Below are 567254 nucleotides of genomic sequence, written 5' to 3'. Positions count from 1 at the left end.
GCCCCCATATCAGTGCTCAAAGGCCTTTTTTTGTTTCCCCAGCAAGGTCTTTCCCACCACTCGGATTAAAATTGCAGCCTCTGCCCCCAGCCCGTGCACACACCAGCATTCCCCATGGCCCTTCCTTGCTATGTTATTTTCTAATTTGTTTTGTTTATTGTCTGTCCCCCAGATTAGAAATGTAAGCTCCTGGGGCCAGGAGGCTTGCACCTTCACTAGAATAGTGCCTGGCATACAGTGGGCAGCAGGAAATGTTTGCCCGATCCTGAGTGCCCCATGGTCCCTCAGAGGAGTGGGCAGCCTGAAGATGAGGAGGTCCTCGGTGTGTTACATTCAGAACCAGCTGTGGGGCAGTTTGCTCAGAACCATGAATCAGGGAGGTGCCCAGGGATGGAAGAGAGGGTCAGGGGTAGAGGCAGACCCCGAACACCCCAGGGGCAGGCAGGACCACCCAGAGCCTCGTCCTCAGGGCAAGGGAGGGTTGACTGTGGACGTGCCTCCGTCACCACCAGTGTTTGGAGGACTGTGGTCCAGGCAAAGAGAAGGAGACTCCAGAAGACAAGAAGGCAGAGGGGCAGGAATTAGCTGAGCCTTTGAGCGAAGGTCCCCTAAAGCTGTGCCTGGGTGATCCTGGGGGAGAAGGGGGCACTGAGATGGAGGCAAGCCCTCAGGACACCGCCACTGGACAGCATCAGACATGTGATCCAGGGGTTTCCGCAACACGGCCCCTTGAGAAACGTGAAATTTCTCCCAAGCTACAGTGAGCGTGAAATGACTTAATGCACAGCCCCTCGGTCAGGACCACCCCAAAGTGGGACCCCAACAGGTCAGGTAAACCCAAAGCTTGGGCTGGACCCTGCCCATCCTGTTCTGGTCTTGCAGGTCACAGTCTCCCTGTAAGACCTGCCCTGGAGAAAGGGGTGCGGAAGGGTCCCTAAGGCCTCAGAAAGAAGAGCTGGGAGTTAGGGTTGCCAGATTTAGCAAGTAAGAACAAGACATCCAGTTCAATTTGAATTTCAGATACATAGCAAATAATTTGTTAGTATAAGTATTTCCCAAATTCAGTATGAGTATATCCCATGCACTAAAATGTCTGTTGTTTACCTGAAACTCGGCTTTAACTGGGCATCCTGGATTTTCTCTAACAACCCTGGAGGGGCTGGTACACGAGCCTCCTGGGGCAAGAGATTGAGGTCCTGGAATTCTAAGATTTTCAGGGTCAGAAGCAGATGGGAGAAACAACCGAGACTCATTTTACATATGGAGAAACTGAGTCCTGCCTCCCTGCTCTCTGCACACACCCACTGCCTGGACGGAGTGTGGGCCAAGGTCTAGTGTGAACGGGACCAGAGGTGGGGACCGAGGCAGCCCCCAGGGACCCAGCTGCCTCACCTCGCACACCAGCTGGGTGAGAGCTCCCTGGGAGAGGGACTGCTGGCCGGGACCCGCTGGCCGGCCACCCACCTGCCGGGCCCTGTCTGTCTGCTCGGCCTTGGCTCCTGGCCCCTGAGCCAGCCTTCAGGGTCCTTGGCCCCTCACTCCCTCTGCCCCTTCCTTGTCAAAGCCCCAGCTTCTGGGGATCCCAGAGGCCCTGTGTTTGCACATGAATAGGTGGAGATTTCCTGAGACCATCTTGCTCCCAGAAATGCACATTTCTCACCAAAAGGCTCCAAGTCGGGCACTGCAGCAAGCGCCGGCTGATCCTGTCCCCAGGGGTCTCTGCCTGGCTCAACCTGGGAATCTGCAGGAGCCAGGACTGGAGGTCCCCAAATGTCCCCAGGGCCCTGCCTGGGAGCAGATCTTCAGGGCTAGAGGTGAACCATAGACTAGAAAGTGATGCGTCTCTGCGCTCATTCCTTCACTCAACAAACAATGGTCCCGTCCCTGCCGAGTGCTGGGTGCTCTTCCAGATGCTGGGGATTCAGGGACCTGATCTCATGGGCTCGGAGTCAGGGGCGGGGGTTGGGGGGGGCGGACACACGACACATGTTGGTTTGGGTCGCTGGGGGACTGTCGGGGAACGTCCAGGAGGCTGCTCTAGCTGGGGTCAGGCAGGTAGCTTTCAGATGTAGAGGAGCTCACCTGGGAAGATCTGGGGCAAGGAAACTCCAGGCTGTGGGAGCAAGTGCAAAGGCCCTGGGGCTGTGTGGTTTGGAGTGCTGCAGGAAGATGAGGGGCATAGGGTGGAAGGAAGGTGAGGCTGGGGAGGGGGCAGGGACCTTGAGGGCTGGGTGACACTGGCTGGCTGGATCTGCTCTCCTCTGCATTATGTCTCTGCCCTAAGGGCACACACTGCCCACGCCTGGACTTGCTCCTCTGTCTGCTGTGTCTGGGCCATGGCACTGGATGGGGTCAGCCAGGCCAGCCCTCTCTGTCTTCCTACAGAGCCCAAGGGGCTGGCTCCTGGTCCAGCCAGGCTGGCCGAGGTGGGGATGGACTTTTGCCTCCCCATCTGTATTGGATTGAATGGTGCCTCCCAAAGAGATATGTCTAAGTCCTAACCCCCAGTACCCGTGAGTGTGAATTTACCTGGAAATAGGGTCTTTGCAGATGTAGTTAAGGCAAGGATATCAAGATGAGATCATCTTGGATTCAGAGTGGACCCTAAATCCAGTGACAAGTGTCTTTACAAGAGGAAAGAAGGGGGAAACCAGAAACAGAGACCAAGGGATGAAGGCCAGGTGACAACGGAGGCAGTTACTAGAGGGATACAGCCACGGCCCAGGAACACCGCGAGCCCCCAGAAGCCTGAAGAGGCAGAAAGGATCCTGATTTTGGACTCTGGCCTCCAGAACGGGGAGAGAATAAACTGGTATCATCTTAAGCCACCTGGTGTGTCATCATTTGTTACAGCAGCTGGGGACGCTCATACGTCAGCCTTTGTCCTCTCTTTGACCTGATCACTGGAGATGAGGCTCAAACACCTGTGACCCTCCTCATCTCTCCAGCCTGGACAATCTCTTGAGCCCTTCACTGGGGAGAAGGGGTTAAGGGGAGTCTAGGGTTAAAGAGATTTGGGGGTCAAATGGGGCCCCTCCCACCAGCCAGGCGGGTAAATTTAGGCTGACTGTCCTCACCCGTGAAGTGAGGTGACCATAGCACCCACTTCACGGGGTCTGCAGGGCCTGCCTCTCTGGAAGACCCCAAAGCAAGGATTTCAACAAAGCTTCAGAGCTCTGGGGGTGGCGGGGCTGGGCTCCGGTCATCCTGGGCAGCCCCCCAGGAAGGTGATTGGGGGCTGTTTGGGTCCATTAACATATTCTGGCGACAAACGCGACCTTAATCACATTAGCTCTGAAGTACAAATCAGGTCCGGCCCTCGAGCTGGTTTCAAAGAGTCAGGGGCTTGGCAGGTTCTGGGTTTTTCTCCAGGCACTGTTTGCTCCTCTCTTGAAATCCGCAGGCTCCTGGGCTGGTGTCAAGGACCTGGGAAGAGGCCAGGGGCCTCCCCAGGAAGTGTGAGTGTGCGTAGGGGGCACGGACCAGACCGACAGGGAGAGAGACCATCTACGCATCTGGGGCGTGTCTGGGAGCCCACGGCTTGGCCCTGGAGCCTGTGGTCCCACACCTGGATCTGGGCTTCTGCCCTCGGTGTAGCTTTGTGTGTCCTTCATCTCAACCTGGAACTTGCAGGCGTATTCATGATGGAAGATGGCCTCACCTGTGTGCCTGGCAGTTGGCAAGCTGTTGGAGGGGAGTAGGCATAACTGGGCTGTGTGCCTCTTCTTCCGGCAGGCTTGTCTGGGCCTCTTCCTTGTGAGAGCACAGGGTTCCCACGGGCAATAAGAAAAAGCATGCTCTGATGCCCAAGCAACTTTCAAGCCTCTACTTACGTCGTGTTGGCTATCCCGTTGACCAACGCAAGTCACATGGCCAAGCCCAGATTCAAGGAGAGATAGATTCCACCCTTTAATGGGAAAACTGCAAAGTCATATTCCAAAGGCAGATGCTACAGGATTGGGAAGAATCTGTGGCTATTGTAGCCATCTACCAGAGTTGCTTTGTTGTTTTTCTTTTTTTTAATTTCCAAGGCATAGAAATTCTAAGATTCATCTTAGATTTGTTTATTTATTGTCTTATAACATTATACTTCTCTTGGGGTAAGGGGGTTCATTAAGCTTTCTTTGTGGCTGGATATGCAGTCCATCAATGTAGTCTATGGAATACATTCCATACGTGTTACCTCTTTCTTTAGAGCAGAGGGGTTTCTCTTGTTGATAAATTACTCAAATTCATATCCATTATGTCTTTGCTGATTTTTGGGGTGCTCCTTGAGTGTTTCCCAAAGCGTGGGCCACGTATGCCTGCTGGTTTGGAAATGGCACTGAGTCATGTTAAATTACCTGGTGGTGCAGGGATTGCCTTTTCATCCTCCTTCATCCTTCCAATGGGAAGTCTCAATGCCAATATGCCTCTCAGATCTTTCTAGGACTTGCCAATCCTCACTTTTTAACATAGAGAGAGACGAGACACAGGCTGATGTTCTAGGGAGGACCAGTTCCATCTGGAATTTAATCAGGATTTTACATAGTCTGATCTATGTGTATGGTACTCCTTGTTAATATCAAGGGATAGCAGTTTTCCAGTTACAGGATGGATACAGAGTTTCCTTTAAATGCGAACTGAGTGGATTTAAAGAAAAAAATGAAGTAAATAATTGAACAGATTATGCAGAAATGGCAACCATCAATCAGTCCAGGTGATTATTTACATTAGTAAATAGTCAGATTTCTTCTGTTTCAAAGATCTGTTCTTAACCATATGTAACCACCTCCAGTCCAATTATCTTCAGATGTTCAGGTTCCAAGTATTCATTCAGTTATTCATTCAACAAGTACACAGTGAGGGTCCCCTGTGTTCACAGCCCTCCTTCTAGGGTACAGCCCTGACCCTGGAAGGCAAGGCCTGACCCAGGAGCTCACCACTGAGAGGAGGCAGAAACAAACAAATATGTGCAAAACCAAACAACTACGGTCATTTCAAACACTTACACACAAGGGGAGAGTGGCTGGGAGGCCAGCTTATCTGCTGTGATCTGAGAGCGCCCCTGAGTTGGTGCTGAGAGCTGGATGCTGAAAAGAGGTGTCAGTCACTCAAGGCCCAGGAGGGGCAGCGTGCAGAGGCCCAGGTGCAGGACAGGACGGAGGCAGGGAGGCTGGGGCGAGGCTGGGAGTGGGGAGTCAGAACAGAGCAGGGAGAGGGCTGTGAGCTCTTTCTTCTGGATGAGCCTTCGGATCTCTGACTCAGCCATCACCCCTTTCCCCCGCCAAATCCATCTATTGAACATTTTAGAAAGTAATTGTTCCATGTGCTTTAGATGCATCTCTTCAAGAGATGTCCTTCTTTTTTTTTGGTCAGTCTCCACTCATGTCTCCCTCACGCACTGGCCAGGTCTTCCTCCCCAGGCAGCTGAGGACCCTGGGACATGTGGTCATTTTTCTTTGCCTATTCATGACTTTGTCTTCCCTCAGCCCTTAACTGCTCAGGCTGAACAGCAAAGGACGACAGGGACCGTGGAGGGCCCAGCAGCACCTTCGCGAGGGCAGGAGATGCAGGAAGGCAGAAGGGAGGGCATCCAACCATCCTCTCTCTGCTGACTCCATGCAGAGAGAGTCAGTTCCTGGGCCTCTGGTGCAAGTGGCAGCCCTCTGCCAGTTCCCGGGGCCAGAAACAATTCATCCTGTTAAGTGGCCCCCTCCTGGTGCCCAGGGCTCAGAAGGGACTGTTTGCCATCCAGGAGACCCATCCAGGAACACTGGCCTTTGATGCTGGAGGTCCCCCAGGGCACAGGGAAATCCTAGATTCTTCCAGAAGCCTCCCAGACAAGCAAGCAGTGTTCTCCACCCCGGTCCCTACTTCCCTCCCCACACCCCAGAAGCAAAATGCCCAGCTGTTGAGCCTGCCCTGGATGTCCTGTGGTTCCAGGGAATGAGTAGGTTGCAAAGAGAGCTGGGTGTACGCTTCAATCCATCTTCCCTGCCTCTCTGCCAGGGCCTACTCCTGTTATCTTGTGCTGTATAATCAACTCCCCCAAAACTTAGTGGTATAAGACAACAACCGTTTTATTGGGCTAGCCAATTCTCGTGAGGAACTTGGACAGGACACACAGGATGGTTTGTCTCCATGGCATGACATCTGGAGCCTCAGCTTTGAGGACAAACGGCTGGGAGCTGGCATCATCTGGAGGCTTCTTTACATGTCTGGTGCCTGGGCTGGGATGATTTGAACTCCAGACATGGCCAGGGCTGTGGCCAGATGGCAAGGACACATGGCCTCTTCATGCAGCTTGGGCTTCCTCTCAATATGGCGGCCTTGGGTGGCTGGGCTTCAAGGTGGTGGCTCAGGGCTGTAAGCGCGAGAGGTCCAGGGCACAGATGCTGAGTCACCTTTCATGACCCAGCCCCGGAAGGCACAGTGGCACTTGCACTGGTAGGAGCGGTCAGAAGCCCACTCAGTCACAGGAGAGGAGTCATAGACCCCACCTCTCAGTGGGAGGAGAATCAAAGAAGTCACGCCCATTTTTAAAACCTTCATAGAACCTACTCTATCGTTTTATCCAAGAGTCTGGACTTCTGCACAGAGAGGCACATGCCGGCAGATCCTCGTGGAGAGGGTGCTCTGGGGTTTGGCTCCAGGTCTGCCTAGACTCTCTGCTGGTTTTGCCTTTTTTTTGCCTATTAACAGGTTGTTGTCCAAGCACAGAGTGTCATGCTTGCCTCCATCAGGAGAGGGGATTTTAGGTGGGACAGGGGTGGCATTAAATCACAAGGAATCCCACGGGGAGAAAGTTATTCCCTTTCAGTCATTTTCATTAAGAGGAGAAAGTTTCTGTTTGGTGATAGTAAGCCCTTCACACATCTCTAACACTTGCAAACCTCCCTTAAAAAAAAAAAGAGGGAGCGCCCCAGGCTCAGAGCTTTCGACAGAACACCGCATCTTGCAAGAATTTCTCAGCATCATTTTGTGTTTGTTTGCTTGGGTTACCTTCTGTGTACGGCAAGCAATGATGTTTTTCCATTTCAGCTGGAGTTGTAAAGTTGGTTTTTAAAAATTAATTAATTAATTAATTAATTAATTAATTAATTTGGTTGCACCGGGTCTTAGTTGCAGCAAGCGGGCTCCTTAGTTGCAGCAAGCGGGCTCCTTAGTTGCAGCAGGCGGGCTCCTTAGTTGCGGCTCACCAGCTCCTCAGTTGTGGCATGAAGTCCCCCCAGTTCACTTTTAAATGTAAGAGATCTGGGGAAAGAAAGACTTGGAAATAAGTGAGCTATCTGCTATTTAAAAAAAATAAGGTTGCGGGACTTCCCTGGTGGCGCAGTGGTTAAGAATCCTCCTGCCAATGGAGGGGACATGGGTTCGAGCCCTGGTCCGGGAAGATCCCACATGCCGCGGAGCAACTAAGCCCGTGCGCCACAACTACTGAGCCTGCACTCTTGAGCCCGCGAGCCACAACTACTGAGCCTGCGCTCTAGAGCCCGCATGCCACAACTACTGAGCCTGCACGCCACAACTACTGAAGCCCGCATGCCTAGAGCCCGTGCTCCACAAGAGAAGCCACTGCAATGAGAAGCCCGCGCACCGAAACGAAGAGCAGCCCCTGCTCGCCGCAACTAGAGAAAGCCCGCGTGTAAGAACAAAGACGCAAAGCAGCCAAAAATAAATTTAAAAAATAAATAAGGTCCCCTTATCTAACACCATACACAAAAACAAACTCAAAATGGATCAAAGACTTAAATGTAAGACCTAAAACTATAAAGCTCTTGAAGAAAACATAGGGCAAAATCTTCATAGGGCAATGACTTCTTGGATATGACACAAAGACACAGACAACAAAAGAAAAAGTAGAAAAAAAAGGATAATTGTGGGATTATACGAAATCATGGAAGGGAAACTTTTGAAAATTGTAAAACACTATATAGAATTTAAAGAATCTTTCATTCAATAAAAAATAGACAAATTGGACTCCATGAAAATTTAAAAATTTTATTCATCAAAAGACACTGTCAACAGAGTAAAAAGGTGATCCACAGAATAAGAGAAGATATTTGCAAATCCTCTACCTAAAAAAGGATTAATAGCCAGAATATATAGAGAACTCATAAACTCAATGGGAAATTACATGATGAAAAAAATGGGCAAGGGACTTGATACACATTTCCCCAAAAAAAGACACACAAATGCTCAACGAGGACATGAAAAGATGCTCAACACCATTAATCATTAGGGGAATGCAAATCAGAACTACAGTGAGATATCATTTCGCCATTAGCTACCCATTAGGTAGCTACCATCAAAAAAAAAAAAATGTTGAAAAGGATGTGGAGAAAGTGGAATCCTTGTGCCCTGTTGGTGGGAATGTAAAATGTTACAGCCACTATGGAAAACAGTATGAAGTTTCTTCAAAAAATTAAAATAAAACTACCATAGGATCTAGCAATTCTACTTCTGGGCATATACCCAAAGGAAGTGAAAGCAGGGTCTTGAAGAGATATCATAGCAGCGTTATTCACAACAGCCAAAAAAGTGGAAGCCACCCAAGTGGCCGCTGATGTTTGAATGGACAGGCAAAATGGGACTATTACTCAGCCTTAAAAAGGAAGAAAATTCTGACACAGGCAACAACACGGATGAACCTTGAGGACATGACGCTCTGTGAAGTAAGCCAGACACAAAAAGACAAATACTGTGTGATACCACTTGTAGGAGGTCCCTAGAGGAGTTAAATCCATAGAGACAGATGAGAGAGTGGTGGGCGCCAGGGGCTGGGGGAGGGGGAGGGGGAGTTAGCATTTAACGGGGACAGAGCTTCAGTTGGGGGGGACGAGAGAGTTACCGGGATGGATGGTAGGAATGGTTGCACATTATGAAGGCATTTAATGTCACCAAGCTGGCACGCTTAAAAATGCTTAAGATAATAGGTTTACGTTTTATTTTCCACAGTTAAAAAGAAAGGGGAGGGACTTCCCTGGCGACCCAGTGGTTAGGACTCTGCGCTCTCACTGCCGAGGGCCCGGGTTCGATTCCTGGTCGGGGAACTAAGATCCCGCAAGCCAAGCTTGCTCAATGAGCTGATGTAGACACCAGGCAGCCCTTCTGTTAGCCCCCAGGGGCTCCTTCACCAGCTGAAACTGGCTCCTGGTCTCCTGTCCAGAGGGCGGAGTGTGGACTTGACTCGGGGGAGGACACGCGCACTGAACTTGCACGTATGACCCCAGGAAAGGCTCCCCCCTGACCCGCCGCCTGCGAGGAGCACCTCGTAGGTACCCAGGGCCGTCCTGGGTCCTGGGGATGTTTAGATGGTGAGCAAATCCAGGCTCAGCCCTGCCCTCAAAGATTCCAGTCTTGGGGAGAGAGAGAAATCAGGCCCAAGCAAATAATTACATAATTCTTTAATCAGTTCATAACTGTAGAAAGGTTACAGAGAAGTGCCGGTGTGGTAGATGTCGGTGGTCCCCACGCAGACCCCTTCCCCGGGATGGTGTCGTTATCCCAAAGCTGCGGATGCCTCATAACCCCCTGCCCCTTACCTTTCCTGGAAAGGCGCCACCTCACCTGTCTGTGCCCGGGAGGGTCCACTGTCCCCTGGGGCAGGCTGCAGGCAGTGACAGACTGATAAGAGGAACAAAGCAGGGATCCCATGCTTTCAGGTGGGACATTCACGTCCAGAGCGCCCTGTGGGGTCAGGCGGGCCGGACTCCCCACAATCACATCTGTCTCTTTCCTGGCCCAGTTCTGCTTCCCTCATTTTCTTCCAGGTTTTTCCGAGAGTTCCTCCCTTAATGAACCCCTTGCTCAAGAATCTCTGTCCACAGGTGTGGAGAACAAACTTACGGACATCAAGGGGGGAAAGTGGCAGGGGTGGTGGTGGTGGTGTGATGAATTGGGAGATTGGGATTGACATATATACACTAATATGTATACAATAGGTAACTAATAAGAACCTGCTGTATAAAAAAATAAATAAAACAAAATTAAAAAAAAAAAAAAATCTCTGTTCAGGTTTGGCTTCTGGGGAAACTGACCTAAGACACAAAGGAGCAAGTCGCTGGAAACGCGGCTCCATTTGGGGTGGGAATCGGCCAGGGAAGGTTCTGGGCAATGACGATACCAGCAAACCTGTGTAAGTGCCTCCTGTATGCCAGGCCTTTTCCTTCCCAACACAGGACAGGTGTTCATCTCTTTAGTCCGTATAGCAAATGGCCTTTGAGTTGTGATTTTAATAATAAATCAGAGTTAACGGATGTGCTGGGTTGATTAGTGTCCTCCAAATTCATGGCCACCCAGAACTTTCTTGGAAACAGGGTTTTGGCAAATGTAATTATTCAAGTTCAGAGGAGGTCATCCTGGCTTAGAGTGGGCCTGAAATCCAGCGACTGATGGTCCTGTAATGAGAGGGACAGAGACACACAGGAGGCCATATGAAGTCAAAGGCACAGACTGGAGCGATGTGGCCACAAGCCCAGGGACAACTGGAGCCCCCAGAAGCTGAAAGAGGCAGGAAGGACCCTCCCCTGGAGCCTCCGGAGGGAGAGCAGCCCTGCCCACACCTTGATTTCAGACCTCTGGCCTCCACACTGTGAGACAATAAATTTCTGTTGTTTTAGGCCACCTGTTTTGTGGTCATTTGTTAGGGCCGCCCCAAGACTCGGACACACCTGGGTAAAGAGCTTGGGGGCCAGGAGGGCAGCACGTGCAAAAGCCCGGTGGCTGAACAGATGGAGTCGTTGGGCTCTGACAGCAGCAGTGTGATGGGAGCAGGGCCAAGCACCGGGGTAGGGGTATGGGGAGACAGCGGGGTGGCCGTGGGTGACAGCAAACTGGGCCTTTGCAATAGATTGAAGAGGCTACAAGTTCTGTGCTTTTCTCTCCCCCAGAATCTGAGCTGGTCGGGTGGTTTGCGTGACCAGTGGCAGAAGTGATGTTCTAGAACTTTCCAGGCCAGGCCATAAGAAGCCTTGGGCCTCTCTGAGCACTCTCCCTTGAAGCCTGAGTTGCCAGGGAAGAATTATGACCCTCCCTCCCCCAGCTGAGTCCATCCAAAGGCTGAGTCCTTGAAAAGCCCACGTAAAGCCGAAGAGTCATCCCACAGGGTCCTGTCCAAATTCCTGGGCCACAAAACTGGGACGTTAAATAAAACGGTTGTCTAAAGTCTCGAGTTTTGGGGTAGGTTGTAATGCAGCAGTAAGTGATGAGAAAAGCCTCTGGGACCATGCCGTCGAGGGCTGTGATCTTGACCCTCGCTGCAAAAGGAGGCTGTGGACAGACTTCCAGCAAGGGTGAGGGTAGGGATCTTATGTGTGCGCTGAGAAGGCCCCAGGGAACGGGCCGTTGGGGGTAGATGGAGGTTGGAGGCCAGCTGAGAAGCTGCTGCAGCCACCTGGGCCCACACAGAGGTGACAGGCACAAGGGTCGTTGCCTGGCAGGTGGGGAGATGGTTAGATTTCAGAGCCAGGATGGCGAAACCAACTCTGCTGAGTGGGGGACCGCAGGCCGGTGGGAAGGGTGGGGAGGGCATCCCTGGGTTTGGCCTGTGCACCTGGGTAGCAGGAGGGGGAGGCTCGGGGAGGGGTGGTACTGGGGGTGGAGGCTGGGCAGGGCTGCTCTTCAATGGTCCAGCCAGGTGCCCGAGCTCCTGGGTCTCCTCTGGCAGCTCGGCTCCCTGTGTGCCCAGCATGTCCCCAGCGAGGACATGGCCCAGCGTGGGCACCCCTCCTTCTCCCCACCTTTTCTTGGCCACGATTTTTTTTTTTTATGGATGTATAGTTGATTTACAATGTTGTGTTAATTTCTGCTGTACAGCAAAGTGACTCAGTTATACACATATGGACATCCTTTTTCATATTCTTTTCCATTATGGCTTACCACAGGATATTGTATATAGTTCCCTGTGCTATACAGTAGGACCTTGCTGTTTATCCCACTTTTTTGGGAGGGGCCGCACCGCGCGGCTTGCAGGATCTCAGTTCCCTGACCAGGGATTGAACCCGGGCCCATGGCAGTGAAAGCGCAGAGTCCTAACCACTGGACCGCCAGGGAAGTCCCCCACTTTTTTTTTTTTTTAAAGAAACACTTAGGATTCAGATTCTAAATCAAGAACAATTACAATTTATTCACACTGAAGAAAGACTGAGCGCAGAACCCCTTGCCCCGTCACATTCTAGAACAGACAGGAGTGGACCAGTGCGGGCTCCTGGGTGGGAGGTGGGTTCCCGGAGCTCCCTTCAGAAACAGGGCGAGGCAGCCCTCCCTCCGAGAAGACCCCACCACACCCAGATGAGGGTCTTTGTTCTTTATGACAGCAACTCCTAACACCGGGCCAGAAAATCATCCCATCAGCACCCCGAAGATAAAAAGGATTGGGACGTTAAGACTATAATTAAGTCTCTTAGGAGAATAACAATGACGATAGGGAAGGGTGACTGTTTGTTGTACCCGAGCACTTCACACGCATCCTGTCCTCAATCCACACACCAGGCCCCTGAGGCACAGAGAAGTCACCTGGCTCGTCCAAGGTCACACAGCCAGCTGGGAGGCAGTGACGTTGGCCCACAAGCCAGGCCTCTTTGGTCACCAAGGACGGACAGAACTGAGGAGGAGGTGCCCTAGAAGGCAGGAGGATTTTGAGAAACCCCAGCAGGGCCCCCTGCTCTCCTCTGGACCGTCTATTCTCAGCCTGGCCACCAGTGTCCCTTTTCCGCTGTCCCCGGGGCATTGAGACGGACCCCATGGCCCAGCCTCTCTGTCTCCTCCCGGCTCGTCATGTATCGTCCTCTCCCTCGGGATGAGGGCCCCACCCCGGCAGGGATCTCTGTTTTCCTCACTGGGGTATCCCAAGCTCTTAGAGCTGCGCCTGGCACGCAGTAGGCATGCAACAAACAAGTGTTAAGTGAATGAATGACTTTTCAGTCCCCCTCTTTGGACCCAACATCAGTCTAGAGGCAGGAAGGCCAAGCGGTTCAGCTGCCAGATTCCGCCAACCATGGGCAGGTTCTCGCCTCAGAAGCTGGATGAAGCCTTCCATGTTTGGCCAGGGCAGATATGGACCTGGGGACCACAGGGGACAGCAGGAGAAAAGGCCAAGGCTGGGCCTTTTCACTCCTTTTCCACCCCCCACCCCAAGGAGTATGAAGAACTACCGCGCTAAGTTCCCCTAGGGCTGCAGCAACAAAGGACCACAAATTCGGTGGCTTCCAATAACGAGAATGTATTGTCTCCCAGGCCTGGAGGCCAGAAGTCCGAGATCAAGGTGTGGGCAGGTTGGCTCCTTCTGAGGCTGAGGGAGAGCCTGGGCCAGGCCTCTGCACACCTGCTGGGGGTTCACGTTGTTCCTTGGCATCTCCTTGCTTACAGACGCATCACCCCAGCCCTCCTCCATCCAAGGCCTCCTCCCTGTGGCCTTCTCTTTCCACGACCTTCCTTTTATAAGCACGCCAGTCACAGAGGACTAGAGTTCACCCTAATGACCTCATTTTAACTCAATTCCCTTGTAAAGACCCTATTTCCAAAGAAAGTCACATTCTATGTATGGGGTGGGGTGGGGTAGGTAGGACTCCAATGTATCCTTTCGGGGGGCCCACAATTTAACCCATAACACGGCCTGTGGATGTCTTGGTCCTCCTTAGATCATGGGCATCCAAAAGAAAGTGATGTCTCAGAGGGCAAAATAAGTACCATTAAGGACCCCACAGCCCTGCTGGCTTTTTCTGGGTCTTTTTGCCAAGTGACTGGATCTATTCTGGAGGGGGGAGGGGAACCCAGATTCTAGGCCCGTTAGGTCAGTGCTCAATTTTTTTTTTTTTAATTGCCATCGACACTACTAAGACCTCCTATATCACATCCTGTTAGAGACCAGTTGGATATATATATATAGTAGACACAGTGTTCACAAGACAATTTGTTCCCTTACTGTGATTGACACACTCTGGAAGGCTCTATTCTATATGATTTTATTCCATTTCCTTTTTTTGTAAAAGGCTAGTTGGGGTTCATTGAATTGATTCAAGACTCATTGGTGGGAGATTGAAAAATATGCTTGAGTCAGTCTTCCGATGATCAGCTCTGGGGGCTGCATTCTCCACCCACAGGAAAGTACAAATTGCTTTAGCCTGGACCAGGCCAAGGTGAGGGGCACTGGTTAGTCCCTGGGTGGGAATAGTGTGAATTAGCCCCATCAGGAGAATAAACTGCAAGATTCAGTGTCATCACAAAACTTTGCGACACTCACACCCCCCAGGCCCCGCCCCCGAGGCTCCTGTCTTCAAGGCCACATTTGTGTGGACACAGCTGGCTAAAATCTGTCTCCACACCGCCCGCCCCCCCCCCCCCCCCCCCCCCCCCCCCGCCAGCCCCGGCCAGGCGAGGCTCAGGGCCTCAAATAGACACTGGGAGACAGGGGGAGGGAGCCATATCTTGGCATTTCAAGGCAGGTTTTAATCGTTTGCGATACCTTCCCCGATTATGTCCATCAAGTCCAATGGGGTTCTTTTTACACGTGATAAATGTTTTCCATTTATTCTGTATTTCGATGTGCACAGCACATACATCACAATACGGGTCAGCACCTGTATAAAACTACAGACAGATTCTGAAAACAGCAGTAAGTACGGAAACCTCAAATCCCCATCACAGCAATAGAAACACTTTACAAGATTTCAAAGGTTCAATGACATCTCTACACGCTTCACATCCGATCCGCTGAATATATATACATGGTCAAGGATGGCCAAGTTCTGCCCTTAAGACATCCGAGTTCCTGACAATCTGACTGGGCTCTGAGACAAGACATCGTCCCATATTTAAGGCATCTGAAACAATCTGGTTTGTTACTATGTGAATACAGTAAATACAGAACGGCCACAAATCCCAGCTCCTTACTCCCGCCCCCCGCCCCACTCCCACCCCTATGCAATCAGCACCGAGATCTCTGAGCAACGCTCAGTACTCCTGGAGTCTAGGGCGCGGTTTAAAATTTTTTAAAAAACACTTTTACTGCCTGGCCTGAACAGCAGTTTGAGATGTAGGGTCCTGTCTTAAGTGGCTTCTTTCTTCTAGGCCTCAGTTTAAGAATAGTATTTTAAGTAGATGATTTGCATTCGAACAAAGAGTTTTAAAAAGGAATGTGAAAGACAAAAACTCCAATCAGATTTTTCCAGTCTTGCTGTCTGTAGACTCCCATAAAGTTAATTCGGGAGACAGTTCAGAAACATCTTAGGAGAGTATTAAAAGTCTTGAGGAAACATTCGGAGCATTTCTGGTAGCAAGCTAAGGTCATTTTGTATAAACTCGAAAAAGTCATTCATTAAAATTAAATGTTTGCCATCACCTCGGAACTTTATTTAAACCTCACCGACCCTGCCTCTTCCATCTTTGCTTCCACGACAGGGGTTACATTTGTAAAATATATAAAGAAAAATATAAGGTTACTTGGTGACCATATAGTGTACTCTAACAGCTGTCTGCAAATATTTTCACCATGATTATCCTTACTAAAAGTAAATCACGGGGTAAAGATAGCTCAAACGTGACAAGGTTCGAATGGGGCACACCAACACTATCTGCAATCCTTTTTGGCTACATATGGAAAAAAAAGCCACTTGGGATGGCAAACTCCTACACCCGGTCTGAGCTTTCTGCAGATTTTGCCAGATGAGTGGTTTAAGGGCTTTCGAGGTAGATGTTAAATCCACTTAATCAGGAATGCAACGGAGAGAAGCAGTGGCTTCCCCCACGCAAACTGCCTTAAGTGTTTTTGTACAGTGACAAGGACATTTCACCTAAAATGAACAGCTAGTTCTAGCCCGAAGCTTCCCAAACACAGGGAAGTGTGTGTGTTTTTTGGTTTTTGTTTTTTTGTAAATATATATATGTATACGCTATTACTTATCAGAAGTCTCCACTATCACAAACTGTCTTTCACCCTCGGGTTTTGGCAGTGGTTGTAAATCCACCCAATCTTGTCCATTTCCAGCCTTCCAGCGCAATATCAATTCCTCTCCGACGGATCTTACAAAATTTCTTCGTTTTTGCCTTTTCCCCAGTGGCCACAGAGAAACACAGGCTGTGGTTGATCCAGAAAAAGGAAAACAGGAGTTTATAAAGTTGCCCACGGGTCTCCCCCATCTGGTAGGTCGAGGAAGATTGACTGCAGCAAAGTTCAAAGGTCATTCCTGGCAGATCTAAAAACAGAGTGACAGTGGTGGCCTCGACAGTGCGCTTTCTGTACCCGAAGTAAACCGATATGTCCTGAGGAATATCTTCTGGGCACAAAGGGAGTGGGGCGCTGCAGGATGCTAGGAATGAAGCCAAGACCGGGAGCTTCCTTTAACTGGCTTCCAAAGCCCCAGGAAACCTTTCCAGACACAGAGATGCTCACCACCAAACCACAGGGGACAGTGCAAAGCAGGGTTGATGTCACAGACTGATGTCACCGGTTTTTAATATACGAAATAGCAGCAGTCACTTGTGACAACTTTTTGACAAGTTAAATAAACCCAGTGGAAGGGTCTCTACTGTTTTACCAGAAAAGTCAGGGTTTGGTGGTTTTTTTTGTTTGTTTGTTTTTTTCAGAAAAATACAAAACACATCCACAGAGCCATAAATAATCTGGTGGCAATATATACACATTTAAATAATTAATTTAAATATCTTACACCTACTCTTGAGTTAAACTGTCCATCCGAAGAAAGTGCACCAAGGTGGCCCTTGGCACTCCCCTCCTGGGGGCTCTGAGGGTCACAGCCTGGGGAGGAAATGGGTGACCTTCATGGTGGGTGACACCCGGTTCCCCTTCTTGGTCTTCCCGTTCTTACTCAGGGCGATGAACATGCCGGGGTACCTGTAGCACTCATAGGCGTTGTAGTTGTTGGGGAGGAGGATCTCTTTGAACTTGCACTCATCGGTGAAGAAAGGCTGGCGGGGAAGGAGAAGCGGTGTCAGGTGGAGCCATCTCTGGGCCAAGGGACCCCTGTGGGCGGGGGTCAGGGACTCCTTTCTCTCCCAGTCCCACCCTGGCTGCGAGGCCTCTGCTGGGAAGTCAGGGTGCCAAGACCTTCACAGGGTGATTAGAGGTACCCGGCCAGCTCGCAGCAGCCGCTGCTCCAGACACCTGCCCGGCACCTGGCAGCCAGGAAATTTCATCACCGCTGTGTCCACCCTGAAGACTGCAGTCCTGCCCACCGGGACCGCCCCCCCCCTCCAGGGGCTACAGTGAGGGGCTCCCAATGACACCCTTTGACCGACTGGCAAGTGCCCACTCAAGGATGGCAGGAACGCTGTCCCCGTCTTGGGGCCGTGCCTCTTGTTTGGGCTGGCCCGGGGTCAGCCGCACTGCCTCAGGGCCTTGGAGGGGGTTGCTTCCAATCCTGTGACCCCACCGCAGTTCCACATCCCGGCGTCGGGTGGCCTGGAGGCGTCACGATCCCGCCCGGCTGCTCGGCCGGGCCCCGAGGTACTCACCGAGCCGTAGAGTTTGCCCCTGCTGCTCATGGCCACGAAGAACCGGCTGGCCACGCCGAAGACGCTCACCACTCCCCGCTCCACGGGCGAGAGCTCCAGCAGGCCTGGGGGCGGGGCGCGGGTCATTCCCGGGCACGGGACCCTCGGCCCTCACCGCCCGACCTGGCCCCCTCCTCTGCCTGCGCGCCTCCGGGACGCCCACTTCTGGGGTGGAGGTGAGTGTAGAGGACCCGGGTCCCCGGCGCAGGTCGCCCCCGAAGGGCCCCCGGAGCCCAGCGGGCTCGCCCCCAGGGCCGGCCCAGCGGCGGCCGCGCCCAGTCCGGGACGGCAGGAGAGGGGTGGCCCCGGCGGCCCCCGAGTCCGGCCCCAACGCCGGCGCGCGTCCCGGGCCCCCGCAGGTGCCGGTGGCTGCGCCGCGCTCCCAGTGCCCACGGGCGAAGGCGCTGGAATTCGTCACCCGGAGCCCGGACTTCTGAAGGCGGGGGAGGCGGGGCTCGGCCGCCCGGTTGCGCAAAGCCGGTCGCTGCTGCGACTCCAGGAGCCGAGCGCGTTTGCGTCCCCGGCGTGCCCACGCCAGAGGGACCGGAACCCGAGTCCGCCCCGGTTCCCAGAGCCCGCGGGCAGGTGTCAGCCGAGACCTTCGGGTTGCGAGTTGGAAGGGGCGGCCGCTGCCCCGGGCCCCGACCCTTCCCGCCCGCCCCGCCCCACTCACTGTCACTCGTGTCCGCGTGCACGCCGCCGATGCGGCCGTCCGGGAGCACCTGGAGGTGGAAGCCGATGCCCACGTTGCAGTAGAGCCTCCGCAGCCTTTTGATGCCCAGCAGGTAGTCCCCGGCGCCGCTCTGGACGGCAGCCTCCTTGGGCTGCGCGGCCACCGGCAGGCGCGCCAGCGAGCGCGCCACCAGGCTCTCCCAGCGACGCTCCAGCTCGGCCTCCAGCGTGCCGTTGGGTGCGGTGGGCGCGGCGGCGCCCCCTCGGCCGGCCCAGGGCGCCAGCACGGCCAGCAGCACCGCCGGGAGCAGCGCAGCCGCGGCCGCCCCGGGCCCCGCCATCCCCGCCCTCGGGCCGTGCGTCCGTGGGTAGGTCGGTGCGCCCGGGAAGCCGGGGGCCGAGCTGCGCCTGTGGGGGCTTGCGGGAGTGCACGACCTGGGCCGGGGGCAGGGAGCGCACGGCCGGGGAAGAAGCCGGAGGCGAGCGACGGAGCCCCCAGGCGCCGGGAGCTACCCGGGCTGCATGGAGAGGCGGGCAGTGGCGGAAGGACGCGCGGCCGCGGCTGGGACCCTGCGGAGCGGTGCGCGCCTCCCTGCGCGCTGGGCCGGCCCGGGCCGAGCCACTATATATAGCAGATCGCCCCCCCCCCCCACTCCCGCAGGGGGCCGTTTGCGTTCTCCTGGGCGCCCGGGGCGCTGTGGCGCTCGCGGCTGGTCGCAGGCCGCCTGCCAATCAGGGCTGGGGGAGGGGAGGAGGCCGGGGACCAGCGCCGCGAGTGCCACCTGGAGGGTCCCCGGCCCCCACCCCTGGCTTCGCTGGGCCCATGGACCTGTTGGTCCCGACCCTCGCGTCTCCTCCACTCTCGTCTTGCAGCCAAAGTTTTGCTTCTTCCACTTTGTCCCTGCCTGTCCCGTCTCCGTGGGGCGCCTTCTCCGCCTCTGTTCCAGCGGCCTGGGTGCCGCCCTCATCTAGTACCCTCAGCTCAGAGAAGTCACTCCTTGCGCTTTGCCTTTCAGGGACTCCCCGGAACTTGTTCCTTCGCTGGGACCCTGTGGACCCACCTGGGAATGAGGGGCGGGTAAGGGCAGTAATCGCCAGGAGCGCCTGAGCCTGGAAGGAAGAATCCAGCGCTACAGGGTGGAGGGAGGCAAGGGCCTGGGTTTGGCCACCTGCGCTCTGGGTGATTCAGGGATGGAGCTGTGTATACCAGGTGGAGGCATCACCTGAGCAGGGGACCTGAGTGGGCGGTGCTAAGAGAAGACGGGGTGAGCTGGTGCACCCCGGGAGGCCCCGGCACTGCACCCCCTACACACACACCCATGCAAGGACAGGGGCCAGGGCCATAGGGGACACCCTTTGTCCCCCTCCCCTTTAATTCTGCAGCAGGAATACTCAAGTGCCATAGTCAGAAGCCAACCTAGCTGGGACCCAGGCCAGGCTTTTGGAAGGCTCCCTTCCCCCACCTGCTGTCCCCACCCCCCTCTGTGCCCATTATGGCCTGATGGGGGCGGGTCCAGCTAGATGCTGGCTCACCTAGGTGTGAAAATCCCTGTTCTCAGTTGTACCTGAGGAGCCTTGCTGTCACCTCCCAGCAGGTCCCGCCCAGCCACCGCTGCAGGGGGCCCGGAGCCCACCCTACCCCCCGCGGCCACCAGCACCTGTGACCAGAGACATCATCCCCGGGCCTTTTCAGCCTCCCCACCTCCCACCCCATTCCTGCCTGAGGAGCCCTTGGACCGACCTCTGAACCCTGCTGGGACTCATTCAGACCACAGAGGGGACCTAGGAGGTTGGAGGTCTCTGGCTTGAGGCCAGAAAGGGGGCACCCAAGGCTCAGTGAGTGGCCTTGGCCGGACCAGCACCCGGTCTCCAGACTTCTCGGTGAGAGCCTTTGCTCCCTCTGGGCCTGCAGCCTGACCAAGCAGTGGCCATCCAGGCCGAGCCTTGCTGGGAGGCCGGGTACTGGCTCAGGGCTGCCAGTCACGGCTATAAGATCAGCTCTGCAGCTGCTTGGACCCTGGGCCCCCTCACCCCCATGGGGCACAGGAGACCAGAACCTGCCCCAGCCCTGTGCCTCGCTCTCTGTGTGGCCTGGGCAAGTCCTGCCACCTCTGGGCCCCTAAACCCCCATTTGCAAAACTGCTTGGAAGGCGGGCTCCCCTCCTTCAGTCCGGGTCCACGTGGGCACCTCCTCTGGGGCGGTGGGACCCAGGCCCTCTGAGGTCTCCCCCCAGCTCCTGGCAGGGTGTGGCCCCTCTCTTCCCAGCAACCCCACAGGGAGCTCCCTTTCCACCTCTCCTGTTTGCTGGCAAGTTCAGTGAAGGACCCTGTGCTGGTTCATCTCCCAGAACTGCCGTCCCACCCTCACGGCAGGTGTTCTCAGTGACTGTCCTTTGAAGGGCTGGCAGCCAGCAGGGGTGTTAGGAGCTGAGCCCTGGTTCCCCCTTCACCCTGACTCACGGTGGGTCCCTGAGCCCGTCAGGCCTTGGCTTCCTCAACTGTCCAAAGCAGCCAGCAGAAGCCATGAGGGTTAATCCGCCAGGATTGCAGGTGGAGGATGTAACAGGATGGTCATTTTCACCTGACTCCTGCCTTGGCCCCCTCCTCGCCTCCTCCGCATCTCCCAGATGCTCCCCATCAGCCACTGTCCTCAGGGTCTTGTTTCCGTCTCTCCAACCTCCGCACTGGAAGATGATGACTTCTCCCCACTCAGGGTCCCCCTCAAATATCAGCCACTTGGGAGGCCCGCCGTGACCCCCACCCCCAAGGCAGTCTCCTCTGCCCAGTGCATCTGGTTGTTGCTTCTTCTCAGCCCTTAAGGAATCTTCCTTTACTTGCTGACCCTCCCTTCCACTAGAAATAGGCCCTGATGCACCTGAAGAGCCTAGTTTACCAAGAACGTGGGGTGCAGGGGAGCCTGTGTAGCGGAGGCTCTGGGCCCTGTGGTCCCTGCTTCAGCGTCACATTGGGGGTCCATCTCTGTTGGTCATATGATTTTAGCCTTTAGCTTCTGATCATGCTCAGTTTCTCCATCTGTAAAATGGGCATGACAGTTACCCCTTTCAGGGGTCGCCAACCTCGACAACAGGGTGTGGGCCGTAGGAAAAGGCTGAATGTAGTCAGCCCTTCAGACCGCAGTCTCCTTGCACCCAGCTGACAGTTCATACCCAGAGTGTGAGAAATAACCAACCCACATTTTTATCCGACGGGAGGCCCCACATCACAACAGCAGCCGTGACTGGAGGGGTGAAGTGTCAGACGGGAGCAAAGGCTCAGAACTGAAACCGGCCAGTTCCCGCCTACAATCTTCTTGCGACCTTTTTTAACCTACAGAAAAATCGCAATGTCATTATCTTCTTGGTTTCTTCTCCTTTGAAAGAGTGACAGAGCTTCTCAAAACAACCAGCCCAGCTGTTAAGAACTTACTTGGCTTCATAGTGATAATAATAATAAAAAGTGCAGCATAAAAATTCAATTCTAGTTCTTAGGGTGGAGTGACAGGGCTCAGCCTGGGGCAGGGCTCGCAGGCTGCAAACTTTGCAAATGGCTCAACTGTTTTCTTGTTGAACTTCCTTTTCTTGGCCTTAGTGAGAAGACCCTCACAATGGCCTCAAGGAGAAGGGTAAGGCCGGTGGTAGAGACACGTCTACACGGGCTGCAGCAACCCAAGAAACACAATTTCTTTTAGAAGCTCCAAAAGAAGGGGGAGATTAAGACAATTTTTTAAAGCTTTTAAAAATTGTGGTTAGGACTTCCCTGGTGGCACAGTGGTTAAGAATCCACCTGCCTATGCAGGGAACACGGGTTTGAGCCCTAGTCCGGGAAGATCCCACATGCCACGGAGCAACTAAGCCCGTGCACCACAACTACTGAGCCTGCGCTCTAGAGCCCATGCCACAACTACTGAGCCCGCGCACCACAACTACTGAAGCCTGCGCTCTAGAGCCCGTGAGCCACAACTACTGAGCCCATGTGCCACAACTACTGAAGCCCGCACGCTTAGAGCCCGTGCTCCGCAACAAGAGAAGCCACTGCAATGAGAAGCCCGCGCACCGCAACGAAGAGTATCCCCCGCTCGCCGCCACTAGAGAAAAGCCCGCGCGCAGCAACGAAGACCCAACGCAGTCAAAAATAAATAAATTAATTAAAAAAAAAAAGACTCACACCATTGTAAGGCAATTATACTTCAATAAAGATGTTTAAAAAAAAAAAAAAAAAAAAGACTAACCACATGTGTGTGACCAACACCATCATCCACCTCCAGAACTTTTTCTTCTTCCCAAACTGAAACTCTGCTCATCAAACAGTAATTCACCATTCTCCTGTCTCCATGAATTTGATTCCTCTAGGGCCCTCCCCTAAGTAGAATCACACAGTGTTTGTCCTTTTGTGTCTGGCTTATTTCACTGAGCATAATGTCCTCAAGGTTCATCCACGTTGTCGCCTGTGTCAGGATTTCCTTCCTTTTGAAAGCTGAACAGTATTCCATTGTATGAATGTAGCACATTTAGTTTCTCCATTCTTCTGTTGATGGACATGTGGGTTGTTTCAACCTTCTGGCTACTGTCAATCATGCAACTCAGAACACAGGTATGCAAATACCTGCTCAAGACCTTGCTTTCACTTCTTTTGGGTGTAGACCCAGAAATGGAATTGCTGGATCACATGGTGATTCTAAGTCTAATTGTTTGAAGATCCTCCATACTGTTTTCCACAGCTTTTTGTTTTGTTTTGTTTGTTTGTTTGTTTTTGGCCATGCTGCACAGCTTGTGGGGATCTTAGTTCCCCGACCAGGGATCAAACCTGGGCAATGGCAGTGACAGCACCGACTCCTAACCACTGGACCGCCAGGGAATTCCCTGTTGGTTTTTTTTTTTTTTTTTTTTTGATAGAACTTTTTAAAATTTTATTTTATTGAAGCCTAGTTGACTTACAGTGTTGTGTTAATTTCTGCTGTATAGCAAAGTGATTCAGTTATACATATATACATTCTCATAGCCTTTTTTTTTTTTTTGGTCACCTTGATCACAGGGCATCAAGGGGATGGGATTCGGAAGTGGCTCCGTGTCCACTTGATCCCCCCTCTTTGTTTTTCTTCTGTCTCCTCTTCAACCCTGGGTTAGCCCAGCTAGGTCTGAGTGACAGGCACAGGGCCAGTTTTTACGGCTGGAACTCAACAGAGCAATTCACCAGGCAGACACATGCGTGTGCAGGTCTCTGCACATATTAGATACTCGAGCCTGGGGAAGTGGGCTTCTGAGAGAATTAAATGAGGTGATAGGTGTTGAGCACTTAGAACGAGCTGACGCACGCCAACCGAGCGTCACACAAAGTCTTAGTGGGTTGATAGGAGCGCGGGGCGGGGTGCCGGGTGCCTGGAGCACAGCCCAGCCCTGCCCTCACCCGGGTCCCCTGGGCAGTTTGCTTAGCTCCACAACATCCAGCGTCCACCTTCACATGGTCGTGGAGAGAATCGGAGGAATCAGACTTGTGAAGTGCTGGACGTGCTGTCCCCACCGTGAGCCACTGCGGACTGGCAACATCTCTCCAGGTACTGTCATGATTGGGATGTGTCCCCGGCACCGTGCGCTCCGGGAATCCGGCATGGCTCTGGCGGGCTTTGCACACCTGATGGCCTTTGCTATTCACCCAGACCTGGAAGGTGGGGCTGGGCTTAACGGTCACCATTTCACAGAAGAATCATCCGAAGCTCAGAGCCTTTGAGCAAAGCACTTAAGGTCACCAAGGTGGCAAATAGCAGAGGCAGAACGCACACTTGGGCGCTGGACACCAAACCAGGCTCAGTTTCCTCATCTGTAAAACAGAGCTCGTGTCCCCAACCTTGTCAGCCTCATGGGGTGTTAGAGGTCCAAACCATGCAGGTGAAGATCTTTTGTCAAGTCCAGGGTGGAGATCCAGCTCCGCATGCTGGTACCATGACCCCAATAGATTTGTTCACTTAGAAGATCATAGAGGGAATTCCCAAGCAGTCCAGTGGTTAGGACTTGGCGCTTTCACTGCCGGGGGCCCAGGTTCAGTTCCCGGTCGGGGAACTAAGATACTGCGAGCTGCGCAGTGCCGCCCAAAAAAGAAAAAGAAAATCATAGAACACACAGTCAAGTGCCCAGCTCCCCACCTGTTCCTTTTAATATTTCAGATCAAAAACAGAGCTAGAGAGACCCACCCAGGGGCATTGAATCCGGCCCTCTGGTTTCACGGCAGTCAGCAGATGGCCAAAGAAGGGAAGGGCCACCCAGGGTTATCCCGACGCCCAACCCCCTGGCTCAGGTCCATCTACTTGGCATTCTAGGTCCCAGGGCCGCCTCCCTGCCTGAGTTACACAGCTGCTGATCTCCCAGAATTTACATCTGGGAGAAGGAGAGACCCCAAACCAGCAAGAGGCTGCAGCGTGGAGACCATGGGACACGCTCCGAAGACACAAACAGAGGGTCATTGGAGAGTCCCGGGGTCCTGGGGACGGTACAGCTGAGACCTACAGGATGAGAAGGAGCCTCCATGGAAAGGTGGGGTGCCCCCAGCAGAGGGGTCAAGGGGGCAGGATCCACAGGTGAAGACATCTGGGTGTTCAAGAAGAAAGAGGGAGCCAGTGCTGGGAGAGGCGGGCAGGCCTGTGGACCTGGGGGGGCTTTGGATCCCCTTCCAGGCGTGCTCAGGCCAAGCCTCAGTTCACCCTGCAGGGCGTGGCCGGTGGGCCTGGCGGGCTGAGCACCAGAAAGCCTGGGATGCGGGCATCAGAGGCGTGGTGAGGGCGTGGCTCTGCCGCCCCCGGGCTCAGGGTCCCCCAGCAGCCCTGACAGTGGGGTGCACCCTCTTCCCCGCAGCCCCCGGGGTCAGCTGCAGAGTACGCACGAGACTGAGCCAGTCTCAGTGTGAGAAGGTGGGCGAGGCTCCTCATCGTCCCCGCCCCCCAGCCCACGAGGGGCCCTCAGCGGCCCTCAGAGGAATCACCATGGGGGCGCTGGGGGCGGAAGGAAGGTCCTTTGAAAGGTCAGCTCAGGCCACTCCACTCCTCCCTCCCGCTCTCCCGCCTCCTCTTCCTCTCACCCCAGTGCCCTGGACGGACTCTGGGCCCAGGGAAGGTTCTGGACCTCGTGCTCAGGCTGTGTGTGGCATCTATGCCCCAAACGGGTCTCTTCTTTCCCTCTCTGCCCCTCCAGGACGGCAAAGCCAGGAAAAACCTCAAAATATCACCTGCCCCTACTCGCCTATCCTGCAGGGCAATAATCAATCACAGGCCCCAACTTAAGGGGCAGTGACTTCCCAAAGGCTGCTCAGGTGATGGGACGTGTGGGCCAAAGCTGGTTCCAGCAGCCGGCCCCTCCTCTGAGGGGCTGTGTGGCCTCTGGCAAGTCACTCACCCTCTCTGAGCCTCTGTTGATTTTTCTGTCAAGTTGAGCCTATAATGGTGCTCACCTGGGAGGGTTTCTGGGAGGACTGAATGAAATGAACGGAGGTGGTCTGGGGGGATAGGGGAGTGAAACGGGGGGTTGCGTTCTCCGAGAAGGTGGGTTTCCGCAGCCAGACCTCAGCTTCTTGGGGCCAAAATGGAACAAGCCGTGACCTGGTGTTTTAAGAACCCCTGGTGTCACTTTCCACGGCCCACCTGGTCTTCGGAGGCCGTGGGCCATGAGGCTGATGGTGGGGCTGGCGGTCCTCTCCCTTCTGCTTCCATCCTACTCCCTGGGAGAGGGGCATTCAGGGACCAGATTGGGGGGGAAATCTAGGAAAGCTGTCTGCAGTGATACCTGGTCAGAGCATCTTACTTAGTCTGGATACTTTCGCCCTAGGAGTGGGGGGACAAGCTCATGTGATCTTAGGGCAGAAACGAGACTTCAGCTTTGGGGCCAATACCTCCCTGGATCCCCCCCTCAGGTCTCGCCTGCCCCCGGGCACTTCTGAACTTGGTGTGTCACCTGCCTAAGATGCTTCCAGCTGTTTAAGGTCCACGGAGTGTACCCTGAAGGCCTGGATAAGTCTGCCCTCCCCAAAAATGGATTTAGATTGACCTCAGTCTGGAAATTATTATTTTTTTCTTGGGAGACATGTGTGTTTCTTTGTCCCCAGGGATAGGCAATCAGGGGTGAGGGCCTCAGTGGGGAAGAGGGCCAGCGTGTCTGGGCCTCACCCCTCAAGCCGGGCAGACTGCCCAGAGCAGCTTCGCCCAGCCCAGGTTTCTTTCCTTCAGGGAGGCAGGTGTTCACTGGGGACCCCAGCTCCTTTTCTTTTCTGGCCCACTGTCCTCAGTGTCAGTCTCACCCTCATGTGCGGGAATGAGCTGTCTCCCTTGTACTTTTCCAAGTTGAAATCCAAAATCTGTCATAATTAGTTGCAAAGAATGGAATCTCTAGTGTGTTTTAAATATTGACGTTTTAAAATAAAATTCTTCTGTTACTCTTTTTAGTGTGTCCAACGGAGTCTAAAAAACCATAACGAATTATCTTCCATCATTTTTTCCATCTTTTATTTTAAAAAAATATTAATGAGCTTTACACTAGCAGCCAAAAATCATAAATCCTGGCCTTTCTTCTTTGCATTTATATTTCCCCCACCAGTTTTATCCAAATTTAAGGTAATTTTAACCTTGAAAATCTTTTTTGATCGTCCTATCATGATTCTCTGGAACCAAAATATTTATGTGAATTGAAATATTTTAAAAATGAGTTTCTTGTGACTTTTATTCTTTATTTTTTATTTCTTTCTTTCTTTCTTTATTTATTTATGGCTGCGTTGGGTCTTCGTTGCTGCCTGCGGGCTTTCGCTAGTTTTGGTGAGCAGGGGCTACCCTTTGTTGCAGTGCGTGGGCTTCTCATTGCGGAGGCTTCTCTTGTTTCCGAGCGCGGGCTCTAGGCGTGCGGGCTTCAGTAGTTGTGGCGCACGGGCTTAGTTGCTCTGTGTCATGTGGGGTCTTCCCAGACCAGGGCTCGAACCTGTGTCCCCTGCATTGGCAGGCGGATTCTTAACCACTGCGCCACCAGGGAAGTCCCTCTTGTGACTTTTAGCATTAAACATTCTTGTTTAGGATTTTGTTTTCATCACAATTATTATCATACATGGTCGATCAAAATACCGTGTGTATGATATCAAATAATGGACAAGTAAAAAGCACAAATAAAATTTGTTGGAAATGAATCTTTTAATTTGATAGAAGACAGACTTTGGGGTTTTTTTTTTCAATTATTTCATATGATCATTATTACTTATTGCTGGATTAACATGGAATTTGGCCTCAGTTTCATTCTCATTTTCCATTTCTGTTGATGTAAAAGCCAAGAAGCCTTATTTACAGAAATGTCTAGATGGAATGGAAGATTTGTTACGGTGATGTCACCCGGGGATTTGAACACCTGCCAAACAAAGTATATGTGCAAAATCACATGCTATTTTATCATCAAAAACGTTTTTTCTTGCTCTGTCTGCTGACACGTCCAGTAGATCCTAGTCAAATTTGTTGACAGCAAAGACTCAGAAGCTGCCTGAATCAGCAAAGGGTGTATCATCAGTCATTGGAGTCACACTTCTTCAGCTTCTGGGAAGTGTATCCAGAGGTCTTTTCACCAAGACCTGTGAAAGGACGATTAATTATGCCAGTTATTCTTTTACTCAGAAGTACACTGTTAAACCCATTATCACGGAAGGAAAGAAAAAAAGAGTGGAAGTGGGACCATTGCTAAATTCAATATGGCTTGGCCAACACTGGTGATAAAAAGCTTCCAACATATCATATGTTTACATATATTTCTTTCCACACCCAGAAGCTACGGGCTTCATTCATCCAACATATAGGAAATTTCCACCATATAACAACATAATCAGTAAGGTCAGTCCCTTACTGACCTTACTGATGATCAGGTGAGAGATCAGATTATCATCAGAAGACATCTAACTGCATTTTTTCAATTCAAACAAGTGAGTTCATATGCATCTCTATAGCAAACCTCCTACTTCGGACTTTAACTCTGAGAAAGGCCATAGGTGGACACATCTGTAAATAGAGAGAAAGGGCCAGATCTCTGCCTTGAGCTGGGAGCCTGCTGGTCTCAGGAACCTCTCTGTCAGAAGAAGTGCATCTTTGTCAACTGTGGGATTAGGGAGACAGCGTCATCGAATGGAATCGTCCTGCCTCTGGCCCTCCGCTACCCTGGGCAGGCTAAACTGCCTTTCTCCAGCCATCCTTGACCCTAGCAGGAGGCTGCTTCCAGGTCAGGGAGAGCAGGAAGGAGTATCAGCTGGTACTTCACCTTGTGCCTTTGTTTGCTGCCCTGAGGCTTCTGCACCAGAAGAGAGCTCCTGGAGCTAGCTACCGGGAGAGGTTTGGCACAGAAAGCTGAGCCTTTCTTTTGCAAAGTGGGAGGAAGGTCCAGTGAACAGAGATGGGAGGGGTCCCTCCTAGGAGAGCACATGCTTCGCAATGGGTCTTCTGCTGCTTCTATTCACCAGGCCAGAGGTGATGGGGGCTTGGGCTGCAGGGGTGGCCCGGGATGGAGCGGAGGAGAAGTTCTGGAAAGGCATTCCTTCCCTTTCTGGCCTGGTTATCCCCTACTCACCTTTCAGACCTCAGCTTGACCTTGACCTTTCAGGGAAGCCTTGCCTGACCTCTCAAGTCCAACCCCCATCACAGGGTGGCCATAGGAAAGTCCATTCTGGGGCTTTTAGAAAAACGAGCTGGTCTTGACTCTGGCACTGGGACGAAAGGGGCACACCTGGGCCGTTCTGGGCAGACGGAGACTCACACGGACACCTTGCCTGTGTCAGCTCCCATCTTCCACCCACTGAGTCCCCGAGGACGGCCCGTGTCACTGGCTTGTGCTCACGCTGCCTCCAGGCGGGGACCCTGGTGCTCCTGGGGAGGGCGCAGTGCGCTCGGCCCCCCTGGTGGCTGGCTCCGCCTTGGCCGGTTGGGATGCTGGCTACGATCCTGTGGTCCATTCTTGGGGGCTGTAAGGACCGTCTGACTCTATCCATTACTCTGGCGGTGAGACCTTGGGAACATTCTTACCCTCAGCCTTCCCATCTGCAAAATGGGTAACAATGGGGAGGAAGATTTAAGTTAATGCCTAAAGGAACAGGCACTCCATTCGCCTGTGCTCTCCTGAGCCAGTCCTGCCACTGAGTCACCCCATGGGGCCTTCCCGCAGCTCCAGGCCTGGGATGCTTACGCTCCAGGGCGGCCCAAAGGCCTTCCCGGGCCCCTGGTCTCGATGACAAGAGGCCTTTTTCTGCCTCTGCCGCCTGCTCCTTGACATCCCACGCGCCTGCCTCTAAGCCTGAGATGCGCTTCTAAGCCGGGGCAGACCCAGCCTGCTATTCTGGGGTCTTCTTTCAACTATTTTGGCAAAGACCAAATGGCAGCCTCCTTTAAAATAGATGCTCCCAGCCCGTAGGTCATTCCCTGAGAACCGGGTCAGACCAGGCCCGGACTTCTTCCCAGCAGCTCATTCAAGTTAAACCCAGACCCTGGCATGTGGTAGCTAGGACGAGGGCCCGACTGAAATACCGGCGGCAAACGTGAAGCAGAAGCCAAAATAAAATCTGGCAGACCCCCCAAGATGCCTCGGGCTTCTCAGTTTCACAGACGCTCTGCTTTTCTTTGTGAAATCGCAGGGGCCAGCCAAGGAGGCGGCCAGGAGGCTGGAGCGAATTTGAATCCAGCAGCCATGGCAGCCCAGCCCGCCCCAGTTCGGGGTCACCCCATGAATACGCATCTGGGGAGAAAAGTCTCCTGCGCCTTGAGTCCCAGGAAACCCACACGGCAGCTGAGTTTCTGAACACAGCGGAGCTCTGATCAGTGAGCCCCACTTCCCCTCCATGTCCTTTGCCAGAGGAACGAGTTTGCTCACCTAAATATTTTTGGTCCCTTAAGATCATACACATGTAATAGCGGAGGAGACGTAAAAAAATACGGAAAGGAATTCCAACTTTAAAGTGATGCTACGTCTAATTTTACTAAAGATCTCATGCTGCCGCATCCCAAAGACATCAAATTGCAAAACAGCTCAGGTGCGCGTCCTGTCACCTGGTACCTGAAATGCTGGCCATTGCCTAAATAGGTTCCACCCCTTCGGCTCGAGTGGTTTTCCTAAGTATTTCACCAGTCTTGGCCGTGCCCTCCTTCCCATCCTGACCTTGGTAAGATGGTCTTGTGATGGCGTCAGGCCAGCAGGGCAGGGAGTATTTTGCCCAAGGTTGAAGCTCACTAAGTCATTCAACAAACGTTGGCTGTGCTCCTGCAGGTGAAGGCTCTGTTCCAGGCACGGGGACGTGGCAGACATGCCGTCACCACCCCTGCCTCTCGGAGCTGCCTTTCCACGGGGAGGAGACACTGAGCACGGAGTCCCCCACGGGGTGGGAATTTAGAAACAGGATCCAAGTTCCTCCAGGTGGGTAAGATGGGGGTGAGGGGCCCTGACCTGCTCTGGGGGTCAGTGAGGCATCCCTAAAGAAGTGGCAGCTGGTTGTCCTGAAGCTCTGCTCGGGGTGGGGCAGGTGATCTAGGCCAAGTGCAAGGCTTGGAGGTGAGACACGGGGGCCTCTGGCATGAAGGGCAGAGAGCCCAGAGGGACAGCCGAGGGGGGCCGATGTCAAGGGGCTGTAGGGGCTAGCAGGGCTTTGAAAAGGCCCCAGGGCAGAGCCCTCTGGCCTCTGTGAGCTCTCGGGGGGTGGGTGGGGGGGACTTTTGGGGGAGACTCAAAGGAGTCCGGCTTAGGGGCAGCAGAAAAGGCTTTACCTTTCATCCACGTTAAACCAAATCCCCAGCAGTTTCTGACACTCTGAGGGCTGTCGGCCCATCTCCTCCCTGCAGTGTCTGGGCGGCCCCAAGGGTCCAAGCTGGGCCTTGGAATCTGTGTTTGATCTGCTCACCCATGGCCAGCCTGGGCTGCCCTTCACCCCGTGGCTGAAGGAGCACATGTAGGAAACAGGGGTTCAGGGCACACAGTGGGATGGAGACATGGGAGGTGGGTCACGGGGGTCTCCTGAGCCCCGGAGAGGCATCTTTATCTTGACCACAAAGTGAAGCGGTTGGGGCACTGAAGCTGGAGTATGACTCCATCCCGTCTGCCTTTCTGAGAGCTTGCTGCCACGGTGCAGGGCAGGACAGGCACACAGTTTCAGAAGGAGCCAGGTAGGAAGTATCAGCAGCCTTATGGACCACATGGCCTCTGTCCTCGCTGCTCAGCTCTGCCACGTGTAAGTTAGCCACCGGAGCTTAGGGCAAACCCAGACATCTGATGCCGCGATTTTCCATCATCCTTTCCCAGGGCCCCGCCCACGCCTGATCTGACCGCATTACGTTGTAGTAAGTCGTCTTTACTGAGTCTTTCCAAAGCCAAGTCTTCGTGGGCCATCAGCTCTCTTTTTGCCTTTGTGTTCCATCCATGTGTTTTACACTCCTTTAATTTCCCAGTTGCCCTGACAAGGACAGTGGGCCCAGGCGACTCGGGAACAAACCCAGCAACTGTTACTGGAGGGGATGGGAACCTATTGATGGGAGATCTGTATGGGGTTCCACTCTGCTGACCACTTGCTGTGTGACCCTGGGCAAGTCGCTCACCATCTCTGAGCCTCAGTCCCCTCCTACCCTCCTGGTAGGGATTCAGCAAGAATGAGGAAGGTAAGAGCCCTGATCTTTCTTCATGGGCGCCTTTCAGAGCAGCGAGGGTCTTTGTGGGCAGAAGAATTCTGCACTGCAATGCAGCGGAGGGGCCTAGAGCTTCCTCTTTAACACAGATGCTCCGGGCCAGGGTGAAACGGGCTTCTTGCCGACCTCGGTCACAGCCCAGGCCCCCGTGTGACTCTGCTTCCCAGGACCCAAGCTTCGGTGAGAATGGGCATCAAGTCAGCCCGGGATGTTTGGTTTCTCATGAGCCATTGTGGTCCCGGGGGGCAGGGGATGTGGACATGCCAGAAGCAGTGACCGTGCACTCAGAAGGGGCCCGGCCTCCGTCCATCCTGATCACCCAGGCTGGGAATGCAGCAGCAGAAAGGCCCTATGAGATGGAGGCTCTGATAGGTTCTGAGGGGAAGGGCAGTTTCCTCTGACCGAGGACGCAGGTCACGGTGGATGGGCTGCCACAATGCGAGAGGGGCGGCCAGGGGCCAGAGCCCGGGTGGTGGCTCCGGAAGCAATTTGATCTGGTCACTGCCTCTTTTATTTTTTTTAATTTAAAAAAAATTTTTTTGAACTATAGTTGATTTACAATGTTTCAGGTGTACAACAAATGGATTCAGTTATATATATAGTCTTTTTCAGATTCTTTCCCATGATATGTTATTACAAGATATTGAATATAGTTCCCTGTGCTATACAGTAGGTCCTTGTTGTTTATTTATTTTATATATAGTAGTGTGTGTCTGTTAATCCCAAGTTCCAAATTTATCCCTCCCCTCCTTTCCCCTTTGGTAACCATTAAGTTTGCTTTCTGTGTCTGTGAATCTGTTTCTGTTTTGTAAATAATTTCATTTGTATCATTTTTTAAGATTCCACATATACGTGATATCGTATGGTAGTTGTCTTTGTCTGACTTACTTCACTTAGTATGATCATCTCTAAGTCCATCCACGTTGCTGCAAATGGCATTATTTCATTCTTCTTTATAGCTGAGTAGTATTCCATTGTGTATATGCACCACATCTTCTTTATCATCTGTCTGTCGATGGAGTGGTCACTGCACCTTTACCCTCCGTGTCTCCCCTTGCCAGACGGAAAAGATCCGACGGCCTTGGCTGTGCCTTTAGGTCTTGTCTTCCTGCACGGCCCCCACCCGAAGGGACTCCATCCGCTCCACATTCCCCCTGGAAAACCCATCCCCACCTTCTCAGGAGGCAATTGACTCAACATCGGAAAGTCCCTCCCCCGCCCCAGGGTCCAGCATGGTCACGTCCATTGACACCCTTACCCCAGGGGCTGATAACCGCTGGATCCCTGGTCCGCTCCTCCTAAGCGTAGGGACAGCCTGGCACAGCCAAGGCCTCAATAAATATTTATTTGCTGAATAAACAGACGAATGTGTGAACCATCCTGCAAATACAATTTTTGTTTTCACTTAACAGATATACCCCGTCATTGTCCCACATCATTGCGTGGTCTTTGTAAACTTCCTGACTTCTGTAGAGAGGATGGATGTACCATGGTTTACTCAACCACTCTGCTCTGTTAGGTAGTTTCTGAGGTGTTTTTTTTTTTTTTTTTTTGCTTTTTGCTTTTCTATAATCAACAATGCTGTGATGACCATCTTTGTGGATAAACATTTTTTTTCTGCATTTGGGGTGCGATCTTCAGAAGCGGAATCTCTGGATCCAGGCCAAGAATTTTGGGCTTGAAGTTTACGGTCCTCGAAAGCACCCATGTACGCTGACGGCACCATGTTGGAGGCTGTCCCACATCTCAGCAGCTCTGGGTTAAGTCGGTTTTGTTTTTGTTTTTGTTTTTTTCCTGCTAGTCTTTACTAATTTGACAGGCAAGCAATGATACTGGATTTTTAATTTTATTTGTTAATAACTTTCCATTTTATAGTAGTTTTAGATTTATAGGAAAGTTACAGAGATAGTACAGAGAGTTCCTTTATATCCCGCGCCCAGGCTCCCCATTACAGTATTAACATCTTGCATGAGTGTGTTACACTTGTTACAATTAATGAACCAATACTGACACATCGTTATTAACTAATGTCCAAGCTTTAAGCAGATTTCAGTAGTTTCCCCCAATGTCCTTTTCTGCCCCAGGAGCCCACATCACATCTGGTTGACCCCTCTCCTTAGGCTCCTCTTGGCTGTGACAATTTTTCAGACCTGCCTTGTTTTGATGACCTTGACGGTTTTGAGATTTTTTTTTTTTTTAAAGGAATTCCTTTATTTTTATTATTTATTTATTTTATTTATTTATTTTTGGCTGTGTTGGGTCCTCGCTTCTGTGCAAGGGCTTTCTCTAGTTGTGGCGAGCGGGGGCCACTCTTCATCGCGGTGCGCGGGCCTCTCACCATCGCGGCCTCTCCCATTGCGGAGCACAGGCTCCAGACACGCAGGCTCAGTAGTTGTGGCTCACGGGCCTAGTTGCTCCGCGGCATGTGGGATCCTCCCAGACCAGGGCTCGAACCCGTGTCCCCTGCATTGGCAGGCAGACTCCCAACCACTGCGCCACCAGGGAAGCCCTTGAGATGGTTTTTGATTTTCATTACTGTCTTTGACAGTGGCCAGGGCTGACGCTGATTCCATGAGTTGCTTTGCTGTGGATGTCCCCTCCTCGAGGCCCCTTTATCTCTTGTGGTCTCAATGCTTCCCCCAGAAATCTGAGTGACCCTGAGATGGTGAACATGAACCCTCGCCGAGCCCCCCACTCTATAGGCGCCTGTTTTCCTCTTTTTTTAAAAAAATTAATCAATTAATTTATTTTTGGCTGTGTTTGGGTTTTCGTTGTTGCACGTGGGCTTTCTCTAGTTGCGGCGAGCGGGGGCTACTCTTCGTTGTGGTGCACGGGCTTCTCATTGCAGTGGCTTCTCTTGTTGTGGAGCATGGGCTCTAGGAGCGTGGGCTTCAGTAGTTGTGGCGTGTGGGCTCAGTAGTTGTGGCTCACAGGCTCTAGAGCGCAGGCTCAGTAGTTGTGGCGCACGGGCTTAGTTGTTCCGGGCACGTGGGATCTTCCTGGCCCAGGGCTCGAACCCATGTCCCCTGCATTGGCAGGCGGATTCTTAACCACTGCATCACCAGGGAAGTCCCAACATCTGTTTTCTTCTTCAAGTGGGTCTGTTACTTGGCAGAACTTGGGGATGGGCTTTCAGGTAGATGGTGCTAGGGTAGTCAAGGAGCAGAGCCAATATTGACATTGATTTCCTCAGCTCTGGAGGAGATCAAGGGAAGACCTGATCAGGGGGCTGGTGGGAGGTTAGCAGCTACAGGAGTGGCACCAGTCGCCTTTAGGGAGCAATGGGGGTCTCTTTCCCAGGGCAGGACAAGGCAAGGTCCCCCAACCTCTGCCTCTGCCCTCAGAGCCACAGCCCCAGACCCGGTTCCTGACCACACACAGGACAAAATGCAGAGTCCCCAGCATGGCCCTGTACAGGCTGTCCTCCCTGTCTTCCCCCACCTCGTGCCCCTCTGCCCATGCTCCGGGTGGCCCCTTAGCTGGCCTGGCTGCCTGGGGCCTGGGCCAGGACTCTCCTGACCACAGGGCCTTTGCACTTGCTGCCCCACCCCGCCCCCATCATCACTCAGGTCTCAGCTTGGATGTCTCTTCCCCAGACAGATCTTCTTGGTCAAAGTGTTACTTGTTCCCCTATCACATCACTCTCCGAGCTATACTTTATGACATGGCAGATCTGAAATTAGCTATTTGTCCCTCGTATATCTTATGGGGGCCTCCATAGCATCAGCTGCACAGGTTGGGGAGCTGGCCTGGCCCGCCCTCCTCTCTCTGCTAGGAAGGCGCCAGGCTGGTATGAACAGGAGGTTAGTGAGTATCTGTGAAGGGAGCGAGAGTGGGCGGTGGGCGGGGAGTGTAGATGGCACCAAGCAGGCCTTCCCCACTGTCAGGGATACAGCACCACCTGCTGCTGGGGGAGGCCTCAGCGATGGCCACCGCAGAGCGCCAGCCCTGGGGACAGAACTCCATCCTTGTGATGGGGACACTGGGGTGGGTTCGGGGGTGGGCACAGTAAGGATGGCCCAGCACTGGACAGGGGTGAGTTTTTCCCAGTGACAAGGGGTTGCCTCCTCTTTGACCAGGACTGCAGTTCCAGCCTCATCCCCCTCAACAGCATCTCCTACAGGACCCCCGATTCTCAGGGTGGGCCAGCTCTCCAGAAACCCACCTGGGCCCTTGTGGACATCACATAGGGACTGGGACCAGTGACCTCTGGGTCTGCCTGCCTTGGGGAGCCAAGGACCTTCTCACCCGAGTATCTCACACTGCCTGGCTTACAAGTTTCTCTAAGAGGGGGTGGGGCATTTTATAGGGAGAAACAGGCTCAGGGGCAAAGCAACTGTCCCATCCACACAGCAGTGAGTAAGAGGTGGAAAGATCGGAATTCACGCCCGTGCTCTGACCATTAAGAGCCAGTGCTGTGTGACCTTGGGCAGATGGCTTTACCTCTCTGAACTGTACCTCACTGGAAAAACAGGGATGATAATAACAGCACATACTTCTTAGGATAATCCTGAGGCCCAAGCGAGAGACCATGTGCCCAAGGCTCAGCGAGGCCAGCATCTCATGTGGCTGGTAGCCAAGCTGGCAGGACAAGAACCCCCGGTCCTGGGCCAGTGCCCTCCTCCCCCCAGCCCTCCGCCCTCCAGCCCTCCTGAATCATGGTGCATTCTGTTCACGGGGAATGGAGCTGCCTGGTTCTCTCTGCCAGGGAGACGCTACTGAGCTGGAGCCAAAGTCCAGCTGTGTGCCCACTGCAGGCCCCAGCTGAGCCCCCATGACCACTGCCCCACGGAGGGCTGTCCAGGGATCACACACCGCCATTACTCTGCGCCCGCCTTGCCCGCAACACTCCTGGGGGTGCTGAGAGCCAGGCCCAGGAGGAGCCAGACCGGGGGCTGAGACCTAACACCTGTCCCCCGCAGGAGGTGGCCGGAGGTAAGAACTTCCAGCACCCACGGGTGGGGGTGGTCAGCTCCTGGGCCCTGCACGTGGCCTCCCTCAAGGGCTGGCAGCCCTTCCCTGCCCTTCCCCTGCTCTGCCCCCCGCCACTTCCTTGGGTTGTGATTCTGAGGAAGGTGCTGGTCTGGCTGGCGGCCCTCTAAATGGCCCCACCCGGGGGGGAGGGTGGGAGTGACAGGTGAGGGCACCAGCCCCTGCCCCTGTCCAGGGAGGGGCTTCTGACGACAGCCGCTCAGTGTCCTGTTGGAAAAGCCTCTATGCATCCCTTGGGCCCTGGGTAGGGAAGCTCCCATGGCCAGGCTCGGGGTGGGACCGGCAGGGGCTCTGACCTCCAGCAGGTGGCCTCGGGCTGGACTGGCAATAAATCTTAACTCCACTCTTGCAGCAGGGAGGACACCCAATGGGCCACGCATTCTTCTCCCATGCTCCTGACATTTGAAGAAGCCGCCAGGGAGGAAGGACTTGACGGCTCCAGGAGGCAAACAGGTGGAGGAGGTATCATGGTGTCCACCCTAAGGAAGCAGAGACCCCCAATATCCTTTCTCTCTTTTCTCCTTGGTAATAGAAACTCAGAGTTTTGCCTGCTGTAATACTATCTGGAGTAAAGACTATATTTCCCAGCCTCCCCTGCAGCTTGGAGCAGCCATGTGACTAAAGCCTGGCCAATGGGAGGTAAACAACACTAGTGGGTGTGGCTTCTGGGAGATGTCCTCTGAGGTTGGGGACATGTCTGTCTTCTTTGTTGCTGTTGCAGGGAATGTGGATGGGATGGCTGGAGCCTGAGCAGCCATTTTGTACCATGAGGTCAAACCCAGATGATTACTATTAAGGAAAAAGATGGGAGGAAGCTGAGTCCCTGATGAATGTGACATAGCCTTGTCACCCTGGACCTCCTTTACATGAGAGATAAATGGTTTTATCTCCTTTAAAGTACATTCATCTTGAATTTTCTGGCCTTTGTAGCTGAGCTAAATTCTAACTCCAGAGGGAAAACAGATACTCTGGGAAGTTTAACTGGGGCCAAGATGAGCTATGAATCCGAATCCATTTGGTTCCAAAAGCGGCCTCAAGGTGGGGACACAAAGTGAGCATTGGAAGGACCCAATCTGATGCTGCTGGGGCTGGGGATGCCCCAGACTAGGTGTTGGTGAGCTACAGGGGAACTGTTGTCCCCGCTCCCACTCCAGCCTGTCTCCTTCCAGCAGAAGGCCCGAGGTAGCCCCAGACAATGAGACCCATATTTCAGTGGCAATGACTTTCTCAAGACCCACATACCTGGGTGAAGGTAGCACTTTTTGCCCAGCTCTCCACCTGCCCTCTAGCCCACAGAGAGAGAGTATGCATACTGGGGGGGGGAAGCCACGTCCCCCAGGGCCATCGTTTGTCCACAGGGCAGCAGGCACAGCAACCTCTCAGACCCAGCTTTGTTTAAGCTCATGCCTCACCACTAGGGACTTGGGGCTTTACCCCTGAGCCTCAGTCTCTCCACCTGTAAAATGGGGATCATAACCGCCAGCCTTGGCGCATCACCTGGAGGGCTGGTTAACACAGACTGCTGGGTGCCTCCCCTGGGAATGCATTTCTAGCCAAATCCCAGATCAGGAGACCACATTTTGAGAACCACTGGTTTGCTCAAGGACCCTAAGACAAAAATCTGAAATCGAGGCCCTTTTTAAGACCACCTGAGCCCAAGCGAGGCTCTGGAACCAGGTGGCTGGGTTTGAATGCAGGTGCCAAGCCTTGGAAGCTGTGAAGCTGTGTGACCTTAGGCAAGTAGCCTCCCTTCTCTGAGTCTTGGCTCCTCACCTATCACATGGAGAGAATTAGAACCCAACTCAGAGCCAAAATTCAGATCAAAGTGATGTGGGAGGTGCCCCATATGTGCTTCTCTTCTTCCTCTTCCTCCTCCCACTCCTCACTGATATCAGCACCAACACCATCATCATTTTGTACAGATAAACACCTTCTCGGCAGGGGGAGCAGCTCTCTGTCTCCCGGCCAGCCAGCAATAGTAGACGCCTACTGCATACCTTACCCAGGACCCACGCCCACTGCCTGCTCCTCGCTTTGTGGCCGGGGAAGGGGCCCTTTGCCCTCCAAGCATCATCCTAGGCGGGCAGGTTGGGATGGCCTGGTGTAGTCCAGTCCTCCCAGGTCTAGTCAGTCCTGAACTGATGACCGGCTCCTTCCCGACTGCCTGACCCAGGGTGTGACCCAGCAGGTGCTGCGGGCACGTCACCAGCAGAGGCACCACCTTCGCCCACCAGGCTTGGGCAGACCCTGTGGTCCTCAGTCAGCTGGGCCCACCTGGGGCTTGTCTCTGAGGTCACTGCCACCTGCTGGTGGGCAGTGGTACTACAGTCAGGGGTGCCCTCCAAGACCACTTGGGACAATCCAGTCCCCACCTCCTGTCCCCTACTTGCCGCCAAAGCATAGGAGGGCCCGATCAGTCCCACTGTCATAGAAAGACTTGCAGCCCTGGCTGTGACGATCAAACTTATTGATTTATTGATTCACCCATTTAAGGTGTCAATGGGCTTGTATTGCGTTGTGCGGCCATCACCACATCAGTGTTAAAACATTCTCATTACTCCCAAAAAGAAACCGCCATACCCATCATCAGTCTCCCTCCAGCCCCTGGCAACCATCAGTCTACTTTCTGTCTCCATGGATTTGCCAGTTCTGGACTTTTCATATAAATGGAATCATAAGTATGTGGCCTTTTGTGTCTCGCTTCCTTTGCTTAGCATAATGTCTTCAGGCTTCATTCATGCTGTAGTATTTACCAGAACATCATTCCTTTTTATGGCCAAATACGATTTCATTGTATGACTACAGTATTTTGTTTCTCCACTCATCAGCTGATAGACATTTGGGTTATTTCCATTCTTTGACTACTGTGTGTGCAGGCTTTCAAGCGGGCATATGTTTTCAGTTCCTTTGGGTACATACCTAGGAGTGGAATTGCTGGGTCATAGGTAACTCTGTGTTAACATTGTAAAGAAAGGCCATACTCTTTTCCATAGCGGTTGCACCACTGTGCCCACTCCTTGACGTCCTGCCTGTCCTTGGGGACCATGCAGGGTAGTAGTACAAGCACTGGGGCCCAAGAGACCTTGGAACCAGCCCAGACCTGCTCTTCACTGGCTGTGTGACCTCAAGGAAATTGCTTACTCTCTCTGAGCCTCAGTTTTCCCATCTGCAGAAGGGATGACAGGATGTAGCAGATGCTGTTAGTGTTCTGTCCATATCCACTTGGCCCTCGCTGTCCCATGCACTTGGACCCCAGGGCTTCCTATTACAAGCCCTTGGGTTTCTTCGTCTGAGGAGAGTGGGCCAGAAGTTCAGGGAGTGACTGTCTCTGTGTTGGCGGATAAATAGGCCAAGTGCCTCACCCCTCAGGTGGGTGATAGGTGGGAGACCAGCAGTGAGTATACAATTACTTACAGATTGTGTCTGGTTCTATGAATGAAAATAACAAGTCTCTGTGAGAAAAAATAAGAGGGGACCCCGATTTTGGGTAGAATAGTCACAGAAGGTCTCTCTGAGAAGGAGAGACCCTGAGAAGTGAAAATCAAGGAGCCAGTGAGGTGAAGAGTGGAGAGAAGAATATTCCCAGATGGCAGCATGTGCAAAGGTCCTGTGGCAGGGAAGAGCCTGGTACAGACACAGCAGTGAGTCTGGAGTTAGGACAGGGAGAAAGAACAGAGGAAGTGGGAGGCAGGCAGGGGCTAGAAGAGCATCCTGGTGAAGAGATGACCTGTTTGAAAAAACCATTAATGCCTGCTGCATGCTTGGAGGTTCAGTCTGCTCTCCTGAGACAAGAAGTTGAGCTTGCATGGGAAGATTCATGGAGACAGGAGGTCAAGGAGGAATGTCTTGTAAAGAAAAAGGAACCCAGTCCTAAGAATCAAACAGGTGGGGCAGGTTTCCCCTGACAGCCTCCTTCCCTTCACGTATTCAGCCAGCATCCCCCAGGGGCTCCAGGGATGGCCCCATCCTCCTTGGAGAACTAGGAGGTGTGCCTGGCAAGTAGTTCTCTGCAGGGGAAGGGGCAGGCTCTGGAGCCCTCTGTCTGGGCAGGAACCCCAAATCCTGTCTGGCCAGCCTTGCCATCTTGCCCTTGTTCTGCATCCACTCTGAGTGTCAGTTTCCTCACCGACTGGTGGAGACACAACCCTTGTCTCCCAGGGTTGTTTGCAGACAACCTGAGTCATTAGATGGAGGGAGTTTGGAGAACACATGAATTGCTTGGACTGGTCTGGCCTTGAGTCAGTGCTCAGTGAGGGGGAGATTTTAATCATACTCACCACGACGGTCTCCGACCCACACTGCAGCCAGTTGGTGACATCACAGCTGACATAAGAGCCCTGCCACCTGTGTACCAGGCACCAGCCTCCACTCCTAAGCTGTACTGAATCTTCAAGACAGCCCTGTGACGTTGGTGTCATTATTGTCCCCATTTCACAGAGGAGGAGACTGAGGCTTGGACAGGTTAGAGTACCTTACCCGGCTCCACAGCCTATGAATGGGGTTTCAAGACTGGGTGGGCCTCGATGGAGATCCAGGTTGGCCCAACTCCAAGGCCTGAGGTCCTAAACAGCCCTCGCGCCATGAAGCCAGTTCTTCTTCTGCCCCATCTCCCACCTCCATGCCCCCAGCCCTTCAGTCTTGACCTTTCCATGTGCCAGGGTGGCTCGCAAGGGGTATGGGGATGTTGTCAGGTTATCAGCTAGCTGGTGGCTGGTTGGTCACAAGGCATCGGCTCTCGAGAAAGGGGTCCTGACTGATGGTGTCCCATTGTCCTGACTGGAGCTGCTCTAGTTTTCCTGAATTTCTCCAGGTCACTGCTCCCAACCCACTACTTTAGAGAGGTGCCTCTGTCCCCCACAAGGCTGCAAGCTCCTGATGGACAAGGTTAGGCTGTTTTACCTGTGTAGCTGCTCTGCTCAGCAAAGGGTCTGGCATTTGGTTGGTGTATGCTCAATGGATGGATGGTGGATGGGTGGATGGATGGATGGATGGAGAGACGATTGGGTAGAAGGATGGATGAATGGGTAGATAAATGGATGGATGGGTGGGCGAATGGATGTATGTATGTATGTATGGATAGATGTTTGGAGAGATGGAGAGATGGATGGATGGATGAATGGATGAATAGCCTGCCCAACGCATAGAGTTTCCCAAGAATTCCCGCATTGCCATCAATACTCACTGTGTGTTGCCCCACGAAACTTTCCCTTCACTCCTCACCTTTGAGCCCGTCAGAGGAGAGCACCACATAGCAGGCACCTTGGGGAGGCTCACTCCGTTCTTTGTGGGTCTCCCAGATCTTGCTGGAAAGCTCAATGCCTGGCCTTCTCCTCCACCCGCTCGTGGCTGTGCAGCTATTTTTAGAGACCAATCATCATTTGTGTCTCCTCAGTGGATCTGGACGATCACTGTGGGAGCCCATTTGACAGATGAGGAGATCGAGGCTGGAATGGGGAGACAGAGCTGATCCTGGGCTCCCACAGCCAATCATGAGACAACAGAAGTGGCCGAGGCCGTGTTCGAATTGGTGCGTCTGAACCCAATACCCGTGCTGCCTCCCTTCCCACTCAGTAGCCCGTCTCCCAAATCCCATTCCAAGGGATGGACGTGCCGCCCGACCCGGGCGTTCAGGCACAAGTGTGGCCGCCCGGGCATTCCAGCTATTGCAGCTGAGAGGGGCTGGGGGGTCAGCTCCAGGGCTATATCTGGCTCTCCCTGGAATGTGGCCCAGGCAGGGTCGCCCTCCAATGGGTGGGCGCTAATTATAGACCCGCTTCTTCACCTTTCAGAGTCCTTCAACCCCCTTTGAACCCGCCGTGGGGTTCAAAGGCCTGCTCCCAGCAGCTGAAGCTTGGTTACCCAGGGCCCATCCTGCCTTGCCCATTAGAGGCAGAGAGGGACAACAGGACCGTCCAGGGCCAGGGCTCAGGGGCCAGCAGTGGGTCCTTGGTCTGTTGGCTTCACGCAGGCAGAGGGTGGACCAGGCCTGGGCAAGCAGAGCGGCTCACAGCCCCCAAGGCCAGTGGCTGCCTCTCCCATCAGCTCTGTGCAGGCAGGGGTGACCGACCAGCCACAACCTAAAGATTCTTTTTTTTCCCAATTTATTCAGCACTGTTTATTGAATGCCTCTGATGCTCTTCCTGACTTTTGGTGAGAGGACCATAAGACCAATACCACGGGTCCTGCAATCAAGGTGCTGCAGCTACTATTGATGTTCTTCTACCATTTTATCCACTTTTCTTTTTCTTCAGCTAAGACAGCAAAAGAGATGATTTATTGTACACATTTTACATTCAGCCACAACTGAGAACAGAACTAGTCCAGAATGTCACAGGTCCAGGGCAAAGGACCCAAAGGGAGCGTTTTGATATAAGCAAGGTGGGTCTCTCAAAGGTGGTTGAGGTGATCAGAATGGCCATAGATGTTCTAGATCCACTGAGACAAGTTCTAGACAGTGGGCATGCAGTCCAACAATTTGTACGAGTGTTCTTGGCCTCTGGCGTCCCTTGTTTCTGCTCCTGTGGCTTCCATGGGTGAACAAGTTTACTTGGACCTCTGCCTCATCTTTTTATTTTGTACTTCAGCCTGTGCATTCACTTCTTCCCCCACTTCACTCTTATGGCCCGGAACTTTCTCAGGAGGTGGCGCTAAGGCCAAGAGCCATTTTAACCACTTTTAAGCATACAGTTTTGTGGCGCACATTCACGAGCTTGTGTCACCGTCATCACTATCTGTTGTCAGTACTTTTTCATCATCCCAGATTGAGACTCTGTCCCCATGAACCGCTAACTCGCCCTCCCCCTCCCCCAGCCCCTGGCCCCCACCATCCTACTTCCTGTGTCTATGCATTTAACTACACTAGGGACTTCAGTAATTGGCATCATGCAGGATTTGTCCCTTTGTGTCTGGCTTCTTCCGCTGAGCATAATGTCCTCCAGGTTCATCCACACTGTAGCCTGTGTCAAGTTCCATCTTCTTCAAGGCTGAGTAATATTCCATTGTACAGCCGGATGACATTTTGCTCATTCATTCATCCTTCGACAGACACCTTTTGATAATTGTGATTCACCCTGCCATGCACTAGGATGAGCAAATGCCCGTCGGACTCCTGCTTTCGCTCCATTTGGGGCTGTACCCAGAGGTGGGGCTGCTGGACCACACGTTTGTTCTGTGCTTCACGTTTCAAGGACCTGCTGTCCTGTCTTCTACAGCATCTGCCCCATTTTAGGTTCCCACTCGTGCAGGTTCTGACCCAAAGGCTCAGATGACCCCAGACCTGCCCCATGCCCTCCCGTCTCTCCCCCTGCCCCCGCCCTTTCCCCCTTGGCTGGGCAGGTGTGGGGGAGGGAGTGAGGCTGTTGTTCCCGGAGCCTCTGGGACGCCCTGTCCTGGCTCAGGTGGCGTCACGTCTTGGAGCTCAGGGACCCGGTCTCCAGCCTCTGCCGCTCCAGGCATAAGCAAGAGGATCCAGGGTGCTGGGTTCACCGGGCTCCACCCTCGTCCTGACTTCCTTTTCCGGGGATCTTGCCTGCTCCCGTCCCCTCCTGCATGCAGCCCCCAGCCCCTCCCCTATGCGGGCTCTTCGGGGACTTGATGTTTCATGAAGGAGAGAAGGCAGCGATTAACACAGCAGCAGAAGGGGGGCTTGGAGGGTCCGGGGCCTCCTCAGTGGAAGGAGATGGGAGGAGGAATAAACTGCTGGGTATGGGCAAAGACGTCCCTTGGGGGGTGCCCAGCCAGAGTGTCGCCCAGGGCAGACCCCCACCAGCTTCGGTGTCCTGCAAACATGCCAACCGGACAGAGGGAAGCCAGGGCGGCCGGTGGCTCTGGGGTGGGTGGGCCTCGCTCCCTGGGTTGGGGGGGAAGCAGTGTCTCCCCTGGCAGGGCCCCTGGGGCCTCCTGGGGGCCAGGTGAGGCAGGTGGGGAGGTAGAGTGGAGCAGGGCAGAGGCAAAGCCACCTTTCCCATGAACCCGACTTGGGCCCAGGAGCCCTGGCAGCTGGTAGACACCCACTCCGTGGGGACCACACCTGGCCAGCCCTCAGCCTCCCTCCCAGCATCGGGCAAGTCACACTTCAGTGTCCCCTTCCGTGAGACGGGCGTAGCTGTGGCATTGCCACACGGGTGAGCCCCCTCTGCCAACCTGCCAAAGTGCTCTCAGGTACAAGGCCGTCTGCCCAAAGTCCCAGGGATGCAGCAGCTCTTAGTGACTTGGGGGCCGGGGGCTGGGTTCCACTACATTTACTTAAGTGCTTGTAAACCGACACGAAATGCTTTTTCCCTTTGGGGTTCATTTGCATCGCTTAAAAAACAAAAAGCTGGTTTCAGGGGTGTCTGGCGTTCAAAAGCAGAAAGGGATGGGACCACTTGTGAAGGCCGCTGTTTGGAAATCCTCCGTGGCCCCATCCTGAGCACCCCAAGAGCCCCCAAAGCCCGTGTTAGATGGGCCTGGCGTTGGCAGCTTGGCGGACACCGCAGGTTAAGGTTGGGGGCCTACCCTGCTTTCTCCTCATTCAATAAAAGCAGGGTCCCTCTCCCTTTGGGGGGGTCACCTGAGCGGATAGGCAGCTGGGCCCCTTGTCCCCTGTATGAGTTTGCTCAGGCGGCTGTAACAACGTACCCCAGAGCTGGCAGCTTAAACAACAGAAATGTATTGTCTCCCAGTTCTGGGGGCTGGAAGTCCAAGATCAGGGTGTGGGCAGGGTGCGCTCTTCCTGAGTGTTGCGTGGTGGCGAATCTGGTCCAAGCCTCTTCCCTAACTTCTGGTGATCTGCAGCGATCTTTGCCGTTTCTTGGCGGTGGAAGCATCACCCCGATCTCTGCCCTCATCTTCACACGGCATTGACCTTGTGCTCAAGTCTGCCCTCATATTTCCCTTCTTACAGGGACACTGTCATATCGGAGCAGGGCACACCCAGCTCCAGCACGGCCTCCTCCTAACTTGGCTACATCTGCAACAACCCTATTTCCAAATAAGACCCCGTTCTGAGGTACCGGTTAGGTACTAGGCAGGACTTCAACATATGAATTTTGGGGGGGTGTGATTCAACCCGTTAACTCTCTCCTGACCCACACCCAAAATGAAGCTGCTTGGCCTGCAGAGGGCTCCGGACTGACCGAAGCACAGCCTGTCAACTACGGAAAACACACATTCTCTCGTCTAACTCGTTTTCAATATTAACCAAGACCCCAAATGTCTCCCTCTGCCTTGTCTAAGGCCTGTCGGTTAATGGTGTAGCAATGAGTGCCGGGTGGATGCCGCTGCATGCTCCTAAGGACACGCGGGGACCAGTTCACCTGCTGAGCCTCAGTTTCCTCATCTGCAAAATGGGAGCAAAGGTAGCACCTTCTGCATCTCATTCCAGATAAATGACAAAACTCAAGGGGGACAGCCCAGCGTAGACTCCTGCTCGTGATGGTAGCTGTGAATGTTCATTCCTGCAGGTGAGGTGGGGGGACCATTCCTCGGAATCTGACTTGCCGAGGGGGCAGTGGCGGGGAGCGTAAAGATGCCCAGCAGCTCTTTGCCAGGATTTTCACATGTTGCACAGGCGTCGGTGCTGAGCCGGCCTTCCTGTGTGTTTGGCTCGTGTGGGTGACCCCGGCAGGGGAGCGGTGCCGAGGTCCTCTGCGGGCACAGGCTCAGGCCATACCCCTCACCTGGGCCCCGGCCGTCAGGGAGGGCTGCCCCCTGCAGGGTCCAGGAAGAGTGAATGCACTGTCCTCGCCATTTGGCTCTCACCTGGGCCTGCCCCAGGCGACCCCACCCACCAGCACTTTTGGGGAAGCAGGCGTTGGGGGGCGGGTAGGGACGGCAGCTAGTCGGGCCACCTACTGGCTGCGGACTCCAGCAAATCGCATCACCTCTCTGAGCCTCGACTTCTTAGGCAAAGGCAGGAACGCTCAAGGCCCTGGTGGTAGGTTGCGAGGATGAAGGAGATGGGGGATGGCCATACCTGGCCTGCAGCCCAAGTGCTCAAAATAGTCCACGGAGAAGCACACAGCTTCAGGAGAGAGGGAGTTTTGGGGATTTCTAAACAAAGTCGATCTCTCTCTTTCTCTTTCTCCACACATGTGCACATCTATGCACAACCAGGAACACACAAACACACAAACACACATACATGCATACACTCATGCACACACACACACAGGCACAGGAACGTATGCACACACACGCAAGCACTCGGGGGAATTCACACACACACACATGCGTTAGCTTCTTTCCATCCACACAAACCATCTATCAGTTTCAAAAAAATACTGACTTTCAAACCCAGGGGATTAAAATGCATCTTTCGGCCAGTTTCTCAGAATACAATCTTACATCTGAAAACATCGATTTGGCACGGACTCTGCCATCGTCATAAGCAAATATGTGCAAGTAAAAACTGCAAGTGTTTCCTCAAGCTGCATCATTATCTGTTAAATAACAAAGTAGAATAAAATACTTTAATGTTTTGATCACACACATCCCCCGCCCCCATTGTCCCACAGCTGCCCTGCAGGGAGATGCCTCAGTCGTCCGGACGTGGGTAGTGGGAGTCCTCCTGGCCGACGTAAACCCACAGGTGTCCCGGTTTAAAGCGGCCCCCTCCGAGCCATGACGCGGGCCCCCTAGCTCCAGCGTGACCCTTGTTTGAGAGAAGCAGGAAGAGTTGGGAACGTGTTCTGTTGGCCCTGGAAACAGCAGCCGGCTCTGATGCAGCCAGGGGCAGGGCACAGGAGAGTCTGAGACGGATCCCTGCACACACTGGGTCAGCTTTGACCGTGGACACTAGGCGTCCGTCGGCTGGTCCGCACCCTCCAACCAGGCGGCCTGAGCTCGGAGCCCCGCCGGGGGGCAGGGATGCTCAAAGCCTCAGCTCCCCAGGCCGGGGCTAAGCTCGGCCTCCCCGGGCCCGCAGCCTCCTCCGTCGCCGCCGCCGTCAGGGCTGGGGGGCCCCGCCTGGAGGCCTGAACTGGCTGCCGCAGAGTCCGGCCGCGCCCTGGAGCAGCCTCACCATCTCGTGGTCCTTGTGGTCCAGCACCCGAGGCAGGAACAGCGAGGACTTCTGCGTGCGGCGTGTCTTGAAGCCCCTGCGGGGCCGGCCCTTGCCGTTCACAGACACGTACCACAGTCTCTCGGCGCTGGGCTGGCGCCGGGTCCCACGCCCGCCGGGCACCGTGCGGTACAGCCGGGAGGCGTACGTGTTGTAGCCCAGCTCGTGGATGCGCTCCACGAACTCACACTCGGCGTTGTAGCTCTCCTGTGGGGCGGGCAGGGGCCAGGGTCAGCGGCACAGAGGCCAAGAGGATGTGGGCAGGGAGGGATGCCCTTAGCAGGGGTCTGTGCCAGCCCAGGGCAGGGTGGGGAAGGTGGGTCCCTGCCCTCTTGGAGGCGGGTGTCTGGAGGGACAAAGGTGCAAACTCAGAATGTAAGGAGCTTTCACCAGTGTCCCTGCGGGCGGCTGTGGGGTCTCTCCAGTCAGGGGCTAGAGGAGGGGTGGGTATATCTTATGCCAGCTCAGCTGTGGGTGGACGGGCATGCCAAGGGCCATCCCCCAAACTGCTTCCCTCCCCGTACTGTGCCAAGAGGCAGGGCTGGGGGCGCAGGGAAATCTGCGCAGAAAGACTGGCCTTCCCCCCTGGCACTGACCGCGGGGCAGGAGCAGGAGACCCTCGGGGTCTGTCTCCATCTGCAGAGGAGTAAGGGGAGCAGCTACTGAGTGCAGGTGGCCCAGCGGACTGCAGCCCCATTCTCAGGGGTCACAGGCTGTTCAGGGCCAGATCCACGCATTGGGCAGCTTGGGACCCCAAAAGACCTCAGGAAGCAAGATGTCAAGCACCGAACACCTCTTCCCAGTGACACGGGAGCCCAGAGATAAGGCTGGAGAGCTTTGGTTGAATCGGGGTGGTGGTGCCTCCCCCTTAACCCCACCCCCTCCTCTCTGCTCTCCAGACCCTCGGTGGATGCCCAGAGCTCCTTGGGTCTGAGCATGGACTCCTTTGCCCGAGACCAACTTCCAGACTTTACAGATGGGGAAACTGAGGCCCAGGGGTGGTGCCAGACCCCAGATCACAGAGGGATCTGATGCCCTTCTGGCCTGCGCCCGCCCCCTGCCCTCTGGGGTGGGGGGGCTCAGGGCAGACCTGCCCCACCCCCATGCCGGGCATGCTGCATTAACATCTTATCCTTCACCCCTTCACCCCCCGCATTGAGTTTCCGTGAAAAACTCAGCGGCTGAACCAACTCTCCTCCCAGGCCCCTCTGTCCTGGAGAAGGTACGTCCTCCAGGGCTGAGGCCCATCACCCAGGAGGTCTGGCGGGCTTGTTCTTTGCTGGGACACTTGGGGGGCCACCAGAGGGGTACAGTCCTGTGAGCCTCAAAGGGCAAGGGGCTCAGGTCCTGCGGAAGGGGTTCTCGGGGGCAGCGCGTTTGTTTGCCTCTTGTAGGGGCTCCTGGGTTGGAGGGGTCTAAGATCACCTGGAAAAAGGCATCACAGACTCACCGTGACAACAGTTCCCAACGCCAGTCCCGTCCCCGCGGTCCCACCTCAGACCCTGCTCCACACGTGCCGCCCCCAGAGTCCCCCCAGCCCTGGGCTCCTCCAGCTACAATTCTATCTGTTGCTGTCAGACGTCGCCCCCCGGGGATGCTGCTCTTCCAGCTTGGCCTCGCCAGCACCTGGAGCTGCTCCAGGAGAGCCGGCCGGGGCAGGGTGGAGGCGGGGACCAGGCGGGCGTGCACAGCGTGGCCAGATACCTTCCCCGTGGGGTGACCCCTGGAGGGGAGGGCATTTGGGAGCCGAAGCACTGCAGGCAGTGAGAGCTCAGGCAAAGGCAGGGGCAGCGGGTGGCGAGCAGCGGGGCTTGCTCTGGAGGACCACGGGCTCCAGAGCCTGGAGCGGGGACACGAGCTATGCAGTGATGGTGGGAGGCGGGAGCAGGAGGTGCTCCGGGTGGCTCCTCCGTGAGCTGAGCTGAGGAATCTGGGTGATAATTTGTGGGTAATGGGGAGTTCCCAGAGGCCATCACATGAGTGGATTTTCATTGTAGGAAGATCCCTGAGCAGGTACCTAGCATAGAGTATGACGTATGGTAAGTGCCTAGGACAGTGAGGAATGCAGGAATGAATACCAGATGGATGGATGGATGGATGGATGGAAGGATAAATGGATGGATGGATGGATGGAAGGAAGGAAGGAAGGATAGGTGGATGGATGGATGGATGTTGATAGATGGGTGAATGGATGAATGGATGGATGGATGGAAGGATAAATGGATGGATGGATGGGTGGATGGATGCTGATGGATGGATGGAAGGAAGGAAGGAAGGATAGGTGGATGGATGCGTGGATGGATGGAAGGATAAGTGGATGGATGGTTGGGTGGATGGATGCTGATGGATGGATGGAAGGATAAATGGATGGATGGTTGGGTGGATGGATGCTGATGGAAGGAACGATAGGTGGATGGATGGATGTTGATAGATGGGTGGAGGGATGGATGGATGTTGATGGATGGATGGATGGATGTTGATAGATGGGTGGAGGGATGGATGGATGGATGGATGGATGGATGGATGTTGATAGATGGGTGGAGGGATGGATGGATGGATGGATGGATGGATGGATGGATGTTGATAGATGGATGGATGGATGGGTGGAAGGAGACGGAAGGGAGGGAGGATGGACTCGAGGAGGGAGACCCTGGAAGCCAGTAGCTGGGTCCCAAGGCTGTTGTGATGGTCCAGCTGGGAGATGATGAGGGTCTGAGTTATAACAGCACTGGCCACAGGAATAAGGCAGAGGGAGGCAGAAATTGAAGAGAGATTCAGGAAGTATATTCGAGGACTTGGAGATGGACTGAATGTGGGGCTGAGAGAGAAGGAGGTGTCCACCAGGACTCCCAGCTGACCTTGGGCTTGAGTGAGTGGCCGGTGGAGTAACAATTACGGCAGAGGAGTAAGGGGAGTTGCTGGGTTCTGTTGGGGTGTGCTACCCTCTGCCAGGGCGGTCTCTGTCTTCTGCTGTCATGACATTTCGGGGGCATCTATAACTCAGAAGGGAGATCAGTGCTGGAATTGGGGGCTGTGAGGGTGCAAGGCCCACTGACTCACAGAGTGCGTGAGCTAGCCTGGAGGGTGGGAAGCAGGGTGATGGCAAAGACCAGGGAACTCAGACAGCCAAGAGGCACGGCAGTGGGAGCAGCCCTTGCAGGCAAATTGGTGGTGGCAGGATGGGGACGGGGGGGCAGGTGGCAGGGGTGGCACCCAGGCTGCCTCACCTCCCAGGTTACCTGCAAAGCGGTGAGGCCTTCCCTGCCAGGTGCTCTGGAAAGTTCCACCCCATCCAGCTAGACCTCCTGGCTATCCCGGGTGGGCCCGAGAACCTCTTCTCCGTCTCCAAAGCCACCGCTGTCAGCTCTCAGGGACAGAAGCCACAGGCAGATTCTGCCCCACTGGGATCCCCCAGGGCATGCTTTGTTCTGTCCCCCAAAGCCCTGGGCCTGGGTCTTCCACGGAAGAGATGGCAGAGACCTGGGGTTTCCCTCCTGATTCAGCCCTACCTGCCCCACTCTGTGAACTTTCCCAGCGTGAACAAAGGCCCTCTCTGGTCCATAAGACCTGCACGAGCACTGCAGGCCAGCAAGGTGTGCCCTCTCCATAAGGGATGGGAGCAACTGTGGGTGGTCTGAGACCATTTCAGGGAAGAGAAAGTCAGCTCTGCTCACTTGACACCAGGGCCGCAGGGCCGGAGGGGTCTGGAGAGCCACCGTCCACCTCAAGAAAAGTCAGACCAGACCCCGGGCTAAGGGCGTGTCCTTATAAACCACCACTGGTGCTTGCAGACTCTAGAAGTACATACAGAAAAGGCTGGGCATCCAAGGGTCCCTCCTCTCAGACACAGTTTCTGTCAAGGGGCCTCTGGGTCAGAGAAAACAAATGGGTACATTCCAACTTCTGCAGTTCCTTTAGCAAAGCCGTGAAAAATCTGTGATGAAATAATCTGCTTAAAGGAGGATTCCCCTGCAATTCTTGATCGCGCTTTGCCTGACTTCAGAGGGGCGGGGAAATGTTGGTGTGTTTCCCCTGCAAACATGACTGAATGGAGAAAGGTAACTGGTCCTCGGCTGCGTCGTCTAGGTGATGTGTGGATGGAAAACCTCTCATTGCTCAGGGAGTATCAGCCAAATTGCATGTAATGACTAGTTGGAGGTAGCAAATTTCCCAGTACATGTATTTTACTCCGTGTATTCCCCGTCCTTGGGGGAGGGACACTGCCAATGCCCACAGAGTTACAGGACACTATTTGTGGCAGAGACCCAGGCGGTGCCTAGACTGGGCTCCAAACCTGTGTGTCTGGGACCTGGGTCCTGTCTCCCTTCCTCTTGGTTCCCTTTTATGAACTCACAGTTCTTGCCTTTCCACCCTTGGGAAGACCTGGCTGTGCCGTGCCCTGCTTCCTCCTCTCCTCACTCCCAGGAGAGCTCTGGGAGAGCCCACAGAAGAGCTTTTGCCCAACGCACATCCTCGCTTCATCCCAAGCCCCGCTAGAGTCCATTTATCTTGGTAGAAATTTGGGGGACAATCTCTCCCCTGCTCTCAGCTACCTTGAAGGCGACCACAGAATGGCTGGAGGAACATTTTCTAACCGGACAGCACTGGAGAACATAGGACGTGTCTGCCCCCCAGCCAAGAGCTGCCTCTAAACAGAAGCAGCCATAAGAACATTGGTCGAGGAGCCACGGGACCTGGGGTTCTGGTCCCAGCGCGGTCCTGCACGTCCCCGGACAAAGCATCCTACTGCGCATGTCCCCTTATGCCCTCTGACGTGATGTTCAAGGGAGATGGCTGCTCCATCTGTGCCCACCCTCCCCACGTGAACAATTGGACTCACCGAGGCATAGAGCCGTCCCTTCTTGTTCATGGCCAAGTACCGCCCGGAGAAGAGCCCCCTCATGGCCACAACGCCCACCTCCACCGCTGTTATCTCCAGGATACCTGGGAAGAGTCAGGAGGGCCCGTCACTCCCTCCACCTCCCACAGAGCCCAGAGGTGAGGGCTGAGCCCCTGATGGCCCTGCCCAAAGCCAAGCCCAGCTCCGGGAGGGGGAGGTGAGGGCAGCACACGCCCAAAGGGGGTGACTTTGGAAGTTCAGGGGAGGGAGAAACGCCTGGGTGGGAGGTGCAGGAGAAGAATTCAAACCTGGGAGGGAAATAATAAAACTAGTATTTCTCCATGCTGACTCTGCAGGACATGGAACCCCCTGGAGCTGCTCCGCTACTCGGTGAGCTAGTTTCATGATGGGCCAGACAAGGAAGCTGAGACTGAGGGGCTGTGTGACTTGCCCAAGACCACGCACAGGTGTTTGAACTGGGATTCAAACCCCTGCTGCCGATAGCGGTGTCTGGACTCCCTTGCTCACTGGCGGCACCGGAGTGCTAGCAGAGGCCCGGGAGACGGAGCTGGGCCCTTGGTGAGGTGAGTTGATAATGGAATCCACTGGGGTGCATTTTGGGTGCCACCCAAACCCGCTGGCAAGGTACGTGGGCGTGAGATCATTGTCTCGGGCCTGTATGCAGGTTACAGGATGTTGGCAGGAAGCTGGGTTAGACCCGGGAGCTCACAAAGGGAAGCCACCTGCGCTCACCGCTCTCCAGTGAATGTAAGAAAGGTTATTATCTCCCCCAACGCCTCCCTTTTGGACCCGAAAGCACTTTTTTCCGGGAGCCTGCAATGAAGCCCCAGGTGGGGCCATTGTCCCCCGAGAATGGCTCCGAGGAAGGGCGGCTGGGGCAACAGCCGGTGCCCTCTCCAGGGGGCGCATCTCTGGCAGTGCGTCTGGCCCCGAACACGTCAGCCATCATAGGGCCCAGACGCGGGCCGCCGGAGGCTTGTGCGGAGCGTACGGGGGTGCAGGATGCGGGCCTCTCGCGTCCCCCGGACGCAGGCTGGGCGGATTCCGCGGCGCCGGCCCGAAAACCAGAGAAGCGCGCATCTGGACGCGGGACAGGGGCGGCTGCAGGCGCGCGCCCTCCTCCCTCAGCCTATGGGCTGCCCGCCTTGGATGCCCCAAGAATTTGGATGCTCTGCGACTCCAAGGGGGAGACTGGATTTGGAGAGAAACGAGGTATCGCTACTAGGCGAGTGCAGGCGCTCCCGTAACCCCGTCCTGAGCGCAGGGACGTCCTGGCAACATTTGGCTCCCACCGCGCGGCTCCGGAGGCGTCTGCCGAAGACGCCCTCGCGGGACTGCGGCTTTCCTGGAGGAAGTAGAGTTTTCCGGCCGCCGCCCTGAATCCACCGCACCACTTCCTGGGCCCGGGGAGGGAGCAGAGCGCGGGTCGCAGCGGAGGACCCCCGAGACCCTGGCCCCACTCCCACGCTCCCCACTGAGTTCCTGCCTCGGGCCTCCTGCTCCCCACCGAGCGGATCTGCTTCGAGGCCCCCTGGCCTTGCACTCCTCCAAGGAGGGCTCAGCATGAGCCCGGGTCCCCCCTGGCCGAAGGAACCAAACCTTGGCGCCTCGCGGGACTCCGGCTCCAGCGCAGTCCGGGCGCGGGTCCTGGCTGCTTGGCGCGGTGAAAGTGTATCTGCGCCCCCAGACCCAGGCAGACGCCCCTGCGTGCTCCTAAGCCGCAGCCCGCGGCCCCCCACCCGGCGGCCGGGGCGCTCACCCGGCCTGTCTCTCTGCGGCCAAAGGTAGAGGCGGGAAGGCTGGGGATTCCGGTCTGGGGACACGATTCTCTATCCGTGCGGCCGCCTCCCCAGAGCCCCGCTCTGTCCGGGCGAGTGTCCTCCGCGCGGAGGCGGCGCGGGGCGGCCGCGAGCCGCGAGGGCGGAGGGGATGTCGGGGCGCCCCGGGGTCGGCAGGAGGAGGAGAAATCGTCGAAATAATAAAGAGGATGATAAATGCCTTGTCCAGGGCCTTTTCTCCGAAAAACTCAAAGGCCTCAAACTTGGCAGGACCTCCGAACCCAGCCGAGCAGGGAGCCCCCGGCGGCCTACCTCGCACCCCCTCGGACGAACGGGCGGGCGGGGTTGGGGGCAGGCTCGGCCAGGCCAGCCGGCCCGACAGCGGGCAGCCACTGCCCCGAGCCCTCTTCGGACGTGTCCCGCCCCCCACCCCACCCCAGCTCCACTCTCGCTCTTCTCCCGGACGCTGAGGGAGGCCAGGGGACCCCGGCGGTCCCCCTCGGGCAGCAGGGGTGGTCTGCGTTCCTGGGCACCCTTCGCGCACCAGCCCCTCCTGGGCACCGCTCCCCCCCCCCCCCCGGGGATGCGCCTCGCGGCGCCGCGGGGCCGCACACTCACTGTAGGCGCTGTTCTCTAGGCTGCCGTTGACGCGGCCGCTCGGGTGAAGCTGGAGGTGGTACTTGGTGGCGCAGTAGAGCTTGCGGCGCCGGGGCGCCCCGCCGAGGTGCTCGTAGACTCCGCCGCGGCCGCCCGCATCGCGCCGCGGCCGCCCCCCGGGGCCCGCGGCCGGCCAGCCGGGCTCCAGCAGGCCGAGCAGCAGGAACCAGATCAGGCCCATCGTGGCATCGCGCCCGCCCAGCGGCGGCGGCGGCTGCAGCAGAGCGCGGCGCCCATGGAAGGGACGGCAGCGGAGCCGGGGCGAGGCGCGCGGAGCCGGCTCCGCGGAGTGGGGGGAGGGGAGCGAAGCGGAGGGGCGGGGGCGGGGGGGAGAGAGAAAGAGCGATCCTTTAATTTTCACCCAGGATCGGGTGAAATTTCCGTTGCTGCGCAAAGAGCTGAAAGAAAAGACGGTTGGGCAACAAAAGGCCGACGTGGTCCCCAGGCGGAGGCGCGGGAGGGGCGGGAGGCCGGGCGGGTGGGGAGCCCGGCGGGGCGCGGGGTTCGGGCCGGGCGCCGCCAGCGCACACTCGACCCCCGCGGCCAGCCGTCGAGCCGCGGCTCCGCTCCGCCGCGCCCCCCGCGCCGCCGTGCGCCCTCCCGGCTCTGAAAGGTCCCTTCCCCGCCCCTCCCCCGCCCCCTCCCTCAGACCAATTATGCCTCCGAAAATTATAGACCGAGGCCTCGAGGCGGCCGCCCCAGGCCCTGTCACCCCCTCCCGCCCCCCATCAATCCCAGGGCACAATGGGAACGCCGCCGGTGACTGATGTCCGCGAAAACAACTTGCGGGGAAGTCGCGCTGACAAACGCCCATTAAAGGCGGCGCATAATGAAGGGGGCTGAAGAGCACGGCGGAGGGGAGGGCCCTGGGCGCGGGCGCGCGTGGGGGACCCCAAGGTTCTGACTGCGCCCAGGGCTCCCCGTTGGAGCCAGGACGCTGTTCTCGGCGGCCTGAGGCTTGGCGGGACCGGTCGGGAGGTGCTGTATCCCGTCGCGCATCCCAACCGGGCAGATCGGGAAGGGTGAGGTTTGCGCTTGGAGGGTCCTGTCCCAACAGCAGGCCAGAGAGCGGGCTGGGGACGTAGGAGGGGGACAGGAGAGCCCGAGAAAGGGGCACAGAGACAGAGAGCCCTAAAGCAAGAGAGACAGACCCAGAAAGACAGGGAGAAAGATCTCAGAGAACGGGAGAGAATATGACAGAAAGGAAAGAGAGACTGAGAAACAAGAGATGGAGACCAAGAGAGCAGGGGAGTGATGCCCAGAGAAAAACATGGGACGCCTGGTGGCCACAGAGAAGGGAGGTGGGAGGAAAGTGGCAAAGGTGGGTGGATATCCCCGCCTGGTGGGTTCCAAGTAACAGTGTAGATGCCCCTGGAGACTGCATGGGGGCCCCTCCCCTAGGGACCCCAGTGCAAGGGGGCTGAGGATGGAGTGTTGGGAAAAGCCACATCCCCACTCTCTCTCTTGTTCCCGCAGCCTCTGTGCCCCAGCAGCCCCCTGGCCAGCAGCCAGCCTGATGTTGACACCCATGCTCAAGCAAGGGCACTTGTGAGGTCCGGGGTGGGGTGGTGTGGGGCTGTAGGGTCCAGTAGTCTAGGCTACAGCCTTGGCTCGCAGCCCAGGAGCTCAGGGATGAGCCAGGTGGGCTGGCGTCTCCCATCCCTTCTACGTACAGCAGGATTTGGAAGCTTGGCCCTTCCCAGGGGAGGGGCATGTGTGGAGGGCACCAGGGACTTCTTGAGCTGCAGGAGCTAGCACACCCCATTGGGATATGTGTCACCAGCCTGGCCTAACACAGATAGGGCAGCATGTCCTCAGTGAGTCCTCCCCAGCACACTCAGTGCCTGAGTGGCCGTGGGGCATCACTCGGTACCCCAGTCCCAGAGAAGGTGGCTTCTGGCTAGGGTCTGTCTTTAGACTTAAAGACCAGGCCACTGATTGCTAGAGCCCCTTAATGGTGGAGCCTGTGTCACAAGGGACAGAGGACAGCCCCCAGGCAGCCCCCGAGGTTGGAGCCAAGGGGAGCCCATTGGAGCTCTACCCACAGGGCTGGCCTGGGGCTGCTGGTCACTTGAACTTCCAATGAGAACACAGGAGAGACACAGTGAAGGCTGTAGGTGCCCTAAACGCCATTTGCTCTGCTTCTGGGGGTCGGGTACCTCGGGAAGATGGGAGGAGCCAGAAAACTCCAATTGGGGAAGCTCTGGGTTTGCAGCCTCCTTCCTGCCCCGTGCCTGGGGCCCCAGCAGTGCCCTGGGACCAGTTTCAATCCTTCCCATGGTGGGTCACCCTGCACCCACCCCAGTCTGCCTGCACCCTAGAACTGGTGGGGGGAGGGGGCTCCACAGAGCAGGGGTCCAAGGGTGGTGAGAGGTCAGGAGGGCAGGAGGTTCTGCTGGGTTTGTTCATTGCTGTACCCTCAGCTCCTAGACTGTGCCTGGCACACAGAAGCCTCTCAGAACCTACTCCTTGAATGAATGAATAAATGAGTGAATGGCTTGGCTGCTTTCTAGCCCTGTTGCCTTGGCCATTTGGCATCACCCCTCTGAGATGCTGCCTTCTCGTATATAAAATGCCTCAGATAGGGATTTCCCTGGCGGTGCAGTGGTTAAGACTCCACGCTTCCATTGCCGGGGGCACGGGTTCGATCCCTGGTCGGGGAACTAAGATACCACATACCACGTAGCGAGGCCAATAAATAAAATGCCTCAAATATAGTGAGAGAAACTCAATAGAAGTACCCCTGCAAGGGTCCTGCCACCATATCAGCGCAGATCTGGCCCCATCAATAGGGAGCCACAGTTTATTATGCAAACAAAGATGCCTCCAAAAGTGAAACTGGGCACTGTGAACAGACATGCTTGGACAGCCGGCCCCCCCTTCCCCAGGTCCCTTCCAGTGGGCCCGGCTCACCACGGCTTAGGGGGATTTCTCCAAGGCAGCTAAGCTCCCTGGGCCCTGGCCGTAGCCTCCAGGCTGAGGTCAGAGGTAGTGTCTAAAACCCAAAGCTGCCACCTGCGCCGCACCCCGCCTTGCCCTGCACCAGGCCCTGCGGCAGCCCCATCCTCCGCTAGTGTTGGGGGGCACTCGCCCACCTGCCTGCACCCCCAGCCCACTACCTGCAGCCTCTCCCTCCTCAGACACTGGGGCCCAGCTGAGGGAAGGGTGCCTGATTTCATGGAATCTTCCGGGCAGGGCAGAGACGTCATTCACAGAGTCGTGCTGGGCTGGGTGGTGCACTCACTCAGCCCCGCCACGGCGACCTCCCCTTCAATACGGAACCAGTTGGGGGGGTAATGCAGTAATAGCCATCCTGTTAATTGCTTCCAAATGGTCTCTGCATCCATTTGACTAATTGGTCTCTTCCAGACCCCAGCCTGGACACTCTCAGGCTTGGCCCCTGCTAGCCTCACCACTGCTCTGGGACTTCTGCTCCGGGTGTCCTTGCCCCCAGATCCCCTCCCAACCCTATCTCGTACCTGGGTGACCCCCTGTGACCCCACTTAGGTCCAGGCCGACACCTCCAGCCCTTCCCCTGGAGAGGGAGCAGGGGAGGGGAGGGAACAAAGAACAGTGTTCTGTGATGTGGTCCCAGCCTGCCCACCGGGGTGACTATCAGATGTGGTGCTGGCTTCAGGCCCCAAACTCACTCTAATTACCCCCCCTCCCCAAGAGCAGGGGAGAGAGGCCTGGCCTGCACCGGACCTGCTCAGAGCCAGCGGGCCCTGAAACCGGACCGACAGCCCTGTTCAGCCCCACCTTAGAGGTGAGAAACGGAGGCTCAGAGACATGAAGAGACTTGCCTGAGGACACACAGCTGGGAGGGGAAGTGAGGTGACAGGAGCCTCCACCTGCCTCCGTGTGGGCACTTGGCCATTTGACCCCCCCAGGTGGCTGCAGGGTCCAGGGATGAGCAGGGGAATCTTTACTCTCAGGCCCCGTCTTTGCTTCCAGCAAAGTCAGAAGCCAGGGAACAACGGGGATGGTCCTTGAGGGCAGACTCTCCAAGCCCAACCGGGGCCAGTTTTTGCCAATAGACACTGCCTCTGGGTAGACCATTTGGCTGCCCTCCCCAGCCAAGGCCGCCCCACTCCTTAGGGCAGAGCCTGGTCCCAGCACCAGGCAGGAGCCCCCAACCGGGGGGCACAGCTCCCTCTTGAGGGTCCTCCTGGATGCACCTGGCTGGGGGCCCCCTTCTCGCCAAACGTCCCAGGACCACTGGGCTGCAGGGGTGGTGAGACTGCTGGCACCCAAGGGGCCTTGAACACTGCTTGTGCCCAGGGAGAGTGAGGGCTGCTGGGCACAGAGAGGAGGGGACCTGCCACTCTCCTACATGCCGGCAGGACCTTGGGGTGGGTCAGCTCCAGTACCGGGTCATGGGTCGGAAACACCTCAAGTGCACAGCGGTTCACCAGCGGGGGGAAAGGAGACCCCAGGAGGGTAACGTGAAGTCGGGGGGCCTAGGGGCTACGACCACCCAAGCTGAGTCTTTAAAAAAATTTATTTTTATTTTTTTAATTTTAAAGAGCTTTACTGAGATATAAATCCACATATCCTACAATTCACCCCTTTAAAGTGTACAATTCAATGACTTTTAATACATTGTTGCTGTGCAGTCATCATCAGGTCGACTTTAGAATCTTTTCATCACCCCAAAAGAAACCCTGAACTTTTAGCTGTCATTTACCTATTCCTCCCTCCCTGCTCAGCCTTAAGCAACACGAATCTACTCTCTGTCTCTATGGATTTCCCTATTCTGGACATTTTATAGAAATGGACTCGTACATTATCTGTCTCTTTGTGTCTGCTTTCTTTCACTTGGCATAATGTTTCGAGGTTCATCCATGTGGTAGCGGGTGTCAGTGCCTCAATCCTTTTTATGGCTGAGTGATAGTCGCTTGTATGGATGGACCACACTTTGTTCATCCATTCTTCTGTCAATGGACCTTTGGCTTGTTTCCTGGCTCTTATGAAGCTCCAAGCTGAGTCTGAAAGGAGGAGGAAGAGGAATTCTTTCAGGATAGAGGGGTGGAGGGGAGACACACTGTGAGCTGCCCCCCCTCCTCCCCGCACCAGACCGAGGGCAGCCTCCGGCCCCTGCGCCCCCTCAGTGCCTGGCATGGGGACACACAGGGAGCAGCCAGGAGCATGGGCTCTGGAGACGTGGCCTGTGGCCGTGCCCTCCGGTGCCTGGCCAGACCTCTGCCTGCCCCAGTCTCCCCCTCTGTAGCAGGAGTGACCGTCCCTCCCCCTGCACGTACTGGGTGTGAGCGTTCAATGAGGGAGCGCTCAGATCAGTGCCCACTGCAAGCCATCAACTCACTCATGGTGACCAGCAGGAACCAGTGCCTCTGAAGCTCACCTTGAAAGGTGACTCGGGGTAAAGGGCAGGATGATGACCACGCAGTGAGGGCTACATTAGTCAGCTCCGCCCATCGTAACAAAGTCCCGCAGCCCCGGGGGCTCACACACAGACAGGCCCTGTCTCCAGTCCTGGGGCTGGAATCTGAGATCCAGGTGTGGGCAGGGATCGTCCCTCCTGAGGCCTCCCTCCTCAGCATGTAGATGGCCCTCTTCTCCCTGTGTCCTCACAGGGTCGCCCCTCTGTGTGTGTCCGTGTCCTGACCTCCTCTTCTTATAAGGACACCACTCCTATGGGATTAGGGCCCCACCCTGGTGACCTCGTTTTACCTTAATTACCTCTTTAAAGATTGTATCTCCAAATACAGCCACATTTTGAAGCAGTAGGGTTTAATGACTGGAACATATGAATTTGAGGGTACACAATAGCCCATGATAAGTGCCAACGATGAGGTGTGCCCCCAGGCCTGTGGATGGGGTGAGGTGGAGACAGGGGCTTGGCCTGTGATTTCTACCTGCCACCCACCACCCCCATCACGGCCTGGTAGAGCTTTGTAAGAGCTATGGAAGCAAACCCACACCCACAAGATCACCCCTGCCCCACCCTCACTAGGGTCTTTACACACGCTGGTCCCTCCACCACCCGGGACACCCATTAGCCTTTTCCTTCTAGAAACTCCTGCAAGACCCAGTGCACGGCACTTGGAAGCTCCCAGCTCCCCAGGCACAGGGAGTCTCCCTCACATCCCACGTGCCATCCTGACTCCGAGACCCCTGCCTCCCAGCTGGGTGGGCAGGCAGGCCCTGTCTGTCTCTGTCCTAGTGTCATCCTGTGTCCCATGGCCAGGATGGATGAGATGGCCACCAGGAGCTGTGGGGCGCTGGCCAGTGGAGGGCGTGGCGTGAAAGGTGCTCTCAGGGCGCTGGCAGGGAGGAGTGCCCTGGCCCCGCCCCCAGGGATTGGCACGCTACTTGTCTGCGCCTTCACTTCCCACAGGACCTCCGGACACTGATGCCTGACCCCAAGTCTGCAGAGAGAAGGGGCTGTGCTCTGGGCCTTCACTGGCTGGCCACCCCCCACCAGCAGACTGCCCGCCAGGGGACAGGCTGCCAGCTGGCATCAGTGGACCGGTGGCTTCTGATTCATAGTCTCTCATCACTGTGGGCCCAAAGCCTGGATCAGGCAAAGGCGCGAGGGAGTGAGGTCAGGAAGGGGCTGGTTGGGCGCACGCTTACTTTTGTTGTTAGGAAATGTTTCTCATTTCCCAGCTTCAAGAGGCCGCCTGCAAGCCCGCTGTGCCGCCTGCAAGCCCGCTGTGCCTGCCACGTATAGCCGGTGCTTTAACTCCTCACCTTCAGGCTTAGGACCCTGACCTCAGGCATGGTCCAGCCCCTGCCCATTGGCCTTGACTAGTCACTGCTCCCAGCACCCCTCTGGGAGCACGGGCTCTGCCGGACCTTGGGGTCTCTGCGCTGGCTGTTCCCACCACCTACCGCACCCAATCCCCTCTCTGTTCCCACTGTTGGCTTGCCTAGATTCTTCCTGTTCTTGGCGATCCAGCTCAGAGAGTCCCTCCTCGGACGGGGTGTCCCTGCATCCCCCTTCCCGCACTCCCTGGCTGGATGAGGAATCCCGCCTCCCCGCTCCCTGAGTCCATCTCACCCACGGGGCCGTGAGGTTCTAAGGAGGCCAGGACTGGTCTGCTGTTCTCTGCTTCCTCAATGTCTCCACCTGGGGCTTGGCCTGAATCAATCCCCCTGGAGATGATGAATGAATAAATGAAGGAATGAATGAAATCCCCATAACATCCTTTAATCCGATAACGTTGGTCATTTGAGTGAAAAAGTGCAGAAAAGAAGTTGGAAATATGGGTCCTGACAATACCGGCATTTCAGGCGGGCAGGAGGGAGCAAAACAGTCATCTCGTCTCAACACCTGGCAGGGTGGGCAGCCCATGTGGAGTCACTGTTTCCAATAGAGATAGACGGGGTTTTCTGGAACATCGGGTCTGGCAAAACTCCAGAACATTTGTAGACTAGAAAATGACCCGTCATAAGAACTACTCATCAGAGGCGTGGAGCTGATTCTGAGGCAGTTTTCAAACGGGAGGGAGTCTCTCCAGCAGACAGAACTGTCCGGGTAGCTGCAAAGAAAAGAGCTGCACTCAGGCGTGTCCTGCAGAGCTGGAAGGGGTGCAAGCCAGGGCCACCTCCAGGAGGGACATCGGGCAGGATCTGTGACAATGCTCACTGGAATGCCCCTTGCTCTAGGAGTCCCACGGGTGGCACGTCATCTCACAAAGTCCATAAAGAAATATGCCGAGGAACGTCCACTGCAGCCTCATTCACCGGGATATCAACCCAGATACAATGCAAACCGCCCCCACGTGGAGACTGTGGCGTGCAGCCGTCGCCACGACAGAGAGCTCCCTGGACGGAAGGCTCTTGGGGTGGCCTGTACGGGAACCACATGGCAGCATCACAGCGTGGGGACTGCAATCCCATTTGTGACTTACTGGGTTCAAATCCAAATTCTGCCACTTACCACCTGTGTGAGTTTGGGCAAGTGAACCTCTCCAAACCTCAGTTTCCTCATCTGCAAAATGGGATGATTACCGTGAGGCTGAGATGAGTTAGCACAGGCAAAGCGCTCGGGGCGGTGTCTGGCATGTTTAGGTACCGGACCTGTGCTTACTGCTGTTATTAGTACTTGCGCACACTCGTGGTTACGCAGAATGTTTCTGAAAGATACAGGAAACTCTAGGAGCGGTTAGTTACCTCTGGGAAGGAGGAGGCGAGGAAGGGATGAGTGGGAAGTGGACGGTTCACTATCACCCTTTGGTGTTGATTTCACTGTTTTGATTTTTTACTGCGAGCAGGTATTGCTTTGGTGATTCATAAGGGAGTTGGTACTCGAGACATGCTTAGCCGAGGCCATTTGGCCGGGGCACAGGGGACACTGAGGGATCAGGATTAACGCCTGCAGAGACGAGAAGGAAGGAAGTGGATGGGGGGCAGCGGGGTCCTGCCCTGTGCCCTGTACCCACGCATTTTCCTCTGACAGCAGCTCCGCCCAGGAAGGATGCTGCAACTGGTGGGAGCCCAGGCGGCAGGAGCTCGGTGCGCGTGCACGGCAGGGCTGGATTCGGACTCCACAGCCTTGCTCTCTTCCACTCATCAACCGGACCCGCGAGCGGAAGATCAGACCCACCAAGGGCCCCCTTGCAGATTATTTTGGGTGAATGTCTCAGCACAAGCAGGAACCTTCCCGCCGCCCACCTCCGCACACTAAGTAATGAACTACAGTGTAGACCTGGGCAGGGCTCCCTGGAGACCCCCGGCCCTAGACCCACTCTCCCGATTCACACACAAAACCCTGACACAGGGAGATGACAGTAGGTCCAACTCGGGGACTGACGGACGGCGGCATTTAAGCAGAGACCCCACTTGACTTAAGAGGGGACTTGGGGCCCAATAGACGCGGCCACGGCCGGCTTGAGGCCCACACAATGTAGCTAATTGGCCTCCGCATTTCTCTCTCTTGAATTTTAAATCCTTTTAGCCACAGATTATGGGACAATGGGCTGAATTCTCGGGGCTGTCATTAGGCTGGGGGACAGCGTACAGGCTCGCCGTCCCTGGGCCAGCCTCGTTTCCGGGTGGTTGAGAGGTGTGGGTGTCTCTCCTGGGACGTGCACACAAACGTAAAGAACGTCTCGGAGCCACAATGCCAGTTTCATCCCGGGCGGCGCGCCGGCCCTGACAAAGGAGCCTCTCCCCGCGGCCCTGGGCCCACGATCCGGAAGGCCCTCAGCCAGCTCCTTGGTGCTCGTGATCTGAGTGAAAAGCGGGCACCAGAACCCAAGTCAAACCCCGAGCTCTGCCCTGTACGGGCACTTGTTCCTGGCGCGGGGGATCCTTTGGAGTGTGGGCCCGAGGCCGGGCTGGGCTGCCCCGCTCCCCAGAGCGCCCTGCCTTTGCTGGACAATCACCTCGGCCCCTTTTGTTCCTGCGGCTTTTGATCTCACCTGCCTGCAAACTGGCAGCCATTGCCCTGCCCCATGCCCTGCACCCTCTTACCTGACCCTCCCTGACCCGCGGGGTCCCACCAATGCCATCTCCAGGGCGCCGGGCCATGGCATGGGGTGGAGGCTTTGACCCAGTCACACCTGGACTAGTAAAGATGCCAGAGCCCTAGACCCCTTCCCACTGCCTGCCCCCAGCCCGGCTACGAATGTGGGATCACGGGAGTTTGGGGAGCATAGGCCCCTAAAGCAGAGCTCCTGGTAAAGGCAGAAGACAAGCGCTTTGTCCCGTGGCGGGCACCCCTCCCAGGCTCTGTGTTCCCCACATGGCTGCTGCAGCCTCCCTTATAAATCACCAGAGATGAGCTTTTTTTTTTTTTTAATTACATTTTATTTTTGGCTGAGTTGGGTCTTTGTTGCTGCACGCAGACTTTCTCTAGTTGTGGCGAGCTGGGGCTACTCTTCATTGTGGTGCGTGAGCTTCTCATTGCAGTGGCTTCTCTTGCTGCGGAGCACGGGCTCTAGGCGTGCGGGCTTCAGTAGTTGTGGCATGTGGGTTCAGTAGTTGTGGCGCACGGGCTTAGTTGCTCCACGGCATGTGGGATCTTCCCAGACCAGGACTCGAAACCATGTGCCCTGCATTGGCAGGCAGATTCTTAACCACTGCGCCACCAGGGAAGTCCTGATGAGCTTTTAAACAGTCTTTCTTGTACCTAGATGAGGCCACATTTTGACAACTTGACTCCGCAGCAAAGAGAGATCCAGGGTCCTGGGTGCCTTGTCTGGCACCCAGGGACAACCTGGCCGGGGTACCCACTGCACCAGCCCTGCTGAGGCTGCCATGAGACTTTGCCGCAGGCTGGTACCTGGGCTCTTTCTGCAGTGCCAACTCACAAACCTACTTGTTTTTATAGAGATTTATTGAGATATAACTCACATGCCACACAATTCACCCACTTAAGGTGTTTTAGTGGGTTCAGCGGGTTTTAGAGTATTCAGACGCTCAGCCATCACCACTATCAACTTTAGAACATGTTGCTCACCCCTCAGAAACCCTTTACCCGTAAGAATTGCTCGCTTTTCTCCCAACCCCCCGCCGCTGGCCAGTACTCACCTAATTTCTGTTTGTATAAACAAGCCCATTCTGGAAATGTCACATAAATGGACTATAAAATAGGTGGTCTTTTGCGACGGGCCACACCTATGTTTTTCTTTTTTTTTTTTTTAATTGAAGTATAGTTTATTTACAATGTTGTGTTAGTTTCAGGTGTACAGCATAGTGATTCAGTTATTCTTTTTCAGATTCTTTTCCCTTATAGGTTATTATAAAATATTGAGTAGAGTTCCCTGTGCTATACAGTAGGTCCTTGTTGGTTTTCTCTTTTATATACAGTAATGTGTGTATGTTAATCCCAAACTCCTAATTTATCCCTCCCCCCTTTCCCTTTTGGTAACCGTAAGTTTGTTTTCTATGCCTATGGGTCTATTTGTTTTGCAAATAAGTTCATTTCTATCTTTTTTTTTTTTGAGATTTCACATATAAGCAATATCATATGATATTTGTCTTTCTCTGTCTGGCTTACTTCACTTAGTATGACAATCTCTAGGTCCATCCATGTTGCTGAAAATGGCATTATTTCATTCTTTTTTATGGCTGAGTAATATTCCATTGTATATATGTACCACATCTGCTTTATCCGTTCATCTGTCGATGGACATTTAGGTTGTTTCCATGTCCTGGCTCTTGTGAATAGTGCTGCAATGAACATTGGGGTGCATGTATCTGTTCAAGTTAGAGTTTTCTCTAGATATATGCCCAAGTGGGATTGCGGGATCATATGGCAACCCTATTTTTAGTTTTTTAAGGAACTTCCATACTGTGCCCCATAATGGCTGCACCAATTTACATTCCCACCAGCAGTGTAGGAGGGTTCCCTTTTCTCCGCACCTTCTCCAGCATTTATTATTTGTAGACTTTTTGATGATGGTCATTCTGAGCAGAGTGAGGTAATGCCTCACTGTACTTTTGATTTGCATTTCTCTGATAATTAGCAATGTTGAGCATCTTTTCATGTGCCCGTTGGTCATCTGGATGACTTCTTTGGAGAAATGTCTTTTTTTTTTTTTGAATATATTTATTTATGTATTATTTTTGGCTGTGTTGGGTCTTCGTTTCTGTACAAGGGCTTTCTCTAGTTGCGGCAAGTGGGGGCCGCTCTTCATCGCGGTGCGCGGGCCTCTCACTATCGCGGCCTCTCTTGTTGCGGAGCACAGGCTCCAGACGCGCAGGCTCAGTAGCTGTGGCTCACGGGCCTAGTTGCTCCGCGGCATGTGGGATCTTCCCACACCAGGGCTCGAACCCGTGTCCCCTGCATTGGCAGGCAGATTCTCAACCACTGCGCCACCAGGGAAGCCCAGAAATGTCTTTTTGAAGCAAAGCAAAGGCACCCTCCTCTCTCGAGTGCCCCCCTCTAGCACCCGCTAGCCACCCACACATAGTAGGTTGTGAGAGGTAGGGCCCCAGCTCCCACCTGGTGTGGAGACAGCAGGCTTTTCAGCCACTTCTTTCAAGCTGGACTCTGAAAATCGGTGGGCGAGACCCATAGGGAGGCTCGTGGGAGCTGCCCAGTTCAGATCAGGCTGGCTGAGTTCCAAAGGAAATAGCAGTGATAGTCCTAACAGTGAGTGTAACTACAGCCCCTGTGTGCAGTGCCAGGAGCGCAATTGGACGTAAATATTTTTTGCAGTCTTCACCAGCTTAGACCCTGCAGTCACACTGCTAGATGTGGCAGGGCCAGCATTTGGTCCAGAACCTTGTTCCCAGCTCTCTGTCCTGCGATGTAACCCCATCACTGGCCCTGGGATGGGGAAAGGACAGGAAAGCCCCAGAAACCAGAGGCAGTACCAGCTCTGGGGACCTGCCCCCGGGAGCCCTGATGGTGCAAGGTCATTTTGGAAGATAACCCATGAAGGAACCTGCTTTCGCATCACAAACCTCTTGTAAAAGTATTCTCAAAACATCGGGCCTTAATTCCTTCCCAAAAGAAGTTCATCGCGAGCCCGTCCGTCAGCATCTGTGTCTCTGTGCATCTTCCGCTGGAATGACTCTGCACGGTGCCACCCATCAAGGTGGCCTTGGGAGTATTCGTTCAAACCACTGGTGGCTCATCTGTGACTGATTGAAATCAGACGGATCAGACCTCGAGGCCACTGACATCCATCTGGAGACCACTGACATCCACCTGGAGGACGACACTGACATCCACCTGGAGGACACATGCCTACCTGGAGACCCCTGACAGCCACTCGGCATGTGTCATGAGCACTAACGAGACATGGCCATCTTCACCATAAGCCCCGCCCAGGCTTCAGTTGCTTCCAAATGTCCGACAAGGCAAATCTGACATCCACCAGCTATGGAAATTGCTGTCTTAGACCATCTGTGAGATCAAATACAGTCTGAGAACCCCTCTACAAACATTTTGTCATTCTCTCATTCATTCATTCATTCATTCAACCATTCAACAGCATTTTGAATTCCTGCTTCGTGCCAGGCCATGAGCTGAGGATGCAGTTTGAAGAGGACACATTCCTTTCCTGGTGGAGGCGGGGGTGGGTGGGGAGGGCCAGGAGACACCTACCACCGGGGAGAAGGTGGGTGACAAAAGCGAGTGACAGCAACACATTCAGGCCCTTTGGGCACGAGCTGGGGGGCCTCTACTGAGCCTGGGTAGGTCAGGAAGCAGCCTCTCCCCGCCTCATGCTGGCTGGCTTTGGACCCTAACTAACCACTCAGTAAGCATCATGGGTCCCTCCCACACTCCAAATCTCTCTCATTTTATTTTCCCCAAAGAGTTCCACCTTTGGGCATGTCTTCCCTTTCACCCCACACCCCTCTTTGCCTGGCACCCGAGTTCTGTGCAACAGGCAGGGTAGAGACAACTGGCTCCATTTCACAGGTGAGGAAACTGAGGCACAGAACGTAACCAGTTTGCTCAAGAGCCCACGGGGGGGGAGTGGATGAGCTGAGTTTTGAATCCAGGACCCAAACCCACACACTGCTCCCCCTTTAGTAACCATCAACGAGAAAGAGAAAGCCAAGCAGGCAATGCTATTCTTCTGGATGTAACTTGTAGCCCACAGGGGGTGGTCACACCCAGAGTTTGACAAAAACCGAAAATCTATTTGCCAGACACTGATATAGTACTTGCTATAGGCAATGTGCTCTTTGAAGCATTTTATAAATATTAACTCCTTTAAGCCTCATAACGACCCTAGTGGATTTTCTCAGAGATGAGAAAACAGAGGCACAGAGAGGTCCAGCAACTTGCCTGTAGGTGCTCAGCGGCTTAGGGGCAGAGCCAGGATTCATAGGCAGGGACCCGGGCTTTGGAGTTTGTCTGAACCACCAGGTGCTGCTGTCTAACTCAGGACACCTTGAAGGATAATTACGGCGATTATGTGCTGGGTGGGGAAAAGCTCGTGATAAAATATTAAGTGAAAAAGCAGCACTCAATATTGTATGTGTATTTTGTTTGCAAATAGGAGAAGAATTATAGGCATCCTTTTATATGGAAAACGTGATAGCCATGTATTACCTGGGGCCTGGTCCTGGCAGGGGGCAGACAAAACACAGGACACAAGAGTGATTAGCGTGGAGGAATGGGGGTGAGGAGGGACCTTTTTTCCTCCCATGTTGATCCACCCCATTGTCTTTACAACAAAAATAGCTCGTTTCCCCATGAGTGGGTTTCTTTAAAGTGTCACTTTAAAGAAAATTCCTTTCGGATTCTCCAGGCTCATTCAGGTGCCTGGAGTGAGAGGAAGGGGGCCCATTATCCCGGGCTCGGGACACAGGGACAGGAGTCCCATCTCTGCTGGGCTTTGATCTCAGAATGCATCACCTGAAAGAAAAATGGCCTTTCTCTGGGATGCTAGGACATCCGGATGTAACCAGACCCCACGTGCAGAAGTGCGTGTGAGGCCGGAAGCTCAGGACTCCCACGGACCCCAGCTCCCCAGCAGTGCTTCCACGCAGGCATCTCCCCCAAGTCAGTCGTAGGGACCCCCGGAGGGTCCTGGACCAGCGAGGCAGTCGACCTCGCCCGAGATGCCCCAGCTGCAAACCCACCAGCAAAAGTGCGCTACACACGACCACATCCCGAGTTGTCAGGGGTGGAGGGTGGGGGAGGGTTGGGGGCTGCGGCCACCAGTGCTGTTCACACAGGATGGAAGAGTTTGGGGACACTTCTGCCGTAGCCACCGGTGCATGGCAGGGGTCGCACACTGAAGCTGCCTCGCTACCACGATGAGCGCCACAGGCCATGTGGTCCTGGATGCGGCGGCACACGTAGTGGCTCAGAAGTCAGACTCTGGCCTCAGACCCAGCAGCTCTGTGTCTCCGTTTCCTCATCTGTAAAATGGAGACATAACAGCACCTACTTCATAGGGTCTTTGTGACGATGACCCCCCACGTGCAGTGAGCATTGGAGCAACATCTGCCACCTTCGCTCTCCAGCCCTTGCTGCAGTCCTGTGAGCTGCCTTCTGTCACCCACGCTTTGCAGGGAGGAATCGACATACAGAGAGCGTAAGTGACCGGCCCGCGGTCCCTGGGGGTGGCTTCCTTTCTGGGCCTTTCCTGGGGTCACGCCATCTCCCGGGTCATCACTGGACCCCCAGGTCCTGGGACGCGGCAGGGTCTCCCCCATAGAACTCCAGCAGCTGAGAAATATCCACCAGCTATCTCTCGGACAAAAAGATCTGACAAGAACAAATGGATTCGTTTTTATTTTTATTTACATTTATTTCAAAGGAAAATCCACACCTTTGTCAAGAATAGAGACCAACATCCTTTGCCCTGATTACAATGTAACTATAAAATATTATTATGTAACTATTAAAATAACTGCAAAAAACGGTATTATTGAGTTCTCACCAAGTCGCAGGCTCAGACGCAGGCACTTGCTCTTCCTTTGTAAAAGGGGAGTTGGGGGGTGTGGCATAAAGGCCAACTGCGATTAAGAAAACTTGAACGAGAAGGAAGAGAGCTTTCTCACCATTTTATGCGATTTCAGCTACACCAGCCCCCCTCGGTCCACTGGAATCCCTGTCCCACAGCCAGCGTCTTCCTCATGCCAGCGATGTCCCAAGCCCTGGACCTATGGGCCGGGCTGGGACGATGGGAAAGTGATACAAGCATCCAAGTTTCTGCCCCGAGGTCCCCCCAGTGGGCCTGGGTCTCGTGCCCTGGCAGGCTGCCTTCTACAAGGCCAGGTGGGCCTCCTACTGCCCCTCTTGCCTCCCCCCTCAGAGGTTTTCTCCTTTACCACCTCCACCCACTTCCTTATTTACAGTTGGAGCCAGAGGCCCAGAGAGGGCAAGAGGCTTCTGAAGGTCACACAGCAGGCTAGGGGCCCCAAGGGGCTGGATTCTTCATTTATTGATGATGGCTGCGGCGACCTTAGCTACACAGTGATCTTATCTAATCCTCCCTCACCCTGTGCAGAGGTGGAGACCAGCTCAGAGGGTTGAGTGATGGGTGCAGGATTTGAATCCAGGCCTGGCGCCCTGGCCCCCATCCTCCCTCGGCCCCGCCCTCTCTGAGCCGCACTGCTGGCTGCTCATCGCCCAGCCACAGCCTTTTCCTGGCTTCCTGTCAGGATCAGTGGAGCCCAGCACACTCCCTCTTCAGGGCATGCTGGACTCCAACCGTCTCCGCCCCCCAATTTGTCTGAATTCTGTGGTCTTTAAAAATCCTTCATCTTCAAAGCCGGGAAGAGAAAAGGCTCCAGAGGGGCCAAGGGGACATTGTGAGTGGCCGGGAGAACTTGGCTTAAGTCCCTGAAATGATGACTAATTGGAACCCGGGGGGTGGGATGGGGGTGTGTGTGGTGCTCTCACTGTGAGCGCTGCACCTGGGGGAGCCTTCGGGTGGGCAGGCGGGGCGCGTCCCCTTCCCAAGCTGGTCCAGCCACGAGTCGAGGGCACCACAGCCCAGCTAAGTGGTGTCCACAGCCCCAAGTCAGACATTCCAGCTTTGGTTTGGGAAACCACAGGCGCCCTAAGTGAGCCCCACTGGACTTGGGTTCCTGGGTGGGAGACACTGTAGTCGCGGGTACCAGCTGGGATGGGGGGTTGTAATAACAGCTTTTTGTCCTGGTTTTCCAGGACTGTTGTAACAAAGCACCACAAACTGGGCAGCTTTAAATAAAAGACATTTATTCTCTCACGGTTCTAGAGGGCAGAAGTCTGAAATCAAGGTGTTGGCAGGAACGAGCTCCTTCCAAAGGCTCTGGGGGAGGAGACTTCCTTGTCTCTCCTGGCATCTGGGGGCTCCAGGTGTCCCTTGGCTTGTGGCCGCATCCTTCCATTCTCTGCCTCCGTCTTTATATGGCCTGCTCGATGTGTCTGTGTCTCTATTTTTTCTTCTTACAAGGACATCAGTCATTGGATCAGGGTCCACCCTACGCCAGCATGATCTCCTCTTAACTTGGTCACCTCTGCAAAGACCCTACTTCTAAATAAGGTCCCCTTCACAGGTTCCAGGAGTCGGGACTTGGAGATATCTTTTGTGGGGACACAGTTCTACCTCTACGCTCTCATGGTGGCAAATCCCTTTGCGGGCATCACCGTAGAGAATCCTTCCCACGTAGCAGCCCGAGAGGGAGGTGTGCTGTCATTTTCGTCATTGTTGCTATTTTACAGATGGAGAAATCAAGGCACAGAGCCATGCTCTGACCCGCCAGCCTAGGCACCTTGACTGTGTGGGAAGGGACCGTGATCCTCCCTCCTGGGGGGAGGAGACACCAAGGACATCAGTCCCCTGCCCTCTGGTAGCCCACGGCTCTCCGGTTCCATGCCCCAGGAGTTGCCCACCACACCACACTGCACTCCCTGTCAGCCAAGCTCTTGGCCTTGACGGAGAGAGTTGTGAATTCGTGAAGCTGAGCATCACGGCCAAGGAGCCAAAATGCAATCTGGTCCCAGCTCAGGCAGAGCCTGTTACTTGGCCTTGGACACCTCTCTGGGCCTCAGTTTACCCACTGGGAAAGGAGAAAGAATCTAGGTCTGCACTGTGTCATAACGAAAGCCGTGTGAGATGACTGGGCACTTCGCGTGTGGCCAGCGGGATCGAGGAACACAAGCTCCATTACACTTAATTTTAATTAAAATTTTGATTCAAAAACCGATGATTGATTTGGTTGCTACAAAACTTCTATGTGCATTTGGAACAGCTTGGGTGTGTGAATCTGCTTTTTCAACCTTAGATTTTATGAAAACTAAACACAGATCAAGTATACCCAAAAGAAAATTTTCCACGTGGATTGAGATGTTCCATTAGTGTAAAATGCACACACTTGATTTTGGAGACTTAATAGAAAGAAAAGAATTGGAAATGGCTCATTGGTATTTTCTACATTAATAACATATTGAAATGACACTATTTTGGATGTCTCCGGTTACATAACATATATTATTGAAGTTAGTGCCACCTGTTTCACTTTACTTGTTTGAAGGTGGCTGCTAAAAAAATGGGAAAATTGCAGTATATTCTTTTTTAAATTTTTTTAAATTAGAATATAGTTGATTTACAATATCATGTAAATTTCAGGTGTACAGCGCAGTGATTCAGTTATATATATATATGTATATATATATATTCTTTTTCAGGTTCTTTTCCCTCATAGGTTATTATATAATACTGAGTATAGTTCCCTGTGCTATTCAGTAGGTCTTTGTTGGTTACCTATTTTGTACATAATAGTGTGTATATGTGAATCCCAGCCTCCTAATTTATCCCTCCCCCCACCCCCCTTTCCCCTTTGGTAACCACAAGTTTGTTTTCTGTGTCTGGAGTCTCTTTCTATTTTGGAAATAAGTGATTGGACAGGGCAGGTTCAGATCAGGGGGTCTGCATCAATGATTTACCTTCTCTTGCAGGCGGGCTATTGCAGGAGACCCTCCACGTCGACCAGCAGTCGTAGGGAGGGGCCTCCGAGGGGAGCTGGAGGCTGGGGGTGTCTGGGCTGTGCCAAGGCTCCCACGCTGCCCCAGCATTACCTACCATTAGTGGGGTGGCCGAAGGATTAACACCCAAACCAGGACAGTGGGAGGGGGTGCTGGGACACTACCAGGCTGTCCTGGGCAGACCGGACGTAAGGGCCCTGTGACGGAGACTTCACAGCACAGCTGCACTCTCCCCTCCCCAGGGAAGCCTTCCGAGACCCCACTCCCACCCCGTGTCCCCTGGAAATCATCCAGCAACATGGATCATGGATGGACTTGGAGGGCATTATGCTAAGTGAAATATGTCAGACAGATACAAATACGAAAGACAAATACTGTTATGATATCACTTATATGTGGAATCTAAGACATACACCAAACTAGTGAACATAACAGAAAAGAAGCAGACTCACAGATATAGAGAACAAACTAGTGGTTACCAGTGGGGAGAGGGAAAGGAGGAAGGGAAAGATAGGGGTAGGGGATTAGGAGGTACGAACTACTAGGTAAAAAATAATCTACAAGGATATGTTGTACAACATGGGGGATATAGCCAATATGTTATAATAACTATAAATGGAGTATAACCTTTAAAAAGTGTGAATCACTATATTATACACCTGTAATTTATATAATATTATACCTCAACTATACTTCAATTCAAAGAATTAGTTTACTGTGCTGAGTCTGTAATGCCTAGAAAAGATAGCTTAAGCCGACTTGGTGTTTGGTTAGTGAAGAGTGTTGCTTTAAGCGTGGTTAAATGCGACGTGTAGAGTATTCACACAGCACCCAGGCAAACGAGATTCTAGGCTGATCTTTCATTGGGAAAAAGCATTTAATCTCTTTGGGCTTAAGCCTCTTCATCTTGGACCATAAATACTTATTAGAACAAATATTTCCTAAAATTCTCCTAGTATACAATGTTACAAAATAAAAGTAGTTTATTAATGACAGAAAAAAAAAGCCATAGGCCTGAGCAGATTCAGGGGGCGGGGAAATAGCCTCTACCTCCTGTGGGAGGAGCTTCAAAGCCACATGGCAAAGGGTTGTGGCTACAGGGACGGGCCAATCAGGTGTGGAGGTGCTGCTTCTTTGTATACCGTGTACGCCAAGCGCCATCCTGAGAATCTGAAGGATGTTGTGGACCTGCCCTCATCCCAACACCCCCGTGTGTGTACACACAGCATTTCGTGTACAATTTTAGGGTGTTCATGCACCCTTGTTTCTGGCCCATCCGTGGAACTCCCCTGTGTGAATCAGCCCTGGGCATCAGGGCTGCAGCCATCGGGGGTCCACTGGGAGGCCCAGCTGAGGGCTGGTGGCGAACCCCCTTCTCCCCAGTGGTGGACAGTCCCGGTTCCCGTTGCCGTATTACAGACAACCCAACACTCAGGGGCACACACCCAGCGTCCCACGATGCTCTCAGGTCCTGCGGGTCAGACCCCGGTGCGACACAGTGTAGGCAGCTTGTCTCCCCAGGCCTCAGCTGGGGAGACCGGGTGGCTGGGCCCTGGGATCATCCGGAGGCCCCTGGGGGAAGCTGGGCTCTGCTGGGCCTGCCGTGGGGCTTAAATTTCTCCCGATGTGGCCGTTGGGTTCCGGAGGGCGTGTCCCCAGAGCAGCGCTGCAGGAGGGTGAGGCAGGAGCGGCCCCTTTGCCTTTCCTCTTTTTAACTTTATGGAGGAGTAATCGACAAATATAATTGGGTATGCTTGAAGTGCGCAACGTGATGACGTGATATACACACACAGGGTGGGATGATTTCCAAGATGGAGATAATCAGCACATCCATCTCACACACTGAACTCTTCTTCTGTGTGGAGTGAGAACGCTTAAGATCTACTCTGAGCCACGTTCAGTCTACGACACCGAGTTACTAGCTGTGGTCTCCATGCCGTGCGTTAGAGCCTCAGCAATTACTCTTCTTGTGACTGAAATACGTGCCCTCCGATGCAGCTCCTTTCCCCCCAGCCAGCCCTAGCCATCACCCACCATCACGCCCACCACTCTCTTCTGGTGAGCGTGAGCCCACCCGGACTCAAGGGGAGGGGACACAGAGCCCTCCTCTCATTGAAAGGCTTCTCAATCACCTTGAAGCAATTTCTAAAGCCTGGCAATGACTCTCCGAGGGCAAGCTGCAGGGAGAGGCACCCACTCGGCACCTCCCACTGGGGGTGATGGGAGCTGACGGAGAGCGCTTCCCAGACCCCCAGAGATATGGGCCACCACCACGGGCCTGGCTCCCAGGCCACCCTGAGCCTCCCTGCCCCCCGCCCTTCCAGGGGATGGGGTCTCTGTTTTCCCAGTCCTGGGGTGCTCCCTTGCTCAACCTAGCAAATGGTGAGCCCTCCCTTCCTGTTTTAAGTAGGCAGCCAGGACAGACTGCCTGGTGCCACGGTCCTTCCCAGCTAAGCAGAGACTCGGGGTCCCTCTGCTGGGTTCTAAGCCCAGCCCTGCCATTCACGGCTCTCCCCCAAGTCACTCAATCCAGAGCCTCAGGGGTCTCGGGGTAAAATGGAGATAATGACAGTTCTTCCCTCTGGGGATGATTAAGTGTGAACTGCTTAGCACATGGCCTGGGACACGGCAAGTGCCAGACGTCAGATGTTATTATCATCAGAAAGATCAAAGTTTTGAAGTTTCCCTGGACCCTTTCCCACGATCCCCCATCTGTCCTAAATCCATAACCTTCTTTGCAGCAAGGTATCTGCCTCGAAGAGGCTCCTAACAGAAGGACCTTTGCTTCGGGAGCAGTTCACCCAGGACTCCTTGAATCCCACACCCCCTGGTCTTGAGACCCTTGGGGCACCTGGTTCCTGTCATATTGAGGAGCTGGCGGCGTCAGTGCCCCCATTTTACAGGGGAAGAAACCGAGCTCAGAGTGTGAAGTGAGTTGCCCAAGGTCGCTTTGCCACGGAAAGGAGGCCCCAGGATCAGAAACCGACTGTGTGATCCCAGAGTCAGCACGCGTAGCCACTGGCTGCCCTGTCTCCGGCCAATCACAGGTCAACCGCATCCAACAACTGTCACAGAAGCAGTGTGTGGGTCGAGTGCCCTCGACGGGCCAGGATGGCACCAAGCCCTCTTTGCAGACCATCTCATTTCATCCTTCAACAACCCCATGGGGTCTATTTGATCATGACGCCCTCTTAGCAGAGAAGGAGCCCAAAGCAGAGACAGGCTAAATAGCCCCAGGTCCTGCCACAGTTTGAACCTGGATGGTCTGAGCTCACGCGTTATTCATCTCGGGACCATCCTGCACCAACATCCAGCAAGCAAATGAAGGGGAGGATTTAAAAACAGAAAGTAACCATTCTAAAACTAGTTCACATGCGTCGTGGACGCATCCTGTGCTTTGCTAAGTGCTGATGGGCATCAGACGTGACCCTCACAGCGCCCTGCGAAAATGAGTAGACCCAGGATCTCATTCTACAGATGAGGAAACTGAGGCTCAGAGGATCTAGATAGTTGATTTCAGGGCCTGTCTATGTTAATTTCCACGCGGCCCCGCACTGCTGACTGGCAAGCAAAGGGGAAGAGCCATCATCTCGCGTCTTGTTTGCACGTGGAGTCTCTGTGTCCAGACTGGCCGGCCCCCTGCAGGTTTCTGCCTCCTGGTCAGGCTCCTTCAGCTGCTGGGGGCCCAGAGCTCCGGCCCCTCCAGGCTAGCTCACCTGGGCCCTGGCTGGAGGCCCCGCCAGGCACCTCCCTGCCTGGAAACACCTGGCTGCCGTCTCCCCGTGGGAAGCTGCAGACACTAAGGGCAGGTGAGAAGCCAGGGGCTGACTGTCCCCACCCCGAACCCCGAGACGGCTGCCCTGCTCAGTGTCGTCCTTAAGAGGCTGGGGCCACAGGCCAGTCCTCCCGGCGAAACGCAATCGTCCTCCTGGGAGAGGGGTCTCCTCTTGGCGGGCGAGGCCGCGGAGGCCGTCCCACGAAGGGCCCTCTCAGGAGCCCGGCCTCCCCTTTGTTGAGATTCCCACTTAGAATATCAAAGCTGCGGGGCCACAATGCCCCACTGAAAGCTGAGTCACCCAGGTTCTGTGACACCACCAAGCCCTCCTGCCGTCTCGCTCTGAGCGGGGCTCCTAGTGCCAAATGAAAAGGAAATCCCCGGCCAAGGGTGGGCCTGGGCGGTGGCGGGGCCTGGTGAGGCCGACGCTGCATAAAGGGGCCTTGTTCTCAAATCAAAAGGGCCTGAACACAAAGGGGAGAGAAGAAAGGGCCGGGTGGAGGGGCCAGCTGCAGTCTGGCGCACCTTGAAGGGCGCGGAGTGCCAGGCCCGCAGTGCCCGCTGGCAGGGGCGGCCCCTCCTCCACCGCTCCCCTGGCAACACTGGGCTTTTCCAGAAGCCCTGCAGTGGGAGGCAGACAAGCACGGGGTGGGGTCTCACATGGAGCCAAACAGCAGCACCCTCGAGACCCTGGCACCAGGTGTGAGCGGGGTGCCCACGGGGGCAGCTGGCACCAGCTTCCTGCCCGCACCAGCGATGCCAGCACCATCAACGGCACCCTCGCCACCAGCAATACCAACAAAGGAAACGCCAGCAGCACCAACAACGCCAAGAGCGTCCCCAGCTCCAGTCCTGCATCTGTAAAATAATGCCGATGCCGTGGTACCCACCTTGCAGAGCTGTTGTCAGGATTAAACGAGTGCATCCAGAGAGGTCCTTAGAATCGTGTGGGCAGAGGGCAACCTACATTTAGGAGGCATTTGCCCTGGGCCAGACTCCACTCTAAATGCCTGACGTGAGGCATTTCCTCCAGAGGGTGACACTCTTGTCATAATTCCCACTTTACAGATGAGGACACTGAGGCCCGGAGAGGTTCGGGAGATTGCCCTCAGCTGGGATGTCGGGCTCCCAGAATCTGAACACAGGCAATCTGATCCCAGAGCCTGTGCCCAAAGCAGGCTGCCAGGCTGCCTCTCAAGTGGATGAGCCGGGAGGGCCCAGGGTGTGAAGGAGGCCGAGGCCACCAGCAGAGCTGACCCCGAGCCCCTGCCCGGGGCACGCCCAGCGCTGCACCTCCAGGGCCCACAGGAAATACCTGCCCAGGGGCTGGACTCAGAGCAGTGCCCCAACGTGGTCTCAAGGCAGCAACAATCCACAGCCGCCAGCTGCCGGCCTGCCCTCTGAATTTCCGACTTGCTGGCACCACAGTCCCAGGAGCCAATTCCTGGATAGATCAAGGAGACGTATTATGTATCCTGACATGATTCGGTCTGGCTCCTGGGTCAGTGGCACGATCATTTTTCTCCGTGATCAACACACAGCCACCAAACTGATAGGTTCCCAGAGTCTAGGCTGTAGCTCCCGGGTGACTAATGCATGCTTTTGCCACTTTGTGGCATTTCTCAGCAAGAAGCAGCCCCCATAAGACCCCAGGAACCCGAGGTCCATGTGTCCTCAACCAGGTGCTAAGTCTCTGATGCTCAGGACAGCACGCCCTTTGCCCTTTCAGGATGAGAGAGAATGATTCCGCAGATGCCTTCATGTTCTTGAATCTAACTTTCCACCCAGAGTCAAGTTCGCCATGACGTCCCGAGGGGCCAGCCCCGCCTTAGGCTGACTCCACAACCCGGAGAGCACGTGTTTGCAGTCAGACAGACCTGAGTTCCAGTCGTGGTGCTGCCACTTACCCGCTGAGCGGCCTTGGATAAGTAAGTCACCCTCTCTGGGCCTCAGTCCCTCGTGTACAAAATGACGATGATGATAATGACACCCGTCTCTCGGAGCTGTTATCAATGAGTTAATCCATATAAAGTCCTTAGAATAGTGTCGGCAGAGAGCAAGCCCTATCTTAGCGAATAACAACAACAGTAATCATGACAGGATGATGATGGTGATGGTGATGGCGATGATAAGCTCGGTGTTTAGCTTAAGTTCTCGGAAAATTATAGCTGTTGGGCATGGCAAGTCGCATTGGGCTACAAGGCAAACTCGCCCTTCAGGGTGGAGGACTTAGCAGCAGCCGGGTCCTCACTCGGGGGGCCAGGTGGGCTCCACCAGCCCAGCCGTGAGTTCAGAGGAGATGGGGAATTGAGTGGCCGCGTTGTAGCACCCCCGGTGGCAACCACAGAGAGCCTCAGGGCCTCGTCCTGGGACTCCAGGGCCACCTGCACCCTGAGGGCACTTGCAGACACCCTTCTGGGTGCCTGAGTAGGTACAGGCTTTGCTCCTTCCTCAGTTCATCGGCTCCCCCAGACCTAGAGCTTCCCGTCTCATCTGGGTACCCGAGCCCTGTGTGGGCAGAAGCTGTCTCCAGCCCAGGTCCTGGCCTTCGAGGGAGCTGGTTATGCTGGGGAGGTGGAGACGGCTCTGTACCCTCTTACTTGTAGCAGCAAAGCCAACTTCTTAGACAAGGCTTTGAAGCAGGCTTCCCCAACCTGGCCCCCACTGCTCCCCACAGCCCAGGGATCTTTTTGGTTTTGTAAACCGCCTTGGCCAGCTTTGACGTGGCCCTCCGATGATCTAGGTCATCAGCAGGCAGGCCCTGCACAGAGAAGCTGGCCTGGACCCCTCTCATCCCAACGGCAAGAAAGGCACAGGCTCCCCTCTCAAGCCTTGGGGGGCAGAGGAGTGGTGGTGGAGGGGCTGGCTGGCTATGAAGCAATCCAACAGAGGCCCTGCCAGCACCTGGGTGAGGTTAGGGCCTTGAGGTCCCATGGGTCACACGGTAGGTGGCAGCTGAGGAGGGAACCTCCCAGAGGGAACCCAGCACGGGGCCTTTGGAGGCAGGAAATCTGGTTTGCACTTCAGCTCTGGCACTTTCCAGCCTGTGGCAGGTCACTTATCCTTCGTGAGCCCCAGTTTCCTCATTTTAAAAATGAAGGTGGTGATAGAAAAATCAAGCCTCCTGACACCATGGCAGTGAGGACTAAATGAGATGATGCATACAGTGCCTGGTATACAGTAGGTGCTCAGGAGGAGCTGTGACGATGATAGTGGTGATGAAGATACGATGTCAGTGACGATGAGGATGACAGAGATGAAGCTGGTGGTGTGAGGAAGACGATGATGGTGAAGGATGATACGACTATATCGATGATGAAGAGGAAGAAAATGGTATCAGTGAAGACGGTGAGATGATGATAATGATGAAGATGGTGAAGGAGTTGATAATGATGGTGGTGAAGAAGATGGTGATGAAGATGGTGAAGGAGATGAAGATGAAGATCGTGAAGAAATTGATGATGATGGTGAAGATGAAGATTGTGATGGTTGAGAAGATGATGATGGTGATGAAGACGGTAAAGAAGTTGATGATGATGGTGAAGATGATAATGGTGATGAAGATGGAGAAGATGATTATGATGATCTTGAAGAGGATTGTAATGAAGAGGGTGAAGATTAGGATGTTAATACTGCTGAAGATCTATTCCAATTCTCTCTTTACGGGCACAGAAAAGGGAGGAACTAACCCAAAGTCAAAGCAATTAGTGGTAGAGCCCAACCTGGCATCTTAAGCTCCTAACTCCCATTCCGGTTCTCTTTCCCCTGACCGCACATCCCTTGATATCACCTTGAACTGAAGCAACTGATCTAATCCTTAAGCGTGTCCCTGAGATTCATGGATACCCAGAATTAGATGCCTTGGGCTTAGATCCCTGGATGTGTGGAGTCTGCCTGTTGCTTCCTCCATTTCCCTCCTCCCTTTCTTTAGAACAGAAGCCCTGTAGGTTGATATGGCCAATGGAATGCAGGCAGAAGTAATCGGATGGGGTTCTTAAGGAACTCTTTTTGCCCTTCCCTCCACCTTCCGTCCTCTGCCTGGGATGCCAACAGGGTGGCTGGATCTGGAGCAGCAATTTTGTATCATGAGGTCATGAGAAAGGAAGTCACATGCTGAAGAGTGAGGAGAAGAAAGGGAAAGGACCAGGGTCCTTGATGACCACAGAACCTCACGCCAGTGCCAGAATGCTCACCTGTGCTGCAGAAGTGAATCACCTGCCCTGTGGAGCATTCATGCTGGTTGAGGGAGACAGGAAATAAAACAATAAACGTGTGAATGTGTTCAAGTCAGGTGGTGATAAAGCCAAAGAAAGGGATGGAGAGTAGCCATGTTGTGCTGCTTTAGAAGGAGTGAAAGTCCTCTAAGTCCTGCATAAAGTCCGTCAGAGGGGAGGAGGGTTTTGGAAATATGCCTCGTGTGGTCAAGGAACAAACAGGGGTCAGGGAGCTGGGGTTGTGTGAACACTGGGGTGTAAATGGAGTTGGATGGGGACCTCCAAAAGACATGTCCATGTCCCAGTCCTGGAACCTGTATTACCTCATATGGCAAAAGGTATAATTAAGCTAAGGCTCTTGAGATGAGGAGTTTATCCTGGACTCTCTGAGTGGGCCCTACGTGCAATCAGATTTGTCCCTATAAGAGAGACACACAGAGGAGAAGACAGAGGGGGAGCAGGGGGCCATGTGACCACAGAGGCAGAGACTGGAGTGAGGCGGCCACAAGCCAAGGGTTGCAGACAGTCACCTGAAGCTGGAAGAGACAGGAGGGATCCTCCCCTAGAGCCTTTGCGGGGAACACAGCCCTGCCGACACCTTGAATTTGAACTTCGGGCATTTGACTGTGAGAGGATGAATCCTTACTGCTTTAAGTCACCACGTTTGAGGTCCTTTGTTACAGCATCCCCAGGAAACTAATATAGGGGTGAGTGGTGGGTGCTGAGATCAGAGACAGAGGTGGGGGCCTATTGCCCAGGGCCTCGTAAGCACCTTGAGGACTCCGGTGAGAGCAGCGGCCATTGCAGGATCAGGAGCAGGGTGTGGGGGGATCTGATGTGCGTTTTTAAAGGACACTCTGGTTGCCAGGTGGGAGGAAATGGGCTGGGAGACATCTGCAGTCATCCAGATACTAGAAGGTGCCCCTGGCCTCAAGGGCCCTGCCCAGGGCTGCCCCACACGCCATCGGGCAGTTGCTTTTGGTGTTCCAAGTGCTCTGGGGGCAGAGAATAGGGCATGGCTGGGCCCCTCTGATCAGCCAAACAGAACAGATGTGTTTTTAATGGGAAACAAGAGGCCATGTGCCCTCTGGGCAGAGACATGGTTGTGTGTAAATATTTAGAAAACTGGGTGTGATGTGTTCATATAAAAAGAATTCCCTTCCTTTTCTTTGAATGATTCTTTGAATGACACAGTGGAAACACCCAATTGTTTTCACGCCAACATACAGGCTGGTCGGTGACCTTCAGTGGGCTGAGGCAAAGGGGACAGAAGGGGAGAAGGTGGTCCAGTAGACTTCAACCAGAAGCCCTCCATCAGGTAACAGAAGAACCTGGGTTCAGCTGGCCCTTGGGCACCCCCAAGGTACTGTCACCAACGGGAGCTGCATGGAGACAAAGACCAACGGCTGAGACCGAATCCTCAGGTAAATGGTTTTATCAGTCAAGTGGAATCAGAGACCTTTGCAGCTGGGTGAAGAGGCAAAGCTACTGCACCTAAAATTAGTTTGCAGAAGAGATCGTTTTTCTCAAAGTGCCTGCACATTCTCCCAATCCACCTTTGCTCACACTACATCACCTCTTCTCTGCTCTTCACCTGTGCAGTTCCTGGCTCTAGGTGAGCAGATGCCCAAGGTGGGGGCAGTATTCAAGAGACCCTGGGCTGTGAGTGCAAGAGGACTTTCCTTGGGCCACCCAAGAGGAGGAGAAAATCAACCCATCAAGACAGGAAAAGCACCTGGGGCATCTAGCTAAGCGGCTGGGCGGAGTTGGAGGGCACAGTGCTGAGCCTGGGGGCCACCCTGTGGTTCAGGGACATGACTGCTGCACTGCCTACAGCGGGGGAGCTTTTAAGGGCACCGAGGAGCTCCAGCATCGCCCGGACTGCTCTAAGCCATGCCCCAAGCTCGCATATCCAAGGCCATCACCTCCATGGTACGCCAGCCCTGACTGCCCCACGACTTCCCTCTTCTTGAGCTCCTTTAGCATTCATAACACAGAAGGAGAGAGCTCATGAACACCTGCTGTGTGCCAGTCTCTGTGCCAGGGCTTTACATGTTTCGTATCACTCTCATCACATCTTGAAAAACAGGAGCTATTGATATCCTCCTTTTGCAGATGAGAAAACAGACTCCGAGAAGTGGAGACTAGTCCAGACTCACACAAGCCTGTTTGTATATCACACTGTCTTTCCCGGCTCAGAATTCATCTCATTCTCCAAGTATGTATTGAATGCTCTTTGACACCTAGCTCTGTTCCAAGCACAGTGGGTATCGTAATGAGCATAACAGATGCAAACCCCTGCTTTCTGAAGGAGGCTTCTGGTGCTGGAAATGTTCTGATCCTCAAACACAAGTGTGTTCAGTTTGAAAGTCATCAAAGTGTACCTCCACCATCTGTGCATTTACTGTACTTAAAGGAGAAAAACTTTTAGATCCCTGCCTTCACTGAGGTTACATCCTGGTGTGTGAGATATGGTAGGCTGAATTAAGGCCCCCAAAGATATGCAGGTCCTAGTAACTTGAACCTGTATGTCACTTTGTGTGGCAAAAGGAACTTTGCAGATATGATTAAGTTAAAAATATTGAGATGGGGAGAGTATCCTGCATTATCCAAGTGGGCCCTGAATATAACCAAAAATGTCCTTATAAGAGCAAGGCTGAGGGAGATTTGATTACAGCAGAGGAAGTAGGAGATGTAATGATGGAGGCAGAGGTTGGAGTGATGCAATGAAGAAGTTATGAGCCAAGGAATGCAGGCAGCCTCTAGAACCTGGAAAGGACAAGGAGTGGATTCTCCCTGAAGCCTCCAGAAGGAACCAGCCCTGATGACACCTTTACTTTAGTCTAGTGAAACTAACTTCAGACTTCTGGCCTCCAGAACTTGAAGAGGATACATTTCTGCTGTTTTAAGCCATCAAGCTTGTGGTGATTTGTTACAGCAGCAACAAGAAGCTAATACACAGAGAACTTTTATTTTCTTGAACCACTTGAGATAGTTGCCAGTGTGATACCTCACCACCCCCTGACTGCTCTAGTGCATATTTCTTACAAACAGTGACATTCTTCTGCATTATCACAACAAACTATCAGAATCAAGAAACTGATGCTGATATATCACTACGCACTTCTGGCTTCACCACAATAGTGTCTTTCTAACAAAGCATCCAGTTCAGAATCTTAGTCTCCTTCAGTCTGGAACATTCTTCAGTTTTCCCTTGACCTTCATGGTCCTGATATTTTTGGATACAGGCCAGTTACTTTGAAGAATGACTCCCAATTTGGGTTTGTCTGATGTGCCCTCAGGATGAGGTTCAGGCAGGTTCTGCATTTTTTTGCAAGAAGTGGTGCTGCATCCTTCTCACTGCCTCCTGTCAGGTGGTGTGCAATTTCAATCAGCCCACAGCTGGTGCCGTCCACCCTGATCAGTGGAGTCTGCTGGCTTTCTGTGCTGCGATGTTCCTCCACCTTCGTAATTAATATGTATTTCAATTTATTTGTTTACTTATTTATGTCATCATGGAGTCATGGTTTCTTATTTTAGGCAATGAATTATAGTACACTTCTGTCATTATTTATTTTGACCCTCAATTTGTTCTGCGTTTGACCAGTGAAAGCCACTTTTGATGTGTCTCATAATTTTTTGAGCACTTCCCGATTCACTGGAATAAGATGCTCCAGACTCACCTGGTACCTTCCCTGCCCCTGGAATCAGCCACTTCTCCAAAGAGTCCTGTCTCTCCAATGGCATCTGTGTTTCTCAGTAAAGCAGGAGGCAAGACCACCAGCTGAGAGTGAGGACAGGGAAGGTGGTGTTGGAGGTTCAAGCAGAGAGGAGGCCCCAGTTTTCTCTAAAAAGAGTGGAGGGGGGAACAGAAGAGAGGGGTTGAGAATAAAGCCAGTTAGTGGGTGACTGTAGCCTGTTCTGTTTTACAAGCATTCTTCATCTTTTCTCCCCATTTTGCAAAGTCCTGAGGGCCTATGTCTTAGTCAGCTTAGGCTCTATAACAGAACAGCACAGTCTGGGCAACTTAAACAACAAACATTTGTTTCTCCCAGTTCTGGAGACTGGAAGTCCAAGATCATGTGCCGGCAGATTCAGTGTCCGGTGAGGACCTGCTTCCTGGTTTGTAGATGGACACCTTCTCACTGTGTCCTCACATGGCAAAAAAAAAAAAAAAAAAGTATATGTTGGGGAAAGCAAGCTCTCTCATGTGTCTTCTTATAAGGGCACTAATCCCATCACTGGGGCCCCACCCTCATGATAAAATCACTTCCCAAAGGCCCCAGCTCCTATCATTACACTGGAGATGTGTTCCAGTTTATGAATTTGGGGGGGCACATAACGTGGTCCATAGCAGGCTATAGCCCCCAAATCCTTACTGGGAGCTCACAAGAATAGAAATTCAAAGAAAATCAATCTTCAGGGCACACAGAGGTCTTTAGATCAACTTGCCGAGTCCTCACCACACAGTTGGAGCTCCTTACCTTGGCAGCTTGATTGAACCATCACACATCCTTTGAACTGGACTTACAGGGGTTTCCCACCTGGCTGCTTGCAGATTCCTCACCAGCCTGTACCCTTGCCCCACCCAAAGACATCAGACCAGGAATTTTTTAGCCTCTGTGTGGATCTGAGCAGGCAATAACTCCCTTGGTCAGAAAAGAGAAAGTTCGAATGATAGTGGATGGTTCTGGAAACTAGAAATGCCCTCCCCAACAAGTTCCTTAAGGGGAAGCGATCTAAAGCATCTTCAAACTGCTTCCTGCCTCTCAGCTCCCTCTCACTCCCTACAGACACCCTTCTCAGCAAGCCAGGAATCATGTTTAGAGCAAGGACACCCCCTGGGAGACAGGGACCCAAAGCCTGTGCTTAAAAGGGGAACTCATATATATGTCATATATATGCAATTATATACGTAAAAAGTACACACCCCTTCTGAAGTCACAATTCACCATTCTATTTTCTCTTCAAGCAAAAGAAGGGAGGAGATGGATGCCATTCTCTACCTCCAATCTTTGGGTCCCTCTCCTTGGAATGCCAGCCTTTTTCTGGGAAGACTCATTCATCCTTCCAGGCCCGGCTCCCTCGCCTCCTCTTCTGTGAAGTCTCAGGGGTCCCCAAGACCAACCTCCAGTTCATTGATTCACTGGAAGGGCTCACAGAACTCAGCACAGCTGTTATACTCATGGTTCCATGTTACAGCAAAAGGATGCACATTAAAATCAACAAAAGTGAGAGGCTGGCGGGGCAGAATCCAGGAGACGCCAGGCTCCAGCTTCCGGTTGTCTCCTCCCCGGGGTCACATCCTCCCAGGAACCTGTGTGACCACACGCCTGGAGTCTTGCCAACCAGGGAAGCCCACCCAAGCCTGGGTGTCCAGGGCTCTTTTGGGGGGGTCAGTCACATTGACGTGGAACTCCTTGGTCTCCAGTCCCTCCAGAGACCACACTGATAGATCGAGGCCAAAGGCCCAGGTGCACACACTCTTCCAGGGAAGATGCTCCAGTGCACTGAGGTTATCTCCCAGGAGCCAGAACAGAGTGCGGGGTTGGATCACCCAAGTCCACCAACAACCCTTGACCACACAGAAGCCTCCTTTGCTTCCACCCCTTCCAGCTCCCACCTCTGGTCACCCATCCTGCTGTTCCACCAGCTGCCCTCTATCGGCACTGATCACACAGACAGTCATCTGTGCATCTCCCCCCACACCAGGATGGATGGAGACATTCCCATGTCTCTTGACCCCATCCCAGAAGGTTCTGCAAATCTCTAAGCTTCCTTTCTTCAGGATTACCCTAAGGCAAGGCCTTCCCCTTGTGTACCTGCCACTGAAGCTGAGTCAGCCTGGGATGTGGGGGCCGTTCATTCATTAGATGGTAGCTGTGCACTTCCCAGGTAACAGTCCTTGTTGAATAAGACATACCCCTCCCCTCACAGATCTTCCAGAACAAGAGTGTCGTTATGCTCAAGCCTCACCACTTCCAGGAAGCCCACCCTGATTGCAACCCCTCCCAGGTCTTCAGTGACTGGTCTGTCCTTCAAGCTGCCGCAGACTGGCTGACTGGACCCAGCCCCCAAGGCCACTCATGACTGTCCCAGCTGGGTCAAATAGTCCTTTTCCTGGGAATTTGGAATAGGGAGACAAGAATTATAGCCAAGCTCTGAGGGGCGCTTGTCTTAGGACATGACCTAGAGCCACCTTGGGCATCATTTTTGGCAGTCAGCAAGGGGAATGTGAGTGAAGGGTGGTGCACGGGGCAACAGTGGCAAGAGTCCCTGTGACCTCGGAGAGAGCATGGCCGGATTCCTGGTGACTTCCCAGCTCAGGGCAGTGGGCCCCCGGGCACTGGGAAGATACCCCTTTTCCATCCAGGTAGCTTCATCTGTCTTATTCCTGGTGATGTAAACCTAGATCACTTAGTGAAGGCAGTGCCTTCCAGTTTCTTTACTGAAGTTACTACTTTTCCTGTTGTACTTAATAATTATTTGGGGGGAGATACTTTGAGACTATGAAAATACTTTGTTTCTCCTTGAAATTTTACCCATTTATTTGAGCCTCTATCTGTGGATCTGTAACAATTATTACTGTATTGTTCTAATGGTGACTTTCTATTTTCTCAATTCTTTCTACATTTATTAAATGGAATTCTTTTCTAAGGAAGAGCTGTCCCCTCTTCCCATCACTTATTTACTCCACCCAGATTTAGCGTACAGGTGCATTTCCTCCCCTGCTGCAGGGCAAACTTTCACGTTAAGCAAACCTTGAGATTCCTGTCTTGTCCACAAACTGACTCCATGTGTCAGCCAGTGACAAGCCTTCGTACATCCTACAAAATTTCTCTGATGCTCTCACAAATAAAAGCTTAGACTGTGCTCACAAATAAACTTTTTTTTTTTAATCTGGAAGAATGTTTTCTTGTTTAAAAAACGTACAGAGAAGGGTATGGGGAAAGTAATTGCAGGAAGAGGGAATAGCATACACGGTGGCTTAGAGGATAATTGTGAAATCCAGTCCTTAGCTGGAATCTGAGTTGCTTTCTGAAGATGATACCATTTACACAGCATCTCTCCTACTTCTGGGCTGGTACCCTCTTCAAGGCCCTTTTGTTGATCCTTGTGGTTGAGTGACCGCAGAAATGTTTCCAATTGTTTTGTCCCTGAATCCATACCTCTGGACGCAGAAATCCCCATCAGGGGGCAAAGTGTTATTTCCTCACCCCCTGAATGCCACCTTGAATCTAGGCTTATCTTGTGACTTGCTTTATCCAGTAAAGCACTGGCAGAATGACCAGTTGGCAGTTCTGAGCCTAGGCCCCAAGAGGACCCTACCATGTGGACCAGCCCAGGCTAGCCTGCTGGAGGAAGAAAGACATGTGGCGCCATTGCCCCCGTCACCCCAGCTCAGAGCCAGCCCACCATCAGACATGGGAGTGAGGCCATCAAAGACCAGCCAGTCCCCAGACAACCCACCAGCTGACTGCAGACCTACAAATGACTCCAGTCAAGATCACTGAAGCCTGATCCAGATCAGCAGAACTGCCCAGCTGAGCCATGGGTCGGTTTTTTAAAAACAGAAACAAATGTTTATTATATGAAGCCACTGAATTTGGGGATGATTTGTTACACAGCAACAGCTAATTGCTACAGTTCTTAACTACTCCCACATTCAAAACTAAATTCTATAACACTCGAAGAGATGCCGTGTATGAAGCTGTCTTCTGATCCAGCCTGTCATAGGGTGCGTGACACCAAGAGGGATCAAGTGACCTGCCAGAAAGGAGACAGCAAGTTACAGGCAAATACAGGGACAGAACACAGAACCCCAGCCTCCAGTCCAGTGTTCTGTCTATGACACCTTCTGCTTTCCCTTAACCACTCTGCTTCACCAAATCTTAGTTTTCACATCCTCAGATTGAGACTCTCTGACTCTACAAAGTGTCCCTTGGGGTTCACCTGCACTGACCCAGGGCTGAACTTGGCAATCCAGGACTGCTGCCCACCTGGGGCAGGTTCCTGCTTAACCTAAAGACCGGTCACCCTCGCCATCTCTCCCTCCCCTTTCTCCTGGAGGAAACAGCTGTGCTCTGCCAGTTGCTGCTTTGGGAGGGGCCTCAGACACTGTGGGCAGAGATAGTCCTGAGCTCACATTGCAACATAAGTATCTGTAAATTAATGATCAATAAACGATATTAATCATGGGAAAGGCTTCTCTCTGGGATGATCCACGTCTAAATAACAGTAACAATGGCAGCAACAATAACAGTAAGTACCACTTATTGAGGTCCTGGGCGTGTCTTGTGCTGTACCTCACTCCATGCTCCTAGCAACTTACGATAGAGCAGGCTTGGTCCCCAGTTCACAGGTGAAGATGTTCAGACGTGCAGAACTTGCCCAGTGTCACACTCGATCTCCCCTCAGAGAAGCTTTCCCAACTGCCCTAGTGAGAACAGAGAGCCCCCATTAGTGCCTGCCCCTCACACTGGTCATGTGACATGTTCCCCATGTTCCCCGCCCCCCCCCCCAGGATGGGCACCCATGATCTCAGTCTGTCCCACTCACAGCTGCACCCAGAGTCTGTGTAACCGAGCAGGACCATATGGGGCCTTCCCCCATAGGAAGGGACCCCCCCCAACCATGTCCTCTGCCTGCCTCTTGTCTGTAGAAAAGCTTTATCCTCCTAGGTCTTCCCCAAGTTCCAAAGAATAAACTTAATCAGAGAAGTGAGAAAACGCAGAGAGAAAGGGAAACAGTCAAACAAGACAAAATAATTAATAATAGTTTAGCCATTAAACAAAGTCAAGGGCCTTTAGTTCCTCCTCCAGGGTTATTGATAATGTTCTGAGCCATGTCCTTGAGCTGTTTTGCAGATACTGAGACCTCCACCAGGTGGAAGAAGTTAACTACATGCTGCCCACGAACACATAGACCCCAGACTGGTGGGAACCAGAAGGTTGATGATGTTGACTCCCAATTACCTCACCACCAACCAATCAGAAGAATGTCCACCAGCTGATCACACACCCCACAAGCCCCCTCCCTCACCCTGTCTTTAAAAACCTTTCCCTGAAACCCATCGGGGGAGGTCAGGCCTTTTGAGCACTAGCTGCCTGGACCCCTTGCTTGGCGCCTGTTATAAACGCTACACTTTCCTTCACCACGACCCGGTGTCAGTAGATTGGCTTTACTGCACACAGGCAAGCGGACCCACGTTTGGTTCAGTAACACCCGGAGCGTGGCAGGGGCTGAATGGAGGCTGGGAGTGGGTGGTCTGCTGGGAAGTGCTGGACCTGGAGCCCCCTGGAGCCCCCCACCATGCAGCAGGTCACGGCTGCCCCAGAAGGGCCTGCGCCTGGAACGAGGAGGGGCTCAGCCTGGGGAAATCAAGTCTGCAAAAGCCAGCAGAGCTGCCAGCAGTCAGGCCCGGGCTGTGCCGTGCTCCAGTCGGTTTTAGGATCCTCTTCCTGGGCCACGACAGTGGGTGGCCGCTCACCCCCGCTGCGGTGGAGGGGGAGACCCTTCAGCGCCTGGGTCCCTCAGACGCCCTGGCTCCTTTTCCACTCAGAGCCTTGAACTTGCCAACTGTGGGCTTGGCACTGGGATCTGCTATCAAACAGTCCTGCATGGGAGTCTGAGATGGTCTGAGTTGGTATCTGTAGTCACCCTTGTTTTTCTATTTTATTTTTGCCGTTTAGGGATTCCTCTTATAATTCAATCTGTTGTTTTTTTTTTAATTACATGAAATATTGACTTGGTTCCAGAATCAGATCTGCCAAACAAGGCTGTATGAGTTTGCTATGGCTGTTGGTGTCTTAAAAAACACAAATGGACTCTCTCGCAGTTCTGGAGGCCAGAAGTCCCCAAACCAAGGTATCCACAGGACTGCTTCCTCCTGGAAGCTCCAGGGGAGAATCTGCTTGCTCAGCTTTTTCTCCTTCTATGGACCACCTGCATCCTTGGCTCATGGACCACCCACCCTCCCACCCCTCGTCACTCCAACCTCTGCTTCTGTGGTCACAGCCCCTCTCACTCTGACCCTCCCGTCTCCTCTTATAAGGATGCTGTGATGATGGGATCCAGAACCATCTTCCCATCTCGAGATCCTTAACTCAATCTCACCTGCAAAGACCCTTTTGCCCTGTAAAGTCACATATTCACAGGTCCGGGCATCAGGACATGGGCATCTTTGTGGGGACTATTATCTTGTCTCCCACAGGAAATACAGTCGAGGAAGTCTGGCTTACATCCCTGTGCCCTGCCCCCCGAGAGAGGTAACTATTCTTTCACTTTACACACAGTAAAATCTACTCCTTGTGGTGCCCAGTTCTGTGGGTTTTGACACATGTGTAGACTTGTGCGCCAACCCCATAACAGAGGTCAGAATGTAGTCCCTTGGGGCCGGGAGGGACCCTTGGGGGGCCTGGTCCAGTTCTCCCAGCAAAGCAAACCCAAGGCAGGTGTCTCCTAGGTTTGCTTACCCCCAGGGCTGGAATCAAATGCCCAGTACGAATGGCCCTCCTGGAGGTTACAGTTTAGTGGGAATAAGACTAAATCGATCTATGATACAATTCATCACTCGATGACTGTGCGTGGGTACCGAGTGCCGCGGGGATCTAGTGCTGCCTTGGATTATGGCTGAGATGGCAGGAACCCCTTCCTCTCTCCTGGAATTCAGCAAATGCAGCTCTAACTCTGGCCCTGGGTGAGGCAAGGTTTCCCCTGACCCCGGTTACAACGGGGCTTTTTGAAATCTCATCAAAATGAAGCGTGGCCTCGTGCAAGCCGGCCGGGGGCTGGTGGCCCACGGGGATGGCATTCCCAGAGACAGCAAGGAGCCGGGGGCCCTTTTCTCAGCTGCCGAATGAAAGCTGCCGACCTCAGCGCCACAAAAAGGCAAGAGGGTGAATCGCTTCTGCAGGGACTGCAGTTCCTTTGAGGGGCCTGTCACTGGCACCGGGTGGTAAGAAAACATTTTGTCATGCACGTCAGCAGCCTTTCTCTGGCCTCGGGTGGCCCAGGAGCCACTCAGCGCTCATCCATCAAGCTCATGATGAAGTTGCAAATTGCCGTCTTAGAGCGATGCTCGAAAGCCAACTACTTTAGCCCGTGTCCAGGAAGCTGTCAAAGGCCTGTCCCCGGGGGAACCTTTCTGTGGGGGCAGAATGCGGAAGGCTTGACTGGTCGCTAAAGGAGTTGCAGTGACCACCAGCAGCTCTGTGCTTCCCTTGGGGTCAGGCTGCCTGCCCCATGGCCCCACTGCAGCTAGAGGTGCCTAGCCCCACCCCCATGATACTTAAGGTCCCAAATCCTTGTTAATTTCAGAGCTGGCCTCGAGAGATCCACCGGCCGGGCTGCGCCTCTGGGCACCCACCTGGCTGCCTGCACTGGCCCGGAACCTTCCTTTCCTCCACACCCAGGCTGCGGTGAACTCAGAAGCCCAGCAGAGCCACTGCCAAGCCCTTCCCTGGCTTTTGATCTGACAGTGATACTGATTCTGGTGGTGGAGGAGGGAGTAGCTTTGCTCCTTCTGGCCCGAGCCCCTGCACACCCTGTTTCACTGAACCCTCGAAACACTCAGGACGGAAGCAGTCCTGTCTCCCATCCCACAGGTTAGACATGGAGAGGTCAGCGAGCTGCCCCATCACAGAGCAAGTGGCAGAGCCAGACCCAGACCCGCTCCGAAGCCCAGGCACCGCATCACCCCTTGAACCGTTGCATGATTAGCTGTGAAGTGGCACCTATGTAACCACCACCACCCGGCAGAGAAGAGATCAGCGTCTCGTGTGACCCTCCCCCGCAGGGTGACCACTGACCCCTGTGGTCTCACCCCAGTTGGCTACGTGAATGGGGTGGGGGCCCTTCCTCCATCTTTCCTCTGAGTCCTTTCTGCCAGGGTCGCCCTCCAAGGCCGGGTCCCCAAGCCACCCTCTGAGGGCAGGCCGGGCAGAGCTGGTGCCTGGGCCTGGCCATCTGGTGCTGTGGTCGTTAGGAAGGGAGGCCCTCCTTGGCAAGTCATCAGTCTGTTGGGGTTTGTGTCCCTGGGGCCAGGAGCGTGGTGGCAGCGCCAGCCCCGGACTCAGGCCTCACCCGTGGGCCCTGGACAGGATCACGTAGACAAAGAGAGACAGAGCCTCTGAAGACGCTCCTGACCCTGCAGGTTGACCAATTCCAAAAGTACAAACACCGCCACATGGGAGGTCTGTCTTTGTTTATGGACCTTAAGAAAAATTCAAAACCACACTTATACACCAAAGATGAGAAGGCATTGCCCGAGCCGAGAAGGAGCTGGAACTCGTGAGTCTGCGGTTCATGCAGGTGGCCTGAGCACCTTTCTCTATCTTCCACACGAGTGGGAAAAGCTGCACATTTCTGCTTTTCTTAGCGCAGGGACCGGAAGTCAAACCCCACTGAAAACGTCCCCAGCACTGCCCCCCTTGGAGCACGACGTGTCACTAGCCATTGTGCTCATGCCTGTGTGTTCTGAAGGCTGGGCGTGCCTGTGTCCCACCCCCAACGTGCAGCCCAGGGGGGGCGGGAGGGAGCCGATGGGCCCAGAGGGGGGAAAAGCAGAGACTGGGGAGCTGGGGGAGGGGCGGATGGAGCAGCCAGGGTGGCGCTGGTCCGGGAAGGCTGCTCAGGGCAGCGACTTCCAGTCAAGACCTACATGTTGAGAAGAAGCCAGCTGTGCGCGGGAGGTGGGTGGGTGCAGGAAGAGGCGGGCAGAGGCGCCAGCTGGGGTAGAAGCCAGGCCGGGCCGGGCACGTGCCCGAGGTGGAGCCTGAGCCCCCGCGCCTGGCAACGGGGCTGGGGAGGTGGCTGCCACACGGGGTGGGCAGGGGTGGGAGGTGAAGGTGCTGGGCTTTGGGGTCAGAGCCCCGGCTCAGCACCCCACCTCTTCATTTACTGACAAGGAGGGTGGTAACAGTATGGTCTCTGGGCATTAGGAAGAGAGACGTTGTCAGCCCAGAGAAGGGCAGCTTTTAACCCAGGGTCACACAGCAAGTGAGCATAGAGCTGGGTCCTCACCACTGCCTCTCCCCCTTCCCAGACCATGAAACAAGTGCTCAGCACCCGGCAGGTGCTCCGTGGAGGAAGAACCCGAGCCCCCCTGCTGATACTCAACCCAGCCAACATGGCTGAGGACACTGAAGGAAAGAAACCAGGACCAGAGCTACTGAGGCTCCTGCCTGAGGGCAGCCCAGAGGGAGAGGGAACCCGGGGCTCCAGGAAGGAGGACCAAGCTCTGGAGGGGCTTCTATCCAGATGCTGCAGCCAAGCCGCCCACGGGCCTCCGTAACCTCCTACAGGAAGTCTGCCCGGACTTCCCCCAGCTGGTGCTCCCATAAGCTCCTGCTGTTTACCTGTCCAACTCTCCTGCCAGGTCATGACCCCCAGGTGTTTCATCTCCAGTCCCTCCAGCTCCACCCAGCAGATGTGACACTGAATAGTGGACAAGTGAATTGTGGTGGCATCGCAAAAGGGCTCACCCTGGACTCCGACCCGTCAACCCCAAATCCCCTTTTCTGTTTGGAATGGGAACTGACCACCGAAAACTCGATTTCCCAGACCTTCGCTGGGCCTGCTGCCGAGTGTGCAACAGTGGGAGGATGTGATGGTGGGAGAGGCAAGGACCATGGTGGCCTCTGCCCCCTCTGAGGACAGGAGACTCGGGGAGAGGGGAGGGTCCTTTGCTCCGCGCTAACCCATCCCTCCCTCACCTCCACCTGGAGATTCAGCTCCCCAGGTGACCCCAAGCTTGGCCTCCTCTTCTCTGTGTCTCAATTTCCCTGATTCTTTCCAGCTTTGGAATTCTAGGGGGAAAATTCCAGAAGGACAGCAGCTGGAGGCCTCTTAGGGCTCAGATCTGTTCTTGTACTTCCTTAGCTTAAAACCCTCAACTGTTTCCTTCCTGTTAAAATTTGAACTCTTTGGCTCACTCAAAGGGACCTTCCAGGTGTGTCACGGTTTAACTGTCAGCTTTTCCCACCCTTAGAGGGATATAAAATAATGGTGCATCTTACAATCAGTGGTGTCTTATATTACATGAAATACGGCAACGCCAATCAATCTGACCAGTCCCATTAGCTCATTTAATCCCAGCAACAACCCTAGGTGGTACTTGCTATTATTATCCCGTTTTACAGAGAGGCTCAGAGAAGCTAACGCCTCACCTAAGGCCACACAGCTGGGCTGCCCATGCAGTCCACCCCAGGGAACCTAGGGTCAGGCGCCCTCTTGGGGGACGTGATGTTTTCACCAGGCCTTGATGAATCCTACAGTTCCTTGCTGGAGGAGCGGTAGCAGAGGCGGCATTTGGGATGGAGACATCTCCTGATCAAAGGACAGAGGCAGGATCGTGGGAGACATTTAGGGAACGGGGAGGCTGTAGGCGGGCTGGCGTGTGAGGGGATGGCTGGAGTCCTAATCACAAGAGGCGTTAGGTCCACATTATGCTGGGCCTTGAATGCCAGTGTGAGAAAGAGATTGTTGGGGGAAGCCATGGGGAGCCACTGAAGGCTGTAGAGCAGGGGCATGGCAAGGCTGGAGCATCATCTTAGTGGCTCCTATGTTTTCGGGGTAAAAGCAAGCTCCTTTTGCTGGCAGGCAAGGCCCTTCCAAATGGGGTCCCGCTGTCCTTGCCAGGTCCCTGGCAAGCTTCCCCCATACTGGTGCTTCCTTGGTCCCTGAGCCCACAGACTTCCTCCTCCCGCAGGTCAGCCCGGTCCCTCTCATCGTCCCCTGCGCCAGCATCACCTCCCAGGGGATCCCTCCCTCACTGCCCAGTCAACACGGACCCCGTCCTCCCCCGCCCCTTCCCCTCCCACCGTCCCCAGTCTTACCGCTGACCATCCTGGAAGGGTCCTGTCTGTCTTTACTGTCTGCCAGACCCCACCGAGTGGAAGTTCTAGCAGCCTGGGCCCCTCTCTGTCCTTCTGTCACCGCGGCAGGGTCTAGAAGGAATGACTCAGCCAATGATGAAGGCTTGAATTTACTCCACCGGCAAGGGCCCGTCTGTGTCTATTGTGTGAGCACTCAGGTGGCACCTGGCTTGGGTACAGATGGGCGTGGAGGTCCCACCAGCCCTTTTCTCCCCATGCCCCACCCCACCTGGTTCCTGCTGCGACAGCCCATGAGGAGCCTGGGGTTAGATGTCAGCTGGTCGGGTGGGGCCCCAGCCAGGCACTGACCCGGCGGGCTGGATGGGCTGGGCCCCAGCAGGTGTGCCGGGTGTTTTGCATCTGTGGTCCCTCTGGTCCCCCAGCTCACAGGTGAGGGAACAGAGGCCCAGAGGGGAATTGGCTGAGCTTTTACTAAGGTCCCAGCACGGGCTGAGGCTTTTCTCTGCCTGGCCCTCGCAACCTTGTGCTACAGCAATGGTTAGGTTTGAGGAAAAGGCCCAGGTTCCTGATGAGGACGATCAACGAGGTCTCGGCTAGCCCTCAGCCGCAGAGTCGGGACGGCAGGCAGGATGGGCGCCCGGTGCAGCCAGGTCCCACGGGTTTCTGTTCCCTGGGCCCAGGTGCAACCCCGGGCGAGTCCCCACACCTTCACCAGCGCAGTCTGTAAACCAGCGGGTGCCGGCGTGAGGCTGGCTCGGGGCTGAGGCTAGCCTGCCACACTCAGCAGAGGGCTGGGCTGAGGCTGACGTCATCATGATCCTCACTGTCACCTCATCATCGGACCCACAGAGGAACTGACTCCAAATAGGGGGGCTCCTTCTGAGGGTGTCCGAGTCTGGAGCTGCCACCCCTTACATGGAAGGGGCAGGGACACAGGCCCTCGTGGGCATCCCGGGTACCCCCGGCCCGCCCCACTTGGTGCGGGGGGCACGTGCCCTTTGAATCAATGGGAAATGACTTGCCCCTTCTCCCACCCACCTCAAGAGCCAGGTACCCACATGAAAAGGGCTCGAGTGGGTGAGCGCCTGTCTTTGTCATCCGCTGCCATTAGGGCCGGAACTTCTCATGGGAAAAGTAACGCTTTGGCTGCATGAAAGGCAGGGGGGCGCTGCGCGGCCTGGCGGTTCCAGGGGCGACCGACCTGGAGCCGTTTGAAGTCCACCCGTTATCTGCCGCTGGGGCTGTTTGGCTTCTGCCGGGGCATAAACAGGGTGATTGAAGTGGGCGGCTGTGTCTTTCCGGACGACAAAAGTCCCCTCGTTAATTGCCACATCAAATGATCGGGAACCCCCCAGTGGAAGCCCTCAAATTACCGTGAACACACACTGCAGCCCGAAGGCCGCAGCGGTGCCCCAACCCCGGCCGCGGCCCTGCTCCCCCCAGATTAGGTTACTTGCGCAGGCGGAGGTACAGGAAGGTCCCTGTGGATTTGTTCTGCTTCACTGCCAGCCCGCTATGCCAGCCCCCGGCCCAGCCGCAGCCCCCATTGTCTCCAGCCGCCCAGCCAGCACGCGGCCCGCCCTGCACAAAGCCCCAGGCCGCGGAGGGGAGGTCCCCTCCCGCGGTCACGCCCTGGTGACGGGGTGCCAGCTCCCAGACCAGCCCCACTCCGGCCGCAAAGGGGCCGTCAGTCTCGGCACCTTCAAAGGGGCCATCACGGAGCTGAAGGGACACCAAAGCCGCAGCAGCGTCAGCCCGCCACCCCTCTGGGCTCTTTGCTGTGCCTGACTGGTGGGGGCAGGGAGCCTGGGCGGCCAGTGGTCAGCCCCCTTCGCCGTCCTATTCCACGCTGGAAACAGGCACCCAGTGGGTCTGGGCCCTTATCTATCCTGGGGACACTCCAGGCACCAGACTTCAGAACCCATAATGCCAACACCTCGCCCAGCCCTTTCAGGAGAGACAGGATCATCACCTCCATTTTACAGATGGGAAGACTGAGGCTCAGGAAGCTCAAGTGCTTTCATCCAGGACATGCTCCTCATCTGTGCTCTGTGGTTGCTCACAGGCTGGTAAGGGAGAGACCCTAGTCACCCAGTGGTGATAACTAACTCTGACTTACCAATGTCCACACAACAGGGTGTGTGGCAACCACTTATGAGGGGCACATATGGCTCCTGAGGGGCCTGGCTGGCGACGGTCCCTGTCCCAGGCTGCCCACCTCTTCAGGCCTAGTACTGATTTCCATTTGCTTAGCGCTGACGTCCCCTTGGGCAGCTTGGGTAGCTTCCTCCACTCCTGGGATCCCAACACCTGCCTCAGCCGTCACGCATCAGCTCAGTCTGGGGTGGAGGCGGGGAGACGAGCTAACTACAGAAATGGGAGAGATAAGAGCCCGGAGGAGAGGACACAAAATCGAAAGCAGTCTGTCCTGATGGAAGGAAAGGGCATTCGCCAGGTGAGGGTGGATGGGCAGGACCGCTCTAAACCACGGAGCACACATGTGCCAAGGTCCTGCGGCAGCAGAGTGTGGCCCGTAGCTGGGCCCGGGGATGGGGGAAGGCTGTGAGCTGAGTACCGAAGGCGGCGGGGCAGGATGCCGAGGGCCTGTGGGTCCACTGTGCTAAGGATGCCCCTCTCAGAGTGATGGGGTGTTATGTGGGCTTGGTGGCTGCAGGAGTGATAGATCAGGACCAACTTTCAAAGTGACCCTCTGCTCTGCTGTGCTGTGAGCCCAGATCTCGGCTTCTCTCAGGAAGCCCCAGTGTGTGTGTGCTGAGTGCCCACTGTGTGTGCTGAGTACCCACTGTGTGTGAGGAGAGGTGGCCCACAGGTCCAGGAAGGAGGGGAATTCACAGGACGGTCCCTGCATTCCTGCAGGAGTTGGCGTGGATAAGCGCTACAAAGACGGTTCTCTTGTCTGGGACAGACACCAGATCTCCCGCATCAGACAGAGCTGAACGCAGCTGGTTCTGGGGGGTGGGACGTGAACCCTAAGGCTTTCCCATGGCAGGAGACCAGGCAGAGGTTCTAGTGCATCCTGCCATCAGCTGGGGTTGCGCCACGGGGCATCAGGGCAGCCAGGACAAGACAGCCAGCGCGGACTCTGACACACAGTGGTTCTCACCGAGCAGGAGCCCTCGGAGCCTTGGACGAGCTGCTTCCCTTCCCTGAGTCTTCCTCTTGTAAGGCCGTGGTTGCACGTCACTATTTAAAAGCGTTCTTTGGCAGGACCTCCTGTTTCCCAAATGAAATGGAGCATTTGCAGACAAAGCAGAGCAAACCAGAGGTGCGCTGGGGACAGCAGCAGGGACCGGATGGTCCCTGGCTCTCTTGTCCCCTCCTTCTCCGTGCTCCCCAGCCGGGTATGCAAGAGGTACAGACAGTCTTTGGGGCTCTGACGGCCCAGGACTCTCCCGGGAAGCAGGTCAGCACTGGACAGAGCACAGCCCCAACGTCCGCAGCCTGGGTTCCCGCCTCACTCGCTCTGCGATGTGAGCCAGGAAATAACACCCAGGTTTCCCGGGCAGTCGTGCCCCAAGGCGCTGACCACTGCCCAGCACCGCTTGCCCAGACGTTTCTCCATGAAAAAAACCAACAGCAACTTTCTCTTGCCCAGACTTCTCCAAACGACATCTGCCTGATCTTGCCACTGTGTTTGCATTGGAAAGAAGAATGAGCATCTTTTCAAGTGCTTATTGGTCATGCAGATGTCTTCTTGGGAGAAATGTCTATTCAAGTCCTCTTGCGTGTTGTTCTTTTTGTTGTCGAATGGTAAGAGTTCTTTATATATTCTGGATATTTAATAACTTTAACAAGGGGCTTGCATTGTCACTTTGCCAACAGCCCCGGAGTCAGGCCAGGTGGTGGGGCTGTGTAGTGGTTTTGCAGGTGGCTTGGCTGGGCCCTGGCTGGCGTGGGCTGGGTGGGAAAACACTGGTGGGTGACCCTGGTCCTGTCCAGCAGCAGCGGGGGTGTGGCAGGGACACTCTCTGGGTGTTTCAGTTTTCTCATCTGCAACAACAGACATAATAACAGAATCCACCTCGCAGCGCTGTTTCATAGAATAAATGACTTCGTGGACATAAAGCAGGCAGTGGAGAGCCTAGCACATAGTGTGTGCTCAATTAACGTTCAGTATTATTACTATATAAACTGTACAGCACTCAGTGCTCTATCATCAAAGGAATGTCCACTAAAGTATAATTTTTGCCTCCCAAATGTCCTAAACTTTAAAAAAAAATCACACTACCCAGGATTAGCAAGGCACCAGGGAAACAGTTCCTTTCATGAAGCAAAATAAAGTTTTCTTTTTTAAAATCTCCTTAAAATATTTAAGTGGCTGCTTAAAGCAAAGATAATTATAGATTATTCTGGGCGGGGGGGTCACAACATATGTAAAAGTAAATGTATGAAAACCAGAACACAAGAGATGGGGGAGGGATATTGTAGTTAGTTTCTTACTCTGCATAAAACTGTGTATGATGCGATGGTAAATGGGGATACACAGACTTCAAAGCGAGCGCTAAACAAGCAAACAAAAAGAAAACAAAGAGGTAAAGCTAGTAAGCAGATGGAGAAGGAAGAAGAAAGGGGAGACAGAGAACAGAGACAGAAAAAACCAGCAAGGCATCCATCAGCCCAACCATCTCAGGGACCACACTGAATATAAATGGTCTAAACGCTCCGAAATAAAAGGCAGAAATGGTCCAATTGGGTACACGAGTGAGACCCGACCATTCGCTGTGCACAGGTCATCCAGTTTAAAGGTGAAGACAGAGGCACGAAAACAAGGATGGAAAGTTAGCTGCTGGGTTCCATCTATCTGGACCCCTCATGCCACCTCGACCCAGGTCCTTGCCTATAAGGATCGCTTCGAACACACGTTGACACACACCACGGGGCTCCCCTGTCTGCGTGATACTACACTTTGACAAACCCACAGGAAATACAACACGAGGAGTGAACCCTAGTAAACCATGGGCTTTAGCCAATACTACTGTATCAGTCTGGGTTCATCAATTGTAACAAACGGTGTCCCACTAATGCAAGATGTTAATAACAGGGGGGCCTGGGGGGTATAGAACGCTACATACTATCAGCTCTATTGTCCTGTAAATCTCAAACTGCACTAAAAATAATAGTCTATTAATTATTGAAAAGCAAACAAATCAACTGAAAAAGATGGTGCACAGCATGGAAGAAGAGGAAAGGGGCCGGAGCTTGACCTGGGAAGCGGGGAGCCCTGGGGCTGCAGCTGCTGGCTTTCTGATTCCCAGCCAAGTGCACCTGGGCTACTCGCACACTTAACATCACTTCATGGCATTGATTATCACAGCTCCTCCCCATTTACAAGTAGCTTATCAATAAGCATCTTGTGGGCGCTTTGCTGCAGTGCCTGAAGCTGCTGCAGTGGCTGGAGGAGCTTCCAGAACATTCCAGCCCGGACTGTGGCTCAGGAAGGCACACCTCAGCATGGCCGTGCCCACGTGGGCTCGGAGGCCCAGCTGGATAGGCCGTAAGAGTGGTCTCCGCTAGCCAACGTGGGGGATGCAGGCCCCGCCCCAGTCTGGATGGTCAGCCACTCCGGGTCCCGTCTCACTCTGCCCTGCTCTCCAGCCCCTGGCAGCCAGGAGGCAAGAGGTTGGAAACAAGTCTTTGATGCTGTGTGAGGCTGGGCCAGTGACTCAGCCTCTCTGTGCTCAGGTCTGATTTCAAAGGTGGCCCCTAGATCATAGGGTTAAGGAGGAAGGGTGTGATCAACACATCTCCAGAAGTGAATAATAAGAGGTGTCTTTTTTCTTGGCAGCTCATGTGCCCTGGTTGTGGGGTCGGGGGAGGGGCAGGGAGGACCACCCCTCACCCCACCACCAGGCAGAAACATCAGGAGATGAGAACAAAGTGTTCCTAGCTGTATAGTTTGCCGGGGCTGCCATAACAAAGCACTGCAGAGTGGGAGGCTTAAACGGCAGGCATTCACTGTCTCCAGTCCTGGAGGCTGGAATCCCAGATCCAGGTGTGGGCAGGGCTGGTTCCTCCCGAGGCCTCTCTCCTCAGCGTGTAGACGGCCGTCTTCTCCCTGTGTCCTCACGGGATCGTCCCTCTGTGTGTGTCTGTGTCCTGACCTCCTCTTCTTATAAGGACACCAGTCCTATGGGATTAGGGCCTCACCCTAGTGACCTCATTTTACCTTATTTGCTCCTTTAAAGACCCATCTCCAAATACAGCCACATTCTGAGGTGCTGGGGGTCAGGACTTCAACACAGGAATTTGGGGTGGGGGAAGACACAGTTCAGCCCATGACGCCAGCAAATTCCTAAAATACACCCATGAACCTGGCCCCAAAAGGGAGGATGGCAGCCAGCCACTGAGATGTGAGCCCAGCTTGGGTAAGGGATGGGGGGCTCCTGTAAGGCTGCATCCTGGGTTGTGGGTGAGAACACTGCAGAGATGAAAGAGGAATGCATTCCGAGTCCGGGGTCTGGCTCTGGCCCTGCCAGGTCACCACGTGTGCTTTTCTGCCCCTGTGTCCATCTGCCCCTGCTCTCTGCCTCTCTGTCCACATCTGTAGAATGGGCAAACGTTTATTCAGGCCTCACTGCGTTTTTGTAAAGGTGCAGTGGGCTCAGGACAGCCAATCAGACCCCGAACACCAAGAGAAGGTGAGATGCTTAATATTAATTAGATCTGGGAAAGGCAGATGGGCCAGGTGGTCATCACGGACAAGCGTGTCCCCTCCCCGACCTCCGTCTCTCCGTGACAATTCTGAGACAGAGCCATCTGGGGTGTCTAGAGAGCAGACAGTGGGGCTGGACCCGGCTCAGGCCTCCACGTACCTAATGCCACCCTGAGAGCTTCGCACTCTACCTTGCTTTGCACTACCTTGTGGGGGAGGCCCCATTTCACAGAGTGGACAGCCGAGGCTCAGGGGTCACCGGGCTGCTGGCAGGTGGTGAGGGGGTTTCCTGAGTACAGGCACCCACTTCCAGTGTGATTTGCCAGGGAGATTCTGGAGGGGAGGGAGGTCTGCTCCCAAGGGATCCCATGGTGTCAGGGGTCCCCTGGCACCCGGGGAGCAGTTCAAGGTTGACAGGCTGGCAGGTACAAGTGTGCACGTGTCTTCACGATGCCCGAGGAGAAGCAGGGCTCAGAGCCCTGGAGGGGGGTGTTTTATCTGCGAAGGGCTCCCGAAGCTGCAATCGGTCATTTTGCTCCAACTCCAGGGAACTCTGCGGTCCCTGCAGCTGTGTTTCAGCAGCCAGGAGGGGCTTTCATCCCGCAGAGGACTCCGGCTGCTTCGCCACCAGGCAATGGAAAGAACTTATTTTAGGAAAACGGGAATCCACCTACCACTTAGTGAGGAGTCCGGGCTAATCGTGAAGCTGTTCGCAGTTTCTTTCTTTAGCTATTTATTAAACTGGCTCACACTGGAATTAATGGCTGGGCCAGCCTTGCTCGGCTCCTCATGTGTGTGTTTCCTGGGGGCCTCCACAGCCATTTCGGCCTGATTAAAGGCTCCGCCAACCCACTGCCTCACTCGGACCCACAGTTCGAAGCACCAGGCCTGGGAATGCCTGGCCCGTGGCTTGCAGGCCTGACTGCGGCTGGAGAGGCTGATTTTGCCTCAAAATCCATGCCCTGGGCCCCCACCCACACTACACACGCTGCTCAGCTGCCCCGTGAGCACCTGCCTTGGCCATGCGGTGCAAGCACCCTGAGCCAGCTGGTCCCAGCACCCACCCGGGGGTCCTCCCGGCCCCGGACGCCCTCTGCATATCACCCCACTGTTGGCTTTGAGGCACTTTCCATGGTTTGAGGTGGTCCCATGTATCCATTTGCCTGCCCTTCCGGAATGTAGGGCCGGTCCAGGAAGCCAGGGCCTCTTCTCCCCACTTGCCCTGAGTCTCTAGATGCTAGAACATGGCTGGGTATACAGCTGGCGCTCAGTCAGTAGGCATTGAGTTTCTCAGTCCTAGTTGGAAAGGGAAGGCGTCAGAGGCCAGCCCAGGGAGACTTCAGTCCTCAAGAGCAGCAATCAGGGAAGATCAGAGATGCTGTTCAGGGCTGTCAGCCCAGCAGCCAGGTAGGTCCCCACCTGCCTGGGGATGCAGCGGGGAGGACCCTAGATCCTCTGCCACGCTGTCCCTCACAAGGGACTCGGGCAGGGCTCAGGCAAGAGTGAGGGTGTCACCTCCTCACACCCGCCATGACGGCTGGAATCAAGAAGTCAGATAATAACAGGTGTCGGTGAGGATGACTTGGGAAAAGCCTGAAAGCTCCCTATGGCCCTGCAATTCCATTCCTAGAAATGAAAACATAAGTCCACACGAAAACTTGCACTTGAACGCTCATAGCAGCATCGTTCAACACTGCCCCAAAGTAGAAACAACCCAGATGGCAATCAACCAATAGTAGGAGAAACGAAACGGAACACTATTCAGCCATAAAAGGGAAGGAAGCCCTGACACACGCTAAAACATGGATGATCCTTGAAAACATTCTGCTAAACAAAAAAAGCCAGTCACAAAAGACCACGTAGTATAGGACTCCATTCATGTGAAAAGTCCAGACCAGGCAAGTGTGTAGACAGAAGGTGGATTAGTGGTTGCCCGGGTCTGGGAGGAGTGAGATTTAAGAGGGGTGATAGCTAAAGTGTATGGGGTTTCTTCTTCAGGTGATGAAAATGTTCTAAAATGAACTGTGCTGATAGTTGCACATAACTGTGAATGTACTAAAAACCACTGCGTTACACACTTTAAATGGGCAAATGGCATGGTATGTGAATTATATCTGAACAAGACTGAAAATACAAAAAGAAGGCGAGCCCTGCTCAGCCTGTGTGCTCCTGTGTATACGCAATCGAAATGCATGCACACGTACCCCAAAAGGCGCGCACTAGAATGTTCTCTGCAGCTTTGGTTAGAAAAGCCCATGGAGAGGTGAGAGCATAGGTAACCCTGGTGTCTCCGTGCAGTGGCGTACCGTGGAGCTTTGAGAACAACACGTGGCCTGCAACCCACCCAAGGACGGTCAGACAAATGTCAAGATAATGAAGCCAGACCCCAGAGCACAGACACCGGATGATTCCTTCATACAAAGCGAAAGCAGGCAAAACTCAGATCTGCTGATAGGAGTCAGGAGCGGTTACCCTTGGGGCAAGGTGCTAGGTGCTGGCTGTGTCTTGATCAGGCTACTGGCTATGAAGGGCAAGTCACTGAGCTGTGGACTTTTCTGTGTGTGTATCACATGCCAATAAAACTTTCTCAAAGTTAAGGTGAAAACCAAGCATGTGGGACCAGGGTGGTAGGAAGATTTGGGGGTCCGGCCTCCCACCCACCAGCTGAACTCAAGCCCCAGCTTTTCTGGCTGAATTTGGTTGGTTATGGTTTTTCTCACCTGTACAGCATGGCTGATGACAGCATCTACCTGAGAGGGCTGTTCTGAGGACCAAGGGAGATGCTACAGTTAATAGTTGAGTCTGGTCCAACACAGGGCCAGGATCCCCTGGGGCCAGGTGAGCTGCTGCCCTTCTGACTCGGTCAGCTGGGCTCCCTTTCGGTTCCTGGAGAGGATACCAAGGGTCTCTCCCTTCCCGTAAATGTCCACGTCCCGATCCCGGGAACCTGGGAACTCGTTACCTTATGTTGCAGAGGTGAATTGCAGATGTGACGAAGTTAAGGATGAAGTTAAACTAAGGGGAGATTACCCTGGATTATCTGCATGGGCTCAGTGTCATCACAGGAGATCAGAGTCAGAGAAAGGGACATGACTGCAGAAGCAGAGGTCGGAATGATGAGGCCACCAGCCAAGGAATGCAGGCGGCCTCCAGGGGCTGGAAAAGGCAAGAGAAGAGACTCTGCCCTGAAGCACACGGCCCTGCTGATGCCTTGAATTTAGTCATCAAGCCCACTGGGGACCTCGACCTCCAGAGCTCTAAGAGAATCAGTTCGTGTTGTTAGAAGACACCCAGTTTGTCACCATTGTCAGAATGGTCACAGGCAACCTGTGCGCTGGGCCTCTCCCATCTCACCTGTGTCTGACTGGGACATGCCCAGAGCCGGGCCCAGCACCCAGTCTCCTCATGGTGGGCCCTCGGGGGGCTGTGTAAACCGTAAAGCCCCACACTCGCCACACTGGCTGGGCCGGTGCCCTGGCTCCCCGCCCTGGTGGTGGAGGAGGGACCGGGGGAGACCCTCGGGCTGCCCCAGCCCAGAGCGTGTGCCCCTCCCGGCGACAGAGGAGGAAAAGCTGGGTCCCCGGTGGTCGGGTCCTACTGGAGCCCCCTTGGCCTGACAGGGAACAACAGGCCCCCAGGGCTCAGCCAGGACACCTGCAAACACCCACCACCGCGGTGACTCCACTCAACACACATTTGCGGGGCACCTGCTCTGCCCCAGGCTTGCTCGGAGGGTGGGGACGCAGAGGGGAGCAAACCCCAGTGGGGTCTCTCCCCCAGCGAGCCCAGAGTCCAGCTGGGAGGACAGATGCTGATCGCATCATGAAATCTGGGCTGTCAGGGATTTAGGAAGGGATGGCTGGGCAGGAAAATCTGGGAAGACCTACCTGGGGAGGTGATAATTGAACTGGGGAGGGCGTTCCTGGGATGACAGAGCGGGAGCCTTGTGAGCCGTGGGAGGGGGGATGGGGACGAGGCTAAGAGAGCACGGGCAGCCGGGATTCTGAGCCTGACAGAAGGCTCTGGAAGGCTATAAGCTGGGGGGGGGGGGTGGGGTGGGGCGGGCAGTGGGTGGGTGTTGTGACCAGTCTGCTTTGGGGAAGACCACTCTGGCTGCCCCATGGAGACCAGCTGAGGGCAGAGTGGCTCTGGCCAGGCCAGGCAGGGAGCCTTGGTGCTAACCCAGGGGTTGCCTTTCCCTGGAGGAGGCGGGGCCCACCAACCCCACCTGGAGGCCTTCCCTGCGTCTGGGAGCCCAGCTGCATCCTGGGAGTTGGTTCCAGAGAGACCTGCCTCCCGCTGGCCCCGTGGGCTGGGGGCGGGGCCTGCAGGGAGAGGCAGATACCAGCAGTGGGGCTCCAAAAGGTGCCAACTCTGCAGCCCCCAGGGGCCCGGCCCCCGGGGTCCACCCGGCCCCGTCGTAAACCCATTGCAGCCCCTCCTCCGCCTGTTCGCTGACCTGCAGCCAGGTGCAAATTGGGCCCTGCCGGGGACAAAATGGCTTTGATGAACCAAATGGCGTTTTTTTGTTGAGGGGGGCATTGGAATGGCCCCAGGCACCCGGGCATGGTGTCCTTCGGGGACCCAGGCCCAAGAAGGGCAGGAAGGGTTTCTTTTATGAGCCCTCCCCTCCCCCGGCCCCAGCCCCCAGAGCAGCTGCCCCCATGACTGGCCAGGCCTCTTCCAACAGCAGGCGCCTCGGCTCGAAGGCCTGGCCCTTGCAGGGCCCAGAGATTAGGGTCTGCTGTCCCTGAGGATGGGGCTTCGAAAGAGGAGGAACAAGGATTCTCACAGCGACTAAAGTGCTCTTAAACAAACAAACAAACAAACAAACAAAAACTCAAGCCAACAATGATGGATCTCAAGACCTTTTCCAGGGTCTCAAGAGAAGCAAGGGAGGGACTTCCCTGGTGGTCCAGCAGTTAGGACTCTGCGCTTGCACTGCAAGGGGCCTGGGTTCGATCCCTGGTTGGGGAACTAAGATCCTGCACGCTGCGCAGCCAAAAAAAGAAAGAAAAAAAAAAAGAGGAGCAGGGAGGCAGAGGGTCCCAGGCCCTCCCAGCGTTGCCTGGCCCTGCAGCCCACCTCCCTGCTCTCCCTCAGAGTCCCAGCCCCATCAGAGACGCCTCATTTGTTCAGGAGGAGCCGAGCTGACCAAGTCCTTTCCCGGGCATCTTGGATGCCAAGACATGGGCGGGCAGGATCGGTCCTTACCCGTTTCACAGATGGAGAAGCTGAGGCCAAGAAGATAGGACAACCGGGTCCTTCCCCATCCTCTTCCCACTAGACATTGATCCCTCCCCGTCTCAGGGGGTTCCCGTCCATCCCGTGGTCGCTGCAGAAAGGGAGGTGGGCTACTTTGGGTCATTTTGAACTGAAACTCCGCCCCCCCAATCCAGGCACATCCTTGCTAACCTTAGCCTCCTACTGAAAGCCCCCTTGCCTCTCCCACAGTCCATTCCCCAACGGCAGCTGGTGATCTTTCCAAACACAGTACACCATGGCCCTCCCACCACCCTCACCCTCGGCCTTCGGGGCCCACCCGACGGAGCTACTGCCCTTCCAGCTCCCAGGCAGTAAGCTCCTCCGGCTCACCCCGGCCGGCCAGCCTTGCCACCAGGAACTCACAGGCCAGGGCCACCCTGCTCTTGGATTGTGTGGTCATTGGCACGGGGTTCTGGAGGGAGGACCTCTGGCCTTGCTCTGCAGCTAGACCCAGGAGTGCGAGCTGGGACAAAGCTGCTAACCTCTCAGCCTCCGCGGGGTCAGGCATGAGGGCTGACCTCCCAGGCTCATCTCTACCGCTCATCTCGCACATTCCTTCGAAGACATACTGCCCCTGCCCAAGCATGAATGTGGGCAAGAGAGCCCATCCCTGCCCCTCCCCACTGAACCAAGGCAGACTGGACCAAAACGCTGGCCTCCTGAGAAGGGAGAGAAATCGCTCATCACCAATCCATTCAGAGCTGACTTACTGAGCACCAACTATGCGTCAGGCACAGTTCAAAGTCTTGAGAATGCAGCTGTGAATTGGACAAAGCCCCTATGCTCCTGGATCAGGCAGTTCCTGAACTCCACTCAGGTCTGTTTAGCTCAACCACTAACACCTTTAGTGATAACACTACAGGCCCGCTAGCAGGCCCATTCATTTTGCCCATTTTCACAGTTCAACAAAGGCATCAAGAGCATGGGCTTTGACGGCTGACTGACCTGGCTTCAAATACGGGCTCTCCACCGACAAGCCAAGTGACTGGGCAAATTATAAAAATCATCACCATAACAGCTGAAACAAGTAACGCACTGGGTAGATGCCAGGAGCCGCTCCAAGTGCTCTACACAACAGGACCATTTCGTCATCTCAAGCCTTATAGAGCAGGCACCGTTGTCATCACATTGTAAGGAGAAGGAAAGGGGGGCGCAGGGAGGAGTCTGCTGCTCATGGCAGTGGGCCCCCCACTCTGAGCCTCGGGTCCAACCCCAAAAGCCTGCAGTGGGCACGTGTTAGTGTCCTGGGGCTGCCATACAAAACACCCCAGACTAGAGGACTTAAAACAGCGGAGATTTCTTCTTATGGTCTGGAAGCCAGAAGTCCAAAATCAAGGTGTCGACAGGGCTGAACTCCCTCCAGAGGCTCCGGGGGAGAATCCTTCCTGCCTCTTCCAGCTTCTGGAGCTCCAGGGGTTCCTGGGCTGCGCCCCTCCAGCCTCTGTCTCTGTGCTCACGTGGCCTTCCTTCCCTCTGTGTCTGTGGGTACCTGTCCTCCCTCTGTCTCTTATAAAGACACCCATCGTTAGATTTAGGGCCCACCCGGGTGATTCATGATGACCTCAGCTCTAGAGTCTTATCTCAACTCCATCAGCAAAGACCTCTGTATCAAATAAGACCACATTCGGGGGTTCCAGGCGGACATGTCTTTTGCGGGCCACCAATCTACCCTCTCCAGGGGCCTTCTAAGGTGTAGGGCCTGGGGCCCCTCTTGTCCAGATCTCAGGACGGTGCTCCTGTGGGCTTTGAAGTTCACAGAGGAGTTCGGACCTTTGTGCTGAAGGCAGACATTTTTCGGGTGAGAAGCAAGTTCAGATCAGCATCCTGGAAATTATCACCGAGGACTTCGTAAATTGAGTGGGTCTGATTGAGATGAGCTGGGAGCCGCAGACTCTGGCTGTGAAACCATAAAAGACCACCAGGGAGGCCCCTCCGAGTATATCTAGCCAGAGCCCAAATCTGGAGAAGCCCGAGCCGACCAGGAGACATCCCTGGTCTTCTCACCTTAGACCAGCCTTCCCTGCTTCTGCCCCAAACCCACCTGGCTCAAGGGTCCACCTGAATGACTGAGTCAGACCAGAAACCACTAGGTGAGGGTCTCTCCCGCCGATATTCTAGATACCTCTGCCCCTAGCCTTGGCCAGGTGCAGGAGCACAGCGGTGAGAGGCCACTGCCGCAGGCTGCTCCAGACTCTGGCATTTCCATTCAAGGCGGCAGGGGCGGGTGGGGCAGTGGAGACCAACAGCCCCCTCCCCAGGAGGCATTCCCCTCCCGGGTGTCCAGTCTTCAACCAAATGTTTTTGATTTTACAGGAAGTAGAACAAGAGGCTAATCTGAGTTTAATTTCTGAAGCCAGGCCTTTGATTTAATACTTATTCATTTAAGTAATTAATGCCTCTGAGTCTGGGGTCAGAATGCATCTCAGTTTAGCCCGTCTCCTTCTTTACATCCAAAAGACAGACCTCACAGCGCTTGGTACCTCCAAACCATTCATTTATACCAATTGGGACATTCCAAGGGCCCGGACGCAGTTACCAAATAGGACTTTGCAGAGTTCCCCACCATCGACGATTAAATCCCATTATCCTGTGCACCGTCCCCGGGGACTTCGCCGCCAGCCCCTCCCACTCTGGCACAAAATCTGCTCACAAGCCCAGTCCTCTTTCCCAGGTGGTGTCTGGAGAGGGTCTGGATATGGAATGTTCTGGGTTGTGAGACATTTTTTTCAAACCCAGACTTCATTCCATCAACAAATATGTATTAAGTGCCAACTGCCTGCCAAATACTAGGTAGATTCTGTAGGGGGCAACCCCGGTCCCGAAGGAGAAACACGTGGACCTACAAATCCATAGGCATGAGCAGAGTCTGAGCCCTGGGGCGGGAGAGGATCTCAGGGCAGGGCCGGCTCAGGTGAAGCTGACCCACAGGCGGGGACATGGCGAGCTCAGGAGAGGAGGGGGTGACACCCACGTGAGGGCAGAGGTGAGAAGGCCAGTGCAAGGAGGGGAGGCAAGGCTGCAGTGCCCAGGACCGAGTTTCAGAGAGAGATTCTGGAGGGCTTTTCATACGCAAGTTCCTAGGGGAAAAAAAGATGATTTTTTCTTTCTCTCTCTCTCTTTTTTTTTAAAGCACAGGATGGAACTACCTCCTTGATTCGACCTTGAGTCTGCTGGCAAGTCTGCCTTGTCCTCGTCTTACTATGAATTTCACTTCTCATCATCTCGTGTACAGTCAGCTCACAGGGCCGGGGATCCGGTATCTGAGCGCCCAGGGGTTCACAGAGTGGGGTTTACACCATCACGGCTTCTGTTTTATAGATGGAGGAAGAGCGTTGGATTCAGGGCAGACCCTGGATGGTACGGGCCGCTCTGGGATGGTGTGGCAGGCTGATGTCACAGTGGGACCAAACTGCATTCAATGCTGATCAGAAAAGAGGGGTGAGGGGACAGAACCCGCAGCCCCGCCTTCAAGCACGGGGCCGGGTGGGCCAGCCCGATGGGCTCCCAGAAGGGAGGGCCCTGCCTGGGGACCCGACGTGGAGTTCGGCCACGGATAGTTTTTCCAGTAAGAAGACTACTTGGTCCAATGAATTCCTTACGCCCACAAGGAGCCCATGGATAAACCCAGCAAGGGGGAGAGCAGGGAAGCCGACGCCGGGCAAAGCTGGGGTGTGACCGTCCTTTCTGATCACTCCAGATGCCCGAGGGCTCAGCATGAACCGAGACAGACGGGGGGGGGGGTGTCTGCTCCCTCCCAGGGAGAGGGGGACTTCCGGGGACCAAGCAACCCACTGCCGGGACCCAGGCGAACACCAGGGCAAAGATTGCCACCACATTTGTTCCCTGATGCACAAACCTGGCTTGCGATGGGCATGCAGAAAGGTTCGTGGATTGAAGGAATGAAAGGTCTCCTCCTCTCTTGGAAACAGACAGTCGACCACCACTACCAGCCATGTTCGGTATCGGGCAGGTATGGACACGATGCCGTCTGGCCCTTAGGTGGGGCTCTACCCTGAGCTACGGCACTGAGCTTCATAGCCAGTGAAGCCCTAGAGCTGGGGGGGATTTTTTGGGTGCCTGTGTTACCCCAGCACCTAGAGATTCCAATAGGTTTCTTCAGAGCCTCAAAGGGGTGGATCACTCCCCAAGCCCCTGGCTTCCCACTCACAGGCTTGTAAACCAGCCCTGCTCCCTGGGACCACCAGGTACAAGCCCACAGGCTGCAGGAGCGGAGGGAGAGCCAGGGTCCACTCTGACGGGGTCAGGGAGGCTTCCCAGAGGAGGCGGCTTTAGAGAAGGCCCACCCCTGCAGCAACAGAGAGGCAGATGAAGCATCTCCTGATCGAAAATAGAATCCAACCAAAGGAATCGTTTGTTCATTTCACCCCATAAACTGGCTCAGATCCTGGGTTGGGTGCCAGCCCTTCACTTCTTAGTGGAAGGTTCAGGGTAAGTCACTTAACCTCTCTGAGACTCAGTTTGCCCGTCATAAGACAGGTTATCATAGAACCTGCCCAGAAGACTGTCCAAAGAATTAAATGACCCTCAGAGATTGCTAGGACAGGACCTGGCAGATAGGGAGAACCACTCAGAATTCAGCGTCTATTGGTCACCAGGTCAAAATGCCTAGTAGAGTCTAGATCCCGGGCCCAAATCCGGGACCCTGTTGAATACCACCAGGACCTGACCCGAGGGAGCTCAGAGTGTCGTCAGGGAGACGTCAACATGGGATGCCTGCACCACGGGAGCCCATAGGATGCCCCACCCAGCCCTCGCCTCAGGGCGGCTCTCTCCTGGGGACTTGTCTCTGAGCAAAGTCCTGAAGAATAAAGGCACCAGTTGGAGGAGGAGAGGAGGGGAAGGACAGCTATGGAAAGGAGACAGGACTCCCTGCTTCCAACACACACATGCAGACACACACGCGTAGACACGAGTGCACACCACACACACAAGCATGCACACGTGTGCACAGGTATACACAAATGAGCACGCACCACGCATATAAATATGCACACATAAGCACAAGGCAGAAATGCACACATGTATGCACGGGACCAGAACATGCACCATGCACACAAACACACGTTTGTATGCACGTGCACACACATCTACACTCACACAAGGCACCATACACACACGCGCACAGGTACGCAGATGAGCATACACCAAGCGTGCAAATATGCGCACATACACAGGCACGGGCCGGACCACACATATGTATGTTTGCACACACACTCACATATCCACACACAGGTGAGCAAACATGCACAAACACACAAGAGCACACGCCATCACGCAGAGACCCCCACACACGCAGGTATGCGCAGGTATGCACGTGCCCACATACGCATACAAGCGCACACACCCAACAGGAAGGCGTCTCTTGCCCTCTGCACCAGGACCACAGAATTACCTTCAGCCCCTTAAGCTTAAGAACATCTTCAAACGTGGAGAAGATCCCTGGGTCTTCTTAGGTTGAAGATAAACAGAGCCAAACCTCCCAAACCCCACAAAACAGAGCCATCTTGTGGTGGCAGCAGGACCAGGCAGTGACCGGTGGCGGCCTTTCCTTGGGGCAGAGTTTTTCCTAGAGCCACTTTCAAGGTGGGCTGGCCCCAGCTGAAACCCTGGGTGGAGCCGGAACCCTAGGGCAGGCGCTTAGCCGCCCTTTTATTTGGAAGAGGACGGGTGCTCTAGTCTGCTCTAAAGCCCCCCTCCCCGGCTCCTGCCGGGCCTGGGGTCACCTGGGCACTGAGTCAGTCCCTGCAGGGGATTTGGGGAAGCCTCCTTTTCTCCCTGGGGTTCACATGCCTCATTCGGAAAATGGGGCCATCACACTGATGCTCGCCTCTGTCTAGGGCTGCTCCTCCTGCCCTGGGACATCCCCGGAATGGATGGGGCCACCCCGACACAAGGCCGGAAGCAGAGGCTACCCAGGGTCTCCAATTGGCCATTTAGAGATTAGCTGGGAATCAGCCCCAGGGGGTCCCTTGCTCCTCTGCAGACCACCGACTTCAGCATCACCTGAGAGGCTGTACGAAACGCGGGATCTCGGGCCCCACCGAGAACTTCCAAGCCCAGGAGACTTGGGCAGCGCCCTCGGAATACCCTTCAGTAGCCCTCACCCCTTTTGGGTGCCCATCTGGGTAACCACGTCTGTGCCTCTGTGCCCTCATCTGTAAAATGGAACCAAGATCAGAGCCTGTCCAGTAGAGTCGCCGGAAGGATTAAAGGAAATCTACTCCAGGCAAAGTGCTCAGCCCCGGCGCCTGATCTACAGAAGAGCTCAATAAATGTCAGTGAGTAGGGACGGGGGTGGCTTTGCCCCATCGTTTGACACCCCCTCCCCAGTTCTAAGTACATTTAACTTTGAGCTTCACCTCCGGAGCTTGGGGAGAGGCCTCTGGAAGACAGAAGGAGGAGGCTGGGACTCCTGCAGCCCCACCGTGGACCTGGCACGTGATGGACAGTGCAGCATCCAGGAACCCTGGTTTCAAAGGCATCGGAGGTGGGAACGGCTTCTCGCATTTCCATAATTCGCTGCACACCAATTAATCTTTCACTGTCGATATAAGCGTGAGTCCTGCGGCGGCTCAATTCCCTCCCCGGGAGGACGGGCCCTGCTCAGGCTCCGAGGGGTTTTCTTTCATTTGGCATGATGTTAATTTCCCCCGAGTCCCCTGGAAAGAGGTTTTAGAACAAGACGTGAAGCTTGGCAGGAATCTGACATCTGAAACAGCCGTGGCGACAAGAGGAGGGGTTGTGACATTTGCTAATTGCCAATCGAGCTCTAATGTGAGCGCTGAGAGGCTTGGAAAAAAGTTTCCATCCCCCAAGCCTGAGCTGGTTGCCTGGCTGGAGATATACCCATGGGCGCACCATGCTTTGCCATTGGTAAGTATCCTTCTAGGATCTAAGAGAAATAACAGGGAAATTTCCTTTTGGAAAACCGGAGAACCCTGGGAGGCTTGGTTCCAGAGTATCTCTGCTGAAATCCAGCTGGGTGAGCGAGGGCAGGACCCTTCTCTTCCCCGAGCATCTGTGAGGTGAGGGCCATGGCATTCCCGGACCACCACTCCCAGACCCCGGACCCCAGACCCCAAACCCTGGCTTTCAGCTGAAGTCTCTCCCTTGTCAGAGGATATGCAAAGCCAATTTTATGGGCCTCAGAGACCTACATCCGAACCTGATCCCCAAAGGGGGCCTGCCTGCCATTAGCCCTGCCCCATGGTCTGCCTACCGTGGGTCTGGTGGACCCAGAGCCAGGACAGAGATTTCAAACCAAAGCTCTGAGGTCATGTGCAAACTTGGCTTTTAAAAACGCTGGAGGGGCTTCCCTGGTGGCGCAGTGGTTGAGAATCTGCCTGCCAATGAAGGGGACACGAGTTCGAGCCCTGGTCTGGGAAGATCCCACATGCCGCGGAGCAACTGGGCCCGTGCACCACAACTACTGAGCCTGCGCATCTGAAGCCTGTGCTCCGCAGCAAGAGAGGCCGCGACAGTGAGAGGCCCGCGCACCGCGATGAAGAGTGGCCCCCGCTCGCCACAACTAGAGAAAGCCCTCGCACAGAAACGAAGACCCAACACAGCTAAAAATAAATAAATAAATTTTTTAAAAAAATAAAAAAAAATAAAAGCGCTGGATGTGTTAAGTGTTCGGGGTAGAAAAGCTGGAGCAGCCCCAGCCTCTGCATCCTTCCAGCGGTAGCTGTTTGGGAGGCCAGGGCTCGCCAAGTGCAGCCCACGCCTGCCGACCCTACACTCCGTTTAGCTTCAGACGCTCCCAGCAACTTCCAGTAAGAACCGCGGTGATGATGTCACCAAGCTATTAAGTGCAGACCAGATAGAACAGCGCACCCCGGGGCTCACACTTCTGTTGCAGGTGTGTGTGCACACACTCAGGATGGGCCGGCAGCCGGGCAGGGCTCTCTGGTGACCACGATGGTGGCCTTAGCCCCGCCAGTCCTCACCAGCAGCCCCGAACACAAGCTGAGTAAACCCTTTGCCTGACCCAGTGCCCTTCCACCCAGACTGCTGCCCCTAAGCCGTCCCCCCAAATAGAAAGTCCCCTGATGTGAGCTAGACGCACGACAGCACCTGTCACCTGCAGATCTGGGGGTGCGCCGAGATGGGGCTTACTCTGGGACCCCCCTCTGTCCATGCAACCTTGCCGTCACCCCCGACTTCACAGGCCAGTGTCCTGCTCCAAGGGGAGTCTGGGGCCCTTCCCGAGAGCGCCGGGCCCCTCCTGGCACCTGCATCATCCCCCCTCTGCCCTGGCAGCCCCTGAGCTCTGGCTCCAGAGAGCCGGGGTCCCCGGGGAGGCAGCGTGCCTAATTGCACTTCCAGCTCATTATACAGACTAATGAGAGGGAAAGCCGGAGAAACAAAGAGAGAACGGACGTGTCTTAGCTTCCACCGGGGACCCCGCCGGGCAGGGATCTTTGTGTTCCGTCCTGATTTCCTCTCCCGTAACCTCAAGACTATAGAGATCAGCAAAACGACAGCCATGCCAATTACAGACCCATGTCGATTGTAAACACCTACTGTGTGCCAGGTTCTGTGCTAGGCACATCATCCTCCAGAATCTTCTGGAATCTTCTCAATAGCCCAGACTCAGACTCTGTTATTACCCCTGTTGTATACCAACTGAGGCTCTGAAAGGGTCGACAGCCTTCTCAAGGTTATGTAAGACCCACCAGCCGAAATAATAACCGGTGAGTTTACTTGGGGTTAAAATCCTGATACCTAAGACTGAGACGCCTGCCCCGCCCTCTGTCCTCCAGCCCCGCCTTCGCAGCCCTGAGCCCCACTCCCAGGAGTTCAAGCTGATAACCTAACAGCGGCTCCGGAGCTGTTCTGTCTGGTACGGAATATAAACCACCCAGTGGGATGTGTCGCCATCTTGGCTCGGTGCCCAACTCCCGGGTCACGGCCCCGATGCCCTTTCCAGGAAAGCACGCAGGAGGCATTGGGCCCCAGGGAAGGTAAAGGCGGCCGAGGTTAATGACTTGCCGTGGGTCCTGGCGCCCTTGCACAACAGAACACTGCCCGCCTTTATCTTGGCCACAGCGTTCTTTGAGCAACAAACCCAAATCTGAGGCTATAAACAGTTGGCCTTTGTGCACGAGGAATTGCTTTCTCAAGGGCTGCTGATTCCTGCACCGGTTTGTTTGTTTATCGGGAGTATTTTTAGCTTGCACTCGGTTACTCACCGACTTTCCTTTTCAATCCTCTGTTTGAGTAGAAAGGAAACAGAGAGTCACTCACGTCACTTGAAGGCCGAGGTAACTTTCGGGCAATGCTCACTAGGCCACCGAGGTCAAGCTTCCGCCAACAACAACCCCGTCACAGCTGGAAGATGGGGCTCAGCCCTTGAAGGCACAGGTGTGTGAGCTGAGCGGGGCCCCGCCAGAGGCAAGGGTCAAGGCATCCGACCAGGGACCCACCACGGGTCCAGATCCAGGAGGGGGAAGCGGTCAGCACTATCATCTCTCCAAGCGGTGCTGGACCTGGAGCCTTGGACCCCAACGGGACCCTGTGTGAGTTCCAGGGATGACATTTCAGGCAAGGTGGGGTATGATCCCATGCCCCCACTTCAGAGAAGGCTCCCAGCTTCCTCCTGGTCCTTGAGTCCTTGACTTGAATAATGACCCTGCTACTCTGCTCTGCACCCCAGTGCCTCGGTTTCCACACCTGTAAACTGGGGGTTAACAAGAGTACCTACTCCATAAATTGTTCAAAGGATTAAATAAAGTGCCCAGGCACATGGTAAGCACCTTGCAAGGGATGACGTTTATTATTACCGTTGATGTTGCCTTTGTTATTGTTAGTTACAGCTGTACGTACCCAGGTGGAAGCAGGAACCCTCTCCCACTGAGGGGGGATGGAAGGTAAAGGATGGTGAAACACCTGGCTAGTGCCCTGGGGCCAGGAGGGAGCAGTTACAGAACCCAGAGAAAGAGGGGGCTGTGGAAGGGGATGCCAGACAGGAGCTGTGGCGTTGGGTCGAGGTGGGGCCCTGCCACCCCCAGGGACCCAGCCGGAAGGAAGCCAGCCCCTCTCTCCTTCCTCACCCTGATCTGTCACTGGCATCTCCCACTTGCTGAGCCCAGCTGGAACCCAGAGGCCAGGAAGCCAGTGAGCATCAGCCCCCTGGGGCAGAGAAACAAGGTGGGGAACGAGGGTAGCTGGACCTGGCGGGGCAGGTAGACAATGGTCAACTTAGCTGCAGGGATCCTCGTGTGCCTGGGGGCCACCCATCTGGCAACCCCTGGTTCTGCAGCCCAGGAGGACTCTGGGCCTGGGTCTGGGGAAGCTGGAGCCCTGTGGGCCGAAGGGACCGGGCCTGACCTCTCCTTCCCCAGGCAGGGCCGCTCCCTGCCCAGGGCACGTGTGAGCAGGCTGGGTCATCAGCCTTGGGAGGGACTCCAGTGGAAGTTGACCTTTTGAAGCAAGGCTTTGCGCTCTGAGTCACTACCTCCCGAGCAAGAATGTGACAGTCAGCAAGTAGCAGGAACTGCAGTCTGGCCGAGACAGCCAGACAGTCTGTGGGACAGTCCCCAAGGAAGATGGCTCAGGCAGGAGGGTGCACCCCATCTCCCAGGGCCACCACGGTGACCACCTCTCAGCCCGACGTTCCCCTTTGGTGCCGAATGGCAGTTAGAAATCCGATTCCGAACTGGTCCCGCCGTCACCCTCCTGTTGGAAGTGTCGCTCACCGAACCACTTTTGCAGGATGGAGATTTTTGTTCCGGCCTTTCATGCTAATGATCAGGGGCCATCAAAGCTGGGTGCGAGTTGAATTTTTGAAAATTGCATAATAATCTTCCCGAGATGGTCACAGTCATTGCAGAGATGCACGGATCCATCTTACAGCTGGAGATTGTGACAACCGTCCCAACCAGGGATAGGAAATTGCTTTTGACCTGGTTCAGGTAACCACCCCCCCCCACCCGCCCAGGGACTGTGGTCCTTACCCTTTTAGGGTCATGGATCCCTTTGAGAATCTGATTAAAGCTAAAACACCTCTACTCAAAATAGAGCAATAGTCTTGTCCATAATTTTTTGTTTGTTTGGTTTTTGTTTTTGGCCGCACTGCAAGGCATGTGGGATCTTCCCCAACCAGGAATGGAACCCGTGCCCCCTGTACTGGAAGCGTGGAGTCTAAACCACTGGACCACCAGGGAAGTCCAATAGGCTTGTTCATAGACACAGTATTTTTGTACATAATTTCCAGGGTCCCAGACTCTAGTTTCCAAGTCTGTGCCCTGGGTGGGGGTCTAGGGGGCTGACAACAGGGTCTCACAGGCTCTGTCTGTGGAAGTGAGACCCCCAGGATGCCTTCCTCAGCCTTCACCCCCACCACCCAACAAGGCTCACTCACTGTGTTGGTTCATTTCACGTGTCACCCTGGCTGGGCCGTGATGGCTGTGGTTTGGTCAGACGCCAGTCTAGGTGTGGCTGTGAAGGGCTTTTGTAGACGGGGTTCATGTCTTCCATCAGTTGACTTTAAGTAAAGGAGATTATCCTTGACTTTGTGGGTGAGCCTCATGCAGTCAGTTGGAGGTCTTTGGAGAAAAAACTGGGGTTTCCCAGAGGAGAAGGAATTCTGCCTCAAGGCTATAACATAGAGGCCCTGCCTGGGGTTCCAGCAGCTGGCCTGCCCCACCGGTCTCACAGTTGGCCACAACTGCACAGGCCACTTCCTTAAAGTCAACCTCTCTCTCTCTCTGGGGTGGTGTCCCATGGAACCCACCCGTGGGTTGGTCTAGTAGACTTCCCGCCATCAGTACCCCCCCACCCACCCAGCCCAGGTCTGGGGGCCACCCACTTCTCCCCACACTTCCTCTCAGGCCCCAATCTTAACTGCACCCTCCTCAGGACTTAGTTCATCAGCTGATGCATTAGCATAAGGTACCCTGACGTTTAAGGAATACACACTATGAATAGCCATTTGTTTCTCTGGTTATCTGAAGCACCTGCCTGGTGGTGACTTCATGCCTTGAGGCAGAGGATGGAGGGTCCAGAGGCCCTGAGGGAGTTGAGGGACTTGAATGGTCCAGCTCCCCTGCCTCCCTGATACTGATATTTTGAAGGGAGGGGGGTGGGGGTCAGGCAGGCATGTGGATATCTCTGAGTCGGGCACATGCCTCTGTTCTCTGCCTGTGTCTCGCTTGCTTGATTTATTTCACTTTATCCCTGCATCCCACTCCTTTTCCCATTGAACTGCCTTTGCTCCATGGTTTAAAACAAGTTGTCAATATGCTTAGGTCTTGTTACAGACTTTCTATTCTGCCCCACTGATGTATTTGTCTGTCTTTATGCCCATATGGCACTTTTATTTGGGGTTTAACTTGCTTTCCTTTTTCTAGTTTCTTAGCATCTTGGATCATTGATTTGAGACCATTCTTCTTTTTAAATATAGACATTAGTGCTATAGATTTCCCTCTACACACTGCTTAAGTGGCATTCCATAAAATTTGGTATGTGGTGTTTTCATTCTCATTCAGTTCAAAATACCTTCTATTTTATGATTTCTTTGTTGACCCATGCATTACTTAAAACTGTGTTATCTAATTTACAAACACGTGGGGATTTTCCAGATATCTTTCTGTTCCTGATTTCTAATTTAATTTAATGTAGTCAGAAGACATACTTTGTGTGACTTGAATCCTTTTAAAATGTATTGAGGTATGTTTCATGAGTCAGGATATGGTCTACTTAGCAAATGTTCTATGTGCACTAGAAAATGACTTATATTCCATTTTTGGGGGGTGGAGCATTGTGTAAATATAAATTATGTCAAGTTGGTTGATAGTGTTTACAAATCTTCTATATGTGTCTGTTCTGATATTAATATAGCCACTTCAGCTTTCTTATGATTAGTGTAAGCATGAAATACCTTTTCCCACCCTTTTACTTTTAATCTATTTATGTCTTTATATTTAAAGTGAGTTTCTTATATACCCCATAGTTGGGTTTGGGGCTTTTATTAGACTGATAATTTCTTCCATTTAATTGGAGTATTTTAGGTCATTTACATTTAATGTGATCAATGGGTTTATGCCTATTATCCTGCTATTGTTTTCTGTTTGTCCCATCTGCTCTTTGTTCCTTTTTCCCCCTTTTTAGTGCTTTCTTTTTGATTAATTGAGTACTTTTTATGATTTGGTTTTATCTCATTTGTTGCCTTATTAGCAATAACTCTTTGTTTTGTTATTTTCGTGGTTGTTTTACAGTTTATTGTATATATCTTAAACTTATCACAATCTACTTTCAATTGGTATCGTATTACTTCATGTCTAGTATAAAAATCTGACAATGGTATATTTCTATTCTACTTCTCCCCTTTATGCTCCTGATACATTTTATTTCTACATATACTATAAACACCACACTGCATTGTTATTACTTTTGCAATATAATTAGTTATCTTTTAAAGGTATTTAAACAGTAAGAAACAAGTCATACGTTTTCTCACGTAGTTATCTTTTCTGGTGCTTATCATTCCTTTATCTAGATCCTGAATTCTATCAGGTGTCACTTTCTTCCTGCCTCAAGAACTTCCTTTAATATTAATTGGAAGGTGGATCTGCAGCTGATGAGTTCTTTCAGCATTTCTGTATCTGAAAAAGCCTATATTTCACCTTTGTTTCTGAAAAATATTTCACTAGGTAAAGACTTCTAGGTTGACAGATTTTTCTTTCAGTGCTTTCAAGATGTTGCTGCACTGCCTTCTTGCTCAAATTTTTTCTGAAAAGAAATCCGCTTCGCCCTTATCTTCGCTCCTCTGTGTACATCTTCTTTTCTCTGTCTGCTTTAAGATGTTCTCTGTCTCACTAGTTTTGACCTATTTGATTCTAATGTGCTTTGGTATCATTTCCTCCATGTTTCTCATGCTTGGGGTTCATTGAGCTTCTTGGATCTGTGGGTTTATACTTTTTACCAATTTTGGAAAATTTTCGCTCATCATTTCTTCAAATATTTCTCCTTTACTCCCCCTCTTTCCTCACTTCTGGAGACTCCAATTACATGTATATCATACATGTGTAGCGTACATACACACACTGGTTTCACACCTAACAAATCAGATGTGCATTTGCCTTCTAGCCAAGGAGAGAGCTGGGGGAGGAGACCTAGATCTCTCCTTCTGCTATAAACATGTTCCACCGCTCTTTTCTGAAAGGTGTTAATGACCCCCTCAGGTCAGGACGGCTCTACCTGTGCAGTCCACCATGGCGGCCACTCATCCACCTGTGGCTATGGAGTTATCGAACTGTGGCAAGTCCACCTGAGATGTGCCATAATGTAAGATACACACCAGATCCCGAAGGCTTACCGTGAAAATAAGAATGTAAAATATCTTGCTGATAATGTTGTAGTGTAGCTTACATGTCGAGTGGTAACATGTTGGATATATTGGATTAAATAGAATATATTATTAAAATTAATTCCACCCGTTTTGTTTTACTTTTTTTTTTAAATGTAGCTAGTAGAGAATTTAATATTGCCTATGTGACTCCCACTTTATTTCTATTGGACAGCAAACCAACTATTCAGACAAGTCCTAGGAAAGTGGAGGATGGAAAAATAGAAACGCCCTCCCACCCCGGTCTGGATACCAGCCAACCTCAGCCATCCTGCTTGGTTCCAGGCCACTACCACACCCCCTGCCACCCCCCTGGCCAGACGGCAATAACCATGAGAATGTCAGGGTGGCTGTGGGGAGCGGGATCCAACTCAGAACTGGCTCCGGGGTGGCTGGAAGAGTAGCGTGAGCTCTCGGTCGGTAGCCAGCCAAGGTCAGTAACCAGCTGGGCATGTTCCCTGGCCATGACCGAGGTGCCTAGAACCTGCTGCTGAGTCATAGGAGTGAGACAGTCACAGGCCAGACTACAAGGAAACTCCTTCTCTGCAGCTCCCTCTTTTGACAGTCTGAGTAATAAGTCACCTGCTGGTCCCATCCCTGGGGAACCCAGACTTGGGGGCTGCCACACGTGCCCAGGTTACCTCCAGTGCCAGAGAAGGTGCGGAGGGAGTTTTTACATTATATTTTAAAATCTGACTTCTTCAGAAAGAAACCAAGTAAAATGTAGCAATCGTTTGTATTTACCACCCAGAATTAACCACTTTTAACCTCTGAAGCTTATTTACGTCTAGTCTTTTAAAAAATGTATTTACTTTCCATAAATCATAAAATGAATATACACATTTCTTTTTCAAAAGAAAGAAAGAACAAAAGACCATATTACAAATCAAACTAAAGCACCTTCCCTTCCTCCTTGACCCCCATCCTAATTTCCTCTCTTCCCAGGGAGATCTCCATTACGTATTCTGGGAATCTCTGCATTCCTTGAAAAATATCTATTGCCACCTACAACATTGTTTGGGGTGGGTTTTTCTCCTCATTTTCCCAAAGGCATCACACGGTGTGTGCGGTCCCTCCTGCAGCAACAGGCCCTGGTGCACCTCCCTGCTTGGATTGGGGAGAAGCCAGCCTCTTCCCAGCCCAATGAGGCAGTGTAGTTGAGTCTACCCAGCTGGGCATGGACACACCCTTCCCGTGGGCCTAGGAATTCATCTTCCTTCCAAGCCGAGGTTCCAGGCTGCTGCCACTGCAATGGTTGACAGAAAACGATATTTTGGTAAATTATGACAAGTCATGGGATAGAATACTATGCAACCATCAAAAAGAATGAGCAAACTCTATCTGAGCAGATGCAGAGAGCTCTCAGTGAGTCAGGTGAGCCCAAGCAGCATCAGGGCACCGGGTGCTGAACACTTCTGATGGATCGTAAGAAGTGAACAGACCTTAACTCTGGAAGACAGGTCTCGGGTCTGGGGGTGAGGGGAAGAGAGAATTTTCACTTTACGTTTTCTGATCGTTTGATTATTTTTTTTCTAACTACACAGGCATGACCTACTTGTATTTAAGGACAACGAAACACACGTCTGAAAACAGCAGCTAGGCTTCACCCAGAGGCTCCGTGGGCACCCCCTTCACCGCCACGGGGCTTGGCCCCCGCAATGCTGCTGTGGGAATGGGGGTCCCCTGTGGAGAGCCTGGCCTCCAGAGATGCTGTTCCCTCAACCTCTTCTAGGGGGAGCCCCTGAGCACTGTGCCCAGCTGTGTCGCCCAGGGACTGTGAACCAGGTAAGGGGGGCCAGGGGGCAGCCCCGTGAAGGGCTTTCTTGGTGGAGCCGATGGACGGGGTGGGCAGACGGTCGGGATTTGCACAGTCAATGCCAAGCAGGTTCCCAAACGCCGTGGGCCTGGGGAGCAATCCCAGGTGTGCCCTGTACCAGTGGGGAGCCTTGCGCAAGTCCTGTTTTCTCCGTGGCCTCAGTTTCCTCCTCTGAAAAACAGAGGCAGTGAGTCTCCCTCGCAGGATGTTGGAAGGAGGACAGAGGACTCGCCGTCTCTCGTGCGTGACGCAGGGGCCGGGCGGTGGCTGCCGGAGCCACCCCCCGCCCCCCTCGCCCCATCATGTTGCTGAGGTCCTGTGTCTGTGTCCCACAGGCGGGGGCAGGGGGGGCTACCTCACTGACGACCTCACTCTCTCTTGTCTTCTCCACCTCCCCTTTGGAAAAAAAGTACCAAGAGAAAGAAATGCCCGGAGCAGAAACCCTCACACGTAGTTCAAAGGCATCCCCTGGGTGCTGACAGCTCAGAGACCTCACCTCACCCCACTTAATGCGAACCTCTAGGGATGGAACCCAGAACTCTGCGGCTTAAGGAGAGGCTGGGGGTTCCGAGGCACATCACTTTGAGAACCATCCCAGGCTGTCAGACGGGACATGACGCGGGTGATGAATCCAGGTCACACAAGGCCACCACCCTAACCCGGAGCTGCCTGACAAGCAGTGACGCACAAGCATCCCAAACACGGGGCCGGGGCTCTGGGGGAGCAGTGGTGCCAGGACCCCTCCCCCCAGCTACCCCCGCAGCCTCTGACTTCCGTGGGGCGTCTTTGTCTCAGTAGCTTCCGCTTGAGGTCGGCGTGCTCAGCATCCGGGGGGACGCCCCCTCCCCGTGCCCAGAATGTTCTTCAGGGGACCACCCACCCCGCTCCAGGTCCCTGGGGACGCCTAGGCTGGCCCTACCTGTCTTGTTCCAGGCCCATTAAGCATACGCGCCGCCGGGCCCTGGGGCGTGCCGTGGGATCAGGTGCATTCTTGACCTTGAGGCCAGAGGGGTACCCTTTCTCCTAGGGCTTCTGCGGAGACCTGGTGGGGACCTGCTCTCCTTCCGGGGACTCAGGTGGGAGACGCCAGCCTGGAGCTGCAGGGGCATCATAGGGGGCGGGAGTGGAGGGTGCCTGTCGCCATCCAGAGTGACACAGAGACCAGACATGGAGAATGACAGGGACCAGAGTCGCCTGTTGGAGCTGCAGGGACCAGACGTCCTTAGTGCCCCTTTGAGGGGGTTTCTTCACTTGCCATCAAGGGAAAAAATAAAAAATAAAAACAAAACACAAAGCCCCCTGTCCAGAGCCCCTCCAACTGGAGAAGTCACCGCAAATGTCACCAGGTTTCAAGTGGCCCCCTCCCCAGCCCAGCCCCCGACCAGAGGCCTGCTGCGGGCGCCCACCACACCGTCCCCCTCCATCCCTGGGGAGGGGCCAGCTCAGGGAGCTGACCACTGTGTCCTCTTATCTTTTGCAAGCCCAGCTGGGTATCCGCTCCACCGGGCCTGGTGCTGGACCAAATTGAAGGAGCCGGACACTATTGTCAGCTTATCTGGTTGTAAAGGTCTGTCTTATCTCCAGCCGCCTCTCACTGCCAGTCACTGGTTTATGCTTTTACAAGGGCAGTTTGTTTCTCCTGGGGAAGGAGGTGCAATCTCCAGAGGTGCCTGGGAGTGGGAGCAGTGGCCGGGGTTCCTTCCCTGTAAAGCGATGGCCCTGTGCCAGCCCTGGCTCAGCAGCTGTGTGGGCCCTGTGGGAACCCTGGGGGGGAGGGGCTGGGATGACCCAGGTCACCAGGCCCGCTGCAGGCCCCCACGTCTCTTCTTGTTCCCCCTTTCGGTCCCCTGCCCCTCTCGGCACACCTGCATCCCACCAGCTCACCCTCCACTACCCTGACTGTGGAGGTGGGCAAAGCCCTGGGCCTGGAGGTCAAGGTTAGACCCTTCCTTGGTGCCTCCACCGTCCCCTGTAAAGTGAGCATAAGATGCTGAGCCCCCAACTTCCAGGATGGCTGTGGGGAGCCGCAGAAGGTAGCGGCATCCAGGGTTCTGTAAACCAGCCGGTGTGTCTCTGACCCACGTGGCATCCTTCATAGAAAGTTCTAGGAGGCTGATCCGTGGTCCCTCCCTGCAGGATGTTTGCACTCTGAGGCAGCTGGCAGGGGCCAGGCTGAGCCCCAGGGGTGCGTGTTCTGCCAGGTGAGAGGTTTCTAACTCCAGGACCCTGGATTCATTCATTTAACAAATATGCATTGAGCATCTATTATGGGGCACACGTAGATGCTGGGGACCCAGCAGAGACCAAAACAGACACAACCTCTACACTCCAGTAGGACTGAACAGACGCTAAACATGACAAATACATAGACTGTATGGTCCGTTGTGTGGTGATAAGAGCTAAACAGGAAACTTCCGGAAGACGGGCACATCTCGGGGCATGAAGCATCAGTTTTTTTTATCGGGTAGCCAGGGAAGGCCTCACCAAGCCGGTAACATCTGAGTCAAGACCGAAGGAGATGAGGAAGTGAGACGTGGAGATCCTGGGAAGAGTGGTCCAGACAATAGTCATGGCATGTGCAAAGGCCCTGGGGCAGGGGCCCGGTGTGTTCAGAGAATGGCCAGAGGGCTGGAGGTAAGGGGGTCAGTGAGAAGTTCAGAAGAGGAGATCAGAGAGGTAAAGGGCCAGCATATGGACTTGGCTTTGACCCTGAGTGAGATGGGGCCTGGTGGAGTTTAAGCCCAGAAGAGATAATGGTCTACTTGCTTTCTGAAAGACTCACTGGCTGCTGAGCGAGCAGTAGACAGAAGAGGCAGGACAGAAGAGGCAGGACAGAAGCAGGGAGACCAAGTAGGAGGCTCTTGCATCATCTGGGTAAGAGTGGGTGGCCCTGGGACCAGTGCTAGTGAAATGGAGCAGGACCATAGAGGTTGGAGGGAGAGGGTGCAGGCTGGGTCTTCGTGGAAGGTGGAGTGGGGTTTGCAGGTGGATGTGCCTGGCAGGGTGAGATGGGGAGAGACGCACAGCCCCGAGCCCACACTGGGGACCAGCACCGTCCCAAGCACATCACGTGCCCTTGACTCCCGGGATCCTTTTTCCCAGGGAAATGCAATCATCCCCACTTTCAGGATGGAGAAACTGAGGCACCGAGAGGCCACAGAGCTGCAGTACATTCCAGAGCCTGGACCCTAAACCGCAAGGCCACCGGCTGTGTGCAATGTTAGCGTAGCTCTTCCCGGGCTCGGCAAACGTTCCCTAGTGACGGTATGTCTGTCCACGTCTTGTATTAAGATTCTGGGGATCCTGCCTCAGTCCAGACGGAACTCCCCATTTACCCACGTGGAAGGCCAGGTCCTGCCCCGGCGCTCGCTAGGGCAAGCGTGTAGGTCAGGGCCCAGCAGACCTTCTGTAAAGGCCCAGAGAGGGAAGATTTTCGGCCACACAATCCTCTCACATCTCTCAATCCCCCACCTTGTAGCTGGAAGGCAGCCTTGACAAGAGTCAATGAATGGGCAGCCGGGCACCAAGAACGCTCACCGACGGACACTGACTTGGAAGGCTGTGTCGTTTTCATGGGCCGTGAAATTGTTTTCCTCTTTTGATTTTTTTTTTCACCCCTTAAAAAATGTAAAGTCATTCTTAGCTCATGGGCTCTATGAAAAAGGTGGAGGAGGATTTCACCTGCTGCAGGAGTTTGCAGCCCCTCTTGGAGGCTGTCACCCAAACTGCGACACTGCGGGAGAGGAAGGAGGCTGGTGTTAACTAGCAATGTCGGTGGGACAGCACAGCTGCAGGCGGCGCGGGTCAGGCATGCGGGGAGCGGGGTCAGGGGTGCGGAGGTTGGTGGGCAGGGGCCAGCCTCCAGCCGGATGTACCAAAGGACCTGAGGTCAGGTCCAGTCCCTGCCCCCTCTGCCCTCCTTCTCCCAGACGCCCTTGGCCCCTCATTGCTCCCAAACCTGACAATGACCTCCTGGGGTCGTCAGTTTCTTGTAAAACATCATTGATCCCTTACCACGCACGCACCGGGTACCACGTGGCGGGTACCGTGTGCTGTGTCCCGACGGCCCTTCCTCATTTCGTCCTCACCCCCCCTCTGTGGCCGGCCCACGTGCAGCACGCGTGTTCAACAGGCTGTGTCCACAAGGGAGGGGACCAAGTGAGAAAGAAAAATGAGAAGAGAAGGTTTTGAAAAAGTGTTTTTAAAAAACACAACACACGCGCAAGCACAAACGTTCCTGGAACAGATTTCATCGTGTAACTTTAGCTTTATCTTGGACTTCATATCAGGGGGTGTCGTGGGTTGATTTATATCCTCGACACCGCTCCTACCCTCACCACCAAGATATGCCCGTGCCTTAATCCCCAGAATGAATGTGACTTTATTTGGCAAAAGGGTCTTCGCAGATGTAACGAAGGGAAGGATCTCCAGGTGAGATCTTGCTGGCTTAGGGAGGGCCTGAAATCCAGCAACAAGTGTCCTTATGGGAGACAGGAAAGGAGAAAATACACGCAGACACAGATGAGGAGGCCCCGTGAAGATGGAAGCAGAGGCTGGGGTGATGCGGCCCCAAGTCCAGGAACGCCTGGAACCCCCAGAATTCAGAAGAGTCAGGAGCTTCTCCGAGAGCCTTCAGAGGGAGCGGGGCCCTGCCCACACCTCCGTGTCAGACTTCTGGCCTCCAGAACCGGGAGACGATACATTTCTGAGGCTTTTAATCTCCTGGCATGTGGTCACTTGTTACGGCAGCCCCAGGACACTCACGCAAGGGTCGTGCACCATAATCTTCACTTTGGGTGCGGGGCCAGGTGCGTGCAGGTGAGGGGGACAGAGGCCTGCAGAATCGACCTTGCAGGGTAACCGGAAGTGCCACTGGGCTCCATCGCTCAGCAGGCCGGATGGGCAGCAGGTGGCCTGGACTTCAGCATCCCAGCTTGGGCGGCTCCCAGGTCTGCCCCCAACGTGCTGTGCGACCCACACAGTCCCTTAAGCTCTCTGAGCTGCCACCTCTTCTTCATGAAAAAAATACAACTAGCTCCGGAGTTTCGGGGAGGGAGTCAGATGCCCAGCTTTGCTCCCCCTCCAGCCCAGACGGGCCTGGCCTGCCTGCCGTGGCCGGGATGGAGCAAACCCTTGGAGGAGCATCCGGGGCCGGCTGTGACCCGGGGTCGGGGTCCCACATCTGGGCTTCTCCTGGGTCACGCCAGGGCCACCTGCGAGCCTGGGTGGACCCAGGCAGCGTTTAGGGAGAGTCAGTACCCTGACCGGCTGGCCCCGGGCCGCTGCTGGGGCGACCCTCTGTCCCTCCCTGTCCGAGCGGTCCAGCCTCCCGCCCGTGAGCACAGAAGGTCATGCAGCCCAGCATGTCCGCGTCCCACCCCCGGCTGGAGGGCAGACCAAAGAGAGTGCTTCTCCTGGGTCCCAGGGGCCACCGGCCTGGGGGTGCAGCGCCCACTGCAGACAGCCCCCTCTGCTGGGGTCCCTGCACTCCTCTTTCTCTCCCTTCCCCCCACCCCACCCCATGGCACTCCCTCCTGCCGCCCTGTGCCAGGAGGACGCCTTAGAGCCCACGAGGGGGTGGGAAGGCCACTGTGAAAACAGGGAGATGCTGGTGCCTGGCCTGGGGTTGGCGGTGAGCACCGTGAGAGGAGGTGGAGCGCCGGGGACATGGGATCCGTGAACATGGGTGAGGTGGGTGGCGTAGGGGGCACAGCTTCCTGGCTGGAGAGAAGAGGTGGGTGGGGCGTCTTCTGCTGGGAGGGGACTCGGAAGAAGCAGGTTTGGAGGTAGGATGCTGGGATCCAGTTTGATCATGCCCAGCTGGCTTTGGGGCAGACACCCCTGTGGAGCTGCCAGTGGGAAGTTAGGTAAGTGGGCCCAGAGCCAGGGGAGGCCTGTGTGTCTGCCCTCCCTTCTGCTAGGTCTCCACCTCTGACTGCTCTTCCCAGGCGCTTTGACCCCGTCCTCCCAGCCCCGTGCCAGCAGCCCCGCTGGGACCTCGTGTGGGGCTGATCACAGAGCCTGCACCTTGGCTGCTCTCAGGGATGCTGGGCATACAGTTGGCACTCAATACACGTCTAATGAAGGAGAGTCTCGCCACAGAGATCCAGTGGACGCAGCAAGCTCCCGGGTCAGCCTTCTGGCCAGTACGGACTGGCCTGGTGTCCTTTCCCTCACTCCTCTGGCCTAACCCAGAACCCAAAACAACTGCTATTCCTTTTTCCAGGGTCACCGCCCCCAAGACCCTAAAATCCAGGCTGGCTCCCTTCAAGGAGCACCTCCTATTTGCCAGGTGCTGTGAGGCTGGGGCAGGGGAAAGGGGTGGCGTCACCGTCTCCGTGCTGGACCCAGGACGGAGGTACGGGCTCGTCCGGGGCAGGAGGAGAGCCGGGTGTCACATCTACATGCGGTGTGTTATGAGGGACTCACGGTGGGGCTCCGAGGGGCATGGGAGCCTGTGTGGACTCTGGGGCACGGTAGTACCGCCCTGGAGAGGGAAGACTTGCTGGAGGGCAGCTCAAGCATCCCAGGACGGGCGGCAGCGGCATTACAGACATCTGAGGTGAGAAACCCCCATGCCTCTCCCCGAGCCCTGGCAGGGCTGGGTGAGGAGTGAGTGAGACGGGGGTGAGGAACGTCCGTGAGCAGGGGCCAGCTGCCCTCTCGGACGGGGAGCTCACTCCCACACGCAGCACACATCTGCAGCAGCTCCTGGGTTGACCAGCTCTTTGAATTTGGCCCCAGGGAGGAGGTGACCGCCGCCCTTAGGAGAATCTGGCCTCTGTTAGTGATGACAACTGCCAGGGAGCTGAGAAGGGTTCCTGCTAGGTGGCACCTCCCACTGGTGGGCCCGAGGAGCTGTCGGGAGCTGGTGGACCCAGCACAACGTCGACCATCTTGCTCCCGGCTGGGCCCTGCTTCTGCCATCACTCAGGCCCCAAGTTGCAACTCTCCAAACAACCCTTTGGAGTGAGAACCAGGTCCAGCTAGGAAGGGACACCTCTAACTGACCCAGGGTGCCCCCAGCGCCTCTGGGACCCCGCCCCACTTCTTGTGTCCTGCCAGGGGGCACACGGAGCAGGCTGTTCTGGCCCCATCGTATACACGAGGAGCCTGAGGGTCAGAGGGGTTCCAGACCTGGGCGGAACCCGGAGGAGGCTGGGCTCGAATCCAGGTCTCTGAGCCTCATTCCAGGGCCCTTCCCAGTGCCCCCCATCATGCCAACCCTGCCCCCCAGGGCAAGGCTGCCAGCAGGTCCCCAGAGGCCATTTCTGCCGTCCACCTGCCTTGATCTCTGCTCTAGAGCGGCTCCTGGCATTCCGAGGTCCACCTGTGGCCCAGCCTAGTATGGGGCAGGCCTCCCGCTCTTCTCCTGAACCCGGAGGGGTCAGGGGCTGGGTGGCAGTCCAGGGCTGTGGGAGGCTTAGCAGGAAGGAAGCCCCTCGCCCTCAGAGATGCCCCCAATCCTGGGAGCCGGGAGAGGGGCACCACCCTCTGAGCCCCAGATCCCTTTGGCTCTGCGCTGGGGGATGAGGGGGAGGGGACAATCCCCCCTGCCGTGCTGGCGGCTGAGGCCAGCTTCCTGGGGGTCAGCCGCACATGAGATTCCAGCAGCATCTATGAGTGAGGGGGCCGGGGGAGCGCCGCCCTCTCGGGACTCCAGTCCCCAGGCAGGTGCTGCCCCCTGGTGGGCAGTCCCTGCAACCGCGTTGTGGGCCTCTCCAGTTTGGCTCAGGCCAGGAGTCCCTCATTCCGACAGAACATCCCCCGGGGGCTCCTGTCCAAGCAGGGCCCCTGCTGGTATCTCTGTCTCCTGGGGGTGAAGGGTGTCAACTCCTGCCCAAGAGACTCCCAGGTGGGCACCTGCCAGGGGGCCTCGAAGGATTCCAGGAACCGCCTCTCTGGGGCAGGGTCACGGGGGCACCGACAGCATCCTGCATTCACAGGCAAACAGGGTCTGCTCACCTGCCCCAGGTACCCAGCGCTGGGCCCGGCTGGGGGTGGGCAGGAGCAGCCCCCTTCCTGAAGCCCCTCTCCCTACAGCCCTGAATTCGACTCTGCGGGGTCTGCTCCCGGGGCCCCGCTCAGATGTGGGAATGTGGGCTAGACTCCGTGTGAACAGGTGGCGCAGGTGTGGTTCAGACCCAGGCCGAGGTCTCCCAGTCTGCCCTTCTCCCACCTGGGCCTGGGCACTGGGAGAGTCCAGTCGATGGAGAAAGCCCTTCTGAGCACCTGTTGTGAGGACAGAAGGGACGAGGAGCCACCCACCCTCCGAGAGGGAGGCAGCCGACAGCAGCCTGAGCCCACAGCACTGTGGCCACCAGCCCCAGCCTCCAGCTCGGTGCCAGAAGTGCATCCGGGGGTGGGGCCTGAGGCGCAGCCGGGCCCGACGGGTCCCCTCATGGGGAGCAGAGTGGTCTCACGCTGAGAGTGGCCGGCGCATCAGCGGAGCCCAGGAGTCACCCTGAGTCAGCACATCCCCTCCCGTGGCTGCCCGAGTCCATTACAAGGTTCTGTCGTCCGAGCCTCGCACCCACCTGGGGCGGGGGGGCTCTTGTTGTGGCTCCATTTTTCAGATGCGGAAACTGAGGCGCAGGGTGACCAGGCAGCTGTTTAAGGCGGGGGCTGGGGTGGGGGCGTGATGGGGGGGCACGTGCAGGCGGCCAGCGGGCCTCCGAGGCCGCCTCTCCTGCGCGTGGGGTGGGGTCAGGTTTGGAATTTCCTGTTGCTCCTCACCTTTGAGTGGTGTCGGCAGCCAGGCGGTGCCAGGCTGGGAAGTCTCTCTGGAGGCTCCACACCCAGCACACCTGGTATTTTTATTCCCGTGTAAGTCTGATGCCAGGAGAACGTGGTTAAGGCCCTGCTGTTTCCTTCCATGCCCAGGGTCAAGGGATCCCTTATCTGGCGAGATCTTATCTGCATGTCCTCGCTGGATTCTGGAGCTGGCTCCTGGAGGTACAGGAGGCCCAGGCGGGCAATCCAGGGTACCAAGGATTGGCCCAGAGGGGTGGGGCCTCCCGCCTCTGGGCCCCGCCTCTGTCCCCTCCCCCCAGCACCGCTTCCCTACGAGGTCTTTCCCTCTTGCTCACCTGCCCACTCTCCACAGCACTGGAGGTGTCAGGCAATAAAAGGGAGATAGAAAGGAAGTCAGAACAAGCAGGAGTTGAGCAGAGAGGAGAAGAGAGGGGAGGGAAGAGGAGGGGTAGGCTTTCCAGGGCCCCAGGGAGCTATTTCAGCCCTGGGTTATACAAACTGGCTCTGAGCTTCCTAGCAGCCAGGGTAAAAGGGAAAGAAGTTGAAGGAAGGTGGAGTCAGAATAGGAGACTGGTCTCATGCACAGAGCCTAGACCATTCCCTAGACATTGTTTCACTAATCCTTTCTGCCCTCAGCCTTCCCTGACGTGAACCTTCTTTGAAAAGGACGAGACAGTGCAAACGTCACGTTCCATGACAGGGCATGCGTGCACACTCCTGCGTGTCCGTTCACATGTCCTTTCCGGCAGCAAACACTCACTGGGCACCTACTATGTCCAGGCCTGTGCTAGGTGCCGGGGAGATGGTGGTCAGCAAGACAGGCGTGGTCTCTACCCTTGGGGAGGGGGTCCCTACCCTTGGGGAGGGGGCGCCTACCCTCAGGACCTCATCAGCTCAGAGGAAGATGACAGTAAACAAATAACGCAAAGGAAAACAATTCCATGTCATCAAGCATTTGATGCCTCCTCCTTGGACCTGGAGGAGCCGAGGTCCCGGCACATCTGAACAAGAGGACACAGTGAAGAAGGACTAAGCCGTTGGGCCTGCAACAGAGCTGGGAGTGTAAGCACCTGGAGACCAGGGCTGCAGGGAGGGAGGGAGAGGGCGAGGGGCTGGGGCCCCGGGGAGGTGTGGCCAGGGCAGCAGCGCGCTGTGCCCGCATCCAAGAGGCAGAGGGGATGGCACGCACTGCTCTCCCTGCAGACTGCGGGCACCGCCGGCTGCAGGGCCCCTGCCCAGCCTTCAATCGCTCTATGCCTCAGTTTCCTCATCTGTAAGAAGAGCTGGTGTGGGGATTCTGTAGTTAATACCGACAAGGTGCTGAGTTTGGGGTCTGGGACGTGCCGCGTGCACAAAAGCAGGAGCTGAGGCTGTTTCTGGGGACTCTGACACTGAAGGTGAAGCTTCTCCTGCTCTGTTCTCCCTGAAACTTCCGGCCCAACGCAGGCTCACAGCCCTGGGTCAGGATGGTTTGGGGGATGAAAAGGGAGCTGTGTGGGGCGGGGCTGTCTTGTGAGTAACAGGGCTTTGCTCCACGCCCGGGGTGGGGGGGGGGGGCGCCTAGGAGACATCCTTCAGGTGGAGGGGCGCCGGCCACGCTCCATGGCTGGGGCGGGGGAGGGGCGACATCAGGAACTGGCAAGAATTACCAGCACCAGTTCTGTGAGAGCAAAACTGCATTTTCACGGAGTCCCGTGTTATCCAATGATGCATCATGCGAAAACATGGTTTCAGTGGGGAAAAGGAGGCAAGCAACGGGAGAAGGTCAGATTTGAAAAGCAAATTGCATCCTTCTGTGGGAATTTCAATATTGCAGGTGGGTTTTGCAGCAGTAAACCTACTTTCGCAAGGCCAGAGGAAAGGACTGCGTTCACCAGAGCTGCCTTACCCAAATCTAAATAGCCTGGGACTCCATCGACCTTCCAGACTGCAAGGACATACCCTTTAAAACCACCCCCCCACTACTTGCTCCCAACTCCTCACTATGGCCTCCAAGCCCCCCGACTAGTCCCTGCCCACCTCTCCATTACCTCATACCCCCTTGATGTGCCCCCCACCCTGTACCAGCCACTCTGGCTTTCTTGCTGTTCCTCAAGCATGGCAGGCTAGTTCTGGCCTCAGGACCTTTGCACTTGCTGTTCTGTCTGCCCGGAATGCCTTTCCCCCAGAAAGTCACCCTCCTGCCTCTCAACCTCCATAACGCTGCCTCTGGAGTGCCTTTCCTCAATGGCAGGCAAGACCATTCTCTGCTCTGTGTCCAGACCCCAGCACATAATAGGACTCAATACCTACTTGAGTATTGCATTGAACAAAGACACAAAACACTCGTTGTTTTACTTTTAAGGCCGCAAATGGAAATCAATTGCAACCCAGTTCCTAGACTCCTGGACTTTCTCCTGCTCCAGCCCCGCTTCCCTGACCTGGGGGGTGCCAGCTCCCAGCTGGCCCACATTGTGCTCCGAGCAACACAAACCATATTCCCTGATTGATCCGTGTCTCCAGGTCTGGATCTGACCCTGGGGGCTGTGGCTAGTTTAGCACTCTCCGAAAAACTAGACCCACCGCTGGGGGGCAGCATGGTGTCGTGGGAAAAAGCGGGAAGCTTCAGGGGACCTGAGTCTGGGTGCAGTCCCTGCCCCTTCATGAGCCTGGTGACACTGGCCCAGTCACTTCTGCTCCCAAGCTTCAGAGATTCCCTCCACAAAGCGGGGCTAGGACTCTTCCGTGCCAGGCAGATGCGCTTGCTGGCCGTGGAGACAGGGCGTGAAAGGCCAGGGCCCTGTGCCACCCGAGATAATTTCAGACAGACTGGGGACCATGGCTCCCAGGCCATTTTCAACATTCGAAAAGTTACAGGGGAAAAAAGCAACAGTTTAAAAATAGGAGGACACATGTCCAAAGGAACGTTGTATTATTTCCCACTGGGTCTCTCTTGGCAGGCTCTGGCTGGGAGGAGCGGGGACAGGCCATGGCAAGGCCATCTTGCTATCAAGAGCTCTTTGGGGGCTCTGAATCCTAAGCCCCTGGCCCCCAGCCTTTGCCCCCTCCTTGGACAGCCAGGAAAAACTGAGGCTGCTTCAGTGTCCCCACAAGGCTGCCTCGGGCTGGCTTTGGGGTCTGGGCAGAGGTGGGCTCGTGACCCCCTTCATTTAGAGGGCAGTAACCCACTTCCTAGAACGGGACCTGCATTCGTGTCCTACGCTGCTGTCACAAATGACCCCAGATTTACCGACTTGAAACGACACAGATTTATTCTCTTGCGCTTCTCGAGATCAGATGTCTCACTGGGCTAAAATCAAGGCATCAGCAAGGCTGGTTCCCTCGGGAAGCTCCACGGAGAACCCATTCCTTGCCTTTTCCGGTTTCTGGAGTCTCCCACGTTCCTTGGTGTGTGGCCCCCTCCTCCCTCTTCAAAGGCAGCAGTGCAGCGTCTTCAAATCTCTCTCCCTCTCTCCAGCCTCTGCTTCAGCATCTCATCTTTTCTCTGACTCTGACCCTCCCGCCTCCCTCTTGTAAGGTCCCTTGTGGGCCCCACCTGGAGGATCCAAGAAAAGCTCCCCTCTCCGCTCAAGTTCATCACATCCAAAAAGTCCCTTTTGCCACATAAGGTCACATATGTGACCTGGGTTCTGGGCATTAGGATGTGGATATCTTTGGGGGGTCCTTTTTTCAGCCTACCACAGACCCTGTACACTGTTGGTGCCCAAGGGACTTATTATAATAATAGGCACCAATTGCATGCCGGGGGTATTGCCCTCCTGAGGATTTCTATTCTGACACCAGTTTTTTGAGGCAGGTAGTATTATTCCAGATCCCAGGGCACCGGCCACCAGAACACAAACACTCAGCTAGCCAGGACTTTCTCCAGGCTTTCCTGGGGGCCTGCTGCAGCATGCCCCTCACCCCACAAGACGTTCCCCACGAGGCATCTGCTCAGGGCCCTGGACCGTTGGGGTGAAATCTTCAAGTAAGGGTGACCCTCCGATGCAGGTGTCTGGGACGGTCACTCCACCCCATGAGCCTCAGTTTCCCCGCTTGTAAATGGGAAGGGTGGGGCTGGGGGGTCACATGGGAGATTGGGGTCAAGTCTGGATTCTGTTAGCTGCAGGCAGAGTGCCCAGGCCAGGCGTCTGTAAACAAGCCAGCAGCCCTGCCTTAGAGGGCGTTGGAGAATGACCTGTAATAATGTCCCCCAACCCCCGAACACAAGGCCATTGGATCATGCAGCCTCACTCGGGAGGTCTCGTGTGAACACACTTTCTTTCTCAGCCTCCGAGGGCCTTGAGGCAAAGTTGTGCAATGGAAAAGTTAGTATTACAGGCCGATTGACAGAGGTTCTCTCCACCACCAGGGGGCAGCATTGGCCCTCACTGCTGAGCCTTCCTCGTGGGGGCCCAGCGGCACCCACCCCTCCTGCCAAGGGCAGAGGCCTCTGGGTTCGCGGGGTGTGGACCCTGAAAGCCTGCCTGGCCCTTCCCAGACACTACGTCCCTGTTCCCACCTAAGGAGTGGCTCCCAAGGTTGACTAGAACCTTGAAAGGCCCTGGTGGGCCATCCTCCCGGCCTGGGTCCCTGCTGTGAAATCTCACGGATGCTCCTCGGCTTTTATGCTCCCCGACCCCCTTCCTGAGCCCCCCTTCCTTGACCCCATCCTGGTCTCCCCCCTCCCCCAGGCTGCTGTCCCCCTGGTTCACACCAGGCCTCGCCCAGAGAGGACTGGGGGGCCCTGGCGCCCCCAAGGGTGATGGTCCTCCTGAGCTGTGTTCCGCTCACAGCCCTTTCACTCCAGCTGGCCCGGCTCCCTGGTGCTCCCACACACGTGCACACACACACACGTGTGCACACACGTGCACATACCGGCACTCACACGTGCACACATACCCAGGCACACGGCACACTAACACATGTGCACACACCCACTCACACACACACACACGGCACCCCAGCGTTCTAGGGTCCTCTCTGTGTTGTCACCCCCGGGGTTCTTCCTCCCCAGCGACCCCCGGAGGCTCCCTGTGTCCTGAGCTCCTCTTGGGGTGAGTCCTCCCTCGGGGTCCCCCTCCCCCCTCCAGCCTTGGAGCCTCTCCAGAGCTCCCAGCAAGCCGGCGTGTGCCGGGCCCCCCAGGAGGACCAGCTCGGGCCCTTTTCTTTCTTTTCGTCTGTTTCCTCAGCTGCCCCGCAGCAGGGGTGCAGCAGGGGTACAACAGGGGCGCGGGGAGGGGTGGTGCCCTCCCCACCTCCCGGAAACTTGATGCACGCATCCTGCCCCACAAAGTGTGTCTGCAAAGAGCTTGCAGCCCGTGAGCCTCCCAAGCCCTGTGCCATCAGTGGGAGGTGGTGGGGAGCGTCCCCACGCTCTCTGGGATGGACCGTCTCTACGTTGCACCTGCAGCACATGGCTGGGGAGAGGTAAGGAAAGGCTCGGTCCAGGCCCCGTGCTGGGTCCCGGGCCAAGGGTAGATCCTGCAGCCCCAGGCATATCTGAGCTCCATCCTCCTCCCCAGGAGACGGGGCAGAGCTGCCTCCCCAGGGGCCCGAGGAGTCCGGGGCAGCCTCTGAGGTTCTAGCTCACAGCTCACCTCCCGTCATGAGATGCTTGTCCTGTGGGATCCGCTACTGAGACGTTGACCCCCTCCCCACTTCTGACAGGTGGGGAAGGGGCACTGGGTTCCTGGGTCACTCACAGCTTCCTGGCTTCTCAGGACCCCAGGCTCACCACCACCCTTTGTCAGAAGATAAATGCATTTCCCTTCAAGAAATAAAGCCGGTGACCCCGAAAGGAAGGGGAAGGAGGCCAGGCTCAGACTGGGAGGGGGAGCGGCCAGGTGGGCAGTGGGCACCCTGAGAGGGGGCTGCAGGCTGGGGACTCTCGGCCTTGCTGCCCACCCACGGCAGGCCTCCAAGACCACAGGAGCGCTGGGCCCTTGACCAGCTCTCTGGGCTGTGTGGCCCCAGCCAGGGACCCTGGGGGAGGCGGGGCTGGGAGAGCCAGGCCCCTGGCCCGCAGTGGCTCCACAGTCCGGCTGAGAGATGTGACTGAACGAGGGGGTGGGCGTGTCTTCCTGGCGGGTGGAGGGGTGGGTTCAGCTGCCGGAAGGGGTGGCACGGCACACGCCCGGGGAGTGCAGGCCCAGAGGCTGGAAAGTCCCCGGTGTGCCCAGGGATTAAGGAACAGGGGACAGGACCAGAAGCAGGTATCTGCATCGCTGTGCCCGCCTGAGAGCCAGACGAGGGGTTGAGCAATCCTTTCCAGATAATGGGTGTGTGGAAAGCCGGCTCCTTATTTCCGCAGGCTCGGTTTGGGCACGGTGCCCACCTGGGAGACTGACGGTAATACTCCAGCAGCATCTCTAACTGTCCCCTGCCCCGGTGTCTCCTCCGCGTGGCCTCATCAGCTGTCACCATCCCCCATCCTGCTTCTCTAAGAGGCCGAGGTGGTCTCAAGCCAGCTGCTGGCTCTGGGCACAGCTCCTGGCCTCTCAGGGCGCCCAGAGCCTCACGGCCTCCAGGTAGAAGTAGGTGGAGGCCTGGGACCTGAGAACAGACAGAACGTGTCCCAAAAAACCCGCTCTAGGAGCAACATTCTCGGGTTGGTTCTGGGAACTTGCCACTCCAGAAGGCCCAGGGGACCCGAGGCTGCTGGGAATGGCCTGGGGGAGGTGGAAGGTGGAGCTGGGTGCCCTGGTCATGTCCTGGCACCTTCCCTGCAAGAGGCCTCTGGACTTAGGAGGGCACCTGGACTGAGGTCCCACAGGGATCTGAACGCCCTGACCCTGACCCTGACCCTGACCCTGAGCCTGACCCTGACCCTGAGCGGGGTTGTGTGGATCCTGGTGGCCGGAACCTGCTCCTCTAGGGGCCCATGTGAGGGGGCGTCGGAGGGCAACAGAGGGTCGGGGTTCTCAGCGGCCCCTTTCCACGCTAAGAGGGATTTTAGCCTCTGCAGGTGTTATGGTTGAATTGTGTTCCCCACAACCCAGATTCATATGTTGAAGTCCTAACCCCCATTACCTCAAAATATGACCTTATTTGGAAATAGGGTCGTTGCAGATGTAATTAGCTAAGATGAGGTTGTACTGGGGCATGGTGGCCCCTAAGCCAATATGAGTGGTGTCCTTATAACGAGGGGAAACGGAGACAGACACTCACACAGGGAGAATCCAGGTGAAGACTGGCGTGACACAGCCACAAGGAAAGGAACCAGCAGGATGCAGGAGAGAGGCCTGGATGGACCATCCCGAGCAGCTTAGGGGAAAGCGCCAGCCCTGCCCACACCTTGACCTCGGACTGCCAGCCTCCAGAACCATGAAAGAAGAAATTTCTGTTGTTTAAGCCACTCCATTTGTGATACTTTGTTTCGAGAGTCCCAGGACACTAATGCAGCAGATATGGAGAACCTGCCATTAACTCCGGTTACCCCGGACCTGTGAGATAGCAGGTGGTGGGTGGGGGCAGAAAGGGATTTGTTATTTGAACCCCACCCTCTTCTAAGAGCTGCAGTAGCATGGGGCATCTCTTTCCTCCTGGAAGCTGCCCCCCAACTCCCCAAGACCCCCCATCACCCCCAAGACCAAAGTCCTCTCTACCCACAGCCAAGGGGTTCCCTGAGCCATTGTTCTCTTGGGGCTGCAAGGTGTCCAGTCCATAGGGACATGTGAGATGACAGTGCCTCAGTGGATGGATGGATAGGTAGCTGGATGTTTGGTAGATAGGTGGGTGGATGGATGAATGGATAGATGTTTGGTAGATGGATGGATGGATATTTAATGAATGGGTGTTTGGTGGATGGATGGATGGATGGATGGATGGATGGTTGGATGGATGTTGGATGGATGGATGGATGTTTGCTAGATGGATGGATGGATGTTTAATGGATGGGTGTTTGGTGGATGGATGGATGGTTGGATGGATATTTGATGGATGGATGGATGGATGTTTGCTAGATGGATGGATGGATGTTTGATGGATGGGTAGATGGATGAATGGATGGATGGATGGATGTTTGGTGGATGGATGTTAGATGGATGGATGGATGGATGTTTGCTAAACGGATGGATGGATGGATGGATGTTTGATGGATGGATGTTTGGATGGGAAGCTGCTAGTCTTATGGCCTCACTCCTGTGTCACTTTGCCTGGGGTATGAACACCACGGGAGGCACTCTTAGTGCAACAGTCTTGTTGGCCATGAGTATGCAGACTGGCACAGGCTGTTGGGTTTGTGCGACGGCCCTCCAGCAATGTCCATGCCAGTTGCCAGGTGAGATTTTTCACTAGTTCCCTGGCTTCGAAATGTGGAAAAACAAACCACATCATCCCCAAGCCTGCAAGCCTCTCCGACCACAGCAGGCATCGCAGCCGGCATCCCACGCTCCCCCAGGTGTCCCGCGTCGGCCGCACTGGACGCCGGCCTGAGGAGAGAGCCCTGCCTCGCCGGCGCATGTTGCTGGGCCAGATTTCTAAACTCGGCTCTGACAAGCATTAAATTTATGACGGAGTTTATTTAAAGGAGGAAGCGGCAATAAAGTGCAACACCCAGGAAGTGATGAGCTGAGAGCTCCAAGGCAGACACAAAACAGGTACCGACAAACACAGGACGCGTTATTTAAAATTCCCCCCGCTGACAGATCGGACGGCCGAGTGGGCCAGACACCGCTCAGAGGAGATGAAAAGAGCTTATTTCCTTCCTCTGGATAAACACACCAGCAGCCAGATCCTTCCCTGATGATAAATGGTTTCCTCCTGTCATCAGTGCGGGGGGTCACGCCTCCCGACTGGCCAGAACCTGTGGTCCATCAGGGGCCCCGGAAAGGGCAGCGACCCGAAGGTACTCCTGCATAAGAATTCCCACAAGCCCGGCCTGTCTTCAGGCACCGAGGTGCTGCTTATCTCACTCCAGACACATCACAATTCTCAAAACACAGGAAGATGCAGAGGGGTTGGGTGCGGCGGGGAGGGTGCAGCTCTGACATCCTGCCCGGGGCCAGGACTGTAGGATTGAAGGTCCTCCCTGGATGAGATTCTAGGAGGAAAGGAGCAGGGGCAGGGAGGCAACTTCCCTGCTCCACGGGGCAGGACGATGCCGTGGGCCCTCGTTGGGGAAGTGAGGATTCAGCTCTGTCTCCCCAGGACCAGGGACCGGCTTTGGTTGGAGTCCGAGTGCCAGGCCTGGTGGGAAGGCAGTCACCCTAAGGCAGGCACGCATCGCTGCCCGGGCTGAGACTGCTTCAGGAGGAAATTGGTTTGAAGGATAAGCAGAGCTTGGAGCAACCCGCCGCCGCCCCCCCCCCACACCCCCAAATGGTGCTTTCAAACAAAATCCAATGAGGTTATTTATAAAAGGCCAAATTGCTGGCAGATGCACCACCTCCCGGAGCTGGAGGAAAGGAAGGAGTCAGAGCCCAGCTCGAGGCTTGCAGTGATCCGTTTGCTGCCCCATCCTCCTCTACATCAGAGATGCATCTGTGCTTTCCTGTTCCCTGGGCTCACCTGGGGGTGGGCAGAAGCCAGGATGGAGGCCTGGGTCTAAAGAAAACTCCCTCCCCGCCCCCCAGGGGGCAGCATCCCACCTGCCGAGCCGGCTTCCCCAGGGCAGCTCCTTGCTCTCCAGGGGTAGGAAGAAAGAGTGCGCATGGGAAGGAATGAAACATTGACACCGTTACGGCAGGGATGACCCTGGAAACCATTCTGCTCAGTGAGAGTAGCCGGACTCAAAAGGCCACACATCGCACGATCCCATGTATATGAAACGTCCAGAATCGGCAAATCCATAGAGACAGAATGCAGATTGAGGGGTGCTGCCAGAGCTTGGGGTTAGAGAAAACGGGGAGTGATTACTTAATAGGTGTGGGGTTTCCTTTGGGGGTAATGAAAATGTTTTGAACTTGATAGAGGTGGTGGTCATACCACGCTGGGAATGCACAAAATGCCACTGCATTGTTGACCTGAAAATGATTAATTTTATGTTATGTGAATTTGACCTCAAAATTTTTTTAAAATGCAGGAGGGGATCAGTGTGGCCTCTGGAGGGACCTGCGTGGTGCCACCTGGCTCCTTGGCTCAGACAGGTAACCACGTGTGCAGTCCCCGGAGGAGAGAGGCACACAGGTCACCACCTTCAATGGCAGTTGCTCACGCATCGGACAGTCTGAGCTCTAGGCCCAAGAGATGGCGGTATTTGGGGACACCCCGCTCCACTGCTTATGGGTGACTGGACCAGATGACTGGCCTTCAAGAATCCTGTCTTCACATCTATAAAATGGAATCCACAAAGACATAACACCAGAAAGCACAGGGCCCCGGATCCAGCTTGAAGCCGGGCTCTGCTCACGGGCCATTGCCCTTAGCCTGGCTCCCACATGGTGCTTCTGACTGGGGTGTGGACGAAGAATGTCGCCCACCATGTCGGGAAACAAAGGATGTTGCAGCCGTCAAGCCAGCAGCCATTGCAACCGCGACTCCCCACCGTGCACCCTGAAAGGATTCAGGATGGAGAAAAGCAGGATGCTGGCCCTAGATAGTTGTGGTGCTTGTCGAAGGGATGATTTCAATTTTCCCAGACATAAAAAAGTGCTAAATTCATTAACTTGAGATGTCTGGTTTTTCTTTAATTAACAGTAATCTCTTGATGTACCAACTACCTCGTTTTTGTTTCAAAACCCCCTGTACATCCTGGTTTCTCCCCTGCCTCTCCGGGGCAGTTCCTCAGGGCTGTCTGAGAGGCTGCCTCTGGGGCTTGAGTTCTCAGCAAGTCCGCTGAATAAAACATAAACAACTTTTAGGTTGTGCTTTTTTTTTTTTTTTTCAGTCGATAGGGGTCCCGTCTTACCTTTCCTGCCAGACAGTCATGGTCCCAGAAGCAGGGCTGTGTCTGACTCATCTTGCTGTCCTCCACAGCCTGGCTTCCCAGATTCCAGGCCACGGACAGATCGCGTTGGCACCTCCCGGGCACCTGCTAAAAATTCAGATCCCTCTCCTGCTTGACTATCTGCATCAGGGCAACTGGGGTGGGGCCTGGAGATCTGCATTTTAGCAAGTGCCTCTGCACAGCCAGGAACCTTCTACAGTAGGTGGGAAAGGGAATTGGAGGGGGCAAGGCGTTTCCTGGGTCTTCAGTTGTGCAGACAGCCTGCGCTCTGTCACCCGGGCTGGCAGCAAGTGGGCCAGAAGAGGCCGCCAGGAGACCCTGTTTGAGAAATGCTTTCACTCCCTTGACACCCGGCAGGACCCCATCCTTGGCCCCAGCAGGAAATGATCCTCCTGGAGACCAAGGGTAAAAAAAAGAATGTTATTTAAGAAACTTGTCAGGCTTTATTATTATTATTATTTTAATATGAAGAGAATGTTCAAGCCTTCCCACCAAGGAATAATAAGATTAAGGAATATGAAAGAGGTGGCTGGTGACATATATTGTACATACGCTTCATGGGAGGAGTCCCCAGGGAGCCCTGTGAGGGCTGAGCTTCCCTTTGTAGCCTCACTCGGGGATGGCAAAGCCGATTCGGATGTAACCAGAAGGATATCAACACGCTCGCCTGCCAGGCCCTCGCAGGCCCTTGCAGCCGCTCACCTTGCTTGGCGATGCAGCTGCTGCAGGATGTAAGAGCAATAATGGCTAAGACAGACTGGCCTCTTTCCTCCTGGACACAGAGCCGGCCCACGTGTCCCAGCCTCCCTGCCCTTAGCGTGGCCTCAGCCTGTGGGTGGAGATTCCGGCCCAGAGGAACCTCCCTGGAATCCCCCATCTGCAGAGGACCCAAGAGGAAGACTCTGAAGCCCTAAGAGGGCCACAAGCTGGAAGGAGCCTGGATCCCCAAATGACTTTGTGGAGCAGACCCTCTCTCCTTCACCCTCCTGCGCTGGATTGTGATATGAGAGAGGAATAACCTGCATTGTGTTAAGCGCTCCACATTTGGGTTGTTAAGGGCAGTGGCTGGCTCGTGCACTGAGACCCATAGCTACAAGTAGTCAAGCTCTTGCCACCAAACAGGGTTCTAAGCACTTTTGGTGTATATATATATATATACAAGAACCACAAGTCTGTTCTCCATGTCTGAGTCTGCTTCTCTTTCATAGATAAGTTCATTTGTGTCATATTTTAGATTCCACATATAAGCTATATCATATGGTATTTACCTTTCTCTTTCTGACTTACTTCACTTAGTATGATAATCTCTAGGTCCATCCATGTTGCTGCAAATGGTATTCTTTCTTTCCTTTTTATGGCTGAGTAGTATTCTATTGTATATATGTACCACATCTTCTCCATCCATTCATCTATCAGTGGACATTTAGGTTGCTTCCATGTCTTGGCTATTGTAATAGTGCAGCTGTGAACACAGGGGTCAGTGCTATTGGGATATTGACACATTTAATACTCACTCAAGAAAATAAAGCCCTGGGGGATGGGGGAGAGATGGGGGGGTGTAAATGGCCCAAGGTCACACAGCCAGGACCTGGGGGGGGCTAGCCTGTGAGCCCCACCTCTGACCCCTCAGCTCCCCCGTTAGAGGAGAAAAGCGAGATTCAGCAGGATAGAAGGCACTCACCCCGGGCTGCCAGCTGGTCATTCTCGGGGAGCAGGGATTTAAACCGCCATCACTGGCTCCAGAGCCCACGGCCCTGACGGCTTGCTGCTCTGCTGAGGGAGGTGGGAGCTGTGTCCTGAGGCGGCCGTGAGCCCCATCCCCACTGCTGTGCAACCTGGGGAGGAGTCTCAGAGTCGGGGAGCCAGCCTCCACCCTGCCATGGCCAGCCAAGGGTCTCTCTGGGGATGATCCCACTTCCAGTGGGGGCCCGGGTCCCAGAGAGCCAGGCCCCTTCCCACGGCAGCCCCGGCTCCACCGGCAGCCTGGGTTCTGGGTCCCGCCCTCCAGGCCTGGGGTCCTGCGCCCTCCCTCTCCCCACAGAGCCACACGCTAAGGGCTCAGCCAGCTCCCTCCCGAGCCCACGGCACGGCCAGGTGAAGTGGGATTCACGCCGGTCTATCTGGGCTGCAAACTCCTGGCGGGCACCGCCGCCCCTGCCCCCCACTGCCCCAGTTGGGCTCATCATCTCAGACAGCAGCTGGGGCCACCTTAAGTGAAAGGGACATTTGTTGGGTGGAAGCCCAGCATCCTTGGGACCCCCTCTCAGGGGCCCAGGCCCAGGCCCCCAGGCGGGTCTCACTGCTTTTCCTGTGTGCAGCCCCACCTTACCTCCCTCCAAGTGGACACCCCACCCAACCTCACAGCACCCCTGCCTGGAATGTTCTTCCCAGCGCCCCAGATGCCGCAGAGCCCTGCTCTGTCACCTCTGAGGGGCCTCCCGCCCCCCCCCCACGCCCAGGGATACACCCAGGTCTGCCCCCCACCATGCTCTCCCTCTCCCAGCGGATTATCTATTCGTTTGTCTACTGTCCCCCATCTCCCCTTAGGTGAGCCCTTCAATGCCAGAACTTCATGCACCTGTCGCTTTGATGTGACCACAAGACCCGGTCAAGACCCTGGCACAAAGGAGCAGAAGCCCAGCATCCACCGTCTAAAAGAAAAAACCATTAAAATCGCCACGATATTTGATACCCTGTTACTGTGTCGCTCTGTGGTGCCAGGCCTGGGGAGCAAGGCTCTGGACACACCCCGTACACGGAGGGCTCCGGGCCACGCCTGGTAGGATGGCCCAACGGTTAGGGGCCACAGGAAAAGGGAACACTCTGGCCAGGCTCCAGGCTCCCTGGGTGTGGCCTGCGGTCCAGCAGAGGCCCGCACGAGGCAGTGTCTTGAGCCACACAGAGCAGGCGGCCACGCCTCCAATAATGATTTCTGATGCCCTAAAGTCTTCATCAAACGCCCCATAAAGCTACCTGGCTTCATACTTTGCTTTATGCAACTCTCATCAGGTTTCCAGGCGGATGAAGGGGGGCCCAGCCTGACGCTCACAGAACTCCTGCAACGCTGGTCCCCCCATCCAGCAGGAACAAGGCCCGGGGGTGAAACACAGGCGAGGTGGCGTATCCAGGGTCACAAGGAGGCTGCCAGACCACCCCAGCACAGGACCTCGTCCCCGGAAACGCCCCTCCGCACCTCCCAGCTCCTGGTGAACGGTTGCTTCCTCTGCAGGACAGTCCGAACTGGCCAGGCCACAGTTTTCCCCTCCCTCCTCTCCACCTGCCACCCTCCAGACACACTGGGCCCTCAGCCCTCACACCCCAGGCCTGCATCAGCGGGGGCCCCTTTGCCTACGGTCTCCCTGCCTCTTCTTCACGGGGTGGTCCCTTCTCAGCCGTCCAGTCTGGGCTTAAATGTCACCCTTGCAGGTGCCTTCCCGACACCCTCTCCACCCAGCACCTCCCTGCCCTCCTCCATCTCTGCCTTTCACTTCACATCCCGCCTTGTCCCACACTTGGTTCCTCGTTCACTTGCAGAAAGGACGCTGAAAGCGACAGTAAGGGGCTGAACAGTGGCCCCCAACAAGATCCATTCACAGCCTAACCCCCAGAACCCGTGAAGGTGACTTTATTTGGAAAAAGGGTCTTTGCAGATATCATTAAGTTAAGGATCTTGAGATCATGGTGGATTTAGGGTGGCCCCAAATCCAAGGACTGGGGTCCTTATAAGAGAAAGGAGAGGGAGGTTTGAGACACAGACACACAAGGGGAGAAGGGCAGGTGTCAATAAGGCAGAGATTGGAGGGATCCAGCCACAAGCCAGGGATCACCTGGGGCCCTCAGAAGCTGGAAGAGGCAGGAAGGACCCTCCCGTAGAGCCTCCTGTGGGGATGCAGCCCTGCCGACGCCTTGATCACAGACTTCTGGCTCCAGAACCGGGAATCGCTTCTGCTTTTATAAGCGCTCCCAGACTGTGGTTGTTTGTTGCAGCAGCCCTGGGACACTCACAGAGAGCTTCACCTGCTCTTTCAACATTTTGGCCGCAGCCCTTCCTCCCTGCAGGGGCCTGAGCCAGGGCGGGCCTGAGTCTGGGGAGAGAAGACTTGACCTGGTTGAGAGACTGGACTTTTTCTGTGGACCAGACGGGACATTTTCGTCTCTGAAAGGCAGTCGTCATGGGTGAAGTAAGACTATTCCTATGGCCAAAAGGCACCAGAAAGCTACAGCATCAAGGATTTTATGGGACCCGAAGCTTATACAGTTGGTGGAGGAACACTTGAAGAAAAAGAATATATCACTATAAGGAATTTGTTGGGACTTCCCTGGTGGTCCAGTGGTTAAGACTCCACGCTCCCAATGCAGGGGCCTGGGTTCGACCCCTGGTCAGGGAACTAGATTCCACATGCTGCAACGAAGATCCCGGGTGCCACAACTAAGACCCATCACAGCCAAATAAATAAATAAATAATTTTTTTAAAAAAAGAATATTTAAGGAATTTGTTGTCTATTGCTACCTAACATATTGCCACAAGTTTAGCAGCTTAGAAAAAACCCCATGTGTAATCTCACAATTTCCCTGGGTCAGGAATCCAGGAGCAGCTTAGCCAGGTCCCCTGCCTGGGTCTTAGGCTGGAATCAAGGTGTTGGCCAGGCTGCGTTCTCATCTGGAGGCTGGCTCAGGGGAGAGCAGCTCCCAAGCCCACTCAGGTTTTCAGCAGCTTCATTTCCTCGCTGCTCTAGGATTCAGGGCAGCTGGTTTTCTCAAAGCCAGCAAGAGACAGCCTCTGACTTCACCAGAGGCCTGGGCCCTCTCAAAGGCTTGCCTGACTAGGTCATGCCCACCCAAGCCCATCTTTTGAAGAACTCCAAGTTAAGTGGTCTGGAATTTTAATTACTTTTGCAAAATCCCTTCACCTTGCCCCTATAACTTACCGTACTCACGGACACGGTAGTCCATCAACTTTGCCGTACTCTATCCGGCAGAAATAAGTCACAGGATCTGCCCATGCTTGAAGGAAGGGAATTATGCAAGGGTGTGACACATTGGGACCACCCCCGTCACCCTAGAGTGTGTCCACCACATAGAAATCACTTATTTTTGCAAACTTTACAAAAACACATGACCTTGTAAACACAACGCCGAAGTCCCTCCTGGGCCCTTGGAAGCCCCTGGCAAGTAAGATGACCTGAGATTGAAGTTGCATTAGCTTCACGAAAAATCCACGCCTGACCGCGGATCAGGGAGGGGACTTCTGACAGGATGTTTGAAGAGTTGGGTAAAGCAAAATCCTTTCCTAGGACCTCAGGAGGCCAGTCTGTTTGATAAGCTGGTTCCTGTGACTGTCTCCCTCGTGGTCCCCAGGACCCAGCCTGTGGAAAGAGCCCAGGAGGTGTCTACTGTGTGTGTGAGTGCACCCCCAGAGCGCCCTGGCATTTGGGGGGACGCACTGCTCTGATGTGTACTCAGTTTTTGGGTCTGGCTGGCCCTATTCTGTGAGCACGTTCACCCAGACACCCAGCAGCCAGCTCAGGCCTGACTGTGCTACCTATAGAGTGAATGCAGGATAATGAAAAAAGGGAGGGGCGGGAGGGAGAGGAGGGGCTGGTCAGAAACCGCAAGGGATGGGCCCTCAGGTCAGGTGTCCTGTAAGGCCTCTGGTCCTCTGGGTTAGGACCCACCTACCTGCTCCTTCCTCAGCCCTGAGAGGGGCTCAGAGTCACGCACACGGCATTTGCCTGCAATGAGCTCAACTTCTGTGGCCCAGCTTCAGCTGGTGAACCTTAATGCCGGGAGCAGGGCACACCTGGTGAACCTTAACACCTTGGACAGGTGTACACCTGCTTGACATGTTGCATCTGCTTTCAGTGCATATGCACCCCGCGCAGGAACCACTCTTGAGCCCGCACATCTGAGCCCGCATACCTGAGCCTGCACACCTGAGCCTGCTCACCTTGGCTGCGGGAAGGTGAAGCGGGGAGGCGGGACACCAGGGTTCCCAGCTCAGCCTTGCACTTGCTTCCAGATCTCAGATAGCCCCTCGGTTTCCTTATCTGCATGCCACAGGGTGTGAAAACAGTGTGTAGACCCGGAGCTCTTGGTTCAAGCACGATTTGGGGAGAGGGTCTAATGGAGAACATAGATTAACCTGGAGTTGCCAGACAGAGGGTCCTGGGCAGCAGGGACACTCTCCACGGGGCCTCCCCCTTTCCCTTCTCTGCTAAGATGATCTCTGAGGTTCCCTCTCACCAGAACATTTTACTTCCTAAAAGAGAAAATGTACAGGGTGGCCAAAAACAAAAAACAAACAAAAAAAACAACCCAAGACAAACAGCACAAAACCCACCTGAAAAGTGTCAGGTTTTGCTTGATTTTTCCTTCTTTTAGCATCTTGGGGGGAAGGTGAGCTGCTGGCCACCCAGCTGGCATCCTGGGTCGGGCGTTTTGTCCAGACCTCAACAGAGCTAGTCAGACCCTCCCGCAGAGAAGGGAACGAAGGGAAAGTCGAGAGATTGTGAATAAGCATTCCAACTCTGCCTTCAGATGCGTAGTTTTGCCAAGTTCCTATGGTCCTGAGAAGGAATGTCGAAAGCAATAAATGGTAAAATGTAAGCTATGCAGTTATATGCCCAAGTCCTGTTGATCCTAAACAGCTCTGAGACCCACCCCTTACTATACACCCCCTCCTGCTCCCCACTTTCTAGGATCAGGCCAGGGTCCCTCTGCTCCCAGACCACTGCAACAGCCAAGCAGACGGCCTGACCTCCCTTCCCACCCTTTCTAGTCCATTCTCCACACAGCAGCCAGGAAACGATAGGGGCTTGTTTGGGTCTGCCAAGAGCCAGACGCAAAGCTAAGACTTGACCTAGAAGAGGTTTACTGAGGTAGGCAGCGGGCGAAGGAGCAAAGAGGCTTCAGACCACTATGCAGGGCTGACACCTCCAGAAGGAGAGAGGGAGGACCAGAGGACCATGCAGGGTGGGTCTCCAACTGCAGCATCATCCCAAGAGAGTTCCTGCCAAGCTGACTCTTTGGAGGGAAAAAGGTATTTAAACCAGCGAAATTAATCAAGAAAAAGGGAGAACATATACACGTACAGAATAAGACAATACAAATAGAGAAACACTGACAGAGAAACTGGAAAGCACTACAAAAGAATGCTTTGATCAGCTCTATGCAAATAAATTTGTAGACTTGGATGAAACAGATCCTTTCTAAGAAAATATAAATTATAAGGCTTAACCCCAGATGAGACAGAAAAGAGACGATGACCCAACTACCATAAAAAAATGACATTCTTAAATAGATAGCTCTAGCTCGTGCCAAGACAGCACCAGGCTGTGTTATTTCAGATGGGAATTCTAACACAATTTTAGGGAACAGATCATTCCAATACCGTTTAAATTGTTCCAAGGCATGGAAAAAGCAGAAAAGTTTCAAAAATGTTTAGAAAAAGCTAGTGTAACACTGATACTAAATTCAATAAAGATAGGACAAAATTTTGAAAATCATAGACCATGCAAGAATCTGAAATAGAATATTACTGAACACTACAAATCCTAATGAATATAGATGCAAAAACCCTCAATGAAACACTGGCAAATCAAATCCAGAAACATATAAAGCAATTATACAGTATGACCGCTTGACATTTATCCCAGGAATTCCGGGTTGGTTTGACATATGAAAATCAATCAAAGTAATACACCACATTGTTAGAATAAAAGATAAAACCACAAGTTCATCTTCATAGATGTGGGAAAAGCATTTAACAAAACACTCTTTCATGATGAAAACACTCAACAAACTATGAATAGAATGGAATTTCCTCAACACAATAAGGGCATCTGTGAAAAACTCACATCTGACATCAACTTAATCATGAAAGACTGGATGCTCTTCTCTTAAGATCAGGAAAAAAACGAAGACTTTGATTCAACATTGTATTAGAGGTTCTAGCCAGAGCAATTAGGCAAGAAAAAGAAATAAAAGCCATCCAGATTATAAAAGAAGTGAAACTCTCTCTACTCACAGTGGATATGATCTTGTGTATAGAAATTAGGAAGGAATCCACTAAAAAAACTATTTGAACTAATAATAAAGTTCATCAATGTGGCAGGAGACAAGGTCAATATACAAAAAGTCAATTATATTTTTACATACTAGAAATGAACAATATGAAAATAAAATTAGGAAAACAACCCTATTTGTAATAGCAGCAAGAAGATTAAAATACTTAGGAAGAAATTTAACAAAAGAAGTGCAAGACTTGTACACTGAAAGCTAAAAAAAGTGTTGAAATGTAAAAAGTTGAAGTTCTAAATAAATGGAAAGACATTTCATGTTCATACATCAGAAGATTTAGCATTAAGATGGCAATATTCCCCCAATTAATCTACAAACTCAATGCAATCCCTCTCAAAATCAAACCTGGGTTTTGTTTTTGTATTTTTTCAGAAATTGACAAGCTGTTCCTAATATTCATATGGACCCAGGATAACCAAAGCAATCTTGAGAAAGAAGAACAAAGTTGGAAGACTCACACTTCCTGATTTCAAACTTGCTACAAAGCTACAGTAATAACATAGTGCGGCACTAGCATGAGGATAGGCTGGTGGGACAGAATAGAGAGTCCAGAAGGAACCCTCACATTTATAGCCACTTGATTTTTGACAAGGGTACCAAGACCATCTGATGGGGAAAGAATAATATTTTCAACAAATGGCACTGGAACAACTGGATATCCATGTGCAAAAGAATTCAGTTGAACCCCTTCCTCACACCATACACAAAAATTAACTAAACATGGATCATAGACCTAAATGTAAAAGCTAAGATTATAAAACTCCTAGAAGAAAATATAGGACTAGATCTTCATGACCTTGGGTTAGGCAAAGTCTCCTTGGATACAACACCAGAAACACAAGCCACAAAAGAAAAAATAGATAAATTGGACTTCATCAAAATCAAAAACTTTTGTGTTGCAAGCAATATCATCAAGAAAATGGAAACACAACATACAGAACAGGAGAAAAAGATTTGTAAATCATATATCTGATACGGAACTTGTTTCTAGAATACATAAAAAACTCATATAACTCAACAAAAACAAGACAATCCAATTTAGAAAGACAGGTATTTGAATAAACATTTCTCCGAAGAAGACATATAAATGGTCGATAAGCACAGGAAAAGATGCTTAATATCATGAGTCATTAGAGAAATGCTGATCAAAATCACAATGATAAACAACTTCTCACTCACAAGGATGGCTCAAATTTAAAAAAAAAAAAGATAAAGATAATTATATATATATATATATATATATATAATGGAATACTACTCAACCATAAAAAAGAATGAAATCTTACCATTTGCAACAACATGGATGGACTTGGAGGGTGTTATGCTAAGTGAAATAAGTCAGACAGAGAAAAACAAATACTGTATGATATTACTTATATATGGAATCTAAAGCATACCACAAACAAGTGAATATAAGAAAAAAAGAAACAGACTCATAGATATAGAGGACAAACTAGTGGTTACCAGTGGGGAGAGGGAAAGGGGGAGGGGAAAGAGACAGGTAGGGGATTAAGAGATACAAACTACTTTGTATAAAATAAATAAGCTACAAGGATATATTGTACAGCACAGGGAATATAGCCAATATTTTTTAATAACTATAAATTGAATATAAACTTTAAAAACTATGAATCATTGCCAAAGCAATCTTGAAGGAAAAAAAACGGAGCTGGAGGAATCAGACTCCCGGACTTCAGACTATACTACAAAGATACAGTTATCAAGACAATATGGTACTGGCACAAAAACAGAAATATAAATCAATGGAACAGGATAGAAAGCCCAGAGATAAACCCACACACCTATGGTCAACTAATCTATGACAAAGGAGGCAAGGATATACAATGGAGAAAAGACAGTCTCTTCAATGGGTGGTGCTGGGAAAACTGGACAACTACATGTAAAAGAATGAAATTAGAACACTTCCTAACACCATACACAAAAATAAACTCAAAATGGATTAAAGACCTAAATGTAAGACCAGACACTATAAAACTCTTAGAGGAAAACATAGGAAGAACACTCTTGGACATAAGTCATGGCAAGATCTTTTTTGACCCACCTCCTAGAGTAATGGAAATAAAAACAAAAATAAACAAATGGGACCTAATGAAACTTAAAACATTTTGCACAGCAAAGGAAACCATAAACAAGACGAAAAGACAACCCTCAGAAGGGGAGAAAATATTTGCAAATGAATCAACAGACAAAGGATTAATCTCTAACATATATAAACAGCTCATTCAGCTTAATATTAAAAACACAAACAACCCAATCAAAAAATGGGCAGAAGACCTAAATAGACATTTCTCCAAAGAAGACATACAGATGGCCAAGAGGCATATGAAAAGCTGCTCAACATCACTAATTATTAGAGAAATGCAAATCAAAACTACAATGAGGTATCACCTCACACCAGTTAGAATGGGCATCATCAGAAAATCTACAAACAACAAATGCTGGAGACGGTGTGGAGAAAAGGGAACCCTCTTGCACTGTTGGTGGGAATGTAAATTGATACAGCCACTATGGAGAAAAGAATGGAGGTTCCTTAAAAAACTAAAAATAGAATTATCATATGACACAGCAATCCCACTAATGGGCATATACCCAGAGAAAACCATAATTCAAAAAGACACGTGCACCCAATGTTCATTATAGCACTATTTACAATAGCCAGGTCATGGAAGCAACCTAAATGCCCATTGACAGACAAATGGATAAAAAAGATGTGGTACATATATACAATGGAATATTACTCAGTCATAAAAAGGAACGAAATTGGGTCATTTGTAGAGACATGGATGTACCTAGAGACTGTCATACAGAGTGAAGTAAGTCAGAAAAAGAAAAACAAATATCCTATATTAATGCATATATGTGGAACCTAGAAAATGGTACAGATGAACCTGTTTGCAAGGCAGAAATAGAGACACAGATGTAGAGAACAAACATATGGACACCAAGGGGGGAACGCAGGGGCAGGGTGGTGGTGGGATGACTTGGGAGATTGGGATTGACATATATACACTAATATGTATAAAATAGATAACTAACAAGAACCTGCTGTATAAAAAATAAATAAATAAAATAAAATTTAAAAAAATAAAAAAATAAAAATTATGAATCATTATGTTGTACATCTGAAACATATATAACACTGTACATTAACTATACCTCGATTTTAAAAAACAGACAATAACACAAAGTTTTCAGAACTTTTGGCTTCTTTGTCTGATCCAACCCCAGGCATCCCCCCCTCCCCACCACACACACACACACACACTCACACGCACACATACACATTTCCCAGCGAGGCCCCAGAAGCCACGAGCCCAGCACCTACAGCTCGGGGAGGCAGGACCGGTGAGGTACGTGTCCACGGCCTCTCTCAGGAGACGCAGCTCTACAGAGAAGACACAGACCGCCCCCTCCCAGCAGCCTCCAAACTCCCAGGGGTGAGTGGAAAGTTTAGAGATTCAGGTTCCTGAAAAGTCAGCCCATCTGTTTTCAGGCCCCGCCGCCCCAGGATTGACTTTTGGAAGTTCTGAACAACCATCCTCCCAGCCTGAAAGCGCCAAGTTCCCTCAAATGCCATAAAACTCAATGTAAACAACTTTGCAACTCTAACCACGGGTGTCCCGGTCACCCTGAGAGGTTGCTAGGATATTATCTTGGCCGGGAAGTCTATCCGCCAAGTTTGAAGACCAACGGCGTGGTTTCACAGCAGAGAAAGTGGACGGATCTGCACAGAACAAAAGCCCCATCCTCCCAGCCAGCCCTCCCGCGGTCTCCAGCCCTCCTGGGTATCCACAGGAGGACACGGCAGGGCACAGCTTTCCTGAACACCAGGGTGGGCTTGGATGTGGATTCCCGGGCAAACGCCCCCAAGCTGTCCCCTTGCGCTGCCCTCTCCGTCCTGTGCCGTGCAGTGAGAATGGGTCACTCAGTCCTGGGAGAGACCGCGAGTATGGCCGAGGCCAGGGCACTGGGCAGATTCCAAGACTCGTGAGCACGGCCATCCCAGGCTGTGTTTCCAGCCACAGTGTGAGAATGGGGGTTGTCCTCTCCCGTGTTTTGGGGTAGCGGTCCCAGGATTTGCCATTTCGCAAAGTCTGGGTTGATGGCCTGGCTGCCATCAGCATCTGTCCCCCAGAGACAATGGAGTGAAAAGGCAGCTGTGTGCTGAGGAGTCAGGGTGCCCAGGGAGGGTGCCCAGGGTGCCCAGGGAGGCCTGACCCTGAGCCTCCGTGGGGAGTTTTCCCTCTTCCATCTTCTCAACTCAGACAGATGGGCGTTAATCCATCCAGCGGTGACTCCTCAGGGCCTTTGCACATGCTACGCCCTTTGGCCTGGTTGTCCTGGCCCGAAGTCAAAGCCGTGTCCCCAGGGCAGATCCAGGTCAGGAGGCTGCCCTGTGTTACCCCCGTGACAGCAGGGACCACATTAGGCTGTAACTGCCCTGTGCTTGGCTCTGCCCCCAGTGACATGGGCCGTTCCTGCCTGTGTTCCTTTTTTTTTTTTCTTTTCTTTTCTTTTTCTTTTTTGGCCGTGGCATGAGGGATCTTAGTTCCCCAGCCAGGGCTCGAACCCACACCCCCTGCAGCGAAAGCGCAGAGTCTCCACCACTGGACCGCCAGGGAAGTCCCCTGACTGTGTTTCAATTCTTACTCTCCCTTCTTTCCAAAACCGCAGCTCGGTGCCCACAGCAAATTTTTATTAAAGATGTAAAAATAGTGGGCTAGTGCTCTCAGCCCCAGAGGGGCCAAAGTCAGTGCTGGGACCACCGGAGCTTCAGATCCACGAACCAGTGAGGCTGGGCTTCCCCCAGGGCAGGGTCCTCACCATCAGCACTGTCGACATCTGGGGCTGGAACATTCTTTGTTGTGGGGCCTGTCCTGTGCCCGGAAGGAAGATAAGCAGCATTCATGGCCTTGACCCACTAGACACCAGTCTCACCCCGACTCCAGGTTCTGACAGCCAAAACTGCCTCCAGACATCCCCACGTGTACCCGGGGGGGACAAAATCGCCGGGCTCCCCACCCCAGCCGCAGCCCCATTGAGAACCACCGCCCCAGGGAGGCCCACAGGAAAGAGGAAGGCAGAGAATGAGGGTCCATCCTGATGTCAAGTTCGGTTTCCTCTCCACTCCTCTCAACAAGGAAGGGAACTCCCAGAGGTGGGTGGGGCAGGGCGGGGCCAGGTATGCTGTGCTGGGAGCAGGTGTGAATCCCGGCCCTTGACCCCACCCACCAGTGACCTCGGGCCTCCCTCCGTGGGCCTGTGAAGGGATAACTCAGACAACATCGTTCAGGAAATAGAGGAGCTTTACTGCAAAGAGGCTCACGAAACCCAGATGCAGGAGGACTGGCTCACCAAATAAAGCCACAGCAGGTGCCAGTCTGCCCGGACCCACCAAGGGGGCAGCGCCAGTGGGCTTGCGGCAGAAAAACAGCGATTTTCTCCCAGGCCCAAATCAACACAGGCAGGGACCCTGGAGAAACCAGCAGAGCAAAGGTCAGGGCAATTAGGATTGGAAAGCTAGGGGCCAGGCCCAGGCTGCTCTTATGCTGGAGACCAGGACTCGACGGTGACCTGCTATGACCTGGTTTATCTTAGAAGGGCAGTGTTCTCCAAACATCGCAGATGCGTCCTTTCCTCCCCTCTGCACCCACACCGCCCCGGGGACCACCACTTCTTGTTTGGACAGCTGCCCTGGCTTCCTACCCACCTCTGCTGGGACCCCCTCCAATCTGCTCCACCCAGAGAGCAAACCAGCCACGACCTGGGGCTGAAGCCTTTGGTGGCTTGCTTCCCAACTTGTGTGATCACCTCTGGGAGGAGTTCCTTGGCCTCCCTGGCAAGGACCGGTGCCCTTGTGGCATACCCTCCTGGCTCCAGGGGCCTCGCCGTCACCACAAGTCCCAGATGACAATTTTCACTGGTCTGTGTGCCTTTTCGGATCAAGGTCCATCTCCCCCATCAGACCTGAATCCCCAGGAGGCCAGGAATGTGGTGCTTTGGTCCCCGCGCACATTTGTAGCGCCTACTGGAGAGATGAATGAATGAAATTGACACGGACGAGGGCTGTCTCTCTTCTAGGGGCAGAGGGCCAGATTCCAGACCGCGGTGACTATCGAGGCACTGCCCAGCCCAGACATTGACCCCCCCAAGCAGCTTCTATTCTAGATGGTAAAGACAGATTTGCCAGTGACACATGGTGACCTCCAAAGGCTGGTGCTGGCGGACGGGGACCGATAGGCAGGCCGGCAGGATCTAGAGGCCTTAGGGAGGTGCTGAGGACACACAGGACCCACCCCAGAGGAGGGCCGGCCACTGCTGGCCACCAGGACACTGCATGAGTCCAGGCACTGCTCAGACTGGAAGGTGGAAGGCGGCTGACGCTGGTCTTGTAGGCTGGGCGCAGGTCCTTAAAGGGATCCCGAAAGAGGAGAACTTTGCGTGTGGAATTCCTACTGAACGCGGGGTCCAGAGGAGGCTGAGTGGCCCAGGGACATGGCCACAGGCAGTGGACGGTCCCGCTGGGCAAGTGATGGATATGGAGGACAGAACGCTTTCTCTGCGTCGGCGCCCCTCCCACCTCCCCCGGGGACCATACTGCAGGGAGGTGGGGGTCTGTATCAGAGCCTCGGCCGTTTCCCACGCTGCCTCGTGCAGTAGAGAGACTGGGTCCCAGGGGGAGGCTATTCCAGGGACTGACCCAGGCCAAACCCGGAAGCCAGTGCTGGGAGTCTCTCCAGGACCGGCCCTGAGAGAGGAACAGCAGAAGCCCCCCGCTGAGAGGCTTGAGCCAGCCCACCGAGGCTGCCGTGCACCCCAGATTGGCAGGGAGTGGGGTGGGGGAGACCCCGCCCTGGGTGGGCCCACGCGGATCATGGACCCTGGACAGCCCTTCCTGATTTCATACCTTTGGGCTTGTCACTAAAAGACTTCAGGGGTTCTTTCCCCACCACCCCGGGCTTCATTGTTTGAAGGTAGGATCCAGGTGCGAGGCCTTCTGGATTCTTCCAGCATCAGCAAAGGCGTCAGTGACTATGTAGAAATGTGCTGTTCTTCTCGCATGGGCGGCGGGGGAGGGGGGGGGGAGGGCAGATTAAAATCCATCCTGGTAGAAAGGAATCTAATCTTGCCCTGTTAGGCAGATTCTTGGTAAAGATCACTTGGAATGCTTCCACCCCCTGACAAGCAAGCCTTTTCCTGGGAAACGCTGACTCCTTGTTGACAAAGCCGTCAAACCTTCTGAGGAAACAACAGTGCCTCTTTTTAATTTGCCTCAGGGGCCAGGTGGACGGGGCGGTGCCTGAGATGCAAAGCACTGGCAAGAGGACCCCAGGTCCCTGCTCAGCTGGTCAGCGTTCAAGGAAAGGCCCCCAGCCCAGGTGGGAGGAGGGGCTGGAACGCAGGAGGAAACTGAGGCAGAATGGGCCACCCAGGGGGAGTTCGGGAAAGGCTGCCGTTCTCCGGGGCTGGAGCGGCCGAGGTTCTCATTGTGCTAATTCGAGGCAGCACGGAATACACCACCACCCTCTGCGGCCAGGGCTCTAGGTCTGGCGTCCTCTGGTCAGAGGGTCCTGGGGCTGGGAGAGGATCGTGGCCCCCAGACCGTGGACGAATCCGGTCTCAGGACCCCTGCCTGCTCTCTCTGGGGCTCTCCTGCTCCTGAGCCACAAGGCATAATGTAGGGGTCTTCCTTGGTGCCCACTGGCACCTTCTCCTGGGCCACCTCCTCCCACCTGCTTCAGGCGTCACCTCCTGCCCGGGATCAGGCTGGCTCCACTCACCTGCTTACAGGTCTCACTTGGTGGAAGCCAAGAAGCAAATCAAACCTCAACTAACCACCGCTTCGACAGCTAAGGGTCCCAGTGATGCGGGGCTCTTGCCCCCCAGAACCTGACAGTGTGAGGCAAATCAGCAAAAGAAAGTCACAGGAAAGCAATTCCAAATCAGAATCCATGGGAGTCATAGGATTGGGGCATGCCCCTGTTGTTTGCCATTTCTCTGAGGCTGGTCCCTGGGATGTGGGCCTTTAGCCTCAAGGGACCTCAATCAGGAAGCACTCATTTCCTAGAGGAACCTAATCAGGGATAGTAGAGATGGCATGTGCTCAGTGACTATTTACTGGATGAGAGGAAAGAAGGAGAGAAGGGAGGAAAGAGAGGAGGACGGAAGGAAGGGGGTAGGAGGGGAGGGAAGTTGGATTGTAGATGGATAGCCAGATGGATGGAGGGAGGGAGGGAAGAGGGAGGGATGGATGGATGGATGGATGAATATGTGGCTGGATGAGTTGATGAATGGATAGATGGATGGATGGATGGATGGATGGATGGATGAATGGATGGATGGATGGATATGTGGGTGGATGGATAAGTGAGTGGGTGGGTAGGTGAGTAATCAGGTTCCATGCTTCAGAGAGGCTCCAGAGAGGAAAACCCCAATACTGTAGAAAGACGTTTCACAATAATGCTGGACACAAGACCAGTAAAATTTGCCTCCAGGTGGCAAGATCGCGTGTGGTTTTGACTTTCCTCTTTGTGTTCTTCTGTGTGTAACAAGATGGGACGCCGGGAGCATGACAGAGTATCAGCACAGCCTCTCACCGCCCTGCCAGGCAGGAGGACTTTCGTCTTTACGGAGGGGGAGAGAAGAGGGCCCGGGCAGACAAAGAGGAGCTCGGCTGATGGCCCCAAAGTGGGCCGCTGGACAAGAGGGTCTGACAGAGGAAGAAGTGTCTAAAGGGAGGTTGGGGGCTGTTTGCCGTGGGTGAGTAAGGCCCCTCCCTCACGACCTCCTCTAATGCTGATCACATCCCAGAGGCCCCAGCACCACCCCACGGGGCGTTAGGCTCCAAACTGTGAATCTGGGAGGACACAACAGCGTCTCTCCTCTGTTCCCTTGTGAAATTGCCCAAACAGCCTAGAAATAAAACCGCCAAGTTTAGAGATCTCCTGGACTCCCCCGAAAACCACACGCCCGTGTCGTACGCGCTCTGCGTGCTGCACGAGGGCCCGGCTCAGGGCATCACTCACGGCTCAGACCTTGTAGGTCTGCATCTTGCTCAGCTCTGTCGGGTGGAAGGGGCACCTTAACCTGATTTGCATAACGTTGCCATGTGGCCTGGAGGCCCCCCACGAGAGCGCCCTGCACTGGTCAAGGGGACACCCACAAATCCAGGCTCCAGCATTTCCACATTCTACGATTACAAAAAGAGATGAAAACCCAACGTGGTTCGTGGTCCCCGCCAGGCACGTCGAACATTCTGGAACATTCCAGAATGTTCCAGAAACCCCAGTTCCTGCTGCTCCCAGCATTACAGTACATGGAAATATCCCCAGGCTTCAGCTTGTGCTTCTGAGTAACGATGATCCCAGCTGACCCAGGTGTTCTTGGCACAGAGAGGCAGCCCTGCCTCACCCCATCCAACCATCCTCCCTGAGCTGACCCTGGGCACCTGTACTTTTAAAATCTCTCCAGATGATTCCGATTCACAGCCAGGCTGGCTCCCCAGGTGGGGCTGTGGTTTCTCCTGGCTGCCAGGCCAGCCTCTTCTCCCACATGGTGGGCTGTGTGTCACGGCTGAGCAGGGAATTCCGAGTCAACAAACACAGCCTCAGCAAGCCACCCTCCCCACCGCCCTTTGGAGAGTCGGGGTGGAAGGCTTCCGGACTTGCTCCCATCCCCGCCTGCAAACAAATGAAGGGGAGGGCCCGTCCACAGCCCTGCCCGGGCCTGGCCTGGCCCCAGCCCTGGGCTCTCCCTGCAGATCTGAGCCCCGCAGTCAGAGCATCGGAGAGTGGACACAAGTTCACGCCTGGGCCTGCTCGTCAAGGGGACCCTGAGTCACTGGGTGTGCTCGGAGAACAAAGACCGGGACAGGGAGGGGCCGGAACCTCCAGGAGTCTTAGGCCGGAGGGAAGGAGACACAGGGAGCTGCACAGCTATCTCCGGACATCTTCAGGGCTGACTCACAGCAGAGAGCAGGGGGAGGCTGGTCTTTCCCCAGGATAATGAGTGGCCGTGATAAGGGACAGATTTTAAACAGTTAGAGAAAGGGCCGTTTCATACCTGAGCTGCCCAGCCACCTCTCCAAGTACTGAGACCCCTCCTAGAAGTGTCCCTATGGCGAGAGAGGACACAGCCCACGCAGAAGGGGGGACCTGAGCACATTTATTGAAGGGAACTATTGTTACAGGTGTGAACAGAGAAAAGAGAAACCAGAGATGGGGGGGGCCTGCCCAGGGCCCCCAAGGCTGGCAGCAGTGGGTGGGGAGCCCTGCGTCCCCAGACCAAAGTGGCCGGGGAGGGGTTGCCAGAACAGGATAGAGCTGCAGCTGTAGGACAGCCCATTTGGGTAGAGGAACTCGACCGCCGCCAGGAAGGAGCGGGGACTAATTCCTCAGCCTCTCCTTCACCTGTTTCTGCCAGGCTCTCCCAGCGGCCAACCCGACCGGAAGTCAGAGGGCAAGGACAGCTGTCCACACGCCGCCCGTGCAGGCCAGTCCCTCGGACACAGGGCTGAGAAGGGTGCAAGGAGGCATGAGGGACCCCGGGGGGTCTGACCCGCCCTGACCCGGGATACAGGACCAAGATCCCTGCCCCTCAGGAGGGTGTTGGTCTTGGTGACCTGCCGTATCCGCTGGTGGAGGAACTGGGGACAAGCTGAGTCCCGCTCCTGGGGGTGAATACACATTGGTGCCATCGGCGAATTTGCTTGCGGGTCGGGTCAGACTTGTCACGTGAGAGTCACCCCTACGGCCGAACATCAGGCACCCCACCAGCGACTCAGACAGACCAACCCTCTCCTGGATTGGGACAGCAGGTGTGTGGGGGACAAACCAGGGTAGGAGCAACCAGAAACTGGGGGCTGGCATTTTTGAGAATGGATGGATTTTCCCCTCCAAGTGCGAGGCGAGTCAAGTCCTTGCCTCCACCATCAATGGACTCCAATCTGGCTGCTGCAGAGCGGGGGGTCGGGGGGCACCCACTGTGGTCCCCAGGAGGGCTGGGGGAGGCATGGCATCAGCTCAGTGAGGCAGGTGAGAGACTGAGGGGCCTCGTAGGATACTTTGGAAGGTCATGAGCCCTGGAGGGGGCTGGCTGAGCTCCACTGGGAGAGGGCTGTTTGCTTCCAGCAGGAAATCCCATCCCTGTTTCTGTGCTAAACTGTTAGCAAACTGCCAGGCTGGCCCCATACACGTGTCCCCCGTGACGATATGACCAGCACCCACCTAGATACAGAAACTCACTTCCTTTGTAGTTTCCCATTCTTTGTTCCATCATCCCCCATCTTAGCCAGAAGTCTAGAATCTTCCTTTTGAATCCTCCTCCACCAATGTGAACGGTCCAAGAACCTCGGGAGCCCAAAGGATTGAATCGGCCTCCAGGGCCCACGTTGGACCCACGTTGTTTCTGCTGTTGCCACACGGTGTCGCTGTTAAACACTGGTCCAGAGCATCCTTGCTGCTGGCCTGGGGGTCCCCCTGCTCAGGTCCTTGTGGCATCCCATGCTCAGGCTACAAAGAGCCTATGGGGTCAAGGGCTTGTCACTTCTCCCCAGCTGGAGCCCCACTTTGGCAGGACCAGACCCCTCAAACTTTGGCTCAGCTGGGGGCCTGCGGGTGTGGGATCCCTTTGACACCTGTGGGTCCTTGGTCCCTCTCTTGTCTGTGACCTCAGCTAGAACCATTCCCATCCATCTGAGAGCATCGCCAAGGGGCCAGGGCTTCCATTCCGTCCCCCAAGAGACTCCTGCGCCCTGGACATGTCTGCCCACCTCTTCCTCAGCACCATTCCTCAGGGGCGCTGGAGGGAAAAGGCCAAATCACTCCATCCCCTCCAGACCCCACTCACAGAACCCTTGTCTACACCGGTGCCCTCTTTATCCACATGGTCGGAAGAACAAGTGGCATTTAACAGCAATAAAAAGTGGCATTTCACCCCATCTGACACCCTGAACTCTGGTGCGGACCGTAATTGCTTGAATCCCGGGTCTTGCGGCGGTGGGGGGGGGGTAGGGGAGGAGTGGGGTAAGTGGGGCAGGGGAAGGGGGGAGACGAACAGGGGGAAAGGGAAGAGGAAGAGGAGGAAGGCAAGTTCTTCCTCAGCTGTCTTCAACTCAGGACTGGCCCATCAGGAACATTTGAAACGGGAGAAATGGGACTTTGTCCTCCTCCCGCCTTCCTTGGGTGCCTCGTGTGTCCCAGTGCCCTCTTGTTCCACCCTCCCCCGGGCAGCCCCTCTCCAGGCAGCACGCCTCCTGAGGTGCTCTGGGTGGGATCCCCAAGAGGTCCTATCCTCTCGGTGCTGCTCATCTGCTTTTGGGTGTTAGAAGGAAAGCCTACTAAACAAACTAATTTATACTATAGTGACAATGACCGATAGATAGCGGACCATCTAAGAGCTATTAGTGTTTTCTGAAAAGGTAGTTCCTGAGCCTAATTACTCCCTAACTAGTGGGCTTCACACTTGTGCCAAATCAAAGGCAATGCGGGGGTGTGTTGGGGATCCCTGAGGATAGGGGCTGAGAACAGGGCCCCCCTAGAGCCACATACTCAATGCTGCTTCTCCTCCACCTCCTCTGGCTCTCTGGACCAAATGTTTCTGTCCTGGCCCTGACGGGGATGGGGAACCCAGGTGGGAGCAGCAGGGAAGATGGCCCGTGGGACTTAGCTCTGGGTAAGTCGAGGGGGACGCCAGCCCCATAGCAGAGACCCTAACAGGACTGCCCTCTGTGGACCCTGAACTCTCCCCCAGTGCCATCCTGAGGCCCTCGCCACCCCCAGAGGATCTTCTGGCTTCACTGAAGTGACCTTGGCCCGAGTCGAGCTGCCAAGGACCAGCATCTGTCGATCTATTTACGTTCATGGACAGAGCTTGCCTTTTCCCACGGAGGAAAGCCCCCGGGGCTCCACCTCACAGAGGCCAGGAAGCCAGAATGTCCCTTCCTGCCCTCCCTGGGGCGCACACAGACCTCGGAGCCTGGGGGGCACTCAAATGGCACGGGATCAGCCCCGTTTGTGAACGCCCCACGACTCCTCTGCGGCAGCCCCTGTGAAGGGCTCCCTGACAGGCAGGGGCACCTCCTGGCAGAAACACACCTCCTGGCATCAGGGAGGATGTGGTCACCAGCCCCTACCCATCGTCCCCAGTCAGCTGGGATGAAGGGCGGGTTCTCTGACGCCAGCTCAGCCCCGAGTCCCAGGCTCCCCTAACTTGGGGTCAGTCCAGGTGTGCAGGCTGGACAACATTACAAAACAGCTATTGTGTGCGGGTCCCCGCGTCCGGCCCTCCATGGTCGGGCACAGGGTGGGGGCCGGAAACAAGGTACTTCAGGGCTCTGAGCCTCGATTTCTGCACCTGAAGACTCGGGTGGCAAGGGTGTCTCCCTGCAGGGCAGAGTCCGAGAGAAATGAGCCAATGGGAGCCAGTCAGAGGGGATGCTCATTAGACACCGTGATCGTCCGAGACCGTGAGCTTGGTCCTGGCTTCATCCCTGTTCTCACAGTGAAGCAGCTGCTCACAGACAGTTGTGACAACACGAGGAGAGGTGAGAGGAGAGAGATAGAGACAGAGGCAGAGAGATGGCAAGAGAGAGACAGAGAGAGATGGTGGGCTGTGGAAGCACAGAGCATCTTCCTAGATGGGGGTCGGGGAGGGAAGGTGCCATCCTCCCTGAGAATTCCGGGCTGCAATGGAACCAGGCCTGTGCAGGAAGCAGGAAGGTCTTCTGGGCCAAGGGAACAGCATGCACAAAGCCCAGAGAGTGTGTTCCAATGGCAAGGGGCTCCTGGAAGGAGAGAGAAGTGGTTAGCGCCGAGGAAGGGAAGACACAGATGAGGCTGGAGCTGGGGGGTTGAGGGGCCGAGGGGCCTGGAGCCTGTCCAGGAGGGCAGGTTCAGTCCTGTGGACAGTGGGAAGCCCCTGAAGCTGTGAGCCAGGGGAGACTTTTGGATGGACCAGGCCACAGCTGGGAGCAGTGGTCCTGCAGCCAAACAGGTCCTACAGACCACAGTGACCGCTGGGGCCAGAGATGCGGCAGGAATCGGCTGCAGTGGGAGGAGGAGGGCCGAGTCCTGGAGGGAAAAACCAGGAGCCCACCGTTCTCCAGGGGGCGGGAGAGGCGGGGGAGGCAGAGGTCTCGGAGTTCCTGCCTGCACAAGGGGCACCCAGCAGCAAAGTGGTCTCAGCAACGTGGCGGGAGTGATTTCACGCGCTCACTGCAGAGCTACTGGAGAAACGGAAATGAAACCAGCAGGGCGGCTGTGTGGTCTGTGGGGTCCTGGTCCAAAAAGCAGGGGAATAATGCCCACGGAGGTGCCAAACCACAAAGCCTTTGTCTTTCCTCTGCAATGTCTTTCTCGGCTTGTCATGTTTTTTATTTGCTGTTTAATATTGTTGTAAAGTAGAAAAGAGTTAGAATTTTAAATTATGAGCGTGAATTTTATTGTTCATCTTGATCTTGTGCGGTGCCAGCTTTGAATTCAAATATAAGAGCGTGTTAAACAAGGTCCTCCTGTAGAGCACAGGGAACTCTACTCGATATTCTGTAACAACCTAAATGGGAAAAGAATTTTAAAAAGAATAGATGTATGTATATGCATAACTGAATCACTTTGCTGTACACCTGAAACTAACACAACATTGTAAATCAACTATACTCCAAAATAAACTAAAAAATTTTTAAATATGTATATATTGGAACAACCGAGAACTACTGACTGTATAGCACAGGGAACTATAGTCAATATCTTGTAATAACTTATAATGGAAAAGAATCTTAAAAAGAGATACATATATATATATATATATATATATATATAAAACTGAATCACTTTGCTGTACCCCTAAAATATTGTAAATCAACTGTCCTTCAATAAAAATATATACTGGGAGGGAAAAAGAGCATGTTAACGTGTGCGTGGAATCACGGAAATTACTCAGCTTGCATTTTGTAACTCATACACACGTGTGCATTTTTGTTCTCACCAGAGCAGTGGAGACACTGCACACACTGTCTCCACTGTTTCATTCCCCGTCTCTCCCCTTCCTCCTGCATCGTGAGTATTGGAGCAAGAGCTTTGATACAGAGAGGTGACAGGGGTGAGAAGGGGGTGATGGGCGTCTTGGCTGTGTGTGGTTCTTGGACCACCAGCACCGCCTTCCCGTGATTGAATGGAAGTTGCCCTCCCGGGGCTGTGAGGGTCCCACCTTCTCGGAACGTGGTGACCCTGGGCTCCCTGGGATTTCACTGGACTCTCCGTCGTGATGCCTCACAGCTTGCAGGAGAGGGTGAGCCTGCATCTGGCGCCTGGCACCTGTGCCAGAGCACACTGCATCAGACTCCACCTAAAAACCCAAATTCAGTAAAAGAATACGAATTTGAAGATAGAGACAGCAAAGCATTAAACCAAGCTGGGGCCCTCTGAGCTCGGGGCTCTGGGTGACGGTGGGGTCCCACGCCCCGAAGCTGGCTCTGCCATCAGGCCCTCTTCCCACTGTCTCTTGGAACCCTTGGCCTGTGCTCAGTGCTCGAAATAGGAGGTCTCTGGATTCTATCTAGGTCAAAAATCCTATAAATGATACATTCCTTGGTTAATGAGTACAGTTCCTTCCCAATGGGGTAAAATTAGGGGCACAGATTTAATTTAACATCTTCTGTTGTTTTTTTTTTTTTTTTTCCTTTTTAACATCAAGATTTCTCGACTTAGCCAGGTCTTATTTTAATTCAAATCTGCCTTGATCCAAATCCCCAAAGACCACCAGAAGGAGAGTTTTCAGCTTCCTTGAGTTTTCTGTGCTCCCTCCATAAGCCAAAGATGAGGGGCTGTATCTGCAGGGAGCTTTGGTGTAACTGAGGGTGGGAGGAGAGGGGAGGGAGAGGCGGAGAGTCAGGAGAGGGGCTAGGAAGGGGGTCGAGGGGGAGGCACAGGGCAGAGCGACAATCTGATTGAGGGTCTGCAGGAGCCCCACACTCACCCAGGCTGGGTCAGGCCAGGTCGGGCCAGTGCCCGCTCCCAGCAGGACAGATGAGGGAGCTGCAAGACCCCCTGCTGGGCCTCCTTCACACCCCATTTTTAAGGAGAAGCATGTGCTGGGGGCCCCTTGTGTTTGTAGACGTCTGTATCGTCGGGGAGCGAGGCTTGCGGCATTTGTTTATCTTTTCAGCCGTAATGCATGAGCTCCCGGAGAAGAGACTGAGGGTCCGGGCATTCCTGCATGCTGGCGTCTCCGCTAAGGACCAGGCAAGGGCTTCAGGCACGGCTGTCACTGGGTGACAAATGGGTCTATTCTAGAGGGAGGCCAGCCTCAGCCACCTCTGACTCCTGGAATGGCTTGGGAGGGGGGGTGCAGAAGGGGACCCCATTGGAAGACACCTCTGTGTCCTTGCCAGACTTTGTCCTCACCACAGCCCTGCCAGGGACCAGTGACAGCTGATGTTCGCCTGGCCACCGTTTTGAGCACTTACACTCACAAACTCATCTGCTGCACAGTCGCCCTAGGGAGGAGGTACCCTTATTACCCCAGTTTATAGACGGGGAAACTGAGGCAGGTGGGGCTTAAGCGGCCAGTAAGTGATGGAGCCAGAATCTGAGCCAGGCTGCCCAGGACCCAGGTGGCACTCAGGACCACGTGCCTGGTGTTGCACATCATGGCCCCTGACTTGCAGGTGAGGCCACTGAGGCCTCAAGGAGGCCCAAGGTCACACAGCTGCAGCCACACCCACGTCTGGCTGAGCCCAGGCAGGACTCTTTCCTTTCAACTGGACGGCGCGGAAGGTTGGCCCTCCGAGGAGGCGTGGACCCCATGGCCACAGTGAGGAGAAGAGCGACCCCGTGCTCCCCTCTCAGGGCCCCCTACTTGCTCTGCTTTCTCTTAGCGGGCAGGCCCCGAGCCCCCTTCCTTCCTGTGTCTGGCGGTCTCCTGGCCAGTCAGCTGCTGCTAACTCAAGCAGCTCTCACCCCAGCCCTTGAGGAAGCTAGAATGTCCACAGCTCCTGCGGTCCTCTGTGCTTCCCGCTGCAAGTGACAGAAACCTAACGAAATCTTAGAGACGAGAACGAGCAGGTCACGTTGCTGGGGAGGTCAAGGTGTCCACTAAGCCCCATACACAGCTGCCTCCTTCAGCTCGGCCATCCCCTGCACTGTCCCCAAGGGGTGGCAAAGATACACCTGCATCTCCAGGCTGTGTCTCACCCAGGCTCCCAGCCACTGGGCCAGCTCGGGCCACGGGGCCATCCCCGGACCTGTCACTGTAGCCCAAGACTGCCGGGGCTCAAGGTCCCCCTGGGGCGCCAGTCACCCCAAAGCTGGAGAGGGGAGGAAGCTCCACCTGGGCCTCATGACTGGAGTGGGGAGGGTGGCCCCCGGGGGCCCAGGAAGCAGAAGCCACACATCCCAGAAACCCCGGACGCGGTCTCCGCCCGCTGTGGGCATGGGAGGATGTGGAGGGACCATGAATGACCTGTGCCCGTGGAGGCACGCAGCCATTCCCTGCAGGCTGTTAACTGATGCTCTCACTAGACGCAGATCCAGAATGCATGAGGCCCCCGAGCAGCTCCTGGAGACTTCACCTGCTTTCCCTCCGTGCCAGCCTTGACCTCGAGACCCCGGCGTCTTACCCCTCACCACGAAGACCACTCACATCAGAGAATCTGCGAAGAAAACCTTTTGCTGTAGATTTCTTGGGTGATACAGAGCGGGTGTTCACATCTCACAGCCAGGAGTGTTTCCTGCCAAACCCCGAGAAGGTGCGTGTCTGTATCCCAGTCTCCCTGTCCGCAGCCCACCACGGGGCCCTCCTCGCCAACCTTCCCCACTGCCCCGCAAAACCGCTGCTAGTGTGGGACCGAGCCTCAGCTTCCTCAGACCTAAAAGAGATTTTCCAAATTGTGGTAAAATCCACGTAACATAAAATGCAGCATTTCAATTTGCATAGTTCAGTGGCATTTAATGAATTCACGACGTTGTTCAACTATCGTCACCATCTCGCTCCAGAATGTCTTCATCACCCCAAAAGGAAACCCTGTACCCATGGCAGTCACCCCCATCCCCCTCCTCCCAGGCCCTGGCAGTCACCCATCTGCCTTCTGTCTCTATAGCTCTGACTATACTGGAAGGTCGTAGAAATGAAATGATACAATGTGCAGCGTTTGGTGATCAGCTTCTTTTCACTGTGTGTCATGTCCTCAACGTTCATCCGTGGTGTAGCACATGTCAGAATGCCATTCCTTTTTATGGATGAATAATCTTCCACGGCAGGGAGGGACCACAGTTTGTTCATCCATTCCTCTGTTGGTGGACATTTGCGTTATTTCCACCTTTTGGCTATTGTAAGGAAGGCCACTGTGAACGTTAATGTAAGATCTTTTGTTTGAACACGTTTCCACTTCTTTATACTCTAAAAGTGGAATTGCTGGGTCATGTGGTAATTCTGTGTTTAACTTACTGAGGAAGCAAACTGTTTTCTGTAGTGGCTGCATCATTTTATAGTCCGGAAAGGGGTTTTTGAAAAGCTGGCCTGCCAAATTGCAAGTCCCTGGCACTTGTAAGCATCCGCTGGACAGTGGAGGGTGAAAGGGAGGTGGTCGGAAGTACAACCTATGCAGACAATGATCTAGATTCAAATTCTGGTGTGACCACTTGCTGGCTGTGTGCCCTTGAGGGAGTTACTAGATGTCTCTGAGCTTCACTTTCCTCATCCATCCAATGGGGCTGCTGTGAGGGCTAAACGGATATTGCAGCGTCTGGGTCTGCTCTGGGCACACAGCGAGTGCTCGACAAACCTCTGCTGTCTGTTCTCAGCACACACGTCTCACCTCAGCAGGAGGGGAGACGGCCCAGAGAGGTCAAGGAGCTCGCCCAGCCACACAGCAGCCCCCGACGGTGGCCTGGTCTGCCAGCTTCTCCCCATCACACGCAGCCCCCCACGTGGTGCCAGCCTCCCACCATCACCCACCACAGAAACTGAAGCTCAGACACAGTGCTGAGAGCAAGTGTCTAATGCCCATAAAATCCAAGGAACTCAATAATCCCAAATAAGGTCTCCTGTGCATTTCTCCAGGAACCCAGCCCAGAAGGCAGAACTTGAAACATATCTTAGAAGGGAAAAAAACGCCACTCTTCCCCTTTTCTTGGGTCTCTCTTTATAAGACAGCTGAGATCGTATCTCGAGGCCCAAACAAAAGCGCTTAGTGGGATGCCCGCCAAACCCCTGCAGCTCCGGGCCCTGTTGCCGACAATTCAAATTAACTGCATAACGTGTTGGAAAATGATAAGCGGGGTTCAAGTTTAATGGGCAGAAGGAAACCCACTATTCTTAGTTATTGGAAGGGTTTTTGGAGAAGGAACTGCTCTCAGATCTGATGTTTGCATCGTGCCTGCCTCTCCACTTAATCTTTTAATAACAGGGATTTTTTAAAGTTTCCAAAGAGATGTTTCTGGAGACCCAACATCCTTACCTCCCCCTGGAAGGAGCCCAGCAGGGCCGGGATGGGTGGCCTCGGCCTTCCCAGCTCTGACTCCCCACTACATCTCAGCGCTGGGACAGGCCCGGATGACCTGGCTTTAGGTCTCAGCCCCACCTCTTACCTTGTAGGGTGACTTCTGCCAAATCACTTAATCTCTTCAGGTGTCAGCTTCCTCACCAGCCAAACTGGTGCAAGTGGGCTTCAACACTGAATGAGAAAACAAGGTTCCTAAAAGCGCCGGGTACGTTGGAAAGCTCACGGAAAACTGTCGTCCACATCTTTGCCATCCCCCAGGCCACCTTGCTGCTTTTACACATGTAGAGGCCAAGGGAGTAGATGTTCCATGTTAAGCTCACACAGCCAGCCTGGACCCCTCGGACGGCTGTCTCCAGGCCTCTCTGCCCTCTTCCACTCTTCACCTGGCCCCGGGCCTGCACCCAGCCGTGTCCTGTGGCTTTTCACTCATTTTGTCATGACCGAGTCCCTAGGAGTAAGGACCATTACATCACTTCATTTGACAGACGAGGAAACTAGTGCCCAGGGAGATAAACCTTGCCCGAGGGACAGCCCCCTTGGGCTATGCGGGGCCCCAGCAGCAGGCCTGCTCTCTGATGAATCTCCAGAGCACAGGCCCCACCTGTCCGAGACAGCAGAAGCCTGGGCAAGAAGCAGGTGGTCCAGGCAGTTTTGCCTGCTTACCTGGACTCGTCCATTGTGGCCCAGCGATCGGGAGCCTGGGAAAGTCGTCAAGGCTTGGGCACTGAAGCAGCCGTCGCAGCGCATGGAGGGCTATTCAAGGCTTATCATTCGCTGAGACTTCCCTTCCCACCTGCAAAAAAAAATGCCAGGCTCCTCCTCATGGCCTGCACGGCCCTGCCTGAGTGCCTCTGTGCTGCTTCCTCTCCCTCCCACTCCAGCCATACTGGGCTTCTTTCAGACACATTTCCTTAATGTGTCAGCTCCTCCCGGCCACAGGGCCTTTACACATGCTATTTCTGCTGGCTGGAATTCCTGTTGTCATTACCTCTTCACCTAGTGAAGGCCTGTTTGACCTTCCAGTACAAGAGTCAACTTCATTCCTTGCTGTAAGGGGTTGAATGGTGTCCCCCACAAGATATGTCCAAGTCCTAACCTCAGTACCTGCGAATGTGACCTTATTTGGCAATTGGGTTTTTGCAGTTGGAATCAGGTTAAGGGTCAGAAGATGAGCTCATTCTGGATTCAGGATGGATTAGGTCCTAAATCCAATGACAAGTGTCTTTTTAAGAGACAGAAAGGGAGAAGACACAGAGAGGAAGGCAACGCAAAGATGGAGGAGAGATCGGATGGATGCAGCCACAAGCCCAGGAGCACCAAGGATTGCCGGCAGCCCCCAGAAACTGGGAGAGAGGCCAGGAAGAGCTTCTCACTCAGAGCCTCCAGAAAGAGCCAATCCTGCTGACACCTTGACTTCAGATTTCTGGCCTCCAGACTGTTAAAGAATCCATTTCTGTTGTTGTTGTTGTTGTTTTTATATTTTATTTATTTATTTGGTTGTGCCAGGTCTTAGTTGCAGCATGCGAATTCTTAGTTGCGGCATGTGGGATCTAGTTCCCTGACCAGGGATCAAACCCGTGCACCCTGCATTGGGAGTGCGGAGTCCCAGCCACTGGATCACCAGGGAAGTCCCCAATTTCTGTTGCTTTAATGCACCCAGTTTGTTGTAATTTGTTACAGCAGCCCTAGGAAATTAATACACTTGGAAAGCCTGCCCAGTTTGCCCAGAGTGGAGGGGTTCCCTGAGATGTGAGACTTGCAGCGCCAAACCCAGGACAGTCCCAGGCGAAGTCAGATCCCAGGTAGGTAGGGAAGTCCCACCAGGGCATACAGTTGGTGCTCAGCTCTGGGAAATGCTTCTTGGCATGAAGAGGTGGCCGGCAATGATCAGGCTGCCTGGGAGGTGGTGAGCACCCCGTCCCTGGAAGCATGTAAGCAGAGAGGCTGGGGGGACGCTGCGAGGCCAGCCTGTACTGGGTGAGAGCTGCAATCAACACCGTCTAACATCCCCTGAGTCCCAGGATTCTGTAAGAGGCCCATTCTGCACGCAGAAGACGATCAGCCTGGGTGGAAAGGGCACAGTGCAGGGCAGGGGATGGGGAGGGCTGGGCACCCAGAAGTATAGAGTGAGGACATTGAATGATGACAGTCAACTCAAAGGAGTTATGGCAGGGTAAGGGCAAAACGAAGGCCAATAATCAAAATGATAATAAAAATTGGACCCATTTTAAAGGTGAAAAACAAAGGCAGCAGAAAGTTAACTAACTTGTCCTTCACCCTGGATATTGGAGATAGGGTCGTTACCTTACTGTTGCAGGGATCTTCACAGTTCACAAATACTTTCATGCACTGTCTTAAGGAAAATGGAAATTTGTTGTTTATTCTCCATGTAAAAATCCCGGGGTATGTGGTTAAGGAAACATGCTCCCTGGTTTCAGAGATCCAGGCTTCTTACCTTTTGCTGCTCTGCTTTGTGAAGCCTCCACTCCCCAAGCCACTTCATAGTCTAAAATGGCTGCTCTTACTCCAGCCATCATAGGTCTATCCCAGCCAGTAAGAGAGGGAGAGGAAAGGGGAAGGGCATCCTCTCTTTAGGATACTTCCCGGAAGTTGCATTCTTGTGTGCCATCATAATAACTGGTAGGTGAAATAATAACATTTTGGAAAACTTGAGTGACATTTTCTCATTCAATTATTTATTTAATCCCACCAACATCATTTCAGCACCTACCATGTACCACTGGCATCTCTACATATATCCATCTATGTATTTCTCGCAACAGCCCTCTAAGGCAGGTCCCAGTAAGCCTGTTTCACAGATGGGGAAACTGAGGCTCAGAGAGAACTGACTTGCCTGCAGCCCCACCCGAAGGACACAGCAAGTCTGGAGCCAGAGCCCAGGGTCCTCTGATGCCAGGCCCGGCTCCACCACCCCATCACTTCAGGCACCAGAGCTTCCTTCGCACTCTGGGCCACCCAGTGGGTCACGGCCCCTTTGTGTTTCCTCTTCGTTTCCTTGTGACTCACACTGTCCGATCCACCCCAAATCACCCCTTGGAGGGAACACCTGGGTGTAGAGAGCGGTGACTGGGCAGATGACCTCTGGGGACAGCCGCGTTTTCCATGGAGGCTAGGCTTTCACGGAGGGAGCATGAGGGCCTCTCCTGTCCCTGGACCAGGGGCTGAGGCAGCTGGCTCTGCAAGGGGACTTCCTCCAGGCTGCTCCTGGGGGCAGGAGTATCCGCTGCATGGCTCTTGCTGGGCTCCTGGTTCAAGGCCTGGGACCCCAGCTAGCTGCCCCTCCAACAGAGCAGCCGGTGGTCCAGCCCCTTCTCTGTGAGCAAAAGGGCCACCTCAGCTTCAGTGTCCAGGACGCGTGGCAGTGCTGAGCCCGAGCCTGGCACCCCAGTGACACCAGCCACAGCCGATATCTTGCTCTTAGTTTCCCTGCCCGGGTTTGGTGTGCTCCCTGGACACCCCAGAAATCCAGGGACACCCGGCCTTCTTGAATCCTGCTCTGCGACAATGAATTTTGTTGTTTCAAATCTGTGTATCCATACGAACTTCAAAGAAATGGGAGGTTCTTCTGACACCTGGTCTCCTGCACCTAGACACCTAGCCTACTGCAAGCCCGCAGGGCCCAGATTTGGATTTGGGGGGCACGCTCCCCTGTCTCGGGCAGCACCCTGGGCAGCGCCTGTAAAAGCTGCACCAGAAGCCCATCAGCGCCAGACCCTGGGGGGTCCCATCCAAAGGGGGTCCTGAAGCCCCAGCAGGTCGACGGAGGTGGCACCCACATCCGCAGCCCAGGCGAGGCTGGGATGTGGAGCTAATTGTTTCTCACACAGTCAAAGGCAAAGAGGCCTCTGCAAGTGATCACTTGGCTCTGTGACCAAATAAGGCAATATTACATTTCACTGTTTACAGCGGCATGAAGCGGGTGGCTCAAAGGGCACAGGGAGAAATGCCGTCCATGCTCTCTCCATCCCCAGCATCCAATAACTCTGTCCAAAGCCAGTTATAAGTTCCTTATAGAAACAACCATTTGTCACTTTTTAAACACACTAACAAACCCCAGAGGTGACCCAGTCTCGCCTCCAGGCAGCCGGGTGGTGGAACCCGGCTTTGAACTTCCATAAGCATGATTTAAAGGTCCTCTAAAAATTGTATTCCAGGGCCTGAGCAAAAACAGAGACTCTTCTTAAAGAGCCAACTTCAGAGATTCATTCGTGAGGTGCCTTTTTCTGCCCTGAGAATTTATTTCAAACTTTCTTTTGCAAATAAGACCATTGCCGCAGCAAAGAGCTGTGGGTGACCTTCTCGTCCCGACGGTATTTATAAAACGAGACGCATGATTGGCAGGGCCGAGCCTTAGTAATTGGTATTAATAATAAGACAAGCGTAAATGTTTTAAACCCATTAGGAGGCTTTAAGTGCTAAACAAAGCTTCAACTTGCTGGCATTTGCGCCCTGTGTGTGGACCAGTCTAACCTACAGCTGAGATAATGGAACCCCAGGGGGATTGTGCAGCGTCGACGCAACGCGGTACTGTCTGCGTGGAGCACGTTTAGAGCCCAGGATGGACACACGGCTCCTGCAAAACGAGGACAACAGGAGAGCATCAACCTCACTTTCAAAATGGAAATTTTGAACCTGACTTTCTCCCCACGAGACCCCGTGCACTGCTTGCTGTCAGGAATGCAGGCTACTTTCATCTCTGCTCTACCCCAAAGCAGCCTTTCTGGACAAAGCAGGTGCTCAGGAAATGTTTTCTGGAGGGGAGAATGAATGAGTGAATGAATGAGTGAGTGAGTGAATGATGAATGAATGAATGAATGAATGAAGTTTATTATTGTATCTCTCGCCAATGGCAGCCTCTGATGTAGCACCCTTGAATCTCGTGCAGGAGGGGTTTGCAGTGGCCAAGCAAGCTTTGGGATAAAATTCTCGAGCCCAGAGTTGATTTCTGGGGAGACCAACAGCGATCAGTCCTCGGTTTCATGCCCTAACGCCCCCAAGAGTCCCCCTATGGTCCCAGTCTCTCCCTCCCTCAGGGAGAAGTCTCCCCACATCGCCTCCCCGCCTCCACCACCTGCCCGCCACCTCTCCACCCCCTCACGCCCTTCCTCCAGTCAGGAGAGTGACTGTCACCAGGCTTGGGCTCTGCGCGGGGTCTGCACCGACGGTGAGCTGGAACACGGGGCAGCTGGCCTGGGGCCCGTGAGGGGGAGCTCCGCGGCCACACCCAGGTACCGCTGCTTGCAAACCCGCCCGCCTAAAGGAAGTGTAATTCACTTTCCCAAGTAATATCTCAGGGACCGAATGCAGCCTTTTTAAAGAGCGCAGCACTGAAAGTCAGACCCTCCTGGACTGAAACCTGTGGCTTGCCCTGTGGCTTTGGCCAAGTCACCTGACATAAGTTTTCCTTCAACACCTGCCGCGTGCTGACAACACCAGTGAGCAAACTGGGCAAGGATCCTTGGCTCTGAGACACGGCCCGGTGACATGAGAGGCAGCCAATATTTATTGAGTGCTTACTGTGTGCTCAGGGACGGTGCTCAGAATTTTTCCTGCTTTGCCCCACTTAACCCTCACCACGCCCTGCCCTGCCCTGCAGGGACGGCGTGAGGAAACAGAGGCCCCAAGGGAAGAAATGATTTACTCTTTTTCTCCCTTGCTCTCAACCAGACCTGTCGCTGGACAGCCACTTGTCTGGACCTCACCCCCTCACCCACGAAACAGAGACACACAACCCTTCATTTGCAGGGCTGGTGAGAATATTCAAAGAAGGAGTGTACGTTGAGTGCCTGGCACAGCATGGGGAACGGAGCAGACTCAGGGAAGCGCAGCAGGGTGATCTGAAGGGGCCGTTACTGGCCAGGGGGTTAGTGTGAGCTGTGAGATGGGACCACTCTCCTTCAACAACTCTGACTTTTCAGAGCTGAAAATGTAGGGATAAAGGGAGACAGGGTCCCTGGGCCCTGAAGCTCCCCTTCAGCACATAATCAGACTAAGCTGGCCTTGATGGGGTGGGTCACCCAGGGCCACGGTCAAGGCTGGCAGATGCCATGCAGGCCAGGGTCCTTTGGGATCCCGGGGAAGTGTCTGAGCTGTGCGTTAATGATTAACCCACGTGCTCTGAGCCCTCTCGCCAGCTGACTCATTTTGCAAACTCTGCTGGCCCACCAGAGCGGCCTCTACCCCCTTGCCTGAGATACCGGTGCAGAGGTGTCCTGACCAGCCGCTGGGAGCCAGCGCCCACCTGAGGCCAGTGTGCAGGGCACACTCAGATGGAGGAGATGGCGCTGAACCCTCTGCTGGCGAGTAAGGAGCGGGCATCCATGGGGTGGCGGCCTGGGGCACGCTGCTCACTGCCAGCCCAGCCCAGCCCCGGCTGGACATCCCACCTGCCCTCTGGGACCCTGGACGGGTCCAGGGAGGACCCAGGGAGCACAATTTTCCGTGGTGTCCAGCCCAGCCTGGCCGGGGAGGCGCCTCCGGGGTGGGCAGTCCAACAGTGGGTATGTCCATGCAAGACCCTTCCTAGGAGGGAAGCCCCTTCCTGAGAACAGTAATCACAGCCCAGGGCTTCTCAGCCTGGGCACCGTTGACATTTGGGGCTGAGTCACTCTTGTGCGGGCCACCCTGGGCCCTGTAGGGTGTTTAGCAGCACCCCTGGCCTCCACCCACTAGAGGCCAGCAGTGCCCTCCTCTGTAGTGACAACCCACAAGTGCCCCCAGATGTCGCCCAGCATCCCCTCTGAGAGCTCCCGCGCCGCCTGTACGGAGCACTAGCTGAGCCCTCGGGCCGCGATGCAGCTGAGCTTCACGGGGCCTCACGAGGATGGCCCCGATGCAAGTTGCCTGACCCTCCATGCCTTTGTTTTCTCATCAGTTAACTGGGGCTAAGAATAGCGTCCACCCTGCAGCACCCTGGGGCGGGAAACACTTGAGTTGAAACATGTCAAGGGCGCTAAGCACAGGGCCTGGTCCTCACCACGTGCTGTTTTGATCCCATTTTACATGAGGGGGTAAAGCTGGGGCCCAGAGAGGTGAAGTCACTTGCCCGTGGGTCACACAGCTCGTGGCCTCAGGGCCGTGAGTGACCCCCTCCAGGGCCTCCTCTTGTAGCCACCAGGCTGCCCCGTGTGCAGGAAGAGGGGACAGATATGGGGGCCTGGTCCCAGCCCTGCCCTCCTCCACACAGTGGCCAGGCAGCTCCCTTTGTCTTGGGACAAGGCCTCTTGTGCTCTGAGGGGTTCCGTCTGCCTAGCAAGGCCCCGCCAGGTGGGCAAGGACCGAGGACGGCTCACCCCACTCTCCCAGGCCGTTGGCGTCCTGCCTGTGGTCCTTAGGGACGGGTCCTGCTTGCTGGGGGCAGCAGCTCTGAGGGCCTTCCCGGCCTCAGGGACCAGGCGGATCGCTTTGGGGCGAGCGGAAGTTATTTCTGAAGATAGAGTCTTCCTCTTGCCTCATAAGGATTCGGTCACCAAGTCCAATACTTGGATCCGTCTGACCAGCCCTACCCTCCGTCCTTGGATTCGTGAATGAATGAATGAATGACATCACTCCGCCTATGAGTGAATGAATGGAGGAATGAATGAGGCGGCGGACTTACCACCCCTGGCCCCCAGAGGGAATTCCAGGAGCCGAGCCGGGGCGTCCTCTCCTGTAGGACAGAGGGGGTGGGAGGTGGTTCTCGGTGGCCCCCATTCTGTGCTTCCCCCCAGGGGTCAGAGGTCAAGTCTACAGGGCAGCTGCCCTCCCAGAGACGTCCTTGGCCAAAGCCAGAACACCGCCCAGGAATGACCCTCTGGCCTCCTTTGGGAGACAAGTCCCAAGGGCAGAGGGGACAGAGTGAGGATTTGCAAAATATGAGCGAATCAGCTGGAAAAGGATTCATTTTTATTTTTGGTTTGTTCTCAAAGTGTCTGAGAGTCAAGCCAGAGGAAGGAGAATGTGAGTTGAGCAATCGAATGTTCAGAGGGGCCTTCAAATACCTGCCAAGTGTCGCCAGAGCTTGGACATCCCTGCACTGAGGTTGTCCTGGGACCCGTCTCCTCCTCGGTGACCCCCAGGCAGTGGCATCGCTCTGCCCTCCTGAGGAGGGAGGGTGGGAGGGGCCAGCCTGATGCACACAGAGGAGGACGGGGCTTCCACTCCGGGAATTGTGGGAAATGCTGAATCTCAGAGCAAATACAGGAAGAGAGGGGGCAACTGAAGTCAGGAACGAGGGGCTGCCACTGGGGTCCTTTCAGGGAAGGGCTGGGATCTACATCTGTGCCATCTACATCTAGAGGGGATGAGCATATAGCTCTCCAGGTTCCCTGGGGGTGCCTCCACCTCTCCCAGGAGTACTTCTTGGGCAGGATTTCTCTCCAGGAGTGAGTGATACTCCTATGCTAACTGCACAGCCCACGGACTTGTGACCTGGCCTTAAGTACCTTCCTGCTGGCAGCACAGGGTTGTAACTTGAAGGGGTCCCCTGGGAAGACCCCTTGTCGTGCTGCTGGCAGCTGTATCCTTCCGTCTCCATTCCTTTGTCACTAAGCCCTAGGTGCTCAGAGCCCTCAATTATAAAGCCAGCATCTCCAAAGAGGAGCAGTTAGACACATACCAGTCAGTCGCACCCTAGTATAAACAAGGTTAGTACCAGCCTTTCTTACTGACTGCTGACTGAATGGAAATGGGCGCCACTGCAGGACCTTAGACAGCTGAGGGACAGCAAGGGGTGTAGGGGACATAGGGAGGGTCCCTGGCAAGGGATGGGGGTGCATGGCTAGCAGTAAGAAATTCTCCTTCTCCAGCTGTCACCAAAGATCCAAGATTTACCTTTCAAGGCCATGTGTGGTGACTTCCTCCCAGGGTGGAGGCTGGGAAGGGCAGTAGGGAGACCACGGGATCTGGTCTGAGGCAGGGCTGGATCCCGGTGCCGGGACTGCCTAGCTGGTGTGACCTGGGGCAAATCAAACTCTCAGCTCTCAGCTTGCTCTTCTGTAAATTGGGCATGTCCCACCACAGAGGACTCCTAAGGAGGATAGGATGGCTATGGCAGCGTTTTCCCTGCCGACGCCTGTTGTCTGATATTGGAGCCGGGAAGGGACCACTCTCTGGCTATTGCCTCTATTTCCTCTTCAGAGTGAGGCCCTAAGTATCTGACTCTACTGAGAAATTGTGTCTCTCTTTTCACTCAGTGGAGAAGTCGTGAAATGCCGCCGTGGGCTCGTAGGGTAAGGAGAAAGAGGCGGCTGGGGAGCTCTGTGAGACCCCAGTGGCAGGAACGTGGCTGGGATGAATTATGTCACTCCTCATCAATCAGAGGAGGGGTTCCCTGTGAGGAGGGAGGAGTCGCCGAAGGTCAGAGGCAATTACGGGGGGGGTGGGGTGCACTGCAGTACCCTTAGGGTCTCAAAGAAAATCTTTGCCAACAGGAAATGCAGACAAATGGGAAGGGAGGGAGGGAGGGAGGGAGGGAAGGAGATCTTGAAGGACCTTCTTGCTCCTGGGTGGAACCCGGGAGGGGTGATGCTTCACATCAGAAGCCTGATGGGGGCCTGGTGGATCAATGCCCCCAACTGTCCCAGAGGCTGGGCCTCCAGGGAAGTGTTTTCTCAGAGCCACAGGGGTCACCCACCAGGCCCTGCAGCGTGTCCCTGAGGAGGGTGGGGCAGAGCTGGGCTGACAGCAGCCGCAGTGGCAAAGGCCTTCAAAATGTCACCAGCCTCATCGATTAGTGGTCATGTGAACATCCTGTTGGGAAATGCTCTCTAGGCCACAGTCTTGCCCAGCACTCTGGAGGCAGGCCCTATTTGTTTTAGCAATTATTCTGTGCAGGTCTGAAGTGGATGTTTATATAAGAGAAGCTCTGTGACCTCGGGCAGTTCATGCCCCCTCTCTGGGGTTGTTCTTTATCTCTATCATGATGAGAGAGCTGCAGAAACAGCCACATGGCAGGGAGAAGAGACCCAGGGAAGGTCTCTGTTGGTTCAACAGCAAGGGACAAAAAAGCTATCTTTAAAAAGTAATTCTCTCTCATATAAGAGAAGTCCAGAAGTGGGCATTTCGTGATTCTAGGGCTGGTAGGGGGCTTCATGAACTCATCAGAGACCCAGGGTTCATCTCTCAGGCTGCTCTGCCATGTTCAGCAAAGATGTCCTCCTCATGGCCCAAGATGGCTGCTTGAGCTCAAGCCATCAAATCTGCATTCCAGTGCAGGAAAGAGAAATGGCAAAGAAGGGTACTCTCCCTCCCTGGAGGTTGCTCACACACTTTGACTCATTCCCACTGGCCATACCAAGCTGCATGGGAAGCCTAGCCATGTCATCGCTTTTCTGGGTAGTCACATGCCAGCTGAAAAACTAGGAGTTCTTTTACTAAGAAAAAGGCAAAGAATAAATATTGGGAGGCACCTGGGAGTCTGTGGCACAAGTTCAGGATGAATCCCTAGTCCTGGTGCTGGCAGGCCATCAGCTGGCAAGGGACCTGGGTGTCCTCTCCTCACTCTGAGCCTTGGCCACTCATCTGCAAAACGGGTCAGTGGGTCTCCCAGGGTCTCTTCTTCAGATAAACGACTCCATTTAACAGAAAAGTGAAGGTGAATTCAGAGAAATGCTGGAGTATTTGCCTAATAGGCTGTGTTTCGAAATGCTAGCTTATCTCAGTCTCCAAAGTAGAGTGAGCGTGGGTGCCTAGACTTTTTTTTTTTTTTTTTTAAGTGAGTACATAGACATTTGGATACATATTTTCCAGTCCTGGCAAAATATGAGTGTTATTCCAAATGCACAAGCAGCGGGCACTGAATCAATTATGAGACAAGCCTCACAGACAATTGAAGAACCTCATTTCCTGGGTAGGTTTTACACACACATTGTGTTTCTCCCCACTTTGGAAACTGTAAAATGCTGTCATTAACATCATATGTGTCATCTTCCTGGAGCTGTAAAACAATCTGAGACCCTTTGGATTTTCCTCTCAAGTTCACACTGTATTGTGGTAAGATATTTCCGTGTACATACGCTGTATCAACATTTACCTGTGATTATGCCTGAAGACGTGGTTCATAAATCCAGGAAGATTCCATGTCCTTACTCTTTGCCAGCATTCCTGAGAGAGTCGGGCCAGTTGTGAGACTAAAGCCAGCTGCCCACAGGGCCTTTGCACGGCTGTTCCCTGGGCCCAGAATGTTCTTCCCCAAATGCCTGCACAACTCCCCACCTCCCTTCACTCAGGCCTTGTGCAAACACCCCTTCCCTGTCCCCTGTCTCTGGCATCTTTTCATTCTCTCTCCCCTCCCTTTGCTTAACTTTTCTTCAAAGCCCCCTCATTCTCCAGCACAACATCATTTGCTTATTCTCTTTCTCCTGCATAAGGATGTGGGTCCATAGCAGCAAAGACTTTTCAAAGCCCTCTACCCCCAGCATCTAGACTGGTGCCAGAGCAATATAGGTGCTCAATGAATATTTATCATCTGAAGTCATCCACTTTTCTAAATATTTTCTATTGGTGCTTAGAGACTCTATTAAAAATAAAAATACTTTTTTTTATGTATCTATTTTTTTTAATTTATCTGATGGAAGTAGAGTTGATTTACAATGTTGTGTTAATTTCTGCTGTACAACAAAGTGATTCAGTTATACCTATATAGACATTCTTTTTCAGATTCTTTTCCATGATGGTGTATCACAGGATAGTGGATATAGTTCCCTGTGCTCTACAGTAGGACCTTGTTGTTTATCTATCCTGTATATAATGGTTTGCCTCTGCTAACCCCAAACTCCCAATCCATCCCTCTCCCCCTCTCCTGCTTGGCAACCACAAGTCTGTTCTCTATGTCTGTGAGTCTGTTTCTGTTTCATAGATATGTTCATTTGTCTTGTATTTTAGATTCCACATATAAGTGATATCATATGATATTTGTCTTTCTCTGTCTGACTTACTTCACTTAGTATGATCATCTCTAGGTCCATCCATGTTGCTGCAAATGGCATTTCATTCTTTTTCATGGCTGAATAGTATTCCATTGTATATATGTACCACATCTTCTTTATCCATTCATCTGTTGACGGACACTTAGGTTGCTTCCATGACTTGGCTATTGTAAATAGGGCTGCTGTGAACATTGGGGTGCAGGTATCTTTTCGAATTACAGTTTTTTCCAGATATATCCCCAGAAGTGGGATTGCTGGATCATATGGCAACTCTATTTTTAGTTTTTTAAGGACCCTCCATACCATTTTCCACAGTGGTTGCACCAATTTACATTCCCACCAACAGTGTAGGAGGGTTCCCTTTTCTCCACACCCTCTCCAGGATTCGTTATTTGTAGACTTTTAATTATGGCCATTCTGACCAGTGTGAGGTGGTACCTCATTGTAGTTTTGATTTGCATTTCTCTAATAATTAGTGATGATGAGCATCTTTAAGATGGAAATACTTTTAATTCCCCGGTCTGGCGATGGTGGGGGTGATCCTTCTCAGGTGGTATAAGATGTCAGAGCACGTGTTCTACTTGAGCAGAAGCTTTTTAGATCCCAGCTAAAGGACTTTAAGGTGGCTTACCAAGATCTTTAAAATTCCTCAGGAAATAAAATAATTTAGAAGTTTGCAAGGAAAGTGAGGCACAGGGAAAATAAGGTTCTGGAAATGAGATGATTAAAAATAATATTCAGCACTTACTGAATGGCGGCTGTGAGCAAGATATGGGGTGTTTTCCTGGCTCTGGCTCACTTGTTCTCCACAACGAGGCTGGGGGCAGGCACTGTGATGGATCCCATTTCACAGATAAGGAAAGTGAGGCCCAGAAGGAAGAAGGCCCTTGCCCGAGATCACCAAGCTGGCAAAAGGCAGGTGGGGTGAGTCAGCAGTCTCTTAGCAAATGGGACCCCCCCCCCCCAGTGCTATTGGCCCTGACGCCTGTATCGAGGAATGTGGGACCATCTGCGGGTGGCACAGGGTCCTAAACGCCTGCTCAGGGCACCTCCCCTGAGCCTCCCAGCAACCAACCCTGAGAGCGAAACAAGAGCCATTACACAAGTCAGTGTCCACGAAATAAGACCAGTTGCTCAGAAGGAAGATGCCCAAGACCAGCTGCTTCTGGGCACGAGTGCAAGTTTCACTTTCCGTGGGCCAGGATTCCCGGCGGCAAGCAACAGAAGCTGAGTCTGGTTCTCCATCTGGAAAAGAACATGATGGAAGGCCCTGTAAGAGGCAGGAGTAAAGACAGCCTGGGAGGCCACGAGTGGGCTGGGCAAGTGTCCTGCCCCCAACGCTGCCGCAGGACACCCTGCCACTGCACACGGCTGCCATAGCAACGGGACAGTGCCACGCTATTCCAGGAGAATCCTAACCCTGCCCTTTCTGGTCCAGAAGCCGAGCCTCTCATGGGCACATCTGATCAGCCAAGCCTGGGTGACACGTCCATGGCCTAGTTGCTAAGGAGACAGACCTGGAGGACTTCCCACCCTCTTCCACAGGCGTGGGCTCTTATCCATCAACATCACACATGGAAGATCTGCCAATAGGAAGGGGGCTTAGGTGCTGGGCAACCCCCTCCCCCAAATGACCAAAACCCACCACATCCTCTCTGAGGAGTCCCCCAGGACAGCCTCCCATGGGGTCCACTGAGAACCACAAGCTCTAACTGCCTGAAAAGCAGGGAGTGAGGGGCTGGTGCCTTTCTGTGTAAGTGAGGCCCCTGAATGAAGCGGGGTGGTGTGGGGAGCTGAGCAGACCCCAAGGGTAGGCCCATGATCCCCCTTCAGGGGCCATGTGGGCCCCTTTGACACAGAGACTCACGGGTGCTTGGGGATCCTTTGGTCCTCGGCAACTTGCAAAAGCATCCTTATCGTGAACGTGGCAGCTCTGGGGCACCGGCTCTGGGCACCCCCGCTCTCCAGGACCAGCTGCCCCAAACAGCGTCTCTGGTCCCAGACCCAATGTCAGCCCCATAAGCCAGTGAGAAGCTGGGGCCGTCTACCAGGTGGGGTGACTTGCATTTTAGACAGTGTGTTCCAAACTTACTGGCTGGCAGGGACAGAACAGCTGACCGGTTTGTTTGTTTTTGTTTTTTCTGCTTTGTTTGGTTTATTAAGCTGTCCACGTGGTTGGGGTCAAAGCACTCACACGCTGTGCTTTGCAGAGCCTCTGTGTGCCCCGCCCTCTCGCTGCCCTGCTCTGCTCTGTGCCCCGAGAAGAGGACAGGGGCCAGCCGTTATGGACTGTGTCCATTTGTCCCTGCCACCCTCTGGATTCTGGACACGGTTGGCCATCGGGACCAGAGGACAGGAGAGAGACACTGGACATCTATTCTTCTGGCCACTCCTGCCAGGCTGGGCCCCTCTGCTGCAGGGGCTGCCACACCCGCACCAGGCAGCCCTTTCCTCCAGCCCAGCCCCCTCCCTTGTCTCTGGGTATCAGCTGCCCACTGTTGCCAGCATCTGGGTGCCCTTCACCCCTTATTGATTTCCTCTCACCTGACCGCGACTCTGTAAACTATTCTTTCATTAAACTTGTCATGGGCTGAATTATGTTCCCCCCTGCAAATTCATATACCGATGCCCTAACCCCCGGCACCTCAGAATGTGACTACGTTTAGACCCGGGGCCTTTAAAGAGATGGATAAGGTAAAATGCGGTCACTACGGTGGGTCCTAATCCCATAGGACTGGTGTCCTTATAGGAAGAGGAGGTCAGGACACAGACACACACAGAGGGATGACCCCGTGAGGACACAGGGAGCAGACGGCCGTCTACACACCGAGGAGGGAGGCCTCAGGAGGAACCAGCCCTGCCCACACCTGGATCTGGGATTCTAGCCTCCAGGACTGGAGACAGGGGACCCTGTAGTTTAAGCCGCCCATCTGTCATATTTGTTATGGGGGCCTGAACCGATTCATGCAAAACCCCTCTGGAGGGAGCCGTCTGTTTGCTGCCAGGCCCTGACTGGTACGTATCACAGCAATTTCGTATCGAGGGCTGGAAGGTGCTCCCTGCATGGGTTCACTTCATACTCTTCCCCACCCTTGAAGATGGGCGCTCTGGTGCCCCTGTTACCCCAGACCATGAAGCAGAAACTGAGGCTGAGCTTGAGAAGGCGTCCAAGGGTGCACAGCCAGGGCCTGTCCCCGGGCGGCCTCATCCACACCCAACTCCCCCCAGCTTCTCTGACCGCGAGAGGACTCGTCGTCCAGAGTGAAAACGCAACCACCCTCTCCCCCCAAAATGGTCCTAAATTCTTTAGACTGAAATTAAAAGAAGGGGCCGGAACACAGGTCTGGGTGCTTCCTGACCTGTTACACCAGCCCTAGCCCAGGTGATGACACGGGGGTCCTGCCCGTGTGCATGGAAACGGCCGGAGGAGGTCCTTCAATCCCAAAACAACTCCGGCCGCCGTGATCAAAGACCACGGAAACGGCCAACGTGCTGCAAACAGTCGGATATTGGTCCAGACGCTGCGACGTGGCCCTGGAAGCGCAAGTCCTGCGCCCAGGACCCCCTCACTGAGCAGGGCGCTGAGGGCCAGGCCTGCCGCTCGCCAGCAAGGCCGCCTGTGCTTTGGGCAGGAGCACGCTGACAGCTGCAGTGGCAGTGGCCTGGGCAACAGGGTTGCCCTTCCAAAAGGGGGCACAGCACAGCCCGGCAGCCTGCAGAGCGGGCCCGACCAGCAAGCTGGCCCAGCATCTGATGCCCGCCCGCCCGCCCGCCAGAGTGGCCCCGAGTCTTGAGGGCTGATGTTGGTTGATTCTCTGAGCGTGAGGTTTTTTAAATCAAACGTTTTGTAAGGGAGAGCATAAGGGTGGCCTGGGGACATGACTTACCCTCTGCTTTTCAAGGACAAAGGAAGCCGACTCCCGGTCCGTCGGGCTGTCCCCCAGATGACTGGCCCTGTGCACCCGTCGTCGCCAGTGCATCGTGGGCGGACCGTGTCACGGCTCTGAGTCCTCTGGAGATAGCTGAGGTCAGAGTTTCACTTTTCCTTCTCAGATTCCCTTCAAATGTCTGGGAAAGCGTTATCCTGAGGGTCTGTGAACAGTTCTGTCTCTGAGTGGCTGAAAGAGACAGAACTCTTTCATATGTGGCTGAAAAGGGGAAGGAAACCCCCCAGGGGGCCTCAAGGAGCCCTGCTCGGGGCCTTCAGGCAAGAGGCAGCCGGTATCCCCACGGGCACTGCTGCTGACGTTTTCTTTGGGAATCAACATCCCCCAACCAACCCTGAAGAAGGGGTTGGCATTGGAGGCACAACTGCCCCCTTGTGCAAAAGACCCCGCGTGACACTGAGGCGTGCCCTGCGGATCTAGTTGGGGCTGGCCCTCCAGCCATTGGATGGGCCATCTTGCCTGGCAAGTACCTGCGATCAGATGGTGCTGTCTAAGCTTTTGTAGGCCAAGCACCTGAGAAAGGCTGAGCCTTAAGAAACAGATTCCCTGGGTGATGACAGACGCCTTCTTGATTGTTTTATTTTTAAACTAAACTCCATGGGAAGCGATCCTTCTCTAGAGACCGTTTTACCATCAACTCCTGAGTAAAAGCTTGCTATCTCTACTGAGGACCCATTGAATATTCTCTGGGCCTTTGGGGATGAAAAAGCACCAGGTGTGTTGAATTACAGATGCATCTACCATCCTCAGATAACTTAGAGACCATCTGGAGACTGTCATCTCCCCTCTGGTTTATAGCCAAGAACCTTGGCATTGATGTTATTTACTCGGAAAAAAACAGGCTGTTTTCTTTGACAGGGCATTGAGGGTAAATATTTGCACCATTAATTAGAGTCTGTTTAGTTCCCCAAACTCAAACAATATGGGCAGCCTTTAAGTGTAAACAGACCACAAGATGTTAGTCATACCTGGAAGACTGTGAGTTGAGTGTCTTCCCTTGGGCCCTTCGCCCACTTCATCCTGCAAACAAACAAGCGGAGGAAGGTTGAGGAGAGGTCAAGGGGCCCCGAGCCTGGATTTTGGACGTAGAAAATAAAAGGGACTAATTATGGGTTTTTTTCTATTGTTTCCATAGCCTTCTTGTTCTGTAGTAATGTGTTGCAATGAGTGTGTTGGGTCTATCCATGAGAATTCCAAATTCTAGAGAAACAAATGGAAGTTTTGTACAGTGCATTGGAAAGAATTCTGGAGTTAACTAGCAATTTCTAGAATCAATTGGACCTGGATTTGACTCCCAGTTCTGCCACTTACTAGCTGTGTGGACTTGGGCAAGCCATGGTCCCCTCTGGGCATCTGTTTCCTCAGCTGTAAGTGGGAAGCATAACTCAGACCTCACTTGGTTGAGGTCACCCAGGTAAAGACAACAAAGCAAATATTGAATTCCGGCGACCTTGTGTTGCCTGAGATCTCTGAGGCTGAGGCTGCCCTCCTGCATCTAAGGGGGAAGATGGCCAGTGGTGGGAGGGTCACAGTGTCGGATCACAAAACGTGTGCAATGCACCGAAGCGATCATTATTATTTTTGGTATGTCCCCTAATGCAGCCTCCGGGGCCACAAGTGCTCTGCAGACCTGCTCGGGTGCAAAGGGAACCAATCTAGGGCGATGGGGGGGTCACAGGCGTAGTGAGAACGCAGTGCGGTTTTCACCTCCCTTGCAGATATTTGCAGCATGTCACGGAGAAAGTCTCAGCCTGCTGCCAGGAGGTCCATGCACTCCTTACCAGGTTGTCTCCCGGGCGATGGCACCATCTCAGGTTCAGGGTCCCCGGGGCGGAGCATCCAGGTAGACCTGAACATTGTTGTATTTTTATTGTCCTTTATTAAACTATCACCTTCTGTTTATGGCCAGCGATTCTGATTTTCCATTTCCAATAGTGATATTGGGTACTTTTAAAATAAAGGTTGATAAGCCTTATAAAGGAAGGACATTCTGATACACATTACAACATGGATGAACCTTGAGGACATCATACTAAGTGAAATAAGCCAGACACAAAGGGACAGATACTATATGATCCCACTCATATGAGGTCCCCAGAGGAGTCAGATCCATAGAGACAGAAAGTAGGACGGTGGGCGCCAGGGACTGCAGGAGGGGGATGGGGAGTGAGTGTTTAATGGGGACAGAATTTAGTTGGGGAAGATGAAAAGGATTCTGTGGATGGATGACGGCTGCACAACATTATGAATGTACTGAATGCCAAAGAACTGTACACCTAAAAATGGCTAAAATGGTAAATTTTATGTTATGTATGTTTTACCACAATTAAACAATAAAAACAGTCCCCAAAAGTTTGAAAAAGTGAGCTGGATTAAAGGAAAATATGAAGCAAATCATAGCCCAGGGGATCACTGCTCAGGCTCAAACCAGAATGTGGGACTCTGGATGACTGATGTTTGGGAAACACTGGATTTCTACCTTAGAGCACATCAGTTCCGGTACAGACTCTGGAGTCAGACTGCCTGGGCTCGAGTCCCAGCTCTATACTTACTGCTGTGTGACCTCGGACAAGTGACTGCACCTCTCTGAGTCTCGGTTTCCTCATCTGTAAAGTAGGAATGATAATAGAATGGATGGCATAGAGCTGATATTTATGAAGTGCTTGGAACAGGGCCTGGCACACAGTAAGTGCTATATGTAAGTGCTTGTTAAATAAACAGACTCCCGCGGGGAAGCACCCAGCGGCTGCCTCTTCAGCAGGCCCCTCTGCAGGTTAAGCTCTCAGAGATAGACCCGCTTCAGCTGTAGGTCCCCTGCATCAGTGCCGGGGCCCAGGCTCACTCTAGCAACTGCGTGCCCCTGTCAGGAGCCCCTGGTATCAGCAGCAAGCAGCTGCCTCCAGTCTCCAGCTGCAGAGAAGGCTTGACTGGTCTCTCCCCAGCTCACCGTCTGCTCTCTAGTCCCCCTGTCCCCTCCCCCTCCCCCTCCTCTTCCCTCCCCCCTCCCCTCCCCTCCCCTTCCCCCCTCCCCTCCTCCCCCTCCCCCCTCCCCTCCTCCCCCCCCTCCTCCCTCTCCACCCCCCTCTTCTCATAGCCACTGGGCTCTCTGCCCAGCCTTGCCCGGGGCCCTGGGCCACAGTGGGACCCTCCCCAGCCCCGGCAGGCACCTTAGTGAGACCCCTCAGGTCCTTTCCAAAGACACCTTGGAAACAGCCCAAAGGTCCACCAGTGGATGAATGGATAAAGAAACGTGGCACAGCCAGACCACGGAATATCATTCAATCACAAAAAGAAATGAAGCTCTGAAACGTGCTATACTGTGGATGAGCCTCAAACACGTTATGAATTATGAAAAAAGAAAATTATGAAAAAAGAAAACCACTGTGAAAGGAACGGGACACAAAAGACCACATTTTGTATGATTCCATTTGTATGAACTATAAGAGATAAATCCACAAGAGACAGAAAGCAGATTGGTGGTTACCAGGGACTGGCGGTGGGGGACGGAGAGTGACAGCTACAGGGTCCTAGGTTTTACCCAGAGTGATGGAAACGTTCTCGAAGTACGCAGTGACGATGGTTGTACAACACCAGGAATGTACCAAATGCCACTGAATTGTTACTTTAAAATGGTTAATTTTATATTATGTGAAATTCACCCTGATACTATTTTTTTTTTTGCAAAAAACACCTGCTTGGTCCTGCTCAGTGCAGCTGCCTGGGACCCCACTGTCTGCCCAGCCCTGCCTTCAGATTCATCCCTCACCCGACCCATCACCTGCCAAGCTGGCCTGTTCCAACTGCCCCGCCCGCCCCCCCCCACCATGGTCCCCAGGTCAGGGGCCACTGCCGGCTCTGAGCTGCCCATTCGGGAGCGTCCTCCCTGCTTTTCAGGGTCCGCCACATGTCCCCGCCTGCCTCACCTGAGGATAATACAAATAACAAGACCCTCTAATCCAGGGCTTACAACGCGCCAGGTTCTGGGCTGGAAGTTGGATTCTCTTTCCAGCTTCCCCAAACCTCCAGAGGTAGCTACTGCTGAGGCCCTTTTTACAGATGCACAAACCGAGGTGCCGAGAAGCAACTTGTCCACGACTGGGTGCCAGCCCCTTTCCATTTCCCCCGAGAGGCCCCGGGCTTAACTCCTCCGCCACCTTGCTTATCTCCTCCGGCTGTACAACGGCTCTGGGGGGGGCGGGGGGTTCACCCCCTGCCAAGCCTGAGAAGGGGCCCTACCCACCGTGAGGGATGCTCAGAGAACCAGATCGAAATCAAAACACACTTCCCGAGACTACCAGAAGTGAGTATTCAAGTGACCCGTGACCCCGGACGTGTTCTGAGAATGAGTGACAGTGGGGGCAGGGTGTATGTGACAATTTGGGCATCTCCTGGTCTCTCTGAGGGGCCTGAGTGACTGCAGGTGATACACAGAGGGGTCTGCAGAGGCGGGTGGCCTTAGGCCCTGTGACACTGCTTGTCAAGTCAGCTCTGGCCTCTGACCCACTCCTGAGCGGCATTTGGGGGCAGTGGAGACCCAAGTGCTGTTACTTGGTGGCCTTGAGTCCTGTCTGATAAGGCCTGGCGAGGGCCGAGCCTGGCCCAGCAGGGCCCTGGCCTCACCCTGCAAAGCCTATTTTAAACCAACCCTAGGGCCTGAGTGCTGGCCCCAGCTTTGCTGCGAACTGCCTTTCCTCCCTCCCTCCCTTCCCGCTTTGCCGAAAAGGGAAACCATTTTCCATAATTATAAGCATTGTGCGGCATGATTCCTGTATCCGGTAATGATGGCTCCGGCGGCAGGCGTGCCCCTCCCCAGGACAGTCCACTTGCCCCACTTTACTTTTGACAGAAACATCTTCCTGACTGCACAGGGGGCTCCTTGGGAAACGAGCTGGGGCCCCAGGCAGCCGTTCTTCTAGGGCACTCGCTCCCCGTTCACGCCACACAGGAGCCCGGTCTCACCCCGGCCTGGCAGCATTTACCAAAATAGCAGCCGAAACCAATCTTTGTAAAAATGCGCCAGTTCGGGTATTTACTAAAATATCTTTTAAAACTTGATAGGATGAAATACCTTTTTAGAAGGGTCTGGATCTCTGACCGGCTCTTTTGCATATGTTGGACGCAGCTGAAGGGTTTCATCAGCATGCAGCTTAATTGGAGCCAAGAAATGAAAAGAAGAAAAATGGCTTCAATCGGAATGAATCAACATCCATTAATGGCGGTTTAAAATATTTCTGCTAATAATAATACATTAAATAATCTGCCTTTTGAAGCTGGTGAACTAGACAATAGCCCATCTCTGCCCCCAAAAGGTAAACAATGATGGTTAAAAATAGCCCTGAGACCTATTTACATTTTTTTCCTCCTGGGCATTTTTGGTTTATTGTTCATCATTCCAGGGGTTAGAATTCTAGAATTTTCTCTGTGTATTTACACAACTGAGCTATTGCTATGTATCACGTTGGCCATCAGACTCTTCCAAGAAAAATGAGTTTGTATCTGGACTCCCGCACACCAATGGTTTGGGTCAGATCACTAGGCTCTGTGAAATGCACATGGCCCCAGCAAGGGCCCCTACGGTGCTTTTTCTCCATCCAGACCCCTCGGCCATCCTAGGTATACATGTGGGGTACGCAGCACACAACTTGGGGCTTCTTGGCAGCCTCTTCACAGGATGAGACTTCATCCATCCACAGCACCCCACCAGGTGCCTCGTCTTCCAATTTTTTAGTCCAGACTGAAACGAGATAAATACAAAGGACAATCGCAGGTCACCTCTCTCCCTGACCCTTTGGGAAGAAGGAGGCTTGAATCTCCTCTCTGTACACAGCACTTTGCGTGGGGGGCAGGGAAGAACTTCCCAGCTGGAGACATTTCTTTGTGGTTTTGCTGCTACTACAAGCGTTTCCGCCCAGAACAGTACGCGTGGGTACCAATGCCAGCAGGCTTGGCAGGGGTCAGGGAGGACTGGTCATCCATCCTCAAGGAGGCATAGATTCCTTTCACGTGGATGTGGTCTGTCTCCCCAGGGTGGCTGGATCTGTCTCCACCCGGAGCCAGGCAAAGCCGGGGGCTTGTGGGGTGTTTACTTGGCAGGTGATCCAGGGGTCCCCGGCCCGGGTGGGCTCCCGGCACCAGCCTGGCTCCTCCTCAGGGTGTGGAAAGTGGGAGATGGCCTTTCAAAAGGTCAGGCAGGCTGCCCCGTCCTGCCACTGCCCGTGCAGTGATCAGGGAGCAGCTTAAATTAACGTTTTGTTTAAGGTAGTTGTGCCTCAGAATTTATAGTTATTTATCTGGAGGTGTCATGGGTGTGAAGTTTGGAGAGACAGGAGGCCCCTTGCCTAAGGCTCTCCGCACTCTCCTGATGCCCACATCTCTGCTGCCCAGGAGGATGCTGAATTGTCCAGACCTTGCCTTCTAAACAGGAACAGGGCTGCAGAGTGGTACCTCCCGGCTCCCAGCCCTGAGCCAGGCTGCAGGATGTGGGTGGGAAGTCCCTGCCGGCAGCCCTGGCTGAGTTCTCTTAGCCTCGCTTAATTAGAATCCTCAAATAACACAGTTTTCTCCGATTTGGGGGCAGTTCTCACTTTATCCAGATTCCCAAGTTCTGCATAGGTTGGTGTTCAAGTTCAGGCCAGGCACTTGCCCTGTAACCTCCAGATCTCCTTCCCATCCCTGGGCTTCACTTCCTCCTTCTTCTGACAAATTCAGAGAGATGAATTGGGGTCCCGCCTGGGGGAGAGGGCCAGTGCACTCTCCACTGATGCCCTATGCTGTGCCAGCCTCTCGGGGCTGGATCGCTGCCCCCTCCCCCCAGTCAGCACCCCTTCCCTGGGGCCCTGGCTGGGGACCCGCCAAGCACAGCCGCTCAGGGCCCCACTGTTCACCCCGACCGATAAGACGGTCCGGCAGCTGGTAGAGACTCGCCCCGCAGAGCGCAGAGCGGGAGGCCGGGGGCGGGCGGGACCCGCGGGCAGATCGCTGCGGCTGGTCTCCAGCGTCCCGCGCCATCGCTCGGTGTCCGGGTGGCCGCGGGGGAGTCGCGCTGCGCACGGGGCGGGGCGAGGGCGGCGTCCGCAGGTAGCTCCGGGGGGGGGGCGGTGGCGGGGAGCCGGCCAGGACCCCCAGCCCAAAAAGCCGAGGGGGAGGAGCGGCGCGGCGGTGCGCGTGGGCGGCCAAGTTTGGCTCCTGCACTTGCGGCTTCGCGTGCTGCGTCTGGGGAGGCGGAGGGGGACCGTCCCCTCCCGAGTTGGGCTCGGACCCCGGCCCTCAGAGTCGCTGCAGACCTCTGGGGGTGACTTCGTCACCCCCTTTCCTGGACCCCGTGCGTCCGGGGCGCACCGGAGCCGGGCAGCGAGCCACGCCATGCTGGAGGGCGACATCGGCCTCGAGGGGCTGCCCCCCAAGGAAGCCCCCGCAGCTGGTGAGTATCCAGGGGCGGCGCAGGGGGGCGAGGGCCCCGGGCGGGGCGGCAGCGGCGTCGGGGACGTTCGGGGACAGCGGCTTCCCCGGGACCAAGGGGCGCGCAAGGAGCGGGCGACAAGGACCCGCGTCTCCGGTGGCGGGGACCGTCGCCCGCGAGCTTTTGGGGGGGCGGACTTTGTCGGCCGCAGGTCACTGGGGGCACTCACAGACAAACTGACGGCGGACAGATGGACCGCGGGCTGGGCGGGGCTGGGGGAGGCAGTAGCCCCCTGGCGGGCAAACGCCAGGCCTGCCGTGCGGGTTTCAATTCATGGGAGAGCATCTCCCAGCCGTGCCGCGTCCGAGGCCCTCGGCGGAGGGAAGGTTTTCGGATGTTTTTCCAGGCGCTATTAATACACATAATATTTCCGTGCTATTCTGGAGATTTATTTGCGATGTAAAGTAACTACTATGACTTGAAGTCATAATGGAAACTGCGGTGGAATTTGGGGGGGGGGAGACAAATGAGGCTTGGACAGGAGTTGGGAGGGGGAGTCCCTGACTTCCTCGGCCCCTCCCTGCACATAAATCACGACCCTGGCTATTTTTATACCAATAATTTTAAAATAAATGACCCAAGCAATGTTTCCTGAATGATTTTTCCCCTCCCAGTTCAGAGGTTATTAAATAAACCTCAGAGCGGGACAGTGAAGGAGCTAGAGCGGGCGCTCGGCCTTATTTAATTATACAGCTGAGTTCCAGCCGGGAGCGCCCTGGTTAGGATGCTGTGCCCTGTGATCAGAGCCACCTGGAACCAGGAGCCGCTAACTATAGCAGAAGCACTCCGCCTTGTTCCTTGTTCCTCCCTCCTCCCCCCCATCCCCCGCCCCCGATCTCTTTTGGTGGGGGTGGGCTGGATTCCCATGGAGCAACTTATCCTGATGTCTGCTTCTTAAACAGCCCCAATTTGGCTTCTTTCTAGAAATGACACTGTATACTCATCAAATTCTTCCCAGGAGGAAGAGAGAGGGGGCACTGCCAGCCAGAGGGGGGGAGGCCAGACCTAGGAACAGGAAGGAAGGGGCAGGCTTGAGAAGTCAGCCAGGACAGTTCTGGGCACACTGGCCTGCTTGCATGAGTGGCTTCTTCCAGCTCCTGTGTGGACATGAGGAGTTCTGGAACCAGCTGGGCACAGGAGCCCCAAACTCAGCATCTGTGAGCATCTAACCAAGCTCTTGCCTCCCGCTGGGCACAGAATTAAGCACTTCACTCGTTTCATCCTCAGTCCAACCCTGTAAGCTGGGAGCGGAATCTTCCCATTGTACAGACAAAGAAACTGAGACCACACAGTTAGTACATGGGGCTACCAAGAGTGGAGCCCATGACGTCTGGGTCCAGCTCCCATGAGGCTTCTGGCTCTTTCTGACCCCACCCCAAGCAGAATCACCCAGTGATGCCGCTGAAACTGATTCCTAGCACACAAGAGTGTGCTAGCTGGGGGCTTGCTCTTTGGTTTTGAGAGCCTTTAAGTGGGGGAGTGGGGGCGGGCCATATCTCCGATGTGCGGATCGGGAGGCTTTCCCTAACGGAGGGTCTGATCCATCAGATCAGAGCCGTAATGATGGACAGACCCCGCTCCTAGAGCAGACCTCCTGCTCCCTTCACCTGCGTCTCCACTCTGTGTGGTGGGCAGGGGTCTCGCCCCCCTTCTCCTGCTCTGGGCTTTAGCAGCGACAGGTCTAAGACCCTAGGACCAGTGCCCCTGCCTCCATTCCTGGGTTTGCCACTGGGTATACTGTTCCACCACAGCTGGCATGCAAGAAATGTGGGCAAACTCTGACAGCATCACACTACTCTCTAGCTCAGTCGGTGTAATTAAGACCCAGAGGCTGCATTGGCGCTCGCAGGTAAATAGGAAGTAATAAAGTCGGGGAGGTGGAGGATAGAAAGGGGCCTTAGTCCTCTGCTTTGTCTCCGTGCCAGGCACTGAGGCCCTGAGAGGGGACGTCCTCTCAGGGGGGGTGCAGCTGTGGAGAACCCAATTCTAAATCCCAGCTTTGCTGCCTGCAGCTCTGTGACCTTGCCCAACGTACTCAGCCACTCTGTGCCTTAGCTGTCAACCCAGAGGGTTTGTGAAGATGACTCGAGTGTATAGCCTTTCTGCTGGAGTGGCTCCGCTCTGTGCACCAGTACCGCCCCCATTGTTGTCATCCCCTCTTAATCCCCCCTCCTCCCCCTGCTCCTGCATCTTCATCACTACAAGCTTCAGTTCACAGACCCAGATGTGAAGTCCTACCGGACGTTCTGAGACTTATCCCAGGGCCGGCTCATTCTTGCTTCCCTGGAGCAATCGATTGTTACAGATGCCACCTCCCTCTCTGCCTTCTTTAGAAGCTCCCTCGTTATTTATTAATAAGCTATTTATTCATAAGCCCATGGTCGGCACCTCCCGCAAGGGCAGGTGGAGTTAGGATGAGGTGGGGGTGGGCACCCCTCCCCCAGGACATGTCTGCCCAGCTCACTCCTGCTCATCCCTCAAAACCCTAACGGGAAGTCCCCTCCTCTTGGAAAGTAGCCCAGGTGCCTCTCTACACTGATGGCACCCTGGGCGTGGAGAGAGGGAGGGAGGGCTGGTGGGCAAAGATGGCTGTTGGTTGAGCAGTTCACTGTGTGCTGGGCGTCGTCACATGTGAGCCTCACCTACTTTATGAGATGGACACTGCTATCTCCCCATTTATGGATGAGAAAACTAAGGCATGGAGAGATTATTCAAGGTCAAACAGCTGATAAATGACAGATGCGGGATCTGAATCCCAGGCAGTCTGGCTGTGCGTTGTCACCACGCTATGGCACCCACTCAGAGAGGATGGGAGAGCTGTCCCTCCCGAAACTTTCACTAGCCTCTTCAACAAACAGCTACAGGTTGCCTGCCACTGTGTCCTCAGGGCTTGGGACACAGCAGGGAACAAAGCAGATGCAGGCCCGGCCCTCATGAAACTTTTTTGACCACGTAGGAGAATTCAATATGTCATATGTTGGCTGGTGATGTGTCCCATGAAGAAAAGCTGAACAGAATAGGGGGCGATTTTAAATAGGGTGTGCCAGAGAAGCCTTCATTGATGGGCAGCGTGGGAACGCACACCTGAAGGAAGTGGAGGGAGGAAGAGCACTCGGGACAGAGGGAACGGCCAGTGCAAAGCCTCACACCTGAAGTGCCCGAAACATGCCAGTGGGCTCACAGAGTCTGGAGAGAGTGGGAGGGGCAGTCCAGATTGTGGTGTGCCCCTGGCCACTGGGCTGGGTGAGATGGGAGCTGCTGGAAGGGTCTGGAGCTGACCAAGGTTTGGGCAGGATCCCTCTGGCCGCTATGGAGAACAGGCTGAGTGGGGAAGGACAGAAGCCGGTCCGGAGACTCTTGCAATAATCCAGGCTTGCGATGCTGGTGACCTTGTGCCAGGACACATGGAGGTCAGCCTCTGGGTATATGTTGAAAGTAGAGCTGACAGGAATTGCCCACACATCGGATGGAGGGTCTGAGAGTAAAAGAAAAATCAAGGACTGCTCCAAGATTTTTGGATTGAGCAGGAGAAACAGGTATGGGTCGGGGTAGGTGAGGAGTTCACCTTTTTGTTTTTTGTTTTTTTAGTTGAGGTTAAATAGACATAACGTTTTAATCATTTTTAAGCATACAAATCTGTGGCATTAAAGTCCATCCCGAATGTTGTGCAACCATCACCACTATTTCTTTTTTTTTAATTGTATTTATTTATTTATTTATTTATTTTTATTTTTGGCTGCGTTGGGTCTTCGTTGCTGCGCGCGGGCTTCCTCTAGCTGCAGCAAGCGGGGGCTACTCTTCATTGTGGTGCATGGACTTCTCATTGCGGGGGCTTCTCTTGCTGTGGAGCACAGGCTCTGGACGTGTAGGCTTCAGTAGTTGTGGCACACGGGATCAGTAGTTGTGGCTCACGGATCTCTAGAGCGCAGGCTCAGTAGTTGTGGTGCACGGGCTTAGTTGTTCCGCAGCATGTGGGATCTTGCCGGACCAGGGCTCGAACCCGTGTCCTCCGCATTGGCAGGCGGGTTCTTAACCACTGCGCCACCAGGAAGCCCCCACTATCTACTTCTAAAACTCTTTTTTATCATCCGCAAACAGAAACTGTGTACTGATTAGGCAATAACTCTCCATTTCCCTCCCCCAGTGCGAGCCCGGGGTAACCTCTGTTCTACTTTCTGTTTCTACGAATCTGACTATTCTAGATACTTCACAGGAGCGAAGTCACATGATATTTGTCCTTTTGAGTCTGGCATATTTCACTTTACATGTTTTCAAGGTTCAAGGTATCAGAACTTCATTCCTTTTTATGGCTGAATAACATTCCATTGAATGTGAGACCACATTTTCCTTATCCATTCATTCAATGGACACTTGAGTTATTTCCCCTTTTTGGCTGTTGTGATTAAAGCTGCAATGAAAATTTGCATGCAACTGTCTGTCCTGTTTTCAATTATTTTGGGTATATACCTAGAAGCGGAATAGCTGGAGCATATCTTCAACTTTTTGAAGAATCACCAAACTGTTTTCCACAGCCCTGGCACCATTTTACATTCCCTCCAGCAGTGTAAGAGGGTTCCTGTTTCTTCAATCCTCACTAACACTCGTTATTTTTGCTTTTTTTTTTTATCGTGACAGCCATCATAGTAGGTGTGAAACGGCATCTCATTGTGGTTTTGATTTGCATTTCCTAATGACTAATGATGTTGAGTATCTTTTCATGTGTTTATTGGCTATTTGTATATAGTCTTTGTAATATACTCAATTTCTTTGCCCATTTTTAATGGGTTGTTTGTCTTTTTGTTATTGAATTGTAGGAGCTCTTTATATATTCTGGATATTAAACCCTTACCAATTATAAGATATGCAAATATTTCCACTCATCCTGTAGGTTGTCTTTTCACTCTCTTGATCATGTCCTCTGATGCCCTTGTACATACAGTGAGCTGCTCTTCTGTGCTGTCATGTGGCTGATTGAGAAACCTGTCTTGTACCCCTGCAGTTTGATGCATAATTCAATTCAACTTAGAGGTAGATGAGTCTCTGTCTTTGGGCCAGTTACAGGGTCAGGAGCTGGAGATACAGGGTGGCCACTGTCCTTGCTCTCATGGAGTTTACAGCCTATCTTGATTTACGCTGTGGTGTACATTGTGGAAAGGTTCTGATTCTGGCTAAGTAAGCTCTGTGCGCCGAGGGCACATCCATCCTACAGCCCTGCCTGCTTCACCTCAGCTGTCACTTCCTTCAGACACGCAACAGGTCAGGTCTCAGGTAACTGCATCCATAATGTCTGCCTCCCTGGATGGATTCACTCCCTAGCCCCAGCACAGGGCCTGGCATGGTGGGGCTTGGTGGAGGGATGGAGGGATGGATGATAGCTGACTGTTTTTGTCAACTCATTCTGTTTTAGACACTGTTGTGAGCCCTTTCCATACGTCACCTCCTTTAATATTCACTTGTTAAGTTGGTAATATTGTTAGCAATATTATGAGCCCCTTTTGACAGATGAGGAAACCAAGGCACAGAGACACCAAGCAACATGTCCATGCTTACACAGCCAAGGGTACCCTGTGAATCAGTCAGGGTAGATGGGGGGACCCTAGATTCAGACCAGAGTTGGGGCAGCTGGACAAGGACCGGAACTGGGTCCCCAGCTCCAGACTTGGGGTCCTCCCCAACGCATCTGCCACCTCTCCAGCTCTCCAAAGACAAGGCAGTCCTCTGGGGGGGGCGAGGGGGGGGTGTTCTGCTGCTGCTGAAGCCCAGTAGGGAGCCGGGTGTGGCAGATAAGATCTTCCTCCCCAGAGTCTGCCCTTGCCTGGCGTGGGCACCCCCAGCAGCAGTCACGGCCCCCCGCTTCCAGCACCAGGCACCTGTGGCGGTGTTTTCATACTGTGTAATGAAGTATTAAAAGCCTGCCGACCCTCAGAAATCCATTTGACGATGGTCACGTGGCCTTTGGGTAGACAAACGCCTGGTTTCTTGCATTCAGCCCTCAGAGGGCCTGCGTGCACGTAGATGTCTTGCCTGGTAATCCAGCCTGCTTTCTTGTTGCAGCCCGGGGGTCACCTTGCTCGCCTCTGGACCTTGCACTGCGACGCAGTCCAGCTGGGCTCTGGGTTCCCACACACACAGCCGAACCCACCAGGCCCCACCCCCTCCAGTCAGCCAAAAGCTCCTCCCTCCAGCTGCACCCCCATTTGCCTCTGGGGGTGGTGTGCAAACATTCCCGGTGACACCCAAGATTTCCTCCTTTCCCTTCACACCCAACTGGAATGAGTTCTGCCCACGTACGGCCTCGGGTGTAGAGTGATTTTTTAATGCATTTACACGGCACCTTCACTGCAGAAGTCTGAACACGCCGTTGGGGGTGGAAATGGAGCTATTGATGTGAGCTGTTAGAAGGAAGGCATAATTGGGCATAATTTTTATTGCATTGTGTTTCCTGGACGGAGAACGGCCGGGGTTTGGGGGTACAGGAGTAAGGCGGGTGCGGGGCAGCTCCAGACTGCACTCGTGTTCTGATTGCAGACTCTGCTCTTGAGGACCCTGGGCTCCGGGCTGGAGCGGGAGCCCATGGGGCGTTCCTTTCTACTCCCAGCCCTGTCCTCAGTCCAAGGGGGCTCAGATCCCTCCCACCTCCAGGGCTTAAGCGAGTCACACAGCTGCACGTGGTGCTGGCAGCCCTCCACTCAGGCCCACATTCCGCCCTCTACCTGGTCTACCTGATGCCAGTTCCTATGCCTCTCTCAAAGCTGCCTACGGCTCCCCGTGTCTGTGCTGCCCCCTCTTCAGTTCCGCTGTTGCCTCCGCACTGGCCTGTGTCCGCCTTGCCCCCCTCCTCCCCCCTGTAGTGGACCCCCGCCAGCCCTCACCCAGCCCTGGCCCACAGGTGGGGCTCACCTGCCTCTCCAATTCCTTCTCACCCCCAGCGCTTGCCCTCAGCCTCACTGACCTTCCTATGGTTCTTCATCCTCTCTTTCCTGCTCCCTGGGCTCTTGGCCGTTTCTTCTTCCAAGCTCCATCACCTCCTTCAGGAGGCCCTACCTGACCCCAGTGGCATCTCGGCACCAGTCTCGTCTCCCCTGAGCACTTACACAGCTGCCCCTATATCTGCTGCTAGCAGTATTCTATCAGTGTCGCTCTCACTGCACTCCACAAAGTTCCAGGACAGGACTTAGTGTGTTTTTGCCAACTTGATCTTACACCACCCGTTTGTCCTTAAACCCCCAAGATCAGAGCTGGAGAAGACCTGGGGGCTGCCTGGGCCAGATCAGCGTCGCCCACTGTGGCTCAGGACACCCATGCGCAGTGTTCGTGGTCCCAGGCGAACTCCTGGGAGTTAAGCATGCCATTGTATTTCATTTGTGTGCTATATGAAAAAGGAGTGATTTTAAGTGAGAAATACTTCACTTTGGATATTGGTATAGCATGGAAAGTTTTCCCCTTGATTGATAGATAGATGATAGATGATAGATAGATAGATAGATAGATAGATAGATAGATAGATAGATAGATGCATATAGGCAGGTAGATGATACAGAGATAGCTCTACATAATGTGTTTTGTATAATATATATAATCCCTATATATAGAGGTAGATAAATATATATATATGAAATTTTTTTTGGCTGCATCGGGTCTTCTTTGCAGCCTGTGGGCTCTTTGTTGTGGCACACAGGCTTCTCAGGTTGTGGCACTCGGGCTCCAGAGTGCATGGGCTCTCTAGCTGAGGTGCGTGAGGGCTCTGGAGTGCACGGGCTCAGTAGTTGCAGCTCACAGGCTTACTTGCCCTGCGACATATGGGATCTTAGTTCCCTGACCAAGGATCGAACCCACATCCCCTGCACTGGAAGGCGGATTCTTAACCATCAGACCACCAGGGAAGTCCCATATATATATGAATTTTAAATTGTCATCAGGAATTCCCTGGTGGCGCAGTGGTTAAGAATCCGCCTGCCAATGCAGGGGACACGGGTTCAAGCCCTGGCCCGGGAAGATCCCACATGCTGCGGAGCAACTAAGCCCCTGCGCCACAACTACTGAGCCCACATGCCACAACTATGGAAGCCTGTGTGCCCAGAGCCCATGCTCTGCAACAAGAGAAGCCACTGCAATGAGAAGCCTGTACACCAACTGCAACAAAGAGTAGCTCCCACTCACTGCAACTAGAGAAAGCCTCCCTGCAGCAACGAAGACCCAACACAGCCAAAAATAAATAAATAAAATAAATAAATTTATAAAAATAAAATAAATAAAATTGTCATCAGTATGACTGGTCTGGGGTTATCTTGTCTGAACTATCATCATTATCTTGCGTGATGCATTTTAAAAATCAGCCAGTTGACACAGGGAGGGGGAAGGGTAAGCTGGGACGAAGTGAGAGAGTGGCATGGACATATATACACTACCAAATGTAGAATAGATAGCTAGTGGGAAGCAACCACATAGCACAGGGAGATCAACTCGGTGCTTTGAGTCCACGTAGGGGGGTGGGATAGGGAGGGTGGGAGGGAGATGCAAGAGGGAGGACATATGGGGATATATGTTTATGTATAGCTGATCCACTTTGTTATACAGCAGAAACTAACACACCATTGTAAAGCAATTATACTCCAATAAAGATGTTAAAATCAGCCAGTTGATTTTGTACGTTCGTGACTTGTTTCTGCATGACGACTCAGGGTTGGGTTCACACTCTTCACCACATCTTCCCCAGCAGAAACACATGGCAGACGTGAGCAAGGCTCCCACCCAGCCAGTTACAGTTGGGTAATTGTCACCACTGTTACTCCGTCTCTGTTTAAATAAATTTTTCTTTTACAGCAGTTTTAGATGCACAGAATTATTTCAGAGATAGTACAGAGTTCCCATATAACCCACAACTCTTTCCCCCGTTGTTAACATCTTGCATTATTACGGTACATCCTCACAACGCACCAACCAATATTGATATGTTATTATGAACTGAAGTCCACACTTTATGCAGACTCCTTGGTCCTTTGACCTGATGTCCTTTTCTGTCCCAGGATCCCATCCATTTAGTTGTCATTTCTCCCTAGGCTCCTCTTGGCTGTGACTCTTTGTTTTTGATGACCTCGGCAGTTTGGGGGACGACTAATGCAGTTGTTTTGTGGATGTGCCTCAGCCGGAACTTTTTGTCATGATGAGACCAGGATTGTGGGTCTGGGGGGAGGACCACAGAGGGGAAATGCCTTCTCATCCCATCGCATGAGGGCATACGCCATCAACACGGCTGGTTCCTGGGGTGCTGCCTGCTCACCTGGCTGAGGTGAGGTGTCAGGCTTCTCCTGTGTGAAGTTACTCGGTTCTTTTTTTTCACGTTGGTGGTTGAAGTTCTGGAGATTTCTTAATGAGCTATTGATTTCAGATTATAGCCATCAACTTATGAAACCATCTTAAGCTGAATTTACTAAATTTTTATCGTATGTGCGCTCTTTCTTAATTAGTATTTTAACATCAGCGGTCCTTCCACCACCGACGGTTGGAGTTATATATTAAACAATATGTGACTAAGAATACAAACAATTTAAAACTCTCGCTTGGCCAAAGCTCCAAGAGTTGCTAGAAGTGTCCAGCTGAGCCATAAATCGAGTCTTGACCTCAGCTGACCACCGCACTTACACACAGAGGCTTCCAACTTCCATCTCAAGGGGGAAATCTTTGAATAATTATATCACTGATTTTAATAAATAGTCGTTAGAACAGGTGTTTTTCTGCCCTTAAAGAGGCTAATGAATGTCCTGGATCCCTTCCAGAGACCCCAGAATGAGAAATCCAGGTCCAACCCTCTCATTTTCCTGGTGACAGAAGGAAACTGGGGCTCAGAGAGGTTGAGTGATATTCCTAAAGTCACACAGCAGTTTGGTGACAGAGATGGGACCAGAGCTCTTGTTTGCTTACTCCAAGTCCTGTGCTCTCTCCGCTCTTCCCAAATCTAAGGAGGAGGTTAGAGTCAAAGGATGATTAACTTTGAAAGTCCCTTGAGGAGGCCACATGGGAGGCCAATCTTTAAGACAGGTCCAGCGCCAACTGTGTTTCCTGCTGCCTTAGAAGAGACACCTGTGTCTTTGGCTGGTGCCAGATGAAGTTCAACCTGTAAAGGACAGTGAGTCTAGAGAATGCATGCAGCTCCTCGAGGGCTGGGGTCCTGGGGGGGTGGATGACGCCCACATGCTGAAAGGCACGAGGGCATGAGACCTGAATAAGGCACAGGAGGTTCACCTCCCTCGACTCAGGCTCCCTGGGAGGCGGGTGGTGGGTGGAACCGCCTGCAAAGTTTAAATGTCTGCTCTTATCACTGTTCTTTTGGACAGGGAGGAGGGGAATAGCTATTGTATTTGAATCTTTGTGAGCTTGCCATGCCCACGAGGAGAACGTGGATGGCCCCCAAAGCCTTACCTGGGCTGGTTCACATTCCACCCTTAATTCTCCTTTGTCCTCCCATCCCTCAAATAAAAGATTATAGCCAGTTTATACCTGTGGATAAAATATAAGCAAATAGCATAAATTAACATCAAGATGAAAGAAAAAAAATGAAGGAAGCCAAAGGTGGAGCCAGAGAAGAGTGAGGACCGAGACCAGGTAGAGTTCACCTGAGGCTCTGGACCCGCTAGTCTTACCAGCCACAGAGCCACAGAATGAAAGTCTACCGGTGGCTCAGGAAAGGCTGTCCCCCAGCCACCCCAGACGGCAGCCCCGGGCCTTTGCACAAGCAGCCTCCTCCCCTGGAGCCCTCTTTCTCTGTCCCCTTCTCATCTCTGGCCTTCGATGTCATCTGACGGAGACCTTTTTAGCCTTCTCCATCCCACTGGGGGTACTCGTTACCCCCACTCCTAACACCAGCCCCTCTCCTTTATAGCTCTGAGCACATGTCTTAATTAGATGTTTTAAAATGAGGTGTAATCCACATAGAGTAAAACGCCCAGATCTCAAGTGCACGGTGCCATCAGTTTTAACACAACTTCCTATGCCTGTATAACCTATATCCCGTTAAGATATGAAAGAGTCCTATCGCCCCCAGAAAGTGGCCTCACACCTGTCCCCCATCAGCCCCCCACCCCCACCACCAAGGACTAATTCTGCCTGTTCTAAACTTCCTATAAAAGAAAGCGTAGGGTGAGGACTCCCCCATGTGCAGCTTCTGGTGCTCAGTCATGCGGAGCAGTAGTGGCTTTGATGCTGGGTACATCCCATCGCGTGGAGGGACCACGGCCTGCGTATCCATCCTCCTGGAAGGATTGGTTGTTTCCAGTTTGAAGCCTTTATGAATGGAGCTGCAAGGAGCAATGCTTTTTATGAACATGTTTTCATTTCTCCAATAAATGCCTCCAGCTGGAATACGGGGGTCATATGAGGAAAAGTGTGTTTAGCTATTTAAGAAACTGCCAAACCGTTGGCCAAAGTGCACCCCATTTTCCATCCCCCCAAGTAGGGTCTGAGAATCATAATTGGGTTTGATTTATTGGACTTATTTACTATCTGCCCCTCCTTCTCCACTGATGTAAAGACCAGGTGGCCCAGGATAGCATCTCTCATGTGTCCTGAATCCTCAGCATGCCCACAGTGCCAGGCACATAGTAGGTGCTCAATAAACATTTGCCAAATGAATGAATTCCCCGTTCTACAGCTCTTTCCTGATGCTAATTGTCCAGGGACCTGTGTGTCTTGCTGAGGACCAAGTGGGCCCGAGCCCCCACCCTTTTGTGAAAGTGGAGATAGTGAGAGTCTGAACGAGGGCTCTCCCACGTCCACTTGGAGACACCTGGGGGGTGTCTGATAACAGTGCGAAGGGTTTCCTCAAGGACAGAGGGCAGGGGAGTCCCAAGTGTCCTCCATACAGCCCAGCCACAATTGTTGTGTTCTGAAAAGGCTCGGGGTCAGGTGTAACCAGATGCTCACCTCTGCCAAAGTGAAATCTCAGGAAGGCACTTACAGAGAACTCCCGGCGAGCTCTCCATGACAAAACCTTTGTAACTGTAACTCAGCCAGATTACCTGCTGGATGCAGATATTAAAATGGGGTCAGAGCGATGCAAAATGATCCCTTGGGGAGAAAATGGATCGGCACAAGCAGCTCGAAGTCTCGTTTGTGTGTTTGGGCTAGTCTTGGAGGAAGAAAATGAAATGTGTCACTGCTCCTGGGAGAAAGCTTATCAGTGTGTTCTCAAGAGGTAGGCATGCTTCCCAGGAACCCGAAAATCACATTAGGTGATTAACAAGCATCTTAAAAGAAAGGGCCTAGTAAGCACATGAAAAGGCCCTCAGGTTCATTAGTCATCAGGAAATGCAAAGTGAAACCACAGTTCGATGCCATCATATACCCACCAGAGGGGCTAAAATGCAAAACGCAGATGATGCCAACCACAGGCCAGAGCATGGGGCCAAGGTGCTCTAACAGGCTGCTGACAGGAGTGGGAGTTGATACTGGAAACTCAATAGTTGGGAGTCACTGCTGCTGAACCAAGCAGACTTGGTGCCCAGCAGACCTCTCCCTGCGGGACTCAACTGAGACGCACGCCGCCCTTGGTTGTCCAGAGACACAGATGAGGGTTCCTCGCAGTACTGTTCACGATGGCCCCAAATCAGGACCCCCCCCAAATGCCCACCAGCCCTGCGACAGATACACACCTGTGGTCCCTTCCCACCATGGAGCCCTCTACAGCCCTGGGGTGAACCACCCACAGCTGCTCCCAACATGGGGAGGAATCACCAAGTTCGCGATGAACAAAGGAGACCAGACACTAGAGAGTGCACACTGTAGGATCCCACTTATAGAATGAACAGAACTCCATCCAACCCCATTTATAGGACACACAACAGCAAAATGCATCTGTGAAGACAGGAATCAGGATAGTGGTTTCCCTTTGGGGGTCAGGAAGGGGGCTTCTTGGTGCTGGCCACATTCAAGTTTTGTTACCAAAAATGTTATCATGTGTGCATGTCTCTGTGTGTGTGTGTGTGTGTGTGTGTGTGTGTGTGTGTGTGTGTGTGTGTGTGAAGCTCCTATGAGTTGTTTTTAAGACATCAGGAGAGGGCAGTGCCAGAACTCACCCCTGCTTCGAGCCACCTAAGGCAGCTCTGCAGGAAAGCATTCTCACTGACCATGTAATTCCACCATGGAATTATGACCTGGCTTCTGTCTTCAAGGGGTGCCCTGAGTTGAGCTTAGCCTGCTGCCAATCCCCCCACAAGGGTGAGAGACCAATGCCAGGGCAGTTAGAACAAATGTTGGGCAGCTTCTGGGGGCTTCTCCTACAGTGGTCTGTAGAAGGGCTTTGGTCAGAGACCTGCTTCTCTTGTACAACACCGGTCTGAGAAACCCGGGCTCGCTGCTTATCAAGCAACAAGTTGGCATACATTTTAAGTAGAGTGTCCAGTAAATTAAGAAGTCTATACTAGTGGGAGGTTAGAGATGAGAAAACTGCCAGGCCCTTGAGTTCATGAAAGAGAGCAAGTTGACCATGATGAAGTCACCACTCAGAGCCACCATAAGAAGAATATTATTTATCTTGCGCCGTGTAACAAACGACCTCAAAACCTTGTGTCTTAATGCATATTTATTATCTCAGATTCTTTCTGTGTGTCAGAAATTCAGGAACAGCTTAGCTGGGTGATTCTGGCCTGGGGATCTCTCATGAGGTTGTGGTCAAGATGTCATCCAGGTTTACAGGCATCTGAAGTTTGTCTGGGGCAGGAGGATTGACCTCCAAGATAGCACGCTCACAGGGCTGTTGGCAGAAGCCTCAACTCCTCACCACAGGAACCTCTCCACAGGCTGCTTGAGCATCCTCACAACATGGCAGCTGGCTTCCCCAGAGCAGGTGGTCCAAGAGAGGGTGAGGAAGAGGCTGAAATGCCTCTGGTGACCTAGTTTCAATAGTTACATGCTGTCACTTCTACCTTATTCTGTTGGTTAGAAGTGAGTCACTAAGCTCAGTCCACACTCAAGTGGAGGGAGATTAGGCTCCCTCTGAGTAGAGGAATCTCAAAGAATTCGAAGACATATTTTAAAGCCAACACAGCAAAGCCCTAGGGACAGCAGTGTTCTGGGGGCTTCATTCAGTTTAGACTCTGTGACCCACTGTGGGATGGCACCAATGCTCCCTAGGCCCACCCGCTTAGAAAGTGGCCTCAGCTGGCTGTGCCTCTGGGGCCTAAGACCTCCTGGGCGTCGGCCGCCATGTCCTCACTCTGGATATCATGCCCATTCTCCTCTAAGCATCGCACACCTAGAACCCAGGCTCCTGGGCAACCACAGAGACCACACCCATCCTCTCCCATGAGTTGATGGTAGCATTATTTTTTGAAGCAATAAGGTGTTCAAAAATGAGCCTTCAATTTTATAAAGTCTCAGGTAGCCAATTCTTTATTTTTTTAACTTTTTATTTTATATTGGAGTATAGCCAATTAACAATGTTGTGATAGTTTCAGGTGCACAGCAAAGTGACTCAGCCATACATATACATATATCCATTCTCCCCCAGACTCCCCTCCCATCCAGCCTGACACAACATTGAGCAGAGTTCCCTGTGCTATACAGCGGGTCCTTGTTGGTTATCCTTTTTGAATATAGCAGTGTGTACATGTCAATCCCAAACTCCCTAACTACCCCTTCCCTCCACCCTTCCTCCCCCGCCGGTAACCATAATTTCATTCTCTTAAGTCTGTGAGTCCGTTTCTGTTTTGTATCATTTCTTTTTAGATTCCGCATATAAGCGATATCGTATTATATTTGTCTTTCTCTGTCTGACTTACTTCACTCAGTATGACAATCTCTAGGTCCATCCATGTTGCTGCACATGGTATTATTTCATTCTTTTTTATGGCTGAGTAATATTCCATTGTATATATGTATCACATCTTCTTTATCCAGTCCTCTGTCGATGAATATTTAGGTTGCTTCCATGTCTTTCAGGTAGCCATTCTGACCACGAGTGCCTGGTCACATTTGCTAAGGTTTTGGCAACTAGGCAGGATATAAAAAAATTGGGCCCAATCACACATGCAGGCTCATTCCGTGATTGCCAGGACACTGCAGTAAAAATCAGTCCCTCATCCTCCAGAAGGCTGGCCCAGGCCTGTTTACAGGCAGTAGCCAGGTCCAGGATAGAGAGTGGAGGCACACAGAGGCCCAGTGAGGTCCATCACTTTGTCTCTTTCTATTGGCCAAACTAAGTCACAAGGCCAGGCCAGGCTCAAGCTACAGAAACACCCTCTGCCTCTTGATGTGAAGCACTGCAAAGTGACGTGGCAAAGGGTGCAGCTACAGGCCAGGGTGGGAGAATCGTGGCCTCCTGCAATCCGCTACACTTGTGATCTTCTTGACTTGATGCTGAAGAAGACATTGGATAGAACTCAACATCTCTGCCTGCCAAAAACTCTCAAAAGAACAAAAAGGACACCTTCATAACAGGGTTAGAAATATCTGTTTCAAGCCAGGAGCCAACATCACATTGAATAGTGACATGTTAAAAGTGATCTCATTAAAGTTGGGAACAAGTCAAGGATGCTGTGATCAGCTCTGTTAGTTATCAATGTCCTGAAAGTTCTAGAATGTGCTATTAGGCAAGAAAATTCAATAATAATTATAGGTATTGAAAGAGGGATATAAAATGGTCACTGACTGAAGATGATATGATGGCCTACCTGAAAAACCCAAAAGTATCAGCTCAAACCTGGTTAGAACTAACAGGACAGCTCAGCCGGGGAGTCAGAGGCTAACAGCTCTCCAGAGTCAACGTGTGGCCAAATCAGGTGTAACTGCTGGAAATTACAATGGAGAAAGAATCCAATACAAAAGAGCAAGGTGGGGGGTGTGAAATAGAAATACCCTAGGAATAAATTTAAGAGGAATAAAATACCAATATGAACAAAAATGTAACATTCTACTGAGGGACAAAGGAAGGAAGGAAGGATAGATGGATGGATGGGTACATGAATGGATGGAGGATGGATGGATAGATGGTTTGATAGATGGACTGATGGATGGAAGGAAGGAAGGAAGTTTGTACAGATGGATGATGTATAGACGGATGGATGGATGGATGGATGTTGGATGGATGGATGATGGATGGATGGATGGATGGATGGATGGATGGATGTTGGATAGATGGATGGATGGATGGATGGATGGATGGATGGATGTTGGATAGATGGATGGATGGATGGATGGATGGATGTTGGATAGATGGATGGATGGATGGATGGATGGATGTTGGATAGATGGATGGATGGATGGATGGATGGATGGATGGGTGGGTGGGTGGAAGATGGAGTGAATAAGACAGATGTTTACACTCCAATTCTAGAAACATATCCTAAGGAAATGATTGAGTAGGAGTTGGGCAACGATTGTTTTGTGCAGAACAGTGAAAAGTGTTTGGAAGCAGCCTAAGTGCTCATCAGTGAGGGGTGAGGTACAATCTGTGGACGTCCCACGAGGAAAATCTCCTCCTCCCTCCTGACACCTTCCCCCTCCCTAGGAGCTCATCAAGGGTTCCGCCCGTGCCCCCCCCCAACCCCGCAGCCCCGCAGGTCCTCCCGTGGGCTCCTCATCACGTGGTATTATCATCACCCTCCCATCTACTCAGCTTCATCTCCTTCAGGACAAGGTATGTTCTTGCCTCGTCAGCCAGAAATCTGTTGAGTGTCTGGTTTGTGCTGGGTGTGGGGTTTACAGTGATGAGTAAAACAAACATAGAATGCAGTTCAGTGACAAGAGAGAAAAAGGAGCAGATTATAAAATGCTATCACTATTAATAATTATAATGGCTAAGATGTGTGGTGCGTGATTATACACCAGATGCTGTGTGTGTGCCTTACCGAGCAGGTGCTACTACCTCCTCATTTACAGAGGAGAAGACAGTGACAGTCACACAGTTAGGAAGTGGTGGGGTCAGGTTCCATGCCCTTTGCAGTGCTCCAGGCCACCTCTCCACTGGATGCGATAGGAATAAAACCTGTTGAGACGTTATGTGGCTTCCTCTGGGACTTAGGGCTTCTCCATCGTTCTGTCTTTAAGATATATCATGGAGCAACAGACCTATCCTTTTTGTGACTTCCCTGGTTTCTTTTAAACCTAAAAAATAATCTTTCAGTGCTGCTGGGAGAGGTTTAACATATGGTCCCAAGGAAGGCCAACGTTCACCAGCAGGTCTGTGAACAGCCCTTGACTTGTGGAATCAGAATTGGTGGCAAAAAATTCTCACCATGAGTGTATTATGATTGTCGCTGCTGGTTATTGAGCATCTCTTTTGTGTTCAGAACTTTATTATGGGTTTATTATCTGGTTTACTCCTCACAGCATCCCTGAAAGGTAGATATCATTCTACACTGGAAACGTGGTTCAGAGAGGTTAAGTAAACTGGCAAAGGTCACACAGCTTGTACCAGACTCTCAGAGCATGAGGCTTCTCTTTGCCAGTTTCAGAGTCAAGGAGGAGGTGACATGTTGCTTAAAATGTCAATGAAAAAAAAAAGCCTTGTTGGCACACTGTCCTGGATTATTCTAGGAACGTCTGTGAGAAATTCCTACCGTTTGAAATCTCCACTTCTTAGGGAGTCAGCCAAACATGGCCTCACTGTTGATCTTCAGAAGCATATTTTTAGTGTGAGGTGGGTTGTGTTTATTTTTTTGATGGATAGCAAAAATGAGGTTTCTATAAATAAAGCCATGGCTTTCCCCCCCCCACCCGTCTCATTTTATTTCCTGTGCACGACTCACAAGTGAGTTGACCAATCAAATGAGGTTACCAACTCCAAAGAACTCAAAATGGAAAGTTCCCATGAGTGACAGAGAAGGGACAGTCTCGGTCTTTAAAGAGCTTCTCCATCTGGAGCACCACGAGGTGGTTTTCCACGCCTTGTTAAGAGCGAGCGTCAGTCTGTCCGCGAGTGCAATTTGATAATTTTAATGATAATTATATGATGAGGCTACCAATTAAGGACTGTTTCTCTTTGAACTGAAAGCAATCCTCTTTTTGAATTGGAAAGCAGGGTAGACCAAGTGATAAAAACCATTTCCATTTTTCATTCTGTATAACAGTTGGCGCCAATGTGCGATCCTGAAGCACCCATAGCCCCCAAGACTTGGGCTGCTCTGAGTTCTGGTTTCTAAGGATCCAAGGCCAGGCCCACAAGGGAGTGCCCTCCCAATACAAGGCACCCGAGCCCCCTTGAAATCACGGCCATGGAAGACCCCGTGCAAACCCTCAACAAATGTTAAGGGAGGCTTTTGCAGGAGCTCTTGCCTGGCACGGCCACCAATTAAGAAACCAAGGACGATGTTGGTTGGAACTCTTTGGAGACCACTTACACTTGGCATGTTCAGTTCTTACTTGTATGGAGACAAGCCCGGGTCCCTAATCCTGCCTACGCATCCCCTGAGACACCTCATCTCCACCTGCAGGGCAGCTCCTCACCTGTGCACATAGCCTAGCACATCGCAGATGCTCCGGGAGTTTGCATCCAATTTGGTACCCAAACTGTCTCCTACACGAGCATGCGTCCCAATTGCCAGCCTTGCTCTCTCCCTCCGCCATCACATTTTAGCCCTTGTGGCTTCTTCCTGCCTGCCTGTGATTTCCCTGTATTAACTCAACCCTTGTGTGGCCCCAGCTCCCTTAAATGAACTTGCCAAGTCCAAGGACGGCACAGCTGGGGGCCGGTGTCCACACCTACCTCGGAAGTTAGCCCAGCATGCGTCTTGCTTGCCTACCTCTCTCCTCAGTTCTGCTCTCTGCCCTGACTCCAGTGCACCTACCCTTTCCTACAAATTCTGATCCTTTGAAGAGCCTTTAGCTCTGTTATTATTATTATTGCAAAAAATACATAAAATTTCCCCTGCAGCCCATCTTTAAATGTACAGTGCAGCAGTGTTAACTGGATACACACTGTCGTACAGCAAATCTCTCGAACTTTTCATCTTGCAGAACTGAAACTCTTGCACTAATTGGACGGCTCTCCTTTTCCCCTTCCCCCCAGCCCCAGGCACTCGCCATCCTACTCTCTGTTCCTAAGAGTTTATCTATTTTGGATGCTTCATAAAAGTAGCATCATGCAGTATTTGTCTTTTTGTGACTGGTTTATTTCACTGAGCATAAGGTTTTCAAGGTTCATCCGCGTTGTTGCGTGTGTCAGAATGTCCTTCATTTTTAAGGCTGAATTACCTTCCATCGTGTGGATGGACCAGATATTCTTTATCCATTTGTCTGTCAGTGGACACTTGGGTTGCTTCCAACTCTTGGCTATTATGAACAGTGCTGCAATGAACACGGGGGTGCAAATATCTCTTTGAGACCCTGCTTTCACTTCTTTTGGGGATATACCCACAAGCAGGATTGCTGGATCACATGGTAGCTCTATTTTTAATTTTTTGAGGAACCTGCATACTGTCTTCCATAGTGGCTGCACCGTTTAACGTTCCCATCAAGAGTGCACAAGAGTTACGATTTCTCTACATCCTCAACAACATGTGTTCTTTTCTGGTTTTTGATAGTAGCTACCATAATGGGTGTGAAGTGATATCCTGTGCTTTTGATTTGCATTTCCTTGATGATTAGTGTTGTTGAGCATCGTTTCATATGCTTATTGGCCATTTGTATATCTTATTTGAAAAAGTGTCTATTCAAGTCCTTTGCCAATTTTAATCAGATTTTTTGGTTTTGGATATTGAATTGAGGAGTTCTTTCTGTCATCTGGATATGAACCCTTCATCAGATACATAGTTTGCAGATATTTTCTCCCCTTGTGTAGGTTACCTTTCACCCTATTTATGGTTTCTTCGGCGGCATAGAAGTTTCAAGTTTAATGTAATCCCACTTGTTTATATTTGCTTTTGCAGCCTGTGCTTTTGGCGTCATATGCAAGAAATCATTGCCAAATCCTACGTCATGAAGATTTCCCCCTATGTTTTCTTCTAGGAATTTTATAGTTTCAAGTCTTTCGTTCAGCTCTTTGATCCATTTTGAGTTAATTTTTGTAGATGGTGGAAAGTCAGGGTCCAGGTTCACTCTTTTGCATGTGGAGATCCAGCTTTCCCAACCCATTTGTTGAAAGGATTGTCCTTTGCTCCATTGCGTTCAGTGGTTCAACCAAATGGTCTTGTCGAAGATGGTTTGACCGTATATGCAAGGGTTATTTCTGGATTCTCTATTCTGTCTCATTGGTCTGTGTGTCTGTCTTTCTGCCACCATCACCCTGTTTGTGAGCCATTAGCTCTTTTTAAAGGGTATGGTATTTGCCTTCATCTTTAGTGACATGCACCTTAAGCTGCTTCCACTTTTCCTCCAACTTTGAATGAAGCAAGTGCCCTTTAGATTTGGTGGCAGGTGATGACCACAGAGACCTTACAAAGGGAGACTGTGCCAAGTGCTTTCCTGAGCGCTGTCAGATCACTGTCCATAGTGGAACCTCCCCCAGTCTCCCCTGCCCGGGAGCCGAGACACCACCTCCAGGAAGCCCACGTGAATGCAGCACTCGGCATCCCACATTCTGCACATCTCAGTGAGGGGATATCAAGCAATTGAGGGAGAGCGTGGCCCAGCCACAGAGTCTCCAGCGAGACGAAGTCGCGTTCCACAGGCAGTTAGCCATGGGCCCCTGGCGCCCAGACAGCCCTTTTGGATCCAGACGCCACAGGCGTTTCCCACACGCGCCCCAGACGTCTGGAAATGATGACGTGGCCCTGGCAGTTTTCATTATTTCCTTCTCTTAACACCCAGAAGAATTCACGCCAATTGGGGACCAAAGGACAAAAGGCCTATGGAACAGCCAGCGTGAGTCTCAACAAGCCAGGACCCACTGATGGGGAGGGTCTCGTTCAGGGCAGGGACTTTGTCCGAGGGATTTCTGAGCATCCCTGGATGCAGCTCTTTCTCAGGAGAGTCACAGCTCTGCCAGAATAGTCGCTAGAAGTCTCCACCGATGCCAGTGAGGGTCCAGAAGGGACATGGGCTGCACCAAGGAAGGCGCAGGGTCTGCTTCCTGCAGTGGGACTGACAGTTACCCCTCCCGGCGCTCCAGTGTCCCCAGGTATGAGGGGGGGTCAGAGGGCGCCCCTCGAGGGGGTTGGTTGCGAAGTGAGTGCAGATAAGCAAACTGCATAAATCCTGCTTTTATTATTATCTTCCCCGGAACAATAGAAAGCCCCTGCTTACTCATAGGCCTTCCAGAAGGAGATCCGGGAATAACGTCTGCAGCTCGTGTCCAAAGATTTGAGCCTTAGGATTTTCCTTGGATGTCACAGAAGTTAGGGAGGATTGCATGTCAGGTCTGTTTTTCCCCTTAAAGGAGAATGCATTAGTTAGCCATGGCCACCATGACAAAGTCCTAGAGTCTGGAAAGCTTAAACAGCCAGATTGACTGTCCCCAGTCCTGGAGGCTGGAATCCGAGGTCCAGGTGTGGGCAGGGCTGGTTCCTCCTGAGGCCTCTCTCCTCGGCGTGTAGACAGCCGTCTTCTCCCTGTGTCCTCACATGGCCGTCCCTCTGTGTGTGTCTGTGTCCTGATCTCCTCTTCTTATAAGGACACCAGTCACATTGGACTAGGGCCCCACCCTAGTGACCTCATTTTACCTTAATCGCCTCTCTAAAAGCCTAGCTCCAGATATAGCCACACTCTGAGGTGCCGGGGGTCAGGACTCCAAGGCAGGAATTTTGAGGCGACACAATTCAGCCCGTAACATGGAGCTTTGGTCTCAGCCACACAGCCAGGGACCCGTACTGCTCCCCCTTCCTGCCCACTTGCCCGGATTGCTTCTTGGTGCCTGCAGGTTTGCGGTCTCTGCAGGCTTTGCCCGGGTCCTCCCGCAGGGGCTGCTGATACGTCTGACCAAGCTAGTGGTATCTGTCTCTAGGTCTGAGTTTCTCCGTCGTCACAGGGGACCGTCTGCACTGCAGGGTCATGGGAGGCAAAGGCAAAGGGAATCAGACAAGCGGGGGAAAAGGCCCTCTGGCTTCCATCTGCAGGTGAGGGCGGGCAGCCAGCACAGCCCACACAGACCCTGCCGGTGCTTGGCTGAGCCCCAGTCGCCTTCCAGAAGCTGCTCTGCGGGCCTCAAGGAAACCGTCATGAGACAGACAGACAGACGGACGGACACAAGCAACAACAGGATGGACCAGGAGGGGCCCACGGGCCCCTTGACTGTCCCTCCCACACAGGCCCCTCCCTCCCGCCTCGGGCCCTGGTCCTTGCTGTCCCTCCTGCCCACGTCCCGCTGCACATCCTCCGTCACCTCCGCCACCACCCACCCGTGCGGGGCCCCTCCCCTCCTCCTGGGTCTGGTTCACTACACTCTGCGTTCTTGGTGGGTATTAGTATTTCCTCCACTGGGATGTAAGCTCCAGGGGGCAGGGGCTGTCCTGCTCACTACCCACTCCCAGTGCCTCGACACCTGTCTGCAAATAGTGACACCTGTCTGCTCTGTGAATGTGGGTTGAAGGTACTGGGACAGGGACACTCAGGGTGAGCAGGGGGAGGAGAGTCTGATGGAATGTGTTGGGGGGAATCCCAGGAAGGCATCCTGGAGGAAGTGACAACCTCCAGAAGAGCAGGCGTTACTCAGGCGGAAAGGCTCAGGAAGGGTGTTCCAGGCGGAGGGAACAGCATATGCAAAGACCTGGAGGGGAGAGAGCAGGATGGAAGAACTGGAAGACACAGAGCTCAGCTGGGGGTGCGCGAGGAGGTGACCTGGAAGAGTTACGCAGGCCTTGGGACACCCAGCACCTCATCGTACACCCCCACCTATGTCTGACTCTGCAGCTCATAGACGAGCACTGATGGGCTTCTGACACCCACTGCAGCCACCGTCCCGGCACGTGCCAGCTGCCCACACACCTAGGATGCAGGAACCAGAATCTTCTCACTTCCCCGACTCTGGTGCTGGGAAAATGTCCTTCATCCATTTTCCAAAAAAAAAATTTCTTTTCCCCTTTCCATATAGCTGGAAGGCCTAAGGTAGACAATACATCACAGGAGTATTTTTTAGGTGTTTCCAAACTTTAGCACTTTAAAAACATAAATATTTAAAGAGGTTCACCATTTGCCTCATCGATGAAAGGCTGAGAGATGTATTCTCAGATCACTTCCTAAAAATCAGCAGAGCACAGTGCTGACTCATTTGTGCACCTCAAAGTTTCAACAGATGGATTCTGTTGTAAGCAGAATTGTTGCCTGCTGGAGATATTTTTATTGGGATTGATATCTACTCATCCATCCATTTATTCATAAATTTATCCATCTGTCCATCCAAACATCCATCCATCCATTTGTCCATGTATTCATCCATCCATCCATCCATCTATCCAACCCTCCATCCTTCCATCCATCTATCCAACCCTTTATCCTTCCATCCACCTCTCCATTTGTCCATCCATCCATTTGTCCATATATTCATCCATCCAACCATCCATCTATACAACCCTCCATCCTTCCATCCAACCATCCATCTATCCAACTCTACATCCATCCATCCATCCATCCATCCATCCTGTTATTCACAGTGGGTACTGTGGTCCCACCAGAGAACAAGACCGCCCCCTGCCCTCAAAGAGTTCACAATCTAGTGGGGAAGACAGACAACAGGCAGCAATATTACATATATTTCCAACTGGAAGGGGTGTCATGAAGAAAAAGGCAGGTGCTTTGAGAGTTTATACTAGAGGAATCTGACTCAGCTTGGGATCAGGAAAACCTTTCCAAAGGAAAAAACAAACTTAACCTGGAACCTGAAGGATGAGGAGTTTGCTATGCAAAAAGGTAGAGAAAGTGTTTTAGGTGGTGGGACCAGCAGGCACAAAGGCCCTGAGGCAGGTAAGTGTTTGGCATCTTCAAGCAACTGAAGCAAAGTCAGAGAAGCTGTGGCAGAGTGGTCCAAGACTAGAGAGGCCACGAGGGGCTCAATTATGCTGTCTTCACGACCGCATTACGAATTTGGACTTGATCTTAAGAGCAGATGAGAAGCCAGGGAAGAATTGCAAATAGAGGAGGGCTAGGACCAGATTTGCCTTTTAAGTCAAGTTTTAATTGAATATACCGTATGTAGAGAAAAGTGCACACGTCCTAAGCATACGCTAAGTAGTCAGCTCCGGCTCCCATAACAAAATACCATAGACCAGGGGGCTTAAACAGTAGAAATGTATTTCTCACAGTTCTGGAGGTTGGAAGTCCAAGATCAAAGTCCAGCAAGGCTGGGTTCTGGTGAGGGCTCCCTCCCTAGCTTGCAGACAGCCACCTTCTTGCTGTGTCCTCACATGGCCTTTCTTCTGTGTCTCTCTGGTGTCCCGACAGGACTAGAGCACCACCCTTGAGGTTAATGACCTCACTTAACCTTAATTCCCCCCTTAAAGACTCTATCTCTGGGACTTCCCTGGTGGTCCAGTGGGTAAGACTCCACGCTCCCAACGCAGGGGGCCCGGGTTCGATCCCTGGTCGGGGAACTAGATCCCACATGCATGCTGCAACTAAGAAGCCCGCATGCCGCAACTAAAGATCCCGCGTGCCTCAACGAAGATCCTGCGTGCCGCAACTAAGACCCAGTGCAGCCAAAATAAATTTAAAAAAAGACTCTATCTCCACATACAGTCACACTGGGGTTAGGGCTTCCACGTGTGCATTTGAGAACAACACAGTTCCGTCCACAGCAGTACAACTCAATGGATTTTCATAAAGGGAATGCACTCAGGTAACTAGTACTCAGGAAAGAAAAAGAATGTGACCTCCATATCCTCTCCATGACCCGCAGCCCCACCCCCAGCTGTTCCTGTGCCTTCCAACACCATGGAACATTTTGCCTGGCTTTGAATCGTTACCAATGGAATCGGGCAGCAAGTACTCCAGCATCTGGCTTCTTTGGCTCAGCACGTGCTGTGAGCCATGTCCACGCGGGCTGCATTGAGGGCTGTGGAGAGCAGAGCGGCTTCCTCTGGACGTTTTGTGCAGGGCTTTCGGTGAACACGTGAAAGCATCTCTGTTGGGAGTGGAATTGCTGAGTCAAAGGTGTGCTCAGATGGGGCTCCAGTAGATGACGCCTCAACACTTTCCAAAATCGCTCTACAAGCGATGCTCCCACCAGCGTTGGCTACGGTAGCCGGGATGGGGAGGCAGCGTAGGGCTGCTCCCGGAATCCAGAGGAGAGAGGGCGGTGGCCGAGGAGATCCAGACATGTGGACCAGTGACAGTTTGTAAGCCTTGCGCCCAGGGCTCTGCAGACCATCCTTATTTCATGAAAGGCCCGCAGCCCCTTTTACTTATGAGGTTTTGGGGCTATGCTCTGTCTCTCCTGTCTTTTCATTGTGAGTGTGGGAAGTGAGTGTGGCCATCATGGGGCCACAGGACGGACCCTGCTGTCCTGGAAACGTCCTGCATCTGACTGCATCCATGTCGTTGTCCGGGTTGTGACACTGAAGGACAATTTTACAAGATGTTCCCATTGGGGGACAATTTTACAAGATGTTCCCATTGGGGCTCTCTCTGTATCAGTTTGTACAACTGTACGTGAATCTACCATTATCTCAGGATTAAAAGTCTAAGTTAAAAATAAAAGTAAATAACAATCTAAAGGAAGGGCATCCCTTCCTGCTTAAAATTGGACACCAGCTTTCTGTTGCCCGTAGGGTAATTTTTTTGTTTTTTTTTTTCCTAGCAAAGCAAACTTTATTGTGGGTCTGAGGTCGGGGCTCTTCCCTCCAGGTCCTGCTGCAACCGAGAGTTGGGGTGAGGAGCTCTTGTGTCGCCCCCAACACGTCCATCACATTCAGACTCAGCACGGTGGTCTCACGGGCCCTCCCTCGGTCACTGCGGCCAGGCCACTCCTGGCTCCTCATTTCTTGAATCCTGGCTTTTTAGGTCTGGGTGTGGTTTTGGCCTTTCCCACAGGGCTCCTGTCTTTAGGATGGTATCTCACTGCCACCTCCTCTTCTTCCACCTTTTTTTTCTTGGCAACGCTTGTGTGCTTCTGGGGCGCCAGCCTCTTGACTTGTTTGACAGGGGTCTCCTGCTCCAGGGGCACTCTTGGACCCATGGTTGGGTGTTCCTGGCTGTAATCGTTTTCTAAAAAGTCTTAAAATCCTCAAGTGAAGGAGAAAAGCAGGTGAAATACCAGTGAGTTAACTTTTGGGGAATTTTCCCCCATCTCCTTTTGGCCCAGTTCCTAGATGTTGAGGACCTACTATGTGCAGGGCCCTTTTGGATAATCCAGGGGGCTCACATGTGCTCCTGGCCTCAGGGGGGTACCATCCAGAGGGGCTCCGGGACGAGGCCAGGATGTGGCCCAGCAGACATTGAGCCCCATCTCTGTGCTGCTCTGTCACTATGGGGAAGGAGCGGGACTCCCCCCACTGGAGGTCGAGAAGACCGTGGTCTTGGCGCTTCCAAGGATGGCAGCTTTCCTTTGCCGCTTTTGCTGAGCTCACTGTGATCTGGCACCTGGTGACGCCTGGTCACAGCTTCCCACACCGCTAACTCAGCCATCCAGCAAGCTCCTGTCACTCAGACTCCATCCTTCTGGTCCTGCTTATCACGGGGAAGATGACGCCACCACAAGGCAGCGCCGGCTCATGGCACCTGGGGTCTGCTCGCCCTGTAGCCCTTAGAGGAGCAGGGAAAAGGAAGGAGAGAGGGAACAAGGCAGGGGGCACGTGACCCGACAGAGGTCAGGAGACATGCCCACGGCCACACAGCTGCAGAGACTTTCCAAGGACACATTCCACCCCCCCCGCCCCTTTTTGTGGGGCAGCAGAAGGGTGACGGAAAGTCACCTCCAAGCATCTGCTCACATGACATCAACGCAGAGGAGGCACCGCTGGGTGTCACTGCTTTCCCAATTTGCATTTCAGCAAAATTAAGATGAAGTTGAGGAGCCAGCTCTGGGGAGCGAAAAGAGAGATAGAAAATTGTGACTGCTTGTCTGTGCCTTTGACCCCGGATCTGGTGTCAAAGAGAGGAGGTGGTCCGAGCCTGCGTCCCTCGGCCCCACTTCGGTCATCTGATTCCAGCGGAAGGATGGAGGCAGGTCAGGGATGCTGAGGACGGAAAATGGCACGAGAGAGCAAAACTAGGACGGCATTAGGGACTGGCTCTGCTCCTTCCATGCCTGGGAGCTCCTGGGAGAGCCGGGGGTGCCTTTCAGCGGCAGCCTCATTTGTCTTCCTGAACGATTTTCTGCCCGGCTGTCAGGTCAGCAGATGAATTAAAGGGGGTCAAAGCCCAGGCCAGGCTGACTGCACCCTGGACATTGTGGGCAAAGGAGAAGCGGATGGGGCCTGCGATGCGGGGTCTCTACCGTGTTCTACTAGTGATCAGGCCGTTTCCAAATGGCAGCTCTCTGCCCCCTAAGCACAATGGCTGCTCGATCCCTGCCTTTCACACTGTACATCTGACTTTCTTTTCCTGCTCTTCCTTCCCCACTAGAACGCAAGCCACCACAAGCCAGGATTTTTGTCTGTTTTGTTCACTGCCTATTTCCCTCGAAAGATGCCTGACATCAAATCCTTGTCTAACAACTGAATTAACACACGGGCCAAGGTGTATCTTGGGTCCTGATGCGGGGAGAGGGGTGTGGCCGCTATATAAAGGCGGAAACCCAGATGTGTTTCCTCGCAAATCTAAGCCCCGCAAGACCCCAGGAGACAGCACTGCACCCCTACACTGAATCATAAAAGCTAACTCTTTAGGAGCCGAAAGAGATTCTTTTTAAGCCCCGAGCCTACTTCCTATTTGAATGAAGCTGTTTGCATGTAAAACTTATCTCTGTCCTCCTGGTGTCTCCGGGCAGCGCCCTGGTGGCTCTGGGCAGTTCCTGCCCATTGCCAAGGGTGGTAACCCCCGGCCCACACGCTTGCAAGACACCCTCCTTTACCCCTTTGTGAAACGCCAACTCTTACAATTAGGACCAGCTTCATAATTAGTGGGGCCCATGCCAGAGTGAAAATGCCAGGTTCTGTTCAAAAATTATGAAGAATTTCAAGATGGCAGCAGCAGAGAATTAAAGCCAGGGTCCTGGGGGCCCGTGCGGGACGTACCCCCGGAATGAAATCCACAGGACCCCTGGCTGGTTCCATCCGACAGCCCCTCGCAGGCCGCGCCGGGCCGGGCTGCTCGCTGCTCCGTGCTCCCCGGTACTTTCTGCTCTGGACTGTGCCCGCCCTTGCCGATCCCGCCTGTGTTTCAGGAGCAAGTCAGGTGGCCTTTAGCGGTGCTCACTAGCAGGTCCCCCTCCTCCCGGGGACGAGGATGGGTGGGGCTTCCTGGCCCCTCGTGGGCGGTGGGCCGTGGGCTCATCCGGCTCTCATGCAGTGAGTGGAGAGGACATGGTCCCTTCTGGACGGGAGCACTTCTGACTGTTTCCAGGCTCCACTCCGGCCGGTGCTCGGCAACGTTTGGCGTGGCGACTGCCCCTTGCCCGGACGCGGCATGACCACCGGGGTTGGACGTGGAAGCACAAGCAGGAACCAAGGGCCATCCGATGCCTTGAGGACCGGCTGTTATTGCTGGGTGGAACCTGCCTATCTGATGAAGCCCCAGGTGCTCGGAAGTGAGAAGGAATCTGGGGCTCCCCCGAAGCCCACCCCTGTTGTGTTTATGCCACACGCCAATTATCCATTTGGCCATCTGTTTGGGAGTATTTATTGAGCGTCTGCTAAGTGCCGGGCTCGGAGCCAGGGCTGGGGATGTGGCCGTAAATAAGGCCGCTTCGGAATCGGCCGTGAAGCGGCTTCTCTTCCGGCAGGACGTGCACACCTGGAGCCCAGGGAATTGCCAAATGCTGTCACATTAAGTGCTGCAAAATCCATGACGTAGTGCAGGCGTGTGGCAGGGAGACCTGTCCTTGCCTGGGGGCCGGGGAGGGCTTCCTGGAGGAGGGGCCCCGTTCACTAATTTATCCATTCATTCAGTAAACGCTGAGAACCTGTTCAGAGCCAGATCTGTGCAGGCTTGTGCGGCGGGATTTAGCCGTGATCAAAACAGCACGCCTGTTCTCACGTATCTTGGGGTGCAGGGGAGAGAAGGAAGACCTCCCTACCCCCAGATGCACGTGCATGCAGAAAATGTAAGGCCGGGAGGGGTGTTCCAAAGGAAAATAAAGCAGGGAAACCATTACATTAAAGGAGCAGGAATCCAGAGGGGACAGCAGGAAAGGTCTCGTTTTTTCCCCACCACCCCTTCAAACCTGGGCGTGCTGGAGCTGGCTCACACCTGCTCACGCCAACTCATACCTGCTCACGCTGGCTCACACCCACTCTCAAGAGCCAACTGTCTGTGTCTCTTCCCAGCTCTGCATTCGGTGACATCATACTGGGACCTTGAACTTGGCAGGGGTGGAAGAATTTACACCTCAGCCGTCAGCAAACACTGTAAATCAGGGCTGATTTGTTTGGATCCAGGAGCCCGTTTACCACCCACCACTGTCTGGGACTGGTTCTTCCCAGCCCCCCGGGTAATTCTAGGGCAGGCCCCGTGACTTTCTGGTCACTGTCAGAAGAAAAGCTTTCCCAGCCCTGCTGAGTCACAAATGCACGGTCTCATGAGGATAATTAAAGCGTCCGGTCCCCTGTGAGATTTCGCTAACCCTAACCCCTGCCTCCGCCTTCTCTCATTTCCTTGGTTCCTCCCCTCCCTCTGCCCACCCATCTCTAGGCCCTTGGACCCTCCAGGGCTGGGGGAGGGGAAAGTGGCCGGAGGGGCATGGGGGCTCCCAGCTGGGCTTGTATTTGAAGCTGACTCTCTTGAACTGCTTTTGTGGGTTTGGGGGCCCTGGTGTAACGAAAACATCCCACTCAGACCCCCCTGAGCATCTGTAGCTGATAGTAACACGCAGGGTCTCTTCGCTCCTGGCTGGCTCCCTCCCAAGGGCCCCCTTCCGGTCCACAGGACACTCTCTAATGTCCTCACACCCCTCACACCCACACTGTCGGTGGGAACAGTCACTGCTGCCCAGGACACTCCAGCCAGCCTTCTGCCAGAGACATTGTGAAGCACACGTCAGACTCTGGGCCACCCTCCCCGCAAGTCCAGGGACCTGACCAAGCCCCCAAGGGGTCTTCTCATTGTGTCCCCCCAGCATTGGGCAGGGGGGCAGCTCTCCACTCAGACAGCTTTCTCCCAAGACACCTTCTCTCCCTGCCCACTGTAACTCCAGCCCTCTTCCACCCTGGAGGACGGTGTCCGGCTGAGGGTCCCCATAGTGGGACTCCTTGGTGAGTGACATCCAAGCAGGAGTCATTAGCCTAAATCAGAACAAGGCGCATTACGAGACTTGATGATTCAAAGAAACCAGGGGCTACCTTCACAGGCAAGGTCATTGCTAATCCTCTGCCGGCGTAATCGCTGCTCCTTCCTCACTACTGGTCTATTTATTGAGCGGGTACTTTGAGCTAGGCGTGGCACTGGCTGCTTCCTTTACGCACGTCAGCCCTGGCACCAGGACACCTCCTGTGGGAATTAGTACTTACTTTTCAGAGAAGTCAAACGGCTTGCCCAGGCTCACCCAGCTGCTAAGGGAGAGCAAGATTCGAACCCTGATCTTCCGGATTCCCCGGTTAGTGTTTACCCTCACCGTGTCACCATGGTCAAGGAAAGTGATGGACCTTTCTGTCGTCCCACTTAAGCTGAGACCCTCCACTTCACTGTCAATTTCTCTCAGGCCCCGCTGGACACAAGGAAGCGCCATCTTCAGAGTGCTCTTTTGACCTGTATTTTAGCCCCACTTTTTCTTTTTTAAACTATATATACATTTCAGTTTTTAGAATAGGGAGTGTTTTGTTTTTTGTTTTTTGTGGGTTTTTTTAGCTCTATCAGAAGAGATTAAACAGAGACAGAATGGAAAATGAAGTATATTTTAAAATAAACCAACAGCTTGGTTCACATTCTCCCCCGGAACCTGCATCCATTTAAAGTAGCCTCATTATTTTTAATGCGTCCACTTCCTCGGCCTGCTCACCCCCTCTGTTTTCCCATGTTAATCGTCTGAGAAATCCCAGCGGTGAGATTTATCCAACGCCGGCCCGTGGCTGGGCGAGGCCCCAGGAGCCAGCTCTTGCCCAGGGAGGATCCAGAGATGTGAAGTGAGAACCCATGACCCCTGCACGCCGTCCCGTTCCCCTGCGTCCCCGGGTGGCATTGACATTGAAAGCCAGGAGCGTGTGAACCGAATCCCAGAGTATTTTAAAACCCAAGCTGCCATCATGTGAGAGCTTGTTCCCCCAAAAGCCTGGATGTCAGAAGAAGCAGGGGAACAGAATCAAACACAGGTGTGCCATCCTGGCCCTTTGACATTTCATGAGGCAGAACTCCGGAGAAAAACAAGGTTTTCTGAGACTGGACCACAGACGGCCTCAGGGTGGGCAAGACACCAGCTTCCCTTTGCGACCTATTCAGATAGGGGTCGTCCTCTGCTTTAGCCTCTTTATTTTAACTAAAAAAGCCCTAGAGGGTAGGACTTGGTCTCGCCCCTTGGCTGCCGTATCCCCAGTACCTATATAGGCTTGGAACGCAGTAGAAACTCAATAAACATTTATTGAATGAGCGAATGCAGGAAGGGCCCTAGAGATCGTCAACTCCGGTTTCTTCTTTATCCACATTTGGATGTGTCCACACTTAGCAGGTGGGGTGGGCAGAATAGCAGCCTCCTGAATGTCCACATCCCGATCCCCAGAACCTGTGAGTATCTTTCATCACGTGTCAAGGCAGAATTAAGGTGGCAGCTGGAAAGAGATTGCGGTAGAGACGGACCGACCGCTCAGATCCGACTTTCAGACCTCGTGTGCAGAAAGTATCTGATGCGCAAAGGGGATACTGAGGGCACAGCCATGCGTGCAGCAGGCCCTGTACCCAACCCACTATGATCAGCTGGTACCGGATGTGGAACCAGTCCGGCGCAGGCAAAACGTTTCGGGGGCACAGTTGTCTATACAAGTGTCGAGGAACCGAAGGTAAAGCAAGGCTCCAAGGCGCTCAGGCAACACCCCCCAACCCCGGGTCTGAGGCCTCGGCACCACTCGACCGAATGATCCCGGGAGCCCTGACCCTAGGGTGCCCCCCAAATGCAGCCAAGGGTGAGAGGAGACTCTGGAATCAGTCCCCACAAATGTCCAGGTACTGCACTATGACGGTGCAGTTCCCACCTCACCCGCGCCGCGCCCAGGTTATTGAGTAAAGCACTTATAATGTCATTAAAAAAAAAAAAGAGATCCCAGAGCTGTTGTAACAAATCACCATAAAACAACACACATTTAATATCTTACAGTTCTGGAAGTCAGGAGTCTGAAATGGGTCTTGCTGGGCTAAAAACAAGACATCGGCACAAATCTCTAGGAAAAAGCGCTCTGATCAGCTGATCTTGGGGTGGGGAGATTATTCTGGATGATGCGATTGGGGCCAATGGAATCCCAGGGTCCTTAAAGAAGGAGGCAGGGGAGTCAGAGCCAGAGGGGATGTGACAGTGGGTCAGGGTTGCAGTGACTGACTTTGAGGATGGAAGCAGGGGCCATGAGCCAAGGACGCTGGCAGCCTCTGGAAGCTGGCGGAGGCCAGGAAACAAATTCTTCCCTAGAGATTTGTGTCTATGCCTTGCTTTTAGCCCAGCAAGACCCGTTTCAGACTTCTGACTTCCAGCACTGTAAGATAGTAGATGTGTTTTGTTTTATGGTGATTTGTTACAACAGCTCCGGGAAACTCACGCTGCATTAGGAATTAAGGGGAAAGGTGTTCTGAGGCTTCAGTGCTGAGTTCATGCACCAGGGCAGACGACCCCCGTCCTCAGGAGCTGACCAGTCTGGGGGTGCCTGCATTAAACCAAGCTGAGTCCATTTCTGGATAGCATGTCTTTTCTGATGCTAACATACATGATGAATGCCCACAAGAAAGGTGCAGTGCAGACTTCCCCAAATTTAGGTGACCACGGAACCCTTTGAATGGGGACAAGGTCACATTGTTTTCCTCCAGGGTAAGGTTGGACCAGCACTGAGATGTCCCGGTCTCTGCCAAAGTCAGGGCTTGGCGAGGTTGGCTTTTGTTCTTTCTGGTTATAGAGTCACAGCCTCATGCCCAGACCTCAAGACGACCCAAATGGGAAGATCTGTTTATTTTAAGAAATGCCAAATATTTAAACCATCGTTAGATGGCTTAAAATAATAAAGGCTCTGTTAATGAATTCATGTAGAACTTTCTTTCCCAGAATCTTCATAAGAGTGTGTGTCTCTGCCCCAGGCCATCTGTGAGCTGAGAGTCAAAGAAAGAAGATGGCTGCTGAGAGGAAGATGAGGAAGAAAACAGGGCTGCAGTTAGTTGTGCTTTAAATTTGGGGCTGTTCACCAGATAGAGACTGAACAAGAGAACACAGGTGGGTCAGTATAACCCATCTGTACTATTCAGGTCTGTTTGGATCGTAAGTGAAAGAAAACCAGCTTCAGGTATAGCTGGATCCAGGGGCTCAATGTCTCCAAAGCTTTATCTTTCTCCATCTGTTGACTCTGCTGTTCTTTGGATTGGGTCCACCCACAGGAAGATTCTCTTGGTAACCAAATGATAAGCATACCTCCTGGTCTCCACCCCGTACAACTCCAGGAAACCTAGAACATTTGTCCCCTGTGCCCTCCAGCTTGAGTCCCAAGGTTAGCTCTGATTGTACTGACTTGGGTCAGGTTTGTGATCATTCCTAAATGAGTCACTATGACCTGGGGGATGCTAAGCTGTAACTGGCCAGAAGCAGGCCCTGTGGCCACTCCTGGAGCCTTGGTGGGGGTGGGGGGGGTCCACTGCCCTGAACCATGTAGGCTGAGAGGGAACGGTAGTGGTTCCTCAAGGAAAACCAGAGTGTCAAAGGCAGAGAATAGAAGCTGGCAGAGGACATTCATGCGGGGGGCTGGGTCCACCCCATAGAGAGTAACTTCTCTTCAAGGGGTCCCTCGGGCAATGGCCAAAAGAACTATAACAACCCAGATTTCTCCGGTCTGACAGATCTGGCACTGTGTTGGGGGCTCCACGGGCACGATCTGCTTTAATTCTTGCAACAACTGTGGGATGTCAGGGTTCATGGCCCTCCTCCCAGTTCACAGAGGAGGAAACTGAGTTTCAGAGACATCTGTTCTGAGCCAGGACCCCAAGTTCTTAACCACTGCCATGACCAGTGTCTTGTCTGAGCTGCATATGCTCAGAGTGGTCTCTGTGCACAGACACCCAGGCTCAGCTGACAGCTGCGTCAGGACTGCGTGCATTCTGTGGCCAGAGCTGTCTCCACTGGAGAGGAGGACCCGGCCCACACGTTGGTCTCTTGAGTCACATACGGAGGCAGAGAACACCAGGGGGCCACCAGTGACCCACACAGGCATTCTGAGGGCAGCAGGGAGGGGACAGACAGCTGCAAGGACTCGGTGATGAAATGCTGGGCTCCCCTGACAGTGGAAGAGCATCTGAGGGTCTAAGTTAGAGGGAAAACAACAGAAAAAAATAAAGTCCTGTCCATGGCTGTTCAGGACACCAGACAGACACAAGTGCAGTTTCAGAGCCCAGCTTTGGCCTCAGATCCAAGTTCCATGCCCAGCTCTTCTCCTCACCAGCTGGTTGACCTTGAGCAAGTCACTTCATCTCTCTGTGTCTCATCCAAACGACATCATGGGACAGAATACCCAGCCCGTAAGGTGACTGTGAGGATGAAACAATATTCAGTCTTTTTGACATGTAGGACATACTTGATATCTGCTGTGACAGTGGTGATGATAGTGGTGATGATGGTGATGACAGTAATGGCAGTGACAATGAAGGTGATGGTGATGGTGGTAGTGATGATGATGATGGTGGTGATGATGGGGGTGGTGGTGATTATGATGGTGGTAGTGATTAGGGTGATGGTGATGATGGTGGTGGTGATGGTGATGACAATAATGGTGGTGATAATGAAGGTGATGGTGATGGTGGTAATGATGGTCATGATGGTGATGATGGTGGTGATGGTGATGACAATAATGGCAGTGATCATGAAGGTGATGGTGATGATGGTTTACTGATGATGGTGGTGATGATGAAGGTGATGGTGATGATGGTTTACTGATGATGGTGGTGATGATGAAGGTGATGGTGATGATGGTTTACTGATGATGGTGGTGGTGATGAAGGTGATGGTGGTGGTGGTTTAGTGATGATGATGATGGTGGTGGTAGTGATGATGGTGTTGGTGATGATGATGATGGTGGTGATGGTGATGACAATAATGGCAGTGATCCTGAAGGTGATTGGTTGTGATGATGGTGGCGATGATGGTTGTGATGATGGGAGTGGGATGAGGAATATCATCCCTGCTACTGTTATTCTAGAGACTGGGCTCACTTTCTCAAACCAATAAGACATGCTGCAATCAGGAGACTGCAGTGAGCAGACAGACAGTGGATCAGCATTTTGCTCCCATCTTCTTCAAGATGCTGCGCCTTCCTGAACTGCAGACCCTGCTCCTCCCTGGCTCTCAGCCCTCCAATGGCTGTCCACTGTACATGGCCCGCAGGACCTTACCCGGTCTGGCCCTGCCCACATTGCTGACCTCATGCCCCAGGACCCTCCCCCTCCCCCCCCCCCCGACCCAGCCACACTGGCCACCTTACCAGTCCTCAAATACACCCAACGTTGTTTCCACCTCAGGACCTTTGCAGATGCTGTTCCCTCTGCCTGGAACATTTTTCCTCAAGTTATCCACAAGATTCATACCCTCCCCTCATTCAGGTCTCTATTCAAAAGTCTCAAATGCTCAAAGAGGTGTCCCCCTACACCTCTAAGTGTGACAGCAACACCCCTAATTCCATCCCACCAGACCCTTTCTATGTGCTTTTCCCGATTTACTTTTCTCCACAGCACTCAGCGCTCCCAGACACACCACGTAGCGAGTGGTTGGTTGTCCATCTCCCCTACTAACGTGTAAGCCACAGGAGGCGGGGGCCCTGTTTCCTCGGCCCACGGGACAGTGCCTCACACACAGTAGGCCCACTGTTTGTGCTTGAATCAGCAAAATTTGCCATTTCTGTAATGTGGAAATAACGATAAAGGCGGATCTGGGCAGGATGCTCTGTTGTGGTCCTACCTGGAGGGGAAGGATGATGCCCAGGGATGCTTTGGATGCAGGTGAACTTCTCACTGGTGTGAAGATGTGAAATAGTGCTCACCTTTAGCTGAAAGTAGTTAAATTCCCACCATTTCTGCACATGTTTAAAGCGCCGTTTAAAGCACACCATGAAAATCATAGTCTCTGTCTAATGTCATTTTGGCATTTGTGTTATTTTAAGGCATCTGGCTTTTGAACTTCTGTGGTTTTCTTTTGTATTTAAAACAATTACATTAAATATACCCATGGGTTTTTTTAAGGGTGGAAAGTATTTCTGTTTTCTTAACAAGTAGATCATTTCATTAAAAGTTAAGGTACTACCAAACCAAAGAGAGACTTTTCCAGGTTTACCAAAGAGAGACTGATCTGTTTTCAGAGCTGTTGGGTGTAAAAATGAAGTGTCTTTAAAGACAGGTCTGTCTCGTTGAAGCCCTAATAACTTGTGATTGCTGCCAGGCCGGGCCTGGGGTTTAGTGTTTATCTTACAAGTGTCTGTCAGATCCCTTCTCCCCGCACTACAGCCGTTATCGTTCTCTTTTCTCATTTCCAAAATGCCGAGCTAAGGTTAAGGGCAGGTGTGTGAGTGTGTGCATGCACCTTGCACATGTGTGTGAAGAGGCTCGTGTCCCGGGGCAGCTGGAACCCAGGAGCATTCTCCCACTTCTGTGCTGGTGGGCAGGGTGAGAAAATGGGGCACCTGAGGATGGGATACCCCTTCCTCCTTCAAGTTCACAGGGCGGACTTTCCTCCCCCTGCCCTAGGCTGGGCTGGGGTGGGGAGGTTGACCTCCACTTGGCAGGGGCTGTGGGGGAAAAACCGCCTGTTCTCAGGGGGAGGGGATGGGGAGACTTGCACATTCACAGCCCTCAGCAGCCTTCCGAGCTCACAGCCCCGCACCCTTTGTCAGGGCTTCTGAGAGCCAAGAGCCCCCTGGAGCTGCTGCAGCGTCGGGTGGGGGGCTTCCATCATCGCTTCCAGCAAATAGCCCCACCCACGTCCGTGACTGTGACTCGTGACTCGGCCAATAAGGGTCAAAGCCGTGAAGGTCACAGGTAGTGCACAGGCACCTGAAAGCATCCTGGGGCTCCTGCTGGAACCTTCTGTTGGCTTCCTGTGACCACAGAACTAATGACCACAAACTGATGGCTTAAGACAACAGAAGTTTAGTCTCTCACAGTCTGGAGGCCAGAAATTTGAAATCAAGGTGTGGGCAGAGCTGCACGCCTTCCAAAGGCTCTGGGGGAAGGATCTTTCCTGCCTCTTCCAGCTTCTGGGGGCTCCAGGCGTCCCTGGGCTTGTGGCCACATTGCTCCAGCCTCCGTCTCCGTCTGTAGTCAAATGTCCCTCTGCCTCCCTCCTACAAGGACACATGTGATGGCATTTAGGACCCACCCAGGTAATCCAAAATAATCTCCCATTTCAAGAGTCTTCATGACACCTGCAAAGTGCCTTTTGCCATATAAGATGACATAGTCATAAGTCCCAGCGCTTAGGACGTAGGACCTAGACATCTTTAGGGGCCATCATCCAGCTGACCAAGGCCACGACACCAGCTGGAGGGAACCCCATTGGGGAGAGGAGGGAGGAGTAGAGGAGAAGGGCCCCTTTTGAGGGGAGCCATTGAGAACCAGAGAGGGGTGCCCAGGAGACCAAGAGACCGGACGAGGGAGGGTGGGGTCTCGTGTTTAAGGTGGGGGAACAAAGAAAGCCCAGGGGTGAAGACGTGAGCAGGGGACTCGTCGAAGACCCCAGCCACACCCTGGGTCGCCAGGGCCACCGTCTCAGGCATTGATGGAGAAGCCTCCACCTGCCTAGTACTGGCCAGGCTGCCCCAGCCACTCACGGGGACAGTGGTGCCCTGAGCATCACGACTCAGGAGGCTGCAGACTCACGCCCCCGCCGCCCTGAAGGATCCTTAGGGGCCCAGAAGCTTTTTTGCTGCCTGTGGAAGCGACTTCGATGCCAGGGAAATCTGAGCATCACCCCGACCACAAACTCCCACCCCGACCCACCCCCTCACCCACTGTCCACTCCTTTGCTTTCATTCACTCGACGGTATTTACTGAGGCTCCGCCACATGATGGGAAGCTCAGAGAAGAGCAGGACAGATGCGAGCCCTGCCCCTTGGAGCCTGCCGTCTAGTGAGGGAGATGGTAGGAAAAGACCAGACGGCTAGACAGCTCCGACTGTAGTCTGTGTGGTGAAGGATGTAAACATGGGGCTGACGGGGGGACCCGGGAGTTACCCCAGACCAGGGGTCCTGAAGAGACAGAGGGGGAGAGAGGCCAGCCAGAGCAGCATGGGCTGATGAAGGGCTTGGCTGGTTTGAGGGCCAGAAAAGGGGCCCCCGTGACAGGAAAGCAATTATCAGAAAGGGTGGAGGCGGGGGATGAGGCGGGCGTGGACCATTGTGAGAAGCTGGGGACCTATGTCTAAGACAATGGGGAGCCCAGGTGGCTTTGAAAGAAGCAGAGGGACCCAATCTGGTTGTGTCTTGAAAAGCCACTCTGGGTAGGAAAAAGGGACGAGGTGGGGAGGGAGCAAGGAGCCGGGAGGACCAGTGGGGACAGGGGAGGTGGCAGGGGCCCTGCCCAGGGCGAGGCCAGTGGACGTGGAGAGAGGTGGGTGGATTCGGGGTGAACCTGAAGAGTCTAATCCACAGAACCTCCCAGGTGGGTGCAGGGGAGGGAGGCACCTGTGGTGGTTTCCGAGTTTCTAGTTTCTACTGAGACGAGGTCGGAAACTCTGCAGCTTCCCTTCATCTGGAAAAAGAAAGAATGGATCCGGGATCCTTGTGCCTGTGTTTTAATCCAGTCAGTTCATTTGGGGATGGAAGAGGGTTGCCTTTTGTTTTTTCAGATTAGAAACTGATGCAAGTTCATTGTTTAAAAAAAAAAAAAAAAAAAAAAAGGAAAGAAGGGAGGGAGGGAGGAAGGAGAGGAGGAGGAGAAATTAAAGAAAGGATGGAAGGAAGAAGAATGGAGGAAGGGAGGGAGAGAGGGAAGGAGGGAGGGAAGAGAAATTGAAATGTTACAGAAGAAATAAGTGACTGTCTCCCCAGGTGAAGACTACGGCACACAGTGTACATGGCTCTCTTCCAGGCTTTTCTCTGTGTCTGTACAAACATAAGCAGGTCCCTTTAACGGCATCTTCCTGTATCTCCAACGCTTCAGCTCAGCATGTCTTCCTCTGGGCCTGCTGGGTGCTGAGCCAGGGGAAGGAAGGAGACGCAGGTGATGTGCATCTAGGTGTCAGGCTCTGTGCTCCAAGTTGGGTTATTCCATTCCACTTTCCCTTCATCCCTGTCAGGCGACCAGCTTGTCCCCATTTTACTGACAAGAAAACTAAGATGGAGAGATTAAGTCATTTGCCCAAAGTCATAGAAGGTGCAGATGGTGTCAGACCCAGCTTTTATCTGGGGTTCCAACAAATCCTCCAAGACCAAGAATCTAGATCATCATAACAGGCTTTCATTCAATCTTTCACTGATGTTTGTTCCTCTCCTGCCTATGAGGACCTGGGAGGATGTGAAAATAAATCCTTCCTTAGTGCAATTCAAACTCTGCCATGAGTCTCTGACACCATATTGCACCAAGATGATTATGTGCCTTCTTGAGTCTGAGATGTCCCTAAGGCAGGGAACAGCTTCTTCTCTCTGTAGCCTCCCACTTAGTGCAGGGCCTGAAGCATAGTAGATGATCAGTAATGCTTTGTTGGATGAATACGGGATGGATAGATGGCTGGGTGGATATATGGGTGATGGATGTGGGTGGATGGATGAATGACAAATGGATGGATGGATGATGGATGGATGGGTAAATGTTTGGATAGTTGGTTGGGTGGATGATGGATGGATGGATAGATGGATGGATGGATGAGTGGATGATGGATGGATGGATAGATGAGTGGATGGATGAGTGGATTATGGATGGATGGTTGATGGGTGAGTGGAGGGGTGGATGGATGGATGGATGGATGGATGATGGGTAAACGTTTGGATAGTTGGTTGGATGGATGATGAATGGATGGGGGATGGATGGATGGATGAGTGGATTATGGATGGATGGTTGATGGGTGGGTGGATGGATGGATGGGTGGTTGAGCGTATGGGTGGGAGATGCCCTGCCTACAAGGAACTTACAGTTGTATAGAACGGGGGTTGGCAAACTCTTATCCTGGGGCCAAATCTTCCCCCAACCCCTCCTGATTTTTTTTTTTTTTAATGATTTCTTTTTATTTATTTATTTATTTTTGGCTGTGTTGGGTCTTCGTTTCTGTGCGAGGGCTTTCTCTAGTTGTGGCAAGCGGGGGCCACTCTTCATCGCGGTGCGCGGGCCTCTCACCATCGCGGCCTCTCTTGTTGCGGAGCACAGGCTCCAGACGCGCAGGCTCAGTAGTTGTGGCTCACGGGCCTAGTTGCTCCGCGGCATGTGGGATCTTCCCAGGCCAGGGCTCGAATCCGTGTCCCCTGCATTGGCAGGCAGATTCTCAACCACTGCGCCACCAGGGAAGCCTCCCTCCTGATTTTGTAAATAAAGTTTTATTGGAACACAGCCACCCACATTCATTTACATATTGTCTCTGGCTGCTTCTGCACTACAACGGCAGAGTTGAGTCATTGCTACAGAGACCATATGCAGGACCACTTCATAGAATGTGACCTGTACAGTCTCATGAGGCCCTGCACTTAGAAGGGCTCCATGTCACCATCTTGATCATCTGTGTCACAATCTTGAAATTCCTAACAATTTTTTAACAAAATGCTCTGCACTTTCATTTTGCACTGAGGCCCATCAATTATGCAGCCAGTCCTGTCTGTATGACCCACGATGCCTGAAATATTTACTATCTGGTCCTTTACAGAAAAAGTTGGCCAATCCTGGTCTGGAAAATAAGACAGGCACCCAACTCATGACAGATTCAAGGTAGAAAGTGTTGTGTGCCATCTGGAAGGGCAGGTACGGTATGTCGGGAGCTCAGAGGGCAGAGAAGTCCCTCCTAGCTGAGGGACCCAGAAAGCTCCACGAGCTTTTGGTGCCTGCGGCATCAGACTGTGGGTGGGAAGGCAAACGTGCACAGAGTACAAGGTCAGCTCGTGCGCGGCTGTACCAAGAGGGAAGGTCAGCCTTTCTTCTTCCCTGATCAATGCAGTGTCCAAAACCAACATAAATTATTCATCATACAAGAATAAGAACACACTGATTTCTGCCCACCTCCCCTGGCGTTTATTTTGCCGTCGTGGCCACAAGCTGGGTGGTCTCTGCCGCAGGAAAGGCGGCTGCCAGGGCACTGCTTTCATGGACAGATCTGGACAAAAGTTATACCTCAGAAGAGAAAAAAAAACTCGAGAAGATGGGCAGGGAGCAAAGACATTCCAAACTACATGCAGAAAAGTTAGAGTTTCCGCACAAGCAATTGTTTTCAGTGTTGGGGCTTTTGCATCTAATGGGATATAAATTTAAAGAAGTGAAACCAGAGCTAGAAAAGCCCAAGCAGTGGGCAGTGGCCCAGGCCCAGCAGGGAATGAGCTTCTTGGTCAATATTTGCTGAACTGACAAATGTATTGTTCTGAACGCATCCCAGACCAGGAAGGGGCAGGACAACAGGATCTAGTGGCCACACCTTCCTCTCTGCACCCAAGTGGCCTAACGTTGGGCCCTGGTGGGACCCGGTGCTCTTAGACACTTTGATGGCCAGAGCGGGGCGGGACCCCACTGGGTGAGCCTCCCCTCTCCCTGTGAGTTCCCGAGTGTGCTGTGTACAGAGGGACAGCGGCAAAGGGGAAACGGGGTCCCCCTTTCCAGCCAACCAAGGGCTGTGCCCCCACAGAGCTGCCTGGCAGCTGGACAAGAGCACGAGTCTTAGGTCCAGATCTACACGAGGCTTGTGTCCAGGTTGTAGGTTGTATTGCCAGGTTAGGAGGATAGCCGTGGGCTAAAGTATGCGAAGGGCAGGCAAGGAGGCAAGTCCTTCTACCACTTGGGACGTTTTCACTTATCATGACTGCTGTGTGCATGTCCTGGGGCCACCGCCAGAATAAATAACCACAAATGGGGGCTCAAAACAACAGGAATGTATTGTCTCAGGGTTCTGGAGGCCAGAAGTCCGTAATCAAGGTGTTGACAGGGCCATGCTCCCTCCAGAGTCTCCAGGGGAGGATCCTTCCTGCCTCTTCCAGCTTCTGGGGGCTCCAGGTATCCCAGAGCTCGTGGCTGTGTCTCTCCAGCCTCTGCCTCTGTCATCATGTTGCCTTGTCTTCTTCCCCTGTATCTGTTCCCTGTGTGTCTCTTATAAGGACACCTGCATTGGATAATCTAGGATGACCTCATCTCGCGATCCTTAATTATATTCTCAAAGACCCTTATTCCAAATAAGGTTATATTCACAGGTCCCAGGAGTTAGGATGTAGACACATCTTTTGGCGGCCACCGTTCGGTCCACTGCACCTGCCCACTGGTAACTGAGGTGCGGCTGGTGACTCTTCCTCTTGGGGATGAAGAGAGAAAGGGCTGAGGACCCTTCCCTCCCCCCCAACCCCCCACCAGCTCTGACATTCGACTACACCTAGTCTTTTTTTTTTTTTTTTTGGCTGTGTTGGGTCTTCGTTTCTGTGCGAGGGCTTTCTCTAGTTGCAGCGAGCGGGGGCCACTCTTCATCGCAGTGCGCGGGCCTCTCACTATCACGGCCTCTCCCGTTGCGAAGCACAGGCTCCAGACGCGCAGGCTCAGTAATTGTGGCGTACGGGCCCAGTTGCTCCGCGGCATGTGGGATCTTCCCAGACCAGGGCCCGAACCTGTGTCCCCTGCATTAGCAGGCAGACTCCCAACCACCGCGCCACCAGGGAAGCCCCCTACACCTAGTCTTTGACCTGTTTTCTCTCCCAAAGCGCGGGAGCCCCGTCTCAGGCATGTTTGCCTCCCAGCGTCTAAGGCAGGGATTGGTGCTTTGCTGGCACTCAGTACACACCTACTCAATGAATACGTGAATGAGCGAATGAGCGATATGGAAGACTCCTTCCCCCTCCTCCATCACCCTGTATCCCACCATCCTACCTAATAAGCATCCCCTTCACGAGGATGGCTCTCAGAATTCTGCCCTGGGACTTCTGGCTACGTGCCTGGGCATAGCCTCCAGTGCGTCTGTACCCCAGCGTCACTGGCCCTGCAGCACTCATGCACGCAGTGCGTGGGCTGCAGAAGGGGCTCGCCAGTGCCTTGCTGGGTAAATCCGTTGAATGGTCGTGTTAAATAATGATGCCTGTGAAAGCACTTTGCTAACCTGGAGGCAGCACACCAAGGGGCCGTGATCCACGGGAGGAGGAAAGATGGGAGAGATGCCCCTGGGATACTCAGGTGGAGCCGTGGGGGGGGTCTTTGGAAATAGGGGTCTGGAGCTGTGGAGAAGGGTAAGAGAGGAAAAAGCACTTGGACTTGGGGTTAATTAACACGTGGGGTGATGGAGACAATGGCTGAGATATGATGGCCCAGAAAGAATGCACAAACTTGGGGGGTAGGAGGGCCAACCCTGGGAACATCCCCATTTGGAAAACAGGCAGGAGATCCGGTGTTTTGGCTGTGGGACCTCAGGAAAGTTACCCAGCCTCTCTGAGCCTCCTTTTGGACTCCTGAAAAGGTTGTTTGAAGACTTGAAATAATAGACCCAAAGCATGTAGTAAAACAGCCGCCAGATAGCACAGCATCACTAGCTCGTGTTTGCTGAGGGCTTCCTGGGCCTGGGCTCTGTGTGAGAAGACAGCTGCATCACCATTTGACACTCACATCAACCCTGGGCTGCACACGGTTACTTCCATTTGCAAATGGGGAAACTGAGGTGGTCAAGAAGCTCGTCTAGGATCACGAGCTCGTTCTGTAGCAGAGTCTTGGGTTCCAACCCAAGGAGGAAGCAGGAAATTGTCCTCATGCTGTAAAAGAAGAGGCAAGTGAGCGTGACGATGGAAACGTGACAGCTGGATGTGGCCAGACGTGAGAGGATTCAGAACCAGGTCCCGTGAAGACTGGCCGGTGCGGGGGGGCAGAGCTGCCTCTGAAGGACAGGACTAGGAAAGACTTGCATGTGTTCCATGTGGCCTCAGAAAGCAGAACATAGAAGAGTGGGCAAAAATTATAAAGAAACAGTTGACTAGTGGTGTTTAAATGACCAGAGAGAGAAAGAGCTCTCTAAGCATCTCAGCTCAAGGAGCTCTGTCAGTGGAGACATCCCAGGAGCTTGCGGGTTCAAGCATTGAATAAAGTTCTGAAGTAGGTGGGGTCTCAATCCCCTTACAGCCCAGAGACCCCACGGAGCCGTATGCTTTGAGCGCCCGATCCCATGTATGGCATTTGGGAGGACAGGATGCTGACCCCTTAAATCACAAGCAACATTTGCATTCACATCACATTTCAAGTTCTCTGTAAAAACTGTGAATTTCTGTGAGTGCCTTGCTGCAGTGGCAAACATGAGAGTGCAAGGAAATTAACGCTTTGAAAGAACCTTGACCCTCCTAACAAAGCAAGGGGTTGCTCCTCAAGACAGCATGTACTCTTTTTATTCTTTTAACGTCTGGGTTTATGTCATTGATTTTTCAGGAGGACATTTACAAATATAACCCTGAGATTTGAAATTTAAGTTCACACACACCCAGTTATTTAGTCTCGGGGAAACACACATCTAAACGATTCAAAGCACACACGTTTAAGTGATTGTTAACATGGCTGAGATTTGAGCAGATGTTGGAACTATGTAGAAATGGCCACATTTACTGTCATAAAAAAGGTGTGACCTCAGGAGACACTACAACAGCAACATAATAGCAGTGGTCATGTGTGCAAGCACCATCAAGGCAGGGATCTTTGTCTGGTTTGGTACCTGCTGTATCTTCAGCGTCTAGAACAGAGCCTGGCATTCAGGAGTTCTCAACACAGATTTGTTGAAAGAGCAGTTTCCCTGTTCTTCCTTTTTCTATTAGTGGAGAACGCGAAAGGAATTTTTTTATTCTGCAACGTTTCATTTTCAAGAAGAAGGGACACGGAACTCCCCCTGAGGTTCCTGCTTGTTTTCCTGCATAGGTGTTTCATTTCTATTTTTAAAAACTTGCCAACAAACCGGAAGTGATGCGTACACCTGGTTACCTAGATCTTCGCTTCTAAATATCCTTCTCCAATAAAAGGAACCAAGGCTTCTCAGAGAGATGGCTGATTCCAGGGCTGGGGCCAGGAAAGTACACAATGAGACCAGGGCAAGGATGTGCTCTGAGGTGAGGAGAGCATTAAAAAGACACAGGGCAGGACTCATGATGCTGACCATGATGGAGTGAGAGGGATCAGACTTAGCAGTCCCCACTCTGCCTTAAACAACTAGAAATCGAAATAAAATCTATGAAGCATATAACTAAATCACTTTGCTGTACACCTGAAACTAACACAACATTGCAAATCAACTATATTCCAATATAAAATAAAATAAATTTTTTTTTAATCTATGAAGCAGTGGCTTTCAAATTTTGGACAACAGGCGGCTCAAGACTGTGATTCCTCGTAAAAGGGAAGCAAAGAAGGTGAACCCATGATAACTGCCCCATCTTCCTTCCTAGAGGTAGTGTTCGGGCTGCCGTGCAGGGAGAGGAGCCCAAACAGCCCAGAAGTCTCACTGAGTTGAGGATACAAAGATCAGAGGCGAAGGGGGCGAAGGCAGTTACAATTTGTGAAGCAGAGAATGGAGAGGAGGATGCAGCAGAGAGAGAGAGAGAAAGCTGCAGAGAGTGCCCTTGAGTCTTTGGCAAGTACTGATCTTCCCAGGCATGAGAAGAAACCACCTGAGGCTGGGGAAAGAACCAACAGAAAGCAGTAAATCAGACACTTCTGAGGACTCACAGATGTCTGGGAATGGCTTGTGTTCCCACCAGCTGAAGTGGGGGAATCCCATAATACATGGGGCATCACACAGCAGGGCATTAGCTGGATTCAAGTCTGCTCTGGACCTGCACTATCAAAGCATAGGAACAAACCTTGAAAGAATTCAACTGATTCTAAGCAACCTCACTTAGTGTTAGAACAGAGTCTAACACTAATTAAAGGAATAAACAGCAAAATCCAGCACCCAACAGCATAAAATCACAATGTCTGGCATCCAATTTAAAAAGTACCGGACAAGTGAAGAAGCAGGAAAATATGACGCATAACTAGGAGAAAAGTCAATTAACAAAAAAGACCCAGAAATGATACAAATGATGGAATTAGAGCATAAGAATGTGAAAACAGCAATTAAAAATATGCTTCATATATTTAAAAAAGTAGAAGGAATCATTAGCAAATGATGAAAACAATGAAAGATATGAAAAAGATCCCAATAGAACTTCTAGATCTGAAGAATACACAGAATGGGATGAACAACAGATAAGGTGTTGCAGAAGAAAAGATCAGTGAGGCTGAAGATGCAGCAATAGAGACACTTCAAAATACAGCCCAGAGGGGAAAAGACTAGGAAAAAATACACAGAACAGCAGTGACTTGTGGGGCAATGTCAAAGTCCAAGAAATGGGGGGGGGGGGTGCATACAGAAAAAGTATTTGAAGGAATAATGACCAAGAATGTTCCATCATGAATGAAAACCACAAAACCACAAGCCCATATATCTAAAAAGTTTAGCAAACCCCAAGTAGAAAAAATGTAAAGAAAACACATGAAGGCACATCCTAGTCAAAACTGCTGAAAACAGGTAACAAAGAGAAAATCTTAAAAGAAGACAGAGAAAAAGGACATGTTATATAAAAAGGAACAAAGTTAAGAATTAACAGAATTCTCCTCAAAACATAAGGCTAGTCAGAAGAGAGTGCAGCAGCATTTTTAAAGTATTGAAAGAAACAAATTGGCAACTTACAATTTACACTCAGCAAAAATATATTTCAAATTAAAAATGAAATAAAGACTTTTTCAGAAAAACAAAAGCTGAGAGAATCATTACCAGAAGAACAAGAAATGATAAAGGAAGTTCTTTAGGCAAAAGAAAGGTGATAATGAATGAAGATTGGATCTGCACGCAGGGATGAAGAGCACCATAATTAACAAATAATAACAAATATGTGGATTAACATAAAATGTTTTCTTATTTTTTATCTCCTTGAAAGATAATTGACTGTTATAGCAAAAAAAAAAAAAAAAAGGTATTACTGGGTTTACAATACACATAGGAGTAAAATGTATGATGACATTAGCACAAAGGATGAGAGAGAGAAATGGAAGTATGTTGTTGTAGGGTCTTTAAACTGTATGTGAAGTGGTGAAATATTATTCGAAGGTAGACTATTATAGTTTAAAATGTCTATTGTAAACCTAAGGGCAACCACTTAAAAAGTAAAATAAAACAAAATTATATAACTAGTAATCCAATAGTGGAGATAAATGGAATTATAAAAAATGCTCAATTAATTCAGAAGAAAGCATATATATATATTTGTTATATATAATGATGGTAGATTTATACTACACTTTATTGATAATTACATTAAATATAAAAGGTCTACACTTTCCATTTAAGAGGCAGAGATTATCAATTTGGATAAAAAAATAAGACTTAATTGTGTGTTGTTAACAATAGGAATCGGCTTGAAAGGACTCTTGCTGGCCAAGTCCAGAACAGTTGGACCATCAAAATAAATACTATAGTAACAGATTGTAATTCATTAAATAAACAGAAAGCTATGAGTCCGTAGGGAAAGAGAGAGAGAGAGAGAAAAGGAAGATCTTCCTTACAATTGAATACCAAATTGTAAATATAGAAGTAGCTAAAGCTGCTGCTGACAGTGAATGCTTGATAAAGAATATAACATTTACATAGTCATAAGCTTATCCCTCAACAAATTTCTTCCTGATTACAAAGGAAAAAATAGTGACTGGCCTGTATTCTTAAAAACTTTTAAGATCCAGAATGACAAAGAAAGGCTGGAGAACTCTTCCAGATCAAAAGAGACTAAAGAAAAAAAAGAGAGATAGACTAAAGAGATGCGACAGTGAAATGCAACCCTTGGTCTTTGATTGAATTCTGGATCTGGAGTGGGGCTGTGGGATGCTATTAAAGACATTTTTGGAACAGTGACAAAATTTGAATATACGCTGTGGATTAGATAGCATTGTATCCATGTAAAATGTCCTGATTTTTATCATTGTACTGTGGTTATGTAAGAGAATGTCTTTATTCTTAGGAAATACACGCGGAAGTATTTAGTTACCAACTTACTTTCAAATGGTTCAGGAAAGAAATACTCTGTAGATACATACAGATGGAAATAAAAATAGAAATGGAAGTAGGTAAAGAGAGAATGAGAAAGCAAACGGGGCAGACAGAAATGACTAGTGAATCTTTGTAAAAGGCATTCAGGTATTCCTTGTACCATCCTTGAAACCTCTCTATGTGTTCGAAATTATTCAATATTAAATTTCTTTCCAAAATAAAAAAGATGTTTAAAAATTCAGTGCTTTGGAACTGACTGTTCCTTTTTTGTAAGTAATGGTTCATCCCAAATGTGTTCTGAAAGCAGAATTTCTGGAACTGGCTGGATGTTAAGAAGCTGTGTTCATGTAGAAAGAAAACAAATCTGAAGAATAAGGCTATTTTAGAGCAAAAGGTTCTATCGTCCTCCACTTGGCCCTAAAATTTCATAACTGAGACACGGAAGGCACCAGCAAAAGAATCAACAAACATTCCAGGCCAGGCCACCAGGGCCAAGGTTCAGTCGCTAATGAATTAATGGAGCTTCGAATTCACCCGGATGTGAAGCTGAGCATGATTTACACAACAGATTGTTTTCAATATCTTATGAATGAGATGTGTTAGGGAAGAGCTTTGCTTTCCAGAGCTCTCTCCCCTCCCACTCCCATCCCTGGGAAAAAGCACTTCTGGATAAGCACCCCTGCATCTGAGGACCAAACAGCAGACTGCCTAGCTTCAGATGGAAAGGAGGAGGATTCTGTGTGTGGTACAGAATCTGGACAGATAGGGATCCAAGATGGTGAGGGTTTCATTCACTTGGAACCGGCCTTGGGAGAAAAAGGGATGCTCCTTATCCCTTCCCCCACAGTCCAGTCTTTTCTTGCTCTGGAATATGTGACATCAACTTAGATGACTGTTCAGAAACTAGGTGCAAGACAGGAGCAGGGAGTTCAGTCCCCAGATCACCGAGATCCGATCTTTGAGTCGGTCTGGGCATCACACAAGCCAACACGGGCCTCACAGGGAAGAGCAAAAAAAAAAACTCTGAATGCACAAGAAAGCTGTGACGGATAACCATGAAAAAGAACTGTCTCTGCAGAAAATGCCCAGTGCCCGCCTGTGTTGCAGTGGCAACTTTCTGCCCTTTAAATGCCGTAAAAGCACACATGGTCCCCTGTGGAGCAGTTTCTTTTTATTTATCCAAGCGTTGGGATGCAAAGTGTAAGGGTGACACGCAACAGTAGCTGGTTGTCACCTGACATCCACCCAAGACTCCATCTCCAGGAGCCCTTTAACAGTGTGTGAGGCTTGGGAACCTCTAGTCCAGAGAGCTTAGCAAAACTTACCTGGGCAAAGAGCACCAAAAAAAAAAAAAAAAAAAAGGCTACAAATATTGCAAAAGCAGCTCTAACATTTGGGAGACACAAACACAACCTGGCTTATTGTGATTTCAAGCTTTTCTAGGAATATGGCAATTTAAGGCAAATGAGACCACCCGGGGTCCTGTGAGAACTGGATGATTCCAGGTCCCAGGGTAAGAAAGGACCAAAATGAGCCTGGAGCATCTGATTGTACCAGGCAGCAAACAAAATGTTCAAAGCTGAATGAGTGAGTCAGAAAGAGCATCAAAAAGAATAAGGACATCATGTGGTGTCCTGGATGGAATCCTGGAACAGAAAAAGGATAGTGAGTAAAAACTAAGGAAATCTCAGTGGAGTCTGGACTTTATTTAATAACTATGTATCAGTATTGGTTCTTTAAGTGTAACAAATACACCATACTAATATAAGCTGTTAGTAATAGGGGGGGTATATGGGAACTCTCGGTACTATCGCCTCAATTTTTCTGTAAATCTGAAACTATTTTAAAACAAACAAAAAATGCATGGAAAAATAAGAATAATGGCCACAATAGATTGAAAGACATTAAAGGTATATGACTCTGAAAGCTTACATGTGTGAGGCCGAGACTTGATACAGTATGAAGAAGACAGAAAAATAGGCTGAAATTAATTCTTTCTCTGCAGTTGGGGGTGGGGGGGAAAAAAAGACCAAAGAAGGGCTTTCTATTAAGAATAACTTCGTTTACTTTTGGGTCTCTGAAGACCTTCTTCTCAACTGAAAACAGGGAGAAAAGATAACATTTTCGGTACCATTGTTTGAATTAGAACGACCTTTTCTTGTAATACCGCATTTCCGTGCCACTCTTTAAAAGAATTCTGATGATTGCGTATAAAATCATCATCATAAACGAAAGACCCAGAAAAAAAAAACACTCCGAAATGAAGAACTCAGCATCTAGTAGGGCAGCACCTAAGTATGAAGATGCAGGATGAGCCTTTTTACCTGAGATACAGTCAAATGAAAGGAAGGGAGAATGGAAATTCCCCTGGAGTCATCAGGATTTTACAAGCACCACATTAACAGGCAGTTTCTGGCTGGTTTGACACTTTTTGAAACAAATTGTATCTTTGTGGAATGAATGTTTTAAATAATAACCTAAGCCAGTTTCCAGCTAGGCTCCAGCTCCCAGTATTATGTTGAAACCTCCCTTGCAAAAGTTACATGGAATCTAGGTAATCCAAATTAAAAATAAAATAACTTTTCCAAATATTTTGGTGAAAATAGAAACTTTCCGTTTTATGAGATATTATTTTTGTCTCCCCTCTGTACTCAAAGTAAAACAAAATATTAAGGCTTAATTCCATTTTATTTCAACTGTTTAACTTTGCCCCTGAACTTTTAGATAAACATTTACCCAATGGATGAACTGGTGGATTTGAATTTTTGAAACATAGTAAACATTTTCCTATTTAATAATCTATCTAGTTTCTATAAACTGTATCAATTTATTAGATGTTTTAGCTTCTTTGAAGGTTGAATCAAGTTTAAGGTTCACCCAGAATATTTTTTTTAAGATGAGTTTATATTCTTCCCCATCTTGCTTCAAAAATGGTTATGGAGGCCACCTCTGCTTGTGTTTAATCAAGTTTTTGAGGTTAGGCAGTGAGTGAGGAGTGGCTTATTGATTAGATGTAAGATGGAACGTCAGGAACTCCAAAACTTGAAATAAACTTTATCCTTGGTTTTCATTCCCTCCCTTCCTCCCTCCCCCCCTCCTTCTCCCCCCCTCCCCCCCTCTCCTTGCCCAGAGTGGGGCACAGGTGGCAGTCACCTTGCCAGCCACAGGTGCTGTGTAGCACACCCCCGGAGGCAGCCAAACTGGCAGTAGTCTCTGCTTATCCGGAAATGACATACCTGGGGGCCTCACCACCGCACCAGAAAGTGGATAGACAGGATTTGAGGTGCTGTGTTTGCCAGCGGAAACAGGTTCTTCTTGAATGTCAAGGGCTATGCCTAGTTTCTTCAGGTTGATTTGTGTGTCCTGTGAACACATGGGCATACGGTTCCCGGATGGGCAGGATATGTTTTCTTCCTGAACCACGACTGTTTTTCACAGGAGTTGCCAACGGCGACAGCCCCTGATTGATTCTGGTGGCTTATGTTGGGAGTTGGCTGCAGCACCTGGAAGGTGAAAATCCAACATCCAAAAAGGTGTCAAAATCCAGCTCAGCAGAGTAAGCTACGGCCTGGCAGGAAGTAAGATCGGGGACGTCAGCTCCTGCTGCCTGCAACTTCCCAGTCACCCAGCCAAGACAGCAGCAGCCTGGGGGCCTCATTGCCCACCACGCTGGCTTTGCAGTTCCAAGCCCTGACCTTGGCCAGGTTACTTTGCCTCTCTAAGCCTCAGTTTCCTCATCTGTCAAATGGGAATACTAGTCCCTGCCTAGAGATTTTCCCAAAGATGACCAAAACAACAGGTATAAAATGCAATCAATGCCTACCACGTAGTTGTTATTGAATAAATGGTAGCTTGTTCATTCATTCAGCAGGTGGTGCTTTGAGTACTTACTATGCTATGGGCACTGTTACAGGCACTAAGGATGGATTTTATAAATCTTAGTCTTAAATTTAGCTCACTAGACAAATGCTAAAAGGTAGTGGTAGTAATCCAGGAAGTGACCAATAATGGTGATCACCACTTCACATGCATATAGACCATTTGGAAAGCCTCTTTTGAGGAAGAGCTTGTACAGGTTTGTTTTCGTTGTTGTTTGGTTTTGGTTTTGGTTTTGGTTTTAAATTGGGTTGTTTGTCTTTTTTGATTCCTTCATAAGAATTATTTATATATTTTGGATACAAGTCCTTTGAGGTATATATGTATTGCAAACACCTTCTCCTGCTTTATGACTCGCCTTTTGACTCAATGGTATTTTTTGATCAACAGAAGCTCTTCATTTTAAGTCCAATGTATTAATCTTTTCCTTTGTGGTTACTGTTCTCTGTGTCCTGTTTAAGAAATGTTTCTCCATCTCAAGGTCGTGAAGATAGTCTCCTACAGTATCCCTAGAAGCTTTGCTGTATTATTCCTGTATCTGAAATTGGCTTTGTGTATGGTGTGAGGTAGGAGGTCAAGGTTCATCTTTCTCCCTAGGACTGTCCACACCATTCATTGATTTCACACCATTTGTTGAAAAGATGATCCCTTCCTCCCCAGTGGCAATTTTGCAGTAAGTCAAATAACAGTATATGTGTAGGTCTGTCTCTGGACTCTGCTTTGTTCCATTTATCTATTTCTCTATCCCTTTCTCTATCCTTGCACAACACAACACTGTTAAATATTGTAGCTTGAAAAGTCTTCATGTCAGATAAGATAAGTCCTCTACCCTGAACTAAAATTTTCTCTACCATTGTTGGCCTTTTGCATTTCCATATAAATGTCAGTATCAGCTTGTCAATCTGTCAGTCTTCTCTCTCTCTGTCTCCCTCTCTCTCTCTCTCTCTCACACACACACACACCACTTCTGGCATTTTGACTGGGATCACATTGAATCTATAGATCACCTTGGAGAATTGACAACATATAATACTATATTGAGTCTTCCAATCCATAAACATAGAATGGATTTCCTGGTCTCCTTTGTTGAAGTCATGCATATTTTTTTGTTTGTTCTCAGCTACTTCACATTTTTAATGCTATTTTTTAATATAAATTTATTTATTTTTGGCTGCGTTGGGCCTTTGTTGCTACGCGCAGGCTTTCTCTAGTTGCAGCGAGCGGGGGCTACTCTTTGTTGCAGTGCGCGGGCCTCTCATTGTGGTGGCTTCTCTTGTTGCAGAGCACAGGCTCTAAGCGCACAGGCTTCAGTAATTGTGGCACGTGGGCTCAGTAGTTGTGGCTCGCGGGCTCTAGAGAGCAGGCTCAGTAGTTGTGGCGCACGGGCTTAGTTGCTCCGTGGCATGTGGGATCTTCCCAGACCAGGGCTCGAACCCGTTTCCCCTGCATTGGCAGGCGGATTCTTAACCACTGCACAACCAGACGCCCCCAGATGCTATTTTAAAAGGCATAAGTTTTTCAGATTTTGTTGGTTCCTAGAATACAGAAGAATAATTAACTTTTAAATGTTAATCTTATATTCAATGACCTTGCCTAATTCATTTATTAATTCTAATGATTTATCTGTAGATACTCCTGGGTTTCTCCATTCAGAATTATGTTGCCTGTGGATAATGTCAGTTTTGTTTCTTCCTTTCCAGTCCATAGCTTCGTAGTTATTTTTCTTGCCTTATTGCATTCCTAGAACCTCCAGGGCAACATTGAATAGAAGTGGAGATGGCAGACGTGTTTCAATTCTAACCTTGGGTCGAAGCTTTCAATATTTCACTATTTAGTTGCTATTTGTTGCAGGTTTAGACATTTATCCTTAGTTTGCTAGGAGTATTTATCATAAACAGGTGTTAAATTTTACCAAATGCTTTTTCAGCACCTAGGGAGATGATCACTTGTCTTTTTTTTTACTTTGTTAATTCTTAAATATTACACCAACCTTACATTTCTGAAATACATTCAATTTGGTCATAATATATTACCCTTGTTAATGGAATCTCTTTGTTTAGGGTTTTTGCATATATGTTTAACAGAGAGATTGTGCCTTGTAATGTCCTTTCTTGGTTAAAGTGAATTGAGAAGTAGTCCCTCTTTATTCCTGGAAGAGTTTGTGGCACCTTGGTGTTATTTCTTCCTGAAATATTTAGAAAATTTCACCAGCGGAGCCATATGGACCTAGAATTCTCTTTGTGAAAAGGATTTAAATCAAATTTATTTTATAGATATAGGACTATTGGGGTTATCTCTTCATAGGAAAACTTTAAGAAGTTGTGTTTTTCTGGAATACTGTCCATTTCGTGTAACCTTTCCAATGTATTTGTGTAAAGTTATTCATGATGCCCTCATGCTATCTCTCTATGTCTGTGGGAGCTGTAGTGATATCTGCCTTCTCGTTTCTGTCAGTGATCATGGACTTCCTTTTCTTTATCCCCACCAAGAGGGGCCCTGCTCAGAACACACTTCTACATGTGCCTTGCTCTGTATCTCCTCCTTTTCACCCCTCCCCGTGGGGTGAAATCACTGCCCACCCTGATCCCACACCTACTTCTGATACCATGCTTGGACACTCAGGCTCCAAAGATCCTACCCAAATGGCCCCCAGCCCACTTCCAGAGCCTGCCTGGGCCCCTTCCCTAGACTGCCCTCTCAAAGGCAGAGCATGGGCTTGCTGTGCAGGCCCCTTGGGTGGCTGAGGGCAGCTGTCTGCGGAGTTGTGGTCAGAGCGTGGACGTGCAGGATCCTCATGGTATGAGGTGGTGCCGGAGTGACAAGACTGGGGGAAGGCATCATCTCCCCAACACCCCATCTTCCAGCACAGATCTCTGAGGACTTTGCCACTTCTAGATGTGGACCTTACCTTCTCTGTTGTGCAAAGGTGTATTTCTCAAAGTAGGAGGAGAGAAAATATTTTATTTAATAGTTTGTTAGCTTGATTTATAACTTAAATATTAGATATATGGCATACAGTCTTCTCTTGTTAGGGGCAGGCCTGAGTCTTGATAGAGGTTTATCGATATTAGCAGTCTTTTCAAAGAACTAACTTTTAGTTTTGCTAATTTCTCCATGATGCATTTGTTTTCTAAACCAGTGATGTCTACTCTCATCTTTATTATTTGCTTCCTTCTGCTTTGAGTTTGATGTGCTGGTTGTTCCTAGCTTCTTGATATGCACACTTAGATCATTGATATCAGCCTTTCTTCTTTTTGATTGCACGTGCTTTTAGGGCTATACAATCTTCAAGCACAGATTTAGCTACATATGATAATATGGTATGGGATATCATATCTTCATTGTATCCAGCTCAAACTATCTTCACATTGTCAAAGTGATTTCTTCTTTGGTCTATAGATTATTCAGAAGAGTATCACTTAATTTCCAAACATTTGGGGATTGTCATTTTGTTATTGGTTTCTGTTTATTTCCACTGTCATCAGAAAATAACAGTTCAGTCCTTCAAAATATGTTAAGATTGGCTTTATGGCCCGACATGGGCCATTGTGGCAAATGGTTTGCATTTGCTTGAAAAGGATCTGTATTCTGTAGTTTTAGTTGATATTTTTGTCTGCAATCCTACCATTCTCTGAAAGTTAAATTTTCACAGTTAAACATACGATTATGATTGAGGATTTATTTTTTATTTTAATTCTGTCAGTTTTTGTTTTATGTACTTTGAGGTAAACATATTTTAGAATTGTTATGTCTTTCTGCTGAACTGATCTAAGACATCGCTTTTTATCTCTAGGAAAATTTCTTACCTGGAAATCTACCTTATTTGATATTAGTATAGCTACACCAACTTTCCTTCTGATTGTGTTTGCATGGTATATATTTCTTCCACCCTTCAACATCTAATCATTCTGGTTCTTTATATTAAAGTGCATCTTCTGTAAATAGTATAGAGTTGAAGTTTTTAAAAAATCTAGTCTGATTACTTTGCCACTTAATTGGAGGATTTAGCCCATTTATACTTAATGTAATTGTTGACACATATCTGGGTTTACACCCATCATCTACTCTTTGTTTCACATTTGTCCCATTTGGGTTTTGGGGGGTACATTTTTACCTCCTTCTTTTTGATTAATCAAATCTTTTTTTAATTCCGATTTCTATTCTATTGTCTGGTTATACATTCTTTTATTCTTCCTCTGGTGGTTACAATGTATTTTTCAAATACATCCTAGCTTTTTGAGTCTGTCTTATAATAGTGCTTTTACCATTCACTTTTGGACTATGTAGAACCTTAAATGCCTTTCACTTCATTCACCCCCTTACCTTTTGTCTTATTTTTGTCAGGTGTTAATTCTATCTATATTTCAATCCCCACAAGACACTATTATTGCCATTTTAAACAATCAATATTCATCAGATTTTCCCTTTCCCGTGATATTCATTCCTTTCTACCTGCATTAGGGATTATTTCCCTTCTGTCTGAAAAACTCCCTTTAGTATTTCTTGCCAAGCAGACCTGTCAGCAATGAGTTCTTTTAGTTTTCGTTCCTCAGAAGACATCTTTATTCCACCTTCATTGTTTTTTTTTTAAACTTATTTCACAAATCTTTATTTAGTTCAGCTTTTAAGACCCCCCAGAGCAACATTAAATCCAGTCTGTATTCATAGAAAGAAAATACCCATAGTAACATTTTAAGAATATTTTTTCTTTGAGTTTCCATGGCATCATGAGCAAGTTTACTTTTCCATTTAAATCTTTCATATATTTACAGTCCAACTTCATTCTTGAAAAATACTTAGAATATAGAATCTTAAGTTGGCTGTTGTTTTCTTTCAGCAATTTAAATGTGCCATTCTATTGTCTTTGGCTTCCATTGTTTCTGTGGAAGTGTTAGCCATTAACCTTATTATTGATCTTTTGAAAATGGTGTCTTTTTTTCTCTGTCTGCTTTTAAGATCTTTTTTCCTTGTCCTTTGTTTTCACCAGTGTCACTATTATGTGCAGGCATACCTCAGAGATGTTACAGGTTTGATTCCAAACCACTGCAATAAAGTAAATATCACAATAAAGTGAGTCACATGAATTTTTTGGTTTCCCAGTGCATATAAAAATTGTGTTTATACTATACTGTAGTCTTTTAGTGTGAAAGAGTATTATGTCTAAAAAAAACCAATGTACATAATTTTAAAATACTTTACTGCTAAAAATGCTAATCATTATCTGAGCCTTCAGCAAGTCGTAATCTTTTTGCAATAGTACCATCAAAGTCACTGATCACAGATCACCATACCAAATGTAAGAATAACGAAAAAGCTTGAAATGTTGTAAGAATTACTGAGATGTGACACAGAGACACAAAGTGAGCAAAGGCTGTTGGGAAGTGGGGCTGAGAGACTTGCCCAATGCAGCATTGCCCCAAACCTTCAATTTGTAAAAAATGCAATGTATGCAAAGCGTGATAAAGTGAAGCACAATAAAACAAGGTACACTTGTAGCTACATGTGGTTTTCTTTGTATGTCCCCACTTGACGTTGATAGAGCTTCTCACATCCATAATTAAATGTGGCCTGGTATCTGTCAGCAGTTGTGGAAAATTCTTGGTCGAACTCTTTTCAAGTATTGCTTCTGACTCCTTTGCTTATTTGTATTGCTTGATTTTTAATGAGTTGAGCCTGCTTCCTGGCACTTGTGGTAGTGTTTCATTGAATCTTGGACATTGTGTGTGAAAAACGGGGTGGATGTTGTTTGCTTCTTCCAGAGAGGATTTTAGGTTCTTTGGTGGGCAGAATACAGACAGGTCAGCTTGTTTCTATCAGGGTTGGATGTGATTTGAGGCTGGACTTCAAGATTTGGGGAAGGATGGTCTCCTTCGGGAACATAGCCTTTCAGGGTTCTCATCTGAAAGCTGGACAGTTTACCAGGACCCACCCCTTTCTTGGCAGGCCCTGAACTCCAGTTGTTGCTTTCCCAGAATCAAGAGACTGCCCAAATCTCTGATTGCCTTTGTATCCTTTTAGCTATCACTTTCTGCCTTATTTCTCAGCTGCTCAGCCTTGTACATGAGCAGTTTGGGAATAAAGTGAACAGAATGTTGAGCCCGTTTCTCCATGGTTCCCTTCTCTCTGGGGTCTTAGCCTTTGAGTCCTGTCTGCCTCAGTTGTCCTCCAATTTCTTCCAATACCTAGGGGTGTTTTTTGGGGGTGTTGTTTTTATCCAGCTTCTACAGTTGTCCTTGGCAGAAAGATTACTCTGACACTCTTGTGACCAGAAGCAGAGCTCCCGTTATGCATCTTACCAGCTGCTACCTCCTGCAGACCCTTTTATGCCTTAGAGGGGTGTACATACAGAGCGTGGCCTTGAGAGTTGGAACTTCTCAGACAACAGTGGAAAAGCATGCTCTTGGGCTCAGGTGGTCAGGGGAGGGTCCCCTACCTCTGTTGCTTCCAATGCATGACCCTGAGTAAGCCACTGGATCTTCTGAGGCCTTAGTTTCCTCATCTGCAAAATGGGTCTAATGACACCTGTGCCGTGTATTTCATAGACTTTGTGTGAGGATTAGTCTTAGGGAATGCAGCCAAGGGTATTTTGAGAAGAGAGATGTGACTTTTATTTTTAATTAAGAAGATGCTGTGAGCCCTGAATACAGGGGCAGAATCAGGACCAGAGCCTTTTGCTGTGTGGAGGTGCCACACCCCTGATAGATATTTACAAACATCTGCAAAGGATTGGTATGTGCTCCAGGAAGCCTTCCCCAGGGGACCCATCTTCCAGAAGACCCTAAAGACACTTGCCCAGTGAGCTGAATCTTGTAAGCCAAGGCAGAACCCTGGGAACAAATGTGCACTGGCGCTGCGGGTTCTGAAGGGACCAGGCTGGAGTGAGGTGGGCAGAGGGTCCAGAAGCCACCCTCCCTCTGGAGCTTTGTTCAGCATTCGCTCCACGGGGCTTCCGTGGGCTCCATGCCTGTCTCCATAAAGGGTTACTGGTCCCATGGCACCACGGTACCAGTGTGCGTGTCTGTCCCGCCGAGACTAGGTGGGTCCCAAACTTAGCTGCCCTCTGAGCCCCTGGGAGCAGTTGAAAATCTCAGATTGTGAAGCCCGACACAAACATTAGTCAAGACACTGAACTTCCCTGGGGTAGAAACTGCCATAGGCCCAAGCGTGCCTGGTACTCTATGTTTGTTGTGGGGGGGCGGGGAGGGGAAGGTGGAGAGCAAGTGGGGAGGGGCCAGGAGCATTCAGCCCCTCGAATCCCAGCAAGATCCACCCTGGTCTGCTGACCAGTGGCCTGGCAGCATGAGCACGCATTTTAGCTGAGCGATTCCCGCCTTTTTTTTTTTTTTTAATAAATTTTTTTTTTTTAATTTATTTTTGGCTGCATTGGGTCTTTGTTGCTGTGCGCGGACTTTCTTTAGTTGTGGCGAGCGGAGGCTACTCTTAGTTGTGCTGCGTGGTCTTCTCATTGCGGTGGCTTCTCTTGTTGCGGAGCGTGGGCTCTAGGCACTCGGGCTTCAGTAGTTGTGGCACGCGGGCTCCGTAGTTGTGGCTCGCGGGCTGTAGAGCACAGGCTCAGTAGCTGTGGCACACAGGCTTAGTTGCTCCGCAGCATGTGGGATCTTCCCGGACCAGGGCTCGAACCCGTGTCCCCCACATTGGCAGGTGGATTCTTAACCACTGTGCCACCAGGGAAGCCCCCCACTTTCTTAAAGATAAGATTAAATTTACGCTAATGCAAGTCTTACCACACCACCTGGCATTAGTACCCTTTCCTGAGAAGCCAAGCCCTCCCCAAGTGTCTCACCCACTGTTTTTTTGGTGTCTCATTACATGTGATGATGAAAATCAGGCCTTCCGTACCCCACCCACTTTGGGCTTCACAACCCCGTTGGTTCTGGAGAAACATGACCTGGTCATAGCAAATCTTTTTTTCCCCCTCTTTTGGTAACTTTTTTTTTAGAGAGAGAGGTTATTTATTTTAATTAATTTTTATTGGAGTACAGTTGCTTTACAATATTGTGTTAGTTTCTACTGTACAGCAAAGTGAATCAGCTATACATATACATATATCCCGTCTTTTTTGGATTTCCTTCCCGAGTAGAGTTCCCTGTGCTATACAGTAGGTTCTCATTAGTTATCTATTTTATACATAGTATCAATAGTGTATATATGTCAATCCCAATCTCCCAATTCATCCCATTCCCCCTTCCCCCCCGATACCTATACATCTGTTCTCTACGTCTGTGTCTCTACTTCTGCTTTGCAAATAAATTCATCTGTATCATTTTTCTAGATTCCACATATAAGCAATATTATATGATATTTGGGTAAATTTTTGATGAATCAAAGTCAAGCCACCACCAATAACTATATTCAATATGACACGGGCGGGGGGAGGTCCTGACTCTGACCTTGGGGCTTCCCCGTCCCTCTTCTCTGAGATGCAGGTCTTTACGTTTCCAGGGAATCTTGCTCTCCCTTTATTTCCCTCATTCTCCTGTTTAGTTCTTTTTTCTTCCCCTCTTTTCTTCGTTCCTCTTTCTTCTGTACTAGAAGTCTTCACGCTTTGGAAGCGGACTGGCGCGTACAGGTGGGGGGCACTTTCCCAGCTCACAGAGGCTGTTCCCGCAATGGGTATGTGGCAGATTTATGGCTTGTTGAGGGAAGGAGGCTTATGAAATGCCAGGCAGAGCCCTTCCTGCTCCCGAGATCATGCTGGGGTGGTTGGACCCCCAGCCTGCAGGGTAGATCGGGGCCAGGGTAGGGGTCTCACAGCCTGTGCCCGAGGAGCAGAAGCATGGCCACCTCTCGGGCACCATCCGTCCATCTGTCTGTCCATCTGTCCATCTGTCGAGAAGAGCACCACGTGTCTCCTTCACCCCCGCCCCCCAGGGCTGGTTCTCCGGCCTCAGCCCCGCAGACAAGAAGGAACACTTCTCCAAGGCCAGATGATTATCTGAGAAACAGGTTTCTCCGTCCCCCATGCGCCCTTTGTTGTGGGCTTCACAATTTTTTCTCCTTTGTTCTTGGTTCTGTTTCTGCTCTGGAGAGATTTTTCAGCTGGAAGCCTTGGACTGAAGTGAGCTTTAAAATTGCCCCCAGGGATCAGACAGATGCTGGCCCCTCCCTGGTTGTGCTGGCCTCCAAAGTCAAGTCAGTGGGCAGTGAAGGACTGGGTCAGTCCAGGCCAGACCAACAGGAAATAATGGTTTTCCCTGCCCCCCTTCTCCCAAACCTCTTCCTTCTCCCCTTTCCCTTTGCCGTGGGAAGTTTTTTCCCTCTCTCCACTTCCCCCATCCCCAGATGTCCGTGGACCTGATGCTCATTGCCCTGTTCACCTATTAAAAGTACGTGGGAGAAAAAAGTCATTTACACCTTAGTATAAATTAGATCAGTAGTTTGCCTGTTCTCATGAGATTTGCTGTCTCAGTCAATGAAGAGCTTAGGGCCACAATATAGACATTTGGGGCAGTTCCAGGAGAACAGGAGTTAAGGATGGAGGGGCATGCGACCCAGGAGGGCCTCTGCAGAGCCCTGCACTCACACACCGAGCTGCCAACACTGAGTCCTCACTTAGCTTGCATCTGTCCATGTTCCAGAACAAAGGATTTTGAAAATATACGGTTGAGAGTGATTCGTGGCATTACCGGGGACAGGCAGTAGAGAAAACTGTGGCTGCTTGTCCGAGCAAGGAGGAGATACAGGGAGCTTTGTTGCACGGCTGACTCTAAATTTTGGATGTTGTTCTCGTGATGGGGTAGTTCTGCAGGTGGCCCAAGCCTGGAAGCAGAGCTGGCTTTTCAGAGCAGGTTCCCTCAGAGCTGCCCCAGGGGCAGTCAGCTGCCCTCAGAGGCAGTGAAACCTCCATCACAGGGCTTGAGATCTCCTGGGTTCAGCCGTCATCAGAGGAGGCCTTGCACATTGTCGAGGGGTGGTGCCAGATTAGAGGCTCTGGGGTCCTTGGCTAAAATGCACATCCTGGGTCCCCACACTCTGCCAAACCCTGGCACCACCCTTCCATCTGCTGAGCCAAAGAGCTCGGACCGCACCCCTCTTCTCCTGCGCTCCTCCCCCACCCAGAGGGGCCGAGGCCCTGCAGCCCGACCACCCTACCTCTGCCCTGACCAGGTCCGCCACCAGCCTCAGCAGCCTCCATGCTCATGCCCCTCACTCAACGCTCATCCCAGCTCAGGGCCCCGCCTGGCTGCAGCCTCCACCTGGAATGTTCCTCCCCGGACTGTCCAGGGCCGGGTCCTCTCATGCTGCTGGGTCCTGCACCAGAGCCTCCCTAGTTTGTCCAAGGTCACCCTGCAGGCACGCAGGTCCCTGGAGGGAAGAAGCCTACGCCATGTTGACAGATAAGTCAACACTTTCAAGTGTCCTCTGGGACAATCCCTTCCACGAGCGTTTGTGAGCACGTACTGTGTGTCAGGGCCGAAGCACGTGACACCTCCCTCTCGTTGGGGATTCGGTGTGCGTGGATGTGCAGAGGCAGGCTGACCTTGGCCTTCACCTGGTAATGGCACAGCAGAGGCGTCTGCTGTCCCGTGGAATTTTAATTACTTGCAGGTGCAGGGATGCAGCCAGCCCGTCATCGTGACGTTCCACTCCGCCGTGGATGCTGGATGAAGGGGTCCCCGAGGCACAGCCTCACTGCGGTCCAGAGGGAGGAGGCGCCCACACCCCCCAGACCAGCTCAGCCTGGGTTGGTCCCTTCTCCTGCCCCCCTCAACTCCCCCCCTGCAGGGGAGACCTTGCTCTTGAAAAGGAAGCACCAGCGCACATCCTTAGAAATCCTTTTATTTGCATAGAAACAGAGTCTGGTTGTCAAATCCTTTCCAAGGTCTCTCTCTCCTGAGTGGCTATGAATGTCCCTTTCACGGAGAGGCCACTGTGGCCGCCCATGAAAAATCACCCACCCCACTCTCTGGGGGCGTCCCCCTCCCCTCTCCCCTGCGCCGGCAGCCTTGTAACTTCACGGGGACAGGGCGACAGCACTACTGGGGAAGCTATCTGATGGATGAATCGGCAGTCCCTCGCCCTTCCCCACTGCCCTCCCCTCCAGACAGTACCGTCTCCCCTACCAGACCCCTGGCGCCCTCGCCTGCAGGCCTTTCCCCTGCCTGGAGCAGCTGTCCCCTCCTCTTCATCCTCCTGGCTCCCGGTCACCCTTGAGGGCTCGGCTGAGAACCACTCGCTCTGGAGAACCTTCCAGGAGCTTCCGTGATCTTTCTTTCTCGGGCCTCTCCCTGGGTTTTCTGACTTTCCCCGGCAATGTGAGCGCCGTGCGGGCAGGTCTGTCTTTCCGTTTGTGTCTGGGGCTCACAGCTCTGTGGTTGTACACAGTCGGACCTTAGTGAACATGCTGATTGCCCAGTGGAGGGAGAGGAACCCAGCTGCCTGGAGAGCCCAGCCCTGCTCCCTCCCTCCTGCAGCTCAGAGGTCTGATGACGGCTGGTCACTGGGCTCCTGTGGCGGTTGGACCAGTGGCCCCAGGACTCTCCCCAGCGGCCCGAAAATGTTAAGACATTAGCTCCACCCTCCGGGCTCCTGGGAGAACCCGTTGGTGAAGATTCCGCACCTCCTTTGGCCAAGAGGCAGCTCAAGGGTTGGTTGAGTCAGATTAAAATCGTCCCCTCGTAACAGTGCTTGCTCTGCGTGGTGCTGGAGTCCGCAGACACTGGCGAAGCACACGTTATTCACTCATTCGTGCTTTCGATTAATATTGGGATGGCCAAAAAGTTCATTCGGGTTTTTCCGAAATGTGTGGAAAAACACGAACGCACTTTTTGGCCAGCCTAATATTTTTGCAACCTGCTGTGTGCTTTGCTAGGTGCTGAGAACACAGCCGAGAGAGACAGACAAGGGCCCTGCTTTCCTGGCACAGAGAGAAAGTAAACAGTCGGGTAACAAGTGCTGCTTGAAGCAAAGCGGGGGGCGGGGGGGAACAGGGAAGGCCTTCGGGAAAGGCGATACCTGAGCGGGAACCCCAGGGAGAAAGTTAACTCCTGTGAAGCCATTAACAAGTGTCTGGCCATGGAGAGGGGATCCCGGCCCTCATTCAAGGAAAAACAGTCCCCTGCTGGGGTCCCCAAAGTCAACAGGCCGTGATGGGAGAAGGAAGGGTCCCTGCCCCCCGGCCCCTCCCTTGTCAGCTGCTCCCAAATGTCACTGGCGCCGCAGAGGCCCGTCCAGAACCACGCCGGGGTCGCAGCCGACAGCGATGTGCCCGCGTGCTTCCTCAGGCTGGAGGGCCGGGCTGGTTCGATCCCCCCCCCCATAACAAGGCATCCTCCCCTACACGCTTTGCCCTACGAGACGATTGACATGCCTCTGCTCACACGGGCCAGGATCCACCTCAGGGCACCATGCTTCTCCCTTGCTCTCCTTCTCCAGGAAGGAACTGGGGACACCGACATCCTCCCTGACAAAGGACAGGATGCTCTTTCTCTTCCGGAAGGAGCCGGGAGTGAGTTCTACAGGGAGGTGAGGGGTCTGGGGCTGAGGTCAGAGGTCAGCCTCTTGCCAAATGGGGCGGAAAGCAGGAAGGGGGGGGTGGTTACGAAGATCTCAAGGCGCTTGCCCTGAGAATCGAGTTGTAGACTAAAACATGAATTAATTAAAAATTTCTCCTCCAAGGGACTCTCTTGCCACGTAGGGGTGGATGGAAGGGGCAGGGAAAAAAAAAAAAAAAAAGAAGACATTGGGTTTTCCAGAAAGCCTGATTTCAGATGTAATAATTCTCACACAAGAAGCAGGGAAGGTGACTCAGGCACTGCTTTGGGAAGTGATGGTGTCAGGTGCAGGCGTGCGGGCACCACAAAGGGGGCGGCCCTGGGCCCTCCAACATCTGCAGGATCACAGATTGTGGAGGATCTGGGCCATGGTCGTGGTGAGCTTCTGGGGAGATTCCAGGACCACAAATTGTATAAGCGTGAGGGAGACGGTCATATACTTTGGGCCCATTTTTAACCCTTTAGGGATCAGGTGGTGTGTGTGTGTGTGTGTGTGTGTGTGTGTGTGTGTGTGTACTTACTAACTCTACAGGACACGCACTTTGGGGTTTTGTCTCCATAAGCAAAGGGATGGAAGGGGCTGAGTTAATTCCTTGTGGGTTATTAATGCCTTCTCAAAGTCAGACGCCGTTCTAGCTCACAGAGTCTCCTCTCTCTCTCACCCTCTCCCCTCCTCCCAACATTTTACCTCTTAAGAGAAAATGCTTTGGGGCCCAAACTCACTGAATCGTTGGCTCAATTCTGTACCTTTGTCTTCGTCTCGATGGCTTACTTCTGGTGTCATTTTCAGGCACGGAAATCTGGAGTCACTGAATGAATCATGACAAAATAGCCTGGAGCTGACATTCTAGCCAAGGGAGGGGGTGGGGCGGACAAGAAACGAGACAATGAAGGGAATTATGCAGTGGATGAGGGGTGGGGTGAAATCTGCAGAGATGAACAGGGTGTTGGGGGGGAGGTAACAAGAGAGTGAGTGGATGAGTGAATGAATGAATGAATGTGAGAGTGAATGAATAAGTAAATGAATGAATGAATGAGTGAATGACTGAGTGGGTAAATCATGGGTGAGTGAATGAATGATGGGTGAGTGAATGAATGAATGACTGTGTGAGTGAATGAATAAGTGAATGAATGACTGAGTGGGTAAATCATGGGTGAGTGAATGAATGACCCCCACCACCACCCCAGGCAGTGCTATCAGAAGAGCCTGGGGCCAAGAGTCCTCCAGGCAGGCAGCTGGGTAAGATGCCCCACCCCATGCACTGGGCTGGCGTCTCAGACAGCATCCGCTCCCGTGCTCCATGGTGGGGCAGACAGCCCACGTTTGCTGAACCTAACACTTAGCATGGGGACCCTTGGAAGATGCCCTCAGGTGGACCAGGTGGCCACCCTCTGGGTCTCCAAATAGAGAGCTCTCTCACCTCCTCCACTCAAAAGCCGCTGTGACCAGCTGTGTAATCATATAAGCTTTGTAATTAAAGACTAAACTTTGTCAAAATATTTTAGGAACGTGTCTCCGATTGGCCCTAAGCAAAGGTGGTTTTCTCTAAATTGGTGCTGTACAGATAAAAATCCGATAAACTGGCCATTTTCCCTCAAACAGTAAAAAGGGTACCATGTAACCCTGCAGGTTATATGGTATGTCAGAGTTTTTAATAATAGTTTCCCTTTTCCTGGTGATAAAACTAATTTGGGTTCAATGCAGAAATCTTAAAAGACACAGAGAAATGTAAAGCAGAAAATAAATGCCATCCGATATAGTTTTCCTAGATAATAAGAAAAGGCTTTGTAGCTAACCTGTTCAGTACCTCACCCCTGACCAAAGGCAGATCTGATCCTTGAAACAGGGCTTGTCTGAATTAAGATGTGCTGTGTACGTATAAAATACACATTAGATTTCAAATTGTTATAGGGCAAAAAGAATGTCAACTAGCTCATCGATAATTTTTTTATTGATCACGTGTTGAAAAGATAACATTTTCTAGAATAAGCTACATAAAATACTTTATCAATTTCCCTTGATGATTTTTTTTCTTGTAATGTGGCTATTTCAGCATCACAAATTACCAGTGGCTCACATCACGTTCCTATTGGACAGTGCTGTTCCGTAGGGCCCAAGAACCCACTCCTTTAGTACACCAGAAAGTTCCATCGGAGGATGAGGTCCAGGGTCCCAAACCTGGAGGAGGCCTGTGGTTCTGACCCGCAGCACCGGGGCAGGGAGAGCCAGTGCCTTGTTGGTGAGACTTCTGGTTCATCAGCTCACTCACGCCTCCCGAAAACTTTGGGTCATTGCTTTGGGCTGGGTGTCCAGCCAGGCAGGCCCCAGAACACAGGATGCAGTGAGCTTGTACCCGAGAGAAGCTTGCAGCCCAGCAGCTTGGCTGCAGGACGGAGACCCAGGACCTAGCAGAGGCCTGACACAAAACAGAAGCTCTGCACTGAATCATACACACCTGAAGGCACAACCACATGAACAGCAAGGTTTCCAGGGAAAGACCATTCGTGGCCTCACAAAAAACCCAGAAGATCTTTTATTCCAGCCCTGGGGTCTCACAGGAAAGCATCAGGGTCTTCCCATAAAGATGCCTAAGCCTGGTCCTCTGTCCAAGGATTTCTGGTTTTGCTTGATCTTTGGGGAAGCTGTGTGAGGTCACACAGAGTGGTCCAAGAGGATCAGCTCTGGAGGGAGACCCAGGTCACCGACCTAGGCTGTGACGTCAGGGTCCAGCCTCCCGCGAGATGGGTCTTTAGGGAAATTAAGGGTTGTGTGTGGCCACTGACCCCAGGACAGCAATAATGCACATGTGATGCACTCCAAAACACACGCATGCGTGCATGGGGAGGATGCAGGCGGTTGGGCTGTGCAGGTGAGAGCGGTTGCTCCTGTTCACACGTTTCAAGGGCGTGGGCCGAGCTCCATCCCAGCTCCGCAGCCTGGGGGCCTCACGCCACCTTCAGCCTGGAGCTCCTGGCTCTTATCTCTCAGAAGCTCTGTGATCTGGAAGGCTCTGCCTGGTGTGGTGTGAGCCCAGACGAAAGCGATCTGTGCGTGGGACTTGGAAATCCTTTGTTCTCTTGGGGAGTGCTGATGAAAGGGAATAGCTACTACTCAGAGCAAGGCAGGTTGAAGCTCTGCTATTCTTTCAAGACCCAAGAAGGAGCGTTAGACCCCTGGGCAGGGCTTTCATTTTGAGAAGCGGGCAGTCAGCACGCTGTGACCGGAGTCTCCACACTCTGCTGGGCAGGGTGGTCCAGAGACCGGCTCGGCTGAATCCTGCATCCCATCCCCGGTGGGCAGGATTTCTGGTGCCTAAGTGTCTGTCATCATGGGAATTAATATCATGATTCCTGTAGGGTCTCTGGGGAGGAGGGAGCAGCCACTGGAGATTCAGTGTGGACTTCCCCCAAGACCTCCAAAGAAAGGACCTTGGCCGGGGGTGGAGGGGTGACATCTGTGTGAATCCACTTGCAAATGGTTGTAATCACTATAAGAATTCGAGTTAATATTGGTAGAGAGCTTAGCACGGTGCTGGCTTGTAGTAAGCACTGCCCCACTGCTTGTTAAATAAATAAACATAAACAGGGAAATCTATATTGTGCCAAAGATGGGACGGGGGGGGGGCGGGTTAAGAGTGGAGAAATAAAGTAGGAGACGTGAGGAAGACGGAGCAGAAATGGGCCTGAGTGCCTGGATGGAGCCAGCAGAACAGAGATGAGTAATGCCAACTGACTCAGGCCAGAAGGGCTTCCAGGAGGAGGTGACGGGCTGGGTTCTAACTTACCCTGGGCATGTTTTGAGAGTTCCTAGGAATTCTCAGAAGGCGGGCCTTGGGTTAACAAAACACATAAAACATCTGAAAACCCTCTGATGGAAACAACACCCATGGAGTCTGTGTGGGTGGGGGAAGTCCCCCAGACAGAGCTGCATGCTTTGGCTACATTCCACAACTCTGGGCTGGCAGTTTCCGTGCCCAAGGAGTCTCCCATCCAGCTGCAGCTTGCAAGCTTCTGCTCAGAGGTCTGATATCATTCGAAGGAAGGAAATGACAGGGGTCCCGTCTCCCACCCACCGTATCTCAGTTACACATTCCCCAGGCACATCTTCCCCGGGCATAATTACACCCTGAGTCACTTTTAGCATGTTAGGTCATATACCTGTGGGGTGTTCGTTTCTTTCCTACAGGGATTGCCCACCAGATACTCGAAGGGGGCGCAGGGCCAGCGGGGGATGGGTGGCCATTGGCGCTCATAATAGCCCTGAGTCATGAGCTGCTCACTTCTTCCACACTCCTCTCCCCACCCAGGCTGCCCGTGAGTCAACGGCATTTATTTAGCACCTCTGAGTGCAGAGATCTGTCCTGGGAAGAAGGCTGCCCCGTGCAGGGGTGGCCAGAACGAGGGACAGAGCGGCCTGGTGTGCCCTGGGCTGTGCCAGCCCCTCCACCAACTGAGAGCAGCCCTGGGGGGGCATCTGTGTATTTTGTAAAAACAAATCATAACTCCCACCTCGTGTATCTCTAATAAAAAGCCAAGTACCTCTCCAGGCCTCCATTCCCATCAGAGAAATGGGGGCGGTAAGATCAGCCTCCTGGGTCCTCCTTGCAGCCTGGGAATAGGGTTCTCCACAGGGAGGGGTTTTGCCCCCAGGGGGCACCTGACAGTGTCTGGTGATGTGTTTGGTTGTCACACTGGGAGGGAGATGGTGCTGCTGGCATCTAGTGGGAGGAAGTCAGGGGTGCTGCTGAGGATGTCACAGGGCACAGGGCGGCCCCAGGACAAATGACCATCCAGCGCCAGATGTCGACAGAGCCAAGGTGAGGAGCCCCGCCGGAGAGCGCCATATCAGAGAGACCTTTGCGGGAAAAATCCCTGCCCCGGGCTCACTATGGCCTCATTCCACTCGCCGTGCAAAGCTTGATTTGCTCTCCTGGGGAGGCTCAGACCGGTGCCACTGAGCAGGAAGAATGCGAGACGTTCTCTCTTTCTCGTGCACAGTTCTTTCTTTCTCCTGCACAATGCCAAGGAGATGAAACTGACGTTGCAAAGAAAACACCACTGGAAAGGGCCCCCTCCTGAGCCACTTACAAAGGAGGCATTCACCCGGTAGCATGCTCGGCCTCCTCTCCTGCGTCCCTTGTCACTCTGTGCTTGCACTCCTGGTGACTATTAAAATGTCAGCAGAGATGAAAGTGCCTAATGGTGGGTGACATCACAATGACACGAAAAGGCAACACGGTGGCAGAAAAGGGTGAGCCGTGAGGCCCAGAACTTCCCATAATAAAAGGTACCACTTAAACTAATGAGACGGGTTTTTACTAATTCATGAGCGGGGAATTAATCCTGCTGGTGAAATCAGTCCCTTTGGATCTTTAACGGTGAGAATCACTGAGTCAAAAAGAAGAAAATGCAAAATTAATGAAACAGTTTATCTAGAGGATCTGTTTATAAGCAATTAGCGATTCAGAGTAGAGACAGAATCCCAACATGATGGCCCGTGAGACAGTGTAAGGCAGGGAACCCAGGAGGTGAAATCATCACCAGAACAAAAGGGACCCTTTAAAGTCCTTCTAACTTAAGAGATACCTCAGCTAGAAGCATCCCATTCCTCCTTCCTGATTTGGTGGGAATGTTTTTACTACTTGTTGGTCCCTGGAATCCCAAGACCCAAGAACCCCCACCCCCACCCCCCGGCCCAGGCCATAAGTGGCCCGGGGACGGAATTGATCCCAGCTGGCCCATGCTTGCACCTGATCTGTGCAGAGGCCACCCTGCATTTCCCCTCCCCTTGATGAAGCATTTCTACACCGTCCACCTCAGAAGCTTAGGGGAGGGGGCGAGAGGAAGCAGATGCAGGGAGGGGGCAAAGCAAGGAAATCGACTGTATGTGGCAAAGAAAGTGATGCTTTACAGGCAAGCAGATGTCTTAAACCTGGCTAAGGCATGAATCACAGAAACAAGTGGAGAAACACAGCTTTTGGGGCAAAGCCAGAGGGGGCGCTGTCTCCGGAGGAGGTGGGGAGCTGCCAAGCCTGAAAGACTGTCCCCCACCCTGCAGTCCCCAGAAGGGCTCAGGCACAAAGCCCCCAGGCCCTCCCAGGGTCAGCAGTCAAGTGTCACCAGCCAAACATTTGGAAATGCCAACGTACCTAGAATTGAGGAATTACATCTTTCCTCTTTTCTTCACAGATTATATCTCGTAGACTTCCACAAGACCCTTTGCCACATGAAAATAAATTTAGAAAGATGGTACATTAGGGTTACACAATCTTGGTTGTTTACCAACACGGATAAGAGAATGAAGTTACATAATCTTCTGTGTGTGTGTGTGTGTGTGTGTGAGAGAGAGAGAGAGAGAGAGAGAGAGAGGGAGAGATTCTTCCCAGCCCTGAAAACTTGAACTTTTAGGGGCAAGGTCTCCCTGGCGTGGCAGAAACTGTGGAGGACTGTTTCCGGCCTTGGGCAGCCTAGCACACTTCTCCAAACCTACTCTAGCTGTCCAAGGTGCAGATAAAGAGTCCTTTAGGGCCACTCAGCTCCCATTGGCAAGGCCAGCCCAAGGATGGAGTAACCTTCTTGCGTTTCTCCAAGTTCAAGAAATTCATGAACTTGAGCCTAAATGGGGGAGGGAAGAAGGTCGACAATGACAAGATGATAGTTTGTAGTAACAGTGGTGGCCACTGCCCAGCCTCCCCTGTGCCCGGCACTGAGCTGCAGCTTCACACACACTAGATGCTCACGGGAGAAGACGGAGTCTCTGTGAGGCTTAAGGAGCCTCGTCCAAGGTCACAGGGCTGGAAAGTGCCAGAGCGGGAACCCAACCCCATCCCATCTCCCCCACCCCGTCCTGTCTGATCCCAGAATGCATTCTTGGAACCACAGCAGGCTGATGACATCATGGCCTTAGAAGGCAACTTTATAATCATTCTTTAGAATCATTTCTGTAGGCCCTGAATGTTCCTCCGTGGCCATTTGACAAGCAATTATTGAGCATCAACTGTATGAACCCACTGTAAAATGAGGTGGAGTAAAGAAAGTGCTGTAGTCAAGGTACAGGCAGGTTCTTGGGCCTGAGTGATTGGGTGAGGAGCAGTCCAGGATGACTTCTTGGAGGAGGTGGCATTTGGCACACACACCTTGAGGATCTAATGGCATGCAGAGGGGCAGAAAAACGGGAGACTTCATTACCACTGGGCAGGGTTGCTAGTGTGGCCCCCGAGGGCTAAACCTCAGCATGGTTGCCCCCAGAGACCTGCATCCCCCTCCTGCAGGGATGGAGGATTAAAAATGTCCTGAGTGCCAACTGTGTGCCCGAGCCCTGCTAGTCCTGGGATGAGACCATCCAAGTCACCGTCCCTCCCTCAGGGAGGCAGCAGAGCATCATGAAGGAGTGCAGGCAACTCTGCATGAGCTCCCCACCCCCCCCACCCCCCCCACCCCGCCCACACTTCCTTGGCCTCCGAAGTCCCCAGCCCCCTCTGCAAAAGGAGGACCAGGGTGTGGGGTTAAATGAGATGAACTGTGTCCCAGACTCTGCTCGTGCCTAGGCACAGAGAACTAAACATTCCATAAATGGGGGCTGCGGGCAACCTTAGGGGGCTCCGGGGAGCTGGAGCGGGCATGCAGAAAGCAGGGGAGGCTCCCCCGAGGAGGTGAGAGCTGAGTGACGGCCGGCCGGAGTCAGCCAGCGGGTGGAGCGGGAAGGGGCAGGGAGAGCATTCCTGACTTCAATCTCAGAAGCGTGTCTCCCCTGCAAGGTGACCCGCAACTGAACTGCGAGGAGCAGAGACTTTTCTGCAAGGTAGGGGCTACTGGACCTTTCCTCCCTGACGTGAAATCCGGGCCACCAAGGGGCGCTTTCCCCGGATAAAAATAAAACTTGGAGGGGCCCGCAGGAATGGAATACTTTCTTCCTGTGTTTAAATTTCTACGGAAAATCTGACCCGCGTGGCCGCCGCCCCGGCCATAAGCGGGCGCACAGCGCGGATTATCTTTCTTGGAGGCAAAGGAAGCCGGCCGGCGTGTGGGCCCCGCGGGACCGGCAGGGTGGGCGCTCCCGCACCGCAGAGCGCGGGGCCGGGGCCGGGGCCAGGGCCGGGGCCGGGGCCGGGCGGCGCGGGCGGCGCGGGCGGCGGGCGGAGCGGGAGGCCCGGCCCCCCGCGAGCCAGCGCGCAGCGAACGCCGCCTGTCCGCTTGCAGAGGCCGCCGGGGCCGTGGATGGGGAGGGCGCGCCGCCCGGCGGTCCTGGCGCACAGGCGGCCGCGATGAGGGTCAACGAGAAGTACTCGACGCTCCCGGCCGCGGACCGCAGCGTCCACATCATCAACATCTGCGCCATCGAGGACATCGGCTACCTGCCGTCCGAGGGCACGGTGAGTGCGGGCGGTCGCGATCCGGCGGGAGGGCCGCGCACCTGCGCCGCGCCCCGGACGGGCGCGACTGGTGGGGGGCGGGGCGCGTCAGGTCCGCGGGGCTCGGGGCGCGTGGGGGGGCGGCCACCGGCCCCATATCCCAGCCCGCAGCCGCTTCGCCCGAGCGGGCCGCTGGGGCCCCGGGTGGGATAGCCGCCTCGCCCCGGGAGGGTGGCAGCCTCCAGGCCCCCCGCGCCGCCACCCTCCGGGGACCGACCTGTACGGGGCGCGGAGTCCCCGGGGCGGCGCGGGGTCCGGCACGGGAGCTCCGCACACCCCGGGCAGCAGGCGGGCGCCGGTCGCTCGAGACTGACTTTCCGCGCTGGTCCCGGTCCCCAGCCCGGCGCTCGCGCCCGACCTGGATGGTAGCCGGGCCGCGTGGGCCAGCGCCTGGCCGACCACGTGGTTGGGTCCCCTGGCTGGGGTCCCCGGTACCCCCACCACTCTCTCTGGGGCGGAACCCAGCGGTCGTAAGGATCCCCGGAGGGCAGAATTCGCCCAAGTGGGTTTTGGCTTAACGCTGGAACGAAGTTTGCCTGAAGGGGGAAGGGCTGAGACCAGCGCCCTCAGCCGGGGAGCCCCGCTGCCGCTAGTTCCGGGGCCACAGAATAGACTCCCCTTTCTCCCCGGTGCCCACACAGCCACTGCCAAAGCCCCTCCCCAGGAGATGCGGAGGCCCCAGCCCCGTGTTTCCCTCTGACCAAGCCCAGGATTGCCCTAGACGGCCTCTCTAGCCTCGGCCGGAGTCCGGCCAGGTATCCAGGGCGGTGCCTGCGGGGTGCGGTCCGGGAAAGGCAGAGACCCTCCGGCCTTGCACCCCCTGGGGTCGTGACTGGGCTCCTGTGGGCTTTGGGGGTGTCCTCTACAGCTGGGCTTGCGCAGAAATGCTGGCAATGTTAGGGACCAGTGTTGGTGGTGACCTTGAAAGTTTAGGGTCATCATTTCAGCGCACACTGTGTGCCTGCTGCGTGCCAGGCCCTGTGGGATCCTGGACACCACCAGAGCAAACGAGCCGGGGAACCCCGCCCAGCTGGGGCTTAAGGAGCAGTGGTGGAAGTTACCCAAGACAGCGACAAGGGACGCTTCCAGAGCGATGGGCCAGCCGCTGTGTGTTAACTCCTTTCACTCTCTCAGTAACCGTATGGGGTAGGTGCTGTTACCACAGATGAAGAAACTGAGGCCAGGAGGGGGCAGATGACTGTCCCATGTCACCCACCAGCTGGGAGGAGAGCTAGGAAGGGCCAAGACACAGAGGCAGGTGACCACGGACAGCCTGTTGGAGGGATGAGCATTCTGAAGGAGAAGGGGCCAGTTATACCCATAATGGGGTGGGGTGGGGCCTTTCACACTAGGAAATCACATATTTGAAGACCCAGAGGTGGGAATGAGGGGGACACCAGTTAGGAGACATGAGGTAGGGGTGGCAGCTAAGGAAATAGAGAGAAACAGACATTCCAAAGTAGACCAGATTCACCTTGAGAATGAACGGGCTGTGAAATTAAAAATGGAGCCCTTGACAAATGGCCCCTGGGCTCTGGAATTTTAGTTCAGGCACCCATTGTCTATCCCAATCCAGAAATTCTCGGCTCCCCCAAACTCTGGTGAGGGCCACAAAGTCTGCAAAGAGGCAGCTCGGCTCTTATTTCAAGCTTTTCACAGCCCAGAAGCAAGCAGACAAGCCCAGAGGAGACTAGTGACTTATTTTGCACACAACTCTTAACGGTGGGGAGGCTTCAGGTATGACGGGCTTGGAGGGCTGTGAATCAGGAGCACGTGGGCGCAGGAAGGAGGGCTGAGCAGCGTCCCACCAGAGAAATGGCCACAGACAGGCTGGAAGCAGTGGCTTTAGGAGCTGGGGGCCTGTCCGTGCAGGGCAGGCAGTGTGCCAGGGAGAGCCTCCGAGGGCATCCCCGGCACAGCTCAAGCCAATAATTGTTGCTCAGTCATTACTTTGAGTCGCCCAGCGAAGGTGGCTCTGTGCAGGCAAAAAGGCCAGAGGGCGGGGACTGCATTTCAGAAAGTTCCCAGCCCTTCCCAAACATGCATCGCATACTTGGGGTGTCAACGTCATTTAAATCGGCCATCAGAATACACCCCTCTCAGGCAGGCTGCGGTTTCCAGCCCCTGTCTCTGTGCCTCTCCTCCCTCTGTCATTCCCAAGTTCAAGGGTAAAAGTCATTTCATTGTTTCTGTAAAAAGATGTGTAAGTGATGACTCAAAAGCTAGAGCCCAGGTTGGGTGCAGTTTCATCAAACTTAATTTCATTAAGTTTTCTTTATGTTAATCTTTGAGTGTTTCTACTTTCTTCCTTCAAACTGACGGCTGTCAGTGGCCCGGGATCTGTGTCCCAACAAGCCCAGACACCCCAGGGACAGGCACCCGATGCTGGCATCTGCCTGCCTTCAAGATAAGAGCATCCTCTTTATCTGCTGTTGGCGATGATCTGTTGATAGATCACGGAATTCGCCCAGTAATCATAAATTGATATGCAGTGTGAGTGATTTAATCTAAATTTTTTTGGAATAAAAGTGTTTAAGAGTGATGTTCCCTTCGGAGTTGAAATTCAAAGAGTCCCAAAATGGAAAGAAAGTTTGCAGGTCACCGATTTCATTTTCCCCATGAAATGGAAAAAGTGAATACAGTAGATTCCCTTAGAATGATCGTTGAGACTCTCCCTGACTTGGGCTATTTCACCCAAATGTGTGAATTCCGTTCCTGGAGCTCCAAACTCCAGGTAAGAAGCCAAATTAAAGAACGCACTGGATCCTGGATATTGAGAACAGACTTGTGGTTGCCCAGGGGGAGGGGTTTGGGGAGGGATGGAGTGGGAGGCTGGGGATAGCAGATCTAAGCTATTATATAGAGGATGGATAAAAAACAGGGTCCTACCGTATAGCACGGGGAACTATATTCAATATCCTATGATAAACCATAATGGAAAAGAATATTTTTAAAAAGAATGTATATATATACATATATATATATCTGAATCACTTTGCTGTACAGCAGAAATTAACACAACATTGTAAATCAACTATACGTCAATTAAAAAATAAATAAATAAAAATAAATAAATAAATAAAAAGAAAGAATGCACTGGGTCCCAGTCTAGCGACCAAGGTGTGGATACAGGGCTCCGTTCTCCTCTTCTGCCCTTTTCTAAGAGTCTGGGGAGGAAGTTTGCAGAGACAGGTAGACTGCCCTCTCGCTGTTTGTGGTATTTGGGTCAGGGCACACCTGCTGTGAAGGGGACTTTTGGCCCCTGACCTCTTCCCACGTAACCTCAGACAGCCATCTTTCTACCTTCCTTGGGACAGCTCGGGGGTTCATCTTCAAAATACGTTCAGTTCTCCCATCACACTTGGTCCTCACGAGAATCCTGTGACCTAAGTCGAGGAGATGTTTTTGTCCCCATCTCGCAGATGGAAAAACTGAGGCTCGGAGCTGGGGGGTGTGGTGTTTAAGCTCTGGTCTGGCTGGGTCTAAGCTTCGATGTCCTTGATCTGGTGGCCCCTACCAGTAGCAGAGTGCAAACCCCACACCTCTGTCATTCATTCCCCCATGCATGCCTTCATTCCAGAACCGTGCGTTCGGTGCCGAGCATTAAAAAGATGAATGAGAAATCCCTCGCCCTTAGCAAAAGTGCACCAAGAGGTCACTGTCCCTTTCTTAAGGATACAGAAGGGATATTCTGAAGCTTTCCCAAGCCTTTGAATTGGGAAGTCAGGCATTCAGTCTAACCCATATCGCTCCCACTGCAAGTTAGATCTTTGCCTTTTTGTCCTGTCCTGCACAAGAAAAGCAACCACTCTGGCTCCATGGAAGGGCCCCATAAGGTCACATGGCCACCCTGACAGCCTCTGTGGCCACCCTTACAGCCTCCTCGCTGTGCATCTACCTCCCCAGCTCCCTCTGAGCCCCGCTCAGAATTGCTCTCCAAACCCTGCGGGCCTACCAGCCTGTGTTGAATGTACTAGGAAGAGAGCCCATACTTTCTGTTTGAAGACTGCGCGCCCCTTACACTTATTCGGGTAGGATCATCCCCAATTTTTAAAACCAAGATGCAGACAGACAAAGCAACTTGCCCAGGATCACACAACAAATTAGTGACAGGGCCAGGTCTTGGGGGAGGATCTGGGACTCTCACAGCAGCGCTTGGTTCTGCCTCTTGCTGGACCTGCTCCCTTTTCCACTGCCACCATCTTTAACTTGTGGTCCACTTCGACCATGAGATTATTTTTTCCTGTCCTCCCCTAGTTCTTTACTTATGCCATGTTTCAGTTCCCAATTAGAGCAAATTTCTGTTGAGGGTTCACCGTATCCCAGGCCCTGTTGTAAACCCTTTACACATATTAACATGTTTAATCCTTCCAACCACCCTTTGAGGGAAGTCATATTAGTTGAGGGAGGTCTGTTTATTCCCTCTGGCCCTCATCTTACAAAGAGAAGTCCAGAGGGACAAAGATATTAAGCTACGTGCCTAGGGGTAACACAGCTAGAAGTGGCAGAGCTGGTCTTCAGATGAAAGCAAAGGACACCCATTCTTGTCTGGCCTCCATGCTACCACTCCCCCCAATGGCAGGAGATGTTTAGGGGATGTTTATGTGCTCCCCAGACTGTCAGACTCTGAGGGTCCTCGATCAGGCCCCAGTGGATGGATGGGCGTTCAGTTTTGAACCTGGTAACATTTTCTTGTCTTGTGTTGGTGGGGAATTCTCTCCTTACGTTAATTTCCCTGCTCTCTGACTTGATGGGGGTCACTCTGAATTTCCTTCCCATTCACTAAGGACTCATTGGTCCACTTTGCTCAGTACCAGCCATTATTCCAGCCAACCAGGAGCATTTCTGGGACCCACACCAGGTGCTGAGCCCGCTGTGTGTGCAGCAGGTCCTGGAGGGAAGTGCATTAGGGGCAGTTCCTGGCCCAGCCCCCGGCGTCCTGCCAGCCTGCTGAGGGGCCCCCGTGAGTTAAGAGCTTATGTATGGACGGCTCCGAGGCAGTCCCAGGACATGAGATCTGGAGAGGTCAGGGACCTCAGGTCACAGAGGACAGGGGGTGTGTCAGTGCTGGGGCAGCTGGGGAGAACTACGAAGGACAGAGGAGGGAGGGAAGGCGTACAGCTGGGGAGCACAGCACGTGCAAAGGCAGGGAGGAGGGGGTGCGATGCCCTGGCTCTGGTGTGTGCCGGGGTGCGGGGTGGGAGGGGAAGCTGGCGAGGTGGTGCAGGCAGGAGACGAGGATGACCTCTCCGGCCCTCGGGAGCGGCACACGGCCCCTGGCTCAGCTCAGAAGATCCGCGTTCCCCGTTTGGAAAATAGGGATGAGCCCCTTGTAGAGACGCTGAGAGTCTGGAGTGCCCAGGATGCTGGCGGCAGGCGGTGTGCCCTGCCCGCCCAGAGCCCGCGTGTCCACCTGGCTCTGACCACCTCCCATGCTCTTGCCCTGCCCGTCAGCAGCAGCGTTATTCCCCAGCGCTAGCCAGCGTCTTCCACGTTCCCCCCCAGGCAGTCTTCGGGTCTGGCTTTTCTGCCCACTCTCCTGCGAGGAGAGGCACCACCTTTAGCGGCCAGCTCCCCGTGACGCTGCATTTCTCTGCCCTTCCTGATATAATCCAGGAGAATGAGCACCTGCCTTCACACCGGGATGGAGGGCAGGGAGGCGGGACGGGCCCGGGACGCCTGTCCCAGGGGTTAGAGGGAGAGTCCGCCCAGCCCAGACGTTCTTTTACTCAGTCCTCCTGGCCGCCAGTGGGGGCGGCTTCTATTATCCACCCACTTTACAGAGGCAGAAACCGAGGCCCGGAGAGGGTAGAGTATCCCCCCAGGACTCGTAGCTGGAGAGGGACCATGCCTGGACTTACCTGAGGCCTCTCGCTGCCCACAGCTCCCCTCCACCCTGACCTGACCTGTGGTTCCAGGAGCAGTGAGGGTGGAACTGCAGCTCAGCTGAGCGGCTACACTCACCCTAACAGTGTCCAGTGGGGCAGGCCACTGGGGATCAGCCGGGGAACAAGGGCCCGATCGCTTCACCCGCGTGAGCCCCATCTTCCTCCAGGTCAAGTAGCCCTGATTATAGTGGCCCTCACGCGGGGACTCCGTGAAAGGATGTGCCCCATGCTGAGAAATAGGGTCACCCCAAGTCCCTGTTCCTGTTGAGGAGGGCCGCCCTGGGTGTGCAGACAGGATTCCAGGCTGGGCTCAGGCTGCCTGCGCTGTCACCTCGGGTGCCCCTCACCCCACCGGGCCTCAGTTTCCCCTGACAAATTGAGATAAACAACTCTTTCCCGCCTCTCCTGCAACATGACCCACCAAAGACGCTGGGGTGGCCCATGGTCTCTATCCTGGGCTGGTGGGGGCTGGGCCTCCCTCCTCCCACCCAGGCCCCCAGCTCTCCCAGCACCAGCCGCCCGCCTGGGTGTGGGCCTGGCTCCTTAGCCCTGGTGCAGCTCCGAAGACTCTGAATGGTGCAGAGTTGCTCATGTGACCTCTTCCCAGCATGATTTTATTTATTTTCTCTTATTTCCTAAGACCAGCTTGCAGCAGAACCTAATACCCTCAGTAACCAGCCGAGTCCCACGGGGATGCTGGAGATCCGGGTGTGGCTTTAGCAGAAGCCATGAACCGCGGCACCTGGACTTTGAATCCTCCACGCCAGGCGGGCTCCCGTCTCCTTGGCCCCCTGGAGTCCTTCAGGCAGATAAGGATAAGGAAACCAAGGCAGGACTGTATGTGCAGCGACCCACCCTGAATCCCGTCACTACCGGCCACCGCCCTCCCTCCCCCACCTCGCTCTGGCCCCTGAGACCACCCCCCCCAGACAAACTGCGGTCTGGGAGTTGACTTGGGAGAGTCCAGACTAACACAGTGGTTGCCTGGCCCCGACCACACAGCTAATCAGTGGCAGAGCCGGGCCAGGCGAGGGCCGGTACAGTCCCGCAGCCACCCTGACATGACGTTGCCACGCCTGCTGGCCGTCAGAGGTTGCGATGTGCAGAACCTGAGCTCAGCTCCGCTCTGCCTGGGACCCTGTGGGCCTGTGCGAAGAGTGCCCCCCCAGGGGGTTGGCCATGCAGATTTCACATCGCATTCCAGCCGCCTGGTCCCTCCCGGGCAACCTGAGCTCGCTGGGGAGAGGCGGGGGGCCTTTGCGTATGAGCACCCAGCCTGGCATCTTCATGTGCCGTGAGCAGCGACGTCTATTGAATGTCAGCTCCTTGAAGGCAGGGCCTTCTGCAGTGTTCTCAGCCATCTGGGCCCCTAGTGATCACACGGCATGAGTGGAAAGAGTTGGGGTGGGGGCAGGTGGGTGGCCAGGTGTCTTGGAGACGCGCTCCCCTCCGAAGGCCCATCCCTGAGCCCTTGACGGCGAGTGGCTTTCTTCTTCTCGCCCCGCAGCTGCTGAATTCCTTGTCCGTGGACCCCGACGCCGAGTGCAAGTATGGCCTGTACTTCAGGGACGGCGCGCGCAAGGCGGACTACGTCCTGGTGTACCATCACAAGAGGGCCTCGGGCAGCAGGACCCTGGCCAGGAGGGTCCAGCACAGCGACGCCGGCCTGGCCGCCCGCAGCGCCCGGCAGGACCGGCCCCTGCCCGGGAAGGCGGGCCCCGTGGGTGCGGGCGAGCCCGAGCCCCCGCTGGACTACCACGAGGATGACAAGCGCTTCCGCCGGGAGGAGTACGAGGGCAACCTGGCGGAGGCCGGCCTGGAGCTGGAGCGGGACGAGGACGTAACTATCCCCTCCTCCCGGGCGGGCGGCCGGGCGGGCGGGAAGGGCCTTCTCCCGTCACCTGCTCTTAGAAAAGCGCCGAGGCCAGCGCCCTTCTGCGCGAGTGTGGGGAGCCCGAGCCAACGGCCTCCCCACATCTGCCCCGGGGAGGGGCTGGCCTTCTTGGCAGTGACCTCCGGGGTCAAGGCATTTCCTGCTCTGGTCAGTTCCTCCCCTGGGAAGATGGGCAGATGACCGTTTCACGGGCGGAGGACGAAGGTCTCCTAGGAGTCTCCCTGGCGCTTGACCTTGGCTTCTCGGGCCTCGGTTTCTCAATCTGTCAAAGGGGGAGGTTGGCCTGGCTGATCCCCGGCGGGCCCCCCGGCGCACTGAAATCTGTGACCGTAACACTGGTTTCCAGAGCTTCTCTCCTTGGCAAAGCCTGAGGGTCTTTCTAAGGGAAGTTTTCTGGGGAGAGCAAAAGGTCGGCCGCCTGGCCGGCTGGCTGCCCCGGTGGCAGAAGGCACGGCAGTGCACGGAGAGTTGACCTTGGCAGCCCTGGGGACAGCGGGGCGGCCCCCTCAACTTCTCAGCGGGTTTGCTGATGCTCCCCTGACAACTCCTTAACGTCTCTGTGCACGGTGGGGTGGGGAGCATTTCTCCCATGAACAGCGGGGGTCAGTCCTCTAGCCCGCAGGAGCTGTCGCTGTGCAGATTAACCAAGAATCAGCCAATGTCTCTACAACACGTTAGGAGCAGAAAAAGTAGTCAGCAGGTTGACTTAGGGACCCATGAGTACATCGTGAATGTTTAAAATAGAAGTTGGTCTTAGTTGGCTATTTTCATCAATGAGAACCACCGCGTCCTTAAATAGTGAAGGCCTTGGGTCTGGTGGTGAGGAGGCTTTTGGGGGTACCTAGACTAGAAAGCTACAATAGCGGAGCCGGTATGAACGCTGTTTCACAAGATGATGTTACTTCCCCTGAAAGCAACCAGATATGCTCAGCGGGCCTCATTCTACCTTGACCTGGTTGGTGGTAGAGGCGTCTTGCTCTCAACGGGGACCACCCCTCTGGGTGAGGCTTTGGCTGCCGGCAGGTGTTGGTGAGTTCTGGCTGTAGGGTTGGTTCCCACTGGAGTTGCGAGGGCGCGAGGGACCTTAAAACGCTTTGATGATCAGGAAGCAAAGGTTGGATCCTGACCGGGTGACAGAGAGCCTGTCTCCCTGACTTCAAGGGCCACAGCTGCAGACAGGCCTGTGCTGGTCCTTTGGAGGTTTCTGTCTCACTTTGTCTTAGACCTGAGCTGAGGCCGCTCGGGAGAGAGAACAGTCATTCACGCTGACTTTTCCCAGTCCCGCCCGGCCAGCCCCACGGCCTTTTGTCGAAACAATACTGCTACGATACAGGCTTGACTTCAGAGTGTCCTTTATAACTGGAGGAACAAATGGCCTTCGTTGGAGGCAGGGGAGGCTGGAGGGAGGCTGGTGGCAGAGGCGTCTCCTGGGAGCTGTGATCTTGGGCACAGTGTTACGCGTGCCTTTTTGTTCACCGAGAGATTTACTCTCTCTCACTTTCCTGACTACAGCTCTGAAATCTCATGTTTGAAAGGACATCCCCGCCCCCTGGGTCTGGTAATTCACTCTCCCTCTCCGGGCCAGATCCCAGACCTGTCCTTTGCAAGACTTATTAAGCCTCCCCATCTGTCAAACAGAGATAACAATCGTGTTTATGTCACTGGATTGTCATAAAGTACTTAACTCAGAGTCTGGCAGTCGGGGAATTCTCATTGGCTGATGTGAATATTCAATCATATATTTTTGCTCATATGGAAATGGAATGGCCGTGCTCATGAAGGACAGAGGAAAGAATCTTTCCAAGTCCAATTGAATACTACACCACACATATCTTTTTAAAAGCTCCATGACTTTGAAATAAATAGCAAACATAAAGACATTGATTACGGCCCCCAAAAAAGATTGAATTGTCCCAATAAGTGATGAGGATTCTGCACCCAATTCCAACACGTACGGGTTGTTTTCCCCACGCCACCCAGCACTTCTCCGACACCAGCTGGGTGTCCTACAACTTAACTCAATTTGGACACCACCCATCTGGAGGTAGCGTCAGACCCCAAGGTTAAGGGCTCTACAAGGCCACCCACCCCCCACCAGCCATCACTTGCAAGCCCAAGTTGTCACCTGTGCTCTGACCCACTGGCTACAGTTCAGAGGTTCTAAGGACTTTGGGTTCTGTTAATTTGCTAGAGCAACACACAGAACTCAGAGAACCTTGTTACTTACTAGATCACGGGTTTATTATAAAAGGAACTAACTCAGGCACAGCCAGATGGAAGAGGTGCACAGGGCGAGGTGTGGGGGAAGGGCGTGGAGCTCCCATGCTTTCTGAGCTCCATTCTCCCCAAATCTGCACGTGTTCACCAACCCAGAAGCTCTCCAGACCCTGTCCTTTTGAGTTCTTATAGAGGATTCATTACACAGGCACGATTGATTAGATCACTGGCCATTGGCGATTGATTCAACCTGCAGCCCTTCTCACCTGCCCAGACATCCGGGCAGGGACCAGAAGTTCCAACCCTTTAACTACGTGGTTGGTTCCCCTGGCAACCAGTCCCCATCCTTTGGAAAGGAGGTTCTTTCCAAAAAGTCACCTCATTCACCTAACAAGAGACACCGTTATTGCTCTCCCCACTTAGGAAATTCCTAGAGTTTTAGGGACTCTGTGCCAGGACCGGGGGACAAAGACTGAAAATCTATTTCTTATTACAAATCACAAGATCACAGTGACCCAAAATTTCGTTGATAATTTAGCTCTAGAGCTTAAAAAGCTTTTTCAGAAGTTGATTGGGTCTTTTTTTTTTTTTTTTAACATCTTTATTGGAGTATAATTGCTTTACAGTGTTGTGTTAGTTTCTGCTGTATAGCAAAGTGAATTAGCTATACATATACATATATCCCCATATCTCCTCCCTCTTGCGTCTCCCTCCCACCCTCCCTATCCCACCCCTCTAGGTGGTCACAAAGCACCGAGCTGATCTCCTTGTACTATGCAGCTGCTTCCCACTAGCTATCCATTTTACATTTGGTAGTGTAGATATGTCAATGCTACTCTCTCACTTTGTCCCAGCTTACCCTTCCCCCTCCCCATGTCCTCAAGTCCATTCTCTACATCTGTGTCTTTATTCCTGTCCTGCCCTTAGGTTCATTAGAACCTTTTTTTTTTTTTTTTAGATTCCATATATATGTGTTAGCATATGGTATTTGTTTTTCTCTTTCTGACTTACTTCACTCTGTATGACAGACTCTAGGTCCATCCACCTCACTACAAATAACTCAATTTTGTTTCTTTTTATGGCTGAGTAATATTCCATTGTATATATGTGCCATATCTTACTTATCCATTCAACTGTCAATGGACACTTGTCGCTTCCATGTCCTGGTTATTGTAAATAGTACTGTAATGAACATTGTGGTACGTGACTCTTTTTGAATTATGGTTTTCTCAGGGTATATGCCCAGTAGTGGGATTGCTGGGTCATATGGTAGCTCTATTTTTAGATTTTTAAGGAACCTCCATACTGTTCTCCATAGTGACTGTATCAATTTACATTCCCACGAACAGTGCAAGAGGGTTCCCTTTTCTCCACACGCTCTCCAGCATTTATTGTCTGTAAATTTTTTGATGATGGCCATTCTGACCGGTGTGAGGTAGTTTTTTTGTTTGTTTGTTTGTTCTTTTTATTAATTTATTTATTTTGGCTGTGTTGGGTCTTCGTTTCTGTGCAAGGGCTTTCTCTAGTTGCGGCAAGCGGGGGCCACTCTTCATCGCAGTGCGCGGGCCTCTCTGTATCGTGGTCTCTCGTTGTGGAGCGCAGGCTCAGTAGTTGTGGCTCACGGGCCTAGTTGCTCCGCGGCATGTGGGATCTTCCCAGGACAGGGCTCGAACCCGTGTCCCCTGCATTAGAAGGCAGATTCTCAACCACTGCGCCACCAGGGAAGCCCGTGAGGTAGTTTTGATTTGCATTTCTCTAGTGATTAGTGATGTTGAGCATCCTTTCATGTGTTTGTTGGCAAACTGTATATCTTCTTTGGATAAATGTCTATTTAGGTCTGCTGCCCATTTTTGGATTGGATTGTTTGTTTTTTTGATATTGAGCTGCATGAGCTGCTTGTATATTTTGGAGATTAATCCTTTGTCAGTTGCTTCATTTGCAGATATTTTCTCCCATTCTGAGGGTTGTCTTTTTGTCTTTTTTATGGTTTCCTTTGCTGTGCAAAAGCTTTTAAGTTTCATTAGGTCCCATTTGTTTATTTTTGGTTTTATTTCCATTTCTCTAGGAAGTGGGTCAAAAAGGATCTTGTTGTGATTTATGTCAGAGTGTTCTGCCTGTTTTCCTCTAAGAATTTCATAGTGTCTGGCCTTACATTTAGGTCTTTAGTCCATTTTGAGTTTATTTTTGTGTACGGTGCTAGGAAGTGTTCTAATTTCATTCTTTTACATGTAGCTGTGCAGTTTTCCCAGCACTACTTATTGAAGAGGCTGTCTTTTCTCCATTGTATACTCTTGCCTCCTTTATCAAAGGTAAGGTGACCATAGGTGTGTGGGTTTATCTCTGGGCTTTCTATCCTGTTCCATTGATCTATATTTCTGTTTTTGCGCCAGTACCATACTGTCCTGATTACTGTAGCTTTGTAGTATAGTCTGAAGTCCAGGAGCCTGATTCCTCCAGCTCTGTTTTTCTTTCTCAAGATTGCTTTGGCTATTCAGGGTCTTTTGTGTTTCCATACAAATTGTGCAATTTTTTGTTCTAGTTCTGTGAAAAATGCCATTGGTAGTTTGATAGGGATTGCATTGAATCTGTAGATTGCTTTGGGTAGTATAGTCATTTTCACAATGTTGATTCTTCCAATCCAAGAACATAATATATCTCTCCATCTGTTTGTATCATCTTTAATTTCTTTCATCAGTGTCTTATAGTTTTCTGCATACAGGTCTTCTGTCTCACTAGGTAGGTTTATTCCTAGGTATTTTATTCTTTTTGTTACAATGGTAAATGGGAGTGTTTCCTTAACTTCTCTTTCAGATTTTTCATCATTAGTGTATAAGAATGCAAGAGATTTCTGTGCATTAATTTTGTATCCTACTACTCTGCCAAATTCATTGATTAGCTCTAGTAGTTTCCTGGTAGCATCTTTAGGATTCTCTATGTATAGTGTCATGTCATCTGCAAACAGTGACACTTTTACTTCTTCTTTTCTGATTTGGATTCCTTTTATTTCTTTTTCTTCTCTGATTGCTGTGGCTAAAACTTCCAAAACTATGTTGAATAATAGTGGTGAGATTGGGCAACCTTGTCTTGTTCCTGATCTTAGAGGAAATGCTTTCAGTTTTTCAGATTTGGTCTTTTTTTTTTTTTTAACATCTTTATGGAGTATAATTGCTTTACAATGGTGTGTTAGTTTCTGCTTTATAACAAAGTGAATCAGTTATACATATACATATGTTCCCATATCTCTTCCCTCTTGCGTCTCCCTCCCTCCCACCCTCCCTTTCCCACACCCCTAGGTGGTCAGAGAGCACTGAGCTGATCTCCCTGTGCTATGCGGCTGCTTCCCACTAGCTATCTATTTTACATTTGGTAGTGTATATATGTCCATGCCACTCTCTCACTTTGTCACAGCTTACCCTTCCTCCTCCCCATATCCTCAAGTCCATTCTCTAGTAGGTCTGTGTCTTTATTCCCATCTTGCCCCTAGGTTCTTCATGCAGATTGGGTCTTTTTTAAATGAAAATATTACTGTGGCATAAACTAGACAGTTCAAGGTTTCAAAGCAGCTGGAGTTGAGTGTGACCATCTTCCTGCTGTAGTCTTTCAGATCATAACCGAGTTTCCCATGGGCCCCTGCAATCCCAGGCTTCCCTCTGAGGTGAGCTAGGCCCCGAGGCTGTTGAAAGGACCTTCGTTCGCTGCAGCCTGTTGCTTTCACCTGCTCACCTGAGACCAGAATCTATTCAGGGGCCGGCCGGCCGGGTGCGTGCAGTCTGCAGGGTGTATACGGTCCCCTGCCAGTGAGATTAGCAGAGAGATGCCCGGCTCATGACTCATTCCCGGGGTGTGCTCTGATTACAAGGAGTGAAAGGGTTTGCAGTTTGGGGAACAAGATAGCCTCAGAGAGAGAGCCCAGTCGCACAATCTTACCCACTTCGAAGCAAAATTTAGGGACTTACGTGCACTTTCCTGGGGAGAAAAAAATCCGTGGAATCCATCAGATACTCAAACAATGACGCCCAAAAGATGAAGAATCGTTGCTTTAAAGCGGGATTTCTCAGCCTCGGCACTGCTGGCACTCAGCATGTTGCAGCATCCCTAAATGCAACCAAAAATGTCCCCAGACATCGCCAATATCCCCGGGAGCCAACATTGAGAGCCTGCTTTAAAGGCTGGATGGGGGTGGAGGGGTGGGTGTGGAGGGCAAAAGGAAAGTGAGAGCGAGAGAAATGGGGGGGGGCAGATAAATAAGGCCTCCTGAGCACCTGGCAACCCCTCCTCAACTCTCTGCTAGCCCGGCTGTGACCAGGCAGCACATGGAGGTCACCAGCAGCACAGAGGTGTGTGACCTGCCTTTGCTCCCCCAGGGGCCAGCGGGTGTGTGAGACTGAGCCGCTCCTGGGCAGCGTGGGCCACGAGCCCCACACGGATGGGGCCCCTGTGTGCCGTGCGAGCCTTTCTCCCGAGTCAGGAGGTTTACTGTTGTGAAGACATCCCGTGATGACCAGTGGAAGACCGGCCTGGCTGAGGGCACAGTGGGGGGCGGTTCTTAGGGACACAGAATGGTGAGTGTCCTGGGGCTGCCGGAACCAATGACCACAAACTTGGGGGGCGGGCTTAAAACAACACAAGTTGATTCCCTCCCAGTTCTGGAGGCCAGAAGTCCAAAGTCAAGGTGTCAGCAGGGCCACGCTCCCTCCCAAGGCTCTAGGGGAGCATTCCTCTCGCCTCTTCCAGCTTCTGGGGGCTCCACGTGTTCCTGGGCTTGTGGCCGCATCCCTCCAACCTGTGCCTCGTCTTCACGTGGCCTCCTCCTCTGTATGTCTCTCCTCTTCTCATAAGGACACCAGTCATTCTGCTTAAGGCCCATCCTAATCCAGTATAACCTTACCTTAACTTGATTACATCTGCAAAGACCCCATTTCCGAATAAGGTCCCATTCACAGATACGGGGAGTTAGGGTGTGGACGTCTCTTTTGGGGGGTACCATTCACCGCGCTATAGAGCTGAGACTCTGCACAGGGGTGTTAGCCCAGGAGTGGGGTGGCTCGTGCAGGACCCCTAGAGGTACGGCAGTGGGTGGGGGAGGCATGGCTCGTGGCTGGAGGGCAGAGCAGGGCAGGTGGTCTGCGGGGACAAAGCCTTGGCCTGGCTGTCTCGGTGCAGGGCCCGGGATGTGCACGGGAACCCTGTGGGGTCCTGCCGAGACGCAGGCTCTGACTCAGCAGGTCTGCGTGGGCCCTGCACTGCGCTTCTAACCTGCTCCCAGGGCATACGACGCGGCCGACCCTGGACCATACTTGGAGGTGTGAGGAACGTGCAAGCCTGTTCCCCATGAGCCATCAGAAACATCCCAGGGAAGGGGCCCCCAACATCCACGCAAGCCCCTGATCCACCATTCAGTGCCCCAGAGGTAGCCCCAGACAGAGACCCCCGTACTGGGTACACTGGGCCAAGAACCGTGGAGAGGGAAGTGATGGGTCTGGAAGAAATGTGCTCATAACCCTCATTATAGGATGGATAGAGGTTGAGCCTGGCCAACAGGCTCTAACCATAGGTTCCCCACTGCTCCCACCCTCCCCCGGGCACTGCAGGCTCAGGGGAACCCAATGTGAACACTGCTTCCCTGCAAGAGAGGGGCCCTGGGTGTCAAGTTAGGGTCTGGCGCCTGATCCAGAGGAAGGCCCCCAAAGTCGGTTTCACACATGAGGGTCCAAGAGGGGTGTCCTGTCAGAGACCCCCTGGGACAACACACGTGATAGGAAATGAGGGAGGAAAAGGTCGTGGAGACAGGCGGCCCAGGCCTTCCTTCTCAAGGAGACCCTCCTCCCACCCCACCCCCGCCACGACAGTGGGGTCAGCGTCCAGGGTTCCCAGTAAACGGACAAGAGCAGCTTGTGGCCAACACATTTCCTTGCAACTGAAATCCATCAGCATTTTTCAAGTCCAGCCTCAAAGCTGGGACATTATTTATGTCCACTGGCCATTGCCAAGAAGGCCACACACTAAAATGCCGGCTGTGTGCTGGGGGTGACCGAGGCCCACACTGCCCTGAAGTTGAACTTGACCCCGGCTTTGGCAGAATTGTTAAGGCCGCGGACACGCGAACCCTGTAAAATCAGTTTGCTTTCATGCTGCTCTTCGGGGCTCCTCTCCTCGCCCCGGGGCTGGTGGGCTGTTGTTTCTCCGTGTTCCTACCCGAAGCTGGTGTGGGCCGTCGTGGCATCTGTTTCCCATCTTTGTGGATGTTGCTTTTGAAAAGCAAGTGAGGAACTGACTGCGGGAGGATGGGTGCTGCTTCCACACCAAACTTCGGGATGCACCGTCAGGTGGTGAGTGTATCTGAGCTCCCAATGAGGCTCAGACCCCGCCTGGCCCCTGTGAGGGCCACGTGTGCAGGTCCAGACCCTGCTCAGCCACTGGCCGAGCAGCCTCAGGCAAGTGGCTTCCCCCCTCTGGACCTCAGTTTTCCCATCTGTAGAATGGAGGTGATGGCACGTCCTTCCTCCTGGAGGGGTGGTCATGGGACAGGCAGGGGGACGTGTTTCTTGCAGTTTCCAGCTGAGGTTTTGCAGGCATGAGCTGGTTTCTGAGGCGGCTCTGGGGCTTGGATAAGCATGGTGATGAGCACAGAGGAGTGGTCCCTCCTCGCAGGCTGGGCGTTGGGGTGGGGGTCCTTGACTTTGAGGAACCTGAGGTCTAATCCCGACATCTGCATGTATAAGGACAAAGGCGCAACAGACATTCTCAGGGACTTGTCAGTTTGGAAGCAAACCCCAGCCCACCTGGTGTGGGCGCCCTAGCCTGCCATGTGGCACAGGGATCAGATCCCTTTACAGAGGGAAGGAACTGAGGCTCTGAGAGGTGGGGCAAGGAGACCAAGGCCACCAGGCCAACAGGGGCAGGGCCAGCACTTGAACCTGGGTCCTGGCTCCCAGTGTCACGCTCTTTGCCCTGAACCATGTGGTCTTCAGCCCCCCACTCCCATCCCCAGGCTTAGTGCCTCTGCCATGAGCCTCTCCTACAGTGGGATGTTAGGGGCCATTGTCTAGTCCTGAAGCTCTCATTTCTCCACAATTCCACCATTACGCGTTTATTTCTTTGGCCCTAAAGATTTTATGTCTCTTGAGTCTTAAGTGCTGAGGCTTTTACACACCCCACCTGACTTCCTTTGGGCCTGTCTTGGTTTTGTGGAAGCATACTTGCTATAAAGTGAATTCTGGACACTTTTTAAAAGTCATGTCTTTAAAGTTCCCCAAGGGCAGCTCTGCCCAGGTCCCAAGTAGTCGGGCTAAAATCTGTGTCATTCTGGCTGCAGTTCTGACATCCTCCTGTGTCTCTAGGCCTGTGGTGTGCCAGAGTCAGCTCTTTCTGGCTCATCAGGAATTCTGCCAGCCAGGTGTTAACACTTTGGTAGCTTGAAATAGACCATGGCGGGAGTATGTACACTGTGGAAATTGGCAAATGCTGCAGCTACAGATCAGGGTTGGTTTTTCCTTCCTGAGAGCAGGGGGGTTGTGGAGGGTTGCATACCTTACTGGCATCTCCTTACTGGCATCTCCCTGCTATACGCCCATGTGTCTCCCTTTCCTTGGAGAGGTCAAGTACCTTCAAACGTGTCTGTTGAATTTTCACTTCTCATTATGACACTTTTTTATTTCTGCAAGTTCTGTTTGGTTCTTTTCCAAGTTGGCTGTGTCATTTTTTAATAGTTTCCTGTCCTTTGCAGAACCTTTCTGTCTTGAGGTTTATTTCTTTAAACGAGGTGAGCACAGCTGATTTATTATCCATATAATCCTCTCAGAATCCCAAGGCTGAGGGGGTCACTTCTGCTGGTTCTCCTCCAGCTGTCTTCCATCCTGGTGGGCCTGGCACCCTTGCCCACTGGCCACCACCCTTATGTAGCCCATGATGGGGTGGGGGGCGGTGGTTCCCCAAGCCCAGGAGGAAGATGCCCCTGTCCAGAAAGGCTTGCGTTCGTCACATCTGAGGGCAGTATAGACAGAACCACCTTGAGCCAAGGTCACAACCTGAGGTGCCCAGACCCACTGGGGCGTGGCCTTTGGGACCAGGACTTCTCGGGGTGGTCCTCATCCCCCTCTTCTCCTGCTCAGCACCAGGACTGCCTGCCTTGTAATCCCCAGGGTTGGAGGAGGGAACCCTTTCTGGGTCACCTGAAAGTGTCATCTCATGGGGGTCCGGCTCCATGGGGGAGGGTCTTCTGTTAGACTCCCCATCTGGGGCGGGCCTGGGGCAGAAACCTCCCTCCCCCCTCCAGCCCAAGTGTCTGCATCGGTAGAAACCCCTTGGATGACATGGTCTAGGTTGCTCCTCTGGGTCTTCTCAGGTCTTCAGCAACTTTAAGACGTGCCATTTATTTTATTTATTTATTTTGTCCAGCATTTGGTGGCAGGCCATTGCGGGACCCTGACGCCTGGCCCTCCCCATGCCCACACCATGGTGCACGGCCCCGGCAGTTCTGGGACCTCCAACCTCCCCACACCAGAGGGACCAGAGTCAGGACAGAACCCAGCTCCGGGGCATCTGGCTCAGGGAGGGGACCCGACGTCTCACGATTTCTTCCTGCAGCGGCCGGGCTGCTGTCAGGCCGGGCACCAAGGTTTAAAACATCCCATATGTGTTCTTATCGAACTGGTCCCACGACCCCTTTCCCCAATCCTGCCAGATATTTCCCTGGGAGGGACCCCGTTGCTCACGTAAACAGCAGAGAGTGTTTTCCCAGGGAGGCCGGCCTGGGCACTGGTCCTTGACCACCATCGAGAGAACTCTCCACGGACTCGGAAGAATATATTTTGGGTCTTTGCATGCGGCTGAGCAGTGCTCACAGAGATAAACTTGGGCTGTAACGGGAAAGAGGGGGTCTGCCGCACGGGGCCGTCCGTGGTCACTTCTCTGTCATTTCATGGTGCCCCCGGGGCTTCCTGGAGCTGGGGAGGCAGCTTCAAGCTTCTTGGCCAAAGGAGTCCATGCAGGCGTGGTCTCACCAGCCTCAGGGTCACGGAGAGAAGCCCCAGCCCCAGCCACGGGGCTGGATGGAAGTGCTAGGAGCATCGGGGACTCCCCCACCTGTGAAGCAAGTCTTGTACTGCAAAGATTTGCAGCTGAGCAAAAGGGGGTTCAGAGAGGTTGAGTCACTTACTGGAGACAACACAGCAGCCCGCCAGGACTCGGACCCAGGCCGCCCAATCCATGGCCTCCCCCGGTGCCCACCCGACCTGCCCCTTGAGGGCAGCAGGAAGATCTGGGTTCCCCTTGCCCGAGCCCCCGGGCTGCCTCCTCTGGTCCACACTAGTCCACGCGTCCGTTCCCAAGCCCGTGCGCCGAGTCCCCAGCCCTGGGCCGTGGTGTCGGGCCCCAGGCTCCCTGCAGGTGTGCCCCACGCCAGCCAGCACACCTAGAGCCTTGCACATCTGGTCCCTGTGCCTGGGCACCCTGGTCCTTGAAGTAGCCTCAGGACCCAGCTCCTGGACCTGCTTCTTCAAAGCTTCCAGCCACTTTGATAAGCTCCCTGCACCAAGCCCTGTGGGGCTCTGACCTGCTGCTTCATGGTGAGTATCGTGGGCCAAGTGGCAGCTCCAAAAGCTGTCCTTCTGGAACCTGCAAATGTGACCTTATTTGGAAGAAGGGTCTTGGCAGATGTAAGTAAGTTACTGATCTCTGCACCAGATCTTCCTGGATTCGTGTGGACCCTAAATCCAGTGACAGGTGTCTTTGGAAGAGAAAAGAGAGGGAGACTTGAAACTCAGAGCCACACAGGGGAGAAGGCTTGTGCAGATGGGCACAGAGGTTGGGGTGATAGGGCCACAAGCCCAGGAAGGCGTGGGGTCCCCGGCGGCTGGGCAAGGCGAGAGGGCCCCTCCCCTGGAGCCTCTGGAGAGAGCGCGGCCCTGCCCACACCTTGGTCACAGACTTCTGGCTCCAGAAATGGAAGGCAATGAAATTGTGTTGTTAGAGCTGCCCAATCTGTGGCCATTGGCTGCAGACTGCCCTGGACACCCACAGTGAACTTGCAGAGTGTGAACCTCTCGGCTCCAAGGTGAGGACAGCGGCAGGGTCACCCTCACGGGCCTGTCGTGAGGCTAAATGAGTGAATGCGCACAAATGCCTGAAGCAGGGACTGGCACGTAGTGAGTGCCCGGTGGGTCTCAGCCTCCTCCTCCTCCCCGCCCCCGTCATCATCATTGTTAGGGGACTTCATCCGCTCGTTCAGTGGACACGTGGAGCATGTGCACTGCCCCGACGTGGGCAGCAGGGCCAGGGAGCTGGGAGGCTCCGGACAGGACTCGCCTGCCTGCTGGGGCCACATAGACAAGGCCTTTGCGGTGACACTGAGGCCCCAGGGAGAGGCTGGCTCTTTTGTCGTGGGGGGCATGGGGGCCTCTGCATCAGAGATGGAGAGATGAGCCAGAGTTCTGCCAGCAGGTGTGGCCCTTCTCTCGAGGTGAGGAAGGAGCCCCACATGGAGCTTGGCATCCGGGAGGGTCCCCTTGCCCAGGCAGGGTGTGGGCAGAGCCATCTGTGGCTCTCCACGTGGACGACCAGGAGCCCCACGTCTCACTGGGGGCCGAGGCTGGCGCTGGATGAATGTGTTTGGACCACTGAGGACTTTTTCTTAAAAATCAGTCCCAAGTGACTTTGACTCCGTTGCTTTTTGCCAAAAACCTGCAGTGATCCCATGAGCTGGGTACACACTGAGGCTGGTGACGGGACCTGGGGCTCAGAGCCCAGCGCAGACCCGAGTCAGCGCCACACTGAGTCCCGAGTGCCGGCCACACACACCCCCTGCCGTGGCCTGGCTCCCTTCTGCCAGGACCCCCGGAATTGTGGAAAGGTGAAGTGGGACCTCAACCTGGGGGCCCAGCGTGGGCTCCAAGCCCCTGGGGGTCCCCTTGAGATGTCTGGTGGACTGAGGACCCCACTGCCATAGGGCGGCTCTGTCTGAGGGGAATATTGTGTTTCTTTGCTTTTTGTTGCAATGGGGCACCCCAGTTATCTCGGGGTGATTGGGAAGTCTGCTGGTGTTACCTGCGTCTTAGATGGGGAAACGTGTTATCGCCACATTGATGCTATTCGCTCAATAAAGGGAATCTCTTAAACACGAAATGTACGGGGAACAGAGAAAACCAGAAAAATAGAGTTGTTGGGATGTGTGTGGTCTCACCCACGATTAAGAGTGTGTGTGGCCTGCATGTGAACCCGGGTTCCCACACCCGCCAGCTGCAAGATGCCAGGCCCCGACTTTCCACCCCCAACCTTACTGAGGAGTAATTGACAAATATAATTGTGTATATTTAAAGTCTACACTGTGATGACTTGATGCACATAGACACCGTGGAATGGTTACCCAGATCAAGGTAATTAACTCGCCCGTCACCTCACACAGTTAACTCTGTGTGTGTGTGTGTGTGTGTGTGTGTGCGTGTGTGTGTGCGCGTGCACATGCGCTGAGAACACTTCGATCTCTCAACACCTTTCAAGTATACGATACCATATTAGTAACTAGAGTCACCCTGCTGTTCATTAGGTCCTCAAAACTTAATCTTATAACTGAAAGCTGGTACCCTCTGACCTATCTCCCCATGTCCATCCCCACACCCAGCCCCTGGCAAACATCGTTCTACTCTACACCGTTTCTATGAAATCAGCATTTTTTTAATTCTACATATAAGTGATACCATGCAATGCTTGTCTCTCTGACCCATTTCACGTAGCAGAATGTCCTCCAGGTTCATCCACGTTGTCACAAATGGCAGGATTTCCTTCTTTTTTATGGGTGAATAATACTGCGCTGTATATGTCTACCACACTTTCTTGATCTATTCATCTGTCCAAGGACACTTAGGTTGTTGGTGTATCTTGGCTGTCATAATGCTGCAGTGAACATGGGGGTGCAGATCCTGATGTCATTTCCTTGGGATAACTACCCAGAGGTGGGATGGATGGATCATATCGTGGCTCTAGTTTTAATTTTCTGAGGAACCTAGGCGGTGACTTACTCTCTCAAGCCTCAGTGTCCCCCTCCGTGAAGCGGGGCAGTGGTCCTGCCTTTCCCATCGAGCTTTGGAGTCAGTTCTCGAAGCTCTTAGCTTGTGCAGTTCCTGGTGGGGCAGCACTCAGGGACCCTCGGCTGCCCAGTCCTGTCATTCAGACACGCTGGACCAGAAGTGACTCGTCCAAGTTCACAGCAGCTTAGTGGGGGAGGAGGGCTGGACTCGAATGCAGGGTTGCCTCGAGTCCTCTCGCATTAGGATAAAGTCAGTGCTGACCCAGGGAACCCGGGGGGTGGCCGGGTCCAGACAGAGGTGTGTCCTGACCCCACAGAGATGCCCAGAGGGGACCATCTTCACCATCACCTCCTCACCTCTGCTTGGGCACCCCGGGGACACCGAGTACATCCAGTCAGTCGAAGGGCCTGGGCTCTCAGTTGTGGACGGCCTTCTGTGGTTCAGGCTGCTCTGGGGCCCCTCGGTTACCCCTCTGAGAACTTCCCAGGTGTTGTGGGATCCGGGACCTCCCTCCAGGCACCCTCCCGGCTGTTGATCATTCCCGTGGGACCCGGGGGTGGGGGGGAGCCCTCTCAGCCCCGCAGCTTTCTTCCATCATCTGGAAGGAGGGGACTGTAGCAGTGCCTCAAAGCATCGTCAGAGGAGCCATGAGGTGACAGGCAGAAGCAGCTGCCCAGTAAACGGTAGTTGCCCCCGAGGGTGAAAATGGTTTTCAGCCCCAAACATCTGCCCACGCTGACCAAGGACCTCTCCCCTCTTTCTAGACGAAAATTCACGGGGTTGGGTTTGTAAAAATCCATGCACCCTGGAACGTGCTGTGCAGAGAGGCTGAGTTTTTGAAACTGAAGATGCCGACGAAGAAGGTGAGTGGTGCCCCTACTCCACAGGGGTCGTCTCGGGGATGCCCGGCAGGAAAGCGTCATCGGGAGGGTCTGAGCTCTTACGAAAGCCCAAGGGAGCTTCAGCCGCCCCCGGGAGGGCAGGAGGGCTCCCGTGTCCTGCGGGCGGAGAGTATAACCCGCTCCCCCAGAGATGCCAGAGGAGCCCGGGAACTTCTCACAGATACAAACACAGTGAAACTTCCCGCTCTGACCGTTCGTACTTGCAGTATTTCAGCTAATTTATTAGACTCACTTTAATTCCATTTCCTCGCTTGCTGGGGTTTTTCTTCTTAATCTCTGACAGCTTCGGGCTGGGAAGCAGTCTGCCAGTTCGTCCGAGGAGCTTAGCGAGGCATCGGGGTTTACTTTGGTCCTTGGGGAGGAAAGCAGGGGGGGATGAAGCTGTTCTCGGCAGCAAGTCAGCTCCCAGCTTCTCAAATCCGCCAGAATCCTCTGGATTACCTCTTTTTAAACAAAAGTGAAGCTGGGGGAAGTTCTCTGGAATGTACTAGAATTGCCCTTTTGGCCGGGATCTCCCGAAACTCTGAGCCTTCAGGCTCATCTAGAAACGCGGGCATGGAGGGGGCATCGTGGCCCATCCCCGCCCCCTGTTCCCAGGCCGGGCCGTCTCTGTGGCGGGGGGCTAGTTCCCTGCCCGTCTCAGCATAGATTCCCAGAGTCATGGCTCAGCAGGTGACATGCGTCCCCCTTCCCTGCCTCGCCCGCAGCTGTATCACATTAATGAGACCCGTGGCCTCCTGAAAAAGATCAACTCTGTGCTCCAGAAGATCACGGACCCCATCCAGCCCAAGGTGGCGGAGCACAGACCCCAGACCACAAAGAGGCTCTCCTATCCCTTCTCCCGGGAGAAGCAGCACCTGTAAGTGGGGACCCCCCCCCACCCACTTGCCCCTTCCCGAGGGCCCCCCCCCGCTGTGTGGTGATTCCACCCCGTGTTGGACGTGGTCCTCTGAGGCCAGAGGGAGTTCTCCATCCCCCCAATGAAGTGGGGATTTCAGCCCCTGGAGCATATTCGCATAAGAGCTTGTGGTTCTTGAGCACAGAAGAGGCCCTGGAAATAACATCCAAGGTCATTATTCACTGAGGAATTAAGGGGACAAGTCTTGTCCTGCTGGGTGACACTTGGGAAAACTAGCTTGAGCCCATGTGAGGGAAGGCTTGGGCCTGGGATTAAAGCCCCAAAGCAGTGGCCTGGGTACCCTCCCCTTGCCCTTCTCTGTCCCTCTTGGGATGTGTCCCGAGGAGTTGGGTCTGGTTAGCTGCACCTCCTGAAGGCTGCCGAGCTCTGGGAGCCAAGAACCGAAAAGCAGCCCCAGCTGGAGTCCTGAGGCCCCAGAGACTCACAGCCAGTGCAGTTGCCTGGCAGGGCTGCACCTATTCTGGAACCTTCCCTCCTCCCCTGCTCCTGAGGGGCAATGAGGCGTAGCCACCTGGGTCAGCGGCAGCTGCAAGGCCTCCTTGGGGCCTCACTGGGCAGAGCTGGAGCGAGGGCAGGGGTGGGAATAGAAAGCTTGGAGTCTGGGAATCCTGTGGGGCTAGGATGACAAGCTCTAGGGAATGGGAGGCTCCTGGACACCCCTGGTCCCACGGGACATGAAGAGCCTCCGCTCAGAACTGGGGCTTCCGCCCTGGCCCGGGCATTAGTCACAGGGCCGGGGCCACATGCTTCACTCGCTGTTTCCCGATCCTCCTGGGGATAAGACATAAGAGAGAAGGAAGTGGCTCCGGCCCAACTCCTCCCACCAGCGCCAGGACCCGGGCCCCCTGCGCATTAGAGGGAGATGCCCTCTTTCCATGACCCCCAGGGCCCTGGCCACCTCCCTTGGCACCCCCTGCCTTGCCAGGCTTGGCTCACCTCCAGGCTCTGGGCCACCCCCAACCCTGAGTCGCCCTCCCCGGCTCTACCCTGAGTGTGTTGGGAATCGGGTAATGTGTTCCAGAGGCAACCCTCTGCCCTCAGGAAGCCTTAGGAAATCTCTGTGTGGCCCAAGACCTCCGGACGGAAACCATTTGGAAATTATAGGGAGACTGCCTTAAATAGTAAAGTGTCCGATGGTGGGATCACCCCAGGAATGCTGCAGCAGAGACTAAAATCTGCCCCCGAGGGTGTCATTGGAAGGAAAAGGGATCCTTGGCGAGGGAGGTCTGACCTCAGTTGCCCCTGGGGTCACTTCCCACCCACGGGGGTCTCCCAGCCTCCCCGCCTCCCGGAGGTGTGAGGGGATGAATAGACTCTTCCAAATGCCCAGGGTCGGGTCACACCCGGCGTGCGGACAGAGCTTTGTCAATTTCACGGTCACCGCTCATGGGGGTAGCGTGGCCCCCCAAGGCCTCGGAAACCGGGAGCGCTGATTCCAGTGAGCTGTGTCTCTTTTTGTTCCCAAAATTTCAACAGATTTGACCTGTCTGACAAGGATTCCTTTTTCGACAGCAAAACCCGGAGCACGATAGTAAGTATCGCTCACTCGTGGGAATCCGTAGCTCCCCAGCAAGGTGGCCCCGGGGAAACGGGATGATAATTTCATTTCAGCCAAGCTCCTCTGGGTGGAAGGGGCTCTAGTTGTCTGTAACAGAAATCATTAGAATAATAAAACCAGCGGGCTTCGAGGGACCCGGGGGATGGCCGGGGTGGGGCAACAGGGAAGAAGCAGAGGGATTCCAGACCAGCTGGGTTATTTCAAAATGTTCCCGCATCTTTGCAGTTCCCAGCACGCCTCTCCAGCCTCCTTGCCACTTGCCCTTAGTGGAATCAGTACGTCCCTGTCTCTCTGGAGGTTTGTGAGCAGGCAGGCCTGGCAGGAGTGATGGGGCGGTGTAGGCAAAGGGGCGAGGGTTTGGGTAGATTTCCAGAGCTTTGCCAGACGAGCAAACTGTGGTTTGAAATCTGACCAGGCCGCCTTGCCCTACGCCAGGTATTGGCTTAATGTTTATCCATCGGCCACCAAGTTGTCCGCCAGCCAAGCTGGGCTGTGCGCGGCTCAGGACCCAACTTCTATCTAAACAAGTATTAACCTCACAGCCAAGCTGCTGCTTCTCTCTCTTCCTGGCCCAGAAAGCCCAGCCTGGCGAGGAGAGGGGCAGGGCTGGGAGGAGGCGGCTGCTTGACCTTGAGCAGATAACTGCCCCTCACAGCCTCGTCCTGAGACTGGCAGGCACCCGGGCACAGGACAGTGAGTGGTGTAGGCCGCCTTGGCGTGGGGGGCTCAGGCCACTGCCTGGACAGACAGAGCCCGTTCCCATCAACCCTGTGTCCCCTCCCAGCCTAGCGACTGGCAAACGGGACGAGGTGGTGTCCTGCTCAAAGGGCAGCCATGCGCCCACACCAAGGGTACCCTGGATGCAGTGCCGGGAACACAGCCGCTGCTGTGGTTTTTATTATTGACCATGTTACTGGTGAAATTAGCAATTAAATCTCATTATAATAAACAATGAGGAACTCATTTGTGCAAAAATGTCAGCAGCCAGTGTAGCTCGGGGCTGACATGCGGTCCAGGAGAGGTAAGTTCTCCCTCTCGGACACCGACCCCTCGGGAGAACCAGACGCAGTTGAACCTGAACGGTTTCACTTTTTCTCTGTCATGTTGGGATGGGAGAGAATTGGAATGGCCAGCTGGGGGAACTGAGGCACATGCTGTGTTTCCATACGTATGTGCACCCCAGTTTTTACATTATCTGGAGCCACCAGGATGCTCCTGGAAGCACAGGGCAGGGTACAGATTCGTAAATTCATTTTTTTTTTCTTTTTTTACTTTATTGTTTTATTTTATTTTTTTGGCCACACCATGTGGCTTGAGGGATCTTAGTTCCCCGACCAGGGATCGAACCCGGGCCCCTGGCAGTGGAAGTGCGGAGTCCTAACCACTGGACTGCCAGGGAAGTCCCTGTAAATTCACTCTTGCTGTCGGGGTGGAGGCCTGGGGTTGGGGGGCATATGTGAATGGAAGCTCTAGGCCCCCTCTCGTGGAGAATCCACTTTAAAATTGAGCTCAGACCGTGATCCCCAAGTCACAGAAGGCAATTCTGTCCGAGCCAGTAAGTGTTAGCTGAATGATCCATGACTCCGATTACCTCTGGGGTGGGGGGCACTCTCTCCCAGAGACCCTGAAGGCCTGTTTGTAAAACACCAATGCTCCAGAGAAACTCTTTGGTGACTCAAAACTTTGTCCTTGGTTAGTTGGACCCTGTGGTCTTGAGACCCAGTGTCCTTCTAGACAAAGATATAACAGTCCCTCCTGTCTCCTTCCCTGTGCTCCTAGCATATCGGGGCAGCCCAGTGTGCAGGCGGGTAGGAGTCGGGATCAGCAAGGAACAATGGGGAAGGACCTGAGGTGCTGGTCTTAGGACTTGGATTTTCAGCCTGTAGGCACTAGGGAGCCATAGATGGTTGTAGAGCAAAGTCCTAGAAAGATCACTGCCAGTGGCCAGTCATGGAAGGGCAGATGGAGGGTGGATGTGGGATCACAGGGGTGGTTGTGAAGGGGGGCTGTGGCTGCACGTGGAAGGGAGGAGGTGGTTATGGGAGAATCAGCAAGGTCAGGATGAGGCCACCGATTAGATTCAAGATGTGCCGGGGAGAGAGCCAGCTAACTGGGTCATTCATTCATTCATCAGTCCGTTACTGAGCACCTGGTGTCTGCCCCAGATGGGCGGGAGGTGAGGGAGGCAACAGGCACATGGCAGGGGTGAGTAATCCGGGACAAGAGAGCAGCGTTGGGGAACTCCCTGGTGGTCCAGTGGTTAGGACTGGGCCCTCCTCTCTTTCACCTACAGGGCCCATGTTCATCCCTGGTCGGGGAACTGAGATCCCTCAAGCCGAGTGGCGCGGCCAAAAAAAAAAAAAAAGAAAGAGCAAAGTTAGAAGGCAGAGCAACAGGGATGGTGTCTGCTCGATGACCTGTTTGTTAAGGTGGCTCTGTAGCCATTTAGCTCTCAGGGGGAGAAGCGCTTCTGGCAAAAGTAACAGCCAGGGTGAAGGCCCTGTGGCCTCAGGAGAGGGTTGGCAAGTGAGGGGGGGCAGCCAGGAGGCCGGGTTGCTGGGACAGGGCCTGGGGGGCACTGGAGGGTGGGACCTCGAGGGGGTCTCGGGGGGTTAGAGTGCTCTGACCCACGCGTCTATGGCACAGGGCTGATTCTTTTCACCCCATTTTGCAGATGGGGAAACTGAGGCACGGGGCACGAGGTAGATAGCCCAAGACCACACGGCTACAAGGACGCAGACCCAGGCAGGCAGACCCCCAAGCCGGGACTCCTGAGGCAGCGAAGTGAAATGTTTTGTTCGTAAAAGGGGCACAGGTTTCTAGAACATTCAGGGCCACACCCGAGAGTGATCCTATCAGCGGAGTCCTCACGCCTCTGAATTCCAACTCACCTCTCAGCCAAAAGGGGTGGAAATCCACCACCAGAGTGCACAGGACCCCCGTACTCCTGAGCCCAAGCACGGTGTGGGCCTTTCGAGGTGACCTTGTCCCCAAGAACGCAAGTCCTGACCCCATCCTTGGGGGACGCAGGAGGCTGGCGCTGGTAAAAGTCACCACCTCCCTTCCCGGTGACCCGTGATGGAGTAGCTCTGGTCCCCCCTTGTCTCCACAACAGGTCTACGAAATCCTGAAGAGAACAACGTGTACCAAAGCCAAGTACAGCATGGGTAAGGGCGTGCTTGGGGCTTGAGCTCAGCACTCATCTCGCTGTGTAATCTTGCCTCCCCATCTTCTCTGTGGGAGGCGGGTGGCCGGGCTGGGGTTTTTTAGAGGGTTTTGATTTAAGCCTGGTGTAACAGTCTCAGGCAGGAGGGCCGTTCCGGGACCGAGGGGCGGTTTTACAGCCCTTTTAAGCACCAAAGGATCCTCCTCTCTGGCTTGAGGCATCTGTGGTGGCCTGTGGAGCCTCTCAATGCAGAGGCAGTAAATCCTGGCTGCTGGAAACTGGAGGGTGACCAAGGGGCCCTGACCCTCTCTTGACCTTTACAGTCCAGGGGGAGGTAGTTAGGGTTCCAGCCGGGGCAGCAGCCTGATGCAGCAGCCAGACACGCACACAGTCTAGAAGGTGCCCCACCCCGGGCCGTGGCCTTGCTGGAAGGGGTGCCCCTTGACGTGTGCCCTTAGGCGGAACCTGCCACAAAACCGTCCCCGCTGGGATCCTAGGATACCGGTTTACAGAACACCTCAACCACAGGTGCAAAACCTTCTCGATTAAAGCGTGCAGAGGGAACCACCCCCACCCCCACCACCATGCAGGTCCCTTGCCCACCGCCGCAGGCTGAGTTTGCTAAAGCAAAACGTTTCAGGGCAAAGTGATGCCTTTCCCCAGTCTTTCCCCCCTTCCTGTTGAGCTGCTTTGTGCCCCGCTGAGAGCGGAGCTCACAGCACAATCCTTCATGCTCTGGAAGCATCTGAAGCTCTGAGCCTGTGGTTCGAGGGCGCAGGGCAGGGCTGGTAAGAGCCTCTGTATCGGGAGAGATGCCCTGCCTGTTGGCTTCCTGCGAGGGAAGGAAGGCAAGAGCAGGAGAGGACTCAGGTGCTCGCAGCCGAAGTCTGGGGCAGGCCCAGGATGTGGGGGGGGGGGGGGAGACGACACCTCCAGGGTCAGACAGGCTGCCCAGGGTGGCCCAGCGGTCAGGCACGGGCCCGCCCTCTGGGCCTGAACTCTCTAAGCCCGTGTACTAAGTCATGGCGGGGGATGGACACTCAGGAGTCAAGAGGAGGCCAGGAAAACCGTCCCCGAGGGAGCAACATGGCCCCGGCCACCAGAGGTGGGGAGAAGCGTGGGTCTAGTCCCAGCGACGCATCTCAGAACTCAGTCTCCCTTTAGCGTCCCTGTAGGGGCCCTTCTGGTGGAGACTCGTGTGGTTGCTGTGAAGGTTTGCAGAGAGTCCAGGGTCTGGCGCTTCTCAGCTAGAGCTGATCCCCACCCCGGGCCATGCTGTGTGTTCTGGCCAGTTCCCTGGCAGCACTGGTTCCCAGTGCCGGTGACGAAGCAGAGAGATGGAGGGGCCTTCTCTGCACCCCATTTCACACTGGCCTTGTCTGAGAGCCCTCCTGACCTCCAGATTCATTGATGGGTTCAGTCACCCACCAGCCTCTGTGCCAGGAAGGTCCCTACCCTCAGGGAGTTTCCATTCTGGAGGACGAACACAGGAGAGATGACCAGGTAAACCAGAACATAATCTTGCAGGTTGAGGGGGATGTAGTGATGGGGGATGTAGAACCAGTGATCAGAGGTCTTTCTGATGGGGGATGTAGAACCAGTGATGGGGGATGTAGAACCAGTGATCAGAGGTCTTTCTGATGGGGGATGTAGAACCAGTGATGTGGGATGTTGAACCGGTGATCAGAGGTCTTTCTGATGAGGTGACATTGGAGGGGTGAAGCTTCCGGATAGAGGGAGCCCCTGTGGCAGCACGGTGTTGAGAGCATTCTAGGGACGGTGAGAAGCCAGTGAACCTGAATCCGGCCCCTTGTTCATTTTTTACTGCAGCTGAACTTTCCATTCATGGGGCTTTGGCCACGTGCTCCCACCTGGCTCCGGTTTGGATTTCTAAGTGTCCCTAGGTGCCCTGACCATTCCAGATCACTAGCTGAGGAGATGGTCTATTTTTAAGTGGATTTCAGGGAGTGCCTTTCCCACCAGTGTCACAGCAGAGTAGTCAAGAGTGGGCCGGCCAGGCCAATGAAAAATCTGACCCCCTTCCCACCTAGAAAGCCTCTTCATCCAGGCAGAGGGTTCTGTGACCAGCAAAGGGCTTCGTGGAAACTCCTGGGCAGTACTGGCCCCCAAGGATGTGTGCAAAGCAAGATCAGATCTCTGGGAAGCCCCAGACCCATGCGTGGCCGGGCTCTGCCTTACCCCCTCACGACGCTGTCTTCTGGGGCTGGGTGCCCAAGCCCACACCTCTGGATTCTAGGAGGTGCAGGTGTGGTTATTTTTATCCTGCTCCCAGCGCAGGGCTTCAGGCAGCAAACAAGGGGCCCAGCCATCGTTCCCCTGCCCCCAGGAGTGCTAGACTGTGAGCGTGAGTGTTTTGCCCCCCAAATGCAGCTTTGACCCTTTCGGGCCCTTTTGCATGTAACTAATAGCCGGATGTGTAAACAGGGCAAGGAGAGGGAAGAAAGAAGGACTCTGCCCTTTTAAGTAAAAGGCGAAAATGTGGTAAATATGGTAAGTGCTCTGCCCCTGCGTGGGGCACGCAGGCCTCCTCTTTGGCTTTTCCAATCAACCTAAAATCTAATTCCAAATTGTATGTGTGTTTTCTGACACCATCAATTTTTCCATCCATATTTTTCTCATGATTCAGCTTTTCTAACCACTTACAATCCCCCTTCCTCACCTGCAGGTTTGCCCTCCAGCAGGCGGGGGTAGCTGGTGAATCGCAGGTTTGGGGGTACCTCCTTCCTCCCAGATGTAACTTCCTCTTGGGGTTTCCTCTGTGTCTTCCTAATTCTGCCAATAGAGCATGTTTTTATCATCTCCTAGTCGAACCCGGGGAGGAAACCCCAGAAAGGTGGTCGGGCTCTGTGCAACCAGGTGTGGCTCGCTTTGAGAAAATTCTCGGTGATTGAGACAGCCCTGGGACCACTCTGATTGAACACGGAGCCGTCGGAGACGGGCCTGGTCCGTAATCCTCTCTCTGCCTTTGTTTTCAAGGCATCACGAGCCTGCTGGCCAATGGCGTTTACTCGGCAGCCTACCCACTGCACGATGTAAGTAACCTTGACAAACATAGTTCATCTCTGCGCGTCATTTGATTCTCCAAACCCCAAGGGCCACACCCCCCAGGGAGATCTCCTTATCCTGTGGTCGGGGCTTCCTGCTTTGGCGCTCCTGTAAATGTCAGCCACTCACGGCCCTTCCTGGTTCCCCAGGTGGGGACCAGAATTACACACAGAGCCATCTTTTCTTACTGAATCATTCCACCAAGACAGGGGCACTTGTGGCAGAAACTCTGCACGGCCATATCTGAACCTCACAGCCAGTTGGTCCGCAAGAACTTTCCCTGGCTCAGTCTCCCCTACCCCGCCCCGCCCGGGCTCTGGCAGAATGACCAGAGAGCTCTGTTATGTATCTATTTCTGCAGAGCAAGTGGCCAGTTTCCTGAGCCGAATCTCCAAATCCCACTGGTATCCCCCTGACAAATATAGCCTGTGGCCACGGCCGCGTTGTCTTGGCTTGGGATAGAGAGAGAGAAGATTCTCTTCTTATTGTCTCTATGGAAACAAGGACTAGAGTTCAACAGGGCACTGGGGATGGGCCATGGGGCCTGAGCAGTGTGGGAACTCTGGACAGAGGATCTCTGGAACTTTCCAAATGTGTGTTACTGCAAAGGCTAGGAGAGAGAGAGGACAGGCATGGGGGCCCGGGGACCCAGATTCTAGTCCTGGCCGCTCACTCCTCTGTGACCTTGAGCAGAGGCAGCCCCTGTCCTCTCTGAGCCCCAGTGCCCCCATCTGCAAGTCAGAAATAATACCTGCCCTGTCCAGTTGCCAGGGCTGCAGAGGGTGTTAGCAGGAATTCAGAAACAGAAGGGCTTTCAGTAAGACATTGGACGAACGGGGGGTGGGGCTGGACAGCAAAGGGCTGTCCACCCAGACTGTTGACTCAGAGGGAAAGATGCTCAGCCGACCTGCCGCCGTCCCCCGTCACTCACTGTGAGGATTTGGGCTCAACTGATCCCGTTTTCCCACCTCTGCGCCTCCGTTCATGCTGTTCCCTCTGCCTGTGGCGCTCTTCCCTCCTCCTCTGCCTGGACAACCCCTCCCCAGGGCAAACAAAACATCCCCATGGAACCTTCCTTTCCCCACCTCCCCAGCACGGTTGAGTCTTCCTTCCTCTCTGGACCTCCACGCTCCCTGTCCCACAAAGACAACACTGTTTGGCCACCATTCATTATGCATGCATCTCATGAAAGCCTCTGCACCTAGTAGGTGCTCAATAAATGCAGTGTGGGGTTAAGTCGAGTTGTCTTGGTGATTGACCTGTTGCGGGATGAATGTTTCGAGGGAGGACTCAGACCCCGCAGGTCCCCGCTGGCGCTCCTGGCTTCTCCCTAGAGGCGCCTCGCTCAGCCGTCCCGTCTGTGCCACTCAGGTTTGCTCAGCCCCACTTGACCTTTGAGCTGTCACTCCTGCCAAGACGTCAGGGACAGAAGCCGAAACGTTTCAGGGCCTCCCTGCCTGTTTGATTCAGCCTTTTAAGTCTTGAAAGGGAAAGGGGAAAGATCAACATTTCTGAGCACCTACTGTGTGCAAAGAACTGTGTCTAGTAGGAGCTTTATCTCATTTAATCTGGTGCAAACACGGAGGCTCAGAGAGCTTTAGTGACTCGCCCAAGTTCACACAGCCCCCGTGGAGGAGCTGGGGCCAGAGGCCAGCCCTGGTTGACAGCAGGCTACTCCACCCCTGGCTGCACCACCACTGCGTCCTCTGGAGGACGAGGCACCCCTCTTCTCAGGCTTCGCTGCCGCATTTGTCTTAGGAATCGATTCTCGCAGCAGTTTAAACCGACGAGTACAAGACTTCCACTGAGCCCCCAGAAAGCATCTCCAAGATCCTCATGTTAGAAACTCCTTGCGCACCATCATCTTTGTCCCTTACACAGCAGTAGGGAAGCCCGCCACGTGGGGTCTGTTCCCACTTTACAGATGGGGAAACTGAGGCTGCAGCTGCTCAAGCAACTTGCCCACGGGCACACAGCCAAGGAGTGGAGCCCAGATCCTCTGGCTCTGCTTCCAGGGTTCTTTCCAGCGGGATGATGGATCTCGGTCATCTCGAGGGAATATGAGATTTTTACATCCATGAATTTTCCGTACAGCTGATGGACACACACCCCGTTAAGTGCCAAAGCTGATGTTCAAATATTTGGGGAGATAAATCCTTCTGAAGCTAGCCCTGTGGACCCCATGCCTTAAACAGAGGATGCCGGCCGCTGCTAGGCTGCACCTCGGCCTCTGGCAGGCAGCAGGCCCCCCCCGCGCGTGTACGCTTCTCACCATCTGCCTCTCACCCCTGAGCTGTCCTAGGTCACATCTCAGTGCATGGCCCAGAGCATCCCACCCTCTCCAGGGCCTTGCTTGCTGCGTTCACTCACTCATTCATTCATTCAACAAGAGCATCTGCCAGGCCAGGGGCCGGGGTCATTGCCAACCAGACAGCAGCCTGTTAGGACTGCACATAGAGGAAGAGCCTTCTACTCCATAACTAGCATTCGAATCCGGAGAAGGACTTGGCGTTTCAGCCGCTGCTGGGTGGCTTTTTGGCTTCCTTCCTGGTTGGCATCTGCCCCCTTCAAGGTCACCGGCTAACTGACCTCTACAGAAATGAGGTGCTGCTGGAATCATGGGGCCGTCTTAGACAAGAGGGAAAACTCTGGGAAGGGGATAGGTTGGGTTGGGTGGGGAGGACCCCTGAAGACCCGGGGGGGAATTTGGTTAAACTGCTCCCAGAACATCTTCATTCAAAGACCACAGGCATCGGTTGCCCACCTGGTGCTCAAGTTCTCCCCGCCTGGAGGGGGCTGACGGGGCCGGAACGGGGGGTCATGGAAGGAGCTGGTGAGAGGAGAGGGCACCAGGCAGACCTCCCAGAGCCCTCAGAGCTTTATCTGCCCGGCAGCCCTCAGGACCGCTTGGCCAGGCGTCTAGTCATCAGTGTCACCCGTTGGAATACTGGGCTAGCTTTCGACCTTTAGACACTCCTTCTCTTCCATTGGATTTGGAGACTTGGATCCAAGTCCCAGGTCTGACCGGATTTTGCTGTCTCTGCCAGGAAAGTCAGTTTGCTCCTCTGAGCCTCGGTGTTCCCATCTGTAGAATGGGAACATTGGGCTCACCGATCTGTAGGCACTGGGATCATCTAACTCATGGTCCCTTCTGGGACACTTGAGAGGGAAGGGGGCACCACCCTAGTGGGGCCTGGGATGAGACGCCAGGACCCTCCTGGCAGAGTGGGATGCATGTTCACCCTGTTGACAATCCCTCCAGCCCCTGAAGCCCCCTTTCCTCTGTGTCACCAGTTCCAAGGACCTGACCATGTTCCCATCCTGGACGTTGTCTCTGTGTTGAGGGGAAGGCACTTCGGGCTTTCCCGGGACACTTTTTATCCTAGGAGGAGGGGGCCTGGGCGCCCTTCCGCACTGTGTGAAGTTCTGTCCTGGGACTAGCTCACCTGCGTAGTGGGGGCAGCCGGAGTGTATGTCTGGAAAGGTTACAGGACAGTAAGACACCTTTCTCTCTTTACAGGGAGACTATGAAGGGGAGAACGTGGAGTTCAACGACCGGAAGGTAGGTGCTACAGAGCCGGGAGACCGCTCCTCGGGGTCTGGGGGTCTGGGGGCCAGCGGGGGACAGGGGCTTGGGGGTCACGGCACTGCAGCCCCACATCTGAGCGAGAAGGTTGGTGAACTCACCTCGTTGGACTGTTTTCCTCTCTGATTCTCAAAAGCATCCTTGGCAGGTTGTCCGAGCGTGTGAAGGGAAGGGACGTGCCCCCCGCCTGCCCTTCCTTCCTGCACTAACCTGCACTTCCTCTGTCCTTCCTTCCTGCACTGACCTGGCCAGCTTCAAACCCGTGTCTCACTGGATCGGTCAGAACCTCCAGGGCTCTTTGCTGACATTTGGCCTAATCCTGCCTGGCTTCCGGGAAAATAAGTTTGGGAGCCACGGGGCCAGCCGCCTGGAGTGCCCCAGCCCCCAGCAGCACACGGGGAACACGATGGATGGTGGTCAAGCCAGTGTTTCTCAAACTTACTTGACCTGGAACCCTTTTTAATGGGAAAGTTATGGAGCCGGTGTCCCATGGGACACACTTTGGGAAATGCCTAGAGATCCTTTATTCTTCAATGGTTCTCCCTAATTCCACCCACCCAGGCTCTCAGGAAGCTCTGCTCCTGCACCCACCCCACATCCGCACCACCACAGCCAGTTCTCCTTCCCTCGCATGCCCACACCCGGATCCCAGCCTCCCTGCCTCCACATGAGCCCCTCGCAGCTCCCCAACAAGCCCTGCCCTCCCTCACCTCAGGGAGCAGCCCTCCCTGGGCTCTGCGTTCCTTTCAGCCCCCTTTGTCCCATCTCTTGCTCCCCAAGAACGGATCCTTCCAAGGTGCTAGGTGGGGATGTTTCCCTGAGAACCTCACAATGGAGGCCTTGTCCCAAATTGCAAGGCCCAGGAGACTCTGCGTGTGGAATGCTCTCTGTTCCCACCTCCCTCCAGCCCCCCATATGTGTTTTTAAGCCTCCGGTACTTGATACAACTCGCCTGCCCACCCACCCGGGAATCCAGCTGAAGATGCTATCTGATTTAGCACAAAAATTACATATTTGGTTATTTTTAGTGTAACATCTGGCATTCGTCTGAGAGCCCGTGACTTGCAGATCTCCTCCATCCCGTCCACGGGCCTGCCCTGCACCAAACCTGGCCTCAGAGCCCAGCCCCCTTCGTCCCTCTGCAGCCCTCTGCCACTGCCTGATGCCCTTCCTCCACAGAGACCCTCTTCTGGCCATTTAGCCTCCAGGTCCCAGGCCCCTCCGCCCTAATCTCCCACCCTCTTCCCCATGCTCCAGCCGCACTGCCGCCTTTCTAATCTAAAGACGACTCGGCTGATGGTCACGTCAGTGCCAAGACTGTCTCATTCAGTTATTACTCAGGAACTACTTACTGGGCACTATTGTGTGCTGGCCCAGAAGACAGCTCCAGGTTCATCCAGACCCAAAAGCTCTCTGCCTGGAATGCGGTCCACTTTCCACCCCCCTCTCCTCACTTAATGTTATGTCCCAGCAATGAATACAAAGCCTGGTCCATGATCAGGGAGTATTGGATGAGTGGATGGATGGATGGGTGGGTGGATGGGTGGACAGATGGACTGACAGATAGGTGGACGGGTGGATGGATGGATGGATGGAGGGGTGGATGGACTGACAGATGGATGGACGGGTGTATGGATGGATGGATGGTGAGTAGTGGTGGGTGGATGGAAGGAAGGAAAGAAGGAAGGGAGGAAGGGGAAATGCGCCAGATAACGTGTTTGTGTCCTAACTCAGAGAACTCATTCTCCCTTGGTCGCTCCATCTAAAGTGATCTGGTTCTGAGTATTTTGCTTTCACAATGACAAAATCTGTGGCATCCCATCAGTGGCAGGAGCCCCAAGTGCCCGAGGACAGAAGGGGGGACGTAGCCAAGCCAAGGCCCTGGTCCTGTGCTGAGCTGGCAGAGCAGGGGCACAGTAGGGATATTTCAGCAGAGGCAGGCCTGGGCCAGGGCTGAGCAAGGCCATAACTATTGGCCTGATCTTTGGGCCACAAACACTCGGGGCTTTGGGGCCAAGCGCTCCTTCCTCCAGGATTGTGGGGCGGGAGGGTTACTCCAGGTGTGGATTGAGCTGGTCTCATTCCTGTACTGCACTGAGAGCCACGGGGCCCTGGCCCATCATTCATTCATTCATTCATTCAACAATTACTTACTGGAAACCTGTTATCTGCCCTGTTTGAGAAGCTGGGGATGACACAGACCAGACAAACCTGGTGCCTCCATCCTAAGGGGAGACAGCAAGGGTTGAGTACACACACAGTAATTAAGGACAGCGTCAGTGCTGTGATGGACCTGCCCAGCCACATGGGCCCAGGTGGGAGGTCTGGGCAGGAGAGATGCCGGTGGAGGGAGCCAGGATCCCTCTGAGGTCCAGGTGCTGGAAGGCTCCAGCGTCACCGTGACCAGAGCCACCGGTGCCCAGCTGACCTGCCCCAGGGGCCCCCGACACCTCCCACCTGCTCACAGACTGAGGGGCCCCCAGAGTTCTGCCAACCATAGCCAGGAAATCTGATGCTTGATTTCCTTACGCTGACAGCTACAGGGTGATTGATGTTCTCTTCTTGGCAGGGAGAAAAGTCCACCGAGGTAAAGTGGTTTATGGAGAAAGCTGGAGTGTGCCCCCATCTGCCACATCTCTCAGGGGAAGGTGGCCGGCCTGCTGTGGCCAGTCCCAGTGGGCCCGGGAACAGGGTGACCAGCATGATGAGGGCAAGCCTTCCGGAGGATCTTTCTGAGCCTCCCCTCCCCCGCGGCAATCTCCACTCCCTCTCTTTCCATCCCAGGGTCTCTCCCCTCATCCCTCCCCACTCCCTCCCTCCCCAAGATGCTGGTCTATGGTGTAAATTTCAGCTGAGGGGAGGAAGCTGCCGGGGTCAGTGACTGGTGACGGCTGCTTTGTTTTTCCAGAGGTGCTGTGCGATCTCAACAGAGTTTGCTGGCTCAGACCCCTCCTTTAGAGAGTAAAACTGTAGGCTGTTCCTCCTTTTCTGCGTAATCAGACAGATGACACACAACAAGCGCCCAGCACTTCACTTCACAAAGCATGAGCCCATCTGGGTCCACTCCGTGACCTGGGAGGAAGGACCGACTCCTTCAGCATCAAGGAGGTGATGGAGCTCAGAGGGGAGGGAATCTGCCCTGGATACCCACTCCAGACCCAGCAGAGCCACCGTCCTAGCAGGGCACCACGGCTCCAATTCCTGGACCCCTTCTCCTCTGAGATGGGGGGCGGCCCTGGGCATCCCAGTTCCTTACCCAGAAGCTACAGAGGCTCCCGCACCAGCAGCCAGACTTGCCATTAAGTCTTTCAGAACTTGGAATCATGCTGAACACATCCTGCTTGCGCCACTTACAGAGAGACTTAAAATCTAAAGAAAGCTACCCTTAATAAAGATCAGAGCCGGCGAAACCCAGGATTTTGACAGCAAGGTTCGCTCATAATTTATTAAGAATGCATTTAGCTTTTCTATGTTATTTTCCTCCCTGTTTTTTCCTCCCTGCTTATTTTGTCCCTGTGTGCTGACTTTGGATGAAACACAGCACTTGTGTTCTCCTGAGTATTATTTTCAGAGCTGCAGAAGGAGAGAGGAAATGGAAAAGTTTGCTAGAAGGTCATTTCTAGGGACCCCTGACTCTCTGGTCTGTGGAAGCTGGCCCCGTCCCCGTGAGCCTCTTACACATTTTTAATTTTCAGAGACTCAATTGAAGGCATCTTTGTGCATAGAAATCCATCCCATCAGCTCTGGATCTTCCAAGTCAGTGGGGGAGAATGTAATATTAGCTCAGGCTTCTGTGACAAAATACCAGACTTAAACAGAAGACATTTATGTCTCACAGTTCTGGAAGCTGGAAGTCCCAGATCAAGGTGCCGGCAGGGTTGGGTTCTGGTGCGGGCTCTCTTCCTGGCTTGCGGACAGCCGTCTTCTCACTGTGTCCTCACACGGCCTTTCCTCCGTGTGTGCACGTGAAAAGAGAAAGCTCTGGTGTCTCCTCCTCTTCTTATAAGGATACCAGTCCTGTCAGGTCAAAACCCTGCTCTCATGACCTCGTTTAACCTTAATTACTTCCGGAAAGACGCAGCCTCCAAATACAGTCACGTTGGGGGCTAAGGCTTCAACCTATGAATCTGGGGGGGACACATTCAGTCCATAGTGTAGAGTATTTGGGGCGATGATATAAAAGGCTGTGTTCGGGGGCCACAGCAGAATCTGTATATAGGAGACCCCCAAGTGTTTAAGTCTAAATATTAAGAAAAGGAAAAAAGATGCGAGCCAAGCTTCAGTGTACAGGAGAGACCTGGGGCCCATGGTGAGTTCTCACGGGCGTGCCCACGCCTGCTTCCTGCCAGCAGAGATGGGCAGCCGAGGCCCTGGGTTCCCAGCTGGGGCCCAGCTCCCCTCCAGCCAGCAGTGTCACCGTAGGCTTTGAGTTAAGGTTGGTAAAGCATTAATTACCCACATGCATGGGATTTCTTTATTAAAACCAGCAGTCCTAACCCAGCGTCTTCCCGAGGACACCCTATACCCATGCGTTCATACAAGGCTTCCAATCGCCAAGCTCATTGCCATCCTGCCCAAAGCCTGGGGCACGATGGGGTGTGTAGATTTCATTTATTTCACGAAGCTGTGTTAATCAGACAGCCCAGCTCAGGAGACACACATCGGGCTCTCTGTGCATCCCGTGAGACTTTTAAAAATCGTACCACTGGTATTTCTCTGCTGCAAAGCCTGGTGGGTCTGTCTTTTTACAAAGAAAGTGAGCTGTCTGACAGTGGCGGGCCATTTGAGATCAATTCCAGATCAAACTGTGAGCAATGAGGACTCTATAATGATGCCAGAAGTTTCTTTCCCATCCCCACCGTCGCCTAAAAACGTAAGCCTATTCCTCGTCGGAAAGCCCGCCACCACCCGCGGCTTCTTCAAGGCCCTTACCAGAGCTGAAGGTTTTGACCCGTTTTTTCATGTCCGTCTCCCTGACCAGAACGGGAGCTCCAGGGCTCAGGGCTGTGTCTGCTGTGCTCATCTCAGAACCCGGCGTCCACCACAGTACCCAGCACAGGGCTGACCCTCTGCACGTGTTTGTTGAATGAATGAATGACGTAGCTGTGAGCGGACACCTCAGTTCAGCGGGGGCCCAGCAGCCCTGTGTTCTGGGGAGCAACCTGGGAGCGTTACATTTTCCCCAGCCCTTCACCACTTCCTCTCTCCCAGCTCCTGTACGAAGAGTGGGCGAGTTACGGGGTCTTCTACAAGTACCAGCCCATCGACCTGGTCAGGTGAGAGGGGACGCTGGGAGCAGGCCTGGTCGGATAGATGTCCCTGTGCATTTCGACTGTGATAAGTGTGCAGTGCATGGGGGCCTGCTTGAACTCGAAGAGCTTGTGCAGGAAAGCCAAGGTCTCCCGGCAGGACGGGAGCCTGGCGGAGCCTTAGATAAGCAGTTTATTCAAATTCACTGCAGGACGGGCTCTTATCTGTCATATTCACTGTCTCTCCCTAAATCCACAGTCCAGCCTGACCCAGCCAGGCATCTGGCGTGATTTCTTTCTGTGTTGAAAGGAAGAAAAGAGCTGCCTGGGAATTTGTAAGAACTGCCCCTCTGGGCAATGCGTCCTCTCCTGAGGGGAACTCCATCCCGGGCCAGGAAGGGGCGAACAGATCAGGCAATGGGTGTGCTGTTGGGGGACACGTAGACCAGAACTCAGCCCATCAAGGAGCCAGAAACGCTTAATATGCGGAGTGATTGGTTCTCTTGGTGCCTCGGGGCCGGAGTTTATTCCTGTCCTTAGGCTGAGCAGGGCTGGAACAGAGCTGACAGCCTCCGGGCAACATCATGCCCTTCAGCGTGGGCATCACAAGTGGAAATGCTCCCACCTTCGGGGCACAGCAGAGAAGTGCTGGCATAGGGAAAGCAGAGAGTACCCCAAACCTGACAGCCTGGCTCAGGGGCCCCCAGTCTCTGCTTCTTTGGTTGAGAGAATCAGGGGCCCCCCATGAGCTATTCCTCGCTGGTGGGGAGCGGGTACGGTGTAATTTTTTCCCCCTGATGTGGATTGAGAATGTGTCTCTGTTTGGCTTTGCCCTACGGTGCAGGAAGTATTTTGGGGAGAAGATTGGCCTGTACTTCGCCTGGCTGGGCGTCTACACCCAGATGCTCATCCCCGCCTCCGTGGTCGGGATCATCGTCTTCCTCTACGGATGGGCCACCGTCGATGAGAACATCCCCAGGTAGGCGGGCAGCCCCTCCCTCCGAACACATCTTCATCTTACTAAGGAGCCGCCTTCCTATTACTGCAGGAGCAGAACTCCCTGGGGCTCGGGCCCCGCACCCCAGCCCCTGCCCCGCCGTGCGCCCGCTCAGTTCCCCCGGGGACGTCACAGGCCAGGCCAGGCGCTGTCAGAAAGAGAGCTGCCCAGTCCAAAGGGTGTAATAGCCGTCTGAGCGCGTGGGCGGCCTTTGCAGGCACGATCGCCCTCGGAGACGCTTTATTATCGAGAGGAAGACATAAAATAAATATCCGACTCCTTTTCGTTCTTTGAAGCTTTTTTTCCCATTTAGTTCTTGGTCATTATGTGACAAGAAAATTGACTGCTTCCCTGTGCGGTCAGGAAATGAGACGGATGACCATTTGGAGACCTCGGGGCAGTGCACTCAGCCAGCCAGGCCCTTGTCCGTGCCGCATCCCCTGTCCCCACGGCTTTGGGAAATGTTGCAACAACAGGACCGTCATGAGGGCTGACCTGGTGCAACAGGCCCCGGTCTCTGAACGCAAGGCTGATAGTCCTGCTACTATTCACCAAGGGGTGGGCCAGGCGTGGGGGGCTCTTGGAAGGAGGCCAGGACCCCAGCGACAGCCCGGCGTCGTGCCGGGTGTGGTTCTCCCAGAATGGCAGCCAGAACGTGAGTCAAGCAGCGGGAGCTTGAGGACACCATCTCCCCTCTTTTCTAGTGGTTTCCTAGACTTGCTAATACCGACCCAGGGATAACTGATTGTGTTATGAGTTCAGGATTTCAGGCCTAACTTCCATTAGGGAACACTGTGCCGATGGACAAAACACTGGATAGAAAAGTGGACGCCCCTGGCCCTGCCTCCTGGGAGCTGGCGGTCTGTCGGGGACAGTCCCGGTACATCAGCGCAGTTTACGTTTCTTACAGCTCAGCCCAGTGTCTCTGAAGCAGAGCTGTGGTTTAGACAATCCATCCGTGGTTCTGATCAGAAAAGAGCCAATGAAGGAGTCTTTTACTTGGTGGAGAAACTGACTCCTTAGGACTCAGCGGTGCAGAAAGGCCACATCCAGTAACTTTGTGCAAGTGATGTGTGAATACATGAATAACACCTAAAATATTCCACCCACCCGGAATCAGAACGTTAAAGGAATCTGGCTTATGTCCCTCCAGGGTTATTTTGGGCACAGGCAGGAGAAAGCTTGTCCCTTTGTTTGCTAATGACACGAGTTCACTGTGCTTGGGTTTGACGAAGGCAGAGATCAAAAAGTAGCCCAGGCGCGGAGGGGACTGAACTCCAAAGCCAGAGAGACGCTGTGAGTGGAGGGTGAGGAGCTCCCCACGGAGACTTCTCCATCTGCCTTCCTGCTGGTCCTGGAAGGGAAGCTGCGCTGGTGGCCTCGTCCAGGATGCTCTGCCCAGGCAGGCGCGGGCTCCCTGACAAGGACGCCGACATCCCCAGGCCAGGCCAGGCCAGGCCAGCGCTGTCACACAGCCAGGGATGCAAACAGCGTTTACTGGGAATTCTGGAGCCCCGTCTGACCTCGGCCTCTGCTCACTTGGTGCCTTGAACAAAGCAGGAAGTGTGCATTCCGCTTGGAATCTGGCGCAAGCCAGTTTGTAGGATAGCCAGTGCCCCCTGCACCCCCTGCGCCCCGCACGATGCTGCCCTGCTGCCCCTGCCCCTCTATTTGCCCCCAAAGAGCAGGCCCACCCATGGCTTGTCTTTATTTTGGCTGAAGGCAGTGAAGGGAGAGGCTGAGGGTTTAAAACCAGCAGAAACAGGCTTTTTGACTGGTTGACGTTGTTTAAGCTGGCAGGGAGGAGGGCTGGGCAGCCGTGGGGCTCACAGGCAGGCAGAGACGTGGGCCCCGGCCCCGCCCCGGCCCCTCCCATCCTCAGGGCCCCAGGCGGCACCCTGACAATGGTGGAGGGGGCCTTCCATCCACAGGTTCCCTGAGAGGGGCTGGGGTCCTGCACGGGTGGGGTGTCCTGCCCCTCTGCCCTTCAGGAGAGGCCCCCAGAAGAGAGGAAGCTCAGGGAGGGACAAGAGATGGACCCCCTCGAGGCGGCTCCTCCGCCTCCTTTTAAAGTCACAGCAGCTGCCGGTGCTCCATTATTCCCACAATAATGATGGTGAACAGGAGATTGAGTCCCAGGGCCGTTCCGAGGGCTTCACGTGCATTCCCCTGTTTAATCCTCCTAACAACCCAGTAACACAGGTTCTCAGGGAATTCCCTGGTGGTCCAGTGGTTAAGGCTGCGCTCTTTCACTGCCGAGAGCCTGGATTCAATCCCTGGTCGGGGAACTAAGATCCCATGTGCTGCTCAGCGCAGCCAAAAAAAAAAAAAAAAAAAAAAAAAAACCCAATATACTTGAATAAAATGCCATGGCCTTTTAAAAAAGAAAAATGGGTTCTCTATTCTCAGCATCCCCATTCTATAGATGGGGAAACTGAGGCCCAAGGAGTTGGAGCAACCTGCCCAAGGCCACACAGCTCACAAGCGGTAGAGCTGAGATCCAAATCCAGAGCTGGTTCGCCCCCGAGTCCATGGTGCCCTACGGCCTCTGTGTGCCTGTCCCCGCCCCACATACGCGTGCACACAGGCACACACACGCATGCTCACACACGCACTCCCCCAGATGCTTCGAGGCAGCAGCTGGTCCATCTTTCCCTCTCCCATGCCTGACACCGTGCCTGGCACATACAGCATGTGCACAATCTTTTAATAAGTCTTTGGTAAGAGAAACTGTGAGAAGAGAATTGAGCTGAATGCCCGCGGTGCTAGCAGAGGAGGGTCCCTCACAGCCTCTCAGCAAGTGTTTCTCCAACACCGATGACTGTGGCCCAGCCACGATTCTGTGCATCCAGAAATTTTTTTAAAAGCCAAAAACAACCACCCGATTCGGCCCCCTCCTCGATAGCCACCTAACCCTTGGGAATCAGACTCCTGCCCGGTTTCTAACAATAGCTCAGTATCTTGTCCGAGTTAGCAGGGAGAAGGGCAGGGCAGGGCAGGGCAGAGTTGGCAGGGCCTAATTCTGGCCTCCATTCTCACCTTCCAGAAGGAGAAACTGAGTCTGAGGCTAAAGGACTGGGCCGGGGGCACAGAGGGCAGGAATAACCCATCAAGGACCTGGGCCACGCCCCCCTGGTCTCAGCAGGGAGCCCTCCTGTGGCCTCTGGGCATCAACTGAGAGCAGTGCAGGGCACGGGCTTGACAGACAGAGCCCAGGGCTCAATCCCCACTCTGCTGTGTGGCCCTGAGCAAGTGACTTCCCCTCTCTGGGCTCGCTTCCTCATCTATGAAGATGGGATTGTCATAGCCCCAGAGCTGGTCCAGGCCAGGTGCAGGCTCCTGCCCACACAGCTAATGGCCCGTATTGTATTTTTCAGTATTAGTAGGAGAGAGCCTGAGTGCTGTGCAGGGCGGAGGAGGAAGGCCGCTGGGCATCGCGCAGCTCCCCATCCTGTCCAGTCACACCCCCTGGGCTTGAGCCCCAGACTCAGCAGAACAAAAGCCCTGCCCTGAGCCGGACTAGTATCCTGAGCAGAAACTCCCCCTCACTTTCGGGGTGAGCCCGGCGTGGTGGGTCCCCAACTCCAGGCAGCTTGTGGGTGTGTTCCTTCCAACCCAACCACCCGTCTCCCGGGACGAGGTCCGGGAGAACCATTTCTCCATCCTCTTAGGGGCCCAGAGTGTCCAGCGATGTCCGCAGGCTGGTACCCAGGCCTGCCCGGGGCCAGCTGTCCCACGGCGTCCCCACAGGGACTGAAGCCCGCAGGAACGGCGCTTAGCAGGTGCCAGGCTCACGGCCAGGGCTCAGGAGGGGCATGGCGTTTTCGGGCCTTGATCCCATTCCTCCTTCGGGTCTCCAGGGTCTTGTCAAGTCAGGACCTGGACAGCATTCCCTCTTAGCACAACCTTGACGGTGCCTGGTTATCAGAGGGAGGCTGGCTGGGACCTCGGCCTCAAAGATGAACGCTCACCGGCCACACGGCAAGTCCGATGGGTCCACACCCAGGACCACCTACAGATGTTGCAGGCTGGGTACAAAATTAAAATTCAGGGCCCTGTTCAAAAATCATTAAGACTTTAAGGTGGGGACAGAGTGTGAAACCGAGCTGGGGCCCCTGTGTGGCAGCACCTGTCACACGTCCCTGAAGCCCACCTGGGATGGAGAAGAGGGATGTGGGCGCCGGCAGAAGCTGGCTGATGAGCCAGACCATGACCACCACGGCGGGGACCCCCAGCACTTTCTCCCACCCGACATGGCTCCGGGAGGCTCCGGTCCACGTGGGCCGGCAGGGACCCTGCCCATCGGCCAGGGGACTCTGGGCTGCTCCATCTCTTCCAGCATGGAGATGTGTGACCAGAGACACAACATCACCATGTGCCCGCTGTGTGACAAGACCTGCAGCTACTGGAAGATGAGCTCTGCGTGCGCCACGGCCCGCGCCAGCCACCTCTTCGACAACCCCGCCACTGTCTTCTTCTCCGTCTTCATGGCCCTCTGGGGTAAGCCGAGCGCCGCCACCCCATCTGTGGGGCAGAGGCAACTTCGGGTGGGTCCCGACATTTCCTCCCTCTTCTTGAGGCTACCCGCAGGACCGTTTGCCAGGAATGCACACAGGAGGAACGGTCAGCAGAAAGAATCCGCAGGTTTCTGTCTGCAGGTTACCGGGGTCTGTACTGGGTCACGACCCACAGATACATCTGACCCGGCCAAGAGCCCCTCATGAAAAACCTAGGAGGGTGCTTTGCTCCCGGAACCGGGACCTCTTCCCTGGGGCTGGGATTTGTTGCTGCTTTAGAACAAGGAGTGCCGAGGGTTCTGCCTTCCTCCCTATGACGCTGGGAAAGCTGACCAGGCCCAGGCCCTGGGGCACAGCTCTCATTATCCCCCAGCACCCTCGCAGGTGTCACATGCCCATTTTACAAGTAAGGAAGCCAAGGCCCAGGGGGAGTTGATGTGACTTGCCCAGGATCACCCAGCTCCTGAGCGGCCAAGGTAAGGAGTGAACGTACGATTCCAGAGCCTGTGCCCTTAACCACTGGACTCCACTGCTACCTGGAGTCCAGGGCAGACGGCTCCTCCTCCGGGATTCTTCCTGAATCCAGGTCCTACCTGGTACCCATCTCAGGCCTGGGGGGCACGGGAGGTGGGTAAGTGGTGGCTGGATGCATTTCCGCAGACGTTTCTGGATTAGCAGATAAGCCTGTTTCCTCCTCTGTGGCCCCGTGACACAGCCTTTGCCAGCAGGGCCTTCAGGATTCGGGCACCCGTGTGCTGAGCCGTCCCCTGGGCACCAGAGCCCCAGTCTTTGCCCTCAGGGGCTCCCAGCTAGTAGGAGATGGAGTTGCACACAGAGAGGGCACAGGAGCCCTGGGGGAGGGACGTCAGCTCTGCCCTTCCCCGCATAACTCAACCCTCAGCTTCCTTGCCTGTAAAATGGGGGTGTGACAAGGATCAGAGACAGCGGGCGCAAAATCTCAGCCAGTGCTTAGCACGTACATGGCTGACTCTCAGTAAACGGTCCTGCCCTTGTGACCACAGACCACAGGCGGGGCTGCCTGACACACAGCGGGGGTGTGAGACTGAGTAAGGTGATGTGCCTTGCGTGTAGCGTGTGTACCAACCCGTATTTACCAAGTGCCTGTGCTGGGCACAGGGGAAACCATGGGAGGAAAAACCACTGCGTCCACTGCCTTAGTCCAAGATTCAGGAGGGCACAGCATGTGCAAAGGCCCTGTGGTGAGGGTGCAGGCCTGTTGAAGGAGCCTGCGGGTGCAGGGAGCAAGTGGAAGTGAGAGCAGGAGGACCCTGGAGGCCAGCAAGGGCCGCAGAGGACTTTGTGTTCTCGCTGGGAGGACTCAGAAGCCGGTGCAGTCGGCCCGCTGTATCAGAGGTTTTCTCATCTTAAACTTGAGTCAGAGACGGCAACTTACATAAGAAGCAGCTGGGGAGGTGATAGAGGGAAGCTGACCCAGCTCTGACTGGGGACAGCGGCGAGGCTTTCGCTCAAGACCCACGCGAGCTCCAGGGCAGATGCTCAACCACCCGCACGTGATAGCAAGAAGCTGTTTCTCCCGAGGGCGGCACCGTGGGGGGAAGAAGGCCAGTGAGAAAGCGCAAGAGCAGCAGTTAGCGGGCCTCTCGCGCCCTCCCTCCCTGGCCCTGGGCTCCCCGACTGTGTGCCATCTGTTCCCACTGTCCTGCCTAGACGCCCAGTAACAGCTGCGCCAAACTGAGGGCCTCCGATGGAGGAGACTCTGGTCATTCTAGAGGGCTCTTGTGCCCATCCCTCCTGTGAGCTAAGGAGATGCCTCGGGCTTGGCAAAGCCCGTGTTGCATGGAGCACAGGGGTACAAATGACAGCCCCCGCCCCACTCATGGACATCACCCCTCCACATCCTTCCCCCCCTTGCTCGGCAGTGGCCTGTAGCCCATGGACACCCGGGTAATAGAGACACCCAGGACTGTCCATCCACCCAAGCTCCGGGAGCTCAAAGCACAGCTTCACGATCAGTGCAGTCGTCATGGGCACGTGATGGTCCTCCTAACGAGGCTGAGAATGAGAGTCACAGGTCACCAGCTCAGCGTAAGGGAGAGATTTCCAGCAGTGAGTGCTGGGCTGGGCTGGCCTGGCAGGTGGTGAGCAGCCTGTTTCAGGAGGCATTCAAGCTGAGGTTGGAGGAGTCCTTGCCGGGGCTACCACAGAGCATGGGGAGGTGATGTCTGTGTGTGGTTCATGGTGGCTTATGAGAAGATTCCCCGCACCACACTCTAGCTCGGATGATTAATTCTGGCATCAATCTGACTATAAATTTAGGCTCAATGGCCATCTTCACTGAGCTGATGTGTACGTGTCTGACATTGGGCTGGATGCTCCTTGAGCTTCATCCCACCTTATCCCACAGCTGAGAAATTGTCCCCATTTCACAGATGAGGAAAGTGGGTCTCCACTGGCACGGCCAGGAATGGAGCCCACGTTGCCCTGAGCCTGTTCCGCCTCCCCTGCCCGCCCCTGTCTCTTTGGACCCTGCGTCTATCAGAACCATCCCTCTGCCCCCCACCACCCTCTGCTTCTCATTGCCAGCCTCCCTGGCCTTCCTCAAGATCTCTGGCTGGCTCCCTTCCTTCCTCTCTGATCGGGGCCCAGGAAGCTCCAAGCTGAGGCTGGAACACCTCCTGGCTGGGCACCCAGCCTCCCGGTTCCCCAGCTCCAAGCGGGGGAGTCTCACTCGTCAGCGTTCACGCCCACGGCGGAGCCCAGATGCACAGCTGCCGGCTAGACGGTTTGGTCCAATTCAGTACCCAGCTGTGCTGGCTGTGAGTCAGGATGGCTAGTCAGCAGGTAATAGTACCAGTCCCTGGGCCAGACTCAGGTTCAACTCTCAGCTCTGTCACCCGCCAGCTGTGCAACTTCAGGAAGGTGGCTTCAACTCTCTGGGCCCTGGGTTCCCCGTCTGTAAAATGGAGACAGTGGTTGGGAATGTCAAATGAGTCACGTCTTGTGATGTCTTAGGGCTGTGCCTGGTGCCAGTTGTCATGTCGTGCTGGCTGTTGCATCGGATCAGTGAGCCCTTGCTTCTTGAAAATGTTAAAACAGCCTAGACCCTTGGAGATTGGAGCTCAGATCTAACCTGTCACCTTGTGCCTGGGCGCCTCTGTGAATTATGTCACTTCATCTCCTTCAGAAAAGAACACTAGCTTTGGTTGGCTGGTTCCTACTGTGTGCCAGGCACTGTCCTGAGCATCTTATGTGAGCGACTCAATAATTCTCCCAGTAACTATAGGAGGGAAACAGGCTTTACTACCCCATTTAGCAGATGAAAAAATTGAGGCAACTTTCCCAGGGTTACACCAGCTAACAAGAGGCAGAGGCAAGACTTGAACCCCAGCTTTCTGGCTCCCCAGCCCCAAATACTTGACTCCTGGGCTTTACTCCCTCTGTCAGCGTTACTAATCAGGTCTAGCTCATGTGTGTGCTTATACCTGGCAGGCTTACCTTAAATTCATTCTCTCACCTGGAATAGTTTCCCCAGCTCCCTCCAAACAAACAGCCTCCTTTTCCCCCTCCAGAGTTCTGCACAGAGTTCTTCACAGGCTACCTCACTGGTCCCCACAACAACCCTGGAGAGAAACACTGTTATTCTCTGATGTGGACACGGAAGCACAGAGAGGTTAAGTGACTTGCCCAAGATCACACAGCTAGCAGATTTGTAACAGACATGATAGACCCGTGCCTGGCCCGCCGGCCTTCGCGGTCCAAGCTAGTGCCCTGGTCTCACCTCTCCATCCAAACATCCTCCACCCCCATTCTGTGCCCTCCTGGGGAAGCAGAGATTCACCATGAGCTGGCGGTGAGGGGCACACAGGCAGCAATGCCACTCAGCCCGCCAGGAGGCAGGGAGTTGGCTGAATTTTGTGCACCCCCTCAATGAAGCCAGCTTGGTCACGTCATGCTTCTTTATTGAGCACCTACTGTGTGCAAAGGGGTACCACTTCACAGCCTCCAAGGTGTTGGCCAGCCCTTACCAGTAGCCCCGTCCTTGGGAGAAAAACAGATGGTCCCATCCTTCCCCTATCCAAGATGCAGGGAAACGGGCAAATCTGTGTTTCCGCTGTTTGTCCCCACGTCCTCCAGCTCCACTTGCACCGTAGGAGACAACAGAGGTGCCTGTCTGTCAAGCGCAAGTTCAGTCTACACACCCCCCATTTGGGGGAGAAAGAAAAAAACAACAAAAAAGCCAAACCACTCTCATGAAGTACTTACGGAAAGAGGAGCTTATTATAAATCAAGACAGAAGCAACAGGAAAGGGCCTGCTGGGCTGAGAGGTGCCTGTTGACAACCCGCTCCTGCCCCCAGGGTGGAGGGAGACTCAGTCCCTCCATCATCCCCCCGGGCTCTTTCACACTTTACGCTGTCAGGCGTAATTAGCAGCGAGCTTGCCATTGTTGAGGGGTTTTTTTTAGTCCCTTATTCAGTTACTTGTTCATTACCCTCTAAAGGATCATTTTCCCACTGGTGTTTCTTCTCCCGCTGTGTCCTTTCTTTTCCTGTCCTCCAGCTGCTAAGGTTTCTGCTCGCACGGTGACAGAGAGCAACCCCAAACCTGACACTGACGGTAGCGGGGCTGTACCGCCCCAGGAGTCACCTCTGGCCGCTGTTTTCACGTGGCTTCCTCTCCGCTGTGGGGTCCGGTTTGCCCAGAGGCTGACCCGCTGGTCCTGGAGCCCTGAGCTCTGGCTGAGCTCTCCGCTGCCTGGGATTTATGACAATTCAAAGCCTTCATTCACTAAGGTGTCAACACGAAGAAACTTTGAGCTCCATTTAGCTGTTGGCACCCGGGATCAATTTTCTGAAATTATGGCATAATAATGGGGCTTTAAAGCCTTGTCAGTTCCAGGCAGAACAAAGGGGGTTATTTGATTTGAGCCTGGCTGCACGAAACTGGAGAAAGATGGTCCTGGCATTAGTGGAATGACAGGTGTGATTGAAACCCCTCCTGGGGGGGGCTGCACCCGAGACTCTGAATGGAGTGGGCAGGTCACCGGCTGAGTCACCCGCAGTGGGTGGGGACGAAGGGAGAGAGACTGCGTCTCTGCTGGAATTAAAAGGCCAGCAGCGGGTTTGTGAGCGAACACTTGTTCAGGGGATAAATAAATAGAATCAGTGAGAAAATGAAGGGCGGGGGGCCTTTGTGCGGGAGCCCTGTCTCCCCTGTGGGCCAACAGGTGGGTTTGTGACCGAAAGCTCGGCCTCTCTGTGCACCAGTGCTGAATCAAATCTCGGAGACAGAGTTTTGGGTGAAGTAGAAAAGGAGAGCTTTATTGCTTTGCCAGGCAAAGGGGGACATGCCAGTTTCTGCCTCGAAAAACTGTGTGTGTCCCCCGCCAGAGGATTTGATGAAGGGCTTTATGGCAGTGGTTCAAAGGGCAGGGGGGCGGTTCTCTGACAAGATTAGGGTGTGGTGAGCAGGGCCTGCACTCCCTTAATCTCATCTCAGGTGGTCATCTCCGATTTTTTAATTTATTTTATTTTTGGCTGCGTCGGGCCTTAGTTGCAGCATGCGGGATCCTCCGCTGCAGCACATGGGCTCCTCATCGCGGTGCGCCGGCTTCTCTCTAGTTGTGGTGCAGAGCTCAGTAGTTGCGGTGCGGGGGCTTAGTTGCCCCACTGCGTGTGGGATCTTATTTCCCCGACCAGGGCTCGAACCCACGTCCCCCGCATTGGCAGGCGGATTCTCAACCACTGGACCACCAGGGAAGCCCAGCGGTTGTCTCCTGATTTTGATGAATTTCTCTGGTCCCTTTAATCTTGCCCCGGGTGGTTGCTTGGCTGCTTCTCCCTTGATTAGCAGCTGTTTGAATCCACCCTTCGGAACTCAGGGACGGTCATGGGGGCTGCAGTCTTGCCTACAAGAAATGGGGGACAAAAAGGGCCCCCGTGCCAGGGAGCCCCACAGGGCCCCGCTCAGTTTCAGGTCACTCTCTAGTCCGGTTCCTGCAGCCCGAGGACATGCATCTTTGATCTCCACATTCAGAGAAAGGAGTCTGTGCTGAGCAGACGTCGGACTGTCAGCAGCCAGAGGTTTGAGAAGCTGGTCTCTGCTCTCAGGGATCTTGTTTTAAGGAGGGTGCGGCCCTGCCTGCCCCCCGGGGCCTCCGAGGCTCAAGAGTGCCTGGCACAGGTTTGGGAGACAAGACCCCGGCCCATAAGGAGCTTGGACCTCACCAGGGAGACGGGGCTGTTCTCCGGGCAGCTGCAGCAGCGCCCCAGCATCCGTCAGAGCCTGCCCTCCGTGGCCTGTGAGGTTCCCACGGCAGGCCTGAGAGTCTGTGAGGTTCCCACGGGCACAAAAGACCACGGGACGGCCGACCCAGGAGCGTCTAATGACACGTCCAGGATCGTGCCACAGGGTCAGCAGCAGCGTTTCAGGGGAGGGTGAAAGCTCAGAAAGGTGGGGGGCTGGTCAGCAGCCAGCCCAGGAAGCATCCAGAATTAGGGAAATTGGGGTTAGGCCTGGGAGTGAAAGCAGTTTGGACAGGTCAAGCAGGGCCCGAGGGAGGTAGGGTGGGATGCGGCCTGGGAGGAGAGCCGAAGCAGAGGCCCGGGGTCCTGTGGGGGCAGCTCATCTGATGGATAGAGAGATGGATGGAAGGAAAGGACAGACAGTGAGTAGGTCAGTGCGTCCAGACGCCTGTGTGGACAGCGCCACGTGCAGAGCTTGTCCAGAACGCAGATTCCAGGTCAGCGTGGTGTGCAGGAATCTGTATTTCAGCAAGCCCCCTGCGGTGCGGCTTCCGGTACAGCCCACACTCTAAGAAATCCTGGGGGAAATGGACAGATTGTCCCCTCCCCACGTAACTATGCGGGTGTGTCCTGGTCCATTTTCTCTGCAGCTCCAGCGTACAGCAGGGGCACTTAAGCCCATAAGCAGGATCTGTACCCATTGTTCTGTGATTCTTTTTTTTTGTTAATTGATGTGAAATTTACATAACATAAATTAACTGTTTTAAGTGCACAGTTCAGTGGCATTTAGTACACTCACCATGTCGTGCCATCATTACCACCATCCTCCCAGGTGGCAACCTGGGGCCCATTTAACAATCCGTCCCTTTCCCCTTGTCCCCACCCCTGGCAACCACCAGTCTGCTTTCTGCCTCTATGATGGATTTATCTGTAGATATTCTGGATGCTTTGTATAAATGGAACCAACCATATGTTTTGTTCTATCGTCAGCCTCTTAATGAGAAGTGGTGGAGATCCTTCAGGTGAGCCGGGTCATGGAACCGCTCCTCTGTCAAGCCCCTTGCCACAGGTGGGCCCTGCCCTGGGCTCCGTGGCGCATCGGCTTATGGATGCCTCACCGTAGGCCCCACAGCGGGCACTGTTATCAAGCCCATTGTACACACGTGGAGACTGAGACTGGCAGGCAGGTGGGGGGGACGGTCCCATGCCCAAGCTCATACCTGCTTTGATCCACGGTAGATCCAGGGTCCATCGCTCACCTGCTGCCTCTGGGCTCCTCTACAAGAATGTGTTTGTCTAACACTGTGTCATTAAAACAAATGTGTGAAGGGAGAAGCTCAAACACCTGCTTGCACCCTGGCCTGGGTTCCCTCTTCACTACCTGCGATTTCCGCTGCACTGCCCTCTGGGCTCTGGATTTTGGGGGGATGGTCTTGTCTCCTTGGCCCCCTTGTATGGCTGCTGGGGTCAAGGCCATCTCTTCATGTCTTTTGTACCCTGGACCGGGTTTGGCCCACAGCTTGTCCTCATGTGGGTGGGAAGCCACACCCCTAACCCCAGTCGATCTTGGGGTCAGAAGTCCTGGATCCAGGTTTCTGCTGTATATTAACCAGTCACCTGACTCCTCAGGGTCTCAGTTTACCCATCGGTGTGAAGGAGTGCGTTATCTCTGCGCTGAGGGCTTGCGGGTGGGATGAAAGGAGATGCCCCAAGCACACCCAGCACCTGACACCAGGTAGACACCCCGTTACGTCTGTGTGATGTAGTTGGCACGTCAGCCAGGAGAACCATTATTGGGTACCTTGAAGGGAAGGGATGGGAACCTGCCAGGACCCGCTGCTGTCCACATGGCTGGTATAGGGAGGGAGGGCTGCAGTAGCACAGCTGCAAAGGAGAGGCCCTCGGTTTTCTTCCTGCCTCTGCCCAGTCCAGTAGCAGGTGGGTTTCCACGCTGCTCACGATGCCTGATTCTGAGCTGAGACCTCAGGACTGCCCCCAACTCAGCACTAGCCCTCCCATCGCCCGTCCTACTGGCCAAGCCTGAACGTCACAGCTCCGCTCCTTTGCTGCAGAGCAAAAGCATGGCAAACTCGGAGCCAGAGAGCCCAGGCAATAGGGCATGGTGGGGTCTGTGGCCCAGCAGAGAAGGCATGCCCAAACCTTGACAAATGGATTGTCACTCCTTGGCTCCAGCCTCCTGGTGCCAGAGTTTCTGATTTTTAAAAGAGAAGCAGGAAACTCATGATTTTATATAAAATGCCTGCATTTCTTAAACATAGCCGAGCACAACAAGCCTTGTCTATGTACCATCTCTACTCCTTGGCCTCCAAGGTGTGACCTCAGGTCCAGTCTCGGTCCTGGTCAACCTACAGATACCCCTGGGAGAGGGCCCTTGTATCTATCTTAAGACATTTAACAGTAAAATTCTAGAGCAAGAATGCCTGGGTTTAAATACCAGCTGCCTAGCTGTGTGACCTTGGACAAATTACTTAACCTCTCTGTGCCTCTATTTCCTCATCCATAAAATGGCAATACAAGTTTTGCTGTAATCATCAGACTTATTATGACTACAGTTGTTATTCCCGTAAAGAAAATCAAATATCTGTGCAGAAGGTCGGTCAAGTATGGTGGTTAAGTGTAGACTCTGGGGTCAAATAGAATTCGGTTCAAATCCCACTCCTGCTGTTAACCTGAAGTTGACCTTGGGCAGAGCATTTAATCCTGAGTCTCTGTCCTCATTTGTAAAAGAGTGAGTGGAAATCACTCCTACTGCATGGCGTTGTTTTGAGGGTTCGTGTAACTGGTGTCGCTAAATCACTAGCACAGAGCCTGGTGCAGGCTGAGTCCTCATTAAAAGGTAACAGTTATCACACTGCAGGCTGGTGAGTGGAGGGAAGGGGAGGTCCAGGAGGTAGAGGTGTGTGTCGGTGAGCCTAGGAATGGGGAGACATGGGAAGGCTGAGACAGGGAAGGTTAACAGGCCAGCTCCCCTGCTGTGAGTGGAGCCAGCCCTCCTCCCCCACTCAGCCCAAGGTCTCAAAGGAGGCCTTGCCATGGGCAGTCAGAGGAGGCTGGAGAGAGACCGCTGTCAGAACACAGTGAAGGAGAGACAGGCCTTCCAGAACTGGTGGCAGTGTGGGAATGGGCCCCAACCAAGGGCCTCCACTACAGTGACCCAGGGACATGCTGAAAGAGACAGAAGGAAACATCCTCACACCTTCCTTCTTAGGAGGCGGTGCAGGCTGCAGATGGGCCTGCCCCACCAGCCATATGTGTCTGCTGAGAGTACATTTGTATCACAGGGAACTACATTTCCCAGGCTCCCTTGCTGTCCCATTTCCTGGAAGGCTCAGCCAGTGGGAAGCCCTGATGGGGGACCAGAAGGCGGGAGGAAGGGAGAAGTCAGGGTATTTCTCCTCCTCTTCCTCTGCTTCCTGGGGCACCTCTGGCAAAGGTTTCGCCTTCTCCCTGGCTCTACCTCCCTCCAGAAAGCCCTTCCTCCATGATCCTAGGTTCTGGGCAGCTCCAGTTTCTGGCTCTGGGGACACCACCTCCCATTGTCCCGCCACCCCTAGATAGGCAGCAGCTTCCTGCTATTGCTAATCTCTGGGTGGTCTCACCATCCGCTGCTTGTCTTCTCGGCTCTTCCATTGTCTATGTGGCCAAGTCCCAGGATTAAATTACCCCAGTCCGAAAGACCTAAGAGGTTCCTGTTTCCTGGCTGGACCTGGTTGGTACAGTAGCTAATACTTGATGGGCAGATACCCATTTTGCACAGATATGTGCAAGCTCAGAGGCCCTGTTCTCACCTCACCTTAATGGAGAGGCAGGCATGTTCTCTGAACCAGGAGGTGAGTCAGATTCAGACCCATCTCTTGCCAGGTCCAACGCCTGTATTCTTTCCTGGTGAAGGATGACATTGGAGAATTTGCACTAAAGTCCTCATTGAATGTCCATCTTGACACTGCCACTTATCAGATAAGCCATTTAATTCTGCCAAGCCTCAGTTTTCTCATCTGTAAAATGAGGAAAATTATAGCACCTCCCTCCTATGATTACTATGAGGTTTAAATGAGATTAATACTTCACGTGATAGCTCTTTGAACAGTGCCTGGAACATAGCAGCTCAAGAATCCGGAGCTCTGGTTAACTTTATGGCCACCCTTATCACTACTCCAACCCTCAGCCTCTGCTGATTTTCCCTTATGGGTTGGAAGAATTAATGATAAATGTTTCAGTCAGTGGTATCTCCATTTGCAAGTGTCTACTCATAAAAGCCATTCATTCATTCAGTGAGCTCTCTTGAGGCACCTGTTTGTGCCCGACACTGGGCTCTCTGTGGGGGACCCAGATGACAAGGCCCCATCCCTGCCCCACACCCCAGAAGGGCCACGAGACATGGGACAGAGAACATAATTGAAGGTGTCGTGAACGGCATGAGCAGGAGAGGTCCCAAGAGGAGTTGGTTTCTTTCCTGACACTGAGGGGGATGATCGGAGGCTTCCTGGAGGAGGTGGCATTTGAACTATGCTTAGTCTGTTGGGAATACAAAGCAGGATGTAGCAGCTAAGAGTGCAGCTCAAAAGTCAGGCCACCTGCAGGGGTTTGAAGCTTGAGTGAGTGGCCTTGGCTCCCCTTTCACTCTTTTGGACCCCACCTGTGACTTGGGGCCCCCAAGATCAGTGGAGCAAGATGGTTAAGAGCACAAGCTCTGGGACCAGCCTGCCCAGCCCCTCACCGGCTGGCAGAATAACCTTGGCTGGGACTCGGTTTCCCTGTGCCTCAGTTTTTTCAACTGTAAAGTAAGCAATAGGGACTTCCCTGGTGGTGCAGTGGATAAGACTCTGTGCTCCCAGTGTAGGGGGCCCAGGTTCAATCCCTGGTCAGGAAACTAGATCCCACAGGCATGCTGCAACTAGGAGTTCACACGCCACAACTAAGCAGCCGGCAAGCCGCAACTAAGGAGCCCGCCTGCTGCAACTAAGACCCAGATAAATAAATAACCAAATAAATAAATAAATAAGTTTTTTTTTTTTAAATGAGCGATAGATCATCCCTGCCTCACGGGGTCAGTGGGAGAGCTGAACAGTTTAATTCATGTGAAGTTCTTGGTCCAGCACTTGTTGCCCTCACTTACCAAATGGTGCAGAAGAGGAGAATGCTTTCATGGCATCTGATGTCGTGGGGCTTCTGAGCCCCTAACTTCCCGGTTTTCCTCCCTCCCTGCAGCCGCCACCTTCATGGAGCACTGGAAGCGGAAACAGATGCGGCTCAATTACCGCTGGGACCTCACAGGCTTCGAGGAGGAGGAGGTGAGTGGGCTCGGCAACCGCACCCCCCGTGCCCTCCCCCGTGTCCCCCCCGGGCCCCCACCCTGCTCCTTCTGGGAGACTCACGTGGAAGCCTTAGGTCCTAAAGCCCAGGCGAGGCTGCTCCCTGCCTGCTTCTCAGTTCACCTCCCTGATGTTTGAATCCCCCGCAGTTGCCAGGGCAACCGTATGATGTCTGTTCTAGTGTTTTTGATCTCCGTGCTCACATGGACGCACCACCCAGCAGCATGGTCGGGGACTCCGGCCAAGGCTCACCATGCTGATCTCATCCTGTCTGGGGGCAGCACCGCGGGTCTGGGGAGGGGATCATTACCACCCACGAGGCTGAGTCCCCAAAGGCAGCCGCGAGGCTTTGCCCCAGGCGCCAAACCCACGATCCTTAGAGCCAGCTCTTGGCCTGCAGTCGGACGTGGCTGAGAAGTGGGGCAGATCCTTCCCTAATAGAGGGAAGCCACGTACTGGGCATCTTCGTGCACCAAAGAGAAGGGCATTCGGGATCGAATGGCCACTGCGATGGCAGGTGGACCCCCCTCCCCGGGGTTGCTCAGGAGAAACTTTGCCACTGCCCCATCCCGAATTGCCAGCTCCAGCCAGAATCCCCATGGTATGAGTGGGAATAAAAAGGAACAAGGTCTCCCAAATAGCAGAGCCATTAGGTGTGGCCACAATGACCACAACTTCATGCTATGAAATCTTTTGCTCAGTTTTTTTAAAGAGAAACTGCTCATCCGTTTTCACTGTAATGTGAAAATCTCTTCCATCATCTTTTTAAACATCCCTATTATTATATTTCCCCACACATGCACTCCCTCCAAGACTGGATCACTTTTTAGCCAAATGTGTAGCTGAGAATCCCCTGTGCAAGCTCTGTGCTGAAAGTATTGTCAACAGACAAGGGCACTAGTTTGCTGGAAGAGGCACCAGCTTAGTGGAGACGAGACGGCCTCTGGGACCAGGCTGTCCTTGCACCACCCTCGCTGTGTGACCTGGGGCAAGTTGCTTAACCTTTCTGTGCCTCAGTGTCCTCACCTCTCAAACAGGGATGGAGGAGTAGGGTTTGAGGGGGTCTCCCTGGGTCAGCAGATATAAAGCACTTCAAGCAGGGCCTGGCACCAGCGGGTGTCCCTTAACCCGTCTCCCACCTCTGGGTTCAACCTCTTCCCCAGTGGGTCTCATCGTCCCGTTTCACAAATGGCGGGACCAAGGCTGATGCAAGGAGAGACACGCGGCTCCTTAGGAGTAGAGACAGGCGTGGAACTCCATCCCCTATGACGGGCCGTGGGTCAGCTGTTTGCCAGAGCGTGTTCTAAAGATTCAAATAGAACAAAAAGCAGTGTTGTCTTGTTATTTTGGAAGTAGACTTAGAACATCCCTTTTCATGATGTCCATGGGGTTGGGGCAGTTCGACCCCTTGGGGACCCGTCCCATGAACTCTTCACCCTGATGGCTCAGACCCTAGATGGTGGGGTGGCGATCAGAGCCACTGGGTCCCCAAGGGCCCTGAATGAGTCCCCAAAAGCGAGCCCCCCACGGCTGGCCAGGGCCTCTTCTGGGGTTAATCACCCGAGACGAAGGGGCAGCCTCTCCGCGACAGGACCCCAGGTGTCCGCTCTCAGAGCAGAAGGAAACCTGTACCCAGTCATCTGGCCTGTGTGTTCCTTCCCTGAGTCTAAGACAGTTCAGCCCAGCACTCCCTCGGGAATTACCTAGACCATGTGACCTGCAGAAGCAGCAACACACATGGTCACCCTAAAGTAGCATCAGCCTTTAGCGAGCCCTCCTTATCCACCCACGTCCAACTACCTTCATCCAGGTTCTTAAGAATATCATCTTTAGCAGACGTAGCCTGTTTCTTAAAAAAACAACACAAGTAATGAAATCTTTTTGTTTTTGTTTTACGTTTCTGGTTCCCGGAAGGAGGCTGTCAAGGTTTGGAATTTTTTGTCACTCCTCTGTCTTCCGGTAGCCTGTCTCCCTGGGAGAGGGACCTTCTCGCACACCTGATCCGTCTGTTTCTGCTGAGCGGTTCCCTGCAGCTCTTCCATGGCGGGCAGGGGTCTCCGTTTCCTCCCCCACCTCTGGGTCTCTCTTAACCCCTGTTCTTCTGTTCCAGTGCCCTTCGCTGATCTGCTCTGGGCTCCCCCGAGGTCTGGTGCCTCTGGTCTGCCCCCGCTTGCTGACACTTACTGCCATCTCTTCTGACCCCCACGGCTCCAGATAGGATATTCTCAGGGGCCAGTTCATGGCTGGGTGTTCAGAGTGAGTGGCCTGCAGGATGGGCTGCAGCTTGGTGCAGACTGACCTGCCTGTAGGACACAGAGCCCGATTCTGTGGCATTCCCAGTGGGCTAGGGTTCCCCACAAGGTGGAGAATCCTGGATGAACTGCATACAATGAGTTCTAAATTGGAAATGGTACAAACAGCCAGCTAGGAACTGGCCCCAAAGGGTGTCCAAGGGAATGTCTGGGCTGATTTTGCCATGCGTGCTCCTGTTGAGGGTCTCAAACTCACAAAATTAACAAAGGCTCCCCGCTGACTTGGTTTCTTTCACAGGACCATCCAAGAGCCGAATACGAAGCCAGAGTTTTGGAGAAGTCTCTTAGGAAAGAATCCAAAAGCAAAGAGGTACGGTGGCCGCTGCCAGTTGGCTTTCCCAGCAGTAAAACATTCTACATTCATCAACATTTCAGACCAGGGATCAGCAAACACCGTGTAGTTGGGGGGCCGGCCCCCAGACAGGGCCAGATAGTAAATATTTTAGACCCTGCAGGCCTCTGTCATAGTGACTCAACTCTGCCATTGTAGGATAAAAACAGCCATAGACAACAGGTAAACAAATGGGTCTGGCTGTGTGCCAATAAAACTTTATTTATAAAACAAGCAAGGGGCCGATTTGTCAAACCTGCTAGAGTAGAGATCTACCTTCTTGATCTATCCTGAGGGTGATCTCAAACTTCAGCCAACATTTCAACATCAAGAACCGAGTAGCTTTGCAGCTTTTTTGCTCTGGGTGGTCATTCTGTCCAGCCCTCCAGTTCTACATTGAATGATGGTTGGAAGGGTTTGCCCCAGCAGGGTCCCTGAGCAGCTGGCCAGTTCCTTGTCTCACTCACAGACCATGAGAATGAGAGAGAGAAGTGTTTTTGTGATGTTCCTGAAGCCATCACCTTTTTTTATAACAAATGCCTTTCTTTTCCCCCAAAACCTCTCATTCAAACTGGCAGTCATGTTTGCAGCCTGAATTCTCACAGACCTCTGGGGGTGCTTGGTTATTTTTTTAACGGAGCCTTTTTATATGACATGGGACAAGCACAGAGCCCCTGGGCCCTTGTCAACCTCTCACTGAGTCTGGAAAGTCAGGTCTTGAAGGGATGGGGAGCAATTGCGGACACTCTTCCCAGATCCCGGAGTTCTGGGCCACATCTGCACCCTCGGCTGCTGGGAGTGACCAGAGCAAACCCCTGCATTGATCTTTTCTTGTCATTGTGTCCCATGGACAGAGTTTGCTGGTACAGAGTGGCCGGGGGTCCTAATTACCAAAAGTCACCTCTAGGGGGGCAGAGTGGGTGCAGAAAAACCCCCTCTCGGGCCCCAGTTCCCGTAACAGAGCAAACGCCCAGCTCAGTCCTCCTGCAGCCAGAAAGCGGGTGCACTTCCCTGCGCTCAGAGTCCGAGAGGGACCGCGGGTGCAGAGAAAATAAGCACAAAAGCGTGAGTCCTCGCCCCAAATGAGGAGACAGTCCGTTTAACTTAACGCATCCGAACGCCTGCATGTCCCGTGCACGTTGCCTTCAGAGCAGCCGCCCTGTGGCCTTGAACCAAGGGCTCCAACAGCCCCCCCACCCCGGGCTGCGTCCCCTCTCCTAAAGGGGGAGGCGTGATCGCCACTGCTCTGAAGCCCCCAGGCCCCCACGGTGAGCCACCACGACCCGCGTACAGTGCGGCATCCTCGCCCACGGCTTTACGGTGGCCCCTCGTAGCGTGAACGTGGATGGGATTTCACTCCTTCCTAAGGGAAAAAGGGCTCAGTGGCCCACGTCACATCCACTGAAGCCAGAGGCTCGACCAAGCCCGAGCGCCCGGCCCGGGCAGCCATGCCAGATTCCCCGGTCAATCTGCTTCTTGGCTTTGACCCAAGCTCTTTGATCACAAGAGAGACAAAGGTCGGGGTTCGTTTCTGCCAGCCTCTGGTGGTGACGCCAGGCCCTGAATGCCTCCGCGGGGCCACACCCTCCCTTGATTTTCTCCTCCGTTTCCCTGGCTCCCAACTTTGTGGTTTTAATTTTTCCCCCAGCTACGGCACCAAATTTGTTTAGGAAAGAAAAGGTCCACCCCTTCGTTGGCGTGTTAGGATTCTGAGTGTGGCTTCCTTCTCGTTGGCGTAAAATGCTCAGGGTCATCCTCGCCTTTGCATAAGATGCACCGTCCGAATTACGGCCACCGTCTGGTGAGAGGGGCCCTGTGGAGCCCACCGAGCTTCCAGGCTGGAGTTTTCATTTCCATTACCTTTGTGGCAGCCTTTCTTTTAGAACGTGGGTCTCTGCCATCTCCGATGGGTTTAAGATGCCCAGAGCCTGAATCAGCCCCAGCAGCCGGCACAGCCAGGGATGCGCTGGCTGTCCAGGGGGCCGATGGGGGCCTGGGTGGCGGTCTCACCCCACGGTGCTCTCTTGTTCCCTCCACCCGCCCCAGAAGCGCCGGCACCTTCCGGAGGAGCCCACAAACAAATGGAGGCAGAGGGTTAAGACAGCCATGGCGGGGGTGAAATTGGTACATGTCACGTCGGGCCGTTGCGAGTCTTGAGTGTTTGCAGATGACCAAAGTCCACTGTGTTTTCCTCAACCGACTCTGACTGCTGTATCATCCTTTTAACATTCACATCCACGTTCCTTTGCCTTCCTTCGGCACCCCCGGGCTGTGACGTGTGTTGAGATGTCTGTGCATGGCTATGGTGGGTTCATGGTGGGGAGCTCGGCTGTCTCTGGAGCTTGTGAAACGTGCCTGTCACAGCTGCCTGCCAGCGGTCCCTGGTCTCATTAACATGCATGCCACCTGCCCTGGAACGCGTGGCCTCGGGTGTCATGCCTGCCACCATTCTTTGACCTTGTCCATGCATTTTTCCCGTTAAAAATCCACCCCATTCTTGAAACATCCCAGGTTAGCAACAAGCGTCCACTTCAGGTCCCTCCAGACCCTGCTCTCCCTGTGCCAGAGCCTTCGGACCACGTGTCCCCGCTCTCCGCCGTTGCTACGTGGCGGGCAGCGTTTGAACTTAAGAGTGCTGGTGGCTTGTTTCAACTTGCTCTGCAAAGGAAAATTACTATTATGGTCTGGGTGGCGAAGGAAAACAGCTTAGATCTTCTGGCCTTGGAAATGAGACCTTCAGCCAAGAAAAGGAGTCCGGGCTTCTCCCAGACGGGGGTCTGATCATCTAATTTAGAAAAGCCTCTGGCACCATCACGCCCCGTACACAGAGGACTCACGTTTTTAGACAACTATTATTTCTATCATTTCGTAGCATCATTTCATCAGGGATAAGGCCCCAGATGCCAGATGTTTGCATTCGTTCATCATCATTTTTTTTTAACCGTGTTTCTGTTGTCCAAGTTGTTCACGCCCATATACATGTGCACACACACACACATCTGTCCACTGGGATGGTCCTCACCGCTGACCCAGCCCTGTTCGTGTTGTAGACGGACAAGGTGAAGCTGACCTGGCAAGACCGGTTCCCAGCCTACTTCACCAATTTGGTCTCCATCATCTTCATGGTGAGCTCTGGGAGGTAAAGGAGGGAGGTGTACCAAGGTGTGCGGTGTTCACCTGGATGGGGCCAGCCATCCTCGTGGCAGTTGTGTTCAACCCAGGCTGGGCAGGGTGATGGGGGGATTCCACCAGCCCCCTAAACTGGGACGGGGCCAGGGTTGTGCAGTGACCCCCAGGGGGCTTCCCAAGCCCTGGGGCCCGTGCGGCGGTTTCCTTTGGTCCCTGACACACATCTTTCGTTCTGAGAGTGACACATATAAGTAACTAGTCATTCAAACCCAGGAGTTCACAGGTATTATTTAAGACAAAACGGAGGGCTTTTAAAGAAAACCAGTCAGTGAAGAACACACAGGACAAAAATCAGGACGATGCCACTCAGGTGCTGGAGGGCCTGTGACGCCAGGCTCATCCAGACGCTGCTGATTTGAATAAATTGCCAACACCGTGGCCGGCTCTATTAGGGGATTTCAATCCCCAGTTAATTCGGCTGCATCCCTGGAAGGCCTCAGGCCCGTGCTAGCCGTGCTTTCATTCCCCCCACAATGGGTCAGGGCCACCTGTGGTCACTGTAGCAATGACCTTGCTATCAAGGTCATCCGCATGGCTGCTGTGGACCAAGGGCTGGGCTGTGCCCAGTGGCCTGAGGGCCTCACACCTGCCTGTCCCCCTCCTGCTGATGAGGAAACGGAGGCCAGAGGTCTCACCCCCTCCCCAGGCTGGAGGCCAGACAGACAGTCTGCCCTGAGACGCCCCCGCCCTTCCGTATGAACTTGGAGACACACAGGTGGGCTTGCCTTGGTTTTCCACTGGGGGTGGCATCTGAGGCCCCCTAAGCTGAACAGTTTGAAGCGGAGGCAGGACTCCGCTTCCCCTCACACTCTCTCACACGGCAAGAAGGACCTCTCTGATGTAAAGAAGTCCATGGTGGGGACCCCCGAGACCACGGGGTGGGAGCCACTGGGGGGTGGGGGGAGGGCCGTTGGGCTGTCAGGATGACTGGGTGGCAGTGGGCCCAGCCGTGTTTTGAGGGTCCTGGAGCACACCCCCCAAACGCACAGGAGTGCTGGCGGGGTAACCTAGGATGACGTGGTCCCTGCCCGGAGCATCCCCGGGGCTCACCCCATGGGGGATGGGGTGCGGGAAAGAGGGGACTCAGGCACCAAGGTTCAGCCTCTCCTGGCAGAGAAGAAGCAATGTCAGCACAGAAGGTCCAGCAAGGGGGTGACAGGAGGTGGGAGGCTGTGGGCCCTTCTGCGCCACGGCAAGTTCGGACAAGAGCCCTCGGGTTACATGTCACTTCCTTGAATCATCTTCAGGGGGGTTTGAGTTTCTCTCGTAATAAGGATCAAGGTGGTGGGCAGTGGAGGGCTGGTCTGGCACCTCCGTCAGGTTTCTCTGGCCTTCTGCGCACCTGTCCTGTGCCTGTGTCCCTCTTGGTCACAACATGGCTGCTCCACCGCCAATATCACCTCCATTTCCAGGCAGGAGGAAGGGGAAGGAGACAGAGGCCAGCGGAGGCAGCCCCTCTTTGAATGTGCTTTCCCAGAAGGCCTGCCCACACCTCTGCTTGCATCTGGCCACCCCTGTCTGCAGAGAGGCGGGGAAATGGGCACATTGTCACTGCCGCAAAGGTGGGACAGTGGGTAGGGAACTAGCTGGCCCTTAAGGTACTGGGGACCCCATCACAGATGAATCAGTTTTGTCCTGCACTCGGGAGCTTCATTCTCCGAACAAATAGCAATGGAGCACCTACAAGGTGCCCCCATGCTCCTGGCCCTGGAGATGCTGGTATGAGCACAATGGCCGAACCTTGGCCCTCATAGCCCTTTCCTTCCAGAGGGGCAGGAGGTGACGCAGCTATAGGGCTTGTCATGGGGGTGCACCGGCCCTCTGACAGGGAAAGGGGACACCTCGCTGAGTCACCCTGCAGGCCTGGCGCCCCGTCTGCACCTCCACACACAGGCAGGAGGGACGTCCCAGGGCCCAGGGCGGTGCCTTCCCCTGGGAGGGGCCTCTGGGCAGGAGCGAGGGATTTTCCCAGGAAAGCCCGCATTCCGGGAGCTGGGAGCTGGCGGGGAGAGGTACCCACACCTCACCACAGGGCACCCCCCCTTCATCAGGACGTTCCCCGGGCATGTGTGGTCACCGTTCAGTCACCCGCAGATGTGGACAGCTACAGAGTTACTGGTCCAAAATTTACAAGAAGAGCTTCCTGGGAGATGCCCGTCGCTGTGGCCTCCCTGTGGGGTGAAGCAGCCACAGCCCTTCCGAGCTGCAGTCAGAGGCACACAGCATGGCTCGGTGCTCCCCCAGGGCTGTCCTGGGGGCCTCGCGGGGCCGTTCTGGCAGGGGTGGGCCTGCACTGCCTCAGTGGGAGTGACACGCCCGGGACCCGGGACACACAGAGGGTGCGGTGTAGTCGGGCTCGGGTGACCGCGCTGCACAGCTGCCCTCCATTCAGTGTCCCCTCGGGACTGGGATTTGCCGGCGTCCTCACGCTTAGGGCAGGACAGAGTGAGGACAAGGTCTTCCAGGGTGCGTCAGGGCCTTGGAGGGCAAGGAAGAGGAGCCCGGGCAGACAGACAGCTCCACGGGGAACAGACCTGTCATCCTCGCCCAGCCCGCTCTCTCGAGCAACCGCCAGTCCAAGTTTCAGGGAATGTTCTGGTCCCACAGTGGTTTGGGCAAGATGAGGGTCTCGTTCCCAGGGACAAGCCGAAGGGTGTGGGAGGCTCCTGGGGAGGTTGGGAGAAGGGACCCCATCCGTCTGTCCCAGCCAGGCCTGCAGCGTCGCCCGGTGGGACCAGACCACCCCACGCCCCACCCACCTCCTGCAATAGCATTGAGAACGTCACTGCTTCCACACACGGTCATCCAGGCTCGGGGGAAGCCCCCCCTGTAGTCAGCCTGCCGTCGCACGAGCCAGGCAGCTACTGGGGTTGCAGCGACCCTAAATCCTGTCAGGGACAGGGGGCAAGATGTCGCGATGCCCCATAGCGAGCAGCAGAACATTGCGTTCCAAGCTTGGTAGACCCCCCTGGAAAATCCCAGTTCATGCGCTGGGTGACCTGGCCTGGTGACCCAACCTCTCTGTCTCCTCTTCTATAAAACAGAATCTAGCCACTCATTCATCTGTGAAGTTAGCACCCATAAAGCCCGTGGCATTTGGTGGGTGTCAAGAAACACCCATCTTTGTTTTGAAGCGGAAGTGCTCCTGGGTGGGGCCACAGCTGGGCCCAGGGAGCCAGAGGAAGTGGTCCGATGGGCCCAGGGGGACCCATCCAAGAGTCCCCTCCTCCCTCCGCAGATCGCAGTGACCTTCGCCATCGTCCTCGGCGTCATCATCTACAGGATCTCTACAGCCGCCGCCTTAGCCATGAACTCCTCCCCCTCCGTGCGGTCCAACATCCGGGTCACTGTCACGGCCACGGCGGTCATCATCAACCTGGTGGTCATCATCCTGCTGGACGAGGTGTACGGCTGCATAGCCAGGTGGCTCACCAAGATCGGTGAGTGCCCCGGCCAAGCCCTGGAACCAGGCGGCCCCAGGTCGCCTCCCTCCGGCTGTGGGGCCTTGGGCTGGTCACCCACCCTCTCTGAGCCTCACTGCTGTGACAGCTGAGGGAAGTGGTCAGCCTGGCCCGGGGCAGTGGCTCAGCAGCATGTGTCTCACTCCTTCTAGAGGTTCCAAAGACCGAGAAGAGCTTTGAGGAGAGGCTGATCTTCAAGGCTTTCCTGCTGAAGTTCGTGAATTCCTACACCCCCATCTTTTACGTGGCGTTCTTCAAAGGCCGGTAGGGGCTTCTTCAGTGACTGAAACGCACTGCTTTTCCCCAGTCCAGTACAAGGCTCCCCTCCCTCATCTCTCTTCAGGTGGGAGGCACCTGGGCCCAGGGCAGAGCAGTCAGTGTGGCTCCCACTGCCGCCGAGTTTGGGAAGAGGTCTGGCTCCTGCTGGGCCCCCAGGGAACAGGGTCCCCTGGGAAGCAGGGACCCTAGACATTGGGGACACCAGGCAGCAGGGACCCTGGGAAGCAGGAACCCTAGACATCGGGGACCCCAGGGAATAAGGACCCCGGGAAGCAGGGACCCCAGGGAACCGGGACCCCAAGCAGCAGGGACCCGGGAAGCAGGGACCCTAGACATTGAGGACCCCAGGGAACAGGACTCTGGGAAGCAGGGACCCCAGGGAACAGGGACCCCAGGCAGCAAGCTCCAGGGGGTCCCACAGTGGGGGGGATGAGGGCTGCAGGAGAAGATGCAGGAAGGGCAGCCGCTGGTGTTCCAGGCTGGTGGGGGGTGTGAACCCCATGCCCTGACCCTCTGGAGCCGTCCTGGGTTTATCGGGGCCTGTGGCCCACCCACCAAGACTCCCCACCACCCCTCCGCCTAGGGGCTGGCAGGGCTGATCCCAGAACCCCTCCCGAAGTCACCTTCCTCGGCATCATGTGATTTATAAGTACCACTCCACCCTGGGGTCCTGGAGCTGGGCCAAGGTGCCCAGGCCCCCCTGAGAGCACCCACATCGGAGCAGGCTCTCAGAGGCCCCCTACTCCCACATCCCACAGGAGGCTGAGAGGCGGCCTCAGGGACCACCCGCACCGCAGCCGGTCCGCGGTCCCCAGCGTGGTTCCGTGACCCTGCCACGGCGGGGGGCACCCTCTGCCCTTAGGCTGCTGTACCTTCTTCCCCTCCTGGGCTCCCTCCCCTCCATCTGCCCTTCAGCCTCTCGGTTTCCTGTTGAAGCTATGTTTTCTTACCCACCTGTTGGTTTGGGAATCACATGAATGTTCGACCAACAGAAAACCCCTGTGGCTGATTCTTAGTCGGTGAAATGGGCGGAGAGAAAAGCCTGTGAGGTTCCGGAGGCTCTGACCTGGGGAATCATGATACGGCCCAGTCCCCACCTGGGGTTCTCCCCGAGCCCGCTCTCCCCTCTCTAAATGAGCCCCAATTGTTGCAGGTTCGTCGGACGCCCAGGCGACTATGTGTACATTTTCCATTCTTTCCGGATGGAAGAGGTAACAAGATCGTACGCACTGCTCTGCTTTCTTGGTTCTGTTCACACAGTAAACCTGACAGTTCCCTGCCCTGAAAGACCCCTGCTCTGTTCTCCAGCTGCAGGGATGGGGCTTCGATCTTCTGTGGCCTGTCCATATAGGATTACCCTAAAAGGAGAACGTCTCTTCAGGGTCATGGAAGCCAAAAAGTTACACCCGCTTTTTTTTTTCTTTTTCTGTAAGACCTTGAATGTTTTTCTCTTTGGTTAAGATGAATTAGTGAGGAAAAAACAGGACTCAGCCAGACTTCTTTTACTTTAACATTGAAATGCCCACCTCTCTCCTCGCCAAGCGCAATGCTGGTGATCTTTGGCTTCTGCTCAGCGATTCCGGCCACTCCAGGTCTGGTGAGTCGTCCAGCTGCCTTGTGCCGCTGAGTCCTGGCCCCCAGACTTGGTCTGTCAGCTCCGTCAGACCAAGCCAGGCTTCAGGTCTTAGGGAAACCAGTCCGAATTCCCAACTTCCAGAATAATTCAGCTTATCGGAAAAGAAGGCTCTTTTTTATCAGGGTCTTCTTGATAAAGATTCTCTGAAACAGGGTAGGGAGGATTGGGGTGGGCATCAGGTACGGGGTGATCTGGCTGCCTGGGGCACAGTCTAGAAGTTCAGCCACCTGAATGCCGGCCCCTGAACATCCCAAGACATAGGCCTCATCCGCAGTAAGGGATGTTTGCAAAAAGCCCACGATGTGCTCCCCCGCTATATAACACATCATTTACATAGATGACACCCTGTCAAGCTCTTTAATGGTTGGAGAAGTTGGGGAGATGCCTTTGTGGAGTAGAATAAAGCAGAGGACATTTTTTTTTTTTTTTTAATGAGATGATGGCTGTCCCAGATAAATTTTTTGCTAATGGTGTATAAAGTTTTGCTCAGGACTCAGACAGGAGTGAGCTGTGCCCCAGAGTGTCACCCAGTGTCCCCTGAGTTCCCTTCACTTGGACAAGTTAAGCTTCTGACCGCCTGCCCGGCCCCCAGTACAAGCCCACGAAGGACAGGGCATTAAGGCCTCCGAGGGGTGGCCGGCTTCCTCACCCCGCGGCTCCCAGCTGCACGGCCCAAGCCTGCGTGGCCCTGGGGGAGGAGGAGCCCTGAGATCCAGCCCCACCGCTGCCTACTCCCTGGCAGTGTGCTCGCTCTCTGAGCCTTGTTCCAGCCCTGAGAGCCTGTCAGCCAGGTTGTACTAGCTTCCGGGAGCTGCTGTAACAAGATACCACAGACCACGTGGCTTAAAACAGCAGAGATTTATTCTCTTATGGGTCCAGAGGCCAGAAGTCCAAAATCAAGGTGTCAGGAGGGCTACGCTCACTCCGAAAGTTCTAGGGAGGGTCCCTCCAGGCCTCTCTCCCAGCTCTGGCGGCCGCGGGCAATCCTTGGCGTCCCCCTGCTAATCGACGGGCCTCTCCAATCTCTGCCTCGTCTTCACGGGGCCTCCTCCCCTCAGTGTGCCTGTGTGTTTCCTCTTCTTATCAGGACACCAGCCATTGGAGCAGGGTCCACCCTATGCCAGCACGAACTCATCTTAACTCGGTCACATCCGCAAAGACCCTATTTCCAAATAAGGTTCCATTCCAAGGTTCCGGGGGTTGGGATGTGGAGGACACAATTCAACCCTCAGCACGGGGGCCGACCTCCCCTCGCTGGGGGCTGGGGTCGTCTCTCCCGATAGGCAGGGCGGGGGTCGGGGCTGACGCCCCTGTTCTCTGTGCCGCAGTGCGCCCCAGGGGGATGCCTGATGGAACTCTGCATCCAGCTGAGCATTATCATGCTGGGGAAGCAGCTGATCCAGAACAACCTGTTTGAGATTGGCATCCCGTGAGTAGCGCCAGCTTCAGGTCACAGCGGAGCAGGGGGGAGATCAGGGCCTTGGGCTGCTCGGGAGACCCTTGCAGTAGTCTGGGTGGCAGGTGATGCGGGGCCTGGGCCAGGGTGTGGGGGCACCGGGAACGGGGAGGTGGTGAGGACACAGGAGGAAGACGGGCAGTAGCCACCCCTAGTGGACGAGGGCAGGGACGAGGCCAGGATGACCCCTGCTCCCAACTGGCTGAGGATGCAGGGTACCCCTAGGCGGCCCCAAACCCACGTGCCAGCCTCCATGGTCCAAGGCAGCCAAGTCTGCTTGGGCCCAGCCAGACCCCTGACACCTGAGGGGCCCTCTCCGGCTTCCGTTTCCTTATGTCACAAACAAAGCAGTGACGCTTGCCCCCTGCCCCTGGGGAAAACGGCAAAGGAAATCATCCACAGAGGGGTCATCGCAAAGATGTTAGTTCAGGATTTAGAACACTCGATGCCTCAGAGAATTGGAAAAACAACTTGGAGGGGCCAGACCCCCAAGCCCACCTTCCTGGAAACCTAACCGAGGTGACGTCGTGTGTCTTTCAGGAAAATGAAGAAGTTTATCCGTTATCTGAGGCTGAAGCACCAGAGCCCCTCTGACCACGACGAGTACGTGAAGAAGAAGCAGCGGTACGAGGTGGATTACACGCTGGAGCCCTTCGCGGGCCTCACCCCGGAGTACATGGAGATGAGTGAGTGACGGGAGAATCCTGTCCTGGGAGACGGGGCAGGACGGAAAAGGGCCAGCTGGCCGCCTGGGGCTCGCTGCGGTCCCTACACGGAGCGGGACACACCCCGGACTCAGCCGTGTCACCTGCAGCTGTGTCGCTGGATGGGAGGATGGCCGGAGGCGGCACATGACCCCCAGGAGTGGGGCGAGGGAGAGGGGGGACAGACCGGGTGTGGCCTGCACGGCAGACACCTGGAGCCTCCCTGACCCCACCTCCGACCTCTCCCTCCACTTGGGCCACACTGGCCTCCTTGCTGTTACCCAAACTCACTGAGGTCGCTCCTGCCACGGGGCCTTTGCACTGGCTGTGCCCCACCCGGAATGCTTTCCCCTGGTATGAGCGTCACTCCCTCTCTCCCTTCCTCCAGGGCTCTGCTCCGAATGTCCCCCACCAGAGGGGTCTTCCCAACCGCAGCGTTTACAAGGGGCAGCCCCTCCCCCTGCTTTCTGGCTCTCACCACAGCTGATATCTTTAGTCCCCACCCCTTTTCTCATTCCTCCCCCATCTGCCTCTCCTGTAGAATCGAAGCTCCATGAAAGCAGGTCTTTTTTCTTCTTCACTGCTGTACCCCCTGCACCTAGAACAGGTCCAGCTATACAGTGGGTGCTCAATACGTGCTCCCTGAATGAATGGATGAGTGAAGGCTGAGACTCACGCAGAGGGGTCCCACAGTGTCGTGCCCCCTGACCACCATGGACAGCTTATCCTAAATGCTGGGGGACTTCCCTGGCGGTCCAGTGGTTAAGACTCTGGGCTTCCACAGCCGGGGCCCTGGTTTGATCCCTGGCTGGGGAACTAAGATCCCTCAAGCCTCGCTGTGCAGCCAAAAAAAATTTTTTTTAATGCTGGTTCCCGGGCCCAATCCTGGTCTGCGCGGAGTGGGACCCAGGACTCTGCGTTTTAACAGGCACCTGGGCGAACCAGCCAGGGACTGGTCTGCAGGGTGAGCTGGTCAGGGGTGGGGTGGCCTTGGGTTGCAGGAGTGGTTCTGTTTAATTGTACCGCGGGCGCTTCCCTGCCCTATCCCTGTTGGCAGAGTTGGTCCCAGTAAGTCACTCCCAGCTTCCCAGACAACGGTGCCATAACACTCTGAGACTTAAAACAAGGAGATGGTGTGGTGTTTGGGTGACATCCTCTGTTTTGTCCCGGAATCAAACCCAGGCTGAACCCGAGGCAGGCGGGCAGCTCCCTGCCCTGTGGGTGCCGCCTCCCCAGGCCTGCCCTCTGCCCGGCTGTTTATACTCATCGTGGGGCCTGGGAGGAGGGTCTCCACTGCCTGACCCCGTGGGAGGATGGACACCGAGAACAGCAGCCTATGATCCGCTGAGAGACTGCAGTCGGTCGTTTCCCCAGATTTTAATTTTTTTAAATTTTATTTATTTATTTATTTATTTTTGGCTGCGTTGGGTCTTCGTTCCTGTGCGCAGGCTTTCTCTAGTTGCGGCAAGCGGGGGCTTCTCTTGTTGTGGAACACCGGCTCTAGACGTGCGGGCTTCAGTAGCTGCAGCAAGTGGGCTTAATAGTTGTGGCGCACGGGCTTAGCTGCTCCGCGGCATGTGGGATCTTCCCGGACCGGGGCTGGAACCCATGTCCCCTGCATTGGCGGGCGGATTCTTAACCACTGCGCCACCAGGGAAGTCCCCAGATTTTAATTGTTATGGTGGCTGGAGAGTCCTGGGTCCTCTGGGGTTTAGTGAAATGAAATTCCTGGGGCAGGTCCCTCCTGCCCACCCAAGGAGCAGCTGCCCCGTGCCTGGCGGTCTCCTCCAGGCCGACTCGGGCTGGGATGGGGTAGGTGGAAGAAAAGGCCCAGTGGGCATGACCCACCCGCACCTCCAGCTGCCCTCCCCCCTGCTGTCCCTGCAAGAGGAGGCAGTGTCACTCGGGAGTCGGGGAACCCGCAGCCTCGGGGCTCAGCAGCCCCCTGGCCGCGACGCCGAGCTTACCCAGTGGCTCCATCCCCTCCATCATCTCCAGAGCCTTCAGGCGAGGCCAGCATCCACAGAAGCACCCTGCGGAGCCCCCGTGGGGCACGTGAGGGGCCGCGGACGTGGCTCCGGGATGAGGGATCACACGGGGCCTCCACCCGCACCCCGCCGCGCCAACAATGGTCACGCTCAGCCCGCCAGGCCTGGGGCGACATTCTGCCGGCTTCCTTGTTTCCCGCCTGGCACCGAGCGCCCTTGGGCCGGGTCCGGCTGTACGGTTCCTGAGCCAGCTTCCCCCACTCGCTTCCATTCGGCACCCTTTCCCCGACCTGCCCCGCCGGTCCATGATGAGGAGAACAAGGAAAAGCAAGGGAGTGCGGCAGAGGGGCGAGATTGTCCGAACAGTGGGCGGTGGTCCCCGACCGGCTCCCCGAGCCCCGATGGAGGGGGACGCTGGGGGCTGTTGGAGACGCAGTGATGCTCACGGGCTCCCCAGGTCCTGGGAAGCACTAGGGCACCGTCCCAACCCGCACACAGGGTGACTGAGGCTGGGCCTTGGTGCTCATGGGCACCTTTTTCCCATTATTGGTGATTTTTTAAGATCAGACATATGATAAGTGAGTACACGCCCTTTATTCAAGAGGCAAGACTCAGGTCCAGAGCAGAACTTGGAACCTTGCCCACAGCTCCCTCCCGGCCTGGGCGTGTCCGAGATCCCCTCTTACACACGCGAGGCAGGGCCCCGTCCGACCCGGGTGCGTGGGGCGGGGGTCCTGCCATCCCGGGACAGGGACAGTGCATGCTGACCGCCGCCTCCTCCTCTCTGCAGTCATCCAGTTCGGCTTTGTCACCCTGTTCGTTGCGTCCTTCCCGCTGGCCCCGCTCTTTGCACTGCTGAACAACATCATTGAGATCCGCCTGGACGCCAAAAAGTTCATCACCGAGCTCCGAAGGCCGGTGGCCGTCAGAGCCAAGGACATCGGTGAGTGCCCCGGGCACTGGGGTTGGAGGACATACTGGGCTTGGGGAAAGGATCCTGCTCCCCGGAAGCCAGAGGCAGAGCTGGCAAAGTGGGGTCCTGGGCTCCTCACTGCACCTGCCCTGGGGAGGGAGTCAGAGATGGGGCGGGGGGTGAGGATGCAGGACCTCCAGGCCCCTCTCCACCCTACCCCGAACTCCCAACTCCTGAGATGTGTGGGCCGCGGAGAACATTTGGGAAAGAGCTCGTGTCTCGGATATCTGAGTATCTCCCCGGCGTGCTGCTCCAGGAGGTCCACAAGATGCATTCCCTCTGACGGTCCTCAGCACCCCTGCCCCTCCCCGGATGTCTGCATGGCCCCAGAGCACAGAGCCAGACCAGCTAATGTTAGCTGCTCAGCAGTGCCTTCCTACAGAGTGTATCGTTTAGTCATTTAGCGTTCACAGAAGAGTAAAGGAAGGAGGGAGCCCCCTCCCACCAATGAAGGAAGAGCATCGTGTCACCTGCCTGTCGGGTCAGGGCCGAGAGCAGCCTGGGCTTTTTAACCCCGAGTCACTAAGGGGCTCCTCATCCATGTGGAAGAGGGGCTTGGGGTTGGGGGTCATTTAACATCAGCATAAGGAATAACTTTCGAATAGCCAAAGGTGTCGAAAGTGGAACCGACATCCTTGTGGAGTAGTGAGCTCCCTGTCACCAGAGGCATTTAAGCAGATGTGGGTGCCCGTCTGTCCAGGAGTGGGGGGATCTAGCAGGCAGGGCTCAGAGCCCCATGCACGCCTTGGCCAGAGCTGGCCCTCACCAGCAAGGACAATGCTCATCGTATCTTAAAGGGAATCAACTTAATCCGGACCCAATTTTCAGGGTGAAAACAAGAAAGTCTTTATTGGGATTTTATCTTGAAATGAGATGGAAAATTACAAACTATATTCATTTTATCTCCTATTGAACACAATTTTATTTACAACAGCACCTGTGCTAGTTCTGTGCTGGTTCCTAGAATAAACAAGATTGAATTGTGTGTTAGGGATGTTATCTGTCATTTTACCAAAATAAGGTTTGCACACCAGCAAGATCTTTGGGTTGGGCTTTTGTAGCCCAAATATAATCTTGCAAAAATGCAGGGGCTTCATCACTCCTTCCAAAACCTTCTCTTGCCCTTGGCATTGGGTCGCCCTTGTTGAAAACGCCCCTGAGGCCGTTGCATCCCCAGCCAGGGGCTCCTTGGCCCGTGCTGGGCCCCATGGTGCGGGCCCCCCCCGCTGATGATTCCAGGCCCACTGATTCTCCACCATCCACCCCTGCCCCCCGAGAAGCCTGGAATCCGGCTTTACACGGTGCAGCCTCTCAGGTTGAACCGGATGAAATTGCCGTTTTCACAATTCCAACACGCTCAGATATCGGTGATTTCACCTGGTTTACATTTGTGCTCTGGGGTCCATGATGTGACCTGCCGGCCCCAGGCTTAGAGAGGGTCCAGGCACGCTCGCTGTTCCACCAGGAGGGACGTCTAAGCCCAGCTCCAGTACAGAGGTCATCGCCCTGTGTTTTGACACTTTAGTCTCCTTCCCATCTGGACGACCCAGACAATCAGCAAAGACTCAGCAAACAGATGTCCTCCCTCCTAGACTTCGTTTATGATTTTAAAAGATTTTAAGGCCCCTGAACTCACTGGCCCTGTGAAGTCCCTTCTGGCCCCCAGGGTCCCTGATTCTGCCTCATCTGTGGCCTTGGAGCGAGGCTTCGCCCCTCACACCACACCCCTAAGGAGCCGGGAGGGCCGTGGCCACAGGGCCGGGCGGGACAGCAGTCCAAAGCAGTGGATTTGCTGCTGCGCTGAGTCAGAGCCCGGCTCACGTTTCCATGAATGGCCGGAGAGTAAACGTTTTTTGTCTCTGTGGACCGTGAGGTGATGTGCCGGATTCTCAACGAAAGGCGAAGCTTCTCACGCTTTTTTCACTCACACTTGAAAATGCAACAGCTGTTCTTTGCTCGTGGGTCATCCGAACAAGCACCAGCCATGCACTGATTTGGGCCACAGGCCGTATTTGCAAATCCCCCCCTCGAGATCAAGGTGACGTGGAACCCAGGGCTCTCGGAAGCGTACCACGCCCTGCTCTGAGGACGACCCTGGAGAGCTGTGTCTGGCATTGAACTTTCTCTGGGGCTTTCATCTGTCGAGTCCCGCCAGGAGCCTCATGGGGAAGCTGGGGCAAATCCTTGGTCCCACTTTCCAGATGGGGAGACTGAGGACAGGTGGTTAGCGGAGCGGAGCTGGAACCGGAGAACTCAAGCCCTCGGCCCCTCCTGGCACACCTCCGTGAGGTGCACGCCTGAGGCCTGGATGGGGCAGACGGTCAGCCTGTCAGGCGCTCCCTGGACAGTCCTCGGGAATCCTGAGCCCGTGCCCAGTGGCCGTGAAGAAAAGAGTGTCGCCTCCCGCCACTTGTTGCTTACAAAGGCCCGATTCTCAGGCACCCGGAGGCCCCAGGCGTGTCCACAGCGGCCAGAGTTTGCTTTGGCCTCTGTGCCTGGCAGAGCCGTGGCCGTGTCCTGCAGCAGCACCCAGACCCTGCAGCCCCCCAGGGTGGAAGGGAGCACCAGGGCGCCACGCTGCCACCGGCCCTCCGCGGCCCTGGTGGGCGTTGTCGTTCCCACCACGAGCAGGGCTTGGATCATATCCTCAGGGTTTCTGCTCACGGCTCCTCGATGTTTCCCAGTCCTTACGGATTGGCTGCTCACTTCCTGGTTCCTGCCTGGTCAGTTGGAGCATAATCTGGGTTTGTTTATGGACTCCTCCACGGTAACCTTTCCTTGAAGAGGCTTTTGTATTCCTCCTGTGATCCGTGCAGGGCCCTGAAGGGACAGACGGCCCCAGTGGCCCCCATGACCTGCACCCACGGCGCCAGGGGTGTCTGGAGGAAGCTCTGCCACGAAGCACAGGCGCTGCGACTGCCCTGCTTGGCCCTGGAGCGGGGGGGCGGGTCATGGCGAGTGGCTGCGGGGACCCAGCCCCGTGCGCACGTGGGAACCGGCTCCAGCATCCCAGTCCTGACCTCTGACTCCAGACCAACGTGCTCCCTGCCCTCATGCTCATTCTTCAGAGCCTTCCGAGTGGGGAACTCTGCCTGAGCTCAGCTCCTGGGTGCTGAGAGTTGTTGACAGGCACATCTAAACACCTCCATGACGTGTGCTTGGAAACGGGGCTTAGCGTCTCCTGGGACAGCAGTGATGCCTTTAAGAAGTAGGCAGATGGAAATGAGGCATCCGCCCCGCGAGATTTTCATAAAGGAAGCCAAGATTTGTCCCAAACAGCATCAGCCCCTTGTACCTCCAGGTCGTCAGAGCAATGATTCTTATCCTGGAGTGCGGAGCGTGTGTCTGAATAACTCGCAGGGTCAAGGCTCCAAAAGAGGCTGATTGTGCGGGCCGGAGCAGCATCCGGGTTTTGCATTTCTTCAACAGGAGCCCACAGTTCCGGGGTGGGGATCGCACAGAGGACCATCGGCCTGGACATAAAGGCACTGCAGGACCTGGAAGACAGGCTCAGTCCCGGGCCGGGGAAAGCTCTCACTGGCCCATCCGTCTCCCAGCTCAGCAACCCCATTTTCTGTTGTCACCTGTCTCGGCCCGCTGGGCCACTCCCTGGGCCGGCCGCAGACTCGTTTCCTCCTGCTGTGCTCAGGAACCAGCTCCCGAGGCAGCCCCCTGCCCGGAAACCTCAACCTGCCCGGCTCACCGGCACCCCGGTCCCCCACTCGGAGTTCTCAAACTCAGACCCCTCGGGGCCAGGCGGGGCCGCAAGAAGGAGTGGACAAAACACACGCACCAGGCGTGCTTGTTCCCAGCTCCCTCGAAACACCCAACCCTCGGGGTTTTTTGTCTCCCCGCTTTAGTCAGGTCTGGGTTTGGATAAATGTTTCTCTAAGCGACTGGTGGTGATAAAGGGAGTTGCCTTGGTACAGAGAGACCTGCAGTGCATTGTGTGGTCTGAAGGAGGCACCACTGCCAGCCATGGCCAACTGTTGTCATGGAGATGCCAGCCCGCTGCTGACTCAGAGCTGAGGCTCCTTTAGAAGCAGCAAGTTTCGCTTTTTAAAAATATGTCATCCGGGGCTTCCCTGGTGGCGCAGTGGTTGAGAGTCCGCCTGCCAATGCAGGGGACACGGGTTCGAGCCCTGGTCTGGGAAGATCCCACATGCCACGGAGCAGCTGGGCCCGTGAGCCACAACTACTGAGCCTGCGCGTCTGGAGCCTGTGCTCCGCAACAAAAGGGGCTGCGATAGAGAGAGGCCCACGCACCGCGATGAAGAGTGGCCCCCGCTTGCCGCAACTAGAGAAAGCCCTCGCGCAGAAATGAAGACCCAACACAGCCAAAAATAAATAATTAATTTAAAAAAATAATAATACGTCATCCCGATCTGTAAACATCCATCAACATTTTTTAAGTAGCGGGCAAGCTCGAGGAAACACCCTGGATGTGGCACCTGGATGTGGCAACCTCTGCTCGGGCGGGAAGCCTAGTTGGAAGGGCTTTCTACGTTCATACGGTCATTCAGCCAACGCTTACCCAACAGCACCCAGCCCCACGTGCCAGGCTGCGTGCTAGGCCCGGGAGGGATGGAGGATGTGCCGTTCACAGCCTCCCCGGGAGCTCGGAGTCTGCAGAAGGGCTCCCAGCCCCCGAGACGGCCAGCCGTGAGGGTGGGCCGTGCACAGCGCTGATTCCCTAAGGATGCGTTGCCCGAGGAGCCGCCTCCCGCTCACTTGCACCTCGAGCGCTTCCTTCGGGAGAGACGGGAAGGGTGGGTGGATCTAGCGCCCCGAGGAGCGCAGGCCCCGAGACCGCCCTGCCACTGCTCCAGCGCGAAAGTGAGTCAAAAATCGCTGCCCTCGTGGGAAGACCCAACAGAACCGGGACGAACTTCCCATCTCGGGTTCGGTGATAGCCTGCACGGACGGCTGATGGGCAGGGAGGTGAGCGTTACTCCCACGAGGCCCCGCAGAAGGGTCTGCAGCGGGCATCGTAAATGCTTGCTTCATGGAGTGGTCCCCGGCGGGGGCTGGGGAGCTCCCTCACAGCAGACCTCGGGTGCTGGGTCCCAGCCTGCGGTTTCCAGCTTCTGGGCTACATGGGCCTGAACCCCTGCTGTCTCTGCAGACCCCCAGCATACACCCCCGAGACGGGCGCTCACTGCGAGGGCAGGAACGCCCATGAGCGGCTCTATGTGCCCTGGGTAGAGACCCCCAAGCCCTGGCCACTGTCCCCTCCAGCCCTTTCTGAGAAGTGCTGTTGTCACCACTTCAGATCTGGCTCCGGGCAGGGAGAGAGAGTGCCTGGGACAGGATTGCAGCCCCAACTTTTCGATGATGTGTGCCTAGCGGGATAGGAACGCGGTCAGGTCAGGGGCAGGGGCGAGCAGGGGCCCGGGGCGCCCTTCCAGGAGTCGCAGCGTTGAGGCCCTAAGGAGCGGGGCTGGCCCTGGGTAAAGTGCTTCCTTCCTGGGCTTTCTGGTCCTTGTCTCTGCTGGGAGCGAGGCCAGTGGAGCAGCGCGTGATTCTCCAGGTGCTGTGTAATCCTCCTCCTGTTCGCCTGTGGTTAGGTGCAGTGCCGCACCTTGGGGTGATGGGAACAAGGGGGCATCCAGACGGGAAACGGTTTGTACCGCACTGCTGTCCAGTCATTATACCCAGGCCATGGTCCCAGCCTCACCAGCCGGGGGCCCTGGCTTTGCTCCTTGACACTGGCCCTGCATCTGGCCTGTCCCTAAATTCAGTTTTCCTGGCACTAGAGCTACGGAAAATGCATAGGACATCAAACTTCGTGGTTTCAGTCTCCAGTTACTGCTGCGTGGGCTCTTTGGGGCAGGAGCTGCATCCAAACGGAATCTTTGTCTCTCTAGAAAAAGGCTCCATCCAAGCCGATCAGTAGTTTACGCAGCTTCGCAGGAGATTGTTCAGAACCAGGGACCAGATGTCTCTAAGCATCTCTTTGAGAAGCTACACAGTTTGCTTACAGACAGCTGACGAGCCAGGACAAGCCACGGGCTCTGTTGTCAGCCAGGCTCCCCCAGGCCCTCCCCAAACAACTCCCTGTTACCACGTGTCTGACCTGCCCCAGAAAAGGACCAGACCGGCCCCTGCGAAGGCCGGGCTGCTGCCTGCTAGCCCGGGTTACTGAGAGCCAGGGCAAGGGGGTCTTTAAACCTGTGCTTCCCTTCCCCCCAGGAATCTGGTACAACATCCTCAGAGGCGTCGGGAAGCTTGCTGTCATAATCAACGTAAGTGACCGGTGACGCCAGGACCTCGGCCGGGAAGCCCGGCCCAGCTGCCACGTGGTCGGGCACCCCTTCCCCTTGCAGGGAGCTGGTCCGTCCCTCCAGCCTCGGAGCGGTTCCCAGCTGGCACGGGCATCTCCTCTTCAGAAGCATCCCTTGAGGGGATGGGTCCTGTTGAGGGGCGGGGCGGGCTCAGGCGGGAATGACAAAATCTCCTCGACCTTTCTCTGCAACCGGGGGCAAAACCCTCCACCGTGCCCACCTTGGCCCCTAAGTCCCCTCTCTCCCAAGTCCTGAGAACAAACAAGAGAAGGAGATAGGGGCAGACAGGGAGGGAGAGAGACAGAGACAGGGAGGGTGGGAGAGGGAGAGAGACAGAGACAGGGAGGGCGGGAGAGAGAGACACACAGAGACACAGAGACACAGAGAGACACAGAGATTCCTCATTAGCAACTCTTCTGCTCTTTTTTAAAAAAGTTAATGTGGGGACTTCCCTGGCGCTCCAGTGGTTAAGACTCCGCGCTTCCACTGCAGGGGTCACGGGTTCGATCCCTGGTCGGGGAACTAAGATTCCGCAGGCCACGAGGCACGGCCAAAAAAACAAAATTACCTTTCCCCTTTATGTGAAACTCATGCCCGCTCTTTAAAGAAAGTTTGAGGAATACTGAAACACGGAGAGAAGAGGAAGCTGCCAGTCGCACACACACGCACACAGGCACACACAGACACACGAGCTTGCTGGGGACAGTGCCCCACCCTCCATGGCCCTGCCCCGGCATCTGGTCCACGAGAACCCCAGTGGGGTCTGCAATGCCTCAGCCCTGTGACCCTAACCCCTCCACCAGCCGGCCAAGCCTGAGCCCCCAGAAGCTGCCACCTTGCGTCTTGCAGGGTTGGCGGGGGGCGGGCAGGCAGCTCCCTGGAGCAGATGGTCACAGTGCTGGGTCAGGGTCACAGTGAGGCCCTGATACTCAGTTCCCATGGCATAGGAAGTGATGCTCGGCCCAGGAGAAGGGACCCTCAGAGCCCTGGGACCTGCTTTCCCTGCTGGCTGACAGCTCCCTGGGTTAAGGCTTTGAAATCCCACTTATACAGGGAGGCCGTGGGCTGAGCTTGCACACTGGACAGCGACATCTCCGCACCGCGACCCGAGCTGAGCTGGGGGGCACATTTTGATGGGGAGAGGCTGGAAACACCAAGGTACAGCCCCTCTGGGGCATGAGCATGGGGGCACTGAGAGCAGAGCAGCTAGGAACAAGCTGGATGTCTCGTGAGAACAGCCAGCAGCAACAATAATAATAACATTTATTGAGCATCTAGAATGCTCCAGGCCTTTCTAAGCCCATTCAGTGCACCCACCCACTAGTGCACACACGGCCCATGGAGGCAGAGGGTTATTGCCCCATCTTACAAGTGATACACCCGAGGCACAGAGAGGTCAGGCGACTTGCCCAAGGTCACACAGCCAACAAGAGGCAGAGCTGGACTTTACCCCAGGCCATCGGGTCCATGCTCTGATACTGGCCTCACACTACGCTGCCCCAGGGACTGCTCTAGAATAGGGTGAGCTGGATCTGAACTTCACAGTCTACAAAGCACTTTTCCTCCCTGCCTTGCTCTCTTTCAAACAAGCCAGGAAGGAGAAACACCTAGAGTGGGCGCTGTTAGCCCTGTTTGACAAGAGAAAATGGAGGCACAGAGAGGTCAGGCAATTTGTCCAGGGCCACACATTCAGTGAGAGGCAGCCAACATTGTCCCCAAGACTTCTCGTTCAGGGGCGCCCTGTTCCCAGCCCCCAGGCCCTCTCCTCAGGGTGCTGGAGGGGCTGACAGGAATGCCCCCAACCCTTCGTTTGTCACTTGACGAGCCGAGGCCATGGGGTCATGTTTGCCAGCTTGGGTCACATGGCCGGGCCCCAGGGCCAGCGCTGCCCTGGCTCAGGTGGGGTGCGTCCCCCTCCCCCTCCCAGCTGGCGTCCACACTCACTGCTCTGTTCCCCGGCCCAGGCGTTCGTGATCTCCTTCACGTCGGACTTCATCCCTCGCCTGGTGTACCTCTACATGTACAGTGAGAACGGGACCATGCACGGCTTTGTCAACCACACCCTCTCCTCCTTCAATGTCAGCGACTTCCAGAACGGCACGGCCCCCAGCGACCCCCTAGACCTGGGCTACGAGGTGCAGATCTGCAGGTACCACCCAGGCAGCTCTCTTTAAAGAGCCCCATTTGGTGGGCTTCTGGGAAAACCCCGGTTCAAGCCAGGATTCTTTCAGGGCAAATCACAGAAGAGCTCAATCTTGCTTCAAGGGAAAAAAACAAAATATCCCTGGGGTGGGGGTAGGAGGTGATTTATTAGTTCTTTAACTAAGAAGTCCATGGTAGGCTTCAGGCACGGCTGGATCCAGGGGCTGCCGTTTGTCATCCGGCCCCATTCTGACACTGCCTCCCGATTTTATACATTCCTGCATGTGGGCATCATTTCCTGACAGGCAGTAAGCGACCCCCAGCAGTCCTCTCTGCTCAGCAGTCCCAGTAGGGGGACTTTCTTTCCCACTAGTCAGCAAAAGTCCTAGGATTGAGTCTCAGTGACCTGTCTTGGGTCAGAGGCCCATCCCTGAACCAATCACTGTTGCCAGAGTGTGCGGGGCTCTTGTTGGCTAGGTCTGGGTCGTGTGCCAGGGTATGGAGTCATGGCCATAGATTTGGGGGGGCATCCCAAGGAAAACTGGGGTGCTGGGTGCCGGGCAGGCAAAAGCAACAGATGTCTGAGAGGGTCCAACCTGCGGGGCCCCATCAGCTGGCCAGACACTCAGGGCGGGCAGAGAGCACCCCAGGAAAGACGGAGATGGGGAAGGGGGTGGCACGAGTGAGGGGCAGAGCCAGGCCTGGCTATTCGCTGTGCATCTTCCCCGTGCCAGCCTGGCTGGGTTAGGGGCCGGGGGCTCAGGGCTGGGGGCTCGGGAGTGGGCCACATGATCCCTGCTGCCCAGGTAGAGGGTGGAGGCAGTAGGGGTCACTCCAAGGGGAGGGGCAAAGTGGGTAAAAGAAGAGTGGTGAGCAGGGGTGTCTGTGGGTGGGAAACTGCAGCCTGTTCTGGAGCGTAAAGCATAAAGGGAAACGTGGTGGACGGTAGGACTGAAGGCGCAGGCAGGGGCACGGCATCCTGGGTCAGGAAACAGACGACTGTGGAGTGATTGGCCACGGGCTTTGCCATGAGGCTGAGACTGGGGAGGCAGAGTGGGGCACGCTCAGCATCTGTTGGCAGTCCGAACCGCCTCCAGCCCAGCTGAGATTCAGAACACGAAAGACTGCAAGGGCCAGAACACGTGTCACAAAGCCCACGCCATGACGCGCAGCCCTGTCTGCGTAGGGCGGATAATTTACCCCAAGGCTATTTACTCTTACTTTGCCCATAGTTCTATCAAGCTTACCTGTCTGTCTTCATACCCTTGCCCTAGTAGCAGGAAGTGGAGGAGACTGCCAGGGTCCAGGGTGCTGACAGCAACAAGCAGTGGCATGTGGCTGCTTGCAAAAAAAAAAACTGGCCCAAGAAATGGAAAAACAGCACCGCGTGCGGTCATTGGAACAGGCAGGCAGACCTATCCAGCATAGGTGCTACCGATGGCTTTGCAACAGCAGATGTGCCCGGGTGACCCCGAGTGATTGAAGAGAAATTACACGACGTGCCGTGTGTTCTGTGTCAGGGCAGGGACCACACCTACTCTGGAACCCGGTACAGCCAGGCCTGCCAACGAGAAAGGGCATGTGACAGACAAACATGCAACACGACATGCTTCCCGCTTTTCAGAATCCCACCCACCGCATGTTTCAAGGCACATGTATGTGAGCACGTACATCACAGGAAAGGCCCAGGTGATCTGCTTCAGCCCCCTTCGTGGTCGCCTCAGGCAGGGTCGGCCTGGAGAGCTGGGGGTCAAGGGCAGGGGCTCAAGGTCGCTTCCTCCCCCTCCTCCGCAGGCACGGGCCCCAGAGACCCCCGAGCTTCCGGTCCAGGACCCCTGCCGCTTCTCAGCCAGCGCTGCACTTCTCTCGCTTTGTTTGAACATCCCACGCCAAGAACACACTCAGGCCGACCAATTTAACTCAAAATGAATTTTAGAGGAAGAATGATTTAGAACAAAGAAGGCAGGGATATAGGTGGTCATTTTATTATAAATTCCCTCAGAAATGTCAGTGTTGGTGTTTCCTGGGTAAGAATCGGGCATCGGGCATCCAGCCCCCGGAAGCAGCTCCCCATCCAAGCATCGGTCAGGAGTCCTGGCCACGCAGGGGGAGGCCAAGGAGACAGAGCAGAGACCTGGTTTTTAAGTGAGACCCTTGTTACTTTTACCCCCACAGAGAAGGAAGGCCATGGGCCAGTCCACTCTGCTCCCTGGGATTCGGGCTTTAGCCAGGCCCACCCAACCGTTGCCCACTATTAAGTGCTGTAGGTGCCGTGAGCTCCGTACTGCCGGCCGCTCCCCTGTCAAGCCGCCTCCCAGAGGGGTTGGCTGTGGGAGGAGCAGCACCCAGCCCAGCCTGGGGCAGCAAGTATGGGAAAGGCAGCTTAGCAGAGCTGAGCACTGTGACCACTGCTGGCTACCATTTATTCCTGCACTGCAACAGGCATGGTCTCATTGAATGCTCACAGCAGCCCCAGAGAGGGCATTATTATTCTCCCCAGGGAGAGCTGGCAGGCTTAGCACAAGAGCAAAGCAAGGAAAACTGTAAGATCATCTCTGTTAGAGGTCAGTGCAGGTGGTGGGGGTTGGCATCTGGACGGTTCTTATGTAAGTGGGCTTTGAGGGATGCATAGGAGTTTGCCAGGTGACCCAAACACATTTCCCAGCATCCTGGTGCAGCTGGCCTTGAGAACAGAAAGAAGAGGGAAGAGAAAATGTGTGTGGCTTCTGATGCCGGGAGAACAGGGGATGCCTGTTCCCATCGGAGATCAGGTGGTGCATCTTCTGCATGGCTCAGCAGCTGGCACCAGAGGGTGTGTTCCCAGACCAATCCTATCTCTGGGGTTGGCAGCTTAGCTCTGAACAAGCCCTCCGAGACTCCCATCCAGCTCCCTCAGACACAAAGCTCTGTGGGTGAGGGGCCCTGTCTGTGCCCCCTGCAAGCTCTGCCCCTGGAATGCAGGGACATGCAGTAGCTGCTCAATAAATACCTGCGACGTGACTAAGTGAGGGAATGCCAGACCGAGGCCCAGAGAGGCCAAGCGATGGTGCAGGGACACACAGCAAGGCGGGAGCCGGCTCTGGGTCTATGCGAGGCCTGTGCCCACAGAGCTAGGTGCCTCCTCTCCCGGTCTCCCCAACTGGGCCTCAGCTTTTCAGTAACCAGCAGGACACACCTGCAGCCCAGCACTTAGAAACCGCCCCGGCCATGGCTTCCTCACACGGCTTTACGGAAGTTTTTCCCCCACAGAGGGGGTCAGTCCTGTTAAAAACCAAGCACCCCCCAAATTTGGGGGCGGTTGGTGGGGACAAAACCCGGGTTCTCATCCTCACCTGCCCCACATCAGGCATATCTGGGCCTCTGAGAAAAAGGCAGACCTAAAGCCCAGGAGGTACCCACCACTCCCACTGCACAAGGGACAGAGGTGGGACCTTGGGGGCCAGGGAAGTAAGCAAACTTGTCTCCCAGCAGGCGCTCGTGGGCAATGTCTGGAAGTGATAGAAGAGGGGTGGGCTGGTATTTATTACACGGAGATAAGGAGCTAACAGTTGGGAGAGGGAGAGACATGCACTGGGCCCCGTGGGGCAGGGCGGGCCTGGGGACAGTTCCCTGGTGCCCTGACCACACCAACTGTATGGTTAACATCGTACAAGGGCTACTTTGAGAAAATGTTTCATTTTTTCCAATCGTTTCCCCGACAGAGAGGGTTGAGACTGGAGAACTGGATTTCATGGAACCCTGCCTGGAGTTTTGCGGATGATGGGGGTTGGGTTGAGGTTCTAGGCTTAGGGACCCCACCCCTCTTCAACCAGGGAGGCCCCACTTGCTTTGTGTGACCTACCGGAGTCTCAGGTGGGATTTCTTTTTGGAAAATGGGCTCCACTGCCTTCAGAAGTTTGGAACCCCTGGACCAGATGGTCCCAGAGCCCCCTTCTGTGGGCCCACGGCGGGACTTATGGGGACGCCCCTCTGGCCTGTCCAGCCCACATGGGTGCTGGCACCCCCTCCAACGTGGGGAGACTCCCTGGGCGTGTGAGTGGGCTGGAGGGGGGCCTCTTCCTCCAGGGAGGGTGCTGTCCTACAGTTGGCCCAGGGTCCGACTCAGGCTTTCCTGACACTCACAAGCCCCTCGGTGCGGCCAGACCCCAGTTCCTGTCGAAGACCCACCTTCATTTTGCAGGTACAAAGATTACCGGGAGCCACCATGGTCGGAACACAAGTACGACATCTCCAAGGACTTCTGGGCCGTCCTGGCCGCCCGGCTGGCCTTTGTCATCGTCTTCCAGGTGCGAGGGCCCTGTCTGCTTCCAGCAGGTTTGGGAACTGAGGCACCGAGGAGGCGCTCTGTGCCCAGAGCAGGGTCAGGGGGACAGCAGCTGGCCGGCGTCGGGGGCTCGGAGGCTGGAGGACTTGCCCTGGGCACCCAAGGGTGGGGAGTACTGGTGACCCCAGGCCCTGGGCAAGGACAGGTCCCAGACCCTCCTCAGTTAAAGGAAGGCGGGACGGGGTGCCGGAAGGACTGGAGTCGTTCAGGGAACGCAGGTTTAGTTAAATGCAAGGCATCTTTATTGAAGGAGACCTGGGAGGGACCCACCTCAGTCTCCCCTGTCACTGTGCAGCGGGAGACGCGCCCTAGCGGACAGGGCTGGCAGGGACAGGAGGGCAGTGGGCTCCCGGCTGACACCAGCGCCCCCCTGCCCCCTGCCGCAGGCAGGGGACCTGGGCCCGCCTGGCCCAGTCTCTGGGGAGGGGGGCTAACTCTGAGGCCCGAGCGATTCCCAGTGGACAGGACCCCAGACTGGGGAGCAGCTGATGCACGCGGCCCTGAGGTCCCAGCCGGGGAGGCCGTGCTGGGGTTGCCCTCCTGTGTGGCCCCCAGAACCTGGAATCCAGACACTGGGTTCAAGCCCCAACCCTGCCCCTTCTACACAGTGTGGGCCCTGGCAGGGCTTCCGGCCCCCGAGGCCCCACTGCCTTGTCCGCCAGCTTTCCATAACCCTCTGGAGCCAGAACTAGTGTCTGGGGCCCAGTTCCCCAGAAGCAGAGCCTGAGCCAAGGATTCTGGTGCAAGCCAGCCATCGAGGGAAGGCCCTGCAAGGGGCTGGGGGCACGGAGCTCGGCTGGGAGGCGGTCTGGGCTGGACCATGAATCCCACCACACACGTGGGCCCACCTTGACGCAAAAGAGTGCCTTTAGTCTGCCCACCTGGCCAGTCATTGACTGCAGCCGTCCAGGCCAGGAACAGGGAGACGGGGGGGACGGTTCCCTGGAGACGAGCCTCTGTGAGCCTTAGCGGCCAGCACCCACCACAGCTGGGGGCTGGGAGCGTCAACCCAGAAAGGTGATGGCGGATGGGGGGGCACCAGCACCTTCCGTGACAAGGTGACTAACTCAGCCATACATACTAACAAGTGCCGGTCAGACGGAAGTTTAAAAACCAGAGATTGCCGTTTTTCCGTAAAAGCCAACTCATTTGCACCTTATGGACCAGAAATGCATCCAGGGAGGCGGCAAACGTTCAGGGTGATCCCGGGAGACCTTACAAATGGCAGAAGGGCCTGCGGAATCATCAGAGACAGTTTAAGCTCCCTGCGTTTCTGAACTCTTTGTATTTTGACTATTTTCCCTTAAAGCTTAACACTTGTTATATTTGGTGATGTGTAACCAATCAGATCATTTCTTAAGCCTCCCAGCCAAGAGATTCAGAACCACTCAGAGACGTTTCCTATTTACTGAGCTCAGATTCTTTCAAGAAAGTCGGCCACCGGAGGCCCCCCCCTGGCTGGTTTCCTGTTTCATTTATACCTTCCGGGAAACCGAGGCCTGGGAAGTCCAGGTGTGTCTGAGGTCCCAGGGCCGGGCTGTGACGGGACAAGGCACTGCCAGGTGGGGTGCAGGTGGAAGGGGGAGTGCTTCCCAGGTCCTCCTTCCCACCCCCTGATGCTGGCTCTCCTTCCAGAACCTGGTCATGTTCATGAGCGACTTTGTGGACTGGGTCATCCCTGACATCCCCAAGGACATCAGCCAGCAGATGCACAAGGAGAAGGTCCTCATGGTGGAGCTGTTTATGAGGGAGGAACAGGGCAAGCAGCAGCTGCTTGACACGTGGATGGAGAAGGACCGGAAGAAAGCGGAGCCCTTCAACAACCACAGCCCCACGCCCCCTGCCCCGCCGGACAGCCCCGACTTCCCCGGGGGCGCCCTGTAGCTGGCGGGCATCCCCGTCGACGACGTGCACCCTCTCCCGGGGCAGGCGACTTCGCACAACCCCCTGGTCCAGTGGCCCCTGGGTTTGTGACAAGCCTGGAAGACCACTTTCTTCTGATAGGACAACATTTCCCCGTCTTTTTCTGTTTTGTTTTGTTTTGTTTTTCTTGTTTTTGCACAAAACCATTAGGCAGGGAATTCTGTTATCTTTAGTATTCAAGGTTAATCAGAGTGATTGCTGGGGACAGGGTGATACACAGCGGACGCAGGGGCTTTGCGGAAGCGATGCTTGGAGTCTGGGGTCTCCTTGGCCGTTGGCAGTGAGCAACAGCCCCCAGAAGACATCGTCTTTAATCCTCCTGATGCCTTAAGAGAGAGGCGAGGTGGTATTCCAAGGCATTAGACAAAAGCTGGTGCGAGATCTGAGGGCAAACAGAGAAGTGGGTAAGGAATAAACGATGCTGACACCAGTTCCAAAAGACATCACCTGTCTCTAGGTTGAAAAAGTGAGATTTTTCATCACCTTTTCCTTCCCTGGATTCAGAAACCGAGACACTGGTCAGAAAGAGAGGTGCCCTGGCTCTGTCCACCCAGAGGGCCAGGAAGCTCTGAATTTACTCTTGGAGAACTAGCGGGGTGCAGGTGTCCTGAATGAGCGGTGACTGGCACCTCTGGGGTCCCCACCAGCAACCACATGCCTCCCCCACCTCAGGGTGACAGAAAAACGGGCGGTGAGGGATTATGACCTCGGAGGCATTTCTGCAGACGGCTTCAGGGTTGCAAGAAGTCTTAAGGCTTCTGGGGGTACTTTTGCAGCTTCAGAATATTTATTGGGTTTTTTTTTTAATCAATTCTACAGTGGATGTAAGGGTTTTTTCTCTGTAGCTCAAAGGCGGAAGGCGTTTATTTTATTAGCTAACCAAATATCATTGAGAGGAATTTAAAATACTGTTAATACCAAAGATTTTTATTAATAAAGGCTTCTATTTTGGTAACACTTCTCTATATTTTTACTTACAGGAATGTTACTGTTGGACTGTTATCATTTTAAAAGCTTGTGAAAACAAATCTCATAGCTGATAAGAATGATCTCAATTTGCAGCCATTATACTAACCGATGATCTGAAATTTCTCAAGCGCCCAGAGAAACATAAAAGAAATGTTTCACCGAAGGGAGGCACGAAAAGATAAACGTGTCTGTCTTGAACGTGTGGTCGGTGAGACGCTGACATTCCTGTGAGCTGTCAACTAGGGGGGAAGTCCGTAGGTGTAGCAGATTTTCGTTATTTGCTAAAGTCATGCAATCTGATGCTTCTACTTTCTCTTGTACAGTAAGTGGTTTGAAATGGGGTTTTTTGTATATAAACATTGTATTAAAAATGAGGTGATTACCAAAAATCCTTTTATGGAAACCATTCTTTTTTTAAAAAAAGTGAATGTACACAAATCCACAGAGGACCGTGGCTGAACGCTCGTCTGAATAAATTTGCATACATGACACCTTCCTCTCAAACCCTGTCTGCGTGACTTTTGCCCCAGGAAACTCGAGGGGCCAACCCCAGAGCCCCGTGGTTGGACCTGCAAATGCGGAGGGACTCATAAGCCTCCGCATCCTCAGCCCCAGACACATGGCTCGTTCAGGATGTTCCTGGGACGTTGTCTGTCCGCGAGTATGTGCATGGGCGTGTGTGTCTGTGTGCACACGTGTGTGATTTGCGTGCATATGCGTTTGTGTTGTTTTGTCTGTGTGTGTGCATGCCTGTACATGTATGTGCGCCGGGCGGGGGGGGAATTGTGGTCACACCTTCCCAGCAGCCTCTTCCACGATACCCAAATCCCAACCCCTGGTGCCCGCAACCCGACAGAGATTTTAGTATTTTGGATTTTGTGGACCTAAAATTTCCCCCAAACCTTTTTGGGACCATCCCAGGGTTGCCAGTGCTTTCATTTGGGCAAGTGGGGGCACTTTTTCTTTAATTCATTACCTATAATCACCATCATTTCATGAAAGAAAGACTATCTTTCGCACTCAAACGTCAGCAAGGCCTCGAACGGCACACCTGCAGGGCCAGGGCGGGCCTCGGGCGCCCCTTGTGCTGCTGCGTCCCCAGGGAAGTCTCAGCAAACCCGAGCTCACGAGGCCCTGACTGCTGCTCGGTCAAGAATGTCCTTCTGGGGAATTTGCTGGCGGTCCAGTGGTTAAGACTCCGCGCTTCCACTGCAGGGGGTGTGGGTTCAATCCCTGGTCGGGGAACTAAGATCCCACATGCTGTGCAAGGCGGCCAAAAAATAAATTAAAAAATAAAAAAATAAAAGTTCCTTCTAAAGCTTTGGAACCTCTTCCTTAGTCCTGATGAGGGTGGCTCCCAGGGCCAGCATTGCCGGAAGCCCTCCCCTTTCATGGGTCCTCCCAGGGGGAGGATCTTTGGCCCCAATGAGTACATGAGCGAACAGTCTCAGAGTGGGGAGGTGACTTGCCCAAGATGACAGGGCTCCTTGGCACCCCTTAGAGAGATCCATCCAGGCAACGTTCAAGATGAAGCTGTGAGCAAGGGAGACGCAGCCCCTTCCCTCAGGGGATGACCTCTTGCAGTGGGCATCAGAGGCTGAACGAGATAATGAACCCAGCACCAGATCATCTCAGAGGAAGGAAGGGGCGCTGATGAAAATAAAACAGGGGTGTGACTGAGAGTCACTCAGAGTGACCAAGCTGGGCAGGGAGGCCCCTGGAGTCTAAACAAGGAGGAGCCAGAATGTAAAACCCTGGAGGAAGGTAGGATGGTTCAGGCAGCAGAGTGCATGTGCAAAGGCCCTGAGGCAGCAGTGTGCTGGGTGATTTGGAGGAGCAGCAAGAAGTTCATCATGCCTGGAGGGGAGGCACGGGGGGGAGGTGGCAGGAGACGGGGCAGGAGGCGGCAGGAATCGGGGACCAACTCTCACCAGCCCCCGGCTTAGTGAGGACCTCGAGCTTCGTGGTAAGTCCACGGCAGGGGCTGGCAGTCTTAACTAGGGCAGTGATGGACCTGATTCACATTTTGAGGTCTTGGTGGCTTTGGGTGGACACTGCAGTGGGGTGGGGAGCCACAGAGGAGAGTTGCAGAAATTCAGATGAGCAATGATGGGACTTGGACGAGGGTGGTAGATGTGGGTGGAAGAAAGCCAACAGATTAACATCACAAAGACCTGGGATCTGGCAGCAAAAGGACCCCCAGAGATGAGCTGGTCAGACGGTGCCATTATTTCACAGATGGACACAGTGAAGCCCAGAGAGGGTCAGGGCTCTGCTCCGGTCACACAGCAAGCTGGCTACACAGCCATCCCTTGGACCCAGGCCCCTGGCACCCAGCGCTGAACAGTTTTTGCTTCTGGTCCCTGGAGTGGTGTGGCGGGAGCTGGGCAGGGCTGGGCCCCCAAGCACAGACAGTGAAGGACCAGGGCCTGCAGGGGGCCTGAGGTCTGGGGCCGGGGGCACTCATGCCAGCATCTTTTATGGGGACTCAGCAGCTCTCTTGAAGGTGGAGCCTGCTGTGAGCTGCAATCAGCCCAAGATGCCTCTGTTTGATAGGTTCAGTGCTTGTTAAATTTTTTAAGTTAATTTAATATATAAAAACCCGGTACATACACATAAAAATCCAGATTTGTATGTTCTCTTGAAAAATCACGCCATCTGATGACACAGCTGTATTTTTCACCATGTCACATTCTTGCACTTGACTGGAGACCAGTGGTGGCCCTTCTTCTTTAGAAGGCACGTGTCCTGTCTGACGATCACGGCCCCTCTCCCCACTCTCCCACTGGCTGAAGGGGCGGCTGAGACTGCAGCTCCTGGAGTCACTGGCCCTTCTAGACAAGCCGCAGTCCCAGTCCCTGTCTTGGGATCCAGGACCAGCTGTGGGCTTCCCTGGAACAGAGCTTGGCCAAGGTGTGTGCCTGAGACAGGGCTGTCCCCTCCCCAAGGCTGGACTCAGAGCCCCTGCCCCCGGCACCCACATCCCCAGCACCCACACCCTTTCACCTACAGGTTCCCGTGCCCCCCACCACAGGTGGTGTGTGCCCCGCACTTTGGCAACACTCATTCACCCATCCATGTTTTGTAAGAGCCACAGCAAAGTAGAGTAATGCTAACACTCGCCAGAAAAGAGGCCAGGAAGCAGCACTGACATAGTGCCAGGCATGGAGGAGGCACCAGAAAGTGCTGAATGAATGAGTGAGTGAGTGAGGGATGGATGGATGGATGGATGGGTGGATGGATGGGTGGATGGATATGGGAGGGAGGGAGGGAGGGAGGGAGAAAGGAAAGGTGGATGGATGGATGGACATTTGCATGGATGCATGAATGGATGGATGGATGGATGGATGGATGGACATTTGAATGGGTGGAAGGATAGAAGGATGAGTGGATGGGTGGATGGGTGAATGGATGGATGGTTGGGTAGTTAGATGGATGGGTGGATGGACATTTGGATGGATGGATGGATGGATGAACATTTGAATGGATGGATGGACATTTGGATGTATAGATGGATAGACATTTGGATGGATGGATGGATGGATGGATGGATGGATGAACATTTGAATGGATGGATGGACATTTGGATGGATGGATGGATAGACATTTGAATGGATGGATGGATGGATGGATGGATGGATGAACATTTGAATGGATGGATGGATGGCAAAAAGACTGATGACTGGGCCTTTCTGCCTTTGAGCCAAGTGGACCTCTGAGTCAAGCTGACAGGGATGGTGGTGGAGGAGGTAAGGGGCCCATGGGAGGTAAGGTCTGGTGCCTTCTGGACCACAGATATGCCCACAGCAAGTAGCCCACCCCATGCTCACTCACAGCCTTTGTCAGAGAAGCCTGTAGCAAAGATACATCTGATGCCCAGAGACACCGACTTGGCTCAGCACAAGCATTTTAAGCCTGGTTTGCTCAGAAGGGCTGGTGGACATTGCCCCTGCCAAGAGCCTGCCAGGATGCACCCCTGGGAAAAAGGCAACCTTGTACATACTAAGGTCTGATTTCCTGAGCTCTGCCAGGTTAATTTATTTAGTGTGCCCATTGCTGCTGTCCCCTCTCCACACCCCCCGCCCCCTCCCCCTCATCTCTCTCTCCCCCAACATTTTTTATTAAAGTATAACATACAGAAAACTACACAGATCTTGAGAATACAAGCAATTTCCCCAGAAATCACACACCTCTGTAGTCAGGACTCAGAATGTTACAGCACCCAAGAAGCCTCCTTTGGTGCTCCCCTCTGGTCACCCCTCCTCACCCAGCTGTCACCCTGTCCTGATCCCTATCCTGACTGCAGCAGGAGTGTTTGTCTGGTTTCGCTTGTAGGTGGCTGCCACCTCCTGCTGGCTGTCTGTGGGAACTGCCCTTAGGGAAGAAAGAGACCCAGCATGTGGGGCCTGTGTAGGTTTTCTGTTTGTGGCTGTGGCAGATGACCACGAACCCAGTGGCTTAAAACACCAACGTACTACCTTACAGTTCCGTGGGCCAGATGTCTGACACAAGTCTCACTGGGCTAAGAGGAAGGTGTGGGCAGGGCTGGGCCCTTCCCGCCATCTCCAGGCCAGCCGTGGTGGCCAGTCCCTCTCCCGCGGCCGTCTCTCCAGCTCTCCGCTCATGAGGACCGTGATGGGTTGGGTCCCTGGGATAACCCAGGATGATCGCTCCATCTCAAAGTCCTTCATCTTCATCACACCTGCAAAGTCACTCCTGCCATGTAAACTAACTCGTTTACAAGGTCTGGGAATTGGGGTTGGACACCTTGGGGGCCATTGTCCTGTCCACCATGTACCCCTGCCCCCAGGAAGGAGATTTTTTTGTTTTTTCTTTGGAAAAAACTAACTACCCCCAAGCAAAGCCCAGAGTCCCCAAATATCTAAGGAGAGACTTCAAAAGGAATGAGAAAGACCAAAACAAACAGAAAAAGAAAGAGCCCGGAGCACAGTGAGACGACACAGGAGAAAAAGAAAGGAAAGTAACTCTGTTCACCGTCCTCATGAATAAAGACCAATGTCCATCCATGAAACAGGCAAGAGATGCATTTTCTTTCTTTTTTTTTAAATTTTATTTATTTTTGGCTGCACTGGGTCTTCATTGCTGTGCGTGGGCTTTCTCTAGTTGCAGCGAGCCGGGGCTACTCTTTGTTGTGGTGCGCGGGCTTCTCATTTCTTTTTTTAAAGAGACAATGTCAAGTGAAAGGAAAACACATAAACTGGACTTCATCAAAATTTAAGAATTTTTTGCATCAAAGGATACCCAATCAACAGTGAAACAGCAATTCACAAAATGGGAGAAAATATTTGCAAACCATGTTTCTAATTAGGGGTTTATATTCGGAATATATAAGGATCCCCTTCAACTGAGCAACAAAAAGACAAGCAACCCAGATAAAAGTGCGCAGAGGCCTTGAATAGGCATTTCTCCAGAGAAGACATACAAATGGGCAATAAGCACATGAAAAGATACTCAAGATGCTCAAGATGGTCATCAGGGAAACGCAAATCAAACCCACGAGACACCACTGCACACCCATTAGGAAGCCTATTATCCAAAAAACACAAAATAATAAGAGTTGTTGAGGCTGTGGAGAAATTGGAACCCTTGTGCATTGCTGTTAGGAATGTAAACTGGTGCAGCTGCTACAGGAAACACTTCGATGGTTTTTCAAAAAAATTAAACATAGAATGACCGTATGATCCAGCAATTCCACTTCTGGATATATAAACAAAAGAATTTAAAGCAGGGACTCAAATAGACAGTTGTACACTCATGTTCACCTGTGGCTTCACAGGGAGTTCCCTATGATCAGTTGACAGAGGAAGAGAATACTCAGGCCTGGTTTATGGGGGGTTCTACATGATACACAGGCACCCCCTGAAAGTGGACAGTTGCAGTACTACAGCCCGTCTCTGAGGCATCCCTGAGGGACAGCAGTGAAGAGAAATCCTTCAGGTGGGCAGAACTTCTATCAGAATACTTGAAGGCATGAGAAGGAGCCTGGGGCGGGCTGGAGGCAGGGGGGGTGTTCCAGGACTTATTTGACATCTATAGACATGCCACCCAATGACAACAGAGCACCCTTTTTTTCTCTCAAGAACCCAGGGAACACTTACCAAGACAGACCACATACTGGGCCCTAAAACAAGCTCAACAAGTTTAAAAGAATTGAAACCATCCAGAGTGTGTTCTCTACCATAAGGGAATCAAACTAGGAATCAATGACAGAAAGACAACACGAAAATCTCTAAACACATGTACGTTACACAGCATACTTCCAAATAATCCATGGGTCAAAGAGAAAGTCCCAGAGGAAATAACAATACATAGAAATGAATGAAAATGAAAACACAGCATATCAAAATTTGTGGGACAAAGCTAAAGTAATGTTGAAAGGAAAATCCATAAAACTAAATGCTTACCTTGGAAATAAATAGCCTATGTGCCTACCTCAACAACCTAGAACAAAAAAAAGAGCAAAATAAATCCAAAGCAAGGAGAGGGAAATAAAATAGCCAAGACAAGCAAAAAAAAAATGAAATAAAAAGTGGAGGGGGGGGCGGATAGAGAAAAATCATTGAAACAAAAAGCTGGTTCATTACAAATTTAAAAAATCAATAAACCTCTAGCAAGACAGAGAAACTTAAAGAGAGAAGACATAAATCACCAATTTCAGGAATGAAATTGAGGGTTCATTATAGGTCTCATAGCCATTAAAAGGATAATGTTACAGACTGAATGTGTTCCCCCAAAATTCACATGTTGAAACTCTACCCTCCCCCCCTTGTGATGGTGTTCAAAGATGGGGCCCCCATGATGGAATTAGTGCCCTTAAATGAGTTTGGAGAGAACTTGCTTCCCTCTCTGTTCTTCTCCATGTAAGGCTACAATGAGAACTCAGAGTCTGCACTCTGGAACAGGCCCTCACCAGGATGCGACCCTGCTAGCACCCTGATCACAGAAGTCCAGCCTCCAGAACCATGAGAAATAAATTTCTGTTGTGTATAAGCCACCCAGTCTATGGTACTTTTCTAGAGCAGCACAAAATGGACTGAGACATAAAATAAGCGAATACTACAAATCACCATGCTCATAAAGTCTAAGGCTTAGAAAAATGGACAAATTCCTCAAAACTGCACAAACTACCAAAACTCAATTAAGATGAAATAGACAATTTGAATAGCCTTATAACCATCAAATCCATAAAAGGAAAATTTGATGAACTGGACCTCATCCAAAGTTAAAATTTTTGCCCTGTGAAAGATCATGTAAAGAGGATAAAAAGATAAGCTACAAACTGCGAGGTAGTGGGTCAGACGCAGGGATAATTGTGCTAATGGAGATTCAGATTAACCACGCCTGGTACAAGATTCATTCAGTCAGAAATATTTTGTGAGCTCCGATGAAGTGCCAGCCAGTGTTCTGGGCTCTTCTGCAGGGCGCTTCTGCAGTGTTCTGCAGGGGAGATGGGCAAAAAACAGAGCAGGAAGCAAAATGTGTAGTAAAGTCAGGAGATGCCACGTGCCGGGGACCAAGAAATGCGGCAGCAGGGCTGGGGCAGATGGGGATGTGGTTTAACCCTCCCACGCCAGCCTCCCCCCTGGCTCCTCCATGTCTCCCTTACAGTAGCCGTCCTCTGGCCTCGGACCTTGGTCCTCTTTTCTTTCTCCTCTCCCTCCATTGGTGACCTCATTCTGTAGGTGATCTAAATACTGTATTAGTCAAGATTCTCAAGAGAAACAGAACCAATAGGATATATAGAGATAAATGAGAAGGTTTATTGTAAGATTGGCTCACTTACAGTGACGGAAGCCAAAAAGTCCCATAGTCTGCCATCTGCAAGCTGGGAACCAGGAAAGCTGGTGTGTGATTCAGCCTGAGTCTAAAGGCCTGAAAATTGGGGGGGAGGGGAGGGGGGCAACGGTGCTCAAGCACAGAGAGCGAATTCTCCCTTCCTCTGCCTTTTCGTTCTATTTGGATGATGACACCCAAATTGGGGAAGGCCATCTGCTTTTGTTAGTCAATTCAAATGTTAATCTCTGCCAGAAACACCCTCACAGACACACCCAGAAATAATGTTTTCCCAGCTATCCAGCCACCCCTTAGCCTAGTCAAGTTGACACATAAGATTAACCATCACAAACACCATCTATCTGCAGGATACTCCCAACTTCACATTTCCTGCCCAGATCTCTGTTCCGAACCCTGGTCCACGCATCCCACTATCCAGTCAACATCTCTACTAGATCCTCCCCCAAACTCACCCTGATCTCAGGTGGCTGTGAGCGACCACAGTGAGCGGCAGCTTGAAGTGGGATCTCAGTTCCCTGGGAATTGAACCCGGACCACAGCAGTGAAAGTGCCGAATTCTAACCACTAGACCACCAGGGAATATTGGCTAGGAGCAGGGCCCTGGCTCTCATCTGCTTTGAAGAAAGAATTCAGCAAAGAGATGAAAAGTAGTGAGGCAAGTCAAGTGTTTATTAGGAGAGAAGACAGAAAGCACAGGCGGGCTGAGAGAGAGAGAGAGAGGCGTGTGCCTTTGGGGGTGGTTTAAATCATATGGGGGAAGTTCTTCTAGGTTCCCTCTGGCCAATCATCTTGCTTTGTCTGGCTCTGAGTCCATATCTGGTCTGACTCAGGGCCCTCCCCTGTGTGCACGTGCATCTTTTAGCCAAGATGGATTCCAGCGCAAGGGTCTCTGAGAGGTTAACAGAACATATTATGGTCTAGCTCCCCCTCCCTTTAACCTTTCTGCACATGCGTAGTCTGGGGGGGGGGTCTCCTTGGCCCCAAGAATGAGAACTGTGTGGTCTCTTTGTCTTTTACGCCAGCAGGGCTCAGCCCCTCTCTGTTTCTGCCGTTCCCTTTCCCTTGAAGCGTCCACAGGAGACAAAGTCCAGCTGCTTATCCTGTTCCTGTTATTATCTTTATTTTTAAAGCATAAATAGGAGGCTAGTTGTAAATGTCTAAACTGGGGCCCGTCTATCTCCTGCCTCAACCCCGCCCACACCCTCCCCAGGTCAGCCAATGGATGCTCCATCTTTCGTACCTTACAAGCATCCTCAATGCCTCTCGTTTACGTACACCCCAAAATCAAAAGAAGGCTGCACCTCTCATCTGGATTACTGTGGCGTCTCCTGAGTTCTACCCAGTGATTCTATAAAAATGTAACTCAGAGCTCACAGTAGCATTACAGTAAGTCCCCTACACGCGAACAAGTTCTGTTCCAAGAGCGTGTTCGTAAGTCCAATTTGTTTGTAAGTCCAACAAAGTTAGCCTAGGTACCCAACTAACACAATCGGCTACATACTACTGTACTGTAATAGGTTTATAATACTTTTCACACAAATAATACATAAAAAACAAACACAAAAAATAAAACATTTTTAATCTTACAGTACAGTACCTTGAAAAGTACAGTAGTACAACAGCTGGCATACAGGGGCTGGCATCCAGTGAACAGGCAAGAAGAGTTACTGACTGGAGGAGGGAAAGGAAGTGGGAGACGGTAGAGCTGAAGGATCGTCAGCAATAGGAGACGGAGGGCAAGCTGCAATTTCACTCACGCCTGACACTGATGGCACAGGTTCTAGTTCCTTGCTGGATTCAATTCTATCTACCCTCTTGAAAAAATGATCCAGTGATGTCTGGGTAGTCGCTCTTTTTTGCCCATCATAGACGACACAGTAGCACTGGATTGCATTCTGAATGGCTGCTGCAACCTTCGTGTACTGTTCTTCGTTCGGGTCCTGTGCCTCAAAGACTAACAGTGCCTTCTCAGATAAAGAAAATCCCCTTGCCATTTCCTGCATCATGAATCTCTTTGGTTCTTCAGTTAATTCTTCTTCCTCTTGTCTCTCTTTGTCCTTTCTGGGCCTCCAATTCTATCAGGTCTTCGTTAGTAAGTTCCACGTTCGCATCTTTGAAAGTTCGCAACTTGAAGGTTCCTACGTAGGGGATTTATTATATTCATAATGGCCAAAAAGCAGAAAAAACTGAAAGATCCATCCGCTGATGACTGAATACACAAATGTGGTCTATCCGTACAACGGAACACTACTGACCCATGAGAAGGAATGAAGCGCTGTCACAGGCTACAAGGATGAACCTTGAAGATGTTACGCTCAGTTAAAGAAGCCAGGCACAAAAGGCCACACAAAAGTGTATGGTTCCACTTACATGAATATCCAGAACAGTCATATCTAGAGAGACAGAAGTAAATTAGTGGTTGCCAAGGGCTGGAGAAAGAGCGAGGGAAAGGAAGTGATTAATAATGGGTACAAGGTTTCTACATGGGCGAGACGAAACTAAAATTAGCTAATGGTGGGGATTGCACAACCTTATGAATACACTAAAAACCACTGAGTTGTACACTTTAAAAGGGTGAGTTGTAGAGAATGTGAATTATATCTCAATTATATATATATATATATATATACATTTTTTTTTTCCTCTAGGTAACTCAGATGACTTCACTCTTCCACTCACCCTCTGCTGGGGCTCAGGGGCAGTAAAGCCGCGGTCTTAGCTGGCTCCTCCTGATTCGCTCCCTCCCCTCGCTGACCACCCCCTTCCTCCCCGGCTCTGCTCCTGCAACCTCCGCCCTCCTCTTTGCCTCTGCTCTTACTGTGGCCCCGCCCTCTTCCCCCCAAGCCTACACACCTGGCCCCGCACACCCGGCACGTGCACCTGCACCTTGGGACCCCGCCCTCTCAACGTGCGCCGCCCCACCTCCACACTCCCCATCCCCCTATCCTCTTGGCCGCGACTCGCATTAACCTCTGGCTTTCCTGCACTTTCTTATCTGTTAGGTAACCTTGTGTCCTGATGCTGTAAGCTCCGGGCAGGCGGGGCCTTCGGCACCTTGTTCCCGATTTGTCTCCAGAACCTACTGCGTGGTACGCAGTAGGCGTCAGTAAACGCTAATAAGCATTCAGAAAAATAATGAGGATAACTTTAAAAAATCAAGTAGTTATTAAACTTTTAAAACTAAATAAACCTCTGAATAGTCTTTTCTGCACACAGATCTCCAGGGGGCACTAAAGGACATGCATTTTCACAAATGTTAATAAATAAATGCATTTATTATCGGCATCCGCAGTGCAACTTTCCACAGAAAACGCAGCCCGCGCCCGGACCGTCGGGACACCCACGGCCGCAGGCGCCCACCCAGAGGGAGAAGGTCGTCAGGGCGCAGGCGCAGAGGTGGTCCCAGTACTCCCGCCGTCAGCATGTCTGGGGCGCCCCCTGGCGGCGGCCGCAAGCCAACCCCCCACCCCCGGGCGGAAATGGCTACGTTGGACTCGGGGCGCATGCGCGAGCTCCGGGAGTTCTCGCGAGAGAAAACAGTCCCAAGGGAGACTTCCGGTGAAGGGGCACCAGACGCTCGAAGTGGGAACCTCAGCTGCTAGGCCGAGGGGCGCGGGGCGCTAGAGGAGGCGCGGGCCGGGTCTGCGGGGGCGCGGGCCAGAGAGCGGGCGGCGGGCCGAGCCGGGGGAAGCCAGAGGAGGGCCGGGCCCCGCCGCGTCCGCCGCCATGGACCCGTTCCTGGTGCTGCTGCACTCGGTGTCGGCCGGCCTGTCGAGCAGCGAGCTGACCGAGCTCAAGTTCCTGTGTCAGAGCCGCGTGGGCAAGAGGAAGCTGGAGCGCGTGCAGAGTGGCCTGGACCTCTTCTCCGTGCTGCTGGAGCAGAACGAGATGAGCCCCGAGAACACCGTGCTGCTCCGCGAGATGCTCGTCTCCCTGCGGCGCCAGGACCTACTGCGGCGCCTGGAAGACTTCGAGGCGGGCGCGGCGGGCGGGGCCGCGCCGGAGGAGCGAGGTGGGGGCGGGAGCCTGAGGTCTGGGGGTCGGGCGGGGCCGCGCCGGAGGAGCGAGGTGGGGGCGGGGGCCTGAGGTCTGGGGGTCGGGCGGGGCCGCGCCGGAGGAGCCAGGCGGGGGCGCGGGCCTGAGGATTGGGGGGGCGGTCGAGGCCGCGCCCGAGGAGCCAGGTGGGGGCGGGGCCGTGCCGGAGGAGCCGGGGGGCGGGGCGGGGGCCTGAGGAGGCAAGGTCAGCTGGACCAGCAGTAGTTTCGATCTCCCGAGCGCCTAACCTCTTCCGGGTTCGGTTTGCGTGGGTTTTCTCTAAACAGCCCTGGGAGACGGGTAATGTACCCCGTTTGCAAATGGGAGAACCATAGTGCACAGAAGTTAACAGCCTAAGTTGCAGAGCATGGACACCCATCCCCCAGCCTCACTATTTTCTCCACCTCCCCCCTCCCTCCGGGTAAGTTAGAGATTACTCGAAAGGAAAGGACATTGCTCACCTCCCCGGTGCAGTGGAAGTACACCAGGAGCGTCCCAGCAGGTACGGGTTGGTTGATAAGGGACAGTTTTTGCACAGTGGGCCATCAAGGTGTGGTCCTGGCTCTGCTGTTGTCTAGCTGTGTGATCTCAAGAAATAACTTACACTTACCTTCCCGTGTCTCCATTTCCTCTTCTGTACAAGTGGTCAGTAACACAGGTGCCCACCTCACAGAGCTGGAGGAGTTGGCACACAGGCTGACAGCATATCAGGGATTTGTAGCTGAAGATGCAACTTCACAGGAGCCTTCCAAGAAGCATTTTGTCCTTCCTCTTCTCCCTGCCCCCGTCCAGAAACAGCCTTTTGTAGTTTCTCATGCTGATCTCAGTAGTGACTTTTCAGCAGATGAGGACATAGTAGACAGAGACTGAGGACTGGTGTCAGTCAGGACATCTTCCAAAATAAGAATCGGGGTGTTCAGGGCTGGCGTACAAATTACCGTATCTTGGTGGCTTAAAGCAACAGAATTTGATGCTCTTACAGTTCTCGGTCCAGTAATCAAATCAGGGTGTCAGTAGGCCATGCTCCCTCTGAAGGCTCTCGGGGAGGAGCCTCCATGCCTCTTCTGGTTTCTGGGGACTCCAGGCGTTCTTGGCTTGTGCCCGCGTCACTCCAGTCTCTGCCTCCATGGCACGTGGTCTTGTCACTGGATTTAGGGCTCACCTGGATAATCCAGGATGATCCCCTCATCTCAAGATCGTCAACTTAATCTCATCTACAAAGGCCCTTTTCCAAATAAGTTAACATTCACGGTTCCAGGGGTTTGACGTGGACATACTTTTTAGGGGCCACCATTCAACCCACTGTAGAGTGAGATGGGGGAGCAACTCCATCTCCCTGTCCTGCGTAGGTATCTCCGTTACGACACACCCCAACCATTAAGTCTTCAGAGCAGGCCACGCCTCTTGGGTAGTGTTTCAGGGTGTGATTAGCTGGGGCAGGACTGGGCTTTCTACGACCTCCCCGGGTCCCTCTGCTGCTGCGTGTCATTGGCCTCTGCGGGAGGAACTCTTGGTACCCAGCCCTTGGGTCAGCACCGCGGAGCCCATCAGGCAGTGTGGGGTTACCTGTCTCCTCAAGAGCTCCCGTAATCTCTGGTCAGTCATTGTGTTCTTTCCCTCCCCAGACCTGCAGGCAGCGTTTGACATCATCTGTGATAATGTGGGGAAGGACTGGAGGAAACTGGCTCGTCACCTCAGAGTGTCTGACGCCAAGATTGAAGCCATTGAGGAGAAGTATCCCCGGAACCTGGCAGAACAGGTGAGGGAGTCGCTGAGAGTCTGGAAGAACAGCAGGAGGGAGGATGCGGCCGCATCCCACCTGGTGAGGGCACTCAGGGCCTGCCGGCTGAACCTGGTGGCAGACCTCATCGAGGAGGGTCAGCGGGCCCGGGCCCTCCAGAGCGAGAGTGGGGACCCTGTGTCCCTCTCGTCCTGGGACTCAGACTCGCCCGCCTCAGGGGCCTCGCGATGACCCAGCTGCTCTTCTCCAGGACCAAAGGCATCTGCCCACTCTGAACTTCGGTCCCCTCCGCCTCAGTTGACACGTCCCCTCCGTGCCAGCGTGTGAAGACCCGGCAGGGAGCCGCCTGAGGGCCCACGCGGGCTCTGGGCACTGTAATCACCCTCAGAGGGAGGTGCTTTCCTCCCGGTTAAACGAGTTCCTACCGGAGGTCACTGCGGGCCACACCCGACACGTAGGAGGGACCTATAAAAGGTAGCAGTTAGGGTTATAAACCTGGCCGTTGTCCCAGCGAGGAAGCGCACAGTCGAACTGGAGGCAAGTCAGTAGTAATGGGGGGGCTGGGCTGGGGGCCAACGCCGTCCAGCTCTGGAGCCCGCGCTTGGAACCACTGGCTCCTTCTGCCGTCCCCACGGTTGCCAAAGGCTTCGAGGCTGGCAGTGTAGACCCGTCTCGCAGGGCAGGTGGCATGGGGGTGAGACGATGCCTGTGAGGTGGTCAGATGTGGACACAGGGCTGGGCGGATGCTAGTTCGGAGAAGTATGATTCCTGTGATTCCACAGTGTGTTACTATTTTGTGTCAAAACCACTATCTTTCTGATAACAGAGTTGGCAAGGGAGCTGGAGCCTGTGATTTTAAGAAGTAATCTTTCTTCCTGCTTCTCAGGTAACCCTAGTGAAGCAAGGGCCTTTACAGAGGAAACCTCCACATTACAAAGAATTCTCTCTTCCCATTGATGATGATTTCATTTTACACGCTCTCAGAAGTCCCATTGTAGTCGATTTCAGTGTCCCTTGAAGGTTATTACAGGCCCAACCTGGGAGTAGGGTGGCTGCATTTCATAACAGCTCCGGGGACCACTAACGAGGGGAGTGTTTAGGGGGGTGGGATGAATTAGGAGATTGGGATTGACGTGTACACACTGCTGTGTATTGTATAAAGTGGCAGAGAGCCCAGCGGCCATGCCGTGCGCCTTCCTGCTGTGACCTTGGGAAAGCCACGTGTGACATCATGCCCTGCCGCCTTGACCTTGGCTTGCTGAGACCCTAGCAGCACTCCCCACCAGGCTGTGGACCCAGCCTTCAGCCGATGCTTACTGCCAGGCACTGCTAGGAGCTGGGGTCATGCAGCAGACAGGACAGAAGGGGCCCTGCTCTGTCGGCCCCGGAAGCCTGGCCGGGAACACGGGTGTTAGCCAGTTCATCACAAGTGTGGGAGTTGAGCCAGTTCAGCCCCGGAGTGGCGTGGCCTGGCCCGGTTTGTGCACTGAACATCCCCCCGCCTGCCGGGAGCATCTGCCTCTTCAGGACCTCGGGTCGGGGCTCATTCTGTGGATAACACGCACGTCGTCGTCGTCGTCAGTGCATGAGAGTGGCTTGGCTAATGGGTCGCTTTGGGAAATAGGTGATCTGGAAAATGTGTCCACGTTCCTTGAACGGAGGCAGATTTCAGAGGTGTTGCCAGTCTTCTTACGGTTTATGGCACATGCTACTGAAACGTGAGGGTGCTGGGCACCCTGGCCTCCGGCCTGCACCCCCGGCACGGTCCTCAGCCCTGGAAGGAACCTGTACCCTCTGTCGCACCACGTGTTCTCATGGAGGCTTTGACAACACATGCTTACAGCACTCGGGATTGTCCGATGCCTGGGACCCGGCACTGGGCCGACTCCGTGCCACGTGAGGTGAGGCACTGGTCCCCCTGGGCACTGACATCCCAAGGCTTCCCTCGGCGAGCTGCTCTGGTCCACGTGGCGAGGGAGTTGGAGCAGCCTCAGTAGACCAGTCATGTGACCTAATCTCACCACCCGAGGCACAGATCTGAGTTCCAGGACAGAAGAGGTGATGGATGAGAAAGCGCCTCCTTCCGGCACTGCGGTCCGCCTCCCAGGGCCTGGAGGTGGGCCAGCCGTGGTGGCTCTGGGCCACTGGGGCAAAGCTGCAGAGCCTGGTGGTGGGTGAGCTTGCACAAGAAACTGGCCCCGGAAGGCGGGAGCTCTAGGCCAGGTAGAATCCTCCGTTTGTTCGGTCCTCAGTGGTCAGGAGGCTTCCACTGTAGCCGCGCTGCCAGGCATTGAGGTGAGACTGAGCAAGGAGGCAGCCTGCCCTCAGAAAGCACAGAATTTCCCCAGTTTTGTGACACAACAGGAAAAGGCACAATAAAAGTGTATAGAAGGACTTCCCTGGCGGTCCAGTGGTTAAGACTTCACCTTCCAATGCAGGGGGTGCGTCGGGGAGCTAAGACCCCACGTGCCTCACAGCCAAAAAACCAAAACAAGCAATATTGTAACAGATTCAATAAAGACTTCAAAAATGGTCCACATCAAAAAAAGTGTATAGAACAAGCACAAATGCCTATACGGGCCCTAAAAGTGGAAAGGTACACAGCAAACGTTGGAGAACAGTTCTCTGAATGATAGTTTTTCTGTATGCTAGCTACGTTTTCCCTGATTCTGTAACGTGGTTTCAGTTGTCCGCCAAATACCAGTCCCAGGTGTGACGTGGACCGTGAGGGGGGGTGTCCTGGAGCGCAGGGGGCCGCGTGGGCTCTCGAGCCTGACCTGGCTGTGAACCGGGGGCTCTGTCCCTTGGGGCTCCACCTCCCTGAAAAGGGGCCATTGGATAAATATGAAGTGCTTGGCCAAGTCTGTGGCACTATTTTTACCTTAAAAACAAACACATGTCACCCAGAACCCCGGAGGTCTGCCAAAGGCTGTTCTGCTCTGTGTGGTCTCAGAACATCGAGCCTGGCCTTTGTGCATCTTGCGGGATCTTGGCTCCCTGATCAGGGATGGAACCCGTGCCCCCTGCAGTGGAAGCGCAGAGTCCTAAGCGCTGGACCGCCAGGGAGGTCCCGTTCCGGGTCTTCTCATAACCGCTCCTGGGACAGACATGGTTGACATCGAACCAGAACTGCGACCCCGGGGACCCGTCAGCTACACCCCACATAGGCAGGGCACTGCCGCAGTTTTTGGACAAGGGTTTCTCACAGCAACTTTCCAAAAACAACCATCCCTTTTTTTTTTCTTCAGTCACGTAACATTAACTGTTTCTGATAAAGCTGCACACGAGTCGTGTGGTTTCTACTTGGACGCTGACGTTAGGAGCGACATTATGCTCTCGATACTTTTTCCCCTGAGAGGAAGGGAAAGAAGCGTCCAGGTGTACATGCTGTGCGGGAGATCTGCCGGCAACGGAGGAGAAGTTGAACAAGTGTTTCCTCGACGAGGGTCTTTCCCTCTCCCGGCCCGCAGGTTTCCCGGCCTCACAGCCTCCCTCTAACACCTCGCCAAGGCCACCCCTGCTCCTGGGCGCACGGGGCTGTGGGCCCCCGTCCAGGGCCCCCGCCCCCTCCAGACTCTTCCGTTGGGGGCGGGGCCTGGCAGTCCCCACTCCCTCCTGCTCTCCCCACTGGCTGGCCTGCCTCCCGTCCGCTCCTCTTCCTCCCTGGCGACCCCACGGCCACCCCCAAAGTGCACTGCAGGGTGGAGGCTGCCGGTCCCACGGTGCGATCTCCTGGTTTGTGCGGCCTCTAGGGCACCTGTTCTCCTGGCCGCTCCCCCCGGCCTCCTTACCCTGTCCCAGCACCAGCCCCCCACCCGTGGGAGCACCTTGGCCTCGTCTCTCCCAGGTCCCTGGTGCCTCCCACCTCTCTCTCGAAGCCCCCAGGCCCGTACTGTCAGATAGCTGCGGGCAACGCTTGCCATGCAAGGGAGCGGATCACGGGTTTCTGGGGTTCGGACGTGGGCGTCGTGGGGGCAGGTGTTCCGCCCAGCGCACGCCGCCTCCGCCTCAGCATCCCCCCACGCGTGCCCGGTTCCGTGCCTCGCGCCACAGCCGGGTCAGTTGCCCTCGGCGCAGACCGCGGCCCCCTCCCTGGGGCTCGCGCTCCGGTGCGCAGCAGCACCAGCTTTTCTGGACCCTGCCTCGCAAGCCTCTCTCGTTCCCCCCACCCCGCCCCCCAGCGGGGCTCCGGCCTTCTCAGGACAGCCCCGCCTCTGCCCCTTCTGACCCGCCCCCATCAGCCGCCAGAAATAGTCGTACTACAGACTCCTGACTGTATTCCTAGAAACCGCAAGCTCTCTCCACATATTTTTCAGTTTTGTGTCTTTCTTCCCATGATACGTATTCTGAGTCACCTCGCTGACTGCTTTCTAACCACAGGATTCCTGTGTGCAGCGAGTTTTGGAACCAGACAGGCGAGCGTGACGCAGGGTAGCATGTGCTTATGCGAAAATGGCCAGTCACCCTACATCGGCCGGAACAGGCAAAACCTCTTTTACAAGGAAAATGTGCAATTGAAACCCGTTTTCGTCAGAGGCCCTCAGTTTCTTAAGTCAGTGACTAAGTTAAGACACTGTGGCAAGAGTCCCACGTGGGTACCAACCACATTAATTGTCACCAGGCAACAGAGGCCGCGTCAGTGCGTGAGCGGTGTCCTCATGAAGCAGAGGCTGGAAACCGAAGAACGTGGGCCATTTGGTCACCCAGGCACCAGGCAGGGCTAAGCTTCCCTTCCCCACACCTGCTTGGTGACAGTCTCGACACAGGCAATGATTTTGTTTCAGCACGTGTGGTTTCATGGGACAGACCTTCTGTCTGGGGAGATGACAAAGTTCCCGAGATGGCTGGGATGATGGTTGACAACATTGTGAGTGAAGACGGTGAATTTTATGTTGTGTATTATTTTACCACAATTTTTAAAATCATCCTTCACGTTAAATTAACCATTTAATTATATTATTAATCTAAATTGTATTCGTTTCGTGGGCTTCTCTCTGTCTAATTTGAATTTTATCGGCGTTTTATAAGTTGCGAGGGCTAGGAGCATAAGCTCGTCTCCGGCCTCTGTGTGTGTTGAAGTAACATTATCACAAATAAAACCTTGTCCATCCCTGGGAGTCTGAGTCCCTGTTACTCCTTCCAGCGGGGCTTCCAGCTGGAGAAGCCCACCTGCAGGGTACCCAGGCCCCTCTGGGCGAGTCCTGATCCGACCTCCCAGGGGGGCTGAGGACCGGCTCAGACACCCCGTGTGATGAGGCCTCGCCTGACCCCCACCACCCACAGTGGACCCCGCCTGCCCTGCTCGTGCCCCACCAGGCGCGGCCTCCTCATCACCGTGGCTTCCAGAGCTGCCCAGCGGCTCTCCAAGCAGGTGAGTGAACTGCGATGATAGAAGACCAGGTCCAGGGGCCCCAGGGCAGGGACCAGGCTGCCTCTCTGCCCATCGTGCCCGGCCGTGACCGAGACCCAGGATTTGCCCTTCACACCGCCTAGTCCCAGCAAGAGGTCCACCACGGACCCTAGGGCGGCTCTCCCACCCCCGAATCGCCACCCGCCACCCCAAGGGTCCCCTCCCCGGGCAGGGTTGATGCCACGTGCACAAGAACACACACCTCTTGGTTCTGGGAGCTCTGAAATGTGTGGTCCGTTCACACACCCACCCACGCATCCACACCTTCATTCAGTAGGTTCTCAGCCAAGGGCTAGTGGCTCAGGTGGGGCGGTGGGGAGGGGCCCTTCGCCTCCCTCTAGCTGGTGACCGCACAGTGGAGCCCCACCTCCCTTTCTCACCTGGCAGGACCAGCCCTCTCCCCGTTGCTGCAGGCTCCAGGGAGATGAGTGATGGTGAGTGGCTGGGAGTTGCTTTCACATGGTAAAGACCACGATGTCATTACTGTAATTATTCCGGAGTGACGGCACATGTTTAAAATGACTTGCCTTTACGCCAACTTGAGTGGGTATGAGACTCTCGGATCACACGTTCATTTCCTGAGGTCTTTGGAGGCATCAGATGATACCTGGGGAACCGGCCCCAGTGCCTGTCACCGAGGAGCACGTGACCCAGGCCCAGCCACCGAGTCCTGCTGTGAGAAAAGGGGGTCCTCTGTCATCTGGTCCCGCTGATGTTGTCTGCGGCCCAGACCATAAACCAAAGACTGTGGAAATTCGAATGAATGTAAGTAGACGGACAAGACTAAGAGACCAACTCTTCTTCCTCACACGGTGGGGGACCCTGTAGAGGCAAAGGAGAACAGAATTAATAAGGTAGATGTAATAGGGATAAAGTGAGCAGTACCATGAGAGACCTGGCATCCCCTGTGGCCAACTGCCCGGGTTCGAATCCTGGCTCTGCTGTTTCGCAGCTACGTGGCGCTGGGCAACTTAACTCACCTGCAGAATGGATTATTACAGGACCTGCCTCGAGGGAATGGGATGCTGGGGGCATTCTATGACTTGTTCCTAAAGCACAAGGTGGGTACAAGGGCGCCTGCAGCCTCTGTTCCGGGTGCTGTGTCATAACCACGATGACATTTGCGTAGCAGACAGCAGAGCCAAGAGACGTGTCACTGAGTTGCTGAATTGACTTGCTCTGCCTCTGGGCTCCATCACTTGCTAACACTTCTTTTTACAATTCTTTAAGACACTTTGGTTGGATTTTCTGATATTTGATGCACTGAAAGGCATCATAGTGGTCAAATGGGAATTTAGAACATAAAGATGGTGTTTCAGATCAGTGAGGAAAAAAATTCAATAATTGGGGTTAGGACAACTGGGAAAGATCGTTGCATCCTTACCTCCCTCCTTCTACCAAAATAAATCCCAAATGCATCCAAGATTTGGATTTTTTTTCAATATGAAGCAACCCTGGGAGAATTTATCATCTTGAAGAGGAAGGAGAGGGCCATAAAATAAAAGACTGATCAATTCGACTACATAAAAAACTAAAAATGCCTACCTGTCAAAAAATATTATAAACCAGTTTGAAGACATGACCCCTTGTGAAATGGTTGTAGCTGAAGGAGATGAAGTTAAGGGTGAAGAGCCTGCCCAAAGTCACCCACTCAGCCACTTGTCAGCTAGTGTTTGGTGAGCACCTACTGCGTACGGGGTGGACGTCACCAGGACGGAGCTGCGTCCGGGAGCTACCTTCATGGAGCTTCCAATCCAGTGGGAGAGGCGCGGTGTTCACAGCCTCCTCAGGAGGGCGACACTGGGCTGCCTGCGACACCCACTGGGTCCCCGCAGCTGGGCTCTGGGTCCTCGTGACTCTGAGCATCCAGTGTCAGGACCCACGTGGGGGACGAGGCCCCGCGGAGGGAGGGATCACAGCTTTGCCTACAGGCACTTACTGCTCACCGGTATTGAACTCACAGCCTGCATCTCCCGTGAGTCAATTTGGGGGTACTCTGCCTTCCCCTGGGGCTTCCAGGGGACGAGGCCAACGCAGAGCCCAGTGAACTTGGTGCTGGTTTGTTATTATCCTGAGATAGTAACTGCCTTAGGCGTTGGGGAGGAAGAAAAGGACTTGGGACAAATTAAGCATGGTGCTGATGTGGAGACAAACAGAAACAATTATAAGTGGAGAAACTGAAGTCCTGAGAGTGGCAGTGATTTGTCAAGTCACAAGGCAGAGATAGGACTGGAACCCAAGCCTCCTGACTCCAAGGCCCATGCAATATCTAGGACATCTAACTGTGTTTCAGGGAAGGGGCCTTCTGAGCTGGGTTTCATAGGATAAATAGGAGTTTGCCAGATGGTGAGCAGTTTAGGCACAGGAAACAGCAGGTGCAAAGGCCAAGAGGCATGAAATTGGAGGGTTTGTTCAGGAGGCAGCAAGTAGATTAGTGGGGCTGGTTCCAGGCAGGTTCAGGAGAGTTACACGGAAAAAAATGTGGTAGCACACACATATTATCCCTTAGGAAGAAGGTGGCACTGGTTAAAGCTGTATAGCAGCTATGGGGTTTTTTAAAGTGCTTTGGGGCTTGCCTCTTGTTTTAGTCTCACAGAAACCTTGAATTGTATTAAGGGAGGTGTCTTCCCCTTTTGACAGGTGAGGAAATGGGGGTGCAGAGGAATTTGGTGATTAGCACGGGGTCTCGCAGCAGGAAGGGGAGGAGTGAGGTCTCCAGTCACTCTGCCAGACCAAGAGAGCCAGCCTGCCCTGCAGAACTTTCTAGTCCCCAGACAGGCCCTGAAAGTGGCCCAGCTTGGGGTGGGGGGGTGAAGCCAGGACCCCCCGGGGAAGGCTGTCCCGTCTCACCACAGGCACCACCAGGGCGGGAGCAACCCCAAAAGCTAAAATAAGGCTCGTGTGCTCCAAAAATACTCTGCTGAAAGCACTGTGGTCCTGGAAATGGGCCCGTCTGCTGGCTTCCCGCCCGGGGAATCAGGGTGGAGCACGAAAGCCACACTTCCGTCCCCACCACTTTTATTTGGGGAAATCAAGCCCTCGCCACCACCACCGGAGCTGCCTCGATCCATGCAACGCTTGCTGGAGGGAGTCTGGGCACAGACACAGGAGAGGTCGGTCACCCACTCACCGTTCACCAGCACGTCCCCGCGGTGGCCTTCCTGTGCCAGGCCCTGCTCCTGGCATCAGGGCACAGCAGGGAGCACGGCCAACCAAGGTGCAGGAAGCCTGGGGGTGGGGAGCAGATCAGGGCGGGTTCATCGTGCTGTGAGGACGCAGTGACAAGATGCAGACAAGGTCACGAGTCCCGGCCGCATCAGTGCATTGTTCGTTCACTTGTTCAGGACCCCCTGTGGGCTTAGCCTAGCTGACCTCGTGGGTTCCTCCCAGCAGCCTCTGAGCTACTGACCTCTGACCTGTCCCCCTTTAACTTCACCACCTTGGCTCCAAACCTTTCTCTTTCTTCTGAAACCCCATCATGGGCCCCTGACCTCAGCGCCTACCTCCAAAGCAAACAGGCAGGCCGGCAGGAGCCTGCAAGCCTTCCTGGCCCTTCTCAGCAGGCCAGTGGCTGCCCTCACCCCACACCTCTGGCCTCCAGCTCCGCTGCCTGGCTCAGACCCTCTCAGCCTCTCTTCTGGAACAAGCACTTGCTTCCTCCCCGACTCCCCTGGGATCTCTCCAGCCGCAGGCCCCTCTCCACACCCGGGCCTGAGAGCCAGCCTGATTCTCAGCTTACACACTCACTTCATGTTTCTGTCTTCACAGCATGTTTCCCAAATCTCAGTGATTCCAGGGCCAGCTTGCAAATTTTTGCCTTAGCCATGTGCCACCTGTTCTTTTATTTACTTACCTTTTCCTTCGAAGTGACTCTCTTTCCTCACTGAATTTTAAATGAAAAGGGAATAGGATGTCTTCCTGACAAAAGGAAAACAATCTGTGGCAGACATGGCTGGTGTCCCTACTGTCTGTTCACACCTTCTCGCTTTACACTAGAGCCCTGACTTTTAGCTGCCCAGATCCAGGCTATATTTCCCAACCCCACTTGTAGCAAGGTATGGCCATTCAACCGAAGTTCTGCACATGAGCAGAAGCGGTGGTTGGAACTTCCTAGAAGTATTTTTAAAAGGAGGGGGATGTGCGCTTCAGCATCCTCTTCTTCCTTCCTTCTAGCTGGAATGCAAACATGATAGCTGGAGCATGGGCAGCTACGTTAGACCATGAGGGAGTATAGCAACAAGATAGAAGGAGGCTGGGTTCCTGATGGTCATGGAACCTCCCTACTGGCCTTGGAAGGCTTATCTCAGGACTGCATTTGTATGAGAGAAATAAACTTCTCTCACGGAGGCCACTGTGATTTGGGGATTTCAGACGTTTGCCATAAACCCAATTTACCTCACTGCTCCCTAAAATCATCCAGCTGATCACACCCCACAGGCTGAAAGCACAGCACAATAGGATGAAGCCTGCACAGCGCCTATTGACACCCCCGCTCCTAGCCTGGAACCACCCTTCCATGCCCTCCCCCAGGGCTCCGCCGTAAGCAGCAGCCCGGCTTCCAGCCACAGACGATGTTTATCACCCTCTGGAATTCCATCTCCTGCTGCCCTCCCCGCCACCCAGCCTCCGCCCAAACGTTCCCCTGGGTCTTCCTTTAGCAGATGTTTCTCAAGAACCCACCGTTTGTGGTTCTGAGCGACGGGTCCAGAGCCAGACAACCACGCCTTGCTCCCTGCTGGCTGGGTGACCTGGGCAAGTTATGTAGCTTCTCCCCACCTCAGTCCTGCTCATCTGTCAAATGGGCATAAAGGGTTACATCCATCAGTACATATCATGTGCTTGGAACAGAGCCCAGAACTCACGAAGCCCGCCCCCCACACAAGTTAGCTGCTGTTGTTACATGTCAAGCGAGGGGGCTACAGCAGCGAGCCGGGCAGGTGAGGATTCTGCTCTCCTGGGGAGGCAGGGTAACCTAGAGGCTCAGAAGACACAGTTCAGCCCTGCCGGCAGCATGACACCCTCTGCGCTGAGCGTGTCCCGCTGTGATGGGGGTTGGATGGTGGTGGACCGTTAGGGGCCTGTCTTCCTCACTAGACAGGGGCCCGTGACGATAGGGAACTCAACTGACATTTGACTTCTGAGCACCTAGCCTAGCGGGAGCCTACACACAGCAGGGGTTTCAGGAAACGGTATCAACAGAGGAATGCACGTGTGAGATACCAGATGGGCAAAGACAGCGAGGCTGAGGGCAAGGTGACCCAGGGCCCCCGACCTGTAGGTGCTCCTTCCAACCCAGGTCTCCACCCCCAGCCCAGCACCGTTCCTTCTGCAGCCGCAGCAAAAGGCTTTGAGTGGCTTTCTTCCTGGCACAGGTGGCCTCACTGACACACGTGTGCAGACGCGCGGGTGGAGGAAATGTTAGCTGTGTGGACCCCAGGCCTTGAAGTCATCAAACTGGGTTTGAATTCAAACTCTCCTGTGCGTTTGCTGTGTGACCCTGGCCAAGTTTACCCGAGCTCTCTGAGCCCCATCTTCCTCACTGAGAAACTGGCTGTTGATGCCGTGATCTATTCCTGTATAACAAACGACCTCAACACTTAGCGGCTTAAACTACCAGTTATGTCCTGTCTGCCAGGGTTCCTGTGGGTCAGACACTCAGGAGGGCTCAGTGGACTGGTTCTGGTTCCAGGCCTCCAGTTTGAGCTTCCTCCCAATATGGCGGCCTGAGGGTGGCTGAATCACCTACCAGTGGCTCGGGGCTCACGGCCAGTGTGAATCCGCAGCCCACCCAGGTTCAAGGGCAGGGGAATTAGACCCCACTCCTTGGTGGGACAGTGGGAAGGTTCTAGAAGAGCGTGTGGGACAGGAGATGCTGTTGCAACCCTCTTTTGGAAAATACAGTTGCCACAGATGATAACACTCATGCCGGCCTCAGAGGGGGCCCAGAAGGGTTTCTAGGTGGAAAACACCTGAAACAGCGTAGGTGCCTAATAAGTGACCTCTGTGGTGATTACAACCACGATTCACTGGCTCCCCTCCTACCCTTCCTTGGTCAGCTTACATCCTGTTCATAATCCACAGGAATCGACTCCCAGGAGACAGCTGGAAGAAGTAAGGATCTGTTGGTTCACTTGGAGTGGCCCTACGCCTGGCGGAAGGAGTGCCAGGGCACTTAGCCCAGGCCAGGTGAGCTTCGGCGACAGCACATGGGAGCTGGGCATTCACAAGGGGCGTTTCCATTCCACCGGGTGAGCACGTGGTGGCCACACTGCCCCAGCTGGAGGGCTCAGCCTCCACCATCGGTGTGACGGCCTCTCCATAAACAGTCCCTTCCAGGTCCTGGAGAGCCTTGTGGCTTGATTTCATCTCCCTGACACAGCAGCACTGAATTAAGAATTTCTGCTGAAGGGAAACTGTCCACGGTAGGGGCCAGAGTATGTACTTATTGGACAGCCTTCCTGAATCCATCTTGGCAGCGCTCTTTGTTACCAGACTCAGGTTCGGCTGCTCGTTGCTCAAGAATCCAACAATGAGAGGCAAGTGCTGGGTAGAAGGAAAGACAGCTTGACTGAGGAAGCTGGCAATCCTGGGGAGAAAGTGGACTCATGTCCCAAAGAACCAGCTCCCCCCTCCCCAGGTTTTGCTCAGAGATTTTTTTTTTTTTATAAATTTATTTATTTATTTATATTTTTGGCTGCGTTGGGTCTTCATTGCTGCGTGCAGGCTTCAGTTGCGGCGAGCGGGGGCTACTCTGGGTTGTGGTGCGCGGGCTTCTCTGGGTTGCAGTGCGCGGGCTTCTCATTGTGGTGGCTTCTCTTGTTGTGGATCATGGACTCTAGGCGAGCGGGCTTCAGTAGTTGTGGCACGTGGGCTCAGCAGTCATGGCTCGAGGGCTCCAGAGCTCAGGTTCAGTAGTTGTGGCGCACGGGCTTAGTTGCTCCGCGGCATGTGGGATCTTCCCAGACCAGGGCTCGAACCCGTGTCCCCTGCATTGGCAGGCGGATTTGTCACCACTGCGCCACCAGGGAAGCCCTTGCTCAGAGATTTTATAGGGAAAAGAGGAGGGGGCTACGTGCTGGGAAGCGGTTGTGGGGTGTGTATCAGCTCGTGGACGCTCTTCTGATTGGCTGGTGGTGAGCTAACCGAGAGTATCATCAACCTTCTGGTTCCAGCCAGTCAGGGTCTCCACGCTGGTGGTCAGCATGCAGTTAACTTCTTCCACCTGCTGGGGTTTCAGTCTCTGCAAAACGGCTCAAAGGATGTGGCTCAGAATATGATCTCTAGCCCCTGAGGAGGAACTAAAGGTCCTTGACTCTGTCTAATGGCTAAACTATTATTATTTTGTCCTGCTTGACTATTTTCCTTTGTTTCTGCATATTCTCATTTCCCTGATTAAATTAAATTTATTCTTGGGAACTCAGAAAAGGCCTCAGAGGCTAAAGTTTTTCTACACACGAGAGGCAGGTGGAGGACGGGGGTGCCGTCTGTTCCGGGAAGACCCCGTGGGGTCCTCCTGCTCGGTTACATCCTGATCCCTGATCACAGAGAGCATGGAAGGCCACCGAGGCAGGGGACCCTAGCCTGGGGTATCTTCCATGATCCGCCCTCTACTGGGTTGAATAGCGTTCCGAAAAATTTCACGTCCACCTGCGACCTCCAAATGGGACCTTATTTGGAAATAGGGTCTTTGCAGATATAACTAGGTTAAGATAAGGTCATACTGCAGTAGGGTGGACCCTAAATCCAATGACTTGTATCCTTCTAAGAAGAGGAAATTTGGACAGAGAGACACATGGGGAGAACGCCGTGTGAGGACAGAGGCAGAGGTTGGAGGGATGCAGCTACAAGCCCAGGAACGACAGGGATTTTCCACAACCTCCAGAAGCTAGAGAGAGGCGTGGGACAGACTCTCCCCCAGAACCTCCAGAAGGAACCAGCCCTGCCAGCACTTTAATTTTAGGACTTCTCGACTCCAGATTGTGTGAGAATATATTTCTGTTGCTTTAAGACACTCCATTTGTTGGGTCATTTGTTACAGCAGCTGCAGGTCACACACACACACACACACACACACACACACACCACTACCACTCCTAGCTACACACACCCTAGCACCCCCCTAGTTCTGCCGACACCTCCCTGGTTCAGGCGGCCCATTCAGCTCCTCTCTCTGACTTACCAACCATGGCAGAAAAAAGAAAAAGATTTTACTCTTTAAAAAGTGCATGTAGGACTTCCCTGGAGGTCCAGTGGTTAAGATTCCGTGCTCCCAATGCAGGGGGCATGGGTTTGATCCCTGGTTGGGGAACTAAGATCCCACATGCCACGCAGTGTGGCCTAAAAAAAATTTTTTTAAATACATTTTTTTTAAAGTGCATGTAACTATTCACAATAGCCAAGACAAGGAAGCGAGCTAAATGTCCATCGACAGAGGAATGGATAAAGAAAATGTGGTACATATAGACAATGGACTATTACTCATCCATAAAAAAGAAGGAAATAATGTCATTTGCAGCAACATGGATGGACCTAGAGATTATCATACTAAGTGAAGTAAGTCAGACTGAGAAAGACAAAATACCATATGATATCACTTATATGTGGAATCTATAATATGACACAAATGAACTTTATCTACAAAACAGAAACAGACTCACAGACATAGAGAACAGACTTGTGGTTGCCAAGGGGGAGGAGGGGTGGGGGAGGGAAGGATTGTGAGTTTGGGACCAGCAGATGCAAACTATTTTATATAAAATGGATGAAAAACAAGGTCCTACTGTATAGCATGGGGAACTGTATTCTATATCCTGTGATAAACCATAATGGAAAAGAATATGAAAAAGAATGTATATATATATATATATATGTATAATTGAATCACTTTGCTGTACAGCAGAAATTAACATTGTGAATCAACTCTACCACAATAAAATAAATGTTTTAAATAATTTAATTTAATTTAAAAAAATTAAAAGCTCATTTAAGACCAGGTATTTCGCAGGTATGACTTCTCCCCCCGCTTTCTAATCTGTGCAGGTCCCAACTGCATCTGCTATGTGTCACATCAGGGGAAAAGGATCAGGAAAAAGACTCTCTCCTTGAGTGGGTGGTGGAGGGAGAGGTGGGCAGGACCCCTGGGCCCCTCTCTCTCTCCCACCCACCCCACCCCACGCCCGGCCATCTAGACAGGGCGGGCCTTGACTCCACCGGCCACTACCTACAGTCCTGTCACCCCGCACTGTAAAATCCTCCCATGGTCCTCTGCCGGCTCGGCCTTGAGCATCAGGACCAGCTGTTCCGAACCTCATGCCCACGCTTTTTTAATTGTGATAAAATACACATAACATAGAATTTCCCATCTCAACCATGTTACGCTCACAGTTCAATGGCACTAAGTAGATTCACATTGCTGCGAACCATCTCCACCAGCCATCTCCAGAACTTTCCATCTTCCCAGACTGAAGCTCTGTCCCCATGAAACACTCACTCCCCCTCCCCTCCCCCAGCCCCGGGCCCCACCACCCTACTGTCTGTCTCTGTGGATCTGATGACTCCAGGGACCTCATATGAGTGGAATCCTACAGGATTTGTCCTTTTATGTTTGGCTTGTTTCTCTCAGTACCATGTCCTCCTGGTTCATCCATATGGCAGCCTGTGTCAGAATCCCAATGCCGGCTTTTTATAACAAGCAACCCATAAAGCCCTTTTCACTCTCCGGAAATGCAGTGTCTAGAACAATCTAGCACCTTGCCCCTGTCCCCACTAAATGTCCAGTAGAACCCACAATCACCGTAACAAGCAACCTGCCACCCTGCATTTCCCGGACACTCCCTAGGGACGGTCCCCCCCCAACCACCCTGAACACTGCTGTCCCAGATGACACTGGCCGCTGGGGAGCCCAGGGCTCTTTGTTCCTCATCCCCTCCCCAAGTCTCGAGCCCCTGACACCCTTATGAAGTTTCCTCCTTGCAGATTTCATCCCCGTAAGCAAATCACACGTGCAAAAGGCTGCCGAGGGCGGAACCGGCCCGCACTCGGCCTCTGCGTAGGCTCAGCCGGCAGCGCCCCACAGCTATACCACCATCCTCAGCCGTCACCCTCATTTCAAAGAGGTGGAGATTGAGGCCCAGGGAAGAGGAGAGACCGGGACTGACGTTCACTGCATGCCTCCCAGGTGCCGCGTGCAGTGTGTCCTTGCTGCTCTCGGCATCCCTGAGAGAGGCATCATCCCATTTCACAGAAGGGAAGACCGAGGCTCAGAGAGGCAAGGAACTTTGCTCTGGGTCACGTCACAAAGCTGTTTGGTGGCAAAGCCGGAACCAGGAGCTAGGACTCCTAATTCTAAGTCAATACACCCTCCCACCTCCGTGAGGAAGGACAGAGGGACTCAGACACCCCTCACCTCTCCCACAGTGGCCGCGGGGCCCCTGTGAGCCTCCGAAACCAGGCTGTGCGCCCTGACCCTGTGAGTCAGCACTCAGAGGGAGCGGCCGCCCTGGTGCCGCCCGGTCTCTGCCAGGCACTGCCGTGGCCGCGTGGGCAGGGTGGCGTGTTCCTTCCCTGGGCCAGGAGGTGATTAATGACCACGCGGGGAGGACGAGCAGGTAGGACCAGGTGCAGGCATCCCAGCCGAGGCTAGTTTCTCTGTCTGGCTGGTTTCTCTGCAGCTGTTTTCACCTCACTCCGGAAAATCAGCTTTCCTGCCTCGCCCCAGCCTCCTGCCACCCCCGCTCCAAAAACACCACCTTTGCCCTTGTCTTCCGCCTGGTTCTTCTACGGCTCCCAGCGCTGTGCCTGCTCCTGAGCCTGGCATTCAAGGCCTTGTGCCAACTCCAGCTTCATCCCGTTTCCTGACACAAGCCCTCTCCTCTGGCCAAATTCCTCCCATCCCCAAAACGGGCCCCAGCTTTCCTGCCTCTGAGCCTTTGTCTGTGGTTCCCCCCATGTCCGCCCTCCTCACTCCATTTCTCCTCCTAGGCTGAGAGGGCAGGTTTGGAGTTAGAGGAACCTGATTATAACCCTGACTTTGCCTTCGTATCAAGCTGTGAGACATCAGGCAAATTCCCGTACCTCTCTGAGCTTCAGTTTCTTCACGTGTAAAATGTCATTCATTTCAATGCATATTTATTGAAATCCTGCTGTGTCCACGACAGTCTGGGAATTCAGCAGCTCGGAAAGCTTATTTTTCACTGTCTATCCTTTTGTACCTTTTCAATGCTGTGTTATATGCAAGTGTTCATTAATTAAAATTTTTTTAATTTTTTAAAGATTTTTTTGATAATTTTTTATAGTTTTTTTTTTAATTGAAGTGTAGTTGATTTACAATGTGTGTTAGTTTCTGGTGTACCGCAAGTGATTCCGTTATATATACATACACGTGTGTGTGTGTATATGAATATATGTATATTCTTTTTCAGGTTCTTTTCCCATATAGGTTATTACAAAATATTGAGTAGAGTTCCCTGTGCTATACAGTATATCTATTTTATATATTATTGTTTATCTATTTTATATAGTGTGTCTATGTGACTCCCAATAAAAATTTTATTAAAATAATAATCACTAATGAAACAAGACTTAGAAAAGGGAAAGATATCTCACTCCAAAGGCTGCCACGAGGATGAAGGGAGATTATACATGTAAAGTACCCGGTCTAGTGTCCAGCAAAGAAGAAGTGCTCACCAAATCACAGCTTCATCAAAATGCTGCCCTCTCAGCTCCTCTAATAAGCCTTCTTCAGTTAAACCTGTTCCCCACCTCCTCCAGGGTCTCATGACACCTTTGCTTGTCCTATTTCATCCATCCATCCACCCATCCATCCACCCATCCAGCCCCAGTACAGCTATCCACTCATCAGTTATTTATTGCATACCTACAATGTGCCAGGGCCTCTGCCAGGAGGGTAGGAGATAATGACAATACAGTTCCATTCCTTCCCCTCATGGGGACATCTGTCAGGTAGGGGAGAGACACCATCAGAAAGTATTTACTATACAGCATTCGAGCTTTGCTAGATTATGTACAGACTAAATGTGCGCCACGGAGCACACAGTGATGGCACATGACTTGCAGAAAAGCAGCATCTAAGTCGAGACCTGAAGGTGGCACAGGCAGGTAAAGACGGGAAGCGTGTTCCCTGTGAAGGGTGGGAGGTAAGGTCAGTGCGGAGAACGTGATGGAGCGTTGAGCTTGAAGTTGAGAGTAGCGCAGGCCTGGAGAGGTGACAAAGGACCTCGTAGTGACATGAGGAGTTTGAACTTTGTCCCAAGAGCAGGCTTGGAGGGTGTCAAGCAAGGAAGGGCATGATAAGGGTCTGGGTCTGGAGCCCTGAGTCTGGCTGCACTGTGGACAGTGGGCTGGAGGGATGGGAGGCAGGGGTGAGCAGAAGTGGTGCAAGGGAGCCCACTGGAAAGCTAAAGCAGAGACGCCTGGGGCAGGAGAAGGTGATGGGGGCTGGAGCAGGGCACGGGCAGCAGGGTCGAGAGAACAGGATGAGATCAGAAGACTGCCTCCAACTCTTTATTCTTGAAGATCTTCATCCTGCAGGAAAGTTGGAAGAACAGCTGGCGACCACAGTCTCCACTTTGATTCAACAGTCATTACCATGTTCCTCTTTTGCCTTCGCTCAGTAGATAGATAGCGAGACAGGTAGATTTCCTTTTTCTGAACCACTTGAAATTGCAGTCATGACAATGCTTTGTCCCTGGGCCCTTCAGCTGCATCTCCTGGCGTAAGGTCATTTCCCTCCTTAACCACAAGACCAGTATCACGCTGGAAGTTCAACAGGATGGCATCTGGTGTCCAGTCCGAGTTCAGATTCCCCCAGTTATTCCAGGAATGTCTTTCAGAGTTGGGTTTTGTTTGTTTTGAAATCCAGGGACCCGTCAAGTTTCCAGGATTGCATTTGGTTGCAATCTTTGGCTTTTAAGGAAGATTCGGGAGGTGGAACGTGCAGGGCTTGGTGAGTCATTGTATGTCGGGGTAGAGGGCAGGAAGGAGTCCGGGGGACGGCTGGGCTCTGGCTTGGGCAGCCTGGATGCGGTTCCCCAGACGAGGAGTTCCGGAATAGGAACAGATGTCGAGAGAGGAGCGTCTGGTAGGCAGGTGGAAATTCAGGGGTGACATTCAGGGTCATGGTGGGAGACAGATTGGAGGCTGCATGGGAGTCCTGGAGCTGCCATAACAAGTGACCACAAACTGGGTGCTTTAAAACAACAGAAATTTATTCTCTCGTGGTTCAGGAGGCCAGAAATCTGAAATCAGGGTATCAGCATGGCCGGGCTCCCTCCATAGACTCAGGGAAGAATCCTTCCTTGCGTCTTCCAGCCTCTGGTGGTTTCCGGCGATCCTTGGTGTACCTTGCGTTACAGCTGCATCCCTCCGACCTCTGCCCCCTTCTGGTACTTGACCTTCTCCCCTGTGTGTCTTCACACGGTCCTCTTGTAAGGATGCCAGTCACTGGATTTAGGGTCCAGCCTATTCTAGTGTGACCCCATCTTAATTTAACTAACTGCATCTGCAAAGACCCTGTTTCCAAATAAGCTCACATGCTGAAGTTCCAGGTACACATGGATTTTAGGGGGGACACGATTCAACCCATTACAGGGACCATAACTGTCTAGATGGTCATTGAAACCTCAGGAAAGGATGTGATTCCCCGGGGAGTACAGTACAGATGGAGAGGAGGGCTCGGGATGGAGCCTTATGGAATCCCAATGTTTAAGGGAGTCGCCATAGGGTGAGGAGCCCTAAAAAGGGACCAGGGGGTTTGGCCACGGCTGGGAGGGGGAGGAGGGTGTGGGGTGAACAGGGCAGAGTGCTGTGGGTACCAAGTAAGAGAAGCGCTGAGCCGGGGCTCTGGATTCCGGGAAGAGAGCAGTTTCCGAGGAACGGTTGGGGAAAACCCAGACCGCACGGGATTTTGGCTTTAACTTTCACACACTGGCCTTGGAGCGTTGAGGCCAGGGGAGTAGCAAGTGGCTCTTTTTATGTATTGCTTTTCTGATGCTGTCAGTGCTTCCTGTAGGACCAGAAGCCCCTCAGCTTAGGGACCCCCACCTGCTCTTGTTCACCGTGACACTCACAGCCCCCAGGACAGGGCCAGCATGTAACAGGCATTCAGGGAGTGCCTGTTAAGTGAGCCGGTGACTGGGGCCAGCCTCCTGGCTACCGCTGGGCCTTTGATCTGTCCGAGGTCCCCAGTGTCGGAGAAGGGGCACCCCTGATGCTGTTCACCCCAATACTCACCACCTTCACGCTCCACCCCCAGGACGAGGCAACACGTGGAGCCACTGAGAGGGAAACACATCCCTTCCCCTACCCCCGACTCCCTGAGAGTGTGGAAGGAATGAGGGAGACTACATCGTAATAATAATAATCACAGCGGACCTGCACACGCGGGCTGGGAATCCAGACCTCCGTGCGGCTGCCACGGTCCTTGTGTCTGCCCAGCAAGCGTCCCCCAGGCCCGGCGCATTGGCCCTGCTGGTCAGCCTGCCCTTCCTTCTCCACCATCGGCCGCAGACGGCCTTAGGTCAGCCCAAAGCCCAGAGAAGCCACTCCTGGCTCCGCCTGGCTCGCCACGCCGCACCAGTGAGGTTCGCTGCTCTGGCTGGGTTTGGCTTCTTCCGTTCTTATTAGGAGACCTCATCGTCTTTCTCACAAGAGTCTGCAGCTTGTCATCCCCAGGCAGGTTGCCGCTTGGCCAGTGGGTGTGAGCCTGCAGCTCTGCTCCCACACCCCTCTGGAGCCCCAGCTGGCACAACGGCAGGGGGAGGAGCCTGCAGGCGTGGGAAAGGGGCAGAACCACCCCCCCACCCCGCCCCCGCTCCTCCTGGCAGCAGCTGGGGGCTCGCTTCACTGTGCCAGGGGGCCCCAGGAAAGGGGGTGGGAGGGAGGAAGCCCCTTCCCCCTCTTTTTTTTTTTCCATATATAAGTGCATCTTTTGGGGCTGTCATCTGGGAATTCAACTTTATTTATTTATTTATCTATTTTTAATTTTTTTGGCCGCGCTGTGTGGAAGGCGGGATCTTAGTTCCCCAACCGGGGATGGAACCCGTGCCCCCTGAATTGGGAGCACGGAATCTTAACCACCGGACTACCAGGGAAGTCCCCCACCTCTCCCTTTTGCGGAATTTCCCTTCCCTCAGGCAGAGCAAACCTGAGTACCCCCCCCATCTTTGGGAAGAGGGGGTGAAGTGTCTAGTAGACGCCCCAGCCTCAGTGAATACCCTCCTCCCAGCCTGTGTGCTGCTGGTCCCTCTGCATGGACCTTCTTCCCCCACTCTCCTCACATGACTAACTCTTACTTGTCCTTTCTGTCCTGCCTTTGATGTTGCTTCTTCCAGGAAGACCGCCCTGCTTTTCCTGGGCCAGAGGTGGTGCCTTCCCCCAGGCTCCCAGACCCCACCACCTCCTTTCCCCTGCACTCTGTCTACACCCACGGGGAATTTAGGTTCCTTGAGGGCCGAGGCCATGTCCTCTTGCCCTCCCTGTGTCCTCGGCACCTGGGCCCACGGAACCTCATAGGCTTGCGGTAGCTGGGACGAGAGTTGGCCTGGTTACCTCTCTCTCCCTCCTCTCCCAGGACCAAGCTCATCGCCTCACTGCCTGAGGCTCCCGGCTTCCCCCTTCCCCACTGGGACCACGGCCAGGAGCTGCACGAAGAGCTGTGTGAGGGACGGGGCAGGAGAGGGAAGCGGGGTGAGAGGGGCTCCCTGGCGGGGTGACCTCCTGGAAGAGGTGACTCTATGGCGTGACAACTCAGAGACTGGGAGACGTCAGCTGTGTGAGAGGTCAGGTCAGAGAGTTCTGGGAAAAGAGGAGCAACCAGTGCAAATGCCCTGGGGCAGGAACCAGCCTGGCAGGTTTGAGAGCCACTAAGGCAGCCAGTGTGACTGCTGCTGGGTGAGTTGTGGATTTCATCCCGAGTGTGTCAGAAACCAGGGAGGAACACGGTCTGACTCAGCCTGGGCTGCTGCGGGCGGGCTTTCCTGAGCCAGGGTGGCCTGTTGGGTTGAGGCTGAGGGACAGGGCTCGAGGGGGATTCACGGCGGTCCCCACCCCTGCCCCCATCCCGCAGACGCTGGCCAGTACTTGGCGGTATTCCCAGAAGGCACTGCAAGGAGGAAAGCATCCTGGGGAGCAGGAGTACAGCTCAGCTTCCGGTTCCCGGAGGAAATATTAATCTTACACAGTGAGAAGTAGGTCAGGGGCGAGAGAACCTGTTTTTCTGCCACCCACAGGGATGGAGACTGGGCGCAAAGAGCACTGAGCGGGCCCTCAGTTCTCCCACCAGGGATGGAACCCGCGCCCCCTGCAGTGGAAGCGCGGAGTCTTAACCACTGGACCGCCAGGGACGTCCCCAGCACGCAAGCCTTTAAACAAGGACAGCACGTCTTTTGTCTTAAACCCCATCTGGGTTTAAGATATTTACACAAAGGTCTAAGTTAAATGTAAACAGGTGTTAAATTATTTGACAGAGAGGACCCGTCTTTTCCTCTCATATTGGAAAGACCCTGCACTGCCATGGGGACCAGCTGTGTGACTGGAGCTGGGGTCCCAACCCGGCCCCTGGGGGGTCCAATAAGGTGTGCCCACCTGAGCCAAGCACTCCGGTCTCCCCACCACCACTCACCCCCACGTGAGCATCCCAAACCGCAGGCTGGAATGTGCAGAAAATGAACTCAGCACCTGACTCCCAATCCTGTGCCCTCTGAAAACACGTCTATTATGAAATAGTTCATTTATACAAAAGAACAGAGGTGAAAATAATAACGAGATAACAGGGACGCCCACGTACCACCGACCACTTAAGAAATAAAACAAGCCAGGACCAATCACACCTCCTAGTGCACCTCACTCCCGGCTCCCCTTCACTCCACCCCACAGGTAACCATGACCCCGGATTTCACTTTTATCTTCCCCTCTTCCTGGGCTCCTCCTGCCTTATGCCAGCTGCTCTGTGGTCTTAGAGTGCACATAGGATGTTAGTAGGGAATGTTTAATGTATTCGTTTCCTGTAGTAAACTGGACTGCTTATGACAACAGAAATGTATTCTCTCCTATTCTGGGGGCCCTAGACTTCTTTTTTTTTTAATTTGTTTTTTTATTTTTGGCTGCGTTGGGTCTCTGCTGCTGCACGCGGGCTTTCTCTAGTTGTGGCGAGCGGGGGCCGCTCTTCGTTGCAGTGTGCGGGCTTCCCCTTGCGGTGGCTTCTCTTTTTGCAGAGCACGGGCTCTAGGCGCATGGGCTTCAGTAGTTGTGGCTCGCGGGCTCTAGGGCGCAGGCTCAGTAGTTGCGGTGCGCAGGCTCAGTAGTTGTGGTACGCGGGCTCAGTAGTTGTGGCGCATGGGCTCTAGAGCACAGGCTCAGTAGTTGTGGCGCACGGGCTTAGTTGCTCCGCGGCATGTGGGATCTTCCCGGACCGGGGCTCAAACCCGTGTCCCCTGCATTGGCAGGCGGATCCTTAACCACTGCGCCACCAGGGAAGTCCCGGCCCTAGACTTTTTGATTAAGCACCTCCAACACCAGAAATCCAAAACGAAGACCAGAAATGAGTCCAGAAATCCGAAATGAAGGTGTGGGCAGGGTTGGTTCCTTCTCGAGGCTCAGAGGGAGAATCCGTCCCATGCCGCTCCTCTAGCTCCCTGTGGTGGCCAAACCCCTTGGTGATCCTGGGCCTACAGCCGCATCCCTCCAATCTCTGCCCCCATCTTCACACGCCTTCTCCCCTGTGTGTCTGCGTCCTCTCCTCTTTCTATAAGGACACAGTCATTCTATGTGGGGCCCATCCTAAATCCAGGATGGTCTCATCTTGACATCCTTAACTTGATTACATCTGCAAAGACCCTTATTCTAAGTAAGATTGCATTCACAGGGACCAGGAGTAGGACGCGGACATATCTACCCACCCACCATTACATAGAGGAAGGTGCTCAAAATTTACTTAGCGATGTGTTGATCCAAAAGTCTAGGGCACCCCGTAGAGTGGGGCTGTTTCTGGCATGGCCTCTCCTTCGGGGCGGGACCACATCTTACGCCTTGAGGTCCCCCAGCTGCTCAATGGGATGGAGGAGATGGGGTCTGGTCGGGGCTGCTGGAAGCTCACTCAGGAGCCCTCTCAGGCCTCTTAAGATGGGCCAAGCACAGAGGGGCAGCCGGGTCTTCCTGCCCGCACCTGGCGGCCACAGCACCGCCATCTCGCCCACCACCGTCCCCCATCAGACTAGGTTAGAGCACCGCTGCCACTGCCGTCAGCCCTCCTGGCTCCCATCCGTTCCAGTGGGGCATGTCTCACCATGTGATTGAAGAAATGCTGGGGTAATTACTTCTTTAAGGCTTATCTCCTCCCCAGGATCCTGCCTGTCCGGTTCCTTCCTTCCCTGTAGGCCCTCGAGAGATCACCGTGTCCTGAATGAATGAGGTCAGGGTGTGAGTGATCCAGAACCTTCCCGCCCTGGTCCGAGGGAGCCAGCAGGGTGGGCTGCGTCACAGTGAGGCACCCGACCCGTCCAGGAGGAAGGAACTGCTCCACGTGGGCTCCCTGGGACCCTTCCGGGGACAACAGTTGTTCCACAGGTGACGACTGCTCACCTGCTCGGTGCTGGAGATCAAGGCAGAGAGACAGGCAGAGAGAGGGACGGAGTTCTGCCAGGCCCCGCCTCCCGACCGAGCGCAGACCCTGCCCTGGGCCCTCCCCCATGCCTCCTCCATCCTCCCTGTGCAAAGCCTCTGCCTACAACTTCCACGCTGGGAAGCCCGGTAAAGAGATCGCACGTGTTCCCATCCTGCCCGGTGCGAAAGCCCAGACCAGCCAGCGCTGTGAATTACCGCGGACGGACAGGCCCTGGGATGGGCAGTTCCCAGAACTCTGGCTGTGAGCCTGCCCGGCTTTTCTTTGGCGATCAGCTCTTAGAAATCCCTTGGGGCAGCGCCTCCCAGCACAGCGTGGGTGGTGGATTTGTGTTCCAGTTGTCCGGCTTCTTCCGGGAATTGGCAAACTCCTTTTCACAGCCCTGCTTCTCACACCCTGCCTGGAGCCTTCATGGGTGTTCACACACTCCGCTGCTGTCTGGGTCAAGGAAGGCATTACTCAGATCTAAGTATTTTGATCCAAATTAAAAAAAAAAAAATCCCCACACCCACTGCCCAAGAAATGGGCCTCGTTTCCCTTTCTTCATCCTGAACCGCAGCCAGCAGGTTCTGAGAACGCTGGGCCGGAGGGGACGGTGACACTGCTCCCCATCAGTCCCTGCCAAGCTGTGAGCCACCCCTGCCATCAGCATCTTGTCATCCGGGCCAGGAGAAGGTACGGCCAGGGGGCTGCCTGGGCAGCGGGGAGCGGAGGAGTTGAGGCAGGGTCGGGTGAGGAGGGTGGGATGGGGCAGGGGCACCGTGGGGTTGGAGCAGTCGGTCAAGGCTCCATTTGTGGGAAGTAAGTTTGCCTCATATGTGGGGATGCTTTTCCTTTCACATTGGATCTGACTCACCTGCTAAAATCTGCTACTGTGACCTAAACTTACATGCTATCTAGAGAAGCGGCCTGTAATGAGCATCAGATGTGTGAAAATCTATACAGCGCAAGAAAATCACAGGTGCCTCCCTAAACGTGGTATAAACACACAGGATTATGGGAATTCCCTGGTGGTCCAGCGGTTAGGACTCGGTGCTTCCACTGCTGGGACCCCGGGTTCGATCCCTGGTCGGGGAACTAAGATCCCACAAGCCACGCGGCGCAGCCAAAAAAAAAAACCCAAAACAACAACAGCAACAACAAAAAACACACACACACAATTAGACAAAGTCAGTAGCCAGGTTGAAGAAATCTGCCAGAAGCTACACATAAAGGCAAATTGTCATTAATCATTTACAACCTCACCAACGTGGAATAAGGAAACGACTGTAGGTATTCTTCAGGCATGGTAGTAAAAAATATCATTAAAAAATGGGAATTTGAGAATCTGCCCCCAGCTCGGGTATTTCCAGATTCATTTTTAAAACAAGTTTCTCAGTGGGGTAAAATGTATGCTGCAGTCTTTGAGCCCTGGCCGTTCCAGCTTAGACTGGAAGTTAGTGGTCAGACCTTGTAAATGGAAATGTGATAGGCAGGAAGTTAACACTGAAGGTGGGGGGAGATTACTGGTGTATCTACATCATTGCCAAGGACGCTGCTGAGGCAGGCTGTCATGGGCAGATCTGTGTTCCCCAAATTCATGTGTCGGAGTCCTGACCCCCAGCATTTCAGAATGTGACTGTATTTGGAGTTGGGGTCTTTCAAGAAGTGATTAAAGGAAAATGAGGTCACTAGGGCACGTCCCAATCCCATAGGACTGGTCTCCTTATGAAAAGAGGAGAAAAGGACACAGACACACACAGAGGGACGACCCTGTGTGGACACAGGGAGGAGACAGCCGTCTACACGCCAGGGAGAGAGGCCTCAGGAGGAACCAGCCCTGCCCACACCTGGGTCTCAGATTCCAGCCTCCAGGACTGGAGACAATAAATGTCTGCTGTTTAAGCCCCCCAGGCTGTGGAACTTTGTTACAGCAGCTCTAGCAAACTAAAACACATGCCAATCTCAAAGAAAAAGTTTTTCAGCTTTTTTTTTGTTTTTTTGGGTTTTTTTGCATGAAATGCTAAGCCTTTGATTCCAAATTAACTTGGTATTAGCAGTGAAGATGGACAACCAGACCCTCCAAGGCAAAGATCCAAAATGCACATAGGAGCTCTTAGCTTGACACACGGATTCATCAGTTAATCGACGCTGAGTTCACGTCTGTCCGCCTCTCTCTGGCTTCTGCCCGGGGAAACTCATTTCCCGTCCCGCGTAACGGTGGGGAGAAGAAGGGCAGAGAGGAGCTCTCAGCCACGGGGCAACCTCAACGCTACTTCTCGATGTAGGGGATCCAACTGATGCGAGCCCGTCTCCAGAGCCATTCATGGCTGCAGCACGTGTGATTTTCAAACCAGATGCAGTTTTTGTTTGCTTGTCTGTTTCGACGCTGGACACTCAGCTCTGCCATCCTGATTTACTATCTGATTTCTAGCGCCTGGCATCAAGTGGCTCGACATGATCACGTCTGTTGAATAAATTAATGAAATGGATAAAAATGGCCACGCCCCACAGTTGTCATGTCATCTATCAAAGTTAAAGTGATTTTTAAGGAAGTGTCAGGAAGAAAGAAAAGGCTTTGCCGGATGCAGTGAGATCATTCATTCATTCAAGGAAAGAGCTCAAACAACACGCTCGTTTCTTGTTCTGACTCCCAGGGCCCTGGGCGTGGGTGCTGGGTGGCATAGCCTCTCAGTGTGATCCTTGTTCCTCAGTAAGTCAGCAATCACGGTTTCCAAATTCCCAACAGATAGTCATCTTTGAGACTTGGGAATGAGGTATCAGAATTCCCCAAACCCTAATTATTTTTCAAAACACTGTATTTATATGATTTCAATAATGATGGTCCCTAGTAAGCAGGTTCAGAGGTTTTCTGTAAAAAAAAAAAAATCATACACTCGTGGCTTCTTATTATTATAAACTAATATATTTTGACAATATTACATATTTTAATAACATGTGGGAAGGATCTCTATCGGATGTAGATATTGGATAACAGAAAACATAAAAAGAAGGGACTATTAGTAAAAGACAAATGCCAATTAAAAATCATTTTAACATGGATGGACCTAGAGATTATCATGCTAAGTGAAGTAAGTCAGAGAAAGACAAATATCATATGATATCACTTATATGTGGAATCTAAAAAAAAAAAAATGATACAAATGAACTTATTTACAAAACAGGAAGAGACTCACAGACTTAGAAAACAAATTTGTGGTTACCAAAGGGGAAAGGGGGGGAGGAATAAATTAGGAGTTTGGGATTAACATATACACACTACTCTGTATAAAGTAAACAAACAACAAGGACCTACTCTGTAGCACAGAGAACTATACTTAATATCTTGTAATAACCTACAATGGAAAAGAGTCTGAAAAAGAATCTATATCTATATCTGTATCTATCTATCTCTCTCTCTCTATATATATATATCTGAATTACTTTGCTATACACCAGAAACTAATACAACATTGTAAATCAACTATTCTTCGATAAAAAAATAAATTATTAAAAATTTAAAGATAATTCCACAAATACATGATATTAAAAAGATTAATTGCCCTGTCTGATAGTCGTGAGCCTTTGTTTCATGACAAATATGCCAGTTGTAGAAAAACTTCCTTCACTTGACAATGATGTTGGTCAGATTTTTAGGAGTCCAAAGCATTCTTCGAGTTGGGCAATAGGAGAGTACAGGTTGCTTTTTTTTTTTTTTATTATGGTAAAATATATAGAATATAAAAGTTACCATCTTAACCAGTTCTAAGTGTATAGCTCAGTGGCATTAAGTACATTCACATTGTTGTACAACCATCCCCACTCTCCATCTCCAGAACTTTTTCGTCTTCCTAGACTGAAATTCTACCCCCATTAAACTCTCACTCCCCATCCTCCTCCCCCTACCCCTGGCCCCCCGTCCTACTTTATGTCTTTATGGATTTGACTCCTCTAGGGACCTCCTGTATGTGGAATTTGTCCTTTTGTGGCAGGCATGTTTCACTTAGCATCACATCCTCAAGGTTCATCCACAAGGTCACTTTTTTTTGCAGTTTTTTCTTGTGGTTGATTTCTAATCTCATAGCATTGTGGTCAGAAAAGATGCTTGATATGATTTCCATTTTCTTAAATTTACTGAGGCTTGCTTTGTGGCCCAGCATGTGATCTATCCTGGAGAATATTCCATGTGCACTTGAAAAGAATGTGTATTTTGCTGTTTTTTGGATGGAACCCTCTAGGGATATCAATTAAGTCCATCTGGTCTAATGTGTCACTTAAGGCCTGTGTTTCCTTATTGATTTTCTGTCTAGAAGGTCTGTCCATTGATGTAAGTGGGGTGTTAAAGTCCCTGACTATTATTGTGTTACTGTCAGTTTCTCCTTTTATATCTGTTAACATTTGCCTTATATGTTTAGGTGCTCCTGTGTTGGGTGAATATATATTTACAATTGTTATGTCTTCTTCTTGGATGGATCCCTTGATTGTTATGCAGTGTCCTTCTTTGTCTCTTGTAACAGTCTTAATTTTAAAGCCTATTTTTCTGATATGAGTATTGCTACTCCAGCTTTCTTTTGATTTCTATTTGCATGGAATACCTTTTTCCATCCCCACGAGGTCACTTTTTTAGTGGTGAAACTATTTCATCTGCTTCACAAAACCATAGCCTACAGTGAATATTCAAACACTGAGAAGTGCCAGCAAGTATTGCTGAGTGGGATTCAAATCATGTAACATTGAGATCCCTGAGCAAGTTTAATAGCACTACACAGAATCACAAACTCGCTGATTTAAGGACTTTGTTTGTTTATTCCTTAGAACACCACTCATAGGATTTGTGTGAAGTATCCTGTGTGTATAAACTCATTCATGTTTATTTTATTCACATGAATGACTCACCCCTGGCACAGGCAGGGCCCCGAGCAGGCAGTCACAATGTGCTGCAGCCACAAGCCAGACTGGTTCCATAGTGGCTGGTTCTTGCCCCTGTGCTTCTGTCCTGGTTCCCAAAATCTCAACCTTATCCTTCAACTCCACGTGAGAGCACTTCCTGACCTCGCTTTTGACCTGACCAATGGATTCTTTCCAACCAGTAACCTCTTCATGTTGACTATTTCATTCTCCAAAGAGAATTTTAATGCTTTTCCCTTTGTCTCTGTGTCTTGACTGATATCTTTATTTGGGATTAGGAAAAACATAACTTTCATGAGAAATGGTGGGAAAGAATTCCTGCCTAGAAACCCAATGGGCAGTGTCTCCCCTTGTGGCCTCAGGACACTGCCACAGCTCCTGGCCGCATGTCCTGAAGGTCAGGGGGAAAATAGGAAGAAGAACCACAAGGCTTTCTCCCATGCTGTTCTCTCTTCTGACAGAGAGGAAAACCCCACAAGCCCCTGCACTGTCCCTTACGTGGCATTGACAAGATCAGGGTCCAGCCCCTCTCTTAGCCTTTCGGAGGCAAAGAGCAATGAGATACCAGAGAACTCAGCTCAATCCTGATTCTCTCCAGGGTGGGTGGGCATGGCCTGGATGAAAGGGACCCCCTCAGGTGATAATAGAGATCTTCTATATCGCCCTTCCCAACTAGCATAACCCTCACAGCCATCCCTATGAGGCGGTTCTATCATCCTCACTTTAGGAATGAGGAAACTGAGGCCCAGAGAGGACTTGCCTAAGAATACACGGCCATGTCAAAAAGAAGCAGAACCAAGACTTGAACTAGGCCACCGGGCTCCAGAGCCTACAATTATAACTACTGTGCGAAAGTGCCTTTCAAAGAGAGGCCTGATGACCAGACTCAGCAGGGAACCAGCAGGGCTGCCAGGGTGGTCACGTCTCATGTCCAGCCATGAGTCTCACAACATCCCAGCGTGATAGTTAGTGTGGGTGTTATTATCTCTGTCTACAGATGAAGAGATCAAGGCTTCGTACGGGTGTGGACCCCACCTGAGGTTAAGGTAAAGGTCAGGGCTGGGGCCCCAGCCGAGCCCTCAGAGAGTCTGAACTACCTGCCCAGGCCCTTCTTCCTCCAATTGCTGGGCATTTTTATTAGATTCCCTCTATCTGCAGAGCATAATGAAGTTGTCAAGAGAAGCAATTTGCAAGGAGCTTATGACTTGCTTTTAAATATAAGTACACAGGGACTTCCCTGGTGGCGCAGTGGTTAAGAATCCGCCTGCCAATGCAGGCGACATGGGTTCGAGCGCTGCTCCGGGAAGATCCCACATGCCGCAGAGCAACTAAGCCCATGCGCCACAACAACTATTGAGTCCGTGCTCTAGAGCCTGCGAGCCACAACTACTGAGCCCGCGTGCCACAGCTACTGAAGCCCACACGCCTAGAGCCCATGCTCTGCAACAAGAAGGCACCGCAATGAGAAGCCCACGCACCACAATGAAGAATAGCCCCCGCTCACTACAACTAGAGAAAGCCCGCGCGCAGCAATGAAGACCCAACGCAGCCAAAAATAAATAAATAAATAAATAAACTTACACAGATGAAAGGGATCGACGTCTTCATGTCCATGTGCGAGGCTCTGAGGTCCTCTAGGAGCTGGTAACTCCCTGTGCCTGGCACTGTGTTGGGACAATGGGGCGTGTTTCAGACCAGGAGGTGGAGAGGCACGTAGACCCTCAGTGGGCATCAGGTTTAGTGCCTTGATGCACTGGTCTAGGGGATTTGTCCCCAGCTTTGGCGGCCTGGGGACTCCTTCTGTTGTAGCAGCACGAAAACTGGCTTTGGAGGCAGTCTTGGGTTCAAGATCCCCAGCTTCTACCAAATCATAAGCTGTGGGCCTTGGACAGGTAATCTGATCTCTCCGCGTCTCAGTGTTCGCATTCGTAAAAGGATGGACGATACACTTGTGAGGCTTGAGTGAGGCTACACGAGTTAGGGGTTCTCTGTAAATGCTTTTTCTCCTTCCTGCTCTTGGGGATGGACGCACACCAACCAAGCTCCGGACGGGCTCGGTCATGGGCCAAAACTTCACCTAATTGGTCAACTGTGGGAAACAGAACTGCCATGGAAACTGGACCACGCAGGCTGATGATCTTCCCTGCTTAGTGGCCACTGGGACCTCAGTTTCCTCATGTGTACAGTGGGAAGGATACAGGAACAGCCGCGTGGGGAATTATCTTAAGAACTAAATGAGACGAATAGTCTTCTTTCTTTCCCTTTCTCCTTGTCTGTGAACCCCTCCTCACCTTGGCAGGGATACATGGGAAACCCAGACAGGGTTGGTTCTAATGGCTAAAGTCATCAAGCTAATGAAGCCCAGGGCCTCACCTCCTCCGCAGGAGACTGGATTACTGGGGCAGTGCTGAGACCCGCTGATAAAGTGCTTACTCTTTGGGGGTCCCTTTAAGAGACCATTCTTTGGGGCTTCCCTGGTGGCGCAGTGGTTGAGAATCTGCCTGCCAATGCAGGGGACACGGGTTCGAGCCCTGGTCTGGGAAGATCCCACATGCCGCGGAGCAACTAGGCCCATGAGCCACAACTACTGAGCCTGCGCGTCTGGAGCCTGTGCTCCGCAACAAGAGAGGCCACGATAGTGAGAGGCCCGCGCACCACGATGAAGAGTGGCCCCCGCTTGCCGCAACTAGAGAAAGCCCTCGCACAGAAACGAAGACCCAACACAGCCATAAATAAATAAATAAATAAAAATTAAAAAAAAAAAAAAAGAGACCATTCCTTGCTCACAAGCATAGCGAGGAGATCAGCAATTAGGACCCCCCGTTCACTCAAGGCTCTAGTCCCAGCTCTTCCCAAGTTAGCTGGGTGCTGCTGGGCCAAAGCTCTTTGCATCTCTGAGCTTGTTTCCTCCTCTTAAACGGAGAGCCACATCCTCCATCACCCACCCCCAGCTCAGACCTCTCCACCCCACCCCACCCCCGAATAGTATTGTCCCACCACCATTCATTAGGTTGCTTTACATATTCCAGTAGACTTGGGACACACGCAGATCTCTGTGATAGAGGCCAGGCCACATTCTAATCTCACCTCTCCTCCCGGGCCCCTCACCTCTCTAGAAAGGGGAGGTGGCCCAGGCCACGCTCAAGGTTGACAGCTACATCATCTGGAGAGTCAACGCTGGCGGGCACATTTGTGAAAACACAACTCTGGGCGCAGTAAAAAACACTCTACCCCCAACCTGTACTCCCATATTTTATCTAGCCTTTAATAGAAGAACTGGAGGGAAAACATTTCTCACGTTCATTGTTTTCCTGACTGAGCCTCTGAAATATTTTTCAGGTGAATACTTCTGGGAAAGAGTTTAGTTGCGTGATATAGATAACTACATCAAAATGTCATCTTAGCTTCCTGAAAGCAATGTGCCATGGTTTGTTCTTGCCTAGGTTTTACTGAAGTAACATTGGTGGGTTTTTTTCCTCTAATGATAAAAAGAATGCACATTCATGATAAAGTATCTGGAAAGCACAAACTAGCACAAAGAAGAAAGTGAAAACAACCCATTGTCCCCCTCAAAGACAACCCCTGCCAACAGGCTGACATTAAGTCTTTCTAGGAGTATCTCTATACATACATGTATAGAGAAATGTAAGAAACTAACTGAACTCAGTAACAATGTTTTCACATATAGACATACATGTTTTTCTTTTACAAATTTGAGATTTAAAATTGAATTTCACTTTTCAAAACTATTTCATTTCATGTAAAACTCATTTTATTTAAATTGTATCACTTTGATTAATATCAGTAATATTTAAAAATTTTCAGATACAAGATAATAAATTTTAGATAATACAGACTTCATCTAAACACAAACTTTTCTTTTCTGAATTAGGGCTCACACTCTATATACTTGTGTGTAACTTGGTATTTTTTTAAGTTTCTTTTCCCATTAAAAAAATTAGGTATATATTGATAAAATAGATAACAAGGACCTACCGTATAGCACAGGGGACTATACTCAATCATTTTGTAATAACCTATAAGGGAAAAGAATCTGAAAAAAAATAGATATATATGTATGCATAGCCGAATCACTTTGCTATATACCTGAAACTAACACAACATTGTAAATCAACTGTACTTCAATTTTTTAAACTTAGGACACAATTTACACATTTATGTACAGTTCTGTTAGATTTGACAAATGCATGCGGTCATGTACCTACCACCACAGTCAGGATAAAGAATTTTGCCAGTCATCTAAAATATACCTCTAAAATACGTCATCAAGCTTTCTGTCATTTGCAGTGCAATGATTTAACCAGACATTTTTTTTTTAATTTATTTATTTATTTTTGGCTGTGTTGGGTCTTCGTTTCTGTGCAAGGGCTTTCTCTAGCTGCGGCAAGCGGGGGCCACTCTTCATCGCGGTGCGCGGGCCTCTCACTATCGCGGCCTCTCTTGTTGCGGAGCACAGGCTCAGTAGTTGTGGCTCACGGGCCTAGTTGCTCCGCGGCATATGGGATCTTCCCAGACCAGGGCTCGAACCCGTGTTCCCTGCATTGGCAGGCAGATTCTCAACCACTGCGCCACCAGGGAAGCCCCTAACCAGTCTTTTTTTGTTGGCCATTTGAGGTTGCTTACAATTTTCCCCTTAACTGATGTTGCAATCTGAGGGAATGAAATGGATGCATGAAAATGAGTGAAATCTGGGATTCTCATTTTCCTGCCGCTATACCAAATGGGCTTCTCCCTTCTCTACTTGGAAAACTGCTCATCCTGAGACCCAGCTCAGATGTCATCCCTCTGTGAAGCCCCTGTGATGCCAATTGCAGAGTTGGTTCCTCCTTCCTCTGTGGTCCCAAGGCACCAAGTCACACGCTGTGTATAGGACAGACATTGGAATAGTCTGTTTCTCTTCTCCCCTCCAGGCTGTGAATTGGGGGAAGTTGATGTCTTTCGCAGTCCTGTGTTCTCCAAACCTAGGCCATGCCTGGCTCACAGTGTTCTATAAATGTTCATGAAATGAATGAACATTCTACTCCGTTGAACACAATTTTATTATTGTGCTGATTTTTTAGGAGGCAGGTACTTTCTGAGCATGGCGCCAATATGGGCTGGATGAATTAAGCTGGTACACTTGAGGAGAACTGGATGTTTTCCTCTGCTCCAGACCCTGGATCAGGGATGCAAATTCATATTTACGTGGAGTCATTCAAATATTTATTGAATAAACAAATACGTGGATGAAAGGTGTGGTCCTGGACTTGGGAGGTAAGAAAGCCAATCAGACATAGCACCTGTTCTTGGTGAGCTCACAACTGGGAATCAAGGAATCTACCTTGGAAGGCTTCACTCCCCTCCCCCGCCATGCAGCCTTTACTTAGACTTAGCCAGACAGCGGCCAGTGTCACTTGGCAACAATGCCTGGACATTTTGTTTTGCCAAGAGGTTGTGATCCAGGAGTCAGACCTTGAGTGGGGAGCATCTGCTTTAATTTATTAAAGGTGTATTTATTAATCTCTGCATCTGCAAGATATAGCACAGGACTTGGCACATAGCAGGGGTTTTTAAAAGTCTGAGCAAGGATGAAATACGGATATGAATAAGGATAACAATGTTGAGAAAGATAGAAACGACCACCATTCGCTGAGTACCTCCCCAGCCAGGTCCTTGACTAGGTGCTCCCTACACATCCTGTTTCTTATAACAGCCCTGGGGTAAGTCTGTATCACTCTCCCTTCTTACAAGTGGGTTCCCCCGCGGTGCCCAGGCCCACACCGCAGGGAGAAGTATCTGCTGGAAGTTGAACCAGGTGTGCCTGGCTCCAAAGCCTGCCTTCTCGACACAGCGCCCAGGAGCCTCAACATCAAATGCTGCCCATCTCTGCCTCCCCAGGTACTGCAGGTAAAGGTCGGTAATGGGTCTTGCGTAGAAACCGCGTCCTTCCGAGTCGTGCAAGGACCGGTTCCTAGGAGGCTCCGGAGGCCACACCGCAGGCTCCGACCAGCTGCGAACAGGTGACTTGCACTGGGGCGCGCTCCCGCGTTAAGGTGTGTAGCCGTGACCTTCGGGAAGTGTCGGGCTCAGAACCTGGCACCCAGTAGACGCTCGATAACGACCTTCGGTGTCCTCCGCGGGTGTAAGCGGAGAGTTGGGGGCAGCCCCCCAGGTGGAAGACGCTGCTCGGGACGAGGACCAAAGCCCCGAGCCCAGTGTCGGAAATCTGGAGCGGCGACTCGACCGAGGCTCACCCACCTGGGCGGGGCCGGGGCGGGGCTTCTACTGTATCCAGTCAATCGGCGTCTGGGAGGCGAGCCCGCCCCCCTGAGGAGGCGGTGCTTGCACACTCGGCCGCCCCCGGGCTCCTCCCCCGGGGGAAGGGGCGGGGCGTGCCGGCGGCGCTCGGCGCTGACGCTGCGCCGACGCGCCCGACGTCGGGCACGTTGACGCCGGCGACGCGCAGCCGGGCCCGCTCCTCCTGTGCTCTGCCAGTGTCCGGCCGCGGGCCGGCCTTAGTGACTGGGGGCGGCGGGCCCGGGGCCGCGGGCGCGGGGCGGGCGGCGGGCGCGGGCTGCCTTCGTCGGGCCCCGAGCTCGCCTGGAGCGAGCAGCCGCCCGCGAGCCGCCGCGGAGCCTCCTCGCCCGCTCCCGCCGGCGAGCAAGGTAAGAGATAGGGGGACTGAGGCAGGGTTGGGGCGGAGCGGGGCCCCGGGCGCCGGCGCCCTCCCCGCGGGGGCCGCGCGGCTGGTGAATGTCAGCCCCGGGGGAAGGGTGCGCAGCGGGGCCCGGGGTCGCGGGGGCAGGGGGCGCTGCCCGCGGGACCCCCGGCAAACGGGCTCTCGGGGCCGTGCGCCCCCCCCCCTCCCTGACCCCAGCGCCAGGTGACCCGCGCCCCCGGTGACCCCAGCGCTGGGCGCGGGGGCGAGGACCTGTGGCCGCAGGAAGTCCCGAGCCAGGCTGGGTTCCCGTGGTGAATCGTTCTCGCCACCCTGGCGTTCGGGCTGCTGCAGCACCGGGTGCGGGTGCGAGCGGGGTAGAGTCGTTGTCACTGTCAGGTGCGTGGTACGCGGTCCTGGGCATCTCCGTCCCGGGGGTCCGCCGAGCCCGGAACACCGGCGGCAGCCTCGGGAACCGGCCCCCTGCCCCTCGTCCCGTCATTATATTTGAGACACTTAGTAGCCTCTCGTAATCTCACCTTTCACTTTTCCTTCCTTAGTAGCCGTGTGCGTCTGTCTCGACCTGCTATATTTCCATTGTGGAATTTTTTTGGGGGGGGGGTCTGTTAATTTACGTAAGTTAGGTTGACTGACCAACCATTGCAGCCGTTGAAAAACACCTCTCGCCGCCCTTAAAGAGGCCAGTTCCGTTTATCGCTCACCAAATCCAGCCCAAGAATTCAGGGAGCCGTCAGTCTTTCCTAGGAGCTGACTGCACACATTCCTCCAAGATGCCTGATGGATTTTGTACTTGTCAGTTTTACTGGCTGTATGCTCCTTCTGTGCTTTTCCTGAAAAATGATTGGGTGGCACGTGTTTTGACTTTCTCTCCCCCACCGGGAAATAGAAGGGAAAAAAAAAAGGTTACAGAAGCACACTTGTTTTCAACAGCTAGAAAGTACAGCTTTGCAAAGAAAATGCCACAGGGTTTGTTCTTTATGTGAGGGTAGTCTTCTTTGGTCTTCACCCCTTCACTGGACTATTGTCTGTATTAAATGTCTTCATCTTGTGTGTTCTGGGCACTTTGGATATGCATGTGTATGTTTTCCCAGTTTTTTTCTGTACAGAGCATAGCAGTCAGATCTGGGAATAATGAGGCTGTCAGCCTTTCATTTATCAGCTACAGATAGCTATAAGGTTGCAGCTTTGTGGAAGCCTTTATTTTGCACCTGATGACTATGGTCTGGGTCTTTCATTTCAAGATGATGTGCGAGGTGATGCCGACCATCAGTGAAGCAGAAGGCCCCCCAGGAGGAAGTGGGAGCCATGGGTCCAGCTCCCCTTCACAGCCAGATGCAGATTCACATTTTGAACAGTTGATGGTCTCCATGCTGGAAGAGAGGGACCGTCTCCTTGACACTCTGAGAGAGACCCAAGAAACGCTGGCATTAACCCAGGGGAAATTACACGAGGTTGGTCACGAAAGAGATTCCTTGCAGAGGCAGCTCAATACTGCACTTCCACAGGTAAGGGTGATTTTCACCTGAGAGTTTTTTCTAAACGCTTTTTTACGGTGTTGAAATTTTTAGATGTGTATTTTGCGTAATCACTTGTGAAATGGTGGTTCTGTTACTTGCAAGTCCCGTATAGATAAAATTCCTGAGGATTAAACTTCTTAGTGAGAACAAACTCTAGTGTACCATAAAGTTCTGTAAAAACACCTTATTGCTCTGTTCCCCTTTGGGGCGGCAGAAGGAACTGCCTAGATTTGGAAGAGTGTTCCAGAGTTTTTGAAAAAGGGCCATGAAGTAACCAAGCTCTGTGGTGCCTTCCGTTTTGCTGTCTTAAGCTATTCCTTGCCTAAATGTGTATTTCCATGGGTTGTATTATGTATTTCCAATTTCCTAATGAAATTTACTGGACAAATAGGATTGATGTCACAGGAAAAATATTTTTACAGTCCACCTTTCTCAGAACACCGGTGTTTTGTAAATCAAGTTTGTTTTAGGGGATAGAAGACTGAAGATGGATTCCTTTGGAACTTTCTCTTTGGCAGATGAGAATTATAAAGCTTACAGTCACACTGAAGTTTTTCATCTAAGGATATTGTGTTTGGAGCAGTGTTTCAAGGCCTTTTCTTGTGGGGCCGAGTGAGGATCTAATGATAGGAGCAGGGAGAGGGTGTCAGCTAGAAGAGTGTGCGCTGGGGGGCACAGAGCACAGTGCAGTGGGAGATGTGTATGTCACTTGGGTGTTTATGAGCTGTGTAGGTGCCATTTTACCTATTCATAATAGGTGCCTTCATGGTGCTTTCAGGTGGACCTGAATAAGCATGCATTTATTCTCTCAGGATGGGTCTGCAGCGGTAAATTAGTAAATGAATAATTACTAGCCTTAATGCATTTCTGGGCTTTAGTCAATTCTCCTGAAAGATTGATAAGCTAAACGTTTGGATTTCCTTTTTAGCAACAATAATTTGATGTCAGTGCTGTAATGTTCCGTCTTTGTCAATTTGAGAATCATTAAGTTTTTTCTCATTTGAATCTTGTAAATTACCAAGTTTGTTTGGGTCAGATTTTATTACCACAAGCTTAGAAGGATTGGCCAAATTATGTTTTACTGGGATTTTATTGTAGTATTTGTAAATCTTTTCGGTACTTTGGGGTTTTTTTTGTTTTTTTTGTAACTGTATTTGTCTTCTTGTAATTTGAGGTACATACACTGAAGTGTAGTTTTTTGAAAGGATGAGCACGAGGGATGTAACAAGTAAGGGACAGGAGTTTTGTAAAGTCCAGTCTCATGCAGTGGAGGTTGTCACACCAGCCAGTGGGACAGTTGCTCAGTGATTTGTTGCTAGCTACTGCTCTGTGTTGTAGCCTGGAAATGCCTTGCTGAGTGGAGAATGTGATGACGTCACCAGCTCACACCACCTGAGCACCTGAGTCCAGCGTTTTAGAAACACAGGAACCATTAAGTAAACACTTTTTGGATCCTTCCCTTTCTTGGCATTAGTCTTCTGTTTGGTGGCTAATTGTGTGACCAGGTAGGCGTGTGAATAAACTCCTGCCAGATTATGTAGGCAAGTAATAGCGTACTTAAAAAAACTTAACTGTAACAGAACATACGTCAGAAAAATTCACAAATCATAAGTGTACATCGCAGTGACTTTTTCATTAAGCGAACACACTCTTGTAACCACTGCCCAGACCAAGAAATAGAACATTACCAGGCTTCCCAGAAGCCCCCTCCCACCCACTCCCAGTAATTGTCTCCCAAAGCTAACTGTGGTCTTGACTTTCTGCCGTTGATTAATTTGGCATGTTTTTGACTTTATGTAAATGAAATAAAGTAATGTGTATATTTTATTTCTTGATTCTTTCATTCAACGTTATCTTTGCGAGCTCTCTCCATGTAGATTTGTTCGTTCTCATCTGCTATTTAATAACCCAGTGTATGAATGTACCATAATTTATTCTTCCTATCGTTCATGGGTATCTGGGTTGTTTCTAGTTTTTACGAATGCTGCCCTGAATGTTCTTACTTGCTTTTTGGTACAGATACGTATGCGTTTCTGTTGGGTGTGCTCAAAGGAGTAGCACTGCCAGGTGACGGGGTACGTTCCGCCTTAGTGGGCTCTATCCAAGGTGGTGGTCATGACCACTGTCCTGCCCCCCACAGTGTGCGAGCCGCTGGTTGTTCTGACCCTCGGTATCGCCAGTTCTTTGGTTGTAGCTGTCTGGTGGTGGTGAGCGTTAGGAGCTCAGTGGGGTGGGAACTTGCTCCCTGATGGCCAGTAAACATCCCTGGCGTTTGCTGGCCATTGGCTTACCTTCTTGGATGAAATAATTGTCTTTTGCCCATTTTTTGATTGGGTTGTCTGTTTTGTTTCTTACTGATTTGAAGGAGTTCTTTTTATATATTCTGAGCACATATATGTATGGCAGGTTTTTTTGGGGGGTGTGTTTGCCTTTTCACTTTCTCAGTGGTGTCTTTTAAAAAGCATAGTTTTTTATTTTAATGTACCCCAGGTGATCAATCTTTTCAGTAATATATTTAATGCGCTTTGTGTTCATTGAAAGATATCATCACGAAGTTGCATGAAGATGTTATCCTGTAAAAGCTTTATTGTTTTATCTTTTACATTTAGATCTGTAATCCATCTGAAACTGATTTTTGTTTATTGTGTGAGATAGGGGCCAGGGTTCCTTTTTTTTTTTTCCTTTAAGTGTATGGCTATCCAGTTGTAATTTATTAAAAAAAGCATACTTTCCGCAGTGTGCTGCAGTGTCATCTCTGTTGTAAATCAAGTGACCGTAGGCGTATGGGTCTGTTTCTGGACTCCCCTCTGCTCCATTGATCTTTTTGTCTCTTTTGCACAAATGCAACACTATCTAAATTACTGTAGATTTAGTCAGTCTTCATATCTGGTAATTTAAATCCTACACCTGAGTCATTATTCAGTATTACCTTGGCTAATCTTGACCCTTTGCATTTTCAGATAAATTTTAGAATCCACTAGGCTGTCTTTCCCCAGAAAATGTGTTGGGATTTTAATTGAGGTTGAATTTAATTTGTAGACCAGTGTGGGGAGAAATGACGTCTTTTTAATATTGTTCTTGTAATCCATGAACACAGTATATATAGTCCTCCATTTATTTAGATCTTCTTTAATTTGTCTTAAAATTTTAGTTTTCTGTATGTCTTATGCATGTTTAATTAGATATCTCATATTTTTGATGCCGTTATAAATTACTAGTATGTAGAGATAGAATTAATTTTTCTGTATTCACTTGCTAAATCCATTTATTTCTAGTAATAATTCTTGTATTTTCTATGTATACACAATTATGTCTGCAGATAAGTTTCTTTTTTTTTCTTTCCAGTTGCTATAACCCTTTTTCTTTTTCTTGCCTTATGGTACTGGCTAGGTTCTCCAGTACAGTGGTGAACAGAAGTAATGAGAATAAATATCCTTGTCTCATTCCCAGTATCAGAGGAAAAGCTTTCACTATTTCACCATTACATATGATATTTACTGTAGCTTTTCTTTAATTTTTTTAAAAATTTATTTATTTTACTTATTTATTTATTTATTTTGGCTACTTTGAGTCTTCGTTGTTGCGTGTGGGCTTTCTCTAGTTGTGGTGAGCAGGGCCTACTCTTCAATGCGGGCTTCTCACTGCAGTGGCTTCTCTTGTTGTGGAGCACAGGCTCCTGGCGCACGGGCTTCAGTAGTTGTGGCACGCGGGCTCAGTAGTTGTGGCTTGTGGGCTCTAGAGCGCAGGCTCAGTAGTTGTGGTGCATGGGCTTAGTTGCTCCACGGCATGTGAGATCTTCCCGGACCAGGGCTTGAACCCGTGTCCCCTGCCTTGGCAGGTGGATTCTTAACCACTGTGCCACCAGGGAAGCCCTACTGTGGCTTTTTTGTAGATATTTTAATCAAAATATGAAAATTTGCCTCTATTCTTAGTTTGCTAAGAGTTTTTTTAAATCATGAATTAAAATTATTACATTAAATTTTCTTAAGTATGTTTTCTGCAAATTTTAAAACAATCAAGTGATTTTTCTTCTTTTTTTTAAAATTAATTTATTTATTTTTGGCTGCTTTGGGTCTTAGTTGCTGCACGCGGGCTTTCTCTAGTTGTGGGGAGCAGGGGCTACTCTTTGTTGTGGTGCGTGGGCTTCTCACTGCGGTGGCTTTTCTTGTTGCGGAGCATGGGCTCTAGGTGCACGGACTTCAGTAGTTGTGGCTCACAGGCTCAGTAGTTGTGGCTCGCAGGCTCTAGAGCACAGGCTCCGTAGTTGTGGCACGTGGGCTTCAGTAGTTGTAGCGCACAGGCTCCACAACATGTGGGATCTTCCCAGACCAGGGTTCGAACCCGTGTCCCCTGCATTGGCAGGCGGATTCTTAACCACTGCGCCACTAGGGAAGCCCCAAGTGATTTTTCTTTTATGCGATGGTTTAACTTTTTAAAAAAATTTGTGATTCTAGAATAATCCCAACCTGATCTTGATGTATTCTCCTTTCGTTGGATTTTATTTGTTAATATTTTGTTTAAGATTATTGCATCTGTATTCAAGATCTGTAATTTTACTTTCTTATGCTTCTTGTCCTTGCTGGGTTTTGGTATCAAGGTTATGCTAGTCTCATAAAACAAGGTGTAAAGTGTTCCTTTTTTACCCCTGGAAGAGTTCCTGTGAGATTGGTGTTTTCTTTCTTAGATTTTTGGAAGAATTGATTGGCAAAACCAGCTGGTGTAGAATTTTCATTATGGGATGGCTTTTAATTTCAGATTTAATTTTTTACATGGAGATAGAATTTTTCTGATTTTATATGTCTTCTTGTGTCTGTTTAGGTAAAACATTTTCCCCCTGCTAGGAATTTATTCAGGCCACCCAAACTTTCCAATTAGTAAGTGTAAAGTGGTTCATAATATCCCCTTTTAAAAATCCTTGATACTGGTAATTTGTGCTTTGTCTCTTTTTCTTAATCAGTCTCTCTAGGGGTTTATCAATTTTATCAGTCCTTTCAAAGAACCAACTTTTGGCTTTATTTATTTTTTTTAATTTCATATTTGTTTTCTATTTCCTTATTTTCTGCTCCTTTTCTTCCATCTGCTTTGTGTTTCGTTTGCTATTCTTTTTTCTGGTTTCTTGGGATAGATGCTTAATTGATTTTTAGCCTTCTTTCTTTTCCAGTATATGTGTTTCAGGCTATAAGTTACCCTCTAAACACCATTAGCTGCATCCCACAAATTTGAATAAGCCAGATTTTCATTTATCTTTTATGTAAAAGTATTTTCCAATTTTCATTGTGGTTTTTAAAAGTATTATTTATAAAGTTTTTAAAGAAGTATGTCGTTTAACTTCCCAATGTTTGGGGAGGTTTTTCTAGTTATCTTTTTGTTGACTTCTAGCTTAATTCCGTGAAGATCCCTATCTTAGTCTTTTTGGGCTGCTGTTATAAAATACCATAGACTAGCTGACTTATAAACAATAGAAATTTATTTCTCATAGTACTGGAGGCTGGGAAGTCCCAAGATCAAGGTGCCGGCAGATTCCATGTTTGGTGAGTCCTGTTTCCTGGTTCCTAGATGTCCAGCTTCTTCTCACTGTCCTCACCTGGCAGAAGGGGGCAAGGGAGCTCATTGCACTTAGGACCTAATCCCTCCCAGAGTCCGTGCCTCCTAATACCATCACCTTGGGGGGGGATGAGTTTTGAAGGGGCATAAACTGTCTATGTACTGCAATCCCTAAAGATACCCTGCATTATTTCAGTCCTTTGAAATGAGTTGAGCTTTCCTAATGGCCCAATACACATTCATTTTTTTAAGTGTTCCTTGGGCACTTGAAAGCAGTGCGTATCAGCGGGAATGCAGTATTCTGTGTGTATCAGTTAGATCAGGTTTGTTAATCATGTAATTCAGATTCTGGTAGCCACATTAAATAAAGTAGAAATAGGTGAAATTAATTTTAATATATTTTATTTAACACAGATATCCAAAATATTATCATTTCAGTGTGTAATCAGCATGAAAAAAACTAATGAAATATTTTACGCTCTTTTTTTCATACTAAGTCTTTAAAATCCGCTGTGCGTTTTCCTGCTTGTAGCACATCTCAGTGTGGAATAGCCACGCTTCAAGTATCACTGCCTCATAGCTGCACGTGACTGCATACTGGGCAGCCCCCTTCTACTGAGAGATGCATCTTAACTCTTTTTTTTTTAAATTAATTAATTTATTTATTTATTTTTGGCTGTGTTGGGTCTTCGTTTCTGTGCGAGGGCTTTCTCTAGTTGTGGCAAGTGGGGGCCACTCTTCATCGCGGTGCGCAGGCCTCTCACTGTCGCGGCCTCTCTTGTTGCGGAGCACAGGCTCCAAACGTGCAGGCTCAGTAGTTAGTAGTGGCTCACGGGCCCAGTTGCTCCGCGGCATGTGGGATCCTCCCAGACCAGGGCTCGAACCTATGTCCCCTGCTTTGGCAGGCAGATTCTCAACCACTGTGCCACCAGGGAAGCCCTGAGAGATGCATCTTAAAGGCTCCCACTGTGATGATGAATTTGGCTGTTTCTCCTTTTCTACTTCTATCCGTTTTTATGTATTGATATTTTGAGATTATGTTATTAGGTGCATTCAGATTTAGCATGCTCCTCGCTAGATTGAACTTGTATCATTATGAAATGTTCCTTTTTATCTCTAGTAACGCTTCTTCAGACACTATTTGACAGTGATATCTGCCACATCAGTTTCCTGTTAGTGTTTGCCTGGGTATCTTTTCCTTTCGCCTGATTGTGATCTTATATCTTAACGTGTACCTCTGTGAATAGTGTATAGTTTTTATTTTAATCAGTTTGACAGTTTTTATCTTTTAATTAGAGTATTTGCTCTATTTAAATGTAATTGCAATATTTCAGCTTATAGGTACAGTGTTACTATTTGTGTTCTGTTTGTCCCACCTATTCTGTGTCCTTTCTCTCTTGCCTTCTTTGAGAAGTATGAAGTGTTTTTAACTCGGTGTTCCTGTGTCAGTTGTCAGATATACACTCGCAGACACAGGGTGTGTTTTACAGTTCAGCCTAGGTTCGTGCCTGCCTTTACTGCCCCCCTGACACTGCTGTTTTCTTTGACACTCAAACTGCCCTGAACGCCCTCCCACCTCCTGTGCCACTGCTATCATACTTTAAAATTTTAGATACATTTTTGGCATCATCATCATTGTTTTGTACAGTTAATATTGTGATTTATTCTCATAGTTACCCTTTTTGTTGCTTTTCACTTGTTTTTTCATATTTCTGTCAGAGACTTCTTTTTCTCAAAGAACTGCTTTAATATTTTTTTAGTTCATGTCTGTGGGTAATGAGTTGTCTCATTTTCATTTGCCTGAAAAGTCTTTATTTTGCCTTCACTTTTTTTTTTATACATTTATTTATTTATATTTGGCTGTGTTGGGTCTTCATTGCTGCACGCGGGCTTTCTCTAGTTGTGGCGAGCAGGGGCTTCTCTTCGTTGTGGTGCGCGGGCTTCTCATTGCAGCGGCTTTTCTTGTTGCAGAGCACGGGCTCTAGGCGTGCGGGCTTCAGCAGTTGTGGCACACGGACTCAGTAGTTGTGGTTCATGGCAAGTTGTGGCTTAGTTGCTCCGCGGCATGTGGGATCTTCCCAGACCAGGGCTCGAACCCATGTCCCCTGCATTGGCAGGCGGATTCTTAACCACTGCGCCACCAGGGAAGCCCCTATTTTGCCTTCACTTTTGAAGAATGTTTTTTGTTGGGTATAGAATTCCAGGTTGGTGGTTACTTGTTTTTCAGCACTTTATAGATGCCAATCCATTATCTTCTGACTTCCTTTTTCTGGAAAAGTCAGCTCCCAGTGTTGTTGTGTCATTATAGGCAGTGCCGTTTTTCCTCTGGGCACTTTAACATTTTCTTTTTGCCGTAGACGCCAGAAGAGCTGCTGAAAACCAATGTGTGGTTTTCTTTGTTGAGTCAATGGCTTGATTCTTTAACCAACTTTGACCATTATCTTTATAGGTATTTCTTATTCCCCTTTCTGTCTTTCCTCCACTCTGAGGAGCCCCATTTATATGTACATTAGATCTTTTTTTTTTTAAATTTATTTCTTTATTATTTATTTTTGGCTGCATTGGGTCTTCGTTGCTGCTTGCGGGCTTTCTCTAGTTGCGGCGAGCGGGGGCTACTCTTCGTTGCGGTGTGCGGGCTTCTCATAGCAGTTGCTTCTCTTGTTGCAGAGCACGGGCTCTAGGCGTGCAGGCTTCAGTAGTTGTGGCTGACGGGCTCAGTAGTTGTGGCTTGCAGGCTCTAGAATGCAGGCTCAGTAGTTGTGGCACACGGGTTTAGTTGCTTCATGGCATGTGGGATGTTCCCGGACCAGGGCTCGAACCCGTGTCCCCCGTATTGGCAGGCGGATTCTTAACCACCGCACTGCCAGGGGAGACCCTGTACATTAGATCTTTTTAACAGTGTCCTGTGGTGTCTTTTGCGCTCCTTGGATATACTTTTTTTCCTCTAACTTCTATTTTTTTTTTAAACGAATCCATCCTTCAGTTCATTGATCCTCTCTTCAGCTGTGTCCGATATGATGTTAAGCCTATAGATTGAGTTCTTAAATTCAATCACTGTTATTTTCAATTTCTAGAATCCGTTTTGATTCTTGGAAAATTTTCCTTTTGTCAAGTATATTTTTGAACAGTTGAAGTTTGCAGCTGATAACTGTAGTGTATGGGTCCCCTCCGGATCTGTTTCTATTTCTGTTCTTTTTTCTCTTGGTTCTATTTGTTGTTATGCCCGTTTTTGTTTTTTTAGTTGAGTGTTGGACATTATGTATGAAAAACCATAGAGGTTCTGGGTGATGCTGTCTTCCTTCAGAGTTTCCTCTGCCGCAGACCCAGAGTAGGGTCACAGCTCTCAGTTCAGTCGGGGACTGAGTGACTGGAGGCTGGGAGTCCTTGGAAGCCTCCGTCTCAGCTGCCTTCACCCACCTTCCCGCCCACCCCAGGGTGGAGCCCTTCAGGGTCTCCATCTGGAAGCTTCCCACGGCCCCTCCTTGGCAGGTCCAGAAGCCCAGTTTTTGTCTCCTGAGCACCATGAGGTTACTGCAACTCAGCTGCTCAGCCAGTTTGTGCAGAGTGTTGGGCTCATTTTTTGTGCCTCCCTTTTCTCAGGGAGCTTAGTCGCTAAAGTCCTGGCTGACTTGTCAGGCCTGTACTAGAATTTTTGTCTTCCCAGCCTATGGAACTGTCCAGAGCTCTGTTAGCTAGTACCCTCTGCTTGACTTTTCACTGCGTTTTCTTCCCAGAGCCAGCATGGTCAGATGCCCCGAGGGAAGGAGCGCCCCTCTCAGTCTCCCGCTCCCTCACTGGGCTTCCCTTTTCTTTGGAGTCTTGGACCCTCCAGTTTTGGCTGCCTCAGTACCTCTTTGATGCCTTCAGACAGACTTTAAAAATGTATTTTATTTAGCTTTTCTAGTTCTTGGCGGGCTGACCTACAAGCTGCTCACATACATAACTGGAAGTGGGGGAAAACTGGTGTGTTCTCGCCATCTGAAGCAACACGTAATAGTAAATATATTTGAGCATCTTTATTTGATGCAGGAGAACAAGAACCACTGGTCCTTGCTTAGTCCCCACTATGCCGTTTCTAATCAGAATCCCCAGGTTGCCCATGCTCGGCCACTTGAACTCGGAAAGAGGATGGAGCAAGCGGCCCACGCCCCCTGGAGACGGAGGACCTGCACTCTGGCTCCTCTCGCGGCCGTTGTCCCAGCCCCGCACTGGTCTCCCCTCTTCCCCTTGCCCTGTGCCAGCCTGGCGGTGATGGCGGGCTGGCGGTGGCAGAGGAGAAGGCTGAGGAGGTGGGAGGGGTTATGTGACCTTCGTTCTGTGAGTTGATCACATGTGGGTTTTCTTTTTCAGTGTTTAAAAAAATTACTGCTTTTAGTCTTCCTTCCAGTTTCATTTTAAAGTTGAAAATGAAGATTTTATTCTTAAAGTTGAGTGCAGTGATTTTACAGTCTTTTTGGAAGCAACAGTTGAGATTTTAAAAAGACATCTCAGAGAACTCGAATATATAGAACTGAGAAAAGAGAATGTGTTCAGGTTGAATTGTGGGCAGGACCCCAAGCTGTGCCGCTGTGTCTCCCAGAGTCTGCTGATTCCTGAGACGGGTGGATATAGGACTCCAAACGCCCGAAGGACCAGGGTCCTAAAATCACCACTTAGTCTGCCTGTGTCGGGAGTGATGGTTGTCGCAGCAGAGGTTTGGGCTGAGCGGGGAGCAGTGTAGGCTGTGCCGGGGGATTGGAGCGCAAGGAGGGTGGACGTGGAGCCCGGCCAGGAGGGTGAGGGGATGGGAGACGATGCGGGACAGAGGAAGGGGTGACACCTGGTGGGGTCTGAGGGGCTGTGGCTCTCAAGGCTCGGGCGGGGGTGCTCCTGAACGTCTGCGACGCACCCGTCACAGCACCAGTTATCTGGCGACCAAGGGCCGAGGTCGAGAGGCTCTGGTGGGAAGAATCCCCAGCCTGTCTCAAGTACCGCTGTGTTCACAGCGGGGTCCAGCGCTCCACTGGGGGTTCACTGTCAGTGCCCTTAGCAAGGTTGGGTCAGCACTGCTGAGCCTAAGTGAGCGAGTCAGTTAGGGAGAACTGACCTCAGAATCAGAGTGAGGTGAAATTAGCTCAGTGACTCCTCATCCAGGGCAGGTTCTAGGGATGCCCTTGACTTTAGGTGGGGCCCTTCCAGTGAGCGTCACTGGCGGCTTTTTTAGTAGGAGGAGGTGGCAAAACCCCTCTCAGAAGACCATGGGTATTTCTAGTGTTTTTGGTTTCTGAAACAGTTAATGCTGTTCAGTACTACTTTGAAACAGTGCCCTTTCAAAGTAGTGTTTGAGCACGGGCGCCTTCCCTCTCCGGCACACGCTCGCCGCACCGCTGAGCAGAGCCATCCGGTCTCCGTGGAGCCCTTGTGACTGAGTTGGTTCCGGGTTCTGGGCTCCTGGGAGACTGGCAGAGGCAGAGCTATCCAGCCATTTCGTCTCGAGATAGCGGTCATAGTGGTCATAGTGGTCATAGTGGTGAGAGTGGGATAGGGGTGATAGTGGGATAGGGGTGATAGTGGTCATAGTGGTCATAGCGATGATAGTGGGATAGTGGTCATAGTGGGGTAGTGGTGATAGTGGTCATAGTGGGGATAGTGGGATAGTGGTCATAGTGGTGATAGTGGTGATAGTTTTGGCCTCAGTGGGGAAGGATTGACACCATCTGGTTGAAGGTTGTAAGAGGTCTTGCTGGTGCTGCGTGGAGGATGGGTGGGGTGGGGCCAGAAGGGATGGGGAAGAAACTACTGGCGGAGGAGTCATTGGGGTACATGGGTTAAGCTGTAGAGTCAGTACTCTAGGCAAAAGTTTTAAACCCCTTAACATCACCCATCTTACAAAGCACAGAACAATGTATGTAATATTTTAATGAAGTATACATACTGCTTATGTGTATAATGTATACACTAATATTTTCAAATATTCACTGAGCGCCTGTTCTGTGTCAGGCACTGTTCTAGGTGCTGAATACTCAGTATGTGGGAAGGGTCACGTGGCCCAAGATCTCTTTATCTGTTCAAAGAGAAATAGAATGAAAGACTCTGTGTAGTTCAGTTTGACCAAGTTTGATGCGTGGACAGAACCGCAGCAGAAGCAGCGGCCGATGCTGGGTGTCTGCACAGGAGGACTCGGCCCGGCGGCTTTCCTCACGTTTCCACGACCCTCTGCCCTCCCCACTCTACTGCTTGAGCTCACACATCCTCACCTGGCACACCTCCATTTGGGTGGACTTTGGGCCTCTTGAATTCAGCATGGGCCCAAACGAGCTTTTCCCCATGTCTGTCCCTCCTCCTGAGATGGTACAGTTTTCTACCTAGTCAGGTGGTCAGAAAGCAAGGAGACAGCTTGTCTCATCCTCCTAGTCTCCAGGCCCTGTAGGAGGCACCTTTCCTGTCTCTCGGAGGCCGCCTCTGAGGTCCACTGGCGAGATCCGGACCCTCTTCTTCCACCAGGTTGACTCAAGGAGGGGTTGACCCCAGCGACCTCTCTGTCCCCCGCCCCCTCTCTGTCCCGCACCAGCCATACTGGGTTGTAGGTCATTCTTCACAGGAGATGTTTTGTTTTCCTGCAGTTTCTTTGTAAATATGCTGTTCTCTCAGAGAAGAAGGCCCTTCTTCTTACCCTGTCTTCTGCTTGCTAGCTCTTAGTGCTAGCTACTGCTAAGTAATTTGGTAACTAACTCTTGGAGAACCAGTTTTGCCCTGTGTATAAAGATCCTCAAAAATGCTCATATTCTTCTTTTTTTTCCAGATTACTCTTTTATTTATTTATTTTTTAACATGGATTTTGGGGCTAGACAGGTCTGCATTTTACTTCTGACTACAAATTAACTGCCTGCTGTTAGGCCAGTTGCTTATCTCTTTTTTTTTTTTTTAATTAAATTTATTTTTTATACAGCGGGTTTTTTTGTGTTTTTTTTTTTTGAATTTATTTTTTGTCTGCGTTGGGTCTTCATTGCTGTGCGTGAGCTTTCTCTAGCTGAGGCAAGCTGGGGCTACTCTTTGTTGCGGTGCGCGGGCTTCTCATTGCAGTGGCCTCTCTTGTTGCAGAGCATGGGCTCTAGGCCCGTGGGCTTCAGTAGTTGTGGCTTGCGGGCTCTAGAGCGCAGGCTCAGTAGTTGTGGTGCACGGGCTTAGTTGCTCCGTGGCATGTGAGATCTTCCTGGACCAGGGATCAAACCTGTGTCCCCTGCATTGGCAGGCAGATTCTTATCCACTGCACCACCAGGGAAGCCCAAGGAAATGGTTCTTATCTGGAGGAAACTTATGCATAATGATTTTCACCATAACAACTTTAAATATGATTTACATTTTTTACTGGTTAGAAACTTATAAGAGCAATACACCAGTTAGAAACCATTTTAAAGTATAAATGCTGTGTAGTTCGCATTCCACAGGGGTTTAACGTCTCCCACTTTACCTCCCAGCCTTACCTCATTTCCCCCACTTTTGCCCTCACTTTGAGAGGGAACGATTTCTGGTGGTCCCGTTCTTGTGGTGGGAGGTGGGCTCACTGGGCTGAGGCGGTGATTTCTTTTTTTTTTTTTAAAGTTATATGTTCCTGTTAGGGAATGTAAATTTTTTTTTTTTTTTTTTTTGGCTGTGTTGGGTCTTCGTCTCTGTGCGAGGGCCCTCTCTAGTTGTGGCAAGCGGGGGCCACTCTTCATCGCGGTGCGTGGGCCTCTCATTATCGCGGCCTCTCTTGTTGCGGAGCACAGGCTCCAGACGCGCAGGCTCAGCAGTTGTGACTCACGGGCCTAGTTGCTCTGCGGCATGTGGGATCTTCCCAGACCAGGGCTCGAACCCGTGTCCCCTGCATTGGCAGGCAGATTCTCAACCACTGCACCACCAGGGAAGCCCTGAGGCGGTGATTTCTGACCCCTCTTTGTCTCTCTCTCTGCACTTCCTCCTGCTCCCCAGGGACCTTCCTGGTCACTAGGGGACTTCCTAGGACCTTAGCATCCGTTTGGTGTTCCTGCCAAGTCACTTCTTTCAGTGGAAGTTGCAAAGTGGTGATTTCTCCCGACTCTCGGTCCTCCTTCGTTTATTAATTGACACTCCTCTGTAAAGAGCACCCCTTTTTACTCTCTTTCTCTCTCTGTCACTGTGGACACTGGATTGGTATTTATTCGGTGTATTATAGTCAGTTATCATTATTCCTTAGATGCTTATATTGTCCCCCTTGGATTGGCTCCTGTGGCCTTTGGCAAGGCCCTATTAGTCTTTGAATGTTTCCTTGTTTTCTGGAACAAAAATTTGTCCCAGGCCCACTTTGTGTTTTTCCTGCCTCAGATCTGAAATCATTCCTCTGAGGAGCCCTGGTTCCTTTTCGTGCGGAAGTATTTAGAGATCAGTATCTGGGGTCAGGTGTGCCCGTGTCACAGGGGTTGGCATCTTTTAGCTCCTCCTAGGGAACAGAGCTAGACAAAAACATTCATTTTTTAAAAACCGTGGATTTCATATTGATATTTCCTTAACAAATTAAAATGGAGTCTTTCCCCTTAATTTATTTTATATTTATAATTCTTGTCTTACACTGTTTTGATTTCTAATGATATTAGCATTATTTTCTTTATCCTATGATATACATGAAATATTTTCAACATTTTAATACCATATTATTATAATCATCCTATACTGTATGAAGTTTTATAATTTCTTTGCAATTCTTTTGGGTCTTAGAATAAATAAATGTATCTTAAGAATATATAGTTAGAATAATGGGTTTTAAAGCAATGTGAAGTAACATAACCGCGCAAATAAAATTTGATATACAGTTAAGTTCATTTGTTTCTGTTTATTCTTTTTTTAAAAAAATAAATTTATTTATTTTATTTATTTATTTTTGGCTGCATTGGGTCTTCGTTGCTGCGTGTGGGCTTTCTCTAGTTGCGGGAGCAGGGGCTACTCTTCGTTGCGGTGCACGGGCTTCTCATTGCAGTGGCTTCTCTTGTTGCGGAGCACGGGATCTAGGCACGCGGGCTCCAGTAGTTGTGGCATGTGGGCTCAGTAGTTGTGGCGCATGGGCTTAGTTGCTCTGCGGCATGTGGGATCTTCCCAGACTAGGGCTTGAACCCGTGTCCCCTGCATTGGCAAGCGGATTCTTAACCACTGTGCCACCAGGGAGGTCCCTGTTTATTCTTAATTTTAGGGTTTGCATTTTTCTTTTGGAGTTAATTTTTTTCGAATACATAAAGCATTTACATGGTTCAAAAATCAGAACTATAGGAAAAGGCATTCTCAGAAATCTTTCTTCTCCTGTCTCTGTCCCACCCAACCCTCACAGGTGGGGTGACCGTGCCTCCTGGTTTGCGTGAGATGGTCCTGGGTTTTGCCTGTTATCCTGAGCAGTTAGCAAGTGTTCCCTTTCACTCTCAGAAATGAAGCACAGCTGAAGGTTTGTTGCTTGCTAATGCTAATTAGAGATGTGACAAAATGTTTCCACTTCGTAGGTTTTCCCTGTAGCTGGAAGTGAGCTCTTGGCCCACTTCTGCAGGCTTGGATAGCAGGTCCTTGGCAGGGAAGGTCCATCCAGAGAGTTCTTACGCTTGGCTTGCAGAGTCTCAGTGTTATTCTGAGGGGGAAATTTCATTTTGCTCTGAAAATAAATTTGGGAGCTTAAAGCATATCTTGCATTTCCAAGTTTTTCTGCTTTGCAAATGGGCTAATTACCCCTTCTGCCTGTGTAATTTTAAACCCTTGTCAGTAGTAACATAATCATTGATTTCATGTGGTGGCATGTCAGTATAAAAGTTTGTTCTACTTGAGACTAATCGATATTTCCGAGCCATTGATCTCTCTTGAAATCGGAAGGTGCTGATAGAAGCTAGGGCCTGCTCTTCTCCCCACCTTGACAGTCTTTCATGGGGAAACGTGAATGCCAGGTAAGGTCAGGCATCCTCTGTACCCCAAAACAGAAACAGATGTGGCAGGGGAAGAGTATTTCAAATAGTCTGAGTATTAATTTGAATAGTCTGATGTGGTATTTGTTTTCATGCAAATTAAAATCTAAAGGACTTTATTTGTGACTAAGTGTGAAATCCAGTTGAGGCCAAGGGTTAAAGAAGTTCTGTATAGCACTTTGCTGCTTTGTGGCTCAGCTCCTTTCCCTCCACTGCAGACACATGCTGACGGGAGACTGTCAGCACACTGGCGTTTCACCCCTGCACTGTCTGAAGGCATTTTACAAAAAAATAGCGCAGCTCCCTCCTCAAGCCGACAGTGACTTAAACGAAGAGCTTAAAGCAGGCCTGCGGGTGTGCACCGCATCTCTCACTCGCGGGCCTGTCTCCCCGGGTAGATTCCATCCCACGCCTGCCCCACCTTGGACCCCAGGTCAAGGTGCGTGCATCTTCCAGGAAAGCAGTCTGTTAGGCAGAGTCGGCGGACTTGTGGGCCAGCCTTCCTTCCCTGGTTGCTTTTGTCACTTTCCTCAGAGGTGAGCCTTCGGCGTTCTCATCAGTCAGCGAGGGGCCGTAGCTCTTTGTTTTTATTCAGCAGGTGTTAGACTTAGTGCCCCCGTGTGTTAGGCGCTGTCCAGGGGCCGCATGGATGGATGTTCAGGGGGATTAAATGCGATAATAACCAACATGTATTGCCTCTAAGCCTTGTTTTTTTTAAGTGAAGTACAGTTGGTTTACAATGTTGTGTTAGTTGCAGGTGTACAGCAAAATGATTCAGTTATACATATATATATATATATTCTTTTTCAGATTCTTTTCCCATGTAGGTTATTACAAAATATTGAGTATAGTTCCCTGTGCTGTACTGTAGGTCCTTGTTGGTTATCTATTTTATATATACTAGTGTGTATATGTTAATCCCAAACTGCTAATTTATCCCTCCCCCATCTTCCCCTTTGGTAACCTTAAGTTTGTTTTCTATGTCTGTGGGTCTGTTTCTGTTTTGTATATAAGTTCATTTGTTTCTTTTTTTTCTTTTTTGGGCTGCGCCAAGCAGCCTGTGGGATCTTAGATCCCCGACCAGGGATCGAACCTGTGCCCCCTGCAGTGGGAGCACGGAGTCCTCACCACTGGACCGCCAAGAAATTCCTGTATCATTTTTTTTTAGATTCCATATATAAGCGATATATGATAGCCTCTAAGCCTCTTTATGTGAATTATCTCACTGAAGCCTCATAATGATACTATAGAGTATATGTTATTTATTTATTTTTGGCTGCGTAGGGTCTTCATTGCTGCACGCAGACTTTCTCTAGTTGCGGCGAGCAGGGGCTACTCTTCATTGCAGTGCGCAGGCTTCTCACTGCGGTGGCTTCTCTTGTTGCAGAGCATGGGCTCTAGGTGCACAGGCTTCAGTAGTTGCGTCATGTGGGCTCAACAGTTGTGGCTCGCAGGCTTAGTTGCTCCGTGGCATGTGGGATCTTCCCGGACCAGGGCTGGAACCCATGTCCCCTGCATTGGCAGGCGGATTCTTAACCACTGTGCCACCAGGGAAGTCGCCTGTAGAGTATACTTTAAACAGTACTAGAAAGCAGGATGCTATTATGTACCCCATTTTATAGATGAAGAAATTGAGGTTGGGGAGCTCCCCAGAGCCCCGTAGATCACAAGTGGTGGTCAGCGTTTGCACCCAGGCAGTCTGCCTCCAGGGTTCCTCCCTGCAGGAGGAGATGGGGCCGGCAGGATGCCCCCAATGCCCGTGGGGGTGGTCCTGTGAGCGCCAGGGTTTGCTTCTTCAGCAAAGGGTCTCTGTCCCCGTCAGCTCTGCCTGTGGGCGGCGGGGTAACCGCCCAGAACGGGAGCCCTCCGGTGGTGCCCACAGCACCTGCCGCTGCCCGCGCCGCTTGGCCCCTGGTGCTCAGCACAGCACCTGTCGCCCTGCAGAGCCTCGTGGAGCGAATACGATGGTTTCCTGACACCGTCAGTTGGTTTCTCTAATGCCCAGAATCTTTAAAGTCATCCGTTCTTAGATGTCTTGTCTAATTCTGCTTCTGACTGTTCTTGCGGCTCTTTCACTTGACGAATCCAGGACGTTTAGAGTTTCTCTTTTGTTCTTCATCACCTTCCCCAGAAGCTCTTGCCCGTAGTGTGTGCCCAGGGGTCTGTGTGTGCTGTGGACGGCGGCCCTGGAGCGCGCGTGTCCCTCAGCCAACTCTCGGCCCCTGGTGAGAGTCACATGCACTGAACTGCGCCAAGTCTGGGTGGATCACTGCAACAGTAAGTGAGGAAAGAGCTGTGGCTTTGGAACGCAACAGATCAGCCGGCAGTTTGCATGTCAGGGTGTGCAAGGCCTGTCTTCTGTTGCTGTCTGTGATGCAGGTAGCTGGGTGGCAGCGTGGCAGAGCCCTGAGACAGCTTCTGATCTGGTTCTGTCACCGGGTCACCTCTTGGAGCCTCTGGTCGCATCGCTATAGAATGGGGGGGGGGGGGGACTCGACCCTGTAGTTCACAGCCTTATGGAAAGAAGCCTGTCTCTGGAGGGTCTCCGAGGGGCCGGCTCCCCAGGGAGCACGGTGCCGCCTGGAGCCTCATGTGCCGAGACCCTGCGGCCACACGGGGGTCCGGGGAGGACGGTTGGGAAGCCCTGGGAGCTAGATGATCTCCATGTCCCTTTGGGTACTGTGACTGTCAGTGTTCTGTAGCTCCTGCACAGCCTTTTACTGTAAGTGGGCGGGAAAGCTCGACGTTTGGCTGTGGTTTTCACCGCAGCTGGGGCCGAAGAGTGAGGAGTGATGCTGGGGGCACAGCTGGTCCTGAGCAGACGCTCTGCCCCTCCGGACGTCGGTCTCCCTGGGCCAAGACGGCGTCCTTTAGCCACTTAACGAGAAACATCCTGGTGCATTTGGATGGGATGGGATTCCTACCATGAGTGTAAGAATGGAGGTTTTGTGAGAAGGGCAAGGAATCCAATGATGGGAGGGAAATTGCAAGGACTTTCTTCACTGTATTTGTTTTTGCCTGTGTGGAGGGAGCCGCTTTTTCTTACTGTGTGATTTGGAGGCCATGCTTAACTAAGAGCGTGGGCTCTGGGGCTGGGCCCTCACTCTGCGGCCTGCGCGGAGAGCTGCTTCACAGGCTGCGGTGACGCCACCCTGAGCGCGTCCACGAAGCCCTCCCCAGAGCGCCTGGGCTCCGAGGAGCGCGGGAGGCGGGAGCCGGTGTTCTGCAGAGTAGTATCAGGGAGTGTGGCCGTGATGAGGAGTCCTTTCCTTTCGGATCCCAAAGTTAATAGGGGAAAAAAGGAGGACAGTGGAAAAAAGAAAAGTTCAAACAATATAAACTGTAAGATGCACACAGTAACAGTCTCTACCTCCATCCGGTGTGCCCACGGTGTGGGGTGATATCAGAAAGGCAGTGGCGTGTTTAATGCTCATTCACACTTCTCACTGAGGAAAGTGGGTGAAGTTCTGCGTTGAGTAAAATAAGCATGCTACGTTGAGGGGCTTAGTTACAGACTGCCTGGGTGGTCCATGCAGAAAAATAAATGACTGTGCGCACTCTGAGTAGTTCCCAGCGTCTCGGGGAAGGTGGGGGGACCGGCCTGGAGGCCACGAGCCCTGTCCTTCTGTGCGAGGCTCTGGTGAAGCTGCTTGTCTGCACACTGCACCTGCACTGCCCACGTCATCGCCCGGAGCCTCGGATGAATGACCACCTCTGGACACTGCTTGTTGCTTCCCGTTCGGAGTCTGGGCTCCAGGCCTGTGATTGGTGGGCCTGGGGCTGTTCTGCACTGTCCCCAGATGTGGGAGAGGCCGGGAGAGCAGGTGGCTGGTGCTTCTGCCTCCTCCTGTGGGTCACACACATGCTGTTCCTCAAGGACAGACCACTTCCCAGCCGTAGGAAGGGGGCTCCGAGGCTGGGTGGCTAAAATAGAAGCCATGTGGCAACAGTATGACCATGCGTGTTGACAGTGTAAGAAAGCAGTGCAGGGTTTGCGTAGGTGGCAGACAGCGAAGACTGCCTGGCTGGGATTTTCCCGGACAGTCGCCACGTCCATCTCTCCTCCGCCCCGACCTCCTGCTGGAGAGAGAAAAGAATACAGTAAATAGAGATTGAAATTAGGTGTTCCTCCCAGCAACTCTTCTATTTTATCACAGTCTTTTGTTGTTTTTATTCCTGTTCCTGATTATCTTTACTCCATTTCAAGGAGAAAGTTTCACAAACCAGAAGTGCTTCCTTTTTGGTGTGTGTAGCAGGGTGCCTGAAGATGACCTGAGCGGTAGAGAGGTCCATGGGGGGGAAGGTGGTGGGTGGTTAGAACAAAGGGTTTAAGTTGGAAAGAATGTACATTCCAAGGTTGTTTTCTTGTGCAAACCAGAGAAATACTTGGTCCCAAAAAAGTTTAACGATGAATTAAGAGATTGCTTGAAAGCACATTCCTGCTGATAGGTTCTGCGTGCTTTGTACAAACCCTTGAATGTCCGGTGCTTTCCTCTTTGTTTCCCCCGCTGTGTTTTCACTATTAATGACTGTTATTAAAGGGGCCGGCGCTGCCAGGAAGTGAGATGTTCTCAGGTGAGCCTGCAAGCGCTCAGGCTCTAGCCTGTTCAGTAAGCGACTTCCAGGCTGGCACCTCATCCCACTGCCCGAACGGTCGCATTACTCTCAACGGAGAAATGAAGTTCTTTGGTGTTGACTTGGAATGCATGTTTCCTGTGCCTTGAAACACTACTGGTGTTGCTTCAGTTAACTTCATCTTAAGATTCTCTCATTGGAAGTTTTATAGTAATACTACAGAAAAACAATCTGACACACATAATCCTAGTTTAAAGTAACTTTAAAACTTGTCAGTAATGTAGAGGGAGCTCGTGCTCTCGTCTCTGTGTATTTCCTGTGCTCACTGGCAGGTGTCAGGTTCTTTTTTTTTCATGTTCGGAAAACCTCTGTGGAAAGAATTGAGGGAAAGGAAGCACTTGCTACCCAAAGATGGTTGGATAATTACTTTCATTTTATCCTAGTCATGTGCTCGTGACTAGGAAATACATTAAAATCCTAGCCTTCTGCCGCTTTTCTGTAGTCATCGTGCAGACTCGTTCACTTCTGTGGGCTCGGCATCCCCCTTTTGAAGGTGACCGCCACGGTTGTGTCTTCAGCCCCAGGTTCGTGATGCACCTTTCACGCCCCAGCCCCAAGCTCTGTCACATCCTTTAGATGCGACCCAGGCTCTCCTGCTGCATCTCGTATCCAGAGTTGCGCTGTGCTTCCTCCTCGCTCAGCCTTCGCCTCCCAGCCTCCCCTCCCAGTTTTCCCTGCATCGCCTTTCCTTCCGTTCTCACCCTCCAGGACCACTCAGCGCTGTTGCGGTTTTTCTTTCCTAACGTTGTTTTTATTTTCCTCTGTGTCTGGTATCACTGCTCGGGCCCTTCATGCCTCGAGCCTCCGTGATGCACCCTCCCCCCTTTCCAGTCCATCCAGCACACCTCACGCGGCTCCCAGGTTCACCTGAACCTTTGCTGTGCGCAGGTTTCTGCAGCACCCATCCCTGGCAGCAGAGGCAAAACCTAAACTCGTTGTTTGGCACTCACAGCTCCACGTTCTGGCTTTCTTCAACTTTCCCACAGCATTTCCCTCTATAAATACCCCTTCATTCTAGCCACACCAGTCTTTTTGCTCCCCTTCCCTCACACCTTGGCCTACACAATTCCCTTCTCGTGGAGTCCCTTTCCCGCTCCCTTTTTTCAAAACCCCACCTGTCTCTCGAGGCCGAGGTCAACCCTGTGAGGTCTGTTCTCACACCTCCAGTTCCTACTGGGATTCAGGGTCTGTCCCATCTCTAGGAGAAGATGGCGTCTGATGCCTGGGGCCGGTTTTACTTTTTATTCCTTTTACCTTTTCTTCAGCTTTTAAAAATGTCATCAGCTTGAAGAAAAACAACAGATAAAGTAGTAGGATTGGGTATATATCAAGGTCATTCTTGAGGGGGGCAAAAGAAATCACAGAAAGATATCCTTTTATGTAGCTGCCCTCTTTCTTTCCACGTGGTGATGGTGGTGAAGTTACTGGTTGACTGTAACAGTCCCTTCCTTTTCACTAACTGCTGAGTGATTTTTTTCTTGTCCCCCCCATCTTTCCTTCTCTCCACCCCCCTCCACACCTGTTTCAAGTCTTCGATCCTCTGCTTACTAACATGTGGCCTTGGTTTTGATACTTACTGTGTTATCTTCCCCTGAAGATAACATATCATCTATATTGAGTTCTCAGTCCCAAGCCACTTATTAACCGAGTGACCTTTGCACTTCACTAACCTGCCTGGGCCTGTATTATAATTTGTAAAGTGAGGTAATTATGAGTACCTTACTGGGTGGCTGAGAACAAAATGTGATAAAATATGTGAAAATACTTTGAAAACCATAAAGCAGCAAACAAAAATAGCGCTATTGCCATTAATATTTATATCTCCGTGTACTTAGAATAGCACCTCAGAAATTGCTGGTGTTGTCCAGCTGGTGTTGTCCGGGGCTACTCATCCTTAAGCCTGTGTTTCTATCCTACTAAGCTTACTCGAGCCACAGAGGAACCCTAATAAAGTACCTTCAGTTATGGTTTTGTAGCTGGCCTTTGATTCATTCTCAGGTGTCTTCTTGTTAAATTAGAGGGTAAAACGGTTGTAACAGGGGGCTCTTGTGAGACTGGTTTGCAAGACATGAATACACAGACCCACAAAAGGTTAAGAAGGTTACAAAGTAGTAATATTTGCTGTCAGAGGTAGTATGTTACTGATTTGTTTCCGTACATAGCTATTGCCTGAACACTGGTGTGTTGCCAGACTCTTTGGGGGGCTGGGGTTTCAGTAGTGAGGGGCACGTCTTTCCCCCGAGTAGACTGGGGTCCGTGCAGTGAAGCGGTGGCGGAGGCCTGGGGGAGCCTAAGCGGGAGATGGGTGGTCAAGCCCAGCCCGCAACCCCGTGTTCAGCCTGCGGGAGGGTGTGGGGCTGGGCCGGCAGGTCAGCAGGTGGGGAAGGAGGACGGTGATGGGGGTGTGGCCCTGACACAGTGTGGGGATGGTCCTTAACGCGGGGGTGGGAGGAGAACGGTTGACAAAGGCCTTGAGGGTGTGGCTCCCGGGGAAGTGGTGACCAGGAGCAGAGCTGGTTGTCTGACAGCTTCTGGGGGAGGATGGTGATGGACGGGCAGACTCTGGACGGGCAGAGGGGCGGCCTGCAGGCAGCCGAGGCATTTTGTTGACAATCAACCCTTTATCTGTATCATTTCCACCAATCAGCTTTGTGGTCTTCTAGTAGGCAATGTCATTCTTGTTATGAAAACTGCATGACAGAGAATCAAAAGCCTTTTTCAAGTTCATTTGTACTTATTACTTTCAGCCTTAGCTATATGGCCTTAAACACTGCAGCATTTGTGTTTCTTTGACTTGCCAGCAGATTTTCAGGAAATGCTATAAATGTAGCCGTAGATACTCTGAGACTACTCATTCTTAAACTTGTATTTCTATTGACCAGGCAGAGTGGAGCTGCAAGAGGAAACCCCTAATAAAGTACTTTCAGTTATGGTTTTATACCGAGACCTTTGATTCACTCCGAGATATCTGTCTTCCATCTGGTGTATCAGGAAAGCAGCCCGCTCGGTTGTCCTTGGTCTTCTGTGTGCTGAGGCTTGAGCTTTCAGTCGCGATCCCCCGTGTCTGTTAAAAGGCGGCCACGATTCCCCATAATTGTTTCTTGAGTTCTTTCAGAGTCACATTGTAGCTTTAGAGCAGAGTCAGGTGCAGTGTTAGCTGACCCTGTTGCGTGTCAGAGAGCTGCTCTTCAGTAGTACCTGCTGGGAATTTGGTGGAAATTTCTCTTCCTGTCGACAGTGCAGTCTCACAGGGCAACAGAGTAGGTTCTGTCTTATAACCCTTTCTTTGCAGTTGTGTTTGCTGATACTGTGAGGGCCCTGGAAGGTGGGGTCCGAAGGCTCCCACACCTAATTTAACACATCGAGGATGTTCTAAGTTAATAAAGGTCATGAAGTAATTTCACAGAGTGCTTAATCACATGTAAAAGAGTTGATTGTGGCGTTTTGGTTTTTTTTTTTTTGCAAAATAGGGGTGCTACTAGGAGCTAATGACAAGCCTGAAATATTCGAAAATTGTGACTAAATCAGAAAAACCAGGAGCACACCATAAGGTTTTTCAGGAGACTTGCTAAGCTGTAAACTGTACGGCAGTTCCCGAGCGGTGCCGAGGAGAGCAGCATGATGTCATCTTACTAGAGGAGTGGAGATGTTCCTCAGGTGTGCTGTCCTTTCTGCAGGAGGGCATTGGCTTCCTTCTCAAATTCAGCGTGCCTCAAACCCTGAGGGCACCCTCCCATCACTCCCAGACATTTCTCTGTCCCATGGTTTTTTGTGTTTTTTTGGGGTTTATTTATTTATTTAATTTATTTATTTATGGCTGTGTTGGGTCTTCGTTTCTGTGCGAGGGCTTTCTCTAGTTGTGGCAAGCGGGGGCCACTCTTCATCGCGGTGCACGGGCCTCTCATTATCGCGGCCTCTCTTGTTGCGGAGCACAGGCTCCAGACGCGCAGGCTTAATAGTTGTGGCTCACGGGCCTAGTTGCTCCGTGGCATGTGGGATCTTCCCAGACCAGGGCTCGAACCTGTGTCCCCTGCATTGGCAGGCAGATTCTCAACCACTGCGCCACCGGGGAAGCCCCTCTGTCCCATGTTTTGATGGTGCCACCATTGCCAGGAGGCTGCAGCAGGACCACCAGTGGTTCTGGAGCTCAGCTGTGGGAGTGACGGGGCAGTGAGCCACCTGGTGTCCTGCAGCTGGAGTGCGCCGTGTTGCTTTCTTAACGTAGGTGCTCGGGGATGCCCACATGGTGGTTGGCGTCGGTGATTCCCAAATGGCTCCCCAGAAGGTGCACCACTGTTGTCCCAGCAAAGAGAAGAAAACATAGTTAAAGGATCTCTCAGAAATGTTTTAAGTCCATGTGATGTGACTGTAGGTAGAATATAAGCATATTAGATATACTAACTTAGCATGCAACTAGAATAAGTAGTTTTATCTATTTATTTTCATAAATATGTAGGACTGAGCCTGAGTCAGAGTTGGCTGTTTAATCTGCATTCCTGAAAGTGTATGTTAAAATGGCCAAAAAACTTTTGGCAGTTGTCTTAATGGGAAACTAGGGGGATTGAATTTTACTTGAAATTGCCTTACATTTGGGCATGTATGCTATATATGTAATATTTAAATAAATAATTTGGATATTCAGGTAAATAATCATAGGTTTGCGATTATTTTTACTGTTATATAATAGCATAATATTTTAATTTGCCCTTTATTGCCATGGGGAGGTTAGAAAAGGCAAAGATTCTAAGTGGAGAAATTGTGGTGACATTTGAACAAAATAAATGCTTTAAAAAAATTTTTTTTTGCAAATAATGTTTTATGTTTAAAAAGTAGTAATGCAGTCCTCACCTTGCCCAGGACTGTGAAGGTGACCATGCAGGCTGAACCTGTGCAAGCAGTCTTCATCACCAGTGGACATAAGTATAGTTGTTGTGATCTTTACTTCTTTTTGTCAGGGCATCAAAACCCTGTAAATTATAAAATATACAAAGAGATGTCAAAAGCAGTGAAACTAACATTTCTTTAGTAAGCTGTAATTTATAACATTAGAAACACTGAGAATTAAATTACATAACCCTTTGACCCAGCAGGTCTGTTTCTAGGTGTGTACCTTAGAGCAATACAATAGCTTCTTTTTACAATATTTTAAATTATAATCTGTGCTATCATAAAATTATATCCATTTAAAAATCTACCTGAACACATGATTTTAAGAAATCAGTACAATACCCTAATTGTAATATAAAGTGAATTTTAAAAAACAGTTTACAGTAGAGTATTTTGTTATGTAAATGTTTGGGCACGACTGCACTAGAAGACATAAGTCAGGTGTTTGTGTTCCAGCTAACGGATGTTTCGGTTTAAGAGATGATGATCCGAAGTCATTCTATAGAAAACGATAGGAATGTCAAGATGTATCAGGATAAGTGAAAAACAGACCAATCTCACTTGTATTTGATCCAAGAAAAATAAATAACAGTAACTGAAATAAGGAAAATGTGCCATTCGTGTTACAGATTGTCAGGTGAGAAAATGAGGACGTGTAATAACCTCACAAACAAGCTGAGCCTTCTTTGTAAGAGAAATGTCAGCGTAGTTCCCTGGCCGTGAGAGGGTCGGGGGAGCGAAGGAGCGCTCTGGAGAACGTGTTACCTCTAGCTCACACCAGGTGCCCGGGCTTGCATTCGGTGTCTCACATAGAAAAAGGTTTTGGAGACTTTTATGTGATAGGTGAGAGGGAAGGAGGATATATCCAAAAAAGAAAAATTGACACCGAAGTTTAATAACACCCAGGATGGCGGGACTATAGGAAACATATTTTCACACATTGCTGGCCCGTGAGGAACAATTTAACAGTATATTTTAAAATTATCAATATCCTTTGACTCAGAAATTCTCAGATTATCCCACAGATATATTTGGCACACATGCAAAATGATATATGTGCAGGATTATTTGTTGCCATGTTATTTGTAATAGCAGAAGATTGGAAACACAAACAAATGTCCATCAGCAAGTGAATAAAAAATAAAATTAGGGCTTTTGAATTCATTGGTATATGCAATCATTGCAGCTATAAAAAAGGAAGAGGACATCATGAACTGATACGGAAACATCTTCAGGTTATATCCTTAACTGAAGAAAAGCAAGGGGAAATGGATGTATTTATTGGCATATATATATATATATATGTATAATTCTAGATAAGCAAGAAACCCATGACTTTAATTACCTATTGTGTGGAAGAGCAAACTGGGCTGGAAGGGAGACTTTTCTTATGTATACCTTTATTACTGTTTCAAAAATATATATATTTTTTGAAGGTTTGTGTTAAAAAAGCTCTGTCCTAAGCCCCCTTCCATTGCTGCTGCTATTACTGTTTTTTAAGAGTTTGTTACAGCTGAAAAGAAACATCTCTGTGGAAATATGGACTTTACGCTGTTCCTAATGATGGTTTAGACAGTCAAGGTCAGACAGGCAGTTTCTGGTCTCATACTTTGAAGACAGTTGCTTTATGATTCAGCAATGTCTTGGCACATGCATAGATCTATGAAATGAAGTACTTGAAGATGACAACTGCTTTATACTCTAGTAAGCATGAGGAGTGCTGAAAACCACATAACCGGCTTTATTGGGACGTTTGAAACATTATATAAATATAAACTGGATGTTAACATACTTCATATTGTGTTCTCATTTTGTTATTTTCCAGTGTTTTAGAACTCAGAAGGTACTCACTCCTATTTGAATGAAGGATTTCTGCCCTTGATTTTTTTGCTTCATTGGTTTGATTCTACCTCAACCCCCAGGCTCAGTTTTTTAAATTTAATTAGAATGTTTTCGCCTGTGATATTTCACTAACATTATATACTTGTTTCTAAAACATATGAAATATGCATTCATACTTATATTTCAGGTTGTTTTGAAATACACATGTGCATTTATTTTTCAGATTGTCTTGACTAATTGTAAGAAATGATGTGTGTTTAAATACTGAAATGCTAATAACAACCAGAAACATTTTGGTTTGCTCTTTAGCAGAAAGATAAAAATATGTGAAGCAAAACTTATAATTACTGTCCATGAGGGAATCCCAATTTTTGCCTAAAAGAAAATACATTCCAGAGAAGAAAGGAGTGATGGTTAAGATAGCTGGATATTTAAATTGGAATTTAGAAACAGAAATGGAACAATTCACTCATTTACATTGTGAAGAAATATGTCTACTGCTTGGTATGCCCACAAACCAAAGTATAAATCCACATAAAAACTTGTGCAGGAATGTTCATAGTAGCATTATTCATGATAGTTAGAAAGCACAAGCAACCCAAATGTCCATTAACCAGTGAATGGATAAACAAAATGTGCTACATCCACATAATGGAATTATTATTGAGGCACAAAAATGAATGAAGCACTTGACACACACTGCAACATGGATGAACCTTGAAAACATTACACTGAGTGAAAGAATCCAGACACAAGAGGATAAATATTGTACAAGTCCGTATGTGTGGAACATCCAGAATAGGCAAGTGCCTAGAGACAGAAAGCAGACTGGTGGCTGCCGGAGGTTGGAGGCAAGGGGTAACTCGGAGTGACTCCTAATGGGTCTGGGTTTCTTTGGGGCAGAGAGGCACGGCAGCCCAGGTGGAGGAGGCGGCGGCAGCGGCCAGTCTAGGAGATCCAAATGTGAGGTCGAATTAGCAGGCCCAGCAGCTGGCAAACATGGAGGAAAAGGAGGGAGGCCACGTGGTCTCCTCTACTCTGGGGGCCAGGAGGAAGATGATGAAGTCCTGGAAGACAGCCGAGTGGAGGTGCATGGGGGGCAGTTGGCCAGTGGCCCAGCGTTGGGGGTGGAAGCCTGACACAGGTCAGACAAGCATGGTGTGTAGGGTGAACAGGGGACCTCGGGCAGAGCCCCAGGAGCACCAGCCGTTATGAGATGAGCAGAGAACAAGGGACCAGGACAAGGGGGAAGAAAGTGGGAAGGAGGGGTCAGATGCTCCCCCGTAGGACGGGTTAGGTGAGCCCTGAAGCTGGACTGGGTTCAGTGGAGACCAGGGTGGTGCTGGTGTGTCAGCCAGAGCTCGTTCAGTGAGGCTGGAGGTTGAGGCCGCCTCGCAGTGGTGAGTAGGAGAGCAGGAGAAAGAATTAGAGACTGAGATACGGTGACTTTGGGGGCAAGTATCTGGACAAGTTACGTCCACGTAGGCGGCCTGTATTCTGCTCGTGCCCTGTAGTTTTAACATTGTTTAGAAAGGAAAAAGGAAGTGAAGATTGGCCTTTTTTTTTTTTTTTAAATAAGTTGGGCTAATGATTTCATTCTTTTTATTTTAATTTTTAAATTTATTATTATTATTTTTTTGGCTGCGCCACATGGCTTGTGGGATCTTAGTTCCCTGACCAGGGATTGAACCCAGGTCCCGGCAGTGAAAGCACTGAGTCCTAACCACTGGACTGTCGGGGAAGTCCCTGGTCTTTTTTTTTTTTTTTTTTTTTTTAAAAACAAAGCGAGTACGTACTTAATTGAAATTAAACAGGAATATAAGTTAAAAAGAAAGACTCATTTCCAGCCCACTTTCCCATCCATAGTGGATAATCTGCATTAGCAGTTTGGTGGGTGTCCATCTATATTTTATATAAGAAATACAAGTTTGTGTTTGCTTTTAACCAAACTGAGATCGCATTGCAATACTGCTGTGCACCATGTTTTGTTAGGTTCACAGTATACAATCTCGATTGCTTAATTGCCAAATGCTAAGTATGAGCATAAATTTTGTCAGTATCTATTCTTAGAAACGAGAAAAAATAAATCAGATATATTGGGACTTTTGAACTGCTTATGCATTTTGCTCTGTTGCTTGCAAATAATCAGTGATTGAAAATCCAGTGCTATTGCATTCACGGCTTTAAATATGGCTAGTGAGTTCATGACTCAGATTTTGCAAAGGTGTAAAGTTTGTCTTTTTTCCTTCTGAGTGTCCCTCTGTCCTTCTTCTCCCATCATTAGGTCGCAATATAAATAGATAGTTATACATAACCTTTCCAAGCATATTTTAATCAACACATTAGAGTTTCAAATATGATTTGCTGATTCATTTTAATGTATAAACTTCTAATTTTCTTTCAGTTCAAAATTTGACATGCTTTTAAACATAAGACTGTGGCAAATATCAATAGCTTCTGTCAGAAGATAAACTAAGTCAGTTCTGCAAGTCAGTTTTACAGGTGTTCATTTTGGTTTGCTAAAAATTAGACCCCATTTCCATTCTTTATTATACTTCGTATCCCTACAGTAAGAGGACATATACTTTTTGCCTCCAGCGAAGCTTTAGTCTTGTTTCAGCAGGTTAGCAAAAATAATGAAACGTAACTTAAAAATAAAACAGAGCTATTGGTGGAGATTATAGAGAATAGAAGATGTAGAACTGTAACACGGATGGTCAGGTAAAGAACACGGGAAGGGGGTCGGGACCACGTGAGGGTAGGAAGTGGCCAGACCCTGCTGCTTCCCACTTCCCTTGGTGTCTGGGAAGAGAGAATGGTCATCGCTTCTAGAACCAAATGTTGCATCTGATCCATAGGACTTACTTTTTTTTTTAATAAATTGGTTTATTTTTATTTATTTATTTTTGGCTGTGTTGAGTCTTCGTTGCTGCACGTGGGCTTTCTCTAGTTGCGGCGAGCGGGGGCTACTCTTCATTGCAGCGTGCGGGCTTCTCATTGCGGTGGCTTCTCTTGTTGTGGAGCACGGGCTTTAGGCGTGTGGGCTCAGTAGGTGTGGCTTGCGGGCTGTAGAATGCAGGCTCAGCAGTTGTGGCGCACGGGCTCAGTAGTTATAGCTCGAGGGCTCTAGAGCGCAGGCTCAGTAGGTGGCACAGGGGCTTAGTTGCTCTGTGGCATGTGGGATCTTCCTGGAGCAGGGCTTGAACCCGTGTCCATTGGCAGGCGGATTCTTAACCACTGCGCCACCAGGAAAGTCTTGATCATGGGCGTTGTTCAGTCATGTCTGGTTCATGTAATCTGATCCTATTATCTAGATCCAGAAATGATAAGTATCGGCATTTTCAAACATTATGTGAAATCAAGTTCTTAAATTGATTTTAGTGGTTGAATGTTATTTTCCCTCGTCTCAGTCCTAGAAAATGTCAAATGGAAATACCAATCTGTATTGTGCAGACTTATATTTTAAACTGAAAATATTCCAGTGATTGTTGTATCTGTTCAGTTTCAAAGAATACTTCAAACTTTAATTACAGTAAATAGAATGTCACTTTTAACTGGCTTACAGTACTTTTTAAACAAACATTTTTTTCTAAAGAGAAAAAAATTTAGATGCTGACAATTAGGTTCCTATCATGGTAAAAGAGTAGATCGTTTATTGCACATATTTGGGATTTATTCAGGCTCTACTAGTTTTTTCTGCAATGATAATACAAACACAGTGCACATATGAACATGCTTTTGGAATCTTAAACTTTGGAATTTCCTGTCTAATGTTTATCTAAACTCCTAAGTTTAAATTTGCTTTGATACTTTTTCAGTTGAATTCTTTTGAGCAAAGAGAAAGGTTTTTCTTTAAGGAGTAAAAATAATTGTGAAGTTCTGTAAATTTGTTTTCTACCATATTCAAAGCAGTATATCATAGAATGGTTTTAGCTGTTGAATTTATTGTAAGAAACACTTACATGTAGCCAAAATGATGGGAATTAAATATTCTCTTAATAGGTGAATGAAGACAGTTTGGAGCTATTAGGAAAAACTTAAGGAAACTTTGTATGTAAAAGGCATAGGCTTGCTTCTGGTGATGAAAGAGTTAAAGGAAAAGTGAATATGGAAAAAGGCTTGCATATGGAAGTGGGGCTAGATGGTGGTCCCTTCTATTTCCAAGGTGGGTGAATCTGTGAATCGCTAATTCCTCGTAGCCAGCGTGTATTGGAGTTTTCAAGCTCCTCCCACCCCCGCCCCCCCCCACAGACTGGCAGTGTGCACTTGTTATGCTTTGATGCCATATTTCATTTAAAGGCAGTGAAATGTATTCATGATAGATAGTAGGACTTTGAAAAATAAAACACCGAAATTCAACCCTGCTGGGGCCACAGGCTGCGACCCTACCACCTTGTTGTGGTCCTTCGCCCTTCCCACGTCTCCCCTGTCGTCTTTACCCACGGAAATTCCGTGGTCCATTATCATCACACTCACACACACACACACACACACACACACACACACCACACCCTACCTCACCGTACTCGGAAACCTGCTCCCGTTAAGTCCGTTCCCCGTCCGTGGGTGTCGCTGGCAGCCTGCAGTGGACCCAGGTGCCCACGGTCATGGTACTGGTGTCCGACCCCCTCTCTGCTCAGTGGCTACTTGGTGCCCTCCCCTCCTCCCCTCCCCAGTGCACCACATGCACCCTTCCACTCAATGCAAAGGCATCTGTTTTCTCAGAGAGATTGGAAGAAATTAGAAGAGGACTTGCAGAAATTCCCACCACACATCTCCCTGTGTGTCTGGATCTCTGCCTACGTATTCGACTGCCTTTCCCTTGACTGGGTGAGCTGGGCGCCCCAGGAAAGGCACCCTCTGCACGGGCCCAGCTGACTGATCTGGTCTCGGCTGCTCGGGTGGTGGCCATTGGCTCCCACCTCTCCCCTGGCTTCTGGCCGTCAGCATGCGAGCCCCCCGTCCCCTCCTGCGGCAGGGCTTTCTTGACCCCGGGTGTCCTTTAACCCCTGCCCTATTTCCCTTCTGCTCTGAACTCAGAGTCCCTCAGAAGAATGAGTGTGTGCTCACTGCCGTCCTCCTCCTCCTCCTCCTCCCATCCTCTGTTGCCCTCTGTCCAGCCAGGCTGTCGGCCCTGCCAGGGCTCCCGACCTGCTCTGGTCATGGTCACCGCTGGCCTCCATTTCAGCAGACCCACCCACCAGGGGCCGGTCAGATGACTCCCGCTCCCAGCAGCTGCTGACCCTGGTGACCACTGCTTCCGGAGCACCGGGCTCCGAGGTGTTCCCCTTCCCTCCTGGCCCTCCCCGGCCACCCTTGCTGACGCCTCTCGTTTCCCAGCCGTCCAGCGTTAGCTTCTCACAGGGCTCAAGCCTCATCGTATATCGCCCACACTCAGTGCCTTGTTGGTCCGCATGGAATGAGATCCCTCTCCCACCTCGGCCAGCATCCCCGAGAGGTCCAGACCAGGAGGTGCAGCTCCGCCTGAAAGCCTTAGAACCTCTCCCGTTAAGCTCGTCCGAAACTAAGCTTTTAGACCGCCCTTCAAAGCCTGCTCTTCCCGTAGACTTTCCCTTCTCAGAGAATGGGGCCTGCATCCTTCCCTCGCTCCTGCCAGAATCCTTGGAATCGTCCTGGACCCTTCTTTCTCTCCAACTTGTTGGATCTGTCAGCAAATCCTGCTGGCTCTACTCTCCAGCGCGCCCTGCCCCCCAGCCCCCCGCGGTGTGCTCACTCGCCTGGCCCTTCCTGCACTGTCCCAACGCCAGGCTGCCTCCCCACATCTGGCCTCACCCTCTTACAGGCTCTTCTGAACACAGCATCCAGAGGACCCTTTGGAAGCTGATGACGGCCACAGCAGGGGGCACGTGGGATCCTTGCATTTCGCCCTGAGAATTCTTTTATGTTCTGCGTCTCTCTAGTCTTGGTCTCGGGTCAGACCCTCGCTTCTCCCCGGGGTTCTTGCTGTGGCCTCAGCTGGTTTTTCACTCTTTTAACCTGCTCCAGCCCAGCTTCGGCCCTGCTCCCGGGGACCTTTGTTTACCCGGCAAACCCATTTTGAGCACATCCTTTGTGTCAGGCACTGCCTGGAACTTTGAGCAGTCTTGCCCCTTCCCTGTTCAGGGCCCTCAAAGTCTGTACATAGACAGCTCCCAGAGCCTTCAGGATGAAGCACAGACGCCTTACGGGGTGCGCGGGACCTTCACAGTCTAGCCTCTGCCCACCTCCAGCCTCACCTTACTCCTGCCTGCGGATGCCCTTCTCCACCTCCAGTGCCTGTACTTTCGTGACGAGGCTCTTGCCAGCTGGACAGCTGGGTCCTGCTTGCCACTCAGTGCAGGCGCCATCCCGGCAGCCAGCCTGTGGACACGTGCGCCCACCTCCCATCCGAGGTGGCTTCCACTCTGCTCCACGGTGGCCTGGGGGACTCTCATGCAGAGCACGGACCGCACGGGGGTCGTTGCTCGCTTGCCTGTCTGTTCTGTAGGAGCGCCCGGGTGGCGGTCAGGCTCGCCTCCTGGTGTTCAGCCAGACTAGGTGCGCAGCCATTTCTCGGATGCGTTGTGACTTCCAGTTAGGATGGCAGCATAAACTCATGCTTTGACATATCTCTTCTCCAGACCCAGCAGTGAAAAGATAAATTTAAACAGAGAAACATGAACCAGAAAATATGGCCAGGCCCCCAAAAAAGAAAAATACCCTTAAGGATAGAAATGGGATACCCAATGTGGGGAGCTTGAGCTGGCTTGATGGCCTGGCCTGCGGTGCTCCAGGCCCTGAGCTGGTGGGGGCACAGGAGACATGGCTCCCGTGGGTTACGGTGATAGGAACCAAAGTGTTGAGGCGAATTAGAACTAGATTCAGACTCACTTTCTGAAGCTGGGATTGGCCTCAGTGTAAAGAGGCCAACTGCCCTCTATACATTGGGGCTTTATAGGAAGTTGTGGGCCCGGGGAGGGTAGAAAGCAATACCTGGAAGGCACGGCCCTGTCTGGTGGTTGGTTCTCTAAGAGGATCTGCACTGTAATGGAAACAGGCGGCAGGGGCGCTCGGTCACCATGGAAACGTAGTTCTGGCCTGAGGCCTTGGGAGGCTCAGAGGGGCAACCACAGGACCCTAGGCTGGGTGGGGGGAGGTCGGCACCAACAACATCACCTCCTACTCGAGGGGAGCTGGAACCCAGGTCCCACAACACGAAGATCTCACACTGAGAGACCCTCCCAGAGCCAGCTCCTTACGCAGCCGTGCCTTTACTCCAGCTGAGATTCGCGGATGGGGCCTGGCAAAACTGTCAAAGAAGTGTGCTTCAGATGCTTCAGACCTGAGCTAACATCCATGAAAAGCAACTAGAAATCATAAGACAAGAAGAGACAAAAATGAAACAAGAGCAGGAGGGCCTGGCCAAAAAACAATTTGAAATCTAGTCAGTGAAAAAAATGTTAGGACGATAAACTTTGGACTGGACATAATCAAAGACAGATTTAGTGAATTGGCATTTTATTCATGAAACTGACTCAGATTGCAGTGCAAAGGGGGACGGTGTGATCAAAGAAAAATCCAGGGCCCTGAATTCAGACGAGCTTAGCGCCAGCCCTGCCTTTGACCCTCACGTGTAGTAACTGCCTCTCAGCCTAGGCTAGTCTGAGTCAGGCTTTCTCTCACCTGTAGCAGGAAGAGTGTTTCTCATACAGGATCTTAGTAATTAGAAGGAAACCTCTCCCTGATGTTAGGCATTAGATGATCTGACAGTCAGCTAGTTATTTACCAGAGGAATCAGCTATTCAGTATAATTAACATGGGCACATCTGAAAGAAATCTCAGAAACTCAGGAAGGGAAACGAGCTTGCTGGGAGGACATGGAGAGGAGACATAGTCCACGTGGCTGCCCCACCCTCCCTGCTTCCCAGCCGTAAAGCCCAGTGCCGATGCTGCCGGCCAGGTCTCTGAAGATGTATCTTCAGAATCTTTGTCAGGTTTGAAGACACATTGGATTATTTCTCTCCAGCGTTACTGGGATGTCTTCGTGTTTGCAGGTCTGCGCTGAAGTACTGAAGTAAAGAGTTGTTAACATTCTTTAGCTGATTGATGCTCTCAGGAGCAGCCTTGTCTCCAGAGAGCACCGTGTATACGTGTGTGTGCGGGCGCACCTGTGTAAATTGTGGTAAAATATATATGACATAAATTTACCATTTTAACCAGTTTATTGACTGGCTGGATGACTTCAGTGGGGTCAGGCTAACAGACTGGCCTTGGGGTACTGTTAGCCTTTTTTCCGGGGGACACTCCAAAGCCTGGTGGCCTTCTAGACCTTTTTTATTTACTCTCCCCAGTGGTTCTAGGTCACATGTCTGTGAGTCATTTAAAAATATCTTTATCCACTTTGGTATTAGGATTTATGTTCAGGAAAATATCTTGGACTTCCCTGGATCTTGAGAAGGCAGGCTTGGATTCCCTTCCCCGCCGTGTGCGTGCCAGGGTCAGGGGTGGAGGGGTGAAGGTTGGTCTGAGTTACGGTGTTCTGTGTGGTCTTGGGCTGGTCGGTGGACCCCTCGTTCTCTGGAGGGTCAGAGAGGTCCCGCTTATCTTAGGGCGGGAGTTGCCTTTGTGTGAAGCCTGGAGAGGCTTGATGGGAATTGGTCTTTAGAGACTCTCTCTCGCTCTCTTTTGTATTTATATTTATGTCTATTTACTTATTTAACTGTTTTCTAGGAGTTTGCAGCACTTACTAAAGAACTAAATGTATGCAGGGAACAGCTCCTTGAAAGAGAAGAAGAAATCGCTGAACTGAAAGCGGAAAGGAACAACACCAGGGTTAGTAGGGGATTCTCTGGGTTAACATTTGCCTCGGGGTCACGACTGGGCTCGTGTTGCTGTCTTTAAACTCAAAAGATGATCCACTCTGTCTGTTTTTAAACACATTTTCGACATTTTCCCACTGAGTGGACTGAGGTTGATCAGTTCAGGGTTCTCATACCTTGCTTGAAATTTATGATGAGAGTTAATGCAATTTTAATACATTCGAGGGGGAATTTCTCTAACTTTATTTATTTATTTATTATTTTTTGGCCACGCCGCATGGCAAGGGTGGTGGGGGTGGTCTTAGTTCCCTGAACAGAGATCGAACCCACGCTCCCTGCAGTGGAAGCGCCAAGTCCTAACCCCTGGACCACCAGGGAAGTTCTCTCTGACTTTAGACGGGACCGGAGGGATTTCAGACCTGTCTTCGCACGGTTTTGGCTTTAGTGTGAGATTGAAAGGAGTTATTTGCCCCAGATTCAAATATGAGATTGCAAGTGCTCCGTAAACCGTGCTCACCTTGGCCTTGCCGTGCAGCTGCTGCTGGAACACCTGGAGTGCCTGGTCTCGCGGCACGAGCGGTCCCTCAGGATGACGGTGGTGAAGCGGCAGGCGCAGTCCCCAGCAGGCGTGTCCAGCGAGGTGGAAGTGCTCAAAGCGCTCAAGTCCTTATTCGAGCACCACAAAGCCCTGGATGAGAAGGTACCGCCGCCACACGGCAGTTCCGGGTTTGTGCACGTGCTGCGCTATTTGGCGGACAACGCAGGTGTTTGTGCAACTTCAGTTGACTTTTGAGCTTCTTGAATTCTTGTAAACAGTTTTTCTATAAGAAGCCAGAGTTCTATATGGTTAAAAAGTATTAGTTGGCATAAATGTCTCAAGGTGTATTATATTCTGTGTATCAACTGGCTGTTAAGAATTGGGTAATATAATTTATTTAGGGTGAAATTTTTTCTCAAACTTAAAGTTTAAAGCTATTAGCAAGCAGGTTTTCTTGACATTAAGATCAACGAAAGACATTAAAGGTATTCTATTATGTTATATTACACTAACAGTCTATTAGGATAGCTATGCAGTTAAGAATTAAATTAACATATATACACACACACACTAACTGAATCCCTTTTCTTTTCAGGTGAGAGAACGGTTACGAGTAGCACTTGAAAGGTGTAGTTTGTTAGAAGAAGAATTAGGTGCCACACATAAAGAGGTAAGCTTGATAAATCGTCATACAGTTTCAACTGAGGGTTCCTAATTCTTAATCCCTTCATTTTAAAAAAGTATGAAGATTGTAGTAGTAGATATCAGATGTTATTTATCTTTCTGATTGAGGACCAGCCCATCTGGGTCATTTTAATGATTAGTAAACTAGACTTTTATTTCAGAGTTGCAGAATCTCTTTTAAGTACCCATGTCTCCAGTAGAAGGTAAATTCTGACTTTAGTGACCTGGTTATATTCAGAATGGATAACATCACCATGTATTTTCTTTTCAGTTGTGTTTTTCCAAATGGAGTTTTGCTGCCTTTACTTATTTCTTTACTCTCATTCAATTTTTTGGTTTTAGCTAATGATTCTTAAAGAGCAGAATAACCAGAAAAAGACACTAACGGACGGGGTGCTTGACATAAACCACGAGCAGGAGAACACGCCGAGTGCGAACGGAAAGGCAAGTCCCTGGTCCCCTCGGTCTGGTTCTCGTCTCACCCGTCCAGTCTGTGCACGCGTGTTGGGAACCTGTCGCCAATGCACCGCTTCGGCCTGAGCGGCCGAGAGAGTCATGTGAACCCACAGCGTGCAGAAGGCAGCTTTGACCTTACTGATTTCCCAGAAGTGGTTTATTTCCTCCCTCATCAAACAAGGCTGTTTAAGGGTTCTTTCCCCCCATTAGAGATCTTCTGATGGTTCTCTAAGCCACGAGGAAGACCTGGCTAAAGTGATCGAGCTCCAGGAAATCATAGACAAGCAGTCAAGAGAGCAGAGCCAGATGAAGGAGCGCCTGGCCGCCCTGTCTAGTCACGTGACAGAGCTGGAGGAAGATCTGGACACGGCCAGAAAAGACCTCATCAAATCTGAGGAAATGAACACAAAATTGCAGCGAGATGTTCGTGAAGTGAGTGACAGTCGCCATGTCAGTGTTGTCATGGGGTTGGACGTGTGGGCTGTTTTGGTTTGTCTCTTATTCTCCCAGTTACTTCAACCTTTGGATGACTGTATAAGTAAGAGCAAAACAGAACAGTGCCCTGAGACTTTGACTGGCTGCTTCCCTATTTCTGTGTCAAGGTCTTTAAAGGTAGGGGAGGCCTGGTCCAGCTGGTCCTTTGGCAGCAGAACGGACACGAAGCCGGCCCCTCCTACTGTGCTGCTGTGACTGTAATGCCCTGGGTGTGGACTCCTCATTTCTATAAGTTCTAGGCTGTCGAATGTATCCTGATAATGCTCAGATTTCCTTCTGATACACTTGAGCGAGTGTGGTTACATCTGTGGTGCTAGTTCTCTCGGAGAGACACGAGCATGGGCTGTGGGCTCTGCCAGGGCGGCATTATTGGCTGTGTTTCTAGTTTTCTGATGTTCCGCTCCTTGAGGGGAATGTACGATATTGATATTGGTGGTCAGACAGAGTGGCATTTGTTCACACTTGGGTCATCAGGCTCATGCTGTAAAAAATAACGTAGAAATGTGTGCATTTCTGGCAGACGTTTCTGCATGTATCATGATTTATGAGAAACTAGCTAGCTGTCACTGTAAAGGCAAATGAACGCTGGGTGCTTCTCTGGCACCTCCTCCTGTTAGCGTAACCTCTCCTTTGTAAACAGACAGCTCCTACCCACTCCCCCGCCACCCTGTGAGACCACCGCAGAGAGAACCCCTTTCACGTGTATGTAGAACAGGTGTACTTTCTGTTTAGTAGCTTGGTGTGAGTAATTTTATGTAAGAATTCAAAACAAATATTTGCATGTATTTATATAACCGATTTACATTATTCTTTGGCAACAGGAGGAGGTGAAGTGGCAGAGTTTAATATGCAGAGAATTTTGAAAAAAAATTTTTAAGACTTGCCACTTTTAATATTAAGACTTTGCTAATATTGGTTACTTAGTGAACAGGGAGGGACCTGAAGCAGATTTTTAGCTGGGGGACAGGAATTGCAGTAGCAGAAAGTTCAGGTCCTAGTTTCAGCGTTTGATACTATGTAATATAATTTTGCTTTAGAAGAATTAGGCTTTAGAAGGCTGCTTCCAGTTGTATTAAACTTTTTTTGTTTGTTTGTTTTCAATTTTATTTATTTTTGGCTGCATTGGGTCTTCGTTGCGGGCTTTCTTTAGTTTTGGCGAGCGGGGGCTACTCTTGTTGCGGTGCATGGGCTTCTCATTGCGGTGGCTTCTCTTGTTGTGGAGCACGGGCTCTATGTGCGAGGGCTTCAGTAGTTGTGGCGCACAGGCTCAGTAGTTGTGGCTCGCAGGCTCTAGAGCGCAGGCTCAGTAGTTGTGGCTCGCAGGCTCTAGAGCGCAGGCTCAGTAGTTGTGGCGCGTGGGCTCAGTTGTGGCTCGCAGGCTCAGTAGTTGTGGCTCTCAGGCTCGGTAGTTGTGGCGCACGGGCTTAGTTGCTCCACGGCACGTGGGATCTTCCCGGACCAGGGATCAAACCCACGTCCCCTGCACTGGCAGGCAGATTCCTAACCACTGGGCCACCAGGGAAGTCCCCAGTTGTATTAAACTTTGAGTTCTGTTTCCATTTGTTAATATTATTACTTTAATTCTGTGGTAATTGGATGAGATTTCATCCAACTTTTACCCAAGAAAATGAGACACATATCTCAATGTTGTATCTGTTGAGAGGCTGCTCCCAGTTGTGGGTGTAGCCCACCTGTACCGTGAGCCAAACAGAGGTCCTGTCTTCCTGGCAGATACCTTCCCCTCCTGGAATTCTTGCAATAACAGGATATTTTATTATACTTTTTTTTTTTTTTTTTTGGTAATACTATGTAGAAAAGGATGAGCTTGGTAAACTGAGTGGCCAGACATAGCATTAAGACAGATGAGTGCTGGAATTTCCCTGGTGGGCCAGTGGGTAAGACTCCGTGCTCCCAATTCAGGGGGTCCGGGTTCGATCCCTGGTCAGGAAACTAGATCCTGCACACCGCAACTAAGAGTTCACATGCCGCAACAAAGATCCTGCATTTCGCAACTTAAACCCAGTGCAGTCAAAATAAATAAATAAATAAATATTAAAATAAAAAAATAAAAAAGACAGATGAGTGCTAATTACTTGGTGAATATTTATGATATTTGAGGTAGGTGCGTTTTCATTCACATCGGAGAAAACTGGCATGTCGATCAATTTAATTTTGAGGACAGTAATTTTATATTTGATTTGAAACTTAGGATTCAGCCCAGTTTATTCTCTCTCTGAGTGCACCCGTGTGTTACGTATTGGTTACTTCCCTTCTCTCCCTCTGAAATGCCCGATGTAGGCCATGGCCCAGAAGGAAGACATGGAAGAGAGAGTCACTACTCTAGAGAAACGCTACCTCGCAGCACAGCGTGAAGCCACCTCTGTGCACGACCTCAACGATAAACTGGAAAATGAAATTGCAAATAAGGAGTCTATGCATCGACAGGTAGTGGTTTTTATCAAATTTTGCCTGGCTTTTATTAATTAATTACTAATGAAGGGGGGAAGACCTTTTCCTGTGACTTCCATGTTGGAAATCAAGTCCCAGCGTAAAGTTTTTATGATCTTAGAATATTATGTTCAGAAGCGTGGTGTACATTGTAAATCAACTGTACTAGAATAAAGTAAATTGTTAAAAAATTGTGGGTGACTGCAATTTACAGGTTTTCATTTTTTAGGATTTGGTTTAACCATTTTGTGGAGCTACACTCCTGACTCTTTTGTTGCTTGTTAGCATTTTTACCAAAAGAGCAGAGAGTGGCAAAGAACTTCAAGGCAGCTGGCTGCCTGTTGGTAACTGGGGTCGGTGTGGTAAATGGCAGATGGAGAGACGCAGTCTGAGTGGTGAGGTTTGTGCCTCCTGTGGTCTGGGTAGCCTCACTTGCTCCTGTTTCTCTGTGGTCTCAGATAACCAAGAGTTAACCAGGGAACCAAACCTGGCTTCTGAAAAACAAACTGAGTTTGTCTGGTGTGTTATGAAGTGCATCATTGGCCCCAAAATAAAAATAAAATACTAGAAAGCCATTAAAATTTACAGTGTGGAATGCTAATTAAGAGCATTAAAATGTTCAAATTAATGACTTTAAAAGGCAGATCAGAAAATACTACGTACCATGTGCTGTTATTTTCTGAGGGTTTTAAAGCATAATCTATTGTTTGTATATGTACATAGAGATATATGCACACAGAAAACAGAAGAAAGCTGCATGGAAACAAGGGTTAACCTCTCAGGAACTGAGCTTATAGATGTTTTAACATTTTCCCTTTTTTAAAGAAAGAAAAATCTGTCTAAATTTTCTACATTGAAAATTTTTCAGAGTAAGAGGATTTTCTAAAAGAATGACCCTACGTTTACAAAGCTAAAACTTGACCAGTATTCCCTTAGGCGCACTCTTAGCAGGTCTGGGTTTCAAAGGAGATGAAAGCTGTGTTTTGGCTTACGTGCCCGTGGCAGCCTGTTGTCAGTAGGGTTCCCTTCAAATGATGATTCTGACGATGTTTTAAGAAGCGTTAGTACTGAACCCTTCTTTCCTTAACTTGTCAGTAAGAATAAATAAGCTCCTACAGAAAACGGGTTTGCTTTAACGTATAGGAACTTGTGTGTGTGTGTGTGTGTGTGTGTGCGTGTGTGTGTTTTAAGACTTCTTTGGGGGTATTTAGGAAGAGCAAATACTTTGGCAAGAGGTGTTTTGCACATTGAAATCAAGCCCAAGAAAGTGGGTGTGCGCTCTTCACAGAAAGAAAATATTCACTGTGAAGCAGCTGCCAAAACAGCTGTGCTTCCATCAGAACTAATTTAGTAGACTATTAAAAATGGAAATGGCTGAGCCATTTGCCCCGTTTTGACGCTTTGCTCTCCCTATGTAGACGGAGGATAAGAACCGCCAGTTGCAAGAACGCCTGGAGCTGGCTGAGCAGAAGCTGCAGCAGACCCTGCGGAGAGCGGAGACGCTCCCCGAGGTGGAGGCGGAGCTGGCCCAGCGGGTGGCCGCGCTCTCCAAGGTGCTGCCCTGGGTCTCCTCGCGGGCCAGACGCCAGAGTTTGGCCTTGAGGATGATTTGTTCATGCTCCTTACCGTTGTGGTCTTGTCAGGGCACCTAAATCCACCAAGCAGCTCAGACTTGTTTTCAGTGCTGTGCTGTTTGAGACTGGAACAGTTTTGAATGTCAGACGTTATCCCTGCTTTTGTGTCATCCCTACATTATTTTCCCTCCAGTTTTGTCAGATGTGTTTTGTGTGTCCCCAGGGTGCTTCAGCTCAGAGTCACTGCTGCTTGGAGCTACTTAAGTCAGCAACTCCAAGGTTAGGATAGAAGCTTTGTGTAAGAGCAGGATAGTTTTTCTCAGACATAGGAAAACCCCATTCTCTTTTGAAGACTGCCAAAGTAACTTTGTAATAAACAAGTTTTTGAGTCTTTATTCATTCGCTGGTTCAACAAATCATGGTGGGGCATGTGCAAGACCCGGTCCCTGCCCTCACGGTCCTCACCGTCCCCGGAGAGCCGGCAGATGAGAGGCGGTGTCCGGGTGATGCAGCGGCGGTGGGGGCGGCTCGTCCACACGGGGGGAGGAGGCGCACGACCAGCCAACGGCCCGGCCTTTAAGGCACGGTCCTGCACTGCCAGTAGGCACTGGCCAGGCACGGAGGCGCGGGCCCTGGCCTGTGCTGGCGCATCCGTCAGGAGTTTTGTGTTGCCTGCCTGGAGCTCAGTGAGCTGCTGAGGGGCCGGGCAGACCCGGGGTGGGCAGATGGCGTCAGGTGCTCGCAGACCTTCCTTAGAGCGAGTTCATTGCTGACAGCTGTAACAGAAGCACTCTTTTCCCTTCGTGATCTGCATTTAAAGTCTCGGTTTCTTTTCTCCCCTGTCATCTCTCCTGTCCCTGGTCGGCCTTGTAGTCTGACCTTTTGTCTTCTGGAAACTCTGCCACTAAGGAAGCTAAACTGTTCGAACTTACTTCCCAGCTTAGGAAGGTAGAACGTGTACATGGCTCTTACTGTGCTTGCCGCTTCCTGCTTCCCACGCTGACTCACCCAAAGCAGTCTGAGGCTGGGGCGGAAACACAGCCCACGGGTGTGGGACCTGGGGTGGGGGGAGCACGTCTTCTCTCACAAGTCGATCGCCAGCGCCAGTCACGCCCCGGTCACCTGCCCGAGAGGGTGGATTGCCTCGCAGTGTCACGCATGAGGCCGCGCAGGACGTGTGAGCCGATGCCAGCGCGTGTCTTCCACGGAGCACGGGGCGCGGAGTCCCACAGAGCGCGCCCTGCTTGCTGCTGCTGCGGTCGTTCCCGCGTGTTGTCAGGAAGGGGCAGCTGTGAGCTGAATTGACACCATTCTTTGCTGACAGGCCGAAGAGAGACACGGCAACATCGAGGAGAGGCTGCGCCAGATGGAGGCACAGTTGGAGGAGAAGCATCAGGAGCTGCAGCGGGTACGTGTCCGGGCGGAGAGGCCGAGCGCCGCGCCGGGACCCGGGGGACGTGGGGGACGCGGCTCGAGCAGCGCACGGCGCCCCCTTTCTCTGCTGCTCCCCGCCCCCCTACCTGCCGAGCGTATTCAGTGCGTGGCCTCATCTGCGCGCTGTCTGCTGGTCGGTGCACCCACCACGTGGTTGCCCGCAGGCGGTGTGTCGGGGGGCGGGGGCTGCCTGCCGCTCTGACCAGCCTGGTGTGGGAGCGGCTCCAGGTACAGGTGGGACCTTACAGGCCCCCCTCAAACAAGCCTGAGGTGCCAGCCCGGGGTGCCCATGGAATTTAAGGCACAGCGTCCCAGGTGTTGGGTCTGCTTGCCTGGGGTGTGGCACTGGAGTCCCAGATTCAGGTCACGGGCCTGATCTCTGTCCTGAATCCCAAAGTATTGTTCCAGACACAAAGGTAGACGTAGGGATGGCCGTTCCTGAGCAGGAGGAAAACCGTAGTTGAGCTGGGATAAAAAGGAGCATCAGGAAAGTGTGGTGGTGGAGGCTCACGTCAGCTGAGTCCTGAGAGAGTTTTCCTGGAAGAGTTGGTCACACGGCGAGATGGAACATCCAGGAAATAGAGCTAGTGGTGGCCCCAGATCCAGGCGTGCGACATCAATATTGTCACCAACAGGAAGCGGCGTTCCTGGGCCTGGACTGCAGAGCATCAAACGTGAGCTTCCAGGAAGGAAAGCGTCTGCCTCCCATCAAGAGAGCCGCATGCCAGGCGCCCCTGCCCCCGACACAGGCACACGCCCTCCCCTCTTAGGCAGAGAGAATTCGACTCTCACCGCTTGAGGGGTGCACTTCATTATTTCCAGAACTCGTTGAGATAGGGATGCTGTTTATGACTAAGGCAATTCAAAGCAAACTTTTAAGTGGTTTTGCTTTAAAAATATTTGAGGGACTTCCCTGGTGGCGCAGTGGTTAAGAACCCACCTGCCAGTGCAGGTGACACGGGTTCGAGCCCTGGTCTGGGAAGATCCCACGTGCCGCGGAGCAACTAAGCCCTTGTGCCACAACTACTGAGCCCGCGTGCCACGACCACTGAAGCCTGCGCTCCGCAACAAGAGGAGCCACCGCAGTGAGAAGCCCGCGCGTCGCAACCAAGAGTAGCCCCCACTCGCCGCGGCTAGAGAAAGCCCACATGCAGCAACAAAGACCCAATGCAGCCAAAAATAAATCAATTAATTAATTAATTAATTTTAAAAAAAATTTGAATGCTGACAGCCTTATCGTACGGTGAGCTGGGTCTCTTCTAGATGATGGTGGTTGCTGTGTTTTGGGCGTGGTTCTGAGCGCTTTGTACTTAGTGCTTCCAACAACCTAGGAGAAAAGGGAGACCCGCCGAGGGGACCCGCCCTGACGTGTGCTGTCTGTCAGCACTCTGTGTCCCCTCCCCTTTTCGTCTGTGTTCGTTCAGGGTGTAGGGTGAAAATAAGCTTTTGAAACCATGAAGTTGATGCTAGTTTTATAAAACACAGACTTACCAATTTTATTACATTTAAAAATTACTTGCGGTAATTATTTCTAGTTTTTTAGTATAAATTATCATTACAAAGAATTCAGGTGATGTTAAGAGTATAAAGAAAAACATGTGAAAGTCTATCTCCACTGGTTTTTTTCCCAAAATGAAATTTTTTACCTTTTGCTTTATAAGTTGAATTCATTTTACCCCCTTAATCCAGATTCAAGCTTCTGTTCACATGCTGGGAAGTTCCCCCTCCAGTGTGTATGTAAGCTGATCCCCTTTAAAATATGCTTGTTTTCTGCATATAAATCTGCTCCCTGAGTCCATCTGACAGCTAATGGCTGGTGATACTAATGAGGCCCCGTGGGCGCTGTGTTGAACAGAAGCAGTGGGAGGGGCCTTTCTCTGCACCTGCAGTCAACTCTGGTGACCGAGTGGGTTCTGGTGGCGGTGCAGAGTCCACCGGAGACGGCGGCGGGAGGGGCAGCCTGGGCAGCCGGGGCACAGGCCGGCCACGTCGCCGCTCCTTGGCGCTTTTAAAACAATGACCATACTTGTTCTTGAAGTTTATAAGTTTTCGTTTTTCCTGTTTCAGGCAAGGCAGAGAGAAAAAATGAATGAAGAACACAATAAACGTTTATCAGACACTGTTGACAAGCTTCTTTCAGAATCTAACGAGAGGCTTCAGCTTCATCTTAAAGAGAGAATGGCAGCTCTGGAAGATAAGGTGTGCTAGCACAACGTCCCTGAAGGCCCCTTTGCAAAAGGGGCGCCAGTGGTTATGTCCTTGCCCAGGCTGTGCGTATGGGAAATTGCCTATCGTTCTTACTCTCCAGAACAAGAGTTGGAGAACTGTTTCCATAGAGGGCCAACCACGTAGTAAATATCGTAGGCGTTTACTCATTGTGAGTAATTGAGTAGAAGAAGTTCATGCTGATCAATTAAGTAGCATGAAAGCAGCCACAGGCAATCCGTAAAGGAATGGACGTGGTTGTGCGCCACTGAAACTTAGAGGAGTCGGCAGCGAGCCGGATCTGGCTGACCGGCCGAGTTTATCAGCACCTGCGCCAGAATTTTCTAGGTCCACCCTCACCCCTTCATTGCTCTTGCATTAGAAGTTTATTTCTGTCTCTTTTGTGTGGTGTAATATAAAAGATTTAACCATCTAAAAACAAGCGTTCTCATATTCCACCTCCAGCCTTCTCTCTTTTCATTTGGTTTGGAAAATGTCTAAGCCCGGAGTCTTGCTACTCTCATCATGGAACTACTTTAGCTGTAACCAGAGTAAAGGAGTAGCCGAGAATCTATGTCAGAGAAGCTCTGATGGGTGACACTTTGGTTCAGGTTTGATAAAAAACCTGTCCCGTCTGCACCAGTGCCCTAAAGATGAGGCCCAAGAATCTTCCTGAGATTGGCACCTGGGGTGATGCTTGTTTGGGAGAGACCAGTGATTACTACTAATTATGTGGCACATTTTATTTTACACAAAACCCATGATGAAATGCATTACTAGAGACCACATAGGGCAGTTACCTCACTTCCTCCCTGATCTGCGGGCCGGCCCTAAGGTAGGAATATTTTTGTCTCAGATTTGAATTTTGCATGTGAAACTTGTGCCGGTTTCCCGAGTGACCACTGAACTACAAAAGCTGAAAGCCGGTATAAACCAGTTTAACTTACCCCATGAACTTGACCTCCTTATGTCTAGAAAATCAGTCTGTGAAGAAGGAAATTTTATATGTACAAGTTATTATTAAAAGTTGTCATCTGGCCTCGTGGCTGGCATTTTACTCTGGGAGTGTGATCTGCCCACTAGTATGTTCACGTGGCCCATTCCTTCCCGCGGTGCTTTACTGTTTGAAACAGCTGTAGCCATCATATAGTACATGGAACATTTTTAAGAATTAACACTAAAAGGCTATTTATATCTTTTTCAGAATTCCCTCCTACGAGAAGTTGAAAATGCAAAAAAGCAATTAGAAGAAATGCAACATGATAAGGTGCTTCAATCTCTAGATTGTTTAGAAATCTGTTAAGAGCTGAATTGAGCTGGGTTCGTTGTTATTATAATTACTACAGCTGTTCAGCAGAAGTTGAGTTACACTTTCTTTATGGCTAGGCCACTGCTAATAACATGTACAGCACTCCTGGATTTGTATGTGGAACGCGTTTGTATTTTAGATGGATTTAGAGTCCAGCAGGTGCGTGTGGTTCAGAATTCTGAGTCCTTTCTCGGTTCATTTGAAAGCTGAAACAAAGCAGGAGCCTTTCATGTGGAACAGTGCCGTCCATCAGAAAGATAATAAGAGCCACATATGTAATCTAAAATTTCCTAGTAGCCACGTTTAAAACAGTAGAAAGAAACAGGTGAAGTTAATTTTATTGTATTTTACCTAATGTAGTCAGAATGTTATCGTATAATTGCTCTAAAAACGAATGAGCTACTTTACGTTCTTCTCTCCCCCTTGAGTCTTTGAAACCTGCGGTGTGGTTTCTGGCCACAGCGCTTGGCGCTTTGGGGTGGCCCATCTCAGGCGTGCTCAGTAGCCACGTGAGGCGAGTGGCAGCTGTGGCCCACAGCGCAGGGCAGGACGGCTGTCCGTTGACTCAGAAACTCTGGCAGTCTGCCTTGTTGCTTTGCCCTGTGAGGAAGTGACGTTGGGAGTAGAGATGGCACGTGAGTGGATGTGAGCTTGGTGTAGACAGCTAAAAACAATGCAGAGGAGCGAGTGCGATGGAGAGTGAATCCTGCGTGTGTGTCCCCCACCCCTGCCCCAAGTTCAGCTTCTCTCAGAATTCATTATTGTTAATGGCTTGGTGTTTCTCTTCTGAGAGCTTTTCGATGACCAAGATGTAACTTTTTGTTCACTACGGTTTATAAAGTTAATACTGGTCTGAGCGTTTATGTTTGCTATAGGACTCTTGGAGAAAATTTTCTCAGAATTAAAATGTTTGGAATTTATAACTGCTAATGTAACCTGTTATGGTTTTGTTCAGCATTTGAGCACATTTTGATGCAAGTCATTTTACATCCTGAAAGCAATAGGTGCAGTGTTATGTCATTTGCTGTTTTGTAGGATCAGCTCGTACTAACCCTGGAAGCCTTGAGAGCTGAACTGGACCAGACGGGGCTGAGAGGGGCTCCCCTACACCACGGGTAGGACGTTCCCCAGGTCACAGCTCTGCTCAGCACTGTCGTGTGTATACAGGGGCGTGTCATGGCTGTGTGGACTGTATAACTGGGTGGGTATAGCTCTTGGTCGCGCCTCAAGGAGCCTGTAGCTTAGTGGCAGGCTAGATGGAAGAGTAAAACATCATTCCTAAGGTTAGAACTCGGTACCTGGGAGAGTGGCAGTCACATTACTGACAAGACTCAAAACCACAGGAGGCGGTTTGGAAGGGGGGGGGGTGGCTCGTTAATATTTGGGTGTATTCATCTGAGGGACCTGACAGACTGTGACACTGGTGTTTCTTCAGAATCGCAGAAGGTTAACGACTTGTAGTCATTTTAAAATTTACTGAGACATGACGTGGCGTTGGCTGCCGTGGGAGGAATCACCTGGCTTGTGAATGAGTTGAGCAAATTACTCAGCATCCTGATTTTTTTCTTACTTGTCATTATAGGGGCAATAATTCTTATTAAGCTATTGAAATTTTTCTTTGCTTTCTTTGTGGAAAATGGTCATCAAGTGAGAGTTAAACTTTAGCAAAAGTTATTGAAGAGCTTAACTGGTGACATTCATTCATCTGTAGGAAAGAGACTCCTGCTTGAATCGTGATTTAGGAGACAGTTTGGAGCCTATGCAAATATTTCTGCATTTGCAAACGTAGGGGACCATCAGGGTCTAGGGTCCCTGCTGAACCTCCTTCTAGAAAAAAAGAGAAATCAAGGAAGATAGAGGCAGAGCCAGAAACTTTCCCTGTCTCCAAAACCACCAGGGGGGTAGAATTTCAAGGAGAGTGTGTGTGCTTACAGACGGAGGGGTGGGGGGGTGGAGGACGGCGGCATCGCTGGACTTGCTGGCTAAGGGCCTCTAGGGTGAGGTCAGAGGTGGAGGCAGACCCCTGCTTACGGGGTAGATGAGGCGAGTGTGAGGAGGACCGTGCCGGTACCTGGAGGAGGAGGAGGAGGTGGGCACAGCCTGTTACTCTTTTGGGACTTTGAGTAATGAAGGGGGCGCAGGTGCCAGAACCGAAGGGCTGGCACGGTTGCGGGGGTTTTCAATGGAGAAGCCTTGGGCATGGTCACCAGAGCCATGTGTGACAGTGCAAGTGAAGGACGAGGAAGCAGCTCTTGCTCTGATGGCGCAGGGGGGTGGAGGGGGGGCTCTGTGCTCTGATGGCGCAGGGGGGTGGAGGGGGGGCTCTGTGCTCTGATGGTGCAGGGGGGTGGCAGGGGCTCTGTGCTCTGTTGGCGCAGGGGGGTGGAGGGGGGGCTCTGTGCTCTGATGGTGTAGGGGGGTGGCAGGGGCTCTGTGCTCTGATGGCGCAGGGGCGTGGGGGGGGGGCTCTGTGCTCTGATGGCGCAGGGGGGCCGCGGGGTGGGAGGCTCTGCTCTGATGGCGCAGCAGGGGCTGTAGGCGGACTCTGTGCTCTGAAGACAGTGGGCTGGAGGGGCTGGGTACTGTGGGAGGGGATGTTTCAAGGAGGCAGCTCTAGAGGTGTAACGTCAAGTGGCTTAGCAGAGAGGTGGTCAGGAGCTGTAGAAATGGGAAAAGACGGATCACAGCAGGTGGGGAGTGGGGCCTCGGGGTGCGGAGGGAGGACTGAAAAGATGGCTCGTAGGAAGGGCAGGCTCGGCTTGTTTGGCAGGACTTCACAGTGAAATCGGTCACCTTGTGTCTGAGATCTTCTGGGAGGAAAGCCAGCCTCGGTTGACGAGTGGGGGAGAAAGATGGTGTGTGGGCTCCGTAAGGAGACTGGGAAATGACTGCCGCGGGGCGACAGAACCCGGGGGCGTTTGTGGACTTAAGAGGATCCGCCTGCCACCAAAAGCACGTGTGGGATTTTGTGTCGTAGCTTTCACCCGATTTCGAAGTGTGCTGTGGCCCCCAAGCAGTTGGGTAGAAGTCATGCTGAGAAAGAAGGAGCAGTTTCCTTAGGAATGAGGCCAGAGGGTATGGGAGAGACAGTTGCGGTTCAAGGGAGATTCCAGACTTTGATCTCCTGCAAACAAGGGATAAATCCTATGCAACACTTGAAGACGTTTCTTTTAAAAATGTCGAGCAGTGCATGCACCAGAGGTGGCTGAGCTAGCACGTGGTCCTGGCCCGCCTCTGCAGGGGGTGTGAGGAGTGCTTACTCTCCTCAGGGGAATGGAGTCTGTTTCCCGGATTTCAGGACTCCTGCAAATGAAGGCGCCACCCTTCTTCCCAGAGACAAGGGCCGAGCAGCTCCTGGGCTGGGCCCGCGGTGCAGGTGGGCCCACGGTCAAGGCTGGGCCACGCCTCCACTGACCGGGGTGTCTCCTGACACCCACGCCAGGTTTCTGTCGTCATGCTCAGGGCCCCAACCACCTGTTCTGGGACTTCTTCAGCCTAGAGTCTTGATCGTTAATCTAATTACACCCAGGACTCTGCTTTCGATTCGGAAACACCAGTCCATCTAAGCTCTAAGCCGTGGTTCAGAGGGGTTTCTGCTGCTGGTTTGTCTGAGGCGCTGTGAGCGGTATAGACGGTGTTCCAGGTAGAGGAATGTTTGTGATTGATGGGCTTCACACTGGGGATCTTGGCCCAAACAGTAAAGGAGAGAACAGCTGAAGGCCAGAGGGGAGGTGTGGATGTCAAGGAAGAAGCAGAGCAGGTGCCGGGCCCAACACCTTGACCTGAGGGCGGGTTCCCAGGTGGACCACAGACCCCTGTACACCACAGACAGCTGGATTCCGTCGCTGTCACCTGCATGTCCTTGTGTCTGCACTGGTTTTCCTGGATGTGGAAGTTTTCCAGCTGGTGGGGCAGGCGGTGGGTTGCTGTTGGAGCGGGAGAGCGGTGCCCTCCTGGGTGACCTTTTCCTGTGACATCACTTATTTTCCAAGTTGACAGGTTCTGGCTCGGCCAACAAAGTGAGGTCACTTTTCTCCTAATAATGACCTTTTTCTTCCCCCGTGTTTCAGCCGACCCCACTTGGGCAGCGTCCCAGACTTCAGGTTCCCCATGGCAGACGGGCCCTCGGACTCCTTCAGCAGCAGTGCGGTGTTGCGACGCCCCCAGAAAGGCCGGCTGGCAGCGCTGCGCGACGAGCCTTCCAAGGCAAGGGCCCCCACCCCCTCCCCCGCCCCCGCCCCACCCCTTATCCCGGGGCCTGTGCTCTGTGAGATACTTGCCTCCTCACCCTATGGTTCTGAGACTGTTTTGAAACAAAGCTTGATGGGTCTCTTTCTCTCTTCCCCTCCCCCCATTTTCCTTTTACTGGCTGAGTTCACTTTTAAGGCAAGCTTTTTTTTTTTTTTTTAAGAACAAATTTTGATAACGTGCCCTACTGTAAGGCACAGCACAGCGCTGATTAGCACAGGTTTGAGGTCGTCCTTAAGAGTAAACGAATACACATATTCATCGTCTTGTAGTGAGAAGAATTCTCATTTGGAAGTTCAACTGCCTTCATATTTTTGTCCGTTTCATGGCATATATTTTTTATATACGTCTCTGTATTTTGAGCTCCCATATTCAGTGAGCAGCTAGTTTGGGCCAGGCATCCTCAGACCTAGGGCTCCAGCAGAGAATTAAAAACAGACAAAATGCCTGCACACACACCCCCCCCCCCAACATGCACACCCTAGTGAGAAGAGAGAGGCAGCAGTAAATGGAAAGTAAAATAAAATATGCTGTGTGTATTCTTTATCTGCTGCTACATAGCCAATCACTGCAAAGCTTAGTGGCTTCACAGTGAACATTTAATAGTCCACAGTTCGTGTGCATGTGGGAGCATCTTAGTGGGATGGGCCCGGCTCAGGGCCTCCTGAGGTCGCCGCCACCGGCAGGCTCCCCCGGGGCTGGGTGGCACGCTTTCAGACTCCCTCACCTGGCTGTTGGCGAGAGGGCCCCGGTCCGTGCCGTGTGGACCTCTTCATGGGGCTGGCTTTCCTCAGAACTCCCTCTGCGAGAGCGCGGGGGAGAGGCCTTGCATGCCGCCGTCTCGGGAGCTGCACACCTTTGCCTCCACTGCGTTCTGATCATTGAGTGAGCTGCGTTCTGATCCTGCCCTCCCTCACGGGGTCGGGGAAGAATTGCCCTCTGCCTCTTGAAGGGAGGAGGCTTAAAGAATTCATGGACGTATTTTTCAGTCACCACAGCCTGTCAGATGGTAATAAGCAGGGAAAGGAAACCAAGGGTACCCGAGTTGCCAAACAAGGAGGGGAATCATAATTTTTAAACAGGGTGGCCAGCGAGGGTCTCCAGGAGGGTGGCGTTCGAGCAAAGACCTGAGGAAGGGAGGGGAAGTAGCCATTCGGAGGTAACGGTCGTGCCAGCAAGACGGGCCGGTGCACTGGATGTAGGCTACGGGGGCGGGGGCGGTCCGGGAGCAGCTCAAGGCTGGGGTCTGTTTCCTGCTGTGAGGAAGATAGCCGGGTCGTGGGAGGCTGGGATCTGGGCCTCGGTCCTGTTCAGGTGGACAGGCCCAGCACATGTCCAAGGGGATGTGTCAGGTCGGCAGCTGGGTGTTCCAGCCTGGACCCGGGAGAGCTCTCAACCCGAGGTAGACTTGGGGTCATGGGCGTACAGGTGGTATTTAAAGGCATGAGCCAGATAGAGTCACCCGGTGGGTGCCTATGGAGCGAGAGATGAGGTCCAAGGATAGAGCCGTGGGGCACCCCAGATTCAGAGGTTGGGAGGTTGAGAAGGGGTGGCAGGAGGGTGAGGAGTAGCCCGGGAGGGCGGGGCCCGGTGAGCCAGACGCTCCGATGCTCTGCTGGGGCAGCGTGGGGGAGGGGACTTAGTCCTGCGGGCCCCATGGAGCCCCCTGGAGCCACAGCTGCTTGCAGAGAGTGGGAGACGGAGGAGGGAAGGGGCGGAGCAGAGGCTGCCCTGGGGAGCTTTCAGGGAAACGCAGTGGTTGCTGGAAGGAGCCGTGGGGGGAGAGTTCTGTGGTTCCTGTTGTGTGCTTTTAAGGAGAGAGGAGGGAGTGGACGTCCTGAGGCTGTTGGGAATGAGCCCCTAGGACGTGGATTAGCCACAGGGAAGGAGGAGTGATGGCAGGTGATCCTGGAGCAGCTGAAGGGGTGGCCCGGCCCTGGGGAGGGTCAGGGAGGAAGACGGAGTGCGTGGGCACAGACAGGCCCCAGGGGCAGGGGGCCGGGGAGCCTGCGTCTAGAGGCTGCCCCGCGGTTACTCTGAGGTCGTGTCTGGGAAACGGGAGGCAGGACCCTGGGCTGAGCGTGGAGGTGGGGATGGGGGGCGGGAGGAGGTTTGGGGAGGGAAGGGATGTGAGACGGCCCCAGAGGAGAGGCAGCACAGAGCCCCAGCGAGCACGCTGCTTCCGTGCATGTTCTGATGACAGCGTCACCCTCTCCGTGCGCAGAGGTGCCCTTGCAGCGGGAGTTGCGGCTCCCTAGAAAAGCCCCGCTGCGGCTCCCTGCGCCCTGAGGGCTGTCGGGGTCTGGCTCTCCCGTCGCCCTGCTGCTGCTGCGGCTGCTCGTGTCCGCGCTTGTTCGGACCAGCCTCAGAAGCGGGAGGACGAAGGGACCTCCGAGAACCGTGTTACTTGGTGACACTGGTAAAAGTTATGGCAGCTGAGGTGAACCCAGCGGCTTTGGATCTGATGGACTTTTTTTTTTTACTTCCCTTCAGCCTGGCTGATGGTGGCACGGAATTAATTTTTTTTATTTTCGGTTTTTGTTTCTGACTCGGTCGCCTCAGCCTTGTGAAAAACGTCATAGGATTGCCTCCCGTCCAGGCTAGGACGTGAATGTCGCCAGGCCGTCTAAGAAATAGATTCTCCTCCTGCCCACTTCTTAAATACTGCTCACTTAGCAGATGTCAGTGGCTTCTAAGCGTGACCCATTTTTCCAGAATCTTCTGGGTGTCTGTGTAAAATTGTTATAAGTTTCCGGTAGACCGCAGTTGCCGTGACCGTTGCTGTTGAGACGTGGCCTCTCGTGCACAGGTGCAGACGCTGAACGAGCAGGACTGGGAGCGCGCCCAGCAAGCCAGCGTGCTGGCCAGCGTGGCCCAGGCGTTCGAGAGCGACGCGGACGTGTCTGACGGCGAGGGCGACAGGGACACCCTCTTCAGCTCGGCCACCCTGCTGTCGCCCAGCGGGCAGGCCGACGCCCAGACGCTGGCCATGATGCTTCAGGAGCAGCTGGACGCCATCAACAAAGAGATCCGGTGCGTGCGCCCGCGCCTGTCTCCCCGCGAGCACGGTGTCTCTGAGGGGTGGTCGCTACGTAGAGAAGCCTAAGTGTCCCCTAATGAGAAAGCTTACTTCGGTTCTGTCGTAAGACTTTGAAGTCCTGAGGCCGCCCTTGATTATAAAGCTCGGTTACACAGGGCATCCTCCCCACAGCTGTGGTGTCAGCACACCGTGTGAGACGTCGTGGAAGGGGAGAGGCGTTCAGCCCCTGCCCCCGGAAGCTGCCGACACATCTGGAGAGAGAGGGCGGGGTGCAGAGAGCCGAGGCCATGTCCGTCCGGGGTGTGGAGCGGAGACATGGCGCCGGGGCATCGGGGCGAAGTCGGCTCCCTGGATTCCTTTCCCGGGGCAGGGCTGGGTGACGGGGTGGCCGACCAGGAGAAAGGCCAAAGCTCGGCGCAGGGGCAGGTGAGGGTGGGCGTGCCGCAGGAGGTGAGGGCACCCTTCATCAGCCTCTGCCAGCCGGCGTGTCCCCCCAGCTCTGAGCCCCGAGGTGCTGCCCCCCTGCAGCCCGTGCGCCCTCCGGCACGGAGGGGTCGCCCTCTTGTGCGTCCCTCGGAGCCTCGCGTATTCTGCGGTGTGTCCCAAAGCCACTGGGAACAGAAAAGCTGGGGTTTTCAGGTTGGCAGACTCCCACCCGGACTTGCGTTTTGCTTTTAAATTAACATAATGTGAAAATTGGTTCTTGTAAGACAGTGGTCAAAGGATGTGTGTTTGAGTATTTTTTAGTCTCATCAGTATATTTAAGATGTTTTCTTTAGAAACTGTCTTAGCAATTATAATAGTTACTTTGCAAAACAGGGAATAGAATCCAAAGGACTACCTTGTAGTGATCAGGAGGCCTTAGGTCTGGGGGCAATAGTGTGACCGGGTACCCTGAGGCCTGCCCGGTGTCAGATCTGCCATGGCCACACCTCCTGTCCCAAGTCCACGTGCAGAGCGGCCCCAGGCCGGTGACCCTGTGGTGGACCCGATCAGAGTTGCTGCTCAGATTGCTCTTGTCACATTAACACAGGCAGAGGTGCCCATTCCCACCTGCAGAGGACGGGGGCCAGAGAGGAAAGGCCGCAGAATAAATGGCAAAAATGGCAAAAGTAGGTTGTGCTGCCTGCACTTTTGACTTCATAGACTGACTTCTTCGTGTGCTGTGTTTGAACCCAGATGAGCTCTGAAAGACTGTCTTTCCCCATCCCTGCGGGAACTATGAAACAATTATATACTTTTATTTTTATAGCGTGTTGCTAGGTAAAAGTGATTTTTTTCCTCATGCAGCAGGTTGACCTGATATAAATGGTAAATTCTGTCCATCGACTTGTTATCAAAACTGAGAAAATACTTTCAGGATATGTAAGTAGAACTTAAATTGGGAAGGTTACGACAAGGACCCGGTATTTTAATATAAAAATAATTGTATTTGCATAATCAAATATTTAGACTGCTATTTAACCATCCAGTACACACTGGGGGAGAAGAACATTAACCTTGAATTCCAGAGTAATGCAGCGTGGTTGACATGAACCCAGAAACTCACATGAGGGACTTGCCTGGCGGTACAGTGGTTAAGACTCTGCCCTTCCACTGCAGGGGGCAGGGGTTCAATCCCTGGTTGGGGAACAAAAAAAAAAAAAAAACCAAAAAACAAACAGAAAAAAAGAAACTCACATGAGGCTGGTAGAGAACTTTATGAAATAATACTTTTGTTCAAATTCAACCTTAAAAAAAAATCAACTCAGCATTTTCATCTGGTCTAGAGACTTGTGTTTAGAAACTCCAAATTGGTAGATAGCCTCAACCACCAGAGGGCAGACAGCAGAAGCAAGAAAAACTACAGTCCTGCAGCCTGTGGAACAAAAACCACATTCACAGAAAGATAGACAAGATGAAAAGGCAGAGGACTATATACCAGATGAAGGAACAAGAAAAAACCCAAGAAAAACAACTAAATGAAGTGGAGATAGGCAACCTTCCAGAAAAAGAGTTCAGAATAACGATAGTGAAGATGATCCAGGACCTCGGAATAAGAATGGAGGCAAAGATTGAGAAGATGCAAGAAATGATTAACAAAGACCTAGAAGAATTAAAGAACAAACAAACAGAGATGACCAATACAATAACTGAAATGAAAACTACACTAGAAGGAATCAATAGCAGAATAACTGAGGCAGAAGAACGGATAAGTGACCTGGAAGACAGAATGGTGGAATTCACTGCTGCGGAACAGACTAAAGAAAAAAGAATGAAAAGAAATGAAGACAGCCTAAGAGACCTCTGGGACAACATTAAACGCAACAACATTCGCATTATAGGGGTCCCAGAAGGAGAAGAGAGAGAGAAAGGACCAGAGAAAATATTTGAAGAGATTATAGTCGAAAACTTTTCTAACATGGGAAAGGAAATAGCCACCCAAGTCCAGGAAGTGCAGAGAGTCCCATACAGGATAAACCCAAGGAGAAACACGCCGAGACACATAGTAATCAAATTGGCAAAAATTAAAGACAAAGAAAAATTATTGAAAGCAGCAAGGGAAAAACGACAAATAACATACAAGGGAACTCCCCTCCCATAAGGTTAACAGCTGATTTCTCAGCAGAAACTCTACAAGCCAGAAGGGAGTGGCATGATATACTTAAAGTGATGAAAGGGAAGAACCTACAACCAAGATTACTCTACCCAGCAAGGATCTCATTTAGATTTGATGGAGAAATCAAAAGCTTTACAGACAAGCAAAAGCTAAGAGAATTCAGCACCACCAAACCAGCTCTACAACAAATGCTAAAGGAACTTCTCTAAGTGGGAAACACAAGAGAAGAAAAGGACCTACAAAAACAAACCCAAAACAATTAAGAAAATGGTCATAGGAACATACATATCGATAATTACCTTAAACGTGAATGGATTAAGTGCTCCAACCAAAAGACACAGGCTTGCTGAATGGATACAAAAACAAGACCCATATATATGCTGTCCGCAAGAGACCCACTTCAGACCTAGGGACACATACAGACTGAAAGTGAGGGGATGGAAAAAGATATTCCATGCAAATGGAAATCAAAAGAAAGCTGGAGTAGCTATACTCATATCAGATAAAATAGACTTTAAAATAAAGGATGTTACAAGAGACAAGGAAAGACACTACCTAATGATCAAGGGATCAATCCAAGAAGAAGAAGATATAACAATTATAAATATATATGCACCCAACATAGGAGCACGTCAATACATAAGGCAACTGCTAACAGCTATAAAAGAGGAAATCGACAGTAACACAATAATAGTGGGGGACTTTAAACACCTCACTTACACCAATGGACAGATCATCCAAAATGAAAATAAATAAGGAAACAGAAGCTTTAAATGACACAATAGACCAGATAGATTTAATTGATATTTATAGGACATTCCATCCAAAAACAGCAGATTACACGTTCCTCTCAAGTGCACACAGAACATTCTCCAGGATAGATCACATCTTGGGTCACAAATCAAGCCTCAGTAAATTTAAGAAAATTGAAATCATATCAAGCATCTTTTCTGACCACAACACTATGAGATTAGAAATGAATTACGGGGGAAAAAACGTAAAAAAACACAAACACATGGAGGCTAAACAATACGTTACTAAATAACCAAGAGACCACTGAAGAAATCAAAGAGGAAATCAAAAAATACCTAGAGACAAATGACAATAAAAACACGATGATCCAAAACGTATGGGATGCAACAAAAGCAGTTCTAAGAGGGAAGTTTATAGCTATACAAGCCTACCTAAAAAAACAAGAAAAACCTCAAGTAAACAATCTAACCTTACACCTAAAGAAACTAGAGAAAGAAGAACAAACAAAACCCAAAGTTAGCAGAAGGAAAGAAATCATAAAGATCAGAGTGGAAATAAATGAAATAGAAACAAAGAAAACAATAGCAAAGATCAATAAAACTAAAAGCTGGTTCTTTGAGAAGATAAACAAAATTGATAAGCCTTTAGCCAGACTCATCAAGAAAAAGAGGGAGAGGATTCAAATCAATAAAATCAGAAATGAAAAAGGAGAAGTTACAACAGACACTGCAGAAATACAAAGCATCCTAAGAGACTACTACAAGCAACTCTATGCCAATAAAATGGACAACCTGGAAGAAATGGACAAATTCTTAGAAAGGTATAACCTTCCAAGACTGAACCAGGAAGAAACAGAAAATATGAACAAACCAATCACAAGTAATGAAATTGAAACTGTGATTAAAAATCCTCCAACAAACAAAAGTCCAGGACCAGATGGCTTCACAGGTGAATTCTATCAAACATTTAGAAAAGAGCTAACACCCATCCTTCTCAAACTCTTCCAAAAAATTGCAGAGGAAGGAACACTCCCAAACTCATTCTATGAGGCCACCATCACCCTGATACCAAAACCAGACAAAGATACTACAAAAAAAGAAAATTACAGACCAATATCACTGATGAATATAGATGGAAAAATCCTCAACAAAATACTAGCAAACAGAATCCAACAACACATTAAAAGGATCATACGCCACGATCAAGTGGGATTTATCCCAGGGATGCAAGTATTCTTCAATATATGCAAATCAATCAATGTGATACACCATATTAACAAATTGAAGAATAAAAACCATATGATCATCTCAATAGATGCAGAAAAAGCTTTTGACAAAATTCAACACCCATTTATGATAAAAACTCTCCAGAAAGTGGGCATAGAGGGAACCTACCTCAATATAATAAAGGCCATATACGACAAACCCACAGCAAACATCATTCTGAACGGTGAAAAACTGAAAGCATTTCCTCTAAGATCAGGAACGAGACAAGGATGTCCACTCTCACCACTATTATTCAACATAGTTCTGGAAGTCCTAGCCACGGCAATCAGAGAAGAAAAAGAAATAAAAGGAATACAAATTGGAAAAGAAGAAGTAAAACTGTCACTGTTTGCAGATGACATGATACTATACATAGAGAATCCTAAAACTGCCACCAGAAAACTACTAGAGCTAATTAATGAATTTGGTAAAGTTGCAGGATACAAAATTAATGCACAGAAATCTCTTGCATTCCTATACACTAATGATGAAAAATCTGAAAGAGAAATTATGGAAACACTCCCATTTACCATTGCAACAAAAAGAATAAAATACCTAGGAATAAACCTACCTAGGGAGACAAAAGACCTGTATGCAGAAAACTATAAGACACTGATGAAAGAAATTAAAGATGATACCAACAGATGGAGAGATACACCATGTTCTTGGATTGGAAGAATCAATATTGTGAAAATGACTATACTACCCAAAGCAATCTACAGATTCAATGCAATCCCTATCAAATTACCTATGGCATTTTTTATGGAACTAGAACAAATCATCTTAAAATTTGTATCTAGACACAAAAGATCCCGAATAGCCAAAGCAGTCTTGAGGGAAAAAAACGGAGCTGGAGGAATCAGACTCCCTGACTTCAGACTATACTACAAAGCTACAGTAATCAAGACAATATGGTACCGGCACAAAAACAGAAACATAGATCAATGGAACAAGATAGAAAGCTCGGAGATAAACCCACGCACCTATGGTCAACTAATCTATGACAAAGGAGGCAAAGATATACAATGGAGAAAAGACAGTCTCTTCAATAAGTGGTGCTGGGAAAACTGGACAGCTACATGTAAAAGAATGAAATTAGAATACTCCCTAACACCATACACAAAAATAAACTCAAAATGGATTAGAGACCTAAATGTAAGACTGGACATTATAAAACTCTTAGAGGAAAACGTAGGAAGAACACTCTGACATAAATCACAGCAAGATCTTTTTTGATCCACCTCCTAGAGTAATGGAAATAAAAACAAAAATAAACAAATGGGACCTAATGAAACTTCAAAGCTTTTGCACAGCAAAGGAAACCATAAACAAGACGAAAAGACAACCCTCAGAACGGGAGAAAATATCTGCAAACGAAGCAACTGACAAAGGATTAATCTCCAAAATATACAAGCAGCTCATGCAGCTCAATATTAAAGAAACAAACACCCCAATCCAAAAATGGGCAGAAGACCTAAATAGACATTTCTCCAAAGAAGACATACAGATGGCCAAGAAGCACATGAAAAGATGCTCAACATCACTAATTATTAGAGAAATGCAAATCAAAACTACAGTGAGATATCACCTCACACCAGTTAGAATGGGCATCATCAGAAAATCTACAAACAACAAATGCTGGAGAGGGTGTGGAGAAAAGGGAACCCTCTTGCACTGTTGGTGGGAATGTAAATTGATACAGCCACTATGGAGAACAATATGGAAGTTCCTTAAAAAACTAAAAGTAGAATTACCATATGACCCAGCAATCCCACTACTGGGCATATACCCAGAGAAAACCGTAATTCAAAAAGACACATGCACCCCAATGTTCATTGCGGCACTATTTACAATAGCCAGGTCATGGAAGCAACCTAAATGCTCATTGACAGACAAATGGATAAAGAAGATGTGGTACATATATACAATGGAATATTACTCAGACATAAAAAGGAACGAAATTGGGTCATTTGTAGAGACATGGATGTACCTAGAGCCTGTCATACAGAGTGAAGTAAGTCAGAAAGAGAAAAACAAATATCGTATATTAACGCATATATGTGCAACCTAGAAAAATGGTACAGATGAACCCGTTTGCAGGGCAGAAGTTGAGACACAGATGTAGAGAACAAACGTATGGACACCAAGGGGGAAAACTGGGGTGGGGTGGGGATGGCGGTGTGCTGAATTGGGCGATTGGGATTGACATGTATACAGTGATGTGTATAAAATTGATGATTGATTAAAAAAAAAAAAAAACTCCAAATTGCTTTGTGAATTGCTTTTTTGATTATATCAGAGTTCCCGATTTCTAGTTGAAAAAATTGATAGACAGGTATGCAGCTTTGCTCTAAAAACAGGGAAGGTAAAAGTTGTAAATTTTAAATATCTCATTATGCAGTGAGAGTTGCCACCCAGCCCCCATCAGAATTTTAGTGTAAATAAGTAAAATCAAACGTGAATGATCGGAAGCAACTTTGTAAGATTCAGTGGTAAGTCGTTAATCGTAATACAGAACACAAACCCAGATTTGTTATCTAGACACGTTCCTCTGTTTTCTGACAAAGGCAGGTGACGGTTTTATTCTGTTTTAGGTTGATACAAGAAGAAAAGGAGAACACGGAGCAGAGGGCGGAGGAGATTGAGAGCAGGGTGGGCAGTGGGAGCTTAGACAGCCTTGGTCGTTTTCGATCAGTGAGCTCCATCCCCCCGTACCCCGCTTCCTCTCGGGCCAGCTCTTCCCCTCCCAGCAGCGGGCGGCCCACCCCTCGAAGGGCTCCGCACAGCCCGGCGAGGGAAGTGGACAGACTCGGCGTCATGACTCTGGTAAGTGTCTGCCTTCTCCCTGCTGCACCCTCCCCCAGCACACCTGGTTTGCTTGCTTGCTTTCTTTGTTGACCTAGAAGAAAATCAGGTACATTTGCTATGCTCAGAGGTTCAAGATTTTTAAAGCCAGCTAGTATTTAATCAGTCTCCCAATGAATGACAAATTAATTTTAATGTTTGGGCGACCAGCTTAGCATGTCATCATGAACTCATCCAAAGTTCTCCTTTGTGTAACATTGGGCATGGCCTCTGCAAGGCACAGCAGCTACAGGAAAGTTTTTGTTTTTCAGGAATAGACAGCTTAGCAAGAGTAAACATAGGCAGCCCTAATGGCATCTCGAAAACTGTACAGAGAGTCAACGCTGTCTTCCTTTACACTAGGGATGCCTCACTGGAGGGGGCAGGGCATGCGGTCAAAACAAAACCAAAAAAGCTAAACTGGTCCTCTTGCTGAGGCACCTGGCCGCGCGCTCACGCCGGCTCTGCGTGTGGAACCAGGTTAAAAGCCAGTGCCCCGCGGCTCCCAGGGAAGCAGACGGGCCTCCTCATGCTTCCTCATCTGGAAATGCGATGACCGTGTGGTGACGGTGTGCAGCTCTAAAGCACACGTTACAACTTTCTTGTGTATGTAGTTTAGGTCTTGTGAGTGCATTGCTGTTTACCACATGAAATCATATTTACAATATTCTACTTTTTAACTGCACTTGTATTATACTTTTTTTCTGTTACCGCCCATTTTCATTTTAGCTGCATTGTTAGCCAGCGTATAATTAAATCAACTATGAATCATTTTAGTGACATGGGAAGTGGTAACTAGTCCATTTTGTGGTATTTTGGCATACTGTTTTTATAATTTACATCATTAGTTAATTAGCTGATATTTAAAACTCTTTGATGATTTCATTTGTGGTTTCATGCTTAATTTCTTTCAGAGAATTTGGAAAAACAGTTCTGTGTATTTTTTTCCTTGTTATATGGTTCTCTGTACTGGCTGACGATGTGTCTGCTTCTGTCATTGGTGTTGATTCCCTGTATCATCCTTTGTTTTATCGTTGTTAATCCAGACCCCAGCCTCCCCACTGCCAAGTCTGTAGTTTACCATCCAGCTCCCCTCCCCGTCCACCCCACTCTGTTATAAGTCCCTTCCACAGCAGCGCTGTGGTCCACAGTGTGTGTCTATGCTTGGTCGTGGCTCTTTAGTGGGGTCTCTGTGTTATCTTCGTTTCTCATTAAACAGTGTTTTTCCCCCGTAGCGGTAAGTGTTATGTAGTGTATCACTGCGTAATAGGTATGGCTGCAGGCCTGATGTAGATGGATCAGAGTGTTTTCGCTCACACTGTACAGCATGCGTGTAATTCACAAGTGAGGTGTTGCTTATGTAAAGAAATGACCCATTAAGTGTAGAATTAATGGACTCTTTGACACAACGTACTTTCTGGTTTTGGTGCTTGTATTATTTAAGACGGTAAATCTCATCGGCTTATTAAACATGCACAGTTAATGTCTTTACTAGACTATTTTTAATTAAATTATCTTCTATAAATCATAAAATGTAAAGACTCTATCTGCTATTATGCTAGCTTTTATTCTTACATATTTTCACAGGGTACCTGCTTTAATCAATAAATTTATTTTGAGAAGTTTTAAATCAAATTCTAGGTAAGGATTTTATGTTAATGTCCAATAGGTGGTTAGATTTGTTCAGTGTTAAAATAGGTATTCCAATTACTTCCTCATCAGTTAGATTGCTATTTTAAAGTATAACATGTTTCTTATTAAGAAAAACTAAGTTATAGAGAAGTTTGGCTTAGAATAGACAACTGTTAGGGCCCTTTGTTATACAGAATGCCATATTATAAGAAACTGAGTATGTTGTAATAGAATTGTATCTTCCTGAGGAATAATTTATAGTGTTTCTCTAGGAAATCTTGAATAGCTTATTATATTTAACTTTTGTGGTCAAAAAAATGTTCTATTTCCAGTTACATTTTCTCTAAATCTTATCTCACTTACATGTGTTCTGTCATTTTCTTTTTAATATATTTGCCTGTACTGATCCTTGAATTTTTAACTTCAAAGTGTGCAGTAAATCTGGTTTCTCTTCATTTCTTTGCATGCATCTGTCAGCCTAGTGATTTAAGGAAACATCGTAGAAAGGTAAAATATTTAGTAATTTAGCATGCCTTTGTTTCTTTGTGAAGTATTGAAGAGTCCCTGTCGTTTTACGTGAATGAACACTATGTGGTTGTGTACTGGTGAATGATTGACGTTTTAATGGAAGTGTTGAAACTCACCCTCCACTTAACATATGCTGCTGGTTCCGCTGGAAATAGGTCGTTCACTGGGACAAATGTAAGAGTTTGCCTTTCTCCCGCTTGTTTGCCTTCTAATTGTTGCACGCTTATTTATGATAGACATAGTGTTTTTTATTTTTTGTTACTATTTTTAAATTTTATTTATTTATTTGTTTATTTCCTTATTTATTTTTGGCTGTGCTGCGAGGCTTGCGGGATCTTAGTTCCCCAACCAGGGATCGAACTCGGGCCCCAGGCGGCGAGAGCGCTGAGTCCTTAACCACTCTACCGCCAGGGAATTCCCCGTAGTGTTTTTTAAAAAGAAATGATGGAAGCGGAGCCATAGATGCTAGATTTGGGGGAAAGCAATTTTAACAGTCACAGGTAGTAGCGTTCGGTAGGCTGTTCCTTTGTGCCAGGCATCGTGCTGAATGCTTTACGAGTTTGTTCCCTAATCCCACAAACACCCACGTGAGGTCCAGGTGCTGTTGTTATCCCCATTCAACAGACGTGGACGCCGAGGCTTAGAGAGGCCAGGCGCTGTGCCCAGGCTCGCACAGTCCGTCAGCAGCGCAGCGTGGATTTGTCTGATTTCAGAACCTGGACCCTCAGCCCCGGCGCCGTGCGGCCCGCTTTTCCACCAGGAGCTCTTGTCTCCTTCACAGCAGTCCTGACGGAGGGCGCTCGGGGCTTCTTCCTCTCAGATAACCCTGGACTGAGCCCCCGTTCTTGGAGGGAGTACGGTTGCTGAGGGCCGGATCTGTTGACCACGATGCCTCCCTCCCTCTCAGGCTCACAGCCCCCCGAGCGTGCGCTCACCGCGCAGCCCTGCAGGACGCGGGCAGCCGTCCTGCGGCCCAGCCCCCCAGCGCACCAGAGCCCCCCTGCCAGGCCACAGCAGCGCGGCAGTTTAAAGTCCCGGCGCTGTCACCGATTGGTTGTGACCTGGGTGAGCCGCTCATCCGCTCTGTGCCCGGCTTTGCCCGCCTGTTAAGTGAGGACAACGAGAGACCCGTGCCCCTCGGGGTGACCGCGCCCTGCTGCCCGTGCACAGTCCCCAGGCCGGCAGCGAGACGCAGTTGTGCTGTGTACGTTGGTAGTTTTCTCGCTGGCAAGACTTTCTCAGTAAAGGTAGCAGCCTGTTGATTACATCCCGGCCGGGTGGCCTGGTCTGTTGCGTGTGGTAGCTTGAGCTCGCTGACTGGCTACTTAGGGGGGCTTGTTCTAGGTTTGGCGTCTGTGTGCCCAGAACCAGCCTCCGGCGGACCTGTCTCCTCCTCCGCGTCACTGGTGGATGCCGAGATGCCTGCCCGGCTTGTGTGCAGCCGCCCGTCCTAGTCACGTGGGCGCAGTGGGGTGGGCTCTCATCCCGGGGGAGGGGCCGTCCTAGTCACGTGGGCGCGGTGGGGTGGGCTCTCATCCCGGGGGAGGTGCAGTCCTAGTCACATGGGCGCAGTGGGGTGGGCTCTCATCCCGGGGGAGGGGCCGTCCTAGTCACGTGGGCGCGGTGGGGTGGGCTCTCATCCCGGGGGAGGTGCAGTCCTAGTCACATGGGCGCAGTGGGGTGGGCTCTCATCCCGGGGGAGGGGCCGTCCTAGCCACGTGGGCGCGGTGGGGTGGGCTCTCTCCCCGGGGGAGGGGCCGTCCTAGCCACGTGGGCGCGGTGGGGTGGGCTCTCTCCCCGGGGGAGGGGCCGTCCTAGCCACGTGGGCGCGGTGGGGTGGGCTCTCTTCCCGGGGGAGGGGCCGTCCTAGTCACGTGGGCGCGGTGGGGTGGGCTCTCTCCCCGGGGGAGGGGCCGTCCTAGTCACGTGGGCGCGGTGGGGTGGGCTCTCTCCCCGGGGGAGGGGCGTCCTAGTCACGTGGGCGCGGTGGGGTGGGCTCTCTCCCCGGGGGAGGGGCGTCCTAGTCACGTGGGCGCGGTGGGGTGGGCTCTCTTCCCGGGGGAGGGGCTGTCCTAGTCACGTGGGCGCGGGGGGGTGGGCTCTCTCCCCGGGGGAGGGGCGTCCTAGTCACGTGGGCGCGGGGGGGGTGGGCTCTCTCCCCAGGGGGCAGTCCTAGTCACGTGGGCACGGGGGGGGTGGGCTCTCTTCCCGGGGGAGGTGCGGGGGGAGAGGCAGGCAGGCTGGGTGGGCCCGGAGCGCTTCCTTAGGAAGAGGCCCTTGGGAAGGCGCTTGTCGTGTCAGCTGGGCTTCAAAGCAGCGGTTTGTCTCCACGGAGTCCATAGTCAGCTCAGACCTGCGTCACTTCCCTGACCTGTTTGATTTTTATAAAGGATTGTTTTAACTTGAATTTGAGATCGATCCCTGTTAAGTTTCACACTGATGATTTCTAGCCTTTCTAGCCTTTTGCTGTCTGATGACTGTAATTAGAAATCAGGAGAGGACACAGAGTTTATCCAGCTGTCGCTTAAATGAGTTCAGCTGTATTTTGCCCTGGGTCACTTTGTTGTCACCAAGCCACTGAGGGGCTGCAGTGGATCAATATTCTTTACAGAATCCCGTTAAAAAGGCACAGGTCGGTTGCTCACGTCTCATTGTTTATACAAATGCTTGCCGTGCATGTTTCATAAAATCTAACCTGGCTTAACCACAAAACCGAAATTTATAAGGGAGATCTGCCTGGAACCTGAAGGGGTTAATCTGTTCCCCATACCGTAACCACCACCCTGCTTCCCATACTCACATCCCATGACAAGCCAAAAAGCTGGGAGTCTGGAAGAGATGACCTTTTGATGAAGACCTGGAACAAGCTATTTCCTTTTTCCTCTCAAGCAGAAAGGTCTGGACAGGTTTGCCTGAGAGGCTTCTTACCCTTGCTCGTGTCTCTGTTGGACGGCATCAGGAGATGAACACAGGCGCCCTCTTCGTCGGGGCGGTTACTGCCACGCGTGGTTCATGGTGGTGCCTTCAGGCGGGGCTCAGCTCTCTGCTGCCCCTGCGGGGCCGTCCGGGTGGCCTGGATGCTGGGGACGGCAGGCCACGGGAGGCCCCCGTCCGGTCGGGTCTCCGCGCTCATGCGGGTGCAGGCCGGCGGGAGTCGGCTCTGCTCTGTGCTCCCTCTGCTGACAGCCTTGCTCCTCATGAACAAGACAGCCCTTTAAGACGGCATTAGGCTAGAGCAAGCCTTTTTGTACAGGCAGAAAGCATAGCTAATAGGTTTTCAAATAAGTTTCTGGTTACAATGTAAAGTCTCCGTGATTTCCTTTATTCGTCACGGTCTGTTGTCACCTAGTTTTACACTTATCTCAATCCCACAGCTGCCAGCTTCACGAGAAGAGGTACGAGACGACAAGACGACCATCAAATGTGAGACCTCGCCCCCCTCCTCCCCGCGGTCCCTTCGGCTGGAGCGGCTGCACACAGCCAGCCACGAGGACATCAGGGACGCACGCAAGTAAGGGGCCTGCTCTCCTGTTCCACTTCCGGGAAGTCTGTTCATCTTCTCTTGACAAACACGTCAGGATGATGATTTTAAAGAAATACCACTCAGTTCAGCGTGTTTGTTTCAGTGATAGACTTAGGGTGCCGGCCCCTGCTCTGGGCGCTGTAGTGAAATGTGGCAGGAGGTGCCTTCCATTTGGACAGAGTCAGCTTGGCAAGAAAAGAGTTAAGTGATATCAGCAATTTTAGAAACACTTCGTTTCTTCAGATTCTACAGATTAACTCCTTTGGGAACTTTCTTCCTCTTTGGCTGGAGCCTCCGCCCGGCGCGGGCTGTGTTTCTGAGCGTTACTCCTCTGTAGGACGCTCCGTGGCTCTCGGATGCGTTCTCGTCCTTTCCGAGCTGTGAAGTGTCCCACCCCATCCTTCCGTGCTCCCCGAGTGCCCCCTCTCAGGAGACCGGCAGTCACGGTTCTGTGACGCTGGCCTTGGTCAGACCGCCACCTGCTGAGCCCCTGTCCCGAGCCAGGCAGCACTCAACACACGTGCTCCTCTCTCCAGCGCCGCCGCCCACCCGGCGGGGAAGGTCACACTCAGGGTGGCGGGAGGAGCCGCCCTTCCCCTGGGGCCTCTGCGCCTGCCGGGCGGCCACCTGGAGGGGCTCAGGGTGCGCTCTGCCCCGCGTGGTCTGGATCCGGGCCCCGCCCTCTCGGGAGGAGAGCTCGCGTCGGAGCCTCGGCCCCTCGGGGGCAGCTGCCCGTGCAGCAGAGCCTGCGCCTCTTGAGCGCAGCGAGGCCCCCCCGTTAAAGGTCGTTTTCTGTCCCCAAAGCTCGACAGGCTCGCAGGACGGCCCCGCGAGCAACCCCAGCAGTAGCAACAGCAGCCAGGACTCGCTGCACAAAGCCCCCAAGAAGAAGGGCATCAAGTCCTCTATCGGCCGCTTGTTCGGCAAGAAAGAGAAGGGCCGACCTGGAGCCCTTGGCAAGGAATCGCTGGGACAAGGTGGGTGGTTTCCAGCCAACTCTTCAGTGTTCGGAGCGTGCAGGGGGCTGCACGTGCCCCTCCGCGCGCCCCTCCGCCACCTGTCGCCACCGCGTGCTTCCTCTCACACGAGCTGGGTGTCCTCCGGGTCTGTTTCCCCAGTGGGTCCCCACACGGCCCAGAGAGCACGGAGCATCTCCCAGGCGTCAGCCTTACTGCCTCTTGAGCGTTTTCGTGTGTGTGTGTGTGTGTGTGCGTGTGTGTGTGTGTGTGCGTGTATGCGTGCGTGCCATCTGGTCGGAAAGTTCGCCTTTAGAATTTTCTTCACTCTCCCTACAAAAGCTCCTCCACCTGTTTACAGAAACACCTAACTCGGCCGTGTTGATTTTCTCTCAATATTTCGACCACTCTGCTTCCTCGTAGCTGTTATTTCAGAGACAGAAAACTCATCTCAAGATGCCTTGGGACTCAGCAAATTGGGAGGACAGGCTGAAAAAAATCGTAAACTTCAAAAAAAGTAAGGTTTTTGTTTTTTGTCGATCTCACTGAACAATTTTCAGTTGTTCCTGATTTTTAACTAATGTTTATTGATTAAATGTGATATCCAGCTCTGTATATATATTATCTTCTGAAAGCTTAACCCAAAGCCTTTATTAAACCGCACTTCCCGGAGGACTTACAACATCTGTGAATTTGGGAAGGACTCGCGCATGGGTTCCTAGCCCACTTTGCAGAGTTCCCTGGCGAGGACACGGCGTGGGGCCGAGTCGCGCTCAGCCGCAGAGCGTTCGTGTCTGAATGCCGGCTCCTGCACAAGTCAGCTCTGGGGCATTGGGAAACGTGGCTTTCCTGTGCTTCAGTTTTCTCGTCTGTGAGATGGGAGTCCTAGTAGTACATACCCCATGGGGCCTTTACGAGCGTTAGCTGTACAGATACGTCTACGTATACGTACACGAGGCTTCTTAAACAGTGCTGGCACTGGGGAGGACGCACGTGTAACCGCAGCCACTGCGGGGACTTGCCACCGGTGTTCAGAGGCTTGCTGCTCGCACTAGCGGTCAGTCAGGAAGGTGCCACTTACCGTGTTGCCTTTTTTTCCCTCCGCTGGTAGATTTTGTGTTTTTATCTTAAACAGACTCTCAGTTTTGCAATCTTATTAAATTTTAATTCTGAGTTGTCCTGATTCTGAAAATAAGCAATAACAGTAGGGGTGGTTTTCTACAAAGGAGCTCAGGCGTTGTGATGCCCCAGGATAGGCACAGAGGCACATAGCGTGTGCACGTGTCTCTGGGTCCAGGGACGTTTTCTGACCCAGGACGGGTTGTGTGTCGGGTGACCACATCCCAAACCAGCGCTAAGTATATGACCTGGATAGGCGGAGACTGTCCCAGTGAACTGACAAGTGGGAAATAAGACGGAACACTTTGTAGTCTCGGGTGAGCACGAACCTGAGAGTGGGGAAGGTGGTGATAAGGTGGTAATACTGGCCCTTGAGACAGGGGGAAGCTGGGTGGGCTCTGTGATAAATCTGACGATGGGGAAGGTCATCTGGCCACTGTCAAGCACCTTGAGAAACCAACACTGGTCTGGAATCCGGGGCCTGCAGGCACTGACCCCAGGACCACCCTTGAGCCCACGGGGACCCTCTCCACTAGAGGCCAGTTTGCCTTTAGCCCCTCAAGTTGCCTGTTGATTTTTCTTTTGTGAAATCTGCCTCATTTTAGCTCTCTTCTCAGAAGTCACAGTTATCTTGCCTGGCATGGTGTTGATTGCGTTCCGGGAGAAGTGCTGTCCGCTCGGTCATTGCTCACGACACCGCAGGAACACTCGGTCTTTGGCTCCCCGGAAGTGGAAATCTGTAGAAACCACTCAGCAGCAAAAGCTGATTTGAGCGTTGCTGTCTTTGAACTGTAGAGAGTGTTGTACCCGAACTCAAGTAATTGCCGTTCGCTTATGGGGACTTAACGTCAGAGCCTTTTGCCCTTCTGGAGTCATGCCAGGACACTTCTGTGCCCTAGATTCTGCTGGGGCGTTTCATCTCACATGCTCCCGCTCAGCTGCGAGAGACCAGTAGGGGTTATGGCTGTGCCGCCCAGCCCTCCCACCCTCTGCTCCTGAGCGTTCGTGTTTCACGTAGCGTCAAGCGTAGTATGAATTGACCAAAATGCGCCACTGTGTTTTCTCCACTTGTCCTGTAATTCTCAGGAGGAAGTCGAGTGGTGGGCTGCCTGTGGCAGACGTCGCTGGGTTACTTGCCCGGCGTGTGATGCAGGTCCGTGCGCTGGGGTGTGTGTCTGCTAGGCGGGGTCCTCTGGAGCTGGGGTGTTCGGGCGGAACTTCTGACTCTGTGTTACCGTGGCTGAGCGTGCACGAGCAGGTGTGCTCCGCTCCATCGTCACGCGCGGCAAGTTCTAACGTGTGCTGGCAACTTAGAGAGCGATGCAGAGTCCGAAGATCTGACTGCAGTGGGTAATTTTAGTTCTGTCAGTTAACCAGAGATACAATTGACTTTAGGGAGAATGCTTTATTTATAAATGTGAAAAAAGTATTTTAGCTTTCCAGAAAAAATATTGTTTGAATATAGTTTAACATTTATGGCATTATCTATGGGAGAATCAAAACACGCTTGTCAGAAATATTTTCTTTTTATTAAGCCCCAATTTATCTCAGAGGTGCTCTTTTAACTGCTAAATTTACACAGCCAGTGCGTCCACTTTTTTAGAGAATTTTCAAGATTTGGTGAAGATGAGACTTTCAGGTTTCATGAAAGCTACATGAGAGAGCACGGCGGGCACACTTGGTGCTGGACATGCCTGGTGAGGCGTGGAGGCTGCAGCTGTCGTGGAAGTCGGCGTCCCTGACCGTCCACGCGGTGGCCTGGGCTCTAGACGGGCTCCCCGTGTGCGGGCACTTGCCCAAAGGCGTTTCAACTCGACCTCGTTAATAAGGACCTGGTGCTTTAAATGCTGTCTTTCCACCTCCCCTTGGTTGACGCTGTCGTGCGCTCACAGGGGAAGCTGAGTTGTCGGGTTTGCTGTGCTGTGTGTGTCCTGAAACCTTCCGCGTTGCCCGTCGCCCGCTACAGGCTCTGAGCTGCACTGCTTTTGACGGGAAGCAGCACCGCAGTCCTCCTGCCCGGGCCTCTCTCCGGCCCTGCGCCGGCCTGCGCGGCTGCGTCAGTGAAGTGGAGCCCAGTGAGCCTTTGTAGGAGGTGCCGGGGTGTGCAGAGTGTCAGTCTCAGAGAAATGAGGCCCTGTCTGTCTGGGTGATGCCACTCACATGGTGTTTGATCAGCAGAAGCTCACACAACCATCTTGTTACGAAAGACAGCTTGACCGTGGTGCTTCTGTCCTAATTGAAAACGCACGTTGTCATTCACATATGACATGACCTTTCTCTCATAGGCGTGTCTGTTCCCCATAGAATTCAGCGTATTTCTGAACGTCTTTCTCCTGTGACTCTAATTCTGAGGTTAGGAAGTGTGCCACATCATTCGACTACTAGAGCAGGTATTTAATAAATCCCGCTTGGGGTCTAGAATTTGATCCTTGAGGGGGCAGATCAAGTCCCAGCCGAGTAGCCCCGCCCGCGTGGCCCGAGCCGGGTGGGCACGTGCTGACCTCGTCCCAGCTGGCCCGCAGGGGAGGCAGCCCCCTCGGGCTCGTGTCCGCAGTCCTCTCTGTACACTGAGGTCACAGATGAGAGTGAGACAGTGACAGCAGAGAGCGATGCAGAGGAAGGAAGTCAGTCCCAGCAGAAGCGGAGCGAGTCCTGTGTTTGCCTCTGGACCGTGGCTCGGGGCCGCGGGATCTCGGCAGATGGCACCCCCCTCGTTCCCGCAGGGTGCTGGCTTGTAGCTCAGCTTCTTCAGAACAGAGCTGGGTGCTTTGGGCGGATTTAAGGCATTTGGAGTCCTGTCGCCTTAATGCTCGTGTTTTAGGCTTGGGAGCTAATGACCGGAAGATTTCTTGTTTTCTAGAAGACTGACCTGTGAAGGAATACCTCCTTCCCTTGCAGTTAACTTAGCTGAGGACTAAAGCCTGTCATGTTTATTTTGGTAGCTGCTGTAAAGAAGGAAGAAAAGACGGTTCTGTTGATTATTAGAAAGTGGTCATGTGGGTGCATGGGCGAGTTGGTCGGCTCTACTTCGCATTTATTTATTTCTTTGTTCTTGATGTCAGTACTTTTTTTTTTTTTTAAAGAAACACATTTGTTCCTAACTGAAGGACTGAAAAGATTTTATTCTGCCACTCAACAGTTTTTTAAATACCATTTTTTGTCATAAAGTCTTTTTCTCTTGGCCTTTTGTTACCGATATTCCATTAGCAGAGACCAGGCGTTCTACTTCTGGCAGAGGATTTATCGATAGCTTCCCAAATAGTCTCCAAATAGCTGCTTTCATCTCCTGGTTTCTCAGACTGTATATGATGGGATTCAGTGAGGGACACAAAACCGTGTGTGCCATGGCAGGCCCCAAATCTCGAACAGATAAAATGTCAGCAGTTGGTCGTGAGGCAGCCAAGAGCCCTGTGGTGCAGGAGAGCGTGCCAGAGAGAGGCAGTCGTGGGAGCAGGTGGGCCTCCCCTGAAGGGGGGTGTGAGCGTTCCCAGTTGAGAAGAACCGGAAACAGGAGAGAGTAGAAACAGAGGATCCCAGGGCACGTGGCATGTCGTTCGGAGCAGTCGCAGGTTCTGTCGGCAGCAGGCAGCAGTGGGCTCCTAGATGGAGTGGGAGAGGAGCAGTGATTTGTTCTGTGCCCCACGGGCGGAGGGGCGGGGGTGGGGGCCCTGCAGCTGATGCCCGCCTGCGGGTGTGCTTCCCCCAGCGCGGGACGGGCGCCTCGTGGGGGAGGGGGCTTGTGCTCCCAGGCCCTGGGCCGCCTCGCAGGGGAAGGCGCCCCGGGCGGCAGACCGAGACCTGGGCCGGCCACCCGGCCGGGGCCTCCTCGCCCTCTCGCTGGCTTCCCGCGTCTCTCAGCCGCGTTGTCCTGCCTCCGTCACCATATCCCAGTGTCATCAGGGCGCTGGACGGGAGCTCTAAAATCCCAGAAATACATCCATAGTAGAAAAGGTTTTTTATGAAAGCAAACGACTCTTGCCTGGAAAAGAGTCAGAACGATGTGCACCAATCTCCAGGTAATGGAATCAGTGGACTCTTTGTAACCCTAAATTTCTTGTCTACAGTGAATATCTGTTGCATATTAAAAAATGAGGTCTCTGGCAAAGTGCCAAGGATTCAGTACCTGTTTGGCTCCCTTCAGAGCGTGGGGTTCTGAAAGCCCCCGGCCCAGTGGGTGCCGCCCCGCCCCCTCCTGGCCAGCCTGGCCGTCCAGGGACCACACTCTAGAGCTCAGGCTGTCCCTGGGTGACCTGCCCAGGACTTGTTTGCATCGCAGAGGCTCGTATGGCTCCCGTGAATGTTTGCATAAGGTGTAGCTGCTGTCTTTGAGGAGGCGTCATCTTTAGGGAACAGGAAGTAGCATTTGATTCAGGGCGCTGATGGCTCATTCTGCCCGACAAGACCCTTCTTGCCCCCATTACTCCTTCCAGCGTTGGGATCCTGTGTCAAGATGATCACAATCTCACGTGGACTCAGTTTTTGTTTTTAATTTATGAATAGCTTTGTTTGTTTTAATTTAAAATGTTTACCATTTTTTTTTACTGTGCTTGAGCTATTAAGATATGTGTTGTGTTCTCTCGTATAATTATTCCTGGATAATACAGTATTTACTATTCCCAGGAAACCTAAGGTTGACTTAAAGGAACACTTACTTGAAATTTTATGTGAAACATTTTGAGCTTTAATTGTACATAGACTTCACAGTCTTAAGTCTAATGCTACTTGAATATAATGAAAAGCCGCTATGTTTCTTTAGGGAGTTCCCTGGCGGTCCAGTGGTCAGGACTCCGCGCTTTCACTGCGGTGGCCAGGTTCAGTCCCTGGTTGGGGGACTAAGATCCCACAAGACGTGCAGCGTGGCCAAAAAAAGAGAAAGAGAGAAAGAAAGAAAAGCCACTAAGTATCTTTAGAAATAAAAGATTCCGTGGTGTGATCTGCAGAAATTATTACAGAAAAATAACTAAGAACGACCTAGGAATTTTGCAGTGACTCAGGGATGTCCAGTCAGGTAAATGGACCTGTCCTTTCCACTCCAGTCCCATCTTCTCTCCTAGACTTTTCATTTTTAAACTAATTAGTGACTTTCAGAAAGGTTTGTAAGTACATAACTCAAAGAAGTACAATAAGGTTCATAAAGCTTCTTGTGTTATCATTTACATTAGGGTGTTATCCATAGACAAAATCATTTTAAAAGATGTTAACATTATGGTTTGGGCATTTTAAAGTCAGGCACACAGAACATTTCTGCTCCCATAAAGCAGCGGTCCCCAACCTTTTTGGCACCAGGGACTGGTTTCGTGGAAGACAATCTTTCCACAGGCCGGGGGGGCCGGGCAGGGGGATGGTGGTTCAGGCCGCAGTGCGAACGATGTGGAGCGGCAGATGCAGCTTCGCTCGCTCCCCAGCCGCTCACCTCCTGCCGTGCGGCCGGTTCCTAACAGGCCACGGACCGGTACCGGTCCACATCCCGGGGGTTGGGGAGCCCTGCCGTAAAGGATCCCAGGACTCCTCGCTGCCTCCTGCCCTGGGGCAGTTGGCATTGCCATCAGGATCATAGGCTCACGGCCTGCCTTGTGTGCACTGGTAGAGGTTGTTGGCATTTAAATTTTCTGGATGTGAAGCTTGTGGGTTAAACCAAAGGATGACCCGGGAATTCCCTGGTGGTCCAGTGGTTAGGACTCTGCCCTTCCACTGCAGGGGGCCCAGGTTTGATCCTTGATCGGGGAACTGGGATCCCATAAACCGCGCAGCGCAGCCAAAAAATAATAAATAACCCCCCCTCAAAAAAAAGATGACCCAATATCTTAATTTAGCAGATACCTACTTAGCTAAATAGCAGTGCAGAATAGAAACAGCCAAAGTCCAGCCCTTTCCTTGCTAGCTATATTAGAGCGTTATTAGTGTTAAAGTCTGCATTGTTCTCTGTGTTTTGTTGTGAATGTTGAGCGTTTCTGGAGCTCTCTGAGGCAGGCTCCTCTGTTCAGACCCAGGTATGGTTTCCTCTTCCTACACATTCGTCCTCCTTGCTTACAAAGGGATGCGTGATTATGTTTCGTGTTGAGTAGCCTACCTTGGATATGAAGACTCTGCTGGGTCTTTTAAAGTTGGTAGTAATTCTTTAATCCTGGAAGGAGACGATTCCATAGAGAATCGTGGAGGGTTTTTCAGCATTTCATTACTCAGGCGTTCAGTGTGATGTGTTCCAAACTACCCTTCAGTGGATGGTTTAGAAGGTTGAAGGACAGTGAGATGTGTGGCATCACACTTTGGGGGTTTATAAAGAGGACACTTTGCCTGTGTGTAGTGTGGCTCTTGAAGGTCTGAACATCTGTCACCTGTAGGCATGAATTGCTCGAAGAAGCCCGAAGACAAGGCTTACCCTTTGCCCAGTGGGACGGGCCGACTGTTGTCGTCTGGCTGGAGGTGCGTATGCCCCTCTCCGAATCCTGGCCGAGTGTGTGAGCCCACCCGTACGCCACGCGTAACCTTCTGGCCCCCGTGTCTCCCGTCTCCAGCTCTGGGTCGGGATGCCGGCCTGGTACGTGGCTGCTTGCCGAGCCAACGTGAAGAGCGGGGCCATCATGTCCGCCCTGTCGGACACGGAGATCCAGCGCGAGATCGGCATCAGCAACCCTCTGCACCGGCTGAAGCTGAGGCTGGCGATTCAGGAGATCATGTCCCTGACAAGTCCGTCAGCCCCTCCTACGTCAAGAACGGTACGTTTCTGTAAAAAGAGTTCATCCCCTATGCGTGTTGCTTCCGCAGTTCTTTATAAACACATCCAGTGTTCCAGTTTAAAGGTTTAGCATTCAAAGACATGACAACTTTTAATTTGCGGCAATTGGCTTGTTAAAAGATACGTCATTAAATACTTTTATAACAGCTTGGCTACAGTGGCATTGTAATATAGAAATGGGAGTCTTTGAAAACGTAAAAAAGTAATCATCACAAATTTAAATATGAATTTAAAGAAAGTGAAGGAGAAAAAGCTTAGACCCCAGGTTGCATTGTAAGCAGTGGTTCCCGCGTTTGCCTTGTCCGGCCTGTTGGCGCTTTCCCTTTGGGGAGCTGTAGACCCTGGGATTTTAAGAGCCCGTGATCTGCGGTGCGCTCCAAGTGGTGTCTGTGCCCATCCAGTTTTGCTCCATGTGGGAAGACCTTGGAAGTCCTTCCAGAGGGTCCTCCTAGTTGAAAGAGTCAGACACTAACGTAATGAAAACGTGAATTATAATTGGGAGATCAGGGCGGGCCAGCTCTTCATTTCTCCAGGGCAGACTCTGTACACCGGCTCAGTTCCCACTCTGCTTTCAGTCTGTCTGCTCCGGACAGAAAAACTGGTGCGGAAACTAAGCCTCACAGACGTGCTTCCTCTGAGTAGCAGGTCAGCGCCCGATTCAGGGCTCACAGTTACTTTACACGAAAAGCGTGAAAGCTTTTCTGTTCGCTTGTCTTCCGTTGTTTCTCAGTGGGGGCGTCGTGGTGATGACAGTGGCCCGTGTCCTCACCTCTTGCACAGGCGCGCGTGATCTCAGTGTATCTGGTCTGCTCTGTGCCCAGGTGTTTCACCAGAGTCGCCTTTTCAGAAATGAAGGTGCTGGGGGTTTTCCCGCAGTTTTTATCGAGTATCTCGGTAAAGGGAGCGTCTCATGAGTTGAGTTTAATGGACGGTGAAGACGAACAGGCCTCCCGTGAGGAACCTGCCCACCGTTAGGCGGGGGCACCGCCCGCGGGGGCTCGGCCGTCTCGGGGCTGCGGGGACGCCCGGCGGTGCCGTCACTGGGACTCCGGCGGCCCCGCGCCCCGCCTCTGACAGAGGCCCGGTCACCAGCGGCCGCCTGCTCACAACCGTCTCCCCAGAGCCCGAAGCCGGACTTCGTCCTGTTCTTTGTTGTGCTTTGACTGGGTGAGACCGTCTTAAGTACAACGGCTTAACAGTTCCTCGAGAATCATTCGCCACTTTCAGAAGCACGCAGTGTGTTCCCTGCTCTTCAGATGCCACGTAGCTCAGGTGTCAGCGTGGCACAGGAGGCTCTAGGGCTGTCCTCCTCAAGAAGGCGGCGTCCTGCCCGGAGAAGGGCGAGCGCGGTGAGCGCCCGTGTCTCCCTGTGGGCGGCTAAGACGGGGGGGTGGGTGGGGACGGCCTCTGCCCCACCCGCTCCCCTCCCGTGCCCTGGCTGACGTGTCTGCCGCCTTTCCCCTCTGTCACCGCTGCCCTTGCCCTGGATGTGGCCGGTCACGGGGTGCCCCTAGACCACAGGAAATGTCTGGTTAACACACGAGGAGATGGAGACGCTCACGGCCACGCCCCAGACGGTCAGTCCCGCCCCGTGCTCACCCCCACCCCCGCCCCTCCCCGGGCAGCCCCACCGCAGGTTGGCGCCGTTCTTGGCCTTTCTGTGGAAAACAGAAATGTCGCTTTACGTTCGATTGTTCTGGATAAGTATTTCCTTTAGGTATTAGTTAAATGTGTGAAACACAATCCATATTTCATCTTATTTTATATTTTTTTCAGGAACTTAAAGTTGGTAGACTTGCTCCATGTAGAATAGACTTAATTGCTGTCTTCTTTAGGGGAGACCTCAGTTCAGCCCTCTGGCCCTAGTCTTCTCCTCTTCTGGTTGTGCTTGCCGTGGGAGGTCCGCTCCTTGCATGAGACACGGGAATTGTTGGTTTTGCATGAGTTTTGCATGATGCTTTGATTCTGTGACCCTTTTCGCCCAGTTAAGCTGCACCTCCCCTGCAAAGTTAATTTGCTTGCGTCACTAAGCTCACCAATACTAATAGTTATGTTCTTTTGCATCCCTAACCACGTAACATCAGGAAGATGAGGAGGGAAGCTGGGCTCAGGTTGGAGACTTTCTATAATGTATTCTTCACTATATGTACAGCAACAAAAAGAATTGGAGTATGAAAACTTGTAATTTACTTTTCTTGACGTTTTTAACTTCTTGACATAGAATATTGTTAATGATTTGAAAGCATTAGCCAAAGAAAGCACAGGATTAAAGAGTACGTCTCATGGACAATTTTGAACATTTCTTGTGTGGTGCCCTCATAGCTAATTCTCATTAACATAAATTACTTTGTTTGACACGTGGTCTTTGCTACAAAGCCCTGTGGCTTCCGCAGCTCCTGAGATGATGTATTTCAGTCCCTGGTGGGGGTAGCGTTAGTTACAAGATCTACTGATGAGAAAATCGTGTTCTAATAAATTTCCAACACAAGAGTCGCGTAGAGACTCTACCTGTGCCGGCATTTACTACAGGGTGTCCTAATACAGTGTTGTTCCAAAGGCTTTCTTACCGATGGGATTCTCAGAAATTGAGCCCATTCTCGCTTAACGTACGTGTTGAATTGTTAGGTCCCCAGATCAACTCCAGAAAAGCTCTGTCACAGCTGTTTTGCAGCTTTACGTTGAGACCCGTTGATTAAAATCAGTGATTTCCCTACGTGTGATCCCACCGACATTGCCCTGTGACTCGCGACAAGTCGAAGCCTGCCGGGTGTGGCTGGAGTTTCCCTGAGGCGCTCACCAGTGGCACCTGTTCACGGACCTTGAGAGGATAACTGTTTAACCAGAAAGTCAAAGGAGTTTTAAATCAGAATTTTCCTGATCACAGGTTGTTGGTTGAAACACCTGCTTCCCTCTATTTGTACTCCTGAAATAAAGCCAATTATATCACTTTTTAACAGAAGAGGAAAAGCTATAATATGATTCTGTGAGCTCCACCCCCCCCATTTAGGTGTTCTGTGCCACTACTCCAGATAAATATCCTCATTAATTTTTTAACCTAGTCACTAATGACTATCAGTGAATTTGAAAGAGTGCATTTCATAATTACTTAAGCATCAGTATATTTTACACTAAGAAGCAGAACTTGGTGAGCACTTGAATATAAAATTCCCTGCGTCATGGGGCACGAAGTGTAAATTAAATAAGCTGGATGTTTGCTTTTCGCAATGGAAATATAAACGAGGATGAGCCCTGCCGATGACACCAGCATTGCCAACGTTCAGTCCTCAGCGTAAGCAAGGACCGCTTTCACTCCACCCCTCTCCCAGAGGAGAGGAAAGCAAAGAGGCTTCCTGGTGTCCGTGAATCTGCCAGGGGCACATGGCGTACAGTGCATATTCCCTGTGGTATTAGCACAGTGACCAACTCCTAACCCAAGGGGAAGTTTGAGGTGCCCTTGGGCACTCAGGGGAAGAAGACATCAAGGTGTTGTCAAAGCTTTGGATGCCTTCATTTAGGAAGTAGCATCACCCAGCTGTCCACGCGAGACTACGCTGCCCACCGGTGGTACAGGATCGAACAGGACAGCTGCATCCGTGCCGTCACTCTCACCTTGTACAGAGTTCAGAAAACTGATTTGTATGTGGTCGTTTCAGTGATGGAAAAATAGACCCTATAGAGTCTCTTCTATCCCAAATGTCCTCTGATCATGAGAGAGCCCCATTGTGTGCTTTTTTTCAGAGGCTGTGATGACAGCCTAGGAGGTGTGGGTCTCCCTGGGATCGAGCCTGATTTTCCCAGAAACCTACATTATCGACCATTTAGGTGTGACTAGAGTACCTAAGGAGTAAACAAAGATACGGAAGCTTCTGCTTCCATGGAATTCTCTGTTTAGAAATGTCTTTGCATCTTGTGTCTCTTTAAGAATACATAATCCGCAAGCAGGAAAATAATACCAGATATTCATGCTGTAAGTGTCAGGCTTATGAGATGAGAGTTGGGTTTGAAAGAGTGAAAAAACATGATACTGTGATGATGTCCCAAAAATGTTTGATGTTTATCTCCACTCACGACTATTTATAGAATTTTTTTTTTCTATTAGAAACATTTTTTTTTTCTATTAGAATTTGAGTGTTCTTGCTGGAGTCTGAGTCATTCCTTCCAGCTTCGTTGGTATAAATAATAGATTAGAGCCCATATTTTTGAGACAGACCATGGTGGTAGTCGAGAGATACTATTTCCGAGGATTCCATAAGGTACAGAATTCCTCTGAATATACCTTAGTCTTCTTGGACTGAAGAACATCAAGTACCTTTCTTTGGTATGTGTGTATATACATATAATGTGTTTATTTTTCATTGTGCAGACCTTGCACATATTCTGTTAGATTTATCCCTGAGGATTTCATGGGTTTTGATGATGTTATTATAAGTGGTACTTTTTAAAATTTCAATTTCCAGTTTATTTCTAGTATTTACAAGTATTGTGCGTTTTTATATGTTGACCTTGTATCCTGCAACTTTGCTAATAAACTCATTTTTATTCTTGTAACTGTTTTGCAGATTCATTTTCGACATTAATAACCAGGTCATCTGCAAATACCGTTTTATTGCTTTTCCAATTCATATGATTTTGATTTCTTTTTTCTTGTCTTATTACAGTGGCTAGGAGTTCCAATACAGTGTTGAATAAAAGTTGTGAGTGCAGACATCCTTGCTTTGTTCCTGATCTTAGGGAGAATGCATTGTATGTTGTCAGCTCTACGTTTTTTGTAGATGCTCTTTCTATGAGGTTGAGGCAGTTTTCTTCCATTCCTAGATTGCTGAGATTTCCGTGTATAAATGATGAATATTGTCAGATGCCTTTTGTTTGTCTTTCGAGATGATATTATGGTTTTTCTTTTCAGTCCATTGATACAGTGAATTTCATTGGTTTTTTAAATGTTGACCCAACCTTACGTTCTTGGGATAAACCCTACTTGTCATGATACCCTGTTCGTTTAATTGATTATTGATTTCCTGATACTTTGTTAAGGAATTCTGCTTCTGTGTCTCTGAGGGATATTGGTTTGTAGTTTTCTTATTATATGTTTCTCTGGTTTAGGTATCAAGATAATTCTGGCCTCGTAGAATGAGTTAGGCGTTTTTTTCTTCACTATTTTGGAATAGTTTGTGTAGAATTGGTATTTTTTTCATAAATGCTTGATAGGATTCACTAGTGAAGCCATTTAGGGTAGAGATTTTATGTGTGTGCGTGTATGGATGGGTAGGAAGGTTCATAACTACAAATACGAGTTTTAATAGATTCAGGTTATCTGTTTCTTACTGAGTGGCTTTCATAAATTGTGTCTTTCTAGAAAGTAGACTATTTTATGTAAGTTGCTTAAAGTTGTTCACAGTTTACCCTTGTTGCTATCCTTTCAGTGTCTATAGGATCTGTACTGATGTCCCCTCTTTCATTCTTGATATTGGTGGTTTATGTCTTCTCTTTTTTCTTGATCACTCTGGTTAGTCAATTTTATTGATATCTATGAAGAAACTGATTTTAGTTTCATTGTTTTATTTTCTGTTTTTCTGGTTTCCATTTCATTGATTTCTGCTGGTTTATTTTCTTCTTTCTGCTTCATTGATTCCTAATTTAATTCTTTTGAGGTCAGAGAACATATTTTGTATGATTTCAGCCACTTTAAGTATGCTGAGATTTGTCTGTCTTGAAGAGTGTTCCACATCCCCTTAAAGAATGTATCGTGCTGTTGGATGGAGTGTTACATAAAATGTCAATTAGGTTAGGTTGGTTGATAGCGTTGTTTAAGGCTTCTGTATCCTTACTGGGGTTGGTTGGTTGTCTGTTTTGGCTTCCTCGTTCAATCAGTTATTGAATAATTGAGAGAGGAGGGTTGAGGTCTCTGACTATAATTGTGCGTTTGTCTCTTTCTCCTTTCAGCCTATCAGTTACTGCTTTGCTTACCGCTTCTTTTAAAACTATTTTTTAATTCACTTGACTGACTTGGAAATTAACAGATGTCTTGTTAAGGAAATTTGGAAAACAAAGTGTTAAAAATAAAATTAAAGACAGCCAGAGATATTGTTAATGAGTAGAGTTCGATTGATCCTTCAAACTTGTTCATGAGTCGTGATCATTCTTTGCTGATGTATTATTATGTATAAAAGCTATTTCAGAAGAGTAATGTGTAGTCAGTTATAATTTTATCGTGGTTGTTAAATAGATTAAATTTACACACACAAGAGAGTCATAGAGTTTTAATGGCATAATTCCTTTTGTATAAAATTTTGCCAGCAAATTTATAAGGTAGTAAATAAGAGATCAAATTATTTTGAAATTATAAGCAACCACGTTGTCATTAGCTTATTAGCCTTTGAGAATATGTAACAGATTAAAAATCCAGTTTAAAGATGATATAAACGGTCTTTGTGGCTGCTTTCATGGGTTTTTTCCTGAACTGATGGTCCTTGATTATTGAAAGCAGACACTGGCGTACGGGGACATGAACCACGAGTGGATCGGCAACGAGTGGCTGCCCAGCCTGGGCCTCCCGCAGTACCGGAGCTACTTCATGGAGTGCCTCGTGGACGCGCGGATGCTGGACCACTTGACCAAGAAAGACCTTCGCGGGCAGCTGAAAATGGTTGATAGTTTTCACAGGTTAGTCGCCGCAAGTGGTTCTTACTAATTGGCTGAGAGATGTTTGACTATTGCCAGGTCTAAATTTTTTCTTTTTTTTCTTTTTCTCTTGGAAATAGAAACAGTTTCCAGTGTGGAATTATGTGCCTGCGAAGGTTAAATTATGACCGGAAAGAACTGGAAAGAAAAAGAGAAGAAAGCCAGAATGAACTAAAAGGCTAGTACAGTAGTACAGTCCTGTTTCTTGCTTCCCAGTGTACTAGCAGCCTCAGTGATATCCTGTTTTAAAGAAAAAAATCAGGAAATGCTTTAAGTGGAGAAAACGTGTCTGGCATCATTACAGAGGAGGGAGTGTTTTTAAGATCCTCCTCTGTGGCCAGAGCACTTGTGCCTGTGTCCTTGCGCTCAGTCTATAGGTTAGCTGTCTCAAGGTAAACATTTTTCCCATGACCCTAGAGATTTTCTGTTACTATGACACGTGTCCTGTTTCACTCAGAAATGCTGCTACACACTGTAGATAATTCCAGAGCCGAAAAGAACAAGACCTGCTGTTCACTCATTTGATTTAAGTGTGAAAAATACTGCTCTGGCCATTTGTCAAAGGACTTGAGGAGCGCAGAGGAGAGCAGCGTGGCTCTCCTCCCAGGCTGGAGGGAGCGGGCCTCGAAGGTGCAGTGGGAGCTTCTTAGCCAGGGAGGAGGGCAGAGGCATTTCAGTTAGAAGGCGGGTGCGGAGGCCTGGGAGGATGTGGGCTGTCCAACTGGGAGATGTCAGATGCTTGTCTCCAAGGGGGAGCGTCTCACTCTGTGCGCCTCTCAATGATCAAGTATGATAGAGTGCTTTTAAATAAGGTGTTAGTGATTAAGCTCAATGTAAAACCTCCCAGAATTTTCAGAAAATAAATTAATAATATTAATAGTAATAATAATAGTAAGACTTATGGAACAAGTCCAGGCACTTTCAAAGGTTACTTTATTTAATCCTTACCACAGCACTGTGAGTATAAGTGCTGTTTTCATCCCCAGCTTTTACTAAGAAACAAACTAAAGGTAAAAATATGGTTGGGGAGACAGCCCATTTGAAGGATAGTTGAGTCGTGATTGAGTTAATTTGAATCATGAGAAAAGCCAGAAGCCAACATTTATATATTCTATACCTTTATCCAGAAAAGAGCATTGGAAATGAAATCTGTAAATCTGTTTCATTTGTTTTCTGTATGGTTTAAATGGTTTAAATCTTTTTACGGTTGACAGAAGCTGTCTTTGAAAGTAATCGGTGATCATCTGGATGTGTTTGTACAGAGTGGCTATTTTTAGCTCTCTACTAGCGCAGATTTAATCATTTATGACTTGGCTTAATATGAAATCTCCCCCCTAAATCTCTAATATGCTGGAGAATATCTTTAAGTTTCTCTCTTTTTAACAAAAGAGAGACAACAAAAATGGCTTCAAGAAAAAAGCCTTCACGATTATAAGTGAGAGGTTGATGCTGAATTGAGCAAGGTGTCCGGATATGGTGCCAGCTCCTCCTTGGGACGGGAAGAAAGTACATCAAAAGACTCACAAGTCTGTATCTGAAACGTGTTCGTACCTGGTGGGCCTTCACATCCTTGTGTGTCCTTTTGTTTCTGATCCCCGGATCCTCGTTTTCTAGTCTCTAGAAATGAAGTGTACATAATAACTTCATTCCTCTTGGGTTCACTTGAAGAATGAGTTCTAACGGGACAGTCTCCATTAGAGTGGAGAAGGGCCGAGCCATCAGCGTCTCAGTACAGTAGGGGTTGGCTGCCCGCCTCGTGGTGTCTCCCAGCCCTCACGGAGATCGTGGCTTTTGTCAGGAACTGAAGGGTCAGTTTCACGGTAGGGATCTTTCCGCCGTGCCTGCAGGGTATGCGTGATGAACACAGCTTTCTGAGGCCACTTTTAAAACTGTTTTTATTCATCTGCAGATGTGCTTGTTTGGAGCAATGATCGAGTGATTCGCTGGATCCTCTCCATTGGTCTCAAGGAATATGCAAACAATCTCGTAGAGAGCGGTGTACACGGTGCCCTTCTGGCCTTAGACGAAACCTTCGACTTCAACGCACTGGCCCTCTTGTTACAGATCCCTACGCAGAACACACAGGTACAGCCCAGACGCCGGGCCTTCACTGGGGCGCGGTGTGTGGTCCGTTCTCCCCATGCAGACATGTAGCTGCCTATCTGAATGGAGACCAAACTTAACAACATCTCAGACCACTAGTAATCTCATTCCATACCAAATCCGTCATATAATAGTTCAAAATCCGTAATGCTTCATTCCTCAGTATTTTTGCCTATCGACTTTTCATTTTCCGTTGGAAGCATGAGAGTCTTACGGTAAACAAAATAAGGGGAACTTTCATTCAAGTCAATACTCTGCTAAGAGTGACGTGTATCAAGATTTAGTTCTTCCGTGGAAAGAGAAATAACTCTTGTGTGTCAGATGAAGGTTTTATTAATTTTGTTTCTACACGTAATTGCCCTGTGCAATTTTTGTTGACTTGTGGGCTCATTGGAGAATGAGGAAATTTTTTTATTCTTCTGCGGAAGATTGTATATCTTTTGCAAGTACCCCGATCTTCCCACCAGCACCAACCCCCAGAGCACACTTTTGTATATAATCTCCAAGAGGTCATGGATCCCTCTCCCCAGAAGGCCATCCATGGACTCCATGTTAAGCCCCTGATTTAAAATACTATCATAGTTTGAGTTTTTTTGTTTTGTTTTGTTTTTAAAGTCTTGGTTTAAAAAAACAGTCCGGATATGCTGATATTCAAATGAGATTGTTGAAAGCTGTAGGGTGGTGTTGTTTTATGATTTCAGGCTCGTGCTGTCTTGGAAAGAGAGTTTAACAACCTTTTGGTCATGGGGACGGACAGAAGGTTCGATGAAGTAAGTTTTCAGCTTAATTTACATTAATGCAACTTTAAAAGTCATTATCTTATCATACTTGTATGAACCACGTAGTCAGGGTATTTCTTCTAAATGTGGAGACAATTTTACTTTACAAGTTAAGCTTTGCTCTTAAAAATTTGTTAACAAATGAGCTATTAAAAAATTAATATCTTTGGACTTCCCTGGTGGCGCAGTGGTTAAGAATCCGCCTGCCAATGCAGGGGACACGGGTTCGAGCCCTGGTCCGGGAAGATCCCACATGCCACGGAGCAGCTAAGCCCGTGCGCCACAACTACTGAGCCTGCACTCTAGAGCCCGCGAGCCACAACTACTGAAGCCCGTGCGCCTAGAACCCATGCTCCACGACAAAAGAAGCCACCTCAGTGAGAAGCCCGCGCACCGTGACAGAGAGTAGCCCCTGCTCGCCGCAACTAGGGAAAGCCCGTGGGCAGCAACAAAGACCCAGCATGGCCAAAAATAAATAAATTAATTAATTTTTAAAAAATGAGTATCTTCAGTAAGATAGGGGTTTGTTTTTTTTTTTAATTCTCGCTATTTAACTTTTGATACCCCTCAAAAGTATTTTTTTTATATCGTAAAACACTGGTTTCAGCTTAGGAATGGAATCTAAGTTGTGTTTTGGGGACCAGCTGGATGTCTTACCCTAATCCAGAGCCCCTGTGCTTTGGGGGACTGTTTCATAAGTATATTGAAAAGCACAAAATATTAATTTCCCCTTACACAAAACCGTGACTCATTTATTCCCACACTATTGTTATTCTCTTCATTGGACATTAAGGAAACTTGAGTTTGACAAAGAGAGTAGAAGGGCACCTAAAGCAGCATTTCCTGGCTCTGTCCCAGCATGAGACAGAATTGTTTACAGCTCGAAAATTGTTTTTAAAGACAAATAAAAATGTGTTATCTTATATAGCGAGAAGGTGATTCCTTCACGATAAGAAGTGAAGCCTGGTAATTGTCAGGAGGAACGTACACCCGGGCGGCCCAGGCAGTCCTGGCTGATGCTCAGTTAGGGTCCCAGCATCAGTGGTACCGGTCCCCGGCCACTCTCCACAGCTCCCAGCTAATCACATGGTTGTCACGAACGGGGTGAAATAAAGATGCGGTAACAAGCTCAGTCATTTTAAAGGGCTGGTAACTTTATGTTTTTGTCCTTTATTTTTAAATCTGTCTTGTTTTCTGTCCTTTAATTCACCAGGATGATGATAAAAGCTTTAGGAGAGCACCTTCTTGGAGAAAAAAATTTAGACCAAAGGATGTTCGTGGCTTAGCTGCTGGGTCAGCAGAGACTCTCCCCGCAAACTTCCGGGTCCCATCCTCTCTGTCCTCGCCCTCTGTGCAGCCAAAGAAGATGCAGCTGGACGGTAGGTGATGCAGTGCTGCCCCAGCCGCTTGTAGGCGGCTTGAGCAGCTCTGGGACTGGAGCGTTAATGATGATCTAGAATGGCCTACTTAATATGTTACAAGGCACTGGAGTACTGTTGCATGCCCAGGTGTAAATGTTTAAAATTCATCCTAACATCTGTTTATAAAAGTTTAACAGTAATACAGTCTTAATTCTTAAGTTCTTGTCTGGTTGAATATTAGCATACTCTTCTAACTAATAAAACTAAGAATCGCGTGTGTTCTCAGAGCGTTAGATCGACACCCATGCTCGTAAAGATGTGTGTGTGGCAGGCAGCACTCAGAAGCTGTTTCATAAAATAGCGTAGTAGCTTTCAGACCACACCACTTCCCCCTCGACTTCTCTTCACGCTAGAAGGATGACTGAGTCCATTTGAAATAACCTCTACCTTCCTGTCCTCCCTCTGTCCTCACCGTTATTTGTCCCTTGCACGCTGTAGAAGGCCGGGGAGAAGGAAGAGGGTGAGGCCGAGAGAAGTCATCACCCGAGCACGGCTGGGCCCATAGTCATTTCACACCCAGCTCTGATCTTCCCTTTGACAACTGCTCTGCCAGAGAGCACCGCTAGTTAAGGGTGGGCTCTCAGTGCTGCTGTGTCCCCACTCGAGAGCAAAATTGAGAGACAGACGGCCTGGGTCCGAGTCTGGCCCTGCGGCCTAGGAGGCGCCTTGAGCACCGCGCCTGTTTCCCATCTGGGAAAGGGTCGTCTTGGGGCGCCCTCCTCCCCGGCTGGCTGTGCCAGTTACACAAGTGATTCACAGAGTGGGTCACGGCTCAGGAAAGCGCCTGGCGCGTCCTCAGTCCCGTGAGGGCGGAGCCCTTAGGGCCCCTGCGGCGCTGCTGTTACTTGGCTGTCCCCATGCCTGCCGTGGCGGGGCTGCAGGAGAGCGAGGGGTTTTTGAAGTGTGCTGACGGGGTTTGCAGTTTTCTCCTGTTGTCAGCCCTTCCCATGCGTAGGTTTGTAAGTTTTACTCTCACTTGCCTGTATGAAAACCAGAGCAAAGTACATTTAGGGAAGCCTTTGCTAAATAAGCTGGACACTTTAGTGAGGGTGGCTTACAGGGCAGCATTTTTATTAAAAAGCTGGATCTCGGTGCCAGAATTCAATAATGTGCTTAACCCGGGGAGTGGGAGGGAACCCAGGGGGAACCCAGCAAATTTTTTTTTTTTTAAATAGCATTTTTCTTCCAAGGAGCATGCAGTTCATTTTTACAGATTTTAACTGTAGCTTGGCCTTCAATTTATTGGATAGTCTAAATGAGTGCTTTCTTATTTTCCTCACTGCTTCATTTCCATTCTCGTTATAAATCGCATTTCGCTGTTAAATGTTCACAGTGATGTTAACATTAGAGTTTTGATAAATTAAAAATACTCCTAGAAAGAGGTGTAGGCAATATATTATATGGGAGATGACTTTTTACTCTTGTGTAATAAGGAAGGCATAAACTGTTAAAATGGGTTGTTTTCATGGCTTTTGAAGGCAAAGTGCAGCAGGTCTCTGGGGTTCTTAGGATCAGAAGGATTTAGAAAGATGATCTGCGGGACTTCCCTGGTGGTCCAGTGGTTAAGGCTCCACGCTTCCAATGCAGGGGGCGCGGGTTCGATCCCTGGTCGGGAACTAAGATCCTGTGTGCCACGTGGCATGGCCAAATATAAATAAATAAAGTAAAATAAAACGTCCAAATCAATGGCTTTAAAAAAAAAAAAATCTGCTCCAATCAGCAGCACCAGCTGTCTTAAGCCCTTTCTGGAACCACGGCCAAATGTTGGTAAGATGTGTTCCTGCTGGACCTGTGGGAAAACGAAAACTGTTGCGTTGGGGGCAGTGGATTTCTGCTAGGGGTTGTGGAAATTTCTTACTCAGATTGAAGCGGGGTGAGGGCTTACCTATTGGGCCCTGCAGCCTGTTTCTTGACAAGAAAAAAAACGTCAATGGTGACATCCTTTCGGGTGGAAACTGACACTGGGCTTCCGCTTTGTTAGCCAAGTCCCCGTCCTCTGCCCTCTGCCCACTGCCCGAGCCGCTGGGGGAGGCTCCCCGGGGAGAGAGAGCAGGCGGGTCCCCCTGGGGCAGCAGAGCGCGGGGCCTCCAGGCCGTCGTCCCCTTGGGGGGGCCCGTCACGTGGCCGCTGTTACTACTGCCCGAGTACCGAGTACCGTCCTCGCGGATACAGCGAAAGAGAAGTCCAGGCGCTCTCTGCATCTAGAGGGTTTAAGGAGGGACCACGTGGTCACGCTGAGTAGTCGTCACCCGCCGTGCAGGCGTTTCTCTGTCATCAGACTGCGGCTGCTGCTGTAGTGTGACCTCCCTGTGCCCCCCAGGGTGGCGGAGGTGAAGGGAACCCCCACGTGGTGGCCCTTAGGCTCCCTTTCTCCGGCTCGTCCGCCCCTCCCCCTCTAGAGGTTTCCCCCAGAGACCTCAGGAGGTGGCCGCTGTGGATGTGAGTGCGTGTCCGTCCTTGTGCCCCCGTGTGGCGTCCCACCACTAACCGCACGCTGTGTTTGCACGCTTCCTCCCGTGCTTGTCGGACCAGGCAGCGTGGCGGGAGCGCAGAGGCTGGACTCCGCTGCAGTCAGGACTTACTCCTGCTGAGCCTCCGCCGGTGAGTATAGGGCGGCCCGGCCCCGCAGGTGCGCGGAGGCCACGCCCCGGCGCCGGAGCGTCGTGGGGGCGGGGCGGCAGGAGAGCGGAAGGTGACCTTGGCGCTTAGCTGCCGCCGGGAGTGGTCAGTGCACGGCCCGGGTCTCCCTCGCGTTGCCCTGTGTGCTGGTGTCGCTCCCGCGTCAGCGGTGCTGCAGCACCGTGTCCTGCGTGCACGTTCTCGAAGGGAACAAGCCCCGAAGCATCAGGGTTCAAGAGGCTGCACCGCCGTGTGCCTCTCAGGCCAGATGCCCGTCTTTAAAACGAAACTGCGCTGGCATCTGGGGGCCGGCCGCTGCTGAGGGGCCACCCTTGCTTTGCAGGTGGTGCTCTGGGTGGCTGTGGGCCCGGGAGCCCAGCCCTCCCCTCGCTGCTCTCAGGGTTCTGTTGTCACGTCTCAGCTGGAAGGCTTGATTGGTTTTCTTATTAGCAGCTTTTAGATGTATGTCAAAAGAAAGTCAGTCAAGGAAAGGAATTCTGTCCTTGATCTGCTTGGTCCTTGATACTTACCTAAATTCTAAAAGCAGCCAAAGCACACAAAGTAGGGCTTGGGGGGTCGTGGAGGGGTAGGAGTTCGGGCACTTGAAGCCGTCTCAAGACTGACTCGTTTGCTTTCATTTTATTTTCCAGTTTACCCACACTACTTCTACAGATGATTATGCAGCATTTTGAATCCAGCGAAGACTACATTTTGAGCTCAATGGAATCTTTAATCTGTTAATACTTGTTATATGGACCCTAAGATATTTTATTACAGAGTTTTTAATTAGCGAAAAATTCATGAATACCATAGAGAAAATATTTTAGAATTTAATGTTTCTTATATTTATGTAAACTTATGACTTCATTTATATAGTTACTTACTTTTTCATGTATATCCAGGCTATAAATATCCTTTCAGATCAGTTCATGTTCTTATATCTGATTTTAGTCTTTCAAAGGAATGTACTGTAATGCTTGTATGTATAAATCCTATGAACAAATATAGGGCTTTTGTAAATTATGCATTTATTGTAATTATTCTTGTTTAATTTTTTAATGATAAACCATGACAGAGAAAAGGATTTTACTGCGTTTGTAAAATCATCATGACACAGCATGCATTATCCTTTACAAACTGTAACCTAGCCCTACAACAATCATTTTGAAAGAAGCCAACTTACTTTCAAGCAATTGTTGTGTTTTAATGACTGACCTTAGCTATACTTTTTCTAGCAAGAAATGCTTTACTCTGTAGCGTGAAGAGATTAAAAATACGGGGTGTTAAATATCAGCTTTTAATCAAATTTGGACTGAAAGGATCATTATAACACTATGAAAATCTCTTAGGACCGGTGAGCTCTTCCATAGCCTGGTCTCTGTGGATCCGGATACCTCGTCTTGGGTGACTGGCAGAAGCCACGAGCTGGGGGAAGAGTGACTCCGGTGGGGGGGTGGGGCCTGGGCCCCCGCAGCCCGCCGCGCCCGCCCCCTTCCCCTTCCCCGCCCCGCCCCCCCCAAGCCGGGTCAAGGGCGCTGACTCTTAGAGGACCAATCACGAAGCACTGCACTCACTGAGGAGACACTGGTGCGCGCGGAAGATAAAGGCACGAGATCCTGAAAATAATGTAGTGCAGCTCTAATCAAGGCCTTATTTTTCTGATGTAAATCATCCTTTTACATTTGTCTGTAAACATGTTTAAAGAATGGACCTAGTCGTACATTTTTAGATTTTGACGATATAGCCATTTTGGATTCTATAAGTAGCAAATGTAACTTTTACTTTTTAAATGGCATATTAAAAAGCCAGCAAGAGATGTGTTCAGATCATGGTGCATTATTTATTACGCAGCTGATGTACCGGTAGACAGAGATGGCGTGTCTTTTTACATTTGGGCTCTGCCTTTAATTTACTTGTACAGTTCACTGTTACCGTTCTGTTTTTCTATTCATCTTTTGTGAACTTCCTGATTATGTAACAAAGTATGTACAGTCTACTTTTGAACTATTTTTATCACAGTATTATTTATTGCTTTCTTTCAATAAAGTACTGAAGCAAAATTTTCCACTGCCAATAAAGAGTACCGAGGGTAAGCTGTACTCCTACTGAGAATTGACCGCAGCTGTTGTATCTCCCGCTCCAGGCCGACTGATTGGAGCCAGTGTCGTCATATGGAAATTCTGCTATAGGAATGGATGGACAGACTAAAAAGGCTGGACGATGGGAGTGTAGGGTCAGGTGTCCGTCCCCCAGAGGGTGACCAGGTAGGTGTTCGTGCCCTCGGTTCTGGAGACCAGAGGCGCCGTCTCATCAGTACCTACGGGGAGCCGGGCCCTGGAAGCCTCTGCTGCCACAGGCACCGGGCCGATCGTCGGAAACAACGTGGAGATGCGTAGGCCCACCTATGGAGTCCAGGGATGGGGCGGCCGAGGGCAACCCAGACCTGGACCCGAAGGAGGAGACCCGGGGGGGGGGGGGGTGTGCGCATGCATGTGTATGGGTGTGGGTGCTTTTTAATTTTTTTTTTTCAGTCAACAAATTTTATTCACATATTCCATAGAAACAAGAATGTAGCAAGGGAGTTAGGGAAGTATGAAAAAAGATTTTTAATGCAGACTCATAGTCACAGCTCTGGGTACATCTGGGAGCAGGCTCTCCCCCCCGCATCAGGCTCCCCCCGCATCAGGCTCCCCTGACATCAGGCTCCCCCTGACATCAGGCTCCCCCCCCGCATCGGGCTCCCCCCCGCATCAGGCTCCCCCCCCCCGCATCAGGCTCCCCCCCCCCGCATCAGGCTCCCCCCCGCATCAGGCTCCCCTCCCGCATCAGGCTCCCCCCGGCATCAGGCTCCCCCCGCGTCAGGCTCCCCCCGCATCAGGCATGGCAGCCACACTTGTCCGATGCCCCTGTGCCGCCACAGCCCTGGGCACACTCAGGGCAGCCGGAACAGCAGCTCTTGCAGGAGGTGCGTTTTTAGGAGCCACCGGTGGAGCAGGAGCAGCTGGGGTCTGTTTCCAGCTGAGGTGAGGCCAGAGCCAGCGGCAGAGAAGGGGCACTCGTGCTGGTGGCGGCGTGTGTGCGCGCGCACGTGCCTCAGCTCCGCTTCCTCTGTGCAGGCTTGGTCTCCTGCTCTTCCCACGTGGCCACACAAGGGTCCCAGGGCTGTGTCCTTCCAGATTCATGGCCTCTGTGATAGCTCAAGCCAAGTCCTGGGTCACGTCCGGGTTCAGTGTGGCAGAGGGGTGGGAACACCCAAGCTGGAGGGCTGAAAGTGGATCCCCAGGGGGACAGCCGGGCACTAGTGGGTGGCAGAGTGGGTGCAGGTGACTGCTCACAAAGGGCCACTGTGGGCGGCACTAGGACGAGGGCACAGACGCCTCAGCTCCCTAGGTGACGTTTCCCGCCCTCCCCACCGCGAAGGTGTGACTGCCATCAGGCCTGGGGATGCAGGAAGCCCGGTGACTGACACCACCCTACTTGGGCCCTGTTGGGTGGGCACTGCTGACCGTGGCCTCGGTTTTCATTCCTGTCCCAACTGTCCCTCCAGGGCTGACAGGGCTCCCTTTCTGAATGGCACCTGTTTTGTTTACGTGGATGAATGCATTCCGGCTTGTTTCTGTCGGCATAGCTGTCAGGTCATTGTGTGTTTCCCTCTTTAGAGCCTGTGCTGCTCATCTTCCAGTTTAACTTAGGAGCAGGCTTGTTTTCTGCATTTCCTGGTTCTCAGGGTTAACTTACACGTGAGATTTAAAGCCACAGAGTGCTTTCCTCATCTCACATTCCATTTTTGCCTGACCAAAGCCAAGCGAGCCTTGAATATCTGAAAGATTCTGGAAACAGAGTCATGCATGATTCATAAGCTGCAGGTGTTTAATGACAACTTGTTTCATTGATTCCACTTAGGCCTTTAAAAACAAGTGTCAATGGAGAAATACCCAAAGAAAGCAGTAAGGAGATGTTTCTGTAGTTTTGCTTCTCTTAGAACACTCGTTAGCCATGCTTCTTAGGTCTGCTCCCTTCACAGCCAGTGCCCAGGGCTTGCGCATCACGGGGATGGGAGGGAAATCAGTCTGCAGTCCAGGTGTGGTCACGTTAAAGAGGATCTTGACTCTTTCCACCATTAAAACTCTTTGTTAGGCTACGTATCCTACCCTTAAGGGTCTCTCTTTAAGTTTCACGTCATGCATTTTTGAGGTCACTGTGGTTTCGGTTTTTGTTCTTTGCCTTTTGCTAGCTAAGTCCTCTCCTCACCCAAGATGGGTTTCCGGGGTATCCGGGAGAGTCCGTCTTTCCTGTGTTCTTGCCAGATAGATGAGTAGGTGCATATCCAAGTGCTACCACAGCTGCTGTTGTAACTACCCACGTGTCATTCGGTACATTTCTATAAATTTGTTTATTTTTATTTTTGGCTGCATTGGGTCTTCGTTGCTGCGTGCGGGCTTTCTCTGGTTGCGGTGAGCAGGCTTCTCATTGTGGTGGCTTCTCTTGTTGCGGAGCACAGTCTCTAGGCACGCGGGCTTCCGTAGTTGTGGCACGCGGGCTCTAGAACACAGGCTCAGTAGTTGTGGCCCACGGGCTTAGTTGCTCCGCGGCATGTGGGATCTTCCTGGACCAGGGCTCGAACCCATGTCCCCTTCACTGGCAGGTGGATTCTTAACCGCTGCGCCACCAAGGAAGTCCTCAATACATTTCTAAATATCGCAGATCCTTTTGTTTCTTACATTTCCTTGGCTTAATCCCTTGGTGAGAATGGGTAGCCAGTGCCTTTGCTGTTTCATGTCCTGGACTCAGCGGGGCACCTTTTCAAGTACTGCTGTCTGAGACCAGCACTGTGTACAGCCCTACGCCCGGCGTGCAGGTGCAGTGGGAGAGGAGGTGGGCCAGGTCCTTGCGGAGGCTCGAGGGGAGGGTCCATTCTCTCTTCCAGTGTTCGGTGGTTGCTGGCTTCCGCAGCCATGGCCGCGTTCCTCCAGTCTGCTCTGTCTTCACGTGGCCTCTCCTCTGAGTGTCTCATCTTCTGTCTCTTTAGAAGAACACTTGTCATTGGCCCATGCAGGTAATCCAAGGTGATCTCATCTCAAGATCCTTAATTACATCTACAAAGATCACTTTGCCAAATAAAGTCACATTCACCAGTTCCAGAGATGTGCACAGACGTATCTTTGTGGGGCCACCACCATTCGGCACTCTGGAGAAGACCCTGCCGCCCTGGAGATACCAGGATGGGTAGAACTGGCCCTCCCCAGGGACTGCCCTCTAGTGGGGACTGGACCCTCGACATGCCATGAAGGGCGCTGTGAGCAGAGAGCAGGGGGCTGGGCTGGGACATGGGGGGAAGGAGCGTCCAGACGGCTCACAGTGACCTGGCAGGTGCAGGCAGAGACTGGCCAGAAGAACATGGAAAATATTTTAAAATAATCAAAATGACCCGCGGCGTGCAAACAGGTTTGACTGGTAGGAGAGGTATTCTTCCAACTGGAGTGTGTCGAGTGTCCCTAGCTGCAAAGGTAGACGGACGGGCTCTGCTCTATTAAAAAGTGATTTGGGGACTAACCTGGTGGCACAGTGGTTAAGAATCCGCCTGCTAATGCAGGGGACACGGGTTTGAGCCCTGGTCCGGGAAGATCCCACGTGCTGCGGAGCAACTAAGCCCGTGCGCCACAAGTACTGAGCTTGCACGCCACAACTACTGAAGCCTGTGCACCTAGAGCCCGTGCTCCGTAACAAGAGAAGCCACCGCAATGAGAAACCCGCGCACCGCAAAGAAGAGTAGCCCCCACTCGCTGCGACTAGAGAAAGCCCACGTGCAGCAACAAAGACCCAATGCAGCCAGAAATAAAATAAATGAAATAAATAAATTTATTTTAAAAAAAAAGAAAACGTAACTGAGGAATTGTAGTATTACACTACCTATAGGGCCGAAGAGATTTTAGTCATCAATTCTCCAACATCTTATTTTCTTTTTTTTTTTTTCATTTAACATTTATTTATTTGGTTGCATCAGGTCTTAGTTGTGGCAGGCAGGCACCTTAGTTGCAGCAGGCAGGCTCCTTAGTTGTGGCATGAAAACTCAGTTGTGGCACGCATGTGGGATCTAGTTCCCAGATCAGGGATCGAACCCGGGCCCCCTGCATTGGGAGCATGGAGTCTTAACCACTGGACCACCAGGGAAGTCCCCACCTTATTTTCTTTTTAATGTTTTATTTTAATCAGAGTAATAAAGTGTATATCACTTAAGTGAAACCCCAGCGGCCCCACTCTCTGACTTCCCCTTCTCTGGTCCATGTGCAACTGGGTTAACTGTTTCCTCTAGTTTCTTCCTTACTCCTAAATAATTTGTGCTTAATGTGGCCTCTTGATTCACCAATTTTATTTATATATTTTTTATAAATTGATTTATTTTTATTTTTGGTAGCGTTGGGTCTCTGTTGCTGCGTGTGGGCTTTCTCTAGTTGCAGTGGCTTCTCTTGTTGTGGAGCACGGGCTCTAGGCGCGTGGGCTTCAGTAGTTGTGGCTCTCGGGCTCAGTAGTTGTGGCGCACGGGCTTAGTTGCTCCGCAGCATGTGGGATCTTCCTGGGCCAGGGCCCAAATCCGTGTTCCCTGCACCGGCAGGCGGATTCTTAACCACTGCGCCACCAGGGAACCTTGATTCACCAATTTTAGACTTTGCAGGTGGCAACTCTTTATGGTAGATGGGAATTTTAGCATTCCTCTGCCCTGCCCTATCCTCTCCCAACACAGTTAAATCAAAGTTGGTTGAATCCATGTCCACTGTTTCCATTAATAAGGCTGTAAATATTATTTATTGCCAAGCCAAATGGATTACTATGATTACAACAAAAAAGGCACGTGGAAAGACAGTATTCCCCAGTATTTACAGATGAAATAATACAGTGTCTGGCATTTGCTTTAAAATAATCCTGGGGCAGGGATAAGTCAGGATATGGATCAAACAAAATTGACCCTGTGGGGAGATAACTGTTAAAAGATGGGTGATGGAAGTGTCCATCGACAGATGAATGGATAAAGAAGATGTGGCACATACATACAATGGAATATTACTCAGCTATAAAAAGAAACAAAATTGAGTTATTTGTAATGAGGTGGATGGACCTAGAGTCTGTCATACAGGGTGTAGTAAGAAAGAGAAAAGCAACTACCGTATACATGTATTCCATATATATATATGAAATCTAAAAAAAAAAAAGGTTCTGATGAACCTAGGGGCAGGACAGGAATAAAGATGCAGACATAGAGAATGGACTTGAGGACACCAGGAGGGGGAAGGGTAAGCTGGGACAAAGTGAGAGAGTGGCATGGACATATATACACTACCAAATGTAAAATAGATAGCTAGTGGGAAGCAGCCACATAGCACAGGGAGATCAGCTTGGTGCTTTGTGACCACCTAGAGGGGTGGGATAGGGAGGGTGGGAGGGAGACACAAGAGGGAGGGGACATGGGGATATATGTTTATGTATAGCTGATTCACTTTGTTATACAGCAGAAACTAACACAACATTGTAAAGCAATTATACTCCAATAAAGATGTTAAAAAAGAAAAAAAGATGGGTAACGGTTTCATGAAGGTTTATTATATTAATCTATTTTTGCATTCGTGTGAATTTTTTTAGCATAACAAAAATTTTAATAGTTATTTTAGGGACATCCTCCCTGTGATAAACTGTCTCAGTCTGGACTAGATGTCTGGAAATTGCTTCTTGGCTCTCACTTTGGAATGTAATTTAGCCTAGTTTTGAACTTCTAAGCAACCCACAGTGGAAAACATTTTACACCACAGCTCAGCATGTATACGGTACATTTCATCAATTTTATTATGACCGTTTTTTCACATTTTTTTACCCGTGAAGTCAGGATGTGTCTTACAAGCAATGACATCTTAGAAATACAGTGTGTGACAAAATACCACCTAGGCTGCAGATTCTTTGCTGCTCCTCTCATTGAGAGGTGGGGTCTTAATCCCCCCATCCCGACCTCCTTAAGCCTGGGCTGGCCTCACTGACTTACCTTGTTGACCAAAAGAATGTAGCAGGTGTGATGTTCACGGACCTTTGAAGCGAGGTCAGCAGAAGCCTTGCAGAAATCAGCCACCGAGTAAGAAGTCCAACTACCCAGGCCCACCATGCTGTAAGGAAGCCCAAGCTGGCCCCATGGAGAGCTGTGCAGAGCGAGATCCTCACGGCTCCTGCCAGCCTATTGGAAGTGAAGAAGCCAAGTTGGACATTCCTGTTCCTGAAGACATGATGGGGAGAAGAAATGAGGAACGCACCCAGCAGACAGAGCCAAGGCCCCAGACATATGGCCCTAATCAGTTCATCCAGCCACAGCCAAAAATTTGATCTATCACAGACGAGGCGCCATCAAAAACAAAGATGAGCCATCCCCTGCAGTTTCCAAACTCCTGATCCATGAAGTTTCAGCATAAAATGGTGGTTGTTTTTCACCATGAACTTTTGGAGTGCCTTATTACACAGCAATAGACAATTGCAACTATTATGTATGAAATGAACTCATATATTCTATTCTGCCGTCTTATAGACTTTTTATGCTGTTTTCCTCCCCCAGAAAATTGATTTCACAATTCCCTGAAAGATCACCATCTGCTATCTTATCTGTTGCTTTGTAAAAATCCACCCGAAAACTTGGTGGTAAAAACAATGATTTCTTGTTTCTCTTGATTCGGTGGACTGGCAGTCTGGGTGGTTCTTCTGCTGGTCTTTCCTGGAACCGCTTACGTGATGGCAGTCACCTGACAGCTCTTGTGGGGCTGGAAAGTCCAAGGTGGTCTCAGTCAAGTACCTGGAAGCTGGTGCTGGCTTTTGGCTGGGAGGCCTGGGTTCTCCTTCATGTGGCATCTCTCACACTCCAGGAGCTTCTTCACAGCAGTGTAGTCTCAAGTTCCAAGATTGCAAGACCAGAAGCAGCAAGGCATCGTAAGGGCTAACATCGTAATGTTAAGGATCCTTAACATTATATTTAGAATGCATACAATGGGACTTCCCCGGTGGCCCAGTGATTAAGACTCCGTGCTTCCACTGCAGGGGGCACGGGTTCGATCCCTGGTCAGGGAACTAAGATCCCACATGCCATGTGGTGTGGGGGGAACGCCCCCCCCCCCAAAAAAATAGAAGTCATACAATGTCATTTCTGCCACGTTCTATTGATCAGAGTGTCACAATGCCAGTCCAGATTCAAAAGCTTGGAGAAATAGACCCCATCTGTTTCCTGATAAGCGGAACAGTTATGTCACTGCCGTGGACTGAATGTTTGTGTTCCCCCCGCCAATTCATACGTTGAAACAATGCCCAGTGTGGTGGTATTTGGAGGTGAGGCCTTTGGGAGATGCTTAGGTCCTGAGGGTGGAGACCTCATGAATGGGATTACTTTTCTTATAAAAGAGACCCAGAGAGCTCGCTCGCCACGTGAAGACACGAGGAGAAGCTGGCCGGCTCTGAATCAGGAAGCCAGCTCTCACCAGACACCAATTCTGCTGGCACCTTGATCTGGGACTCCCAGCCTCTAGAACTGTGAGAAATAAATGTATAAGCCACCCAGCCTATGGTATTCTGTTATTATAGCCCAAACCGGCTAGGTCAGTCACACGACAAAGAGGTGTGGACACGCTGAGGGCTGTATGAGTCTGCTCCGCCTGCTACAGCACAATATCACACACGAGGGGCTTTAACCAACAGACATCACTGTCCCCAGTCCTGGAGGCTGGAATCCCAGATCCAGGCGTGGGCAGGGCTGGTCCTCCTGAGGCCTCTCTCCTCGGCGTGTAGACGGCCGTCTTCTCCCTGTGTCCTCACGGGGACGGCTCTCTGTGTGTGTCTGTGTCCTTTTCTCCTCTTCTCATAAGGACACCAGTCCTGTTAGGTTAGGGCCTCACCCTTATGGCCTCATTTAACCTTAGTTACGTCCTTAAGGGCCCTATCTCATCTCCAAATACAGTCACATTCTGAGGTGCTGGGGGTCAGGAACACCATTCAGTCCATAATAAGGCTCATTATTATAACATTTACAACACACTCTTGGAAATACTCTATCACATTCCAGATTGATGGTTATTTTCTCTCAACACTTCAAAGATATTAGCCCACTGTCACCTGACACCCTTTAGGCAGAGGGCATGTCTGTAGTGGGGCTAATTGTCATCCTTTTGCAAACCATCTGTCTTTTCATTCTGGTAACTTTTATGATTTTTGATTCTTGAGAGTTTGCAGTTTTACTGTATTTCTTGGTGCATAGGTGACCCTTGAGCCACTCAGGGGTTAGGGGTGCCAGCCCTCCTCAAAGTAAAAAATCTGAGTATAATTTAGAGTGGGCCTTCTGTAGACGCAGTTCCTCCACATCCACAGCTCCACAGCTGAAGATTCAACCAACCTTGAACCATGTGGGTCTAACGCATTTACTGTTGGAAGATAATCCACGTGTAAGTGGACCCGCAGCCTCAGCCTGCTCACTGCTTTGCACTTCTGTTCACTTTTGGTCCACAGAGATATTCACCTTGGAGCATGGCTGTACCTTTTTGCTTTTCAAAGTTTACATCGGTTCTATAGTTGCTAGGCGGCCAGCTGGTCTTTCCCACACCCTCCTGAGGGGCAGAAACAGTGCTTCAACGGGGGAACCTGCCACACCTTTTCCCCAGAAGTCACTCTGAAGCATGGTCTGTCCTCCCCGTAGCAGCCAGAGTGGTCTTTGTGTGTCACAAAGCTCATGCCACCTTCCTGCTGACCAGTCTCCTGGGAGCATTGGTTATTCTAATCTGGACAATGGAAGCAGTAATTCCAGCTCATTGAATGTGGCATATGTATTATATAATTATGTAATATAATAAATATTAAAAAAATAATTCCAGCTCATTGAGAGAAAGCAGATGAGTGGTTGCTTGGGGTGGGGTGGGGTGGGTAGGAATTGATCACTAACAAGCAGGGTCTCCTCTTGGGGGGATGAAAATGTTCTAAAGGTCGGTTGTGGTGATGGTTGCACTGAGACAGGCTGGGACCTGGGACCCTTTGCTGCAGTGCTTACATATGAACAAACGTCTCCTTGAGCAACAAAATACAAAGAAACTTTAAGGGACTAAAAATAACTGTGTGCATGTACAGTTGGGGCAAATTACAGACAACAAGATACAAAAAGCCCCAAAACCCAACTGCCACTTCTGAAGAGCCGGGAGCAAAAGCAGGGTCCTGCGCATGCCCGCTGCACAGAACACCACCAAAGGGGTGGGCAGACCACCTAAGCCACGCCTCCAGCCCGACCCGAGGACACACCCCTACCCTCAGGCCATAGAAGGAACCAGCTCGCCCCACCTCGGGAAGTGAGCAAGGGAACCTCTTACTTGTTCTCACTGCCCCCTGCTGCAGCGGGAGCCCCAGTACAGCCTTGCCTGAATTTCTTGTCTGGCCTCTGATCCATTTCTGTTGATTAAGGAGGCCAAGAGCCCTGGAGGGTAACAGCACCACCTCGTGACAATACTAAAAAACCACTGAATTGTATGCTTTAAGTGGGTGTGTTGTATTTTATGTACTTATAGCTCAATAAAAACTACTCTTAAAAAATAATTTCAACGCATAAAGCTGTTTTGGGGGGAAAATGAAATATCCTATTGGTGTTCTGAGACTCCACTTCTAATGTCGGGGTAGTTCTCCACCCCCCCCACCAACAAACAATTCTCAGACACCGGCGGGGCGCCTGAGAATTCAGCTCACTTCTCACGCTACCTGCTCCGAGGTGGCGTCAGAGCCTGCACGTTGCAGATTCAGTCGCACAACTCCCGCACGCCCACTTCAGATGTCAACTGCAAGTCTAGGTTGCTACCTGCGCTTCTGACTCACCGGCTACAGACTGGAGGTTCCCACGACCTCCTCCTTGGACTTCAGACACCAGCCCCAAGTGCAGGTTGTCACCTGTGCTTCTAAGCCACTGGCTATAAATCAGAGGTTCCCAACCCTCCTTGGGGTTGATGACTTTGCTAGAGTGGCTCACAGAACTCAGAGAACCTTGTTACTTACTAGATCACGGGTTTATTTTAAAAGGTTATGAACTCAGGCACAGCCAGATGGAAGAGGTGCACAGGGCGAGGTGTGGGGGAGGATTCAGAACTTCCGTGCTTCCCAAGCAGCAGTCGCCCCAAATCTGCACACGTTCACCACCTCGGGAGCTCCCAGAACCCCGTCCTTTTGGGTCTCTACGGAGGATTCATTACACATGCATGCCTGATGAACTATTGGCCACTGGCGATTAATTCAACCCGCCGTTCTTCACTTCTCCCCTCCCCAGAGCTCAAGGGTGAGACTGAAATGTCCAACCCTCTAGTCACTTAGTTGGTTCTCCTGGCAACCAGCTCCCATCCTTAGGTGCTTTCCAAAAGTCAGCTCATTCATATAACGAGACACATTTATGCTTCTAACAGTTAGGAAATTCCAAGGGTTTGGGGAGCTGTAAAACAGGAACTGTGAATGAAGATCAACTGTATATAAGAAATATACGTTTGGTCATCTGAATGACCAAAAACAAACTTCTTTCTAAACAATTTTTATTTTGGCCGTGCTGCGTGGCTTGCGGGAATCTCAGTTCCCCAACCAGGGCTTGAACCCGGGCCACAGCAGTGAAAGCCCGGAATCCTAACCACTAGACCACCAGGGAATTCCCAAATACATATTGCTTTTTAATTTTTTTTTTTTTTTTTTTGGCCGCAACACGCAGCTTGCCAGATCTTAGTTCCCCAACCAGGGATCAAACCCGCGCCCCCTGCAGTGGAAGCGTGGAATCCTAACCACTGGACTGCCAGGAAAGTCCCCATATTTCTTATAAATCACAATATCACACTTAGACTTTAAAAATCTCACAGTGGTGTCTGACAAAGCCAGGCTGTCCCCAGATGTTAGTTCCCCTACTTCCAGGTCTGGTATTTCCCTCTGCCTCTACAAGGATGAAGTCATGGGCCACTGTGATCACTGACCTTCAACCTACCCTGAAAGGAGGTCAGGGTGGAGATCAGGAATGAGGTGCTCTGTACTCTGGGAAAAACTGGCAGAACAGGTCTTCAGATAGTTAGACATTTTCAGGAGATTTTCTGAGCCCAGTTTCTTGTGTCTTCTCATACCTAGAAAAGCACTAAAATTATTAACAGGGACATCTGCACCTTGTGACCAGCAGAAGCCTCTGTGAGAATGTGTGTTTGACTGCATGTACCCCTCCCTTCTCTAAAATCATATGTATACTGACCCCCCCCAACTCCACCTCTTTGGAGCAGTTCCTCAGAGCCATCTGAAAGGCTGTCTCTCAGACCGTAGTCCTCTTATGCCCCAAATAAAACTTAACTCACAACTCTCACGTTGTGCATCCTTTTTCAGTCAACAGGGCCAACACTTATTGGGCACTTTATGCCGGGCCCTGGGCTAACCAAGCAACACGGGACCTGCATATTACAATCTCCAGGAGACAACAGCTAGCTGCACAAACGGGGAGACCGAGGCTCAGAAAGACAGAGTGACTGGCCACGGCCACACAGCTAGTAGGCCTTGGAGTTGGGATCTAGTGTCAGATCCTCTGCCTCCAGAGCCTGAAGTCCTGTATCAAAAGGGAGCTTCCCTTAGTCCACCAAGCAGTTAGCTTGATGCCTGACTGCACACAGCGCCGCACTGTCGGTGGTAATGATGCGAGTGAAACACTTCGATTCTATCCATCCGACCTCAAGGTTTTCTGTGCGGACCCCCTTCTTTCCCACCTCTGTGCCTTTGCTGCAATCCCTCCCTTTTCCCGGGATGGCCTTCCTACCTTTTTACGTCCTTATCCTGCTTAGTCTTAAAGCTCCTGCTCAAAAGCCATCTCTCCAGCATCACTTCGTGGACCTCATTTTGACTTGCGACAGGCCCCTCAAAGGTACCAGGTCCACAAATGTATCCTCACTCTCCCACCACAATCTTGGTGCATCTTCTCCCCCACCCTCCAACCCTCATTCCCTACCCTGCCCATCTGCCCTGTCTGAGCATCTACTCAGATACTAGGAGTCATTCTTCTGTAAGGAAAAATTCCAGACTTTAGAATGGGCAAAAATGATTCTTAGATATTCTTTTAACAGAATGCTGGAGCCTCTGATAATCATGATTCTACAGGATGTGTGTCTTTGTTATTTTTGCCTAGATTATTCCGTACCTCTGTAGAGGTAGATGTTAACCTGTAGAAAACAGACAGCAATGCAAATAATTTGCATCCACAGAAAGGCAAATTACCTGTGTCCAATGAAATACAACTGACATTGCCCTATGGATAGACCGGTTTTTGCAAATTCATTTCAGCATACCTTTGACTTCTCCTCTGAACAAGTTGTAACACATTTTTGCTTCATTTATTATTAAGTGAAATAAGATCTTTGACATGTGTTCATTTTACATGTGTATGAAAATCATGATTTTATCTTAAAAAAATTATCCTTTGACCCCTGACATCTCCTTCCCCACCCCATACCCCAAGTCCATCCTCAAACCTGACAATTTAACTTCCTAAATGTATCTTGTACCTACTCACTTCTCTCCATCTTACTTGCTACCACCAGTTTGCCTGAACTGGTGGTAGCAAGTAGGTTACTAGGATCCTACCTGGCTCTCTACCCATCCACTCTCCACCCAGCAGCCAGAGGGATTTCATTACAATTCAAACTGTATGATGTCTCCCCTCTGCTTAATCTCCTCCAAGGACTTCTCATTTCTTCTAGAATAAAGACTAAGGTCCTTGCTCTGCCCTCTCAATCTCTACATGACCTGGCCCCATCTTGCCCCACTGCCCTGCTTCATCACCACACTTCTGCTGCACTGAACTTCCTTCAGTTCCCATGTGGCAAGACCTTTCCTGCCTCAGGGCCTTTGCACAGGCTCTTTCCTTGCCTGGAAAAATTTTCCCTTCTTACCTTGTTTACTTCTGTTTGGCCTTCAGATCTTAGCACAAATGTTAATCGCTCACAGAAACCTGCGATCTCCTGGATGAGCTCGGGTCCCATCTTCTCCCCAATATAATGTCATGACCTTTGACTTCTTCTATAGCATTTACCTTGTTTCCTAAGTATATACCTATTCGATTAATGCCTGACCCCTCTTCTAGGCTGAAAGGTCCCTCGGGGCAAGGACCATATTTATTCTGCTGACACATTTATTCCTGACACATATCTGGCCTTCTCTGGATGGACAGGTGGATGGATGGGTGGGTGGATGGAGAAGATGGATGGATAGATGATGTACGTATGGGTAATGGATGGTCGGATGCATGCACGAGGAGGGCGCTATTCCTCCCAGGTGACTGGCCGTCAGTTACCTCCTGTGTCCTCAGGGCTCAGAGCACTTGTGTTGTCCCCTTAACGGGCTCATTTTCCCTTTGTTCCCTCGGGCGGTGCTATGAATTCAGTATGACCACCTTGGACTGTGTGCATCTGAGCACAGTCTGGCCCGCGCACGGTGGGCCTAAATATACTCTGTACAGTCATCTAACTTTTAAGCATGCTTTGCAGGCTGGCACCTGGGCGGAGCTCGCGCCTGCGCCAGCGGGGGGCGCTTCCGGCGCCACGTGGACGAGGGAGGCGGCAGGGACCGCGGGCCGGTCAGCCGGGGTTGGACCACGGCTCCCACCCCGCCGTCTCAGCAAGGCCGGCCGTAGGCCTCTGACCGGGCGGGGGCGGGGCGTGCCGGCGGGGGCGGGGCCTCGGGGACCCGGATGCGGCCCCCCCCCCGCGGAACCGGAAGTGGAGAGGGGAGCCCAAGAGAGGCAGGAGCGGCGGGAGCAGCGGGAGTTGGGGGCGCGGCGGAGACAGGGCGGAGCCGGGACGGACCGGACCGACTCCAGCGGTGGTGAGCGAGCGCGCCTTCCGCCAGGCGGGGAGGGCCAGTTCCTCAGCTGCGGTCCCGGGGCGCCGCCGGGTCCTGAAACGGGAAGGAAGCGGCGGCCGCGGCGGTCTCGCCGCATTTCCGCTCGCGGTTTCGGGCGCGGGGGGAGCGCGGGCGAGGCTTCTCGGGGCCGGGGGCTGAGGTCGGAGAGAAGGGGATGGGCTGGCTGGGGGCTGAGGGAGGGGCTGGGCCGGAGGGAAGGGCTGAGGTCTGAGAAAAGGGGGCGGGTTGGGGGAAGGGGAAGGGGTCGGGGCCTGAGGGGGAAGGGCACGCGGTTCTGAGCGGCCGGGGGCGATGGAGGGGGAGGGGCCCGGGGCTGCGGGCAGGAAGGCGGAGGAGAGGGGCCAGAGGCGGAGGGGTCCGGGGTATGAGGGGAGGGTGCCCGGATCCCTAGGAGGAAGGGGCCAGAGGGCCGAGGGGGTCTAGGGTAGGGGAGGGGCCCTCCAGGAGGGGGTGCAGGACCCGCAAGGTCGGGGGAAGGGGCAGAGAGAGGGCTTAGGGGGAGAGGTCGGGCCCCGAGAATTTAGGGGAAGGGGGCGGAGGGCCGAGGGGAACTAGGAGGAGAGGGGCCCTACGGGGAGGGGATCCAGGACCTGGAGAGTTAGGAGACGGTGGCAGAGAGCCGAGAGGGAGGGGCCGGGGCGGAGGGCTGAGGGGCACTAGGGTAGGAGAGGAGCCCTACAGGAAGGGGTTCGGGAGCCGGGGGGTCAGGGGCGGAGGGGCTGGGGTCTCCCGGCGGCCGGGCGGGGCAGTTCCCACCCCGCTCCCGGGCCCGGGCCGGCACCTAGCGGGAGGTGTTGCAATCAGGTCAGTGGAAATGCAGCGACCGGCGCAGCTGCAGAGTTGAGAGGCTGTAGGTTGGGAACAGCCCCTCCTCTGGGTGTGCTGGAAATCAGCTGGAAGGGGCTCTTGGGGAGGATTCCAACGCGAGCTGGATGGCCCCGCCGGAGGGTCTCGGGTGGAGGGGGACAGGGCTTCCTCCCCCTGGGATCTGGCCGCGTCGGGCCCCGGGGCGAGGAATCCTCCTCCCGCTGGACGCAGCTCCGGAGGCGTCCCGGGCGAGCGCTCCCCGCTGGCGCTCCGCGGTGACTTGGCCCCGCGGAGCTTGGTCGGGGCTTAAGCCGCCGGGGCCCGACCGCGTGATTCGGCCCGGCGGCCCCTCTGGCCGGCGCTGGGCCGGGCCGGGCCTGACGGCAGGGTGAGTCACCGCGCCGGTGCCGCAGGCGGGCCCGCGCCTCTCCTGGATAGAAGGTACTCCCGGAGCCCAAGGAGCAAGGAAGGGTCCTAAAGGCCCCTCCGGACACAAGAGTGAAGAGCCGGGGATGCAGGGTTGTCTTTGATGCCCTGCCCCTACCCCCCGTAACTGGCAGGTTGCCCCCACTACCTGTGACTTTTAGTTGAAACATTTTGCGGGACGTATCTATAAAACACTTAAATTGGATGAACGGCATTGGTGATGCATATCTTTGCTCCGTGGCACGCAGTAGGGGCTGCGGAGGCACATGGTTGAGGGAGAGAATGGTGGTGAGCCCCGGGGACTGCCTTGTGTTGCAGTGGCCCACGTCCTGGGGTGCCGCGTTGTCCACCAGGGGTCTCGTCTTTCACTGGGCAGGCGGTGCTTTGAGTCACCTTGCAGGAGGCCCAGGTGGGAGGGGGGTCCTCTGAGCGGTTGTGGTGCAGAGAGTGGGCCTTGTGATGTCTGTTTTGGCTGCTCAGATGCCCTTCTGTTCCCTTTGGCTTCCTGCTGCCCTGGAGAGGGCGAGGTTAATGGAAAGCTAATTGTGCGTGGGTGGTTTCATCACCTCACAAAGAAACCCTGTCCCCCTCCCCCAGCCCCCCAACACTAAGCCACCGCCAATCTACTTTTGGTCTCTGTAGATTTGCCAGATCTGGCCATTCATATAAATGGGACTGTATAATATATGGTCTTTTGTGTCTGGCTTCTTTCACTTAGCATAATGTTTTCAAGAGTCATGCATGTTGTAGCCTGTGTCAGTACTTCACTCCTTTTATTGCCAAATAATATTCCATTGTATGCATAGACTACCTGCTATGTATCTATTACATAACATGGACATTTGGGTTATTTTCACTCTGGGGCTGTTAGGAGTAATGCTGCTATGAGCATTCCTTTACAGGTTTTCTGTGGAAGTTTTCATTTCTCTGGGTATATACCTAGGAGTGGAATTGCTGGGACATACGGTGCCTCTGTGTTTAACCTTTTGAGGAACTGCCAGACTTTTTCATTTTACTTTCCCACCAGCAACATAAGAGGTTTCTGATTCCTCCACACCCTTAGCAAACTTATTATTGTTTGTTTTTTTGGATAGTAGCCATTCTGGAACGTGTGGAGTGGTACCTCATTGGTTTTGATTTGCTTTTCCTTGATGGTTAATGATACTGTCTTTTCTTGAGCTTATCATCCATTTCTGTATCTTTGGAGAAATGTCTGTTCAGGTCCTTTCCCCATTTAGAAATACGGTTAATTGTGCTTTTTATTACTGAATTGTAAGAGCTCTTTATATATTCTCGATATATGATTTGAAAATATATGTGTCTCTCATTCTGTGAATTATTTTCACTTTCTTGATAGGTGTCCTTTGAAGCACAAAGTTTAAAACTTTATCCAATTTATTTTTTTCTCTTTTCACTTGTGCTTTTGGTGTCATATCTAAGAATTATTGCCAAATTCAAGGTTTTAAAAATTATGCTTTTTTTTTTTTTCTAAAAGTTTAATAGTTTTAGTTCAGACATTTAGGTCTTTGATCCATTTTTCAGTTAGTTTTTGTGTGTGGTGTGAGGTAGGGGTCCAGAGGCATTACCTCTGGATCCAAAAAAACCCAGGCTTTTAATTTTTCAAACAGCTGTTTCCATGATTTTTCAAAAGCTTAACGTATTGAGAGGGTAATAAATTATTGTAGATTTGAGCCTATCACTAGCTGCCCTTGGGTAGACTTTTATAGATGCTGGCTGATAACTGCGGTACCCAGAATGTACTAAGCAACCTACAGAAGTTAGGGTTTCCAAAGGGGAAATGGAGCGTGAGGAGGGCCAGCAGAACATCGCCCCTCTAGTTCCTGAAGCGTGGCAAGCTGTGTGCCGATACAAATGGTTTGTACCTGTGACTGGTTTGTTTCTGGACAACAAGGGGATTGGATTCATCTGTAATGTCTGGCAGTGCAGTGTCCAGTCAAGAGGTGCTGAGCTGGTGGCTTGGGGAATTGGAGTCTTGGTCCTGTGCAGTAACCGTACCCGTTGATTAGAGATGCACCCTTCTTCTCCTTTGCTCCCCGAGGCGCCCCTCTTCACGTTCCGATAGCCGTCGCCATGCTGGGTTTTATCCCGGCCACATCATGATCCCTTCCTTCAGGGAGTGCTTCTCTTATGTTATTTTTTTCTTAAAAACCCAGGGTAATAGAATTTTATGATTTTTAGTAGAGTCATAAATTAGGATGGACCAGAAATGGAAAGCTATCAGGATTCTAGCAAACAGGAAATGTATGTTAGCAATTGAGGGAATAGCTTCTGTTTGCATTAAGAAGGAACTTCAAACAGTTATAAATCTTTTGGAACTTCTTTATTTTCTGTAGTTTCTCACTGTGGCTGAAAATCTGTTGAGTTTTTTGGTTAGTAAAACGCAACTCTTCCCACCCTCCTTTCAGATTGCTTTGCAAAACCTCGTTATGTTTGGGAGGATTTCAGAGGTGTTCTAAAAGGATCTCCACACATAAAGATTTGCCCTGGGTGCCCGTCAGCACATATCCTTCTGAGCTTTTTACTCTTAATCTTTTTACAGACAGGATCATTCACAAATGCCTGGAAATTCCTCGTTGGATTCCCGTGTTTTAAACAGAGTTTTGTGAGCATCTTTCATCTTTACTTGGAAAAGAAAGGTTTGTGCACTGTGAACGTTCTCCCGTGCTCTCCCGTGGGTGGGCAAGGTCGACCCCTTTGACAGGGGGCGCGAGGGGCGCGCTTTTGCTGGGTTTGCAGAGATTGGGATGATAATTCTCTGGGAGGAAATTTCCTTGTTGGAAAAATAAAGTCAATTTCCAGTGTTGCCTGTGGTCTAGGACGTGGAGGGGATTCCGCAGAATTCGAGTGCAGGACCTGGAGCATCTCTGTCCTGTCTGAGCAGCCGCCTGGCGCCTTCCTCCTGTCCCATGGTGGGCGGGGGAGGCCGCGGGCGCGATGTTAGGGAGCGCCCGGAAGTGCTCACCTGCGCACGGGTGAAGCCGGCTTCCAGAAAGATGGGTGAGAGTGGGCTCTGCTAGCGTTAGCCCCGTGAGTCTGGAAAAGTCTCAGGCCGGGACATCGGCTTTCACCCTTGCCTTCGGGGGGCAGTGAGCCTCGCTGGAGACCCCCGTCTTTTGTGTGACCGTCTCGTCAGTGGTTGGAACTCTAGGCAGCTAGAGTGCTGCAGGTGGGCAGCCCCTTCTCCAGGACAGTGTGGTGTCCCGGGGCACACGTGGCCTGGGGAGTCAGAGGCTGAGGGCAAGCCGTTTAGCCTCAAGCAGCTGTTTCTCCATCTGTGAACGGGCGCGTCGGTTGTGCTGAGCCTGGTCCGTCTGCTCTCCAGAATTGTGTCAAGCAGTTCACGTCTGGGAAATCCTTTTTTTTTTTTTTTTTTTTAAAGAAACTATTTCTTGGTTAAGTTCTATGTTTTACTTTAATCTCAAAAGAAACTGGTCTTTTTATTTATTCATTCATTTATTTATTTATTTATTTATCTATCTATCTATCTTTGGCTGCGTTTGGTCTTCGTTGCTGCACGTGGGCTTTCTCTAGTTGTGGCAAGCGGGGGCTACTCTTCGTTGTGGTGCGCGGGCTTCTCATTGTGGTGGCTTCTCTTGTTGCGGAGCACGGGGTCTAGGTGCATGGGTTTCAGTAGTTGTGGCACGTGGGCTCAGTAGTTGTGGCTCGCGGGCTCTAGAGCGCAGGCTCAGTAGTTGTGGCGCACGGGCTCAGTTGCTCCGTGGCATGTGGGATCTTCCCGGACAAGGGCTCGAACCCATGTCCCCTGCACTGGCAGACGGATTCTTAACCACTGAGCCACCAGGGAAGTCCACGTCTGGGAAATTGTTGCCATGCTTTGCCATACCTGGTCAGAGGGTAACAAGGTTTGAAGTGGCCATGAAGGGACATTGCTGGCTGGTCCTGTCCCACCTGGTGGCACATGATTCCCTGCCCAGGTGACATGGCGGGAGTTGCATCTGGAAATCTGATAGCTCTGCACCCTGATTCGCCCCTGCCACCGCCATGGACTTGTGACCCAGCGGAGCTGGTGGGGGGTGGTGGACCTGAACAGGGGAGTCTCAGGCTTGTGAAGGGCTCTCGTCCAGTCTGGATTCATACAGAAGCACAGTGACCCCACAAAGCGAGACTCGCTCGTCCTCAGTTCAGATGCTGGGATGGGGCTTCTGGTTGATTAGATGAAAATAAGCTTTCAGTTGCTTCCTGGCCTATGTGAAATTTTATTAGTATTTTTGGGGAGAATGAATCCATTCTTCTCACACATAGTTTTCTTTTGAAACCCTTAATAGCTAGATTTTGCCTTTGCAGTTATGAAAAGAACGATCTGGTTCAGTTGTGAAGCTACATCATTGTTCTGTCCACTAGACAAAACATACAGAATTTCAGGACTCTACTGAGGAAGCAAGGCGGCCAGTCTTCAGAGCTGCCTAGTAGAGGACAGGTTGGCATGTATGTGCTGTGAATTTCCCCAAGTAGATGGCAAAGCAACGCTTGAAATATTTATTGACTTGTCAGAGTCCGAGTTAAGAAAATCATTATTAGGTTTCCAGTAATTTCCAAATTTCCAATTTGAAGTCAAGATGGGTGCTTTTTAAAAAAATTGTGATAAAATACAACAAAATTTACCATTGGTGACATTCGGTGCATTCCCAGTGTTGGACAGTATCGTTGTCATGAGACTTAGTGGGAGAGGAAGATATTCCCAATGAGTGAAGTAAGTGCACATGTGACTTTTTTATTTTCCAGAAAATTTCCTCACTTGAGTTGAAGCCAGGAGCATTTCTTATGTGTTTCTGATGCTGGTTGACAGCAGTATTAGAGCTAAAAAATGTTGGCGTTTCTTTTGTTCCTACGGGTGTCACTCAGGCACGGGGATTATGAGTGACCATTTGAGCTTGTAGCCCCCCAGCCTGCCCTGTGCCCTCTAGGGTTTTGGGGTCCCAGGCAAAGGTGTCTGCGTCAGTCTCTGTAACTGCGGCACTGCTCTTCCAGATGTGGAAAGCCTCGGCCGGCCACACCGTGTCCATCACCCAGGACGACGCGGGAGCCGACGACTGGGAAACCGACCCCGATTTCGTGGTACAAGTCACCAGTCTGCCTGCCTTTCATGTCTCCCGGAGTGGATTTCCCCAGGGTTTGGGTTTGGGTGGGCGGGTAGGTGATTGTCTTACAATCCAGGCTGTGGGGTGCACTCATCATTTATTTTTCTTTTCAGAATGATGTAAGTGAAAAAGAGCAGCGATGGGGGGCCAAAACCGTCCAGGGGTCTGGGCACCAGGAACACATCAAGTAAGAGACTTTCTCAGTATTTGTGTGACAATGATGTTCTGAAAGATGAAGAGATAAGGCAGGGATGAGATAAGGTCATGGCTTCATATGGTGGAATCGCTTTTGTTTTGTTTTGTGACTCGATATTTTTTTTAATTTTATTTTTTATTTTTTGCAGCATTATTCTTTTTATTTATGTATGTATGTATGTTTTGGCTGCGTTGGGTCTTCGTTGCTGCACGCTGTGACTCGATATTTACACAGTAGGTGAATGTAAGACCTGACGTATATATCTACGTGTTTGTGTACGTGTACGTATACGGACGTGCTCAGTAACTTAAAAATTCCCATCGCAAATGACTTTCGTGCTTCTAATTCTAGAGTCTGTTTTTCAATCTTGTGGTTTTCATCGAGGAACACAGTTACCTAAGCTCTTCTGTCTGCTGATGGGAGGTTTCTAAAGCGTGGGATGTCTGAATACTTTAGACTATAAACACCCTTCTTTAATTTTTATTATTTTGTTATAGTTTTATTATTTTACCGTCATCAGTTGGATGCCATGAGCTGAATTCTAAGCATTGTGTTCTCGTAAAAGCCTCAAATAGGAGGAGCTGCTTGAAGCGTGTCATTGTCTGACTCGGCACTGTCGTAACTGGCCCCCTCCGGGGCAGCTTGTTCCCCTGTCGGGAGGTGTAGATAAAGGGACCTTTTAGAGTGTGCTCGGGCTGTGCCGGCTTCAGAGTGTGTGCTCCCGTGCCCTGATTGTGAAGGTGTCCTCACGGACTGGTGACCCGCTTTGGTCATCGGCAGAGAGCTGGTCTTGCTTGGCCCTAGGATCTTTGCAGTAAAATGAAGCTGTTCTTGGCTGAGAGAGACTCAGTAGATCGTCCCGAAAAGGAGGTGAAGTCTGCAGCTCGGGCGTTTTAGACACCAGTGTTCCTCCCTCCCTGAGTCGCTGAGCCCCCCCCCCCCCTCCACAAGCCCCTGAAGAAGGGCCTGGGACCGGCCAGAGGAGATGGTGCCGGGGGCTGACTCAGGTCCCCCGCTGTGGGGTGAGGCTGCCTTCTGACTTGATGTCCTCTGGGCCTCTCATCTCTTCTGTTCCCCGTGACTTCAGAACGTGCTGGGGAGGGCGGGTTGGAGAAGAACGGAACTCTCCCCCGTCAGGCAGCCTCCAGGTGGTTAGGGTTCAGAGAACACACAGGGTCGGGACGGCTGTTGGTCCTCATGTTCTTGGGAGGCTGGGCTTCCTCCCGCGCTCGTCAGGGGGTCGGGAGGTGGCCAGGCCTGGTTGGTTTTGTAGCCGAACTTCTGGGATTGTTGTCTATATGTTGAGGTGTGGATGTGTTGTCCCTTGGGCAGAGAGGCACCGGATCAGGTGGCCGTCGTGTGGCTGTGGGTCTCCCGACGGAGACAGCTGCAGAGGCTTCCTGGCCTGCCCGGTTTTGGCCACATCTTGTGATCTGTCCCACTGTTCCCAGTGTTTAAAGTAAAAATGGTGCTCACATTGTAAATTCTGCAAACCTCTCACTTCACCTTTGAATGAAAAGCTGGAGTACCCCAAGGAAAGAGCAACTGTCTTAAGTGTTTTGCGTCTCCGGGCTTCTGTCCTAGGGCTGCCTGGGGTGCGGGGCCGTTGACTGTGCTTTTCCCCTCTGCCTCTGGGGACATTTACAGAACTAGCTCTCCCGAGTCAGGTGCCTGATAAACCCTGAGGAGCTTTTCCCCTTGTGGGAGAAAGTCCACATTTCAGTACAGCTCTGTGTGTGTGTGTGGGGGGGAGGGGGTTTGGGATGATTCACTGTGTGAGTTCAGATTAGTTTCTCTTTTCTGTTAACTTGCATCTGACTCTGAGAACTGCTGAAGTTGGGGGACCAGCTGGCGGAACAGTAAAGCAGGCACAAGGGAGACGGACTGGGGAGCCACCGAGTAGTGAAACCTTGCAGATCTGCCGAGATGACACGTCCTGTCCTCGTCTGTCCTCCTGGAAAGCAAGGACGCACGTCTGTCTGACCGGTTTCTTCCTGTTTGATCTCTTCCCCCCAAGCATACACAAGCTGAGAGAGAATGTGTTTCAAGAACACCAGACCCTCAAGGAGAAGGAGCTCGAAACGGGACCCAAAGCCTCGCACGGCTACGGAGGGAAGTTTGGTGTGGAGCAGGACAGAATGGACAAAGTAAGTGCCCGGCCACGTCGTGTTGGGGTCCTGGCGTGCCTGACCTCACTGTGGTCGGCGGAGTGGTCACTCAGACCTCCCCCTTAGATGAAAAGTTGGGAGTCCACTTGTTGAGGACGGATTTGCCAGAAGTAATCCTCTCTCCATTGACCTTACCCGCGAAGGGCTCCCGTTTTTGGAAGGTCTTCTAAGATGCTGAGTTGCTGGGGTGTGGGTGGTGTGTCGGGAGCCCCGGAGCAGGAGATCAGGTTCTGCCAGAGGCCGCTCTGTGACCAGGACGGAGGCCTGGAAGCTGCCTGACCGCAGGTGTGGTCGTCACCGCGGCGGTTCAGCCTGCGGCCTGAACGCTACCCATCTGCAGACCGGAGCCGAGCCTGCGGGCCTTGTTTCCCGTCAAGGGTGGAAATTCAGCCACCAGGCGTGCTCACGTCCTTCCCACATTTAGTGAACTTCAGAGAGGACCCTGGCCCCCGGCGTCATGCCACTGCCCACCAGGCTGGGGGCAGGCAAGTCCAAGTAGGTGGAGACTGAAGCTGTTAGCAATGCAGCAGCCTTTGCTGGCACTCAGAGAAGGGATTGGATCAGCTGGTGGGGCTCGTGTCCGCCCTGCAGAGAGGACGGTAGACCGTAGCGCGTTTGCAGTGAAGCAGGTCTGCAGTCTTTAGACGTCCCCAGAGAGGTAGGTTTCCCAGGCTGGTAATGCGAGATGCCTGCCTTTATTTTGTGCAGAGGTATCAGCTGGGTCGGGTTCTGGGCTGTAATTCCACCCCTGTCCCCCTTGTGCCTGGATCGAACTCGGCATCTGAGCTGGGCCTGGAATGACACGGCTGTGTCACGGTGTGCCGTCTGGGCTCTGTCACCACAGAGTGGATACATGAGGACCTGTGGGCACCCCAAGCCAGGTCTGAAATGAGCCTGGAGACGGAGTCTATGAAGGGCAGGCTGCAGGAGAGAGACAGGGACGCCCCCAGTGACCCCGTCACTCCCAGAGACGTCTGGACAGCACACAGGGGAGTGGGGAGCGGAAACCATCTTTGGATCCTAGAAAGTCTGGTGGCTTTTAGGAGCACAAACGGGCAAAATCCCCATGTTTTTCGGGCAATGAAAGCATCATGGAGGTAGAAACCTTTCCCACCCAACAGAGCCCAGGCTCTCAGGGTTACGAGGAGTGAAAGCAAAGAGACGTTCAGTATAAACCTGGGTCCCCAGCTCTGGGTCGGAAAAACCTGTGGGGAAAACGTTGCGGATGTATCCAGGAAGCTCGGGATAAGGACAACGGAACAGTTGCTTTGGCTGCTGCCGGCCTGCCCTGTGCCGGCTGAGCCCCATCACCCCCGGCACCTCCGGCCCTGGCCCCTCTGGTCCAGCAGGCCTCCCGCCGGCCCGCGGCTGCCTCCCCCCGTGCTTTGTCTGTGCTGCCCTCTGTCAGCGCCACTCCTGCATTGTGCTGTCCTTCCCGTCGAGGCCTGGACGAGGCCTGGACGAGCTGTGCTGTCCTCCCGTCGAGGCGCTCAGCGGACGGTGTGTGAGCGCCTGCAGCCGTGTGTTACCGGCACCCGGACGGCTCAGGGAGCCGAGCTCTCCCTCCAGCCGGGCGGTTCCCCTCAGGTGGATCCAGCGGGGGCGCCGCGGTCGGTGGGCGCGTCCTCCCCCTGCGCCTCCCTGCCCACCCGGCAGCTCACGTGAGCACCGCTGGGCCGGCCTGTCGTCAGGAATCACTAAGGTTCCAAACCGAGACAAATAACCCTGAAGTCATTTGCAACTTGTCCTTTCCAGAAATTGAAAAAAAGCCCTGAGATCTGCGTGTTGAGACTGTGTGATAGAGACTTCCAGAAAAAAACACATCTTGGGCAGGCACCTACTTGTGAGAGGATTGTGGGCTGGGAAGGCGCAGCGGCCATCGGGATCCCATCTGCGCTGTGGTCTGAGCATCTCGCACGCCGCTTTCGGGGCTCAGAGGGGCCGTGGTCCACGGTGCAGGTTTTGTTCCTCGCCAGGCCCATCTCGGGACCAGTGTACATTCCTGCTTTTGGCAACGCTCTGCCCGCTGCTGACTGTTCAGTAATAAATACGGTCTTGTCAACATAAGATCAAGGGAAATTTGAGGGATAAATCTGTTTTGATCAAAAAGTTGGAAAAACTAATAAGCTGTCACTGGCCATATTCCTAGAGCAGTGTCCTTATAACTTCTTTGTGATGAGGAATCACGTTGGGGGATCCTCTGCGTGCTGCTGCCTCCGTGTTACTCTGCCGACGTTCTCTGGGTGAGACCCTAGAAGCTGCGGGTGGCTGGTCTCTGCCGCGGAGGTTTTCTGAGGCTGCAGCGCCTGGGATCTGCTGTAAGCTACGGGCATCGGAACCAACCCGGAGAGGAGAGAAAGTAACAGCTCCGAACTTTATAGCTACTTTATTTATTTATTTTTGGCTGTGTTGGGTCTTCGGTTCGTGCGAGGGCTTTCTCCAGTTGCGGCAAGCGGGGGCCACTCTTCATCGCGGTGCAGGGACCGCTGTTCATCGCGGTGTGCGGGCCTTTCACTATCGCGGCCCCTCCCGTTGCGGGGCACAGGCTCCAGACGCGCAGGCTCAGTAGTTGTGGCTCACGGGCCCAGCCGCTCCACGGCATGTGGGATCTTCCCAGACCAGGGCTCGAACCCGTGTCCCCTGCATTAGCAGGCAGATTCTCAACCACTGCGCCACCAGGGAAGCCCAGCTCCGAACTTTAAAGTAGAACCTACTTTGCTCCCTGGGCTATGGAAAGAATGCACGCTCTGAGTGGCCTGCAGAGTTGTCAGTTGTGGCGGTGACTCTGCAGTGGTTGGATCCCAAACCCAGCTGCTGAAGTTCTAGATAAACAGGAAGGGGGTCCACGGTGTGCTAGCGGGTCCCTCACTGTAGGAGGGGCCCTAGGCGAGGTGGCTCACAGGAGTAATAGTTAACCAGGGTTTGGATGTGCCTCCTCGCCCGCCGCTGGGTCACGTGGCAGGCACACGTCCTGTGTCCTCGATGTCCGCCAAGGGGTCCGTGACCCCTGTCCATTCTGCTGAGGGAGCCTGGGACCCTGGTGCCGAGCACGGAGGGTCAGGGGCCTGGGAGGCTGGAGCTGGACGGGGTCCGCTCAGAATTTGGGGAGTGTTTTCAGCCTCGCGGCCGCCACAGGATCTCAGGCAGCTCCCGAACTAGCTGCGTTGTCGAGACACAGAGGCAGCCGTAGATGTTTTGTGAGTGCATAGAGGTGGTATGATCCGAAAAGCTTTATTTACAAAAAGCCTCAGTGCCGGGCGTGGGCCCCGGGCCACGGTTTGCTGACCCCACCGTGGGAAACGCTGTGGAAACCCCGAGGTGGACTGCTTGTTTGGCACATGACCTTGAGAGGGTGTCACCAAACTCCCTTCCTGCCCGTCCGTGGGGCTGGTGCTGTGCTGACGGGCCCACTCCGCTCCGGACAGGCTGGGCGCACAGTGGCTCTTGACTGGACGCGAGGCGTGACTCCAGCGCACCTGTCTGTGTCTCGATTTGTTAGCAGATTGCATGTTGTGTCCTGATTCCTGGGTCCTGTGGTGCGGAAATGTCCCGTTTGAGCAGGGTGATCGTTGCCAGCAGTCTTCCCGGAACTGGCTCTCAGGAGTCATGTTGCCCGCTGCTGGCTCTGCGGTTTCCGGATGGGCCTGGCCTCCTGGTTCTTCATGCCCAGTCATGTCAGAAGCCCCCGTTGTGGCCGGGCTTCTTGGGCAGCTTCCGGGAAGGCCGATACGGAGAGAGTTAGGGCAACACCTGACCGGTGGCCATGGCTTGCGATGCCCCCCGGGAGGCAGCTCCCCCCAGGCTAACTTCCACGTTGAGTGGTTTCAATTAGGGTCACCCACGCTGACCACAGGTGCGGGCCGCCCCCTTAGACCCCGCGTGGGGGGCGGGCAATGTGGCGATACTGGCGGGCGTCTGACGCTTTATTTTTGCAACCTGTTCCAGTCAGCTGTCGGCCATGAGTATCAGTCGAAGCTTTCCAAGCACTGCTCGCAGGTCGACTCCGTCCGGGGGTTTGGAGGCAAGTTTGGTGTCCAGGTGGACAGAGTTGATCAGGTGAGTGAAGCATCGTGGGCAGCTGGGGCCCGGGGAGGGCGAGGGAGCCAGTCCTCGTAGGTCAGAGCCCACCGCCAGGTGTGTGTGCTGTGGGACTGCAGGGTGGGTGTCCTGACCACAGGGCTCACAGGGCCCCCCCTTTCCAGCTGCTTTGAGATGATTGGCTCTTTAAGAGGCGAGAACAGGGACTTCCCTGGCGTTCCAGTGGTTAGGACTCCGTACTCTCACTGCCAGGGGCCCGGGTTCGATCCCTGGTCGGGATCCCACAGGCCGTGCGGCCAAACAAACAAACAGAACAGTCAAGTGTAAGGGTTTTTTTTTTACTGATTGCTGTAGAAACCCCCATGTTGGTATCTACTCAGGGGATGACCCCGGGACAGCCTTAGATTTGTCCAAGGATGCCAGCGGGGACTGTTTACATCCACTGTCCCTGCCTGGATGTCACCGTGACAGGGATCCCCCAAGGGTGTCCAGAGCGGACTGGCAGAGTGCCGCCCGCTTACCGCGCTGTGCCGAGCGTCCGGGTGCTGCTCCGCTGTTCTCGAGGCCCTGCCTCAGGGCCGTCAGCCCCTTTGTTTTATGTCGTAGCATGGAGAGCCTGGGCTTGGGGGTAAGGCCTGGCTGAGCGTGGCCACGGTCCCGCGTCTGCCCTTCCCCCGGGCTGCGTGCGTGGTGCCCACCTCAGTGCCGGGCCTTGTTCCTGCTGTTCGTGTGGCTCTTGCGGAGCCCATTTGAGAAGCGGGCTGATGGGAGTCGGCCCAGCTCGGTGTCCTGTGGCTGAGCTCGCCCCGCGGGGGTCGCCCACCCGGGGGAGGCCTCTTCGCTCGCTGCTTGGCCCGGGCAGCCCCCGGGCTTCTGTGAGCGTTTCACGGGGTACGAATTCAAAACAGCAGGGCTTTGGGTGTTAATGGCTTAGGAAATCAAAGATCAAAAGATAACATGGTTCATGTTTTTTAAAGTGTCCTATGCATCGTGGATCCAGGCATTTAAAACTGCATTTCCCTTTTCTCTGTGACTGCAGTCTGCTGTGGGCTTTGAGTACCAGGGGAAAACTGAGAAACACGCCTCGCAGAAAGGTGAGATGTGAAAGATGCCGGTGACGGGAAGGCAGCCCCACCTGCTTTTGAAGGGCAGGAGCGCGTTGTCACTCGGGGCTCTTCCTGGGGGCAGGGGTGTCGCCACGGGCAGTTCGCTGCTCTCGCCTTCAGGTGTCTGGTCTTCTGGGTGTGGTGTGACAGTGGGGTCCCTGCCATGCAGCCCACGAAGCGCTGGCATCTCGTGTCCCTGTGCCACCTCGCGTGTGGCAGCAGAAGCTGCTTCCCCTCATCCGAGCAGTGTTGCCCCCGAACAGTTCCCTCTCTAACTTGGTTGGCAAAACTAACTTTCCCCTGAGGATGGAAACAGAGCCGTTAACTTACCGACATTTTCAGCGTGTACGTGCGTCTTTAACACGGCGTAGGCTAATCTTTATGAGGTAGTACTCCCTGGTAAAGCCTTTTTGTAAATGAAAGCCTGTGGGAGCCTCGTTCCCCGACCAGGGATCAAACCTGTGCCGCCTGCAGTGGACGCCTGGAGTCTTAAACACTGGACCGCCAGAGAAGTCCCTTGAGGTGTTCTTTGCAAGCTTGTTTACTTCTGCCTCTTGCGGGTCATCCGATGACCCAAGGAAGTAGCTCAGCCTGGGAGTGCTCTAGGCCCCACCGGTCCACCCAGCCCACCTGGCTTGATGTGTTGGAGGGGTCGGGTCTTTTCTAGAAAGACCCATGCAGCTGTGTAGCTGTCTTTATACACTGACCTTTATTTGAACGGTGACTTCCCAAAGTGGGCCTGCAGCTCACCTCTGCTCTCCAGCAGTCGAAAGGGACCAGACTGCAGGGGCACATAGACGCATCCAGCGTCACCCGCGTGTGACAGCGGGTAGCTTGTTGTACATTTTAAGATGTGTGCTTGGCCTCGTGGTGAGTATTGCTTCGTTTAACCAAGGTGGCACTTGGCCTGACACGTTTTCCTGACCGCTGCCCTGTCTCCCCAGACTACTCGAGCGGTTTCGGTGGCAAGTATGGCGTGCAGTCTGACCGCGTGGACAAGAGCGCGGTGGGCTTCGACTACCAGGGCAAGACGGAGAAGCACGAGTCGCAGAGAGGTGGGCCGCAGCGGCGCCCTGCTGACCGTCAGGCACCCCGGGCCCCGTCGTTTCTCAGGCATTCACCGACACACACCCAGGGAACTTCTCCCTGATGCAAATCGGTTTATGTTACATTTATATAATTTTTCTAACTTAAAGTGTTTGGATGTCCCTGTTACTTTCTGGATGGTGTAGATGGTTTGTCGTAATTTTTTCTTTAAAGATTTATTTATTTATCCATTTTGTTTGTTTTTGGCTGCGTCAGGTCTTAGTTGTGTCACGTGAGCTCTTCGTTGTGGCACGCCCGCTTCTCTCCAGTTGTGGCGTGCGGGTTTTCTCTTCTCTAGATGTGGCACGCAGGCTCCAGGGCACGTGGGCTCTGTAGTTTGCGGCACGCAGACTCTCTAGTTGAGGCACGTGAGCTTAGTTGACCCGCGGCATGTGGGATCTTAGCTCCCTGACCAGGGATTGAACCCACGTCCCCTGCGTTGTAAGGCAGATTTTTTACCGCTGGACCGCCAGGGAAGTCGCAGTTTGTTGTAATTTTGATGACTGCTGAGTCCTCTGTTCCGTGGTCCACTTAACTGTTCCTCTCTGGAATGTGGAATTTAGGTTATTTCCAATTTTTGATGTTAAAAATTGCCTGCAGGGACTTCCCTGGTGGAGTGGTTAAGAATCTGCCTGCCAATGCAGGGGACATGGGTTCGAGCCCTGGTCCGGGAAGATCCCACATGCCGCAGAGCAACTAAACCTGTGCGCTACAACTACTGAGCCTGTGCTCTAGAGCCCACAAGGCACAACTACTGAGCCCGCGTGCCTAGAGCCCGTGCTCCGCAACAAGAGAAGCCACCGCAATGAGAAGCCCGCGCACCACAACGAAGAGTAGCCCCCGCTCGCCACAACTAGAGAAAGCCCGCACGCAGCAACAATGACCCAACATGGCCGAGAGTAAAATAAGTAAATCCATTAAAAAAAAAAAAAAAATTGACTGCAGTGAATATTCTGTTATATACATAAGTGATTATTTAAAAGAATAAATACCTAGCAATGGAGTTGCTGGGTCAAAAGACGTTGAATTTAAAATTTTGATAGAGCCTTCTAGATTGTCCTTAGAAGCCATCCTGACTTTCTCTTCGCTGTGATGTACCCTGTAAGTGATCAGTTACGGCCCTCTGCCCGCTGAGGTGTGTGTTTATGGAGCTTGACTTAAAGATTCAGCCCCTGCTGCAGAGCTCTTGATCTGTTGGTGGTTCTGCATCATTTGTTTTGTTTGGCCTGCACATGTAAATTATTTGAATAATGGCCAGCATATAAACTGAGAGCTCACGTAGTTTTTAAAACCCCAGATTTTTTTAAGAAACAAAAATGAAAGCCATCACTGGAAACCCCACTGGCCTGGCGTTTCCCCAAGGGGATGGCCGTTGGGCCTGAGGGGCTCCTGTTTGCTGAGGGTGTCGCTTCCTTACACCTGGCAGGGCCTGCCTGCCCTGCGGCCGCTGGGCCTACTGCATGGGGTTCCTTTAAACTCTGCCTTCTCTCTCTGCTAGGCACACACCTGTACTCCTTTGCCCTGTATGCCCACTGCCAGTCAGCACCTGCTGTTGGATCCTGTTCATTTTTACCAGATTTTCTCCCCGAGATGCCCTTGAAGAAGAATAAATACGCCTTTGGGCAGTCGGGGAGCAGAGGCCAAAGTGCCGGGAGCAGCCCTAGGCGTTCCCGGAAGGGGTTTGATCTCTGCGTGCATTGTACTCCGTTCATGTGCCCGTGATGGAGTCATGCCTTAGTGTAAAGATAGCTGTGTAGTATAATGATAACTCAGCTTTGAGTTGAACTGACATTTCTGGAAGGTAGTCCGCGTTTATCCTGCTCCTTTGGCGGTGCCCCTGGCACGGCTCTGCTAGCTTCGGTTAGGAGGTAGGGTGACCCTCCACAAGCTTGCTCCTGTGGCTCATCCTGAGTTCAGAAGCTTCATGTCAGCTGTTATCTCATGCTGTCTTTTGGGATGAAGGAGAGGTGCTACAATTGTTCGTCCGCTCTATTTGCTGCTCTTCGTAGTTCCATTATTGCGTACAAATAATATTTTCAAATGTTTCCTACGTAAGTGATCTTAGAGTGAACCTCAAAGATTTTAGGGTTTTTTGTTTTTTTTTTAAAGTAAGGTTTTTTTAATTTATTTATTTTGGCTGTGTTGGGTCTTCATTGCTGCACGCGGGCTTTCTCTAGTTGCAGCAAGTGGGGGCTACTCTTCGTTGCGGTGCGCGGGCTTCTCATTGCGGTGGCTTCTCTTGTTGCGAAGCACAGGCTCTAGGTGCGTGGGCTTCAGTAGTTGTGGCTCGCGGGCTCAGTAGTTGTTGCTCACGGGCTCTAGAGCACAGGCTCAGTAGTTGTGGCGCACGGGCTTAGCTGCTCCGCGGTATGTGGGATCTTCCCGGACCAGGGCTCGAACCCGTGTCCCCTGCATTGGCAGGCGGATTCTTAACCACTGCGCCACTAGGGAAGTCCTAGGTTTGTTTTTTTAAATTGATAAAAATACTTCCCTAAAGACTGCTAAAATCCGCAGCGTGCTCGCTGATCTGGTGACTGGTTTGTGAACAGTGCTGTCCTTGTTTGCAGATTACTCCAGAGGTTTTGGTGGCAAGTACGGTATCGACAAGGACAAGGTGGATAAGAGCGCGGTCGGCTTTGAGTATCGAGGCAGAACCGAGAAGCACGAGTCCCAGAAAGGTGGCTGCAGTGTTACCTTATCGTCCAGCTAGCAGCTGTTAACATGATCGGTGGTAACCAGGACAGAAATGGAAAAACAGACGTAACCGGGAACCCTTAGGGTGGATGTCTCTTTCTGTTAAACATTGAACTTTAAAACAGAAAATCCAAAAACAGAGCTGCTAACTAAGAAATCCCGTCCTTAGACCTCTTTTAGCTTGAACACTGCAGCAGCGTGGCGTGTCGCAGGGGCCACGTGTTGCACGTCTGTGTAAGTGGTGAGACCCAATGGCGTGTCAGTGCTGTGACACTGCATGCCTCGGGGGTTCCTGTAGAGGGTTCCGTCCGTGTTTATCCACGGTACCGAGATGGTAGATGAGGTTATTTTCCCGACACACTGCGAGGCGGTCCTCTTAACGAATGTCACCTGAAGTTTCACCAAAGGTCAGGAAGAGAAAGGATGGTTTAGTGAATTGTGTATGTTGAACTTCGTGGAAAACCTGCTCTCTCCCTGTTACGCAGGCTGCCCACTAATACTCGATTATGGCCTTTTATTGTCCACGCAGACTACGTGAAAGGCTTTGGAGGGAAGTTCGGTGTGCAGACGGACAGACAGGACAAGTGTGCCCTTGGCTGGGATCACCAGGAGAAGCTGCATCTGCACGAATCCCAAAAAGGTACATTCACGCTGGCTGCTCGTCCGCGAGGTCCTTTGGGAGGTTCATCTCTGTTTACAGGTCCACGTGTGCCTGGCCTCGCGGTCCTTGTGTCGCAGTGCTGTCCTGTCTTCAGTGGGGGAGGGGGTCCTCTATCCCCACGGCTTTGGAAGGACCCCTCCGCCCGTAGTGATTCCCCCTTCCCCCTTGGGGGGCTGCGGTTGGGCGGGGCAGGGCGCCTGTGCTCACCTGGGCCCTGAAGCCCCAGCTGCTACGGCAGTGTTCTGAGGGGCTGCTGCCCGCCGCTTGGGGCTGCCACAGGGGCGGCACGGTGGTCCCAGCCCGAGAGGCGCCCCGTCCCCGGGAGCGTGGCCGCCAGGGCCCCGGGCTCGCGGCCAGCACGGTGGGGAGCGGGGCTGCCGCGCCACTGTGGGGTGGGCCATGTGTGTAACGTGTCTCTTTCTTCAAGTGAGCAGAGACGCGTGCTCTTGTCTGCAGCGTGGGCGGGGCCCCGGAGAGACTCGCGGAGCACGGAGCGGCTTTTCTGAATCGGCTCAAATACAGTTGCTAACCTGCTTTCGGGCCTGGGCTGCGTGTTCAGACACTGTTTGTCATTTAACCTTTTGAGCCCTTTGTGACTGTTGGTGAGGCTGGGAGCTGGCTCTGTCGTCCCCGAGCTCGGCGCAGCCCTTGTTTCTTCCAGGAGACGTGTTTGAGTCTAACCAAACTTGTGTTTCTTCTCTTGGTTGTTTTCTCTGCTGTCACCTGTGGATTTTCAGATTATAAGACTGGTTTCGGAGGCAGATTTGGTGTTCAGTCCGAGAGGCAGGACCCCTGTGCTGTGGGCTTTGATTACAAGGAGAGACTGGCCAAGCACGAGTCCCAGCAAGGCACAGTTGCTCCCCGGCTCCCCCCAGCCCCGCCCAGTGCCGCCACTTCTAGCACAGACTTCAGCGCTCAGCCTCCGAGTCACCCGCTGTCACCTGCAGGGGCACCTGGGCACTTCCAGCCCAGTGCTGTGCCGGAGCGGAATTCACTCGCACCCTTTCTTCCCTGTTCACTTTTTTCTCCCCCGTAACCGTTGGGGTGTGTGTCTGGTCAAAGGTGGTGTGAGGTGCAGGTCACTCTAACCCCGTGACGTGCCTCGCTCCTGGAGTGGGCCGTCTCTGGTCTCCCGGCGGCCTTCTGCAGCAGCGCTTGCTGTAGCCGGGACTCCTGTGAGTGTTGAGTAGGCCACCTCCCTGCCTCCGAGACCGGGAGAAACGTGTCCAGTTCAGCCCCATCACTGGCCTTGGACCAGGGGCGTGGGGCAGGCGTGTCCACGTGGTTTCTGTGTCTCATTTGTGGTGGTGTTTTTTTGGTTTTTGCTAGTTTTTTTGATGACACCATCTACGTGTGACTCCCTCACACAGAACCAGACAGTACGTACGCAAAGCTGGAACTCGACAGGAGGCTTCTGGGTGCATACATTGGGAGTCCAGATGGCAGACGTGCTTTTGCTCAGAGCACTTATCTAACATCTGTCAAAATTCAGGCTCAGTCATTAGAACCGGGACACACAGTTGGCAAAGAGTCGTGTCCTCACTTTACGGGGCCGAGTTTAGGCGCTCAGCCCCAGTGTTCAGGGAGAGAATCCCCTCGGGCTGACCCGGCAGACCGCACGGACGTGGCGTTGATACCGCTCGGCAGTCTGACAGTCACGTAGACCTGTGTGTTGCTGCAACATGAGTCTTTGGCTGGTAGAAGTTCCGGGAAACTTTTTCTCTTTTAAAAAAGCAAGAGAAAAAAAAATAAGTAAAAAAGCAAGAGAATCCCTGCCCTTGAGCCTCTTTCTAGCGGTGAGTAGAGCAGGAGCGCAGAGCAGAGACTGTGCTAGGAGGTGGCGCCCGCCTGCCGCCCGCACCCCTGTCCCCCGGGAGCACGCGGGGAGCATGCCACGCCTCCGTCCCGCCTCTCACCTGCTCGCTGCCGAGCACCGCGGGTAGAAGCCCAACTCGCCTTGCAAGCAAAGGCTCATCGTTCCGTGTTCTCGTTCTGTGGCTCTGGGCGCGTTTTCTCGGGCTCTTTCTGGACCTGTTTGCATGCGCCTGCTGCCGGCAGCTGGCGGACCTCAGCCCGGGACTGAGTGCCGTGCTGTCACATTGCAGACTACTCCAGAGGCTTCGGTGGGAAATACGGGGTGCAGAAGGACCGGATGGATAAGGTGAGTGCTTCTTGTGCGGGGCTCGGTGTTTTCTGCTGACAGGATCGGGCGTCTGACGCTCTTGGCGGGCCGATGGCTGTTCCCTGGGTGGTCTCTGGTCTCTGGTGGGCGCCTGGCGCGCGTTTGCAGAAGCGCGAACGTTTCAGACCGGCATGTGTCATCACCGCGGCGGGGCCAGTAGCTGACACGCGTGCTGGGCTTCGTCTCCTATGTCACGGGTGTCCTCTCCTGGACCCCTAGAGGCCATGCTGTGAGGCAGTTGCTGTCCCTGCCACGTTTTGGGGGGGGGGCGGGGTCCCCGGCCAGGCAGGCACAGCGCTGGGCTGCCGTCGTGCATGCCTCCCGGACACGTGGCTGTGAACGTACTTATCAGTGAACCCAGCTGGAAACCGAGCTCTTTGGTCACGCTGGCCACGTCGTGGGGCCTGCTGTCTTGGGGAAGGCGGATCCAGAAGGTGCGCGTCGCTGCAGGGGTCCCCACGGCGTCCGCCCCGAGCCAGAGGCAGGGCGACACGGCCCCTCGGCTCTCCCTGGGGTGCCCTCGTCCAGCTGGTCCCTCCTGCGTGGTTTCAGAGTCTCAGCGCGTCACGTGGCTGGGTTTCTGGCCTAAGTTCCAACCGTGTCAGAGGAGCAGACCCAGGAGCGCGTGGAGTGGTCCTCGTTGGGGACCGGGCCTGGCCTGGCTCCCATCGGTTCGGCCGGACCGAGGTTGAGGCCGCCCTGCCCGGGCGGGTGTCTGGGCGCCAGGGCCGGTCCCCGTGGAGTTCCCCTTCCATCAGGCTCCCAGCTGACCCCTCGGGGGACCCCATCACGTGACCGCGTGTGGGCCCTGGGAGTGAGCGGCAGGGCACAGGGCTCTGGCCGCGGGGCCGGGAGTGTCCTGAGGAGCTGAGAGTCTGAGCTCGGCTTTGCGGGTGGTGGGAGCTCGCCCGGGAGGATGGGGCCAGTGTGTGTGTGGGCGTGGGGACGGGGACACCGAGGACCTTGCGGGCCTGGGGTAGGCGTTGTCGCAGATACAGAAGGTCTGAGGGAAGCCAGGCGGGGCCCACTGTGGGGGGTGGGGGCGGGTGGCTGGTCATGACCCACTTCAGGGAGCCCTGCGGACCCCCGTGAGGTTTCGTGTTTCGTCAGATAGGTTCTGAGCGGCCCTGCAAGGGTTAGACAGGCAAACGAGGTGAACAGGACGTGCACCGAGCAGCCCCCCGCCTCAGGGTGGAGAGGATCGCGGAGGAAGCCGCAAGGCTGTGGCCCCGGTTAGGAGGCGGCTTCAGTGCTTCGATCGGGGTGCTTCTGTCTTGGGCTGGGGATGGCGGCGGAGGGAGAGAGATAACTTCCTTGAGCCAGCGTGGGTGCCAAAGCCCCTGCGTTTAAGGGGTGAGGAGGAGGGCCTCCCAGGTGGATGGTGGGGCCGTCTGCTGAGCTCAGGAACTCGGGGGGAGGGGCAGGACTGGGTGGGATGAGTCCCCCGTGGGCACGTCTGGTTGGGCTGCCAGACGGCGCAGGTAGTTCGGATGGAGGGGGTGGGAGTGGGGTGCCTGCAGACGGAGGTGGAGTTGGGGAGCCTGCAGAGCGGCGAGGGGGCCACGGGCCACGCCTGTGGGATGGCAGCGGGCAGGCTGGTCAGAGGAGACCGGGCAGGGCACCTGGCGAGGTGCGGGGAGCCCACAGGGTCCACTGGTGCTGGTCTGAGGGCGGAGAGTTACGAGGAGGGAGGGGTCATCTGTGCCCCGAGGTGCTGCTGGGGACGTCCTGTCTGGGCGAGCGAGGTGGGGGTGCTTGACGTCTGGTCAGGGCCTGTTTTTTTATTTTGAGGTTGTGGGGAGTTTGGGGGAGGCCAGCTGGCAGGGGTCTGGGCTGCGGGAGGAAGGGAGCCGTGGCGTTGGCAAGCTTGGGCCAAGATCGGGGTGAGCTGGGCACTGGTCAGCTGAGGGGATGGTTCTGTTTTAAGGTGGGAGGAGCCCAGGCCACAGACAGGGAGGTTCAGGGAGCCCCTGGGGCGTGGTGGGGAGCGCGGGGTCCCCCTGCGGCCAGATGGTGGTCTGTGCTGTGCGCTTGGGAAGCCCGGGGCTTAGAAGGGTGAGGCACCTGCCCAGGTCTCAGCCTTGGCGGCAGCATGAGATCATCCCTAGGGACGGGTGGCGCAGGGACTCAGGTCTGACGTAGTCCCTGTGGGTGGTGGAAACAGGTGAGAGGTTCCCGGCAGGTGGGTCCCAGGAGAGGCCGAGACCTTGAGTTGGTCAGGCTGGACGTTGGGGAGCGGGGAGCTGGGTCCAGGTGGAGGAGGGTGGCCAGCAGGAGAGGGGAAGGTTGTAGTCGGTGGGCGGGTCTTGGTGATGGGGGTGCAGTGTGGTGGGGACCCCGCAGCTGGAAATGAGAGGCTTGGGGTCGTGGTGTTTGCCGGAAGCCTGTGGGTGAAGGCAGAGAGGCGGCTCTGAGCATCGTGCTGGAGAGTTGGCCGGACGGGACGGGCAGCGGGTGTGCAGGGGCCACGGCCCGGAAGCTGGGAGGGCGCTGACCCCCTCCCCGCTGACGCCGCAGGGCAGGCAGGAGCCTCGTGGGCGAGCCGGTGGGGGCGGGGCCTTAGAGGTTGTTCTGGAAAGAGATGGGGAGGTTTGGGGAGCAGAGGAGGGGGTGGTCAGGGCAGCCGAGCAGCCACCCCGGAGATGGAGGAGGAGGAGGAGGGAGGAGAAGGGGGCCTTGGCGGGAGGGTCAGGGCCGGCCCCCAGGCGTGCCGACCGGAGCCCCGTGGGTCACTGTCGCCGTCGTGGAGCTGCCTGTACCTGACCTTGGTCTGGGGCGTTGCGCACTTCTCAGAGCCGCTGCTTGCAGTCAGCCTCGGGCGTCAACTAGTGACAGGCTCCCGCGCGTCCTTTCTCCCGGTTTCCTGTGTCAGGAGAGCAGTGCCCGTCCTGAGCCCCAGGCGTGTTTCCCTGGGAAGCGTTCGTGCCCAGCGGCCAGTGCTTCCCTGAGCCGTCAGTCCGCGCCTGTGTCAGCCTTTACGTGGACGGTCGTCGCTGTCCTTTTAGTCTCGCGAGTTGGGTCCCTACAGAACCAAACTAGAGTTGCGCTTACTGGGAGAGGTGGACAATCGGGGGGGCCTTTGTACGTCCCAGGGTCCTCTCCCAGCGCAGCAGAGGCTTCTGGGCTCCCCTGCAAATTCTGTCTGTGGCGAGAGCTTGGGAGGAACACGTGCTTGGTTTATGGTTGTGAAATGGAGGCACGTGGTAGGGCTTTTGGTTTTTCTGCTTTTTTGAGCAGTTTGCTCAAATTTGAGAGGAAGGTGCAGAGATTTCCCATATACTCCCTACCTCCCCTCCCCCACCCACCCAGTGGTCCATTTGTTACAACCTGTGAACCTACGTTGAGCCTACATCATAGGCACCCAACGCTGAGGTCGGCTTTAGGGTTCTCTCCTGGGATCTTACATTCTGCGGGTTTGCACAGGTGTGTAGTGACTCGTATGTACCACTGTCTATTCCTACACAGCAGTTTCACTGCCCTAAACATCCTGGCCCTGCCCATTCACCCCCTATACGTGTGTTTCTTCTCTGACGCTGGCCCGTATGGTCACCAGCCAATGTGTTATTAACACACTTTTCATGCCTCTGTTAATGTGCAGAACAGGTGGATATGAAATATTTGGGCTCTCTGGTTGGGTCTTTGGGAGGATCTGGGGCAGGCCTTTGTGCAGGGAGAGGAAAGGAAGAAAGAAAAATGCGTTCCTGATCTCCCCTTTCTTGTCTTGGTAGAACGCTTCCACCTTTGAGGACGTTGCCACGGTGGCCTCCACTTACCAGAAGACTGTCCCTGTCGAAGCAGGTAAGTCCTAGCAGACCCCCTGGCAGCACCGTGGTTTTTCCCGGGAGAAATTCCACGCTGTGTGGTGTCCCCAGGACGGTGCTGAGGGGGAAAGGAGAGCCGGCGGGAGCAGGTGAAGCATTAACGGAGACCGTAGTTGATCTGTGTGTTTTGGGGACGGCAGTTGATTACCTGTTTGATGCTGTTTGTTCCTGCAGAGGTTCAGAGGCACCGTTCAGACACGGGCGTTGCAGCTCTCTGGCGGCGGGGGTCTGTTTTGGGGGGTGCTTCCCAAAGCAGAGCTGGGTTAACTGCACGTCCTCAAGGGCCCTGCTCACTGCCGGGGCCCAGGCCCCGGGAGGTTCCTGCGGCACCTGCCGCTCCCCCGGCCGTGGTGTGTCTGCGCAGCCTGTCGCCGCCGCGTCCGCATGAGTTAGGGCAGCCCTGTCCTTCCTCACTCACGGGTGAGCGCCAGGCTGCTCGCGACCCACCCTTCCGGTGCCTGCTGCGTGCCTAGGCCTCCTGTGGTCCTGGTGTCTGCTGGGGAACCGTTAAACGTGGGCCAGCCTGGGAGAGTATCGTTTAGTTGGGGGAATTATTACACGTGATAGAAGTGGTCAGTTACACGCAGCAAGTGGAGGTCGCCATGTATTTCCTGTGGATGCCCCGTGGTCGGCAGTCCGTACGCTCTGGCCTCAGGACACTGGCAGGAATTGCTGAGGCCCCAAAGAACTTTTGTTTACGTGGGGTATGTTTTCTGATCTTTACTGTGTTAGAATTAAAACAGAGATGAGAAGAATTTACCATTTTATTAATTCACTTAAACATTTAAAAGTAGTGAGACTATCACATATTAACATAATACTTTTTATGAAAAAAATAACTACGTTTTCAAAACCAGAAAGTGCAGAAGAGTAGCATTTCTTTAAATTAAGGTATAGTTAGTTGATTTACAATATTAGTTTCAGATGTACAACCTAGTGATTCAAAAGTTTTAGAGATTATTCTCCATTTACAGTTATTATACGGTATTGGCTAGGTTCCAGGGTAGCGTTGTGTTACGTTTCTGTGGAATCGCCTCGGTGTTGGCCAGCTGAGCTCCCTTAGCTGCTTCTCACTCCTTCAGTCTCTCGTGACGCGTTAGGGTGGTGAAGAAAATCTGGACTCCCCAGATAAGCAGTGGGAAAAGGGAAGAGTATTGTACTGGCCGTTTCCGGTCGTGTTCTCTGTACCCCAGTCCAGCGGGCAGCCGTCCAGTGGTCTTCTTAAAGGTTGGTCTCTCTTGCGCAGCAAGACTTTGTGACATCACGTCAGGGTCGTTGGAGAGCGTTGATCACCAAGTCGCGCTGATCTTCCACGCGCTGACGCCTTTCATTATACAGCGCCCCCCGGGTCACGTCCGTTGACAGTACCAACCTCGTCACGGAGTCTCTGAGCAAAACTGGGAAATTGTCATACTCATGGCAGTGGACACGGATTTTCCAAAATTCTGATTTTGCTTGAAAGCTTGAGTTTTCCCACTGACAACAAATACTGTAGTTGTTTTTTAACAGGACAGGCTCAGCTCGTTCCTTTTGGAGAAAGGGTCTGGCACGTACCCAAACGGCGTAACCGTAGTTTGTCCATTGTCATTTCAGGGAAAATGATGTTCCAGGAAAAATCAGTTTGGCCTGCATCTCAGATAGTTGCACGTGTTTTCCCCGGAGGCCCCACGGCACGTCCACAGGGGCAGTCGCAGTGGGCTCCGCCCTCACATTTTGTCACACGAAACGTTAAGAGGGTTGAGATCTACTCACAATCAGTACTTTTTACTGTTTTATCAAGGGCATCCTTAGGGGGGTTTTTTTTCCTTGTGAGTGTCTGGTGGTAAAGAATACAGTGGTGTTGGGAACGTAAGAGCATTCCAGATGCGGGGCTGTGCCGTCTTCCCGCTGTGGGTGCAGCACACACAACAGTGAAGGCCGTTCCTGGTGGGGGGCTGGCAGCCGAGGAGGGCGCATCGCCCTCAGCTGGGGTGCCTGCTTCCCGAGGGACAGGCCGCCCTGGCGCGGGCCTGGTCCGGGGGAGATGGTGGCGCCCTGAGTAAATCTCTCCTTCCTCTTTAGTGAGCAGCAAGACCAGCAACATCAGAGCTAACTTTGAGAACCTGGCGAAGGAGAAGGAGCCCGAGGACGGGCGGAAGGCGGAGGCAGAGCGGGCGCAGAGGACGGCGAAGGGGCAGGAGGCGGCGCGGAGGCAGCTGGACGTGAGTGCGGGCGGCGCCCGGGCTCCCCTCCCGCGCGCGGGGGCCGTGTGTCCGGCTCATTCCTGCGTCTGCTGCAGAAAACTATCAGTAGGAAGCGTTTTGAACTCGCGCCGAAGGCTGTGCTCTCAGGAACTTGGCTTTCAGCCGCACAGACGATCCCGTCTCTTGTCACCAGATACGAGACAGTCGACCCTCCCCGGCTCCAGCCGTGCTGCCCCAGCGCTGGGCGACTGCGGGCCTGTCCTCCCCCGTCAGGCTGGCGGCCCCCATGCCCTTGGCCAAGCCCCCGTCCGCACGTCTCCCCCGCAGCCTGTTCCCAGCCGTCACCCTCGGGAACCCGCTGTCTGCTTGGGTGGCAGGTTGAGGGCACAGAAGGGATCCCTGTGAAGAAGGCCGTCTGCTGGCTCTTGGAGCTCTTGCTCCTGGAGCTCGGGTCTGCAGGTTCTTCTGGGATTCTTCACAAACTGTCTTTCCGCTGGAGAGGGTGGCAGTGGGAGCTGTGAGGAGGGAGCAGGAGGGTGGGGACTTGCTCCTTCCTAAACTCGCGTAGATGGGCTGACGGCTGACGGCTCGGGTCCCGCCGCGTCACCTGCCAACCGGGCGGCCTGACGCAAGCCAGTGCACCGTCCCGCGGCCCACGTTCTTGCCCGTGAAACGGGTGTGGAGTCGCCACGACTCGGGTGGCCAAGAAGTAGAATCGGAAATAACGCGTGTGTTGTTCTATAGACTGTAAAGCTCTATTTAAACCTAAGGGCGTTTCCTCCCCACATCAGTCTGAAGACCCCGTCAAGGGAGAGTGAGTGGTTGAGGCAGTTAGCATGCAACGGGCAGGAAACGCTGGGCGCTGGAGCCGGGAATTAAATAAGCCCTGATAAAACGTTTTTATCACACGTGGTGAAGTCGGGATGATAGCAAACGTGTCTGATTATCACGTACCGTTCCTTAATTGCCAGAAACTTTAAAGCTGTCTCTCCTTTCAGTTTTTAGTTACGCGCTTGTAAGTTTTTCTTTGTTGCAGACACACACACGCACACCAGGAGGCATTTTTTCCGATAACTTGGTCTCGTTTTCACGTAACGCCTTCCTCGTTTTATGGCTCGGAATTTGACCCCTGCAGTCGCAAAGCTGCAGAAGGGTTGGAGGGCTTGAGAAGGAGGCTCTCGGTCGCTGTTGTCCAGCCCCTTGGCCTTTGAGGTTCTCTCGCCGTCCCTTCCGCCGTGTTGTCCCTCGCCGGGTCCAGCCCCTGCCAGCTCTCCCCGCCCGCCTGTCCCCTGAGTGACTCCCATCGATCGGCATGGTGCCGCTCGCACCAGAGCCCTCTGGGTTGTGAGGCGCTCTCCCGGGGCAGGACACGGCCCGCACGCGTCCGAGTGCTCTGGCAGGCGGGGCGGCCACAGATGCTCGCCCCGCACATCTCGGGAGCGAGCGTGCCCCCGAGAAGGAACGTCTGTTCCCCGCCAGATCGGGGTGTGGCAGGGTGGAGGGGGGCTGTCACGGATCCTCGTGCCGCTGCGTGGCGGGCGGCAGGCCCGGCTCTCCAGAAGCCCACGCTCAGCCCGGCCTAGGCACGGCCCCTTCAGGGAGTCATGCTGCCCCGGGGATTTAACTCGTGGGCAAGCTGCCAGCGCCGTGAGGACTCGTGACCGTCCTGCTGGGGCGGGTCAGGCAAAGCCACACTGGGGTCCAGAGCTGCGTGGTCTCCGGAGGGGTTGGTTTCCACAGGGCAGTCCCACCGACGCCCGTCAGGCTGAGCCCCGTCGGGTGGGCTGGCAGAGCAGCTGGGGAGCGGGTGGGGGCGGCGCAGCTCCTGCTTCTGCTGCGACTTCCCTCCCCGGGCCGTCAGGTTCTTTGGTCGGTGGCGTGGAGGAAGTCCACCTGACAGGCGTCAGCACTGGTTTCCTGGGGCCGCGTCAAGTCCCGCCCCGCGCCGTGGCTTAGGGCAGCGCAAGGTTACCACCTCACAGGCTGGAGGCCGGGGGGCCTGGGAGGGGTTACAGGGCTGGTTGCTTCTGGAGGCTGCAGAGAGGAATCGTGTCCTTGCCTTTTTCAGCTTCTAGAACCTGCCCCCGCCCCCGCCTTGGCTTGTGGCCCCTTCCAAGCTCTGCTTTTACTGTCTGCCTCCCGCTTGTAAGGACCTGTGATGACACCGGGCCCACCTGGGTAATCCAGGGTCACCTCCTGCCTTGGGTCCTTACCTTGGTCACGTCTGCAGCCTCTTGCCCTGTAAGGTCACACGTTCACAGGACCCTGGGGGTTGGGACGTCCGCATCTGTCCACCGCTGTCCATCCTCTGCCCTCCTCAAGATTCACGTCCGTCCTACGTGCAAATTCCCTTCACTGCGTTGGAAGGTCCCCGGAGGTCTCAGTCCGTTACAGCCTCAGCTCAGAGCCCAGGTGGCGGCCTCCGGATCAGGTGTGCGGGGGCACTGCCGCCTCTGGCTGGATCCGTCAGCCCTGGGGGCAGGACTGCGTGGGCCACCGGGCGTGTCTTGAGAAGACTTGACGCGTGACCTCGGCTGCAGGGCAGACGCGCCCTTGACGTCTCTGCGCTGCGTCTCTGCTCCGCGTTGCTGCTTCTTCCTCCGGCAGCGGCAGCGAGCGCGCCTCGTGCTTGGGTGCGACTGAGGGGAGGCCTGGTGGAGGCCTGGTGACACGCTGACTGCCGCTGTCTCTGCATTCCAGGAGCAAGCCCGGGCCCAGAAGCCCACGCCCCCCGCGTCGCCCACGCCCCAGCCGACCCAGGAGAGGCCGCCTTCGAGCCCCGTCTACGAGGTTGGTGCTTTTATCTGCTTTGCCCGTGAGTCTGACGCCGCGCGGAGACGCCCTTCCCAGCTCAGCTCCCCGTGGACGGGGGTCCCTCCCTGTGCTGCGCGGCGCCCGGAGGGCAGCCCTCCTGAGCGCGGGGCCTCTCGCCTCCCCGGCTTCCCCGCCGGCCTTCTCACCCGCCCGCTGGCCCCGCTGCGCTCTCCTGAGCCAGCCTCCAAGGGTCAGCCGGTGCGGGTCTTTCCCTCACCCACTCCCTGCTGCCCTCGACTCGGACCACACTCCCTTCCAGGACCCTCGTCCCCACCCGGCCGCCGCCTCTCGGCTCTCTTCCCTTGGCCTCTCTCGAGCACCGTGTTCCTGGAGACTCTGTCCTCGGCCCTTCCTCCTCAGTCTTCAGTCCCAGGACCTGCTCCTTTGACCCCTGGGTCACTGAGCCGCCTGCCCCCCTTCCCATGGCCCCATGGCGGGGTCTCCACAGGCTCTGGGGGCCCCCCTCCCAGAGCAGCTCGGCCCCTGCCGTCCACACCCACACCCACACCCGGCCCAGCCCGAGTCCCCTCTGTCCCGTTCACTCACCTGTCTTCCCTCACCTGGACGTCACCACTTAGAGCTCACTGAGTCACAAGGGGCTGAAACTGACTCAACTCGGCTGAGGCCCAAAGGGGCTGAGGGTGCGGGAGCACCGTGGGCGGGCCTGGGCTTCAGGGTGGTCTGTAGGCTCGCCCCTCTGCCTGGCGGGTGTGGCGGGTGTGGCGGGTGCAGTCTTAGGATCTGGAATCCCGTGGAAAGGGGGCCCCTGTGCATCCGCCCATCGGGGCCCACTGCTGGGCCCGTCACTAGCAGTTGGTCCTTGGAGGAGGCTGGAATGACACGTTGTTCTGGGCGGGGCAGGGAATCCTGCCCGAACCACGTGACGGGGGAGGGGTGGGCGTGGGCGGAGGGGCTGCTGCGGGAAGATAGGAGGTTAGGGCGTTGCTGGCGGCCCTGTGCAGTGTCCCCGCAGTGACCTCGGGGTGACGGCCCAACCGCTGAGCGGCTCTGCGCGACCCCGCAGCACATGTGGCTCCTCACCCTCCCGTCTGGTCCCCTCGCCTCCAGGGGCACTTGCCAGTAGGAGTCCGTCACTCCCTTGTTTAGCCCTGGAGTGGCGCCCGGTGCCCGGCCCTGGTGGAGCCCCGCCCTGTGGCCTCTGGAGTAGCGCTCCCGGCCTGCCGCACCCCTCTGTCACCCTCTGTGGGAAGCTGAGGCCTGACCACCGGCTCTCCCCAGGGCTCTCTGTGTGCGCCTTCCTTTCCTGACCCGCGAGGGTGCCCTCAGGTGGACCCCGGTCGGAAACGCTGGTTGAAGCCGCCGTTGGTGGTGGATGGTTGGGAACTGGGGTCGCGGCTCAGGTGGCTGTCAGCAGAGCACTTTTGACGTCCTCTTGCGTGCGACTTGTTGGTCCCTCCCCTGCCTCACCTCCACGGAGGGTTCCGTGAGGATGGAACCCGCCACCCGCGGGCTCAGCTGCCCTAGCCGGTGGGATGGGGTGATGGCGCGGAGCTGCTGGCAGAGGCCCGGGAGGGCTGGGCGCCCTCGGGGGCTTTGGGAGGCCTCGGAGGTCTGGGACCCAGAGAGGAAACGGGCCAGACCTGCCCCAGGAAAGTGGGGCGCTCGCAGCCGGCAGGTGTTTGGTGACGGCAGGACTCAGGGTGTCGGGGGTGTGAGGACGGGCTTGTGAGGGGGAGCCTGGCCCTCTCGGCGCTGCGGGACACGTTAGGACCCAGGCGTCCACGGGGTGTGAGCAGGTGACGCCGCCCCATCCCCGTGTCTGTCTCGTCTCAGCCGGGGCTGAGAGTGGTCAGCGTGTCTCTCTTGGCCGTGTGGCCGTGGTCGTGACCCGGCGCGGGCCACGGGAACTGTCTCCTTGACTCTCCCCAGGCCGCGGCTCCGTTGCAGGCCGAGCCGAGCTACACCGGTGAGCCCGAGCCGGCGTACAGCACGGAGGCCACCGAGTACCAGGAGGCCTACGCCCCGGAGGCCGTCTACGAAAGCACGGAGGCCCCGGGCCACTACCAAGCAGGTACGCGGGTCTCCCGCATTGCGCCCCCCTCTGCTTCTGGCCCCCTGCTGACTGACCTGCCCCACCTCTGTCAGGCTTGCGGGGCTCCTCTCCTCCTGCTGCGGGCCCCGGACCCCGGGGGGCTTGGCCTGGCCTCCTGGGGGGTTCCAGGAGATCCCTGCTTGTGCTGAGGGCGCTGAGAGGGGTGGGCGTGGAGGAAGGGGCTTCTGCTGCTGTTGTATCAGGGTAGAAGCTCGTGAGGTCTTCCAGGAAGCCAGAGTACGTTGAGGTCTCTGAAGAGGGAGATTTCTGCGCACTCTGAAAATGTTATAGATGGATGAACACTCAAATTGGTCTTTGATTTCTAGAGATGAGGTTTCCTTTAATGTGTTTGGACAGATTTAACACAAGTCCGTTCTCCCACTTGGAGTGACATGAAAATCAGTATCAGAACCTACACCAGGGCAGGGCCCTCACCTTCCCTGAGCACAGCGTGAGGTGTGATCAGCTGTCTCCTGCTTGCCATTCATTTATTCGTGATATGACCTTTCCTGAAAATAGAGCTAAATCTTTAAAGTGTAAAACGTGACACCCTGAAAACGGTCAGTGCCTCTATCGAGAGAATGACGCGGGGCTTCGCTCCTTGGGGCCGGGTCCTCCCCTTGGCGGAAGGTGCCCGACGGCCCACGGTGCGTCCTCCCGATTCACGCTCGGCACCCCTGCCACATTCTCTCCTGACTGGCTCCTCCACCCGGACCTTAGGAAGGGGCATCTGACGGGAGTGAGAGTGCAGCTCTGCTTCCTTCTCAGACCCTGTTCTGGTTTATTCTAGAGGAGGGTCCCTACGATGAATATGAGAATGACCTTGGAATCACAGCCATTGCCCTCTACGACTACCAAGCTGGTGAGAAGCGCCCCGAGGGCCGGAAATGGTGGTGGCGGGGCTTCCAGTGGTTCGTCTCTTCAAAATCTGACTCTCAGAGCGTTATTTACAATTTTTAAAAAGAATTTATTTTGAAACAATTTCAAGGTTATAGAACAGTTGCAGATACAGTGCAAGGAATTCCTGTATCTCCCTCAGCCACACTTCATCTGCTCTGGGTTAGGGTTTTGTTTGAAGGGCTCCGCCCTGTCTCTGTATCCGCCCCTGTGCGTGCAAAGCCCCCTTCATAGAGTAGGGGAGACAGCGAACCCTCCACCCCCAAGGAGCCTCCGCCCCCAGGACCCTGCACCCCCAGGACCCTGCACCCCCAGGACCCTGCACCCACATCGAGCCTCCCCCCGCAGAACCCTGCGCTCCCGTGGAGCCTCAGTGGGAGGCCGCCAGCTCGAGGGCTGCTGGAGGGTTTTCCTCTGGCGGCTGAGCAGGGAACGCTGAGTGTGACCGCTGCTCTCTCTCTGTGCCCTCCTCCCTAGCGGGCGATGATGAGATCTCCTTCGACCCTGACGACATCATCACCAACATCGAGATGATTGACGATGGCTGGTGGCGCGGGCTGTGCAAGGGCAGGTATGGGCTCTTCCCCGCCAACTACGTCGAGCTGCGGCAGTAGGTAGCTGGCCACGCCCTTGCCGTAGCTGGCCACGCCCTCGCTGTCTGTGGCCACGCCTGCCTTCTGGTGTTTTCTTCAGGGTGCCGAGGGGAGTATGCATACTGCTTTTATATTTAATACTTTTGCCGATGCTTTTGAAAATGTTTACGCCACAGAACTTGCTAATATATTGTAATCATGCTCCTTGGAGGACTCGGTGATTGTTTTTATGCATTTAAGGTTTTTTTTTTTTTTTTTTTTTTTTTGCCAAATCAACTGTTGCCTGGAGCCACTTCGGGGACCTTTGGTCCTGAGTGTGAGTTGTCCCTGCCCGCCTCTCGCCCTCCGCTCCAACAAGGTGGGGGCAGGAGTCCCCGCCCAGGGTTTTGGAGGAAGAGGGAGGGCCTGATAGGAAGTTAGAATTGTGGGCAATCGCTGGAAAGTACGGGAGCTGTCCGCTCGGTCGGAAAAGCCTCTCGCGCTGTGAAATCCCACAGTATTTGCTGGGTTTCAGCAAAGACCCCGCCTTTCTCCGCGTCTCCCTCCTCGTCTTGTCCTCGTTCTCTCGCCTCCCGCGATGCCGGGCCTCCAGGAGGGCTGCTGGGCCCCTGCCCCCGGCCCCCCGCTGCAGTGTCACCAGTCCCTTAGAGACTGTCCTCCCGCTGTCCCCAGCCCCGGGCAGCTGGCCTGTGTCCGCCCTGTGGGGAAACAGCCACTGCTGGTGGAAGGCAGGTCCCTTCCCCGTGGTGAACCGCAGAAACGCTTCCCGTCAAGGAGGCCGTGCTCTTTTTGCCAAAATATCATGTTAAGTGACAGCAAAATTTGATGGATTGACTTGGCTGAGAATGTGAGGTGAGCAAGAGGGAGCGCTGTGGCCCAAGACGCTCCCGTGGCCGCCGCGGGGAGCCCGTCCCCCGGGAGGGACCGGGAGGCCCCTCAGCTCAGCTCCCGCACGTGGTCGGGGCAGTGTCCTCCCGGGGGACCATGTGGAAGTGTCTGGTGTTGGGACGCCAGTGACCATGAGGTACACGTTTTCTTTCCTGAAGTGCATTTGCTTTACCACGATTAGGTCGGGTTTTATATGCAATTCTTGTATCTAAATTTCTGTAGCACACCTCATAGGTATGATTTTTTTAAATTAAATATTCAAAATAAACTTTTTTTGATCCACTTGCTGCTGATTCGGTCTGCATTTGGTCGCTTCATTCTACAGTGGGGGACGGCTTTGCTGTCACCACCCAGCGAGGTGAAGCCTTGTATTTATCAGCTCTGGGCCAACTAGCTTCCCTTTTGAAGAGGCACGCTCCTTAAAAGGTATTTTTTAGGAGATGAAATGTTTTAACTCTCGAATTATCAATTATTTGTGCAAGGATTCCAAGCAAGACGGAAAATGCTGTGTTTAAAACTCATTTCTGAATTACAGTTTTCAAAATAGATCGCGAAATGGTTACAGTGTAGCCAAAGGTATCGTTTTCCTCGGGGCGCAGCCGTCGTGTCCAGGAGACGGTGGCGCCGAGCGGAGGATGGGCAGGCTCGGGTGGCGGGGGGAGAGGGGTCGCAGCCGCCAGGTCGGCCGAGAAGCACCGGAGGTCGTGGGCCGCAGCAGAGGAGCGTCAGGACTGACACACGCAGGTCGCCCCGCTGAGCGGTGGTCCGCTCGCAGTTGTACAGGTGCCTGCTTTGGAGCCTCCGACGGTGAGGGGTGGGGCGTGCTGCGTGCTAACCCGGCTCGCCGGTTTCCAAGGCGGTAGGCAGGGCTCCCCTTGCAGGCGGCTCGTGTGGCGGAACGAGAGCTTCGAAGCTTCTGGAAGATGTGCTCTCCCCAGCCCCCTCTCGAGGACCTTGGCCTGGCGGGCTGCCTAGACCCTCAGGCAGGTGTGGTGGTGACCTTTTGTTTTCAAGCTAAAACTGGAGGACTGTTACAGTGGCGCTCTCTGAAAATTCAGGAATTTGGAAGTTGGCCCTGGCTGCCCCCCATCGTGTTCCTGACTCCCTGGGTCTGGTGGGAGCTGACCTGGGTCACCTGGGCTCTCCTGGGAGCTGGGGGCCTGAGTGCCTGGGCTCATTTCCTTCCCACCAGACCCCCCTGTGGAACCTTCTCGTGGTGCTAAGTTGTCCCATTGAGCCCCTTCAAGCCTGGAGGTAGCACCATTGCCCCCTGGACACTCGTGCTGCCCCTTGGCCAGCTCTGCTTACGGGACCCGAGCCTGAGAGGCCCCTTCCCCCACGGCAATGTGTAGGGCCCGATGGGAGGCCCCAGTGCTGGGAGTCGGGCTGCCCTGCCTGCAGCTGCCTGCGGGGGACGCCACTCCTGAAGAAACGGGGCAGGGAGGTTTCCCCACGGCGGGGTGAGGGCAGAACGTGACAAAGGCAGGTGCAGGAAGGCCCCGCTGGCCCAGCGTCTGCCCAGCCTGTCTCTGCCTGTGACTACGTCTGGCCGTGTCTGCGTGACGTGTCTGTGTGTGTCCTGCTGACCGCAGAGCCTGGCGGGCAGGTGGGGCCTCTCGGGGAAGGATGCCCTGTTCTGATGCTCTGCGCCCCGGACCTGCCGCGTGGAGCGTGCACCTGCTGCACTTTACGCTCCGATTTCTTCATCTGAAGAAGGGATTAAAAACGACGTCCTCTTTTCTCCCAGGCAGGGGCTTCAGGACTCATTCTCCATGCTTGAATTTGGAGTGTTTTGCCAGGATACACCTTAAGGATCTGATGGGTAGAGTGTATGCATCTTACCAATAAGACATAACAATACGTTTTAGGAATTTGTTTTTCCTGAAACATTAGGAGGCCCTAATCTTATCCTCTCAGACCCAGGTTTCAAATTCTGTTTTGGTTTTTTTTTTCCCAATATCCCTTTGGATATTTCTTCTGACCTGTCTGTTCTACCCTGGGAAGACAAACTCTGCATCTGTGATTGTTAAAATGACAAATGGAAGGGAATGTAGGCAAATAGAAATAGGTTGGCTGAGAAGCATCTTTTTTCCTACCCACTATCAGAGTTACAATATTGCTTTTTCCGTGATGTTCAAAACCATCTGGGACAGTTCAGTTGTCGTTTGTGAGCTGTAGAGATTTCCCGCTAACATCCGCCATCTCTAGATTAATGTCAGTATTTTCTCTGTTGATTAAACCTCCTATTAGAAACAGAAACACTGGGCTTCCCTGGTGGCGCAGTGGTTAAGAATCTGCCTGCCAATGCAGGGGACACGGGTTTGAGCACTGGTCTGGGAAGATCCCACATGCCGCGGAGCAGCTAAGCCCATGAGCCACAACTACTGAGCCTGCGTGCCACAACTACTGAAGCCTGCAGGCCTAGAGCCCGTGCTCCAAGAGAAGCCACCTCAATGAGAAGCCCGCGCACCGCAACAAAGAGTAGCCCCGCTCACCGCGACTAAAGAAAGCCCGTGTGCAGCAACAAAGACCCAACGCAGCGAAAAATAAATAAATAAAATAAATAACTTTCAAAAAAACCCAAAGAAATGGAAACACCGCCTCCCGAGTGGGCTGTGTGAGGAGCTGCGTGTGAACGTCTCTGTAGGCCTGATAACCCTCGGGTGGACAGAATAGTGACCTCCCAAAGATGTCCACGTGCCAGTCCCGGGAGCCTGTGACTGTGTCACCCTACATGGCAAAGGGCAAGTAAGGTCTCTAATCAGCTGGCCTTGGTTTGGGGTTACCCGATGGGTGCCATGTAATCCCAAGGGTGCTTAAGAGTGGAAGAGGGAGACAGAAGGGGGATCAGAGTGATGGCCTGTAAAAGGACTCGACCCACCGGTGCTGGTTTGGGAGGTGGGGGGAGGGGCCACGAGCCAAGGACTGGGGGCGCCTCTAGAAGCCAGAAAAGGCAAGGGAACAAGTTCATCCCAGGAGCCTCCTGCAGCCACGAGCCCCGCCCTCACCTTGATCTTAGCCCAGAGAGACCCCCGCTGGATGCTGACCTATGGAACTGTAGGGTCATAGACTTCTGTTCTGGGCCAGTAGGTTTGGGGTCATTCGTGACAGCTGCCACGGGGAGCTAATCTCCCGTCCTTAGGCTGTTTTTGAAGAGCAGGGTCCCTGTTTTCCCTCTCCTCCCCCACGAGGCCGATATCAGGTTCCCAGAAGATGCTGGATCAATGATCTGCAGCTGATGTAGTGATTGAGCGAGTGACCCAAGCTGCCGTGGTGTGAGTGTTGAGAAGTGGCTTCAAATCAGAGTCGTTCCCCTTGGCCAGTGTTCCTCGTAGGTGAGGCCCTGATCCCATGCCCATTCACAGCCAGTTCCCATTCCCTTGTTTCTCCTTTCTATAGTCTGGAATATGGGTGTGATGGCTGGCGTTCTGCCAGCTGTTTTGGACTATGAGGCACTTTGAAGGTCCCCTCTGAGGATGGCAGAGCAGAAACAGAGCTTGGGTTCATGATGACATCATGGAGCTGCCACACTAGTCTTGCCTGCTTCAGTACTTTTTTTTTTTTTTTTTAATGAGGCAGAGAAATAAACTGTAAAATAAAGAATGATGCCCACCATCCAGTTCTACAAGGATCAAATCATTAGTCACTGCAGCTGCTGATGGACAGTGCACCCTGAGAGGAATTCAGGATGAAGAAAAGGACAAGGCTCTCTGTACTTTGGAAAGACAGGCCCCTTAGATAGATAGATATCTCAGAAGAATTTTAATGAACCCAGATTCTTGCATCTTCCCATACACAGAAAACACACACACACACACACACACACACACACACACAAATTATTAACTGAGATGGATACCTGTTGCTCGTGACTAGCAGTGACCTTTTGTTTTTTTATTTTTATTTAAAAAATGTTTTTTGGCTGCACCACGTGGCTTGAGGGATCTTAGTTCCCTGACCAGGGATCGAACCTGGGCCCCTGGCAGTGAAAGTGCTGGGTCCTATCCACTGGACCGCCAGGGAAGTCCCAACAGTGACCTTTTATTGAGATGTATGCTTGACTGCACATGTTCTGTAGCCGGCCATATACAGACTGGCGCTTCCCCCTTCCTCTCAGAGCAGATAGTCAGAGCTATCTGAGAGGTGGTCTCCAGTTCAGGTTCAGTTCAGTAAGAACCTGAGTAAAACTCAACTCACAGCTCAGGTGTGTGTGGTTTTTTTTTTTAACTTGATAAAACTTATTCCATCTAAACCATTGTTATTTTCAGTATCCGTTGTAACCGCAGACACAATTCCCAATTGATTCACTGGGTTGATGAGTAGGAAATTTCCCTGTAAATAGGTTTGCTGTAGCTTACACAAGAGAGCATGTTTCTTCGTATTTTTGCCAAATATGAGTATTGTAAAAATTTTAAATCTCTGACAATCTAGTAAGTGAAAACATTTTTTTTTGTTGTTGCTTGTGTTTAATTTTACTTCCAGTGAATGGCTCCCTTTTTAATTCCTTTTCTCCTTTGTTTGCTTCCTTTCTTAAAAATACACAAATGATTCTCTACAAGCTCATGGGAAATTCAAACAAGGACTTTCAATTCTGGAAATATTTGGGACTAGACATTATGAAAACCCTCTTGCCATAAAACACCAAGAGTGTTAGATAAATTTTAACAAGCATCTTGTTAATGCAAAGTCCAGCCTGTAAGAAGGTAAAGAACATCTTTAGGGGTGAAACAGCAGAGGAAGCAGGCACACAGAACAGAAAGCTAGCCCTGACATCCCGATTACCACGAGGTCATCGATGCGAGGTCATCGATGCGTCAGTACCTGCACCTAGAGCCTGGGGGGTTGCTAGGCACATGGGGCAGGAGATGAGGCTTTAGGTCCAGCAAGGTGTGCTGCTGGAACAGAGGACGTGAGTAGGGCTTGGGTCCCTAAGGGGACATTGCCTCAAGGAAAGGGTGGCTGCGTTTGTGAAAATCTGCCCACTGGCAAAGAGAGATCCTGACATCACTCGTTTGTCTAGTCCTCATTTCTGGGTGGGGGAAGAGGTTGTGTGGTATTTGGTGGAGATTTTGCCTAAAGGAGATGAATGATTGTGGGAAGGAGCTGGAAAGGGCAAGCTTGGGCAGGATCCTGTAAGGGGCGTGGATAGAATAGAGAAGGGGAGGAGGTTTAGCAAGACATTTCCTCAAACTGACCACTAGATGGTGCCAATAACTCCATACAGCTTGGTTGCCCTCTCTGAGCAAAGCAGTGATGTATTTCCTACTATAGTTGTACCGCAGTATCCCGGGGAGGGGGGAGGGTGCTTCCGGGACCCCCACGGACACCAAAATCTGTGGATGCTCCAAGCCCTTATGTAAAATGGCCTAGTATTTGCAAATAATCCATACACATTCTCCCATATACTTTAAATCTCTGTAGATTACGTATAATACCTAATACAACGTCAGTACTATGTAGATAGTTGCTGGGTGCATGGAAAATTCAAGCTTTGCATTTTGGAGCTTTCTGGGATTTTTTTCCCCCACATACTTTCAATCTGTGGTTGGTTGAATCTGAGGAGACAGAACCCATGAATATGGAGGGCTGACTGACTATATATTCTTGCCTTTTGCATAAGAATTGGTGACGTAGAGATAAAAGACAGCCTCAATAAATCCATAGAAAGCAGACTAGTGGTTGCCAGGGGCTGGGGGACGACGAGGAGCGGGGAGTGACTGCTAACGGGCATGGGGTTTCCTTTTGGGGTGATGAAGATTTTTTTTTTAATTTTTAATTTAATTTATTTATTTTTGGCTGCACTGGGTCTTTGTTGCTGCATGCAGGCTTTCTCTTGTTGCGGCGAGCGGGGGCTACTCTTTGTTGTGGTGCACGGGCTTCTCATTGCAGTGGCTTCTCTTGTTGCGGAGCACAGGCTCTAGGTGTGCGGGCTCAGTAGTTGTGGCACGCGGGCTCTAGAGCGCAGGCTCAGTAGTTGTGGCGCACGGGCTTAGTTGCTCCGTGGCATATGGGATCTTCCCAGACCAGGGCTCGAACCCGTGTCCCCTGCATTGGCAGGCGGATTCTTAACCACTGCGCCACCAGGGAAGTCCCGACGAAGATATTCTGACAGTAGATAGAGGTGGTGGTTACACTACACTGTGAGTGTAGTAAATGCCATTGAGTTGTACACTAAAATGATGAATGGTGTTAAAAAAGGAGAGAGAGAGAGGGAGAGAGATAGAGTCTCAGTCCTGAAGTTTGTCGGTGTGGGGACAGACAGACAATCCTGATACGTGTGAAAAACACAGGAGCCCTGGGCATCCAGAGGATGGCAGGCAGATGGAGTCAGGGAAAGATTCTGGGATGAGGTCGGGCTTGGGCTGCATCTTAGAGATGCAGGATGCTCTGGGCAGAAGGGTCAGCAGGGCAGAGACTGTGTGAACAGGGCTTCAGTATTGCTGAAACCTCAGGCCCTCATGGAGAATGGTGAACACTGAAGGCGGAGACCCAGGCAGGGCCGGATCAAAAAGGGCTTCGTGTTTGCTGGGAGGATCCTTCAGGCACCGGACATCACATGATACTTAACTTCTCAGCACCAAAGTCCTTACAGATGAATGCCACAAAGAAAAGTAAATTTTTTGGTATTTTTTTTGTTTTTTTTTTTTAAACTTTTATTTTATATTGGAGTATAATTGATTTACAATGTTGTGTTAGTTTCAGGTGTACAGTAGAGTGAATCAGTTATACGTATACATATATCCACTCTTTTTCAGATTCTCTTCCCATATAGGTTATTACAGAATATTGAGTAGGGTTCCTAAATTTTTGGAATTTAACCCTATTTTGGGGTTACCTTTTTCCATGTGTAATCTCAGAAAAAAAGCCCTCATATTTAAATTACTGAAAACGGACTTCCCTGGTGTTGCAGTGGTTAGGAATCCGCCTGCCATTGCAGGGGACACGGGTTTGAGCCCTGGTCCGGGAAGATGTCACATACATGCCGCGGAGCAGCTAAGCCCGTGCGCCACAACTACTGAGCCTGCGCTCTAGAGCCTGCGAGCCACAGCTACTGAGCCTGTGAGTCACAACTACTGAAGCCTGCATGCCTAGAGCCCGTGCTCCACAACAAGAGAAGCCACTGCAATGAGAAGCCCACGCACCACACTGAAGAGTAGCCTCCACTCGCCGCAACTAGAGAAAGCCTGCGTGCAGCAACGAAGACCCAATGCAGCCAAAAATAAATAAACAAACAAATAAATTTATAAAAAAATCTTGCTGGGACTTTTGATAGAAAATATGTTAAACCTAGCAACCTAAATGTCCATCAACAGAGGAATGGATGAAGAAGATGTGATACACACACACACACGAATATTACTCAGCCATAAAAAGGAATGAAATTGTGTCATTTGCAGAGAAGTGGATGGACCTAGAGACTGTCATACAGAGTGAAGTAAGTCAGAAAAACAAATATCGTATATTAACATATATGTGGAATCTAGAAAAACGATATAGATGATGTTATTTTTATGGCTGAGTAGTGTTCCGCTGTATATCTGTACCACATTTTTTTTAATCCATTCTGTAGATGCTTTTTATTACATTGAGGAAGTTGATTCCTCCTGTTGCCTCTTCTTACATCCTTTTACCCTGCCGCTTTATGATAGTATTGACTGAAATATTTTCTCTAGTCCTGCCTTCATCCGTCAGTTGTGCAGTGATGTTTTCAGAGCCAGTCTCCGAGATGGCTTCCAGTGGTCCTCGCCCCCTAGTGCCACGTCCTTGTGCAGCCCCCTCCCACACAGAATCGGGCTGACCTGCATAACGATAGGGTACTGTGAAAATGGCAGAGTGTCCCTTCCAAACATAGGGCCTTGGAAACACTGAAGTTTCTGCCTTGCTCTCTTAGATCATTTGCTCTGAGAGAAGCCAACAGCACCCTGTCATAAGGAAGTTCAGACAGCCCTTTGGAGAGGGCAAGGTGGTAAGGAACTGAGGCCTCCCGCTGTGTGAGTGTCACCTTGGAAACGAATCCTCCATCCCCAGCCAGTCCTGATCAAGACCAGGGCTGAAACCTCACGAGAGACCCTGAACTAGAACCACCCAGCTGACCTGTTCCCCATTCCTTACCTTGAGAAACAGTGTGAGATTATCAATGGGTTTTTTAAATATATATATATTTTAAAATTTTTAGTGAAATATAGTTGATTTACATGCATTAGTTTCAGGTGTACAGCAAAGTGATTCAGTTATATATATACATGTATATTAAATATACACATATGTTTTATATATATATACATATATATGTATTCATTTTTTAGATTCTTTTCCATTGTAGTTTAGGTCCTTGTTGGTTATCTGTTTTACATAGTGTGTATATGTTGATCCCAAACTCCTAATTCATTCCCTGCCCCCCAAGATAATCAGTGTTTACTGCAGCTTTCACTAAATTTTGGTGTATCTTCTAAGGCATGTATGTTACTTATGTTTGAATTTCTCATTTGAATCCAGCAAAAAATGGGCCTGTCCTCCCTCTTGGAGAATGTTGCTATGCTGACGGGCATGCGCTGATACCATCCGGGAGGGGCCAGCGTTTTCAGATATTAATCAAAATGTATAAGATGCCCTTTAACCCCACAGTTCTCCCTCTAAGGCGTTATCACGGGTGTGCTCACACGTGCGCACTACGGAGATGACCTAAGTTTCCCTGCACAGGGGCCGTCTGACGCAGTGTGGCACATCTGTGTAGGGCAACGGTCAGCAACCAAAGAATGGACACCGCAGTCCTGTGGAGGCAGGGAGGGGGAGCCGTTCCCTCCGAGCGCTCGCCTGGCACACTCACACGTGCACATGGCTGGTTCCAGCAGCACCGTCTTTTAAATTTTTTAAATAAACTTTAAATTTTGGAATAATTTTAGATTTACAGAAAGGTGGTAAATAAAAATGGAGAATGCCTGTGTACTCTCTTAACAATTTCCTTCAAAATTAACCTCTTACTTAGCCACGGTCCATTTATTAAAGCTAAGAAATTCGCATTCGTGCCACACTATTGCCGAAATGACAGACTTTATTTGGAGTTCATAAGTTCCTCCCTAGGGACTTCCCCGGTGGTCCGGTGGTTAGGGACTTCGCCTTCCAATGCAGGGGGTGTGGGTTCGATCCCTGGTTGGGGAGCTAAGATCCCACATGCCTCGTGGCCAAAAAACCAAAACATATAACAGAAGCAATATTGTAACAAACTTAATAAAGACTTAAAAAAAGAATTCCTCCATAAACATCCTTTTTCTGTTCTACGGTCCACTCTGGGATCCCGCATTACGTTTAGAAAAGCATTTTTTTCCCTTCAAAAACAGATTTTATTGAGCTATAATTTGCCTACCATATAATTCACTTATTTAGAGTGTACAATTCCATAGCTTTTAGTGCAGTCACAGTGTTACGGAAATGTCACAATTATATAATTCCAGAACATTTTCCTCACCTCCCAAAAAACCCTGTATTATTATCAGTGACACCCCATTCCTCCCCTGCCCCAGGAGCCAGTAATCTACTTTTTGTCTCTATGATCTGCCTGTTCTGGACATTTCATGTAAATGGAATCATACAATATGTGGTCATTTGTGACTGGCTTCTTTCACTGAGCATAATGTTGAAAAGCATTGTTTTTGTTTTGTTTTGTTTTAATTTATTCATTTATTTATTTTTGGCTGCGTTGGGTCTTCGTTGCTGCGCGTGGGCTTTCTCTAGTTGTAGCGAGTGGGGGCTACTCTTCACTGCGGTGCGCGGGCTTCTCATTGCGGTGGCTTCTCTTTGTTGCGGAGCGTGGGCTCTAGGCACGCGGGCTTCAGTAGCTGTGGCTCGAAGGCTCTAGAGTGCAGGCTCAGTAGTTGTGGCGCACGGGCTTAGTTGCTCCGCGGTATGTGGGATCTTCCCAGACCAGGGTTCGAACCCATGTCCCCTGCATTGGCAGGCAGATTCTTAACCACTGCACCACCAGGGAAGCCCGAAAAGCGTTGTTTTTATAGAAAAAAAAAAAGGAAATACTCTGTAAGATGGATCAACAAATGAATGGGTAAATAAATTTTGATATATGCATATAATAAAATACTACTCAGCTGTGACCACAAATGATTTAGAGACGCATCTGTCATCTTAGATGAATCTCAAAAGTCGTATTGGAACAGCTGCAGAGTTCATGAATGCCAATGATCAGGGTACTGTCGCTGGTGACGGCAGCGGGCACAACTGCGTGGTGAGTGAGTGCCGGGCCCTGTTCTCTTTCTTCATAAGGATCGCTGGTTTATCATGCCTGAAGTAGAGACCAATTACATAAGGCTTTAAAATGTGCACAATAATACTACATATTGTTTATGGACACATACACAAGCAATAAACATACAAACACATCCATAGAAATGATAAACGCCAAGCTCAGGGCAGTGGTTACCTCTGGGTGGGAGGAAAGGAGGTAGACTCTGGAGGGAGGGTGCAAGGGGCTTGGACACCAAACACCACAGCTACCTGTGGTGTTTGGTGTCTTCATTTGGGTGGGGACCTGGGTGCTCCTTTTTCCCCATCCTTTTGGCGTGCCCAATATATTTCATAATAATTTTAAAAAGAGCAAGACTAGTACCCAGCAGTGTGTAGAGTGAGATATATTGGGGTTTTTTAAATGATTCATACGCATATGCTTCCAGATGTATGCACCCGGCCAGGAAAGAATCACAAGGAATCTTTAATAGGCTTTGGGGTGGGGCCCCAGGTCTGGGGAGCCCAGTGGGGCAGGGAGACATGCCTTTTCCTGATTTGAGTTTTGTACCCCATGTATTTTTACCTCCTGGTTAAATAAATAGTTCAGCCTGTGTGTGTTTATTCCCTTTTGCATTGCCAAAGAATTTCCCATGCAGGACCTCATCTGCCCCCACAAAAGTCCTGGGGCCGCAGTGATTGTCAGCCCATATTTCAGATGGAAACACTGAGGAGCCCAGAGGTTGCTCGGCTCATTGGTGGTTGGTGCAGGTGGGAAGCGGGTGACTGGTTCCCAGATGAGGAGGTCCCACCCTGGATAGTAAACCATGGGTGGGTGGTGGGGTCACCCAGGGCAAAACCACCGGCCCCTCTGCTCAGGGGGATGGAGGCGGCCTCTGGGCATTCGGAGTGGCCGGATGGGCTGCCCTCAGAGGTGTCCCCATGCAGGCTCGGCAAACTGCAGGGCCACGGCCCCTGGGAGAGTCGGGGGGCATGCACTCAGTGCCACACAGTCAAATAGGACACTGTGGCACTTCAGCTGTACCCCGACGCTGCACAGCTGGAGGGTTGCCGGGTAAGTTTATTCTTCAGGGAAGAATACCTCACCACCATTACCACGAAGAGCTGGGGACACTGCAACCCTGTAACAAGGCTTGGGGGAAGGGAAAGCAATATAGTGCAAGCGCATCGTGATTGGAGAAAGGTAAGGGGATGGGTGTTGAAGAGAGGGAAGGCGATACGTTCGCCTAGGTGCTAAAAGTCTGGCGGCAGGACTGCAGTAATTCTTTCTCCATATACACCCACTGTGGTTGTGAGGCCCTGAAACTCAAAACGACAAATCTATTACGACAATGACCCTCAACGGTGTGCTCCTCCCAATGGAAAAGCGGGGGTCGCACGGCTGTCTGAGCCCCACGACAGAGGAGTCTCCCTGGCCTGGCAGCTGAGAGTGGGCGTGGGGACAGGCGGGGGCGGGGGAACATGGGCCTCGCTGAGGAAAGGGAGCCAGGGTGGAGCTCTCGGTCTCCTCCGCAGCTGCTCTCCCCGCTTCCCCCAGGGCTGGCTCCTGGAGAACACTTGTAGCTCCCAAGTCCCACTGCGCCTAGGAAGGCCAAGACGCCCACGTCTCCAGAGCCGAGGTTCCAGGTGGGCGGGGCCGCCTCGTCCATGGCCCGCCTCCTGGCCTCCGGATTGGTCAGAAGCTGCCCGGCCTACTTCAGGTGGGCTAATCATGGATTCACACTTCTTTGCCAGTCATGATTGGTCTCCATGGGGCACGTGCCCCTCTGTCCTTTATTGGCAGTCGTGATTGGTCCACGGGGGCACGTGCGCCGCGGTCCTTTTTTTGCCAGTCGTGATTGGTTCACAGGAGGCACGTGGCCCGCGGGCCCAGCGTTCTCTGCGCTTTGCGCAAGCGTCCGCCTAAGGGAAGAGCGGAGGACCTCGACGCTAGGCTGCGGGTCTGCTGGGTCCACTGGCTCCTCTGGGTCCGCCGGGGCCTTGGGGCACCGGTGCAGGCCCTGGGGATGGCGGCTGGGGTGGCACAGGCGTCCCGGGCTGGAGGCGGTTCCGACATCGGCCGTGCCCAGGGCGGGCGGGGTGGAGGCGGCCGACGAGATGGCGCGCGAAGCCCCTCGATGCCCGGCCGGTCCCTGTGACCCCTCTGCACTCCGTTTTCCGGCCCATTTCCACCTGGAGCCTGGCAGCGGCTCCCGGGGCTACCTGGGGCCCCGAAGGAGGGCGCAGGCCCCGCCAACCGCGGGCGCCTTTGTGGTCCACGGAGCAGCTCTGCGCCAGCGGACGGCAGAACGGGCGCCTTCTTCCAGAAGCTGGGAATTGAGGTTAGTTAGCCACACGCCCGGTTCTGGGAGAATCACTGCGCTCCCAGCCCCGGCCCTGGGGTATTCCGTCCCCCCAGCCACCCCCCGAGTTCCCCCATGGTGCTGGTGCTTTCCACCTGCCTGGTGCGGCCCATCCTGTGTGAAAGGCCCTTGGCGGGCGAGGGAGAGGGCAGGAGGCGATTGAGCCCGGGCATCGGTCCAGCGCCGTCTGCTTAGCCGCTGGTGAGGGATTTGGGAAGCGCCTCTCTCCCCACCTGGTGACCCACCGCCTCCCTGGGGAGGAGCTGCCACCCCCTCCGCCTGGGAACGGCTCTGATTTCTGCCCCAGCAGCCGCTACTGGGGCAGGACCTGGGAGGCATATCGCTCTAGATAGAGGAGGTGCCTGGTTTCACGGGGTGGCGGGGCCGCAGACGGTTAGGACGCGGGCTGCAGAAACATGGATGGGCCGGGGGAGGATTCCCAGTAACTTTCCCGGCCAGGGGTCAAGAAGGGTCAGTACAGGGGCAGGCAGTGCTCGGGAGGAGTCCCTGGAGGCACTAGGGAAGTCTCTGTCTTTCCCAGGTCTCTGAGGACCAGATGGAAGCTTCAGGAGCCGGAGTGGCTGCAGGATGGCTGCGGTGGGCCCGAGGCTTGAGCGGCAACTAGGGGCCCCTGGAAGAAGGCCTGTGCAGACATTGCCTTTGCCAGGGAGACAGCGGGGCATGAGGTAGGCAGAGCTACTGTTTTCGTGGGGCTTATCTTCCAGAAGTGTGTGTGTGTGTTTGTTGGGGGCAGATAATCAATAAGTAAATTAATAAGCCAATCTGAGGTAGTAATGAGCATCATGAAAAGAGAAAATGGGGAGATGTGAGCGTGTGATTGGGGCGATTCTACTTGAAACTGGTGGTCCACGCCACGCAGAGAGGGGGAAGAACATTCCAGGTTTGGGCACGGAGGAGGCCCAAAGGTGGGGATGCAGCTGGAGCAAAAGGTGAGCAAGGAGGAAAGGCTTGGAGAGGTGGGCGGGCCCAGGTCACTGGGACGCTGGGGGCGCGCGGCTGGAGCAAAAGGTGAGCAAGGAGGAAAGGCTTGGAGAGGTGGGCGGGCCCAGGTCACTGGGACGCTGGGGGCGCGCGGCTGGATGGCAGGGCTGGGAGCCGCGTGACCGTTTCTGTTTGTGTGTTGCCACTGTGAATACACGGCGGCCTGTACTTTGTGTTATACCCAGTCTTCTCCTTTTATGGTCTCCTTCCCTGCCACCATAAAGAGCCCCTACACTCTCCGCTTCGTTCTCCTGGCCGCTGCCAGAAAAAGCTGGTCACTGGTGCCTGTGTGGGAGAGGGAGAGCTGGGCTTTCCTGACGAGCCGGTGGGGTGCTAAAGGTTTCAGGCCATGTGGTTTTCTCCAGGGCCTTGATGTCTTCATCAGGGCCTTTGTGGTCACATTTATAAACTCTTGCTTGAAAAAGGAGCCTTTATTTTTAGCTTGCCCAGATGGCAGGCTCCAAGGCCAAGGGAGGAAGCCGCCGCTCCCTGCCTTTGGCTTTATGTGAAGCTTCAAAGCTGTGTGGGCCTGTTAGACTCATTTTCAAACCCATTCTGCAGCTCGGTGACTCCTTTTCAATTGGCCTTTGTCTCTGCCACTGAGGGGGGTAGTGAAGGGAGAGGAAGGGGCTGCCCCAGTTCTCACTGCAGAAGGAGGCTGCAGGGTGTGGGAGAAAACACACTGGCATCGGGGTCAGGTGCTGTGTCAGCCAGGAAGCTGCAGCTGCAAGCAATAGAGACGGGCTTGGACTGACTTAGGCCACAGAGGAACGCGCTGGGAGGAATTGGGGTAGCTCAGGGCCAGGGCAGGAAGAGTTAATGAGTTTAATGGGCCGGGGCCGCTCCCTCGTTAGGACTCACAGTCTCCAGCTGCTGTGCCCCACGGGAGGTGGCATCTGCCCTCTCTGAGCCTCTGTTTCCTCCTCGGTAAAGGAGATAATCAGCTTTGAGTGGGAATTCTGATGGGAATAAAAGCAGATGCCACGTGTCACGTGGCTCAAAGCCGGGGGTCATTTTACAAATACCATGTCTTTGCACTGTGAAAACCTGGGATCCTGAGGTCCAGGCTTCCCTGATTCTAGCCAAGGGAAGTAAGGTAACCGGGTTGCCTCTGAATTAAATCTCCCTTTTTCACAACCCTGAGAGGTTTCATCTGGGAGGATCCTCCAGCTTGCCCAGCCTCCTGGACCCCTGGCTCTTTGCAGATGCATTTGGAGGGGGGCAGAGTGATGTGTCCTTGTCACCAGTGGTAGATCCTGACACAAGCAGCACTCCTTGGGGTTCCTCCCTACAAGTGGGCGTAGCTGTGGAAGCTCTACAGCACGTCCTGGTCCTGCGCTCGCTGTGGACCTTGGCAAGACTTTGTCTCCTTATCTGTAAAATGGGGCTGTTTGTTCCTGCCTCACGGCTCTGTTAGACACTAGGGGTGCAGTGCTCTGAATGGTGCCTGGCGTGGAGAGATTTACTGTTGTTTCCAGCCTGTACCCCGTCTCAGGAGGTAATGGATTAGACCATTACCACATAGACCACAGCACAGGAGTAATGGATTTCTGCCTTGTGCTGTGGTCTCTTCCCTGGAGCTTTAAGGGCTGTGTTCCCTTCCTGCCCTCTGTGTTCTGGGGTTTGAAGAACACATCTAATTCCGTTTAAGTTCCTTGGCAAGGAAGACTCTGAGTGGGCAGTGGCAGGATGGCTTGAGGTGTTGGAGCCTCAGAACGGGTGTGCCGGCCGCCAGATGCAGGCAAGTGATCAGATGTCTCCGACCTCAGTCCTGCTCACCTGGCTGTTTCCCGGGGCCCCATCTCACGCGGGGCCCAGGGCTGGCCTGCCCGTCTGTCTTGCCCAGCGGCCGTGGTCGGTGGCTCACCCCTTTGGCTCTTGGGCTGGTACATACCTCCAGCAGAGGCCGCAGCAGCGTGTGCAGTAGCGCCCCCTGGGAAACCCGGCCGTGTCTCCCCAGCCACCCCGTTCCGATTCTCCCACGGTGGCTACGTTTGTTGACTGAAATGAAAAAGCCTGGGTATCTGGTTGCCTTTGGCCCGGTGAACAGCAGCACCACTGATCGTCTTGTGAGGCGGAGAGGCACAGGCACCCGGCGGGAGAACCCAGAGGCGTGCCGTGGACACAGCGTGTGGCGTCTGCCCTGCCTCCGGGAGGGTCCGGCCCGCTTGCCGAGGGGCCCCGGAAGACGGGCGGCACCGCCCCGCGGACCTCACTGCTGCTGTGGTTAGTCTAGCCCCAGGCAGGGCAGCGGTTCTTCCTGCACCTCACACCCAGCCTGCACGGTGACGAAGGCTGTGCGGGGCAGCGTAACGTGCAGACGAGGGCCTTGAGACCTCGACCGATGTACTTCTCACATCGTCTTTCTTTTAAAAAACAGACTGTGTGTTGCCACGCCTATAGCTTACGAAAGATGGAAGTAATTCTTTTGTGATGAGTGACCTCAATCACCAAAAACAAACACTTTGTTTATTTTTCACAAAACGTGGAGTTGATGGATCGGTACTGCTGACTTGGATAAGCATTACCGACAAGTACCACTGGGGGGCGACACAGCACGTGGGGAAGTAGGTCTGAAAGCCCAGGACTCTTGGTAAAAATGTCGTTTTCTTATCCCTGGAAGTTCTCAACCATGTTTTGTATTTCAACTAAATGAGAATACTGAAAGTGATGTAGTGGAGAGCACTTTTAATGGAAAATTAATTGATAACACAATCTTATTTCAATTTTCTTTTTATTTTTTTAACTTAAATGACTGTGTATATCCCACAGTCTTATGATGAGGAAGGCTCCAGAATCACGTCTAGGTCTTCTCAACATTTCATTTCTCGAATTGTTTTTTACTTTTCGTTGTGCATTGATATGGGCTTCTCAGTTCAGAAACCAAGGCACTATAACTATTTTATCAGCTACATTGATACAGTGAAGGTATATTTACCCTTTCATTAAATATACAGCATTTGAGTACAATATGGTTTTATGCAGATCAGGTTCAAAACACCCAAGGCACACACTTTGCTTTTTTTTCCTTTTTTTTTTTTTTGTTTCTGTATTTATTTGAAGGCTCATATTAAAGTTTCAGAATTGCTATAAACAAAGAGTTCCAGAGTAGAAGCAATGGACAGTGAATGTTGTAATTTTAAACATAACTCGGTAAAGACTGTGAAACGTAGAAACAGGTTACAGGAACAATAAAGAAACGAAACCACTGATACGGCGTGGATCATAAATCGAAGGGATCAGGTCTGCTGAAGTCTGAGAAACAAGCCTGGAAACTACCCGCTTCCCCACAAAGCACGGGCAGGGCCGTATGCATGCAGCCGCTGTGGTCACCCAGCCACTGTGGAATTGTCACCTACTTGCGTGTGTACGTGGATAGCTACAAATACAGAAGACATTCCAGTTCACTGGTTATTAAAATGCATCAAATAAAGTACAGATAAAAGAAAAAGTCTTCCAGTGTCTATTTTTTTCTTAACAAGACAAACAGATACATTCATCAGGAAGAAGTGGTCTGGAAGAAACCACTGGACAGTGAAGATGGGGGTGGTGGCTAGGGTCTGGGAAGAACCATTGGATGGTGGAGCAGGGGGGGTTCAGGGCGGGTAAACTACAAAAGGTACGAGGCCGAGAAGTTTTCAGGAACATAGAAACAGAGTGGCTGCCGTTCAAGAGGAGAATGTGCCAGAACAGAAGGAACTGTTCAGGAACTAAAGACAGTGACTTTTCACTGCTGTGAGCCGGAAGAGAAGGTTCAGTATTGAAGTTGAAAATATGCTTCCCTCCAGCAGAAGGGATAAGCCCGTGTCTTCCGGGCTCAGTTCTTGGCCAGAAGATGCGTTCTCTTGCCTCGTTCACCGAAACGTTGTGGCTCTGTGTCAGCCGGCGGGGCTGCCTGGCTGGTTCTGCAGACCCCACGGCAAGAAGACCACGGGTGCGGGGAGCCTGTGCCCTTGGGGGGAAGGCTTGCATCCGGCTCGCCCTCCTGGAGGCCCCTCTGCTTCCGTCCCAAACAAACAGGAGCGCCAGTGTTCGCAGACGTCCGCCCGCCGTGACGCTCTCCCAGTTCTGAAAGAATACTCGTTTCCACCCATACACTGAGAAAACTTTAAGGAAGTGGAGCCAAGGCAGATTAGCTCACCGAAAGGCGAATCTTCACTCTTTGAGGAAAGCTACCGTCTGGTCAGCTTCACAGAGGTCAAGTGGCTGGATTGTAAGCTTGGCCACTTGTTGTTTGATTCAGGAAGTTTTCACTGTTTGCAATCAGAACCACAACCTTAGTGCAATAGTATATTTATTATTTTTTGTTTTACAGTAATTTTGGTTGCCATACAAGAGATTTAAGGATTGGGAGAAAGTGCAAATTACAGGAGCTTGTTTTTTCTTTTTGTTTTTAATAAGGTCTAAAAAGAATAAAAGCACAAAAGTAACAGAAACAGATAATGCGAACACGTTACACAAACTATAGTGTGAAAAGTATGTTTCTAAAAAAAACAAACAAAAAAGTTTGTTAATGGGAAAAAATCAATATTTGTGGCCCACACGCAAAAAGTCATTGCCAGATCACCTTGGGTAATGCTTGCTTGTTCAGTAACTCAGAAAAAAAAAAAAAAAATCACTGTTTTATTAACTAAAGTACCACAAATAATTCACTTTGTGATATGTAAAGTTCAGCAAATCAACAGTCACATTGAGTCATTTTTATATTATATGGATTTACTTAAAATGTGCACAGACACCCTGGAGAAGGTATCTTGGCAGGTATACATAATTTACATTTTGAGCAATTTTGGTTTTGTATACACAATATTACAGAAACTAGGCATGTAAATGCAATTTATTTAAATTACAGTATATAACAAAAGTGGATCTTTTTAAAACCTGGAATAGTATTAACATGATCTTTATATGAGCAGTTTAACATCTGTTTCACCATTAAAGGGGGGCATAGGGTAGGGCCTGGTCCTGACATGTCCCAAGGGGGAGAACAGTGGGCGGTGGTTTAAATGAGGAACTATTGCTTTCTGTAGCAAACCTGGCGAATAGAGCTAGAGACTGATTCGTCTTGGCAATGTGTTTATTTTGTCGGTCAGGGCAGGTTCTGATGGGTCCTGTTACTTTTCTACAGTAAGACAGTGTGAAACAACCGATGTCACCAGCTCTTTCGTCTCTCAGTCTGCTTGCTTCCGGTCAGTTGCACGTGACTTGAAGTCTCTCTAAGAAAGGGAGTAGCAGCCAGCTCTCACCTTCTGGTTACCAAAGTTCAGTAACCCCAGCGCCCCCAAGTTGCCGTTGGTTACCGTCTACCCGCGGCCTCCTTTACTCTCGTCCTGTCTAGCATTTTGCCTGGCACCGAGCAGAGAGGTAATACCAACAGTAGGCAAAGGAAAAAAGAGCCACGGTGAGGTGGTGTACTTACTGGATTTTGCAGTATCACCAAATGGAAGACAGATAATGGCCAAACCACCATTTTACATTTTCTGAACTATCGGGCAGCCTCAGCAGGCCACCTGTAGTATCTTGGCTTGAAATTTCTCTAGGGTAACATTTGTTCATCTCATGATGGAAAAATTGAAAGTACACGGAAGTAAAGCGCCTTAATATTCAATTGATTTCAAGTTGGAATGGATCTTTCAGATACAAAGATGGACCTGCAGAAGGTTTTGGAAAAGAAGGTCCGAAACTCAGTTTCCAATTCAGGGGCATGTGGCTGGAAAGACGGGGTGTGTGGTGAGAGTGTGTGTTTTGGGAGAAACTGCTGCATTGTGAATTACAACCACTTTTGAAGAAATAATTGTCCTTCGATGACGAAGTTCTAGCAAAGATAGAAAATATAACACAGCTCTGCTGGTTCAGATGCATCCAAATAAGGTTGATTTAAAAAGGTCATACTTTTATAATTATTCCACAGAAATAGTATTATTAAATCACAAAAGTTTTTTTTTCTTTAACTTTCTAGCACTGAAGTGGCACAAAGGCTGCCTAGTAGACCAGCCACTTTTTTTTCTTAAAATATTGTGCTTATA

The 567254-nt window shown here is 52.4% G+C and overlaps 7 protein-coding genes and 6 long non-coding RNA genes across 51 annotated transcripts in view; 4 read left to right on the top strand and 9 right to left on the bottom strand.

Annotated features, from left to right (window-relative positions):
• Nucleotides 1-14338: 14338 nt before the first annotated feature.
• Nucleotides 14339-18506, bottom strand: FGF4 (fibroblast growth factor 4; the record flags this gene model as incomplete). The annotated part of the gene is made up of 3 exons (XM_082340673.1): nt 14339-16908; nt 17455-17558; nt 18167-18506. The coding sequence occupies 3 exons, from the start codon at nt 18504-18506 to the stop codon at nt 16732-16734; spliced, it is 621 nt and encodes a 206-aa protein (XP_082196799.1). The 3' UTR covers nt 14339-16731.
• A 29235-nt stretch (nt 18507-47741) lies between these two features.
• FGF3 (fibroblast growth factor 3) lies at nt 47742-55332 on the bottom strand (the record flags this gene model as incomplete). Its single annotated transcript, XM_082343124.1, has 3 exons — nt 47742-48062; nt 52696-52799; nt 55113-55332. The coding sequence occupies 3 exons, from the start codon at nt 55330-55332 to the stop codon at nt 47742-47744; spliced, it is 645 nt and encodes a 214-aa protein (XP_082199250.1).
• A 33309-nt stretch (nt 55333-88641) lies between these two features.
• LOC309605181 lies at nt 88642-90129 on the bottom strand. Its single transcript, XR_014231281.1, has 2 exons — nt 89828-90129; nt 88642-89262 (listed from the first exon to the last, which is right to left on the bottom strand). It is a non-coding gene; the product is annotated as an uncharacterized lncRNA (long non-coding RNA).
• Nucleotides 90130-95514: 5385 nt separating this feature from the next.
• LOC309605179 lies at nt 95515-108420 on the bottom strand. 4 transcript variants are annotated; one of them, XR_014231278.1, is made up of 7 exons: nt 108220-108420; nt 106036-106161; nt 105726-105891; nt 98452-100343; nt 97391-97584; nt 96333-96443; nt 95515-95823 (listed from the first exon to the last, which is right to left on the bottom strand). It is a non-coding gene; the product is annotated as an uncharacterized lncRNA (long non-coding RNA). The 4 variants fall into 4 exon arrangements; XR_014231275.1 differs by having other exon boundaries at nt 105726-106161; XR_014231276.1 differs by having other exon boundaries at nt 99186-100343; nt 105726-106161.
• A 158813-nt stretch (nt 108421-267233) lies between these two features.
• Nucleotides 267234-358035, top strand: ANO1 (anoctamin 1). Of its 12 annotated transcripts, none has more exons than XM_082340606.1 (28): nt 267234-267524; nt 267923-268095; nt 275530-275862; nt 290921-291019; nt 291766-291917; nt 293454-293508; nt 296651-296702; nt 299147-299212; nt 299699-299754; nt 303288-303329; nt 308565-308629; nt 309447-309581; nt 313939-314099; nt 325572-325654; nt 327590-327601; nt 328226-328297; nt 330368-330442; nt 331369-331443; nt 334746-334947; nt 335121-335232; nt 336401-336458; nt 338212-338312; nt 338880-339025; nt 341822-341974; nt 348197-348249; nt 350253-350437; nt 354611-354716; nt 356390-358035. In XM_082340606.1, exons 2-28 carry the CDS (start codon nt 267988-267990, stop codon nt 356636-356638), a joined length of 3006 nt encoding a protein of 1001 aa, XP_082196732.1. In that variant the 5' UTR covers nt 267234-267524; nt 267923-267987; the 3' UTR covers nt 356639-358035. The 12 variants fall into 12 exon arrangements, with proteins under 12 accessions (XP_082196732.1, XP_082196729.1, XP_082196728.1 ...); XM_082340602.1 differs by having other exon boundaries at nt 267235-267524; nt 330365-330442; XM_082340613.1 differs by lacking the exon at nt 267234-267524 and adding an exon at nt 267632-267769 and having other exon boundaries at nt 330365-330442.
• LOC309605180 lies at nt 318442-325919 on the bottom strand. 2 transcript variants are annotated; one of them, XR_014231279.1, is made up of 4 exons: nt 325739-325919; nt 325480-325590; nt 324157-324358; nt 318442-320005 (listed from the first exon to the last, which is right to left on the bottom strand). It is a non-coding gene; the product is annotated as an uncharacterized lncRNA (long non-coding RNA). The 2 variants fall into 2 exon arrangements; XR_014231280.1 differs by lacking the exon at nt 324157-324358.
• Nucleotides 358036-361736: 3701 nt separating the features above from the next.
• On the bottom strand, nt 361737-381032 carry LOC309605729. The gene is made up of 10 exons (XR_014231517.1): nt 379778-381032; nt 377028-377469; nt 367059-367890; nt 365914-366350; nt 365451-365539; nt 365274-365354; nt 364948-365104; nt 364072-364108; nt 363119-363193; nt 361737-362820 (listed from the first exon to the last, which is right to left on the bottom strand). It is a non-coding gene; the product is annotated as an uncharacterized lncRNA (long non-coding RNA).
• On the top strand, nt 368616-391494 carry FADD (Fas associated via death domain; the record flags this gene model as incomplete). Of its 13 annotated transcripts, none has more annotated exons than XM_082341885.1 (5): nt 368729-369043; nt 369923-369998; nt 371122-371255; nt 382729-382833; nt 383140-391494. In XM_082341885.1, 5 exons carry the CDS (start codon nt 368729-368731, stop codon nt 383560-383562), a joined length of 1053 nt encoding a protein of 350 aa, XP_082198011.1. In that variant the 3' UTR covers nt 383563-391494. The 13 variants fall into 13 exon arrangements, with proteins under 13 accessions (XP_082198020.1, XP_082198011.1, XP_082198019.1 ...); XM_082341893.1 differs by having other exon boundaries at nt 384417-391492; XM_082341892.1 differs by having other exon boundaries at nt 384414-391492.
• Nucleotides 391495-396633: 5139 nt separating this feature from the next.
• On the bottom strand, nt 396634-403386 carry LOC309605730. The gene is made up of 2 exons (XR_014231518.1): nt 401753-403386; nt 396634-398135 (listed from the first exon to the last, which is right to left on the bottom strand). It is a non-coding gene; the product is annotated as an uncharacterized lncRNA (long non-coding RNA).
• Nucleotides 403387-406649: 3263 nt separating this feature from the next.
• On the top strand, nt 406650-500084 carry PPFIA1 (PTPRF interacting protein alpha 1). 7 transcript variants are annotated; one of them, XM_082341870.1, is made up of 32 exons: nt 406650-406836; nt 408092-408355; nt 443917-444018; nt 444541-444705; nt 445139-445213; nt 445570-445671; nt 445894-446115; nt 448477-448623; nt 450045-450179; nt 451074-451148; nt 451525-451608; nt 453702-453833; nt 455044-455106; nt 456184-456263; nt 459219-459354; nt 462206-462429; nt 469648-469879; nt 472007-472036; nt 475432-475568; nt 476385-476557; nt 476960-477053; nt 483997-484078; nt 484171-484371; nt 485906-485968; nt 486476-486502; nt 490876-491051; nt 491150-491247; nt 492979-493154; nt 493874-493942; nt 495165-495330; nt 497905-497973; nt 498642-500084. In XM_082341870.1, exons 2-31 carry the CDS (start codon nt 408092-408094, stop codon nt 497961-497963), a joined length of 3789 nt encoding a protein of 1262 aa, XP_082197996.1. In that variant the 5' UTR covers nt 406650-406836; the 3' UTR covers nt 497964-497973; nt 498642-500084. The 7 variants fall into 7 exon arrangements, with proteins under 7 accessions (XP_082197996.1, XP_082197990.1, XP_082197991.1 ...); XM_082341864.1 differs by lacking the exons at nt 472007-472036; nt 485906-485968 and adding an exon at nt 452270-452308 and having other exon boundaries at nt 490873-491051; XM_082341865.1 differs by lacking the exons at nt 472007-472036; nt 485906-485968 and having other exon boundaries at nt 406651-406836; nt 490873-491051.
• LOC309605731 lies at nt 496412-497966 on the bottom strand. The gene is made up of 2 exons (XR_014231519.1): nt 497861-497966; nt 496412-497573 (listed from the first exon to the last, which is right to left on the bottom strand). It is a non-coding gene; the product is annotated as an uncharacterized lncRNA (long non-coding RNA).
• A 13632-nt stretch (nt 500085-513716) lies between the features above and the next one.
• CTTN (cortactin) lies at nt 513717-547923 on the top strand. 6 transcript variants are annotated; one of them, XM_082341878.1, is made up of 19 exons: nt 513717-513858; nt 517691-517787; nt 519457-519597; nt 520141-520227; nt 520364-520437; nt 522464-522593; nt 526560-526670; nt 527692-527746; nt 528703-528813; nt 531412-531522; nt 532068-532178; nt 532937-533047; nt 534305-534360; nt 538110-538179; nt 540264-540403; nt 543086-543175; nt 545090-545231; nt 546043-546114; nt 546627-547923. In XM_082341878.1, the coding sequence occupies exons 4-19, from the start codon at nt 520141-520143 to the stop codon at nt 546761-546763; spliced, it is 1608 nt and encodes a 535-aa protein (XP_082198004.1). In that variant the 5' UTR covers nt 513717-513858; nt 517691-517787; nt 519457-519597; the 3' UTR covers nt 546764-547923. The 6 variants fall into 6 exon arrangements, with proteins under 6 accessions (XP_082198004.1, XP_082198002.1, XP_082198006.1 ...); XM_082341879.1 differs by lacking the exon at nt 513717-513858 and adding an exon at nt 513883-514036; XM_082341876.1 differs by lacking the exon at nt 519457-519597.
• Nucleotides 547924-561322: 13399 nt separating this feature from the next.
• The window catches only part of SHANK2 (SH3 and multiple ankyrin repeat domains 2), a 478101-nt gene continuing 472169 nt past the window's right edge, over nt 561323-567254 (bottom strand). The window contains exon 26 of the mRNA XM_082342199.1: nt 561323-567254. This exon is cut by the window's right edge and continues 2199 nt beyond it. The gene's annotated coding sequence lies outside the window, so the exon portion shown is untranslated.

This window comes from Balaenoptera borealis, assembly GCF_965194805.1.
Source record: "Balaenoptera borealis genome assembly, chromosome: 11".
Classification (NCBI taxonomy): Eukaryota; Metazoa; Chordata; class Mammalia; order Artiodactyla; family Balaenopteridae; genus Balaenoptera; species Balaenoptera borealis.
Note: the sequence above shows the minus strand (reverse complement) of the source record. Positions and strands in the feature narration are given on the sequence as shown.

Excerpts from the sequence above, each read along its gene's own strand:
- ANO1 (XM_082340602.1), top strand. The coding sequence starts at position 267,988 with ATGAGGGTCAACGAGAAGTACTCGACGCTCCCGGCCGCGGACCGCAGC. Across the intron at positions 331,444-334,745 it reads TGGTCTCCATCATCTTCATG|ATCGCAGTGACCTTCGCCAT; the intron begins GTGAGCTCTGGG and ends CTCCCTCCGCAG. Across the intron at positions 339,026-341,821 it reads CCCGGAGTACATGGAGATGA|TCATCCAGTTCGGCTTTGTC; the intron begins GTGAGTGACGGG and ends TCCTCTCTGCAG.
- PPFIA1 (XM_082341870.1), top strand. The coding sequence starts at position 408,092 with ATGATGTGCGAGGTGATGCCGACCATCAGTGAAGCAGAAGGCCCCCCA. Across the intron at positions 445,672-445,893 it reads CGCCGAGTGCGAACGGAAAG|AGATCTTCTGATGGTTCTCT; the intron begins GCAAGTCCCTGG and ends TCCCCCCATTAG. Across the intron at positions 493,155-493,873 it reads TCCCTACGCAGAACACACAG|GCTCGTGCTGTCTTGGAAAG; the intron begins GTACAGCCCAGA and ends TTATGATTTCAG.
- CTTN (XM_082341876.1), top strand. The coding sequence starts at position 520,141 with ATGTGGAAAGCCTCGGCCGGCCACACCGTGTCCATCACCCAGGACGAC. Across the intron at positions 522,594-526,559 it reads AGCAGGACAGAATGGACAAA|TCAGCTGTCGGCCATGAGTA; the intron begins GTAAGTGCCCGG and ends AACCTGTTCCAG. Across the intron at positions 540,404-543,085 it reads CGGCGCGGAGGCAGCTGGAC|GAGCAAGCCCGGGCCCAGAA; the intron begins GTGAGTGCGGGC and ends TCTGCATTCCAG.